At 39.2% G+C, this 430,414-nt stretch overlaps 2 protein-coding genes across 10 annotated transcripts; both read left to right on the plus strand.

Moving 5' to 3' along the window:
* The first annotated feature begins 4,879 nt into the window (after window positions 1-4,879).
* LOC144582454 (uncharacterized) lies at window positions 4,880-165,697 on the plus strand. The gene is made up of 3 exons (XM_078371339.1): window positions 4,880-5,121; window positions 152,616-152,678; window positions 165,376-165,697. The coding sequence occupies exons 1-3, from the start codon at window positions 4,889-4,891 to the stop codon at window positions 165,587-165,589; spliced, it is 510 nt and encodes a 169-aa protein (XP_078227465.1). The 5' UTR covers window positions 4,880-4,888; the 3' UTR covers window positions 165,590-165,697.
* Window positions 5,269-402,644, plus strand: PLCB4 (phospholipase C beta 4). 9 transcript variants are annotated; one of them, XM_078371334.1, is made up of 40 exons: window positions 5,269-5,422; window positions 28,443-28,577; window positions 32,756-32,808; window positions 238,017-238,115; window positions 269,219-269,299; window positions 270,214-270,273; window positions 271,791-271,934; window positions 294,791-294,870; window positions 297,346-297,399; window positions 302,761-302,842; window positions 303,843-303,943; window positions 304,591-304,648; window positions 311,562-311,670; window positions 316,011-316,221; window positions 317,593-317,686; window positions 319,671-319,750; window positions 320,327-320,411; window positions 323,396-323,486; window positions 325,331-325,426; window positions 330,406-330,506; window positions 334,659-334,694; window positions 337,040-337,181; window positions 337,815-337,899; window positions 338,241-338,365; window positions 340,203-340,254; window positions 346,368-346,470; window positions 348,728-348,892; window positions 351,142-351,346; window positions 361,882-361,970; window positions 363,398-363,548; window positions 371,147-371,196; window positions 371,339-371,404; window positions 380,791-380,906; window positions 384,858-384,933; window positions 387,374-387,549; window positions 390,243-390,344; window positions 395,321-395,378; window positions 395,814-395,900; window positions 398,917-398,953; window positions 401,100-402,644. In XM_078371334.1, exons 4-40 carry the CDS (start codon window positions 238,032-238,034, stop codon window positions 401,186-401,188), a joined length of 3,621 nt encoding a protein of 1,206 aa, XP_078227460.1. In that variant the 5' UTR covers window positions 5,269-5,422; window positions 28,443-28,577; window positions 32,756-32,808; window positions 238,017-238,031; the 3' UTR covers window positions 401,189-402,644. The 9 variants fall into 9 exon arrangements, with proteins under 9 accessions (XP_078227460.1, XP_078227461.1, XP_078227462.1 ...); XM_078371335.1 differs by lacking the exon at window positions 28,443-28,577; XM_078371336.1 differs by lacking the exons at window positions 28,443-28,577; window positions 32,756-32,808.
* Window positions 402,645-430,414: the final 27,770 nt, after the last annotated feature.

Consider the following 430,414-nt stretch of genomic DNA (forward strand, 5'->3'; position numbering starts at 1 on the left):
AGAAGGAGAACCTGGGGGTGGAAGTTCCAGAAGGACACTCCAAGGGCCTCTCTTATTATCTCCATGGCAGAGAGCTTGCATTGCACATCTGATACAGAGCATGTCCCTGGCATCCTAGCCAGAGAAGGAGCCACAGTGAACCAAGAGGGACTATCATGGCTACAGGTCAAGGGTTGAGACATGATTCTTTTCTTCTTCCTTCTTCCTGACCAACATGCTGGAGGAACTAGGCCTTGAAGGGCAAATGACAGGATTAGGGAGGGTGGCTGGGGAAGGGCAGTGGGTAGGAAAGTGTTCAAAGATCGGATCCTATGCCACTACCTTTCCACTTCAATAATTAAGGCACCTAGTAGGACTTGCAATGGGACAGGGAGAAGATTGAATTTAAGTTGAGTTTGGAGGTGAAAGTCTAACTTGATGATACGGTTTGACTGCTTTCCCACCCAAATCTCATCTTGAATTGTTGTTCTCACAAGTCTCACGTGTTGTGGGAGGGACCCGGTGGGAGGTGTTTGAATCATGAAATGGGTCTTTCCCATGCTGTTCTCATGATAGTGAATAAGTCTCATGAGCTCTGATGGTTTTGTAAGGGGGAGTTCCCCTACACAAACTCTTGATTGCCACCATCCATGTACGATGTGACTTTGCTCTTTCTTGCCTTCTGCCATGATTGTGAGGCCTCTTCAACCATGTGGAAATGTGATTCAGTTAAATCTCTTTCCTTTATAAATCACCCAGTCTTGGATATGTCTTTATCAGCAGTGTGAAAACAGACTAATACACTTGGTCTGTTTTAATACTGAAAAGTGATAAACTCTTTCCTAGTGGACCCACTGCTGTATCCTTAGAATAGGGTCTGTTTTCTACTCTCCCTCCCACAGGCATTCTTAATGCACATCTTTCTAAACCATCAATCAGATCATGTCATGACCCTGTTTAACAACTTCCAGTGGGTTCATGGCTAGAATTTGAAGTCCTTTCTGTGATCTTACATGGTCTGGCCCCCTGCTGCCTCTGTGACCCCACTTCTGCTCACTCCATGTCTTGTTCTGCCACTCTGGCCTCCTTTTGTCCCTCCGACATGCCAAGCATATTCGCATCTCAGGGCTTTTGCTGCCCTCTCTGCTGAAAACATTGTTCCCTAGATATTAACATCTCTCATTCAGTTTCCACTCAAACGACCTTAGAGTAGCCATCTCTGACCCCTATCTAAAATAGCTGCCCTTCCACCTCATCTCAGGAAGCCTTCTTTTCACAGTGGTTCTTAGCACCAGTCAGTTTTACATATGTATATATAGATATAGAACACTACTTAGCACTACTCAATGTTAAATATATATATTTAAAAATATATATATATTAAGAAAATATATATATAAAACCACCTCCCAGGTTCAAGTGATTCTCCCACCTCAACCTGCCAAGTAGATGGGACTACAGGTGCATGACACCATGCCCAAATAACTTTTGTATTTTTTGGTAGAGTTGGGGTTTTGCCATGTTGGCTAGGCTGGTCTTGAACTACTGACCTCAAGTGATTTGCCCACCTTGGCCTCCCAAACTGCTGGGATTACAGGTATGAACCACCACACCTGGCACAATGTTACATATTTTTAATATGCTATTGTCTATCTCCTGGGATAGTATCTAAGTTTCTTAGGGGCAATAATTTTGTCTCTTGCTTACTTTAGTATCCCAGGTAAAGAATAGTGCCCGGCACATAGAAGGTTTCAAAAGATTTGTTCAATGGGCCAGGCACAGTGGTGGCTCAAACCTGTAATCTGAACATTTTGGGAAGCTGAGGCAAGAGGATTGCATGAACCCAGGAGTTCACAAACAGCCTGGGCAACATAGTGTGACCTTGCCTCTACAAAATTGTAATAATAAATTAGCCAAGTGTGGTGGTGCACACTTGTAGTCCAAGCTACTGGGAGTGCTGAGGTAGGAGGGTCACTTGAGCCCCTGAGTTTGAGGTTACAGTGAGTCATGACGATGCCACTGCACTCTAGCCTGGGCAACAGAGTGAGACCCTGTCTAAAAAAAAATTGTTGAATGAGTCTAAGATGTCATCAAAGGCAGAGTAAGGGAATTTAGAATTTGGATTGAATTTAGGATTTAGAGAAATAAAGTATTTAATGTTTATACCTAACTGATTCGAGATTCCTTAATAAACACATTATTAGATTGAAGACAACAGTAACAACAAAAGATTACTGTGACTTAGTTTACCAATATATAAAATGAAAGGCTTAATCTATATAACTTTGAACTCTAAGGTAGGAGAGCTAGTTTTATGGATCTGTGTGTGGTAGATTTTAAAAACAAAATACGACTTTATTTTGCATCTCCTTTTACCAAAACTGAAGTTAATTCTCCATGTTTTGAATCTGGGCATGGCCATGTGGCTTGCTTTGGCCAGTAGGGCATTAGTAAGCAGAGGTATAAAATGTTATGCTGAATTGGGGTTTTCCTTCTTTTGCTGCTGGGAACTAGGAACTCACCAGACGAAGAAGCCATATGGGAATAGCCTGTCATCCTTGCCATCCAGATGAGGCTCCAAGCTCTGCATGTCTGCAGCTGCATGAGTAGGCCCAGGAGAACAACACTGCTCAGCTGATTCCAGCTCTAGTTGCTGATTCACAGAATTGTGAGCTGATGAATAATTGTTGCTTCAGGCTACTATGTGTTCATGTGGTTCGTTACACAGCAAGGGTTAACTGATATAGTATGTTTGGGTGCATTACCTACCAATATTATGTTCTATTGTTAAAAACTGTCAGACCAGGCACAGTGGCTCATGCCTGTAATCCTAGCACTTTGGGAGGCTGAGGCGAGTGGATCAACTGAGGTCAGGAGTTCAAGACCAGCCTGGGCAACATGGTGAAACCCCATCTCTATTAAAAATACAAAAAACTAGCTGGGCGTGGTGGTGGGCGCCTGTAATCCCAGCTGCTCAAGAGGCTGAGGCAGGATAATCACTTGAACCCAGGAGGTAGAGGTTGCAGTGAGCTGAGATTGTGCCATTGCACTCCAGCCTGGGCAACAAGAGCAAAACACTGTCTCAAACAAAACAAAACAAAACAAAACAACACAAAAACCTTTCAAGACACAGATGACTGCTTCAGCTCATCTGTCTGTGAATGATACCTAGGGAATACAGCAACACACACAGGTAGCCCTGGAAAACTGGGTTTGAGCCTAGTGATACTACTTACTGGCCATGTGACCTGGGGGCAAATTGCATAACCTTTTTGAATCTTAGTTTTCTTATACATATAAAATAAAGTGCAGGCCTATAATACTGCCCTAACCTCTTGCAACTAAAAATCTGATCTAAAGACAGTAACATAGCATGGTGTGGGAACTTGTTCGAAATGCAGAATCTTTGATCCCACCTCTGATCTGTTGAATCAAAATCTGGACTTTAACAAGATTCCCAGGCAACCTGTGTGCCCATTACACTTTGAGAAGCACTGCCTTATCTTGCTGGAATCACTCAAAATCACCACATCTTTAACATCCCTAACAGTGAAGAGCCACCAGCCCTTCCCTGGGATCCTTCCTTTCCAATCTTGCAGGGAAACTTGGTCCGGAATATTTTTCTTGGCTTCTTCACAGGCAAACAGCTTCAGCTACTGAGGAACTTTTTTTTTTCCATGCTCAGTTAAAATTACAGCTTAGTAGTTTAGCTGGGGAGTGGTCAGTGGGACCTCAGCCCCCTCTTGCTTAAGGAGGCCCAGTTGGTTAAACTTTTGATGGTCACTTCCCCATCTCTTAGCCTTGCCTAGAAATGGCCAGGATATGCCAGGGGAGTGAGCCATTTGCATCTGCAACTGCCCCTGCCCATCAAAGCCTGGACTATTGTTTGCACAAACATTCCCCCCTCCATTTCTTACACTTCACGCCCCATCTGTCCCTTTCTTTCCTCCTGGCCAGCCGGACCGGCTCAGGCGGCTGAGCATGCCTAGTGCTGCGGCGAGCATGGCCCCAGTCCCCAATGCGCAGGTGCCACGTCTCCGGGTTTTGGTGGCCGCCGGCCGGGAGAAGGAGGAGGCGGAGTGGCCTGGGGAGGAGGGAGCCCTCCGGAGTCCTGGAGCACTTTGTTAGGGTCTAAGCCAGGGTGGTGCCGACTGAACACTATTAGGGTTTGGGTGTGAGTGTTACACGGAGGCACCTGGGGGCTGTTGTAGGGCCGGGGAAAGCTAGGAACTGGCTGGAGCAGCGTCCCAGCATCCCAGGGAGCAAAGTCTGGGGGATTTGCATGTCTGAGGTTGCACTTGTGGGAGACTTTTTGGAACCACTTAATTTCTGTGGCTCCGTGTAAGACCCGCGAAATAAAAAGAGGTAGTAGTACTTGCTTTGGAAGATTGTTTTAGGGATTAAATGAATAAAAAGCGTTCAGAACACTGCAGGACGCATTGTAAGCGCTGTATGTGTTTATGAAACCGAATATAAACAAATAAGCACGTCCCCACCCAGCCAACGGCTTTGGGGGCCCGGTTTTGGCGAGTCCTGACCCCCCTCAACATGGCCCACAGCGGGGTGCGGGTCTCGCATCCGAGGAGGGTGCAGCTCTCCCAGCCCCCGACTCCCGGGTTCTGCGCCCCGCGCCACCCCGTGTGCCCCCGACTTCTGGACTCCGGGCACATGCCGCTGGGTCCACCAGAGAGACCCCAGAGGAGCGCGCCGAGGGCCGGCTTCCCCAGGCGCCCCACCCACCTCCTCCCGGCGCTGCCCTCCGCCCGCCTCGGCCGCTCGGCCCCCGGCCTGCGAGGCTGCACCCCCGACCCAACCGGCGCCCACTCCCCGCCACGCGGGCTCGAGGCAACCAGGCTGCCGGCCCGGCCCCTGCCCACCCCCAGCCCAGCCCGGGCGCGCCGCACTGGGCATGCTCCGTAGCCTGGGCAGGTTGGGGCTGCGAGGCGACTGCTCGGGCTCTGGAGCCGGGAGGCGAGAACGAGGAGGGAGGCTCGGGGGCAGGGGAGGAGGGAGCGGCGGGCCGCGGAGGGGCGGCGGGACCCGGAGCCGGGGACGCGCAGGGCCCGGCGGTGGGCGGGCGGGTCGGCGTTGCCCCGTGGGCTCGCCGGGGAGCCACGGCGGAGACCCCCGCCCTCGGCTGAGGTAAGGACCGCGCGGCGGGGAGGCGGGGAGGCGGGGAGGCGGGGAGCCAGGAGGGGGGGGCGGAGGCTGGCGGGAGGGCGGGACTGGGGTTCGCCGGGAGGGGGCTTGGCGGCGGCTCTTTATGGCGGGGAGGGGGTGGTGGCGCCTGGAGCAGCAAGTGAGCTGCACCGCCAACAAGATCTCACACACACAGACACACAGGCACACGCACACACGCGCGCGCACACACGCGCGTACACACTGGGTCTCCAGGCAGCGGCCGTCGCCGCATCCCCGGCAGCAGCTCCAGGCAAAGTGACAGGTAGGAAAAGGCATTTCGGGTCCCGCCCGAGGATGCTCCCTCCCGCCCTGGCCCGCGGGGCTTGTTTGCTTTCCGTGGGTGCGTCCGGGACGCGCGCGTGCGCGCGCGCCCGGATGCCCAGCGGGGACCCAGTGCAGGTGCCGAGTGCGAAGCGCCCTTTGCGCGCCGGAGGCAGGGGACCCAGACGCCATCCCCCTTCCCTTGTAGTCATCGTCTGCTGGGTTTCCTCAGATTCTCTCCAGACGTTCACCCTCTTCTGGGCTAGAAATAGCTCGGCTCGACGTGTATATGATTATTTTGGTTGGAAATAGTTGGCACCGTGCAACGCATGTAAATGTGTATGCGTGTGGATCTTGCCTCTTCTGGAGAAATCATAGAAATGATTGACCATTTCCACTTAAAACAACACTGACAGGCTTAGCACTCATTGGGGGCAGGGTTTGGGCCTCCTAAAAGCCTGCTAATGAAGGAAATCCTTATTTTCAGAATTTTAAAGTTGCTTTTGCCTTAACCAATTCGAGTCTGTATAGTACAGTACTTCTGAGTGTAGACTTTGTAGATGGTACTGAATCGAAGTATAGAAATATGGAATTCTCCAATTTCCAAGTGTGTTTAAGTGCAACTTTATCTAGAATCATAAAACTGTCATACAACTATCACTTTCCTAGAGAGAAATACAACTGCCTACCGTAGTCTCCATAAATATGGATATATCTGAAAGATGACCTTACTCTTCTAACTTTTTTTCCTTCTGCAGTGATTCTAGCTATTGTTCTAAACCATGTATTTGAAATTTAATTTTGGCCAGCACTTTCAGGAAAGGTCACCATTTTCTTTTTCATAAATATGATACATAGGATTCTATATATTTAAGTTATAAGTATGTGGAGATAGCTGTTTAATAACTTTTTGGCTAGCAATAATGTCTTTCAAACATAGACAGCTATATATCATTTAAAAATATGGTATTGAATTTCCCCTTTGAAGAGAAATCAGATTTGTAATGTAAACATGACCAAGAAAAGCAACTGGTGACTTTACCTGGGGAGGCTCCAAGGAGGTTAAGAAAGTGTCTGAACAACTATGCTCTTCAGAATAGAAAAATTGTGTGTGTATGTGTGTGTGTGTGTAAAATTTTAACTTTATTCTTGTTTTGTTTTCAAGACTGCTATTTTCAGAAATGTGTGGTTGAACTGAGACCCTCATATTTTATATTCTTCAAATTTGAGTGACTTAAATTACAGAATCCTACAGAAGATCAAAAGTCTTGCTCAGCAGGGGCATGTGGTGTAATCCCCGACTATCTGTGTTATGTAATCCAGAATGCTGTGCTTTTCATAGGACAGTCTTGCATGGTTTTCAGCTGGTATACTGATCTATCACATCATCCTCCTTTTGAACTGTAGAAGTTTAATAAATGATTGCCATCTTTGGAGAACAGCTGCTTTCGTTAAAAAATCACTTTTCAAATGGCAAAACATTTTTATTGGCACTTTTATGAACATAAGACTTGTGACCAGAACAAGTAACCTTTTGAATGTGACATAACGTATCTTAAGGCACCATGTGTTAGCTTATGGACTACACTTCCTTTCAACTCTACTATCACTCAACAATCGGAACTTAGTTTTGATGATATCACTACCCAGCTCTGAATTAATCGCTGTTGAAAATGCTGTTCTACAAGTAACTGTCAAAACAGAATTTCTGACTCCATTTGATCACTGGGTGCACATTTAAATCTGTCAGGATAATTCTACCTTTATTTTGCAAACGCATACCCACGCAGAAAGCTTTGTTCTAAAATACTCTGTTGGAAGTTTTATAGTTGTAAGTCTGAAAATGTGAGTGATGTTAAACTGCTTACATGTCCTGGAATCCTAAGGCGGTATGTTTTTGCCTTATGAGATAAATATCGTAGTTGAAAAGGTGAACAGGTTACCAAAAAGCTTTTGCAGAAATAGATTTTGAAAACCTGTATCAGCTCCGAGGTATTTCATCCACAGCAGAGTCCATTCAGTTCCTGTAGCACAGCTAGTTTGCCTTTCCCAAGATTATACACAACTGTCTTTAGATTAGAGTTTACTGCTGACTTTGGCAACACGGGACGGTTATATTTGGCAATTTCGATGAACATGGTATTTTCCTAAGGTACCACTAAATTCATTTTGGGGTTTGATTTATTAAGAATTGAAATGATGACTAAATGTGTGCCTGGTATTCATCTTTACTACCTGCCCCCCCCCCGCCCCCGCAAGTAAAATTGAGGTGAAAGTGAGCTTCAGGGCTGCTGGGCTGTTTTCTTTGCAATCACATTGGCATGCTAATTTGTGAAACGATGTAACAATATAAGTGAAATTAGCTTCTGAGTTTAGTGTCTGAATTTGCATCCCCAGTTTTTCAGATGTAGCTGGCAAGCTCAAATAACAGAATTAATGAAAAAATTTTGCAGATTGTTGAAAAACCAGTAATTAGCTGAGTTTGATTTTTTATTTCGAAATCTTGAGTACTCTCAACAAAAGATAAAATTTACTATTTTATCTTTTTGGACATGAGCACTTAGGTAATGTAAGAAAGATTTTGTATTTCTCATGTTCTCCACACTTATTAGTGAACTCAGCTATTTTTGGGGAAGTATAAATTTTCTTTGAAATTTAAAATTATGTAGCAGGCTGTGACTAAATATTGTCTGTGATCACTTATAAAGTCAGGGTGAAACAGCATGTTGATTAGCACCAATGACCCAGGTCTTTTAATAAACTGTCTACCACAGTGAGTCCCCGTAAACCAAGAACTTCTGCATTTGATATGCAAAATGAGGTCAAGGACTAATGGAGACACTTTAATGATCACAGTTGGTATTTCATGCCCAGATTGAAGTTTTTAAAATAGTTGCTTTTCACCTGGTAATATATGAACTGGTAGGCCATGTTAGTGTCTGTCAGGGAGACTTATCTGCCGGTTGGGAAATAAATACAGCTTTTCATCGCTGGTGGGCGGCAGCAGTGACTTTCTGTGGTTTCGCTATTGGTTTGCAGATGTTAACTGTGTTTACAAGGACACTGCTTAATTCTCAGTGATGTCCATTCCATATTTTCCTATTTCCCTATCATACTGGGGAAATGAATAACCTTGTGTAGCTCTTTCTTTCATTCCTTAGTATCTGCTTGTTTAATAATTTTGCTTTTGATAAAGCCTCACCCTTTAAAGTAAAAATATTTTCTTAAATTGTAATATTATTTATCTAGTTATGCCTTAGAATGATATAAAGGTTTTACATGTTTCTAGGCTGTGATTCTTTAACCAAATATAAAAATGAGTTTACTTCCTTGCCAGTGGAGGCAGACCTGGGTGTTTATGTATTACTGAGTGGGTGAGTGTGACATTTGCATTGTCTTGGTTGGAATTAAGGTTGCTTTGAAAATATCACCTTGGAATAAATTTTATTTGCAAAGTCCACTTCACTCCATTGCAACAACCACTCCCAAACCCCATTTTCTGGATGTAAGAGTCTGGGTGGAAACTCACACCTTTGGGTGCTTTTCTATGCTGACGGTATAACCCAAGTTTCTAGAGGAGATGAAAGTAGTAATGCTCTACTTTTCAGATCTCAGCTAGGAGATCCTTATGTTCCAGGGAATGAATGACCAGCAGAGTCTTTATTTTCCCTTCATGAACTTTGTCTACTTTTCCTTTCCTTTATTAAATCAAAATAGTTGAAAGGGACATAAATCAGAAGGTTTTTCTCTGAACACCTCTCTTAACCACTACTTATAAAACCTTCAATGAGAATGTCACACACCACGTGACCATAAGATAGTGTTATCTTCTCTCCTTTCCTGGGACTCTCCTTCACAGCTCAAAGGACGCATGATCTTTCCGTGTGCCTAGGGCTGGGAAATTCCACCTCTAGCTATGGAAATACCCTTGGGCCAGCCAAATCATTGCTTTAAGACGCATTGCCCTTCTTGTCCTCCTGAACAATTAAAGCATGTCTTTGGCTCCCAGACATGAGTGAATTGAAGTAGCCATTTCCTTAGAAACAGGAAGAAAAAAGCAACTTGAAGTAATTGTAAGCAACTCATCCAGAGAGAAGAGACCACAGACCCCTGATTTGCATTTGTCATCTCCCTTTCTTCTCTAGAACAGGAGTTCTTCTTAGGACCACTCCATGGAGGGCTAAGGATGCAGTTTGGTGGGTCCATGAATGTAGCTGGCAAATGAGTTACATTTTTATATTCATTTATTTCCAAGTGACAATTGGGACGGGTGTTAGAGCTGCTACTAAATCTTGGTATTTAGTGGGTTGAAGAGAAACACATATATTACTTCTATATTCATTAAAAAAGTTATTTTGAAGGTGGGTGGATCACGGGGTCAAGAGATCGAGACCATCCTGGTCAACATGGTGAAACCCCATCTCTACTAAAAATACAAAAAATTAGCTGGGCATGGTGGCGCATGCCTATAATCCCAACTACTCAGGAGGCTGAGGCAGGAGAATTGCCTGATCCCAGGAGGCAGAGGTTGTGGTGAGCTGAGATTGCGCCATTGCACTCCAGCCTGGGTAACAAAAGTGAAACTCCGTCTCAAAAAAAAAAAATAAAAGTTATTTTGATAATTATATTTCAATGAGATTGATTTCCATTGTACTTTTTATGTATTTAAACATCTTATGCCTGGCCCGGCATGCTGGCTCACACCTCTAATCCCAGCACTTTGGAAGGCTGAGGTGGGAGGATGACTTGAGGCCAGGAGTTTGAGACCAGCCTGGGTAACACAATAACACCAGTTTATACCAAAAGTACCAATAAAAGAAATTAGCTGAGTTTGGTGGCACGTGCCTGTAATCTTAGCTACTTGGAAGGCTGAGGCAGGAGGATCTCTTGAGCCCAAGAGTTTAAGGTTACAGTGAGCTGTAATACCATCAGTGGAGTCCAGCCTGGGTGACAGAATGAGACCCTATCTATGATAAATAAATAAATAATATCATGTTGAGAAGGGTCGATAAGATTTATCAATTGCTAAGGGCATTCATGACCCACACAAGGTGAAGACCATGTGCTCTAGAAATGCTTCCTCCCAGAGGCAGCTTGGCTGGTGGGTGTTTTCACTGTGGGTTTTTGCCGAGCAGTGGTTGCTGAGACCTTCAGGCATTAGCATCAGGCACTGAATTTCTGACAAATGCCCTGTTTTAGCTTGAATGCTGATAGATGCCCTGTTTTAGCTTGAATGCTGACAGATGAACCTGTTTTAGCTGTGTGACCCTGGGCATGCACTCTGAGCCTCAGTTGCCGTACCTGAAAAACGAGGAGAATAATCTTATGGTGCAAAAGTGCTTGGCGCTGCACTGTGAATGATGCAGTGTACTACCACAGCTACTCAAAGGATCCCAGTATCCTTGGGTGTGCCCAGGATTGGGAAATTCCACCTCAAGCTACAAGATACCCTTGGGCCAGGAAAATCATTACTTTAAGTTACATTGCCCCTTCTCGTGCTCCTGAACAGTTAAATCATGTTTAACAAGTGTTTCTGCTCCTTCTTCTAATGGTACTACTAGTATTATGGCTCTCTTCTCCTTTATAGGGATAGATGGCATTGACCTTATCCATACAAAGGAGGCTGAGAAAATTCCTATAAAACTTGTAAGGGACACTTGCTTTGCCATTCTGCAAGCACAGAAAGTTTCAGTCACCCCACAGGACCACCATATAGTACCAGATCTTCCTTTGGACTTGCCTAGCCCAGTGATTGCATTCGGACAGAGGAACCTAACATTAGCTCAGTCCTAGTAGCTTCACAATTCTGTGATTGTGGTGTTTCACAATATAACTCAGTGAGCCAGATGCTGTCCCCAGGGTATCTGTCTTCCAGCTAGGCTTAAAACACACACATATGTGTGTGTGTGTGTGTGTGTGTGTGTGTGTATACACACATATACGCATATATACACACATATATGTGTATATATATACGTATATATGTGTGTATATATGTATGTATATGTATATGTGTATATATATATATATATATACGTTTACATATATATTATATATATAAAGCCATTTAGGCCTGGAGGGAGAAAGGCCTCCACTGGAAGAATTAGGGGTCTCTGCTGTTTAGGGGAAGTCATCATAGCTCTCATTTTCCCATGAAGTTTCTGCAAGAGCACTCAACTTCCCTGCTTTACGTAATATTATAATAACAACAACAAAATGGAACAAAACAACAGACATTTGTTGAGCACTTAAAATGTGCCACTTTATTTCATCCTTCTGACAGCCTTTTTGGGTGTGTCCTAAAAGCATCTCCAGTCTACATTTGGGGAAACTGAGGTTAGGAGAAGTTAAGTTCATCGTCCCAGGGAGTTGAAGTTAGAATTGAGACTGAAACTCAGGTAGGCTGACACCAGAACTCCAACTTCTGACCACCATACTGTGTATTACCTGTCATTAAGCTGGTACCTGCTGCAGAAAGGCTTGTTACCATAAAACGTTTTGTGATCATTTAAGTGATTAGGCTGAGATATAACAAAAGCTTCTGGCAATCCTGCTGTGAATATAGAAATAAGAAGTTGAGGATAAAACTGTGCATTCTTATCTAATTCTAAAACTAAATCTGAGATAGGGAGATTACTAAATGCTGTTCGTGGTAGCCTAAACAAATAGTTTTAATTTTCTGGAAGGTCAGTTTTTACCTGGTGAAATTCCTCATGGTTTCAATGAGGGTGTGGTATACTCTGATTCCTCTAAGAGCCAGGTAAGTGACTTTAGGGAGTGGTGAGGCTTGAGCTCATCCAGGGGTCCCATTGGGCCCCTTCCCATGGAGAAGCTAACACTTGGGTCTGACAGGTTTCTGCCAGGTGGGCCTAGGGCTCAGGATTACCAGTGTCTCTACATTTTCAAGAGGAGCATGAAATCCAGAGTTATTTGGAGTCTTCTCATTTTAAAATGTTAGGAAATTATTGATATGGAAAACAAATCCGTCAGCCCATGGTGTGGCCTAACAAAGCACATTTGTGGATTGACTCGGGAGCTCCCATTTTGAGCATTTTGTTAACTGTAAGTGCCTGGAAACGCTGTGTACTAGAAAATGTCAGTAGTTTTTGTTTTGCCCTTTTTTTTTTTGGCTGTAAAATTTCTTATAAAGGTTGTTATGGCCATTTATTTCTGGTGTACATAGATTTCAGATTATGAATTTCTGCTTGTTTATTCTCCCCCTTTACCCCATATTTCAAGCTGTTGGCAAATATACAAAGTTGAGGGAGGAAGAACATGGTTTTTTCTCCTATTTTATGGTGGTCCTTTAAAATAAGAACATCTTGCTGGTGTGGTGGCTCATGCCTGGAATCCCAGCACTTTGGGAGACCGAGGCAGGTGGATCAATTGAGGTCAGGAGTTCGAGACCAGCCTGGCCAACATGGCAAAACCCCGTCTCTATTAAAAATACAAAAATTAGCTGGGCATGGTGGCAGGTGCCTGTAATCCCAGCTAGTTGGGATGTTGAGGCAGGAGAATTACTCAAACCTGGGAGGCAGAGGCTGCAGTGATCACGCCACTGCACTTCATCCTGAGTGACAGAGTGAGACTCTGTCTCAAAGAAAAAATAAATAAATAAATAAAAAATATGAACACCCAGGTGTAGAGAAATAGGTGACACAGAGGTTCTCTTGCTTTCCTCACTGATTTGAACTCTAACCGGTCACAAGATGTCCCCCCTGCTATTTGGTAGGAGCTATATTTGTCCTGAAATATAGAATGCACATCTGTTCCTGCAGGCTAGTGTTTCAAGGTGCAGTCCACTTAACAGCCCTCATTTTCCTTGTTGCTTTTAAACGAGAGACCATGCTGGATCAAATAAAAGTGCAATTCCTTTGAGATGGCTTTCTCTCATATCTGCCAAGACACTATTATTGGACAAATCACCAAAGTCCTTTCTGGGATTTCTTTTAATTGTTTTCACTGGGTTTTTTAAATGATGTAAATAATACATTAATATGTTCCAATTGAAGCAATGGAAGAATATGGAAGCAAAATGTAATGTACCCTTTTTCACTTACACCCATTCCCAGATACAGCCATTGACAACAGTTTAGAATGCTACTTTCCCTCCTTTTCTCTGTACTTTTACGTATATAGGTATACATGTCATTTTCTTATTACATAAACTGGATCATATTATATAATTGTATGCATTTTTTTCTGTGACTGACTGGCTTTTGTCCATTTAACTGTGTATGATGGAGAGCTTTTCATGTCAATATGTTAGTTATCTTGTTATTTCTAACATTGTGTAAAATTTGTTAATATGGATGTGCTGTATTTTATTTAACCATTTTTCTGTTGACATTATTGCAAACTCTTTGAAAGATTCAAGATCTTTGTTCAAAGGTCTTTGTGTATCTGTGTGAGAATTTTTTTTAGAGCTAAATTTCTAGAAATGGAACTGTTTCTCAAAAACCTATGCACCCTTCAGATTTTGACAGAGCACTGTCAAATTGCCTTTAAAAAAGTTCTCCATGAAATTTGTGGAACCTCCGATTGTGCAGCTGAACATATCCTCTAATTGCAGCATGTCTGACTTGCTTTACTAATTCATTGCTTTACTAATTCAGTTAGATTTATGATAAAAGCAATGCTTTACATTGCTTTACTAATTCAGTTAGATTTCACTTGTATATGTCCTACCAGGAAATGATTTTAGAAACAGGCTATGTCCTTAAAATCCCTTGAAAATACAATTCTCAATCATAACAAATTTATCAATCAAGGGGCTAATGTAAAAACCTTTGTAAGAAAGACATATCTTGTAGGATCAGAGAGATGAAAATCTGTTTTCTGATCAATTTGGTAAGCTGTGAAACTTTAAACCATTCCCAGCAGGGACGTGTCCATACACATCCTTTAATCTGTGGTTAGAGAAGTGAGGTGGTCCATAGCCAACACAGATCAGCGGTTGATACTGGCCTGGGAAAATTAATTTCTTTGCTAAAATATCCTATCCGGGTGTATTTGTAGCTTTACATTTTCAAATACTAGTTATTTAATAATCTTTTACTTTTTACTTAAAGAATGAGAAGATGAAGATATAATGCTATTTAATGAGTTTTATTTAATGGATACCTGAATTTGATGTCTATGATTCTTGTTTTTTAAAATTTTTTATTTTATTTTATTTATCTTGCTCCGTCACTCAGGCTAGAGTATAGTGGTGCTGTCCGAGCTCAGTGCAGCCTCAACTTCCTGGGCTCAAGCAATTTCCCTTCTCAGCCTCTCAAGTAGCCGGGACCACAGGTGTACACTACCATACTGGGCTATTTTTTTTTATTTTTTAATTTTATAGAGAGAGGGTCTCGCTGTGTTGTCTAGGCTAGTCTTGAACTCCTAGGCTCAAGCTTTCCAAAGTGTTGGGATTACAGGTGTGAGCCAGCGTGCCTGCCCTGTCCATGTTTTTTTAGAAATGATATGTAGATAAAGGATTATTATATAAATTAGAAACTATGCCATGTTTCCTTTTTTTTTTTTTTTTTTACATAGAGTCTCACCGTCACCAATGCTGTAGTGCAGTGGTGTGATCGCAGCTCACTGCAACCTGTGCCTCCCTGGTTCAAGTGATTCTCCTGCCTCAGCCTCCCGAATAGCTGGGATTACAGGTGTGCGCCACCAAACCTGGCTAATTTTTATATTTTTGGTAGAGCTGGGGTTTCGCCATGTTGGCCACAATGGTCTTGAACTCCTGACCTCAAGTGATCTGCCCTCTTCAGCCTCCCAAAGTGTTGGTATTATATGGGTGAGCCATTGCTTCTGGCCACTATGTCATGTTTTCTCTTAAAGAGATATTGGAAGTACTACAGGAAATCTAGGTCAGTGATTCCTAACTGTTTTCAGATGGGACTACTTTGATAACTGTAATGGTTATCAATAATATGAAATGAATCATTCGTAAAATTTCAGAATTTTACAGCATTCCTTGAAAGACTGAGACTCAGTTAGGGTTAGTGAGTTTTGATTAGATAAATGACAGGAAAATGAAATACTGTTTCTGTTTCCCAAAGATCGATTTAGTCCTTTCATCTGTTTCTCCAGATACTCATTTTTAAGAAAAATTCTGGTTCAGTTGGCAGTGACATTCAGATTCTAATTGTATGCCTTCTGCATGTTTATTTTTACAACACACTGTGAATTGTAGAAATATGGTTGGACAGTCATATTTCCTTGGCATTGAAACCTTGCATATTCAAGAAAGTCTGCGCTAGGTTTTGCTCATGGAAATGTTACACTGTTTCACAGTTTACAGACAATTTCCTTTGATAATGTCTGTGAAAGCACAGTGGAGGGCACCACCTGGTCACTCTTTCAACCTGTATCATTCAAGGCCCTGCTGGGGAACAGATGGCATGTGTACGCCAAGTCCTTTGAGGAGGGCTTGTTAAAGGGACCCCTTGGAAGATGTGGGCAGGTATAGGGAATGCAACCAGGCTGAGTGCTAAAGAAAGACCCAGCAACAATGGGGAGTTAGTCCTACTCTAAGGAAGGGGCAAGAAAGGCTGGCAAGAGCTACCCAGTCAGCCTGTAATATCCCTCCAGGGAGACACAGGGGAATGTATATATACCTTCCTCACTCTCTGCCTGTCCCCTGAATCCTGGCTGGTGCCTTCTATTAGCCGAACCAGGACAAGAGGCCAGAGGGCAAGAGAGAAGACGATGAGGGTGGAAAAGGTAGGTGAATGGTTCTGGGAAGGCCAATAGCAGACCCCACCCACTTACCTTCTGAACAGAGGTTTTCATGGTTGAGTGGTCAGTCCAGGGTAGAAAGCTAATGGGCTGGTTTTGTGGACAAAGAAAATAAAACTGCATCTACAGTGATTAAATTGAAATTGAAATTGGGAATGTTCTGCAATGCCACATGGCTGGTATCAGTAAAATTTATGGTGGGCCTTAGAGTAACATTAATTTTTTTTTTTTTTTTAGTTTCCTTTGTAATGGATTATGCTTCTTGGGAAATGCGTAGAATAAGAAATGTTATGTATTTATCTGATTAACCAAAAGTATAGGTTTATAGATAGGACAGACAGAAGGTATTCATAAATTCTCTCGATATGGAATTGGATTCCTAAGATAGATAAAATTCCTTTGCTTTTAATATTTTATAAAAATATTTTATTTAAAATGTCAGATACCTGGAGGAAGAGACTAGGAGGAAATTAAGGTTATTAACAGTCATTTTCCTTCAAAGAAGTCAATTTAATGGAATCATTAGCATCACTGAGTAGAAATGAACAAAGCTGTTTTTTCCCATTGGTTCAGCGTGGCAGTAAGACTCTGAGATTTCAGGCTCATTTATTTTCTTGTTTTCTTGGCCCTGTTGTTTGAAAAGGTGAAGACTGCTCTTTGGTTTGTATACTGAATTCCTGTTCATCCATTGCCTGAATGAACAAGCAATGGAACCTAATTAGAATCATAAAATAATACTACTATAAGGAATATCAGAGTTCATTTCTTCTTACCTCCAAATTGCATAGAGGAAGAAACTGAGATAATAGTTACTAGCAGCTACTACTTCGCAAGTTCTCAGAGTTGATTACTCTGGAAAAGTCATATCACCTCTCTATCCTGAAGGAATTGCACTAGATTAATTCATTTGTGCTTTTACCCATATAGATTCTTGAAGTCCCTGATTCCAAGGCTTGGTTGTCTATTATACACTATTTTCATATGTTAGAGGCAGAGCTTCATGAGTACCTCTTCTATCACTCAGCCCTTAAAATGGTATTTTTTGGAGGTCTCTATATTGCTTTTGACTGTCTTCACTCTGTAAATTTTTTCTGTATAAGATAACTCATTCACTTCTACCATTTTTATAATCCCCAATTTACTGAAGACTCCTTTATCACTGACCTCTCTCTTGTCGGAGCTCCAGATATATCCTGTTGTCTGCTGGAGATCTTGACATTGAAGTCTATGGGGACTTTCAAATCAAAATGTACAAAACAGAAGTCCTTAACTCACTCCAAATCTGTGTCTCACCCCAGTTTCTAAGTCCAAGAAACAAGCTATCGTCTGTTGAGTCTACCCTATTAATAGCCTTCATTTTTGTTCACCTTTCTCCATTCCTATTGCCACTAATGAATTTATGTCTGCGTAATTTTCTACCTTGATTTTTCCAAGAATTTTTCATTCAGTCTCTCTATACTCCCTCATCTGTTCCTTCATTCATGTCTTCTATTGGCCATGAAGTTAGCATCAGGTACTTTTTGCTGTCAGCGGTTTACAGTATGCTGGAGGAGACAGACAAATAGCTACTTTATAAGTTTACATCTTTGCCCCTGGATTCCATTCTCCACACCAGTGAAAGTAATTTGCACAAAACAAATCTTATTATAGCATTACCTTTAAGATACTTCAACAGTTCTCTGTTGCTCTCAGGATTAATTAGTTTTCCTAATTTGCCAAATGTAAGCTGTCCACGGCCTGACCTCTGTGATGAAGTTTTAACTCCTTTGTTTGCATCACCTATACTACATTAGGTTGAAATCCAAGAACATAAAGCCTGCTGCACTGTGGACACTGTGCCTTTGCACTGTGCCTTTGCACTCAGTCCCCTTCTTCAACTGGATGACTCCTACAGGCCTTTAGAGACCCCATGCAGTTGTCATCTTCCTATAAAGCCTTCCTTGATTTCCACTCCAGTCCAGGTGGTGTTCCCTACTTTAGTCCTCCTGTTGAATAGTTTGCAAATTTTAGCCACAGCAGGACTCTCTTGGGAAATGGAACAATCTGGTGCGTATTAGTGATGAAGTTGATGTCTCTTAAATGAACAAAATAACTAAATGCCATTATTGTAAAGTCTGCAGATTGGGTAAATCAGGAAAGCAATCTGATGGTTAAGCAAAAAAAGTGCCAAAGTTAAGTAAACCGAAGCCATCTGCAGACCTGTTAGAGAAAAACATATTTCATGACTATACTGGTCACTGAAAAGTAGCAGAATAATCAGTTTGGAAATATAAGTCATTTGGAAATTCTATATTCATTATTTCTGGCAAAAAAATTTTTATATTATAATTAGTATAGTGGATTCAGAGGAGACATTTCCCTGAAGATGGGTTATCATTTACTCCTGATAGGCATACACTCATATTGTTTTTCCTATTTTATCAGTTTGATTTTAATCAAGTTATTCTTATTTTTCTTGCAGTACATTATAACCTGGAATTAAAAAAAATTCTTAATTTCAAACTTGGTTTAGAATTTAGGAAGAAAATATTTAATCAGATTATTTTATTAAGTGGGACTCTTGGTAATTTAAAATGTTTTGCATTTATTTTCTTGTAGCATTTTATTTTCAAAATGACCTGCAAATACATCAGTGCCAAACAGAGAAAGCAAGAAAGCCATTAATTAATTTAAGGGAAATGTTCTGCTGAATATTGTTTTTGAAAGAACATCTTTTATAGTTCCAAAACCAGAAGGGAGCAATTTTATTCATAGAAGTTTGAATCTTGTGAAAAGAGTGTCTTTGACAGTCTTCACCAGGCCCCCCCCCTCCCCAAACTTGGAACATTATAGGACTTAAGAGGTGTCTTCTTCACATTTTGATTTCACAGATTTCTTTTAGCTTTGTGTTGAAAAAGTGCTAAGTATGTTAATTATTAGGTATATCATTATTCAGATTTCAATGCAGACATTTAGGAGGATTATAGTTTAGTTATTGCAGCTGTTCAGAAAACACTTCATCATGGCACTTGGAAACACAGATAGAGAATATTTCCTTTTATTTGGAGACTTTTTGGACCTGTGAGGCCCTCTGAGAATCTTATGCTTGGCCTCATTCTGTCCATTTTTCATTCCCTTTGGAAGAATTTCAAAGTAACTGGTTAAAGTTTCTCCCTATCTGTCATAAGTAGCATAGAGGGATCTCTTGTGCAGCTACCAAAGGGAAATGAGGAAATTTTAAAGTGCAGATGATTTGGGTATTAATACATATCATGGCAGTGACTCTGCTAGAATATGGCTCTCCCAGACTATTTTGTCACGTTAGTTTTTATTTTCTCAGCTACAGTATTGTAAACATGGCAGACCAATAGGTTTTCCGTAAAGATTGATGATCAGGAGGAATCCACTCCTTAATTAAGAGCAGCCGATGCCTTCTAGAAATGTTCAACTTTATGTTGAACCAAAATGCTCCCAGCTTTGTTGGAAAGGTTAAGACAATAATTACCTGGAAGGTATGCCTCATTTGTCAACAGGGTTTTGGTCTAGAATATTTCAAGAGCAGTTCCTGTCCATTTCCTTTCAGCAGGCTTCTTACTGGAGAAGGGATATGTTGCAGGCAGCATAAGTGCTTGCCAAAGTCTGCTTCCTACCGTTAAGTCAGGGTTCGAGACCCTCAGAAAGGAAGTCTGTCTGTCTTGTCTGTCTGTCTGTCTGTCTCTCCCCCTACACACACACACACACACACCTCTCTCTCAATCTCTCTCTCTCTCTCTCTCTCTCTCTCTCTCTGCAGGTGCTTGAGCCACACTGTGGAATGGGATACATGAGAAATGAAGCCAGTTCTTTGATATTTTTGAGTCTTTACTTGATGGCTTTGCCGTATTTTAAAATGTTGAAATTTACCAGGATTCTTTAAGACTGGGTTCCTAACCCAGCATTTATTAGGCTTAGGCAGTGTGCCTTGGGCCTTACGAATACAGTCTCATTTCATTCTCTCACCATCTGCAGGTTAGGTATAATTACTACCATTTGATACTAAAAAAAAAAAAAAAAAAGGTGGTTACAGCACTTACTCAGAGTCATGTGGTTGATCAGTGGTATAGACAGTCTTCAAAATAAGGTTGACCTGACCTGAATCTGTATGGCTATATCTGTGACTGCACAGACACAGAGGAAAGGCCATATGAGGACATGGGAGAAGGTAGCAGTCGGCAAGCCAAAGAGAAGGGTCTCAGGAGGTACCATGCTTGTCGGCCCTGGCACCTTGATCTTGGACTTCTTAACCTCCAGAACTGTGACAAAATAAATTTCTGTTGTTTAAGCTAGTCAGTCTATGGTATTTTGTTACGGAAGTCCTAGAAAACTAATACCGTGGAGGGTTTCTTTTACATGTAGATGAAAGCAGTCCTTGTAATATAGAAACACAAAAAGTATTACAGACCGAAATATCAAAATAATAATTTTGGCATTTGAACACGTTCCTAATTTCAAAAGGTGATCTTTGTCTTGAGTTGGTTTAGTTTACAGGGTATTTGCTTTCACTGAGCTTTCATAAAAGTTAATTTGTTTATAGGCAGAGATGATGTCATGTGTTTCTTTAGTCTCTTTATTTCTTTTTTCTATGTGAGTTTCACATGCTTCTTAAAGGAGTCTTAGAGTTAAAACATGTCATGTTAAATGAGCTCAAATCTTTTTCCATAATTAGGAACTTGAATTATTGCCTAATTTGTAATTTGATAAGTAATGTGTATTTGTAGAATTTTTCTGCTATCAATGTAAGTCCTGGAGTAATTTTCTAAAACAAAATAAAAATGTTTTTGTCTGTTTTCTTAGCATACTAACAGTAGTCTAGGAAATATTTTAATTTCAATTTAGTTAGTTGGTGCTTTCTCTTTGTAATTTTTTGTGTATGGAGAATAAATTATCATAAGATTTTCATTAAGTACACTGTAGTGTTTTGCTTAATTTGGTGCTTGTCAGGAAAAAACCCAACAGCACAATGGAAGTGCTATGAATTAGTTATTTTATTTATTAATTTCGATGTGAATTTATCACCCATGAAGAAATAAAATATTTGTAGAATTGAGGTTATAAAACAGCGAACATACCTGCTGAATAATTTATATTCAGTACATTCTTTAATATAAAGATGGGATATAAAGACATCTTGAATAGAAAGCATGACATTGATTTGCTTTAAATAAAAAATGGATATATTAATGTTCCCTTTTCACAATATTATTACTTGAGTGAGCTTTTTAACCAGTATGGTGCTATTTTATTAGTTAAGTAATGCACAAATTTGAGTAAGTATGATATATTTTGTTTAAAATACTATCCAGAACCTGATATAGCTACAGTCTAGAATGGGGTCACATAATAAACGTTCTTCTCCTTTATGTGTGTGCGTGAACTTTCAGTGATTGACATGAGCTGATAATAGTCATGTGAGTTTATTTGAATACATTAGTTATGAGCTATTTTGCTCTTTCAAGCAGTCATAATTCAGTTTCAATTTTTAAATCAGAGTTGTACTGTAGCTAGCGCACAGTAGGCTTTTAAATGTGTCCTAAAATTAATATGTAAAGTGAGGACCTGGGCCACAGTTATTTTACTTGCCTTCCTAATTTCATGGTTTGTATATCTTATTTTGGATTTGTATGCATTCTGCTGTTTCTAAAATTAGTATCTAAGCAATGCATTTTTTAACATTAATTATCAAGTTTTGTCTTACTGTTAAGTTTTGCCTTATATAAGGCAGCATAAGTGGGCATTATCTGCCTTGCTGACACCTACTTTCCTAGGGTGAAATTATTTTGACCTTGACTGTAACCTTGACATTTATGGTAGTTGACTAGACTCTGAAAAGAGAAAGCCCAGCGTGATTAGAAATCACACCTATTTGTATAATATCCTCAATTACATAATAAAAATAATCCAGAAAATTGCCAAGAAACTTGAACATGTTATACAGGGATTGGTCTTAGAAGCACAGACTTACCCATGGGAGTTAGTTCATTTTCTGAAGAATCCTTCATCTAACTGAAAGTTGAGTTTGCAGTCCTGAGAATGTGACGCCTCTCTGGTTATTATAAACACAAAACAGAGGAATGGCTCTTTCTTCCTGTGAACAAAATTGTATGTTTAAACTCTTTTTTTGAGGGATGATTTAAAATATGTTAATTACATGACTCAATTCAGAATGTAAGAGACTATATAAATTAAATTATCACTGACGTTTTTACCCTGCCTGCTTTGCTCACTTTTACCTTAGGACCTTATGAAGAGTGAGACAAAGCCATCATGATGAGAAAAGTGATCATCTCAAACTCATGTATGTAGATGGAAAAGGATGTATGTTTCTGTGTGAGGATCCCATGTACAAATACCTTTATAAAGGTACTTGCAAGTACAGCACTGGTATCTTGGGAAGGAAACTAACATATTTTGAAGTGTCTTGTCAAGGTCAGGAGCTCCACTAGGCACTCTCCTTTGGGAGGAAGTTTAGCAAAATGGTTGTGAGTGTGTATGATGTGCATTGTGGGGTCCTGGTTTTGCTACTGACAAGCCGAGTGACCTTGGGCAAGTCACTGACCTCCTCCCCTTCATCATCATTTTTTGCATCTATCCTGTGAAATAGTATCCTCATTGCACAGGTAAAGAAACTGAGGCCCACTTAAGTAATTTGTTCAGGGCCACATAACTAGCAAGATGCAGTGCCTCAAACTGGAGTCAGACCCTGCTCAGGATTCTATACTCTTCTATGCCTTCCATGCGGTCTTTCCCTCCTTCCAAGGCTGTCTTTGCCTGGCTACCAAGTTGATGGTTTTGATCAAATAAGTTGGTTGCTTTCATGTTGAATGAGCTCAGATCAGTAGCACCAATCATATGAAAAAGGTTCTGAAAAGGGAATTGGGAGACGTGACGATAGCTGGCTATTGCTCTATCTGATGTGTTCTTGAGCAAGTCAATTCACATCACCTGTTTCAGTGTACTTGGCTCTCTTAAATGAAAGGCTTAGGCTTGTAGAACTCTTTCTTTTATATTTACTGTTTTATCATCATGAAGTGTTTCTCTTTGTCTCTGGTAATTCTCTGTGTTGAAGTCTATTTTGTCTTTTTTTTGAGATGGAATCTTGCTCTGTCGCCAGGCTGGAGTGCAGTGGCATGATTTCTGCTCACTACAACCTCTGCCTCCCGGGTTCAAGCAATTCTCCTGCCTCAGCCTCCTGAGTAGCTGGGACTACAGTTGCACACCACCACATCCAGTTAGTTTTTGCATTTTTAGTAGAGATGGGGTTTCACCATGTTGGCCAGGATGGTCTCGATCTCTTGACCTTGTGATCTGCCAGCCTTGGCCTCCCAAAGTGCTGGGGTTACAAGGGTGAGCCACCGTGCCCAGCCTATTTTGTCTTAATAATATAGCCAGTTCAACTTTATTTTGCTTACTGTTTGCATGATATAACCTTTTTCATTCTTTCAACCTATTTGTGTTTCCATTTAAAATGTGTCTTTTTGTAGAGAGTGTATAGTTGATTCTTGCTTTAAAAAAATCCATTATGATAATCTTTGCCATATAGATGTTTAGTTCATTTACATTTAAAGTTATTGATATATTCTGTGGTTAACATTTTATGAAATATATGACAGTTGCACTTTGATTTTTCAATATCTCCAATTTTTTTTCAAACTTAACATTATGCAAAAAAAGTCACAAGGCTTTTTTTATGCTATACATAATATACTATACATAGGTTGTGTACTTAATATAATTGGTTTGTTGAATGGGTCACACTTAGTAAGACTTAAACAGAAAATAGCCTTATTCTCTCCTCTGCTCTACTTCAAATGATATTTTTCGACAGATCCTATAGCTTTTTAGTCATCTTACAGTATTGGAACAATCTAATTTTCAAATATTAGAAAAATGTAGTACAATGTAAATCAAAACTTCCATTTTCCTATCCAGTTTATAGCTTCTCCCCTTTTTCCCTTCTTTGGCATGAGCCCAGGCTTAGTGATCAGCAGTAAGAAAGAAAAGGAATTTCTAGTTTAACTCTCCTCTCTTCATCTCCTACCCACTGTCTGGCTCCTCCAGAGTTGGCATGAGGGACATAAAAGGGGCCAAGGCTATTGCACTTAGCAGGTGCTGTTTGTTTTCAAGGCCAGTTCTTTCTCATACAGATGCTGATGGATTTTTTGGAGAGCCCTTGCAGGTCCTTTGGCATCATGCCATTACTGGCTGTGTGCACTGGAATCCCTGGGTGACATGTATGACTTTCAGCTCCTGATCTTCCTGTGGAAGATTACTAGAGTGTCTCTGTGCCCTTATCCAGGCAACTCACTCAGATGGAGGCTTTTCAGGATCATTCAGACCTGACAACCTTCCATAGTATTCACATGGTCCACAGGAAAACTCATCTTAACAGCATCAGACCCTGAGGGCACAGCTTGCTTCCATTTCTACTGGGGCTCTGTTGCCTTGCAGGTGGCCCAGCCCACCAACCTGATACACATGCCATGGTTTCTGCCCTGAAGCGGGCATCCAGGCAGGGAATAGAATATCAACCTCTGTCATTGCAGATAGCCTCAATTTATTATGGCTTTTTTTCTTTTCTTTTTTTATGCCTTTCTTATGAGGTGTTAGAGAAAGAAGGAAAGGGAACTGTTGAGTTTTCTTTGAAGAGTTTGCTGCAGTGCGAGTTCTTCTCATACATTGACTCTGGAGGTGACCTCTGGACTGGCCTGGTCATGTGTAGGAAGTCCTACAGACATATATAGGGAACTCATCACATCTTTAGCATTGAGACTTTAGCAGAAAATTGAAATAATAATTTCCATTCTCATCGTTAGAAGAATTTAGAGATTACTGGCTTAATAGTAAGATGCACAGGTAAGTGTTAAACCTTCAGCTACATTTATGATTTGTGAACTGCCACATGCTATAAGCTTCTCCCCTCACAGTAATGAGAAATACTAAGTATCAAATAAGTGCTTAATGAATCAAGTCATGGTGATGCAGGATATTGGTCTCGGGGAAGGTAAGGGTGACCAATATAATAAGAGGAATGAGGTTGCTAATCTGCAACATTCTTTACTGATTTGGTTAAACAATGGGTCACTTAGGTAGAAAAAAATAGAATCTAAAACTACTGTTAGCTTAGTCAAACTAGTTGGTCAGGTTGGCCTAGGAATATAAAACCTGAAACTGGATTGACAGGCACTTCTGCTGGAAATCTCTAAACAGTACAGATCATATAGGTATATTCATAAATGTGTATATATATGTAAATATATGTATTTTTGAAGAATATTTATAGATATATACTTCTGCATATGTACACAGACATATAAATATGTATTTTGTAGTCCTAATAGAGAAAGAATTGATGTAATGATGTCATATAAAATATAAAAACCATACTTTAAGGGTTGGCAAATAATAAATAGCACAGATAAAGGAGAATGGTTTGGAACAAGAAACCGGTAATTTTGCCTGATTTTTGGGGCAGAAATAGATGAATATGAAATGCATGTATCAGTTCATTAGTTAGTTAATTTCAAATTACAAAATAAACTTAAAACATTTAATGTGATTTTGTACCAGAATATATAGGTAACAGTATGATAAGAAGTTATTTTAAAGTTATAAATTTAATTTTGACTAGTTAATTATCAATATATTTAAAAATATATTAACATGTGCTTTATCCTAATTAAAAGGAGATTATATCTCAGTAGTGTCTAAGATTTTTAAAAATAACTTTGGTACTTATAAAAGTAATATACGATTATTTTAAAAAAAATTGGAAAATAACTGGAAAACACAAAGAGGAAGGGAAGAAGGCAAAACTACCTTTAATCTAATTCTAATAGGTGGTAACCAGTATAGGCCAGAATGAGAAACACCAGATCGCTTTTTGTTTATTGATACATTTTTTTTCCATGAGTAACAAAAAAATTGGTCTTTCCGTGCTAGAACTTTCTTTGATCTATATTTAATCAGCTCACTTATTTTTTTGTTTAAAACTATTAATTCTTTTTATTGCTAGACTTTGTACGAAGTGGTACTAAGATTGTGTCCAATATCATCAGAAATATGCTTAATATACTCTAAAACTTTATTTGTAGACTAGATATTTGTATAATATTTGGAGCCTTCGTCAGTTGTTGGGAATTACTTTAAGATGTGGAAAAAGAAATAAAGTTAGCTGGTGAATAAGGAACTATTTTCACACATAAGCCTGTTTTTAGTTCTAACCCTGGAATTGCTTATAGCAGTTAATGTGGACCTCAATATTTCATGTTGTAAATGGGGCAGTGTCTGTATGATGTGGGGTTAAATGCATGGAAGATGCTTTTGTCCTACTTTTCAAGGTATACTTTAAGCAAGGTAAGCATTTATAAAGGAGTCCTAATTTGCTAGAAAGCTTGACGTTTTGGACCAGAGATTTCAAAGAAGTTTTATGCAGAGTTCTACTTGAACTATGGCCTGATAGTGTCTTTGCGAAAGTATATTCTTCCCATTTCTTTAGTTATGAAGCCTGTTTTTAAAATGATTGGCCTTTGGTGGAGATTGAACACACTGAAAAATAACCGTATAGAAGAAAAACTGTGAGTGCTATAGTGTTATTTAACTGAGAATACAATGTGTGTGTGTATGTGTGTGTGTGTGTGTGTGTGTGTCATGGGAAAGTATTGAAATGGGTAACTGAAAAAAAAAGAAGGATCTGTTTATCTTTCCAAAGAGAATTGAGCCATTATTTGGGAAAAGACTCAACATCCTTTTACTAAATTATAATTTTTTCAAAGATATGTGTGTGGGAAATCTTAAAATAATAGATAACTAACTAGTAGAAAGGGGGAGGAAAAAATGGAAGGCTTCTTTATCACCCAATAACTATTCCAAAATAAGTTTGGCTTCTAACACATTTTTGGTATTTTTTTTCAAATGGGTGTTAGATAGCTTCTGTGGTAGATATGAGGACTTGTAGAATACTCTGTGTTACAAAAAAATTGCTGGAAAAGTTAACCTGAAATGGCAGAGTAAAGAAGCTCATGTTTAAGCTAATATACTGCAGTTAACTTTTGCATCTCTGCACGTTCATCACAGACTGTGTACATGTTGTATATAAATAATTACCAAATGTTTTGGGGATAGTGATTCTATTTCTTCTCCATGAGAATTTATAAAGTTGTTAAATTCGGTTTCTTTGAAGTCATCACAGTTTATTTCACTGAGATGTTTACTGGATAAATATTTTCACTGAGGTTTTCATCAACTTCAAAGAGGTAGTATTTATTCAATGCAAAGTGTTAGGAGCCTATTGCAATATACATTCAATTTTTTTTCTTTCAACAGTAGATTTGTTTCTCTTTTTGGTTCAAATGAATTCATTTTAAACTGCTTTAATCAATTCAATATGTTGTATTCATAGACACAGTGGGTTTTATTTATAAGCTTCCCCGGAGACCAGGGTCCCCAGAGTCTTGGTGCCACACATTCTATAAATGTGACAGGAGAGCTGTGTGTTTGTACCATACATGGGAGAGGGCTGATTTCTGAAACTAATGCCATTGACTCATAGGTTTCTTTTTGTTGTTTCTTGGTCATACAAGTACATGGTGGCTTTTTGAAAAAAACATGCCATAGATATGTAGAGACTTTACAAGTCTTTACAGCTGTAAAGTGAGCTAGAGAAAGTCACCAGCTGGGTCATGTGGAACCACAGTAATTGTGATATGGGCACACAGTAATTGTGCTTGAGGTTGCAATGGAGCCTCACCTTGCTTATGTTTTTGGCCATAGACTGAAGGTTCCTTTGAATGCTCCTTCAGCTAATGTAGGTATGCAGTTTATAAATAATATTTTAATAAAGACAAAAGTGAGAAACAACATTATACAGCAGAAACATGAGAGCTGACCTTCCTAGATTCTGATCTAGGTCTTTTGCTAGAAATGTGACCTTAGTTGAGCTCCTTAACTCCCACTGAACTTGTCCTCATGTGAAAGGGGAGAGACTCACTGGGGAGTGGTGAAGACTGCATGAAATACCAGTTGCAAAGTGCCTAACACCTTACCTGGATTATACAATCATAGCTATCTCTTAGGTGTAGTTCTGTTCTTTTCTTTCTTAGGCATTTGACTATTAAATACGCAATTAGTTCAACTGTTTATTATATCTCTAGAAGTGATGCTTACAGATTTTTTTTTGAGGATTGCATGGGTTTTATAAAGTCTCTCGACAAAGTAATCTCTATGTAGTTTTGCTTCTTCATTCATTCAGCGTTTGTCAATACTTGTTACAGGTTCGCTTCCTGAGGTCTAGGAGTTTATGTTGTATCGAGAGATCCGCAGATAACAGAAATTGCTACAGCATTTTCAGTTCCACAGAAGGTGCATTCCTGAGGCCCTATAAAGCAGAGTAACAGCATTTGGATCAGGTCAGCTCTTCAGCCCTCAAGAGGCATCTTCATGTTCTTGTTTTCTGTTTTTTGGTGCTGTTCCATTTCTGATATTTAATCTAGCCATGCCCCTAAATATTTACTTTTCTTTGTGAGACATGCAGGTTTTTAAGACTGTCTTAAATTAGAATAAATTCTTCATTTCTTTGGACATTGGAATAGCATTGCTGTCTTTTTTGGTCATCATTCCTTTTTCATTGTTAATATCAAAATGTAAAGCTCCTCAGGGAAGTACAGTGTGGCTTGGTAGAGTGATGTGCCTTGTTGTTTTTGATGCTCTTTTGATTCTCCCTGAAGCTTGTCGGTGAGCCTGTTGTGTGAGACATCCTCAGTGTCAACAATTGGAAACCATTGATGAGGTTCTTACTGCAGTGCTGATATATCTGTTACTGAACAGGTACAGAGAGCATCACAGTTGTTGAATCAGGAGCAACTTCTGAGGACACAAAGGGAGAAAATAAGTTATGGCTGGTGTATATTGTAATATTTTTGTCTGTGAATGATAGAAAACAGAAGACTAAACTCACAAAAGTGTAAGAGAAATGCAGGCTTAGGAATCTAAGCATTTTGTGCAGATGTGGCATCTCAGCAGTGCCGTCAGAGAACCAGGTTCCTTCTATCTTTCTCTATACTGCTTAGCGTTTAGCTTTTGTCTTCCTAGGTGTGAGATGGCTCTGTACCACCCAGGAGCTATTTCCAGGAAAGAGGGATTGGACATGTTTATATCATGAGAATGAACTTTATTAGAGCTCTCTCTCTTGTATCTCGTTGGTCAAAACTGTCATGTGGCTGTCCCGAGCTGCCATAGTGACTGGGAAAGCAAATCTTTTTAGCATAGAATATTGCCCCCTAATGTTATAGATGTTGGCTAGACAAATAGCTGTAGCCACCATACCTGGGAATTTTGTTTTTGTCACATCTACTAACTTAGTCTTAGATTTCATGATTTGGTGACTACTTCATTAATTCACTTATCTGACATATATTTATTAAATGCATAAGGCCTTGTGATACCATTCCAAATTTAGTAAAACTGGTCCTCATGTTATGGCTGCATGAATGTAAAATATCTAAGTATGGTTGTGAGCTAATGGCTGTTTCTGTTAGCTCACGTAGTAAATGGCTAGAACTGTGATTTTCAAATTGAAAACAACTGTTTAGCTGACCTCCGTCATGTAACTCGTTCATAATTATTACCCCTACCCTCCCTCCTCTGACCTTCAATCCATTTACCAATAAATTTGGAAGCCTGCCTCCTAAGGCTGAGTTGCTCTGGTTTTCCCATAATACTCCCTTTTCCAGCTTTTATATGCTTACCCATTAAGTCAGACAAATTTCCTTTTCAGAGTTTGGCATTGTTTCTTTATTGGAAAGGAAACAGATTGTTTTGGGCCAGGAAAGCTTGCAAAAGAAAATAGAAGACCGTGAACTGTGTTTTTCTTTTCTTGTTTTTAATCATCACATCTCATGTTAGGATTCAGTGTTGGGTCTTGGCCTGTTTTCTGTTCAGAGCGAATGTGAGGTTTTTCTTACACCTGGTTTATTTATCATGTAGGCTTGACACAGTTTTACACATGGTCTTTCCCCAAACCACGATATAAATCCTGCTTTTTATTTTATGTCCAGGGTCAGGTTTCTAGTAGTGGTGTCTGGCGGGGTCAGTAAGTCAAATTCCTAGGCCGTGAGGATGATTTTAGTTGTGTATTACTTTCCCTGCTTATTGTGAAAGCTCACTTTAGCCTCATATGACCCCTTTTTGGCTCTTTCAAATTTTAGTCAAATTGAGTGGTATAATCCATAAAGTGCCTATCCTTTGGCCGTTTTGCGATGATAGATCACTCAGCTAGGATGAGTGGGTAGCAGATCTGATAATTTACATCTGTGGCTCCAAATCTTTGCCACGAATAAAGGATTTAAAAAAAATTGTTCCCTCTTGGATCTTGTAATTAGAAAGATTTTTGTTCATGAAACATCACATTGATATTAATGATATGCTATTTGTTCCCCCAATTACATTAATCAAAGGTGTATTTTAACTACCTACAATTTCTGAAAAGCATGAGATAACCAGTGTTCCTAGGTTGATGTTACTTAATTCAAAGCAGGATACCTAAAATAAAAAAACAAAATATATACTTATTATTGCAACTAAGTATAAACTTGTTATTTAGCTTTTGGAATATTGAAATAAATACTCAAAGCCATCTTTATGATTTTGTAAACATCCATATGTATAAGCTTTTCATTTTTCCTGGTATGATATTTGATTTTTTAAATTTTTTGCCTAAAGTATTTCCTTTTTTTTGTTAGAGAGTATTTCAAAAACAGAAAGGTTGCGATATTTATGATCTATACATTTCTCTCTGTATTTTCACAAATAATTTCCATCAAATGAACATTTAAAAAACTTTTTGTTATGGAACATTTTGAATATACATAAAAGTACAGTGAATATCACAAAGAACCTTCGTATATCCGTCATTACACTATAACAAAATCATGGCCAGTTTTGTTTCAGCCATTACTCCTCCCCATTGGTGACCCCAACTGGATTGTTTTGAAGCAAATCCATATTTGAAACAAAAATAGATATATTATTTCTGGTTGGGCAGTTATAGACTGAAGCTCTATAAGTGGCCCTACCCCAGTTGTTACTATGACATAGATTACGATTTGGCTTAGTGTGTGTGCAGTGACCCATGTGTCCATATTGATCATTGATCTATCCTGGCTTTCTTAGCTCTCTTGGCTTTCTTTTGTTAGCAGAGCTTACCTGCAACTCTAGTTTCAGAAAAGAGAACAGGCAGTGCTACCCTCACTATACTGTATTGGCAGTGAAGGGGACCGAAATAATGCTGGCTGACATATGCAGGGATGAAGAGCAAGAGAGGAAAGGCCTCAGATGCTGGCTTACACAAGGGAGTCCACATGGGGCATTGGTGTTGCTCTGAAGGAAAGAGGTTCTATAGCTAACTAAGCTTGGCCAAGAAGAGTGGAACTCACCTTGGCTGTTTACTGACATGGAAGTGGTTGCAGGGTTCACAGTCCTTTCAGCAGGACATTGTGAGAATTTCTTATTTAAAGTTTAAAAAGGATTTTTATTCTGAAGTGAAGCAAACACAAGCTAATGTAGGAGTTCTCATTTGTGGAGCCGGATGCCTCTGGACTGTGGTCTCCTTGAATTTATGCATTGGCAGTCTTTTCAAATCCTTGGAGCTCTTTTGGGTCAGAATCCTGGTCATTGTTTCTAAGTCTATGTATTATTATCCCCATTGGAAATTAAATTGCAGATGGAACCAAACAAATACATTGTCAGAGTCAGAATTACATTCTTGTGGACATTATCCCGTTGTCATTTTAATTAGATTTGACTGGAAACAGTTTATAGTAGTGGATGATTAACTTATATTAAACTGAACCATTTACTTTCCTTTTTTGGCTTGAATATGTAAACTTAAAATAATTTATGTCAACAAGTGATCTTGAAAAGTCATATTTAGTATTTATGAGTGACTAGTAGGTTTCTGTGTCAACTGTTTATTTAAAGTAATACATGTAAAATAAAATCAGAGGGATTCTGTTTCTATTTAAATTTTTATGTATTTTTTTTGTAATCTAAAAGTCTTAGCTAAGAAAAATAAAGCCCATAAATATAGGTTTTTATTGGCTTGGACAATTAAAACAATCAATAGAAGGAGGTAGCAGCTTATAGTTGTTACCTTCTGTTACCTACACAGCTTATTACAACCTTTTCACCTCATTTTCCCATTGGAAAAGCAGAAACAAGAGTGGAATTTTATATATTTTCTTCTTTGTTTATACATTTACTTTATGGAATTAAACAAAATGTTTAAAAATATGTCATTGGGATAGATATGAAATAAATACTTTAATTTTGAGCAATTTTCCTTTATTTTTATCCATTTTCTATTTGATTTTATCCATTTCGTTCTTTAAAAATCATTGGAATTAAAATCTATAAACTGTTTTATATGGATAGAAATGAAGAAATATTTCAAGACTAATTTAAAGATTTCCATTTCTTTAATATTATAAATGAAACACAACATGATAAGAATATAGGCTAGTCTTAAAAATTCACATTTGCTATTTATTGTTACTAGTAGATAGTTTTCCTTTCATTTTTTTCTTCACAGGAACAGACGGTTTCTCTCTGATACAGAATCCTGAAATGTGATCTCTTAAAAAGGTAGGTCTAGATGCTTTTTAAATTTGTGAGTTTTAAAAAATTTTATCTTGCATGGGTTACAACTCAGATGATTTAATCGAGAAGCATTTTTTATGCTGCTAACAGATACCATTGTGAATTGAATGAAAACCTCGGATTCATCTTTCTAAATTCAATATTTAAGTTTGCCAGTCTTTTTAAAGAACGACTATTTTGAGAAAATAGTTGATGTCTACAGCAGTCAATGCATAGGCTGTGTAATAAGTGAGTGCCTCTCAGCAGATACCTTTTTTATTCTAATAGATTTATTTCATCTCATCTTGATGAAATGTGTTCCTGTCTTTTTCAGTGGGTGACATCTTTATAGGAAACTCAGAGAGTTTGGAAGTGTAAAATGGTCTGTGGCCAGTAAAAAATGTGATATATTTCATTTTTTTTGTGTGTGAGACTTCTTTTTCAGAGTGTGGATTGTGATTTGCTTGATACTTTGTCAGCTGTAATAAGGTTGGGGGCATTTTTGGGTGTCTGGTATCTTTTTGTAATCCATACAGAGCCTGCAAGAGGTTTCCAAATTTCATGGAGTTAACTCATACTAGCCTAGGAGCTACTTTGGTTTTCTTTTCCTTTCTTTTCTTTTTTGAGGCAGAGTCTCGCTCTATTGCCCAGGCTGGAGTGCAGGGGCATGATCTTGGTTCACTCCAACCTCTGCCTCCTGGGTTCAAGGGATTCTCCTGCCTCAGCCTCCCGAGTAGGTGATCTGCCCACCTCGGCCTCCCAAAGTGCTAGGATTACAAGTGTAAGCCACACTGCCCAGTTTTTTTTGTTTTTTTTTTTTTAATCTCACACCTTTTATTCTGAAATATGGATTGGCTCCCCTGTTCTGAAAGATGTAGTTGGGGACTTGGTTCTGAAGAGAGCCATGCATTCTGGGAGTGCCTGTGGAGACTGGGAAACCTCTAGCCATGAGTGGTGTGATGGGTCCCATGGGGCTGTCACCCCAAACCACAGGACTGTCTGAGATTTGGGGAGATGTTTTAAGGTCACAGTGGTAGTATCTGACCTTGTGCCATTATCCTTTCATGTTACCCTCTAGTTTGCTCTCAAGATTGTAAGATTTTAGCTCTTAGGTCATTTCTGGGCTGAAAAGTTAGGCTGTAGAAACAGTTTGTCCTGATTTAATTATAATAACAAATTTGTGACACTGATGGTGTCTTTTCTCAATCTTTTGCAACCTCACAAAAGTGACTGTTCACCTTCAGCTTGTAATTACTCATCTAGCTCCTGGCCATCCCTGCCCTGGGAATGGCTTGGTTCTCCTCTGACAGAGCTACCCAAGCAGTTGTTCACATGTTACTTATAAAGCACCCATCTTTAGATAGCAAAAGAGAAGATCATGGTTTGTACTAGATCACTGGGAATCTAGTGGAGAACAAACATTCATTTATTTCCAAATTGGCAATAGAGGAGTTGAAACTGAGATGTGATGTCTGGCCTATTTAAAATAAATTGAGCCACCCAAATTGAGCCACCCATGTACCTTCTCGCATTTGTACATAAATCCTATGAGGGTGTGCAACCAGAGTGAACTTATGGAGACCAGGGAGATTGCTGATAATTTGCTTCAAAATTGGAGTTCAAAAACCTGCTTTATGCAGATTAATTACAGTGAATTGACTGCATAATTGTTAAGTAAATGTTTTTTTTTCTCAGAGTATTTCTTCAAATTTTGGCTTCAAAAATGACACAGAGAAACATGAGTTAATCAAAGACAGACAGTAGGGATAATTTTTGATAGAACAATGACCAGAAAAGAGTTAATAAGTATGATCTACATGTTGAGTCATAAACATATACTTTTAGGAAATCCAAATTATTCAACCTTGATCATCTTTGAATGATAGATAATTGGACTTAACTGCAGCATAAATCATTTGTATCATATATCTGCTACCAGATATATATTGAAAAAATTTGACTTCCAGCTACTAGGAAAGTTGCTTTTTCACATTTATTAATCTAAAATCCCTCTTGGGAATAAATACTCACATATCTGCAAAGTAGTCAGACACTTAGGAGCACAGTCTTGAAAAGGCTCCTCAGCTGTGTGGGTAACAGAGCCCAGGAGGCTGTGGAATATTGTAACAGTCCTGGAGTACATGGACTGTTAGCTTTGTAGTGATGGTACTAAGTGGCATTCTTAAGATGTGTCATATATTAAATAAATAGTCTCCTATGTGTATATATATATATATATATGACTATTTAAAAACTCTGTATAGCTCCTGCTGTAAGGAAATGTACATGAATATAAAGTGTTACTGAATTAAGAGGAGCTTTTTAATTATAATGTATTTTATTAATCAACAGAAATTAAAGCTATTTCATACTACTATTATAAATGGCTAACAATTCATTTTGACCCTAAAGATGGGTTCTCATAATCAAAGAAGTTGAGAATTGTTGCTCTAGGAAATAGGGAAAGTACCTGAATCAGGTTACGATTGGATCCATGATTCAACCAAGACAGGGCCAACATGTTTTTAAACAGTCAGAAAGAAATACTCAGATGTTTATTTTGTTAGATATTAGATTAGGTTACTAGGAACAATGGAGAAACTTCCTTCTAAAAACCTTTAAACAGTCCATTTTCTTGTATGCTGCATTGATTATGTGTATTCTTCAGTATGAAAGTTGGTAGCCACATGCGGTCATTTAAATTTAACCACATATAGTTATTTTAATTAAGAAAATTAAAAATTGAGTTTATCATTTACATGTTCACCATTCAAATGCTCATTAGCTACATGTGGCTAGAGGGCTGCACATAGAACACTTTCATCATCACAGAAAGTTTTTTTGTGTGTGACAGTTCTGGGGACGATTATCATCACTAGGAATGCCACTAGTAGTACCCCCACCACAAAGCTATTCCTAGTGGCTTTGCCCCTGGGGTCCTGGCAGTGAATTGAGAAGACAAAGCCTGGTTTGCCCTGTAAATCCTGGAAGATGTTTATGGACAAGAGTCCTTAGTGAAAGCATGAAAAAGAAAATTGTTTGCCCCATAATCTTCCAGCTCTCCTCCCTTTTGAGATGGCCCATATCTCTTGACAAGCAGCAGGGGTCCATGTGGTGGTCTGAATTAACATTTTATTGTGTGTACAGTATACATTCATCCCAATTTGGGCTGCCTGGCATGGGGAATCTTTTTCCTGAATTTGGGGGCATCTGATATTGTGTGAAACTGGGTGAATAAAAGTGCTATTTCTCTTAACTTCCCAAGCAGCAGTGCCCACTTTTGTATTTTTCTTGGTGTCTGCCAGCAGGTAGGCACACTCATGAGACTTTAGGTTTGTCACACCTGGGCCTGGGGCTCTGGAGGGGTGGCTTAGAGAGGCAAACAATGATTTGGAATTCTGCCCATCACTGGTGCAGGAAGCACCATGGTGGCAGGTCCAGAGCCACCTGTGGTGACCAGCACCAACAGTGAAGTGGGTCAGAGTCAATTACTGGGAACAAAAGCAGTACTAATGGAAACAGCCTTTTCTGAGTGTAAGGAGCCAGACTAGTCTCCTCTGTTCTAATGCACATCCTCCTTACATGAAATAATAACAGGACAATTTAATTTTATTTGTTATTATTAATTTTTTTTAGAGACAGGGTCTTGCTCTCTTGCCCAGGCTGGAGTGCAGTGGCGTGACTATAGCTCACTGTAACCTCAAACCGCATAATAGGAAAATTTAAAAAAAAATCAAAAGAAACCATGTAGCTGTAACACAGGGACAACCTGCTGACTTGTTGAATGGAAAGGAATATCCTTTAATGGAAGAATATGTATATCAGAATTTCAGATATCCCACATGGGTTTAGTAATAGAGCAACTCTATTTTTGCTTTTATAGAGAATTGTGTTTATAATTCTGTTTCTTATACTCAGAATGTAATCAAAACCGTTGCCTGTGAATAATTACTATTTTTCTGATCCCTACTGGCTAGGCTGATCTGCCTGTTTTATTGCTTTTCCAGAACAGACAGACTCACATATTGTTTCACGTTATGGTTTTCGGTTCTTAAGCATATTGTCTCTTCCTCCTGTGCACTGATTCCCACTTTCATGCACACAGCAGCTGTGTGACCATCTGCATCATCTCAAGAGTGCCACAGCTTCTTCTGTAGGTGCTGTGGTGTGTTGCCCATTGAGGGGTTCCTCATCCCAAGCATGATTTTGTTGTGGGTAGGCTGCCCACCTGTGAGTGAAGTTTCTTGTGGCCCATTTCTCATATTTCGTGATAATTGGTCAGAGGTTTTCCTGGCAGTGGAACCATCACCCCAGGGACAGAGGTTGCTTGCTGTCCATCATAACTTGTGCTCAGCCCTCAAGAGAAAAGTATGGTGTGAACAGCTGCCCAGCCAGGGAGAAGTATGGTGTGGAGCAGCCTCCAATTGTATGTAGGTGAGCTACACGACTTGTTCTCACCAAAGCAATGTGAACAGTCATGTAAGGCAAATCTGGGACACGGCTTTGCAATCCCAGGCTCTGTCATCCTCTTTCCTGTGGTTGGATGCCAATAATCTAGGAGGCCTGAGGGGATGGTGAGAGACAGGATTAAGTGAACCTGACTCTAAATAATTGCATTATGGATGGCTTCTCACTATTTCTATTCAGTAATCTATATGTTCCTGAATGGAAAATTTTTAATAGTCATATTTGCAGTCTTTCCCAGTAACAAATTCTATGCAATGGAAGATGGAGCATAAATTATGTGAGCAAGAGAGAGAGAGAGAAATAAACTTCTGTTATGTTGACTCCTTATATATTTTCAGATTTGTCCACTGTGGAAGCTGACATTAGCCTTGTATACACCCTCATTCAGCCACATAAATCTCATCATTTCTCCTTATCAGTTACTAGCTGACATTTTTTCATTTTTTAGTTGCCCATTATGTGGAATCATCTTCCTGCACTGAGTAGTAGCATGGTTTATCCATGAGTATGATTATGGCCTACATACATTTCCCTATATATTGCTTAGTGACGCTAAGCATTTCCCTGTGTGTTACCTGGGGATGCTAAGCGTTAGAGGAGAGCTTAATGCCCCATTGTAAAAACAATTTGCCAGTTTTTTAATCAGCATTTTGGTTTTTATTTTTTTGAGATGTAGTTTCGCTCTGTTGCCTAGGTTGGAGTGAAGTGGCATGATCTTGGCTCACTGCAACCTTTGCCCCCTAGGTTCAAGTGATTCTCCTGCCTCAGCGTCCTGCTCGCCACCAGGCCTGGCTGATTTTTGTATTTTTAGTAGAGACAGGGTTTCACCATGTTGGCCAGGCTGGTCTTGAACTCCTGACCTCAGATGATCTGCCGACCTTGGCTTCCCAAAGTGCTAGGATTATAGGCATGAGCCACCATGGCCAGCTGTAAATCAGCATTTTGAGTGACTTTTTAATCCTCTTGGATCACCAGGAAGATTGTGATAACTGAGAATGCAAGTTCAGTGACTAGTTTTGCTTCATAAATGCATAGAAAATCTTTGATAGTCTTGTTAAAAAACATTTCCCAGGCTTAAGAGTTCTATATAGATGGTAGAGGTGGACAATGAAGATGGAAAGAGGGAATTGATTATACAAAATCATCTTAGATTAAAACAGAAGGAGAAAGTATTGATGCTCATTTAAAAGTGGCAAATGTGGTGGTTCAAGATATCCGTTTTGCTTTTGGCATGACATGTAAGTGATAGCTTGGCAGAGATAAAGAATTAAAGATTTAATGTTTTTGCTTTTTAGTTTACTAATAACATTTATTAGTATTAACTAATAACATTCTTTTCTTCTACAATATGGATATAGCAACTGTATACCTGTAAGGTTATTAATGGTGGTTTTATGCATGCTGATGTATTTGAAATGTTTTTAGTCCTTTAGGGGAAAACTACCTTAATAAACATAAATAACTACCTATGTTAACAGTTTATTTCTCTTGATTTAATGTACTTACTTTTTCCCCTTAATACCAGAGCATATTTGGGGGTGGGGGGGGGGCTAGAGCTTGAACAAATATAAGATATTATTAATATCAGCACTTTGTAACCTGAGACAGTTGATTTAATCTCTCCTGCCATATTCTCTGGGGACTAAAGGTGCTATGCAGCAAGATTATGAACACAAAAATGTTTACATAAAATAGCTGCATGGCTGTCACTTCCATATAAGCTAAGAAGATGCTGATAATATTTAAGTCTAGGACCTGTAAGGACCCCTTCGTTCTTCTTCATGTCTACTCTGCCATGGTACTTTTTAACACCTTGACATATACTCTGTGCCCCAGTATTGAGTACTTCTCTAACTTTTTGGCCTAAGACCCATCTATACTCTTAAAAATTGTTCAGAGTTCTATACAGCTTTTTAACATGCAGCTTATATTATAACTATTTGCTATATTAAAAAGTAAAATGGGGACATTTAAAAACATTTAAGTAACAATAATAAACCTGTTACATGTTAACATAAATAATAATTTCTTAAATAAATAATTACTCTGTTTTTCAAAACAATGTATGTTTGGTGAGAATAGTGGCACCATTTAGTATTTTTACAAATCTCTTAAAGTCTTGCTTAATAAAAGAGATCTGAATTCCCTTATTTGCTTTTGCAGTCAGTTCACTGAGATACTGAACATGATGAAGACTCTGGAAAACTAGAGTGAGAGTAACAAAAGGAAAATAATTTCTTAGTATCATTATGAAAATAATTTTGACTCTTCGCAACCCTGAACTTGTCTTGAGCACACAGTTTGAGAGTGATTGGTCTATGTTAAATCCTCAAAGGCTGTCTTTAGAGTATTTCCAGTTTTGTCATATTTACTGCTTTGTAACAGAAAATCCCTTTCCCATCTGAAATATTAGTAAATAGCTATTTCTATCTACTTAATTCTTATTCAGGGAAATAACTAAGAGGCTAAATTATAATTTTAATTTTAGGCAGCAATTTTCTCATTTATTAATTGCACCTTCAGAATATACTGGCATCTTAACCCATTTCCCCCATTCTCACAGCTGCTTTTAAGTCATTTTTCTCATTGATACGCACTATTATGAGAACCTCTAAATTTGTCTCTGTCCCAGTTGCTATTGCTGTGCAACAAACCATCCCAAAACTAAGTGCTTAAAACAGTAGCAATCGCAAATCTGCAGTTAGGGCAGGGTTTAGCAGAGAAAGCTCATCTCTGCCTCTTATGGCATCAGCTGGGGATACTTTGACCGGGTGCCAGAGGATCCACTTGTGAGATGATTCACCTACATGCCTGGCAAGTTGATGCCAGCAGCTGGCTGGGAGCTAAGAACTAGGGACTTCGGTCATCACCATGTGGGCTCTCAATGGACTGCTTAGTCTTCCTCATAGCCTGGTGGCTGAATTGCAAGAGGAAATGTTCCAAGAGATAGGAGTAAAAGTTGTCACTTTCTTAAGGTCTGGGCATGGGAGCTGGTCTAGTGTCACTTTTGCTGGATTGTTGTCAAGCAGCCAGAAAGCCTAAGTTCAAGGAATGGGAATACAGATTCCTACCTCTCAGCTGGAGAAGTGTCAGAGAATTTGGGGGCAGTGTTTTAGAATGACCATACTCTCCCTGCCTCAGTCCTTCTCACCCCCAATTGCCCAATATTTGCATCTTGCCCTCAGATTTAATTTCCTAGAACATAGCCCTGTTCATCCCATAGCTCCCCATTTTCTACCTAAGAACAAAATTAATCTTGCTTTCAGAGAAGTCCACTTATTAGTTTATCCGATTCCTTCTTTAGTATACCCTGTGCTTTAGCCCAGATTTATCTGGGGTTTTCTCCTTTTGCCTTTGATTATACTTTTTTTTCCTCTTCCTAGAATATTATCCCTTTAATCTCTTTACATCCTAACATTCTGTCCCCAAGATAAATGCTACCACGCACATGAAGACTTCCTTAAGCTCTCCATCCTTCTGTAGTATGTCTTTCTGTTATCTCTCATCATACAGTTTAACTGTACCATTTTAAAGTCCTCCCAATTTCTGACTTGTACAATAATCTATGCATATTTTATATATTCTCCTAGATTTTATATTCCTTGGAGAGTATTCATATTTTAAAATATAATATTAATCTTTAGGTACCCTGATATGTTGAGATATATGTAACAAGTGCTTGATTTTTTTAAAAACGAGTGAATGCGGATATGAGTAAAATTAGCAGAGTGAATTCAGACTCACCTAAAAACTTTAATCAACAACCATGATTGTTGATTAAAATTGCTGTTTATCCACAAACTAAATAACAATTGATGATTTAATTACCAAGCATAAATATTAGACAATATTATTAAAAAGAGATCACACCTAAAATAAGAGTCCAACCATACAAATGTTGGGAGTGACTCTCCAAGAAATGTATAGTAGGAATTAAGTAAGGAAAGCTATAAAACTCAATTGTAGGAAACAAAATGAGTTTCATATTTGTGGAGAGAGATTCTTTGTTCTTGGAAAGCCAGATTCAGTATAGTAAGACAAAAATATCAGTTTTGTTCTATTAAAGTGTACACTCAGTATAATTTCTATCAAGACTAGGGAACTTGACAAAATGATTTTGAACTACATCTGGAAGGATGAACCTATTAATACTCTCAGTAGTATAAGAAATATTTATGAGGGCCACTTGCCATCTTAGATATTAAAGAATATTTTAAGTCAATGATGATCGAACAATGATATTGATACAGGGATACATCAGTGAGTAAAATATTAAAGAACCTTGTTTTACATATAGACGTATGGTTATTTAGCATATGGTAAGGTTGGTGTTTCAGATTGGTAGGAAAAAGATGAATTACTCAATAAAAGATATTGGGATACCTGCCAAGTCTTCTGGAAAAACAAAGCAGGTTCTCTACCACACTGCTCATGTAGAAATAATTCTAGTGATCAAAATTATACATGTAACAAGATAAGCTGTAAAATGTAAGAGAAAAATCTATGGATAAATATTTTTACAATTTATGTGTATATGGGGAAGGCATCTCTAAGTAGAAACCAGGAAGGAAAGGATTTAAAAATGTGACTACATATACACACGTTTTTACATCTTTATTTTTCAAAATGTTGGCAACCGTCTCAACTTGTTTGAAGGACAGGTCATGTACTGGGAAAATATTTACAAACAACATAATCAACAAAGGCTGATATTTCTAAGGTACACAGAGCTTTTAAAATAAACTCTTGTAATGTTATCAGCAAGATGAACATTTAATAGAGTCGTGGAGTAAAGAAGCAATTCATAAAATAATGAATATGGGGCCATCCAATACATGAAAAGATGGTCAAATCTGTCAGCAATCAAAAGTGCAAATTAAACCAACAGCGGTATATTATTAGGTTGGTACAAAAGCAATTGTGTTTTTTTTCTTTTGCATTGAAAGTAATGGCAAAAACCGCAGTTACTTTTACACCAACCTATATTTCGCAGTGACTAAAATGACAAATAAAAACAAGCAAAAAGTTCATAATTGATGATGCTGTGGGCAAAGTGTAGTTTTTTTTCAAACTACACTGAAGGGAAATCTTTTCCCAATGTGTTTTTGACAGATATGCTTGTAACATACAGTAAAAATAAGAAGCCAGAAAATAAAAATCACAGGTATTCATAATAAAACATCAAGGCCCAGTGCGGTGGCTCACGCCTGTAATCCCAGCACTTTGGGAGGCCGAGGCGGGTGATTCACGAGGTCAAGAGATCGAAACCATCCTGGTCAACATAGTGGAACCCCGTCTCTACTAAAAATACAAAAAATTAGCTGGGCATGGTGGCGCGTGCCTGTAATCCCAGCTACTCAGGTGGCTGAGAGAGGAGAATTGCCTGAACCCAGGAGGCGGAGGTTGTGGTGAGCCGAGATGGCGCCATTGCACTCCAGCCTGTGTTACAAGAGTGAAACTTCATCTCAATAAATAAATAAATAAATACATACATCAAATAGGACACACACACATACACATATATAAATATTCATCAGACATAGAATTAACTCTCAAATTGAATTAAATGTTTCTAAACGTTTACTGTCAATTTCCGGATATATCTCAGTGGACCAGTTAGTAACACTTTGCAGCCTAGCACCGTGCTATGAACCACTCTTAGAATAGCACTTCTTTAATGTGCCAATGGAAACATAAATTGGGTCAGACTTTCTGAAGGGAAGATTGGCAGTATGTATAAGATTTTAAATGTGAAAACTCTTCTATTTCTAGGAAATTGTTGTAAGGCAAATTGGATAGTTGTATAAGATTATTTATCTTAGTGTCTTTAGTGACAGAGAAAAAGATGAAACCTAAATATCTTCCAGTAGGGTAAATGGTTGAATAGTTATGGTAAAGTCAGACTGTGGAATATTATGTGGTCATTAAATAATTAAGCAAAGGTATATTTATTTTTTATTACAGAAAATTTCAAATATACACAAAAGTAGAATGAATGTCTAAACCATCTCCATATGACCATCACCCAGCTTCAATGGCTACCCACTCATGGCCCATCTTGTCCCTGCCTCTTTGATTAGATGTGCATTTTTTATGTGAAAAGATTATCATGACCTTTTGTAAAGAAAAACCAGGTTATAGTGGAGCATTTATTCACTTGTTTAACAACTGTGGATTATACTCTCAGCTCTGGTATGGCACTATTCTAGGAGTTGGGGCTTTGGAGAAGTGCATTAAAAAAGTAAGAAACTCAGCTTACAGCTTAAATTCTAGTGGGGAAGGCAGAATAACCAACAGTCAAAATTTTAGCACATAGTTACTGCTAATCATTACAGAGAAACAGGGGACTAGGGAGCTGAAGGTGTGTTGTCATTTTAGAAAAGATGGACAGGGAAGCCCCCCCCTGAGCTGGTGGTCTCTGAGTCAAGGCCCTAAGTTGTTAAGGAAGGACGATATGTCATCTGTGGGGTGACCTCCCCAGGCTGTTAGGAGTGGGAGGTGGCACACACAAATGTTATAAGGCAGAGGTGAGTCTTCTGTGTCTGAGGAAGAGCAAGGAAGCCCTGGGGTGGAACATAGGGAGAGTGCTGGGAGATTGGGCAGGAGGCTGGGGTATGGAGGAGGGTCTTATGGGCCACTGTGCAGACTTCAACTCCTGCTTTAAATGGAATGGGGAGCCTCTGGAGGATTGGGACCCAAGAGTGACAGGATGTTACTTATATTTGAGAAGACTCACCTTGGCTGCTGAGTTCAGAATACACTGTGAGGGAGCATGTCCAGAAGAAGAATCAGGAAGCTATGTTCCTGTGTAGTCAGGGGAGATTGGGGGATATTGATTTGAACAAGGTTCGGAGGGATGGAGGTGGTTTGACGGGGTCAGATTCTTGGTCTCTTTCGAAAATGCAGTCAGTAGGATTTGATCATGGATTCCATGTAAGGTATGAGGAAAGAAGAGGTGGTGAAGGGGATTCCAAGGTTTTGTGCCTGGGATGGAAGTGCTATTTACTGGAATGGGGAAGACTGCATTATGAGAGGTTTGAATGGAGATGATCAGGAGTTGGTTTTGGATATATAAAATGGTAAAATTATGATTCCCACTAGGTGTCCAAAATGAGGATAGAACCAGGAGTTAGTTGAAATTAAGAGTCTGGAAGTCAGATGTGAGTAAGCTGAAGATGTGTAAATGTGGCAGTTTTGAGTCTGGTTGAAATCACTAAAATAGTGAGTGTGGACAAGAAGCAAAGACAAGACTCAGAGGACTGAGTCTAAGGGCACTTAGAGGGCAGAGAGATAGGGAGGAATCAGTGTTAGAGATTGGGGATAAAAGTCAGCTTAATGAAGCAGGAGGAAAACCAAGGGCATATGGTGTCTTAGAAGTCACCTGCTGAGTGTTTCAAGGAGGGAGGATTAATCAGATGAGGATGGAGATTTGACCAAACAGGAGGCTAGTGCGAAAGTTGGATCAACACAACACGTCAGCTTGAATTTTGTGCTGAGGTATGAATTGTGAAGCATGGAGATGATGATGATGATAATACTAATTAAATTCAAAAGGAACAAGGTCTTTTTTTGGAGGGGGGAATGCCAAATATATTCCCTATTATTAAAATTGGATATAGCAGCCAACAAAGAAAGAAAAATGAACTAAAACTACTGAAAGACAATTTTACATGTCATGTCAGATAGTTTAATTTAAATATAAGCTGGTTGATCCAGATGAAGCTGCCCAAATTTGGAATAGCATGGGGGAAAAGCCTACTGAGAAAGCAAAGCCAATTGCAGGAGAGAGATATAGAGAGATGGGGGGGGAGAGAAAACAGAGAGAGAGAGAAAGAGAGAGAGAGAGAACGAGAGGGAAGAAAGGGGTAGTTGAAGCAGTTGCATAGGAAAAACCAGGTGCCTGGCAAACTTTTTAGAATCCCAGAAATGTAAGGTGCCATTAAAAAAAAAAAGTTAGCTGCTTTTAACGATAGCTTTAGCCTGAATAGACTTAAAAATGTATACATTTTTCATAGATAAATAGTTTCCCCTGATACTTAATATACCAGGATCTTCAGAGCAGAGATGTGAATTTGTGTCTCTGGGGCTAAAGTATTGAACATTTGTAAAATGGTGTGGCTCTAAGTACCAGAGTTGCTGTGCTGGAGTTTCAGTTTCTTCTTTGGTCAGTTGATTTGGTTAAAACAAAACAAAACAAAACAAAACCAACCAACCAACTCATACTTCTGGTCCTTTCTCTCGAAATTATGAATAAAAATATCAATAAAACTTCAAAATAGAAGTTTAGCAGTCTCACTATTTAGGAAGGAGTCTCACGATTTTCACTGGTGGGCAATTCATGTGGGTTGTAATGCACAAGTGTGGGAAATAAATAAAATGATTGCTTTTTTTTTTGTAATGGTCTAAAATGATAGCTTCTTGATTTAATAAACCTTTTTCCTACTCCCTGCCTGCCACCCCTCTGCAACTTACGTACAATACACATATTCCAGTACTTATCAAATTATAAAAGCTGGGCTCAGATGAAATAACAGGAGGATTTTTGTTTTCTGTTATCAGTCAAAAATTATTTGGAACAGAGGCAGAACAAGTTCAAGTGTAAGCCTGATATAGTGAAGGGAAAGATTTGTGTGCCAGCCACAGATGGACTAAGTTCGTTCTCACATAAATATTATCCCTTTGTTCTTGCCAGGGTTGGACTGTAGTCATTGTCTTAATTAACTCAGGGAGTTTTCAGTTATAGCTTCAAAATCTCAGTCTTCTGGAAATTGTCATCTGGTTTTGTGTTGTCCCTAAGTAGCTGTGTGACCTTGAGGGGGCCACATAACCAATTTCGGCCTCAGTATTGGGAGTGAAGTGTGTGGAGGGTAAGTTTAGCTTTCTTCCAGCCCTTATGTTCTGTGAATCTGTTATTCAAGTTTATGGACAAGTTTCCACAGAGAACGTTAGCAGCTTTTTATTATTATTAAGCAATGGATATTTTACTAAACAGCACTCAACTATTTTTTGCAATGTGTTGATTTGTAGAACATTTTGAAACTCAGCATGGAAAATGAATGCTCGGGTCAAGACTAACATAGCCTTTCAACCATATTGTCTGGAATTGTATTTTTTAAAAAACATGTAATTAAAATTACAGTTGAAGAAGAAATGCCAGAAATATATTTTTGATGATAAAGAACAATTTACACTGATTAGTATTTATTTCAGTGAAATTTGAATCTTTAAAACATAGGATTTAAACATCTTTCAATGGACATATACATTATTGTCTCAGATTCATAGTAATATCTTGTAAACTATGATTTCTCCTCTATTTACACTGTCTTTTGTGGGGGAAATGAAGAGACTAAGCAGTGTTTAGATTATCTCTACACATTTTACATTTCTCCCAAAGGCTGCTGTGTAATGGTTGGCATCTGAGAGAATAAACAGGAAATTAGTGAGGCTGAGGTTCTCCTTCATCTTTTGCCAGGACTGGACTCCTTGTTTCATTTATTTTCATGGGACACCAGAAATCTGAGAACAGTATTTAAACTGACTACATTTCTTTTATAGCTGGTCTTTATTTATTTATTTTTTGAGACAGAGTTTCGCTCTTGTTACCCAGGCTGGAGTGCAATGGCGTGATCTTGGCTCACCGCAACCTCCGCCTCCTGGGTTCAGGCAATTCTCCTCTCTCAGCCACCTGAGTAGCTGGGATTACAGGCACGCGCCACCATGCCCAGCTAATTTTTTGTATTTTTAGTAGAGACGGGTTTCACCATGTTGACCAGGATGGTCTTGATCTCTTGACCACGTGATCCACCCGCCTCAGCCTCCCAAAGTGCTGGGATTACAGGCTTGAGCCACCTCGCCCTGCCTATAGCTGGTCTTTTATAGATGGTCTACATGTGGCAATCTACAGACTGCCAGATCTTTCTGCTTTTCTCCAACTTAGTGTGTTGGCATTTGAAGTACCAAATGTCCTCTTCACCAATGGATAGGTTAAAGAAAGTTGAACAGTGAACTCCTCTTGGCATCGTAAAACACTGTATTTTTCTTTTTTCATAATCATGAAGGTAATATGTTTATTGTAGAAGATTTGGAAAATTAATGTAATCAGAAATCCCATAACCCACAGATCACCACTTTTGATATTTTACTGTTGCTCTCTTTGGTCTTTCTTCAATTTCTTCATCTACTTGTATTCATTAAGCAAGTATTCAATTTATTTTTCAAACTATTTCCAAGGTGAGCTGCTAAGAATAGTAATAGGTGTTCTGGGTCATTGGGGTCATTGAGAAGCTTTCCATGTCATATATGTTTGGAAAAATGCCAGACTAGACAATGTTAGATTTAACTTTGTCACAGACACCCTCCTCAGGGATGGACTTCCTCAAAGAGTTCTATGACTCTTCTCTACTTGGGAAGGTACCTTGGGCAAAGCCTGGAAGTTATTGGACACAGAACTAGCTTTGGCCCTGCACCCACTAATGTTGTAATGGGATGTTCTTCAGGCGGAAGTGTGGATTTCATTTGGATTTTGTTTGTTGTACAAAATTGAGATCTCATGCTTTTGTAACCTCCTTTTCCTACTTATTATGAACGCTTTCTACTTTAAAACTGTTTTTCAAAGAGTTGCTTTCTCTCATTGTTATTTTTGAAAATACTCCATTTATAAAAGTTCCATTTATGAAGCTGGGGCCTAGCCCAGGTGACAGATCATTTCAGCCTGTGGGAATACTCTTGAAAGGTTCTGTCTGGGTTATAAGATGTTTATACTCATTTGAAATGTTTCCGTCTTCCACCCACCCATTCTGACAAACCTTTACTTTTGGACAGTTGAACCTGTGGATTCACAGTTCCCAAACCCACTGCTAATTTGTTTGCTTTGGAAAGACCTGACAGAAGTAGAGTTCTTCTAACACAAATGGATAATTTTCTCCTATTGATGGGCAGTTCATTTAAGAATATTTTATTTATTGTATTATAAAAATAGACTCTTTGAGAAGAATGTCCTGCTCCAAGTAACTGTAATAAAACATAGGAATTTTCTTCCATACAGAAATAATTACTTTGATTTATAATGGGATATTGCCTTCTTAAAGTATTTTTCCACTATGAAGTAGATAGAAGTATGTATTTAATGTGTCTTATAGTCTACTATATAGTATTACTATCACCTTTCTTCAAGGTTCATTACCTAAAATGTTTTTCTAAAATTAAAGGCAAAGACAAATATGCCTTACATTTAGACCAAATTAAAAAATGGATTTTAATTCGGATAGTTCCTTTACCTATGCTTTACTTTCATTATCACAAAAATATCCTTGACTCTTAGCATTTCACAACAGTTGTGACCAATTTTTATTATCTAGTTGGAAGTGTTAAGAATCTGAAGAGAAGGCCTTTTACAGTGGTTAACTTTGTGAACAGTGTTTAGTTAAGTTTTGGAGACCCTACTCTTTTTTTTTTTTTTTCTTTTGAGATGGAGTCTTGCTCTGTTGCCCAGGCCAGAGTACAGTGTGACTATCTCAGGTCACTGCAACCTCTGCCTCCTGGGTTCAAGTGACTCTCCTGCCTCAGCCTCCCAAGTAGCTGGGATTACAGGCATGTGCTACCACACTTGGCTAATTTTTGTATTTTTGCGGAGATGGGGTTTCACCATGTTGGCCGGACACATCTCAAACTCCTGATCTCGAGTGATCTGTCCACCTTGATCTCCCAAAGTGCTGGGATTACAGGTATAAGCCACTGTGTCTGACACAAGTACCGTACTTTTTATTGGTTGTCTCACACTAATTGATAATGATCGGTTCCTTGGGCATAGACCATATGCCTTTAAAATATCATAAAACACTTTGTAAAGTCTTTTGTTTTATGAACAGCTTATCTGGGCCTGGCCTGGAGCACATTCATAGACTGTTCCTTTATGCAATTCCTGGACAAGTGCATGGCTTTGAAAGACTGGAGCTGAAAAGCATAATGTGTACTTTTGGTCTGGGGATTCCTTATAGACAGTATGCAGATTTCCCCAAGGAAAACTGATTTTGCATGAAAAAGCTGTTTCTATAATTATAACAATTTTCTCTTGCCTTTTAAAAAAAATTCAGCTTCTCATATTGCTAAGTATAAAATTTTACCCTTTCCACAAAGGCAGGCCTTGCTGAAGGAATTGGCTGCTGAAAAATCTCATGCCAGGTCCCTAAAGCAGCTAAAGGGAGACATTATAAGGTTTGAAATGCAGCAGGCTAGGAGGTGGGGAAACGGCAGACCCGTGAGTCTTGACATCAATTTATGTGAGTGTGTGTGCAAGGTGCCATCCCACAGCCTATACTTAGAAGAAAACATGGACTCATTAAAGGAAAAGTGAAGTTTGTTCATCGAGTTTTTCTTTTTCCGAGTTGTGCTTACATGGTTTGAATTGTAATAAAAATTAAAATGCTTGAAATATTTTAGAGCCAGAGCCCTTTGCTGCCTTAGTTCATGGGCACCTCCCAGAATGCTCCCTCAGATAGCAGCACAGAACACTGGCAGTTCCCCAATAGAACATTCCCTGAGGACTTCGCTGCGACTGGGAAAGGGAACTTCACATTCTGATTGTGCAGAAGTGCAGGCAGGATGTGTAGTCTACATTCTAAGGTTGCTTGTTGTCTTCCATGGAAAGTGTTATTTTATTATATCTTTCAGATATGTTATAGATGGAAACATCCAAATAACTGCTTTTCTCTTGGTCAAGAAATACAGGGAATTGGTGTACTGGGGGATCTCACATATTAGGAGAGACACTTTAATTACCTTTGTGGATTATTACTTTTCTAATAAACAAACTTGTTAAAATGCTAAATTTTATTTGTGTTTTAATAGCCCAAATTGCTAAATGGCTAAATAATCTAATATACTAAATTGCTTAAATAATGCCAAACATAATTAAACTTTCATTTGGTTCTGAACAATTTTCAGTGTCCCCAAGTCATTATCAATATTGCATTAATGTAGAAATCTAGTCATTTGGTGTCCCCGTTAATAGAATGCCAAACAAATTGAGTCAGGCGTATATACCTAGTATTGTGTTGCATGCAGCAGGGTAGAAAGAGAGTGCCTAATCAAGCTTGCAATGTGATTTTTGCTCAAGATGTGATGTTTGGCTGGGTATGGTGGCTAACACCTGTAAGCCTAGCACTTTGGGAGGCTGAGGCCGGCAGATCACTTGAGGTCAGGCGTTCAAGACCAGTTTGGCTAACGTGGTGAAACCCTGTCTCTACTAAAAATAAAAAAATTTGCTGGATGTGGTGGGGCTTGCCTGTAATCCCAGCTACTTAGAAGGCTGATGCAGGAGAATTTCTTGAACCCGGGAGGTGGAGGTTGCAGTGAGCCGAGACTGTGCCATTGAACTCCAGCCTGGGGAACAGAGAGAGACTCCATCTCAAAATCCTACGGGGACTTACTCCTGTTGGAGGCACACATTTCTAAGAGATAATTCGGGATTGACATAGGACTGTGCTCAATAAAATGTTCAGGGGGTGCTGCCGATGCTAGGAACACAGAAGACAAAGTGAGATGATGGCAGCGTTGAGTTTTTTTTTTTTTTGAGACGGAGTTTCTCTCTTGTTACCCAGGCTGGAGTGCAATGGCGCGATCTGGGCTCACCGTAACCTCCGCCTCCTGGGTTCAGGCAATTCTCCTGCCTCAGCCTCCTGAGTAGCTGGGATTACAGGCACGTGCCACCATGCCCAGCTAATTTTTTGTATTTTTAGTAGAGACGGGGTTTCACCTTGTTGACCAGGATAGTCTTGATCTCTTCACCTCGTGATCCACCCTCCTCAGCCTCCCAAGTGTTGAGTTTTAAGCTGGGCAGTGACCTGATTTGTTTATCATTTGAAGGAGAAGTCAGAAAAGGAAAGAAGCAGCCCAGTTAGAGGATTAGATGAGTGTGAATACTGAGTGTGTCAGGGAGGGTAATAATAGTCTGAGCTCACTGCATTAAGAGGAAGTGTTAAACGCTAACATTGAGGCTCATTCCAAAACCCTAGCTTTTCCCCTTTTTCTTTCTACTCACTACTCAGCAAGGTAATGAGGGATGGCTCAAAATGTGAGATTAATCAGGAGAAGAAGACTATCAAGTTCTGTTCAGTTTGTGCATCTGGGGAGAAGTTGTTTAGAGCAGTGGCCAGTTGTCAGCACTCTTCCCCTGAACCCCAAATTACAGGCAGCTTTCTGGAACCATATTACGGAACCCAGGGAGAATTAACAGAGCTTCCTAAGATGCCTGTGCAATGACATTGCTTCCTGTCAAACACACTGCTGTAAAAGAACATGCTTCCTGATGATGGCCTTGACCAACCTCACATTTAAGGGCCTGTGCACAGGTCTGTTGCCTGGAGGAGGTGAGCTGTGACACCAGCCTTTGCTGTGTTTGGCCATGAATCAACCCTGATCACTGTGAACTTCGCAGGGTAATTGGCCAGGATATCCCCTCCTTTACTGTCATACTTGCTGAGGTATTAGTTCTGCAAATGGTATCCTTTGTGGATCTTTGTGTTTGTTTGAACAAAGGTGAATGAATTACTTTATTTTATATCCTTTTCCTCTAGTTATTTCCTTATTTTAATAAGTAAACCTTATTCTAAGAGTTAGTTTCTATGCTGAGAACAGTAGGTCTCTCAACTATTTAAAATTTTCCATAAATCTTACTTTATTCATTTTGTAAATCCTGAATAAATTGAAATGAGAACAGTGCTGATGGTCCTCATAGAAACTAAAGTGAAATGTGGACACAATGTAAAATTCATGTAAAGAGGTACTTCTAGGTATAACACATATATAACTCTGCCTATATATTATTTAATAACAAAATGCCTCCACACTATAGTGCTTTATAAATAGATTTTAAAACTTCTTATAGTATAATTGAAATGTAAATTTAGTGTAATTAATGCAAATTTATTCCATTAATTTGAATTATTGATAGGCTTGATTCTTCTTAATCCTAATGATACTTGCAGGACACAGGTAGTTATTAAGCATTATCAAAGTTTATCTTTATTATGTCATATCTTTAGCAAAGTTTATCTTTATTGTGTCATATAATTATACATTTAGTATGATTTTAGGCTCTAAATTTGGCCTTTTTCAAATTTGTAATAGGCTTTATTAAACATTAAATACCATTTAAAGTAATGTAACAGGAATTTGAAAAATAGAAAAAAAGAAATCTTTTATGATCTGGGCACTTTAACATAAAAGCCAATATAATTTTTTGAACATTTTGAATCCTCCATATGCCCACACATATTTATAGCTAAAAATGTGAGTATATATACAATTTTATATTATTCTTCACTTATAAAATTAGCATTTCTGATATTGTGTCCTGGTGTGTTTGTGTGTGTGTGTGTGTGTATGTGTGTGGCTTCAAATCTTTTATGAAAGGAAATTTAAAGTTATGAAAATATTAGTGCCCAATTCAATTCCCCTTGCTCCACTCCATTTTACATTCCCCAGAAGTAACTTCTCAGAATTCGATTTTTGTTTTCTTATATTTGTATGCTCTTGCCCCATGTATGATACGATATATGTGCACGTATATATACATTGTGTGTGTTCATAGATACACACATGCAGTGTATTATTGTGCATTCTAAAAATGTACATGCCTGCGACCATTTTGGCGGCTCAGTTTATTCCATTAGTTTTGCCTCACCTATCATTAGGTCAGTATCACAGAGCTAAGACTAAGATGAGGCAAGCAAGGCGTGTGGGGCACAGAACTGGTGCGGGCATCTGCCCTCATGCTATAGGAGCCTTCGTTGCCTTCTCTAATCTCAGCCCTGACAATAGCTTTATGGGAACTTTTGGCATTTTGTAGGTTGAAGTCTTGGCTATCCTTGACCCCTTTACTCCTCAAATAAATTTTAAAAAACAGCTTTTCAAGTTCCATGAAAAAAAAAAATCCCAGTGGAAATTTAACTTGAACTATATGAAATTTATCTATTAAATAAGGGTGGGGGATGGATGTCTTTAACATTTTGAGTCTACCCACCTGTGGAAATGCTGGCTCTTTATTGATTTAGGTCATTTTTAATGTCTCTCAAAATATAGTATCTTGTATGTTTTATTTTCAACTTATTTCTGCATGCCTTAGAGTTTTTGTTGTTGTGAATGTGATTTTTTAAAACTGCATTTTCTAATTCATTGCTGTTGGTGTATATGAAAGCATTGATTTTTGAATGTTCTTTTTTTTCCTGCAGCCTTGCTTAACACTCCAGGTAGTCCGGTAGTTTGTCTACAAATTCATTTGGATTTCTTCTGTAATTCTCTTATCTGTAGTTTCTTGGTTTTCATACTTATAATTTAATGACTATATAATACTTCATTTATCATTTAATTTGCTGTTGAACACATGGGAAGTTCCTGATAGCTTCTATTTTAAATATAATTATAGTACACACCGTCATACTTTTTTTTTCACCTTTGCAGTTATTTTACTGGGATTCAATTTTGTAATTTCTGTCAAAGGATATGAACATATATTTACAGCTCAGGACATGTGTTGCCAAACTGCTTTGTAGAAAGCTTTGAATCCTTTCACACTGCCCCCGGAAGTGTGTAAGAACACCATTCCAACCGGTAGATTGTGAATGATGGAAATGATGCCTGGAATGCTGTGAGTCTTCTGACTGATTTCCTGTTTCCATTCTTATCCCTGGTTAGTCAGTCTTCCACACAGCAGCCAGAATTATCTTCAAACATTTAAATGAGATTGTATGATTCCCCTGCTGAAAAATCTTCCAATGGCCTTTTTTACAATGTATAATTTAGCCTGAACTTCCACTGAGATTCCTGTATTCTAGCCCCTTTCTTTCTTTTAACCTGCCCTGCTTTTGTTCCACTGGGCCTCAGCTACACTGTCCTTCTTGCTGTTGCTCAAACTTGCTTACCTCATTCCTACCCCAGGGCCTTTGCAATGGCAGTTCCCCCGCCTAGGACATTCTTCAGGTCAATATATGACTACCTCTTTCTACCACGCATGCATTTCTTGCTCAGATATCACCTCCCCAGAATAGACTTCCATGGCTTCCCTTTCTAAAATAACACTTTTGGTCACCTTCTTTTCTCTTACTTTATTTTCTTTACATGTTTTTCATTATGTGAAATTATATAATCTTATTATTTCTTTATCATTGGCTTCTTCAAGTAGAATATAGGGTCCTAAAAACAAAGCTTTGTCTGAAGTGTTGACTATCATATATAAAATTTTCTAGTAGGATATTTAAAAAGTTAAAAGAAAAAGGACAAATTAATATTAACTTTTAAAGCATGATATATTTAAAATATTATTTTCATGCATAATCAATATGAAAATTATTGAGACATTTTACATTCTTTTTTAAATTAAGTCTCCAAAATCTGGTGTGTAATTTACACATAGCACATCTCAGTTCGAATGAGCCACATATTAAATACTTAGTAGCTACGTGTGATTACTTTCTTCCATAATGACAGTGGAGAGCTAGAACAATGCCTGAGACATAGGGAGAAATCAATAGAGACTTGCTGAATGGGTGAACAAGTGAATGAATGAATGACTTTTATTTAGCTTGTATAAGTAATGCAAATCCAAGTCAAATTAAGAATAAAGTCAAGATCACATAAAAAGTGATTTATTGTTAGGGAAAAGTGAGGCGTCAGCACATATCCTTTACTGGAACACTACTGTGGTATCTGAATGGGTTTAGTTAACTGTCCTCTTCATTAAGGCTCTCATGTGCTCTGAGCATTTTACTAGGATGAGAAAAATAAGATGAAATCCTCAGGATGTCTGAAGTCTGGTGAGTTGATAAGAACTTAATGCCTAACTATCTTGTACATTGTATGTGTTATTGAAACAGCTATGGGCATCATGAATTAATTTTTCCCAGCCTTTTATTCATATTTAAAATGAATAAATAGACTAATAGTCGCATTAAGCACATTTTATGGGCCCTTAACATCTTGTTAAATGCTGAGGGAGAAAGTATTTGCTCTCGAACTATTTTAATGTATATTTCTCTAGGTTACCTTCCTAACTTACCTGCTCTATCCTCTAAGCTTAATTCTTAAAATTTTCAGCGGTATTGAGATTCTAAATGGATTTCCAATGTGGTCTTTTCTTCGTTTTCAACTTATAATTGGCAGGTTCCCATAGGAAAAAATCATTATTGGTGCTATAAAAGCACTTCTTATCTGTCACATTTGGGAAATGAAAGTTTTGTAAAGGTCAAAAGAAAGTGTGCCCCCAATTATGATGATGACTTGTACATCATCACAAATAGTTTAATAGCTTGGAACTCATCTTAGTCTCTCTTACAGTGTAAAAAGAGAAAGGAGAAAAAAAATGTAGTCACTCCATAGCAATTTTACCAGACAGTTTTAGGAGAGATGAAAAGGATCCTATTGAAATCATTTGATCAACATCTATCTACATCTTCCTTGTGGTTTGAAACTATTTAAGGTATATAAGCCTACAAGTTTATTAGTTCACCTTTATTAATTTGTCAAGGTTAATGACTGCATAACGAGTTGAAGATAATTAAAGATTTGTTGGCAACCATCTGCTAGTGTTTATGCAGTACAGTAAGTTTTATAACTCATCTTGTAATGTTTCCTAAGGAGATTTCTTTGCCACTGAACTAATTTTAAAAACACAAACCATGCTGTTGCCTTAGGCAGTGTAAGAATTCTTTTCCTTCATCTTTTAGCATATGACAGCCTATTAGGAAGATCAGATGATGCACCTCTAAGAAGCGGGGAGTGTGTTTGCAGACACTGTTGAGAGTGGGGGTGATACCAGCCGGTTGGACACATGACCTGGCAGTTCCCCTTTCTTTCAGCAATCTGCTTTGGCAGGCATTCTGCCTCGGGCATCTGCGCTAATTATTCTGCCCCAGCAGCAGAGCTGTGGGCACTGCTCTAAGAGGGATCCCTCCTTATGTGAAGGCCCATCTGCGTTACAGAAGTGAACAAACTGAGCGCAGTGCTCTCCTGAGTGCCTACTACGTATGTGCAGCCTCATTATTAATAGATAATGCAGATAGCCATGTCAGATTAAAAGGAGGGGTTAGGAGGAGTTCAAGGCCCTCTCTGAATGTCTTCTTCAAATTCCCATTTTATCTGATCTCCCTTGACATATTCCTTTTCTCAAATTCCTGACCTCAAATGATCCACCCATTTTGGCCTCCCAAGGTGCTGGGAGTACAGGAGTGAGCCACCATACCCAGCTGACATGCTCCTTTTCCAAACCTCTCTCTTCTTCCTTTCTTTCTCTTAGTAACATCTTGCCATCTCCCCTTCTCTCTCTCCATAGTGAGTAGTTACCAGTTGCACTGTATTCTAGTTCCAAAATCTCTCCCATGCTAACCCCCTTGGATCCATTGTCTGGGTCAATACTACTACTCATCTGCAGAGTGTCATTTGCCTCCCAACGGGTTTCCCCATGTGCTCCTGCACTCCCTTGACCCAAGCTCACTTCCACTCCCTTCTAGAAGCACCGTTCTGGTCCCAAGGTGTCCTGCTGCAGTCTTCCATGGGTTTCCACTGCCAGGTGAATAGTGTCAAAATTCCTTAACTAGGAGCCTCCTCCTGCATGCTGTGAGTTCTCCACCTCACTCCCAGCCTTATCTGCCTTCCCCAAACTGGATGGTGCCTAAACAAATTGAGCTGCTCTCTTTTAGTCATTTCAGCCTGAGCTCCTCACCTCAGCTGCCCTTTGCCCCACATGTGTGACCCCATCACAGCTCTCAGCCCTAGTGCCGTCTCCCTGAAGCCCTTCTCATACTAGACCCTCACCACACCCCTCACCGGAATGAACTACCCGTCTTGACCATCTGCTGGCTCTTTAGATCTCTCTAGAGGGACTCAAAGCTTTTCCCTTTGTAGGATTTTATCCACATACCATCAGAGACCCTACCTGTCAATTTCCAGAAGGCAGTGTGCCATTGGCCCACTTTTGTGGCCCCCACAGTATCCAGAGAGCACATGGAATTCACCTAACACCTGGATGGTTACTTCTTGAATTTTTTAGTACCTGATATGAAATATTCCTAGCTCTCTATTTTTTTTAACTTTTTTTTTTTGAGACGGAGTTTCGCTCTTGTTACCCAGGCTGGAGTGCAATGGTGCGATCTTGGCTCACTGCAACCTCCACCTCCTGGGTTCAGGCAATTCTCCTCCCTCCGCCTCCTGAGTAGCTGGGATTACAGGCACGCATCACCATGCCCAGCTAATTTTTTGTATTTTTAGTAGAGACCGGGGTTTCACCATGTTGACCAGGATGGTCTTGATCTCTTGACCTCGTGATCCACCCGCCTCGGCCTCCCAAAGTGCTGGCATTACAGGCTTGAGCCACCGTGCCCGGCCAACTATTCTTTTTTCTTGGTAGCCATCACCCACAATGACCAGAATTTTCTTGCCTCACTTTTGGCTTCTCCACGGGGCTCTGAATGCCTTTTATGTGCTGTCCCACCTGTTCTCTATTTTTGCCCTAATTTCTCATCATTTCCTGTTTCTTCTGAGCTGTTGGTTCTTTACTCTTTAACTTCAATAGTCACAAATACTTGTCCCCTTGCCTGGACCAGCTTATGTCTGGTCTAAATGTAGAAAGTGGCTTGTTTATAATTTCCTAGCACAAGTAGGCCAGTTACTGATATAAAATGTGCTGCTAGAATATTCAGAAATCCTTTAGGGAGAATTGCTGGTTTTCCTGTGAAAGGGAAGGACAAGTCTTCAATGGAAACAGCACTTTAATAGCGAATTTTGAATGAAATGAATGCATTTCATTTTGACAAATGTGGGTGTAGGACATCAGTTTTAGAAGTGCTACACAATGCTTATAATTATGAAAATTATTTCATGTTTTCCAGGTGTTTATGTTAAGTTGATTATATTTAATGTTTATTCCTGACACCAAATCTATGTATTTTAGGTCTAAAATTTGAGAATTATAGTTACAAAATATTATAGTTTTCAAGTTGAATTATTACCAGCAGCGTTCCTGTCAACTTTGCTTTACCCAGGACTTTCGAATAGAAATGTTACTAAGTATTTCTTTTTTGTCAGTGTTTGCACTTGAAGGTAAATTTAAACATGAGTATGTTCTTGGTTTCTCTGATTGTGGATGGACTAGCTAGTTTAATATTTAATGGCAAGTTTTGATATACACTAATAGGAAGAGAAACAGAGAAACATTATTTAAATATATTTTTTCTGATTGTAAAAGTGGTGCTTGTTGTAGATAACTCTGTAAATTCAGGAAAACATAAAAGTAAAGACCGCTGTTGTTTACCACACACAAAAATTACTGTAACTTAACGTTATCTGTATTACCTATAATATATATTGTAATTTAAAAATAAAATAGGGATTATATTGGACATACGATTTTTATCCTGCTTTTTTTTCTCTTAACATTGTATTGTGATTACTTCCTACATAATTTTGTTTTAAACATGGTTTTTAATGGTTTCATACCTGTAAAACATGAAGAATTAAAAGTTATTTCAGGAATCTTTTATTACTATTTAGGTGTTTTGTTCCATTGCTTTAAAATCATTTGTAGTCTTCTTCACAATGTGTATACTTAGAAATTGTCACATCAGAGTGAATTTCACAAGAAGACGTAGATTATCTAGCCATGCACTCTTGATATACATATGCAGTATTTCAGGAATTAGAAGTAGGGAGTTTTGTTTGATGCAGGCAGTCAAAAAACACGTGCATGTAAGGAAAGGACCAATTTTACTTGCCTCAATGTTAGCCCAAGTTTGGAGACTAAAGCATTTACAGACCATTAGCTCTAATACTTCACTCTTGAGACCACTTGTTGTAATGAGCTGTCAATTATTGTGCATCTAAGTGTAGTTAAAGGGACCATTGGGCTTGCAGTTTAAAAGCTAACATTTATAAAGGTGCAGGAATTGAATTATAAATGCAATGGTTCAGTAAGAATCTACTGCATCATGCCCCTGTCTGGATGCAGTGCCTGGTCTCTGAAAGATTTTAGTGTCCATTAAAAACATAAGAAATGGGCTGGGCGCAGTGGCTCACGCCTGTAATCCCAGCACTTTGGGAGGCCGAGGCGAGTGGATCACGGGGTGAAGAGATCGAGACCATCCTGGTCAACATGGTGAAACCCCGGAGGCTGAGGCAGGAGAATTGCCTGAACCCAGGAGGCAGAGGTTGCGGTGAGCCGAGATCGCGCCATTGCACTTCAGCCTGGGTAACAAGAGCGAAACTCCGTCTCAAAAAAAACATAAGAAATGGTTAAAAGGTTGTACATTTGAGCATATAGCTATACAATTTTTATGTTCTTACAATATAGTTTGGGAAAAATCTTTTTTTAAGTCAAGATATTTTAAGTAAAAAAAGTATTTCTTTTTTAAAAATTTTATTATTGCATTTTAGGTTTTGGGGTACATGTAAAGAACATGCAAGATTGTTGCATAGGTACACATGTGGCAGTGTGATTTGCTGCCTTCCTCCCCTTCACCTATATCTGGCATTTCTCCCCATGCTATCTCTCCCCTACTCTCCATCCCCCACTGTCCCTCCCCTATTTCCCCCAACAGACCCCAGTGTGTGATGCTCCCCTCTCTGTGTCCATGTGTTCTCATTGTTCAACACCCGCCTATGAGTGAGAACATGTGGTGTTTGATTTTCTGTTCTTGTGTCCGTTTGGTGAGAATGATGGTTTCCAAGTTCATCCATGTCCCTACAAAGGACATGAACTCATAGTTTTTGATGGCTGCATAATATTCCATGGCGTATATGTGCACATTTTCCCTGTCCAGTCTATCATCGATGGCATTTGGGTTGGTTCCAGGTCTTTGCTATTGTAAACTGTGCTGCAATGAACATTCCTGTGCATGTGTCCTTACAGTAGAATGATTCATAATCCTTTGGATATATACCCAGTAATGGGATTGCTGGGTCAAATGGAATTTCTATTTCCAGAAAAAAAGTATTTCTTTACTAAGGTATTTATTAAATATGCAATAAATTAGTTTCAGCTGACATGTTGGAGCGAGGAGAAGGATGGAAACTGGAGATTTCCCTTTGATTCAGTGAAGCTACAATCTATATAAAAAAGTGTATTCTTCACTACCTGTTTATCATTAGTTTTTGAATAATATTTGCCTTTCAAAATCTGTGTACTTTGAAAATATTTCACTGCAGCTTATAAATATGGCCTGAGTGACATTTCACCTTTGTTTTTATGGTTAAAGATGCCTTTTGCTTTGAGTGTGCCAATTCTAAATGATCGCTCTATTAAGAAACTCCTGGAAATCTCCCTTTTTTTTTTTTTTTTTTTTTTTTTACATTTCAGCTGTTTAATTTTATCATGTTCTTAAGGTCAATATTTTGTATGTGAAGAATTCCCCTTCAATTTTATTTCTTTTTACTTTTTAACACAGAGTAATCTCTGCTTACTGGAATAAATAATATAGATCCATAAAAAGTATTTTGTTCAATTCCACCTTCTCTCTTCATTTTCTCATTTTCCCTAGAGGCAATAACTGTGAACAGTTTGGTGATTATTTCTTCAGATCTTTCACCCAAACTTTTACCAAGATACATAGGTAGGTAAGTAGGTAGATAGGTAGATGTTGATCACAGATGTGAAATAGGTTTTCTTATATAAATGACCTCATTTCTTTAAATAGTATACAAAAAATAGTATAACACAGTTATTTACAGATCTACATTGTATGTAGTTATCACAAGCAGGAGTTGGCAAACTTTTTCTGTGAAAGGCCAGAAAGTATTTAGGGCTTTGTGGAATATACAATTTGTTGTGATTATTCAGTGTTGTAGCAGGAAAGCAGCCATAGGCAATACCTAAATGAATGGGTGTGGTTGGGTTCCAACATATCTGTATTTATGAATAGTTAATTTTGAATTTCATATAATTATGATGGGTCTCGAAATATTCTTTTGCTTTTTTTCAGCTATTTACATATTTAAAAGCAAATTTTAGCTCTTGGGCTTTTGCACAAGCAAGTGACCGGCCTGATGTGGTCAATAGGCTACAGTTTGCCAACCTCTGATCTAGAATATTAAAATAAAAATCATTTTCGAAATTCAATCTCAGCCGGGTGAGATGGCTCATACCTGTAATCTCAGCACTTTGGGAGATTGAGGTGGGAGGATTACTTGAGTCCAGGAGTTCAAGACCAGCCTGGCCTGAAAAAAAAAAAAAAAAAAAAAGGCCAGACATGGTGGCTCATTCCTGTAATCTTAGCACGTTAGGAGGCTGAGGTGGGCGGATCACTTGAGGTCAGGAGTTCGAGACCAGCCTGACTAACATGGTGAAATCCCATCTCTACGAAAAATACAAAAATTAGCTGGGCATGGTGGCAGGTGCCTGGCATCCCAGCTACTTGGGAGGCTGAGGCAGGAGAATTGCTTGAACCTGGGAGGTAGAGGTTGCAGTGAGCTAAGGTTGCTCCACTGTACTCCAGCCTGGGTGACAGAGTGAGACCCTGTTGCAGTGAGCCGAGATCATACCATTGTACTTCAGCCTGGGTAACAGAATGAGCCTCCATTGCAAAAAAAAAAAAAAAAAAAAATTCCCAGGTGTAGTAGCACATGCCTGTAGTCCTACCTGACAGGGAAGCTGAGATGGGATGGGAGGATCCCTTAAGCTTGGGAGTTCAAAGCTGCAGTGAGCTATGATGGTGCCAGTACACTCTAGCCTACATGACAGAGCAAGACCTGTCTCTAAAAAAGTAAAATCTTATATTTTTTAAGAGGTAAATATCACAGTGGGATTGGTGAATAAAGGCAAATAAAGAAAATACCTCTTTTATAGAATAGTGATTTAACACTTTACAGACTGTGAAGGAGAGGCAATATTTAATAAGCAAGCAACAAGCAATGATAAGAGAAAAAAGACAGAGAGGGAGCTGATGTGAGGTTTCAAGTACTGGAGAGTCCAAGGGTTCAGCTATTTAGTGTTGTGAGCAATTCACAAAATCCCTTGGCCATTTCCCAGGGAGAAATATTCCTGATCCTTTTTAACATTCTGCTTTTATTTGCATGTATCATCTTTTTATATAAACTCTGTTTTGCAGTGTTAGTTGATAAATTTCACCTTTGTAATTGACAATTGTTTTTATCTCCTATATTGTATTTTTAAAAGTTTATTATAAAGTGTTTATATTACTTATAAGGACATAAAATAGTTACATTGAAGATTGCCCAGGAAATACATTTCATTATAAACCTTTCCAAATAGATGCGTTATAATATTAAGCTTGGCCCCATTAATTTATTTCAAAGAATGCCTGAAATACGCTTAACTCCATCACTTCATCAGGTATGTCTCCTGATGGCAATTCTGCTTTCAAACCAGTGAGAACACCGTGATCCAGTTTTGCTGCCTTCTGGAGCAGTTGCTAGTTGGAATATAATAAAAATAAAACAATAGGATGCCTATTGTCATACCTGTGACTGTCATTTTTCCACTAAAATTACAAATTAGTAAAACTAAAAACATTTTTAGTACAGTATACAATTGATAAAACTAAAAACTTATTTTTAATGAAATAAGGAGCAATTTACTAAGGTGTACTATCTGATTTTACGCTTGGTATGGGACTTAATGAAGCAAAAATCGATTAGTTGGTTTTTTTCAAACCACTTGTTCCATATTTTTCTTATTTCACTTTGTTCACCTGAAGTGAAGAATAAAATAGTATGTTATTTTCCGATGTATAACTTGGCAATTTGGGTATAACTTGTAATGAGGGATATTCCTACTAGATAATCAAATAAGAGTCTCTTTATATATGTATATATGCATACAAATGCACATGTGCATGTATGAAAAGGGGTTGTATATTTTATTCTTCTTAGAGGTTCATGGCATAAAATTTAGAAACTAGAGACCAACATGAGGAGAAAATAAAAGAATATGTATTTTCGCCACGCAGACATAGCATGATTGATGTTTGTGGGAATACCTCCCAGTGTCTTGTGTCTGTCTCTATACACATATACACATGTAATTATATACTCAGTCCTTTTTACTCAGTTCATATTTGTTGCTTGTCTGCTATGTGCCAGGCACACTGTGAGGCAAGAGGGACATGACAGTGACCAGAACAATCTCCTCTTTCCCCGAAGTTTACTTTATTCTAGTTGGGGAGATAGGCATTAACCTAAGGTCACTACATGTCTAGAAGATTAGGGGACAAATGTGTGTGTGTGTGTGTGTGTGTGTGTGTGTGTGTGTGTGTAAAAGTAAAGATAGTAATGAGATTGTACTATCCATACTTTTTATAACCTCCATTTTTAAATTAAAAAATACAGTATTAATATTTTTATGTCACTAAACATATTTCTACACAAGTGTTATTTTGAATGGCATACTCTGCTTTTTTACAAATCAATTAAGTTTATTTAACGGGTTTCCAATATTGTAAACATTGTTTACTTTTAAAAATTGCTATTTTAGGCATTGCTGTGAGAAATGTCATTCATGAAGATATGTGTTTTTTTTTTTTGGAGACAGTCTCATTCTGTTGCCAGACTGGAGTGCAATGGCACAATCTTGGCTCATTGTAGCCTCCGCCTGCTGGGTTCAAGTGATGCTGTTGCCTCAGCCTACCAATTAGCTGGGACCACAGGAGCACACCACTGCAGCCAGCTAATTTTTGTATTTTTAGTAGGGACAGAATTTCACCATGTTGGCTAGTATACTCTCTATCTCTTGAGAAGATACGTGTTTTTGTACATCCCTAGAATAAATTCCTAGTAGCAGAAGTATTGGGTCCAAGAATGATCATGTGAAGGCTCTTGATGTGTGTTTGGTAAGTTTTGAAATGTTAATGTGGCTGCTTCATAACTCAATTTGTTTTCCTTCCCCTTCATCTTCCTTCTATATTTTAAGTTTTAAATCTAAGCAAAAGTAGATAGTTTTCTTCATATTTAAAGAACTCATTAATATGTTTCTGTGATAACATATTATTTTGGTGGCGAATTTTGTGTTTTGTTTCTGGAGCCATGTTCTTATTGTGAGTGAGAGGACTAATGCACTCATAATTGCATCACTGCGCAAGCTAACAAAGTCCTATTGTTGCTTACAAAGTTGGTATGAAATGAAGGAAAAAATACATTAAGCACCTCAAACCAGCAGCAGCCTTGGAAATGCAAGAGAGTCAGAGCAAGTTTCAACATGTCATTTGCTTTTTTGTTTTTTCCTTTGAGGTCTGAAAAAAGTCTAAGATATTGAACTGCATTACAAAAGAAGCTTTTAGTCTTGGGAGAAAACCATTTTAGCTTGCCTTATGATTGATTTTTCTATTCCAGCAAAATAAAATTAAATTATTTTAGATAAAAATTTCCTACTTTCCTGTCACCTTCCACTGGCTTTATTTCAATTGACATTACCTGTAATACTAACAGTCTTGAGGAACACACTTACCTAGTATATCCTCCATGCCAGATACTATATTTCCTTATTTTAAAGCTAGATAGGAATTACTTTCCACAAAAGAGAGTGGAAGTTTTATTACCAAAGCACTAGAGGCTTAGCAGCTCTAACTCTTTTAAGAAATCATAGAAGCAGAAGGGCAGTGTTAAAGCAATGCTCATCGAACTCTAAGGTGTGACAAATCACCTGGGTATCCTCTAAAAATGCAGCTTCTCAGGCAGCAAGTCTGGGAGCCTGAGTCTTTGCATTTCTGACAAGCTCCTAGGGAAAGCCATGGCTCTTGGTTCAGGGAACACACCTCATGTATCAGGTGTGAGATACTTCACACTGCTCACCCTGAAAGCCACTTCTGTGATAAAATTATAAATGATTTAAACTTGCTTCTTTTTATGTATAAGTTTTTATCAGTGATCATATATTAGTCTTATAATCAGAAAAAAAGTGAATAAATATATTTTTAAAGTAGCTTAGTCCCGTCCTCAGATTTCTACTGATGGTTTTCCTTGGGCCTGTCTTTGATGATCTTTGAGGTAGGTCTTTGAGTGGGTTGTTTGACACTTCAGGTGTTTTGCTCATACTATTCAACATTTACTCTTTTAAAAAATTTTGCTAAAATAAACATTATAATATCTATTATTGAGACGGAGTCTTGCTCTTGTCGTCCGGGCTGGAGTGCAGTGGCACAATCTTGGTTCACTGCAACTGCCACCTCCTGGGTTCAAGCGATTCTCTTGCCTCAGCCTCTTGAGTAGCTGGGATTACAGGTCCTTGCCACCACGCCTGGCTAATTTTTGTATTTTTTTAGTAGAGACAGGGTTTCACCATGTTGGCCAGGCTGGTCTGGAATTCCTGACCTCAAGTAATCTACCTGCCTTGGCCTCCCAAAGTGCTTGGATTACAGGCATGACCCACCATGTCCAGCTCATATTTTTGATATGATATGGTTTGGATGTTTGTCCCCTCCAAATCTTGTGTTGAAATGTAATATCCTATGTTGGAGGTGGGGCCTGGTGGGGGGTTTTTGGATCATGGGGGCAGATCTCTTACGAATGACTTAGTGCTGTCCCCTTGGATGAGGGTTTCTTTTTTTCTAGCAGTTAACATGAGATCGGGTTGTTTAACAGAGTGTGGTATATATTCCTTCTCTCTCTCTCACTGCCACTCTTGTCATGTGACTCCCCCTTGCCTTATGCCATGATTGTAAACTTCCTGAGGCTCTTACCAGAACCACATGCTGGAGCCATGCTTGTACAACCTGCAGAACTGTAAACCAATTAAACCTTTCTTCATAAATTACTCCACCCCAGGTATTTCTTTATAGCAATATAAAAATGGAGTAACATGCCATCTTAACCATTTTTTTTTTTTTGAGACAGAATCTTACTCAGTCACCCAGGCTGGACTTCAGTGCACGATCTCAACTCACTGCAACCTCTGCCTCCCGAGTTGCTGGAATTACAGGATTGTGCCTCTATGCCCAGCTAATCTTTATATTTTTGGTAGAGACAGGATTTCACCATGTTGACCAGGCTGGTCTCCAACTCTTGACCTCAAGTGATCCACCTGCCGCTTTGGCCTCCCAAAATCCTGGGATTATAGGCATGAGCCACTGCTCCCAACCAATCTTAATCATTTTTAAGTGAATAGTTAAGTGACATTAAAGACATTCACAGAATTGCGTAACGATCATTACTATTCATCTCCAGAACTTTTTCATTTGCAAAACTGAAATTCTATATCCATTGAACAAAACTCCCCATTTCTCCCTCCCCCAGCTCCTGGCAACCACCATTCTATTTTCTGTCTCTGCAAAATTGACTACTCTAGGTTCCCCTATAAGTGGAGTCATACAGTATTTATCCTTTTGTGTGTGGCTTATTTCACTTTAGCATGGTGTCCTCAAGGTTCGTCCATATGGTAGTATGTGTTAGAATTTCCTTGCGTTTTAAGGCTGAATACCATTCCAATATATGTGTATGCCACATTTTGTTTATCCTGCATCCATCAATAGCACGTGGGTTGCTTGCACCTTTTGGCTGTTTTGAATAATGCTGGTATAAACATGGATGTGCAAATCTCTCTTCACATCTCTGCTTTTCTACTTAGCATAGAAAGAAATCAGGCATAGAAAGCCTGATTTCCAACTGTCTGTATCTGTGTCTCCTTACCTGAGAGTGTCCTCTGACCACCTGCTCTAATCACATAAGGGCTGAAAAGTCAGTGCCCCTCCCACTAATTAGGATAGAAATTGGTGTATGACTCTGCACATTTCCCCGAGTAGGAAATGGTATTGGACCCCAGCTACCTTTGGGGGTAATCTACTTAATATCACATTTTATATTGGTTTCCTTCTCTGGTTCATTTTTCCTCAATCACCTTGTATTCCTGGAATCACCTCCCAAATAAACTTCTTGTTCTCAAATACTGACTTCAGGTGTGCCTAAAGGAGAACACATCTAAGAGTTTAAAAGGTACACTGTGAATATCTATGTATACCCAGGGATACTATCTTTTTGGAGAGCAGCAGTGAGATTTGGATATCTGTGGTGGATTCTTAGTTGGGTGTACAACTGCCTTCCCACCCCATTCAGCTGATGTTCTGAATAAAATTAAATCTGTTTATATGAGCATTTAAATCTTATTGTAACAGTTTATACATAAGTTTTAAAACTCTCTTTTTGCTTCTTTTCTAACTCAACAACTTATTCTCCCAAATTAATTACCATACATGGAGCTAGAGCCCAAAGAAAGAAGAAAAACAGTTCTACAAACAAATAGGTCTTTTGTTGGATAGGATAGTTGTTTTCTATATATAGATTCTTGTTTCTTCCTTTTGCTACCATGTTTAGCCTCTGGGCTTCTCTTGGTTGTATCTAGTTTGTTGTTCTTGGCTCATTTTGACATTCTCTGTGTATTGTACTTTTAATATCAAATTATATATTTAGGAACAAGCTTAGAAACAGATGAAGTATCTTGCACTAGAGCTGCTCCTCAAGATGAAAATGCAGTGATGCAGCTGACAATGTAAGTCAGAGCTGTGCTTCGGTGTCTTGTGGTCGCGGTAGGGGTCTGCCTTCTAGGGAGGTGTGAACTTCCATTGATCTTTGGGAGCAGTTAATGTAGGAGCATACTTAAAGCATTTACACATCAACCCTATTTAAGGCAGCTACTGCAGAAACTCAGAGAGTAAGCCCTAGACTTGCCATTTCAAAGGGAAAATGTGTGCCTTTCTAAAAACTGCAGCCAGCTTCCACACTCCCCACACCAAAAATAAATCTTTTAATTGTGTATGATGCAGTAGATGCATGCATATTTCAAAAGTCTGCTTAGTTCTTCCTCTTCTGAATTTAAAAGATAAATTACTATAATTGCTGTGTCGTCTAGCTGGTTTATAGTAAATGAATAATTTTCAAAGCAGGAAGCAGTTTCAGCTACAGAAAATAGACGGTAATGTCACTGCAAGTGTTTCCTCTTTAAAGTCATTGAAAGAGTATCACAGCAGATGTTTTTTCTGTTTGGACTATTTTCCCATGAAACCAATAGATGAGGTTTGTACATGATAGTTTAGTTCCTTAAGTTAGGAACAAACTTATCTGATTTCATATACTGGAGGTTGGAAATCCTTTTTGTTAACTTAGCAAGTGGTAACTGTTTGGGAAAAAATAAGCTTTTTAAAAAGTAGGATAAATTGAAGTTGTGATCAGATAAGCAAGAAGTGATATGAAGCCCAGGCAAAGCAAACTTAGTCATTGTTTCTCATTGCCAACACAGACCATTATAGTCATTATGTCCATCAAAATAGAGGAGGGCTAATTTAGACAGATAAAATGAAGTTTATTGTTCTTTGTGAAAGGAATCTGAGAATTTCCCGGGAAGGCAGCTCAGCATCTCTAAGACTCTTGCATTTCCTTCAATTGCGGACATCATGGCTAGCATGTAACAGCATCATGTGAAATTACATTGCACACTTAGGGTGGTACTACCAGCATAATTTGACTTTTTTTTTTTTTAATTCAAGGAGCGATAACTGATTTTCTACTTTGGGCCAGATCTGCTCTGTTCTGGAGATACCTGAGAATGATCAGTTCTTTCTGTTTAGCTAGTAATCTTTCTATGCATCTATTGCCCCATCACTTGATTTATCAGCCAGTTGATTAACTCTTCCCTCTTTCTCTCCCTTTTCCCTCCCTCCCTCCCTCCTTCTTTCCTTCCTTGCTTGCTTGCTTCCTTCTTTTCCTCCCTCCTTCTGAACCAAAATCTTAAGCTAAAACTAGAGTCAGGCAGCCTCCTGAAAGTTGAGCTCTAAATCTTACTGTGTGTCCTCACTAATAAGATACTATTGAAACTCTGTGACTTGTAATAACTTTACTTGTTGAAGGAAGGAGATTGGCTCCTTTGAGGGCCATTAGTTGTTAAGGGCATAGCCTCTGGATCAGAGTGCCTCTGTCCTGGAAAGGGAGTAAGGTGTGTGGTGGTTGCAGTTTTAATTTGGTATAGATGGTTTAATGTCTGTAGTCACTGATTTTTAACAAATTCTGTTGGTTCCTAGTTCAAAAGTTCTGGGCAAAAGAATTTGGTTTACAAGGAAATCCCATTCCAGCCATGGTAGATTGCTACATTTGGTGACCCTACTGAACTATGCCTCCCATCACTCATGCCCTTGTGTATTCTCTTCCTCTTGACTCCAGACTTGGCCATATAACTTGCTTTGGTTGATGGGACATTAGTTAGCATTGATACAAGCAGAGGCTTGATAATCACTTGGGCTTGTCTTATTGGAATGCTACTTCTTGGAAGCCAACCTTGATACTACATAAAAGCTTGTACTAGACTATTAAATGATTGGTCACATTGAGAGAGACCCTGAATGATGAGAGGCCATCTGGCATGTTCCAGCCCCAGTCAAACTCTTAACTGAATGTAGTCTATTGAGTGACCTTAGCTACACCATTTATAACAGAAGAACTGCCCAGCTGAGCCCAGCCAACTTAATGAATTGTGAGGATTAATTGTTTGAAGTTACTAAATTTTACGGTAGTTAGTTACAAAGCAATAGATAACTAAAACCATGTTCTACTTTACATGGTCTGTGCAAAAGGATGTGTTCTGCAAAGGGACCTTGAGTATGTTTTGGCTCATAGAAGACTGCATTTCATAATGCTATAATGCCATTTAAAGCATAGTAAGCAAGGACACAATGTGTGCGTGTGTGTGTGTGTGTGTGTGTGTGTTTGTAAAATTGTGAGATCACTCCTTCTACCTTTGCAACGAATGTCATGAAGTATTTTTATTTTCGCATAGTTACACTTAAGGAAGGTAACTTTAAGAGTAATAGCTCTTTTTTTCATTCAGGTTATGAAAGACACTAAGAATTATAAAGAAAAGAAGAGTGACCCCAAATCTTACCACCTAGAGTCCAACTTTAGGAAGTTTTCATATTGTAAAGATGGGTAACATAATGAAAAACTTTACTGGATTCTTCTTCTTAAGCCTGGTGAATAAATCAGTAAATAGATCCAATTGAGAGTGCTGACACTGTGATATCTTTATAAAAGTGCTTATAAGCATGGACACAGATATGCAGGTTCTTGTACTAGATTTATCATTTGTGATGCCCACCACTGCATCTCTACACTGCAATCAGATCGCGTTTTCCAAAGGCAAATTTCTGACTAATTTTTGCCTATGCAATGGCTCCTCACTGCCACTATGGCAATGGCTCTCAACTAAGGACAGTTTTGCTCCCAGGGGCACCTGACAGTGGAGACATTATTGACTATACTCGGGTACTACTATACTATATTGTATAGTATAATAGTAAAATAGAGATGCTGCTGTACAGTAAAATAGAGATGCTGCTATTATCTAGTGGGTAGGCCCCAGATGCTGCTAACCATCCCACAATGCCCAGAACCACCCCCGAAAACAAGGGATTATCCAGCCCAAAATGTCAGTAATGGCTCTGTTGAGAACTATAGGGTGTAAGGCCCTGTCTCCTAGCTGATGCTTCCCTTTCTAATCTCACACCTCTGACCTTTCACTCATGCCTGTCATGTGTGCTTCATATGCAATGGCGAATGGCTTCCTATTGTCATATCTTACGTTTAAGTCTTTGCTCATGTTGTTCTAATAGTCTGTGGGTTTCATCATTGTGCTTTGTGCATACTTCTGTTTTCTGATTACACTGAGTTGTAATTACTTTTTTTTTTTTGAGATGGAGTCTTGCTCTGTCACCCAGGCTGGAGTACAGTGGCATGATCTTGGCTCCCTGCAGCCCCCACCTCCCTGTAGCCCTTCCTCCCAGATTCAAGAGATTCTTCTGCCTCAGCCTCATGAGTAGCTGAGACTATAGGTGTGCACCACCACTCTCAACAAATTATTGCATTTTTACTAGAGAGGGGGTGTCACTATGTTTGCCAGGTTGATCTTGAACTGTTGACCTCTGGTGATCCACTCACCTTGGCCTCCCAAAGTGCTGGGATTACAAGTGTGAACCACCATGCCCAGTCTGCAATTACTTTTTAAAATCTGTTGTCCCTACAAGCTTGTGAATTCACGGTGAACTAGCACCAGGCTACATGGCTAGGAAGTATTTGATGGAAAGAATGAACATTTGTGTGGAACCACTACTGGAAAAGGGACTGAAGCTGTATGAGTTGATAGCTGGGCCACCCTCAGCCAGTTTTCCTCATATTATGTGAAGCGTTTTCGTGAAGGCATTGTGGACACCAGCTCTCCCTGTGCACATGATTTTAATGACACTTCACAGTGGTTCTTCCTCTGTCTTTTTGCCTTTTAAACGTTTAGGAGACATCAGTATCAACTTCACAGTGAGCTTCACAATACTCCAGGTGGCTTTGAGAGACAACTTAAGACATACAAAGAATGTGAAGACAAAGCTTTGTGCCTCAAATGTCTTCCTGTAAAGACCAGAGAAGGGGAGAATTTTTGAGAAGTGAAGGACTGGTTCAAGTCACTGTCTTTTGCCCCAAAGCTGCATTAACATTAATTTAGCGTAATATAGACAAGTTGTTCTGAATTTTGCCTGCACATCACTATCATCTGAGCTCCTGAAAAAATACCATTGTTGTTGTTCAGCCCCAAGAAATGTTGGTATAATTGATCTTTCAGAGTTTTAGAAATTTTAAGTTTCCTATACATTTCTATTATGCCCCCAAAAACTTTGAGGACTACTTATATAGACAATTAGATTATAGATATACCTGCTAACATTTCCACAGTAATTTACTGTTTTCCTTCTTGGTAATTTACTATTACTTAATTTTATAATTTTTAGCATAAGTAATAAATTAATACTTCTAACTTCATTCAAATTTATAATTGCATTAAGTTAATTTAATTAATATGTAACTTTTTGGTAAATGACATTGTATAACCTCATTTTGTTCTATCCTCCCTCTTGGCCCTGAAACTCAGATGAAATATCATCCAGAAGCAGCTGATCAGTCTTTATGTTGGTGAAAGTTGGAAGGAAGCCATTTTTTAGATAGTGTGCCCAGAAAGACACAAAATTAGAACTTTCCTTTTGGTTCCTATTCTGCCTCCCCTGTTTCCAATACACACAGTCTGTTTGTCTAAGAGAAAAAGTAGGAACATCCCCCATGATCCCGTATAGTCCTTCTCAGAGGCTAATTGTTACTTTTATGTGTTTTGTTTCATAACCAATGGTATACTTGTTATGAATGTGCTAGTTAGGAAGAAAAGTGAAAGAACTGTCTAATTTATTCTAATCATCTTCCCTGTTTGGTAGTTGGAATGAATTTTAGCCTTACTTTAAATAGGAAAGTTAGAAATAGTAGTTTCATTCATTCCATTACATTCTATGTTAAGCACCAATTTTTTTTAAAGAATCAGTTTATGAAAAAAAATTGGGATCTGATGACTTTTGCCATCAAGTAGGTAAGCACTGCTGTAGAATGGCTGCTTTTGGCAGAAGATAATAGCTTTCAAGGCAAGAAAATATAGTCATTTAAGGCCAGGTGCTGTGGCTCACACCTATTATCCCAACACTTTGGGAGCCTGAGGTTGTTGGATTACCTGAGGTCAGGAGTTCAAGACCACCCTGGCTGACGTGGCAAAACCCTGTCTCTACTAAAAATACAAAGATTAGCTAGACCTAGTGGCGGGCATCTGTAATCCCAGCTACTTAGGAGGCTGAGGCAGGAGAATTGAGAATCGCTTGAACCTGGGAGGCGGAGGTGGCAGTGAGCCAAGATCATGCCATTGAACTCCAACCTGGGTGCCAACAGCAAAACTCTGTCTCAAGAAAAACCAAAACACACACACACACACACAAAATAATTTCAGCTATAGAATTTTACGTTACTATATTGTTTCATTTCAAGAGCAAATGTTAGGGTAGAAAGAAATGGCCAAAATGATATAGATAGCGCAACCCTTCCAAATTCTTCACAATGCATGTGTAAGTGTCTGTGTGTGTATATATATATATATATATATATATATACACACACACACACATATATACACACACACAGACACTTACACATGGTTTTTATTTGTCAAGTATACCTCACTAGAGCCAAATATACAATTTAACTTTAATGATCATATAATTTTGTCAAGTGTACCTTATTAACACTGAAAAAACAAACTAACCCCCAAACAAAGGTTAAAAAAAAAAATCACCCAAAACAACAAAGGCTCAGGGTAATTCTTTAATCCATCAGTCGATCATTGTTTGTGAAATATCCTAGGTCTGCCTCTCTTGGAAGTGCTGGGCTGGTTGTGGGGAATGAGGTAGTGAAATGATTTGCCCATGGAGATATATGAAGTTATAGCGGAACCAGAACTACGAAGTAGGACTTTGTTTCTTGAGGGTTTTAATTTAAAGAAATTTCCAGGCTTGATTTTTCTAATTTCCTCACCTCAATTTTTTTATAGGTATGTCTGTAATGGATTAAATGGGTTGTCAATAGATATTTATACTAGGTTAATGAGTTTAAAAATGATTAGTTATATTTATGCTGGCAAACCTAGAAAATGTGATTAAAAATAATATCTAATGGCCATTTGGTTAATAGGTTAAATCCTTACTTTCTAAAAGTTCTTTTTTTTATTGTATAGAGAAGTGCTCTTTGCTTTTCCTAAATTACCTATGTCTAAGAAAATCTTCTGAAGAATGGAGTTGCGTGTCAGTTCCACTATTGGGTCACATAATTTATGTCCCTTTTACTGCTTAAATTTTTAGCAAGCTTTCAGGTTGGACAAGAAACTTAGAGCTCATCTTATCTAAGTTCATTTGACAGATGAGAAAACTGAGGCCTGGGGAGGTTTAATTATTTCATGAAGTTCATAGAGCTAGTCTGAAGCCAAGCTGGGGACTAGAAGTCAAAACTTTTTTACCCCAAGGTCAGTACATTTTTACTTTAGTACAGAGTAAAAACTGTAGGCAGCTTTTGTTATACACATAAACACACACACACACACCCCACATAATACTCTCACGCTCTATGATGAGTCTACTTTCAGAAGTGTGGGTTATTACTTATGCACTCTCTTATGTTGGCTTCTCCCAAAGTTGGTTTGAGTCAAGGATTAGAGTGCAAGCTGCTCACTTGGGAGGTGGTTCTGGGAAGCACCAGCAGAGGAGTGGAGGAAATGAGATAAGGAAGGAAAGGCAGCCAGCACAGTGTCTGCTGATAAGCAGATTTCATTGTGGGCAACTGAGGCTCCTCTCTGCTGGGGCCCTTTTGGGTACTGGCTAGAATATGCTTCTGAGTTGTCCCACAGGAAAGGAGCTGGGCTATTTATTTACCAGCTCCTGTGTCACTGCGTGGGGACTTTTCCTGGAAGCCCTACTCCTTGTAACTGAAAAGTTTACTAGTCAAGAGTGTTTCAGCTCCTGGAGGAAGGCTTCTTCAGTGTGGTTGGTAACTGAGTCAGTGGGAATGTGGAGGAATCGGCAGATCACTGGCAACTTCTGCATGTACTCACTCAGAAAGAATTGGAATTGGATGTAAGTGCACATTCTACACACGGCGTGATTACAATATAACAAACACCTGTCTTTGCTCTTTCTTCTTCTTTCCATTTTATGCTTACTGCTTTCATATGGGAAAGCTAGAGCTGAGAAAAGGAAGTATAAATATATATAAATACTTATAAAGATATAGATATTGAATTTATACTGATACCATTGGTGTTGGATGTCCCTTGAGAGTCATTCTCCATTTTCTCCAGCCTATTCTCCTGAGACTGGCCATTAATTGCAACATTGGTGGGCTTCCTTATCCTCTGGCTTTAGAATGGCTTCAGGCAGTGGGAGTTTCTAGAGGAAATTGGAGGGAGGAGAACTGTGAGGTCAGTTGCTAAGGGACCTCCAGGTCTCTGCTTGCCAACATCTGTCCCTCTCTTGGAAACTATCGTTCTAATACTTTACTTGCTTTCTGTAGCTCTGTCCTCTTCCTCATTCAGGTCTAGGACACCTCACATTCCCTCCGTGGTTTCCCTAATCCCTGTCCACATCTGGTAAATAACCCCTTATTAAACTCCCTCAGTTGCCCCGTTTGAGTGTTCCATCTGTTTCCTGCTGGGACTCTGACTGAGGCAACATCTTTGAAGCATTTACTCTCTAGACAGAATCAGATGAAACGAAACAGCTAGAGATGTTATGAAGATATAAGATAATGAGGCATAAATTGTACTTGAGCCCTAAGGACGCTCAGCATATAGGATCCATTAACAAAGAAGGGTTGCTTATTAAAGAAGACGTTTTTTGGAGGGGTACCTTAGGTTGTAATTGGTAATCTGTTTTTATCCCTTTTCTGTGGGTAGCTCTGTTTAGGTAGTGAACTGAAAATGGGAAATTCTGCTTTATTATGACCACGTATGCAGTTAATTATAATGCATTTAACTCTATAAAATGGGATAATTTATAATTCAGAGAAACAGAAGGGTGAAATGGATCTATCCATCTGAAAATGTCAGAGATTTCTCTCGTGTGGTAATTTTAGATAAGTATTCTCCTCTTAATTCCTTATGTTTCTCATCCCTTTAATAGGTTATAATTTTTCTCTCTCTCTTTCTTTTTTTTTAATGCTTGTATGAAAGGCATTTCAGGATGCTTAGAATAAGGCACCAGGAACAGAAAGCACCCATTCTGTATGTATTTTACAGAGGGTCTCTTGTGATTCAGGCACTTTGCTTAAGTACAATTAACTCAATAATGAATCATATTTGATCATTGCTTTCAATGAAATCACAATGCAGTTGAGAAAATAGAAGTCCAAACAAGTAACTGCGATAAATATTTTTCAGTATTATAGGTATATAGAGAATTTCATGTGCATATAAATGAGGATATGTATATATGTATATAAAAATATGTAAGTCTGTCAAGAAAAGGCAGAGAGGTTAGTGAATGACAGAAATGTTTCATAGAGCAAGTGACATTGAGCTGGGTCTTGAAGGATGATAATGAACGTATTGGGAAGATAAGAGAAAGAATGGCATGAAGGAAGGCTTGAAGATTCAGTGAGATATATGATTTGGGAGAAATGTTGGTGGCCTTTGGAGGAATGACTGGACTTCAGACCATAGGATAACATGGTAATCTGATTCTTAATATGCATCCTCACTTAAAATAATAAACACTAAAAATATTAGTAAAAATATACTCTAAAAATCCTAGGGGAGAGTAAACAAAACAAAAATAATGTCTTTGGGAATCTTTAGACATTTAATGGAAAATATATTGCTAGATATTATATAGCAGATGTTCTAAATACTGAATAATGCATGATTTTAATTCAGGAGCATCTCAGAACAGGGAGATAGACCCATTGGTATTTTCTGTCACTACACAGCTTTGCTCAGATTTGTATGCACTTATACTAAATTTTCCATTTCACAATTTGTATCACCATAGAATTACCTAAAATATGGAAATATGATGGGTTGCTTGGAAATATGTTGGATTGCCTTTTCTATTATTAATAAGTATATTAGCATCCATACTTCACAATCACCTGTTAGCAGAACATATCTGGATACAACTATCATAAGAGACACTTGTGCCTTATTCTTTCTAATTATTCCAGTCTCTAAAGCTTAAGGGGTCAGCAATCTTGATGTTAAAAGGTGGCTAATTGATAAAGACTGTCTTATCATTACTACAGTTATAGATGCAATGAATTTTTGAGTGCTACTTTCTAAGTAGGAAACTGATAAACAAGAATTCCACTGCAGAGGCATGAGCAAAATGGTAACTATAATACATGGATATTATAGTGAAAGCCTTTGTAAACAGAAACTCCTTAAACTGGTCATATTAAAGGTCATTATATTGTCTAGAAACTTAGGGTCTGATCAAGTACAGGGACAGGAACAAAGTCCATGCTCCCAAGGGACATTCATTCAGGTCTCATGGAGCTATTAATAGAATGCCCAAGTCCAGAATTAAGCTTATACTCCCCATCATGCAGAGTCTCTTTCTGTCTGTCTGTTCTTTCTTTCCTTATCTTGTTTACTAACCCTGCTCTATCTATATTCTGCTCTAGTTATCTCTTGCCTTTCAACAAACCACTCCGAAATTTACTGGTTTAAAACAACCACCATCATTTAGTACCTTTCATGAGTCTGTGGGGTGACTGGGCTCAGCTGGGCAGTTCTTCTGTTTCACATGGTGTTGGCAGGGGCTGACATTTTCTAGGGGTTCAAATGAGCTGGAATGCTCAAGAGGACTCATTCACATGGTTAGCAGTTGATGTGGCTATTGGATGGGGGTTCAGCTAGGATGCCAACTGGAACACCTTAATTCTCTTCCATGTAGTCCTTTTCCATGTCGCTTGGGCTTCTCACAGTGAGAGAGTTGGCTTCCAAAAGGGAGCTTACAGATGTGCAAAAGGAGAAGTTGCTAGTTCCCTTAAGTCTAGGGCTCAGAAGTCCTGGGTAACCACTCCCAGTACATCTATGTCAAAGCAGTCACAGGGACAGCTTCCAGGAGAGGAGAAAGAGACTTGATTTTCCAATAGGAAGAGTGACAAACAATTTAAATCCACATTTTTTGCACAAGGTCCAACATGTTTTGCATGACCCCAGCCACCATTATTCATGGAAACTTTTGTAAGTGTTCATCATGAATTGCCTGTAGCTTCTGTGTCTCTTAGTTTAAATGTCCCCAAGTGATATTTTTATTGGTTGCTGACCATCTAGTTATCTGTGGTTGACAGGGCCAAATCTTGTGCTATTAAAGATTTTCTTTGAAGGGGCTGAGGTGGGATTAGTGCTCTGAGGATTATTTGAGAGAATGCTCAGTGCCTGGCCATTCCTCTGAAGCTTGAGATAACTTTTCTTTCCATGGTCCAGAAAGCTCTGCCTGACATCTGCATTCTAATTTTTCTGGATCCATTTTCTCTCTCATTTTGCAGCTTTGCTTTTTGTTTTAAGTTTGTCTAATGTGTCTCTTCTCTTTCTGCCCTGAGTCCTGCACGTCTCTGAGATAAGAAGGCTGTGTTCTCTCTCCCATCCCCTATCTGTCGGCTAACTTCTAACCTGCTCTTCAGATCTCAGCTCAAATATCACTTCCTGAGGGGAGCATGGAACCCTCTGGATTAAGCCACATCCCCTGTCCCTTTCCATTTCCTTCATCTCACTGTCATACTTTGTAACCTTATACCAGTGTGGCTACTTGATTATGATCCGCCTCCCACTGAAGGCTCTAGCAAGCAGAGGAATGTGTCTGTCTTCCTCAGGGCTGCAGGGACTGTGCATTGCTCATGTTAGGTACTGGCAATTGTTTGTTATTTGCATGACTGAAAAATTAGAGGTTGAGATGGTTTGGTCATTTGTCCCCTCCAAATCTCAAGCTGAGATATGATCCCCAATGTTGGAGGTGGGGCCTGGTGGGAGGTATTTTGGTCATGAGGGCAGATTGCTCATGACTGTCTTTGTGCCCTCCCCATAGTACTGAGTGAGTTCTCATTCTATTAATTCACATGAGAGCTGGTGGTTTAAAAGAACCTGGCATCTCTCTCACTTCCCATGTAACATGCCTGCTCCCCTTTCACCTTCCACCATGAGTAAAAGCTTCCTAAGGCCTTACCAGAGCTGGTGCCATGCTTGTACAGCCTGCAGAACCATGAACTAAATAAACCAGCTTTCTTTATAAATTACTCAGTGTCAGGTTTTCCTTTATAGCAATGGACTAACACTGAGATAGTTGCCCTGAAGAAGAAAGGACCAAGGGGAGAGAATATTTTGATGAGACAAGTTAAGCCTAGTCTTGTTTCAGGGAATATAAGGACATAGTTTCTTGGGGACTCCCTCAATCCCCATTGGTGATATCATGTGAATCAGTGAAGTCCTATTGTTAAGGGTAGAGGCTGCATGTTAATTTGAAATACAGCTTGAGTTCCTGCCCACAAATGGTCCATAAGTGTCTGTTTAAGAGCCAAGTTTTTTTTTTTTTCTTTTTGCTTCTACCACCATGGGCCCCAAAGCTGCACGAAATCTCAGTGATGGCTGAACTTTGTGACTATTGGGCCAGAACTTCTCATTCCATTCCTATTTATTCTTCCATGAAGCCTGTATCTTGTTTGGCTGCAAGCCAAAAAAATTGGTTAGCATACAGCTTGGGATACGATGCACCTGTGAGCAAAATCTCCATGAGATAACCCTACCTAAAACGTTTTTCCAGTTCTTTTGTGGCATATATCTAAAAAGAAAGTAAGTTAGTAAAAGAATCAAAATAACAGATGGGAAACATAGAGACAGAATGGAAAATAATTGAGATTTTATTTAAAGATTCTACACCCTTTGCATGCTAGGATTTTTCAATCTCCAGTTTCAGATTGAGATAAAGATGGAGGCAATCTTGTTTAAGTTCACGTATTTTCCCCTGAAATCATTTAATGCTGTAAATATGTATTGAGCACTCCATATGTGTCTCAGTGGAGGGTGTAAAACACATACAAGTTGGTATATGATCTTGAAATTTATACCTACCCAGGAAATATGGCATGCACATATGACATGAGGTCCCAGTGAAACAATCAGATAAAAAGGGCATAATAGGAATTAAATGGGGAATGGAGTAGTCAGGGATATTTTTATAGAGAGGCCAGACATTGAGCTGAATCTCCATGGATGAGTAGATTTAGGAAAAGTTGCCTAGAAAGTAGAGGGAGAAGGCATTCTAGGCTGTGAAAGCCCCATGTCTAAAAGTTAAAGTGTGAGAAGGAGCAGGAATGCCCTTTCACACACCAAAGGCGGTGAAGTATGCAGAGTAGGGGGTAGGAGTGAGAGAGTGGAGGGCTATGGCAAGCCACCTTGTGAAATCCTTGGAGGCCAGGGTGCAGGGGTAGAATGCTTGCAAGCAGGGGAAGTCACATCATAAAACCTGTGATTTGAGACATTATTTCCTTTGCAGTTGCTGAGGTAGTTTTGATGAGGAAGAAGCTGAATCCGGAGACACCTCCTGGGAGATGTTGTGGTCAGCACCACAAGGGTGGTGATAGAAACTAAGAGTGAGAGAAGTGCACAAAATGGGTTCAGAGGAAGAACCAGTGGATTTTCATGTCTGGATTCATAGTGAGGAATACATACAAGGAAGAAATAGAGGGATCTTGATCTGGGAAAATTATTTCCACAATCACCAGGACAAAGATGGCAAATGGTGGTCATGCCAAGTTTGGGTGGACCAGAGGAATGGAATAGCTTGTAAGCAATGGTAAATAACTGTGGGTTGGTTGAAAGATAAAGGATGGAGGTGCAAATGAGTGCATCATCAGACGCTGTTGGACTAAATCCAATGAACAAAAACTTGGGAGTTTTACTAGTCATTTTAAGCAGGGAAGTGAAAAAAGAATGTCCCATATCTTCGGATACTGACACGTAATTCAACGGTAAATTATGTTCTACATTCACAACTTTAAGCAGTTTATATTATTGAGATCACTACCTTCTGGTCCAGTCATCTTCCTCCTTCACTTGAATTCTGCCATAGCCTTGGAGCTGGTCTCTCCCTGCTTGAAAGCCCTTGCCACCTGAAGTCTGTTCTCAACACAGCAGCCAGAATGATGCCTCTGAAGTAGAAATCAGATTATGTTATTCTGCTCCTAGCCTAAAGTGGTTTCCCACCTCATTCAGAGAATAAGCCAAAGCACTCTCAAGGGCCCCCAGGGCCGGGCATGATCCCTTCCTCTAAATCTGTGACTTCATCCATTACTATCTTCTCTTTTGTTCACTCCATGCTGGCCTCCCTTGCCAGCTGCCGTTCCTCAAACACACTGGGCATTCCTGACCCAGGGCCTTTGCACGTTCTCCCTCCGCCTGGAAACTTTTCTTTATAATATCTGCAGGACTTGTTTCTCACCTTCTTCAAATCTTAGCCAATAGGGGCCTTTCTTTTAGCATTGCCTTCCCTGTGACTTGTACCCTGTCCCTTTCCTTGCTTTAGTCTTTTTCCTCCATAATCTTTAGAGTTTTCTAATATCCAGACCATTGACTGACTCATTTGTTGTCAGTCTCCCTCTTTAAAATGGAAGTTCCACGACAGCAGAGATTTCTGTCTGTATCTTGCACAGAGATCTTCAGTGCCTAGAACAGTGCAGGCACTTAGTAATAAACATTTGTTGAGTGAATGGGACAAATTCTGTTAGAAACTTCTATTGGAGTGGAATTTTGACTTCCTTGAGATCAGCTGTCAATAATTTGTATCTTTATATTCAGGCATAGCCAGTGCTCAGTAAATGTTGAATAACTAAACAGAACCGGAAATGTAAAATCCTAACATTTTACATTATCTAGTTCTAGAAAGTTTCAGTACTAAACATAACATTTAAAAAACAATGCAGGGAGGGATGGTGAAAGGATACTTTTGGTTCATTTAACTTAGTCTCCACTTTTGACTTCAAAATTCACATTGCAGTTTGGAAATTCTTTCATTACTACTGCGATTATTAATTGGATGCTGTTTAAAAATTTGCTGTTTAAACTCTCAGCTGATGTTTTAGGAGATTATGCTGTACAGAGGACAGAAATTGCTGGGGCTGACTGTAACTATTCATGGCCAATTAAGGAACAGCATTGGCAAGAAATGCACAGTGAATACGCTTGTGCTTTGTGGGAATCCTGGTGGCTATGGCTTCATAGTACCATGGGATTAGCTCGCTGGGCTTCCTTCTGCAAAAGGGATCTTAATTTGGTTACCTGGTGGGTGCTTTTATAAGTGAGGAGAATAAACAGTCTTGAGGGACTTAACTCTCCCTTGAGGGAGAATTAGAGAAGGAAAAAAACAAAGTGAAGAAATTGCTCTTTATTTGGGAGCATTTCCTTGAGAAGTCTTTCTGAAGTTTGCTTTTGGTTTTATTTGGTATCACTTTTATCTTTTCCCAGGGGATACAGCTGTCTTTTAAAAGAATGCATGCAGAAAAAACAAGCTGTAGGATGCAGAAATGAATTCTTAAAAGTTTAGTAAGTTTCTTAGGATGGTTCGAAGGACAGAACCATTCAGAGAAGCTGGACTGTACCACATCTTTAAGGTTGATATCTGGAAGTACCAACTACTGGGTTTTCTGCTATGACCATTGATGTGTTTGTTGGTAGATACAACTAATGGCTAAGTTCTTACTTATACTTTTATGTGAGACTTTTTAAAAGAGTTCAAACAATACGGAAATATGACACAAAGGAACCTGAAAAACATAAGCAGCAGATTACAGCTCTGCTTAACTTTAAGGTTAAAACAATTCATAGAAAATTGTTTTGGATTTTTTCTTTGTTTTTAGGGCTGTTGTGAGATTTATTTATTTATTTATTTTTATTGTACTTTAGGTTCTGGGGTACATGTGCAGATCTTGCAGGACTGTTGCATAAGTACATACATGGCAATGTGGTTTGCTGCCTCCATCTCCTTGTCACCTACATCTGGCATTTCTCCCATATTATCCCTCCCTGAGCTCCCCACCCCCCTGCTGTCCCTCCCTTGGTACCCCCCAATAGACCCCAGTGTGTGATGCCCCCCTCCCTCTGTCCATGTGTTCTCATTGTTCATCACCCACCTATGAGTGAGAACATGTGGTGTCTGATTTTCTGTTCTTGTGTCAGTTGGCTGAGAATGATGGTTTCCAAATTCATCCATGTCCCTACAAAGGATATAAACTCATCATTTTTTATGGCTACATAGTATTCCATGGTGTATATGTGCCACATTTTCCTTGTCTATTCTATCATCGATGGGCATTTGGGTTGTTTCCAGGTCTTTGCTATTGTAAACAGTGCTGCTATGAACATATATGTGCATGTGTCTTTATAACAGAATGATTTATAATCCTTTGGATATATACCCAGTAATGGGATTGCTGGGTCAAATGGAATTTCTATTTCTAGGTCCTTGAGGAAGTGCCACACTGTCTTCCACAATGGTTGAACTAGTTTACACTCCCACCAACAGTGTAAAAGTGTTCCTATCTCTCCACATCCTCTCCGGCATCTGTCTCCAGATTTTTTAATGATTGCCATTATAACTGGCATGAGATGGTATCTCAATGTAGTTTGGATTTGCATTTCTCTAATGACCAACGATGATGAGCATTTTTTCATATGTTTGTTGGCCTCATATGTCTTCTTTTGAAAAGTGTCTGTTCATATCCTTTGCCCACTTTTGGATGGGTTTGTTTGTTTTTTTCTTGTAAATCTGTTTAGTTATTTGTAGATTCTGGATATTAGCCCTTTGTCAGATGGGTAGATTGCAAAATTTTTTCCTATTCTGTTGGTTGCCGGTTCACTCTAATGATTGTTTCTTTTGCTGTACAGAATCTCTGGAGTTTGATTAGGTCCCATTTGTCTATTTTGGCTTTTGTTGCCATTGCTTTTGGTGTTTTAGTCATGAAATCCTTGCTATGCCTATGTCCTGAATGGTTTTGCCTAGGTTTTCTTCTAGGGTTTTTATGGTGTTAGGTCTTATGTTTAAGTCTTTAATCCACCTGGAGTTAATTTTAGTGTAAGGTGTCAAGGTGTCAGGAAGGGGTCCAGTTTCTGCTTTCTGCACACTGCTAGCCAGTTTTCCCAATACAATTTATTAAATAGGGAATCCTTTCCCCATTGCTTGTTTTTTTCAGATGGTTGTAGATGTGTGGCATTGCGTAAATACTGCACAGCCCTTTGCAGATGTAGTATCTAAGGGGTTAAAAGAAAGTTTAAGGCTGGTATGGTGGCTCAGGAGGCCAAGGCTGGAGGATTGCTTAAGCCCAGGAGACCAAGACCAGCCTGAGCAACAAAATGAGACCTAATCTCTACAAAAAAATAAAAAAGAAAGTTCAAATAAAATTACATCCCAGAGAACAAGGCCATATGTATACATAGCCAAAAGATCATTTATGTGACATTTCCTGAGGTTTCTCCATGGTGTCAGTTAGGAGGATGTTTAAAATCAGCAGCAGAGCTATTTTCCTAGCTCTTCCTAAAAGTGCCAGAGGGATATTGTGTTTTCTGTCTGGGGTCCAAAGGCCTGTGAGAAGAAACATGAGAGATGAAGGATTTTTTGGTTTTAAACCATCTTGGCCACATTTGGACTCATTTCTGTACTTATTAAAGAGGACAACTCATGGGGTAACAGACTCATGGGGTAATTTATATCCAAGGTGAAAGTGAATGAAAACAAAAATATTTCTCCAGTGTGTTTTGTGATGAGAAGCAGGAAATCTGAACCATTGAGCTCTTAAAAAAGTCCTTCACTGCACCTTTGTTTGCTGCATCCAAGAGGTCACATTCATTACATAGCACAATTCTTGGAGTGAAATCTTAACTCTCAAAAAACGAGTTAAAATGTTTTTCTCTAAAAAAAAACAGATGTATCTTCAGCAGATTTTATTAGGAAAAGAAAGACTACGGCATCCTACCTTTTCTTGGGGGGTGTGTGTTTTATATCTTTGACAAGTGCTCTCATATCAAAAAATGTGTCTACAGTAATTCTAAATTCATAATCATGACTCTTATCTAGCTGATACAATTATCAAGATTCTTTTTTTTTTTTTTTTTTGGTCTTCTTTCCCCTGTGGTTGCCTAGTGTTTGTAATTATCTTTCCTTGAGGTTGGGCAGGGGAGAGGATAGGGAGAGAATGTTCAGCAAAAATCAGTCATGTATTCAGTGTGCCTTTTCATTCATTCATTTCACCTTCCAGCTATCCATTTATCTTTCCATTCGTAGACCCACCCATGCAATATTCATTGATCATCTGTGAACCACCTAAATTGGAATAAGTAAGGATCTCTCCTATCAAGGAGTCTAGACTAAACGCTAGGCATTTAGAGTGGGAAAATGTTAATGTCAGGTAAACTCTATCTTGGGGAGGTGTCTTCAGACCTGTTTTGGGGGGGTTTTAGGGAAAGCTTCCAGGAAGAAGTACTGTTTCAACTGATACATATAGGGCAAATTGAAGTGAGCTGGAAGAACTGTGTGTTTGGGCTAGATAGAGTGTGGTTAAGAGACGAGGAGGAATTTCCAGCAGAAGAAACTCCATGTTCTAGAGGTCATATTTTATGTGAAGGTTGCACTTCTGAAGTTCTTGCAAATTCAGAACTCCCATGATTCAAAATAATTCTGTCAAAAGATGGTGGATATTTTCATTGACCAGCTAACATGGCACTACCCTGTGATCACTCTGTAAACAGAGTTTAGAGTTTCTCTGCTCCAGCCAGCATCAAAACTACAATTCTTGAAGGATTGTTTAGGGGGGCCTACATTGATCCAAATGAATGTGACACCATGTTAATGCATTTGTATAATATTATTTCAAAGCTGCCTGATTCAGATTTACATCAAATATGACCAAAGTCTGGAGTTTCAGAGCAGTAGCTCATGGCCCATTTGATGGTATTAAAAGTAGTTTAGGATGGATAGCATGTACACACTAGGGGTAGGGGAAAAAGTAGATAAAATGGATAAGGAACCAGGGACCAACTCAGTGAAGGCTTGTAAACTGTGTTAAAAGGTAAAATAGGCACTTTAAATTTTTAAATAATTTATTTGTGCAGAGAGCAATTCATGAATTGGTCAGCACCGGATAGTAATTGATTCAGGGCTACACTGAAAGGGCACAAACGGAACATTTTATAAGGTGTTCTAGGAAGCAAGACAAAAATATTTGGTTAAAGTGGAAGATCCCTAATTAGGGGTTAATTGGTGGTTTCTCATTGGTTAAACTTAAGTTTTAGTTTTACTCTTTACATTGAATTGGGTTTTGGTTTGCTTATCTAGGAACTCAAGGTGCTGAAGCCATATCAGCCTGATAGTGTCTCAGTTAATTTTAAAAAGCAATTATAATAGGAGGATGTCAGTAGGGGAGCCTCTGAAGAATGTTGAGGAAGGAATTGGCAAGGTCAGAATTATACTTTTGTTGAAATGTAAATAGAAGAAAGTTGAAATTAGACCGTGTGTGGATTTCAGATATTTGTGAAACATTCATCTTTTATTTCTAATTAAACTTTGCTTATAAACAATATAAGTTTTTGTGATATCAAATTAGTTTTAAGGTGTTTTTCTAATTTACTTTTGAAGGGTCCACTAACATCTTGAAAGAGAAAATACGTGCTTGAGTAGCAAAAAGATTGGATAGAGATTCAACCCAGAACTGGGGTCTAAGGTTAGGGGAGAATTTGATTAGGGAATTATACTTAGGGGTCTATGGTAAAATAGGTTGTGGGAAATATGAGTTAGACAAAAGTTAAATAAACTTCTTTATTGTGAGACTTCTATATCCTTAAAGGCACTAATGTATGTTAAGATGTGTAGGATGTCATCAGTTTGTTTCACGACTAAGGAACTTTTGTTTTAGAAATAGTCATTGCAGTCTGGCTAAGGACTTGTATTCCAAGAAACATGTGTCCGTTTTCTTTTGTCACAATAATGCTGCATAATAAGCAACCACAAAACTGCGGTGGAATAGAATCACACACACACACACACACACACACACACACACACACACACACATATTTAGCCTGTAAGTTTTGGGGGGTTCAGCTGCTCAATGCTTGACTGATTTCAGCTGATCTCATTCATTTGCCTGTGCTCAGCTGTGGGTTGGGAAGGCAGCTCTGGGTGTGTTCATATGTCCAGGGGCTCAGCTAGCTGTTAGCTGATCTAGGATGGCAAAGCTCCGAAGATCAGGGTGACTCATCTCTGCTAGATATGTGTCTCATCCTAAGCATATACTCCTGGCCATGGCAGAGGAGCAAGAATGAGAGCAAACTCAATTGTGCAAGCACTTTTCAAGCCTTTCTTTGCATCACGTGTGTTAATATTTTCATTGGCCAAAGGAAGTCACACAGTCAATTCTAGAGTGGGATGGTACCCCAAAGTTACATGGCTAAGGCTATGGTTACAGGGAGGGAGAATTATGCTCTTTTTGCAGTCAGACTATCCTAGATCCCAACTTAGAAATTGCGGGATGAGATCACAGTCAATTGAGCAAGAAATGAGGTCAGACTTTTCTCCATGCCATGGCCACAAACTAGACTTTTGATTCTGATAAGCAGCCTCACAAATAGATGTCTGTGCCATGTCAAGGAAGAGAGAGGTCATCCGGGCCTGCACAGGTCTTTTATTGTCGTTCTATGGAATTATGTCATCGAGGGCTGAAAGGATTGTGGACATCATCTAGTTGTAGTTGCATCGTGTTGGCAGTCATGAAGGAAAGAGTCCCAGAGAGGTTAATTGTTCAATGCAAACAGCTATCTAGAAACAATATAGGCCTTGAATCCAGATCCTCAAGCCATTTGGGTTTTAATTATCTCAATGAAGCTTTGTTGTGAGGTGGAAGGGACTGAAATGTATTTGCAGTCTTTATATAGGAACAAATCACATTCCTCCTGGAGGAAATGAAATATAAATGATTTTTAAAATAGGAAAAACAGAGAATAGTCATGCCTTGTTAGATGTCCCAGAAAGGGCAAATGGTAAGGATAGTTAAGAATTGAGTGATTGTTGAATCCCGTGAATGAAGATCCTTGGTAATACAGTTTTGATTTCAGAATTTGCTTTTTCTCCTCTGTCTCTTCTCTCACCGCAAGAATTTCTCCTGCATCGGGGAAGTCAACAGAGGGCTGAGCAGAGAGCAAGAATTTGTGTTCTAGCTCTCTTCAAACAGAAGATAAAATTGTGAAGGCAGGTCCAGCCCTCTAGAATAGCTGGCACATTAATGCCTTATTTAGCTGACCGTGGTAGGGAACAATTTGTGCTACATGAGTAAAATTTTGATAATGAAATTCTAGCCGTTTAGGCACTGTCAAATAAAGTGGCTGTTTTCGTGATGGAAATATTTCCCGTCTATCCGATGTGTCTCCCTGATTTAGTAAACAGGATAATTGCAACTTCTTAGCCTCATCCTTTTAGACATCATTTATTGAACTGTGCAGTAATACAGGAACCTGCCTTGTAAAGAGCCATGTAAGTGTAAGGTACTGTTGTTGTTATTGTTTGCTTGTGTTTCTGGAGTATGTGGGCCACTTGGCTCTGAACTGTTGCTTTAGACAGAACTGCCTTTTAAATTCTTGTATTTCTAGAGTGTTTGTTGTCAGAGGGTTCCCTTGTCCTCTGACCTCCAGGTAGGTTTAGTCAACAGGAAGCACTGGTGGAAAACTGGAGGGCTGGAGGAGAGACAGGACAGGGTGTCTTTTTCTGCCTCTCTGCTTCCTTTGGTATCTCTAGGAATACCTGTGTGTGTTCCCTGTAAGTCTTCCAATCAACTCTCATCAAACTTCCCTTTTCTCCACAGCAGCCGAGTCTTCACAGATGTTGCCCTGGTCTCTGTCAGTTGGCTCCAGCCTCTGGGCTCTGATAACGTGACATCCTTCCATTATCTCACCTGTTAGGGAAGCTACCAGCTCTCCTCAGTTGCTAGTCTCTGGGCTACCTCACTGTCCCTCTGTGGTCTGTCAATCATTCCATCACCTCTGTAACAAGTACCCTGATTTGAAAGATGCAGAGTAGTTTCTGTTTTCTGGTGGATTTTGACTAATCACAGTTTATTGGGCTTGCCTTCTCTTGCAACACTTACTGCCCTCCTGATTTGCTTCTTGCAATGTACTGTGCAGATGACATCCATGTTATGCAGTTTATTTCATTTGACATAACAGTGGAAACTCTTCTAAGCAATAGAGCAAAGTGGTTTTGAGCCTACACTCTGCTGATAGAATGTTTGGGTCCTAGTCCTGGCTGTACCACTCTTGGCTGTGTGACTCGCGCCAAGTTTCTTAACCTGAGACTGACTTTTTTCATCTAAAATAAGTTGTCTCCATTTGAGTTTCCTGGGAAATAAACTCCCAACTGGAGATTAGGGTGCAGAGGTTTGTTCTCAAATACTCTTGAGATTAGCAGCATCTCTGGAGGGGAAAGGACAGATTCAGTACTGGGCAGAGGAAGATGTGGAATTATGGTTCAGTCTTAACAGGAGCCTTAGTCAACCTTTGTAGCAGGTTGGGCCCTTATTCACTGATGTTGACCATTGGAGGCAGTTGACCATGAGTGAAACAGCTTCCTCCAGCTGAGGGAATTTTCCAGAGAGAACTGACAGTTGAGGGCATTCTGCCTGCATTATGCACCATAGCAAGGAATCAGTTCTTCAATCCTGAAGCAGTGTCTGGGCATCACATCACAGTGTCCATGACCCATCTCCAGGTGAGCAATTAAACCATAAGAAATGCCTTGCACTTGGTGAATGTTCAACAGTATTAGTTAACATTATTAATGAATTAAATATAGAAGTTTCAGCTAATGGACTTTATGATGTCTAGTGTTGCTATTCTGAGAGTTTTGACTGATTTCTTCTCCATAACCCAGTCCTAAAGAGTTGAGGAAAAGCAGAATAAGTGGTCTGGGATATAAACATGGTTCCATGACTAGTACACATATACTATCATGCACATTTGTACTTTCATGTTATTTTAATGTGGTGTCTTTAAATATGGCTTACCCATATGTTCTTGTATCTTTATTCCTTAAGGTATTCAAGGTATTTATCATCAAATTTGGTATAAGTCAATGCAGCTTCCAGTTTTTGAACACTTATTATGTAGTGATGGTGCTAAACAAGCATCGTCTTGTCAGTTCTCATGATGACTCTAAGGTGCTGAGATTCCTGTTTTAGGAGGAGGCCTGAGGTCAGTAAGGTTAAGTGACCTGCCCCAGGTCACCTAGACAAGAAGTGGCAGAGAACTTCTCCTGCTGGGGCTGCCAGCTTCACTGCAAGCCTATGCTTTTAACTACACATTTGGATGATTTAAGCCGCAGTAGGGGAAACCTTCTCCTCTGAAAATAACTCTAGCAAAGTGTAGGTGTTGTTTTGGTAGAAACATTTCAGCTGTTGCCATAAAAATCTTCCCCCAAATGGCTTTGTGAGAGCAAAGCTGTGCAGGCTCTGCTTGTGTTTATGATGGGAGCCTTATGGCTTAACCACAACACAAATGATTTGTTTTCCTGGCCTTGTTGGCAAAGTGATTTAATTTCTGGGTTTCCCTGAGGAAAAGATCCAAACAAATACAGTGGGTCTTCCCTATCTTTTAGTTCTGCATCCACGGATTCAACTAAGCTCAGAAAGACAATATTCAAAAAAATTTAACAATACAACAATACAAATAGTATGAATAAAAAACTGGTATAACAAATATTTACATGGCATTTATATTGTATTAGGTATTAGAAGTATTGTTGTGATAATTTCAAGTATATAGGAAGATGTGCATAGTTGATGTACAAATATATCATTTTATATAAGGGACTTGAGCATCTGAGAGTTTTGGTATCTATGGGGGATCCTGGAACCAGTCCCTTACATACTGAGGGATGGCTGATATGGTTTGGCTGTGTCTCCATCCAAATCTCAACTGAAAACTGAAATCTATCTCTCAGAATTCTCACATGTTGTGGGAGGGGCCTAGGGGGAGGTAATTGAATCATGGGGGCTGGTCTTTCCTGTGTTATTCTCATGATAGTGAATAAGTCTCACGAGATCTGATGGGTTTATCAGGGGTTTCTGCTTTTGTTTCTTCCTCATTTTCTCTTGCCACCACTATGTAAGAAGTGCCTTTCACCTCCTGCCATGATTCTGAGGCCTCCCCAATCATGTGGAACTGAAAGTCTAATTAAACCTTTTTTTTCCTTCCCAGTCTCAGATATATCTTTATCAGCAGTGTGAAAACAAACTAATACAGTGAATTGGTACCAGTAGTGTGGGGCGTTGCTGAAAAGATACCCAAAAATGTAGAAGTGACTTTGGAACTGGGTAACAGACAGAGATTGAAACAGTTTGAAGGGTTCAGAAGACAAGGAAATGTGGGAAAGTTTGGAACTTCCTAGAGATTGTTGAATGGCTTTGCCCAAAATGCTGATAGTGACATAGACAATAAAATCCAGGCTGAGGTGATTTCAGATGGAGATGAGGAACTTGTTGGGAATTGGAGCAAAGGTGACTCTTATTATGTTTTAGCAAAGAGGTTGGCAGCATTTTGCCCTTGTCCTAGAGATTTGTGGAACTCTGAACTTGAGAGAGACAATATAGGGTATCTGGCAGAAGAAATTTCTAAGCAGCTAAGCACTCAAGAGGTAACTTGGGTGCTGCTAAAGGTGTTCAGTTTTATAAGGGAAGCAGGGCATAAAGTTTGGAAATTTTGTAGCCTGACTATTTGACAGAAAAGAAAAACCCATTTTCTGGGGAGAAATTCAAGCTGGCTGCAGAAATTTGTGTAAGTAGCAAGGGGTCTAATGTTAATCTTCAAGACCGTGGGAAAAATGTCTCCAGACCATAACTGAGACCTTCACCATAGCCCTTCCCATCACAGACCCAGTGGCCCAGGAGGAAAAAGTGGTTTCATGGGCCGGGCCTAGGGTCCCCATGCTATGTATAGCCTAGGAACTTGGTGCCCCGTGTTCCATTGTTCCAGCCATAGCTGAAAGGGGCCAATGTGGTGGAATTATATCTTCAGATGGTGGAAACCCCAAGCCTTGGGAGCTTCCATGTGGTGTTGAGCCTGCTGGTACACTGAAGTCAAGGATTTAGGTTTGGGAACCTCTACCTAGACTTCAGAAGATGTATGGAAACACCTGGATGCCCAGGCAAAAGTTTACTACAGGGGTAGGGCCCTCATGGAGAACTTCTGCTAGGACAGTGTGGAAGGGACATGTGGGGTTGGAGTCCCCAAACAGAGACTCTACTGGAGCACTTCCTAGTGGAGCTGTGGGAAGAGGGCCACTATCCTTCAGACCCCAGAATGGTAGATCCACTGACAGCATGCACCACGTGCCTGGTAAAGCTGGAAACACTCAATACCAGCCCATGAAATCAGCTGGGAGGGAGTCTGTACCCTGCTAAGTCACAGGGTGGAGCTGTCCAAGACCATGGGAACCTACCTCTTGCATTAGCGTGACCTGGATGTGAGACCTGGAGTCAAAGGAGATCATTATGGAGCTTTAACATTTGACAGCGCTGCTGGATTTCAGACTTGCATGGGCCCTGTCATCCCTTCATTTTGGCCAATGCCTCCCATTTGGAACAGCTGTTATTTGCCCAATACTTGTACACCTATTGTATCTAGGAAGTAACTAGCTTGCTTTTGATTTACAGGGTCATAGGTGGAAGGGACTTGCCTTGTCTCAGATGAGGCTTTGGACTGTGGACTTTGGGTTAATGTGGAAATGAGTTAAGACTTCAGGGGAATGTTGGGAAGGCATGATTGGCTTTGAAATGTGAGGACATGAGATTTGGAGGAGCCAGGGGTGGAATGATATGGTTTGCCTATGTCCCCATCCGAAACTCAACTTGAATTATATCTCCCGGAATTCCCATGTCTTGTGGGAAAGGCACCCAAGGGGAGGTAATTGAATCATGGGGGTCGGTCTTTGCTGTGTTATTCTCATGATAGTGAATAAGTCTCATAGATCTGATGGGTTTATCAGGGTTTCCACTTTTGTTTCTTCCTCATTTTCTCTTGCTTTTGCCATATAAGAAGTGCCTTTCACCTTCTGCCATGATTCTGAGGCTTCCCAGCCATGTGGCACTGTAAGTCCAATTAAACCTTATTTTCTTCCCAGTATCAGATATGTCTTTGTCATCAGTGTGAAAACAAACTAATACAATGGCTTTACATTTCTTTGTGATTAGATATTTAAAGAGGAGCCACAAGGAAAAGTCAAAGTGGGAAGCCCAGGTATGTTTTCATTCAGTGAATGACACAGTAAGGGGAGAAATTCACGTAGTGTTCTTTCTTGTGTTTGGCTCTACATTATTTATTAGGAAATGATTGTTATCATCAACCAAAATTTCACAAACAAGGTGGGCATTTAAGTATGTAGGTGTTCAGCATTATTTTTGGAAAACAGAGCAAATTCAGTCATTATTTCTTTTTAGTGAGATAAAAGTAATAACTTCTTTTCTGTAGGAAAAAATAATTTTTCTAAATAGGCTACATGGTACTGATGAGAGATCAGGGAGCTGCAAGGTCAGGGATTCCTGAAAGAGTATTCTGATGAGTCCCCTTTTTTTGGATGTATTAATTTAGGGTTAGTTTTAGTTGTTTTATAACCTCCCCACCAAAAAGTAAAGTAACAGTGACTTAAACAAGATGGAAATTCATGGAAAATAAATTCAGATTTAGGCATTGCATGATATTCCAGTTAGATCAGTATCCCAGATTCCCATCTTTCTGGTCCACTATCCTGATATTTCATTTTTCTTTGGTCACTTGGGCCAGTTCGGTTTAGGCCATCATGTCCACAGTGCACATATGCAGCAGGGGGGTATTAGAAAGAAGAAAGGAACTCTTTTAGTTGAGGCATCTCTCGCTATTTTTGTCATCTTACTCTTAAGTTCCATTTAACACTTTTAAAAAATTTTTCCTGGCCGGTATTTGGTCACATGATCACATTTCACTGCAGGAGACCCTGGGAAATGTAGTCTTTAGTTGGAAAACTGCCTGAATAAAATTGGGTCTCTCTTACTGATGATGGAGAGGAGAATGACTATTAAGTTATAACTGGCAATTTCATCTACATTTGGGCATGTTATGACCTTTGGAAACATGTGGTCTTCTCATCCATAAAATGGGCATGTGACAATACCCATCTCAATGTATTTGAGAAGTCACGTACAGGTCACGTATGACTATTACTTATAATATGTAACCCTGACATGGCACTATGTGCTGGTACAGTTCTCAACAGGCTTATGAGGTAGGTGCTATCACAGTCCCATTCTTAGATGATGGAATTGAGGCACAAAAAGGTTAAGCATACTAGGGTTGCACAGACCTGAGGTTTGCACCCAGCTAGCCTGGCACTGCAGACCTGTTTTGTATTCATACTAAAGGACTCACTACCTCTGTAGATGTAAGTACTGTACATGGTCATTGGAAAAATGAGAGCAGTAAAGGTCTAATTTTGACAGAATTGAGAGGGGAGGGGGCAATGACTTAGATTTTAGAAATTAACTTTAGACTTTTAGTACATAGCTTGCTGTGGCAATTTACATAGTGATTTCTTTCAGGTACATTTGACATTCAAAAGCAATCAGATTGTATTATCTGTTCTTTGAGGGATTACTGGACTCTGTGCATCTTGAAGGTTACATTTGCAATCAGCATTAATTTTATCGTTAACCATTTTCCTTCATGTTTGTTAAACGATTGTTTCCCTCCCTCCCGCCCTTCGTTCTTCTCTTTGGGCTTTAGTGGAGCTGATAACTAGTTGGACTAGATGGATGAACTCAAGTTGATTATTCAGGAGGTCTTATTATTCCACAGAGAGTAGACACAGAGCTTGGCTGGACCTCATGGATCACTATTCCATGTCATTGCACAATGTTCTTCCTCCGTTCTTCCCTATTTTAGTCCACAATGCCTGCTAAATGGAGTGGAGTGAAAAAGGCACACAACATTAATATGAAGTGACTTCCCTAGTGCATTTCTGATTCATCAAGATGGTCACATTAAGCTACATGAACAAATGGAGGAATTCCCCTGGAAACTAAGGACAGAGAAAAATCATATTTAAAAAAAAGATAAATAAGAGATATCCAATTTCCTTTTATATTCAAGCATATTTTTAAAAAGTGATTGCATGGAAAGTGGCTGTAATTTAAACAAAAAGTCATTTACTGTGATAACATTCAAGAAGACAGCAATTCTTGGGATATGCATGAATTGGGCAGAATGTTAAAATGTTGGAGGAATCTTGTATCTGGTTTAAATATATTTTGGTTGGTGTCATGTGGGTAAGGAATGGCAGCCTCATTTTTAACTCTTAGTAATTGAAAACTGGAACCTTTAAATAGGGAGAGAAGGAAGTTATAATATGGAATTCAAAATAGTGCACTTGATTTTCTCATTCCTGGGGAGTCACACGGGTTTATGAGACTCCTCAGTTGTTTCATGTTTTATTTAAAAAAACAGAACAAAATGAGCTTTCTCTTTCATCTATGCAGGAGTCTGTGAAGAAGCCTTGTTCTCTTATGTCGTAATTCACAGGCCAAAGAGTCAAGTCTGAGTATATAATTAATCATCTAGATGTATTCATAAAATACTAGTAATTTTACTGGTCGTAGATAATTTGTGCTGGGTATAATGGTACTGTGGTCTTAGCTACTTGGGAGGCTGCAGCTGAGGAGCCCCCTGAGCCCAAGAGTTTGAGGCTGCAGTAATCACATCACTTCACTCCAGCCTTGGCAACAGAGTGAGACTCTGTTTCAAACAAACTAACAAAACCAATTTATGTTGAATTCTTCCTATATGTCAAGTAGCATTTCAGCACTTTACCTGTTCCACCATTTATCCTCACAATAGCCCTTTGAAGTAGGTATGATCCTTCTCTTCATTTTACAAATGAGAAAACCAAATCACAGAGTTTCTAAGTAATTTGACTAAAGTCATACGGCAAGGAAGTTTCAAAACTAGGATCCAAATGCAGGCTATTATAGTCACCACACTGCAAATATTTTTAAACCGTGTTTCCTAAATATCAGTCGTTCAAATACTATCTGCATGCTTTTTGCTATAGTTTTATTTTACTTCTATTTAATGTTTCTCACCTTTTTTTGTTTGGAGACAGAACCTTGCTCTGTTGCACAAGCTGGAGTGTGGTGGCATGATCTTGGTTCACTGTAGCCTCCACCTCCCAGGTTCAAGCAGTCCTCCTGCCTCAACCTCCGAAGTAGCTGGGCCTATTGGCAAGTGCCACCAGACCTGGCTAATTTTTTTTTTCTTTTTCAGTAGAGTTGGGGTTTCAAGCCATGTTGGCCAGGCTTGTCTCAAACTCCTGCCCTCCTGTAATCCACCTGCCTCAGCCTCCCAAAGGGCTGGGATTATGGGTATGAGCCGTCGCACCCAGCCATTCTCACCTTTTTTTTTTATTACACCTCTATCTTAAATGGAAAACTACTATGTGCTGCAAATAGTAGATACCCAATAAAAGTTAAACAGTGAAACCATGTAGTGTTATTCAATCCTAAGTAGATGCCACTGGCTTTTAAAAAAACGCTTCGTCAGAGGATGTCCTTTCTTTATCAAGACAGAGAGATTTAAAGGCATGCTTTTGCAGGGTTAAGACTATTTAATGCAATCAGGTCAGAGTCAGGGGTTAACTTTTTCTACTAGGATATTTTATCTTATTCCATGCTGAATCTGTAAATCATCTAAAATCACCTTGTAGTTTATTAGTGTTAATGGCTCCCACACTCTGAGAATCACTTGTCTAAAATATGAAGATGTTGTACCGTTTTTAGAATAATCTTAGGGAAAGTGAAGCAGAGGGATGTTTAAATGAATTCAGGCCTGTATTATTAAGCCAATCCAAGTAAAGCTATTATCTGAATGATTAGCTCTAAAGTACCTTACCACTTCATCTGGTCTCCAGAAGGCCAGTTTAGGTTGCTTTGTGGAAAGAACTATGAGGGATTTTTATCCAAGTTGTTATCTAAGAGGCTGTGGTTACCCCTGAATTTTAAACCAGACTACTTAGAAAATGGCCTTAAATTGATCCTTATTTTATCCTTGACAGATACTTATTGGTTGAAACATGAGAGAGCTTTAAGCTTTCTCACGTACATATTGGCGACCACTGGGACTAATGTCCCTTTGTTACCAAGAGGACATTGTATGTGTACGATATCCACGATTAATGTAGGGTTATTATATGTTGATTGTAGTGCAAAAAGTAAAAGGTGTCTTTTCATCTCTGACTTTAAAATAAATGATGAGATTTAGCATGTTTTTGTGTGATAAGAGGGATCTTCTTAATTCCCAAGACCTCTTTAAAAGCAATTCATGGACATACTTAAGACTCATCAATTGAACAATAAGTTAATCTGCATCTGAAGGTTTTGCTGATTATCTGATCATATAATTTCCCTGTATTCTGATTACGTTTTTCTGATGCCTTTTCTAGTATATGAATTCTTAATCAAGATGATTATGTTAGCAGTGGCTCCTCTGTACATGGTTGAGCCCAGGATGGGAGAGAGCTTGGCTTGATGATTTTCACAGACATAAAGATGGTGAATGAAACTGGCTTCTTCTTGTTCAGTATCTATTTTGAAATACTACATTTAAATATTAAACATTCATATTAAATATTGTGGTTGCAAAGAGGTAGCAAGATATCAACTGTGGCTTGCATGGATGGTGAAATTATTACAATGATCTACTGCTCAGTGTGCTTGTAAATTTCAGAAAGCTTCTGATAGATTCTAGGCCTGTTTAGTTGCCCATAGTTAGGGAGAAGAGGCGGGCGTACTACAGGAAGACAAGCTGAATGTCTCTCTATGCTAAAGCTGCCACAGGACCTGTGTCGCCAAGGGGCTGCTGCTGCTGCTCAGTTCTAGCCAGGACAGCAGGGTAAGCTTGATCCACTATTGTTTGGTGGGAAGATAGAGACCACTTTTATTTGCAGGTTTCATCTGAATAGTAGAGAATTGTGGCTAGGGTGGGTCTTTAACACTTGCTGTGGCTTATTTAGATGCAGCTTGTAATTGTCCTACCCTGCCCTGGGCTAGGTTTTGGAAACCAAAGCTAGTTAGAAGTGTGTCCTGGCTTGGGGAATATGAGGAAAGAAGGTCAGGATAGTTAGGTTTTCAAGGAAGTGGACCATATCTGTTTACTCATCCATATATACTTGGCATTTGACACAGGAGCATGGTGGATGCTCAGTAAATACATGTTAAGTAAATGAAGGAACAGAGTTAAATTGGGAAGCTGATGTTTTTGCTTGGTGACAGGAAAACACAACAAAATATGTGCCTGTCTATGTGTATAGTTTTATAGTTTCCTTAAGAAATAGAATCAATTTCAGTTTTTGCAACTAAAAAATAATGCAGAAAGTGAGTTTGGAGTGAGGAGCTGGTTTCTTATAATGACAAAGAATAGTTACAAGCTGTTTCTAGACTGAGGCAAAAGGTGGAGGTAACTTCTGCTCCTTTGTTCTGTGTATCTTTGTGAGAGGAGGGAGCCTGCGAGGGTTTAGAAGAGAGAAGCCTTGTGGAAAACAGAGGTTTCTTCTGGACTTCAGGTTTAGAGGATTAGCAGAATATACTAGAAAATAAGGTTCTTTCTCCTGGGAAATTACTCATGCTGGCAGCCTAAAATAGCCTGAAAAGGACTTTTAGTAGTGGCAGGTCTTCAGATAGTTTGCTAGACAGGAGAAGTGCCTCCAAGTTGAGTGAAAGCAGAAAGCGAGCCAGAGTTGCATTAGCAAGTGATTAAAACAATGAAATCTGAAGCAGCTGACATCTCAGCACTGACTCTCTGTCAGGCCGTAGGTTAGACAAATAAATATTAATTATTTTTGAGACAGTGATTATTTGAGATATGTAAAAGTTTTTAGATTGATACTATTGTCCCCACTTTACAAATAAGGAAACAAGTTTATAAGGTTTGTAATTAGCCCAACTCCCCATAACCAGCTGGTACATAATGGGACTAGGGTTTGAATGCAGCTTATTTGATTTGAAAACTCAGGTTCTTTCCACACATTAAGTAATCCCTTGCCTTTCTTAGAACTGCATTTTATAGTTAGCATTTGTCCTAAGTGGTTTGTAGTTTTTACCATTTTTAAAGGGAAAATTCTAGTATTATAGAGAAGATAACGTTGGCTTGTGAACTCAATGAGAAAATGGACTGTAAAGAGGGTAACTTGTCCAAAATCAAATTGCTCTGATGCCAACCTAGGTGTGTCCAGGTGCGATCTGCTGCTCCTACCTGCCATGTCGTGCTGTCTGACTGTTTTTACCGGCCAGGAGCTGTTGATTACCAGTGCTTGGTGATCACAGAAAAGTTTGAGTGCAGCCATTGCCAGTGCACAAATCATATTCTGTGAAATACATTTTATTTTATTGACTTTAAGCGAAGAGACAAAAATGAAGCTATGTCTTCTAAATAATACCCAGCATTGCTTGTATTGGACTTTGTATATTTTTTTCTTGGAGTAGAACAAAATATTTAGAAGAAGGAACTAAGGAAGCATTTTTATCGTTCTGTGGATTCTGTTCTAACTTGAAAGGTCACTGCCTTTTCACTTTTTAGAGTCTACAAAAAGAGTGTTTGTTGCCTGGTGAATCAAAACACGGGTTTCATTCTGGGATACGAAATGATAATTATTAATAGCTAAAATTAAATAATACTAATACTATTGGCAGAATACATTAATGCTGATAATCACTGATACAATAATGGATGTTCGATGCAGCCAGCATGAAGACCTAGAGGAACATTGATGAGAATACTAATTCACATAATATTTAATTTTTTGTCATTTATTTCTTTGGCATGTTCTTTTCGTCAAATCTTTTAGTTTCATGATGCGTTACGGTGGATGATCCAGGCAGACGAAATTGCCAGCGTTTATTAGAATGTCATACCATGCTCTAAAATAATGTCCTCTGCTCATTTGTCCCTTGTTTCCTGGAATAATGAATTGACTTTACCCTGAGCATTCTGGGTTGTCAGCTTTAAAGCCAATCTTTTACAAGGTTGAAAGGATCAAGGGCATTATTAAACAATTGTTTTGTCTTTAATCGACAGACTTTTGGGCAAAAAAGAAGCAAAATGTGTGGCGATTTGAGTGTGTTTTGGGGATTGGAAAAGAGGAAAGAGAAAGGAAGAGGTATGCCTGTATCTAAAAAGTTTTCTCAACGGTCATATCACGGTGAATGAATATACTGGTGCTTTCTTAAACTCCTTGCTAACAAGAGTCAAAAACCAAAAAACACCAAACCATCCCATGTCTTCTGAATTGTTTTTTAAGTAAAATATTTTCTCATCATATGACAGTCTCTTAAATATAATATTTTAGTTATTCTGTTGATTCAATATGCTATTCGGAGCTACTGGGGAAAAGATGCTGTGCATTTAAAAGGGAATTGGAAAGGATGGTATTTGCTCTGGAAACACAGCCTTTGTTCATGTTTATTAGTCCTATAATATTTAAATTCATCAATTATGTTTTCTTTTCTAGAATATACAACATCCTTCATGTTTTTTTCTTTCTATAATTTACATTTGTATTGTGTTGTTCCTTCTTGTGGTAATAAATTATTGTAAATGTGAATAATAAATATATCAGTGTATCTTGTGGAGGTGTAGTGTCAAGCTGACTGTACCAGCTCGTTAAAAAAAAGCCTAAAAGCCTTTTCTTGTTCTCAGTAAAAATGTTTATAGTCTTCCTTTCCACATAGTCCCAAAAAGCTGTTTTTTAAAAAAATTTACAGACCTTTCCAGGGGTATCCTAGTAAACATTTAACCACTGGTAGGGTGGGGGTGATTTGTATTTTTACCAGTTTCTGGGGTGTAAATATTCTCACCATGGCCAATTTTAAGCTAGCAATTTTACATCACTGAACCTGGGGATGGGAAGAGATGCACAGAGTTGTCTTTTGCAGGCCATGTGAGCTAGCTCAGCTACTAATTTTAGTACCAAGAGATTGGAAGGGGAGCAGTGGGTAGACAGGGTAGTGGAGAGGCAGAAAACTAAGTAATGTAGAAAATAATAAACAAACTGAATTGGGAGACAGGGGTTTCCGTTAAAGGAACTTGAGTAAACGTGTTGACTCTCTATTCTGAAACCGCTGAGATGAAAAAATAAATAAATAAAAGTGGGGGGAAAACTCTTCACTAAAAGTAGAGAATGGCTAAACCCCAAATGTTAAGTCTCTGAAGAATATCTGCCAAAGTTGGAGCAAATCTGAGCAGAATCAAAATATGTGCCTCCTCGTGCCCCAGCAGGTGGATTTTCTGCGAGGCCATGGCCAAAATCCCTAATTGAGAACAGAGTGGTCGAAGCCCCAGGTGGGTTCCTGGAGAAGCAGAGCTTGTTCCACTTTGGTGTTTTCTTTTGTAGATTATACAATATCCTCCATGTTTTTTTTTCTCTTCCATAATTTATGTTTATATTTTGTTTTTTCTTTATTGTGGTAATACATTTTATAAATGGGAATAACATAATAAAATATGCTTATAGATTTATTCACTTTAGACAGTAGCTGTTGACTCCTATTTATGAACAATTTTAAAAATGAACATTCATATTTTCTTCCATTTTTCCAATCTCTTGATCATGTTACTTATTATTTTTTACATGATCATAATTTGTAACATTTTTATTACATTCTATATACCATAATTGGCCTTCATTTCATATTTTAATAAATTATGTTGCAGACATCAGAACAAAAGAAAATATCAAACCAGGAAGCATAATAAATTGAAATAATCTAATTAAGATGAACCACCTGCTTATTAGATGTCATAATGTAAATGAGATAAGTTCATTTATTGAAAGGAAATTGTATTTTGCATGAGTCATCTAAAAAAGTGATTATAGACAAACCCAAAACTAAGCAGTGGTTATAATTCATATGAGAAATGGAGGGTGTTTTTACTTTTTACTTTATGCTTTCTGTGGTCTGAACTTTTTTAATAAACTTGTGTTACTTTACCAATTAATTTTTAAGACATCCCAGACTATATCCATTGATTATAATGAGACACAGCTGTGTTTTCATATTAACCATGACTGCGTTTCGCTCCCTGTTTTTTGTCACAGGGCAGTCCCTCAGTAAACAGTGTCTGAAAGAACATCTTCTCAGGATGTTATAGTGTTATTATGATGTATATCTAACAGTTGCCCCAAACTTTGGAGTCTCTTTTTTTTCTTTTTTGATTTGCACGGACCCTCCTGAGGGAAGTGATTTTATTTCTGTTTTACAGATCAAGAAACGGGCTCAGAGAAATTAAGCGACTTGCCCAACATCAAACCATCTCATGTCTTCTGAACCGTTTTTTAAGTAAAATATTTTTCTCATCATAGGAAAGTCTCTTAAATATAATATTTTAGTTATGAATCTGTTGATTGATTAGAATCTATATAAACTAAAGACATCTTAAAATTATATTAAATGTTTTCTTATTAGAAGCATTAGAAGAGTATAAGTCAGTTTAGAAAGATTTCAATCTTTAAGGGCCATGATTGGGAAAATAACTTGTGTGGAGTAGTTTGTTCTTGAGCAGTCAAATGGATGCATATGGGCAGTGTCGACTTAATTATCTTTGTGGAGTAGCTGTGGTGGTTCTATCCTGAAAGCTCTCTTTTCAGTATAAACAAGAACAATAGACTGCAGGAAATTGCTGGGGAGGTGGAGGGAACTGCAGGACTCTAGGACTTGAGACTGATGGAAGCTTTTGAGGTGGGAGTCAAGTTTTACACATGGTTTGCTGGAGGTGCCATGACTCAGTTCCTTTCTCTTGAGTCTGGCTTTGTAAAAGTGGTTGAAATGTGCATATATGTATGCACATGCTATTGAATTTGGGTGGTGTTTTTTTATGGTTACTTCTAGCTTGCATCAGTGTTTTGGCTTGGGTGCCCACTCTGTAGGATATATTGGCTGAGTGTTCATCTCTGACGTCTGACGTTCAGATTTTGAGGGCAAATGGATGACCACAATATAGCCACATGCCCGCTATAACAATTGCAGAGGTTCAAAACAAAATGTCAAGCTTTTTGAGGGCACAAATCATGCTGTTTCTTATATTTTGTAGTGTAAGAATATCCTAAATAGCCACTAAATACCTGTAGGGTGTGCTTCCATTTTCCATTCCCCATACTTTCCTTTGGGAAAACATGTTTAGCTTTATAATAGTGTGAAATCTAGTACTGATCACGCTGTAATTTTTAGAGATAGTAGTACAGAGACTGATGGGGAGCCTAATAATTTAATGATTTTTACCAAGTGCATTGAAAAACTTGTCACAATGGCAGGTTGGTGGATTAAAAATTGGCAAATGAAATCTGGAGTTTTAGCATTTTCCAAATCTTTCTCACAAAATACAATTCTCTCTGGATGCCTCTCAAATAAAGGGTCTGATGATTAAGGAAATGTGGGAGACAGAGCATAAAAATCTCTTCCAATAGATTCATAATGAATATAAGCATACTAAAAACTTGGAGAAATCCTCCAGTATACAATTCCATTTACATTAGCGTAGATTGGCCATCCTAAAACTTCACCCTGGAACCTTGTTTTGCAGAACATTTTGCATTCTATGAGCATTTTGGGAAATGCCTAATTTTTTATTGTAATGCTGTCACTGATAGGTAAACCTGGGGACGTGTGCGTGCATGCACGCGTGCGTGCGTGTGTGTGTGTATTAAGGTGATAATTTGATGTAGAATTAAAATCCTTTTGAGTTATACCAACAGGACAAAAGTCTCAACATTTTACTATCTGTGCAATGGAGATAATCTCTAGATCTCATTTTAGACATTAGTTCTTAATTATGTTTCTTTATATCAGTGCTACTTGTAACTTAAAAATGTTTAAAGTTTTATTTCATTTCTTGAACTGTGAAGGTATTATAAAGGAGAAAAACAAGTCAAAGCTGCCAGCCCAATTGGGAGGTTGAAACAAAGATTCTGAAAACATTATAACTAAGTTATTACATGTCCTGAATGGTGGGCAATCAGTTGTGCCTTCCTTTCAGTTTATATCTTGAATTTTTTATAGACTTTTGTATAGAAAAAACAAAGATTTGTTTTAAGGAAGAGTTCAGGTGTGGGCTTCCAATTTTACTCTTCCTATTATAAACAAACATCCAACCTCTGATCAAGTGGCTCTCCTTGTTACGTTTGGGCCTTTTACTCATTCCCAGGCAGTGTTCCTCAGCAATATGCCTGTGAAAAGCATTTGCCGTATTTGTTGTTCTGCTTAGGGTAGTTGAAAGAGCCTCTCTTAGCCACTATGTCTGGATATTTTGTTGTGGCTGTGAGCACTGTTTGCTCAGCCTCTCACTTTGCCGGGAGGGGTGGGACTCTGTGTGAGAGGACCAGCATTACAGTCCCTGGCTGCTCCGGCTCATTCACCCTGAGGCTCCTGCCCCGTCTCGTCTCGTGCTGGATGGAGCGAGCTCATCCTAGACTTGTGATTGTCTCTGAAGTTCTCCACCTGCCTCAGGAGTGCTCTCCAGTGCCTGTTTCTGACTGAGTGAGGTTGAAATTCTACTGACTCCTTTTCAGGTAAGAAAGCATGCTGAAAAATGGCTTTAGGAATAGCAGTTAAGATTTATATAGAGGAGGCAGTTTTGATAAGTTTATGATTTTTATTGATTGTAGAGGAATAGTTTTATTTTCATGGTCCCTGAAGGTAAGCAGGTATAGCTATATTTAGTGATAGAAAATACCATATTGCTAAGAGCACCCAAACTTTTTATGAACATTGTTATATTTATTATTGCTTTTTTCTTTAGATTTTCTTGTAAAAGAGAAATATAAGACAAAATTATGACAACAAAGTATATTAGATGATTTTGTGGTAATGTTATCATCAATTAGATATTTATTTTAATGTCCTTTTTAATACAATTTTCCTAAACCTAACTGTAACTCAAATAGATTTTTTCATAAGACATGTATAGGTATGTTTTCCTAGGCTGGTAGAATTTCTTGGTATGTTTCATTTATCACACTCCATATTTTAAAAATAAACTATATGTGGGGATGGGGGATATATGGGAAATTGCTGTACCTTCTGCTCAGTTTTGCTGTGAACTCAGAACTGCTCTAAGAAATAAGGTCTATTAAAAAAACAGTCTCTGGATAATACTTGCTGTCAATACTTAAATATAATGTGATAAAGCATAGATGATGTTAAACATTTTTTTCCATAAGGCATAAATTTTAAAAAGTGAAATCATTTGTTTTTCATAATTAGTAATGAAAATACGGCACATATTTCAGTATTTTGTTTTCATTGCCACTTTTTTTGTTCAATCATATTCAGACAGGCAAAATGGTTATTTTCAAATCTCCTTTCCTAAAGAAGTCAGAATGAAAATATACTTTGAACTTGAAAATGTACTTATTCATTGTCTTGGAAAGTTATTCAGCTGTTATGTAAAATTCCTTTTTGAAATAAGAGAGTAAAAATTAGGAACTTACAAAGTTGGTTTGTGTATTTGGTAGTTATGTTTCTAAAACCCATTTTTTCATATAAAATGCACATGCTCATGGGCAGAGGAGTGACACTGAAGTATGAACTTGTAGTTAGTACAGAGTCATTGGCTTTGAATGGCTTTAGAAAAACACTTTCCATTTGCGTACTTTATTTTTTCAGTTAGGGCTGCTTTAAACACATAAGTAGTTATGAAACAGAAGGTAAAACTACGATTAGCCACAGATATTTGAGCATAAACAATCTTAATGACTGAAGTAAACAAAGCATGACCATTAAAATAAACTTATTTTCGACAGATTTGTACATGAATAATATGCAACATTCTGTGGCTATTTTTAAGGGCGCGTGAAGAACTTTCACAGCTGTCTTTTATAGCTGCTGAAACAGGGACAGTGGCCTAAGAATTCCTTTCATAGTAATTACCTGTTGGGAAAACAAAACCACTTTATGTGCTTTTTACATTAAAAAGCAATTGCATGCAAAGTGATCCACTCTCCAAAGATACCTAGACTATTTCCAGACACATTAAAGCATGTGAAACTTCCAGATTTTCAACACAAGTTCCACTGTTTTATTTTTATAGAGTCTCCGGGAGCTTTGAAGTAAGTTCTCTTATACAAGGTGGAGGCTAGAACTGAAGCATTATAGAGAAGGAGAAGGTGCTTCCGGGATTCAAGTTGTGCACGGCTTCATATTGCTTACCTGTTTACCTGCACCTGTCTTCTCTAAAGATAATGCTATTGATGAAGCTGCGGTTGAGAAGACCGAAGTAATTGAGACTCGGTCTATGGGCTTGTCGTTGGATCACGCCACTGCTTCCCACACTTTAATGTGTGTGTGAGTCATTTGTGATTTTGTTAACTGCATATTGTACCACAGCAGGTGTGGGGTGAGGCTCGAGATTCTGCATTGCTAACAGGCTCCCAGGTGCTGCTGATGCCACTGTTTCAGGACCACACTTTGACTAGTGAGGAGCTATACCACCAGATATCAAATAACTGCTCAATCATTGTTTTTCACCTAATGGACATTGTGTATCCATACTGGGCAATCAGTTTGTGAAGCTCATAGCTGAGACGTGATTGAGGGGATTTTTTTTATTTTTATTTTTTTGAGACGAAGTTTCGCTCTTGTTACCCAGGCTGGAGTGCAATGGTGCGATCTCGGCCCACTGCAACCTCCGCCTCCTGGGTTCAGGCAATTCTCCTGCCTCAGCCTCCTGAGTAGCTGGGACCATAGGCACGTGCCACCATGCCCAGCTAATTTTTTAAATATTTTTAGTAGAGACGGGGTTTCACCATGTTGAACAGGATGGTCTCGATCTCTTGACCTCGTGATCCACCCGCCTCGGCCTCCCAAAGTGCTGGGATTATAGGCTTGAGCCACCGTGCCCGGCCGATTGAGGGGAATTGACTAGCTATAGACACGGGCGCCTTCGTGGCTGATGTAACTGATGATGTGTGGCCTGTTGTTTTCTCTGGAAGAAATATGTGGGGTTGTCACCTGTGCTGAACTACCTCAGCAGTCTTTACCAGGACTTGGTATCCTTGGCAGCCCCAACTCTTGCCGTCAGCTAAGGTCTCCCTTTGCGGTTGCTACAACCACCAAGGGCTCATCCTCTCCTGTGTGCCCCCATGTCCTGCTCATCAGGAGCCTTTTAAATGCATTGAGTTTGATTTGCATCCTGAACCGGAGTCTTCTGCGGCATTCTCTGCCCAACCTGGCTTGCAGGTGCTCCACTTCAGCTCCTGGTGAATTTAAATACAGAAACTTTGTGAGAAGCTCCTTTTTTCCTCTCACTTAACACATAATTTTTCAATGTAGTAATCCAGTTTTGGGCAGTTGATTTTCTTTCTTTTTTTTTTCTTGAGACGGAGTTTCACTCTTGTTACCCAGGCTGGAGTGCAATGGCACAATCTCCACTCACCGCAACCTCCGCCTCCTGGGTTCAGGCAATTCTCCTACCTCAGCCTCCCGAGTAGCTGGGACTACAGGCACGTGCCACCACGCCCAGCTAATTTTGTATTTTTAGTAGAGACGGGGTTTCACCTTGTCGACCAGGATGGTCTCGATCTCTTGACCTCGATCCACCCGCCTCGGCCTCCCAAAGTGCTGGGATTACAGGCTTGAGCCACCGCTCCCGGAATCCTTCCTCATCTCAGCTTTCGAGTTTGTGAGATTTGTCTTGAATTTTCAATTTAAATACTTTGCCAGCCTGTAATACCAGCAATTTAGGAGGCCAAAGCAGGCAGATCACTTGAAGGAGTTTGAGACCAGCCTGGCCAACATGGTGAAATTCCATTTATTGAAAAAAAAAAAAAAAAGAAAAGAAATTAGCCTGGCATGGTGGTGCACATCTGTAAGCCCAACTACTTTGGAGGCTGAGGCAGGAGAATTTCTTGAAACTGGGAGACAGAGGTTGTAGTAAGCCAAGACCATGCCACTGCACTCCAGCTTGGGTGACAGAGCAAGACTCTGTCAAATAAATAAGTACTCTGGCAGGGTTGTAAATACAATGTCAATTGAACTCTTGAAGGGAAGGAAGTGGGCAGTGGAGTGCTGGTGTGATACTCCAGACTCTTCAGTGATTCCTTTTTCACTGTACATCTCTCACCAATGTTGTTTATGAAAATTTCAAACATAGTAATTTGAAAAAGTTTTACAGTGAACAGCTGTATATTCACCACCTAGATGCTATCATTAACATGTTATTTCCTTTACCACCTGTCTGTCCAACCAGTTATCCCTCTATCTTTCACTGTCTTATTTTTGATGCATTTAAAAATAAACTGCAGGCATAATTTGTATATTTCGGAATGCTTATTATTAAGTAGAGTTCAATATTTCTTACCAGTTTTTCATGTGAAATTTGTATTTGTTGAAAGGCACACATCCTTACTTGTGCATCGCTTGAACTTTCAACAAATGGACGCACCGGATAAGTCAATCCTGGCGAGATCTAGAACATTATCCTCACTTGAGAAAGTTCCTGCATTCCTTTCCAAACCTTTACGTTCTTTTGTGAGTTTCCCCAAAGAAGGATTTACCGATTGTAAGTGATCTGTGGTTAGTTTGTTTCTTTAAGATTGTGCTTCGATCAATTTAATTTCATACAAGCTACTTTCATACTCAGGAATACATGTTGTACAACACTTTCTTACAAATTAATATTTAGTTGGTACTAATTCATGGTGTTCTTATTTCTGACAGAACTAAAGTTTTAACAACAGTAGCTTAGATTATCTGTTTTTTACTTGGTACGGTTATTTGCTAATGACTTTATTGATTCTTACTGCGTTTTTATGAAATGGCTGGAGAGATAACATAAATAGACACACAAAGACCTGGAGGTAAACTATGTTCTGAGAGGTTCTTTGGGTTGACACAACTGGTTTCTCTGGAGATAGAGAAAAATCCTCTTATAGGCAGCTGTTTCCCCTGAAGATTGTGTTTGAGGATGCAGTCACCTCATCATTTAGCCTGAAAGTTGGTTCACGCTGCTTTTTCAGAAACAGAAAGCTCCATCCTTGTGATAATCGTCATTGGTGACATTCCATGTTTGCAGGCAGTAGTTTCAGTCTGCTTTACCTTCAGGTACCTGACAAGGACTGGGGTTGATTTGGATCGGCCCTGATGTGGGTTCACAGAGCCGGTAAAACCTCAGTTATCCAGAAAGCTAACTGTGTGAATTACAAGGCTCTCACAATGGCCTGGAGGCAGAAAGTAAAAGGTACCACAATCTCTTTAGTCACAAAGAAGCAGCTTTTGAATATCGATAGTAACGGAAAGGACATGATCAAAATGTAAATTGTTTAGGGGCTGTGTAGCGCTCACATTGAGTTATCTGAAGGGACCATGAAACTCCCATTTTTGGTGCTCCTTTTCACAAGTCACTACTTTAGTGGAATATGAGACTCATCTCTGAAAGCTCACGCAGCTCCTTCAGCTCTTATTCACACCTCAGCATGCTTAGTTTTTTATTCGTGAATATGATTTATAAACACGTGTTTATTCAGGTATTTTCTCTAAGAAATCTACGTTGTGTAACTTGGAGTTACATATCATATGTTAGGCACTCAGAAGCTTCTTTTAAGTCTTCCTTCAGAATACTACAAAGAGACATATAGTGATTTTCAAAGGTGCATCATTTAATAGACACTTTGTTTTCTTACTCACAAAGGAATGCAAGGAGATATTCCAGTGGCTTTTGAAAGTACAGTAAGTGATTCTTAGAACCAAACTGCACAAATATTCGGCAGTTATCTATTAAAAAATTAAAACAAGAGATTGTATTTTGTTAGAGCTGGTGTGTAGGTGCCTACCTGTAGGCCAGAACAACAAGAATCTGTACATGCATATTTAGTCTATGCTTGTTTTCCAAGCTACTTAATTTATAGGTGCCTTTCTCTGAGAGGAAATGACAGAACAATTTTTGTAAACACTTGCTGAAAATTGTTTTGGTAAAAAAAAAATAACTCAGAGAACCATCTTTTAAAAAAACAAATTCAGGTTATAAATTTAAGTGTAATTCTACTGGGTTACTACAGTATCTGAGACTTCTGCTTTAACTATTTCATCGACATAATGGGAGGCAGCAGAAGCATATTATCTGCATTTATTCATGCAGTTGTATATTATGTTATATAAGTAGAGAATTATGGGAAATAGTGACTATTTCCCCCCCTCATAATTTTAAGCCTCAATGGAATAGAAAGAAAATTCAATTGATCTTCCACATTTGTCAGAGCGCTTGCATTGGTTATCAAGTCATCATATAACAATAGACCACCACTTATAGCAGGTTTTAGTATGTTTTCAGCTTCAAATAAAAACCTAAGATTCCATAATAAGAGAGAAGTCACCAAGCCAGTTCTCTACTGAGTAGAGTATCTTATTCACTTTCTACATACATCGTTACCTATCCTTGAAGGTTCAGCATAAAGCCTAACCTTGCTGAAGCTTTCCTGGCTGCTATAAATCAAATCCCTGTCCTGTCTCCCTTTCCTGAGTGCATACTGCATTGGCTTATAAACCTTTCAGTGTTGCTCTCCTGTGTAGATAAAGACTGTTAATTACTCTCTAATTATATTTTATATATTAGTCTTCCCATGTCTTCCAGTGACAATGTAAAGTCCTTTGTGCAGAAACACTATCTTAACATGTATTTTACATTTCCATTAACCTTTTCTTGTTTAGTTTTTTGGAGGGCTGTCATTTAATAAATATTGCTGGCTGAGTGCCTGAATGTTAAGAAGGCCACTGTCTCTGTAAACATGATAAACCTCATTTTCCCCTTCCCCTGTCAACTTGCCCTAAGAACAGAATTAATGGAAGGATTATATTAAGGCAAAATAATTTGGGATTTTCTGTTTTTTTGGTTTTTTTGTCTTTGTTTTTAAAAGTTCCATTTGTCTGGCCATGTTTGAATAATATTTAGCACTTAAATAATTTCTTTCATCTGCGAAGAGCAAATGGTTTTTCTAAAATAATTTCATTTTGTAGAATGACTCTATAGAGCTAGTTGGCCCCATCAATGATCTAGAATATAACAAAGATCTCACTCTGAAATTTAGTTTCCAAAGATTTGGGAGCAGATGATGAACTATGCTTTGCTTATAGTACCTCCTGGCAGTAAACATAGGCGCTCCATCAACAGCTGGACTATTGGTTGGCCTTGCAAAGCTTTGGTGTGGTCTGTGGTCTGTGGTCTGGGGTGGAGCATTGAGCCAGAAAAAGCCATTACATTGTTTTATCTATCCTGCATCCTTAGATGCATCACATGATTGGATCTACCCAATAAAGAAAATGAAGAGCAGCAGTCAATGTTTAGACCATACTTTTTGGTCTTGTGCAGTGTTACTAGTTGCCAACTTTATTTAAACAGATTTGTCTCATGGTCCTAATAAATTGGAGGATCTGAAAAAATGCCGACTTGTGTTCTTCCTTTAGAGGAGACACATGCTCTCCAGTTCCACCCTGCATTCCCAAGACACCTGAATTAGCTTTCTGTTGTTGCTGCTGTGACAAACTGCTGTAAACTTAGTGGCTTAGAACACAAATTCCTTATCTTACACTTCTCGAGGTTGGTAGTCAAATAGGTCTGCAAGGCTGTGTTTTTTTCTGGAGGTGCTGAGGGAGAGAATGTATTCCTTGTCTTGTCCAACTTCTTGAAGTTGTGCACATCCCGTGATTATGGCTGAATCGCTCTGACCTCTGTTTCTATTGTCACATCTCTTTATTAGATCCTTCTTCCTCTGTCTTTCATTTTTTAAGGATTTTTGCGATTACATTGAGCCTACTCAGAAATACAGAGTCACCTCTCCATCTCAAGATTTTTAATTTAATTGTGTCTGCAAAGCCCCTTTTTCCATGTAAGGTGACTATTCATAGGTTCTATATTCCACACCCCAAATTTGCTCGCCCACTGCCGCCTTCAGTGAAGCATCTGACTTCTTCAGGCTGTGACGTCTACAGTGCTAAAGAACTGGCATTGATTTCGGTTTCCCTGGAGTTGGATATTTATCCACCAACATTTATTTAAAAAATGGGCTTACCCCCTTCACAAATTACCATATATTGGCATATCTTATTTTTAAAATGCTATATTAAATAATTATTTAAAAAATAAGCAATTCTCCTTTCTTTTTTCTTTTTTTTTTTATTTTTTGAGACAAGGTTTTACTTTGTTGCTGGGGCTGGAGTGCAGTGGTATGATAATGACTCACTTCAGCCTCAACCTCCCAGCCTACAGTAATCCTCCTGCCTCATTCTCCCTAGTAGCTATAACCGAGGGCATACACCACCATGCCTGGCTAATTTTTTTTTAATTTTTATAGAGACAGACTCTTACTATGTTGGTCATTCTGGTCTCAAACTCCTGGGCTTTAGAAATTCTCCACCTCCACCTCCCAAAGTACTTGGATTATAGATGTGAGCCACTGAATTTGGCGGCTTCTTCTTTCTTCTTTCTTCTTCTTCTTTCTTCTTCTTTTTCTTTCTTTCTTTCTTCCTTTCTTTCTTTCTTTCTTTCTTTCTCTTTCTTCTTTCTTCTTCTTGTTCTTCTTTTCCTAGCAATATTTTATATTTCAAGCATTTTTACATTGTAGTTTTCTTTTATATAAATTTCCTACTCATTAAGATGTTTCTTCTCTCCTTGGTCCCTTGACTATTAATCTCTTCAAAGCCTAATTATTTTCCCCTGGGAAACTTCTGCAGCTATTGCTATTTGTGGTTTTCTTTCTTGTTTTTCCAACTTTTAATGTAACTTCTTCTTTTTAGAAGAAACCCACTAGTCCTTCCCTCACAATTGTCTTATCTTTGTCATCTGACACTGGAAAATAATATACATTTTGAACTTGTGACTGTCATTTATCAGCAGAACATATAATAGTCACATTTGCTAATAAGAGAGTGGCAAAATTAATGTCAGAAATACAGAAGCTACTTAGAAATCTAAGAATTGAGAAAAACGTATCCATTCACAAAGTATCTGAAGCAGGAACAATTTGTCCATCTTATTTTCTAGAATCATGAAATTTTCTCTTTTGACCTTATGTTCTAGAATCATGACATTTTCTCTTTTATTAATACTGATGGTGTAGGTAGTGAAATAGATTTCTTTTTGGTTGATTCATATATATGCCATTCCAGAGCTAGATGAGGACGTAGGTCTGGACGACCGGTTATACAGCATTGATTGTCACCATCAGCATCAGCATTACCTGGGAACTTGCTGGAAATACAAATGATCAGACCCCACCCCAGACCTACTGGATCAGAAGCTCTGGGGATGGGGCCTAGAAATCTATGTTCTAACAGGCTCTCCAGGAGATAATGATGTGCAGTCAAGTTTAAGAACTATCAGTGTTTTGCATTGTCACACTGAGGTGCTTGGGAGAAGGGTGAACTCTTCTAGGTCTCATTCTCCAGATCAGTTTATGTATTCACTTGTTTAGTCTCCAGAGATATTACTTCCAGTAAACTACATTCTCCAAATATTTTCAATTCCACTAAACAGTGCACTAAAGATTCTCAGTTCCAATAAACTGTCCAAGTCACCTTATTTCACCATGGAAAGAGTAATCTATGGATTGGCAGCAGGAAGAAATAGTCCCGCTTAGAGTCTACCTGTATGACTTAAAGCCCAAGTTGTGCCATACTAAAAACAAATGTTATACTGGAATGCACCAATTTATTCCTTTCAGATTTGTCCACGTCTCATCCACAATATTATGGCAGTTCCAATAAGTGATATGATATCAACTCACTGAAATCTTTAAAATGAATAGGCAGCTCACTCTATAGAAAAAAAGTCTACTCCCTCCCTTCATCTGCCTCTTGCAGAGTCCTTCAAAATAAACCCCATGTTTACCACATGAGCCCATATTCCTGGCAAATCAGATCCTCCCTGACATTATCTCCAAATTTGGTGGAAAGTCCATTGGGCTTCTTAAAATATGTTAATTTTATTGAACTATAATTTACATACAATGATATGGATCCCTCTTTAGTGTTCACTTTGCATTGTGTGAGTCTTAGAAAATGTGTACACCGCCACCACGATAGCAATTTAGGACCTTTCTGGCACCCCAGAAAGCGTGTTCCCCCTTTTTGCAGTCCAATTTTCCCACCCCCTTGGCCCCAGGCAGCTACTGCTTGGCTTTCCTGTCGCTTTTAGATTCTTTTTGCTTTTTCTGGGATTTCATACAAATGGAACTATGCGTTCTTTTTGTCTAGCTTTTTTCTTTCGGAATTATGTTTTAGGGATTGCTCCAGTCTAGTGTCTCCTCTGTAGTTTTTTATGTTGCTGAGTAATACTCAATTGTATGCACATGCTACCACTTATTTACCCTTGATGGTCATGTGTGTATTTCCAGTGTCAGGCTGTTAAGAGTTAAGTTCCTATGAACATTTGTTTACAAATATTTGTGTGGACATGTTTTTAATCTGTTTTGGGTGAATAAGAATGGAATGGCTGGGTCATGTGGTAGATGCATGATTAGATGCATAAGAAACTGCCAGACTGGTTTCTAAAATGGTTGAACTATTTTGCATTCCATCCAGCAATATCTGAGCATTTTCACAAGGCCACTTTTACATGTGTTATCAGATAAATAGAAAAAACCCTTAATTTTATGTTGATATCTAATGCATATTTCTATTATGCACACTCATATATATAAATGTGTGTATATACACACACAGGGAAATGCATACATATTTCATTATATCATATGAAGAAGCACCAATTTTAATAGTAAATTGTATTAGATCTTACTTTATACATAAAATTCCAACCCATAAGCATATACAGAAAACCCTTAAACTACATATAAGTAATTTCTGTATTTAATGTATGTTTACTTTAGTCATTTGCTGGCCATTATTAACAGTCAAATGGCAAACTTTTAAGAAAAATAATAGAAACTCTAGCATGAGGAAACTGTTAATAAGCTTTTTTCCCTCTGACTTGGGAAAATAATAACCATGATTTTGGGGCTGTGACTTCTGATTTTATCATGCAAAGTTTAAGCAGTGGGGAAAGGAAGTGCAAATGGAGGAAACTGAGATGGAATAATTACATCAGGAGCAATTGTGATGGACTAGTGGTGAAGAAAGAAAGATTTTTCAAGGAGGGGGGGTTGGGGCTCGGAAATCAAATAAGGAATCAAAAAGATGGAACCAATGGCTGTGGCCCCATGGAGACAGAAAAAGTCAGACTTATACACAGGTCATTGTAACACCAAGCAGAATGTGAAAAATATATCAAATAGAAATAAAAGCAGCATGTTAGAAGGGGCAGGAGAGCAGAGTAATAAAAATAACCTCATCCCTTATATATGAAACTGAAATTGCTGAATAGTGTTCCTGGAGTGTGAGAATAAATGATATGGTTGAATGGTTTGTTGTACAGACTTTATCCTAAAGATGTGATGACTAATTAAACTACTGCTGTTAATTTATGTTGAATACCAAGCAGAGCCCCGGGACTAGACTGAGACAGGGGCAAGGTGCTGGTATAAATTTCAGTGACTCATTTCTTGTGTCTAAAATAGCAGTAGGCTTGGGGGCAAAGTGTGATGAAGGAAGTCATTTTGACACATGTTCCCCTTGAAAGCAACTTAGAACAAATGTGAGTAATTCAGTTTCTTAAGCTGGTGTTGGGAAAGGGGTGTAGATGGATAAGGGTGGGAAATGGAAAGTGAGCTTGCATCAAATCATGAAAGGCATTGTGTTGTATGCAAAGATGTTTTAATTTGATCCTACAAGTTTTCAAGATGACTTTAGGCATACCCTTGGGCATAAATGAAAATATTCTAATGGAGTACATGCAAGAGCTCAGAGATTCTTAAGGGATTAACTTTCCATATTTTATTTTATTTTGAGACAGGGTTTCGCTCTTGTTATACAGGCTGGAGTGCAATGGCGCGATCTCGGCTCACCGCAACCTCCGCCTCCTGGGTTCAAGCAATTCTCCTGCCTCAGCCTACTGAGTAACTGGGATTACAGGTGCGTGCCACTATGCCCAGCTAATTTTTGTATTTTTAGTAGAGATGGGGTTTCACCATGTTGACCAGGATGGTCTCGATCTCTTGACCTCGTGATCCACCCGCCTCGGCCTCTTAAAGTGCTTAATTATAGGCATGAGCCACCGGGCCTGCCCGGCCTAACTTTCCATATTTTAAAATTTTATGTATACTCTTTCTTAAAACTGATCTGCCGAACACCTGCCTGACCTCATCTCATTTTATAGAAGAAAGATACTTACCTTATCTTTCCAAAATATAAATATGGTACATTGTCCTATGGTATAAAAACATTTCAAGTGCTAAACAGAAAAACGCTGTGCCTGCAACAAAACAGTGCTTAAAACATATTTGTATCATCAGTTGATAGTTAAAAATAATTTTGGCCAGGCTAGGTGGTTCACACTTGTAATCCCAGCACTTTGGGAGGCTGAGGCGGGTGGATCACCTGAGGTCAGGAGTTTGAGACCAGTCTGGCCAACATGGTGAAACTCTGTCTGTACTAAAAATACAAAAAAATTAGCTGGGTGTGGTGGTGGGCACCTGTAATCCCAACTACTCGGGAGGCCGAGGCAGGAGAATCACTTGAATCTGGGAGGCAGAGATTGCGGTGAGCCAAGCACTATTGTCTCCCATTGCACTCTAGCCTTGGAGACAAGAGTGAGACTCTGTCTCAAAAAAGATAAATGATAAATAAATAAATAAATTTGAATTTGGATCAAGTCCGTGGTGTTATAAAACTCAAAAGGAGTTCAGAGATTGAAATTTCTTAGGGCAAAAATATTTATCAGCAGTTATGTGAAGAAAAATGAAAAATTAGATTAAAATTGAGCTAAGACTTTGTTATTTTAGTACTATTTATTCATAGATGTATGGATTAATTTTTTAAAAGCCCTATCCATCTTATCAAGAGATATATTTCAAGTAAAGTTTTATATTTAATAATTATTTACTAAAATTAATGTTTATGAAATTTATGTGGTTTTTCTCAACTGCTTACTAGTGAAAATTTTAGCATAACTCATTTAATAGACATTATTTCACCCTTAGGGGCTAAATTCAAAGTAAATTTAAACTTAAAATTCTAAATTATCTACATATTTTTGTTGTATATAGGGATATATGATAAATCAACCAATAAAATACTTTTAATCACAAAAATGTATTCATTAGGATAAGATTTTTCAGGGGAGGTAGAATAGAAATTGAAGAAAGGCATTATAAAGTGAAAATGTTAAATGTGAGCTTGCTTACTTTTAAATCATTATGGTATTTAGATTCTAGATACATTTAGATGTAATATAACAGCTATTATGTTTAAATTGTCAACATTTAGAACATTTCAGAAATTACATTTTTAACAACCCTTTTGAACTTATAAAAAAAATTAAGGCAAAATTGACTTTTGGTGAGTTTTTCTAGATTTGCTTAGAGGGGTATAGGCACAGATTTTTTTGAGGACCACAGTTATGGATAATGGAATATAATGGAAGGATTTTGAATAGAGGACTGTTTAATAGATTGGTGGCTTTGAAAGGGTCTTTTTCCATTCTGCAGATGGATAGGGTGGCACATGGGGGTTGGGGCGATGGTAAACCAGGAGCAAGTAGAACGGTCAGGAGGAAGAGAAAGGGAGAGTCCAAAGCATGAAAAGGTGTGGGAGACTCAATATTACTGGCTTTGAAGGTGAAGTAGTAGGGCCATGAGATTCCTTGGCTCATGACCCCATTACTTCAAGGAATGTGGGTGGCTTCTAGAAGCTTGAATGACAATGAAATAGATGATTCCTCTAGAGCCTCATTAAAGGAATGGACCCTTGTTCCCATCTTGATTTTAGAGGTGAGACCCATGTTGCATTTCTGATCTACGGAAATGTAAGATGATAAATTCATATTGTTTAAAGTCACTAGTTTGTGAATTTTGTTACAGGAGCAATAGAAAACTAATACAGCAGGTTTACCTAGGTTTTCCACTGAGTAAGGAGATGAATCACTTGATGCTGAGTTAGGTATGCCAAAGGTTGACAGTCTAGACTTGCGGGCATTTTAGTCTCTTTGAGTATGTTTTTGTTTTAGTGAATGAGAGAAAGCTGTTAGGAAGGAGCATTTCATACGAAGCTTGCTTATTTTCATTTCTCTACACCTCACTGTCCTCTTCCTCAAAGCTAAGAATTAGAATAGATCATCTCAGGTTCTTTTCAGCTGAAAATTCTGAAGTTATTTGCCTTACCTAAAATGAGAACAAAACACACCATTATCCCCATAAAATTCCTTCTCCGGTGAGAATGAAGAAAAAAAGGGAGAACCACTAGCAAGAATCATTGGTAAAAACAAAATTATAGAATTCACTATAAAACATGAGAATGTGCTGTGCTTCAAATGCCTTGTTTGGAATGTTTAGTTCTAAATGCTAGACATAAATCAACATAAGTTCTGGAATTTTCGTGATGAAATCTCTCACTTTGCATCAAAGAGAAATAGACAGTTCTGAATAGGAGCATACATTGTCCTAACAATCTTGTGGCCCAAATATTCATCATAATAAAAATTTCTCTGCCTTGGTATTATTATGGATTGTTACATAAAATATTCTGTAGTTCAAAATAACACACTTCCCCCAACAACAAGCCCCCCAGCTAATTAGACAATAGATCAGTGGCCAAAGAATGAGGGTATATTAGGCAAGATCGCTAGCTTCTGCTCTGACAATAAACAATTTCACAATAGAAAAGAGCGCTAGTACTAATTGTTCAGAGACTGAAATCTGACAAGGAGAATCAGCCTCTTGATGGGGAATTTCTCCATTATAAAGCTGGTGCTACAATATGAATTCTGCAAATTGTGGCATTTGTTAGTGATCGTATGGGATTGGTCTATGCCTGCTGAAGTCAGTTCTTTAGGGCTACATCTTCCCTAAACTCAGTTTAGCATGACTGGTGTTCCAACCCCACATTCCTTTCTGTATAGGGGGAAAAGTAATTTCTGATATAACTGCTGCCTTTAACGCAAAGGTGGGACTCTTGCTAACCTGAGGGCTAGAGTGCAGCCAGCCTTGCCACAAAGACGATGCAGATCACTTCAGTGTTCTCAGTTCCTCCCTGGGTTGAAGATCACATTCACATTCGTCTCACCCATTCAAGGATGACTTCAGGTGCAAACTTTGCAGGAAACAGGTCCTCAGATTTCCCAAGAATCATCTCATTAGAAAGGAGTTTGGAATGTGATTCTATCTGGATGCTATTTCTGTGATACCTTGAAGACGTTGTTTCCACAAAATTATTTAAGCACTTGAGCAAAAAATTAAACAAATGTCCTTGAATTTATTATCCCATATGGGCTTGCCAACAACTGCAGGGAGACTGGTGGAGATGATAAGTCCACTGTGAGTGAGGCACTGAAGCTGCAGGACTCATCTCTTGTGCCTGATTGTATTCCAGAGAAAGTTCTTTGGAAACTGTGACCTTAACCAAGCTTTGAATAGCTGACCATGATACAGCTGCCAGAGATGTCCAAACGATTGCCATTTTTAGAGAGTCATCGAAAGTCTTTGGCTTCATGCACTTTGTGCCACTCTCCTTACTAACATTCTATTGATGATATTGGTCTTTTTGAGGCCTTCCAAGTGGTGCTGATCAATTAATTTCTGCACACAGACTTCAGATGTTATGGGGTGTCTGTCAGATGAGGCTCAGGGTACCAAGTGCTGTTTTTGCTTGCCATATTGATCACTGTTCAAGGTGTATCTCAAAGTAAGCCTTAATAATCCCCAGCAATCAAAAGTGTTTCCTCAAGAACTAATTGGTTAGGTGTTTTCTCCTATACTTCTCGGTCTCTGTCTTAGTTCAGGCTGCTATCACAGATGCCATAGATTAGGTGCCTTATAAACAAAATCCATTTCTTTCTCACAGTTCTGGAAACTCGGAGTCCAAGATCAAGGTGCCTGTAGATTTGGTGTCAGGAGAGGGCCTTCTTTCCGGTTTGCAGATGGTCTTTTCATTGTCCTCACATGACACTCAGGTGGGAGAATGGTGGAGGCAGAAGTCTTTGTCTCTCTTCTTCTTTTATGATGCCATAAATCCCATTGTAAAGGCCCCATCCTCATGACCTAATTCAACTCTAATTACCTCCCAAAGACCCCACCTCCAAATAACATTACGCTGGGGATTGGGGCTTCATCATAGAAATTTTTGGGAGTAGGGGACACAAATGTTCAGTCCCTAGCGATCTCATTAGGACAACAAAGTGAGACAAATAATGGTTCTGTAGAGTTTCTTAGAATAACACCAATACAGTATCCCAAAAGAGAGAAAGAAGATCAATATTAGGGGTTCTAGGGAATTGCTTTCAGTTCTTGGGCTCACTTCATGAAATGATTTTGAGAAAAGGAAGAGCAGAGTGAATAATAGATTTTAGCAACAGTCATGAGAGTGAGGGTTGGGGAGAGGTGTCTTTGTTTCATTGTTCTTTGTCCATAGCATCTCTCCTATGGCCCATGGAAAATGTTCAAAATGTAAGTTTTTTATAAATGAATTGATCATTAGCTGTAATCGTTTTACAGCAGTAAAAATGAACTTCTTGAAGAATTGGTTCTTCTTTGCCTTTAAATATCTTCAGGTTTGGGCTCCATTCTTGCAGCTAGCTGCTGACTATTGCTTTATCTCACGTAAAGTGAGTAAAGGGTTAAGGGTTCTTTCTCATTGTTAGGCGATCAGTCACCTGCATCTGGGACTCTCACAGTTAAAATAACTCTTTAAAGTTGGCTGGGCTGGAAACTACCCATTATACCACACTGAAGTGTCTATGGAGGCACGGTCTTCCTTCTTTGTCTAAAACTGAGGGCTTTGGGGAATTTTCCCAGTCATCCCTGGGCCTAACCCAGGTCTCAGTAACCTGGGAACCTATGAGCTATTACAGAAAATGCATCTGTAGTATTTACTGAGTGCCTGGACGGGTGGTTTATAGGCTTATCTTCAACAAATAAGGCTGTAATAGCAAGTGGCAGGGAGCTTCTGGCAGACGTAGAGATTGAGGGGCAGGTGGTTGTCCTGTTGTCACTGGGAAATAACCTCCGAACTTAGGCTTCTGGGACATAGAACACCTGATTTTTAAACTCGGACTAATCAGTCACTTAGTGCTGAAACACTCTGCCAACAGGCTAAGGGGCTGACTGGTGTAGCTCTCCCTTTTCAACTGTCTCACCCAAGTCCTGTCCATGCTCTGAGACATCACCAGCAGCAACAGTTTGGGGATCATGTGAAGGAAAAGTAAGAAATACCTGTTCAGTTTTGGTCACATGTAATTGCTCATTTTTTGTCGTATTTACAAGGAAGAATATGCTTACAGAGCCTGAAGCTACCACTCATTGACTTCAGGATTTAACGTGTTTTTCTGCGAGGGTCAGGGAATCACACTGCTCTCTCTGCCTCACACAAAACCAGGGAGGATCTGCTTGTGTCTATTAAACGGCAGGGAGAGCACTATTTGAAATCTGCCCTGCCCCTGGAGGATGTTGTCCAAATATAAGTGGTCTCCAGCCCAACTGCTTCTTATAACCTAGGCCCACTCATCTCATGAAAATGTGCTGTATTGTTGATGTCTCAACCAAGGTGCCCCAAGCATAATGGGTTAACTCCAGATTGGGTCACTAAGCCCATCTCCACTACACAGGGGCTGCATTTCCCTCCCTCCCTCAGATAGTGCTGGGGAAGAGGAAATGGTAAGGACTGATGGGGCTTCTCCAGAACAAGTTGGGGGTGCAACTTGAAAACCAGGTAGAGAGGGAGGCATGGGGGGAAGGGATGTGATACCTCAGAAGATGTAGAAATTCTTTCCCATGACCACACGTAAGAGAGAAGAAAGAGCTGCTAGATTTTTAAATACTTAAGTTTGGAGTATTATCAAAAAGGACCATTCAGCTAAAGATATTTATTTAGATAAGAATGCTGGTGTAATTTATTATTATTTTTAACCTCTCTTGTTTGTAGTTGTAATTAGTGATAAGTAATATTTTAAGTGTTTTTCGTGGTTTTTGGAAATATTGTATAAAGATGTTTAAAGTTGTATGCAAACTGAACTAGGGAAAATGGAATCTCACTTTGCTGTTCATGTGTGTTATTGAAAAACATTATTTTAATTTTACATCAGATATCCTGACACATCACTGGTCTGAGGCTGAATTATATGAAATTGCTGTTTTTGTTGATCAAAATGATTAACTATTAATAACTTCATATAGCTCATAATATATTTATACCCTGGGTCTATATAAATAGACAAGTGGATTCATCTATGAAGCTATTAAAAAATTCTGTAGTTACTATATTTATAAACTGAGGAATCTGCTTCAATGTGAGCTACTTTCCCTGCACTATGATTCTTTGCATGTTTACATTTCTTTTCTGCAAAAACAGTCAAAATTAATTTTAAAAATCTAAAGCCACTGGAATGTATCAGAAGATGGGACATTTCAAAGAAGGAATGAAATTGAAGGTAGAAGGCATCCTATTTCCTACATTGGCTTCAATTGCCACCACCTTCTACAATGATTCTGACGGCGATCCTTGCTCAAAGATGACTACCTCAGTATTGTGGTCATGGGAATAAAATGGAAAAGGAATCCGTCCTCTTCATCTTCTTTTATGGCTTTATTTCAGCTGGGTTTTTCTATTTTGCTTGAGTAGATTGCTTTATTTGGCTAAGAATGAGTCAGAGTGATTTATTGGTAGATGTTTCCTTCACCTTCATAGGCACTTTCTTTAAAGTTCCAGGTGAAACCCACAGCATGTGGACCTTGTGTCATGAAGTCATTGGAGGTGCTCTATTTGGGAAGCCATCCATGGTTTCTTCAGTTCTAGAAATGCTTCAGATTGATAACATTATTATGATCATAGCTTTATGTTGTTTTAAAATTTAAATTAGTATAGAAAGGAACCATTTGGGGGTGGTGACCCAGCATTGTGCCTCAAAAAACAAAACAAAACAAAAACTCTGATTTTTATGATTAGGAGGCATTTTTTAATTTATTTTTTATTCCACTAGTTGACTTTTAAAGAAATAAAACACTGCCACTATGAACTGATTTATGAGCTTTCAGGTGATCTTATATGTTGTAAACGTAACAAATACGTCTAGGAGCTATTTCAAACCCTTGACAGTTGTTCATTCAGTTTAAGTAACGTTAGCCCTGCTGCAAAATACTCTACTGTTTTTGCTGGGACAGAACCATACCTAAGTGAAACTTGCAACTTGCTGCCCATCTGCCCGTGGATACTTTACTACCTTTTTATTTCTTTTTTTTCTAGACAGGATCTCACTCTGTAAGAGTGCAGTGGCACAATCATAGTCCTCTGCAGCCTTGATCACCTGGGCTCAAGCGATCCTTCTGCCTCGGCTTCCCCAGTAGCTGGGAATACAGATGTGTGCCACTATGCCCCACTGACTTTTTTTTTTTTAAGTGTTCTCTATGTAGTGCAGGTTGGTCTCGAACTTCTGGCCTCAAGCGATCGTACTGCCTTGGCCTCCCAAGTTGCTTGGATTATAGGTGTGAGCTACAACGCCCAGCCTAAGACTTTGCTTTTTTGTTAAAAACTCCCTGGGAGGGAATCCCCTATTAAATAGCAGGTGTTAAATAGAAACCTAGTGTTTGATTGAGTGATAACATTTTCTACAGTTTTTTTTTTGTGTGTGTGTTCATACTGAGATTTAGAAAGGGCATATTATTCAGTTTTGTTCTTCAAATCATCCTTGACTCTTTCTCTCACTCCCACACATGGTATGGTAAATTCTGTCTTTTCTACCTTCAAAATGTGCCCACCTTCTTTTCACGAATTCCCTTGCTGCTGTGCTGGCCTGAGCCAAGTTCTCTTTTACCTGGGTTACTGGTCTCTTCTCATCCTGGCTTGTCCCCCCACTGACCCCTCCCTGTAGTCTGTTCCACACTCAGCACCCAGAGTGACCAACTAAGTATAAGTCAGCTCCTGAGCCTCCTTACCCAGGAGGGAGTCCTCATGTCACTCTAAGTAGAAGCTGGAGTCTTTATGGTGGCCCAGCAGGCCTGTGTGATCTGACTCCTTTTCTGTGTGACCTCATCTCTAGCTCACTGTGCTTAGTCACTCTGGCTTCCTTGCTGCTCTGCTGTCATCTTGGGGCCTTTGCCATGGCCATTTCCTCTCCAGTAATGCTCTGCTTTCCCCCACTTATCCACATGCCTAATTCTCTCATTCCCTTAGTCTTTGCTCAGTTATAAACCAGATTTCTTACTAATGCCTTCTCTGTTCTCTATTATTTTCGTTTTCCATCGCACTTACTATCCTTTAATAAATGGTATAATTTATTTATCTTGTTTAGCATTTACCTTCTCTCTGGAATATAAGTGCCATAGTGGTGGCAGTTTCGTTTTATTTCCTGATGTTCCCCAAGTGCCTAGACAAGTGCCTCATGCATAGTAGTGATTCAGTAAATATTTGTTGAATAAATGAATGCCCATTCAAGGGTGGTGGGTGAACCCTATTGACCCTTGACCTTGGATGCCTGTTTTAAAAAATCATGTTTGCCAAATCCGAAAGCAATTTTTTTTATGGTATGGGTTTCAGACTTCATATGCTACTCGTGAGATAAGCATCAAAAGAAAGTTTGTTTAAAAATTGTATTTGTCAAACCCCATTCTGATTGTTTTTTTCTTGCAATGACAGATTAGTCTTTGCCAACTCATTCCGGAAGCCTCCATTTGGTCTGCAGAAGTTGTTAATTGGCATGAGGCTCTTTTCAGGAAAGGGCCACTTTAACATCCGTGGAAAAATAATCATGTACTTCTAATTCCACCTATCTGAAACCAACTAAAGAAAACATTGGGTGTTTTAATTTTATGAAGTGGTTTGAATCATCCCTCAGGTCATGGAATCCAGTGAATTTACATCTCTGACTTTCCTGTCTGGCCATTTTTGTACCTTCTGGGTGTGGACAACTCAGGCGGTTTGCCGTGTGCCAAGTGAGCTGCTGCCCCCTCTCGTTTCCAGTGGGGTCCACTTTGCAGACCGAGTTCTTTTCTCCCTCTGCAGGTTTCTTCTACTTCTAGCTAGTTATCTTATGCTTCTCTTCCCAGCCTGTTTATCTAAATGAGTTTCTTTTCTTCCAGCCCCGCTTCCTCCTGAAGGTACAGGAAAACCCCAATGAAACCATCTAGTACTGCGTCTGATGGCTTGCCTGTCCTTTGCCTCAGGCACTTAGACCTCTGTGCTCTGGCCACAGTGCCCCTTTTATTTGCTTTCCTGCTACTTTCCTACATGTCACTTTATTTTTTATTTATTATTATTTTTTTGAGATGGAGTCTCACTGTGTCACCTAGGCTGGAGTGCAGTGGTGCGATCTCAGCTTACTGCAACCTTCACCTTCTTGGTTCAAGTGATTCTCCTGCCTCAGCCTCTGTGAGGGATTACAGATGCCCACCAGCAGGCTCGGCAAATTTTTATATTTTTTTTTAGTAGAGACAGTGTTTTACCATGTTGGCCAGGCTGGTCTTGAACTCTTGACCTTCAGTGATCTGTCCACCTCGGCCTCCCAAAGTGCTTGCATTACAGGCATGGGCCACTGTGCCCAGCCTACTTGTTACTTTAAAACACAGCCATGCCTCCACCCACTGCCATGCTCTCTCTTCAAGAAACATCAGGGCCACTTCTGCTCTAAAATATCTGCACACCTGTGCTGAGGACCGTAATGACACTGTCTGTATACATCCTTTAACTCAGACAGTTTTCTGTCTTCCGTTTTCACAGTATCCTTTGGTTCATTTCAAGAACATAACTATCTTAACTTCCATGGCAGACTGTAAACTCTCTGAGGGTCAGGATTACATCTTTTTTATTGTTATATCTGACCCTATGTGTAAAACTTCACTGTGTATGGGTTCAGTAAATATTTCATAGGACTATGAAACATTACGGGTTGATTGGACTGTGGATATAAAACTACTATATTGCCCAGAGTTCTGAGAACTGTCCTGATATTTAAATATTCTATGCTTTTATCTTCTGAAAATTAAAGTTGTATTTTTCCAACAATACATGCTGAATTTTAATTGAAAATGATAATTTCCATAGGCAAATATCATCCTATAGTTTAACCCTTCACTTGAGTGAATTATGATTGAAAGAAGGTTGAAGGGTGGGTGGTCCAGGTTCCTCTTACTATTCTCTAGGTGTTTTACATGAAGGCATTTTGAGTTCACTCAGGAATTATTCTTACAGGTCTCTCAGTTTTAATACAAAACAGGTTATAAATATGGCCCTGGTAATGAATCTCTCAAAGTAGAAGATTTCTCTTAGCCACAATTCAGTTGCATCTAGAAGATAACAATTACACATTTCTTCATTCATTTCAGCAAAGAGTGACTGTTATATGCCAGGTCTATAATATGAATCGATCAGACACAAGTCCCTGCTTTTGTGGAGCTTACATTCCAGGGGGTGGAGACAGATGAACAAGAAGTAAAATGAAAAGTGTGCCATATGGTAATGTGTGATGCAGAGAAATTAAGCAGGAGAAGGACAGAGAGCCAGGGAAATTGTAATTTTAAATAAGGTGATTGGCAGAGGCCTGAAGGTGGTGAAATAATTAGCCCTATAGATATCAATGGGAAGAACATTACAGGCAGATGGAACGGTGGCACTGTGTGGGAGTCACTTGTCATGTGCGAGGAACAGCAAGGACATCTATCTTCAACTTGGAAAGGGTTGGGGAATAGGACTGGTTGATTCAGAGAGGTAGAGGGGAATTCAGACCACTTGAGTTTCTTTTCAACCTTGCCACTAGTGACAGTTTGGGCTGGTTAATTTTTCATTGTGGAGGGCTGTCGTGCATTGTAGGATGCTAAGCAGTATCCCGGGACTCCACCCACTAGTTGCCAGGAGCATATTGTCTTAGTCCATTTATGCTGCTATAACAGAATACCACAGATTGGGCAATTTATAAACAACAGAAAATTATTTCTCATAGTTCTGGAGGCTGAAAGGCCATGATCCAGGTGCCAGTAGACCAAGTGTCTGGTGAAGGCTCTCTGCTTCATGATGGCGCCTTGTTGCTCCATCCTCATATGGCAGAAAGTAGAAGGACAGAAGGGCTTAGCTAGTTTTCTCTAGCCCCTTTATTAGGCACTAATTCAATTAATGAGGGTAGAATCATCATGGCCCAGTCACCTCCTATAGGCCCTACCTCTTAATACTGTTACATTGGGGATTAACTGTCAACATGAATTTTGGACACGAACTTTTAAACCATAGAGCACACCTTCCCGCACCCCTGAGGTATGACAACTAACGATGTCTCCAGGCACTGGCAAATGTCCTCTGAGGCACTCACATTTGGTTAAGAACCACTCATCAAACTCACATTTGGTTGAGAACCACTGCTTTAGACCAAAGTAAGGACTTTGTTACTTTGAGTGGTTCTTCGATTTTAACGAGAGTCCTCTGGCTGCTAAGTTGAGAATAAATTGAAGGGAACAAAGGTGAGAACAGGGAAGAAAATTAGCAAATGGTCATTTGGAAGGTGAGGGTACCTAGAAGCTGACTGGGGCTGGCTGGTGATATGTTTTGGCTCTGTGTCCCCACCCAAGTCTCATCTTAAATTGTAATCCCCTCGTGTTGAGGGAGGAAGGTGTCATCCCGTGTCAAGGGAGGGAGGTGATTGGATCATGGGGATGGTTTCCCCTATGCTATTCTCATGATAGTGAGTGAGTTCTCATAAGGCTGATGGTTTTATAAGGGGATCTTATGCCTTTGCTCACACTTCTCTCTCCTTCTGGCCTGTGAAGTAGGTCCTTGCTTTCGCATTGCCTTCTGTCATGATTGTAAGTTTCCTGAGTCCTCCCCAATCTTGTGGAACTGTGAGTCAGTTTGTAAACCTCTTCATAAATTACCCAGTCTCAGACAATTATTTTTAGTAGGGTGAGAACAGACTAATAGAGCTGGGGTTGGTCAGGAGTGAATCAGATTTTGGATATTTTGAATGATTAACCATCAGGATTTGCTGACAGACTAGAGACCAGGTATAAAGGAGGAGTCAAAAAATAACTACGAGGATGTGGGCCTGAGCAGGGAGGATGCAGGCAAAGAGCAGGTTCCTGGGAGACGTTGAGAGTTTGATTTGAGCATTTTGTATTTGAGAATATTGGTTATTCTCTGTATTCTCCCTCACAATAACCCTGAGAGGTAGATATGCTCTCCTTTTACAATAAGAGGACCCTGAAGCTCATGGAGCTTGATTAATTGCCCAAAGTCACACAACCTTAAATCCAAAAATGGGGCTTAAATCCAGAAATATCTAACTACTAACCCCCTCTTCCTTGATATACTTTGAAGGGATTTCGTATGGTTTAGAAGTCTCTGATATGAAATAAAAGTACAGTATTTTATACCCTGCAGAGGTCAATTCAGTAGAGTAATTTTTCAGGAAATGGAATTCTGCTAAATACTAACATTTCAAAACAGAGACAGTTGTTTCTTTTGCATTTTATAGCAGGATTAAATACAAACTTGAACCTTAGGATTTATTTTGAGTACAATAGTAAAACAAATCACATGGACTATCAAGGCTATGGTTTGAATGTGTATCTCCCTCCAAAATTCATATGTTGGAACTTAAACACTCCTGTGTGATGATGGGATTAAGAGACGGGATTTTTAGGAGGTGAACTTTAGGACGATGACCTTATAAAAGAGCTAAAGGGAACTAGCTAGGCTTTTGTTTTTGTTTGTTTGTGTGTTTGTTTTTGACTTCTGCCAAGTAGAGACACAGTGTTAAAGGTACTCCTCTCTTAGAAGCAGAGACCAGGCCCTCCCTCACTAGACACTGAATCTCCTAGTGCCTTGATCTCAGACTTTGCAGCCTCCAGAACTGTGAGAAATAAATTTCCGTTATTTATAAATTACCCAGTTTGTGCTATTTTATTGCAGAATCATGAACAGACTAAGACAATCAGTAAATAGGGTTTGTGGTTAGTTGGATTTTAAGTGAGCTCTAAGTTGCTGTTTCTCAGTCTATCCTGTTGGTACTTAGTCTTCCTAGTTATATGGCAAATCAGTGGTCTATGGTCACTTTTGTTTGGAAATATACCCTGAGTTTCTCTGTTAGGGATCTACAATACACAGACCGCTTCTCCCTTCTCCCCTCCAGCACCTCCAAAATGTATTAAGCATCTCGCAGGTACAGGTGGTGCTGAACCATTTTCCATCTTGAATATGTTTCTACAGGTCTGCTATGGTCATGGCTATGTTCAGACATTACTTCATTCTGTATTTTTTTTTTTTTTTGAGACAGAGTTTTGCTCTTGTTACCCAGGCTGGAGTGCAATGGCGCGATCTCGGCTAGCCACAACCTCCGCCTCCTGGGTTCAGGCAATTCTCCTGCCCCAGCCTCCTGAGTAGCTGGGATTTCAGGCACGCACCACTGTGCCTAGCTAATTTTTTTGTATTTTTAGTAGAGACGGGGTTTCACCATGTTGACCAGGATGGTCTTGATCTCTTGACCTCGTGATCCACCTGCCTCGGCCTCCCAAAGTGCTGGGATTACAGGCGTGAGCCACAGAGCTCGGCCTTTTTTTTTTTTTTTTTTTAAATATACACATCCTTAGAGCTTAGGTATGATGCTAGCAGGCCATTTTGCTCCTCTGTCATTTTTCTGCCAAACCCTTCTGATTTTTTAGCTGTGCCACCACCAGACCACTGAGTGATTAATGTGAATGGATTTTCTTGAAATAGATTCTGAGACCTTTTGCATCTAAAAGCAGGTTCCCTATCTCTTTCAGCTATATAATTGTGTGTTTAAACAGTGGGACTCAACAAGGTAATTGCAGTCCTAGAGTTCTTAGCAGAGTGAACCATTGAGCAGGCAGCGGGGAGCTGTGTGCCGTGATTGATTCCATGGGGGTTTGGGAAGTTTGAAGTGATATGAGTCGAACTGCTCTGAAGAGTTGCCCACTGGAGTCTCTGCTGTTACACCTTGAATAGTTTTGCGATGACTTAACCTAATATAAAAGATCACAGTGTCATTTCTCTTTGAGAATAATCAGTGCCAAGGGAGGTTTCTTAGGAGGTCTTTGGCAGGTTATCATTGATGAGGTTTGGCAGAGCCAGCTTCATGGATGTGTGACCTGTGGAATTGCACAAGGTTCTAGACTCAGAAAGGTCCTGCCTGTTTTTGTATTTGGTTTAATGATAGCTGTCAGGGTCTTGATTTTTTTTTTTTCTTTTTGGAGACAGGGTCCTGCCCTGTCACCCAGGCTGTAGTGCAGCAGTATGATCATGGTTCACTGTAGCCTTGACCTCTCAGGTCTCCATAGGGAGGCCTTGTCTCTGCAAAAACAAACAATCAAATAAATTAGCCAGGCATGATGGTGTACACCTGTAGTACCAGCTAGTCAGGAGTCTGAGGTGGGAAGATTGCTTGAGCCTGGGAGGTTAAGGCTACAGTAAACTGTGATCACACCGCTGCACTCCAGCCTGGGTGACATAGTGGGACCCTGTCTCAAAAAACAAAAAAAAAAAAGAAAAAGAAAAAATTTCAAGACAGTGACAGCAGAGCTTTAATCCAAACACTGGCCTTTATATGCTACAGCTCAGGTTGGAGTACCTGTTCCTTAATTAGCACTTTTGCCCAAAAAGAGGCTATGCAGATCTCAGGCTGGTCTCAGAATCTGTGTTCTAGTTGGAAACAAGGGCTAATCATCTGTATGTAAAACAAGCTTTCAGGCAAGATGCACAATGCTTCTTGATCAGCAGCATCTCCCAGGTGAAGGTTAAGGATGCATGTTCACTCATTCATTGAACAAATATTGATTGAGCACCTACCATGTGCTCGGCAGTGTTCTAGGAGCTGGGGTGGATGCTATCTTGGATTCCCTATGAAGCAGATACCATGACAAGGATTCGAGTACAAGTGATTTATTGGAAGGATGATCACAGAAAATACTGGTAGCAGAGTAAGAGAGACAGAGACATGAAGGAAGCCAATAAATGGTTTGTTTTCACAGAGCGAAACTACAACTACATGTAACTAGGGCCCAATCCACTGAGCACCAGTGTAGAAGATGCCTCAGAATTTTCCTGTAGAAGGACACGGGTTGATCCCTTGTCCACTAACTCTGATCTGTCTGGTTGAGAGCTGCCCAGAGGCATTTCCAGCCTGTTCCCTGTGCCAGAATGAACACAACTCCTCAGCTAGAGAAAGCTCTTAGGCAAAGAACCACAGAATTTGTACTAGAAAGCTGTATGTGAATATGAGATTAGTGGGTGTTAAGGGTGAGGGAATGAATAATGACAAGTTGGGGCTACTATTTTGGATAGGTTGGTAGGACAGGGCTTTCTGAAGAGGAGACTCTCAGACAAAGACCTGTGTCTTTTTCAAATTTTACTATTTCAAGAATGGGAGACATGCATCAAGAAAAATAGGATTCTTGTCATCTAATATATAATAGACAAATAATGAACATATATTTTTATCTTTGGAAATCTTTATATTTTTGAAAACACTGTAACTTTTAGAAAGTATTTGGCCATTTGGTTGCTGATTTTCTTGACTATCTCTTTTTGAATACTGTGGCATCTTTTCATCTATATTCTAGGTTTTCTCAGTGTTGGAACATTAAACCTAATGATCAGAACGTTACAGTTTTCAAAACCAAAGTTATTATCTTTTTTAAAGTATAGGATATAGTATCTTTAAGCATGAGCTGCTTTTTTAAAAAAAAAAATTTGAAGCTGTCACTCTTTTTATACACGTTCATTGTGAACTTGGTGTTTCATGTTTTTAAACAACTGAATGATTATAAGTAAATAAATAAAATGCCTTGAGTTGGATAGTGAAATAGTAGAAAGTGAAATACAGATTTTCACATTAGAAAAAACATGATTCCCACTTCTTTGTTGGGACAGCAATGTGAAGAGTATTGTTTATGATAAAATGACTCCAAATTAACTCACTTTGTCTAAATAATATATATAGGCTTTGCTGTTTAAATGTTTATATTTTACAAATGTATTTTCCTGCACGAAACCACTGGAGGGTCAACTCAGGAAATTTTAGCTACATTTTTTTTTTTCCTGTAAAACATAGTTTCACATAGCTTTAAAATCAACCCTTTTTATTTCCTTACTTCAACGTGAATTGATGCAGTTATTTAATAAAATTGTATCTCTCATAAGTCATTCTAATGATATTTGCAGTGATCATTAAAGGAACACGCATAGGGCTTGCTAATTATGAGAAGACATTTGTTGTTTACTTGCTTAACCTTTACTTCATGTATTGTCCTAATGCTTCTTTGCAGAAAGCTTTTAGTTGTCAGTGCCTCTCCTTTTGTGCAGTAAGCAATGGGTCACACACTGTAAACTTTTACTTTGCTAAGTGGGGAGATGGCAAGATTTTAAGACCACATTAAGAAGTATGGTTTTTCTCTGGAAACTATTGCATTTTTAGTCCAATTTTAGTCAAGAAAAATAGGCTTACAAACAAGCCCAGTAATTCATTGCTTAACAGAAATGAAAAACTGCAGTTGCATCAACTTCCTGGCTATTTACAAAATCATCCTGCAGATTCTTTATAGTTTTGTGTTGAACTAGGGCTTATCACACTTTAATGTGGATATGAATCACCTGGAGATGGTGGCAAAATGCAGATTCTGCACATCTAGTAAGCTTCCAGATGATTCAGATGCCACTGATCTGTGTGTGCCCTTTGAGGAGCAAGGTTTCTGTGCTGGTTAATTTATACATCAACCCGACTCAGCTAAGGGTTACTCAGATAGCTGGTACAACATTATTTCTGGCTGTGTTGGTAAGGATGTTTCTAGAAGAGATAGCATTTGAATTGGTAGACTGAGTAAAAAAGTGTCTTCACCAGTCCAGGTGGGTATCATCAGCAGTTCCTTGAGGGCCTGAATTGAAAAATACAGAAAAGGTGAATTCTTCTCTTTCTGCTTGAGCTTAGACATCCATCATCTCTTGCCCTGCCCTTGGATGTCGGTGCTCCTGGTTCTTGGGCTTTTTGATTCAGACTGGGATGCCATCAATTCCCCTGACCTCCTATCTCAGCCTTAGGACCCGTAGTGAATTACACCACCAACTTTTCTGGCTCCCCAACAGATTGTGGGACTTCTTGGCCTCCATAACTGTGTGAGCCAATCCTTAGAATAAGTCTCCTTTTATGTACATCCTCTATATCCTACTGGTTCTGTTTCTCTAGAGAACCCTGCCTAATACAGTCTCAGACAACTGGCTTCAGGATTCATTTTCCCTAACTGTGGGGGCAAAACCATGCCTAGGGAGGGGTTCACTGCTTTGAAAAACAAAGAGGTTTTGGAGATAAAGTTAGCCTGAAAATTTTTCTGATTCAGACAACCTTGCATCAGAAAAATTTTGATAAACCTTGCTAAGGAGTGCAAAAAGCAGATATTACGGTTTTAAGCAGAAAGGGGCTCTTGATGTTAAGTAAAGGACTGGTAGAGATTACAGAAGAATTTCAGGTACTGTAGTAACTACAGAGGCAGAACTCTTTTCTCCTTAGCAACAGTCTATGTGTGGGGAGCAGAAGCTTGTTATAGCAGAGGTCCCTACAGAGAAATCTGTGTGTGCAGGCAGAGTCAAAAGCAATTGAAACAACTTTGCACTAATGACTTTGGGGACCAAAGTGCCCTGAGAGTGGAACAGGAGGGCCATATTATCAGGGGTGACCTCTAATTTGCAATTAAAATGACTTCTGGGCATGTAAATGGACACCTGGGTGGGAGGATTGTGTAATGTGGGTGGCACTCAGTGAATTTCTTTTTCTTGGACTTTGATGAAGAAAAGTTATTCCCCTGCTCCTTGCAAGCTCAGTGGTGACAGATGGTTGTTGCTTCATTGCTGGTTTCTGTTCCCAGAAGAATAAAGTAGAAATTGGTGTTCAAAATTCAGCCTATGGAAAGCTACTGATGTTTGGATGGACAATTTAGGTACAAAAGGACATTGGCTACTGTTATTCAACCAAGGCAAAGAAGGGTTGTGGAAAGTCATGAAGATTAGGGCTAGCCAAAACTACTTGTGCATCTTAAGGAGGTTATTAACCTCTTCTAGCAGCAGGTTAGTCTGCTGTCATGAGAGTGATAATATCTATCTTTGGTGAGCTGGAGATTTTTTTTTTTTTTTTTATGAAAGGCCTAGCAGAATATTTAGTACAGAGGTTCTCAGTAAATGGAGGTGTTATTTTAGAAATTTAGCAGTGGCTCAAGCCTGTAATCCCAGCATTTTGGGAGGCCGAGGTGGGTGCATCACGAGGTGAAGAGATCGAGACCATCCTGGTCAACATGGTGAAACCCCGTCTCTACTAAAAATACAAAAAATTAGCTGGGCACGGTGGCATGTGCCTGTAATCCCACTCAGGATTACAGTAGCCTTCCTACTCAGGAGGCTGAGGCAGGAGAATTGCCTGAACCCAGGAGGCGGAGGTTGCAGTGAGCCGAGATCGTGCCATTGCACTCCAGCCTGGGTAACAAGAGGGAAACTCCATCTCAAAAAGGAAATTTATCTTGAGGCATAGTTCATGATTAGATTTCAAGATGAGAGCTAGAGTTCTGAATTGAATTTAAACTTGAATTTCATCAATACAGTATAGTGACAAAGCCCAGAGGGAATATAAGAGATGTAGGGAATAGAAGATGGAAGAAAGCTCAGTGTAGTAAGAAAACTGGTAGATTAATATTTTCCACAAATGTGATAAAATACAAATTTATTTACAGAGCTCTTGGCACATTAAGGTAGTGGGTGAAATACCTGGGGTTGTAATGATTAGAGGAGAGTTAAATTCTTATAAAACTAGACCCTAGAGAATTACTAGATGCCTCCAGGTCAAAGATCACGTGGGGCTCTCCAGTTGTTTTTCTTCTGATGACCTGGTTGTAGCAGAGAGACTTTATTATTGTCAACCCACAACTCACTGCTTACCCATTAAGCAATTCCACAGATTCTTTCCTAGGGACTGTGCTGTCCAATATGGGCACCACTTGCTGCAATATGGCTACTTTGCACTCACAATGTGGCCAGTTCAAGTTGTGATACACCTGCAAGTATAAAATACACACCAGCTTTCAAAGACTTACTATGAAAAAAAGATGTAAAATAGCTTATTAATAATTTTTGTGTAATATATGGGATACATGTTGAAATAATATTTTGAATATAGTAGATTAATGAAATATATTAATATTAAAAATTGGTTTTACCTGTTTTTATCTTGTCAAATGTGGCAACTAAAAAATTAAAGTTACGCATTATAGTTCACATTTTATTTTTATTGGATATTGCTGACTAGAGCACCCTGGGACTCATATAGGAATTTCCGGGAGAGGTTTAAATCCAACTTCCCTGTTGCCAAACAGAAATAAAACAAAACCAGGTTGGGCATGGTGGTGTATGCCTATAATCCCAGCCCTTTGGGAGGCTGAGGCTGGTGGATCACCTGAGGTCAGGAGTTCAAGACCAACCTGACCAACATGGTGAAACCCTGTCTCTACTAAAATATAAAATTTTGCTGGGCATGGTGGTGGGCACCTGTATCCCAGCTACTTAGGAGGCTGAGGCAGGAAAATCGCTTGAACCTGGGAGGCAGAGGTTGCAGTGAGCCAAGCTTGTGGCATTGTAGTCCAGCCTAAGCAACAAGAGCATAACTCCATCTTGAAAAAAAAAAAAAAGAAAGAAAAAGAAAGAAAACCTCAGCAGAACTTCTGAACTGAGAACCATTATCATATCTCAACAAAAGGACTCTGCATGAGCAAGTTAACAACTGAATTCCTGTGGTAAACATGTTAGATCCCTCCAGGTATAGTCTCAGAGATATAACAAAGGTTTTTATATCATTTATACTGAGCGTTCTCTTTGTTCAAAGTCAGCACTTGCCAACTATTATCTAAAAAGCCATGTTTTACCTCAGAGGTATCTGTCTCTAGAACACATTCCCTCTTTTCAAAACAAATACAATAAAAGAACATTGAAACAAAAGAAAATCACATAGTGCGCTTTTGGTCAACATTTATCTTGCTATAAAAATAGAAGAAAGAGAAGGTAGGTTTGCATCTATTAAATGGTATTACAATTACTGGTTCTCTTTCTTTGTGGAATATGGGGAAATCAATAAATAAATTTCTTCTTTCTGATCCTAAGTTGTCAGGGAGTTATTGAAAGGGAATTGCAGTTTTATTTCTGCAGCAGAACTAATGTGAAAAGAGAATGGCAAATTAAATAAGGCCAAGATGATTTAGCCGGCTGCTTCAGTCTCTTGAATGACTGCTTGTAAGGTGCACATAAATGTAGAGCTTTGTGCCATTAAATAGACTTATGGATTTTATCTTAGGATGGTTACTGCGATGTGGCTGAGTAGTCTTATTAACAGGACATTTTTTGGTCACTCACTTGTCCTTAGATTATTTCAGTTCCAGAGAGGGGAATGATTAAGACTGTACCCTACTCATGAGGCATAGAGGAGACAGTGTCTCAACAAACTGGAAATGAATAATGAGCAATGAATTCTTTCACCAGCATATCACTGTCTTCCCAAATGTTGATTTACTATGGTATTCTCTTTCTTAAAGGCCATCTATGAAAATAGTAGGAGACTATTTTGACTCCCATTTAGTCTTTGCTATATCTTCAAAGTTGAGAGGGGCATCATATGGCTTGTGATTTTGTAGAACTTTAGGATTTCGGAAGTGCTTAGATAAGGTTGGTTTATACTCTTAAATAGTGTGATGGGCAGGAAGGTAACATTGTCAATGGGGACTCTATTGATAAATGTTAATAAATGTTGAAGTACTTTTAAAAGAAATTCCAAAATAGTCTCTAGTCTTTTTTGTGTCTTCATTTCTTTTGAAGTTATAGGGTTCAAAGCTTTGGATTGTAACACTAAATCACCTTGACAAGTCCCTAGAATCATAGCTAGGGAGGTACATTGGATTGGCCTTGAGAAAGAAGGATATAAAAATGGAGGTGTGTTTATCTTCCTAACCAGGCCCATCCCAACAGTGGTGGAAAGTTTCATTCATTCATTCATTCAATCAGCGTTTATTAAACAGTGTAGAAACCCCATGTAAGATCTTTGGAAATAAACCTAAAGGATGCCATGTTGAGTATCTGATTCCAATTTTACTTTTTCAGTGTCCTCATCTCCGATGGAATCCTGAAAACTCTGTTAGTATAGCACTGACTGTTTCTTTCACTCTTGGATCTCAGATGGTGGGGACACTGAAATCTAGGGGAAGTTGTCCGGTACCACTTACCATTCAATCTTTCTGGTTGAAATTGTCCTGAATTTCTTTAAAATTATTATTCACAGTCTTAAAACACTAGATTATATTCATAACAAATGGTTTTGATCTTGACAGCATCCTTAATTTTCTGAGAGAAATGGACAAAAATTAGTATTCTAAATGCCAGGTCTTCCAGATTTTTATTATTTCAGACAATTGATGTATCATGCAAAACTTTTAAAATTACGATTTGCTTATTTTGAGTCTTATCTCTTCCTGCATGTTGGTTCATGCTCTCCACTGCATTAATCTTCATCTATTTACATTTCAATCAACCTGTTTATCTGTTGTTAATCCATCTTCTGGCTGATTCCTGTCAATCTCAGCATACAATAGCTCATCGGGAATATATTACATAAAAGTCATTAAGGGCAGAAGAGAGAGAATGGTATTCTGATTTTGATCTTTATTCAGAATGCTCAATGACTTTCCCTCAGTGATGGCAGCAGATGTTCCCATAGTTATTAAAAATGGCAGTCTCAGTTTCCTGTTTTTCACTCTTGACTCTCAAAAAATGGATACCAGCTAGTTAGTATGTCACTGTGTTTTAGCTTCTTACAGACTCATGTAGAACTATTCATTGTTTTTCACATTGACTGTAGTTTCTTTAACTTTTTCAATGCTGAATTTGAAGTCATTTTCCTTTCTTACACATCTGAATATAGTCCATCAGCCAATGCTGTTACCTCTGTTTTCAAAATGTGTACAGAATCCAACAGCATTTCCCAATGTTAACTGTTGCTGCCTTTGACCGAGCCACTGGTCATTACTCATTTGTAACTGGTTTCCATGCTTCATTCTTGCCCTGCCATAATCAGTTTTCCAAACGGCAAAGTGTTCCTTTAAAACTTAGGTCAGACCAGGCAACTACTGCTCAAAACATCTGATTGCTTCCCATTTAACTGAAAATCAGATCCAATCACTGTCTTTTTATATGATCTGACTTCCGTTTACCTTTCTGATTTCATCTCCTCCTGCTATCCTCCTCATTCACTTGCTGTGTTCCAGTCACGTTCGTCTCTTTACCCTTGCAGAATATAGCATTCCCCATCAAGGCCTTTGCCTCTACTGGTTCCATTTTTTGGATTCCTCTTCCTTTCAGTCTTTTTAAAGCTGACTCACTCACTTCGCTCAGGTCTTTGCTCATATGTCACTTCATGAGTGACACCCTTGCCGAGGCCAGTTACCTCAAGTAGTAACCACTACCCCTCCCTTCCCCCCAGCTTGCTAGGAATGCAATAAATAGTTGTTGAATGAGTAAAATAACTATTTTTCATGGAAAGACATTTAATTTCCTGTTCCATCTATGGGAATAGATAAGGAATGCATAAAATGATCCTCAGTAGCAGAAGGCAGGTAAACAAGACAACAAAGTGGGAAGAAATCAGACATGGTAAAAATTCCAAACCATATATTTAGTTTTCTTAAAGTACAAACAGTAACAGAATAAAATGTCAATGAGTTGTTTAAGAACAGAAATATTCCTTGGAACAGCTAATATTTGTAATCAGATCATTATTATGCAATTATGTAATGTTACTGGTAAAATTCTGTGAGTGTTTTCTAAAATATAGATGCTCCTCCCTTTGTGATTAAATTAAGACTATCAATATGCTTGACAAATTCCCTTTTATAATAAAATGTACCTGTGTATGTAGTACTATATATATATATACACAATTGCATATGCATGTGTTTGAATTATCAATAAGGTATGATTTTTATACTAATAAAGGTAATAATGTATTAGAGTTATTTTCTATTGCTAAATGGGAGTCTGTTGTGATTTTACTATTTGTATATTATTAATATTTGTAGGTATTAGGTACATATATGCAACCCTGTAGAGGGAATATTTCTTCTGGAACCAGATCTTCTGCATGTTACAACTGTGTGAATTTACTTAACTGTCTGGGCTTCTTGCCTTGTTTTTAAAATGGACATAATAATAATACCTTACTTATGTAAAGGTAGAAAGGTAGAAATATATGGAACTCTAATATTTGATGGATCTCAAAAAGTCATAATTTTAAAAACCACAATGAGATATTATCACACACTTATGAGCATGGCTAAAATAAGAAGGAAAAAAAACCTACATGGTACCAAGTGGGTGAGAATGCAGAGCAACTGGGATTCCCATGCAGTGCTGGGAATGCAAAATGGTGCCACCACTTTGAAAGACAGTTGGACATATATAGTTTTAAACATATAATACATATAACCCAGCAATACCACTTGTGGGTATTTACCTAAGTGATGGAAACTTGTGTGTACCCAAAATCTGTACACTAGTGTTTATGGTAGCTTTATGTATATTACAAGAAACTGGAGACAATCCAGATATCCCTCAACTACAGAATGAAAAAAATAATCACTGGTACATCTATACAATAAAATACTACTTAGCAGTAAAAAGGAACAAATTGTTGATGCATGCACCAACACAGATGAATCCCAAAATGCCTTATGCTACATGAAAGAAGTTGGAGTCAGACTTGAAGGCTATATACTATATGATTCCATGCAGTAAAGGCAACATCATGGGAACAGAACACAGATCAGTGGTTGTGTGGGAGTGGGAGGAGGGACTGACTGTCAGAGGGGCAGCATGAGGGAGTTTTGAGGTACGATTACTGTTTTATGTCTTGATTGTGTGGTTACATGTCTGTATGCATCTGCCAAACTCACATGTACATTGCACGTGAGAGGGTCAATTGTATTGCATGGGAATTAAATAATTCTCTTGATTATGAAAACCTCTGAGGCTAGGCATTAATGAGGCCTAAATATCCTAGGTAGGTAATCACATCTTCTCTTAGTTCCCTGTTTCATTTTATTTTGGTTGCCGTGGTTTCCTAGAGTGGCTTTGTCCTGCTTCTGATATTATTTATAGCATGATGGACTTTGGCTCTGGTGTCAGAGGTAGCAATGGTGGAAAGCCTTCTCACGTTCTCCCAGAAGCGATTTCATATCCTTAGAGGGACCTTGCCAGCTGACTGGCCTAGCTCAGTGGTAGTGATGCTGACAAAGGCTAGGATCTTGTCCTGCAACTTTGAATTTGTAGATATATCAACTGTGTTAGTTCCTGTATAAAAACAAAATAGAAATGAATAGGAAACAGAATCAGAGCAGGCAGATTCTGTTTTCAAACGAATTACTCCAGGCTATGCATTTGGGGCCCTTATTTCAACATGGTACCTGTCTCAGGGCTCTGACATCAGCAGTTATGTTCTGGGCCCTGAAAAGTTTGCTGACTCCAGTTCCATAAATAAAAAACAAAACAAAACAAAAAAGTAACTATTGTACCACAGTGTGTTGTGCCCCAGTAGGCCAGCATATGAGGTAACGTCTCATGGAACAGTTGGTTGACCAGTTGTCTTTGATAAAAAAAAAATCTGACAAATATAAATACTAATCTAAACTTATGTAATTTATAAGAAGAGAACTTCAGGCATTGGGAGGTTTTTGTCAGCTGTACTTACTCTTTTTCTGTTCTCACTTACTAGCTACTAGATACATTTGATGTTTGTTGAGAATATGACTAATGTAAAAGTTCTTTTTTTTTTTTTTTTGAGACAGAGTCTTGCTTTGTCACCAGGCTGGAGTGTGCAGTGGTGTGATCTTGGCTCACTGCAACCTCCACGTTCTGGGTTCACACGATTCTCCAGCCTCAGCCTCCCGAGTAGCTGGGATTACAGGTGCGCATCACCACACCTGGCTATTTTTTTGTATTTTAGTAGAGACGGAGTTTCACTATGTTGGCCAAACTGCTCTTGAATTCCTGACCTCGTGATCCGCCTGCCTCAGCCTCGAAAAGTGCTGGGATTACAGGTGTGAGTCACCATGCCCGGCCATAAAGGTTCTTGAGGTCATGAATCTCTTGTAAAATGAGCCCTGTTTCCATTTCTCTAGACTATTTTGGATCCTCTGTTTTAGGTATATCACCCTGTTTCTATACAGCTGTCTTAAGAGTGCTATAAACCTAGATTGAACAGGAAACCAGCTTCCTATAGAAGTGAATTACAATAACTTAAAATGAAATATTATTCTCTCTGGCATTATTCTAGAGCAACAGCTCTTGAGTTTCCTATGTTGCTATTCTTAGTTGAAGCTGCACAGATCGTTTTCTCTATGTGCATAGTTATTTCAGTGCAGAAACAAAGGAGTGGGAGAGGACTGTAATTGAATCCCACTCCAAGTTGCAGGAATGTGACAGGCACTTTTTATGTATTATTCCATTTAACTTCACAACAATGAGTTAGGTAGATAATTTTGCTGCTTTACAAACAAGGAAACTAGGTCCAGGAGAGGTTAATTGACTTTTATTCTCAAAGATAGGTCTCTCTCACTCCCCAAAACCGCCCTCTTTATATTCCGAAGGCTCCATTTGGGAATAGTGGTTTTTTTTTTTTTTTCATCTCTTTGTCACTTGCCGTGGGGGATGGAGAGTGCACTGGTCTTTTGAGATTGAGCCCTGGAGCTGCTTCTTAGACCTGGTCTGAGAACCAGGTCTGCTCTCTGTTTTACTTTTCAGAGTCCCAAGAGATTTGGCCTAATTTTATGTATTTCTTAAGATCTGCTATTACACATGTTTGATCACTTGGTTCTTTCTCCCCCATGACTGCCTTTAGAGGAAAATTGAGTCCCACAGTTGCATGGCTCTGAGCAGTAAACCCACAGGACTTTCTTATTTTAATAATTCTACTTCTAATCACCATAGGGAAATAGGAAAGCAAAGAGAAGAAAAAAAAAACCCAAATTAAAATGATTCAAATAGTTAAAATCTTAGTCATTGAGTAAGTTATATGGTTCCTGAGACTTGGTTATTTCTGAAAAGATACTAAAAGTCTTTTTTTTAAAAATAGAGATTACTTTTATCATTGGAACTGTAGTCCAAAGCAGATTTAAGTTGGTACCACATGTGAAATTTTTCAGTCACTATCCAAGCTCTAAGACTTGCAAACCTCTGTCTCCTGGGTTCAATCGATTCTCCTATTTCAGCTTCTCGAGTAGCTGGAATTACAGCGAGCTCCACCATGCCTAGCTAATTTTTTTGTATTTTTAGTAGAGACGGGTTTCGCCATGTTGGCCAGGCTTGTCTCGAACCCCTGACCTCAGGTGATCTGTCCGCCTCAGCCTCCCAAAGTGCTGGGATTACAGGCGTGAGCCACCTCACCCGACCGCTCTAAGACTTTCATTATGAACCAGTGACCTAGGAAGTATCTAGAAAATAAAGCTATATGTCACATTAGCGTGAATGCCACTGGATGGGATTGGAGAATGTACATTAGGCTTAAAGAACTTTTACCACCCAATAATGAAAGCCACAGCCACGTGTGATCATTGAACATTTGAAATGTGGGTAATTTGAATTGAGATATGTTGCAAGAAACTATACACTGAATTCCAAAGACTTAGAATGAAAAAAAAAATTTAATATCTCAATAATTTTATATCAATTGTATGTATATCAATTATATTTTAAAATCCTAGGTATACTGAATTAAATAAAATACAGACAGTCCTTGACTTATCATGGTTCTACCTACGATTTTTTTACTTAACGATGGTACCAAAATGGTAACACATCCTTTAGAAATCATACTTCAAATGTTTATATTTACCCAGGCTAGTGTATGTAACGAGATTGTCTTGAAATGCTGGGCAGTGGCAGTGAGCCGCTGCTCCTGGTCACCTGTGTAACTGTGAGGGTAAACAACCATCAGATATTCAGTGCTTTGTGTTAGATGATTTTGCTCCACTGTAGACTGATGTAAGTGTTCAGAGCAGATTTAAGGTGGGCTGGGCTAAGCTATGATATTTGGCACGTTAGGTGTATAAAATGTATTTTTGACTTACCATATATTCATTCAATTTAGGATGGGTTTATCAGGATGTACCCTTATTCTAAATCTAGGAGTATCTGTATATTATTAAAATTAAATTCACCTTTTTAACTTCTAATTTTGAGATAATTATAGTTGTATGTAGTCGTAACATATAATACAAAGAGATCTCATATATCCTTTACCCAGTTTTCCCCACTGATAGTATTTTGCAAAACAACAGTACAATGGCAGAACCATGAAATTGACATTGATGTAATCCACTGACCTTATTCAGAATTTAACAGTTTTACATGCACTCATTTGTGTGTGTGTGTGTGTGTGTGTGTGTGTGTGTTTAGTTCTATGCAATTTAATCACCTTTGCAGATTCATTATGACATGACCACACTCAGGGTACGGAGTTCTATCCCAAGGATCTCTGTGCCACAGCCATCTCCCTTCCTCCTCTCCTTCCTAATCCCTGGGAATCACTTATCTGTTCTTTATCTGTATAATTTTGTCATTTCAAGAGTGTTACAGAAATGGAATCACATAGCATGTAACTTTTAAAATTAGATTTTGTCACTCAGCAAAATTCCCTTGAGATTGATTCAAATAGTGTTATCAGTAGTTATTTCCTCTCTATTGTTGAGAAGTTTTCTGTCTTTCTTTTAACCTTTGTAATGGTGCCACTAGAAAGTTGAAAATTACGTATGTAATTTGTATTTCTGGCTTTCATTGCGTGTCTATTGAATAGCACTGGTTTAAGGGAATGTTTATTAGAAGTAATTAAAAAGTATACTTCTGTTTAGATTTTCATGGAGCTTTAGGTATTCCTATGTTAAGTGTTGTATTTTGTTCTGCTAACTTTAAATCAGTTTATTTGAAAATGAGCAAGGGAGCAGTGGCTTTAAAAAAATCATTTCAGAAGAGTAAAATTATCTCAGTGTCCCTCCCACATCCCTCCTTCTGCCTTTTTTTTTTTTTTTTTTTTTTTTGCCAGTTTTTCAGTAAGAAACCCTTTGTATTTCTATCCACAAAAGAAACTTTTCATCAGGTTAGGCAGCAGAGGGGTATCTTGTAGCCACTCCCCTGGCATTCAGCACACTGGTTTGAGACTAATTAAATGGCTCATATTTATCTGATATTTTCCCCCTGGGGAGCTCCAGAAACTTTTTTCTTTTTCAACTTAAGCTTCAAAAAGAAACCAGCTCAGTTAGCTTATGATGGAGGCAAGAAACAGGACACAGGGACATTTCAGAGCAGATTAGAACCGAGGTAAAGGAGAATACCATTTTCAATTAAAATTGCCTGGGGAAATTAGGTAGGCAGAGAATAATTACCTGGGTTGGCACACATCCAAGTTTCTGAAACTAAGGCCCTGCTTGAATGTTCTGAGGGATCATTGACAACCACAAGTAGCCGAGGACCTTGAAGTTTATATCTCATCTTCAAGGTATTTGAGAGTTCTGGGTACAATGTGTGGCTATTTTAAGTCAAATTATATAGCATGAGATGTTCGAACAAAACCCTATAAAAAACTAATACTCAAAACAAGCAATACCACAAAGCATCAGGTTAAAGGAGGTTTCTATGACAAAATAAATGTACATTTCTGTGATTCAGCTATGCAACCAACAAGACACTGGGGCTGAGATTGAAGTGTAGGAGAACATAAAGAGGGCTGATTAAAGTATAGTTCTAGTCTCTTACCTCTTTAGGCAAAGGGCCCTAGTATGTGAACAGTCCTTGGTTAGCATCTTACAAGTACCAAGAAATGTCACTGAGTAAATGTCCTAACACAAGGACCTGTCCAACCTAGTCTTGCAAATGAGTCATTGAAATCAAATCTGCCTTGCATGCAAATGTCAAGATTTAATATTGTACTTCTTACCCCAGCTCCACCTCCAGTGACCTATTACTGTTTTACAACTGCTAAGCATGGTTTCTCAGGGTCTGTGCTGCCTGTGGCTGGTGGCACATGGTGCCGTGCTGCCATTGAGATGGAGGAATAGAATCGATGGAAAAGTTTTCAGGTGATTGAACCATAGACTTTTTCTTTCTCATTACCTCGAGGAGGGCCCACCACATTCACAATAGGAAAGGGATCCAGTCATGTTTCTTACTTGCTTCTAGTGTTAGCTTTTGCTGTATTTTTGTTTTTTCATAATCTCTCAATTTCAAAATGATGCATAGTGGAAGAGGGTTTAGGAGGAACAAAACAGAAAAAGGAATAAATTATATTTTTTCTCTTTCCTCTTTCGAAATAAAACATGGGGGTAGAGGAATACTTGTTTTATTTTCTTTTTTGAAGAGATTTTCATAGACTTGCTGAACAAGGCATCTGCTGGTATATAGGGTATTTTAATGCAAATTACAGAAATCTATCCCTTTGTAGGGCTGCAGGCCCCACTCACCTCCTGGCCATGGACAGGAGCCGTATCTGTCTGAGTGCAATGCATGTGTGCTTGGCTACCACCTTGTGCTATATAACAGATGCAGAAATATCCCGTTTTATACTGTGGAAGTACAGATGGATGCGCAGGCAGTTGTCTTAAGAGGAAGGGTCCCAGGGCCAGTGCATCAGGGGTTGAATTTATGCTCCTTTGCTTACCTGTCACATGACTCTGGATAAGAGTGAGATGACAACTCTGTATCTCAGTCTGCTCATCTATAAACCATTTCTGTGCCATAGAGTTGGACGAGATATAATGAGTTAATATATCTAAAACACTGAGAGTGGTACCTGAACATAGTAATTTCTTGTTGATTGGTTATTATTATTTGCTTCTGACAGTTTTGTTCTCTAACCAAACATGCTTTTGAAGGGAGATTTCTTAAGGATTCTCATTTTTTAAAAGTCCTGTCTAACCTGTCTAATAAGCCATGTATTAGTAGATTATGTTAGACAGTATTTTAATTATCTTCAAAGTTTTCCTTTTTTTTTTTTTTGAGGTAGAGTTTTGCTCTGTTACACAGTCTGGAGTGCAGTAGTACAATCATAGCTCACTACAGCCAAGATTTCCCCAGTTCAAGTGATCTTCTCACCTCAGCCTCCTAAGTAGCTGGGACTACAGGCATGTGCCACCATTTCTGGCTAAATTTCTGTTTTTTTTTGTTTTTTTTTTTTTGTAGAGATGGAATCTCACTATGTTGACCAGGCTGATCTCAAACTCCTGGACTTAAGCAGTCCTCCCACCTTGCCATTCCAAAGTGTTGAGATTACAGGCATGAGCCACCACACTTGGCCTGCTTTTACTTTAAATATTAGTATGGTTACGTATATGCTGCCTCTGCGTCACTTCCCAATAACCAAGTCAGTTGAATGAAAGAGTAGTTTAAATTGGTAGATACCATGTATAAAATATAACCTAATTTAATTAAAACATTTTGGCCCATGTTATTAATTGGATACTCTGTCCTAATGAAACAAACCAAACAAACAAAACTCAAATTTTTGGTCCTTCTAGGTACTGAGTGTGTGTTTGCTGCTTCTTTTAAAGAATGTCAATTTTCTAGACATCTAGTTTCATAAGGTTTAGTTTAAAGAAGAGAAGCATCTCTTATAGATTTAGAATTTGGTAGAGTATAGATATTCTTTATGTTAGATAACGGAAGCCCAATAACATTTGGGAAAATTGTTAAAAATGTACTGACTGGTTTTATTTAGCCTCTGCTGGTCAGTTAGCTTTCCTTGTGACTTCGCTGCAGATTCAAGCCTGAGTTACACAGATGACAGATGCATGCTAAGTTAGGTGTAACAGGCAGAATTCTAAGGTGGCCCCAAGACTACTGCCCCTTGGTTTACATATCCTGTATGATCCCCAGGACTGTGACTCTGATGGGATGCCACTCCTGTGATTAGGTTATGTTAAACTCCACAGTTTTTAAGCCTAAAAGTTTGTCCTCAGTGGACCCTAAAAGGGTTGGAGAGACAGATTCAGAAGAAAGATTCTGTAAGGGGAGATTCTCCATGACTGGCTTTAAAGATGATGGGGGCCGTGTGACAAGGAGGGTGGACGGCATCTAGGAGCGGAGAGTGGCCCCCAGCTGACAGCCTGAGCAAACTTGTAAGTAGATTATTTCTCTGAGCCTCCAGAAAGGATGAAGGCTAGCCGACACCTTGATTTTAGCCTTGTAAGATGCTAAACAGAAAACCCAGCAACTACGTCTGGACTCCTGACCTACAGAACTATGAGCGAATGCATGTGCATTGCGTCAAGTCCCTACGTTTGTGGCAGTTTGTTAGACAGCTGTAGAAGACTAATACATGAAGGAAACCAGGCAAGAGAATGTAGGTTGGCAATTGCAAAGCCACTACCATTATTTAGAGAAAACAGTAACACCCATAGAGTAACTGGTAATGACCTCTAAAGAACCCTGTTTTGCATTGCAGAGCCGGCTAGCCACAGTAAATGACAGATAGCAGAGCTGTAAGTTTTCTGGGCAGAGTTTAGATGCTTTCTCAAACTGGCAGTTTTAGACATGGGGGGGGCAAATGAATGACTAAAATAGCTTTCTTTCTTGGTGTTTACTGCATGATGGCAAAGAAAAAAATAGAAAATAGGAAGTTGGAATTCTCTTCCTTCCCTGCTTATACATGCTGCCTTACAAGGCCTTTCATTTAGGGATCACTCAGTTGGGTTGGTGAGAGGAGAGCACAGGTGAAGGAGTTGGCTGGGTGGAAGTGCTCTGGAGGGTGGGGGCTGTGGGGACCTGGAAAACCCAAGCTTACTCCAAGGGGATAGATGCCTCTCAGCTGTGGCTGAGTTGTCTGCAGCATTCTGTTGTGGAATCATCCAAATTTCCAAGAGAAGGAAGGAGTCTGGATATTTATGTGTAATCTCTCATTTTTTCAATGTTAATAACCAGCTCAAACTTTAAAAGATCACCTTGGTTGCATATAAACATATATGTGGCCAGATCAGGCCCATGAGTAGCCTTTCTGTGAATGCAGCCTAGAGAATTAATATATGGGGGGCAGTTCCAAAGACTCAGAGAAATGGAGGGTAGGAGTGCTATGAGTTCTAGGAGTTTCGTCTGTTTTTTTCACTGGCATGTACTCAAACTGATAACAGCATCTGGCACACAGTAGGTGCTCAATAAATATTGTAGAGTGAACCTGAGGAAACATAAGCATATTAATACCTTAAATGAACATATGAAATATGATTGCATTGGCGAAACTTGTTTCTACGATTTGGTTACTTTTAATGTCTAGGCATGGTATGATTTGGGTTAACACAGTGTTCTTTTGGCCCACCCATTTTCTTTTTCTATTTTCTTTTTTTGAGACATAGTCTCCTCTGTTGCCCAGGCTGGAATGCAGTGGTGTGATCTTGGCTCACTGCAGCCTCTGCCTCCTGGGTTCAAATGATTCTCCTGTCTCAGTCTCCTGAGTAGCTGGGATTACTGGTGTGCACTACCACACCTGACTAATCTCATTTCTTTTTTTACCTGCAATTTATTTGAGGGCTCTTATGGAAGTCATTAGCTATGACAGAACGAAGCAGGCATTGATCCCTGCTGTGTTGCTTAGGTACCTTGCGCCTCTCGTCTTGTCTCACTCTGATCCTGACTTGTGAGAAAAGGCCTTACACCACCTACATTTTACAGATAGGAGCTGGTTTCAGAGAGGTGAAGACAGTTGCTGGAAACTGCAAAGCTGGTAGATGGTAGTGCTCAGCTCTTCTGACTGCCAGGCCTTTGCCCTGCACCTCTGTGCTTGATACTCAGCATGCATTGGAACCAGCATTACCTGAGAGCTTGAGCTTCAGACATGCTGAGTCTCAGGCCCTGCCTCAGATCTACGTTCAAACAGAATGTGCATTTTAACCAGATATGTTGGTGATTTTTATGTTAAACTTTGAGAAGCATTATCCTACGCCACTGGGTTCTATACTTGGGTTATTCCTGAATCACTTTTATGGATTTGGCTAAAGCTATGTTTCACCTGAACTTATGACTCATCTTTTCCACTTAAATATATTTGCTTAAAAATAAAATACAACTGTGATAAATAATGATGGTAATGTGGTAATATTACCATTATAAGTAGCTATAAATAATTTACATGGTTAATACAAGAATGATTCCATTTTCTATAAATAGAGGGTAAGTGCCAATGTCCACGAACTCTACATTACTTCTCCATGAACCATTGTGAAGTATTTGTATTTTAAGATGGTACATGGAAACTATGTATATCATTAATAATAAAGTGTAATAAACCACAAAATATCTCTTCATGGACCATTACTGGGAGTGTGTTTCACTTTGGGAAATAATACTGTGGTTGATTGTAAGAATGTCCACAGGTCTTCCCCACTGTACATTCATGCCTTTGCAATGTACAGTCCCCCATCAGGAGGTGAGACCACATTTCCCTATCTTTTGAATGTGGGCTTGACCATGTGGCTAGTTTTTCCAAATGACATGTTAGTCAATGCGACACAGCAGAGGCTTAGAAAGTGCTTGTATTTTGGGGCCTGCCTTCTTGCTGCTCTTGCAAACTTGAAAACACCAAAATAAATGGTTATTAATTTAAGCTGCATAAGTTTGAAGTCTTTGTTACACTGCACAAACTCACTGACACAACTGCTTTCTAACATTCTGTTTGCTTGCCAAACACTAGTTTCCATGTTCAGTTTTAAGTCAGACTAACATGATCTGTTTTGGTTCAACTTTGCCCAATTATTCTTCACTTTAAAACAAAATCTAAATATTGAATATCTTGGGGGAGGACATCACATGCTAGTCTTTTTGTGTTCAGTCTGTATACAGATTCACTAAAACAGGCTAAAATCAGTGTTACCTTCAAATATATGTAGGTTTTTTCCTCCTCTGAGAAATAAAAGCTTCACCCTTGGCAAAAGTTCTCCTTTGCTTTGAAATAGGACTATGTGGCATGATTAGTGGTGGTTTACAGTAAAATGTTGGTGTTTCCTTATGGCTTGAAGGCAGTTCCATACATATGCTTTTCTTTTGCAGGGTAAAATAAAACTGGGTATTTTCCATCACAAGGAATCCCCTGAAGAATCACAGTAGAAATTTTAAAGTATATACGTTTTACCACTTATTGTGTTCTCTTGAAGAATGTGTTTTCTCATTTTAGAAAAAACCAACTGATATTCACTGGCAAATTCACTGAAATGTAGCGTTTTTTTTTTTCTTAAAGACTGCTTTCATGAAGCATAATTTACATACCGTAGAATACACTCACTTAAAATGTACAATTCAGTGGTTTTTAGTATTAATATATTCACAGCATTGTGTAACTATCAACACAATCTAATCTTTGAATTTTCATTACTCCAAAAAGCAATCCCATCCTGCTCCCGTAAGGAGCCACTAGTCTGCTTGCTGTTCCAGTGGATTTGCCTGTGCTGAACATTTCGTATACATGGAACATACCATATGTGGTCTTTGTGCTTGGTTTCTTTCCCTTAGCATAATTTTTTTTTTTTTTTTTGAGCCAAATCTCGCTCTGTTGGAGGGCAGTGGTGCAATCTCGGCTTACTACAAACCCTGCCTCCCAGCTCGGGTGGTTCTCCTGCCTCCGCCTCCCGAGTAGCTGGGATCATAAGTGTGTGCCACCACACCTGGTAGATGGGGTTTTACCGTGTTGGCTAGGCTGGTCTGGAACTCCTGACCGTAGGTGATCTGCCTGCCTTGGCCTCCCACTGTGCTGGGATTACAGGCATGAGTCACCATGCCTGGCCAGCGTAATGTTTTTTTTTTTTTTTTTTTTTTTTACGTTAATTCACATTGCCATGTGTATCTGTGTTGTGTTTTGGAATTGCTGGATAATATTCTATTACGTGAACATACTGCCACATTTTGTTAATATGTTTGTCAATTGATAGACATTGGGATTGTTTACACTTGGGCTATTATGAATAATGCTGCTACGAAATTTTACATATAATTTTTATATGGATATATGTTTTTATTTTTCTTGGGTGTATATCTAGGAGTGGAATTACTGGATAATACAGTTACTTTATGTTTAACAAGTTGAGCAACTGGTAGACTGTTTTCCAAAGCAGCTGCATTATTTTATGTTTTCCACCAGTAGTGTACAAAGGTCTGATTTTCTCTAAATTCTTGTCAACACTTGTTATTATGTCTTTTGATTATAGCTTTCCTAGTGGCTGTAAAGTAGTATTTCATTGTGGCTTTGATTTACATTTCCCTGATGGTTGAGCATCTTTTCATGTATTTGTATATCTTCTTTTGAGAAATGTCTGTTCAGGCCATTTGCCCATTTTTAAATTGAGTTATCTTTTTCCTTTCCAGTTCTAAGAGTTCTTACATCCTCCATAAAAGTTCCTTATTGGATTTCTTGTCCTGTGGATTCTCTTTTTGCTTTTTTGATGGTGTACTTTGAAGCACAAAAGTTTTTAAAGAAGTTCGATTTACTTTTGTTCTTCATGCTTTCGGTGTTATACCTCACAAACCATTGTTCTGGTCACAAAGATCACAAAGATTTACTCCTATGTTATATTTACTTTTAAGAATTTTATAGTTTTACATCAATGATTCATTTTGAGCTAATTTTTGTCTGTGTTGCGAGGTAGGAGCCTATCTTCATTCTTTTGCATGTGAGTATTCAGTTGTCCTAGCACCATGTGTTGAATAGACTGTCTTTCCCCATTCAGTGATTTTGATACCTTTGTTGAATGAAACAGCTTTTGTTTGTATTAACACTGATACAACTCTGGGGTTTGGGATTTTGTTTACCTATTATGGTATAAATATATTTCTTCTTTGAAAGACCAAAATACCTAGGGAGACACATGGGAGACACCCCACCTCCCCCGCACACACACACTCATGCACATAGCCTCTTTTTTTTTTTTTTCCCCCTGAGTTGGAGTCTCATGCTGTTGCCCAGGCTGGAGAGCAGTGGTGTGATATCTGCTCCCTACAACCTCTGCCTCCTGGATTCAAGTGAGTCTTGTGCCTCCACCTCCCAAGTAGCTGGGATTACAAGCATGTGCCACCACGCTTGGCTAATTTTTGTATTTTTTTGTAGAGCTGGGGTTTTACCATGTTGGCCAGGCTGGTCTTGAACTCCACTCCCAAGGGAAGTGATCCATTCGCCTCAGCCTCCCAAAGTATTGGGAATATAGGCGTGAGCCACTGCACCTGACCACTTCTATGTACTTCTGACACCCCCTGGAACTCTTCCTCCCACTCCACCTTAAAAAGATCCTGAAATCTAGATTTCAGCAAACCAGATATCCAATGTCAAATTTAGAATCAACATAAACAACTTAATAACAAAAACGATAAAGAAACATCCATAAAAATAATGATTCTCTTTGCAGATAGATGTAATTCTGTTATAAAAAGAGCTTTTTTCCCAATTACAGTTCATCTAAGGACATTTTACTGCTAATCAGGAAAAGATAATTATATTTACTTTGAGAAGGTTTTAGATAGCCTTGTTGTTCTATTGCTGCTTAATTATTTTAATAGATTAAGAGGCTGAGTGGGATATTAGCATTGAATCAAGAGTATATCAACTCTCTTGGCTGGCTGTAGAAGTAATAATTCTGATATAATGACTGTGTGTCTGTGTGATTTGTTTGCAACTCATGCCACTAATTCTTTTCCATTTTTCTGACATGTTTTTAAATTTAAATTATAGATTCTGATTTTGAAGAGCAAAGGACTGTTTTTCTACGTGAAAACCTAAGTCCTTTACATTGATTTGTCTCTTGTCTATGTCTGTTTCACAGAGGACACTGCTGCTGTGAGTTTGACAAAGTGGACATCACCTGCAGTCCATCCAGAGCTGCCCGGTGAGTACTTTACAGCCTGTGTTGAGAGTCTTTGATTGTAGGGTTCTAGAACTTTCCGTCTGTAAGATGAATCCCTTCATTCCAGCTGATGCTGCTTCTGAAATGCCTCTCAAAACTGATTCACAAACATCTTCCCTGATGTGGCAAAGCATTAAGCAGGATCTACCAGCACTTTCTAGGTTCAAGTTTATTAATTTCACTACTAATCTTGGGCACTTTACCCTTTGCTGGATTTTCGACTTGCTTTTTGTGATAATATTGCCTGCATTTAGTAAGCATCAGATGTTTTTGAAGTGATCATTGTTTACAATTCTTTCTGTGAGAAATGTATGTGACCTCTTTTCAGTCCTATGCAGATTTTGCTTAAGAAGATTCCCACCAGTGTGAAAAATCACAACTCTGCACATTGTCAGCAAAAATCCTCCATTTTGGGGGACCTACCTAGGGGATGATGTAAATAAATTCTTCTAGTGCTCCCCTAATGGTCCATTTTACAAACCTTTAAAGGAATGCTAAAAGGGGAACTGGAAATATCTTTATATGGCTGATTTGTTTTATTATAAACTGTAACTTGCCAATACTTGTATTCCAGAGCCAGAATCTTAGGGAACAGGAGACACTGTTCTTTTATAATCCCTTGATCAAATTGCTGTTTTTCAGTTGCTGTTATAAGTAAAGCATTTGGACTATGTATCATTTCTTACCTTCAGCAACAAGAATTTGTTTTATAGCAATGGCATGAACCAGCAACTTTACTGTTCCTCCCAATAGGTCCTCCTGGAGGATCTGTTCCTACAGGTCGTTGGCATTTCATGGCAGCATTTTTTTCCCCCAGTGTGTTGCATATCATGTGAGATACTTCATTATCTTCTCGCAGTGCCTGTAGCTGATTTTCTTCCGGCCATTCAGCAAGGGGAAGGAAGAATCACACAACCTGACACTTCTCTAAGTGATCAGTGTTTAATGATGACAAGAGATATCCAGAAAGTAGATTTATTATTGAATGTTCCTACCTATTTTTAGTTAAGTGCACTATCTTTTACTACTCCCGAAGGATGACTCATAAACCATGTCTTAGTAGGCAAAGCAGAGTTGGGGAGTGGGGGAAAATGAATAGTTCTCTAAGGATTTTAAATCAGTGAAATCTGCTTTTCACTCCTTCGTCACATTAATCTGGACCATCCACTTTCTCTTTATAAGAGTTGTATTATCCTTAAATAGGTCATTTTTCATCAGCTGTATTTATAAATGGTTCCTATGATGAATTATGTGCTTAGCGATAAACACTTGATTCAAGAGTCCAAAAAAAAGAACCTCAACAGAGCTCAGAAGTTTTGTTAAATATTTTAAGTTCAAAGAATAAATTCCTCTACATTAAGGAGTATAAATGCCATGCATCTAATTTTACAAAGACTTTGGGTGGCCCTAGCTCCTGGGGCTGAAACATAGTACATGGGCCGTGTACTCTCGTCCTCAACCCATAGGGCCTGATTAGACTTGGAGCCCCAGATGTCACCTGGTGGTTGGTTGCTTATGTTAGTCTTGCCTTCCTCCCAGAGAATCCTTCCAAATGTCCCTCCATCCTCTCCTAAAAATAAAACCATTTGGCCTTTACTCTAGAATCATGCACTTGCTACATATCTTGAATTATGAGTTGTTTTTTAAAATACTAAACTAAAATCTGATTCTTCTGTAATATCTTCCCGTACTCAGAATTGGAAACATCTAGGCTCTGGAACCTGAGCATTTCTGATTTTGTCTTGAAATGCCTGTTTTATTTCCCCATACTTCCAACAGTGTTTATTTCCCATACTTCCAACAGTGAGCAGCTCTGACTCTATGTTAGTTCTTCATGTATTTTTAGGCCCATTTATAACACATTCAGAATATGTTTTTATTCCTGTAAAGGCAGAAGGTCTATTTTGGATCATGCTTATATGTCACATTCAGTTTTGCTTTTAAAAAAAAATAAAAGAGTGTTGGTCAATGAACTCCTAAAATAGAAAATATTTATTTAGAGAATGACTGTTTTTGGATGAATTATCCTCACCCTTGCATTGAGTGATTTTTGTATTGGGAGCTTTAGATTGGATCTTGCTGAAGAGGCATGCCTTTGTTTAGTCCAATCAAAAACTGCTTTCAAGTTTCAGGAAAAGAAAGTAAATAACCCTTGATAACTTCTCTCCTGTGGTATTTTGGTTTGGAAGATACACTATTCTTCTGAAAAACCTACCTAATGTTGGAGGCACGTTCTTCCTTTCTAAATTATTTTAAATTTTTTATTAAATATTAATTATAGGCCGGGCATGGTGGCTCATGCCTGTAATCCCAGCACTTTGGGAGGCCAAGGCAGGCAGATTTCCTGAGGTCAGCCTGGTCAACATGTCGAAACGCTGTCTCTACTAAAAATACAAAAAAAAATAGCCAGATGTGGTGATGCATGCCTCTAATCCCAGCTACTTGAGAGGCTGAGACAGGAGAATCATTTGAACTTAGGAGGTGGAGGTTTGCAGTAAGCCAAGATTGCGCCACTGCACTCTAGCCTGGGTGACAGACGAGACTCCATCTCAAAAAATATTTATATTAATTATATACAGAATTGAAAACATTCATGTTAAGCATGCAGCTCACCAAACGTAATGGTGACTTTCTTTCTTGCCTCTACTTTAGAGCCTTACTCATTGTCCTGTCTTCTCTTGTACCTTGGAGACATAGATATGTTGTGCCCGCTATTACCATATATTTTTTTTAATCTAAGATCTATGGCCTTAGGCTGCTGCAGTGCTCTTTAGGAATGAAGATACTTCTTATTAACCTGTAAATACTGCAGTTATTTCAAACTCTTGAGTGTTATAGAAGCTCTTTTCCGTGGTACAACAATAGCAAGCACAAAAACCTGTGGTTTCTTTCACATTTTCTTAGAGCACATTCATGCATGCCAAGAGTCGTGAGATGAGCTCTCCAGAAGCAGTCTGAGAAGAGGATTTCTGCACAAGTGGTTTATCAAGGCAGGGCTCCCAGGAGAAACTAGTGAGTGGAGGAAGGGAAGGGAAAGGGAAGAAGAAGCCAAACAGGGGATGATTCAAGCAATGTGCCTGCCCCAGCCTGATTCTGGGGGCAGAGTTGGTGGGGTGCAGTGGGGAGTTCTGGAACATAATTGCTCCCTAGAGTCTGTTCCACTTCAAGGCAATGGAGCTAGGCTTTTCCACTCCTGCATCAGTCACTGTCTGTGAGCAGGTAAGAGAGGGCTATAAACTTCCAAGCATGTCTGTGCTCTTCATCTGCAGGTCAAACAGCTTCGGGTGGTTGTAAAGGGTTTTTCTTAAGAAATGTTGGTACCATCCCTGAGGAGCAAAGCACACAAAAGCTGGGAAAGGGCACACAAGACCATTAAAGGGACCCAATGTTATCTGGGAAAGATAGACACTAGAGTGTCTGCTCTACCAAGCCACATACCATCTTCCTCCCTTCCTCACTCCTGTGGGCACATTTTTAATCCTTAGGCCATTTCCTGGTGTAGGTTAAGCACTTTCAGAAGCTGCATAGAATTCTTTTTTCTCCTCCGAGCCTGTAATGAGCTACTGCTTCAAAGAGCTAAGTCCTAAAGTGATTGCAGTGTTGGGAGACACCTAGCTAATTTTCAGGGAGTAGAATTTCTACACATATTAGAGATTTAGAAATAGAAAACCTGACATTTCAAAGCTTTCCATGATTTCAGTGCCCTGAAAGAAGAGGCGAGGATGTTGTGTGATTGTGTGACTAGAGACTATTCTTACTAGGAACATTTCCAAGCACACGTTAACTTTATTCTTTTTCATTCTCATCTCCTTTAGCCATTCTTTATTTCCTAATAGTTCACCTTTGCCTTTAAAAATATTTTCTTTTCATAAGCTTTTAAGAGAATATGTGTTTCCTGGGTGCTTTCTATTTTAATTTATTATTTCATTTTATGTGTTATTTTATGTATGTTATGTTACGTTACGTTACGTTACGTTACGTTACGTTATGTTAGACAGGGTCTGGTTCTGTTGCCTGGGCTGAAGTACAATGGCTTGACATAGCTCACTGCAGCCTGGAACTCCTGGGCCCAAGTGATCCTCCTGCCTCAGCCTCCTAAGAAGCTGGGACTACAAGTATGCACCACCATACCAGGCTAATTAAAAAAATTTTTTGTAGAGTTGGGGTCTGGCTATGTTGACGAGGCTAGTTTGTAACTCCTGGCCTCAAGTGCTACTTCCAACTTAGCCTCCCGAGGTTCCAGGATGACAGGCCTGAGCTACTGCACCCAGCCCTCTTGGGTTCCTTCGATTCAGCACAGCACAGAATTTCATGATTGTTCACCTGATATCCCAGACCAGCCAGCACTGTCCAACAGAAGTGTCATGTGAAAAACATATAACATTTCAAATTTTCTTGTAGTTTCATTAAAACAGCAAATAGAGGTTACAGCAACCTAAACTGGAGGCTAGAATGTCCAAAATCACGATGAAATTAATTTTATTAACACTTTACTTAGCATATCCAAATAATTATTTCAACGTTTAATCAATGTAAACATTATGGGAGTTTTACCCATTTTTTTTTTTTTTTTTGGTCTACTGAGTATTTTGTACTTAGAACAAAACTCAAGACTTGCCAGCTGTATTTCAGTGCTTGAAAGGAACATTTGGCTCATGGTACCATAATGGCCAGTGCAACTTTAGAATACCTTAGAGGAACTCTGGCAAAAGGCTTTTTTGTCTTTGAATAAGACTCTTGGTCCATGCTCCCGAGTCTCCCAGCTTTTGTAACACTACTCAATAAGGAAATGAGGCAGTACTGTGGTCCAGAGTGAGTGAGCTGGTCTGTCCTTGAGGTGCTATTGCTACTTCCATTTTTGAATGTAGTGCCCTGTTGTACATTAATTAATATTAAAACGTTTAGGTTTGGCAGCTCAGATGTCACCGATACCTTTCAAGCGTCACTTTTTAGAAGATCATGGGCCTTGAATGGAGGATAGAAAGTAGAGAAATTTTAAAGAGGAAAGGGAGGGTATTTCAATAGGAAAAAAAATCTATATATGTATATAATATGTTTTGGGGAGGATTCTAGAAAAGTTTGAGTATAGTTCTTTTATGTAAACTCATGGGGCTGGAGTGTTAACTATACAATGAAAAAGGTAGAGTTAGTGGCCAAACTGATACCAGGCTCAAAGAGTTGAATTTTGCAGTACAGGAAATGAGACATCACTATGACACAGTGTATATGATAGGACCTGTTCTGGTTATTTAGTGTTATGTAAGAAGTCACTTGAAGATATAGTGGCTGCAAACAACGGCAGTCACCTTTTTACCTCTGACTTTTTCTGCAATCAGGAGTTAGGGAAGGGCCCAGCTGTACCTTTCTGGCTCAGGGTCTCTCGTGCAGTTGTAGTCAGGTGGCAGCTGATGCTGGAAGAGCAGGCAGCTGGTGTGGCTCAGCATCTCTTCCTCTTCACTCAGTCTCATGTGGTCCTCTCTATGCGGTCTCTCTTCATCGGTAGCTTCATTTTTATAGCGTGGCAGCTTCAGGGCAGGGAGACAGCCTGCCTGGGCTTCAGTGTAATTATTCTGGCCGACCAGGTGGAAGCAGCATTGCTTTATGACTTGGCCTTGGAAGTCATGGACAGTCACTTCCATTGTATTACAGTAGTCTTCTCTTATCTGCAGGGGTCTTATCCCAAGACCCCCAGTAGATGCTTGAAACTGTGTTTGGTACAGAATTCTGTATATGTTATGTTTTTTCTGATAATCAAGATATTATATTTAAGAATGGGTAGCCAGAGTGTACAGCATTGGATAAGCTAGACAAAAGGATGATTCTGGATGTGAGAGATTGAATCGAACTCCTCAGAATGGCTCCCAATTTAAAGCTTATGAATTATTTCTGAAATTTTCCATTTTGCATTTTTGGACTGTGATTTATTTACCTTTGGTACCTGAAACCGTGGAAAGCAAAATGGCACCTGCCCAGTTTCAAAGGGAGGAGACTTACGAGTTCACCTCTCAGAGACAGGAGTGTTGAAGTCACATTGTATGAAGATAATGTTGCAGCTATTTTTGGGCAATATCATCTGCCTCAGGGACCCTCTCAATTGCCACTGCTGTATGCATCTTGCCCTCCTGAGCTGTGCTCTGGGAGCACTGTGGTATGAACACAGCTTTCATTCTCGGGGACCCTTCTGTACAGTGGCTCTGTCTTCTCTCCTTACCTAGTAAGCTGGACTGGGCAGCCCTTAACAAAATGTAAAGTCTTCTGCTTAGGCCCTAAATGGCCAAACTTGGTGCTCTGTTTATTTTTCATTATCTTTCCTTCTTTATTGTTAGAAGAATAGTGGGCATATGCCAACCCCATCTGTTCTCCTCTCAGTTTTTATTTGTTGAGGAATTGAGAGAGAGAGGAGATAGAAAGAGCAAAAATGAAAAGGAGGATGAATTTTCTAACCTCTTACTGAGCTTACCGAAAAGATTTGTCTTACCTTTTCCGCCAAGGATGTCCTCTCCAGAAAACAGAATTCTTTAGTCTGGCCAGCTGCCAGTCTTGTCTCACTGTCTTTCTGTTTTTAGGGTGGGTCTCTTTCATTCTGTCTGTTGCTTTCCCTGGCCAACTGGGTTTCTCTTCCCAAGGTGATTAGAAGGAAACAGGAGAAGCGTGGGACCAACACCATGACCTTTGAGAGAGAACTTTCCTAACAGGTTGCTAAACTCAACATTCTGCAAAATACTCTTCCCCCTGGTTTTCACAGGAAATCCCCCTCCTTTGCCAGAATCTCATCTTTACTTCAACGTGGGCTCTGAAACTAGGTGCATAGTGAGACTTGGCTTACTTTCTTTTCTTCCTTTCTTTTGCACAGTCGTAACTTTCAACTGGAAAGATTAAAATGCCAGCTGTGTAAGAGTTTAGGTGCAGTGTGCTGAACTCTGCAACTTATTTATGATGAAATGGCTTCAGAAAAGCTGATGGATGGATAGACTCATGAATGAAGGGCTAGATAGTCAAAAAATCTAGGAGCATAAAATGTTCATTGTAGAATCTACCTGGTAAGTATATGGGTATACTGTTCATATTTATCACATAGTATATACTTATGGTGTATAAGTATATATAATATTAATTTTTTTCACTTTAAAAAAATTTTTAAATAAAATGTTAGAGAAGCATTAACCATAAATTTTAGTAGTGGGTTATATTTGAAAACAAAATGTTCTTTTTCTACTTAACAAGTGCTTGAGGCTTGTCCTCCTTTTCAGCTGAACTTTTTAAAAGGTTGTATTAGCATTGTTCATTGTTCTACCTTCAGTTTACGTTCAAGGTTTGAGGGAACTGGAAAAGATCTAACAGTCCAGTCTAGAAAAATAGTCTAAAATTCTAGCTATTTCACTTAGATTTTGTAGTGTCTTTGAGCTTGCCACATACTGTTTGTGAGTATGCTGCTATTGAAGTCGCTTTGATATTACAGTTGTTTTTCTGTGTCATTTCCTAAGGGCCCTTGTGGTGGCAACAGTAAGAACTTCTTATTCCAAAAGTAGGATTTCCTGTCTCCTCACCTGTTCCACACACTCCCATGTTAAATTGGGCATTCCGAATCTTTTCCAGAAATGAAATGAAATAGGTGCTTTTCCCCACATTGGGAATTTTTGCTTTGTTTTGTCTGCTTCTATAAGAGAGAGGAGAAAAATAAATCCAATTCAGCTCCCTGGATTTTTCTTTTTTGATATGTGAATAAAATGTTTAAAATCACTGGACATTGTTGCGTTTGAAAAGTTCTTAATAAACTATTATACCTCTCCAAAATGAAAAGAAGAGTAGACGTCTCATCTTTGCTGTCCTCAGGTGGGAAAGGGCAGTTTGCTGAGGACTGAAGACTAAAATAAACCCTCCCAGGAGAGGAACCAGCCGCTGACCTTGGGCTGCAACCATCTTGCAGATCAGCTGCTTCATTCCTTTCCATATTTTGTGGCCTGTGGGGGGAATCAAGTGTCACAAAAGCAGAAAGAGAGCAGTTTGAGGAAGACTCCAGACACACTGCTGGTAAAAGTGTTGACATGATCTCCTGACCCTTTCTGTATGGCTGGAGGACTGGTGTCTTTACAGTAACCATCAGGTAGCTGGGAGGAGGCAATCCTCCTGTGAAAAATAAGCTGTAAGAAACTGTTTCAACAGTACTGTGTTTCTTTTAATGCTCCCCACATAATAATAAAGGGGTCTAGAATTTGGATAGATGCCGTTACATTTTTGTGTTGGAGATATGTTAAAGAATCCATACTGAGTTAATAGAAAAATAGAAGTTAACCCTCTCCTCTGAGCCATTAGAAGTTTACTGAAAAACTGAATGATGGCTCTTGGTGGTTTTGAAATTTGTTACTTGACTGGATACATCACAATGTGGTGGGAAGAATGTGACTTCTGAAACCTGGGACCTTGGTTGTCCCATCTGTAAAATCAGCACAGTATCATGCTTTTCATTGGTTTTGGAAGTATTGACAGGGAGACAGTGAATATATTGGACTTGTCTTATTGCAGAGACTCAAAATCTTCGTCCCCATTATCTTTCCTTTCCTATAGATGCTGATATTCTAAAACAAGACTGTTTGATGAGGCTCAGAACTAATTTCTAGTTAACTCACTTATTTCTCCTCCTCTGTGGGCTTCTGCCCTTTCTTCTGTACAAGTAGAAGGGAATTAAGAGTCTGCAAGGCACTGGTGTTGAGGGGCTCAGGGTATCACATTATTCTCACTTTGGGACCCTTTCCCTACCTAGCGGTGCTCTGCAGCTGGGACTTCACACAGTGACATTTCTGTGGATTCTAATCATTTTACCTTCCCATTAACAACAGGGAGTGTTGTGATTTCTTCACATCCTCACCATCACTTATTTTCGTTTTTTTGCTTGTTTGCTTTTTAAATTAGAGCATTCTTAGTGGGGATGAAATGGTACCACCTTGTGGTTTTGCTTTATATTCCCTAGTGGCCGATGCTATTCACCTTTTCACTTGCTTGCTAATCATTTATATCTCTTCTCTGACCTTTGCCCATTTTTAAAGTGGGTTGTCTGCTTTTTGTTGTTGTTGAGTTAGTTGTGAGAGTTTTTTTATATGTACTGGGCACTTGATCCTTTTCAGATATATGACTTGAAGATATTTGCTCCCATTCTACAGGCTGCCTTTTCATTTTCTTAACAATATTTTCAATACACAAAAGTTTTCAATTTTGACAAAGTCAAATTTATCTTTTTTTTGTTGCTCCCACTTTTCTTGTCATATTTAAGATCTGTTCATATTTTTTGTTATATTTAAAATCCAAGTTTATGAAAAGTTACCCTAAGATTTACCCTATATGTTTTCTTCTAACAGTTTTATGATTTTAGCTCTTATATTTAGATCGTAGAGCCATGACTAACTATCATGTGAGGTAGGGTTCTAATTTCGTTCATTTGCATGTTGCTAGCCAGTTGCCCCAGCACCACTTATTGAAGAAACTAATCTTTCCGAGATTGAATGATCTTGGCACCCTTGTCACGAGTCCATTGGCCATAGATATGTGGGTTTATTTCTTGTTTCTCAGTTCCATTGCTTTGCTCTATATGCCTATACTTACATCAGTGACACACTATTTTGTGTGTGTGCGTGCGTGTGTGTGTGTGTGTGTGTTTACTGTGTCTTTTGTAGTAAGTTTTGAATTCAGGAAATATGAGCCCTCCAACTTTGTTCTTTTTCATAATTATTTTGGCTACTCGGGGCTCCTCTTGAAGGAAGAGTTTTATTTTATAAATAAAAAAGTAATACCTTTATTTTGTTTTGTCCTGTAGTGATTTTTAAACTATGGTATTACAGCTCAGGAGAGAGCAGCAACTCCAGTGAATGATCATGTGGTTGCGTGTGGGATTATTACAGACATGCTACAATCCAGGGGCCTCTCTTGCTTAAGGTTTTACAATCTAGAAGGCCTGGAAACCTTGATGAGAACTGCATCAGTGGTATTCAAAGCAAAGCCAGTGCACAGACTGCTAAGTTAAAGCTGCTTTTTAGAATTCCAGAGGGCCATATTCCAACAGCCTTTTGGGAAAGAGCAAATGTATGAGCTTCTCATTTGCGGTAATAACTAGACGGAGTTCTGATTTATGCATATGTTTGCCTGTACTAGTTATTGTCTTCAATTATAGAAGCAATTCTGAAAACAACTTTCTCTTATATAAAAGAAAGCTGTGATGCAGGCATCAAAATCAGGAAGAAATCAGAATTGTGGTGACAGAGAGTACGGAAGAAGGCAGGTGATTTTGCTGTGACGAGTCACATTTGTTTCTAGTATGTTTGACCTCTAGACTATTCCTTTTTCAGTAAAGGAGACTATGTAGGATTTTTCTTTTGAAAAGAACTTTTAGCTGTGAATCCTCAGCAACTGGTCTTTAAGCACTTCCAGATGGTCTTTAAAGTCCTCATCTAATGGAAGTTGAGAGATTGCTCCTGGGGTTTAGGGGGTGGGGATAGAAAACTGCTCTAACTACTGGATACCTTGATAATGGGAAGTTATAAGAAGGAGACACATGTGTTTTTCAGCAGACCCTCATCAAAATACTATTAGAAGCAAGTACATATATATGTTTATTTGTGTATGTGTGTTTATGTGTGTATGTATTAGACACTCGTGAGCCTAGAGCACGGAGTGAAACATGTCAGTAACTGTAATGGGAAAACTTCTTGGAACTGACAAACTAAAGGAGGTAGGAAGAAATGGACTAAGGCAAAAAGGCCCAGGGCCATCTTCGTGGGTAGAGAAAGTTGACTTCCCAGCCCATGCAGAGCTTCCTAAAGCTGAGATGGAGAGACGGCTGAGAAGGAGATTCCTAAGAGGCAGCTGATGTCAACAGGCCTGACTTGGGGGCCAGCCAGAACTCACTACTAAGGTCCTTGGTCTTCATGGTTTGGCAGGAGCTTTTGGCATCGCTGTGAGGATAACATTCTCATCTGGTACAAACAACAAAATAAAACAAACTCCATGCTCTTAAAGAGGGCATCAGACATAGCAAGTGTTCAGCAAACAATAGCTATTTTTTTGTTTAATATACAAAAACTGTGATTCTTAAGGGTCATCCCATAAAGCAGCCTTTTTTTAAGAATCTCCAGAGGAAGTGTGGACTGAAACCTCCTGCCTAATTCATCCACTGTGACAGTTTGTTTCTCTATGGGAGTGGCAGTACTAACAACAATAAATTCTCATTAAATGGGTACAGAATAAAGCTCCTTTTGGTGGATGTGTGCTTTCAGATCTATTACAAGTATGAGCAGTTGTCATTTCTTAGCCACTAAAATTGATTCAGAAGTTCCACAAACAAAGGAAGGATATTAGGATGAGGTGCAGCCAGCAAAAGGTCACACGTCCCCAGCTTGTGCTCAGTGCCTTTCACAGAGGTTACTGTGTGGTGTGGAAGGTCAGTAATCAAAGTGTATGCTGCAGGGAGAAACACCAAACAGCCAACCGGGATTCCCTTTCAAGGTGACATTGGAGGTAGAAGTTTTACCTCTTTATGTTGTCCCAAGACGTGGTGAACTTATTTATTTATATTTTTTACTTTACTTGGTACCTCTTAATTCATTTAAAAATGGTTTTTACAACAAATCTGGATTCTTTGTGTTTAAAACTTTTTTTCTTCAAATTTTATTTTAAGTTCAGGGATACATGTGCAGGATGTGCAGGCTTGTTACATAGATAAACACGTGCCATAGTGGTTTGCTGCACAGATCATCCCGTCACCTAGGGATTAGGCCCAGCATCCATGAGCTATTCTTCCTGATGCTCTCCCTCCCCACATCCCTTGCCCACTAACATTTTTTTTTTGAAGGTTAAAAAGGGATTATCAGAGTAATTACCAGGGAGAAAATGCTGGGAAATGTATTAGACTTTTCTTTTCCCCCCACAGTAGTGAAAATCAGCTAGGGCTGAAAAATACCACAGACCGAATCACAGTTCTAGAGGCCAGAAGTCCAAGATCAAGGTGTTGGCAGGTGTAGTTTCTTCTGTGGCCTTTCTCCTTGGCTTGCAGATGGCTGCTTTCTCTCTGTGTCCTCATGTGGTGTCTGCTCTGTGCACTCACATTCCTGATGTTTTGTGTCCAAATTTCCTCCTCCTATAAAAACACCAATTACATTGGATTTGGGCCCACCCAAATAGCCTTATTCTAACTTAATAACCTCTTCAAAGATACAGCCAAATACAAATGCAATCATGTTCTAAGGTACTGGGAGTTAAAGCTTCAAAATAGACATTTGAGGGCAGTGAGGGATACAATTTTGTCCATAATAGGCAGTATGGGGTAAAGGAGAATATAGATAAAGCAGGAACTAAGAGCTAGAAAAGTGGGTCGATAGTCAGGGCCATGAAATTAAGGAAAAATTAGGAAGGAAATCTGTAGACTGATAATGGGAAAGAAATTATTTTCCTGACTGATTGATGTCTCAGGTAGCTTTCACTGAATGACAGACTACCCCCAAAATTTAGTGGCTCAAAACAGTAGCTCCTCATTTAGCTCACAATTCAGTGGGTCAGCAGTTTCAGCTGGCCTTGATTGGGAAGTTCTCCACTGGGCTCACTTATGGGTCTCTGGTCAACTGCCGAGGGCAGTTAGGGTGGTCTTAGCTGGCATGGCTCATTTCTTCTCCATGTGTCTCTTGCCTTCCAGCAGAGCAGTTTGGGCTTGTTCACATGACAGCTGCAAAGTACTCAGAGTGCAAGAGCAAAACCATGCCATCATTTCTGCCACAATTCTGTTGGTCAAGGCAAGTCACAGGCCAGCCCAGATTCAAGAGGTGAGGAAGCAGACCTTTTCAGGTGATGGCTTGGGAGACAAGGAATATTTGACTGAAACAGTCCCGTGGTCCTATTGTGTATTATGTTAATAACAGACTTTGCTTATCTTCATGAATCAGAAAATAACAATCTGTAAAGGAATTACAAGTGTATTTATTTATAGGTGGAAGTTCTTTATTGCCAAATTTGGAAAAATAGTTTAATCAGAACATTTCTTACAATGCTGGTTGTCTTTTGTTTTTCCGTGTTGCTTTGTCTATCCAGAGCACTGGGAGAGATCCTAGGAGAACTCTGGGTGATAGTTTCCATTTTCAGAACTCTGGGTGATAGCTCCCTTTTCTTCCCATATCCTATTTTGAATGAAGCCTCCGTGGATGAGGTGCCCTAGGGGAAACCTCCAGCTTTTATCTTGTGGGGTCAGGTCTCATGAAGCTCTTACAAGAGAACTGGGTTTTTGGGGTGTTGTGTAGGGGGGTAACTTAAGAAAATTCAGCCATAACACCTTATATGGGAGATTATGCTGCGTATAAACCCTCTTGGAGAGAGCTGTCACCTTCTTGCCATAGTCACTAGTCCTTGGTATTCACATGGGGCTCTGTTAAGGGAGCCCCCCCCATCTAATTAGTTCTTGTGTTATATAAAATAATGCTGTGTATAGCAGTGCTCCTTAGCCTCGTTGTGACATAGTGCACTGAATTTCTATGGCGGTGGAGAAGAACCTATTAGCATTTTACAGGGCAGAGAGGAAACTGGTGTGTAGAGTGTGAAAATTTCAGTATTAAAGTTTTACATTTGGAAAGCAATCATAAAATAATTTTAGTACATTTACATAAAAAATATCTTGGCAGATTCTTTCTGGTTAAACATTTACTTACCATATGACTGCAGCAATTTTACTCCTAGGTTTTATTATTTCCCAAGAGAATGAAAACTTACCTCCACACAAAGACTTGTAAATGTATGTTCATAGCAGCTTTAGTCATAATAGCAAAAACTAGAAACAACTAATTATCCACCAACAAGTGACGGATAAAAAAGTTACGATGTGTGCATGCAATGGAGCACTGCTTAGCAATAAAAAAGGAGCAGGTCATTGATACAAACAACAACCTGGATGAACCTAAAAAACATTCTGCTGGGTGAAAGAGGCACCCCACAAAAGGATAAACGCTGTGTCTTTTAATGTATAGAATGTTCTCAAGCAGGCAGGGCTAATCCATAGTGATAGAAAGCAGACCGGTGGTTGCTTACATCAGTGGTTGCTTACGTGTGTGTTGAAGGAGGGTGAAGACAGAAGGGTCCAAGAAACTTTTGGGCTGATGGACAAGGCTCTAATATCTTGATGGCAATGCTGGTTGACATGGATACGTTTTATTGCATATAACACATATCTCAATAAGCTTGGTCATTTGAGAGGAATTGCCCATGTTTCTTGTAATACAAGACATTATTATTCTAGAACAGTGTAAAATCTTTATAGTCATCAAAAGGGAACATGGGTTTGATTAAAGATTAGAGCTCTGATCTACCTTTAAGTCAGGGATTATTTATTTGTCTCTAAATTGTCCACTGTTTAAAACAGTGGGCAGGAACAAGCAAGAAAACTGTTTAGAGTTTCCTATTTTATACCTGGGTCATATGACTAAGCCAACATCTTAGAAATTAAAACCAAATTTTGGGAATTCTTCAACAGAAATATGGAAATTTCACTCATTTAGTTCAATTATGGTAGCTCCAGCTGGGTAAAGTTAGTAGGTCATTTTCAACATTCGATGCAGGGCAAGGGACTAAATATCAGGTTTATGGTTTATGTCAACCAAATATTCTTTGATGAAAACTGAGTGGTAAAAGTGGGTAAATTTTTATGTATGCTGTGGGAGTTCTGGAAGAGACAAAATTAAATAAGAACAGGAGAAAAATAGTCCCTTAGAATTCTCTGGAAATGTTCAATCTAGTCATGCAGAACTTGCCCCTAAAGTCTTATTGTGGCCGGCTCACTCTCCAATGGTGTTACAGATAAAGCTGAGAGAAAAATTATGTTTGTCATATGTTTATTTGGGTTGAATGCTTGATGTAACTTAGTAAGAGCAACTTCTTTGCTTTTAGCGTCAAAGAGTTTATTAATTCCCAGTTGTCACTCATTCCCCAGAGTGCTAGAGACAGTGATTTATATTGTCAAAAGCTGGCAATGCCAAAACGGAAGGAGATTTTGTTTTATTTCTTATGCCAAATTGTAGTCTACTTGAAATGACTGAAATGTATCTCATTTTCGTTTCATTTTGATAACCCAAAAATGAGTTTCATATTTCATCTTCTTAATGTTTTAATGTTAAATGATAATGACGCTGGCCTCGAAAATTTTATGTTTCCTTCCTCATTAGTGTTTGCTAGTCACTTTTTTGTATTTTTTCAATCATTTGTTCATTTATTTAGCAAACATTTATTGAGTGTCTGCCATGCACTGTTCTAAGTACTTAGAAGAGAACAATGAACAAAGACACATCCCTGATCTTATAAAGGAATATTTTCTAATAGAGGGAAATAGATAGTAAAGAAGTAAACATGTAAAAGCAGGATAATTTCATGTAGTGATAAGCACGAAGAAAATGAAGTGGTATGGTAGAGGCTATGGCAGGATAGGTGATTCATTTGGATTTATGGTCAAAGATGATTGTTCTATGAAGGTAACGTTTGAGCTTAGATCCAAATGATAAAAAAGAGCCAGAAATGTGAAGAACTAAGAGTATGGAGGGAACACTAAGTAAGGTTGCTTGTAAGTAAAGTTGCAAGTAAGTTTGAGATGAACTTGTGTTTAACTATCAGTGGCCAGTGGGGAGCAAGTGGTAGATAAATCAGAGGGGCAGACTGCAGCTAGATGCATGATCACCTTTAGACCTTTGTAGGAAGGAATGTTTTAAATTGTTGATGTTTCTTATTTGTTTTTGTTTTAAATGGGATGGGAATTTATTGATAGGCACACTCTGATTTCTATTTTAGAGAAGTCAGTGTTGCAGTGGAAAATGAATTGGGAGTATACAGTTGGAGATAAACTGGAAGAGAAAAAGCCATTTAGGTAGCTGTTGGATTACCACAAGGGTAAAGACTCAGACCTAAGTGCTGGAGGTGGTGATGTAGAGGAAATAAGCAAGTTTGGGAACTATTTTGAAGCCACGTTAGTAGCAGATGAGTTGGATACAGATGGTGAGGTAAATTAAAAAATGGCACTGAGGATGACTCTCAGGGTGCCAGATTGAACAATAGGTAGGAAATTTCCTGAGATGGAAAAGACTAGAGGAAAAATATAGCTTCAAAAAAATCAAATGTTCTGCTTTCAACTTTAAACTTTATATGCTTATTGAGTGTTTGAGTGGAAATGGCAAGTAAGCAGTTGGATAAGCGAGTCTGGAGCAGTCAGATCTATGAGAGCTGGGGATGCAGAGGTTAGTAATGGAAATAGAGATGGCCTTTAAAGCTTTGGGGCCATCTGTGATCACCTAGGAAGAGAAAATATGTAGAGATGGATCATTCAAACATGTAGAGCTTAAGCAAACCAAAAATGGTTAGGATTGTGGACAAGGGGCTGGTGAGGTCAGGAAAAACTTGGAGATTGTAGAATCACTGTCACTAAGAAAAGGAACGTTTCAAGAAGGAGAGAATGATTAATTGGGTCAAATACTGTCAAGATGATTGATAGAGTCAGAAAAGTCATGGTTGAATTTCACAACCTGGAGATCACTGAGGGCCTTGATGAGAGGGAAGAACTCTAATTGGATTGGGCTGAGGAAAAGGGAAGGTGAGGCACTGAATTCTTCATAGGTTGACACATGTAAGATGTTGGGTTAGGGGTAATTTTATCATTGAAAAAGAGCATAGGAAGAAGAGGCTGGTTCTTTGAGGTTACTATATGACATAATCATTTTAGAGAGTAGAAGTGTAAATATCCCAAGAAGGGTTATTGGACAATGCTTGAGTGTTCATTTGAGATTTGTCCTCATGCGTTAAGTAAAGGCCAGTTTATTTGGCCATCAGTTTTCTCCAGCCAAACTCCATTACTACAGTTGCTTAGTAGAGAATGAAGTGTAACCATGTTTGGGGAATTAGCAAAGCAAGTATGATGGAAAGGGAATGAGGCAAGGGAGTGAAGAATGGTTGTAAGGTGTGATGGACAATGGAATGTAGGATAGGTCAGAAGGAAGGGGGCACCTAAAGACTGTGATGGATAATGACAGCGTGGTAGGGTCAGTGGAGTGTAGGTCTCAGTTTGGTCATTGTTGCACTTGGAGTTCTAATAGTAGAGGACAGTGAATGGGCAGGGAAGGGGTGCTTGTGTCTGATTTTGAAAGGAAGTACAGTTGCTGATGATGATGGCATCAAGCAAATGCACAGAGGCATGGTTGACTGAAGTTGAGTGGACAGAAATACCACTAGAAGTTAAAAAGTCAGGGGTCTTGACATCACTTTTGCTTCTGTTAGGCCCTAAGTGTTAAAATGTATTAATCCATAGTACTACAGAAAAATGCGTAATAGTGTCCAAGTTCCCTTTGACTGTAGTTGATGTAAACTGACTCTTTTTCTGTAGTGGACAGCAAACTATCCATATTGCAGCCTCAGGCATCCGGAAAGACTGGTTTCTTTTCAAATCTCACTTCCAAAAATCCCAGAGAAGACAATGACTAGCTCAGCATTGTTTGTGAGGCCTATGCAGGAGCAGTCAGCTCTGACTGGCAGAGTTCTCAGATGTATAAGTGGGTTGTTGGGCAGATAATTCTGTAAATGCCCCCTACAGACAACAGCTGGTTTACATCATTAAGTGAATAAGAAAGGCCCAGGCAAGACACACTTCATGAACCAACTCTTATTGAAGAGGGATGAATGTAATTTAAGCTCCACAGTCATTGTTTTTGGCATCTTCACAAGTGGTCTGGATCTTGTTATTAACTTACCTTTCCGGTTAAGCTCAGCAGGAAACTTAGCAGGCTGTGATTGTCTTTATCTATTCCAGGCCAGATATCTTTGTTTCCTAGATGCCTTGGCTTGTCTGTGATTTGTTTGTTTATAAGAGTTGTACAGGTCTTAAGGCAACAGCTTACTGGATATTCAGGAAGTAAATGCACTCACATGACCTGATAAAGAAATAGGACATTCCCAACATTCAGGATCCCCCTTCAGGACCTTCCGTGGTCACCATCGCTTCCCCAAGCATAATCTCTTTCTTGACCTTTTGTACCTTAGATTAATTTTTCTCTTGATGTCTTGCTGTTTGCATAGGAAAATCTGGTTATGGTAAGCAGGTACCCTGGCACAGATAAAACCAAGAATGTTTAAATGATCTGTAGGTTAGTGATTCCTCCAAGGCCTGAAATTCTTGCTGCTCTCCACCCCTCCAGCCCCCGCCTCCCGGAACAAGGAAGAATAACCTTCTGGCATAAAGCACTACTTTACCCTCAAAGGCTTCTTCTTACATAATTATGTAATGATATAAATTGATAGGACACAGGTTCGTTCAGGCCTTTCCTTGTGTGTGTATGCATGCGTGCGTGTGTGTGTTTTGCAAATATAACTCTCAGAAACATTCATAACAAGAGTCCTGCAGAGAAGAGTCTATTTAGTCTGAGCCTAATTGCACAAGGCAGTGTTTAATCTTTCGTGTGTGTCTCTGTAATGGAGACCTCTCTCCTGATAAAGGTAACAGATGCTGATTTTTAAGTGCTCTCTCTCCTTCTACAACAGAGCAGGGCTGGTGGGAGATGTCAGACACCAAGGCAGGGCTTTCCTGGACTTATTTTGGATTGATGTGAGAGGCACTTATTTTAGACAAGCGGGAGCATTCTACATGAGTTTCTATGGAAACTAACAATGTCAGATGAGATCAACAGCTGAATGCTATGTCATCCTAAGGCAGCTTAGGTTATGTGATTTTGGATTAAAGTTGGCCTGTAAGAAACAAAGGAAAAGATCATTTCTTTCATGGGAACAGACAACTAAATTATGATTTATTTACCCAGCCACATACAGATTACTTTTGTTATGTGTTGGCCACATAGGACATCATGACACCTATATGATAGGTTTGATTCTAGTAGCTCCTCTAAATGATACCTTCATGATACTATGTCACAGAAATACAGATTTTGGAATAATGTGACACTCTCCCACAGGTCAGCAGAGAGAATGAATGAAAAAAGGCAAAATAAGAATTTTTAAAAATGGGCTTTCCTGTATTATACTTTATTTTTCCTCACTTTTCTTCGCTGTTCTATTTATTGCGGTATAATTCACTTGTGGGAAAAATGCACAAATCCTAGGTCAAGACTTTTCATATGTAATATACTTGATCACCACTTCCCAGATCAAGATGTGTGTGCGTGTGCATATGTAGGTTTAAATGACTTTGTGCTTGTCACACATATCCACATCCCCCACCCTACCTCTATATATCCTAACCTTTATTAGCTGCAGCATAGGATAACCAAAGTGAAGTTATTGGACTAAAGGTGGGTGATGAAGATTTGATTAAAGCAGCAATGGCCCTGAATGAAATGCTACTAAGTTTGGACTTTTTCTGGGAGGAGCTTACTTCTCAAGGTATTGTCCAAGGACCGATAGCATCACTGAGGAGCTTGTTAGAGATGCCAGATCTTGGGCTCCACTTGATCTACTGCCTCAGACTCTCTGGGACGAGGCTCAGCCATCTGTGTTTTCACAAAATCGCCAGGGATTTTTGTGCACACTCAAGTTTGAAAAGCATGACACTAGACCACAGCTCCCGAAACATAAACCAGTAGTGCTGCCAAAGTTTGCACAAGAAAAGAAGAGTTTTAAGTGGTGTTAGTAGATGGTTTACACAGAAGTAAAATGCTGTACTAAACACAGACACTTTTCTTTACCATGATGTTCTCAGAACTCAGAGTGTCCTGATACAGATTTTAAATCCCCCAAAGGGCGTTATAGTATGCAGTCCTATCCAAATTATTTTTTTTGTGTGTGAAATCTTTTCTTTTTTTTCTTTCTTAGTATTTTAAATAAGAACCAAGGGAGGAATTCATATTGCTTGGTACATTGGAGACACACCATGGTGGGCAGTGACAAGGCAAAGTTTTGCATTAGGAAAGGAATGGAGTAGCATGATGAGATCAGTGCTCGCAAATAATCACTTTGACGCATGCAGGTTTAGAAGACTGGGCTGGTTGGGGATAGGGACTGCAAAAGAAGGAAATGATTAACTTAAACTTAACTAAGGAGGCTCTGGAGTTTTCCAGGTAAGAGCACCAAGCAGCTAGATTAGAATGGTGATTCCAAGAAGTATGGAGGTATGGCTATTGTAGGAAGAACTTGGTGCCTATGGATATAGCGCCGCATACAGCATTTTAACACTGAACTCTGAAGGAGTTCTGTTGTCACTTCAGTACCAGCAAACATCTCATGGCCCATGAACATGGTTTCAGAAAGAAGTAGTCCTTTGGTAGAGGTCACTGTCTGGTCAGTAGGTGCAGGCTGCTGCGAAGGTGTGCACTGTGGAGGAGGAAGTGGAGTTGACATCCCTGAGGGACACCTTATCCATATGTGGGTGTCATCCTTCAGCACAGCAGGAGCACTGGTGAACAGCATAGCCTTTGATCTCCAAATTCAATCTTACCGTTTGAGTCCTTTCTGAATCCTTTCTGAGATCACACTGTCCCCAAGCAAGGGCACCTTTCTGGGTGGCTGCTGTGTGGACTGATTTTGATACCACAATACCTGTGTCTGTGATTTTCCAGGGCATAAAAGGAAAGTGGACATTGTTAACAGTTCCTCATTGCTGAGGCTTTTAGTGCAATTTTCCATGCTATAAATAAACAACGTTACTCAAAGACAATTAGGTTATATTTGAGAAACTTTCTGATTTGTCTCAAAAAGTGCCCTCCTGTGCCTCTGGATAGCCAGCTGGGCCTATGCTGAATAATTACTCACTTGGGAAAGTGTAACATTTTAGTTTTTTAATAAGAGTAATGTATGCACATGTAATGAGCTAGATTACTTCCTGCACTCCCACGTAACTTTTTGGAGGAGATCACTGTAGCCATTTCTGCTTTAAATTCTGTGGTGGTCATCTAAGTTATAATCTATACCTATAATCTCTACATATTATATAGATTATAATCTGCATATATATAGATCATAATCTATAATCTAAGTTAAATCTTCTATCTTTCAGTTCTCAGTTGATTAGTTTTGGTATTAGCTATTGACTTACTTAATGAATAAAGATTTATATAAACTACAATCTTGATTTTTTTGATACTTACCTATTTATAGTTCTTTCTGTGGCCAGTGTTAGTTTAAGTAGCATTTTTCTGTTTCTTACTCCTCTAACATTTGAAGGTCTGTCTTGATTCCTTACCATGTAAGATGATGGTGTTTGTTCTGCTATCCTCTCTTGAACTTTCTTCCTTTCACCCCCACTTCTTAAGAGTCCTCTTTCACATTGTCAAGTATTCAAGCATTGTCTTTGTTTTATTTTTTCATATCTTACATGATAGTCTTCCCATGTCATTATAGATTGCATTATAAACTGGATTTCAATGGATACATCGTGTAGGACAGAAAAAGCAGTATCTTTTTCACATGTGTCTCACAGATCATGGCTGACACCCCTATAACAAAGACAGATTAACAAGAGAAAAATGTAACAAATTTATTTAATTAAAACTTTCTGTGATATACGAGTCTTCAGAGATGAATGGCCAAGTATCCAGGGAAAACTATTTTTGTGGACAGTTGTACACAAGTATGACTGAAGGATGGAAGGGTACGATATCATGGTATGTATTAGTCAGGGTTCTCTAGAGGGAAAGAACTGACAGGATAGATATACGTACATATAAAGGGGAGTTTATTAAGGAGCATTGACTCACTCAGTCACAAGATGAAGTTCCACAATAGGCCATCTGCAAGCTAAGGAGCAAGGAAGCCTGTTGGAGTCTCAAGACCTCGAAAGTAGGGAAGCTGACAGTGCAGTCTACAGTCTGTGGCTAAAGGCCTCAGACCCCTGGAAAACCACTCTAAATCCAAGGGCCCAAAAGCTGAAGAACTTGGAGTCCGATGTTTGAGGGCAAGAAGCATCTAGCACAGGAGAAAGATAAAGGCTAGAAGACTCAGCAAGTCTCCTCTTCCATCTTTTCCTGTATGCTTTGTTCTAGCTTTGCTGGCAGCTGATTAGACGGTACCCACCCAGATCGAGAGTGGATCTGCCTCTCCCAGTCCACTGACTCAACTATTAATCTCCTTTGGCAAAACCCTTACAGACACACCTAAGAACAATACTTTGCATCTGTCAATACAGTAAGAAACTGGGGTGAACTCAGCAAGGCCTATTTGTTCAGATTCTTGGTGTCTGTATATAGAGGAGCAGCCCTCTGGAATGAGGGTCTTATGACCTGCTTTCAGGGAAGGAAGGTCGAATAATCTTTTAAGACAGTGCTTCAAGGGAGAGAAGTGAGAGAGGGTCAGAGAGTGACCTCCAGGTGCCATATTTTGGGGTAGTGTGTTCTTAGCCAAATAATAATACCTAGTGTTAAGTAGGTCTCATAATTTTTGTAACCTTACTATTTCTCTCTGCTCACCATCTGCCCAGTTTCTCCTTTCATTCTCTCTATAACCTTAGTGTACTGTAAGTTACTTTACAACTTCAGCCTTCTAGCCTTTGATTTTTTTGTGACCGTTATTGTCTTCTATGTTGTGTCTGAGCTTGATTTTTTTCCTCCTATCCCCTGTGCCAGCTCGAAGCCATGCCCACTGCAATCCCCTCTGGGCATATTCTGGTTTGTAGCTTTCCCTGCTTTAGTCTCTGATCACACACTTGTCCCTGCTTTTATGGTCTCTACCATCTATTCTGTTTTTTTTCTTAGCCCTTTCTCTTCTCTTTGGTTATGTGTCTGTTCTCTTTGTTATTCTTTTTCATTTCACTAGGGGGTTGGGAGGCTGAGAGGGAAAGGAAATGGGGGAGGGGAGTAATAAACACAGGAGTTCAGTCCAGCAACCCTGGCCACTTAGGTAAGCCGTTGTCTGCTCTGATGGATCATGGTACACATCAGAACTTTGTTACTGCATTTCCTGGTGGTAGCAGAGATTTCAGTTGTTTGATTTGCAGAAATCCTATCTAATACATTGAATCAGTTATATTTCTTCTTCAATTCTCTGTCTCCAATGGTTTAGAAGGAAAGAGGAGACATAGAGAAGGAATATTTAGGCTCAGTTTTCTTTGAAATATATGTAAAACAGGAAGTAAATGAAAATTAATTTGTAGTGGGTTTAGGTTTATTGCTTAGCTACAAAGGAAAGGCTTACTTGAACAAAGGCTTCTCTGATTTCTTTGTTACTAGTAATGATTTTATGGTTGGGGTAAATACTGTCACCTCTCTTCTCTTTCTCTATTTATCTTGCCCATTTACACACCTCCCTTGTACTTCCTGCTGTCAGAGAAGCTGAAATCAGCAAATCAGTTTGTAGATCATTTTTTTTTTATTCCTCCGATGGCAAAATGGTAACAACACATGAATACATGTGTATACACACACACACACACACACACACACACCACACACACACTCTCTCTCTCTCTTTCTCAAAACAGCACAAGAGAAACCAGTGAACCAAAAGCAGAATGGGAAACAAAATTGGCACAGCATAAAAGAAAAGGAAATGAAAGAACTGTGATTACTGTTGACCAACACTGAATATGATTGTCCAAGTCAGGATACTTGTGCGATGAATCACCAGATGCATTCAAAATTATGTCTAGAGTAGCAATGGAAATAGACTTGAAGCCAAAGGCATACCCTGGAGGAGCCAGAATAAGGAGAGCTCCTTCTCTTGAGAGCAGGTTATGGGAAGGCAGGCAGGAGCCTTGACAGAGTCAGTAGAATCAGAGAATTAAGCTGAAGCATGACCATAATGTCAGCGTAATCAACTCTCCAGAACCTCGGTTTATGACAGTAAACATTTATTATTGGGCACAAATTAATGGATCGGCTGGGCTTTTTTTGCGGTTTTGTATTAGGCTCATTGGGCTTACTCATGCATCTGTCGTCAGCTAGTGGGTCAGTTGGCGGCTGGCCAATTTTGGACCATCTCAGTTGGGACGACTCAACCCTGTTCCGTGGGGCCTCTCGGCCTCTATCAGGTTAGCTTGGGCTTGTTCGTAGCATCTGAACAAGGTTCCAAGAGAAAGAGCAGAAGCACACAAGACCTTGGGAAGTCTACATTTGGAACTGCAGGTGCTGTTTTCTCATTCTGTTGGCCAAAACAAGTCCCAAGGCAAACCCCAGAGTCAGAATGGGAAGAGGTGTCAAAGTTACAGGACAAAGGCCAAGGATACAGGGAGGTTATTAATTGGAGGCATCAAAACAGTCTACTGCAACCTGGGCCATTATTGAGTCAGATTCATGGGTCTGGGAGATTCCCCAGGGTTCACAGAGTAGAGGAAATTCAGAGAATAAAACAGAGTCCTTATGAGCAGATCAGCTTTAAAGAAGGGGATTTTGGATAGAAAACCAAACAGGCTCCTTCCTAGTAACAAGGGCCAAGTTCCTTCTGGGCAAATGAAAACAAAGGGATGGCTCCTGTGTCCCTTGACGAGCTTGCCTCAGGGTGATAATTCACATGAGCATTAAAGAGGATCATTTCATCTGGGAGAATCTAACCAATATAAGCAATGGCTGGACCTTCTTAAATTTAGACATTTTCCAATTTACTAATAGAGTTGAGGTAAGGGGACCTGAATGCCCAATGGACATAGATGAGACTCTTATGCCCTCCTCTTGGCTTAGGCAGTTTAGCTGGGGTTTCTGCAGATTGGAGGTGCTTCTTCCTTGTACTCTACCCTTAATCAGGGAATTAGAGTAGTGATTTTTAAGGTGTGGACCCTGGATGAGCAGTATCCATGTCACCTGACAACTTGTTAGAAATGCAGATTCTCAGGCCTACCCTAGACCCATGGAATCAGAAACTCTAGGAGTGGGATCTGGGCATCTGCGATCTAACAGCCCTCCCCAGGTGATGTTGATGCGTGCTCAATTTGGAGGCAGCTGAATTAGGGTTGTATGTGGTCTTGATGGGTTCAAAGCCCATCAAAGAAGTGGAACAGATAGATGGATTTAGCAAATAAAAATACAGGACATCCGGCTATATCTGAATTTTCAGATCATCAATGAGTAAATTTTTTAGTGTAAGTATGTTCCATGTAATATTTGGACATACTTAATACTAAAACTATTTATTGTTGATATGAGAATCAGACGTAACCCAGTGTTCTGTATTTTACCTGGCAACCCTGGAAAGAGGTATAGAAAAACCGCAGAAGGGTCAGAGAACATCAAGATCATTAACAGAATAGAAATTCTAGAGAGAAAGGTTAAAGAAATTAACTTGATGAACTGAGAGAGAAGAGCACTGGTGGGATTAGTAGGTTAGAGGATTTTATTTAAAGGGAATGCCGCTGAGCTGTTCTTCACAAATGCCCAAATTAATCGAGAAGAAATGTATTTTAGAAAGAGGAAAGACTTCCTGCCAATAAATGACTTCAGTGGGGGTTCTGAATGATTTTGTGATTCTCAAAGGAGGTCAGATGCATTTGGGATTTCATGGGATTGTATGCAGCCGACACTCCAATTTGTGTCTGTGAAAGAGCAGTTTAGAGAGGCGTTTGACAACAGGAGGTTGGAGCAGGTGATTTCTCAAGGCTCTTGATGACTTCTCTGTTTGAAGTTGCAATTTTTTGCATCCTTGTTTTTTGAAAAGCCCATAGCCTTTTGATTATTTTTCAAACTTGAATGTATATGGAAAGTTGGTTTTTAAGAACATGAATATAAAAAGGAGGCAGTAAAGCAGAGTTGTTAATAGGATGCTTTAGAACGAGACCGCATGGATTCAAATTCCAGCTGTGCCACTTCCTAGCTTCTTGCAACCTTTGGCTAGTTTGTGCCTCAAATTTCTCATCTGTAAAAGGGGAATTATTATGAACTATTCATTATTATCTCATAATCTCATAGGTAGTTGTGAGGTTTAATTGAGCTTGTTCGTGTAAAATACAAGAATTGTGCCTAGAACATGGTTAGCCTTCATTAAAAGTTATTTTATATTATTAAGACTAGAGTCTCTCAATATATCCTGGACATTCAGAGACTGTTATAGCTAGAAGCCAGCGGTGAATGGTCAGGCCACTGACATATATGGTAGAAGTATTGTCCCTTGTGAGCAGTAATATCCTGTCCTTCTCTCTGACCTCTAATCTTGAGGTGTTGGTTAAACTTACAGTGATGTTATTCTACGGTTGTATTACTGCATCCTAGTCATGCATTATTCTTCTTTCTCTATTCAGATGAACTTTCCCACATTTTCTAGAAAACCCCAAGAGATTTGGGTTTCATTTCCCATTGCAAGTTGAATTCAATTAAAAAGCTATAAGAGAATGCCATATAATGTCACTGAGAATATACTGACATTTCCAAAATAATTTTAAGAAATTTGAACTCTAAATCAATTTAGTTCTGCTAGTAAGGACAGAGAGTTAGTCATGAAAAAATATTAATCTGATGACTAGTTTTTATTAAAATTAAGAATCAGTTGTGATTAGTTACTTTTAGAAACTTAGTTTTGGAGATGAAAACCAGTGATCTTTCTGAACTCATGCAGAGAAGAAAAAAAGGTAATATTGGCCCCATACAGCACGTAATTTCTGTCTACACGCGAGTGAAGTGTCAAATGATAAATCCCAAGCCCTGTTAGAAACAACAGTTCAGTCTCTTAAGGACTTTACTGTATTTACTTGATCAACAAAATAAAGAGTGTTTAGGTTGACTTTTTGTTTGTTTTGCTGAAAAGTTTAAGTTTGTTCTTTAAATTAAGTTCCCTTTTGAACTTGCGGAATAGTAGATACCCAATCTTGCAGTGCTCGAATTCTGATAGTAAATAGTCATGGTTATTATTTTTATTTCATTAAAGGAAATGCAGTATATTTCCTATGTCATGGCTTAAAATATTAAGTATTTAGTCGTCTTCTTGAGTCTGTGTGAACACTGGACAGTTCTGAGCAAGTGGACCAGGCTTGATTGATCTCAATTATGCTCATGTATATGTCTGTCAGCTGACATGTTGGCTGGTGGCTGTTGGGTAAGAGCAGCCTTCTCCTTCACACCTCTGGAAGTTGGCCAGTTGTAAATTGAGGATGGGATAACTGTCCCACATGCCACTTATCCTACAGAAGGCTAGCCCAGCCTGCTCACATAATGGAGGCAGGAGTTCAAGAGAGAGAGAGAAAGAGATTGGAAATAGGCAAAATCTCTTGAGACCTAAACTGGGAATTGGCACCAAGTCACCGCTGCTGCATTCTGTTGGCTGAAGGAAATCCCAAGGTCAGTCCAGATTTTGTGGGGGTGAGGAAATAGATTCCGCTTTTGATGGGAGGAGCCACAGAATCATGAGACAAAGATGTTTGGGGGCAGGTCAAAAAAGGGCTCCCAAAATCCATGTTAAATCCCTGGAATCTGTCAATGTTACCTTCTATGGCAAAAGATGTGATTAAGTTAAAAATTTTGAGGGGAAGAGTTTGTCCTAGATTATGTAGATAGGCCCTACCCTAAACTTAGTCACATGCATCTCTACAAAAGAAAGGCAGAAGAAGTTTGAGAGAGACCCACAAAAGAGGAGAGGGTAATGTTAAGATAGAGACAGAAATCAGACTGAAGCAACCTCAAGCCAAGGAATGCCTCCACCAGCAGCAGTTGGAAGAGGCAGGAAATCTGCCCCTAGAACACTTATAGGGAGTATGGCCAGGCCAGCACCTTGGTTTTGTATTTCTGGCCTGCAGATCTGAGAGACAATAAATATCTCCTGTGTTTAATGCATCTAGTTGGTAGTAATTTGTTAAAGCAGCCTGAAAAAACTGATATAGGTATGGATACAGGGAGAAATAAAGAATTGAAGACATTTTTGCATTAACCGACATATTCTATAAACATAATTTTATATAGCTCTTTTTCACTTAATATGACAAACCATTTTTTTCATATTATTATAACACTGTTAACACTATTTTGATTAATTATATAATATATACTGAATTGATCTAGCTGAACATTTCCTAGTTATTGACAATTCCTTCCATTTTTTCTCATGAAGCCCTGTCCATGAAACAACATAATGTCTATGCTCTGATTCACCATTCAGTTTCTCCCTTACCACTATACTCCCTTACACCTTCAATGGCAAAAACCGCAATTACTTTTGCACCAACCTAATATTTCTGGGAATTATTATGATCACCCTTTGAATGGTCTTACTCTCCCTGCAGCAGCTATACAAACACAGCTATACAAGATTAGTTTTCTGATGAAAAACAAGTTACCTGTAGCTAAAAACCTTCAAAGTTTGATTTCAAATGTTAGTTCTTTAATCCAACACTTGATACCTCTGTGGTAATGTTGTCTAAGAACAATTGTCATATAGTCCTTTTTTTTTCGGCAAGGCTTTGGCATCTTGAGGACAACGCTGCTTTTTTCAACTTTGCGTATCCTAACATCATCTTACTTTGGAGGTATGGTTCGCTCTGCTATCTGCTGCACGATGAATGAATAAAGGAGTTAACAAGGGAAAAATACTTTTAATTGTCTTCTCTTGTCGTATATGATCCCAGTTATTCAGTATGACTGGATTTGAAATCGATTGGGTCAATTGCTTTGTTTTAGTAGCTTAGGGGAGTCTTCATATTTTCAGACCATTGACCCGTTTGGCATTTGGAAAAACCTTCTCAGAATAATGTTTAAATACGTAGAGCAAAACATACAGGACTACCAAAGAAATCAATTATATTGCACAGTACTTCAAAGTATTGTGAATTGCAATATAGTAACTTGTGTGCATCTTTATATTAATACCCAAAATAATATGTAGCATTAGACCTATTAGTTACTGTCATTTCAAAGCAGTGATGACAGTACCTAGCATATTAAGATACTTCAGTGTCATATGTGATATTAAGATATCTGTGGTTTTTATTGGTGCCAGAATCACAGATCTTGTTAGTACTACTGTAGTTTGTTGCCATTGCCTATAATTGAAGAACTCTATATTTTAATGGGAGGTAGGTATAAATGAAGTTGTAACTTTGTTTCCATTTTACTTCATGAATTTCCTGAATTCTGTAGACTCCAGGCTAAAAGGACCTGAAAAGCTTTTTTAGAAATATCTGTAGTCACTGTTTTCCCCACTTGTCATCACATAAGTTTGATCAAATATTTTTAATTAGTTTATGAAGTTATAGGCAGGCAAGACATTTCTGAACACTTGCATGTATGACGTAGCACCTGAGATATTGTAGACATTGTGTAAACCCTGTTTGAGTAATATACAACCTTCTTCAAGTGCAGATGGAAAGTAAAAACTCACTCACTTGGACACATTTATCTTTCTAATAAGTTTAGTTGTTTAGTTGAATCATTTCCCTGGTGGTTCTAAATTGATAAGTTGCTTGCATATAGTGTAATCTATGAATAATTATCTTTGATATTTATTTGTTGAGTTTTTTTTCCCACTTCCAAAGCGGGTTATGATAGCTTGCATTCTGAAACAAACTGCAAAATAGAGAAATTATGTAAACATAGACCTCCTGGAAGTCCTGAGGAGGCAGATGCTCCAGGCACCTGGTGATCTGATTTCCACTCTTGGCTATTACACTGTGGTCTGATTTCTGTAGGTGGAGATAAAATGGGAAGCATATTGCTAGTACAGCCTCCATTTCCTCTCAATAGAAATTATACAAAACATTTTTTATTACTTAAAAAGCTTTTGTTAAAAATTTAAATAGACCATAATACATTTCTTCTTTTTACAAAGCCCTGACTTTCAGCAGCATAATATTTATTAATATAGTCAAGCAGAATTAGTGCATGTGTTCTTGTCACACTGAGAACTGTAGTATTGCAGACAGTGTTTCTAATGTATTGTGATCTGTTCGCTTTCGTGAGAATGAGGTGAATGTTTAATTACATATATATTATATATCTCTATCTCTACCCATTACTCTATCTGTGTTTATATATGTATGTGTGCATATATACACATAAACATTGAAAGCATGTGTGTGTGTGTTTATCCATGTACTGTGATTGAAACTCATGTACAATGGTGTTCACTTGAATGCCAGCGTTTTTCTATGTGGTTGATCTTTGTATTTTTCTATCTTCAGGCCATCTAAATCCTCTGACTTTGAGGCTTTTTGATTTGGTTGAAACTAATACCAAAATTGGAAATCTTTTAATACACCAGTTTAACTCGAAGAGTTTCCTAATATGGGATAAAGGGATAGTTTGTAAGATTAGAAATAAATGTTATAATCACTTCAAGTTCTTGGAGCATACATAGTGTTTTGATTATTAATTTTGGCATCGCTTAAACATATTAGAAATAAAAAGGGCCAGCAGGCTTTTGTGTGAGATTAACTTAGAAAAAATTACATGAACAGTTTGCATTATTTATTTTTGTTTTCTGTTTCATTGAGTGGGAAATTTAAATCTGACCTACTGACTCTTTTAACACACTGAGAACTATATATTTATTTCTAATTTACCGAGTGGCAGAAATATGTCTTTCAATTCCCTAAGGCTCAACTTCAAGGCTGATTCCTTTATGAGGTTTTTCTCTCATCCCCTGCGTTGATTTCCTATTGCTGCTATAGAAAATCATCACAAATTTCAAATTTAGTGATGTAAAACAACACAAGTTTATTGTCTTATAGTTCTGGAAGTCAGAAGCCCAAAATGAGTCTCACTGGGCTAAAATCAAGGGGCTGGCAGAGCTGCTTTCCTTTCTGGGGGCTTCTGTGGGGACCTGCTTCCTCCCTTTTCCAGCTTCTAATGGTTGCCTGCTTTCCTTGGTGTGTAGCGCCCTTCTACCTTCAAACCATCAAGTCTTGCTTACAATGCCATCTCTCTGTTTCTTACTCTTCTGCCTCCTTTCTGCCCATTTAAGGACCTTTGTACCTTTCTGAGTTCATCCACCTGGATAATCTGGGATCATCTCTTTATTTTAATGTCACTTGATTAGCATTTTAATGCCAGCTTTTTTTTTTTTTTTTTTTTTGAGATAGGATATCTCTCTGTCACCTAGGCTTATGTGTAGTGGCACAATCACAGCTCACTGCAGCCTCTAACTCCTGAGCTCAAGGAATCCTCCCATCTCAGCCTCTGAAGTAGCTGGGACTTTAGGTATGTGCCACCATGCCCAACTAATTTTTTATTTTTATTTTCTGTAGAGACAGAAACTTGCTATGTTGCCCAGGCTGGTCTCAAACTCCTGGCTTCAAGTATCAATCTCCTAAAGTGTTGAGATTATAGGCATGAGCCACCGTGCCTGGTTTCTTAATGCCATCTTTCATCTTATTTCTTGTTTGCCATATAACCTAACATAGTCACAGGTTCTGGCCATTAGGAAATGGTCATCTTTAGGGAACTATCATTCTGTCTACCACATCCTCTAAACCAGAATTGATCTATGTGTCTTTCATAAGGTTTTAGGGAAACACTATCTCAACTTCCTATTATTCATATGCATGTGTTATCTCTCCTTTATATTTTAACCTATGGAAAAAAACAGGACCCTGTCTATATTATATTTATGTTCTTCTCAATATATAGCAACACTGAAAGACCCAGGTAAATATTTTTTGAGCAAATGGATTATTCTGTATCCAAAGAACGCATCAGTTATAAGGGAGAGAGGTCAGCTATAGAAATAGAGAAAAAGAAAAAAGGCAGAAATTGACAGATTATTATCAACACTACTCATAGGAGAATAGTGTCTTCATATGCACCATTGCCTCTAAGCAGCAAATAATTTCACTAAAGTTATGATCCACTTATGAGTTATCCTAATTTGTCTCACTATATATCAGTATTCTGGCATAAGAAAAATCCTTCCACCTCCTGTTGGCTCACCATGAATCAGTTCCTTGAAGCCTTGCAAGCTCTGGGCATCCTACCTTCATGAAAGTGACTGCCACACTCTGTGATGGATGCCCTGTGTAGAGAGATCTATTGGATAGCCAGCCTTCACCCATCAGGTGGTACCCACAAGCCTTCCTTAAACTTGGTGAAGTTTGTGGCATTAAAGCACTTCTAAACATATGAGGCACTCTTAACAACAAAGGAAAGTGAATGAATTCCCCCAAGATGTTCAGAAAGCCAAGATTTCCCCCAAGTGTTACCTTAAGACTGCACATGAGTTATATATTTTACGCCCATGATGCATTTGTGTAGTTCTAAAGATATAAACATTGTTTGTCTTGGATGTTTTCACATCCAAGAAATGTCCTTTTGAGATGTGTGAGCACATATTCTGTAATGTAGGCAGGCATTATTTTCCCATCTTGCAGATGAGGGATTCAACTCACAGAATGTAAGTGGCATGTCCCTCATCACATGTACCACATGTTATGTGGAACATGATGAGTGATCTCCAACCAGACACATTGTAACTGAAGCAGTATTATAGTGGATGCTCTCGGGTGAGTAACCAACCATGATTTTCCCAATTGTCTTTGCTTCCTTCTGGCCTGCGCACATTTCCAGCAGAGCAAGGGACCCGACTAGATCAGATATGCTTGCTGGAGTTGCACATTCTTGGTCTTTGTCCATTCACTCACTGGCTAACTCCTTCCTCCCCTTCCCTGTCAGGAGTTTCCTCATTCTTCACCTTCCTTGTTCTCCAGGTGGCCAACAAGGTAAGGCTCCTGCTCTGTGCTGATACCTACTCAGACCCAACCTGGAAGGCCATCAACGACGGCCAGTTTCTTTCAGCTCCTCATCTCCACTCTTTCCCCAGTGAAAATGGTTTCCCTGCCCTATTGCCTTGTTCCCATCTCTTCTTCCACTTATAGATGTCATCATGCACATTTCCAGTCTTTGTTTCCTTCAGATGCTCATAATTCTGTAGTTGTTTTGCTTATTATGTTTTGCCTGTTTGTTGATGATAAGCTCAAATGAGGTACACATAAAGTCTGTTTGTATAAAGCAGCTCTGAATCTGTGAGCCCAAACTTACATGTGATTTTATGACCATATTTGGGTACATTAGAAGCTGCCCATGTGCACTTCCCAGGTTTCCTGGAGACTGAGAAGGTGCACAGACCTCAAATCCTAGGCTTGCCAATTTATGTGCCTCTGTTGTGAACTAGATCTGCTGGGTTTCTCTTCTGAGAAGGGAATTTTAGCAGGACACACTTGAGAAAATAAGTCCTCCTCTGTTAGGAATCTTCAACTGAGAAGGTGCCATCAGTGCAAACAAAGCCATGTAAGAGCAAAAGTATGTTTGGTCTGCCCAGCTCTAATAGATGGTGTTCATGTCCCTTAGGCTCAAGAACAAAGGCACTGCCTGACAGCCTTTTGAAATCTCACCTGTTTCTTGGTAGAGAGGCTTCTATACAGTATACATTTCCATGATAAGTCACTGCTGTCAAATCTAATAAGAAGACTAATCTAAAATTCAGTTTGTATAACATTTAGGCTATGTAATAAATAAAATAACCTGATTATATTAAAAAATAACTTTTTATTTGAAGACCAAGCACTTGGAGAAATACAGTAGTTAGCCAACAAAATCAGTTATTCAGCTTGCATTTGAAAATGAAGTTCATGTTTAAACTGTATAGCTCCTATGATAAAAATGTCTCAGACTAGAAAATGCGATTTTTGAAATGTAAAGTTGTGATGTAGATTTAAAAATATTGTCTTGGCTGGGTGTGGCTGCTTACACCTGTAACCACAGCACTTTGGGGGGCCGAGGTAGGTGGATCACTTGAGGCCAGGAGTTCGAGACCAGCCTGGCCAACATGGCGAAACCCCGTCTCTACTAAAAATACAAAAATTAACCAGACTTGGTGTTGCATTCCTGTAATCCCAGTTTCTTTGGAGGCCAAGGCACAAGAATCTCTTGAATCTGGGAGGCAGAGGTGGTAGTGAGCTAAGATTATGCCATTGCACTCCAGTCTGGGCAACAGAGCGGAACTCTGTCTCCAAAAAATAAAAATAAATTGTTTTATCACATTTACATAATTCTCTAATATTTATATTGTAATAAAAATGAATCTGGTAAAGTTCCATGAAATGTTGGGATGTTTATTGCAAATGGTCCAATGGCTTTTCAGAGAAGCTCCTTGAGAAATAGCCATATGAATCAAATTGTATGTAGAAGGGCAAAATAGTAAAAGTATACCATCAACTTTCTAGTGTTAGAATTAAGAAATTTCATGAAGAACCACCAAAAATTTTGGAAGGCCAGAGAAATTTTGATTCTTCTGCAATCACTCTGGTCAGTAATAGAGATAACCCAAGTAATAATAATAATAATAATAAATACACATATCTAGTAAAATATATATTTATACCTGCATATATAGTGAAGTATATCTAATTTACCTTATGCATAAGGCATGGTTGTGTTGTACTTCGCCCTGTTAATGGTGCTCTCACAAATAATCTGATCATCCTCTATGGCCCTAGGCAGAGTTAATAATACTTTTGTTTCATTTGACAGATTTGAAAACACTCAGAAAAAAGCAGTATATACTCAAAGTCATAAGAATGGTAGGATTAGAAGTCATTCTTCTAATTAGCTGCTGTTCTTTTCACTGTAGTCTGCTGCCTCTTTATTCCTTGAGGCCCTCAGCCAATAGGATTTTTTAGGCATGCTGGGCTCTTAGACATTAAGAACTAGCTGGTGAGTTGAACATTCCATGGTGGATTAAACCAGCCTAATTAACTTGTCTCTCCTCTCTACTACAGGTCTTCAGTCTTTGTTTTTTCTTTATTTCTAAAAGCAGTAAAACTTTGAACTTAGTTTTTTTTTTTTGTAAGTTTAGCATAAATTTAGTGGCAAAGTCATGTCTGAACCAACAGATGGTAATATATATTCTTTATCCCACTTAGAGTGAGTAGCCATAGATTTCACTCCATAAATACCTATGGTATTTGATAGGGATCAGCAAACATTTTCTGTAAACGGCCAGATAGTGATTACTTTAGGCTTTGTGGACCATACCATCTCTGTTGCAACTACTCAACTCTGCCATCATAGCATGAAAGCAGACATAGACAATACATAAATGAAATTGTGGCTGAGTCCAAATAAGTCTTTATGTAAAAAAATAGGTGGCAGGCTGGACTTGGCCCATTGACTATAGTTTGTCAACCACCTAGACTGAAAGGTGCTCAGATCTGTTGGGACTATTTCGTAACATATGATATATATACACCATATTTCCTTTCTGAATTCTGAAATATTTCAGACTTCAAGAGTATTTAGCAAGGGATCAAAAATGTATACCTAAGATTTAAAGGAAGTTTTATAAAGGAGAAATTTCTCTTATGCTCAAGCATTGAAGTTCTTATATACTGATGTCTGCATGGAGCAATTAAGGTTCAGATATTCCTAGTGTGTTAATCAGGAATGAGTTTTGTGAACAACAGAGCATTTGAACACATAGCCTCTTATTTGTCCCTTGTAACAAGAAGGTCAGAGGTAGGCAGTCTAGAGCTGGTTCAAGAGCTAAGTGATTTCCTCAAGCATCCAGACTCTCTGTCAGTATTTATTCTCCAGCATCCTTAGTTGATAAGCGTTCACCCTGATGCTCATTGCCTTATGGTTGGAAGATACATCCTACACATCCAGCTGTCACATGCACACTCCCAGCAGAAAGAAAATAAGAAAGCAAGGAGAAATGTCTCTCTTAGAGAAGTAGAAACTTACCCCCCCGAAATCTCAGCATTCCTCTTGTTGGACTAAACAGGGTTACAAAGCTATTCCTAATTGTAAGGAAGACTCGGGACGTGAGTGTTTTTAGTTGGATTCATTTTCATCACCCTGTAAAATCAGGAGAAAGGATGCTGGGTGGGCAAGTTGCACACCATCTGCTGAGGCATCTGTTCTTGTTTTGGTGTCTGTTATATTTCATTACTGATATTTAACATCATATCGTCTTCTCCCCTGGGGAACATATCTTTTTAAGTATCCCCAGTGTTAGCAGCTTGTTTTCCATCTGAGATGGAAAATTAAATAACGTTATTCACATTTTTATGTAAATGTTTTATAATGTGCATATATGCTTATTTGAGAATGGTTTTCTTCAGAAATACATTTTCCTGTTTTCCTGAGGATTTTAGTTTTGGAGGACTTTGTTTAGATGTGGCCCTTGTATGCAGGTTAGCAAGTCTTGAGGGAAGAGTGAAGTTGACATAAATGGAAGGCAATTTGCACATTGAGGTTTGTGGGCAAGTGATTGTTCTCATGGAGGATGATTCCATCTAAGAGCAAGATTTTACGAACTCAGAGTACCTTAAGAAGAAACAGCTACTCAGTAACTTTCTTAAAATATGGATCTGATACAGGTATGAGAGAAGAGCAATTAAATAGACACACAGAGATCATTTTAGTTCTTAACATGAATGCCTTGGGATACTTCTTTTTCCTATAGAGGTAATATTTATTCTCTTTCTGGAAACAGGGCATATAACTTGCTCTTTCTTTGGTGTAGACTAACATAATAAGAAAGGATTGAGGTAACTGTGTGATTTTAATCGTGTCTTTTTGCTTTAGTAGAATGTCCTAAAAGGGCACAAGTGGGAATAGTATGAAAACAAATACTTTCATTTATTGGTTAAGCTTTAAATGTGAGTGAAATTTTCTTCCACTAATTATAATACTGAATTAGTTGAAGAATAATACTGAACTAATCATAATACTCATAATACTGAATTCTAGAATCTGTTTCAATGTACCCATATGATTATATGGAACCATAACCCTTTATTGCCCAGATAAATCTTGACCCTGAAATAATGCACAGTAGACCCTTGTCTGCCATGATCTTGAAAACCGCAGTAAGGAAGTCAAATTTTAATCCAAAAGTTTCATGGTTCTTTGGGTTTCCAAGATTGTAGATTCATCAAAAATTATTCCTGACCTGGTCAGAAATGGAACGATCCTCATTTTGATGGGTAGAAATGAAGAAAACACATAGATACATATTTGGACCAGGATTCCTTCCTTTTGGCTTCCAGATCATTCATTAACATGACTGAACAAACTAGAATCAAGAGTACTGGGGAAAACAGATAACTAAAAGATAAATCTTAACATGAACAACTTTACCAGCTGATTCAGAAGAAACTGAAATCAGAGAAGAGATAGAACTTTAAAATAATTTTAAATTTTATTATCAGGGAGTTATGGAGAAACTCCTATGGAAAAGGAGGAGTTCAAGAGCAGGAAGGAATTCTTGGAAATTAAGTCTAATTGTTGACTTTTAAAAACAGTATATTCGCTGAAAGAAAAGATGCGGAACTCCTCCAGGAAACAGAACAAAAGAACTAAGAGTTGGAAAAAACAGTAGTTGAAGTGGAGACATTGGAGAATCATTCCATGTGGTCCTACATCTTCTAACAGAGGGTCTAGAAAGAGAAAATTTAAAAAGTGGAAAAATAATTAAAGATACACACACATACATTTTTAAATTTCGCATTGTATCATATTCTTCCCTGGGCAACGTATCTTTTAAAGTATCTCTAGTGTTAGCAGCTTGTTTTCCATCTGAGTTGGAAAATTAAATAGCATTATTCACATTTTTATGTAAATGTTTTATAATATGCAAGTATAATCACTTGATAAGAAAAAGAATATCAGTGGACCAGTAACTAAACATATTTTCATGATATCTCAGAATACCAAGGAAAAGGAGAGAATGTTAAAAGAGTCCAGAAATGGGAGTGGGGTGAAAAGTTGGCCACAAAGATAATTTCTAGGCCGAGTGTGGTGGCTCATGCCTGTAATCCCAGCACTTTGGGAGGTCAAGGTGGATGGATCATGAGTCAGGAGTTTGAGACCATCCTGGCCAACATGGTGAAACCCTGTCTCTACGAAAAATATAAAACTTATCTGGGTGTGATTGCATGCACCTGCAGTCCCAGTTACTTAGGAGGCTGAGGCAGGAGAATAGCTTGAACCTGGGAGGCAGAGGTTGCAGTGAGCGGAGATTGCACCAGTACATGCCAGCCTGGGTGACAGAGCTAGACTCTGTCTGAATAAAAAAAAAAAAAATTCTAATTTCTAGAGGACAAGAGAATGACTTCATGGTTTAGAGGTAAAATGATTCTGAACCTGCAATTTTGTTCTCAGACATACTGCTTATTTATCGGAAGGTAAAATAAAATCATTTTCAGACAAGTAAGGACTACATTATTTGATCACCCCATATCGTTTCTAAAAGAATTAATGCAGTGTAAGCTCAATAAAACCAAAGAAGGAAATATGGGTTTCAAGATCAGGTGGAGAAACTAGACTGAGGAATGCAATAATAATAATAATAATAATAATAATAATAATAATAATAAAAACTAAGACAATAGTTATTTGGCAAATCTTTTTAAAGCAGAACAAAAAGTTAGCAAAATTACAATAGGATTTTTGGGGTACTCGGAAATCCTGAAAGCAAATGACATTTCCGTAATAGGAACTGTCAAGAAATGGAATGGTCTCAGTGAGTGGATGTAGTTTATGCTATTTAAGAGGTCCGCCTTCTTCTCAGTTTTTCGTTGTTAATGTTTTATGAGCAGCACAACTTTAGTGATAATATTGCATGACCTTCTCTCTGCATTCATACTTACCACTTGTTTCTACAGAGAACACAGAGAGCAATTATTATGTAATTTTCATATTGTAAATGTCATTTAATGTAAAAATCGTGTAAAGAAATAGATAGTACAGAACATGACCTTGACAGTGTAAAAGTAATAATTACTGGAGAAAAGCTGGGAAGTAGAAAGGGGAAAAGAGATGAAGAGAAATACAGGGACCCTAATTTGTTATTTTACAGAGAGAAGAGATAAGAGAAACTCAGTTTGGTGAATTAAGAAAGAGAGGCTTAAATACAAGACTCTAAGAGTTGATTAAAAAACAAAATATTGAAATAAAACTGGCAGAGATAGAGAGGGAGGGAATGGCATATTGTGGAGTTAAATGATAATTTTTAAGTAAACAAATGAAGAAATAGAGGTTTGAGCATAGTATCTAAAGAAACACTCTTCAACCCAGCATCCCAGCCACATGTGGTTATTGAGCCACTGAAATGCAGCTAGTCCAAATTGAGATGTGCTCTAAGTATAAAATATAAACCCAACTTTTCACGACTTAGTATGAAAGAAAAGAACATAAAATACTTTAATAATTTTTGTTGATTAAATGAACTGATAATATTTTGGATATATTTGGTTAAATAACATTTAATTTGTTAATGTTAATTTTACCATTTAATGTTACTACTAGAAAATGTAAAATCACAAATGTGACTCACACTAACTCACACTATAGTTTTGTTGAACAGTCCCTGATCTAAGGATTTGGAGATCCATTTGAAGAATGGAAATCAGAAATGATTTATGTATTTATACCATTGCAGAAGTAGATCAGGGTGCAATAGGAAAGGAAGAGCTTTTATTTCATACCTTTTATGTTTTATAAAATTATTTTTACTAAACACTGATCAGTTTTAAGAGGCTATTTGTAAAGCATATGAAATATACTTCACATGAAGAATAACACGACAATAATAAATAAAATACCATAGACTTTGAATGCCTTTCCTCCCTCTACCCCCGGCTACTGGACTGTTTTTATTTTCATTTTCTTAATAAAAATAGTTTTATTATTTTTTAAAAAAGTTTCTAAGTGAAAGACATCTTGTATAGTTTTTTTGTGGGGGCAGTGTTGGTTATAACATGTGTGCCATTTGATTCAGTGGTTCTCTTTGAGAAATGTATTCTGTGTGTATTGTAAAATGCAAACTGCAAAAAAATGTATAGAGTGACATTAATTTTTAAAAACATTTATGTTTGTATATGTATATAATTATAGATCTACATATGCATGTATATGCTGACATTCATGACATTTATGTGACATATATTTGTATGTACATGAGCTTATTCACATATAATAACTGAGACTAGTGGATATCTTTCAGAAGTCGTATTAGATGGGCAGAGGAGAGAACTTCATATTCTTGTTTTATAAATTTTCAGAGAGAGAGATGATCATGGAATTATGATTTCATTTACTTAGTTGTGTTCATTTTCTGTATTTTTCAAGTGAAAATGTCTTAAATACATGTTGAAATATGTTCTAGCAATCGGAACTATCTTAGAATACATTGCCTTAGAAGGTAAAAAGCAATATGTTTACAAATGAAAAAGTGGCTAAGTTGCATGAAAGTATCAAAGCCATTATTTTTCTTCTCTCCCACCCTAAGTGTATCAGTCCAAGAGGCAAGTGTTAACTCTTTCCAAGCAATCCTAAAATTGATTCTTTATCCCATCCTTTCAGTCTGAGATACTTTTAAATAATCCACCAGTCTTCCTCCAGTGTGCTTCATTTTCTAACACAGTGTAACAAGCATGTGAGCAGATCACATTAAAATGTGTGCTGCCCGCAGGACAATCACCGCAAAGGGATGCATAAATCTCTTTTTTGTTTCAGTTTACTGAGTGTCCACCATGTATATTTTTTGGTAATGTTTAGTTTTTCCCTAATCATATATGTGCATGTGCATTGAAAAGATTTTAGGAAACTCGAATTACAAACAAGAAATTAAATACTATCCAGAAATAACCACTAATAATATTTTGTTGTATTTATTTCTAGAATGTCTAGACATGTATATATAACCATTTTTAAAACTTAGGAAATATGCTATACATATGATATTTATCTTAAAGAATATTGTGAGTCCTTTTTCATGGCATTGAATGTTCTTCATAAGCATAGTTTTAATGACTCTGAATTAGATCATTTTAGAGAAATCAATTAAAAATATTCTAAGAGTTTAAGTTGGGAATGAATATATTTTTGTGGTGAGGACTGAATATACTTTTTCTTTTACTTGACTTTGAGTATGTAATTGATTTCATAAGTAAGAAGATAATGAAACGCTTACCTTGACATAATCAATAGAGATTTCCTAAGCTGTTAATTTATTAGGTGAATGGAAGTCTTCCCTGTGGACATGAAAGACATATCCAAGGACACAGTGTTAATAAGAACAGATTGGCTATGCACTCTGATACCCTCCAATAGGTGAAAAAACAGAAACTTCATGAATGCAACATGATATGGAGCTTTACCCTTTCATTTTAAGACAAAGATGAATCTGTATTCTGTCCTTGTCTCAAGGAGGCAGAAGGTTGCAGGTTCCTTTTTGCTCTGTTGTTTACCTTTAACTAATGACTCATTTGGCATAAACCAGCATCATAAGGTGAATGCCACCTGAGCCAAGTCTAATACGTGTCATGCAAGACAGGATAAGGTGATCATTCTGGAAAGTGGGAATTTGGAATTGTGTCTTTTATGGTCAGTTGAATGAATGGGATAGGCTGAGTTGGAGAAGGAATCCTCTCTTGGGATATGGGAACCCAAGAACTAGTGCCATCTGAGAACCATTAACTTTTTTTAAAAAGTGGAAAATTAGAGACATTCACAAGGACTATAATAAGAAAGAGTATGATAGGGCACCATGAGAGAATAAAAGAGGTAGCCAGGTGAGTGGGTGGGTGAGTGAGTGAGTGAGTGAGTGAGTGAGTGAGTGAGTGAGTAGAAGGTGGAATTTATAAAAAGGAAACCTCCCACCTTCTGCAGGCCAGCCACTTGTCTCCCATGGGGTGGGAAGGGAGTCATTTGCAAAAGAAGGAGCATGAAGGATGAGGCAAGATTTCTTTTTACTTGGCATAGAAGGATGATGAGACTGAAGGAAGTAGGAAGGAAGGAAGTAGCTTGAGGTAAACAGTTTTAATAATAGAGGGGTTTAAAGAGTTGACACTGTCTGGCATTCCATGAGGAAACGAAGACTCCTTGTACATGACTTGCAGAAGGTTACATGTGTTTTTCACAGGAAGCTCCAGGAAGCTGCCTGGTACCGTTGGATACGGACATGAACTATTTATTCCTCTAAGATGCTGACATCTGAGACAAAGCCAGGATGTTTTATACAACTTCTGGACTAGATGTGTTCTCTGACGTAAAATAAAACCGCATCCCCTTTGCATTGGAACTTGCAGGAACTAGCTCAAGCTAGTTTAAGTCAGAAAAGGGGTGATTTATTGAAAGAACACAAGGCAGTGTCCAGGAATCTCAGAGTAAGCAGGGGAGGATCTAAAAATATGAACTGGAAAGCTTTAAAGAATCCAGGCAGTGGCTGATTTGCAGTGGCTCTCTCATTTTTGCTCTTCCAATGCTGTTTTTCTCTGCCCCTATTTCTCTTTATACATGAGGTTGGGTGACTGTCCTAGATATTTACATGCCTAGTTCAGGCAGCTCTTAACTAGCATCCCTGAAGTTGAATCCCAAACTCTCAAGAGAGGAAGAAGCTGATCGTCTCATGTGCTCAGCTTTGAGCACATGTCTGTCCTTGGTCCGGTCAGCACTAGCCATGGGCAAGATCCCAGCACAAATATGGGTGCCATGAATAGCCTTGTGGATAGGGATCTGATAACACTTGTCAAGGAAGGAAATTGTGGGCTGGAAGGGATCTTTAAAATTGACCACTGCCTTTGATATTTTAGCAGGTCGGGGACAGGACACATGATCTTTCACCGTCACTGTGTTTTCTTTTCTACCGAGAAGAATATCTAGTCCCTTGCTATTGAAAGTATGGCCCATGGACCAGCAGCTTTAGCATCACCTGGGAGCTTGTTAGAAATGCAGACTCTCTGGCCCTTCCCTAGGCCTAATGTTTTAAAGTCTCGTAGCAAGATACCCTGGTATTATAGAGCACTGACTTTTGAGAAATGCTAATTAGATGGAGGAGAGAATTAGGAACTGACACAGATCAGGGCTTCTGAGACGGCTTCTTTCACAGGTACCTGGCTCCTTTCATCTGGCAGCAAAGTTATTTTGGCCAAGGTTCAGCTGAGAGTTATCCCCTGCCCTCATGGAGCTCTCATTTAAGGTGTTTCTGCTAGAAACTTGAGTGCAGGAGAGCTGGAGAGAGCTGCCTGTGCTCAAGAGAAAGCTAATTTTTGTGTCCATCTTATTCTGTGTTGGGACCAGAGGTGTGATCAGTGGGATGAAAAAAGGAAAGCGAAAAACAACATAGGTGTTCAAATCATGTCCAAAAGGCAAGTATCAGCAAGTTCACTTTTAATTCATCATTATCTTGAGGTTACTTATATGAAATCATTATACTACATCTGTTTTCACATCTACCTCTGGAAACTTTTAAAGTCTTTAGCAAGGCATCTCTTTTCATAAAGCTTAAGTTCTTTGTGGGCTAATAACAAGTTTTGATTGTGGAGAAATTACTAGATAATTCTGTATTAAGTCTATTTAGAATATAGATTCCCTCAAGGAACTCACCAGGTAGAACATCTTTGGCAGCAGTTTAGAAATCCATGCTACTAATGTTTCAGACTTTGAAGTCTATCTAAAAAGATAAATGTCTAACACTCTACTTTGCAGGAACTCTGTTTTTCTTCATTTTCTCTTTTATGTTTCCCAAAAGGCCCTGGGAACTAATGTGTGTCACTACAACCTGCCATTATTGTTAAATCAATCTGCTTATTTGCAGGAAGGCTTTAATTATTTAGTAACCTGATTGGAAAATCCATATAAATTATTTTCTTATAAAAATCCTAACTTTGTAATAGAAGTGACCAGATGGAAATAACAAGAATTTCTAATTCTGTGGGCAGTCAGGTGGCCCCTCTCAATGGGACCCTACTGACATGAATTCAGAGCTTTCATCAGTGTTATCTTGCTGGACTAGAAATGTATAATTTCACTAGATTATGTAGGAATTGTTGAAGCCAATTGCTCTAATGCACTTAATTTTTTTTGTGTGTGACCAAACTTCTATATTTATTAAAACAGTTTCATTTTGTCTGGAAATGTAATGTCCTTTTCTTGAATAGGCATGTGGAAGTATATCTTTGAAGCACTGTTTCTCAACCTGAGCTGCACATTGGAATCACCTGGGGAGTTTTCAAAACTACTGATGCCTAAGACCCATCTCCAGAGAATCCAAAGTAATTGCTCTGGGTGGAGCCTCGACTATGGGATTTTTAATCCTTTCCCTCCCCTGAGATTCTAACGTGCAGCCAATGTTGAGAGACATTATCCTGTTGACCTGTTTACCAAATAGTCACATATGTAAATGTGGGTAGATATGCTCGTTAAAATGCGTTTTCCCAGATACCATCCAAAGACAACAAAATCATTAGTTTTGGGGCAACTCCAATGATCTATTTAAGCAAGTCCAAGCCTCATTGTGATTTTGATAGAGGAAGCCCTCGCACCACATTTAGAAACACTTTCTTGGAGATTATTTCTAAAAAGAGAATGACTGGGACCAAAATACGTTCGGTATTGCTTTATTAGGGACCATCAGTGAGTGATTTAGATATACTTGATAAAGATGACCAGGCTGGGTGTGGTGGCTCATGTCAGCAATCCCAGCACTTTGGGAGGTCAAGGCAGATGGATCACTTGAGGTTAGGAGTTCAAGACCAGCATGGCCAATGTGGCAAAACCCCATCTCTACTAAAAATACAAAAAATAGGTGGGCATGGTGGCATACCTCTGTAATCCCAACTACTCAGGAAGTTGAGGCATGAAAATCACTTGAACTCCGGTAGTGAAGGTTGCAGTGAGCCAAGGTTGTGACACTGCACTCCAGCCTGGGCAAAAGAATGAGACTCTGTCTCAAAAAAAAAAAAAAAAAAAAAAAAATGACCAGCAGCTAGGTGGTACAGGGGCAAGACTCCTGGAGTAGCAACAAAAGAATAGAATTCTGATTCTCATGGTGCTTCCTTAACCAGTTCTGTGGCCTTGGGTACTTAATCTTTCTGGTGCTGAATACCTTAACTCCAAAAGGAGAGCCTGGAAAATATTAATCTCAGGTCCTCTGAAGCTCCCATACTTGACCATTCTCTGATGGTAAAGATTTTCCATTAGCATAAATTCTTACAGAAACTTCTAGCAGTGCCATTGATGGATACCCTGCCACAATGGGTATTCTCAGGCCCACCACAGATTTACTGAAGAAGCACCTTTGGGAATGGGACCCAGCTGTTTTAATCAGCCCTTCAAGAGATTTCAATGCATGCTCAAATTTGAGGAACGCTCCTCTAAAAAAGGACTTGGAAAAAATAAAGTTGAGAAATACTCTTTTTACCTATGGTGAAAAGAAATCATTTGCTAAACATGTAAATGTTTAACACTAGAAAGAAACATGTTGGCAAGCAGCTTCAAGTGGAAGGGGAACTGTTAAGGGAAATACTGAAATATGGAGCTTTGCTGTACAACATGTGGTCTCCTGATGGGTCTATCGATATCACTGGAGAACTGGGGAAAATACCAGAATCTCTCTCTCTGCCCCAGATCTACTGAATGAGAATCTGCATTTTGTTGTTGTTGTTGTTATTGTTTTTTAACAGGTTCACTTGGTAATTCCTTTGCAGGGTAAAGTCTGAGAAGCACTGTTTAGATAAAGATGTTAGGACCGTAATGTCAGCTTTCACTTAGTTTCGTGATATGTACCAATCACTAAGCTGTCCCACCCTACATGTCTGAAATCAAATCCAGAAAAAAAAATTTTTGGCCCTGTGAGTTGGAACCTATATCAATTTAATAGTAGCTATTTTTTTCATTGTGTTTTACCTGTTTGTGGTTTTTAAGCCTTTTTAAAAAAATTATTCATAAAAAATTGCTTAACACTTTTGATTTCTTTCTCCTTTTTTTCTCCCTTTTGAAAGCTGCCATTTCAGTCTGACTCCCTATATTACTTGAACGTTTTAAAATTATTTTTTTCTAGTGTCAGACCACTTTTCTAAAGTGGAGGCTGGGTAGAACATTGAGGGTTTGTTCTTTGCGTTTTGATTTCAAGATACACTGAGATCTTGATTCGTGGCTACATTTCTGTATTTGTGTGGATCTCAATAGCATTATAAATTAGAAGATTAATGTTAAAATGTGATGAATTTTAAATTAGGTTAACATTAAACTGCAAAATGTATGGGAAAGAATCCTTAAGGATCTGCAGCAGAACTTCTAAATTAACAAGGAAGAACTAGCCCCGTGAAGCAGTACCTTGGATAGAGATAGGCAACTTGAGATTTCACAAATAGAACAGAGCAGATTTATGATAAAATGGGTGGAAATGGAGCATGGCACACTACATGTAGATTCTTATGTAGCAACTTTTAAAAAATAACTATTTTAATCATTTGTTCCCTCCAAAACTTAGGTGCTTTCTCTAGTCACAGTTCCTAGGTACTGGGAAATTTATTGGCTTCAAATTATGAGAAGAAAACAACAATATTGAAGTGCCTTTCATTAAATATGTTTCAAATATGATATTTTCTCAACCATTTTGTCAACTAGGACATTATATCGACTTGTAACTGTAAATCGTCTTTATGACTTACTGGTAAGCTGTGTTTGCTGTGGGTGCCTTCAACATATTTGCTATGACTTGGGGAATCAAGAAAAATTCCTAGAGCTAGGAGTCCTAGAACACTGGCCTTCTGTTGTTAATTACTTCCTTTCTTTTCTTCTGTGGTTATTCAATATCTGTTTTTCTGTTTAGAAGTAGACATTAGTCAAGGTTTTTAAAAGAATTGTTACTTGTAATAAGAATATATCATAAAAGGGCAAATTTTAGTTGATTTTTTTCTCTAGAAAATTAGTTCTTGACCTTTTTTGGTGGTTAAAACTCATCTGAAAATCTCATGAAAGCTTAAGTACTTCTGCTTAGATATTTGAAAATATATGGAAAATATACATTTTGGGCTGAAGATTAATCTTCAGTGTCAGTGCTATAATTTACCTATTTGTCCCCTCCCAAACTTATGTTGAAACTTAATCTCCAATGTGGCAGTATTGAGAAGTGAGTTCATGATGGCCCTGCCCTCATGAATAAATTAATTTGTGCATGGATTTATGGAGTAATAGGTTAGTATGGGAGTGGATCTGTAGCTTTATAAGAAGAGTAGGAGATACCTGACCATGTTAGCATACCTCCCTGAGGTGGCATGGGGCATTACATGGCAAGGAGGCTAGTCTGCTAACATGGTCAGGTGTCTCTTTCTCTCCCCTGTTTAAAGAGTCCTCACCAGCAAGAGGGCCCTTAACCAGATGCAGCTCCCTGACTTGACTTGGGACTTCTCCACCTCTATAACTGTAAGAAATAAATTTCTTTTCTTTATAAACCCAGTTTCAGGTATTTTATTATAAAGCAACAGAAAATGGACTAAAGCAATTAATCAGTAAAGACCTTTTTGATGACAAAAACAAATATAAACCAACTATCAAAATTAATAAATATGTTCACCCAGGAGTTTTAAGTGAGACAAAGGTAACTTTCAGTTCTCATTGAACCCATGGCTGGGTCAAGGACCTCAACCAGTCTGATCATACTTGGTTTCTTTCTGTTTCTCTGCCATATTTTCTGCTGTGTTTCATTTCCCATTTCAGTCATTGACAGCTCCAGGCTGATATACCATTATTCCAAACATAGCAGAGTAAGACTAATTTCAAAGTATCTCAAGTAAATCTCAGAACTGAGCTTGTTAATCTTGATTGGTCATATCTGGGTATTCTGTACATTCTTGAACCAAGAGCATTCCATCTCCAGCTGTGGCAGGTCATAGCCCAGGTCATAGTCTTTCACTTCTAGAGTTATTGTAACCGGAACCTCAGAAACTGACAGCAAAAAAGGATTTCTAGATGAATATCAGTGCCCTTACCCATACAAGGGGGGATGATGTTAAGTAGGAAAGACTATCAACCTCCACTGCTGAAGCAGAAATGTTGTTAAGGGACAAAGTCTATCTGCATCCATTATCATGAGCTACCGCTGCTTTAGAGGTAAAGAAACGATATAATTAGCCCAGGCTAACTCTTTTTTTATTTTTATAATGCCTAGGCTACATGCATATCATAATCATTTCTTTAATAGAAAATTCATTTGCACCTAATGAGAAGGTATTTTTAGCTACACATCTATGACCCTTATCCTCATTGTTCCATTTCTCCTATGAACCTTGTCGTTACATACCTTGCCCCAAATGCACTGCTTGTTTTAGCCTTTGAGCAAGGTGGGTAAGCATACTGAATTTGCTTACAGATCCTCCTTAAAGGTGTAACAATGCAGGTAGCTCATTCACATGGGATTAAAAAATGAGGCTCATTCCTAATACTTTAGGCTATGCTTGCAAAGCCTCCTGGGAAGTTTTTCTTTAAACAAGTCTACAGCACTCATTTTAGGCTTAACTAATCTGATTAGTTGTTAACAGAAAAGGAAAGATACATTTAAAATACACGGATTTGCAAACATTTAATCAGTTAGTAATAGGTTTTATGTTCTGGTTTTATTTATCAGTGATGGGAGTGACCTTGGCTATGACTTTCCACAGCTAAGGATGGAATGCTTTTGGTTCAGGAATGGAGAAGATGCCAAGATTTGACCAGTTAGGATTAACAAGCTCAATTCTGAGACTTTATTTGAAGTACATTAGAAGTGGAGTTGTTTCTCTGCTATGGTTAATACTACTGGCATTAGCCTGGAGCCGTCATCCATAAGAGATAATGTGTTCAACTATGTCATCATTTCAACACAGTGAGCAAGGACTGAGTGCTACTGAAAAATCCATTTAACAGAGGTTGTTTCACTTTGGCTATGTTTTGCTGGATTTAAATCAAACGTTTCTGAAACTTCTGAATAATTTTGTCATAAAAAGATCCATGACAGGCCGGATGCAGTGGCTCATACCTGTAATCCCAGCACTTTGGGAGGCCGAGGTGGGTGGATCATGAGGTCAAGAAGTCAAGACAATCCTTGCCAAACAGTGAAACCCCATATCTACTAAAATACAAAATTGCACACCTGTAGTCCCAGCTATTTAGGAGGCAGGAGAATTGCTTGAACCCAGGAGGTGGAGGTTGCAGTGAGCCAAGATTGTCCCACTGCACTGCACTCCAGTCTGGCGACAGAGCAAGACTGTCTCAAAAAAAAAAAAAAAAAAAAAAAAGAAAGAAAGAAAGAAAAGAAAGATCCATGACAGGTAACATTTTATAAATAAACTGACTCTTATATCAACAGCGATCAAGGCAAAGACAAAAAACCATTCTAGGTATTTCACACAGGAAAGATTTAATACAGGGGATTGGGTGCTTAGAAAATGTCCTGAATGGCTGGCGAATAATGAGGAATGATGTAGCTACCACTAGACTTTTGAGCTCAGGAGCACACCCACTGTTGCTATTGCTGCTGTAACTTCCTGTTAAACATGTATCTTTCAAATTGTGATTGCCAGGGCCAGTAGCAGCAGGAAGATGGCCACTGCCCTTTAAATATTCAAGTCCTTCTGATTGGTGGAACTCAGATGCATAGGAGTCTTGGAAATTTAATGTATAGTTTTCTGGCCTCCCTAACCAAGGAAGAGTGGGATGGCAAGGTACAGAGACAATACATGGTACATACTACAGTATTTAAAAAAAAATAGATTCCCCTGGGATTTTATTAATGAAGTTTCTTTTTAGTCAAGAGAAACTACCTATTACAGCTTAAAATAATATTAAGCCTCACTAAACAGTGAATTACATTTTTTCCTTTATAATATTTATTTTAAAAGGTACAAATGGTAAATTCATACTTTTGATATGTTATATGAGAGCTGACAAATTCAGTGAATCTTGTCATCACTGTAATAATAGGATACAAAACAGTGACATTACTCAAAAAAATTATTGTCTGTTGTTTGTTTGTATTCCAGCTCTCTTCCCATCCATACCTCCTGGTAACCAGGGATCTATTCTCCATCACTACTAGCTTTACCTTTTCCAGAATGTCATGGAAAAGGATTCATACAAAGTGTATGGAATGTGATATTCGTAGAATGCATTTGAGCTTCGTCTATGTCGTTTCTTGTATAATCCATTTCTTTATATTGCTGATTAGTATTCTGTTATATGTATGTACCATTCATGACTTGCATTTTGAAAGAATCACATATTTTTTTAATTCAAACTCTCCATGTATTTTTAAAAATAACATGGATATAATGAACCCTACTTTGGTTCCTAGTCATGATAAAAAAATAAAGATAAATGCCTTCTCTTTACTGGGCAACTTCAAACTAAGTATTCTTTATTGATGATGAAACATGTTATGTAGTTTAATTATGATTTCTGGGTAGGATCAATAAAATTAGACAAAACTCAAGAAATGGAATGCTTTCCATTCTAATATTTAAATCAAATATGCAACCTAGAATGTACTAAGTGCCCATTTATGCGACCTCAATGAGTTTTCCAAAAGATACAAATATTTTTAAATGAATTATTTGTTGATTTCCATACTATCGTGGAAAGATCAGTGAAGCCACCCATACTTTCATTTGAAAAGATGGACTCATTTTTGGCCCTATTCACAGAGAGCCTTTCTTCCAGACAAATTTCAGCATATTTTGATGACTCATTGTAGAAATTGGTTTATCATTTGCAGCAGGAGAAAGCATTGCTAGCCAACAGCTGAGAAAAAGAAAAGGTTACAACATTCAGTTTTAGTGTTTTAAAGGCCTTATTGGGCAGAATGTAATTATCCAGCTGTGGATTCATCTACCTTTTGAGGACTTATCCCCCACCTCTTTTCTGAAGGGTTCTGTGATTGCTCATTGCCTCAAGTTGTCCATTTTATATCTTATTTGAAAGCAGGACCCTGACAACTCTATGCTGCTCAGGCTTAGCTGAACTGTCAGAGGTTTAAAAAAAAAAGCAGGAAGTTTGTTTGCATTTAGTCTGCCTCAGACATTCTGCATAATGCATTCATGATCTCACAACTTTATCAGGTAGGTAGTATTGTTAGCAACATTTAACAGTTAAGCAAGCTGAAGTTGAAAGAAGTTAGTTACCATGCCCAGGATTCACATAACCTCATTTAAGAGCTCTTGAACCCAGGACTCTCTATTCACAAAGTTTATGCTTACAACCACTAAGTTTTAGCTTTTCTTTTGCATTTAAGCTTACTGTCATTTTAGAGATATTGCCCTTGTCATTACTATTTTTTGTACACGAATTATGTACATCTATAATTAAGGTGACAACTGCTTGTCCAGATTACTTATCCCTGTAAAAAATGTTTCCGAACAATGTGAGGTGTGAGTAAATAATACACCTTACATAAAATGTTTTGTGAACCAGTAAGATGACTTATCAGAAACATTTAGCTTCTTCCAAGAAGGGTTGTAGTGGAATTCTTTATAACACTTGTACCTGGGATCAGAAGTCACATATATTATTCAGACTAAGTATATTAATTTAGGCTTTTAGGGTTGTGCTTTTTGGATTTTAGAGGGACGTGATTTGACCTTTGATTAAGAAAGCATGGGGGGCTGGGTGTGGTGGCTTATGCCTGTAATCTCAACATTTTGGAAGGCTGAGGAGGGAGGATCTCTTGAGCTCAGGAGTTTGAGACCAGCCTGGGCAACAAAGCAAGACCCTATCTCTACCAAAACAAATAAATAAATAAAATGGCTGGGTGTGGTGGCATGCACCTAATAGTCCCAGCTGCTTGGGAGGCTGACAGAGGAAGATCACATGAGCCTGGGAAGTCAAGGTTGCAGTGAACTATGAACACACCACTGTACTCCAGCCTGGGCAACAGAATAAAACCGTGTCAAAAAAAAAAAAAAAAAAAAGAAAGAAAATATCAAGGTGCTATGAATAATTAGGTATAAAAATTTCTTAATACAGAAATTTGTTGTTGTTGCCATGAGGTTCTGCTGTATCACTTGAAAATAATTTCATGAAACTAAATTAGATCAGGGGCTTGTACCTAAAACATTACGCATGCTTTAGTAGTCATAATTTATGTTCTGCTAATGAGGATGCTAACTGGCAATCAGAAGTCTAATATGGGGCATTACTGATGCTTTACCTGCTGTCATGGTTACCACCATAGCTGCAGGTCTCCAACCTAGTCTATACAGAGTCTGTGTCTCAATCTCATCTCCTCTCCTCCCCTCATTCCCCCTCTACCCTGAATGAAATGTAGGCTTGGACAACATTGCTTTAGCAGTTTCTAAGTATATTTTATTTTGGCAAGTCATATATTTATTCAGTTCTTCTGTGCAAAGCAAATAAGCTACTGGAGTTCTCCCCTTGGAGCCACTAATCAAATTGTTTTGGAGTTTGTTCTGGTCCCCAGGGTGTGAAAGTGTAACAAATTTCATAGTGAGCATACCCTTAAAATAAAAAGATGATCTTGGATGATATCAGGCAAGGTCAGTTTCTTCTTTGGTCTAATGAAAAGGCCCACCTTGTTTGTTCACGGTTACTAGTGAACTTGACTTACCTGTGAGCTTCTAGCTACAGGGATTTTTTTATTTTTCATTTCATTTTGCCTGCCTGGGTACCTATCAGTGTTGGATACATAGAAGGTACTTTCTATATTTTATTTTTGAAAAATACTTTAATGTTACATAGGAGAAAATATACCCATGTAATTCAGAAAAGGCTGGCTTCCCTTCAGGAATGGGGACATTCTTGGTTTTAATCCTCGGCATATACTTATTTGAAAATAAACAATACATTGCATGTTTGATGTAGGTCAAGTACCATGCAGGAAGGATAATCATAGACCTGCTTTTGCAATGCATATAATCAAGGGTAAAAGACTTACAGTGTGAGAATAGAATGATGTCACTACCACTTTTATCATTGCCATTGCCTAAAATGTATCGAGCAATAATGAAATGTCAGACCTTCTTTTAAGTCATTTCAATATTAACACCTTTAATACTCAAAACAGGCCTCTTGAAGTAAGCACTATGATTATTCCCACTTTACAAATGAGGAAGCTGAAGTACAGAGAGCTTAAGTACTTGCTGAAGATCACCCCATTTAAAAGGCATGCTTGCTATTTGAATCTGGGCAGTCTGACTCCAGAGCCCATACTTGTACATACGGGTCAGATGAAAGAAGCAGGGGATCCCAAATGAGCCCTTCACCCAAAGTTGTGGGTTAGAGAAGGGTCCCAGAGTCAGTGACATCTATGCTAAATCATCGATGATGGGTAAGAATTTTCCAGGTGATGGAGGAGGAAGAAGAGGTTGTCAAGTTATACAGAACTGGTTGTTGTGGTTGCACTGTGTGTGTGTGTGTGTGTGTGTGTTTGGAGTGGATGATATAAGTGTGATGCTCGAACCAGATTATGTAAGTCTTTGTGAAGCCTTGTTATTACTAAACATGGTTTTATCTTGTATATTGTTGTGAGCCAGTCAAGGGCTTTAATCAGGTAACATGATAAAACTTACATTTTTGAAAAGTTAGTTGGGCTTCTGTGTAGAGAATGGAAGAAAGGACAGGAGGAAGACTGCCGGCAGGAATATTAACTAGGAAGCTTTGCAGTAGCCCAGGAAAGAACAGATTAATACTCCACCTAGGGTGAGGGTGAGACAGGGGCAGATGCCAGAGAGATCCGGGAATAGAATAAAGCAGGACTTCATAACTGATTGGCTGGATAGAAGAATTAGATGGAAGAGTCATATTTTGAGTATTTCAAAGAAAAAAAGTTCCACAGTTCCTGTTCCAGGCTAGTTTTTCATTGTTCTTAAAGTTCATTTTTCTTTATAAAGGAAAGGGCACATTAAATGTGCATGATTTTTTTATGAACTTCTGGTCCATCTGACTTTCCTTTCTAATGCTATAGTTTCTTGAGTTTACACTACTTGTGGTGACAGATGCTTTCAGTAAACTTTCCTGTATGTCATCTCTTAAAAATTACAATACTGATCCCTTTAAGTAGCCATAAAAAAGAGAGTGCAATGCCGGAGGAGAGAAATTATGCTCATCTTCAGTATCATAATGGGCACCATATTCCTTAGGTATTAAGACTGAACATGACTTACACCCCAGACTATCAGATCTGACCCTATTTTATTTGCACATGTAAACACATGTTTGGGAACAGCAAACTTATTTCTGTCAGCCTTGGGTAATGCTTTTTTTTATAATGGCAAATTCTCTCCTTAAATATCCCATGTAGGGTTAAAGAGAAACATATCTTCTGTCTTATGAAAACCATGCCTTGTGCTTTGCCTCTGTTCTTTGTTTTTGATATGGGATACCTGAGGAACAGGCATTTTATTTATTTATTTTGAGACATAGTCTCACACTATTGCCAGGGCTGGAGTGCAATGGTGCAATCTTGGCTTACTGCAACCTCCACCTCCCGGGTTCAAGCAATTCTCTTGAGTAGCTGGGATTATACCACCACACCTGGCTAATTTTTTGCATTTTTTGTAGAGACATGGTTTCACTATGTTGGCCAGGCTGGTCTTGAACTCCTGACCTTGTGATCCGCCTGCCTCGGCCTCCCAACATGCTGGGATTACAGGCGTGAGCCACCACTCCCAGCCTGTGTTTCTTTTGAGAATTTCTCTCTACTGATAGGTTTTCTCTGAGGCTCAAGAGAGCAAATAAAGATACAGGTATCTTCTATTATCTGACAGTCTTGCTTTTCTATACAATACAGGTTTCAAGTGGTAAAATTCCTACCTTATTTAAAATTTTGAAATTTATACTAATTATTTGGTCTCTTTCCTCTTTGTCCCTCTTAGTTTTATAATTGTCATTCAAGTATAAGAAAAATATAACCATACTTAAGATACTTGAAAAAAATCTTTCCAATTCAGAACTCTTTGAATGTAATAGAGACTCTTTAGAATTTTACCAAACAGTAGGAAATATGGTTTAAACAACCACATGAACATTGATTTATGATATTTCTTATTGTATTAGTCCGTTTTCATGCTGCTGATAAAGACATATCTGAGACTGGGAAGAAAAGGTGGTTTAATTTGACTTACAGTTCCACATGGCTGGGGAGGTCTCACAGTCATGGCGGAGGGCACAAGGCACTTCTTACTTAGTTGTAGCAAGAGAGAATGAGGAAGAAGCAAAAGTGGAAACCCCTGATAAACCCATCAGATCTCGTGAGACTTATTCCCTATTATGAGAATAGCATGGGAAAAACTGATCCTCATGATTCAATTCCCACAACATGTGAGAATTCTGGGAGACACAATTCAAGTTGAGATTTGGGTAGAGACACAGCAAAACCATATCGTTGATGAGACAGCATTACCTGGTGTGGAGGAAACAAGTGGTATATTATCAAATGGGACCCTATTATTGTTCAAGGTCATGTGGCTGTTAAATAGTAGAGCTAGAACTCCAGCCTTTTTCTGTGCCATTCCTAGCCCTGCTCTTTTTTCCTATCATACCACACATGTCATTCCTGCCTCTAGCTCACGGCCACAGTCTAGTCCTTTGATAAGAAGCAATTACAGAAATGAAGATTCAAATACCAACTAATTCTGTTCTACTCAAAATATAGCCCATGGACCAGCAGCACTGAGATCACCAGGGAGCTTGTTAGAAACCTGCAGTATCATACTTGGGAGGCTGAGGTGGGAGGATCACTTGAGGCTGCCGTGAGCGATGATTGTACCACTGCACTCCAGCCTGGGCAACAGAGCAAAATCTCTCTAAAAGGAAAAGAAAAAGAAATAGAAATGTGTAATTTCTGTCCCTACCCCAGAACTGCTGAATCACACTAGTCATTTTAACGGGGCCCCCAGGTAACCTGGATGCACAGTAAAGTCTGGGAAGTCCTGGACCAGGTTCCTGGAAGCCAGCTTCTCCATCAGGTGCTGCTGTGTGACTGTCATCTTCCTTCCATGTGGGAGAAGTAGATTCACTGCATGTTCGCTATAGGGTATAACCACTGGAGTAAAATTTCAGCCTTTTTGAAGAGTAAACACATTTAACCTAGAAAGGACTACTTAGCAACGTAATATTGAAAGACTGCTCAGCCCATTTTTTGAAAAGCATGAGCTGTTTCCATAGATAAGCCAAACAGGCCTGAGAAAAACACAGGAAAAGAGAACTTTGCTGTTTTGATTTGTGGATGGTGATTTGATTTTCTAAAATGAGCAGCTTTGTTTTTTCCCCTGAGAACATAAGAATACTGAGCTCTTAGCCTCAGTCTGCGCAGTTTTCCTGCTATGGTACATAGGTAGGGCAAGGCCAGATTAAAGATGCACAATAGCAAGCCATCTGATCCTCAATTCCAGATTTCCTGCAGTCGTCTAATTACCAGCTTATCAGCTGTTAAACTTGCACCACAGTTACAAAAGGGCAACTGCTGGTTAGAGTCTTAACAGTTGATGAGTGTCAGGGAGGGTCTTCCTTCTGGTGAGACCAGTATCTTTGTGAGTCTCATGATGATAATTTGCTTTTGAGCTCAGTCACTGGAAGGGAGGAGAGAAGGGGCACAAGTACTGTGACAGAAGGCCATAGACAGCTTTCCTATCTAGGAGGAATTCAGCCTGAAGCCCACAGCTCAAGGGGCACACAGACCAGGCACTCCTGTTTTGAAACAATAAAATAAAACTGTTGTTTGAAAGTTTTGTTCACCTGATTATTTTGCTCTGTGTCTGTGATTTCCCTTAGAATAAACAAATTAGGAACAGTACCTCGGTTTTAGTATAAGACCATGTGCAACCACAACAACATTGCCTTAGAAGGTAACTTTATGCTATTTTTATTCAATTAAATCTCACAAGCTACCCAGAGTGAATGTTTTCACGTTGCTTTCTTAGAGATATGAACACAGAGGACAGAAATGTGCTTAAGTTCAGAGCAAACAGAATTCCAGTTGCATGGGTTCTCCCAGTTACAGCTGTGTATATCAATACCTGGTGGACGGGAGAGGTGGCTTGTGAACTGCAAGACTTTAATACCTATCAGTAACCTTCTACTACAAATTGAAATCAGTTATCAGTAACTGATCTACTATCAGTAAATCAGGAAGGCGTTTTCTTTTTTTTTTTTTTGAGACAGAGTTTCGCTCTTGTTACCCAGGCTGGAATGCAATGGTGCGATCTCGGCTCACCGCAACCTCCGCCTCCTGGGATAAGGCAATTCTCCTGCCTCAGCCTCCCAAGTAGCTGGGATTACAGGCACGCGCCACCATGCACAGCTAATTTTTTGTATTTTTAGTAGAGACCGGGTTTCACCATGTTGACCAGGATGGTCTCAATCTCTTGACCTCATGATCCACCCGCCTCGGCCTCCCAAAGTGCTGGAATTACAGGCTTGAAGGAAGGGGTTTTCATGTTTATGCTAGTGGATTTCATTACAGTCCAATTAGAAAATAGTTAATATTGATGTTCTGTTGGCAAGGTTTCCAGACCAGATTTGATTGATAAGAACAGATTTGCATTTAAGAGTGTACATTGCTTAGATAGGACATCTAGAAACCAAGTTAATCTACATTTTCAAGTACTTCTATTCAAGAGAAGCACAGAAAATTTCTTTACAAAGTTCCAAAATTAAATTTTACAAAAAGGTTTGAACAAAAATGTTTGCTTATTAATTCACCCATAGTTACTCCAGTGAGCTCTCTTATGACAATTCATAGCATGCTTTACTAGATGCTGGGCCCTATGCATGGGTTTAATCTAATATTACTCTAAAAAGGACTCTTTGGGTAGATATCATAACCTTCAGCTTACAACTCGAGGGAGCTGCATTGGATTTCACAATGAGCAGATCATGAGAGCTGGGCTTCCAGTGTCCTCGAATGTAGCAATCACTGTGAGCACCTGATGGCAGCCAACACTCAGAATGGACGGGTCCCTACAGGCCATGACTAGGGCAGGTTGTCTCACTCAGACAATGCCTGTTCATTCACTCATACATTTCTTTTCATTTGTTTAACAAGTGTGCATTGAAAACTTACCATGTGCCAGAAAACACAAAAATGAAAGATTCATAGGTCCTGCCCTCATGGAGTTCCCCACTGAGTTTTTTTTTTAAAGTAAAAGCTTTTCTGTATTTCCCTTCTTAGGTGGTTACATCTAAGTAAGACAGATATGTTGTATATTGGATGGCATCAATGAAGCAAGATGCTAATAACTTTATGAAACTTTGGGAAAAATTTGGAGTATGTTATTTGGTTAAAGAATAGGAACATTTATAAGGACAGATTACAAAGTTAAACCTAAAATTAAACAGTTTGCTTGCCAATGTATTCCTTTATGTGTATTCCTTTATCTGTAAGTTCACTGAATACTTCCTATGTGCAAGGTATTATGCAGTGTGTAAAAGATGCATTCAGTTTCTCATGCAGCTGAAACTTCTTTCAGACTTGGACATGAGCTTAAAATCAGTACAGTGCTAGATAGAAATGTTCATTGCCTTGGAAAAGTATGCATACAGTACTTGGGATTTAAAGGAAGAGAGAATTAGAGAAAACTTCAAGGGGGGAATTGACATTTGAGCTAGACATCAAAGGATAGACAGGATTGGGGAGATAGACATGGGAGATTCATTTTAGGCAGAGAAAACAATAGGGAAAATAGGAGAGTGACTAGCAGGAAATTCAGCTGAAATTTGAGATATGAAAGATATTTTAGAGGTATCAGTAACTGACTTACTTCCAAAAAGTTCATCATCATTTTAATCTCCTTTAAAGATTATTTTTTAAATCCAAGTAAGATATTATTTTGAAAATTAGAATGTACCTAAAAGTTGAAAAAGGAAAAAAATGCTGACCTTCACCCACTGAAACTTTACTCACTAACATTTGAATGTTTTCTTCAAGTTTTTGCATTTTGTTTCTGTGCCTCTTTTTGAGTAGTTGAAATCCTGTATTGCATTCTACCTTTTCATTTAAAATACTATCAGCATTTACCTACGTTATGCAAAGCTCTGTGGAACCATCACATTTAACAGCCTTGTACTGTTTTGTGGTGTGGCTTTGTCATAGTTGATTTTACCCCACGCCATTGTTGGAGTTTAGGGTGTTTCATGTTTTCCATTGCTGTGAACAGACTGGCTGTTGGCCAGCCAGCCCCTTTTGTGTTTCACAGGAAAGCCAAGGCACTTGTAATAAGCCAAGATGGGGACTGACTTCTTCAGTTGCTGGAAGCCAAAAGACTCTTGCATAAAAAGCAGCTTTCTGACTAGAAGAGGGGCTGTGGGGTTTTTAGAAATAAAGATTAATTAGATACTTAGGTCATATCCCCTGAGAAGTTTAATCTGAGTGGGCCACTGACCTTCTGGCCTCTGGAAAGGAGATCCATTGAATTTTGAAGCCCTTGGGTACTCCTCCCATTTCCTGCAGAATTTGGATTGTGAGTAAAGGTTCAAAACACTGGTTCTTCATGTTGGATTTCCAAGTTGGGAAGAGAAGGCAGGAAGACCCATCAAAGGACAAAGATATTGTGTTCTCCATTTCTATCTGAAAGATGGAATGTCAGGGGAGAAGGGGACAGTAAAAAGGGAGGTGAGTGTCTCTGTCCTAATTTCACGGGTTTTTTCATCCCCTATTAGTTGAAGTTAGCAAATAGGAAAGCATCCTCCTTAGGAAGAAAAATGGCAAGAAAACTGATGCCTGCCTTGCTTGGATTTTTAGTGTTGCCAGACACCCATGTTTGTGACTTACTGGTGGTGTACTGTGAACCTAGCCTGCTTCGCCTCAGCTCTTCTTGTCTTCAGTCCCATCTTTTCTTTGTGAAATTTCAGTCCGTGAGGAAATACTGAATTGGAGGGAGATACAGTCCTTATGGAGCATGCTGCAGTAAATCCAGCTGTTAACCCCAGCAGAAATCCCAGCGGAAGGTAGTGTATTAGAAATGTCATTTTGTATGCTGAACATGTGTTCAGAACAACAGTGCCTGAGGTATATTTGTATTATAGTTCAGCAAAGGAAGGTGACAGGAAGGAGACTCTTAGCTTAGGGCAAATAAACATCTGCTCAAAAAAAAAGAAAGGTATACCACATTTTACATTGTAAATGCTGTTTTGAAAGTTTCTCTGGAATTGGTTTCCCATATCAAATCGCTCTTTAAACTTTCTTAGGAACTTCACTTTTTCAAAGACCTGTTGTATTAAATTTTTGAGAGAAAGCGGAATTTCTTAACAGTTAAGTGTACTAACTCTGGAGTAAGGCTACCTTTTCAAGTAGTTATTCACCATTATTAAAACTACTAAATTATTCACCATTTAGTAATTTTGTGACTTTGGACAAGTGATTTAATTGCTTGAGGGCTTAATTTCCCTATCTTCAAAACAGGCACAATAATAGCACCATCACATAAAGTCTCTATACAGATTCGGTGTGAAGGAACATTTTAGAATGCAGTATTAGAAGTAGTGTAATCATTTTAAAGTGTTACTATTAATAATCTGTTAATTAGCAATTGTATGCATGCAAAATAAAATTTCGGAAAAATATTTTTCTTTCTGTGAGCCAGGTCTATAGGCTAGGCATGTTAAAATATTTAACGTAAGTCACTGTATATTAGGCTAAAATGATGCAATGAAAACGCTCCAGTTTAAGAGAGTTTCAAAGTAATTCAACTGAACCATAAAGCAAAATAGATATAAAAACACAATTGTATTCTAAAGTGTTTTAGAATTTAGGTTTATCATATAATATTTTATTGCCTAAAGCTGCTAATAAAATGTAGGTTTTATATTTAAAATGATAGTTTGTATCTAGTTTGAAATGTGGAGCTGAATTATTTTGCAAAATTCAATTGAGAATGAGTTATATTTTAGGTTCCCTGGAAAATTGTCTGTGGTTAAATTGCTGATGTCTTTCCTTCTTATTTAGTTTAATTGAAAAAAACATTGGCGTTGAACAATTAAACACACTCTAAAATTTCAATAAATATTCTCTAAAATTTCAATAAATATTCCACGACTACTTTATTTATCTAGATATCAACTTACTAACAGTATCAGCTATCCAAGTTAAACAAAAACTCAAACATCCAGAAGTGAAAAATACAGCTAAATGCTGTAAATGGCTGTTATACAGTCCCTGCTATAAAATGCTGTTATAAAATGCAGCTGTCCTCACTCAGAGCCTACTGATTCTTATGTATCACATAATATTTCCCTTGTTCCTTCTTATAAAGAGAATAGGAACTGTAAACAGGAACAGTTTGGGAGAAAGCAAAGCCTGGCATCAACAGAGATACCAAACAAAATGTGAACACACAACTTTGTTATCACAGGGCATGATGACCAAGGCATTCCTTTCCTCATTCAGTTATTCACTCCTTCATCAAAGATTCTCTAACCACCTGTTATAGTTCCAGTTTCTCTTCCAGGTATAGGCTTTAGAGAAGCGGATAGAAGAGAGGTTCAGAGAAAAATAGGATATAAACATTTCTCTGTCAGGTTGCTCAAAATAAGTTGACATATTTGTATTCATAATCATTCATGTCATCCAGAAAAGTGATGTTACAGTTTTATGTACTTTTTAGAGCCACAGATGGTTTACTTTAATTTTATTATACACCCATACTCACACCCTGGACTGCTTTGCAAGCTTCTAATTGCTTCCTCTCCTCACCTTTTTTCTAGATTTCCTTTCTGCTTCCCTGTATCTCCTTAATACTCTTAGTAATGTCATTTACATAACATAATCACAGTGCCCACTTATTCACCAGAGGCCCACAGAGATCTCTCATGCTATTCAGCCTGTTTTAGCAGGTGTATAGGTTAGCTTTTGTTGTGTAGCAGACCACCCTCAGATTTTGTATAAGTTGTTAAAATCATGTTCTATTTCTCACAGTTCTCCATATTTGTTGGGTGGTTTCTCTGGCCATGGCTGGCTTGGCTCAGGCTGGATAGTCTAGGATGGCCTCACTCACATAGTTGGGGCCTCAGCCAGGATGACTGCATTGACTCAGTCTTGTCTCTATGACCTCTCATCCTCTAATAGGTTGTCTTAACCTTTTAAATGATAATCTCAGGGTTCCAAAGAGAACAAGAAGGAAAACCTCAATGTACAAGGGCTTTTCAAGCCTCTGATTTGTTTCAAAGCAAGTCACATGTCTAACACCCATATTCAAGATCCATGTGGAACGATAGTTTTTATATCTTGATGGGAGGAGCTGTGTAGTCGTATTACAAAGGAGCATGATCAAGGGAGGGGAAGATGTTGTGGTCATGCTTTGAAATGGTCTACCATGCCTGGAGAAGGAACAGTAAATATATCCCGCCAGAAGGGACACACTTCATCTTTAGGCAGAAACTTTTGGCCTCAACTAGTCATATACCTGCTCCTCCTTCTCCCCGACCCCAACTTAGGATGCATGCAAAGGAGGATGGTAAGTAAATAAAGCCCTCTATGCAATTATGTACTACATTTGTCTCACATGACAAAGTTCTGTCTCACTTATTTTCCCTTAATAAAATCCACTGAGGCCTTTCAGAGTTAGCCATATTCAAAGACACCATGAATTTCCATGTTCAATTCTATGTGACTGAAGGCTGATCTAATAGGTGGGGATTTGGAGGATGGTTGTGAAGTACTTTAAAGTTTCAGAAGCAATGTGATGTCTTGCTGCTGATCGTATATAGTCTCAAAGATTCATGTTGCATTTCACATAAGAAGTCTTATCCTTCATGGCCTAGCTCAAAAGCTTTCTCCAGGAGGCCTTTCTACTCTTTTCTCTCCTGGCCAGGGGTCATCTCTGTTGGTTCTAAATTAATGTAAAATATTATTTTGCTTATGTTGAATAGTCTACCTACTCTGCTAGATTTGAGTTTGTTGGGATGGAGTCTGTGTCTTATCTACTACTGAATTCTATGTAGTATCTAGTCTTGCAGGGATGCAGTGAAATAATAAATCATCCCTTGATAAAGAAGGAGGAGGCTATATTTAACCCTAATGTCCTAGTTTGTTCCCCTTCTACTATATTTTTTTATGATCCATTTAATTGTTTTCTATCCCTGGGTCACCAACACTTAAGGCCACAGTCACGTATGGATTCCTCTATTAATTCCTTCATTGAGAGATGTAGGAAGAGGGATACATTCATTCAAGTCTGTATTGAGCACCCACTATGTGTCCCGCATATTTATGTGACAGACAGAGACACAGCAGAAAATAAAATATATATAGTCACTACTCTGGTGGAGGAAAACAAAAACAAGATATATAAAATACCAGAGATCGAATAGTTGATATGTGTTAAATAGAAAAATCTAGGAGGTAACAAGAAAGAGAGATCCTGGTGGTGGTGAGATGCCCTTTTGTTCTGAGTGGCCAGGAAAAGCATCTTCGATATGGTGACATTTATACTGTGATCTGCAGGCAGTGAGCCATGAAGATATTTAGGGAAGAACTGTCTAAACTGAGGTAATAGTATCTGCAAAGTCTCTGAGGCAGAATTACAAGTGGCCTCTATGAGGCGCAGGAGAAAGTCCATGTGGTTAGAGTCAAATGAGCATGGGAAAGGAATAGGAGATGAATGGAGAGAGATACAAAGCTAGAATATGTATTGTACAGATTGGCTTATATCCCACGGGAGGGGAGGAGCCATATAAAGAAAGGATGAAGAACCAAAGGTATGGGGAATTATATGGGTTTGAAGAAAGAGATGGGGGAGGGGAAATGTATGTGTCTGTCTATGATCTTTTTCCTCCATCTCCTCCGACATTAAATGGATTTCTCACCTTGTTCCCCCCTGTCAAAAATCTACTTCCAAGATTGACTCTGTGTTTGCAAATCATCACGATCTATGGCATGTATAGAAATACCTTCTTCCACAGGATATAGATAATTAGAGCAAAGATAAATAGACTATGTAGCTTTTGCTGGTAATTTTTGCCAGTTTACCAGATATAATCCTTTTAAAAGCATGCCCCATATTTATGTAGTGCTTTTATTATAATTTAGATTCTCAAAAATACTAGTTTTTAAACCAGGTCTAGAGCTCTGCCTAAGTTGCTTCGATAAAACCCAACTCATTATATGTTATAAATGAAAAAGCAGTTATTTAAATTACAATGGCCTTGATGTCACAGAACTATAAATGGGAGGATGCCTAGGGGAGGGGAGAACTTTCACTTTCAGCATGATAAAACATCCTGCATGAAGATATGTTATTTTTACAAACTTATTTTCTGAAAAGAAAACCATCAAGAACAAGGAATTTTCTGTGTAAGTGTGCTAAGAATTTTTTTTTAATTTGTTACAAAAGTAACATATTATAATAAATGTAAGCAATTTAGACATTTTTTGTGTTTAAAAAATATAATTATAGTCAGTGTGTAATGGCATTATTTTAACCAGGGCAAACCAGCCTTGTTATGAACATATTTGTTTATTTTCAAGATAATTTGATTATAGTCAACTTACTGGTTTCATGTGACTAATATTTGTCCGTGGTGTGCATTGTTTAGTCAAAGAAAAAATTAAATTATTTTTACTTTCTGTGGCCTGTAGTAAATAAAGCCTGATTTACTAAATAAAGCCTGAATTACTAAGTTCTTTTTGGTGTAGTATAGTTCTCCTCATACTAGAATTCATAGGAAATATAGAAACCCTTTTAGGGGGTCTCTTTAATAATAAGTTGATATGCTTGGGCACATGTTTATGCTCGGGGACTGCATTATAGAGCTGCTTTCTGATGTTTCTCTCTCTCAGGAAAGTAGTTAAATAAACAAACATTACAGAGGACATTTGCTATTCCTTCCAGTAAACAGTTCTCCTGGTGACAACTTTGAAAATACATGTTCAACAATTGCATGCTTTGGGGCCATAAACAAAATAAGCAAAAAAAGATGTTTTAGATCCTAGAAGAGCTTAATGGAACATTCCACTGACTGATAAACTAAAGACCAGAGTAAATATGGCTCCAGGTAGCAAGTTAACAGCCAGACCAGGGTCAAGGCCAGGGTTTGCTTCCAAGGGTTAGGATGCTATACAGCAGTGAAAATACCATCCATGTCTATTGAGAAATAGAACAATGCCATAAACATGTAGGCATCATCTCTTCTACCTTGGGAGCCTCCTGCAGAGTGACATTATAGGCATGTTTCTTTCAGATGGGGAAACTCCTTGAAATACAGTTTGTGGTATTCTTTTTTGGCTTCACAGTAATTGGTTGAAGCAGCTCTTTAAATTGGTCCTTTTCACATGGAGTGCACTTTGCCATTAAAAGGAATCCATGTGTCTCATGAAAATGTGTGATATGTTCTGTAAAGTATGTGTGTTGATGGTTATTTCAAATTAGCCTGGAATTTAGGAGTTTTAGGGTTTTTTCCATCTACTTTTAAATTCTTGGACATAGATGACTACAGTTGGGTAATTTATCAATAATCAAATAGGCTAAAATATAATTAACACATTTGAGATATATCTCCACTCAAAAACCTTCATACTTTCTTTGTAAAAGTTTTGCTGAAGTATGTATTTATCATATGAGGAGATTGTTATGGGTATAAATGGAAGAGACAGAATTAAGTTTGGAAGGTAATAATTAGGGAAGACTCTGGTTTTATTTCAATGTTTACATTCTCAGGCCTAAAACCTTTTGTCCCATTGTCAAAGAATAGTTCAGGTTCAGTATTTTATTCCATGAGACCAAGAGAGAAAATGCCAGTTGTGGGGCTAATCGCTTAACCTTTAGAAAGTGACATAGTACTCTGCAGAGAACTAAGAATGTATCTTGAGGTAGTACATCTGTGTTCAGACATAACCACAAAATACAGGGGGATTCACAGTCTTTTAAGACCATGCCAGTGAAGTCATTCTGAGTCATGACTTCATGGATAGAGGATTCTAATCAACTGCTGAAGTCCACGGAGAACTAAATGAAGGAAAGAGGCCTGAGAACTAGTGGGAGGGAATTTTGAAGAGCCATCACTATCTTTATATAGAGTTTTCATCCCCTGGAATCTGTATGGTCAAATCACCAGAAAGACTTCCATGGTCACCTTCCTGGAGGCCTGGCTGTAATCTTCAATCTCTTGCCAGGTCTCTAGTCTGTGAGTCAAAGAATACCGTATTTATGCGTGATGCTTTGAGATAGTGGGTGCTCTGTGAATTTCGGGTAATGTTTTGTTTTGTTTTTTTTTCTCACCAGGAGCATCATAAGTTTTCAGCGTGTTTGTTAACGGTGAAGATTTTAGTTTTTAAAAATCATGACAATAAATTCACACATTGCCAGATAACAGGTGTCTCCTATCTGATTCTATCAGATAAACTTCATACCTTTTCTGGAATATATGAGTTAGAAAACTTAAGGTATCAGACTTAGCTGACTCAAGTACATGATATACCCAGCAGTATTAGGAAACAGAAGGGATTGTGAAGATGACTAAAGTTATTACTGGCACGTGCACTGAATTTGTCTTAAAATATCAGTTTACTTTGATATATGCTACAAAGACCTTAACCATGTTACTGTCTGATTCTTTTGTGAAATGAAAGTGCCAATACAGAATGAACTGTTTTGATAAGCTCCTCACAATTTTAGAGTATAAAGTTAATCTCTAAGAACTAATAAGCAATGATTCCATTTTCCTGATTTTATTTTTATGAGCCACAGTTTTATATCCTGCTGCTTATCTGATTTGAAAATGGTTGTAATATTTGGAGAAAGTTAATATTGAGTCATGCCAAAACCTTAATAAACTTAGTCTTGAACTAATATTTCAGGCTCATGAGGGATTTCTGTATGCTAAGATAGATTTTAATATTACAGAAATGCAATAGTGACCTTTCCATAAAACCTTAATAAAATTACTTTGTGATATAAACTGCAGAAGAGATGGTAACTTTCTTGAAAGAGAGTATCCATGATTTATCTGCATTTCATGGCTTAATCTTATATCTCATTTCTTCAGATAGCTTGTATTTTTCTTTCCCTTAAGGCAAACAACAGTAATTTCCATATTTTTAAACTAGACAGCAGATAGAATTTTCAAAGGCATGTTTTCCCTTTGCACCAGTGAGACTGGGTTTTGGACTGGCAGTTCAAGGACCTGGTTCTATTGCAGCTCCACCAGCAGGATTGTGACACCTTGCCCAGCTTACCTAAGGTTTCTTGGCATCTGTTCCCATTCTATTACAGGAGGAGCTCGTATTAAGTCTGAAATCCCTAGGATTGTCTTTTATCAACTGTTGCTTAAATGTTATAGCTTTCATATTCTTCAACATCCCTCTATTTCATTGATATGGTTCTTAATATGGTGGCACAGAAATGTGCAAAATACTCTAAGCCGTGGTAGGATCTAAAAGTTTGTTAATATTGTTATATCCCTTGATTAGTGACCTCCCAAACACTGCGTTAAGGTTTCAACAAGTACCTTGTCACCATTGGCTCATTAAGGTTGGAGTTCACCAACAGCTCAGATGTTTTCACATAAAAAAGTCATTTTACTTTGTCCTGTAGTTCATTTTTTTTTTAACTTCTCAGATCTTTGCATTGCTCACTTCTCCAACAATCTTGGTAATTTGGCTTATTCTTCAAAGCAGTCCTTTTGTAGCAGTGAGCCCAGCTCAGGACATATTTGGACATCTGGAATACTGGAGGGAGCACTGGTGGAGTTGTCTTAGGAGGCTGCTGAAAACGAGGGAGTGGAGTTTTGGAAGGGAGAGGAGAAGGATTGCCCTGGAAGGGAGAATACTGAGAGCCAAAAAGGATAAAGGACAGAGGAGGTGGAGGGACTGCCACATGTGGAAAGAGGATCACGCTGAAGGTAGGAGTTTCATTCTAGAAAGGTTAAGAAAGATCAGGACCCGCGTAAGGACATTGAGCTTGAAGACCAAAAACTTCAGCTACTCAAAAAGGCATATTTTGAACAGAATATATATGCTAGATTCCTTATTTTAAGACATTTATAATAAGTTAACAGGAAGTGAGGGTATTAAGCAAAGTCTATTTTCTTTTTTTCACAAATATTGGCCATGGGAAGTGTAACATAGATGGCCAAAATATACCTTAATTATAAGCCTTCTTCTCTTTACTACTTCAGGGCACAATAATTAATTGAGTGACAGTAGGTGTTTTGTCCACAAAACTCAATTTAACTTATTATTTGTGTAATTGCCATAATTGAATCTTACCTCTTTTCCTGTTTTACCTTGGGGATTGGTTTCAAATAGGGCAGAATAAAAATAAAAATATATATACAATGGCTTAATCACAATTGTGATTTCACCAGTACTAAATATAGGCAACAACATTGATTTTATTAAAATACTCCCTACAGATATTCCCAAGATAGCATCATAGACCAATTAATGTCATGACCTAAGTGGCTAGATTGTGATGTTTTTATAAAACTAAGTTTTCTCTATCACATTTGGGACACTCTACAAACAAAGCCAGGAATTAAAGACACAGTAATCTTTTTACAGTGAATGATTTTATGAGGGAATTAAAGAATGAAAGAAACGTGAATTTATTAGCTTTTTTAAGAATATAAAATATCCACTGATGTTGATGGTGAGGTTACTAGGATCTCTGTCCTCAGGTCATTTTAAAGTGGTAAATTGGATAGGGGTAGTAATATGGCCATCTCCTTTACTGAAGCAACCTTATTTTTGATTTAACTACCTCTTATTAAGGCAGCTTAAATACTGTCCCAAGAAAGGATGCGTTTCCTTCATTTTGGTCTCATGCCATATCTTTAGAGTGTTTTTTTTACTTAAATTTAAGGAACTTTCTTCATGAGAACCAAGTTTGGACAATGAGGGTGTTCAGTCAAAAGGTTTGTTAAGTTCTATTAATCATTCTACTCTATTTGGGGGATTCTAAGCTTTCTGCGCTTTAGTTTCCACATTTTTGCAGTTGAATTAAGATTTCTAACTTTAAGAGAGTATGTAAAAATACTTGGTAAATGGTGAAACAGTAAGTGGATGCTGGGTGCCTTTATTGTGAGAGCTTCTAGAAGTGTGTCGGGTCAGTGGTAAATAGCCACTAGCATAAGCTTTTAGAGCAGAGTGATGAGTTTCATTTCTCATTACTGCAGAAAGTCCAGCATCTCTCGCCTAATGAGAATGTCATCCTCCTGGTCTCCAGGTCAGGCTGTTGAGTTCTTTCTGATGTTTCTTTGAAACTTGCTGCGGTCTTGTAGCATTTTAGAATATGCTGGATCAAACATTATCCCTTCAGAAAAAGACTGATTGCAGACACTAGGATCAAAGCAATTTTTGTAACTGTTTATTAGTACTGACACTTGGGAAAACCAAGGATTTGTCTAACGGAGCAGGGAACTTAAAGAAGCTCCATTTTCTCTCTCTCTTTCCCCAGCCTGCGGATATGGTTTGAATTAGAAGTTAAAGAAATTTATTAAAACAAAACACCATGTGAACTCTTGGGAATCGCTTCACATCCAACTCTCTGACCTTTGATATCCTTCCTATTGCCTCTGGGCCTTGTTAGAGTGAGGGATGTTTTTTAGTTTCTATATCAGCAATGGAAGCAAACATGTTTTAAAATAATCCAATAAAAGCACACATCTTATGAAAGGGACAGTTATTTGAAGACTGTTGACCTTACAAGAATTGGACAAGGATTTGGCATCTTGAAAGTGTGCTTTGATACTGAAGAGTTGTTCTAGAAATGCCACTACGTCATTACTCTTTAGTTACCCTTCAATACACAATAGTAATGCATTGTTTTAAATCTTACTTGGCCCATCTGAATGTGTCTTTCATTTTTGGAAATATATTTCAGGAAGGATATATATGGGTCTTAAATAGCATTTATATTTCATAGGAGCTCAAATAATGTTTAATAAAACTAATATAAGCTAAGAAGGCATCAGAGAAATGACTGTGTTAGCCTCTGTATTTCACAGACAAGGATGTTAAGACTCAAAGGGTAAGGGGCTTCCTCAAAGTCACACACTTAATTGGGACAGAGCTAGGGCTGGAATGCAGGCCATCCATCTCTGATTGCCCTTCTGTTTCCATTCCAGCAGGCTATACAGCTCATATTAATTTAATATTAATTTCAGAAACAGTATAATATATAATAAAAGGAAGACTCATTTTTAAAGATGGTCAAATTACTTATAAAACCATAAAATTTGTATCTTTCTAATTAGCTTTTCCAGTGTCACATTAGAAGATTTATTTCAAGTTGTGTGAATGTTGTTGCTGCTATTCTGATGTGAATGAAACAGACTCAATTCCAGTCTCCCTGCTGGTCTATCGGACAAAGCCAAAGACAGCGTCTAATATACACCTAGTTTTTATGTGCAGTCTCACTGCATAAGCCAATTTACACAGTAAATTTCCCGTTATTTGAAGTAATGCCAAACCTGGGAGGAGGGGCCTGAAAAGGTAACACTTTTAATATAAGTTAACTGAGATTAATGATTTTTATTCCTTTTTTGGGCATAAAAAGACAAAGAGGAAGAAAGGTTTAGAGATTTTGAAAATAATGCACATGTCTAAAAAAATTAAATCAAACTCCCCAAACCTCAAATTTCATGTATTTCTTTTCTCACTATTTCTATCTTCTTAGTTCCATCTCTGTAGTTACTTGAGGCTTTTGAACTCCAGGTAGAACAATTTTGAATACATAAGGAGATAAATAACCTTGTGTGAGAGTTGAGATTTATGTAGGTGACATCTCTTTGACTAAAGGTTACTTTCAGGTCATGGGGCAGTACCCCTGTGTGTATGAACACATGAAGACTGTTGATTTCAGATATGCTTCAGCTTGAAAACCTGAGGAGGAATGTTTTATTTTCTCCTTCTGTGGTCTGGGATCAGCTCTAATACACATGGTCTTAGGCTTTATCCTCTTCTTATGACTCCTGTATAATAATAGCAAAGACTTATTTATAAAATAGCTAGGAGAATTTTTAAATACGAAGAATTTTGATTAAATTGAGGAACTCGTTATGTGTGTGTATATATGTTTATTTTAATCAGAAAATAGTTTCAATATAAAGGATGCCTTGAATCCTTAAATTTGTGCCTGCTCCTTTCCAAAGCACTTTGTCCATTTTTGTGAAGTCTCATTTTAAATCCTCAGGCTTAATCCACACTCATGCCCGAGGCAACCTTCAGAAAGCTTATTCAAGCGAAGATGAAATAAAAATCTTTCCTTTGAAATAGTTCAATAATTAAGGCAAAATCAGGCTTCTAGAAAGAGCTTTCTCTCTTGACCCAGATGATTCATATTGGTGATGTTTTGCCTAATAATTGTGACAGAGTCAGTCCAAGGACAAATGAAAGGCAAAGTACAGAGGGCAGGGCATAAGAGACAGGGGGACTTTGAGCTGCCCAAAAGGTCTCCTCTAAAGAGACAGTCTGTAGGGATAAGAACACGACGTACCCCATGAAGACATGTCCAGGTCCAGGCCCCACCAGTGAGGACCCAGGTACCAGTCTGAACAGCCCTTACCAAGGGACAGTAGTCAGAAGGACTTAAGGAGGTCAGAGGTTCAGGCCACAGAGGAGGTGTGGTTGGGATGTTTATTCTAGAAATTATTGATAGCCTCCATCAAGCCTGTCAAACTTGGTAAAGAATAGAAACTCATTCCACAGGTCTGGTTTTAGCCTGCAGCAGGCAGGCAGCAGGGTATGAATTGAGAACAAAACACTGTGAAAAGAATTTCAAGATACTGGAGAGAGGAGCAAGTATAGACAGAAATGATACCAAAGTGTGCATTTGGGCCAGAGGCAGTGACTCACACCTGTAATCTCAGCACTTTGGGAGGCCGAGACAGGTGGATCACTTGAGGTCAGGAGTTAGAGACAAGCCGGGCCAACATGGTGAAACCCTGTGTCTACTAAAAAGATGAAAATTAGCAAGCACCTGTAATCCCAACTACTTGGGAGGCCGAGGCAGGAGAATCACCTGAATCTGGGAAGCAGAGGTTGCAGTGAGTTGAGATCGTGCCACTGTACTCTAGCCTGGGTGACATAGTAAGAGTCTGAGAGAGAGAGAAAGAAAGAAGGAAAGAAAAGGAAGGAAGGAGGGAGGGAAGGAAAAGGGAAGGAGAAGAAGGAAGGAAGAAAGGAAGGAAAGAGGGAGAAGGAGGGAGGGAGGAAGGAAGGGAAAGAGAGAGGGAGGAAGAGAGGAAGGGGAAAAGAGAGAGATAAAGAAGGAAAGAAGGAAGGGAGAGAGGGAGGGAAGGAAGAAGGGAAGGAAGTGAAGGAAGGAAAGGAAGAAAAGAATAAAGTGTGCATTTGTGTAAGAGAAAAGTCCATTGTCCTTTCTGCCTTGATTTGTTTTGGGAGTTAGTTGGGAGCTCCTCCACAGAATAAGATATTCATTCATTCATTCATTTATTTTATTCATTCATTGTTTACTGCTATATGCTGGACACTATAGTAGCAAACAAGGTCCCAGTCTTCACAGAGGTCATCATATAGTGATGATACAGATAAACAAATAGCTGTTTACCATGTAGGGTGGTGAGTTCTTCAAAGAAGGGAAGTACAAGGTGCTTAAGGGAAAATACAGAGTGATTCCTGACCCAGTTTCTCTAAATAATAACCAGTAAGTTTAGGGGAGTAAATAACCAGTAAGTAAATAACCAGTAAGTTAGTGAATGAGAAGCAAAGAGAAATGTGCAAAATGCTCAGTATTGAGGGGCACGGAATCAAGTCTTATAAATCCAGAGAGGAGAATGTAAAGGGAAAGGTGGTTAGGGAAGACGCTGCTTTCCAATGCAGCCGAGGGCACATTTCTTCTAGAATCCTTGTGTTTTAACATAATCTTTCTCCTCAGCTCATTTGTCAATTGCAGCTCCTTAAACTTAAAGGAATTTGCTGGTTGAATCTTACCCAATATTTTTTTCCTGAGTTCTTAGGAGAAATATTATCATTCATAGCTTATAGTTAGTTAACAGAGAGCATAAAGATTTGGGCCAAGAGGTAATTGCCTAAGGTTATTTAAGTGACTGCAAAGTCTGCATTGCCGATTAAAAGGATGTTGTGTTGGCTGAGCGTTTGTTTATGACTCAGTCACCCTGTATTTACTTTCTTCAAGTTGCCTGTCATTCTTAACTGGTTTCTTCTTACTTAACTCTTAAGGATGAGACTTGAAAAAAATTGGTTGAGGAAATTACTCATTTGCTTCAGGCCCTCAGTATGTACTCTTGGTCTTGGATGGAAAACAAATACTGGCCTTCAAAGTCTCCATAGCCTCGATTTTCCATGGACTTCCTGAGAAAAGTGTGCATTCTAGACAAATTGACTTTTTTTCTTACTTACCCAAGCTGTAGTCCCAAATTCCTAGCCAGCTTCTTTCCCTGGTAAATGGGCCTGGGCTGGATAAAGATTAAAAGACCATTTTCTTCTTCCCTCTCTTTTCCTTTTCGCTGGAGACTTGATCTGTTTTCTCAAACTTTAGCTTACATTGAAATCACCTTGCTAGCTGGATACCCTGTGGACTCCTGGATCCCACCTGCAGAATTTCTGATTTAGATCTGGATGGGGCTTGAGATTTTGCATTTCTACAAAGTCCCAGGTGATGTTTGCTGTCTGGGTAGCATACTTTAAGAACCAATAATCAAAGGCAAATCCAGGGGACTTAAAGATTCTTCTGTATTCTTTCCCCTATGCTCCCAGCTTGAGTTCCCATCTTGGCTAAACAGAAATAACTCAAAGAGTATTCCTGCAAAAAAGAAACTTAAGCTGAGGAAGAGGTCAACCCAAGCCTCCATTCTCATGATCCCCATGCTGGAACCCCAGGACTTTAAATTTAAAGACAAGGGATCCTCTATGACCAGGAAGCCCTGGGTGAAGAACACCTTGAAAGATCCAGGAAAGCCCAGTATTGAATAACCTGTGACCTCTACCTAAAACTGTGCTTCATTTGTGCATGTTGCCATTTTGTTTTCTATTTTCCCAGACCTCAGAACTGCTACTGTTTGAGCCAAAAGGGCTGAACTCTCCCTGAAAACTGTTGTATATGGCTAACACCTCCTGCTAAGGGAGAAGTTGTTGCTTTTCTGCATGGTAAACTGTAGATGTCCATCATATATTCTGTTAGTTCTGTCCTTGAAAACAGTGACAAGTTCTACTTTTGAGAGAGGGAAAAAATCCTTACTATGTAGTCCTTCATTTACAAGTATCCCAGGATGGCCTAATCCTCTTATTTATCTGGGCTTTTATATTCTTTAGGGCTGATGATGTTAACTCTGTTTATGTTAAATTCTCAGTAGTAATAAAATACTTTCTGCTCTTTGCTGCCCCTTAGTCAGTGAGTCCAGAAGTACTTTATTTCAGAGGCATTAAAGATAAGAAAGAAGAAGACTTTTACTCTGGAGCATATTTGTAATATGTAAAAAACAAATTCTACTTAAACAGATTTATTATTCATGAAAGAGAAAAACCCAGTTAGATTGTATATTCTTTTCCTCAGGCTCTGTATTCCCCCTCACAACTATATATATATATATATTTTTTTTTTTTCTAAAGGTTGATATATCTTGCATGTTATCAAAGAAATTTCTTTCCAGCAGTCACTTTGTAATTCACAGCTATGAAAATAATTAATATGTATAAATGTTTTCACTCATAAGTGGGTGCCAAGCTATGAGGATGGAAAGGCATAAGAATGATATGGTGGGCTTTGAGGACTCAGGGGAAAGGGTCAGAGGTGGATGAGGGATAAAAGACTAGTTATGGGTGCACAAAATCTCAGTAATTACCGCTAAAGAACCTATTCATGTAAACAAACACCACCTGTTCCCCAAAAACCTGCTGAAATTTAAAGAAGATGAATATGCAAACCATTTTCTGTTTCTGAAAGATCAAAATACTGTTAAAGCAGGAGTGGACTTACTAAGCACTTAAACATATGAGCCCTCGGAGAACATCACATGGAGGCAGGCTCCACTTCTGCCACTGAGCTCTCCTGCCCCAGTATTGCCCCCTATCTTGAACCCTCACCTGCACCAAGCAAAAGGTGAGTGGCAAGGGATTATCAGGCTGGAAAACCTCAGTCATGGATGACTATGTACTTTTAATACAATTTCAGCTCCTTGATGTGTTCTAGAGGATTTGGGAGGGCTGGCATAGGAACTCAATGTCATTTCAAAGGGAGTTGCTACAGGCAAACAACGAACATCCAAGCAATCTTTTGAAACAACTCAGTTCTTCTCTTAAGAAGCTGTTGTACTTCATTGTATTCTAATTTCTTTGAAAACTGATTATTACAGATTGAATTATATTGCCAGGGCTCAAAACACAATACCTGAAAACATGGCACCTTGATATAATGAGTATTTTGAGCTAAAGGAAACTGGGAAAACTGCAGAAACTGGAAGGTCAATCTCTGGCCTTCTTTCCTGAGATACCTTCATGTGACAGGTGTCCCAACTTATACCTGGAGGAAAGGAATGATACCACAAAGATGCCACGAATAATCTGAACAGACCATACTCAGTTCCCCCAATTCATGGCCATTATATCATACCCCCTTTTGTCTAATCATGCTTTTATGTGACTATCCATTCTTTACCAAAACTAAACATAGACATAGAAGATTGTCTCTGTTTCTGTGAGTCTTTGCTTCTGAAGATCCCTGTGTCACGTAAAACTTATATTAAATAAATTTGTATGCCTCTCTTGTTAATCTGTTTTTTGTTATGGAGGGTCTCAGCCATGAACTTTTTAATGGAGGAGGAAAGATACTACTTTTTATTTCCTAGAATATATTGACAGTTATTCATTATATTCAAATGAAGCTGGATCTCTAAATACTCCAGGTAATTAAGCATATTTTAGACATGTTTTGCAAAATCCTAATATGCTGAAATCTATAACATGATCACAAATGTCATCTAATAAATTTATAAACCTGGATCTCTAAATACCCCAAGTAACTAAGACTATTTTAGACATATTTTATAAAATCTTGATATAATGAAACCTATAACATGATCACAAATGTCACCTAATAAATTTATAAAGGTAACACACTTTAATATTTTTATTCATCTATTTTTAATTATTAAGTTTTAAGGACGTTACATTTGCCTCTCAGCTGTGATTAATACTGAAGTATGAGAGGCAGGGACAAATCGCGAATGGTTGCTTTCTTTTTTTATTTTATTCCTGTGCAATTTGCGTTTTTTAAATAAACTCCAGGAAATGTTTTTAATCAGGTGATCCTTTATAACAGATAAGTCATAGCAAAGGCCATAGATTGCCTGTAGCTGAGAATTCATTAAAGACTAATTCCAGCATGGTCGCAATCAGTTTTTTTCCCAAATGTAAGTATTGGGGAGGTTTCAGTTAACACTAATGAATTACTAAGTAATGTATGAGGATCAGTCATAACTGGGATGTGTGAAGCCTCCCATTGTATAATCAAGGTTTTTAAATTCTGAAAAGGAAGGACAGTGTTTTATAGCTTTATATATTTATCACTTCCTGCTTTTTCTTCTTGCCAGGATTTCTGCTAGAAAACAGACATTATTTGAAAACTAATTTATATGAAAAGAAATAAGTTTTAAAATTTTATCCTCCATTTGCTTTAGAACATTTTTTCTGGAATATAAAAATTATAGTCGCTATGAATATTTTAAAATATAGGAAACTATTAAGAAAAGAAAATTACCTAAAATTCCATCAGCTAGATGTAACTACTGTTTGTTTTGTATATGTCTTGCCAGTCTTTTCTGTTGTAAAATAGTGTGCGTGTGTAAGCAATATGCATATAACATAAAAATTTGGATCAGACTCACATGCAATTTTATAGATTATGATTTTTTTTCTTAACCATATGTTAAGAGCATTTGTATTTGCTTCATAAGAGTTGTGAATATTTTTAGAAACTCTTCTAAATTTGCTATTGTTAAGCAAATAACTATTCCTTTAAAGTGTTATTTTTAATGGGTACAGTATTTAAGTATTACAGTGTATTGAATCAATTGCTTAGCGATGCTTATATAAGGCCAATATTTTCCTACCATAAACAGTGCAGCAGTACTCTTGCACATAGATTTGTGTACCCATTTACATAGGATAAATCCTACTGGTAGAATTACTAGATAAAAGAATATGGATATTTCAAGGCTATAGAAATGTATTACAAAATTCTTTTTTACCAGATAGACAATAATGCCCTCACCCCATTCCTCAAAGCATTGCGTAGTATCATATTCTTCATCCGGTACTCTTTTTATGTTTATTAAAATGTTATTTAATGACTTAATAAAAATGGAGGTATTTTTGCAAATGGGGAAAGTTATCACTAATGATACAATATATTAGTATCAAATTAGATTCTTACTTGAGGTAAAGCCATTTATTTAAAAGTCCTGAATAATCTGATGATAGCTTGTTGATCTGTTTTTAGAAATATTAAGGGTATTTTAAGATTAAAGAACAAGGTACTGAAATATGCATGATAGATTCAACTAATTTACTTTTGGTCAGTGGAAATTTTATCTCAATTCTGTATGTTCTGGAAAACAACCTTGGTTGTGCCATCATGAGGTCATTTAAGGTCATGGGTTATTTGGTTTAATGGGATTTGTATGGTTGGATAGGGAAGGGATTAATTTGTTATGGAAATTTTTTTTGTCATAGGTTGCAGTTAAAATTTACACTTAATAAAATTTATAACTGCATCATGGTGCATTTACCTACTTGAAAGCTGCATGTTTTCAAGTGGAAGCAAATGCTTTTTCAGATGAATTCATTTTTTCACAAGTAGAAATAAAAAGTGAAAAATATCTTGTTTGGCTTCTTGGGAGCTGCAAGATGTGAAGTTTGTATTAATGGCTAAGATGCAAAATTGGTATAAGACATTTGGAACTCAGGGAACAGTTTGCAGAAATAATGTCATTACTCCTCAAAGGGGCTTTGGAATAGAAGGACAGGAATTATCTGAATTAATTTTGAGAGGAGGTTTATTCTGTACTTTTCTTTCTGTCTTCCTCTGATGATTCCGTTGAACACACATATGCTAAACGACCATTCCCTTCAAATAAGAGCAGTCTCTACTGCATTTCAAATTTATCTGGCAACATTTTAGTTCTTTTAGGAAAGATGTTCACCTTCAGGGGGCCCAATATATGCATTTTCTAGGCAACTATAAAAAATTACCACAAACTACTGGCTGAAAGTAGCAGGTATTTATTCTGTCACAGTTCTGGAGGCCAGAAGTCTGAACAAGTTATTTTGAGCACCACATCTCCTCCAGGCTGTGGGAAAGAACCCATTCCTTGCCCATTTCACCTTCTAGTGGCTGCCAACTCTTCTTGACCTGTGCTTGCATCACTCCAGTCTGTGCCTCCATAGTCACAATGCCTCCTCCCCTTCTGCCTGTGTTACACCCTCTGCCTCCATTTTATAAGGACATTTAGGGCCCACCTGGATGATCCAGAATTATCTCCCTGTCTCAAGATCTTTCACTTAATCTCATCTGCTAAATCCCTTTTGCCCTGTAAAGTGACATTCATGAGCTCCAGCAATTAGGAGGTGGGTATCTTTTGGGGGCCATTTATTCAGCCTACCATACCCAGGGACCTTAGATATACCTGGCTTCACATACTGCCCTCTGTTCACTCTATACCAGAACATGAGGCACAGGTCCAGAGACAAAAAATTCCTTGTGAAAGTTTTGCCCTAAGTGGGTCTAGGCTGGGGGTGGTGGTAAGGGAAAGTGAGCAGCATTGACTCTAAAATTGATCCAGCACATCTGAAATAGGTGGTCTGGTAAGTCTTAAAGACCACCTTATAGGTCTAGCAAGGAAGATAAGATCTAAAGACTCAGGGCAGAGTAGGCTAAGAAAACCAAGCATCTTCCTTGGTTCACCCCAACTGAATGGGTGGAAGGCCATCTTTATGTAACCCACATGTCCGATTTGAATATTTGGCTCCTCAACAGCCCACCTCAGTCACCTTGTGTTCCTCCTAACTGCCAGTTTCTCATTACCATCTTTAGAAGGAGCTTTTGCCACTTTCTAGAACAAGATCTCCCGTTACTCCCCTTCTCTCTTGTTCCCCGCTTCCAAAGTCTCTGTAGTCCAGGGAATTCTTCCTCTGCCCCAGTTCAGTAGCTAATCTGATCCAGTTGCATGAGGATTTAGAAACAATGAGACTATTTAAAAGTCCTCAGGCCTCCTTAGGTAACTACTCAATGTGTTTACACTGCAAGAGGTTTCCGGCTATCTGTCTATTCTTTGACAATGTAAATTCCCTTTCACTTCCCATGTTCCTCAAGGAGAAGGTGAATCTTTTCCTGTGGGCTCTACTTGATGAAGTGATGCGGTTCTAGGAGATGGAGGAGACAATTAACCTTGAAGTATCTTGTAAGTGAGGCCTTGAAAGGCAAGCTAGAGAATTTGAGAAGAGGAGCTTTTGGCATGGCACAATCAGAGCCTTATTTTAAAAACCAGTTGGCTGTGGGTGGGGATTTGAGATAATTGCAATAAGGATGTAGTTATAGGGTGGCCAATTCCTCCCCTCTTTTAAAAAGTAGTAACTGTCCCTTTAATGTTCTCTGCAGTCACTGGGACTATAGTGTGTACCTTCATTTGTTCCCATTTTAAAATCAATTACCTGGATCAAACTGTTGTTAAACACGATTGGCTGGGTTGACATTTTCTAGTCTGCAGGTCATCATTGTGCCATGTATGTAAAATAAGCCAGCTAGTGACTCTGATGCCAGGCCCTGGGAAGTTTTCCACAGATAAGCACAAAGAACAGACTCTACCACAGCCACAAGTTTAACATTGGGAACAGTCAGGATACTCTAACACCAGAATAGCTCTTACCCTGTTCTGAACCCTAATACTCTGAAGGAAGAAGCAATGAAATGAACTTCCACCTCCACTGCAAAAAAGATTAAGGTCAAAATTACCCTTCTCCTTCCATTAGCCTCCTTCACCCCCAAAGTTCTTCATATAATGAGACGATTGTAATGAAATGAGTACCCAAGGTAGAGGTGAATATTTTAGTAGTTAAGAATAGTAGTGAGGTCTGAGAAGCATCATATACTGGATCCTTATGCTGATGCTGGGAGAGCCAGAGTTAAACCAGTGAAAGATGATGCAAACTGTAAAAAGGTTTTTTTTAAAAATTATTCTTATTTTTTGAGAGAAACTTTTTGTATCAGAAGCCTCTTGTTGATTTGAAATGAAACCAAAGGGAGAAATTGAAAGCAGTGGTTGTCAGGAGTGAGACAATCATAGAACACATAAAATCCTGCAGAAAAGAGATGTTTAGGCCACCGATTCTTTACAGCCTGGAAAACTGGAGTGGCTACTGTTAGAAGTAATTTTTTCAGTGCCCCAAAAGAAATAGCACTTGAATATAAATTTTCTCAGCAAGACAATTTTTCCTCCTATAGAAGGGTGCATCTTGTGGAGGGAGCAGAGAGCACACAGAACAAAGGTGAGCAGGGGTTTTAATTATCTCCTAACACAACTTGTCCCTGTTACTGTGTCTTTCCTCTATTGGCTGGACTTGGACGACACAATCTAAGCTGAACTAGACTGGCTGACTTGAAAAGTTCAGGAATGTGGTTACACCAGTGGGAAGATGGAAAGATCCATTTCAGTGGGAGAAGCTGTTGTGATGGGAGGGGTAATTCAAAGAGTGTGTGGCAGATGTGGAATGTGGGCCCTATAGATAAGGACTGACAGGTTGTTTACCAGGGCTGGGGGAACAGAGAGAGGAAGGAAGTCTGGACTTGAAAGCAGGGAACAAAGGACAAGGAAACTTAAACAAGCTAAACTTTCAAAGAAGAACTTCTTACTGTATTTAACAGCCACTACGATGTTTTTAAATCTGTTTTTTTCAAGCTAACACTTAGCTCCTTGTAGTTGATTATTAAGGGGGAGGAGGGTCTGTGAATCTATTTTTCTCTGCAGATCTGTTTTATAACATAGAAGACATATGTTATATGAATGCACATTATGTACCTCCAAAGCTTGTTTCTAAACTTCTTAGGTGGAAGTTGTGTGGTTATTTGTACATATACATGCTGTATTCACCAAGCTATGCAAAAGATCTCAAAAAAAGTCAAACTTAATTCTTCTATCTGATAGAGGGCTTTGTATCCTTTGATTCTCACCTCCTCATTCCTTCTACTCCTCAGCCTTTGGTAACCACTGTTCTACTCTCTCTGCTTTTATGAGTCCAACTCTTACAGATTTCACATGTAAGTGAGAACATGTATATTCGTCTTTGCTTATTTCACTTAGAATAATGTTCTCCACTTCCATCCATGTTATCACAAATGACAGAATTTCTTCCCTTTTTTAAGGCTAAATAATAGTTCACTGTGTATCATACATCACATTTTCTCTCTGCATTCATTTGTTGTTAGATACTTGGGTTGGTTCCATAACTGGGATATTGTGAATAGTGCCACATTGAACATAGGAATGCAGATATCACTTTGACACACTGATTTCGGATCTTTCCCATAAATGCCTAGAAGTGAGATTGCTGGATCGTTTAGTTTCTCAAAAAACCAGAAGTCTATTTTTAGTGTTTTGAGGAAACTTCATACTGTTTATGACAATGGCTATACTAATTTAAGCCAAATAAATTTTAGCTTTGAAAGATATATATTTTATTTAGCTTTTAAAATAGTCTGATTAAAGTTATACATACTATTCTCTTAGAATGTCTGCATTCTTCTTCTTTAATTATATCCCACTTTCCATTGTAATTGTCGTGAGTTTGTGCTGCAGCCACCTCCTCCTCCTCATCCTCCCCTCTTCCCCAACTAAATCTCTCTCTCTGTGTCTCTCAGTCTTGCTCTCAGTACTTGCCAAATATATGTCCAATGCAGATATTCAGAAAATAATTAATTTTTGCTTTTAATGATCATTGTTTTGGCTTTTTTGTTTTGGCTACATATTACGTATCTAGGTTTTGGTTTGTAAAGCTCTCATCCTTTCTTTCTAAAAAGTTATAATTTCTGATTAACTCAAGAATGACTTAGGGGTGTGTGTATGTGTGTGCGAATGTTTAATTTTCATGTTTATAGATGTTGTGCAATCTCTGTCATTAATATGTAAGTTTCCTTGTTGTCAGCAAGCAAGGCCACCATATTTTCTGCCTTTTGAAAAATGCTGAAATTTCCTCTAAGGCCTAATGGTGATCAGATTTTGAGATTGTCACATGTTTATGGGTAGCCAGGGTGCAAAAGAGGGAAAGAAGAAAATAATATATTTAGAAAGAGAATAAATATATTAAGAGTGAGAATACAGCTTATTAAGTACTGTTATTTATGTTACCTTGGGTTGTTTCTACTAATTATTCAGTATGATATTCAGAGCTTCAAGAAGATTCTTATTTCTTTGTCTTCTTCTTCTGTTAATTTTGGAGAATCATTGTCTCCTGTTTGTGACTTTGCTAATTTCTCTTGTAGTTTATCAGTTTTTCAACATGTGTTTTGATGCTGTGTAGTCACATGCTTAAATATTAATGGCAGTTAATTGATGTATTATCACTCTGACTGTGCTTTTTTCTTTGAAGTCTGCTTTGTGTCCTTTTATTATTATAACTGTTTTCTTTTTTTTCCTTAGTATGTGCCCATGGTATCTTTTTTCATCCCTGCATTTTCAGACTTCTTAGATAGTTTTCAAAATACTTCTGTAAACAACCATAATTTTACATAATCTGAAGACCTCTTTTATAAGTGAATTTAACCAATTCGTATTTGCTATGCTTAGTGATGTGTCATTTTATTTTGTGTTTTCTGTTTATAATGTGTTCCTGTCTTCTCTCCATTCTTTATCTGCTGTCTTTTTAAAGGAGGCTCAAGTTTCTTTTGCTATTTCTCCCCTGCAAATCATTTGGAAGTTATATTTTCTAATTTTAATTTTCTATGGGAAAACTCTTAAATTGTTAGCACCCATATTTAAACTTCTATTATTCTTCTAATGTCTAGAGGTTTAGGTATCTCTGTTCCCCTCCCAAAATGGTTCTACTTCCCTTTGTTCCATACCTCCTTCCTCCAACCACCTTGCTGGCCACAACTCATGTATCGATATAATCTGGGATTTGGCTTGGCTAATTTTTAAATATATTTATTCTTTTCTACCTTTTTGGCATAATACAGTAAGACAAGTAAGCCTGTTGTTTCTTTTTACCTTCTTTTTCTCAACATCATTTTTCATATCTCTCTTATTTCTCTATATTTATTTTCCTTTTGATAGAATATGCAATACATTAAAATTTTCAGGGTAAATTACTAAATCTTTCTGATTACTTACAAGTCTATAAATAACTGCATTTTCTCCTAAAAGCTTAAACAGTATAGAACACAGAATTTTAAATCCAAAATTATTTTTCTCAGAACTCTGAAGTAGTGTTATTGCATTTAGTGTTGTGGATGATGTGCCTGATATCAGTCTCATTGTCGTTTACCTGTAGATGATCTTTTCTCTCCAGGCGTCTTTAAGAGATTTCATAATTTCTCTGCATATTTTGTGTCTTCAATGTCACCATGAGGTATATTTGGGGGTGTATATCTTTTTTTCCCCACTTATACTACTTGGAATTGGATTTTTTCACTTCAAGACTCAAATGTTCAGGTTTCAGAAATGTTCTTCTACTGTTGCTTTGTTTCCATCCCTCCATTGTCTCCTTATAAGGTTGTTGAACCTTTCCTTTCTATTTTCTATATCTCCAACTTTTCCATTCATGTTTTCAATTTATTTTGGTGTAGTTTTTTTTTTTTTTTTTTGCAATGGAGTCTCGCTCTGTCACCCAGGCTGGAGTGCAGTGACGTGATCCTGGCTCACTGGAGCCTTTGCTCCCAGGTTCAAGCAATTCTCCTGCCTCAGCCTTCCGAGTAGCTGCGATTACAGGTGCCCACCACCAGCCCAGCTAATTTTTGTGTTTTTTAGCAGAGATGGGGTTTCGCCATGTTGGCCAGGCTGGTCTTGAACTTCTATCCTCAGGTCATCCACCCACCTCAGCCTCTCAAAGTTCTGAGATTACAGGTGTGAGCCCCTGCACCTGGTCTGGTGTTGCATTTTTAAGAATTCCACCATCATTCTCAGCAAACTGACACGAACAGAAAATCAAACACTGTATGTTCTCACTCATAGGCGGGTGTTGAACAGTGAGAACACATGGACACAGGGAGGGGAGCATCACACACTGGGCTCTGTTGGGGGAATAGGGGAGGGACAGCAAGGGGTAGGGAGGTTGGAGAGGCATAACATGGGGAGAAATGCCAGATACAAGTGACAGGGGGATGGAGGCAGCAAACCACATTGCCATGTATGTATCTATGCAACAATCCTGCATGTTCTGCACATGTGCCCAGAACCTAATGTGCAATCAAATATATATATTAATTAAAAAAAAGAATTCCTTGGCTCAATACTTCATCTGAGTTTTCTTTACAATTCAGCTTATCTAATAAGTTTTATTTTAACAATCTTTTTTTAAATTTCTAGTATCTGTAATTATATTTTAAGAACAGAATATGTTCTCTTCCCTCTGGAAAAAATCTGTATGCTGAAGTTAGATCCTGTTTTTCACTCTTTCCTTGGGTGTAAGTTTTACTTGCTGTGTTTGGTGTTCTTCTGTGTTCTTGGCATTGCTTAACTCTTTGGTGATTCTTGGTTGTGTGCTGGCCTGTCATGCAAGATGTTCGACTTGTAGTTACTGCATTCCTACCATGGTACAGGTTGCCAACAAGCATGGGTAAAAGGAGCACTGAATTCTTCCTGGATTCAGGGAGCCACTCTGCACAGTGCCTGGCCTCTCTTTAAATGTCCTGTTCACTGGCTATAATAAGACTGTTGCAGGACTTTTCCTTAGTTCAGCTAAAAATGGGGTTCTTTGACTCGCAGACAATTTAAATAGTAAGACAGGGTTTCATTGGGTAAAAGGAAGAAAAAAGGGGATTCAGGGACTCTTGCAAGGCCAGAGTCCCTGCTAGAGAGAGGGCTTCCTGCCCAGCCCTTGGACTTGCAGATTCCACACAGAAAGAGGAGGGGCTCGGGTCTTCTTCCCTGTAAACTGAGCTTCTGGAGCACCACAGTGGGCAGGCTGATTGGAGTTTCTCCGGGGACTCCCCTCCCAGCTGGCTGCCTCAAAACCAGACATCCTCTTGTTCCCTGCATGGCCCAAGGGGTGAGTAACAAAGGTGTAGGGGAAAGAGAGCCTAAGAGAGGACTAAAGAGACGACCAAGAGCTCTAAAAAATTCTGGCTATGCCTACTTGATTCTGCAACTTATACTCCGTGGGCTCATCCAGCCCATATATTCACTTTCAAGCCCATGGTGCCCTTGGCTATTTATAGCAGGCGTCTCATGTATAGATTTTGGTCTATGGTTTTCTTATTTTATCTGGTGCCTTCAGATACACACACATGCGCGCGCGCACACACACACACACACACACACACACACGCACATGCACATCTGGTTATTTTATAGGATTTGGAGAGCGAATGGAAACTTCTCAAATGATCACCTCTGGTGTTTCTTGATTATGATAGCTCCAGGTTTAGAGAAAGCAAGTTGGGGGTCAGACAGAGGGAAGAAGAAAAAAAACCTATTCCACATATTTAAAGAAAAGCTTCTGCAAACACAGAAATGCAAACTGATTAACCATCCTCAATTGTTGCTTTATTTTGTGTACTAATGAGCTATTTTTTTTCGTTTTTAGGTCTTGAATATAATCATGGCCAAACCTTATGAATTTAACTGGCAGAAGGAAGTTCCTTCCTTTTTGCAAGAAGGAGCAGTTTTTGACAGATACGAAGAGGTACAGAAGTGTTATTAATCTTTTCTCTCAAAACATTCTAATGATTATTGAATTTTAATTACAGTATTCAGTAAATATTCTTTAACATAAGTAAGAACATCTTTAGGATTTATTGGTTGGAGTTGTTGAAAAGAGGCAAGTTATGAGATAGAGGAATAATGATAATGATACTATAAATTTTTGAGTGCTTACTATGTGTTAGATGACCTTCTAAACATTTTATGTATGGTTTGTTTAATTTTTTGCAACAACCTTATAAAGTTGTTGCTATTAATATTCTTCGTTTACAGATGGTTTTATGTAATAACAGTTTTTGCTTAATGAACTGCTTTTGGCAGGCTTTCTACGTATAACTTTGTATGCGTTATAAATGTAATAGTGATTGAAGTTTGTGCCAGTCATTGCTCTGCTCATTTCATTGACACAAATCATTTTGATCAAAGCTCTGGATGCCTCTGATTCTATCATTTATTGTCTGTGCCCTTGCAAGGTGGTGATGGCTCTAGACTTTTCTATAGAGCAGGGGCTTTGGGCCACCAATCTGTTCAGAATGGCTGGGTAGATGAATTAAAGCCTAATTTGCATTGTAAATGCATGATTTTTCTTCTATTTTACTTGAATTTGAGGTGACTTTGGAAGGAGTATATGATGAAATTGATGTTTCCTTTACCGCAAAGTAAAATGTAAAACGTATTAAAACTTCATTTAGAGTCAGAGTTGGTTCCTTTCAAAATCAATGAAAGGGCATATGAAGTGGCTAATTTGCTGATCTTCCCAGAGGTCTAGATTGTCACATGCAGAAAGTGATGTGGGTCTTCTGTAGACTGGCATAACTTAATTATTATTGAGTTGGTTTTTCTGACGGGTATATCATAGTACCCTCTAGATTTACAGAATAGTCACTTCTGAAGTAAACAAAATTGAGAATGCTAAGGATGGAGCTAAACATGACCACTTTTAATTCCTTGTTTGAATTAAAATATTGTAGTGACAGCTGTTCATATGTCTGAACTTGAAATAACAGTGAACAGCATTCTGCTATAAGATGAAACAGAAGAATATTCTGCCATCCAGAAACAGCCACTGTTAATTCTTTGGTAGTTTTCTTCTAGTCATTTTTTGTATTTTTTTTTTCACTCTCCCATGGTTGAGCTCATAGAGTAATATTTTTTAAATATAAAGCAGATCTTCTTTCTCCTGTGTTTAAAATGCTTCCCTCACTTCCCATTGTAACATAAAGGGAACTCCACAAAATGAAATACAAGGCCTTCCGTAATTTGGCTCCTGCTTAATTGCTTCACCTTCATTTCTCTCCAGTTTCCAACATAAACCCTACACTTCAACTATAGCAAACTACTTACAGTTTCTCCCATAAACTATTCTTTTTTTTTTTTTTTTGAGACGGAGTTTCGCTCTTGTTACCCGGGCTGGAGTGCAATGGCGTGATCTTGGCTCACTGCAACCTCCGCCTCCTGGGTTCAGGCAATTCTCCTGTCTCAGCCTCCTGAGTAGCTGGGATTACAGGCACGCGCCACCGTGCCCAGCTAATTTTTTGTATTTTTATTAGAGACGGGGTTTCACCATGTTGACCAGGATGGTATCAATCTCTTGACCTCGTGATCTACCACCTTGGCCTCCCAAAGTGCTGGGATTACAGGCGTGAGCCACTGTGCCCAGCCCCATAAACTATTCTACTGCATGGTTTGTTTATGCTGTTCCCTCTTCCTGACATGCATTTGTTCCAACTTGTTTGATTGGTGAACTCCTCTCATCTCAGAACCTGGATGAGAAGTCTCCACTTCTGTGATATCTTCCTTAACTCCTTCAATAAAAGGTGATAACTTATTTGTACCATGACTAACCTACCCTTGCACATTTTACACTGCCTTCACATTGTATTTAATGTTTTTTTCTCTCAAACTATACTCTGAGTTTCTTGAAGTCCAGGATCCTATTTTACTTATCTTTTTCTCTCCAGGGACTAGCAGAATGCCTGTAATCACCAAACTCTTTGTAGATGTCTAGCATCAAAAAGAATTTCAGATACAGTTGATTCCAATTCTGATTAATTCAGAGAAGGTAATTTTGAAGAGATTACTTGTAATCATTTGTTCAGTATCTCTCCTACCGTTATGTAAGAAAAAGCTATTGGAGAAAAAAGTACTTGACAAATAAAAGTGAAATGTGATTTGATGAACCAGGGATTCATCATCATTTGAATCTTTTTTATTTGTTGTGATGATTTTGTTTGGTTATTAGTCATCACAGCTCATATTAGGAAATACTGATCACCTGTACTTCTAAAGGCATTTGCTTTTCCTCTGGATTCCTCTGCAAACTAGGTAAAGTTAGAAGAAAGGAACCCTTGAACAAGTATTTAATGTCTAGCTAAGCTTTCAACTCTTTTGAGTGCTATTTTACTAGGATTTTGAGCAAAACTGTTTTAAGTTTATAAAGTAAACATGTCTCTTCATGATAACATACTGAACCACAAAGCCAAAGAATATTTCAAGCTGGATGAGAGCCAGTGTGAAAAAAAAAATTATTTGCCACTCCTGTAAGACACAGTTTTTTGGAGTCAGAGCCATGAAAATATTCAAGACAACAAAATGTAAGCAGAAGTTTCATTTCTATGGTTGATAAAGAACCGCCATGAGGGATGATGGCTGAAAGCCAGTGGGAGGAACAGGAATTAGAGAAATAAAACCCAACATCCCTAAAGTGTCATAGCAAAGAGACCTTTCATGAAGGGGCATAAATGCTGTCAGCACCATATGATAACTAATGTTATCATCATGACCTCAAATAGCAGGTAAACATAAAATTATGTTCCACGTATTTGTTTAAAGAAAGTAGGAAGGTATCTTTAACCGTAAGTAAGCAGTCAATAGGTGGGGGAAAAATGTTTAATAGCCACTGTTTTAAATAGTCAATCAATGTAGGAAGTGCGAATGCATTTAAACCTCATTATTGAGGAATTATTTTTGAGGCAGCCAGATTTTTACAAACGACATAAGTGGTTGGCAATGTTGTAGCATCTGTTGTATTGCCATGACACTTCTAAATCTGTACTTCCTCTAACTTTGCTTGACTTACACATTACTAAATGCAAAATATATTTTGTTTCCTAAGTGATGCTTAACATTAAATCTTTAAAATAGAGATTTGTCTCTTGTGGATTAGAGAGAAATAGCAGTGCTTTTAAAAATACATGCAATTCAGATATCTGTAACTCAACCAGCCCCTAACTTTCCTATAATAACCACATTAAAGATCTGTATTTCCTAGAATTCCTAGGTGCTTACCCACTCATGGTGATGACTTATGTCCTCAAATGCTTCATTACCATTCAGTTTCTAGGACTGTTACATACTCCAATTTCTTTGCTTCCCTAAACCCATTTTCACATCAAATCCCAGAAACACAAGGATGTTGTATAAAGTAGACTTTTACTGAAGATTTAGTGGCAGCAGAGGAGAATTGCATCACATACCAGGACAGCTTTAAGATTAAAAATTGGAGATCATGCTGAATCAATTTCATTAGCCAGCCCAGCCAGGGTGTCTCTCTTTTTTCTTCTTTGTCCCACTCCTCCATCAACATGCATGTTCCTGTTTCCTTTATTTTGTTTTAATCACTCTCAGAGTTTTTTTCTACTTTTCCAGATGCGTTTTTCTTAAGTGTTAAAAAAAAAATTCTCTCTCTCAATCCAAAAAAGAAAACCTCAAAATTCAAGTCCCTCCTTATCCTGAGCTGCTTGACTCCCCCTTTCACCTCAGACTCTCCCACCCAGACTATCCTGAGATCTTCCTTTTTGCAAAAGCCTGAAAATCAAGGTGTGTCCTTAAAACAAACAAACAAAATCTAAAAAGAGTTTTATTCTTAAGAAGGAGACTGCCATCATAGATAAGTGCTCACCAACAGAACTTTCCACAATGATAGAAATGGTCTACATTTGTGCTACTGTTCTGGTAGCCACATGTGACTGTTCAGCACTTGAAATATGGCTACTGGGACTGAGGGACTTAAGTTTTTAATCTTATGTAATTTAAATTCAAATTTATATAGGTTCATGGGCCTAGTGACTTTCTTATTGGATGGCATAGCCAACTCAAACTACAACCAGATTTTAAAATACCGTTGTCCTTTCTTGACACGAAGAAATGGCCTCAGTGCATTCCATTGGAATCTACAAAATTCATCAGCCAGTTCTTAGTGGCAGCGAGAGGAGAGGTTCAAATGTTTTATAGATGACTCACCTCAGCCACTAGCCTCGTCTTCCCCACATCATAAATCCTAGCTTGGGCTACCCCTTTGTCTCACCCATGGGACTTTCTTGTATCTGAGTCCAGCTGCCTAGATCGAGTTCCTTTGTAAGTTTTTCTAGCAAAGTCTTGGTCCTTATAGTAGCCTCCGTACCTTCTACCCTACACACACACACACACACACACACACACACACACACACACACACTCTGGAGGAAAACAGACAATTATTGCAGGTGCCAGGATCAGAGGAGTATCGAAGTACAGAGTCAGCACAAACCTAAAGTCAGGCATAGTGGGACAGGCTGACTTTGGCCTCTTTCCCAAGTAGTTCTGAAATCAAATTGTGAGTAGCCACACTGTGAAGCTTAGAGAAACTCAGGCAGCCTGCACCTCACAGTCTGTTCATCAGCAAAGCAACGCACTTTCTGAATACAATTTTCAAAAGACTTAAAAACACAAGGGTCATATAAAGTATTTTGATTGAAAGATTTTATTTTATCAATGAGGACAATAGCAGGATGATAAAGCCAGTACCAAGTGCACTTTAGGAAGAGAGGTTTACATAGGAAAGGAAAGGAAAAGTGAAATAAGTTTTGTCACTAGATACAAAACTGGCTAATGTCTCATAAGCCAATAAAACCCTACCCTATTATAGATTGGCCTTTTTCTACTGGACACAAGTCATCTACATCACTATAGAACAACCACAGAAAAATGTTATCTATTAAACTTCAAAGAATCTAGGTCTTAAACAACAGTGAATAATAGGTCAAACCAAAAGTAGATTTTTCTATAGAAGTAAATCATTCTTAGGTATGCCTCTCAAAATCATTCTTAGGTATGCCTCTTAAATCATGCTTTAAGGTAACAATGAAAAGAGAGACAGCCCTCTTTGTAGATTATTTTTAGGCTTTGGATAATTTAAATTAAATTATGCAACAGTGTCAGGATATACCTGTACTTACACTGAAAGATCCTTATAGAGTCATCAAAATGATAATAATGATAATAATGTTAGTTTTTTAACTTTTATAATCAACCTATTAGTTTTTCAACTTTTATAATCAACCTAAGGGTAGACAAGACATTTAAATATTTTTGACCAAGCATAACAGAAAAAGCTGTTACCTTTATCTGTTTAGAGTAAGGGTGCCAGACAGATGACAGAAATTAGAAGGGGCTTAGAGAAGTGGAGGAAACGCCAGAGGCTTAATATTCTCAGAAAGAGGGAAGGCTGATAGTTGACATCCAATAGAGTCTTGCATATATGATTTAAAGTATGAAAGTACCCAATCACAAACCAAAAAATAAAAAATTTCGAATTTGGAGCTGGGGGAGAAAAAGTAGTGAAAATGAGTTAAATGGAGTTAAACTGCTATGTTTTCATCCCAAGAAACCTATTCCAGCATGTGCCTGGTGGATAATTAGTTCAGTTACTGGCTGTCTCGCCACAAGTCCTGTTTTCTTAACCTCCTGTCTCTATTTGAGTTGGACTTACAGGCAGAAACATGTTGGTGCCGATTTATTATACACTACAGTAAGTACTGGCTTCTCAGTTTGGAAAGCAGCAGTACTCACCGCTATACCACCAACACCTCTGGCTGGGCTTCTCCATTTTAAACTCCAGGCTTTCAGCATGTGGCCCCTGAAGGCCTTTCACCCTTCCCCTTCTACTTTCTTCCACTTGTGTATTGTGATGAGAAAGGTAGAATGTTCTCCTTGTAGTGTGAGAGGTGATGAAGGGGCAGCAGGGCTAGGGGGACTGACCCCAGAAGCCTCAGTGAGGAGGCTGCTTTTAGGCTGAGTCTTGATCGATGAGTCAGTCAACCACTCAAAGCATAGCTAAGAGAAAGGGAGAGACCAAGGCTTCTGTAAGGGCATGAATATGACAGCACATTCTATTGAGGGGGTAAGGAGATTGTCCAGCTAGGGCAGAAGGTAGGGTGGTGGAGTACGGGGTGAAGCTACAGAGATGGGCAGTGTCTGCACCTTCAATGGCTTTGCCTTCCAGCCCTGGGCATTGGCATTTGACTCTGAAAGCTCTAGGGAGCCTTTGATGGGTTTCAGCAGGGTAGTAGTCAGTTCTGGATGATCAATAACAAGTGGATACGGCTGGATTCCTTGTGTGAGTAGTCTGGGGGAAGTGTTGGGCTTGAAGGACTCAGTGGACAGTCAGTCACACACATGGAGAAATAAGGGAGGATTCTGAGTATGGGAGTAAATGAGAAGATTTTTCTAACCCAGTGGATATAGAAGGTGTGACAGAATAAGTGTAGAATGAGGTTGGAATTTCCAGCACAGGAATTGGACAGCTCTGATGCAAGGTGGAGGGAATGCCAGAGAAAAGATATGTGTATGGATGCATTTATATTGTTCCTTTCTGAAATGAGGAGGAGTCAAAAGCAAATGTGATACCATTATATCCTCTGTGGTAGTACCTGAGAAGCATTTTGTATATAATCACCTTAATATTAGGTAAAAATATGTTGAGCAGAAAGGGAAGAACATAGTTAATGATCCGAGAGGACAAACACATGGGTGCACCTTCCTTCTCAGTGCTCCTCTCCCAGGGGCACTGTTGCCATCTGATGGGATAAAAGAATGAGGACCCCGAGACCCTCACAGCCGCGGGCTTCCTTCACTCACCCTGTCATGTGGGTGATACTGCATTCCTCAGGGTAGAGGAATTTTTTTTTTTTTTTTGAGGTGGAGTTTCTCTCTTATTGTCCAGGCTGGAGTGCAGTGGTGTGTTCTCGGCTCACTGCAACCTCTCCCTCTGGGTTCAAGAAATTCTCCTGCCTCAGTCTGCTGAGTAGCTGGGATTACAAGTGTGTGCCACTGTGCCCGGCTAAGTTTTGTATTTTTAGTAAAGATGGGGTTTCACCACATTGGCCAGGCTTCTGACCTCAGGTGACTCTACCCATCTTGGCATCCCAAAGGGCTGATATTACAAGCATGAGTCACCACACCTGTCCAGAACTTTTTTTAATATTGAAATAATCTCTAAGAATATATGATTTATGCCATATATTTATGTTGGATTTTTATTAAATCTTAGCAGTGGGTCCCACCTCTTTTCCTACCATAGGAATGATATGAGATAAATGCAGATATCTGAAAGCAGAGTTTTGAACCACAGCCAGTCCCCTAAAGCGTGGCTTTGACTCTGTCTGCACCGTAGAATCACCTGGAGAGCTTTTCACAAATCCTGATGCCCACTCTCTCCTGAGATATTATCTAATCATTCTGGTTTGGGGCTCAGTCATCAGTATTTTTTAAAAATCTGCTCATATAAATTGAATGTGCAGCCTAGGCTGAGAACCACTGCCCTAAAGGCTGATCTTTTGGAACATGGTTGATGCTGTAATTATTGGACGAGTATCTGAGAGTAAGTTATTGATCCGACCTAGCTGGAAGGTGATATTGAGGTTTCATCAGGCTTTCTGCATAAACAGAAAGCCTGTTTATACAGAAAGGTTTGAGGGAAAAAGAACCTCTGACAGAATATTCTGAATTATAATTAGGGGTAAGATTGTAAATGTATATGCTTATATGACTCTATCACACATTCTGTATATTGTATGTAAATTACCATATTGGAATCATTAGGCTACAACAACCTATATGGCAGCTTAACGATGTTAAACAGTCTTGAGGACAGTTGGCCTTTGGACAATTTGTAAATGTTTTAAAGTCATTACAACTTAATCTATGGTGTGAGCCAGGGTTCTAGAAGGCTGACATAAAGCAGTGAACAAGACAAAGTCTCACTCCTTTGGGAGTGTATGGTCCAGCAGCAGCAGACCAACAACAAGCCAATAAGCATAGAAATGAACAATTTCCAGCAGTGTTCAATACTATTATGTTACTAAAGCAGTGATTGAGGGATCAGAGAGACAGGCAGACACTGAGGAGTAGGGGAGGGGACATTGATGTCGGTTGGGTAGTCAGAGCAGGCCCTATGTAGGAAGTGGCATTTGAAGTTGTAGCTGAATGATACGAAGGAGCCAGTTTGGCTGGGCATAGTGGCTCACGTCTGTAATCCCAGCACTTTGGGAGGCTGAGGCGGGCAGATCACTTGAGATTAAGAGTTCGAGACCAGCCTGGCCAACATGGCAAAATCCCATCTCTACTAAAAATATAAAAATTAGCCAGGCATGGTGGTGCACGCCTGTAGTTTTAGCTACTCGGGAGGCTAAGGCACAAGAATCACTTGAACCTGGGAGGCAGTAGTTGCGGTGAGCCGAAATTGTGCCACTACACTCCAGTCTGGGCGACAGAGCGAGACTCTTTCTTAAAGAAAAAAAAAAAAAAAAAGAGCCAGTTGGGCAAGAACTAAGGGAAAAGCATTCCAAGACATGGAAATAGCAAATGCCAGGCCCGGAGGCAAACATAGTCTTGGCATGTCAAAAGAACAGCACCAAGGGTGGAGTGAGCATCATGGTCAGGGCATGGTAAGATTATTCTGAGAAGCAGACAGAGGTCCCGTCATGTGGAGCATTAGTTCTCTCAAAGTATGGTCCCCAAGCCAGCATCATCAACACCACCTAGGACCTTATTAGAGATGTGCGTTCTCAGGCCCATCTCACGGACTTACAGAATCAGAAACTCCAGGAAATGGCCCAGGAGTGTGTGCGTTAACAAGTCCCTCAAGGAAGTCCAGTGCACACTCAAGTATACGAGAATAAATAGTGTAGAACCAGGCCGAGGTATTTGGATTTCGTTGGGATTGCTATGGGAAGCCATTTTCGACAGGGACTGGCATGATGGGATTTATATTTTGGAGACAGTTACTCTGCCTGCTGTACAGAGAATGATTTGTAGGCAGGGCCAAAATGTTGGAAAAGACCAGGACTTTAAGGAAGGTAAGCTAGAGGCTTAATCCTTTCTTTTCCTGACTGTGTCTCCATGGGCGATTTTCTTATGCCAGAAAAGTAAGGGATGTTAAAGTGGACGGGTCGAAGAACATCAGTTGTTCTCTTTAGGATTCTATAAGTCTGTACACACCTGCCGGTCACCTTTCTTGTCAGCACAGCTGTGTGACTTCTTCCTGATGTGAGAAGAAAGCCATGGCCAGGCATCTGAGCACCACCCCAGTTGGCCCAAACACCAAAGCAACCCGAAGCACCAAAAACTAAGATCAGCCAGGTTTTGCAGAAAAACATTCAGGCCTGTTCCTTCCTCTAGAACCAGCCTTTGAAATAACAGTGTTAATAATGTTATCTGGCCTCTCATGTCCCCAAAGCTCAGAGCTCATTGTTATCCAAGCATGAGACCTTTAAGGAACAGTCTGGATGGTAGGCCTCTCATGCTGAAAAAGCCACAGAACTGGGTCAACATACTTTTTCTGTAAGGGAACACATATTAAACATTTTAGGTTTCACGAGTCCTGTAGCCTCTGTTAGTTACAGTGACTCAACTTTGTTATTGTAGCCCAATAGCAGCCATAGGATGTAATAAGTAAATAAATGAGCAGGCACCTGGATTAGAAGACAAAAAGTACCACATAGAAATGAGTGACAGATTGGTTTTGATGGTAGTGGTAATAATGAAATAATTTTAGTTTTAAGTAATTATTTTTACTTCTCATGTTCTCTTACTACTGTGTTGTATTTTTAGTTTAGTCATCTTCTATTTCTTTTTCTTATATTGATAGATCATTGTGTCAGCTCATCAGCTTTTGCTGCATAATGAACTACTCACCTTTCTTTTCTTTTTTTTTTTTTTTTTTTTTCTTTTTTTTTTTTTTGTGACGGAGTTTCGCTCTTGTTACCCAGGCTGGAGTGCAATGGCGCGATCTCGGCTCACCACAACTTCTGCCTCCTGGGTTCAGGCAATTCTCCTGCCTCAGCCTCCTGAGTAGCTGGGATTACAGGCATGCACCACCATGCCCAGCTAATTTTTTTTTTTTTTGTATTTTTAGTAGAGACGGGGTTTCACCATGTTGACCAGGATGGTCTCGATCTCTTGACCTCATGATCCACCCGCCTCGGCCTCCCAAAGTGCTGGGATTACAGGCTTGAGCCACCGCGCCCGGCTCACCTTTCTTTTCTAAGATGCTCTCATTTTTGTGGTGGGACACAGGGGCTTGCTCTTCTCATTTTCATTCTTTTCCCTCTCTGTGAAGTTTCTTTGGGCTTGCTTTTATTTTTTCACAAAAGTAGAAGATAACTCTATTTCCTGGATAAATGGAAGCATCTCACCCATGAAATAGTGTCTCAGTCAATTTCATGGAAAATTGTAATCCTTGAGATCCATGCTTCAAGGGTACAAGAAGGACAACTTATTAATGGAAAGACATGAGATGCATTCGTTAGGAAACTAGACAAGGAAATCTGGGGTCACACTAGATTTATAAGGAGCTTGTGGAAACAATACAAGACAGGAAGAAAGTATGAAAACAATGTGGTCAATTAAATTAAAATGTAAGTGCAGCTACCGAGACATTCTTCCTGCCAGCTGCACAAAGAAAGAATACCGAATTGTAGTAAAGAAAGAGTTTGGGCAGGGGTGGTGGCTGACACCTGTAATCACAGCACTTTGGGAGGCCAAGGTGGGCAGATCACTTGAGGTCAGGAGTTGGAGACCAGCCTCGCCAACATGGTCAAACCCTGTCTCTACTAAAAATACAAAAATTAGCTGGGCGTGGTGGCGGGTGCCTGTAATCCTAGCTACTCAGGAGGCTGAAGCAGAAGAATCACTTGAATCCTGGGAGACAGGTGGCAGTGAGCCCAGATCGCACCATTGCACTCCAACTTGGGTGACAATAACAGAGTAAGACTCCATCCTTCCCTCCACCCCAAAAAAGAGAGAGTTTAATAGAGACCAGGCTGGCCATACCACATGGGAGATGAGTTAACACTCAAGTAATACTCAAGTCATATTGTCCAAAGCTCCTAGGTGAGGGGTTTTTTAAAGGCAGTTTTGGGGAAGAGGAGGTGGGGGGCTGGCTTGCTGCTGATTGAATGGGGCAGGGATGAAATCATAAGGGATCAAAGCTGTCCTCCGTTGTGCTGAATCACTTCTGGGTGGGGTCATAGGGGTGGAGTTGGCAAGTCCAGGTGGGTCCAGGTGGAGACGTGTGTTAGGCATGCGGAAAAAAAACAAACAAACTGAAAAGGTAGCTCAAAAGGCCAATATTAGGTTCTACAGCAGCAATGTTATTTGCAGAAGTAGCTGGGAACGTGTATATCTTCTAACTTCCAGAATAATGGCTGACAGTTGTATATGTCTGCACCTTAGCAGGACTCAAGCCCTCCTCTCAAACAAAAGTGATTGCTTTTTGGGCGAGGCCTATTATCATTTGAACTGTAGCCTAAATGTCTTCCAAAGTTAGCTTGGTCCAAAAGCCCGGGAATACTTAAGGAAAAGGCAAGATGGGAGGCAGGTGAGCTCAGTCACTGTTATAACTTTTCTGTGATATAATTTTTGCAAAGGTGGTTTCATAAGGAACTAGCTGAGTATCTACTTAGGTCTCTCAAGTACTTCTGTACTATGCTAAAGAATTAAACTCAGTGGCTAAAATTACAGTGCTGATTCTCTATTGCTTCTTCTCAACCTATAGTGTAAAGAGGAAAATGCTCAGTATTAGCTCCCTCAACCCTTGTCTGTGGGCTGCAGGGGAACAGGAGGGTGTTGGCCAGGACATCCTTTTAATTAGGTTTGATGAGTGCAGTCTTGTAGACCATCAGGCCAGTGGTGAAGAGGCCCTAAGGACATCCTGTTTCATTTTCTTTGCGCATCTCTTTGGAATTGCACTCTGTTAATGCGTGTGGTATAGTCATTGAATTCATAGCGTTCATTCAAGTGTGAACAAATGCAGTCAGATGAAATAGACAGCATATGTTAAAGGGAATAATTTTTTCTGTTGAGCAATATAGGGAGAAAAAAAATTTTTTTAATCAAGTTAATAATTTTGAAATCCCTTCTCGAGTGATAAAATTGCATTTCTTTGAACCTGTGCAGTTTCACGCTAGTGAATTCCCTGTTCCTGAAAATTATAAGGAATTATTTCTTGTTGTTTTAGAGAGGGTGCTGTATTAGTGAGTGTTCTTCAGAGAAACAGAACCAATGAAATATATAGAGAGAGATAAAAGGAAGAGTTTTATTATGGAGGATTGGCTAACACGATTACAAAGGCTGAGAAGTCTTATGTCATCTCTCTATAAGCTAGAGGCCTAGGAAAGCCAGTAGGGTAGTTCCGGTTCAAACCCGAAGGCCAGAGAACCAGGGGAGCCAATGGTATGTAAATGTCAGTTGAGTCCAAAGGCCCTAGAACCAGGAGCATCAGTATCCAAGGGTAGGAAAAGATTAATGTCCCAGATCAAGAGAGAGTGAGTTCACTCTTCCTCCACCACTTTGTTCGATGCAAGCCCTCCATGGATTCGATGATGCTCTCCTGTATTTGGCAGATCTTCTTTATTCAGTCTATCGATTCAAACACAAATCTCTCCAGAAACAGCCTCATAGACACACCCAGAAGTAATATTTTATCAGCCATCCGCCTTAGCCCAGTCAAGTTGACATGTAAAATTAATCATGACAGGTGTTTTTAACATAGATAGTAGTAAATCACTACCACTTTGAGCCCTCACTAGGTGCTAGACCTTGCATTTGACAAATAGTATAAATGATCAGGAAAGGATTCTGATCTAGACCCCAAGAGGGGATTCTTGGATTTCTTGGATCTTGCTCAAGAAAGAATTACAGGTGAGTTGACAGAGTAAAGGGAAAGCAAGTTTATTAAGAAAGTAAAAGAATGTCTATTCCATAGACAGAGCAGCCCTGACAGACGCTGGTTAGCTATTTTTGTGGTTATTTCTTGATCATATGCGAAACAAGAGGTGGATTATTCGTGAGTTTTCCAGGAAAGGGGCGGTAATTCCTGCAGCTGATGGTTCCTCCCCTTTTTAGACGACATAGGGTAACTTCTGGACATTGCCATTGCATTTGTAAACTGTCATGGCACTGGTAAGAGTGTCTTTTAGCATGCTAATGCATTAATATTAACATATAATGAGCAGTGAAGGTAACCAGAGGTCACTTCTTCTAGTCATCCTAGTTTTGGCAGCTTTTGACTGGCTTTCTTACTGCATCCTGTTTTATCAGTGGGGTCTGTGTAACCTGTGTCTGGTGCTGACCTCTCTTATCCTGTAACTAAGAATGCCTAACCTCCTGGGAATGCAGCCCAGTAGCTCTCAGCTTTGTTTTATCCAGCCCTTGTTCAAGATGAAATGGTTCTGGTTCCAATGCCTCTGATTTAAACATTATTGCACTTAAGCCTCATAAGAACCTTGTTTTAAGTGGGTCTTTTTAGATTCCTTTTACAGTTTACAAAACTGGGGCTTAAAATGGTTAAGCATATTGTTCGAGGTTTCATAGGCTGGTCACAGGCTTAGCAGAAAAATGGCCTTCCAGCTAGCCTACAGTGGATCTCCAAGTATGGTTTCAGACAGCATCAGCAACATTTGCGACACTGTTAGAAATGTAAACTATTAGACTCCACTCCACACCTACAGAATCAGAAACTCTGGGGCTTGGGTCCAGTAATGTGAGTCTTAAGGGCCCTCCCAGTGATTCTGATGATTCAGCTCAAGTTTGAGAACCCAGGCAAGGTAAGGAATTGTAGATTTACCTAGAAGGGAAAAAAAATAAATCCCTTTAAAGTTCTTTACATCTGATCTTCTGCAAATAGGTAATGCAGCTAAAAGGGTGAAAACTGTTGAATAAAAAAAGACTTCTTTAACTAGGTTGAACATACTAGATTTATTGAACTGTTGGCATGGTGCAAAGTACTTGACATCAGTCACCTCTTTAAACCCTCAGGTGGTTGTGAGGACTAAATGAGATTTTCCACTGTTTACAGAGGAGGAAGAAAAAGCTTAGGTCACTTAAGAATCGCCTGTTAACCAACATGCAGTATGTGATGGAGCCAGTGTCCAGAACTAGTGTATTGGTAAAGAGAACATACACGGGTCATAGCTTTATGACCCAGAATGGCTGTCAGCAGAGAAACATGTTCTTGAGATACATATGATATATAAAATATATAATTAAAAAGTCTTTCTAAAGTTCAGTAATAAGCTGGAACCAAAGACCTGTTTAACTTTTTTACTCACCATTTGCTTTATTTATTCTAGATCATAAGTGTTGTATGACTAAGTCGAGGTGTTTTTAATCCAGTTCTCTTGGGGAAATGAGAATGGAAAGACTGTATTTTTCGTATAATTTCTCCCATATTCCCCTAAGAAAACTGACAGCTCTACCTTACGATCAGCCAGTAAGGCAAGGAAAGTATTTACCAGGGCTTTTGTAGGTGTGAGTTTTTTTTTTTTTTTTTTTGAGACAGGACCTCACTCTGTCACCTAGGCTGGAGTGCAGTGGCACACTCATGGCTTACTGAAACCTCTAACTCCTGGGCTCAAGCAATTCTCCTGCCTTAGCCTCCCGAGTAGCTGGGATTACAGGCAAGAGCCACCACGCCCAGCTATTTTTTTTTTTTCTTTTTGTAGAGACAGGGTCTCCCTATGTTTGTCAGGCTGGTCTTGAACTACTGCGCTCAAGTGACCCTCCTCCCTTGGCCTCCCAGAGTACTGGGATTATAGGGATGAGCCCCTGTGCCTGGTCCCTAGTGTCTAATTTTTTAGGAGGGATGGAAACTAGGTAAAATGTACTATATGAGAAGAATATAATATTTTCTTTCAATTGATGGAAATAGCCATAAAATATTGTCAGCAGGAAAAGCCTATCTTTTTAATATTGATTTTGATAAACTAATAAGGAGCATATAGTTTATAAACAACTTTCTCTTAAAGCCATAAATAGTAAGCACTCGCTCTGAAATGCTGCTTTGTCAAGAACGTTAATTGAAGCAGATGGGCAGAGTCAGTGTAGCTTCCTAGGTAACTGGCCTGCATATCCTTTCTACTAGAGTTACCCTGAAGACAGCATGCTGGCACCTCCACGGCTCTTCTACTCTGGATTTTCTTCTCCCAAGTACCTGAAAGGGCAGGTGATCTTCTTAACTTTTTAGAGATGTGAAAAGGAGACTAGTTTTTGAATGCTCACCAAAAGCCAAGTTGCCAGGATATTGTTTGCAAATACTGAAAGGATTTTTGTACTAAGCGGTATTTAGGGTAAAATCTTTGCCAAAGAACTCTTTCCAAAAGCTTGAAATACACATAGTTGGTTAAGGGAATGCATTTGGAGTTAAACAGAAATAGGTTCAGCTTTGGCTTTGCTACTCAAGAGATGTGACCATGAGTCAGTCTTACACCCACCAAGCACTAAGCCACGGCTTCCATGATTGAAAAATGGGAGTGATAATACCTACCTCACCTTGCCATCATAAGGAGTAAGTAAGATGGATTTGTTTAGAATGGAGGTCAGATTATGCCCTTCTTTTGATTTAAACCTTCGATGGTTTTCTACCTTATTCCAAGTAATTTCTGAAGTTCTTTCTGTGTCCTGCAAGTCCCCTTCATGACCTACCACTTCACTATCCCATCGATGTTCCCTAAGCACTCCAGGGACACTCCAACCTCAGGGCCTTTGTGCCTGCTGTTCTCCCTCTGCACTGCTCTGCCCTGTACAGTCCTATGGCTCATTTCCTAACTTCATTCTGTTTCTGCTAAAATATCACATTCTCTAAGAGGCCTTTGTAATCATCTTACTCACCTACACACACAGGCTCCTGGCCCTTCTGGGTGTTTTAATTGTTATATTTATCATTACCTGATAACTTACCCTTTTTTGTTCATTGCCAGAATCCCTCTAGAAGATAAGCCCTGAGAGCAGACTTTGTTTTCTGCTATATCCCAGCCAGGGAATTCATTCATCACTCAACAAATGTTTTATAAGTACCTACTATGATCCAGCAATTCCTTAGTTACTTATCTGAGACTCAAATTCATTGATATTTACAAGGTTCCTAATTTTTAAGGAAATTTAAAGGTCCCAAAGAACTGGAACTGAAAAATCTCATTTTGGAGTGTAGAGAAAGGGTAAGCCAGAGACACTATCTGTTGCAGCCGAGAAGGGCTATTGCTTAAATTTCCCTTCCAGAGACAGCTGCACTAGGAATCCCCTCATTGCACAGCTTTGCTGCAGGGTCTTCAGCACCCTCAAAGGGACCCTGCCCAGGCTGTACTGAATATGGCAAGCTGCTACAGCCAGGCCTTTCCTGCCCAGGTGAGGCTCCTCTGGTGGGCTTTCCGTGCTCTGCAGCTGCAATCCAGCTAGTGTTCTCAGCTGTACTGCAGTCTGAGACATTTCCTCCCCAGGTCCTCCTCTCCTCTCTCAAGTGTTAGTCCTGAGGCCTAGTTTGGAGGCTCTCCCCATCACTCAGCTTCCTCTCTCCTTTCTCTTTCACCCGAATTTGCCCTAATGAATCGCTCACATTTCCAATTCTGTCTTGGTGATTTGTTTCTAGATGCAGCAGCCCTTCCCTCAGGGTAAGAGGGCCTCAGGCTAAGCCTTCAGGACTCTGCTGCCATTTCCCGAGGCCAACTCTGAGCTCACTGCAGAACTCTTTAGGCGGTAGGTAGCAGTGGTTCTGGTGTGATGTTCCAGTAATTGCTGCACTTACTTTAGACACAATCAAAAGTGACAGAGCCAGCATTGACCCTAAAAGCCAGTGGGGACTGTGTATCTTCAGGGCCTAAATATAAGCTATTTCAGAAGACAAAAGTCCAACTGGAGCAACGTATCTTGCAGCTCTTGTGGAACAAAAAAAGCATTTTCAAAAGCTGCATTATTTAAACGAGAAATGGATATATTTAAAAGGAAGTTCTATAAAAGTCATTTGAGATTCCTTTTCTTTCAGTGACTGTTCAGCATTGTCTGTCATCTCCAGATAGCAATAGTTTAAAATATTCTTTCATAGACCTGCCTTTTCAGATAAATCTTCTATATCACTATATTTTTAATTACTTGCTCGGTGTAAGTTATTATGCTGGAACCAACTGTTTTAATTAGAAATGCTTTGCTAAAGAGAAGAACTTATCAGTTGGCGGCTGTGTTTCCGGTGCAACTAAAAAGCATATCTCCTGTTGTTCTTAGGATTTTTTTTAAATGAGGGGACAGTGACATAATGTGTTTTTAGTATTTGTTGTAAATGTTTATTAAATATCCTGTTTAGGCCGGGCGCGGTGGCTCATGCCTGTAATCCCAGCACTTTGGGAGGCCGAGGCAGGTGGATCACGAGATCAAGAGATCGAGACCATCCTGGTTAACATGGTGAAACCCCGTCTCTACTAAAAATACAAAAAATTAGCTGGGCACAGTGGCACGTGCCTGTAATCCCAGCTACTCAGGAGGTTGAGGCAGGAGAATTGCCTGAACCCAGGAGGCAGAGGTTGCAGTGAGCCGAGATTGCACCATTGCACTCCAGCCTGGGTAACAAGAGCGAAACTCCGTCTCAAAAAAAACAAAAAACAAAAACAAAACAAAACAGAAAAACCCTGTTTACTTGCCTCCATACCTTTAAGTTGTTCCTCTTTAATTTTTCCTTATTTCAGTTGCTAAGGCAACTGTTTTGACTACTGTGACAGTTTTCCTGCCCGAGAAAGTTACTTTGAGTGACCACCCACTCCTCTTGAAAACACATTTTGCTTTCTCCTTCTGCACGCTGAGAGGTAGTTGTTGAATATTTTAGGAATAATTTCTTCAACTCTTTTCTAGCAAGAGTTAGGGAACCCTCCCAGAATCTGAGCATCCAGATTTTACCTCACAGTCCCCACAGCAGTTGGGAGGGAAAATGCTTCAGAGAGGGGAAACGACAAACCTAGACAGATACAGAGTGTTACAAATAAAGTCCCAAAGATTTAACATCTATATCGTCAAGTAAAAGAGAAAGTGGGAATCCCTAACTGTTATGACCATAAAGTCAGTCGTTTAGAAACAGTTTGGCCTCTCCCAGATGGCTAATCCAGGCACTTCATTTCTCCCTGCCGATTCAATCACAGTTAAGCTGATTAAATTCTCACAGAGCCAAGGATATTTCTGAGACCTTGTATCTAAGTTCTTTCAGGCTGCTATAACAAAATACCATACCCTTGGCCACTATAAACAACACATTTATCCCTCACAGTTCTGGAGTCTGGGATGCTTAAGATCAAGGTGCTGGCAGATACAGTGTCTGGTAAGAGCCCGTTTCCCGATTCCAAGATGACACTTTCTCGTGTCATCACACAGTGGGTGAAAGAGGCAGCCATCTCTTTGGACTCATTTATAAGGGCACTAATCCTATTCAATTTCTCAAAGGGCCCCACTTCCTAATTCCATCACATTTGGGATTAGGATTTCAGCATATCAATTTTTGGTGGGGCAAACATTCAGACCATAGCCCCTTGGTAAGCACCATTAAGCCAGATTTCATTTTTTAAAAAAGTAAAATATATATAATATAAGAGATCAGAAAAGATGGTGTACCTTCCTCTTGTTATTCTTCAGTAGCTTTCTTCGACTCTTCCAAGCCAGGTCACTTAGGAAGTTGATGATGCTCTTTATTCCCGAAGTAAGAATAAAATGAAAGGGGTGGATTAAATCTTTTCACTTGACACCAGAATAAGTGTTCTCTCTAGCTCACTGTCATTGCTGAAATGAGCACTTTAAATGCTCATGGTTGATTACCGAGGGAGAGACGTTTTCATTTTTGTTTCTGTGGGATTTGGAATGCAAGGTCTGTCGCTTTTAGGAGTCACCAAATAACTCACTTCACTGCCCTCTCGTCATCTGAGGATGTGCTCTGTCATGTCAGTGAGCACAAGGTAGAGGCTCCCCACCCAGGAATGACCTCTTCTGTTCACTATACCCCAACATGCCCTTGAAAGGGGGAGAAAATGAAAACTGTGTGTAGTGATGACTTGTCTGTGGCAGCAGATTCTTGGCCTGAGTGTAGACAGGCTGGCTTAGGCAGAGCAGGTTGGAGGATTTGGAGCAGGAGCAAACACAAGCTGACCTCTTGTGCAGACACTGAACTTTTTTCTTTTTCTTTTTTTTAAATAGAGTCTCGCTGTGTCACCTAGACTAGAGTGCAGTGGCTTGATCTCGGCTCACTGCAACCTCCACCTCCCAGGTTCAAGCAATTCTCCTGCCTCAGCCTCCCAAGTAGCTGGAACTATAGGCCTCCACTACCATGCATGGCTAATGTTTTGTATTTTTAGTAGAGACGGGGTTTGACTGTGTTGCTCAGGCTGGTCTTAAACTCCTGGGCTCAGACAATCAGCCCGCCTCAGCCTCCCAAAGTGCTAGGATTACAGGCATGAGTTACTGCGCCTGGCCCAGAAACCAAGCCTTTAACCAGTCTAAGTCAACCCAGTTACAAACTCTGGGTTTCCCTTATGCTTAGCTTTGTATTCTAGCTCAGTGGAAATAGGCACACACTAATACCATTGCTCTTTTTAAGGATCTGCATAACAGAAATGGATTCCCTGTCAAAATGTATTTGTAGATCTGCTTCATATTATATATTACCAGCATCTTCTTGGGTGACTTGTCTAACCTGTTAGGATCAGTTTTCTCATCTGTAAGGTGGTGTTTACCTCATTTGCCTTTGGTGGTTAATAATAATTAATACTAGCAACACCAATAATGATTACTATTACTGTGTTTTATATTAATAATCAATACTGGGCCAGGTGCAGTGGCTCATGCTATGATCCCAGTGCTTTTGGAGGCTGAGGCAGGATGAGTGCTTGAAGCCAGCAGTTTGAGTTCAGCCTGGACAACATAGCGAAATTCTGTCTCTACAAAAAAAAAAAAGTTGTTTTTTTTTTTAAATTAGCCAGCCATGATGGTGAATGTCTGTAGTCCTAGCTACTCAGGAGGCTGAGGCAGGAGTATTGCTTGAGCCCAGGAGACTGAGGCTGCAGTGCTATGATTGTACCAGGAATTTGAAGCTGGAGTGCTATGATTGTACCACTGCACTTCAGCCTGCATGACAGCAAAATTCTGTCTCTTAAAAAAAATCAATTGTAATTTACTTAGTTTCTACTGTATGTCAAGCACTCTAATGATCAGCAGCAGCCTGTGAGAGAGGCATTATAGTTGATGTTGTCTCTGTTTTTAGAGATGAAGAAGTGAGTATCTAACCAAATTTGGATCAGGTTCATCAGACCCTAAAGCCCATGTAAAATGCCCAGTTGTTTCTGCTGCTTGTGAGTTGGTTTTTATGCTTACATGTTTCTGTCATCTTCCACAGGAAGCTGCAATGTGAAATATGTACCACCAGATAAAATAATGGAAGAGGGATTTAGATTGAAGAGAAAAAACAAGGGAGAGCACATCAAATGAGGGGCAGATTAGCAGGTAGCAACTCTGCAGGCAGCAAAAATGCTCTGGTAAAGTTGAAAGAGGTGAGCCTCAGATTTGCTTCTGCTGTTCTGGTGGCTAAAGCAACGTGGAAAACAGAAGTGGTCCTAGAGTTCACAGTGTCCTTTAGATGTAAGGAAAGCAACAGGTCAGTAAGAACAGAGTTTCTCCTGGTCCTAGGATCTGAGAAAAAAATTCTTACAAAATGCATGAGGTAATGAAAACACTCCGCCATAAAATATCTGTAATAAGTACAGAATGTTTCCAGTGGTACCGTTGTTCGGTCACTTATGTGGTAGGATTCACAGGGGAATCCATAAGAAATGCAATAAACAAAACCGAAGCAGGTCAGAAGCCCTTCTGGCCCTTTGTGATGATTACAGCATCAGTGGCGAGGAGAATAGCAGAGTCTCCTTCAGATATGACTGCTGAGCAGTTACCTGAGCCCACCCTGAACAGCGTTAGTCTCTCACTTACCAGCCTCAAAGAAGGCGTAGGATATTTAAAAATCGTGCATGAAATTTGCATGAATAAAAGCAATTTATCATGGTTTTTGGTGTTCTCTCAATCTTTAGATTTTTTTTACTTCCTTTTGTTTTTCTTTCTCCAAGAGTATGCCGTATATGTTGCTGCCCCTTATTTTAGGGGGTGGTAATAAACAGCACTGGTGAAGTCTCATGTTTATTATCTTACGCAAATTCTGTTGGTTTCTGTTTCTGAGTTATTTGTTGTTTTTTCTTTAGTTTTTCTCCCCCACCTCATTTGCTCATGTCTTGGTTGGTGTTTGGTGGTATATAACCGTGATTTCGTTACCTTAGCAATAACAATTGGTCGTCTTGGTTATGTTTGTCCTCAAAAAAAAAAAAAAAGTGCAAAACACTTAATCACCATGCCTCAATGTCTTTACCTATATATAGATATAATGACGCAGCGTTGTTTGTCTGGGTTAATAACTGAGGTTCATTGTCCCACAGCCATGGAAAACTGGGATGTAGACACACCAGAGTGAGGTTAAGAGTGGAAGTTTAATAGGTGAAAGAAAGAGAAGAGCTCTCTGCGCAGAGAGGGGTCCCCGAGAAAATGGGTTGCAGGTTCCGCAGTGAAATGCAGAAGGTTTAATAGATAAGCTTAAGGAGGGGCTGTCTGATTCATGTAGGGGGCAAGAGTTTGGTTGGACCAGGCGTGTCATTTGCATAGCGTGAAAAGAAGCTGGCCACTCTACCCTAATCTTTTATTGTGCAGATAAGTTCTCTACCTGGCTGGGGCCATGTTGCCTGGTCCTTACTGTCCACATGGTGACAAAGAAAAGGGAAAATGGAGCCTCCATGTTGAACATATCTGCCTTCCAGGTAGCCTTTTCTCTTGGTGCAGCTACTGGCAATTCACCTGTACAAGCTTCCAGCTTGCTCAGCGAACCTGCAGCTCGGTGTTTCAAGCTGCTCTTTGTTAGAAATGATTTGGGGGCTACTTTTTATTAAAAGGGAAACCTTGATGAGGACTCCTTTTACCCTCAATATCAACCTAATAATCCTTCTCCTGTATCAATAATAAAAAATGGTACCTTTCTTATAGGAATGTTGGGAGGCTAATAAGTTAATGTATGGAAAGTACTTAGAGCATTGCCTGGTGCTTAGGAAGCACTGCATATGTTACCTAGCAAGAGTAGGCATATTACTAGGTGCCACAGGCCTTTTGAATTGCTCATCAGGAAACTAGAACTGCATCTCCCTGTTGGGTTCCAGTTGAGCATCAGTTACTGATGGAAAAGGGAAAGGTCTATATTTGACAACAACCCAATAGGAACCTCTGTCCAAAGACTCAAAGGCCATGGAAAGGAATGCAGGAGCTACAGATGCTGTTACTTTGTCTGACAGATTTTTTCACATGGTGATACTTGTAATGCATAGTAAGGGTCTGTGATGGAGCAGCCACGGCCATGCCCTCTGGCTCCTCGGCCCAGTGTCTTTCATCTCATGGGATCTTAAAGCAGATGGGAGATGCACAAATGGAATGAACATTCTGTATCCTTCCAAGCAGAGACCAAGCTCATGAGGGTAAAAGCAACTTAATAAGGACCCACACCCATCTATTACAGCAGTCCATAAATCATTAGGATGGCAGGATGCCATCACTGAGGGCTTTAGTTTAACTTGAAACAAATAAAAATTTGTGGTTCTATCTGAGAGAGGAAGTGTTTGTGCAGAATCATATAGGATCTGCTAGGTATGAAGCTAATGGATTTCTCTGGAATACGGAGAGGAAATAAATAGGCCATAAAACATCTCTCTTAGGCTCTGAGCTTTCAGGATCTGATAGAAAGCTGGACCTCTCAGTTAATTCTAAACCGGACTCCACCTGCTTTCCCAGTCTGAAGGCCATACCCATCATTCTCCCAGGACCTCTTCAAACGTGATGCCGAACAGTTTACAGGTATGTTCAGGCACAAGGCCTTCCTGCATTGGTACACGAGTGAGGGCATGGATGAGATGGAGTTCACCGAGGCCGAGAGCAACCTTAACGACCTGGTGTTAGAATATCAGTAATACCAAAAAGCCACAGCTAAGGAGGAGTTGTTTGAGGAGTGTGCTGAGGAGGAGGTAGCCTAGAAGCTTCCTTTTCCAGGTAAAGGGAGAAGTATGAGGTCTCTTTGGTGGTAGTCATTCATAATGTGATTTAAATTGGATGAGATCCCTTATGGCCTCTTCCTAACTCAGACTCCTCTTTGTTTCTCTCCAACCTTGACAAGGTCTTTTTAGCTTCCTCTCCATTCTTATCAAACTAGGAAGCAGGGAGGGTAAGTCCCATGTGTACCCAAAGGTGGAGTCTACCTAGGCAGCGTTCGTTTCCTGACAGTCCAACCATCTGCTGGTGGTAGTCAGAGCAGGCCCTGCTTGGTCAAGGTTGACAGAGTCGGACAAGCATGGGCTTTGGAATCAAAGAAACTGGCTTGAATTTCAGGTCTGTTACTACTGATTGTGGCTTTGAAGAATTTATTCTCCTCTAAACCTTTTTCCCCCCTTCTCTCTAAAACCGCATTGGCCAATATGGTAATCGCGAACCACATATGGCTGTTTAAATGAAAAATTAATTAAAATAAGAAATTCAGCAGCTTGGTTGCATTACCCACATTTCAAGTGCTTCATAGCTCCCTGTGGATCACGGTGAATGTATTGGGCAGAGCCCATCTGGCACATTTCCGTCGTCACAGTAAATCCGCTGTACAATGTTGAACTAGTCTAAAACCTTGCAGAGATACCATGAAATTTATGTGAGATGGTATTTGTAAAATGCCTCATACAAGAGCCCTAAATGAAATGGTAGCTCTTTTCTTATAAATACCACCATTTAGTCAGCATTTACTTTGTCCCAGGTACTTAGACATTCTCAATATTAACTATTTGAGAGCCCTATGAGTTGGTATCAGTTTTCCCAGTTTATAGCTAGGAAAAGTGAAACATGGCATGGTTAAGCAGAATAATTGCTAAGATTCTCCCGAAGATTCCTGGTGAGGAGACTGACATTCAAACCCAGGAACCGGTTACCACAAACCTGGGCCTCAAACCACTGTGGACTGCCACCTCTGATGAAGGTCTTCTTTCCCAGAAAATGCAGTTTCCTGATGGACTGTGAATGCCTACTCCATTTCACTCTTCTCTGCATCCTAATTTATCTGTCCAGTGACAAACACAACAGAGCTCTGACCAACTAATGTTTAAAAAGGTAGAGTTAAAGCTTTTAGGATCTAGTCCAAATAGTGATCCCTAGCTGGTAATCAGACGTGACTACACCCTATTTGAAGATGCCAACTCCACAGTATAAAGATACAGAAATTTGCAGTTAACTTGGGAAGTGATGATGGGAGAGAGGGCAGGAGAGAAAGCTTAAGAAATAACTACAACTCACAATTAAAATAAAATCAACTACCACTTAGCTGGATCCCCATCCAAAGAATTTCCTCCACTTGAATCGAGTATTTGGCTTGCTGAGCTCTCTGACATTCGTTATGAGGGGATTAAACTTTACTGAACAGAATCACTTTAAAAATTGAAATAAAGGCAAAATATTTTTAATCTAAGTTGATTTAAAAGTAACTTGAATCTTTGAAAGATAAGTTGTTATATTGATTACTGTTGAAACAGTATGTGTAGGGGAAAATATACTAAAAATAACACGCAACTAAAAAAACATTACTCTATTTTTAATAAGAGAGGGAAGTGTCTCTGTAAGCCGGTAGTGGCACAAACCCCTCAGAGCAGGGATCCCTGAGCCAGAAATAGCCTCTAGCAATGGTGATCTCCAGCAAAAGTTATTCTTGACTCTCAAACAGAATGCCCTCTGGCCTCTGCTTTAGTAGTTTCACAAAAGGTGTTCCTGTCCCTTGCTAGGTTTGCTTTCTAGTGGAAACAGTTGGGCTGGATGAACTAACATGACCTTGAGCTCTAAAGCTGTGACTGTGATGAATTTTAACTAATATGAGAATTAAAATTCTGACCCCACCCCCAACTTCTATTATGATTTGTTTCTTTACCAGAAAGTTCTATTACCGTTTAACTGAGAAACAAACATATTCACAAAGGAGAAACAACCCAGCTTCCTTTTATGATCTCTCCTGCAGTGCCCAGATCTGGAGGAGGATTTTTTGTGGGCTCAGTCTGGTCAGGTCGCCACAGCCCACATTCAGGTTGGGAGGGATCTATGTGAAATTTAAAACTGCTGTTAGGGAAAAAGAATAGAGATGATGCATCTTTACTCACCAGAGGGTCGAGTTATTGTGTTTGTTAGTAGGAGGTGGTGAGAAACCTAATTACCTTGTGTTTTAGTTCCATTCAGCTGATTATCTCTCATCTCTCAGATTTGTTCTCTGATTTTTCATCAACGGTTTGAAGCATTTGGTCTGAGAACCTTTTAAGTCACAGTTGATGAGCTGATTGTGGGTTTTGTTGTGAGCCTGGTCTTTAGTGTCAACTGGGTTTTATTCTAAGATCCCCCTGGAGAATTTCTATTCTGATAATTGCTTCTCTTAACAACTGATATGTTTTTATTTTATGAGCTGGATGGGCACTTGGTAAATATTTTTTTTCCCGTTTTTGCTTTTGTTGCTAGGGAGCCCACAGCCAAACTGGCGTCCTATTATAACTGTGCAGGACCTACGACCGGCATTCCTGAGAGCTGCCTTTTACTCTGGCCTTATTTTAGGATTCTGCTTTATTTTTCTTCTCTTTGCCCAGATTTCTTATCCCATTTTGAAAATGATTTCTTCCATTGCCATTCAAACAGTGCTCCTGGTTCAATAGGAATTCCCAGGAAGTGTCTCAAAGTCACCCCAACCTCTAAGATGAGTTTGTGTGCATTACAAAAAGGCTCCTGCCTTCAGGCAGACAGCCTCCACCAGTGCCCTTGTATTTCTACTTCTATCCTTGGCAGCCTTCCAAGGACTTCCCTGATAGGTTCTGGGCCTGGTGCAGCCCCCTCAATTTGAGCAAATTCTTGTTTATTTGTTTTACATATTGGCCTGCTGGAAAATCTTTTCTTTAAAAAGATTCATTTGTTCATTCATCTTTTTAGTTTGTTAGTTTTAGTGTGCTTTTGATGTGCTAGGTGCTAGAACACAGAGGTAAACAAGACTGCTTCAAGGACTCTGCCCTCTTGGAAGTTGCTGCATTCTGGTGTGGGAGCCAGTCAGTAAATCAAGGATCAGGGAAAGCTTCTCTGAGGAGGGGATAATGAAGACGAAGTCTGTAGAGTGAAGAGGAGTCAGATGCACCAAGGGTAGGAGGAAGGGACTTCTGGGCAGGAGGAACTGCAACTGCAAAGTCCCTGATACTAGAGAGAGCTTGAGGAGGTTGCAGGAAAAGAGTTCCTATGGTTGTGAACAAGAAATAGAAGGAAGAACAGAGAATGGAATGAGATAAGTTTTGAAGGACCCAGATCGTTTGGGACCTTTTTGGCCATGGTAAGGAGTTGGGATTTTATTCTAAATATAATGGGAATGCTTTTAATGAACTGATTCAAGGTTTAAAGAATCAATCTGGCTCCTATAAGTGTTAAAACATGTGCTTGGAATGAAGAGACTTCCCCAAACAGGCTTTGTGTGAGCAACATGGCTATTTACTCACCCAGGTGCGGGCGGGCTGAGTCCGAAAAGGAAGTCACATTTAAACAATAGGCAGCAGAAAGAGCAGAAGTGAGAAGATCAATTCATGGGGCAAATAATGTTGGTTTGGGCCAAGGTGTGTGGTGATGGAGAGGGAGTAAAGTGGGCATATATTAGAAATATAGAAGTAGACTGGTTACTGAAAGTGAGAGGAACAGATGAGGAAAAATTAAGGATGACTCTTGGTTTCAATAACTGATCAGATGCTAATGACATTTATTGAACTAAGAAGTACTGTGTTGGAGAACTTGGAGAGAGGGTAGAGAATAAAGAATTCAGTTATGGATGTACTTATTTTGAGACATCCTAGTGGAAATGTCAAATAGAAAATATTTGAACTCACAGAGGAGAGATGGGGCTGCTATTACAAATTTGAGTTATCAGGAAATAGATAATATTGTAGACACAAGATTGAATAAAATCTGGGAACACAGTGGAAATGAGAATTCCCAGACCCAAGTCCTGGGGACTATGTAAAAGTTGAGTACAGAAGGAAAAGTTGGGAAATTAGATTAAGGTAATGGAGCACAACCAAAACTGGAGAGTGTTTCAAGAAGGAAGGAATAACCAACCTCTCAGAAATCAAATCAGATGAGAAAAGGAATGTGTGTACTCTTATTTTGCAGCATCCTGGACCGGCCAGAGAAGTTTTAGAGGGTGATAGAAATGGAAGCCAGATAAACTTGTTCAGATGGTACGAAGAAAGGTAATGGAAACAGTTAATATTTCCAAGATATTATGTCTGGAAGAGGATCAGGGACATAGGGTAGTAAATGGAAGTAGGAATGGAAGTGGGGGATGGACCAGGGGGCCTCCCGAAGATGCTCTGAGTTCCCCGCTCTGATGTGCCCAGGTCCTTGGCCTCTCTTACCGCAGGAATGGGAAAAGAGCCCCCGGAGGTTCAGTGACCTTGCCGTTCAAGTAAATATCATGGACCCAAAGAGTTTTGCAAAGAAGCGATTTATTCGAGAAAGAGAGAGAGAGAGAGAGATCCCATGCTGCCATGGGAGGGGATCCAAAGGAGGAATCCCTATAGGTAAGGAGCGACAGGATTTTAACCCTGAAGTTATTCTCGCCACATTCATGTTTTCATCCAATGAGAGGAGTTCTTTCAAACATCCACTGGAGCGATTGATCTTTGACTTTGATACCGGATTGGCTACTTGGTCCTGAACAGAGGCCCCTCCTCCTAGAGCTTTCAGTGGGTTTTTTGAACAAAGAAGCTCACCTGGATTTCTCTACCTATCCCTGCAAGAAAATCAGGCAAAGAACGCTAGGTTCCTGGATAGGGGCGTGGATGGAGGCATGGCTCTGGGGAGCTCCTGCCTTTGAAACCACGCCCCTTGTGGACTCGGGAAGAGAATTTTGTTACGGTAACACATTCCCTCAGGAACAGCTAGAACACGTTTGTGTGCTGATGGGAATGATCTAGTCAAGAAAAAGAACAAGCCTGATGTGTGTTAGGTGGTAATAAACGAAGGATTGAAGTCCTTGTGTAGGTGAGAGAAGACTGAATCTAGAGCAGATGCTGGGGAGTTGGCCTTTGCCAGGGGAAAACATGCTTTATTGGGGGAAAGAAAGAGAATTGTGTCCACCCGATGGCTATTCCTTACTCGATAAAGTACTGTAATTGGCTGAACGTGAACAGGTTTCAAAAGAGCAGTGGTCTCATCTTCTCAAAGAGTAGGCAACCGTTAAGAAAGAAATATACGATTGAACATCACTGTTACTATCCATTTGAGGTTTATATACTTGAATTTAAACTAAAGCCAGACAGTTCCATTTTGTGATTTTCACCACCAAGTTTGGTGATAAAATGTGCATAAAATAAACTTTGTTTTTTGGCCAAGAAAACACTAAATAAGGCATGGGAATTGTGAGCCACCTGTGAGGGAGTGACTGCAATATTGGGCTGTGGAAATAAGCTATGTAAGGATAGATGGAAAAGGAGGAGGGACCTGGGCGGTGGTGAGAGATTGGCAGGGATAATCAAAGAGGTTGCAAAGAAGTCAAATATAGGAGCAGAGAACTATAGAGGGAGGGGCCAGAAGGACCAGATGGAATTCCAAGAGTGAGATACCAGGAATTGAAATGTCCAAGTGGTGATGGCAACCTCTGGGGGTACCCGGGGAGGGGGGGAGGAAGAAATTATATTTAAGGAGGTCAACAAAGTGAAAGTTCACCCTCAAAATAAGTTGGAAACCCATTCTTATTTATTATTGTATTTCATGGGTCATCTCAAATCCTTACTTGGAATTAGGTGATAGGGTGCATGTAAGTAATGATGGTGGCTGATTCGTTGTGGGTCTACTCTGTAAACACCATTTCTGTTACACTGTGTACCAGAATTCTTCATTGTCATCAGGATATTGCTTGAGATGTATTTTGAAATGGTCTAATTCTTATGTCTTGGTTAGTTGATACTTGTCATTTTTTTAGTCAGTAACAACATAAGACTCAGCATGGCATTTGGGTAAAAGCTAATGCCTTTTAGGTGGCACACAAGTCCCTTGCAATGAAACAACTTTTATATACATGTCCCCTTACATACCCTGTCACTCTCTTGAAGTGTTCTAGCCACACCAAACGGAAGTTTCTAAAATAATGTGAGGGCAACAGCTGCTCACTCTGCCTAACATGAAGATTCATCAAAAGTATCAACTTGCAGGTTAAACCTTTTCTAAAAGGTCAAACTGTCCAAAAAATGCCATTGTGAAGGGTTGAAAAATGTCATATACTGGCACTTTCATATTGTTGGTAATTCACTACTACCATTCCAAGTCTGAACCATGTATTATCGATAGAGCTAATACTTGCTGAATTGGAATTCTGTGTTATGTGCTTTATGTTCACCATTTCATTTAATTCCAGCAACAAACCCAAAAGGTCGGTGGAACTACTTCCATTTGTTAGACAAGGATTCTGAAATTTAGAAGGAGTCTCTCTGGGAAAAAGTACATAATAAATGGTGGAACTGGGTTTTGACTCCAAACGCAAAGGTCATACCATGTCCCTTCCTTTGGTCTTATACCTGGCTATGTCTGCAGTGCATAGCACATGCCTGATAGAGTTGGAATACATATGGTAATTCTTAATCTGCCAGAAAACTACCCAAATTGAAGACTGCTTTGTTCAGGGGCCCCCTAGGACTACCTTATGATGGCCTAGTATCTTGACATTGGATTTACCTTAATAAATGTTGTTGTTTTCCTGTAATTGAGAAAGATAAATTTTAACAGGTGAAACTAAGAGTCTGAATGGCCCTTAAAACCTTAATCCTGTAATTACTATTTATTTGTTTTAAGACACTGCCTTGATCTATGTTTGCAAGACAGGTTTCTAATTGCTGGCATTGAAATGATCTAGGAAGCCAGTTTCTTCAGATCATGAAAAGAACATGTAGAGTTGTTGAAGTGTGGATGCCTAGTATTGGTGTAATGCAGACAGAGGGCACAGGTCGTCTATGTCCATTTCCCAAACTCCCTTTTTCTCTCATTGACTTGGATTTTCCTCTCATTCCTAAGCACAGTGGTGCTCTAATAAGACAAGAAGTTGGTTGGCAAGTGTAACACAGCTGCTCTAATGCCTTGAGTTTGGCGAGTATTCCTTCTTTATTCAAACTTGATTCTGTAGCTTTCACTGAGTTTCTGGCGTCAAAGTTCAAAGCAGTGGTTTTCAAACTTTAGTGTATGTCAGAATCTTCTAGAGGACTTGTTGGAACACAGATTGCTGGGTCACATCCCCCTAGACTCTGACTTAGTCCGTCTGGGCTGGGGTCCTTTATTCTGCAGTTCAGTGAAGCTCCCAGCTGACGTTGTTGCTGCTGGTGTAGTGACTACACTTTAAGTAGCTCTAGGAGCTGTTCAAGACCTGCTTTACAGGACACCAAATGAGGTTAGATAAAAAGGCAACAATCTAAGCAAATATCTGAATGCTGAATTTTACAGACAAAAAAAAAAAAAAAAAAAGAAGAAGAAGAAAAGAAAAAAAACACAAAACAAAAACCAGTGACTTAAAAAATAATGTATTTCCTGATTTTTGACATCAGTGGGCTAGAACTTGGGAGTCCTTCTTTCGAGATACTAGGCAGACTTTCTTCTCTGTGACTTTCACACCTTCAGGCATTGTGCTTTGTTCTTAAACCTGTCCTAGAACGAGATTTTTTATTAAATGGATCAGTTTTGCAATACAAAAATGAAGGCAAAGACTTTTCAAAATGAAAACATTCCGTAATACAGGAAGAATTGTGGATATTAGATACAAAAGGGTGATTTCTAATTTGCCTTTGTTTAGAAGCTCAGCAATATTTGCATTGTTACTGGATTCAAAATGGTGTGAGTCATGAAGATCAACACATTTCTTTTTGACAGGAATCCTTTGTGTTTGAACCCAACTGCCTCTTCAAAGTGGATGAGTTTGGCTTCTTTCTGACCTGGAAAAGTGAAGGCAAGGTATGGCCCAAGAACAGCAAGTCATTCTTTCTGCTTTACGGTTTAAGCCATTTTGTTTCTCAAGAAGTAGACTGAATGCTGTTGATGAACCCTACCCTTATTCATTCAGGATTTTTAAAAATGTGCCTCCATGTGCCAGGCATTGAAGTATACAGTGATGATTAAGGACATTATCCTCATAGATTCCAGTCTAGAAGCAAAGTCAGGCATTAAAAAAAAAAAGTTACAAGTCATTGAGTGCTGTGAAAGAGAAATCTGGATTGTCAAAGAGCTTAATTTAATCTTGGGGGTTAGAAAGAAATCTGCCAAAAGATGAGATGTTCAAGCTGAAATCTAAAAGGCACATTCAAAGTGTGTTCAACTCATAGTACCCTGGGCTTAATTCAATGTATGGTATGATGGTCACATTTAATGAGCATTTGAACTGAATTTAAGAAAAGAATTGTAGTTACATAATAATTAGCATTATTCTCACATAATTTATGTACACATTTATGATTATTAACAGTTTTATGTATATAAGTAACAGTATTTTAGAAACATTTCAATAAATATTCAGCATTTCTTATCTATTTTATATCTATATCATATCTAAAATATATCAGCATTTCATATCTATATGATGTTTACTTTTCTAAACACAGGTTTACTTATATTGGAAATGGTGTCCAGGATAATGTAAAAACATTATTCTGCCCTCTTGTTTTTATCTATGTATAGATATGAAATGGAATATTTGGGGTCTTGATTATTTCTGATTGTTTGGAATAATTACTGTTACTTGGTTTCAATTCCCTCTTCAACCTGACTGTAATCAGCACTGCCTTCATCGGAAATTTTTACCGAGCACTTTGCCTGTATCATAGGTATGGCCGAATTTAAGCTCATTGCTGTGTTGTATTCTCTCTCTTCAGGAAGGACAGGTGCTAGAATGCTCCCTCATCAACAGTATTCGGTCGGGAGCCATACCAAAGGTACCCGTGACTGATGTTTGCTTTTCTAAACGCAGATTTACTTCTACTGGAAATGGTCTCCAGAATAATGTTTAACATGTTACTGCCAAAAAGTCACAAGCTGGGAATTAGGAACAGACACAGTTTAGAAATCTTCTCATCTCTAACTGTGGGGTGGTCTGGGTTGCACTATTATTAATTTTATTAGAAGTATTATTAACACTTGAAAACCGAGACCCTTGCATGACACCAGTATCAAAGAAAACAATTCCCTTAACTCGGAAATTAATTTGATAAGCTCTTGCCCTCTTGTTCTTAGCGAACAGTGATTCACTTCTCAACTGTGGATGATGTAGAAATTTAAATGGCTTGGGTAGTTCCATATTTGTGCAACTGTCTACTCAGACATTGGCTCATGTTAAAGGCTGAGTTTGCCTCTGAAAGGGAAAAAAATAACAAAACACATAAATCAGTCTTATTCACAGTGATTGATTTGTTTGACTAAGAATCTATTTGCATCTAGAAAGATGTTTTTTTCTAGAATATTCAAGCACAGTATTTATTCCCTTTTCCATAATATCCCTGCAGGGTTTTAGCTGTTCAAAACAAAATTATATTCCTCACTTTGTTTTTTTAAGTTTGTCCTCTTTTACATTAGTTAATTTTTCTGTGCAACTATATGTTGACATTTCCTCCTGAGTTACTTTGGAGAACAAAGGCACTATTTTATTTACTAATTACGGTAAACTTGCACAGCTTTTATTCCAACTGAGGATGCCATGGCTTCCAGAAATGAAAAACTCACTCTTTGTATCCAGGCTACTTAAAACATTTAATCGGTTTTGAGAATAACGTGGTTGCTGGTTGTGGTAATGCCACATTTATTCACATGAAACTTCTGTGGCTCTCTGGTGAGAGAGAGTCTTTGAGGACAAGCACACCCTAATAAAAGTCTTTTCTATCTCATTGCTATATTCCAGGTCCTCCAATAACTATAATCAAAATTCTAAACAAAGACTCTCACATCTAATTTCTAAATCAAAAATTTTAGGCCGGGCACAGTGGCTTACACCTCCTAGCACTTTGGGAGGCAGAAGCAAGGCAGATCCCTTGAGCCAAGGAGTTTGAGACCAGCCTGGACAATATACTGAAACCCTGTCTCTACAAAAAATTAGGGTGTGATAGCATGTGCCTATAGTCCCAGCCACTTGGGAGGCTGCAGTGGGAAGATACATTGAGCCAGGGAGGCAGATAGATGTTGCTGTGAGTCAAGAATGTACCTCTGTTCTCCAGCCTGGGTGACAGAGCAGAGCCTCAGTTTCTCCTCCCACCAAAAAATTTATAATACCTTTCTTATCAGTTGATTTTAAGGAATATATAGTGCTACAAATTTTACCTCTACAGGTTTTAGAATAATGCTAGATTTCTGGGGCCTTATGTATATTTTTACATCAAATGTGGTTTCTTTTTACCAAGTTTCTTCCTTCATGCTCTGTAATCTAACATTTTTTTTTTCCTTTTTGTGTACCTCTATACAGGATCCCAAAATCTTGGCTGCTCTTGAAGCTGTTGGAAAATCAGAAAATGATCTGGAAGGGCGGATAGTTTGTGTCTGCAGTGGCACAGATCTAGTGAACATTAGCTTTACCTACATGGTGGCTGAAAATCCAGAAGTAACTAAGGTAGCATCAGTTCAATGGCCTCCCACTCTTCCCCCCATATGTATGTATGTTGTGTGTTTAATTTTATGTGTGCTATATTTTTATATATATTCTTGAATTGTATGATCATTGAAAAGTTAGCATTGCTTTGCTGACATGTTTCTGTAGAAAATCAGCAAGCACAATACCCTTTTAGCATGTCACTCTTGTGGGCCAACAACCCAAATACCTACTGTGATATGTTGTAGGGAAAACAAGTCCAGCACTTCTTCAACTTGAGTCTGTAGCAGAATCCCATGGGCTCTTGTGAAAATGCAGATTCTGATTCAATAGGTCTGAGGTGGGGACAAGATCCTCCTTTTCTTTATTCTTTTTTTTTATTTTTGAGATGGAGTTTCGCTCTTGTTACCCAGGCTGGAGTGCAATGGCGCGATCTCGGCTCACTGGAACCTCCACCTCCTGGGCTCAGGCAATTCTCCTGCCTCAGCCTCCCAAGTAGCTGGGATTACAGGCACATGCCACCATGCCCAGCTAATTTTTTGTATTTTCAGTAGTGACGGGGTTTCACCATGTTGACCAGGATGGTCTCGATCTCTTGACCTCGTGATCCACCCGCCTCAGCCTCCCAAAGTGCTGGGATTATAGGCTTGAGCGACCACGCCCGGCCCCAAGATCCTCCTTTTCTAATAAACTCCCAGGTGACCTGGATGCTGTTCATCTGATGACTGCAGTTTGAGTAACAAAGGTCTAGGCCAGTACTACCCAGTAGAAATGCAATGTGAGCCACATATATAATTTAAACTTTTCTTGTAGCCGTGTTTTAAAAGTAAAAATATACAGGTGAAATTAATTTTAATAAAATATTTTATTTAACCTAGTAGACCTAATACATTGTCATTTTAATAGGACATCAATATAAAAATTTATTGGTGACATATTTTACATTCTTTTGCTCATACTAAGTCTTGAAATCTGATGTGTATTTCCAAATCAGACCAACCACATTTTAGGTGTTCAATAGCTGCATGTGGCTAACGGCCACCGTATTGGGCAGGGCAGGTCTGGATGGTTAAGAAACCCAAACTCCCCCTCCCAATAAGTTATTAAAATATCGGGTTAAGGTCCGTCTTTTAATACCACATCCAACATACCATTGCCCTGGCAAGTGAGTCTCAAAGAGACTTCTCAAAGAAATAGAAAGCCTCTTAAATATTTTTTCTGTGAATAATGTGTTTACAGGGTGATTTTACCTCTGTACAGAACTCCCATTATCTTTCTGTAATGTGTGTGAAAAGGACTGAGGCTTCCCTTGCCATGGCAGAGACACAGGTCTGAGGGAATGGGGAGGCATTTTATCTTCTCATTCATCCTATAAGTGGAAACTCAGTGTAAGTTGATGAGAGACAGTTCCTACAAGTGGAAACTCAGTGTAGACTGAATTTCTAATGTCATTAGAAATATCGAATTTTAGAGCTAAAAGGAAATGTACAGGGAAGGTCATTTGAGGACACTGAGATTTCAAAACTTAACCCTAAATCCAGAGATAACTTATGGCAGAATTGAGTTCTGCTGACCCCTAAACCATCAAAACTCCATTACACTTACTCACAAACTATGGTCCTCATTCCATTACATACCCCTCCTGGGAGCTTTTACACATTTGAGTCTCAGGCCCACCCAAATGTACTGATCCTGAATCTGCTTAGTTGACAAGATGCTCCAGGTGACTCAGATATGTGGTAAAGTTGAGGAACTCCTGACTTGTAGCTTTGGAAGCAGAAAGGGATGCTCCAGATCACATAAAAGTGTTTTTATCATGGCATTTTGTGCTATTGTTCAGGTCACCTCACTTCAGGAGAACAGATTTTGCAGTGCCTTCAAGTTCTTTTATTACTCCACTCAGATCAACACCTTCTTTAATTACCAATTCATATTACAAGAAACAGGATGATGCAGTATGAGCTCAAGTATTGGGGCTCTGGGGCCACGTTGCCTGGGTTCAAATCCTTGCTCGTCCCCTTCCCAGCTGTGTGAAGCAGATGTACCACTCACCTCTCTATGCCTCATTTTCTTCATCTCTAAGATGGGAGCAGTACTAGAATACTGGCTTTTAGGATGATTGTGAGGCTTACATGAGTTATTACATGGGATATGTAAGTTATATTATTACTTTGTCACTTACATGAGTCATTATATGGGATATACAAAGTTATATTATTACTTTGTATACTGCCCTTCTTATTGAAAGCCTTCGATATGTGTTAGCTATTAGGATGACAGAGGCACAGAATTTTAGAGTTGGAAATGGACCTTAGGAAGGGCTTCTCACCTCATTTTTCAGATGAGAAAAATGAAGCCAGAGAGGTAAAGGAACTCTGAGACCACACAGCAAGCTGGGCCAGAGTCCAACCTAAAACCAGTTCTTCTCATGCCCTATAAGCTGCAGCCTACTTCACCCTGCGCCCTGAGCAAATACAGTCCTGGAGAGATGGCTCAAATCAGTCAATCCCATAATGTTTCTGCTTTCTATAATTTGGTTGCTGGTAGTCTTAGCCCATTTTTAAGAACCATGTTTTGAAAGATACTCTTGAGTAGATCATGGATATGTATGGTTGACCCTTGAGCAGTGTGGGGGTTAGGGGTGCCATACCCCTGTGCAGTCAAAAATCCATGTGTAACTTTGACTCCCCGAAAATGTAATAGCCTACTGTTAACTGAATGCCTTACTGATAGTATCAACAGTCAGTTTACATTTATTTTGTGTGGTATATATATTATTTACTGTATTCTTACAATAAAGTAAGCTAGAGAAAAGCAAATGTTAATAAGAAAATCATAAAGAAGAAAAAATATATTTACTATTCCTGAAGTGGAATTGGATCATCATAAAAATCTTTATCGTCATCATCTTCACATTGAGTTAGTGGAGGAGGAAGGAGAGAAAGAGGTTGGACTTGGTGTCTCAGGGGTGCCAGAGGTGGAAGAGGTGGAGGAGGCAGAAGTAGAGTCAGGAGAGGCAGGCACATTTAATGTAACTTTTACTGGAAAAAAAAAATCCATGTATAAGTGGGCCCACACAGTTCAAACCTGTGTGATTCCACATCCAATGGTATATGTTTGAGGGTTGTGGGTTGGGGGACGTATACTTTAAATCAAGATTTGAAGGTTTTCTCCTCGTATCATTTCCATTGAAATTTAAGAGCAGCTAGCCGTACAAGAACTAAAAAATAATTCTGTATTGGATTTTTTATTCAAACTCAATATTATTTGAGCCTGCTCTTACTGAAAAAATGAGTGTTTCAGCTTCTGGTAACTATTACATTGAATTTCATTAATAGTATAATATATAAATAAATACAAGTCTCATTGTCTAAACTGGACAGTACGTAAGTATTAGCATATGACTTTTTGGTTGATTGACACTTGGAGAAATATTGAGTACATTTTTTTCACCAAATATACATGCATGTGGATACTCTTGCCCACTTCATTATCTCAAAACTTAGAATAACTATATTTACCACCTCCAGCATTGATATTTTCTCCATTAGCACCGTTTTATTTCTGTTCCTTTATATGTGTTTCTATTCCTGATAGAACACACAAGTCATCAAAGTGAAAGACTTTATATGAAATACACACAGATGTAATTACCTCAGTTCAAAATGATGACAGGATACATAAATCAAATTGGGTCAATGAGAAATGTAGAGATCTCCCAGTGTACGTGAAATAGTGTTTGTGACTCAGTGAGTGGTACTACTCAAATGTGGCTATAGCTTAGGAGCCTAGAATCACTGGACCATGAAATATACTAACAGTCCTCTTAGCCCATGCAATGAGAAGCTGCATTCCTGGTCACAAAAGTCAATTTGAGCAAGTAATCATTTTTTTAAATAAATTTATATATACATTAAACATTGTAACTTGAAGCACACACATGTTGTTCTGTTGTTGGCTAATCTTTTAATGTTAGGGACAAGCCTTTTCATTAATCATGAGTCTGTTGAGTGGGTCTTACGGTTTCTTTTGTTTGTTTGTTAGTTTTTTTCCCTACACTTTACTCCGAATGCCTTAGATAGCCAGTTTGGTTTCTTGAAGGTGGATCTGAGACTAAGGACACTCATTGGGCAGAGTGCAATGGAATATAAAATCCTACAGTTCTGTGACTTTTTTTCCCTAATCTTTTAGTTATCTTGTCTACACAGAGTTTGAGAAAAATATTTTTAGCAACTTGCCTTTAAAGAAATCTTCCCAAAATATCCAACTAGAGAAACGACAACCTCTTTCTCTCTACAAGCTTGTATCATTGGTTTATGTAATTTTTATGACAACTGACAATAAATTGGTTTGAAAACAAATATAAGTAACTCGTGGTAGGCATGTAAGGTGAGAGCAAAGGAGTACAAAATATTGGAAAGTGGCTTGCTGACTGGGAGAATTCAACACTCCCTGGGTACACTGTATTTTGCTTGTCTTATGAACCCCTAATGAATCTTGATCTGACCAGTGAGATGTAAGTTAAGTGAGTTTCTGGTACAGTACTTGCTTATGAGTACCCTATGAGATTCATGAGTCTTTTTAAAATTCCCAGGCTCTTATTACACTTAAGATATGACCATTCTGAATAATTCGCTTAACCCAACATTTAATTTATGCAAAGGGGTCAATTTTGAACTTAAGTGTCTTCTATACCAAGGATTACGTTCCAGGTGGTGGAAGCTTTCCTGACTTGCAGGAAGCCATTTTCTGGAACTTCTTTGTTCTTCTACTTCTCAAAGTGGGTCTCTGGTAGTTTTTTTTTTTTTTTTTAATTCAAGTAGGTATTTTAAGAGTCAATAAAATATTATCTGAAATCTGAGTTTCTCAGAGTTGGATTTTAAATAAATACAAAATACTTTCTAATACATATGACTCTGAAAATATAATTGTGCCTTTTTCAATAAAAGATAACAGCATTGTAAAAGACACCTTGGTAGCTTGGCTTGTTTTTCTTTCAGCTGCTCTCTCTGCTTAGAGAATAAATACGCTTGCCTTGCCACTCTTACTTATAGAGGAGATTTGAGCTCAGTTCTATATACCTTTCTCCTTTACCCATAAGTTCCAAATCACAGCTTTCAGCTCTTCTCACGTGCTTCTCCCACAGTCATTTTCATCTCAACATATGTCCTCTCAGTTGCAGGGACCATGAACACCTTCCTCTTACGTCCTATGTTAGTCTGTTCACAAATACTGTTTGCTGTACTCTCAGTAGGTATCCAGAATCCAGCTGCTCCTCACCAGCATCATCACGACAAATGATATTGGTCCAGGCCAATATCATTTCTCCTCTGTTGTGTTCCAAGAGGTGTCTAACTGGTCTCTTTTCCCTAGCCTTGCCCATTTTAGTCTAGTCTCAAAACAGCAGCTGGAGAGATGTTTTTAAAATATAATTCAGATCACATTACTCCACTGCTCAGAACCCTCCAAGGCCCTGCTAGATATCATCCCCACCTCCCTTCCCTTTTCTACCTTAATCCTCCCTTTCCTCCTTTGCATTTTCTTCCAGCCTCTGCGACTTGGCATTTGCTGTTCCTTCTTCCTGGATCACACTCTTTCCCAATTACACACAGAGCTTTCCCCCCACAGTCCTCATGTGTCTGCTGGAAAACTGCCTTTGCAGGAGCACCCATTTCACCAGCCTTCAGCATTTCCTCGCTCCTTTTCCTGCTTTATGTTTCTTCTTAGCACTACTTACATACCATAATATCCATTTGTTCATTTATTTTCTTCCTCTGTCTGCAGGACAGTGCTATTCTGTTCACTGCTGTATCCACAACATCTAGAACTGTCAGTGCCCAAAACTTAGTGAGTGCTCAATAAATAACTGTTCTATTGAGGTATTTATGTTGACTAAATAAATTCTAACCCAGGTGATAAAGATGTATAATTCTTAATGTTGTACATCTTGAGTTTGTAAAGTTTAGTTGTAAAAACCGCTAGGAAAATGATCCTTTGACAAGAAGACTGAGAAAAATGTGATTCAATGATAGTCTAAAGGGAACACGAAAATCTGGGAGATCCCGTGTATTATTTTTAGAGTCACATTTCAGGACGTAATAGGGCTGCTGCTAAGAATTCATGACGAGACTGGAGGTTTTGACCCTGGTGTCCTGGCCTCTTTCCAGTTTGGATCATTATACTCTGCTTACCTAAATCCTTCTTGCCATTACAGTTACAAAATTTGGCTTTCATTTCCTCTCCTGAACAACCTTCTGTTAAAAAGAATTGCTAACAAATTGCAGCCATATTAACCCCAAACCTAGTATGCCTTTCGGTGTAATAGGTGAGCCTTATATGTCATGAGGCTTAAAATACTTAAGAATAAATGCAGCCTACTAAAAATAAAAAAATAAAAAAATTTACCAGGGTGTGGTGGGTGCCTATAATCTCAGCTACTTTGGAGGCTGAGGTAGGATAATCGCTTGAACCCAGGAGGCAGACATTGCAGTGAGCCGAGATCACACCACTGCACTCCAGTCTAGGGGAAAAGAATGAAACTCCATCTTAAAAAAATAAATGCAGCCAAATGCAGGTATTTTTCCAGTTTTTTCTAAACTGTAATGAAGCTCTTTTTTTTTTTTTCCTGGAATCACTAATCTTTTCGCTCATTGCTTTACAAGAAACTATACGAATAATTTAATACTGAGCATTATGATAACTTCGTTAGAAAAGCAATTTTAGTTCCTCTCATGTTTTCTTTCTTCTTTCTTTTTTTTTTTTTCCACTCAGAATACAACTAGCTTGGAAGGATTTTGGTGTCTAGAGAGTTGAAGGCAGTTCAGATGTCTTTCATTAAGTTACAGCTGGCACTGCACAGCAAACTGAAATCACAGAGTCACCAGACATAAGATAGAAACGCAGGCCTCATTTAACATCGCCATAAATAAGTCTGTTATTTTATACCAAGTTGAATTTTCCTTTGATTACAAAAGATAAGCTGTTATTAAGAGGTTCAAAATGCAATGACTGGGATTGAGTTTAGACCAGACTGCTCATTATACTTTATGCAGGTTTGTAAATATTTGGCAAACTTCGTAAATTATGCCTTGTAATCAAGTCATCAAATAAGCATGTGAATAGCTACTATAGAAATTAAATTACAAAAATATTATGTATTCTCTTGTATACAAAAAGATGAAGTCAGGTCATTTATTACCAGTAATAAAATATTATTTTAACAAATTGGGCTGAACGTCAAACTTGCTTTGCTAAACTTGCATTATGTTGAGTGGAAGGCTTACTGCATTGGTTCCAGGAGAAGGAATTTATTCTTTGTTTCACTGAAAAAAAATTGAGTCACGATTTAAATTGAGTCCTAGTGGCTTTGCTAGCATCTTGCAAAGCCTCCAAGCCCTGCAACCAGTTCCCCTACTGATACTCAACCACAGCACTACCCCAAGGGATCAGATTAAAGGCTTCTGCCTCATCTGGGGCCTTCTTAGAAATGCTATTGCATTTCTTAAAATTCACTTTTAATTGTACTATATAGGCCAGTGGCTCTCAAAGTGTGGTCTCTAGACCAGCAGCTCCAGCAATACCTGAGAACTTATTAGATATGCAGATTCCCAGGCCCTGCCCCACCCTACTGAATCAGAAACCTGGGATTTGACCAGGTGATTCTGATGCACACTTAAGTTTGGGAATTACTGTTACACAGAAAAGCTCAATCACTAGCATTTGTATTCTGCTTTTCTTGCAGAGGCCTTGAAGAACTTATATTAACTTAGTGGTCTGCTGCCCAGGTTCAACCAAGCTGATGCCTGGTGAATATTAGAGCAGCTAACGTAAATCTGAACTACCTGCTGATCACCCAAACCGTAGTATACTAATAAAAGTTTCTTCATCACATTGCCTCGATCGTTTTTGAGGCTCAAATGTGGGATTTAGTGTGTATTTTTGTGTGTGTGTTTTTTTCACTTTTCCAGGACTGAAAGTTGACATTTTCTTGTTAATTGTTTTTCTTGAAGTTCTTTTGAGTTCATTGAAAACAAATCAATGAGAGGGGGGCATTAAGAAGCTTTCCACAGTGCAGAGCTATGAATCAGAGCAAGTAACTGAGTGCATATTCTTAAATTTAAATATTCCACCCCACCTAAGAGTTTTCTTTTTGCCAAAAAAAGATAATGGGTTTTATTGTTATTTCTGTTGCTGGGGTGAATTTATGGACCATCAATCTCTGCCTTACATGGGCTGTGTTCATCAGATTCATCAGAGAATCTGTGGAGCTGGTGAAATTGGTCTTCTGGGGCCTCCCATGACCATCTTTTCCCTCTATGGCTGCTTCTTCCTTGCCCTCTCTGCTCCATTTGCTCCTGCAAGACCATCTATCCTAGTAGCTGCTACCTGAGTGTCTCATCCGTGATGGCTCTCTCTGAACTCTGAATTATTTATTTGTACATCATCAAATAAGTTATTTGTGCAGTAGTTCCTTTAGACCAGATTTCGTGAACTCAGTTGCCTGTGGGAGCCAGGGAGATGATAAGAATAGCTGAAAAAGTGTCAGGCAAAGACAAATATGGGGGGGTGTGGACTTTAGCAAGTTGTAGTGCACATATGCTGTTGAGGGGGGGATTTCCACTTCCAGGTAGTTTCCTAATTACAAAAACATGGGCCTGAGGTTTCTAGATTGTTGTTTTCGTGTCCATTTAATACTGAACATCTGGATTTTTTGCATGAAATCTCTTGATATTAAAAGTTGATAACTCATTTTTTTAAACATTGTGCAAAATAACAGACATGTCTGTGGATCATTTAGAACTCTAGCTATAGATGTCAGGCAGCATGTAGCGTTAACACAGTTGCACTAAAGTGAATGCTAATATTGACTTAATGTGTTCACCTTAACAGCATTTTAAATGAAAGATACCTGTTTTTTTCCTTGATTTCTTCATTCAGCTATTCATCCAAGAATTATTTTTTGATGAAACAGAAACTTGGGTAAATTATTTCAATTATATTAGTCTTTTTAATCCTCATTTGTAAAAGAAGGAATTGTACCATGTGTCCCTTGAAGTCACTTTCTCTTCTAAGACTTAAGGAAGGACCCTCTTTGCAAAATAAAATGTCCCAGGATTCAAGGATGATCCAGGTTAGTTGCTCTGACAGGACACTTATATACACATGGATCTCCCTAGATAAGCTTATCCTGGACCATATCCCCATGACACCAGGAGTCAGCTACTAGGATAGGAGGCTCTATGGTTGGAGAAGTGAGGGAAGAGAAGTCATTCCAGGTCCTTCCTGTGCACGTTAAAGGTTGAGGGATCCTCAGACAGAATGCAAGAAAACCAGTTGTTCTTGGCTTCAATCAGCTATACAAGAAGGAAAAACCTGAGAAACACTTAATGTGGAGTCCAGAGATATTTTGTTCCTGGGTAGAGAAGCTAAAATAGAGACCAGATTCTAAGTCTAATTAACTGTGAGTATGATGATACAGCTAATCAGAAATTGAGGGCCTGGTTACTTAGGGTCAGGGCAAAAAAGGAACAATGAATTTGTTTAAAATTTGTTCTCTGAGGAATCTGTTAGTTGCATGACCTGCTATGGGTGATGCAATAGGATGGAGATCATACACTACGTAGGATCCTCAGGGGCTTGTCCATGGGGCCAGCCCTGTCTTCTCTGTCTCTGTGGTATACATCTCTAGGCCTCTGACATCCTGAAAAGGTCTATATTTGTTTTTGTTTTTTTCTTTGAAACCTCCTACTTTCATAAGGAATTAAATGTGGATTTTTAGCTATCATTTCTCTTAGTGCTGGGCTGACTTAAAAGCTCCCTGTCAAAATGCTTCTTCAGGAATATGCAGCTGAAGCTAGAGGAGGTTTGCTGCTGTTTTCAGGGAATTTTGTCACCTGTATCAGTGAAGTGGTTGCCTCGAAGGATGAAAAAGAAGCCTCAAGGCTTCGCTTAGCTCCCAGGTTGTCTGCAAACTACACTGACCATGTTGACAAGGTCATTTAAACATTTGCGTGGACAGTGTGTTTTTATACTGTTGACTAGCGTTTCCTGAATGCTAAAGGAATGTTGCTCATGGTGGAGGATGTAGTTGCACTGCATTCTACGTAGAAAGTACAGGATAGTAAAAAAGAAAAAAAGAAACTAAAAATCCCCTAGAGTGCATTCTCCCTTCTGTGTCTTTTCTTAATTCAAGTGAAATTTGCATAACATAAAATTAACCATTTTAAAGTGAACAATTCTGTGCCATTTAGTACATTCACAATGTTGAGCAAGCACCACTTTTACATACTTTTAAAACATTTTCATCACCCCCAAAGGAAACTCCATGCCCAATAAGCGGTCCCCTCTCCCCACAGCACTGGCAACCACTCTGAGTCTTTTTAATCCACACACAATTTCCTTTTTATAAGCAGTTGGACTCATGCTGTTTAATATACTGCATTTTATTATTTAACATTTTTATTATATGCATGTTCCTGGTGAAATTAAAACTTTTTCTTAGGTAACTGTAAATCCTCATGATCCGTGAGGTAGATTTTCATGGGCGTTAAGTTCTTGCTGTTTTAGAAATCTTCCAGTCTTTTTGACACTTCTGTTTGGAATGCTGTGCTCTTCATGGGGCACAGGGTTTTCAATGCTGGAGCCTTTCTCGCCACTGCATTTCATGAACTTGACAGGTTTCATAAGAAGAGACTCTAGGCCCAGCCCAGAGGAGCTCATTTTGTCCTAGTTGCAAGTGTTATCAAATGACTCCACCAAGGGAATGCAAAATGAATTACTCTAATTGCACCAGAAGCATAATGTGAAGTTTATATTTCACCTTTTGGCCCCTGGGGGAGAAAATATGTCACTGACTTTAAATTGCTTTTTCATTTTCCACGTAGCTCCAGTTTCCAGGGCTAGCAAAAATTGCCATTGGGAACATAATGTATGCTAACATGGGCCTACATGTATTTGTATGTTTTCTCATCTGTGTGGCATAATTCAAAATTGATTGTGTGAAGGCGTGGGTAGAATCCCTTATATTAGAAGAGACTTTATTGCCTCCAAGCTCTATGATCTGGACCAAGTAACTTAATGATCATAATCAGGGGATGGCAGGTGCAGGCCATGGTCTGAACACAGCCCTTAGCCTGGTCCTGTGAACTCAGAATGGCTTTTACATTTTTGAAGGGTTGTTTAAAAACAACAACCAAAAAAAAAAAAGGAAAACTAAACAACAGAGAACCATATGTGGCCCCAAAGCCTAAAATATTTGTTATGTGGCTTTTAATGGAAAAGACTTCCTGACCCCTAATAATAATACTAATAATAGTAGCAGCAGCGGTGGGAAAATATACTGTGGGTCAGACACTGTTCAGAGTGCTTGATATGCATTATCTCATTTAACTCTCACAGCAACTCTGTGGGATAGGTATTATGATTATCCTTATTTTACAAATAAAGAGATAGGCCCAAAGAGGCTGAGTAACTTGACTCGTCCAAGGCCGTATGGTCAGTGAGTGGTGTTTTGAACTCAGGCAGTGGCTCGGCTCTAGTGCTCTAGATCCTGAATTCCACCACCACCCTGTGCTGCAACTCCAGTTGGCTTCTTTTTCTTCTTTTTCTGAGAGTCTCACTCTGTCCCCCAGGCTGAAGTACAGTGGTAAGTTCTCAGCTCACTGCAACCTCTGCCTCCCGGGTTCAGGCTGTTCTCATGCCTCAGCCTCCTAAGTAGCTGGGATTACAGGTGCACGCCACCACACCCGGCTAATTTTTAATTTTTAGTACAGACTAGTTTCACCATGTTGACCAGGCAGGTCTCAAACTTTTGGCCTCAAGTGATCTGCCCACCTCAGCCTCCCAATGTGCTGGGATTACAGGCATGAGCCACTGTGCCCAGCCACTTGGTTTATTTTTCTCATCTGTATAAAAACTGGGGTGGAAACAGCCCCTTTCAGCTGTAACATTGTGTGATGTTAATGTACTTTTTAGGCAAATGTTTTAACATCATTATCTGTGGGAGATACAGTCATACAATAGTACTTCCTGAATTAGTGACCTAAAGAAATGATACCTCAAAAAAGTCCACATATAAAGAGGGGTTCCTTGGTCAGCTAAGTGTGAGAAAGCCTTTAGAAAGGTTTTCTGGTAGCACTTTCAGAAGAAGTATTATTCTTATGTGGATCTCAGCAAGGAGGAAAGCTATTCAGCTGTTTCCTAAACTGTTTGTTTTGATAGGAGTCCATTAAAATCTTTCAGAACCAATGTGGCACTGAAGAAAAGTCAGTAAGTTTTGCCATAGAGGTACTATTCAGCTCAATATTTTCCCAGAAGTATCAAAACAGTGATGTAATCTAGGCATTCATTTATTCCTATTTACCATAAATATTCTATTTATTTTCCCTATTTTTCCACTTGCAGTTGTCTTCACTCCCCGCCTTTTTCTGCTGTGTGTAGGGAGACTTTAAAAGATAAAGAATCGGATAATGAAACTCAAGGCCACCGATTTAGATTTTTTCGTAGCTCTTATATTGAAAGTCCTATTTCATTTGTAGGATTTGATTTGCCTGAACTAAATTGGTCGATGCTGCCTAGATGAGAGTTAGACAAAGCCTTCTTGATTGATTATATTGATCTCAGGCTAAGCAGGTAGGATTGTCACCAAGTTGAAATACTGTTTACTTTGGCATGACTTAATTTGCCAACACTGTCGACAAGTACATGTCAGGAAGAATGTGATGTTGGGGGTTATAAATACAGGCCATCAACGAAAGAAACAACTTTATGAACACCTTTCAATTCACCAGCTGTTTACTCTTCCCAAACCAACAGAATTTTACAGAATTGACAGAGTCGAGACCAAAAGTATGCTGTCAAAAACTGGAGGTTGCTGATTGGCATGAGATGATGCTTTTAATTTTCTCAACATTTAAAAATCCTTCCATTCTATTAGAGCTTTCTTTGTGGATGCCAAGTAATGTTACATAAAATAAACCAAATATCTTATTTTCTTTTTGAAAGATTTCTGGGGGTACAGGAATGTAGTTTCTCTGTGGTTTTTGAGGCACTAAAGAACATCATATGTTGTTTATCTAAAATCAGAAGCACAAGTGAACATAGGCATTAATGTAAGTATACTCTGTATATATATATTTTTCCCTCCTGATCTTTTGCACATATATTTATTGTAGTAGATATTTGGAAATAAATGCAGTTATTTGTGACAAGATTCTATAGATCCAATAGGACATTACTACAGGGTATCTATTAATATATAGAAACAGGCTTATGCAATGCAAAAATTGTCTCTTAGGGACGCTAACAAAGAAAGCCATTTGGTTTGGAAGTTTGGCCTGTGGCTTCTGAGTGATGACCAAGAGCAGCACAGGTGTCCTCTTTTTCCTTGTGACTATTTAGAGGCCCTTTTTAACCTAACAGCCCAGTGTTAATCAAGATAACCAGCCAGGCTGATACTGTTTTGACTCTCTGGGAGTGACTAATGAATTTTGTCTAGGAATGTATAAATGTTATCCTTACCCATTCAGTTCTATCTTTCAAACACTGCCACCCCTACTCATAGATCGCAGCTTGTTTCTTGCCTAAATACTCATTCACCATGCTCTGAGGGTGATTTAAGAATCACATGGTACTTAATACATTTCGTCTTTCACTTGCATCGGCTGTACTCTGTAGCTTCAGACTGTGTCAAGAAGAAGAGGCCTCAGTTGCTCCCCTCACCGCTTTCAGTTCTTCTCTTTTGGAATTTGAAAACTTTATGAGGATTATTATTGACCTGCCAAGGGCTTTTGAAATTAATGTTGAGTTGTCTTTTTACTTTTAGAAGGCCAAACTCCTCTTGCATGTTAGCCACCAGTTTAAGAAGTAAGTTGCTGTCAGTCATTATCACAGGCTCATTGACGTAGCATTCTATCCAGGGTTTATCGACTGGACTTGTGCAGGATGGCAGCTTGGCTCCTTTATTATGCAGGAAAGTCTATCTTTCTTGCCCCAACAGTTGATAGTGAATTCCCCTCTTGCCCCATGGGCATGTGGGCGTTTCCAACACTGACATTGATATCTTGTGAGACTAACATTTAGTACTTGCACTTAATCTGTCCTTGGTGGAGCCAGAAGAAATCAGCTGACATGAAAGAGATAAATTATTTACTTTTTACTTAACATGATTTAGAAGTTGGTCTGTGTTACACAAACATTAGTGGTTTTGTTCCTTTTCAGTTTTACGCTGGATTTAGTGTCCTAGATGAATACCTTTGAAAGATAAAATGTTGATTGCAGTTGTCAAGTCCTGCCTGTACCATCAGTTTCTCCACTCTCCATCCCTGCCACTGGGGTTTTATAATTCCCAGGCCTCAGACCTGGGCCAAATGCTGTGGGAACAGGACCCAGGCTTTGGGAACGCTGGCCCTTAGCCTCTGGCTACTCCTGCTTCTCTGTCGGCTCTGGCCTTGGTCCTTAGGTCTGGACTGGACATTTGGTTGCCCAAGTCATGTTCTGATCATGGACCCCAATTCTAGGAAGGAAACCTCTGTCTGGTTTCTGTACGGAATCATCTAGTAAGAGTTCTCCCAAGAAGCCCAGGTCTTCCAGATCAGAACTATCTCAAGCAGGAGGAGCTGTAACTTCCAACAATCTTCCTCTGGGCCGGCTCCCTGCTGCCTGATGAGATTCTGAAAATCACCAGCTCCTGAATTTCCTGTGGCTGTGAAATATCCTCTTATTCAACCTCCCTATGGCTGTCTGCATTGCTTTTATGTTGCCTGTAACTTTCTTTAAAATACTTCAACACATGCAGTGGGATGTGTGTGAATTTTCATCCAGAACGGGAAGGAGAATTTAAAATTTTAAGTACTCAACCCTAAGGGTGATTAGTTGGAATTTGAAAAATTTGAATCAAAGTCTAAAGGTCAATCATTATATATAAATTATACCTCAGTAAAATGAATTCAAAATAAGACAACCCTACTCTCCAGTGGCCACCTACACACTCTCTTCAGTTAATTTTCTCTCTTATTAGCACCAGGTGCTCTAATACTCACCTACTGGAGTGGTTGCTGCATTATAGACACCTGAAGGCTTGTTAAAGTGCGGGTTAGTAGGCCCTACCCCCAAGTCGACTGATTCTGTAGATTTGGGACAGGGCCTGAGAATGGGCACTTTTGGAAAGCTTCTACATGATGCTCAAGCTGCTGATCAAGAGACCCTCACTTGAGAATCTCTGGCACAATATAGACTGGAACTTCCTTTTCTTTGGTGGAGTTCTTCGTGGTATTCAAGATATGCAGTTTGTCTAGAAATGTATAAGCCCTGGTATCCTTGTGAGCTCAGGGCACAGGAATCTGGCAAGCCCAAATGTCTACCTGGTATCTCTTGGAAGCTCATTAGAAATGCAGAATCTCAGTGCAGACGCCAGGCTTACGGAGTCCAATGCTATGGTTCTTAAACGCAACCAGGTGATCCAAATGCACATTAAAGTTTGAGAAACACCTGCCCAAACAAAATTTAGTTCACATCATCTAGTACAATGGTCCTCAACTATAGGTTCATGTTAGAATTATCTACAGTGTTTAAAAAGCAGATCTATAGTCCAAGCACATTCTAATTATTAGTTAGAATCTCTAGGGTGAGACCCAGGCTTCTGAAATGTCTTAGAAGTCCCCTAGGTGATTCTGATGTACCACAGCAGATGGGAACTTCCAGTCTGGTCTCTAAGTGCTATCCGCACAGTTCTTTTAACAGTGGACCAGCAGGACTCTTCCCTTTAGCCTGCCCTCAAACTTAAATACTGACAATGTAATGCCAACTAAGCTTTCTCCTGATCCAAATGAAATGATTTCATTTGCTGTGCTTTTATCGACTCATAAGAGAAAACATGTTGGTGGTGATTTATTTACAGTCTCTGTTTTAGAATCTGAGGCACTGGCTGTATTTTGTGGCAAGCTAAACCTCAAATGCCTTCATGAAACTAAATTTCTAGCTTAAGATGAAGGTGTAGTTGCTGCACTGAATAGCATTCATCTGGAGATTTGTGAAATGTTGTAATTTTATATCTAAGCACCTTATAAGAAATCCTATCTTAGACAAGATTGGATCCTGTGGAAATCTTTACTTGAAAAGCTTCATACTTTGCTCCAAGTGCATGGAAATGGGTCTTATTTCCCTTGAATGCCCTTTAGATCTTAACAGAACTATCAGTACAAAGGAGTCAAAAGCTATATTTCAAATTATATACATTTCTGACATTATTTAAGCAGATTAAAACTAATTGATAGAGCAACTAGGCACCTTGAAAGTAGCTATGTGAAAAATGCTTTTTCTTATCCCCATTCACTTAAACAAAAACAGGCCAGGTGCAGTGGTTCACGCCTGTAATCCCAGCACTTCTGGAGACCAGAGCAGGTGGATAGCTTGAGTCCAGGAGTTTGAGACCAGCCTGGGCAACATGGCAAGGCCCCATCTCTACAAAGAATACAAAAATTGGCTGGGTATGGTGGCACACACTTGTAGTCTCAGCTTCTGGGAGGCTGAGGTGAGAGGATCATCTGGGCCCAGGGAGGTAGAGGCAGCAGTGAGCCATAATTCTGGCCACTGCACTCCAGCCTGGGCCACAGAACAAAACCCTGTCTCAAAAAAAAAAAAAAAAAAAAAAAGGCAAAAGAAAAACAAAAAAAAAAAACCTCCTTCGATCTAGATTTGTGAGTTGCAGATACCAAGAAGTTCTCATGTTTTAAGTATTTCAGATGTTCCCTGTAATTGATTATTCTCATAGCTCAGACATAGGGAAGATGAAAGCTGCTGCCCGTAGCATCCTGCATCCTCTTGCTCCCAAATACACAAAATGTGAACTTCAATCCCCTAAAAAGGTACAGGTCAGAGTTTCCATTCTAGTGAACACATTTGTTCAGCCCAGGTTGGGTGGGACATGACAAAAACCAAGAGTGGATCTGGAATGGTGGGGCTCTTCCCAGGGCCATCAATGTGAGATGGGATATCCCATGTGTAGTCACTCTCGGAAACAGCAACTCCAATAGGAAACTGCTGTGGCCTAAGTGTTTATGCCCCACCAAAATTCATAAGCTGAAATCCTACCCTCTAAGGTGATGATGGTATTAGGGTATGGGGACTTTGGGAGGTGATTAGATTAGGAGCGTGGAGGCCTCAGGCATGGGATTAGTGTCCTTATTTTTAAGAGGCACCAGATAGCCCCCTTTCCCTTTCCACTGCATGAGGACACAGCTAGAAGGCACCATCTATGAACTAGAAAGCCACTACCAAATCTGTTGGTGCCTTGGATTCCCCAGCCCCCAGACTGTGAGAAATAAAGTTCTGTTGTTTATAAGCTGCCTGTATTTGATATTTTGTTGTGTGTCAAAGAAAGAAACCAAACCCACATCTTATATGGGCAGTGGAAGGAGACCTTCAAGTTGTTGGGAGGGCTTCTCTTTAGACCTATGGTTTTCAAATTCTAATGTGTGCACCAGTCACTTGGGGATCATGCTAAAATGCAGATTCTGATTCCATGGTTCTGGGATAAGACCTGGGACGCTGCATTCCTAACAAGCTGGTAGATGGTATTGATGCTGTTGGCCTAGGAGCTGTTTGAATAGTAAGAGTTTAGAACAGTGCTTCTTAAACATGTGTTTGCAAAAGAATCAAGTGGAAGGCTAAAAGATTTCTATTTCCCATCCAAAAGACCGATTAAGCCTGGGGCCTGATAATTTGCATTTTAACAAGTTCCTGGGTGATCCTGATGCTGCTGGTCCTTGGACTATATTTTAATAGCAAGCCTGTAGTTAACTTTTGAACAACTTAGTTAAGATGCCTTCACTAGTAGCCTCTTCTGTGAAAGCAGTGAGCCAAATATCAAAAGATGAAAGAAGACACTATTGAGTTCCTTTGGAGAAAATTATGTCACAAACTTGGAGACTGCCACAGGTTCTCTGTTTATTTTTCCTTTGACAATATGCTTCTTTAAAGACTATATATAATTCTTCAGGCTCAAAACCTTAGAGATAAGATTGAGATAAAGGAACAAGAACTGTGCCTGAAGTTGTGCTGCCTGATGAGTAACAGGACTAGTGTTTTTAGGTAACCAAAAACCTGTGCCTAGAGAAAGGTTATAAATGCCAATAGCAGGCCGGGTACGGTGGCTCACGCCTGTAATCCCAGCACTTTGGGAGGCTGAGGCAGGCGGATCACCAGAGGTCAGGAGTTTGAGTCCAGCCTGGCCAACATGGCGAAACTCCATCTCTACTGAAAGCACAAAAAAAATTAGCCCGGTAGGCCAGGCATAGTAGCTCTGGCTGTAATGCCAGCACACTTTGGGAGTCTGAGGCAGGCGGATCACCAGAACTCAGGAGTTCGAGACCCACCTACCCGACATGGCAAAACCCCATCTCTACTAAAAATACAAAAATTAGCCAAGCATGGTGGGAGGTGCCTGTAATCCCAGCTACTCAGGAGGTTGAGGCAGGAGAATTGCTTAAATCCAAGAGGCTGAGACTGCAGTGAGCTGAGATCACACCACTGCACTCTAGCCTGGTCAACAAGAAGGAGACTCCATCTCAAAATAAAAAAAAAAAAAAGAAAGAAAGAAAGAAAGAAATATCAATAGCAAAATGTTATTGTTGGCCAACTTTTAATATAAGTCATGAGATTTAGGGTGATGTTTACTTTTTGCTGTATATTTCTTTGCTTTACATTTTCCTATGAAGCACATTTAAATATCATTTTCATAATGTGGGGGAAACCCCCTAGCCATTATTTTTAAAAGAAAAAAGTAAGATATATGCTCAGTGTAAGTTTATAGTATTTTTGGTCTGGGTTTGTTGTATCTGTATCACTCTACATTTGTATTTTCATGGGAAAGGGATTATTATTTTAGGCTATGTCAGTCCTAATGTTCTGGGGGCAAAGGTAATAGATGGATAAGGGCAAGGTCTAGACATTTGCCTGGATGCTGGACAGGGCCTGAGTGGTAAAAATAAATTTAAGGAATCCCAGAGGACAGGTCAAAAGTTCCAGGAGAGAATTAGAGGCAGCTTCTCTTTCTTTCCTTGCCCCACAAACAATTCAGCACAAGCCCTCAAATCCCTTGAAGAGTCTTTCTTTTTCCCCTTGTTAGAAGGGCTGCAATACGCTTGAAGTTAACTTAGAAATGGTTAGAAAAGGTTAAAAAAGATGGGAGAAGAGTAACAGTTAACAAGCTGCTAGGGAAGCAGAGAAACCATGCTGATCTGAACGTCGGAGCCAACTCCCTCCTTTGGTCTGGTTCCCCAGCACCCAGGCTCAGGCTTCGGCTTGGGGTGGCACCCAGGCTCAGGCTTCGGCTTGGGGTGGCTGGGCCAAAAGCAAAGTGCCCAGTGTGGCAGCAGTCCTCTCCAGAGCATGTCACCATCCAGCCAATGACTGTGTTCCAAGGACTGGAAAATGTGCCTCCTGGTCACTGTGTAGATGATTAGCACACAAACTTATTTTCAGCAATTCAAAAAAATATCCGATTCATGGTGTATTGCTTCTGTTATTCTGGAAACCGTTAAACAAGTTGATAGGCATCTAGTTCACTCCTGGTCTAACTTTCCAACAAAACTCCAGGGCTCTGCTGACACCTGCTGGCATTTCATCTATTATATGTTAAAAACAATCACGAGACGAAGCATTAACATTTTTCCTACAGTCCTTTGCCCTTGTTATGTTACGTGTACTTTACCTGAATGACAATAGACGGGGCCTTTACCGTGTCATAAAGAAAGAAGTGTGGGCAAGCCATTGGGTGAAAATTAAAATTCCCGACATGAAGAATGTAACCCAGAGCTCTTGTTGCCTGTCTGCCCTGCGCCAGCTGCTCTGTGACCTTAGACAAGGCAATTGACCTCACTTTCATCATTGCAAGAAGAAAGAAGCAGCAACCTTCCCTCCTAGTGCCCTTTAGGGCTTCTGAGGATGCTGGTGGCATTTCCTACTAACTAAAGTGTGGGCCCTGTCACTGGAATGATGGCCTTAAAGGTCACTCTCACTGACCTTTCCATCAGAATAAACAAGATTCCTCACAGCGTTATATGTTCAAAAGATGGATGAAAGTTGTTTAAGCCTCTTCAAAGCACACCGTCTCTGTAATTAATTTTAAGAAACAACTAAATTAGAATGATCAGAAAAAGCCTAGTGAACAGTCTCAGAAATCATTCACTTTTTTTTTGTCCTAAGAAACTGTGGACTTTGTTTTGTGTTTTGGAACATGTAATAAGCCTGCAGGTTGAGAAAATGCTTCCCAGTTAATGCCAACCCAATTATTTGTGCTTTTTCTGTATATTCTTGGGAAACTCTGTGTGGGCCTGTGGTTTGTTAGGTCAATAACAGGATATTTGATAGTCTCCAGGGAGTTATAGTCCATATTTAGCCTGACAGAGGAAGTGAGGTCTGCTGATGAAAAATAATTGAGGCATTTCTTTTAATTCTGCTATTTCATTTCTTCCTCCTCCTTCAGAATCCTGACTTCACTGAGGCTTTCGATGCTATTTACAGCTCTGCCTTTGCTAGTTACAAAAGAAAATTTACCTCTTGTAAGCCCTAAGTCTTCCCTCAGAAAACTGTTAGGTATGATCAGGATCAGTAAAAACTATTAGATTCACACTCATTAGAATGGCTACTATTTTTTTTAAAACAAACAAACAAACAAAAAAACCCCAGGAAATATCAAGTGCTGTTGAAGATGTAGACAAATTAGCACCTTTGAGCAAAAGTGTTCCCTTGTTGCATTTGCAGTCTTTTGTTAGTGTACAAAAATGGTACAGCCATGATAGTAAACAATATGGTATTTTCTTTAAAAATTAAAAATAGAATTACTACATGATCCAGACGTACTACATCTGGTTATTCATCAATAAATAAGAATTGAAAGCAGTAACTCGAGTTATTTATATACCAATGTTCGCAGTAGACACACAATTCACAATAGACAAGGAGTCTATCAGAGATGAATGGATACGCGTCTTACTGAGCCTTTAAAAGGCAAGAAATTCTGACACACAGTAGAGCATGGATGAACCTTGAGTATATTATGCTAAGTGAAGAAAGCCAGTTGCAAAATGACAAATTCTGCATGTTTCCACTTATATGAGGTACTAGAGTAGTCAGAATCATAGAGACAGAAAGGAGACTGGTATTAACATTTATGAAGGGCAGGGAGGAGGGGGAGATGGGGAGTTTTTATTTAATGGATATGGAGTTTCAGTTTTGCAAGATGAAAAGAGTTCTGGAGATGGCTGGTTATATTGGTTGCACAACAACGTGAATGTACTTAATGCCACTGAACTTTTCACTTAAAAATAGTGAAGATGCTGGGCACAGTGGCTCATGCCTGTAATCCCAGCACTTTGAGAGGCCACAGTGGGTGGATCACGAGGTCAGGAGTTCGAGACCATCCTGGCCAACCCTGTCTCTACTAAAAATACATAAATTAGCCTGGTGTGGTGTGCGTGCCTGCAATTCCCAGCTACTCAGGAGGCTGAGACAGGAAAACTGCTTGAACCCAGGAGGCAGAGGTTGCTGTGAGCCAAGATCGTGCCATTACACTCCAGCCTGGGCGACACAGTGAGACTCCATCTCAAAAAAAAAAATGAAGATGATAAATTTTATGTTACGTCCATTTTACCACAATTAAAAGAAAGGTAAAACAGCCAAAAAACAAAGTAAAAGAAAACTGTACTCTGTTAGAATGCAGTTATCACCTTTGCCCTTACAGAGATTAAATTCCTTGACTTTTTAAAAACATGGTTCTACTAGGCAGTGTTGTCCAACAGCCCCATCTGTGATGATGGAAATGTTCTTTATGCACTTTCTGAGCCATCCACCCCATGTTGCGTTTAAGCATGTAAAATGTGACTAATGAATGTGAGACAGTGAACTTTATGTTCATTAAATTTAAATAGCCATATGTGGCTAATGGCTACCATACTAGACAGTGCAGATAGAGTTTAGGTCTATATTACTATCTATTCCAAAGTATTTTTCCTTCCTCAGCACTAAGCTATAAATATAAGCAGTCAGGCTGTAGACCTAAGAAGCTAAGGAATTGGTTTATGTGTGGGCCACAGTTGTGTTTAACCCACAATATCAATTTTCTATGAAGCGTTTTGCCAAGGGTATGATTCTTTTATGGCATTCATTGGCATCAGTTTTTGGACCCAAGGGTAGAGCTGGCCTTAATTCATGGGCTAAGCTTTTCTAGTAAATGCCCCTTTAGAGACCCAAATTCCTCTACTGCCATGCACAATGTCCCTTCGCTTGTCCTTGTAAATCCATGGAGTGATGGTATGAACTAAAGTGAGGTCCAAGTCCTTTCAGAAATTATGTGAGCACATCGCTGTTTGCTCTGATCACCCTGGCAATCAAAGAATGTTTTACTTTTTAAGGCTTTGCTGGAAAACATAGGTAAGATATGTAACAAAGGATCACACAATAAAATTGATGAACCCCTATGCATTCATCCTGTAAAATGAAAATAGCAAAATATGTCATTATGTATTGTATAATGCTGGTTGGAAATGACTAAGATTGCCAGCAACTGAAAAAGGGCTTATATTTAAACAAACTCCAAATAGAAAGCTTCACAAGTCAACCAGTGGGCAGCATTCCTTTGTGGCAGCCCAGTGTTTAATGGCACGATAGATGGCACATTTGTCTTCATGGAAAGAATGAAAGCTGTTTATTAAGGAATAAAATATGAACATGCAAAATATAAACAGCTGTGCAACAGGAAAGGGACAAAAGGAGAGTTTGTGTTTTTCTTATGCAAAACGGATACAATCTATCTAATAAAAACCACTCTATGTGACTCCAGCAGAATTGCTCACCAAAAATCTTTTTTCTTTTTCTTTCAGCAATGGGTAGAAGGCCTGAGATCAATCATACACAACTTCAGGGCCAACAACGTCAGTCCAATGACGTGCCTCAAAAAACAGTGAGTGTTGTTTGCATTTACTCTTTTTTCCTGGCAGTTACCAAACAAATGCTCAGACTAGGAGATGAAGGCTAGGTGGATCCTTCCTCCTCAGGCAGATTCCTGCTTGCCTGTCCCTTCATGCTCCTGACCTTGGAGTTGACCAACACACACCTGTACTCTTCATGCCACCTAGAAAGGCATGCATGGCAAACCCACAGGCCAAAACCTATCTGAAAAGAATAGTTGATGGCCAAAGGACACTGGAACCTCACTCACTCTGTATCCTCTGAGTTGTGGGCACTGGCTTTTCTGCCCCCAGATGGAGTTTTCTGACAGATGGTGCTGCATGCTGGGGGCCATCGCCGAGTGCTGGGGTAACTTGATCCTCTGCTGCATAAAACTGAGAAATGAGGAGTGTGGCCAACAGAAGCACTTGCCAATGCACCTGTTGCTAGGGTGAAAAAAGAAGCCTCAGCCCCAAGTGTAGTGCTCCCTGTTGAGCACACAATCAGGGATCCTAAGATAGCTTCTGAATTTTTTTTCTATAGGATTCAGTCATTTAAAGATTAGATCAAGGATCCAGTGGTGATTTCCACATTTATTTTTTCCATGAAAGAAGGAATTACCCCAGCTTACTGTATCTGAAATTCAGAGGAGCACTACAATGGTAGCTTTAAACCCTACCCAAGTTAACCTTTCAAGGTGATATGAAAAGTACCCACAAAGGAATCCTAGCCAAAGTCAAATGTCAGCCAGTTTGAAAAGCAGTGATCCATGAAGGTGAGGGCCATCTGCCTTCACAGGGCCATTGGCAGGCAGTTGTGAGGTGCCAAGGGGAACCATGTGGAGAAATTGCAGGGATAAGCCTGCATCTCTCAAAATTTTGCCCTAGCACCAAGAGTGTGATTATTGTACTCACTTGGCAATGGGCCAAGAGGTTTGTCCTAAAGGTACTGTCATGTCTTATCTTCTGGTCACTTTGGCAAGTGCTTACAAGTGTGGTCTCTGGGCTGTAAATTCCATCTTCACCATGGCAGATTCCTAGGCTTGTGCCTCACTGTCCTCATCTGTGACTCGAAATTACCATGCAGATGAAATTGGAAAGTATTCTTCATTCAGTACTACTTATCAATTTTTATGGTGTCCCTCCAATTTTCTTTCATCTTCTTAGTGGAGGAAAATTATTTAGTTTTGTCTATTCCTATTTGTTGTACAGCTACTTCTCCTTTTCCTCTCTAGTTGCTGTGGCATTTTTTTTTTTTTAAAGAGAAACCCAGTGGATATTCTGATGTTATAACTTCAGGCACTTAGTCCTAAAGGGTCAAAAACTTTTAGAAGGCTTGCTTATACCTGAGTGACACAAATCTAACAACGTCCTGCCCAGATCCCTTTATGGAGCTGGCGTTCACTCAGCCATCATCTGCGATGAGGATAGGCTCACCAAGGGCTCAGACCTGTCCGCTTCCTCAGAGCACTGCCCTCTGCTGCAAGGGAGTGTCCATGCCTGGAAGATTATACTTTACCCTCCTCCTGGAGGAAGTCCACAGCCAATGATGAGCTGCAACAGGGTACAGAAGGCCATCCCTCTTGCCGCCAAGTCTGGCACAAATCACATGAGATCAAGCTAAATAAAGCTCCATCTGAGACCATAATTTTGCTCAACTCTTTTTTCTGCCCAATCTTCTTCTTCTCACTCCCTTCATCCCTAAAGTATTCCCTTATTAAAGTAGTTAGTGGTGCTTCTATGAAACTTGGCTTAAAACAGAAGCTTTACCAAATCATCCTGTTTTGCACATTGTTAGCATATGACTGATTGGAAAGAGTGAGAATGGGAGTCATTAGTTAAGAAAAGTCCTAGCTCCGAAGTATAGATACATGTTCTGAATCTCCTGAAAGCCTGGGGAAACACCATCAATTTGAGTTGAGGAACTAGCCTTACCATTGGAAATTAAGGAGGCGCCCATGTGATTAGTACTTGGCAGCACTAGGACCTGGGAGTGATGCGTCCTCATGAGTCTTCAAGACAAGGCTTGCTGGTATCACTGTGCCGCTGTATTTCCCACCACCTTAATGTGTTATTACAGAGCCGACCGATCACAAATAAGTACCAACAATATGTTTTGCTCAATGCAAGTACCCAGTCATCTCATTTAGCTAGGGTTGCCAGATAAAATAGAGGACACTTAGTTAAATATGAATTTTAGATAAGCAACAAATAATATTTTACTGTAAGTATATCCTATGCACTATGTGGAACATACTTATAGCAAAAAAAAAAATACCCATTTTTTTTCTGAAGTTCAAATTTAACTGAGAGTTCTATATATTTATGTACTAAATCTAACAACCCTAAATTCATCTCATAGTACATAATCGTCTGATTCTCAGAACAAATGTTCTTATTTGAATGAACTTTCTTTTAAAGCTCTTAACAGAATTGAAGCTGTTACCCCTAAGAAACATTAAGGCAGTGTTATTGCTATTGTTTTGCAGCTGGATGAAATTGGCATTTATGACCAACACAAATGGTAAAATTCCGGTTAGGAGGTAAGTAGCCATTCCTGTCTGCTGTCCATGCCCTGGGTCAACCCTTGTGATTCCAATCCAAAGAGAGAACCCTTCACAAGTATATGTGTATACAATGCTTTAAAGAGTTCTGGAATCTGAGTTTCAATTTCTTTGACAAATGCTGTATTCAGTTTGTAAAAATCTTTTATGGAAGTAAAGCTGCATTTTTTGTCAAGATAGTTAGCAAAAGAGGTACTTTGACAATTTAAAGAACATCTGAAAATGTAGCACTATTTTTTTAAATCTGCAAATAAGTTGGTTTTTAAGATTCACATTTATTTTGCTTATTTGCCCTGACCAACTGTTAGCTAAAGTTAAAGAAGACTGTATTGTGCACCTATTGTGGAAGGGTGTGGACCGTGTCTTGAGGAGTGATGCCTCTGAATAGAGGATTTTCATTCTGGGCTTTGCTGCTCCTCTGGTGCTCAGGGCAGATGGGGCTCCTCCTCTGGCTTCATGCTGCCTACTTCTGTGTATACTGTAACTGACACCACTCACTCTGTGGAGCTGTCCTGACCCAGGTAACAATGACAAAGAATAAAAAGACTTGGGTGGAATCAAGAGTAAAGAAAACATGAACCAGATGCATCCTCCACATGTGTTCTTTAATACTTAGGTGGAGAGGTTTCACCCTCTGAGGATTCCCCATGCGTCCCTCTTTTCTGCTTCTCACTTCTTTCCAGGGGTCAGGGTTTGCACATGGTCTCTGGGTACAGTTGGCAACTTTTGCCACAGTAGTGATGGGAATTCTTTACTAAACTCTCCAGTAACTTTTTGGTTGGTGTTTGTGTTAAGTATTCATGGAAATTCCAGAAGCTGGGCTGGGCCCCAGAGCATCTGCTGTTCACATGAAGATAGGTGTGTATCTGGATTCATGAACCTAAGCCCACAACCAGAATCAAACACAGGTTCCCCAGATATCAACCCTCTCTTCCAGGATTCTCCAGATTCAGGTTCATGTTGACTTCTTCTCTGGACACCCCTTTAGCAAAGAAGCAAATCAACAAATAACAACAAACAAAACCCAGAAGTGCTGGGTGAAATCCTGTCTTAGAATTGATCTGTCTTTCAGAGATGACAAGGTCACCGAGGGAACAGCATCTGCGTGGATGCATTGAGCATTGGCAGGTGCTGGTGGCTCCTGGCCATTTCTGAGTCTCCTTTGCCTCCTTCCCTGCCCAGCAGCTTCATTCTGCTCTTCAGCTTTCATTCTGCATCCCTGTGAGACTATCTCCATACAACTTTGACATTACTTTTTTCACATTTAACAGAATTGTCCCAGAAGTCATTCTTCTCAATTCTGTGTATTAAACAATCATGACGACCTAAAGCATCTATGCAACCACTGAAATATCAAGAAAATGTAAAGCTTAGAAGTCATGAAAACCTTGGGCAATATATTTTTTTTAATTTAACCCTTTATTGAGGGCTTACTGAGTCACAGACCTCATGCATTTGTTGTGGTCTTTCCAGATCTATCTGTAGGAGTCTCTGCTTTTATTTAATGACTTAGTAGCCCAGTCAATTTTGTTGTCTACTTTCGAAGTTCAGAAGAAGCCCTGTTAGCAGTCTTGACCGATGGTTGTTGGCCGATACTTTATGCTTATCCTTATTTTAGTTGAAATTCTTTGCTCAGCTGAGCAATAGCAGAACAATTATTTTAATGTATCCCAGTACCCTACAGCTATTGCATTTTTATTTAAAATCACACAGCACAAAGCGGTGTGAAGAATAGAAATGTAGGCTGGTTGTATTTTTACATGCCTTACTATCCTGCTTTTTCTTCCAAGATAAGGTTCAGGAAATGGGCAAAGTAGAGATACATAGATTGTGATCAAAGCACTTTAAACCAGCAGTTCTGCTTTCATTTGTATGTATCCTACAAGTCAAGCCATTGTCATATAAGCTTCAAAGTCACTTCTGATTCCAGTGATTTTTATCTAACATGTTCACATACAAGATTATTACCACCTTTTTATAGAAATAGCTTAGATATTTTGGCATCTTCTTTAGCTCTCTTTGACATGGACTCTTTGGTGCTTGCCAGTATTAACAGGTGTTTGACACAAGACAGCTGTGATTTCAAGGCAGTTAGAGTTAATGGAGAATTGATTGCATGCCAAAAATTCAGATAACTCTATTGGTGAATGAGCTGCCAAGAGTTAGGTGGAAATTGTGAATGTTTTAATGGATATGAAGAATAAACACTTTTTAAATGTTATTTTTTCACTATCATTCTGGTGTTTTTAAAATGGAAACTATTAGTGTACTGTCGGTAACATTAAAAGAGATCTGCCTTCACAATGATTACATAGCTTTGGCATTAAACCAAAATTTAATATCCAGAAAATTACAGGAATGACACATGAAAAAAGTCTTACCTTTTGTCTCCCTCCTCTCTTGTCTTGCTGTGTACATAACCCATGCAGTCTTCCTTTCTCTCAAACTCACAAATTCACACTCAGTTTATCCTCCCACTCAGACTAAAGTTTTGGAAATAACACTTCTCTTTCACCACCTTCCCTCCCCCCTCGTAACCTGGAGTGGACACCAATGACTAGAAAGTTGGGAAATGAGTAGCCAGACAGTAGCTGTGGGCAGGAGCTGGAGGAGATCCCAAACAAAATGGTTGTGTTAAAGAAGGCTGAGAACTGCAGTGCAGTCATGGAAGCACTCCTGCATAATCAGCCCACCCATTCACGTCCCGAAGGCCCAACAGCCCACGAGGAGGGTATGACTCTACTGGGGCAGTAGCCCCTTCCTTCACTTCAATAGTTCTGTCTGACTTTCAGAATGTGGTGTCAAAATCACTGTGTGGATTACAGACCCTGTGCTGGCTAGCAAAGGGTGGGATTCCCTTGGTTTCTAGAATGGTCGCCGTTTTAGCCACCTGCAAAGTCCACTGGAGTAGAATTTAACCAGGACTCTAATAGGACTGGTCACAACTCACAGGTGTTTGCTTTTGTAGCATTTCTTTTGGGGGAATGGGCGGTGGCTTATTTTGATTGAACAAAAACTCATTGAGTACCAGTTAGCTGTGAAGCACTAAGCTTATGTGGACACAGGGCTATATAGAGATTTGAGGAAATCACAGTTCCTTTGTAAATACTCTGTGTTCCCATGAAACACAGCCATGATATTATCTTCCCTCTTGCCCTGCTCCATCTCCCTTCCCCTTGAGACATTCTTCTACTTTCTACTTCTTGGCACCTGGCCAAACCGTAGCCAAAAGATTCAGTTCTTATATGCTCTTCCCTTTCTGTCAGTACCCAGATTGTGTTTCACCAGAAAGGCTCAGGATCCATGCCTGCTCCGTTCATGCCCATGTTGATTAGTTTTCATCTTGTTGTGCCAGGCATGTCCAAACCTAACAGAGGTGTCAGTTAGCTGGGATACCCCTGAGATTGCTCTGCAGAGATTCTTCTCCTGATAGTGGGTGCTGGATCCTGCCAGAGTCTCACTAGCTAGGTTAACACATACTTTTTATGAAATAAAAGTCACCCTGAACAGCTACTTTCCCCTAAATTAAAAAGGCTAGAAAATGTGTGTCTTACCCCAAATTCGATATCTAAAAATTACATGAACTTTAGAGATGAAAAATATAAACATAGCACCCTCTGTATTAGGAACCTTAACCATTTATTGATGTCACACACGTATTCTCTGCCATGTCTGTAGACTTGTTAGAGAATTCACAGGCCTCCTTATATTTGAATACAACTGTCTCAAGAACTCCTAAAAATGTACTTCTTGAAGTATTCTTGGACCTGGCATGAAACAATAAAGCCCTGAATGAACACATAATTCATTTACCTAAAGCTACTTCTCCCCAGTCTATTTTTGGAAGTCCTACTCTGCCACTGAAGTGGTGCTTTCTCCCACTCACCAAGATGAACTGGCTGTCAGCACTCACATTGAGAGCTTGCCTTCTACTTAGCATGGATGGCGGAAAATATAAAAATGCAGGGCATGAGATGCTGTTAAACATCCTCCCATGCTCACAGGGGAGGCTTTCCAAAGCCAGCCTTCAAGGATAGAAGTAAAACTCTATCCTCAAGTCAAGCTGGACTTCTGAATGTTGAGTTAAAGTGATTATGGTAACACATTACCTGGGCTTCCGGTCAGGGAGTGAGTGGAGACTCCTTGGTGGCTAAGGTATGGCTCAGAGCCAAGTTTGGAGTTCTAGGGCACCAAGTCCGCTCCTCAATAGCTTTCATTCTGAGTGACACCAACGCATTTACAATGGAGAGTCTCTCTCTCCTACTTTTATCATCACCAGGAAGTATGTTCATTAAGAATAACTAGTTTTGATGTTCACTGTTTTATTTAAAAGGCTGTTCAAAAATACTGTGTCTTGGGATACTGCCAATATTTGTTGAAACATTAGATAATTGTTCCCCTTTCCCCTCAACCAACCCATCATTTTCATAATAAAGTCCCTAATCCTTGAGGCAGCTGACATTTCAGAGGAGCTGAAGGGTGCTTAGCTTGAAAACAAGAACAAAATATGTCTGGTCATGCCTGTGTCAACTGTGGTTAAGTGTGTGAAACAGGATAAGGACAACCGCAGACATCGGTTGAGTTGTAAGGGGCTGCCTCCTTTGTTCCAGACTGAAATATTGTCAACGTGAGGTTTTGTTCTAGAGCTATTGTCTCATTTGCCACACTCCTTTTTCATAAGAAGACAATTTGGTAGCATCAGAATTTATCATTGTTTTTGTCCAAAAATGTATGTCCTAGGCCAGGCACGGTGGCTCACACCTGTAACCCCAGCACTTCGGGAGGCCAAGGTGAGTGGATCACCTGAGGTCAGGAGTTCAAGACCAGTCTGACTGATATGAAGAAACCCCTTCTCTACTAAAAATACAAAATTAGCCAGGCATGGCGGCATGCACCTGTAGTCCTGGCTACTCAGGAGGCTGAGACAGGAGAATTGTTTGAACCTGGGAGGCGGAGGTTGCAGTGAGCTGAGGTAGCACCACTGTACTCCAGCCTGGGTGACAAAATGAGACTCTGTGTCAAAAAATAATATAATGATAATAAATTTAAAAAAAATAAAAATAAAATCCTTGTCCCTTCAGTGCCCCTTGTTCTCACAAGCGCGAGGAGACCCCTGGTCTTAGATTCACATTGCATCACTAGCATAACCAGCTCCGGGAACCAGAGCGACACTGGAGGAGCTAGTTTGGGAAATGAAAAACAGCTAGAAATGGGAAGTAATTTTATTCTCCTTTTCCATTTCCCCTAGTCTCACTCTCCATAGTAGGACCTGGATCTTTGCATCAGAGAAAACATAATGAACAATAACTCGAATGTGTCTTTCTTTCTTTTCTGCCCTAGTATTACTAGAACCTTTGCATCGGGAAAAACAGAAAAAGTGATCTTTCAAGCACTCAAGGAGTTAGGTCTTCCCAGTGGAAAGGTATTCATAAACTTAATAATATGTTTCTAAAACCATTTTGTTTATATTCTCATATGTAATGAGCTAGATTATTTATATTAAACTGATCTCAATTAGATTTGGCATTAGATTCAGTGACATATAGTACAGCTCATTTTCATTTCTTTTTTCTTCCTCCCTCTCCCTTCCTCTGTCCCTCCCTCTTTTCCTCCCTTCCTTCCTTTCTTGTGTTTCCTGGGCATTTTAACCTAAATTTCTAAAAATGTAGATAGTTTGCTTCAAATGATTTTTGTCACCTTTCTTAGAAAAGGAAATGAAGCCCAGGCCGCTCTGTTACATAACTTTTATTTTAGAGAAACTCACCAACACTGCCTCAACCAGGCATAACGTTAGCATGAATAATGAACTGTATTCAGTTCTACAAGATGGCTGTGCAATATTTTGTGAAGCATCTCTTTCCACACCATTTGTATTCATGGCCCTTCAAATATAAAATAAGTGAAATTAATGTATTGACTTCAAGAAAGATTGAAGCCTGTTACTGCTTTAATAAGTCCTATTTGAAATATAAATTTCAGTATGAAAAATAAAATCTTGCATGGTTACCCTAAGCCCCTTCACGTGGTTAGGTGAAAATTTACAACATAATCCTAATTAAACCTTGGGCTTAATTTATTCAGCATCCCTCAGGCAGGCACTTTTCTCCCTCAAGGTGAGTTGGAGGAAATGTTTATATGTGTTCTTTGGGGTGTTTCCCAGAGCAAGCCCAGCTGTAGCCAGGTATTTGCACACATAAAATCTGGCAGGATGATAACTAGAAACACTGATGTACACGCACTATTTTTTAGTGAGATGGCCTGGCAGTGCCTGGAAGTTGGCCTCCTGGCTTCTGTCAGCAGGAATCAGAGATGAGGACCCTGAGTCCAAGTGGTCTTCACTGTGCTTCTTGGCCCTGTGGAGTTTCACCCTCCAAGGGAAGAAAACAGTTCTATGATTCTTGACATGCTCTTATTCCTTACAGAATGATGAAATTGAGCCTGCGGCATTTACTTATGAAAAGTTCTATGAACTGACACAAAAGATTTGTCCTCGGACAGATATAGAAGATCTTTTCAAAAAAATGTAAGTTCCACTAATGAGAAAGTGTCATATAAATATTATCAGTGTCCTTTTCGATTTTTAAAACATTTTTGTCCTATTTTAATATAGTATATTGGTAGTATCTAGGAATATCTAGTCAGGGTTACATTTTTCACCCCATAGTTTATCAGTGTAAAAGTTCACTCGTAGTTTTTGAGAAACTTTTACATACATTTATTGCAGCACCTGGAACTGTTTTTGCGTTGGCTTTACTAACTACCTACAATTTTAACCTGCTCCTTTAGGTATTAACCCGTTATGTGAACTAACTAGATTCAATTTGGAATGTTAATATGTTTTTGAGAAGTTCATTCATTCCAATTATTTCAAATGGATGACTTACATGTTGTTTTTGAAATAACATCTTTTGAAAATGGTTAAAAGAAAAGTAGAAAAAGAGTTGCAGACATTTTCTATGACCTAGTGGGAGTTTTTCTTTCTTTTGTTGTTGTTGTTGGTTTTTTATTTTCCTCCCCTTCCGAACAGTCTCTGACCATTTTAAGAATTCACCACTACTTCAGAGTTAGAAAATAAGTTTAGAATTGTCATCAACAAATGTCAACATGTAAATCGTACCTACTGTAGCATCATATACAAAAACTTACTTTTTCTAATAAATTTCTTTTCAGCAATGGAGACAAAACTGATTATTTAACGGTAGACCAATTAGTGAGCTTTCTAAATGAAGTAAGCTTTTTCATACATTAACTCCATAAAGTCTGTGTGCAGTGGCTTGTCTCCTCTGGTGTCCTCATTGCATGCCTGCATCATATGCCCTTATTTGCTTTGCTTCTGACCTGCTGATCTTTCCATTATGGCTCTACCAGGTGCAAAAATCAGCTGCCTCCCTGTGTGTTCATTGCTTCCTTCATGTTGGCTTTGCACACCGCTTTTTGTTGGTTTCTGGCTGTTATATGTAGCTCTGGTTCTGTGTGTGTGTGAGTGAATTGTATAATATATTCATTTAAGTACATGTGTCTGTGTTTTTGCAAGATGATATTTAAGATACTTCTTTTCTGTTGATCTAATTAAATAGAGAATGGATTGAGTTTACTACACTGTAGTTGGATTCTCCATTGCTACCTTTATCTCATACCTTTGCATGGATTGGAAAGTTTTATTTTTGTCTTTTAATGGATTGCATGTAAGAAAAATATGTTGGCTTAAATGGAATATTTTGACAACAAGCAAAACACTTGAGTTCCTGGGTGAAAATATCTTGAATATTAAGCTAATAGGATTGCAGGTTAAATTTGTACTTTTTCTTTTTATAACAAGCTCAGAGCTAATTTTAGAATGTGATTCACTTAACAACCAAAACTGGTTGATAAAATTTGCTTAAGCGCAATGGAAAAATATTTTAGAGCAAGAAAAGTTTGCAACTTTTCTTACAACTAAAATGAACTGCTTTTTTCTTTATACATATAAAAACGTTTTCCCTTCAGTGAAACCCGTCAGGACTCTTGTTAATCCAAAATGGAAAATTCACTTTTTTTCTAACACATTAATAAGAGTTTAAATGAAAGATGGACAGTATGCTTTTGTTTCAAAATAATTTAAGTTAATCATTCAACCGCATACAAAGAAAAGACTAGAAAAGACGGTATTGTGCCAGATACAAGGTATTATCTTAAGATAAAAAGGCAGACTGTAATTTGCCACTTTGTAGAAACAAATTACATCTTCTTTTCTTTTTTTGTGAAGGTTCAGTGGCTTCACATTTATAAAGGTTGCACTTTAGAAACTATGTTAACTAAAGTGTAAATGCACTGATGCAAGGAAGAGAAAGTACTACCCACATATCAGACAGATGCCTCTAAAATAATCCTTTGGGTACAATACAATATTTATTTTACTTTAAAATTTTACCAAGTTTTTCCACTCCACTGGTTTTTACTCATACAAATACAGTGTTCATAATCTTTACCCAGATATTATCCACATTCTTCTGCCACAGCTGCTCAGAAGTTAAATTGCCTTGTTTTGTTTCTTTAACCCCTTCCCCCTCTTCTGCCTTTTGTTTTTTTGGTTTCTTGCTTTGTTTTGTTTTATGTCCCTCGGCTTCTTCATGCACTTTGGTTCATTGGTCATCTTAGGTTTGCTGAGGTGAAGAGGGAAGATAGTTTAGTGTAAAGGAGAAAATCCACCACATCATCAATTTGTCACTTTTTAAGATAAGGCCTCTTGTGCTTTTTTGGGATGAAGCTGGCACCAGCCCTCTATTAAACATCACAGAGGCCTTAATGCTGCATTCACTGTTCAAAGGATGAAACAACTGAGGTTCTGAGGCTAAGTGCAGTATTTATAGGCTCTTATCTGATGCATTTCCTTTTATGGGTTGTTTTTGTTGGTGTAACCAATAATCAGTCCTGTAGTTCTTACAAGTCTAAGACATAACATTTAATTTTTAGAAAATATCGTCAGCCATACTTTCTTGCTATGGCATTCAGATTCTTTCTTAAAGGACTTGTTATTTGTCAAGCTTTTATCCCTCACTATTACAGTAGACAATAGTTTTTCATTGTTGTTGTTTTAGTGTTTCCTTGTATTTGTTGTCTCATTAACATTAAGGAAGTACTTTAAATTTTTTGGGTTTGACAGATGGAATCAGTGTGATTCCAGATTTCTTTAGGTCATAGAGACTGTAAGACTGTTCAGGAACGTCTTTAGCCCTTCTTTTTAATCCAAGTGTCTGCCCTGAATTTCTTCCTTTTCTATCCTAGTGAAGTCAACTGGAAGAACTAGACAAAAACATGAATGCCTGCTTGAAGAAGGCTTGTCAAATGTAGAGAATATTCTGCCTGCTCCTTGTACCCCCTCTTTTGAGTCCTACCCTGGCCCCTCTTATATCTCCAAAATCAAAAACACCCCTTGGGCAGAACAACTTCAAAACATGATAACAAAAGGAGAGAGAGCACTCACTCAAGAAAGGAATGGGCATTGGAATGTAAGGGTCTATGACTCCAAAAGTTTAAACCTAAAAATTTTCAAGATGCCTTAGCCATTTTCAACCAGCCAGTATTATCACTGCATTGGAAGCCCTTGTGAAGGTTCCTTGTGAAGGTTCAGTGGCTTCAAATTTATAGAGGCTGCACTTTAGAAACTATGTTAACTAAAGTGTAAATGCACTGATGCAAGAAACAGCAAGTACTACTCCACGTATCAGACAGATGCCTCTACTTTTAAATAATCTTTTGAGCACAATACAATATTTATTTTACTGGAAAATGTTTCAAGTTTTTTCACTCCACTGGTTCATATAATGAGACCAAAAAAAGAAAAAAAAGAAATAAGCAAGTCTTATAAACACTGGAAAGGACAAGGCCCTAGTTCCGTTTGCAGATGTTCATTGTCTACCCTGATATTAATAATTCAATGGAAAAACGTTTTGAAGTATTAGAGAGTTCAGCAAGGTAACCAGAGAAACAATGAGGAAAGCAAAAGCCTAGAGACACATACATGGCCACTAACCAGTTAGGATGTATAGTAGGAAAACCAAAACCTTATTTATATTAGGAAAAGGCATGCTGGTTCCTACCATCTTCCAGATTGCAAATCTCTTTACCCTTTCTGTGAAAGTTTTTATTCATATAGCAATGTGTATCTTTAGGGTGCTCTAAGGAGTGGAGAGACTATAGTCCATTTTCTGCCTTGGTCACCCTGTAGGATATAACCTCCTCCCTTTCCATGCAAGTGACGCTAACTAGCTTTTCAGTAGCAGCTTTAGACCTGACTCCTCATTGGCTTCTTGGTATCTCCTTGTTCGTTGCTCCCCAGAATGTGATCCATTGGCCAGAAGCATCAGTACCCCTTGGGAGCTTATTAGAAATGCAGAGTCTCAGGTCCCACCCAGACCTGCTGAGTCAGAGTTTGAATTTAACAAGATATCTGGGTGATTTATCTGCACATTCAAGTTTATAAATCACTGTCCTAGTGGATTACTGGATTCCTTTTTGGAATGTTTAGTGTGAGTGGGAAGAATATGAGAGCGACATATATCTTCTGTTCTTCTCCATTAAGAATTTAGCCATAGAAATCCACCACTCAGAGCTAAAATTTTGCCACATCTATGTCTCTTAGTCTCGTTCAGTGGACTGAGGGAACTCTTCTTTGTCTGTATCATGAAAACACCAAACTAGAGTCCAGGAGGGATGACAGAGGAACTTAATGTGAGCTGCCACATGGTGTGACACTACTGCTAGCTCAATTGCTTGTATGTGGCAAGACTAGTGAAAAATCTCTTGGCTTTGGTTAGTTTTACATCCCCTCTCCCTATTCCTAATGAGAAGCAAAATCGATTTTTAGTGTTACCTTCATTCTCTGTTTGACTTCTTACAAAGATGATAACTAGGGTCCTGCAGAATTGGGAGATGGGTGGAGGGCATGAGAGAGAGATCAAAATAAGGAAGACAGGAAAAAGGTCTTAGACCACAGGAATCAAGAAGTGGGTTTACTTTCTTGTTGCCTGTAATCTTCCCCCACCTCACACATATCATAGGATCATATCGGGACTCAACCTGATCTGTTTCTTTGTGCAGTTGAAAGAATATTTTAAAAGGACCCGTGATCTCTTTCCTTTTACAAGATCTTTATGCTTTAAGGAACAGGCAAAGAGAGAGGAGGGTATTTAGTCTTATGAGTAAGCTTCTCATTGCCAATTATTCCTTTTATATTTTAAAAATATTATTTATGTTAACACTCATCTCTCCCAGTGCTACTTGGATTGAAGCCAGATGATGCCTCCTCTCAGTACCAGTGAGGACGTAATAGTGGAGCTCTGTTTATCTCTTCCTTACTTACTTGGACACAGTTCTGTCACCTATTTTTTTTTTTTAGAATCTCATTTTACAAAGCACTGGATACCATGCGGTGAATAACCTGAGTACATTGCTTCCCCAAAACCTGACTGAAAACTGATGGTTCCTCAGAGATGTGAAGCATTCGCCTCACTGTGCTTGTGTCTGTGTGGAACTCCACTGCAGCCTTATTACTGTGAGATCAGCTGGAAATGACCCTTCTCCTCTTGTTTTTTCATATGAAAATGATACTTTTCTGTCTCTAATACAAATCTTATACTTGTTTCCTTGCCTTTGGATTACTCAGATTACTTCATGTTACCTTTTAGAAGCATGAAGATTTTAAAGAGAGCTGAAGATTGTTATCTAGTGGAGCAGAAGCAAAGACAAATGAAATTTCACATTGTCTAGGCTTCATGCTTATATGCTGCGAATGTAATTTTCAGAATAGGGGATTATGATACATCCATTTTAGGAGTTGGTTTTCCTGACTTTGGCTTTCCATAGGCAGGATGGTCTGATGAATGTCATACCCTCTGATAAATTTCAGCAGGGTTTAATTGGGAGGACATCTGAAACATTGAACATTCTTCTATCTTAGTGGGACCTGGGTACTTTTCTTTTTACTGATGTGCAAACATGTTAACATGCCTACCTTTACATGTTAGGTAAAGTGATTCTTATACTTGAGCACATCAGAATTACTCAGAAGTCTTATTAAAAACACAGATTAACATGTTCCACCTCAGGATCAGTAGATTCAGTAGATTTAGGGAGGGACCTGAGAATCTGCATTTCTAGCAAGTTGCCAGGTGTAGATGAGGCTGATGCTGCCATCCACAGATCACACTTCAGGCAGCACCTTGTCAGAATACACACATATATGTCTATTTTAAAAGGCACAAAAAATGTCTGAGTTCCCTTTCTTTCCTAATTTTATCTCTTCTCTCTTCTGTAGCTGAATCCCTTCTATCTCTCATCTTTTAATTCATATGGATTTGCCCCATCTCCATGAGGTCAAATATTTACCAACAAACTTATTTTTAAAACAAAAAATTTAATTTTAATAAGGAAGAGAAATAAAGTGGCCAACTGTGAACATAACAGTGCTGAGGTTATCTGTCTTCTTCCATAATATTATTTATGGAGATGTAAGAAGGGATGTGCCTAGAAAGATGGTTTCTTTTGTTGTTGTCAGCTTGTTTGTTTTTAAAACAATGCATTCTCACCAGAGGGATGGATCGCCTTGTTTCCTAGAATACTGGGCTCCATTGCATGATGGCATTGATTTCCTAAACAAGGTGTAGCATGCCTTCCCTTGCCTGGCATTCCATGGTCCAACATACAATCCTCTTTCTCTGCATATCCCATAACTTTTGTTCTTGGGGCCTCAATGCCTGCTGTTAATATAACAGTTTCTGCTCTAGCATATGCATGGATGTGAGCTGCTGTGAGCCATAATTTCTTAGATTACAACAGAAGCATGCTTCATTGGGATAAACTGACAAAATCTGAAATTGATTCCTTATGAGTTAATGCTCTTAACTCGGTAGGGGAGAAAGAGGAACCAGAAAAGGCTGGGACCCAATGCATGAGGAAATGACATCCAAGTGCTCTGTTGGCCAAAGGCATTCGTTCTGTGTATAGCTCACTTCTCCAATGTCCATTCTAAGACTAATAGGGAAGGGAAATCCATATGAACTTTAAACAATTGCTTTGTAAATGCCTTTCCAAGAATGTTTTTCAGTCTGTGCATATATTTGGGTAAAGAGTTGTCACCAAGGTCCTATTTATTGACCAGGTTTTGCTCACATCTGCTTACCTGTCTCTATTCCATTGAAATTTGCTTTATTTATTCACTTATTTGTTTATGTAAGGAATGACTAGAGATACAGTGCCGTCCTCTAATTCTTAGTGCAGAGTGAGGAAGACACACACACACACACACACACACACACAATTAGAGCTGAGTCAGTTAGTAAATTCGATTTTTCATCACTGCCATGAAGTCAGGATGACATCACTGCAGAGACAGCATTGCTCCTGGTGTCTCATGTCATAGCACGAGCTCCTTAGGTGTCGATTTGAAAAAAAATAATGTCAACAACCTCTTAAGTCCCATAATCATTCATGAAACTCTGCCCAGAGAATTCTATATTGTTTATAGCCTATAAATATCCTTATGCTGATTAATTTTCATCATTACAATTAATTTTCATCATTTTGAAAAAAAAAATAGTTACTTAAGACAATGAAATTTGTTTAGTGCCCAAGAAATCATGGATTGATATAGAAAGCTGTAATGAAAATGAGATGATGTTTGCTTGTCTAACACTGTCTAACATTAGGGTTTTTGTTGTTATTGCTTTTGGGGTTTTGGGGGTGGCACTTGAATTAGTATGTTATCTATTTATTTATTTGAACTATTTTGGGGGGCTGGTGTTTGCTTTTTAAAAATATTTTCACCTTAATTTTTATTGACATTTGTGCCAAATGTCTTCCCTGTTGTGTGGGAACTGGAGGACAGTACAATTGACATGCACACTGTATCCTTCAACTTTGAAAGGGAAAAATGCATTCTGTCTCTCTCGTTCAGGGAGAGTAACCCAAAAGTACTCCCAAATTTGGACTTTTGGAAGTATATTTTAAGGAGAAAGGCAGGAAGGCAGTGAAGTCCTATCTTTGTAATTATAAACATGATAGTCTAGATATATTTTGCTTAGAAATTATAAACTTAGTATTAAATGTCTAATGCCTCAAGGCCAAGAAATATCAACCTAAATGGAGTTATCTTCTTATCATAGCACCAACGAGATCCTCGATTGAATGAAATTTTATTTCCATTTTATGATACCAAAAGGGCAATGCAGATCATTGAGATGTATGAACCTGATGAAGATTTGAAGAAAAGAGGTAATAAACATGAAAAAAAAATGATTTTTTTTTTAAAACAAGAAATTATGCAGCTTTTAAAGTCTTGGTTTTTAAAGGTATTTGTAAATGCTTCGGAACTTTCTAGAGCCATGGATTGATGACTGATTTTCTTTTCTTGCTCTTAAGTTTGTATAAATTTTACCTTTTATCAGTATTAGTCAATGCTGACCAAAGTATACTGTTAAATGTATTGTATTATTAAATACATTATTGTGATTTTCCCCATGTACCTTTTTATATTAGGTTTTAGTATTGCATATTGCTTGAAATATAAAAACAACCAATACAGTCTCTACTTGCAGTCTTTGAAAATAATTTCCGTCATATAAAAGCTTATACCTTCTCTTTTTCTCTCTTTTGTTTTGCCAAGCCAGATAAATTTAACACATGATTTGATGTGCCCTCTCACCCCTCGTTTGACCTCTGGTATAAAAGATAAATACAATTGATATGAAATTAAATGGTGAGGAATCACTTTAGTTAATTCCTGGTGTTTCTGGACCTTTGTCACTTTCAAAGAAACTTTGGAAACAAAGGGTTGTTCACTCAAATATTTGTCAAAGGAAAGGCATGGGGAGAAATTTTAAAATCAGTCACATAGCAGTAAGAAATGCCTGTGGAATATGGAAGGGAGAGCTGGAGGTACCTCAGCTAGAGCCTTTGGCCTTATGTCTCAGTGGAGAATGTACAGAGATGAAAGTTCAAGTTCCATCTGTCTCATATGTCCATGAATCTCAAGGCCTCAGTTTCTTCCTTTTTAGAATATGCTTGTTTCTTTGTATGTAATGCCAGTGACTGTGGCTGAATGGTCTAGAGGTTATCTGGACCCTCTTTATAGATATGCCTGACCCTCTACACTCCATGATTTCACCCCTGATATTTTTCCAGGCCCAGTAGTTTTCCCTTTGGTTGTAGTTGTGTATTTACACTTTCTGCGGATAAAGATACCTATTTTAAGCAAGACTGCTTCATTCCTTCCCCCCATCAGTATTCTGAATATCATAATTTATTTCACATTGCTTATGATTACAACAAAGGGGGGTACAACTTGATAGAAAATCTAACACTTTGCAGTGGCAGGAGGTGATATGATTCTTGTCACTTCCCTATGACCTTTAGCTAGGAACTAGTCCCCTGGGCCTCAGTTTCCCTGCTTGTAAGGTGGTGGGGCTCATGCAGTAATTTGGCTAGTATTTCCCTTCCCTTCCTTCATTCCTTGAAGTTTGTAGAGGGCTGACTGTGTGCCAAGCACTGTGCCAGTTGCTAGGAATTCACAACAGTAAGAAAGGTCCCCAGCCTTGAAGGCAGTTGCCATCTGTTTAAGGAGAAAGGCAAATGACTCAACAATTCCTTGGCAGTGTGATAAGTGTCATGACTGAGGTATGTCCTTGTTTATTTCCAAATTCCTTCTAAGTTTTAAAGGTCTGTGAAGTGACCATTGACACATTTAAAAAGGGTAGCTTGACCATTTCACAAGCAATGAAAATGTTAGTCTGTCATTTTTAAGTGCGGGTGAGAATGCGGTACAAAGCCACTCTTGTAAACTTCTGGTAAGACCCTACATTGGTACAACCACCTTGGAGAATACTTTGGCAATAGTTTATAAAGTAAAAAATATGCCTCTGATACAGCCCAGCATTTCTACCTCTAGATATGTATCCTAGAGAATCTCTCGTATATTTCCCAAACTCTGGATGTCAGAGTGGCATAGTTCTCAGATCTCCTCTACATCTATACTCACTCTGTACCTGAGCTCATCCAAGCCGATAGCTTTACATTTCTTCTATTAAGCTCTCCAGTCCTAACCTCCAGCTTACACTACAGACCTGTAGTAGAACTCTCCATTTTGATGTTAAATGGGCATTTCCTATGTACATATATACAACATATTTTGATTCTTCCTTCCCCTGGATCTGTTCCTTTCCAAGTCTATAAAATTGTACCATTATTTACCCAGTCAAAACCCTTGGACTCATCTTGGACTTGTTTCATTCTTTCACATCATGTCTGGTTCTTTTGTAAAACCTGTAAGATCCAACCTCAAAAGAAATCCTAAATGAATCACTTCTCATCATCTCCCGCCTTACTGAATATCCAAGCCTACATCATCCCTCTAGGGGCAGTGCCTTCTCCTCCTTACTTAGTACAATCCAATTTATGCTCCACACAGCAGCCATACTAAACCTTTTAAAACCAAATCTAATCAAGTTATTCCACTCTTTGAAACCCTCCAAAGGCTTCCAATACACTTAGAATAAAATCTAAAATACTTAGTGAGAACTAAAGCCCAAGTGATGTAGCCTTTGGCTCCATCTCCAATCTCACTTCAAGCTACATTCTTCCTTGGTCACTTGCTCTGTCTTGCTATCATGAATGATGTTGGCATGCACACACCTGCATCAAGATATTTGCACTTGCCGATCCTTCTGCCTGAACTGGTGTTTCCTGGATGTTCGTGTGGCTTGCTCCTCACATATGCACATGACCTCAGAAGGGCTTTCACTGGCCACATATTTAACACAGCATCCTGTCATTCTTTATCACCTTCCTTCCTGCTTTCTCTGTCCTTCTAGTACTTCTTTAATATAATATTTATTTGTTTACTTATTTGTTTCTGTCACTCATAGTATGAAAATTTCATGAAGGCAGGGCTTACCTCTTTCTTCCATCACTGCATCTATGCTGGTACTTCTAAAAGTACTTGCTCTTTATAATGAATGAAGGTGCCCAAGGAGAGAGGTATATAAATTTCGACTTTCATTTATAATTAGAAATGACCTAACTATCCATCAACAAAATAATGGATAATAAATTATGATATATTCATATATGGACTTCTGTACCCTCAGTAAAAATCAGTGAATAAGATCTACGTATATAACTGGTATATAAAGATAAAAATAGCAAGTTGCGGCCGGGTGCAGTGGCTCAAGCCTGTAATCCCAGCACTTTGGGAGGCCGAGGTGGATGGATCACAAGGTCAAGAGATCGAGACCATCCTGGTCAACATGGTGAAACCCCGTCTCTAGTAAAAATACAAAAAATTAGCTGGGCATGGTGGGCGTGCCTGTAATCTCAGCTACTCAGGTGGCTGAGGCAGGAGAATTGCCTGAACCCAGGAGGTGGAGGTTGCGGTGAGCCGAGATCACACCATTGCACTCCAGCCTGGGTAACAAGAGCGAAACTCTGTCTCAAAAACATAAAAATAAAAAATAGCAAGTTGCAAATCCACACAGTAGGATAGCTTTCACAGAAAATTGTAAACAGTTCAAACTACCCGTTATTTGGATGAATGCATGTGTAATAAAGTTTCAAAACCATTTTGGGGGTAAACACCAAAACTAGAATGATGGTTATCTATCTGGTATGGAACAGAATTGAGGTGGGGACACAGGATGCTGCAGTGGCATCAGGAATTATGTATTTACTATAAAAAATGTAAATCAAATAAGGCAAAATGTTGAGATCTGACCACACTGGTATAGGCCCATGGTTATTCATGATGCTATCATCTGCTCCCTTCTCTAAGCTTGAAATCAGTTCATAATTTGCAGGTGCTTAAATAAAACAAAAAGCTGAGGTTGTCAATGCATCAATCATTTATAAGTTGCATAAATATTGATTGTTGCTCCTGTAGTTACCACATGAGCCCTACCCCGTGTCAGAAAGGTGTGATTGAAATGAAGGGTAGCTTTCAGGTCACATCTCGATGACCACTATATATACTCTTCTCACCAGTCCCATATCCTGACTTTTAGATAAAATTGAAAACTGAATTGTTTAAATTCAGAGGTGCCCTCATCTCCAAGAAAAATCCCTTTTCCAATTCAGTGAGAACAATAATGTCTTACAATTAATACATTTTCCATTTTTTAAAGAGCACCTCTCATATCTATTCTCATTTCCCATTATGATGATCTTGGAAGTCAGATGGGGCCAGTATTTTTCTCCAGTTGATAGAAGAGGAAGCTGAGATCCAGGAGACAAGGTAGTGAGTGGCAGGAGCAGAACTTGATATGGGTCACCCAGACCCCTGGTCATCATAGCTCCCTGTGCTGTGTTTCTGAACTTGAGGGACCATGTACCTCTGCCATCTGGATGTAAAAGCAGAATGCCACCTGTTTGTGGAATTCATTATGTTATTTAAAATGTGTAACTCTCTTATTTCATTCAAGTTCTGACAGATGAAGTTTCTTGGGAAAGAGACTATGAAGAATTTTTTACTCTTCTAATTTAAGCTGCCTCAACTTCCACGAATGAAACAAGAGATGTGCATCTTCAGAGCTACAAGTGCTACTAAGGTGTTCTTTTTCCCCTAGGCCTTATATCAAGTGATGGGTTTTGCAGATATCTGATGTCAGATGAAAATGCCCCAGTCTTCCTAGATCGTTTAGAACTTTACCAAGAAATGGACCACCCTCTGGCTCACTACTTCATCAGTTCTTCCCATAACACTTACCTCACTGGCAGACAGTTCGGCGGGAAGTCTTCAGTAGAAATGTACAGACAGGTTCTCCTGGCTGGTTGCAGGTAAGGAATTCAAGATGGCAATTCGTTTTTCATGTATGACGCTCTTCATTTTAATTTACTTTTCTCTGAAAAAATAGGAAATAGTAATTAGGATGAAAAGGACATTTGTTTATTCCCTTTAATAGATTATCATGGTCATTTAACCTTGAGAAAAGAAGGACAATATTCCTTCCAGAAAAATCTACAGTCATCCAAAAGACGTTTCTTTACTGCAAATTTAAAATATGACTCCCAAAACCACAACAAAAGAAAACATGCATATTGTAAGAGGGCATGTTGAGTTTTTTTGTTGATTATAGGTACTTGTTATTAACACCATGCTCTAACCAATTGAGCTAACTGACCATTGATTAAACGGCACTTGTAAACCAGCTTTATTTGATGTAAAAATTCAAAAGTTTAGTTCTCTGAGACTAGAAATTATTGAAAATGCTTTTTGTTTTACAGAAACCAGCAGATAATTGAGCTTTAAAGAAAGGCAAAAATGATGAAAGTGAAAAATAAGAAATGTAGTTACGTTATGATTTTTTCTTGGTTATTAATTAAACAATACTTTATGTTTTTAAGTCACTTTTTTGTATATGGAAATACGTTAAAAGAATTTAACTATGTCACTACTTCCATTCACATGCTGTCTCTGAATACTTGAATATGAATCACTAAACACTTTCTGATATGGCCAAAGTAATATCATCCAGCCTGTCAAACTTAAAAGTAATTTTAATGTCATGTAAAACCCAGTCTACATTCATATTTTTCCAGTTGTTTCCCAATTGTCTTTTTTAAAAAAATTGAGACAGAGTGTTACTCTGTTGCTCAGGCTGGGGTGCAGTGGCATGATGTCGGCTCACTGCAACCTCCCTCCTGAGTTCAAGCGATTCTCAGGCCTCACCCTCCCAAATACCTGGGATTACAAACACATGCCACCACACCTGGTTAATTTTTGTATTTTTAGTAGAGATGGGGTTTCACCATGTTGACCAGGCTGGTCTCCAACTCCTGACCTCAAGTGATCCGCCCACCTTGGCCTCCCAAAAGTGCTGGGATTACAGGCATGAGCCACCCTGCCCAGCCTTCAAATTGTCCTTTATTGCAGCTTTGTCACAAGTAGGATTTCATCCAGAACTATGATGCTTATTACATTTCTTAAATGTCTTAGTCTCACTCAGACAATCCCTTTATGATAATACCAACCCGATGAGAAGCATAATGTGGTTTTAAACTATATATGCCATGAAATAATCATGTTACTTAATTTATTCAATTTTCTGTTCTATAAGAAAAAAAAAACTTATTTTGATGTCTTTTTAAAAATTTGTTTGCATACTATTTTATTGTAGTTTCAATATTGTAACTTCACTATGTCCCTAGATGTGTTGAACTTGACTGCTGGGATGGAAAAGGTGAAGACCAAGAACCAATAATAACTCATGGAAAAGCAATGTGTACAGATATCCTTTTTAAGGTAACTTTTAAAATTACACAGACTTTTCCAAACTCTGTGAAAATGCAGGAAATAGGGAGATGGGGAAGAGAAAACAAATGATTCATTTTCTTAAGAACTGTACCTTCATACTCCCTTCTTTCAGTCTTGCGGAAACAGTCAAGACAAAGATCTTTTCCACTTAATGTCCCCATAACGATACTGTTCCTGCTTTCAAATGGTGACTGTGTAATGCAACAAGGTTTCTCTGGCAGTGTTTCCCTATGTTACTTACCTTAAAAATATCCTCTCCTTTTGTTATCTGCTTATTTATTTTTCATTATTCCTAAAGGACTTCACAAGGTGGCATAAAAAGATAAATAGAACACAAAGAATAAAATGGATTGTAAATAGGGCCTGTAAGAATAAGAGAATAAGATAATGAGGTTAGACAAATGTCAAGTACAGCTGTCTGTCAGTTTGGTGTAACTCAGGTTAGATGTTATAACGCTGGGAGCAGCGGTTCTCAACTCCACTTACATGTGAAACATCACCGTGGGTATTTTCAAAACACAGATGCTGCTGGGGGCGGTGGCTCATGCCTGTAATCCTAACACTTTGGGAGGCGGTGGCGGGTAGATCACTTGAGGTCGGGAGTTCGAGACCAGCCTGGCCAACATGTTTAAACCCTATTTTTGTCTCTACTAAAAATACAAAAATTAGCCAGGCCTGGTGGCATGCATTTGTCATCCCAACTACTTGAGAAGCTGAGGCAGGACAATCACTTGGACCTGGGAGGCAGAAGTTGCAGTGAGCCCAGATCATGCCATTGCACTCTGGCCTCGGCAACAGAACAAGACTGTCTCCAAAAAATAAAACAAAAACCACAGATGCCTAAATACTATGCATAGCATTTCTCTTAGCCAAGATGTTGGAGAGTTTTGACCAGCAATGAATTCAAGATTATGCTTCCTGATAAGTACCAAGAGTATATTCAGGTGGGAAGCCATGAATTTGCACAGCCAGGAAGAATAACTAAATGACTACCTCAGCCGTAAGGCATGTCTCAATAAAATATTTCAAGATTATCTAACCTTGGGCTTTATCATTTCAAATGGATTTGCCTACATAACTATTGTGAAATATTTTTCTGATTAACTGGATGATGAGATTTTTCCTTTAATTAGCTACAAACCAGCAAGAATTTGGGGATTTTTACTGAATATGTTGGTCTCATTGTAGAAGTGCTGGTTTGAAGCCTTTCTAAAGCTAAGCAGGGACGGGGCCAACCATCTAACGCCTCTCCTATTTCATGGAGAATAATGAAAGGGAAGATTATGTTCAGCTCCTTCAAATGTGGCTTTCTGTAATTAAGCTCTGTGTTATAGATGGGGGGGGGTGGTCCAGAACACTTCTCTGTTTACTTACATGTTGCTTGACCAACTAGAACCCCTTTCCCCCAATGACCTTTTCACCAGGCCCGTAGGAAACAAGGGATACTGCAAATGTCACATTAGTACACAGAGATCTATATCAAGTTAATGAAATATAGCCCAAGACTGATTTCCAAATACATAGGAAAGTCAGTAAAAGCCTCCAACAATCCTTAGGTTACTGTCCACAATTTTCTGCACGAGGTGGGGAGGAGTCATACAGTAGTCTGGAGTGAAAACCTCTGTGCCAGAGATTACCTGCTCCTCAAGGAGAAAGGTGGACTCTGCACTCCTGGCTTGGCAGATTAACAAGCAAGAAACTGACATGCCATTTAGGTGAAATCTTTTGTATATTAATAGCACCATAATGCTGGAGAAGTAAAAGATAGCTTTAAAAAATTGTCATTAACCATTAACTGCACCCTCGCTGTAACTACAGGAGACTCAACTTGTAGAGGTATCAAGGTAGATGGATGCTCCAGGTCTGAATTGCTGGAACTGACTTTCTGAAAGACTCAAATAATAGTTTCTGAATCGTTTTAGGTGCCTTAATTTTGTTGCTCTTTTCTTATTAGCATTTTTTGTCTTTAAAGGATGTAATTCAAGCCATCAAGGAAACTGCATTTGTCACATCAGAATATCCTGTAATTCTCTCCTTTGAAAATCACTGCAGGTACAATGATCCATTCCACAGCAAGTCTCTATGTGGAACTGTTTCCTAATCCCTGATGCCCACTCCTGCTCTACATCTTTTTAAATAGCTGAATAGTTCGTTTTGTGAAGTACTAAGTTCAAATAATTATCCAGCACGGATACCTACTCTTATGCAAAGCAAAAAACAACAAGAAAAGAAAAACAAAAGCAAAGCCACCCTTTCTCCCCCAAACCAAATCATTTTAATGTGTTTTAGAAATACTTGTTCCGAACAAAAGCTCGGAGATTGGGACACCTTAACGTTCCATTGAGTTGGAAGATTTGGCAGTATATTTGAAGTCAGATTTGATTAACTTGAAAGACATTTTTTATTCTTCTTTCTAGCTCTTTGTTTTGTAACAGACTCTCCTTCTCCTTCTTTTAAAATTATACCAGTTAAGCCAGTTAAAGTTTGTGGTACATCTCACATTAGCATTAAGAGGACAATCATGCATGATGCCGAGTGAGAATCTTTAATTGCCTAGGAATGGGTGTTTCTTATTCTTGGATGGTTAATGGGTGTTCATATTTACAAATGCCACTTTTTTCTCTCCAGCAAATATCAACAGTACAAGATGTCCAAATATTGCGAAGATCTATTTGGGGATCTCCTGCTGAAACAAGCACTTGAATCACATCCAGTATGTATTTTTAGCAAACCATATTTCCAGCATGAATGGATTTGTTTTAAAAAATTTCTGAAGGGTCAAGTAGTACTGGAGGACTAATGCTCAAGATCTTCATATTTATTTAAATTCTTTGGTACAGAAAGCTTCAGAGGGATGTAAATAAACATCTGGTTCAATTTAATTTGGAGGATCTTTGGGTCTTATGGTTTTTCAGATCTCGGTCGGTCTTAAAATTTCATAAAGCACCCAGGCCAAGGGTCCAGATTGAGGTCAGTTGTTCTCAACTTCAGTTACGTGTTAGAATCACCAGCAAAACTGTTAGAAACACCTGTGCCAGGGCCCCACTCAGAGACTGACTTAATTGATGCAGGGCCAGGCCTGAGCATGGTGTTTCAAAAGCCCTCCAGGTGAACTGAGTATGCACCCAGGATTCAGAACCCATGGGAGCCCGGTGGTATGGAAAGTGCCCTGAACTGATGTCACACCATCCTGAAGTTCATATTCCTAAGTCCAGAAAACACAGTTGGGCAATGTTACACATACATTTTGAACTTCATTTTATACATGCTAATTTCTTCATAAAGCAAAGGACATTAACCTGTGCTCCATAGATAGGCCTTATGAGATCTATGAATTCATTTTAATTGCATGCAATTTTTTTGTATATACTCATTCTAGATAGTTAATCACATTTTTATAAGGATCCATGATCTCCAAGAGATTAAGATCCACAGTCACAAGACGTTATGAGCACCAAGACAGCCAAGGAAATCAAAGTAGAAAGCCCTGCTATTAACAAGCAGCACCTGATGGGCATCAATCTGATAGCATGAGGTAAAGGCAGAAGAACATCACAGCAAATGACAGCAGGAAGGTGCTTTGTGCTACATGTAAATACCTCGCGTGGTTTAACAATAAGGTTCTTTTTAGAAGTGTGTTGAAAAAAAATATAAGAGACAAGGATAACTGTGTCCTTTGCCCCGCACCCCACTTCCATTTTCTCTTGAACCTGCAGAAGCAGTTGCCGCAAGAGACCTACCCATATCCTTGCAGTGCCTCCTGTTTCCCGGCACACCGGCCTGACTTTCCACTGTTAACATCCGTTGCCTTTTGCCTGAGAGTGAGCTCTGGTCACTGGAGCCTGCTCTGCCACTCATGAAAGATAGGCCAGCAGTGGCAGAGCATTATCACCCCCACTCCATGCTCCCTCCCTCCCGAGGTGGGATGACCCTGAGCACCTGCTCTTCGCTGCCTTCCAGGGTTTCCCAGCAGGATCACACTCCAGCTGGCTGCAGCGATAACTTGCTTGGTAACACACCCTTGATGGGCTGCCTGTCTTCTTTTTCCCACTTTCTCACACCTCTTTGGAGTTTCCTCCCAAGTAGACTACCTGGTTTAATAATTCTTGTCTCTGAGGCTGATTCTAAGGGAACCCAATCTAAGAAACAGCTCTGATTTATTTTATTTATTTTTACCTAGGCCCTCCATTTATTTTCCTGATTGGGTTAAGGGGATTGCTTTTGTAGAAAGATCACTATATTCTTAGTGAAGTGATGTGCACATACTGTTACCAGTTGAAAGGTGTCCAGGTTCGTGGCATCTTAAAGAATTGGGCCCAATGCACAAAGCAAGGAAAGAATGAAGCAACAAAAGCAGAGATTTGTTGAAAATGAAAGTACACTCCATGGGGTGGGAGCAGCCTGAGCATAGGGGCTCAAGAGCCCCGTTACAGAATTTTCTGAGTTTTAAATACCCTCTAGAGGTTTCCACTGGTTAGTTGGTGTCCACCCTATGCTAATGAATAGGATAAAGTAAAGTTACAAAGTCATTTCCTCGATGTACATCCTATGTAAATGGGGAGGATATTTCCTGTTATAGCGGAAATGTTTCCATTTGAGTTAGTTCTCAGAAGTCAGCATGAATAGACCTTATGTTCCCTCCCTCCAGACCCAATTCTCTTGAATACAGGACAGGTGTTTTGGGAAGCGTAGGTAACATAAATGGGAATAAGACCTGCTCCCGGAGCTAAAGAGCTTTCAACCTTGGGAGTAGGAGCAAGACACAAATGTGAACACTTAACTAGAAAACAAGATGGCCTGTGATGCGTTATTTGTTGGAGGTGTCCTGATACAAGAGAGATCACTGTGGAATCGGCCAGTTATACCAGGCTGCTAGAAGGAAACAGCATTTCAACAAACGGTTTTATTTGAGCAAGACAGTCTTATAAGTGGGCAGTGCCTTACATGTAATACGTAGAGTAAAAGCAAGTTTTGAAAGTGAACGGATAGGTGGAAGGGTGTGTGGGTGGGTAAAGAGATGGGTAGAGGAATGGGGAGTGGACAACTGTCTAGTTGGATAATTATCTGCAAAGGAGGTGTCCCTGTATGCTACAGAACCATGTAGATCAGAAGTGGTAGCATACAGGGACACCTCCTTTGCAGATATACATCTAAGCAAATGATTCTATAGTCAAGTTTAGATTCCAGTAACGGGAACAACTCCCTTCTTGATTCTCTTATCAAACCCACAAAACCACAATGTCAAGTGTTGAGGGTTGGGTCAGCCTACTAAGCAGATAGGCTTACTGTACAGCCTGACACCTGGGGGGCCCTCTCACTTGGGAAAGCCAGTTCTGACCCCAGCTGTCACAGTTGTCCCTTGCACTTTACCAGATACTTAATAGGTGCAAGGCCTTCAAGGGAGCAGGAACCCCTCCCCTGCATATCCCCTGCCAGACCCCTGCTCCACTAGGGAAATTGGAGAAACTCTGCAACACGTCTGGAAACTATGTGCATTTCAAGTTTGCAGCGCTAGTCTAAGGGAAAGTTGAATGGGTATGCTAATTTGGGGAATGAAAACGGAAGGCTGTGCTGCCTGCCATCTAGTGGGTGTTGGGTTGCATCACTCCCAGGCCTCCTATAGGCTCCTTCTGGGCTGGGAAGGAGAATAGAGAAGCACAGCCCTTCCTTAATTCAGCTCTTCCTGTTTCTCTCTAGCTGGAACCAGGCAGGCCTTTGCCATCCCCCAATGACCTCAAAAGAAAAATACTCATAAAAAACAAGCGGCTGAAACCTGAAGTTGAAAAAAGTAAGTGAAATACACACATATATAATGGAAGCATACTACATAATGTATGTGGATATTTCAGCTGTTTAGAATTAAAGTTATTTTAAAACCACTGATTTTGGGGGGAAGGGTGTAGGGTTGATGTTACAGGTACTTTTCAGAGCAAAGTTGCCACATTTCAATTTAAGTTTAATTTCCACATCAATTAATTCAGGCAGTGGGGAAAGCATATTTATAAATTCATATGCCAGAATTTGGCGAGGGGCCAAGGAAAATTGAGAGGAAAGTAGAAGACACATTTTAGAATTCCTCAAGCTATAAGGAAACAGCATTTTATGATTTTATACACTCTAAAGTCCTCATAAATTTTCCTTTTCACTTTCCCCCTGTGCTCCATACATATCTGGGGACACTAGACATATATGAGAATGTGTGACTGTGTATATGTGTGAATAGAGAGATCGAGAGACAAATAATTTTACATAGACATGTTTTCTTTTATTCTCCCAGGATGTTTTCCTTGAAAATATTTTCTTTCAGAGTATATCTTAGTTCACTTAATTAGTAGTATCAAATATTCACAATTGCACTGCATTTTCCCCCAAGTATTCCAAATGAAAATTTTTAAATTATGTTAATGACAGTTTATTTTTATCACAAAAGCAATAATGCCATACAAAAATCAAGACAGTGAAAAATGTAAAAAAAAGCACTAACATGTATTATACACATTCATATACTATAGATACATGTATGTAATGTACATGCTTAGATGTAGACCCACATTGTTACATAACTGAGATTATATTAACTATATTGATGTTTAATTTTAAAACATAACCAATTAAGTATACTTGCATTTGCAGGATATAAATCTACACATTAACTTTCATCCTAATGTATGAAACACTATGCAGAATTTAATATGTATTCCGTAGAATTGTACACACTTATTATAGCATGATTTAACCAGTCCCGAGTTGATGGATTTTTCACTACTATAAACAAGCTTGAATGTTATTTTGTATGTTTGTGCAATCCTCCCCTTGGAATCAATTGGTACAATTAGATTTATGCAGCCCAAAGCATATACATATTTTATTTTGTGATATAGTTTGTTATGCTTTCTTTTAGGAAAGTTGTACCAACTTAGACTTTCACCAGTCATATATGAGAGTGCCTGTTTCCCACCAATATCCTTAGTGCTGGCTGTTGCCCATTTTTAAATGTGTGTCCAACTCATAGAAAAAAAAAAATGGGTACCTTAGGGTTTCTTTTATTTGTATGTCTTTAATAACTAGTTTTTTGCTTATTATTATTTGTGGTTTGTCCCTACATGCTTTCCCATTTTTATTATTTTGTTTATCTTTATCTTTCTGACTTATAAGAATAATATTAATCTTATTTTGCCTAGTGGGATATAATCCTAGTTAAATCAGTTGCATATATTTTTTTCCTGAAGTTTCACTGCCGACCTGCTTGTCTATTTTCTATCAGTTCCCCATGACTGTTCATAAACCTTGGTCTATGCCAGATTCTCCCTATTATGGGCTTTTGTTATCTAGCCTTAAATCCTTCACAAAGACTGAAACTCCTCTCAAACCTGGTGACCAGAATTTTGGGCATTTCACCCAGCAGTTCATCCTGTGTACGTAAGGTGGTAGTTGCAGGTTTCTTACAAGGTCAAGACCACCAGGAATGGGTGAGAGAGTGATCACTGCTGAATTGTAGGAACATAGTGCATCGGTGCCTGAACAATCTATTTTCTCTCCCTTTTCATGTCCTCCTCAGTGTCGATCTCAAGGCCTAGGGTTTGTACATTACCTAGCATCCGTCACCACCTCTTTGCATATTTTTGCTAACAGAACAGCTGGAAGCTTTGAGAAGCATGATGGAAGCTGGAGAAGCTGCCTCCCCAGCAAACATCTTAGAGGATGATAATGAAGAGGAGATCGAAAGTGGTGAGCTGTTTGCTTTTTTTAAGTTACATGCTTCAATAATACTTTTTAAATAAGAAAACCATGCTGGGCACAGTGGCTCAAGTCTATAATCCCAGCACTTGGGGAGGCTAAGGTGGGAGGATTACTTGAGCTCAAGAGTTCAAGACCAGTGGGGGCAACAATTTTGTAGAAATGAGACCCCATCTCTACAAAAAAATTAAAAAAAAAATTAGCCAGGCATGATGGTCTGTGTCTATAGTCCCAGCTACTGGGGAGCCTGAAGCAGGAGGATCCCTTGAGCCCAGAAGTTCAAGGCTGAAGTGAGCTGTAATCGCACCACTGCATTCCAGCCTGGACAACAAACTGAGACTTTGTTTCAAAAATAAATGGGTAAGAAAACCAGGAATTTCTTTCAGAAGACCCTTTTATATAATAATGCTGTTTTAATTCTTAATAGTAATATTTTGGTATTCTTGGTATTTTGCCAAATACTTCCAATTGTTTCTAGCTACTAAAGATTAATAGCTTTGTCATCTCCCTTCCTATTGGCCATTCAGCTATTCAGCAGAAATTAATAGCCAGAGAATCCTTGAAGCACTTACTATAGTAGGCAGAGGAAGGAGCATAAAGAACATTTCATAATCCCTTTCTATAGACAAAAGCATGAACTTCCGTCTTGTTAATGATGACAGTAGATAGGCAAGGAATGTAAGAGACCCTGAGGCAGATGATTGGTTTGTCTGCAAAAAGTGAACTAGAAATTCAAAGCCAGTATTAAAATTTCAAGTTCAAATTCCTTCAGATAACCAGCTCACCGGAATTATCTCTGTGTTGCTAGATAATTTTAGGAAGGCAGTCTCGCTTAAAATATTTGAATGTGTGCTATTACCTTCTCTTTTTCTTTGATCACATAGCAACAATCATAATGTTCAGTTGTAAATGGGCCATTTGAGAGTTTGGGGATGATTTTAGAGAATTATTTGTTCATTATATGTCATGAGAATTGATGAACAGAATGACTAGGACTTGCATTGGTTACACAATGCCTTGGATTTATAGAGAGGCATACCTTGGAAATATTGCAGATTCACTTCTAGACCACAACAATAAAGTTAATATTGCAAAAAAGTAACTCACAAGAATTTTTGTTTCCCAGTGGATAAACAAATTACATTTACACTCTACTGTAGGCTATTAAGTGTTCAATAATAGCATTATGTCCAAAAATGTACATAACTTAATTTTAAAATATCTATTGCTAAAAATGGTAACAATTATCTAAACCTGCATCAAATTGAAATCTTTCTGCTAGTGGAGGGTCTTGTCTTGAGTGATCAGGGAGGTGGTTGCCAAAGATTTGTGTGGCTGTGGCAATTTTTAAAAAAATAAAACAACAGTGAAATTTGCTGTATCAGTTGACCCTTCCTTTCATTAAAGATTTCTCTGAAGCATGCAATACTGTTTGATGACACTTTACCCACAGTGGAACTTCTTTCAAAATTAAAGTCAATCCTCTCAAACCCTGCTGTGATGTTTTCTCAACTAAGTTTATGTAATATTTTAAATTCTTTGTTGTCATTTTAACAATGCTCACAGTATTTTACCTGTAGTAGATTCCATCTCAGAAACTACCTTTTTTGCTTATTCATAAGAAACAACTCCTCATCTGTTTATTTCATCATGAAATTGCAGCAGTTCAGTCCCATGTTTAGGCTCCTCTTCAAATTCTAGTTCTCTGACTCTTTCTACCACCTCTGCAGTGACTTCCTCTACTGAAATCATCCATGGGAGTCTTCCAAACTCCTGTGAACATTGTTATTTTTCCCTCTTCCCATAAATTGTGAATGTTCTTAATGGCATTTAGAATGGTGAACACCAGAAGCTTTTTAGTTTACTTCACCCAGATCCATGGAGAGGGCTCTCCTTTTTAAGAAAGTTAGACATAGAGCTAAACATCCAAAAGCTGGAAGAATTAACTAACCTTATTCAGGACACCTTAAAAGACTCCTGACTGTGGAACAGACTTTATAAGTGACTCAATTGCATGTCTAATCCATGGGTTTGACATTACTCCCCGAGAATAGTTGTAATGACTATACTTTAATTCATTTCATATGTCAGGGAGGGTCTAGAAAGCTAAAGATACCTGATAGTACTCAGTTGATGCTTGTTATGGTCATTTGTTACTATGCAATAAACCATTCGCAAATTTAGAGGCTTATGACAACACCTTATTATTTTCCGTCATAATTCTGTGAGTCATCTGGGCTCCGGTTGGTGGTTCTCCCTTGGGTTTCTCATGCTTTTGTCGGCAGATGACATCTGGGGCTGACAGGTTCCCTTGGGCGGGTTATCCAGGATGGCTCGTTCACATGCTGGCAGTGGATGCTGGCTGAATGCTGGGAGCACAGCTGGGCCTTACTGACCATAGTACCCCTGTGGCCTCTCTCTGTGGTTTGGGCTTCTCACAACACAATGGCTAAGTCCCCTGGTTGGAACATCTAAGAGCCAGTGTCCCAAGAGGCAGGAAGCAGAAGCTGCACAGTATCACTTCCTCTATGTTTTATTCATCAAAGCAGTCTCAGAGCCCATCTAAGTTCAAGGGGGTGAGTGAGTGACAAGGTGACATTGTATAAGAGCACATAGGAGGGAGGATGTTATGGCTGCTGTCTTTGGAAAATATAGTCAGCCATGATGCCTACTATATTTTTTCACATTTTTGCAAATAATAAACCTAAACAAGATTTAAGAAAAATGTATCAACAGAAATATATTTCAAACCATCAAGAAAATAATCCTAAGATGCAAAAAAAGATGACTACTCAGTAATATCATTTCCTTTAAGTTAAATTCATAGATGGTAATTAAAGTATGTAAGGCATTACTGATCCAATAATCCAGTAAAACAAAATCCAGAAATAATGGAATAAATTAACAACAAGACAGTGTTAATAATAATAACTACTAGTATCGTACCAACCAGTGGGCCAGGCAGCTTACATTACAGCCTTATCTAATCTTTATACAGTCTGGTGAAATAGGTATTCTTACACCAGTTTTTCAGATGAGGGAACTGAAGCTGAGAGGGGAAACATATTTTGCACATGATCTCACAGCTGGCAAGCAGTGGCACTAAGATTCAATCCCAGAGTTACCTGATTCCAGGGTCAAGACTTTGTGTACCTTATAGTACTGCCCTTTCAATGTACAGGAATATGCTAAAAACACAGGTATGCAAAAATACTTTTTTTTAAAGAATAAAGAATATAACTCATGAAAGTCAAAGATGTGATGTTTCCTAAACACACAAAGTCATCTAAAATGCGCGTTAGTATGACTTTATGTATTATTCTTAAAGGTACTTTCCCACCATCTACACACATTTGTTAATTATTCCTCCAGGCAGAAAAATATTTGCCTCTAGTGATTCCCATTTTATTCCTAAATATATTTGAGATTTTGGCTAAGTTTTAACAGAAATCACCAGATTATTTAGTATACAAGTAGGAAAGTACCTAAGGACAGAATCATCCACCTGAATGGCACAAGGCTCCCGTTACACCTGCTGTGTGTATGATTCTTAGGTTGCCTCAGTAATACATGGCTTTGGTTCTGGTCAACCCATTGGCTATAATTACCTTAGTGCTCCTCTATGAATCTGCTATACATGTGTGACTACAGTCTCTAATTTAAAGATATCAACACAGCAGGCAAGAGAAAACCAAGCATAGTTGAAGAGGGAAGGCCTGTCCAGAGGCTGCAGAAAATAGAAAAGGCTTTCAGTCAGTGAAAGCAGGTGCTAAGGCATTAGGCTGGATTTAGATTCAGAAGGACACATGGCTCCCAGGATAGGAGACAAGCAGTGGGAAATATCAAAATTGTGTGTGTTTATAGGTATGTCCATGCACACATACACACTCAGGAAGTGATCATGTATTCATACAATTCTCTTAAAATAGTTATTAAGTCTCTACCACTTGTTTGGGGCACGCCCCTTGCCTTCAATTAGTTTATATCTGTATGGGCAGTTTAGACATAAATGAAGTGAAAAATTAATAGTGACATGAGAAGTTTCAAAATCTTGGTTGTAGACTGTAGGTCATGGAAACCTAGTCCTGGAAGAATTGTGCTAAGAATTCAGGAGACAGGTGGATCCATTATCTTTCTCTGTGATTTCAGGCAAGTCAAATCATATCTCTGCATCTGTTTCCTCATTTATAAAGACCGATTCTATATTAGATTATTTTAAGAGTGTAAGTAAAGGCAGATGCTGGATTCGATTATTTTAAGATGTATTCTGGCACCCTTGTCACTTTCCTGGACCAGTGAACACAGTGTGTGTGCCTTCTTTCACTGACTAGACTGTGCTCCAGGGACACCAGCTTTATTTGGCACCTGCTTCCACTTCTCGTCCTACCTGAGCCTGACAAATGAGCCCTGAGACTTTGAAACCCAAGCTGGGTTTGACAAATAGTTTGCAGGAGTAGTACAATCCGTCTGAGGCCTTTCTTTTTTATACCACTCCAGGCTATACGTCATTATGCCTATAAAATTCAAGTGGACATTTTAGTCTCTTTCAAAATTATCCAATGTATTTGTTTTCTGTATCTTCTTCTTTTCTCTAGATGTCATGAAAGATCAAAATACCCTTTAATGAGTCACAGATATTTCTGCAATGTTTGAGGCTTTCATTTTTAGCATTAGTGTGCTAGGATAGAAGTAGCTATCCACTTAAGAAAAATTTATTAAGCATCAAGCATGTCAAACCACATTTTAGGTGCAGGAGACATAATACATTAACAAGATGTGCTCCTTGACCTTGAATATGTAAACGTTCAGTGAGAGTTTGACTTGAAAAAATACTGCAAATTTAAATGTCCCTGATTTCTTTTAGCATCCTTTTTCTCTAAAAGTGCTTATGTTCCACCCAAGATTGTGAACAGGGTCTGACTACTTGGCAGTGTTTGGCGTCATGGATTTTCCATTTGTCTTTCACACAGCTGACCAAGAAGAGGAAGCTCACCCCGAATTCAAATTTGGAAATGAACTTTCTGCTGATGACTTGGGTCACAAGGAAGCTGTTGCAAACAGCGTCAAGAAGGTCAGCGTCCCCTTTCTTTCATCACTTTCAAGAGGTAGCAGCTGTTTTTTATGGAATTTTGGAAACGTGAAAACCACAAGAGAATAAAGTCACCTGTAATTTCCCGTCTAAATTGCTGAGGATACAAGTCTGTGCTGGGCGACCAGAATTTGACACATACACAGTATTAAGTTTAAAAGGACATTTAAATTACTCATCAGGGCCAGTGTTAAACACTACCCATTTGCCATTGTCCTCTAAATATGATCATTTATTGTATTATTATGGCTGGGGAGGGAGACAACAGCAGCATCCCAGTGGTAAGGTTTAATCTTGAATTCATCAGGAAAATGACCCCTAAAAATCCCGAGTCCAGCCCTCATTCAAGAACTAGTCCTGCTAATTATATACCTTCCTCCTAAAGTAGACTAAGCATAAAAATGTTTCCATTAATAATGTTTCCAAATATTCAGCCAAGAAAAATCGTTATTCATGTACTTACCTTTTCTCAGGCATAGTCTAGGCCACATGACCTAAAAGGGTAAAACATACTTGCCTTCAGCCCCTAGGCAGCTCATGGCCACCTGTAGTTTAGGGAAAGGGACAGGAAACAGCAAACAAGCAAGTAGCCAAATAACTATATAATTACAACTTGTAATAAGTGCAACTATGAAAATAAACATGAGTGGTGGAGAATAATGAAGTAGAAGTAATAAGGAAACCAGAATGCAAAGGGGCAAGAAGAATTGGCCACGCACAGAGATAGAGGAATCACTTTCCTTGCGGAGGGGCCATAGTAACTACAGGAAGGCTTGCAAGTAGAGGTCTCGAGTGAGGGTGGAGTGAGGAAAGATGAGATGGGGCAGGTGTGTGGGTGATACAGGATTTCGGAGGCCATTATGAGAAATTCGAATATTAAGTGAAACGTGACACTACTAGAAAAGTTTAGAGAAGGGGGCAGTGTAACCTGATTCAAGTTCTAAAAGATTGCTGTGATTGCCATATGGACACTAGTTTAGGAAACAAGAGTGGAAGCAGGAAAAAGCAGTGAGACAGCCTGTTGCTCTAGGCCAGACAAGAGTCCCTGATGGTCAAACAGACAGTGGATACAGAGAGGACTAAGTGGCTTCAGACAGTGGATACAGAGAGGACTAAGTGGCTTCAAGACATGTTGAGTAATGGGATAGCCTACTGATGGATGGAATATGGGAATGAAGGAGAGAGAAGAAGTCAGATGACCCTCGAGTGTCCTTGTTTGAGGAACTGGGTAGGTGGTGGTACCATTACCGGCATGGGGAAGACCGAAAGAGAAAGAACTCAGGAGTTTCAAATGGGATGACTATTTGAGATGCCTGTCAAGCATTCAAAGGGAGGTGCTCATATAGCATTGCCATCTGACTCTCTCTCTGGGTTCATTTCCTAACTGTATAACTTTGGGTAAGTTACTTAACCTCTGTGTACCTTAATTTCCTCATCTGCAAAGTGAAGACGATAACACCTGTTTCATGGGGTCACTGTGAAGAGTGGATGTTTTGTGACATGTCAAGAGTTTAGCTTGGTGCCTGGCACATGGTAACTCCTGTGAAGGTGTTAGTTGCTGGTATATTACATCCTTTTCATCTTTATCATTGTCATTATCCTCATGATCACTGGCGTCATCATCACACATATGTAGAAGACAGGTTGAGCTAGAGATACAAGTTAGGAGTTCAAGAGATCACATTTGAAGCAATGGAAATACTGAGATGATTCACAGGGAGAGGTGGAAAAGAAGGCCCAAGTGGAGTACTAGTTAAAGGTGAGTTCACAGGAGAGGAGCCAGAAAAGAAGAGCAAGATATAGCCGGAGAAGTAGGAGGGAAATTAGGCAGTGGCACCAGGAAAGCCAAGAAAGAGAACAGTGTTATCAGAAGGATCGACTGGTTGACTGTGGAAACTGTTAAAAACTTAGCTAGGCTGGGAACAGTGGCTCATGCCTGCAGTCCTAGCAGTGTGGGAGGCCAAAACAAATTCTCATCAGCAAGGGCCGAGAGTGGAGGGCCTAAGTGAGGGTGGATCACTTGAAGGCAGATCACTTGAGGTCAGGAGTTTGAAACCAGCCTGGCCAACATGGTGAAATCCTGTCTCTACTAAAAATACAAAAAAAAAGAGAGTCAGGCATGGTGGTGGGCACGTGTAATCCTAGCCATTCAAGTGGCTGAGGCAGGTGAATCGCTTGAACTTGGGAGACAGAGGTTGGAGTGAGCTGAGGTCACACCACTGCACTCCAGCTTGGGTGACAGAGTGAGACTTCCATTCAAAATAAAATAATAAAATAAAACAAAACCTTAGACAAATTAAATTTAATAGAGTTTAGTTGAGAAAAAAAAAATTCACAAATTGGTCAGGCCCCAAACCAGAAGAGATTCAGAAAGACTCCAGCAAAGCCACGTGGTTGAAGATTTATTGACAGAAAAAGGAAAGTGACCTACAGAAAACAGAGTGAGGTACAGAAGCAGCTGCATTGGTTACAGCCTTGTTTGCCCTATTTGAACAGAGGTTGAATAGTTGGCCACCTTTGATTGGCTGAAACTTAGTGACTGACACATGAGTAGGTTACTGTCTGTTTACATATCCATTCAGTCTACAGTTTACTATGTGAAAGTTTATGAAGAAACTGTTAGAATATGTAAAGAGACAGCTTTGGGCTAAACTTAACAAATGCTACTGACTAAGTAAGAAGACTCAAGAGTCTCCACTGGGCTGTCAGCATGGAGGTCATTGGTAACCTTAAAGAGATGTTTCAGTGGAGTGCCAGACAGCGTGGTGACTCTGGATCACACAGATATGAATGAGTAGAGGCTATGCTTTTGAGAAGTTTTGCTGTGAAGGGGAGCAAGAAATGGACTGGTGGCCAAAGGAAACCTGAGGAGCAAGGGAGTGTTTTCTTTTAGCATGAATGAATCTGGAGTGTGTTTGCAAACTTGGAAGAGTTGCAGTAGCGAGGAAGAGATTAGTTTTGCAGAAAAGAGAGGGGATAACTGCCTGGAATTCCTTGAGAAGGTGGAAGAGGGTGGGATCGTTGTGGTGCAAAGGTGTGGCCCTTCAAAGGAGCAGGAACACCTGATTAGTGAAGACAGTGGATGAAAATGTAGGTAGGCAGATACATTTGGTAATAGGAAAAGGGGAGAGTGTTTATCCGTTGAGCAAAGCCAAAGGCATATTATCTTTACATCCTGCCTTTTCTAATATAAGGAATTGTGACTACTTTGAGAATACTGAATGCCTACTAAGACTCAAGAATGTTTTAATACAAAAATTAGCAGAGTGTCGTGGCATGTGCCTGTATTCCCAGCTACTCTGGAGGCGGAGGCAGGAGAATCACTTGAATCCAGAAGGCATAGGTTGCAGTGAGCCAAGATTGCGTCCCTGCACTCCAGCCTGGGCAACATAGTGAGACTCTATCTCAAAAAGAAAAAAAAAGAATGTTGCTAAAGACTTCATTAGTACTGTCATAGTCAGTTGGAAATGCTATCACAAAAATACCATAGACTGATTAGTTTAAAAAGCAAAAAACCTTTTCTCACTATTCTGGAGTTTGGGAAGTCTAAGATCAAGGTGCCACCTGATCAGGTCCTAGTGAGGGGGCCTTCTTCATGACTGTGTCCTCACATGGTGGAGAGAGCATAAAGAGGCAAGCTCTCTTTTGGCTTGGCCTTCACGACCCAATTACCTCCCAAAGGCTATCACAGTGGGGATTCAGATTTCAGTATATGAATTTGAGAGGGTATGGGAGGGCTACACCAGCATTCAGTCCGTAGCAACCCAGACATGAATACTGAGTTACTCGAGAGTAACCATTCACGCTGCTGCCCCTTACAGATCAGGGGAGGTGGCCACATTGATTATTTAGTTTCCAAGCCCCATGACTAAAGCACTAATTAAATAATTATAATAAAGCATCTAAGTAGGTAAAGACTGTCCACAAAGGGGGGAAAGAGCACTAAGATTAGCCCTTTTGGTGCATAAAACAGTGAGGTTGTCCATGTTATGTCATCAGTAATGTCCCATTTTAGCAAATAAATAGAGTAACAAGTTCACCTATGCTTATTTAAATATCTATGTATGTATGGCTAATACATTTGGAATTTTGCCCTTTAGAGAAGTAAATAAATTATTTCCTTTCTCTAATTAGGCCTCAGATGACCTTGAACATGAAAACAACAAAAAGGTAACAAAATAATGCCCTTGCATATTTAAATTAGATGCATCGAATTAAAAAAATCTTCAAAGGAAGGAAATAAACGTTGCGATAAAATGATTAAATCCTGATAAAATTACAAAACTAGGGCAGGTGAGTAGGATGATTTTTCTAAAAGTAGGTATTTAATGCAGTAAGGCATTTTCTTCATTGGGATTAGAGATTTCATTCCCACAGTGGAACTACATGATTATCAGCACATTGAACTTGAAAATGAAAATGAGCTAATAGGTCATCAAATCCATATTATAGCGTAATAGAAAGGTTGATCTTAGTTCCCACTACATTGACATTCTGAAAGATCATTGATTGATTTTACACTCCATAACTTCTAGGATTATTACATGATGTTATCAGATACTGGTTTTATTGTAGAGAAAGTAAAGTTACATTTTCACTTTCTTTCATCCTCTACAAAGTTCTTCATAATGATCAAAGTGGTCTTATCTAGTAAGTATTTATGGTTTATCCTACAACAGTGAGACTGACAGCCACCAGCAAAAGTTTACCTGATAACTTGGTTCTCATACTTCAGAGCTTCAGAAAGTACTGCCCCACTACCTGTCAGTCCTATCCTATTTGGAGTTGAGATCCTGTCTTCTTACCCTCTAAATATTAAATTTGAAAGAATCATGAATAAATATGGTCACAGGCCTCTCCCAAAATATTTGTGATTACATTTGTCTCCTGTCCTACATAGAATTTCATAATTCATAATTGGAGTCAGTGGTGTACAGATCAACATTGGTCACTGCCATTTTTTAGTTAAGTTATGTTAATTCTCAAGGCATCAATCTTCACATGTGGTCAATGGGTAGGACTCTAATCCCCACTACACATCACAAACAGTGATGAGACCGTGCCTGCAAGAATTCATCCTGGTGCCCAGCACATAGCACTGGTGGTATTTATTATCATTAAACACACATGGAAGGAATGGACATGGCGCTTGTTTGGTGGGGGAGCAGGAGGGACACATGAAAATGATAAAAACAAAAACAAAACCAAGTTACATTACTTGATTATTTCAGTTTGAAATAATCAGTTTGATAATTTAGAATGTTCAGATTGTTGAGTCATCAGTTAAGACAAACAATTTTTAACTCATGCAACTGAGGAGTTTATCCAACTAGCTTCAGTCTGTGCAGAAAATTTAGCTTTGCAAAGTTCTCAGCAAAAATATCAATCACTTTTGAGGGCATTATTTTTGTTGTTGGTTTTGTTGTTGTTTTTTCTGATTTATCAAGAAATAAACTAATTTGTTTTCTTTTTTTCATATGCAAAGTAATACAATTTCAACATGTCCTATGCAGCAAGTTAGTAGATTGCTTTTAAGAATAAGCACTTTCTTAGATACTATAAACCACGTATGTATGTGGCTTACATTCTATAGTGCTACAGTAAAACATAGTCCCCAAAGAGACAGCATCATTAGCACCTAGGAACTAGTTATGGCAGTGACTGGCCTCACTGCAGACTGCTTCAACAGAAACTCTGATTGTGGGGCCCATGAATCTGTTTTATTTTAATAAGCCTTCCAGGTGATTCTGATGCACGCTAAAGTTCGAGAGTCACTATTTTTGACATAGTGCTTCAATTTATAAAAATATGAATGATAATACCTGCTGTATCTACTTTATAGCATTGCTGTGAGGTCTAATACAGTAATTTCTTTCTTTCTTTTTAAGGTGGAGTCTTGCTCTGTTGCCTGAGACTCTCTTGCACTGAGACTGCTCAGTGGCACAGTCTCAGCTCACTGCAACCTCTGCCTCCTGGGTTCAAGTGATTCTCCTGCCTCAGCCTCCCAAGTAGCTGGGATTACAGGCATGCGCCACCATGCCTGGCTAATTTTTGGCATTTTTAATAGAGATTGGGGTTTTGCCATGTTCGCCAGGCTTGTCTTGAACTCCTGGTCTCAAGTGATTCACCTGCCTCAGCCTCCCAAAGTGCTGGGATTACAGGTGTAAGCCTCTGCTCCCAGCCAGTAATTTATTGAATATTTGAAGTCCCTTAAAAATCTAAAGATTTGAAGTAATTTCTTGAATATTTGAAGTCCCTTAAAATTCTACAAATGTAGGATAAGCATAATATTTTTAAGCTTAATATTTTATGATTATCTCCTTTTGCATTATTTAGAGCTACAACAGACACTAACATCTTAAAGTATCCTTTAGTATAAATTGAGGAAGGAAAAGTCTTTACCTTTTACACAATTTATGTGTGTGCAAATGATCTTTAGTAAGGAAATCTGTAGCACATGTTTGTGAGTCCCACTGAAGTCATTGACTAATATGTTCTCTTCCTTGTGCTTATAGGGCCTGGTCACTGTAGAAGATGAGCAGGCGTGGATGGCATCTTATAAATATGTAGGTGCTACCACTAATATCCATCCATATTTATCCACAATGATCAACTACGCCCAGCCTGTAAAGTTTCAAGGTTTCAATGTGGCAGAAGGTAACACATAAGGTTAAATGCCATCGCCTTTTTTGCCTGATTTTCTTTTATGGTGCTGATGAGCTTTGATCTAACTTGTTGCCATTTTTCTTTGTGGGCATGGGGTCTGTTCCACCTTACCTTATTTTTGTTTCACAGACCGTAGAAGCCACTTGTCCTTGGTATGTGGTGACATTACATTGTCATTTGTGACATCACCCACAAGGTGGCGTGGAGAGACTATGGATTTGTTAGCACTGGGTCATATAGCCTCTTCTGTTCCCACGTTTATTCACAAGACTTCTTTTAATCAAAAGCTGGTTTTCAAAAACATAAGTATTTAAAAACTTCGCTTCTGGGCTAGAGAAGCCATCATCATCATCATTATCAAAAATCTGTATTTCAGGGGTGGCTGTGGCAATTGGGGTACACATAATTTCTTTAATGACTCCCAATTTAATTCAGTACATTTTTTTTAAAGACAGATGTCTCTATCCACAGGATGTTAATGAAAGTAGGAGCTACTGACATGATAATGTAGCATTACCCTCCAAGGCCTCGTGATTCAGGGTGTAATGATATTTATTTATTGCTTTTTTTCATTGAGGGTTTGATGGCAGGGTTCCTGAGTCCATCTTTGCTTTTCTTTTACAGAACGCAATATTCATTACAACATGTCTTCTTTTAATGAATCAGTCGGTCTTGGCTACTTGAAGACACACGCAATTGAATTTGTCAAGTATCCTTATGTATCAAGTGGAATGAGTGGGTGACTCACGTTGATTTGGCAGGAGCCTCTGAAATAGATAAATGGCTAATATATCATTCTAGTGGTGGAGCTAATAAAATAGTTTGTGTGAAAGACTATGGCAGCCATGGCAATCTGCCCAAATGAAAATGGTTTTTATAATCCACACAGTGAACTGTGATCTTAAGCATCATTTGTAAATGTGAAATTTGCTCTGTGCTGTCTACTCGTTTGTCATTGTTGGCCTAGACCTTCGTTGTTTTTGCTCTTTGTTGTTTATTTTTCTCTGCTGTAGGACTATTTTTTTCTGTTTTCCTTAATAAGTTACACAGTTATAACAAACGGCAAATGAGTCGCATTTACCCCAAGGGAGGCCGAGTCGATTCCAGTAATTACATGCCTCAGATTTTCTGGAACGCTGGCTGCCAGATGGTTTCACTGAACTATCAAACCCCAGGTAGGAGCTGATGTCCAGTGACCCCAGATTCCATGAGAACACTTTGACGGGATGGTGCCAGCACTTCCCATCAATTGGCTGTGGGCATTTTTTAAAGGAAGCAGACATATGGCAAAGCAATGTGTTATTGGATTTATATAATGGTGAGAAATGAAAAACCCAAAATAGAGCAAACAATGGTAGAAGAGAATGTGTTGTGATTTAAGTTTAATTCCTTTCGTAAACACCGTGACTATTCCTGCTAACCATTATTCCCTATTCCAAAATATTTCTCATTTTTCTTCCTTTTGGATCAAAGTTGTTATCTTTGTTTCCAGAGGCAGAATTAAGTGAAAGGAATTTGAGTATCTTTGTACAGTAACAGCTACTCCTTTCTCCTTTGGCGAATATTCTGACCACTGTGAACATTTGGCAAATATGACTGACACAGAGGCACTTCACCAGAGAAGTACAGAATGTTTGGGAGGAAACTCCACTAAAACGATATATAAGGAGTTACATATTCTAAGAAGTACTAATCCATAACTTGGTCTTCCAGAGTATACTCCAAGACAGGTTTTCAGTATATAATGACTTTTTTTTCTGGAAGAAAAAGAGTAAATTTTATAAAAACATAAACAAATTTTTAAAGTTTTTGAGGTTTGCTTAAGAGCCTAGGATCACAGTATTATGATTAGAGTTAGCAAAATAGAAATAGAATAGATAGAAATATGCCATGAAACCTATTCCCTGTATATGGTCAGTTCTACGCATGGTTCTTACAATGGTTAAAATAAAAGAAAGCCAGAAAACCCTATTTTCCTTCATTTTATTGCTATGTAAGAGCACTGCCCATGCTTCTCAATTTGAGGATTTTAAAAATCTATTGTATTTTAAGAATCGTTGTCCACCTTGTTCCCTGCTATCTGGACTGAGAGGAAGATCCTTCGACTTTGATTCCTTTGGCATAGGCATGAGCTGACTGAACTTCCCACACCTTGAGGGAGCCTCCCCAGTGACCAGAAGCCCCTCCTACTGGAGTCACCATTCTGCATGGGGTCCCCACAGTGCTTGCTAGGTTAGACTATGACATGATAGATATCAATGCGGTCCCTGAGTGTTTATAGTGGGGCCCAGTAACAAAACCCTGATGACTTCACTTACTCAACAAAAGGTCAAGTTGTGTTCTCAGCTGTCAGTGAGTCCATAATATGGATTAAATGGTTTTAAACAGTTTATTCACTGGCCCAGCTTATGTTTTATTCTATAATATTAGGTTTAAACAGAGCATTTTGAAGAGGAAAAAAATTCATCAGTTTACCCATTTCTTTTGCTGATAAGAAGAAAGATTTTATTCACTTACAAGAGAAGAGTCACTAGCCATGCATTGCCAGTGTAGACCCCATGACGCATCTCATCATGGAAGCATGACACAAAGTTTTATGCGATACTTTTCTAGTTCATTTTCTAATCTTTTAAATCAAGTTTCATATTCACCCTCCTGGGTATCTCCAGTGAGTGTTCCTCTTCCCGGGGATCCTGAGACCCAATCACTGTAGCAGTTTGAGTATCTCTACTCACAATACTCACTGAACAATCGTATAAGTCCTATATTGAATCCAGTTTTAAAAATGATCTTTAGCATGATCTTTATGAAAACAAGTTTTATTTTAAATGAAACATGAGGTCAGTTCAGCATGGAAAAGAATGTGTCTTAAATAGACCAAGCAGAACCTTGTAATGTTAAAGAGGGACCGTGGGCCTGGGAGCAATCTGATACCTATTGTTTAAAATCACCCCATCAGAGTCTTTTTTGTCCAGGAAGACAAGATGCTAAATTATTTTTGTCTCTTGACAGATTTAGCGATGCAATTGAATCAGGGAAAATTCGAGTATAATGGATCATGCGGGTGAGTAATGTGATTTAAACTGTTATCACCTAGATTTAGAACTCCTACAGCTATAATGAAGCCATGTCATTTTCAATTACGGGCTAAAGAATTTAAGCTGGGTTTGAGGGATGGGATAGAAACTAATGAAATACCTAGAGTATATTTGCAAATATACATTCTTCATCTACCCCATTTTACTAAGCAGGTTTTGTTTTTTTTAAATCACAAGTGAAGCAGTTCATACATATCCTAGAGTTTAATTCTCTCACTTTAAAATCAATAGTGGAGGTTCTTATGTCTGGGAAAGGTAATATTCCCTGCACACTTGGATATTAACTGCAGATATAGGTCTTAAATATGTGCATTTTACTAGGACAAATCAAGAAATGAAGTTAACTACATATATAATAAAGTTGTGGACATCAAGCTGAATTTCATTCAGTTGGTAATAAAACTTTGTCCCCTCTTGATGCTTTTTTTGTGTCTTGTAAGTAGCACTTATCAAAGAATAATGCTATGAATATTGTCCTACTTTCCTTAAATAGCACTCTTGAAAATCTGTGAACCAAGAAGTGAAATAGGAAATGTTAATTCCACAGAAACGCTGAAAGGTTAAATGAAAATATAAAATTAGAATTCTGTAGAGATTAAAAAAAAACCAAAAACTATGTGTTCGCCTTCTCACCTCACCCTGGCCCCATACATCTGTCCCCAAGCAAGTAAATATTAATAACTCCAGACCACTGCCCAAAGGCCTCTAGAGAACTCTGGTGGAAAACCACGCCCTGTCATAACGATGTTATTAGCATTTCTGCATGGTGACTTTATCACTGAAAACTGACAATCAAGGTAACATTTTTCAGCAGTTGTGAGTTGGGGATGACTTTTCAGAGTGCCCGCTCCCTCCCTCTGCTTGCCTGGTGAATGGTTCTCTGCCAGTCCGGCTGCACACATGGTCACTGTGCTAGTCCCTGAATCACCCACCAATTACATACCTGGAGTATACCCTACATTTTCCTCTGCCGTGTGCTTTGGAAGAAAAAAAAATGTGTAATTGGGAAGAAAAAGATCAGAATTCACATTTCAGAATTTTGTGAAAGCTATTTAGTTATTTAATGCCAAGTGTTCCAACTCAGGAGATTTTGCACATAAATTGCTTCTTAGACTTTCTCCTCCCCCAAGTAGTGGACCGAGGCATAAAGTCCCAGGGGTTCAGCCGTGGGCTGGGCATAAAAGCCCTAGGCTGGGAGTTTAAAGATCAGGGTTTGAGCTCAGCTCCCAGCTGCTCCTAGTTCTTGCTGTATTGCCTGGAGCAGGTGTGTTAGACCCAGAGCCTCTCTTCTCTGCTTGATAAAATGAAGACGGTGAGACCTGCCACACGCAGTTTGTTGTAGTCAAAGGAAAAAAGATGTCTTTTTTCTTGAACCAAAGGGGGAACTGAAAAAACGTCCTTTGATGAAAACTGAGTCCTTTCTCATGAGGCCCACCTTTGGGCTTCCCTTTCAGTCCCTGTAGAATCCAGTTCGAGTAAGAATCTTGCTAATTCAGTTTAGGGAAAATCCCCAGCCCTTGGTATCTGACCATCCTGGATATACTGTCACCTTAGCCTACCTTCAGCAATAATCCTATCAAGTCCATTTGGCCAGAAATCCTTATCCTTGATGTTTGCTCTTAGTAATTTTCCATCTGCTGGCCCTCACCCTACTCCTTGGTTCTAAATCTCTATGTATGCTTCTCGGGGTCAGAGTTGAGCCCCTATACCTGTTGCCACGGCTCTCTACCCCTTTGAATAAAGTCTGTTTACCATGTTTAACAAGTGTTTGGGTACTTTTTTTTTCTTTAATAGTTACGATAGCTCAGTAAGGTCAAATGGGCGAGTGTGTACAAAAGGACTTCAGGAGCTGCACATTTCTGTGCAAAAGTGAGAATTAAGACAAACTTAAGGTCCTACCATCAATCACACACACATTCATTGCAAGATTCAATGAGGGCTCTGTTCACTTGGCCTTTAAGGAGCCCAGGGAGTCAGCCTTGGCAGTCCTGGCTCTTAAAGGACCCGTCAGGCATGGCTGTGCTCACTTCTGGAACCCTGCAATGTCCTGGTGATGCTTAAAGCGGTTTCCCTGCCCACCTCAATGATCCCATGAGGAATCCTGGCAGCCTGGCCTGATGCAGGGAGTAGAATTATATCTGTATAAAAAAGTCCTGACAATTCTGTGTTCAGTTTGTTTATCCTAGAGTTTCTGCTTAGCCATCGTTAGCATGTGCAGTGTCTCACTCTCCACCTTTTTTTTTTTCTTAAGACGGGGTCTCACTCTGTCACCCAGGCTTAAGTGCAAGCTACAAACGTGGCTTATTGCAACCTTGACCTCCTGGGCTCAATCCATCCTCCCACTTCCACTCCCCAAGTAGCTGGAGGTTCCCACCACCACACCTGGATAGTTTTTTATTTTTTGTAGACAGGATTTCACCATGTTGTCTGGGCTGGTCTTGAACTCTTGAGCTCAGGCAGTCCACCTGCCTTGGCCTCCCAAAGTGCTGGGATTACAAGCATGAGCCACTATGCCCAACCTCGTGGGTCATTTTGAAATGCATTCATTTATTTTAAAATACTTTCACAAACAAGGTTAATGTTACCACTTTAGCCTGAATTTTATGCTGATGTGTTGGACGCTATGTGACCAAGGTCATAGCACACACCTCACCAGAAAGGCTGAAGAAAAGCATGCAGCGGGGCAGCCCAGCTTGATACCATATTAGCAGTACTGTTGAGTCTTTAATCTCCTAATTCTCCTTTCCATACACCCAGCTGGTGGCAAAGGCTGTCACTGGCAGGGAAAAGAGAAGAAATTGCCCTCACTTGCATGCCTCTGTGTTTGTGATGTGGTTGCTCTGGGGCCCGGTACTGCACAGGACCTCCTGTCCCTGGTGCTCGGCCAGCTGGAGCCATGCATGGCTCTCACTGCATCACCCCTGTGGTTATCTCACCCACCTGCAAAGACTTAAAAACCACCCCTTTGGACTGAGTCTGAGGACTGCATTTCTTAAAGAGGCATTCTGTGCCCTTTAGGCCTGTGGAGGCAACGATCCCTGTTTTATATCAAACATCAGTGCAGAGTACACAAACGCCCTCTGTGCTCCCTGGCTGATCTTGTGGGAGGGCACATCATTGGCACCAGTAATTGGGAATGTTACCAGGAAAGTGAACAGTGTTTTTAACAGTATTGCTTTGGAAGATGGAAAAATGGAAGACATTTCCCTAATTCCAAATGAAACAAAATAGTGTAAATTAATATCTACAATCATTTTAGGCTTTCATAGAAAAGTTGATGACTGATATCAAAATGGTATGACATTTTATGATTCAGAGGCAGTTTTTATACAATTCTCCCTTGCCCACAGGCCATACGTTCTAAGAAATCCAGCAGAGGCCTGAAATCACCAAACGTAATACATATTACATATACTGTGGTTCTATATATACATACCTGTGATAAAGTTTAATTTATAAATTAGGCATAGCAAGAGACTGACATCAATAACTAATAATCAGTTATAACAATACAGTGTAATAAATGTTATGTGACTGTGATCTCAAAATATCTTAAATTTTTTCCATGTTTTATATTTATTGGCTATTTGGATATTCAATTTTGTGAAGAACTTGTCTTTTACTCATTTTCCTATTGGGGGTTTTCTATCTTTTAAAATAGATTTTTTTATTTCCAATGTTTATTTTCCAACTTTTATATTAGGTTCTATTTTAGTATTTTTGGAACAGAGTTGACCAGGGATAGCTGAAACCTCGGAAAGCAAATTGCAAATAAAGGGGGATACTATATAATATCTTCCAGTTGGAATGTGTCTTATAATGCATGGCAGCTTGCAGTTATAGTCAGCAGCCATTTTGCTTTCTTGCAGCTCAATAAATTAATGGCATGTTGGCGGCACCTGTGGTCCCAGCTACTTGGGAGGCTGAGGTGGAAGAATCGCTTGAACCCAGGAGGCGGAGGTTGTAGTGAGCCGAGATTGCACCACTGCACTCCAGCCTGGTGACAGAGCAAGACTCTGTCTCAAAAATAAAATAAAATAAAATAAAAAATAATGGCGTGTTGGGCAGCTGATGGCATCTTAGGTGTGATGAAATAGGATATGCTTCCTTCTGACCCCGTTTTCTTATTCTTGGAGCTCCTGTCCACCCACCTGGTTGAAAACCCTTCTTCTCTCCCCCTCTTGCCTTCCAAGGCCCTACACAATCCACAGAGAATCCTTAGATCCCTGGTTTGCTATTAGCTTTGGCCTTGTGCCTATGCCTACCACACATACCTTGGTGTCTGGAATGAGTTCATTTTTTGTACCAGAAATCACCAAACAGACTATCTATGTCATTTGCAGTTAAACTAGATTAGTTGTTCTTTGTGCATTCCAGATACAGATCTCCTATCAGATACATGAATTGTAATTTTTTTCCTTTCTGTGACTTGTCTTTTTACTTACTTGATAATTTCCTTTAAAGCACAAAAGTTTTCAAAGGAAATCCAGTGTACTGTTTCATGTGCTTTTGGTATTATGTTTAGAATCCATTGCCAAATTTAGGTCATAAAGATTTGTCCTTATGGCTTCTTTTAGGAATTTTGTAGTTTGGCTCTTGCATTCAGTTTTTTTTTAATCATCTTTGAGATAATTTTTGTATATGGTGTAAGGTAAGGATCCCAGTTTGTTTGTTTGTTTGTTTGTTTGTTTGTTTGTTTGTTTGTTTGCATGGAACTATCCTGTTATCTTGACACTCTTTATTTAAAAGACTATTCTTTTACCCACTGATAGGTTTTGGCATCCTTGTCAAAAATCAATTGGCCACAGATACATGGATTTATTTACAGACTTTGATTCTGTCTCATTGATTTATATGTTTTTCTTTAAGTCAGTACTAGACTGTCTTGATTAAATCTTGTTGCTTTGTAGTAAGTTTTGAAATCAAGAAGTGTGAGACATTCAATTTCATTCTCCCTTTTAACATTGTTTTGGCTATACTTGATCCCTTGATTTTCTATATGAATTTTAGGATTAGCTTGTCAGTTTCTACCAAAAAGTCAGCTGTGATTTTGATAGCGATTGCACTGAATTCACACACCAATTTGAGAAATATTACCAGCTTCACAATATGGCCTTCCAACCCATGGACACAAGATGTTTTCTAATTTATTTAGATCTTCTTTAATTTTTTAACAGTGTTTTGTAATTTTCAAACTGTAGGCACTTTTAAAATTTATTCCTAAGTGTTTTATATTTTGCTGCTATTATAAATGGAATTGTTTTCTTAATTTTATATTTGGAATGTTCATTGCCATTGTATAGAAATACAAATGAATTTTTATGTTTATCTGGTATCCTGCAATAGTGGTGCATTTATTTATTCCAATAGTCTTTTTTAGTGGATTCCTTAGAGTTTTTTATGTGTAGGATTATGTTATCTGTGACTAGAAATAGGTTTACTTCTTTCTTTCCAATCTGGATGCCTTTTAATTCATTTCCTTGCCTAATTGTTACTGCTAGAAATGGGGAAATAATTTATTGTGATTTTTACCTACCTCTAGCCGAAATTTCGATTTCCTTTTATTGTGAATGTAGACAACAATCCACAGTCACATTAATGGCAACCTTTGTCTCTCTCACCAATGTAAATCACAGATATTGTCGTAGCTCACTACTGTTGTTACAGCTGTCTCAAAATATTTTTGTACACATCAGAACTTTAAGATTATTGTCATAATTAGATCTTACCATTAGATCTTATATTTTAATGCATTAATAAAAGTATAATTAATACAGAGATAGAAAATCGCATTTCATATTTCAATAGCTGTAGCTAATATAATTGGATTTTCATTGGTATTCTTTGCATTTTATTTTATACATATAAAGAAAAGTGTTTAAAGGGGACCGGGAAAAAAAAAGTTCAAGAAAAGATGATAGGATCAGGAAGTCCTGGATGCCACTGAGCCTCCCATTGAACCTGAGGCTCCTATGTTACAGATGGAGAAAAGGAAGCATACAGTGTTTCAGCTAGCAAGTGTTTTAGTCTTTGTAATAACCTACTAATAAAAGAAACTTCTGTGCTTTTGTCCTACCAGGTACCTTCTCAAACCAGATTTCATGAGGCGGCCTGATCGAACATTTGATCCCTTCTCTGAAACTCCTGTTGATGGCGTTATTGCAGCCACTTGCTCAGTGCAGGTATGGCCTCTGCTCATCACAAGGTAGTATAAATGTAGATTCAAATAGTCCTTGAAAGAAATGATAAAATATTTAATGTTAAATTGCAAGATCCATGTACTGCTCACAACTTTGGCTTAAGATACCCTCTGCTTTTTAAAAATGAGACACATTTTTTAAAAGTTGTACTTTAGGTTCTGAGGTACATGTGCAAATTATGCAGGCTTGTTGCATAGGTACATACATGGCAAGGTGGTTTGCTGCCTCCATCCCCTGGTCACCTATATCTGGCATTTCTTCCCATCTTATCCCTCCCCAACCTCCCCACCCCCTGCTCTCCCTCCCCTAGCCCCCCACAACAGACCCCAGTGTGTGATGCTCCCCTCCCTGTGTCCATGTGTTCTCGTTATTCGACACTCACCTATGAGAGAGAGAACATGCAGTGTTTGATTTTCTGTTCTTGTGTCAGTTTGCTGAGAATGATGGTTTCCAGATTCATCCATGTCCCTACAAAGGACACAAACTCATCGCTTTTTATGGCTGCATAGTATTCCATGGTGTATATGTGCCACATTTTCCCTGTCCAGTCTATCGTTGATGGGCATTTGGGTTGGTTCCAGGTCTTTGCTATTGTAAACAGTGTCACAATGAACATACATGTGCATGGAGACACATTTTTTCACTAGTAAAATTATTAGCTACTTAAAGTGAAAGACACCATCAAAAAGTACCTACTCCATTATTCCATTTATACAAAATTCTAGAAAATGCAAATTCAAGTGACAGAAATTAAATCAGTGCTTGCATTTAAAAAAAGGGCAAGGGGCCGGGCGCGGTGGCTCAAGCCTGTAATCCCAGCACTTTGGGAGGCCAAGGTGGGTGGATCACAAGGTCAAGAGATCGAGACAATCCTGGTGAACATGGTGAAACCCAGTCTCAACTAAAAATACAAAAAATTAGCTGGGTATGGTGGTGCATGCCTGTAATCCCAGCTACTCAGGAGGCTGAGGCAGGAGAATTGCCTGAACCCAGGAGGCAGAGGTTGCGGTGAGCCGAGATCGCACCATTGCACTCCAGCCTGGATAACAAGAGTGAAACTCTGTCTCAAAAAAAAAAAAAAAAAAAAAAAAAAGAAAAGAAAAAGAAAAAAGGACAAGGAGGAACAGGTTATAAAAGGGCACAAAGAAACTTTGGGTGATGATACAAATGTTTATCATCACAGTTATGGAGATAGTTTCACAGATGTGCTCCTATGTCCCAACTGATCTCATTGTACATTTTATTTTTTTGCTTTTTATTTTTTGACACTGAGTATCACTCTGTCACCCAGGTTGGAGTGCAATGGCATTATCTTGGCTCACTGCAATCTCCGTCTCCCAGGTTCAAATGATTGTTCTGCTTCAGCCTCCAAGTAGCTGGGATTACAGGTGCCCACCACCATGCCTGGCTAATTTTTATATTTTTAGTAGAGACAAGGTTTCACCATGTTGGCCAGGCTGGTCTCGAACTCCTGAACTCAGGCGGTCCACCTGCCTCAGCCTCCCAAAGTGCTGGGATTACAGGCATGAGCCACGGTACCCAGCCTAATTGTACGGCCAATGAATTGCATATAATTCATTATATGTCAATTATACCTCAAAAAATCTGTTGCAAATTGTTAGCTAGTAAATAATGTAACCAAAAAGGAAACCTAATAAATGGCTATAGTAATTTGAACACTAAATAAAAAATTCTGTCTCCATAGCTTTATCGTAGGTAGACTTAACGTTGGTCTTTACAAATATGTAAAAATGCCTAGCTGACCAGTGTCAGTATCAGTAATAACAGACAAATTATAGCTTTGTTTTTCTTTCTGTGTGTCTCTTTTCAAGACTTTTAAAAGAATTCACTGATTAGGATGGCATGATGGAATTTCAGAGTTATGAAGGGATTTTAGGACGTACCTGAATTCATCCCTTCATTTCATAGGTGTATACACAGTTAGGTGAGATGAAGAGGCTGTGGACACTATTTCTTTGTATTATGTATATTTTTCTTTGATCTTTTTCTAGACAGTTCTAGAAGGTAGAACATCCGCTTCAAACAGTTGGGATCTTTTTGTATATAGTAGTTGTTCAGTGTTGTGGTTTATAAAAAATGAATACATTACCACAATAGATAATTGAAATTCTCGCTCCCCCCAAAAAAACAGATTTTCTTATCTCCTGATTGATTATTCTTTGCTACTAATGCTTACACACAGTTCACTTCTCTTTGTTCTATTTCTCTGCTGCTGCAGGTTATATCAGGTCAATTCTTATCAGATAAGAAAATTGGCACCTACGTAGAAGTGGATATGTATGGGTTGCCCACTGACACGATACGTAAGGAATTCCGAACTCGCATGGTTATGAATAATGGACTCAATCCAGTTTACAATGAAGAGTCATTTGTATTTCGGAAGGTAGGACATTTTCAGCATGTCAGACTTACTCTACTCACTTGGGAGCCATGTTTTAGTGCACAGACACTGCACGATACGGGCACAGTTATTCAACCCACAACATCTTCTTTTTCTCTTCTCCTAATGGCTAACTTCTGTAGCTGTCATAGGATCATTGGTTCTGTTTGGCCCTGCCCTCCTTTTGGTTCTCGCCTCCTCCTTGGAGGAGCCCATCTCCTGCATGGCACTGCCTAAGCTCTGGTTTGCCATCTTTTAGAATGAGTCTTTGCTGTTGGACGCCATCGGATACTAGAGAGTTCTTCCCTATCCTGGAAGTTACTGGTGACTTACACTATTCCTTTAGCCAAGTAGTTAGGTAAGATGCTGCACTCAAAAATTAAGGTCAATACATGTCACTACATGGGCATGTTCCTGTCTCTTCTGAAAGAGTGATACGTGTTGCTTACTTGCAGGTCTTGACCTTCTTGTACTGTTTTTTCTCCTAATACTGTGTCTTGGATCCTAGAAACAATCACAGCCATTCTCTCTCATGTTCAGTTTTTAATCTCTTACTCACTTTTCCCTTTGGTTTCTTTTCTGTCAATTGAAGATGCAGTGGAAAATCCATACCTCAGTAGTGCTATCTTTAAGAATGGTCACTTTGCCTTCTTACTCTGTTATCCTGACCAAAATGATTTCTTGCTGCTTCTTTGAGCACAAGTTTTCCAGCTGGTTCTGCTCCATTTGTACATTATGCAACACAAACAATCAGCTTCTTGCCTTCACAAAATAGGGATTATCCATTTCAGAATAGAGTAAATGGCTTACAGAAACCAAATGAAGGAAGATCAATGTAGGTTTGATGAAACAGGCCATTTTGACATTTGAGTTTACCCTGGGATGTGAATCCCATTATCCACACAACCCTCACATCCCATTGTCTCCTTCCCTGCCCCTGTTAGGACATGGTGTAAATTACATACACAACTGTGATTTGGTTTTGTTCTTCCCTGGATTTTCCAATTCGTTATAGCTGGATCCGTTGCCACATGGCTACTGTTCTTTGGCATAATGAATAATCCCTACTCACATTTCTAGAAGTTGAGATAGTTGACTCAGGTATTCTTTGGTTTGAATGAATGAGGAAATGCCCAACTTAGTGTTTATATATAATAGTTCTGGCACTAGAAACAAGATGCCAATTCTGAGTCCTCCCATTTCTTCAGAAGTTAAATATTTTTTTTTCACGCTAACAAGTGCTTTAACTTTGTGTCTTTCTTGTCGTTGTTGCATTTTTCACTAATCTCACACGGCAAGAATGACAAAGCCCAAACCTCTGTTCACTGTGTAAGGAGGAAGAGCGGGAAATTGGCTAATTTACCATGATTTCTCCTCTTCATCTTCATTAAGTTGGAATTAAATTATAGCCTCCAGATGTAAATAGGCAGCACCATTATCTAGCTTTAAACTTAGTACTCAGATTGAGCAAGATGTCCTGATTGCTTTTAGCCAATAAGAAGGCATTCCTGATTAAACACATTGGATACCCTTTTTGTAATGTTGCTATTTTGTAACTGAATCAGGTTTCTGCCATCTGAACTCAGATTTTATGTTCGTTTATTCAGTTTGTGGATGGCAGGGGTAGCTGTCTTAGAATCAAAGTATGTTCATGTTTCTAGCTACAGCTTCTTACTCTATTTAACATCCCAACATGTGGTAGAAACTGAGGAGTGCAAGAAACAAGGAAGACCCAAATTTATACATAAAAGTTATCTCTTATGCCTGAAGCATTTATTCAAAGATATCTTTCATATTCTTAAAAACAAGCAAATATAGATGTTAGGAGCATGCCAGATATTAGATCACAGGGTTAGACCTCAAGATCCCCAATTCCCAGGCCCTACTCTGTCACTGATATCTCTGTGATTGAGGAAAGTGGCTTTATTTCTCAGTGTGTCCTTTTTCTAATCCATTATATGGGTGGAGACAAGGATCAATCACAAGAGTTGAAGTAGTAATCTTTAACACTCATTTCATCTAACATTTTTCAGAAGATAATTTCCACGAAACATGTTCCAATTGCTTTTCTCAGTGTCTTGGGCATTGTAGCTCACTCAGTACGTTTCTGGGAATGCAGATTGATCATGGACTTATTTTCACCATCAGAGAACACTTAAGAACAGCATGGATTTGGTCCACACTCCTTAGAGTCATGGTTCTTGGGCACTGCATTGGAAAAATCCATGAAAAGTCCTGTTCTCTGTTTGCAGGTGATCCTGCCGGACCTGGCTGTCTTGAGAATAGCAGTGTATGATGATAACAACAAGCTGATTGGCCAGAGGATCCTCCCGCTTGATGGCCTCCAAGCAGGGTACCGACACATTTCCCTTCGAAATGAGGGAAATAAACCATTATCACTGCCAACAATTTTCTGCAATATTGTTCTTAAAACGTATGTGCCTGATGGATTTGGAGGTAAGATAAATATTTGGTTACAGAATATGATATAGATGAGAACCTAGATTATAAGATAATAAAGGATCTTGCCCATGCTTTAAATAATACTAGTTATAATACTATCTATTTATAAATACTATCTATTTAAATAATACTATCTATTCCTACTGCCAACCCTGATCACCTTGAATATATCAAGAATACTTTATAACCTCAGGTTTCATAGTAAGAAATAAAAGCACAAAGCTAGATTATCTTTTGAGTCCTTTCTTATTTTAAAATACTTTAATTTTATGGTGTTTATCAATTTTTACAAACACATTTAGTGAAGGGTATATTTGTACCGACAATCAGACTAGGGGAAAAAAGACATAATTAAGGTGAAACCATGATAGCTTATTAATAGTATCACTAAAAGATTTAAATTGAACTCAGCTATCAACATGCCTGAATTTTCTTCCAAATCCACAAAAGAGTTCAATTTCATAAAAAATCCCAGTCATCAATCCCCATGCTTTAAGGTAATCAGTGGGAGGAATCCAAAGCTAGATTAAGTCATAGGATTTTGCTTACATGCAAACATGTTAACTTTTTATGGGCCCCATCTAAGCCAGTAACTTAAAAAAAATTTTTTTTGAGACGGAATCTCACTCTGCTGTCCAGACTGGAGTGCAGTGACACATTCTTGGCTCACTGCTTCCTCTGATTTCCTGATTCAAGCGATTCTCCTGCCTCAGCCTCCCGAGTAAGCCAGTAACATTTAAAAAAAAGCAAAGATTCTCTACATTGTCAGCCTGTTGAACCATAAAGAAATTGTATAGCAGGATGACAACATCCAATTAGCCAAGGGTTCAAATCCTCACTCTCCACTGCTGGCTGGGTGACCCTGGGAATAGGATGTAACCTCTCAAACCCCTCATTTCCCCCACTGCAAAGTGAATGTAATAATGCTACCTCCCTCATAGCATTCTTGTGACATACTTAACATTAGAGTAGATGACACAGCAAGGCTCAGAAATGTATGAGCACTTGGGGGTAGAGGCGATGTCTGTAGATACAGATGTGATTCCTGTACTAGAACACATCACCGTTTTGTTAGGGAATAGGGGATTATTTTGCTGTTTGTTTTTACTAATGCATGTGTCTCTGGAGGGCAGATTTTCTGCAACTAATCCACAACGTTAACATTCTGATATCAGAGTCAAAAAGTAAAATAAGCTATGAGGATTTTTCCATCCCAAAAAAATGGTCCAGACTCCTTCCTCACTGTCTGTCTTTCTCTCTCCTTTGTTTTTTTTTTTTCCTTCTTGTTCCTTCTTTCTTCCTTTCTCTTTCCTTCTTCCTTCCTTCCTTCCTTCCTTCCTTCCTTTCTTTCTTTCTTTCTTTCTTTCTTTCTTTCTTTCTTTCTTTCTTTCCTTTCTGTCTATTCTTTTCTTTTCTTTTCCTTTCTTTCTTTCTCTTTCTCTCTCTCTCTTTCTTTCTCTCCTTCCCTCCCTCCATCTTTTTTTCTTTCTTTTCTTTTTTGCATAATCTTGGCTCATTGCAACCTCTACCTCCTGGGTTCAAGTGATTCTCCTGCCTCAGCCTCCTGAGTAGCTGGCATTATAGGCACCCACCATCATGCCCAGCTATTTTTTTGTATCTGTTTAGTAGAAACAGGGTTTCACTATGTTGGCCAGGCTGGTCTCAAACTCCTGACTTCATGATCCACCCACCTCAGCCTCCCAAAGTGCTGGGATTACAGACGTGAGCTACTGCGCCCGGCCTCCTTTGTCTTTCATTAAAAAAGGAAGCACAGTAGAAGTTACAACATACAGTAGTAGATGTAATAACCCATAAAAAGGCTGGAAAGGGGTGCTGTGAGGCTGGGTAAGAGGATCAGAAAAGGATGCTGGAGACCAATGGTGGGTTTAGGAGCAGCAGCCCAGGGCAAACCCCAGAAACCTCCCTGCAACACAGCACGGTAGTCGTCGTGGGACATCAGTTGATGAGTTAAATCACACTTCAAATACTGGAGCTTAGAAAGCAGGAACCGTGGAATACCTCACACATTTCAGAAATGGTTGTATAAGCACATATAGTGGAAGATTTAAAAGTTTTGCCCCTGCATGGGTTAACGTTCCACTGAAACTTCAATACATTCTTGGGAAATAAGCCACATGAATGGAAAAGGGAAAGAAATCATTTGTTTAGCGTCTACTTTATGCCAGACACTTTCTGTAAAGAGATCCAAAAGCATGAAGTTGTTCAGAATGGATGTAAGCATCGGGAGATCTGTGCTGCAGAAACGTCTGTATTTACAATGTAGCTTATTACCAGTGTTGTATTTAAGTATTGAACCAAATTAACCTCTTTAATATTATTCCTGCCAGTATTCTTTCCTAACATGTCTTTTTTTTTTTTTTTTTTTTTTTTTTTTTGAGACAGAGCTTCGCTCTTGTTAGCCAGGCTGAAGTGCAATAGTGCGATCTCGGCTCACCGCAACCTCTGCCTCCTGGGTTTAAGCAATTCTGCCTCAGCCTCCCGAGTAGCTGGTACTACAGGCGTGTGCCATCATGCCCAGCTAATTTTTGTATTTTTAATAGAGACGGTGTTTCACCATGTTGACCAGAATGGTCTCGATCTCTTGACCTCGTGATCCACCTGCCTTGGCCTCCCAAAGTGCTGGGATTAAAGGTGTGAGCCACCGTGCCCGGCCTCCTAACATGTCATTGTGGCTGCTTACTTTTTATCAGAAGCATTTGAAATTTCTGTGTACCATTGATAAGATTCTGCAGTTGATACCTTAACCAGATTTGGCATTCAAATACAATTTATTCAGAATTCTCTTGTCATCTATTTTATATGTGAAGAAACCAGGGGCACATATTATGAGGTTTCAGGGTCTTCCCTGTAAATAACAGAAGAAGAATATGAGAACTGCCTTTTCCCAAATCTCTGATCTTCTTTATAGCTTCCTGACTTATTCAAAATATATTTATATTTTCTCTGTTTAGTTAACCTCCCACATTCATGTCTCAATGTGTTTATGTGCTGAGCCAGGGAGGTAGGAAATCTATAGAGTCTGTGTTCCCTGGAGTATTGCTAGTCCCTGTTCATTCCAGAGGAGCAAGTTCAAAATGAAGCTCAGCACCATCACACTCAGCATTTTTTAGAAAAAAAAAGTTGTCAAATGTACATCATTAGATTTGTATTTAGCTAAAGGATAGTGTGGATTTTTATTAGTTTGTTCCACAAATATGCATAGCAGGTTTATTCTATAAAAATTAAAGTAGTAAAATATGAATCAGAAATTCTAAGAACACAGAGAATCAAATGGGGTCCCTCACAAATCTACTGCCCAGAGAGAGCTACTTTTTACTTCTAAACTCATTTTTTTCTGTTTGTTTATTGTTTGTTTGTTTGTGTTTATTTATTTTGAGACAGAGTTTTGCTGTTGTTGCCCAGGCTGGAGTGGTGTGGAGCAATCTCGGCTCACTGCAAACTCTGCCTCTCGGGTTCAGGCAATTCACCTGCCTCGGCCTTCTGAGTAGCTGAAGATACCAGCATGCACCACCATGCTCGGCTAATTTTGTATTTTTAGTAGAGACAGGGTTTCACCATATTGGCCAGGCTGATCTTGAACTCCCGACCTCAGGTGATCCACCCACCTTGGCCTCCCAAAGTGCTGGGATTATAGGGATGAGCCATTGCACCTGGCCTTTTGTTTTATTTTTAATAAAATTAAATCTTACTGTACCTACTCATTTGGAACCTTAATCTTTTTTTCAGAATATGTTTCCATGTTATGAAATATTTTTATATTTGTATTAGCTGTATAGGATTACATTTTATGTCAGCCATAATTTGGTTATGGATAAACACTGAAGTTTTCTTCCTTGGCCCCTCAGGAATTTGAGTACAACTCCTTGTCCTTCTCATTTCTACAGTATAAAAACTCAAAACTGGCTGGGCATGGTGGCTCATGCCTGTAATCCCAACACTTTGGGAGGCTGAGGCAGGTGGATCACTTGAGGCCAGGAGTTCAAAACTAGCCTGGCTAACATGGCGAAACACTGCCTCTACTAAAAATACAAAAATTAGCTGGGCGTGGTGGCGCGTGCCTGTAATCCCAGCTACACAGGAGGCTGAGGCACGAGAATATATTGTACCTGGGAGGCGGAGGTTGAAGTGAGCCAAGATTGCACGACTGCACACTAGCCTGGGTAACAGAGCAAGACTGTTTAAAAAAAAAAAAAAATGCCCTTCCTGGCTGTTTCTGAACCTTCTGAACCCTTTCTGGCTATTTCTAAGTAGTCCACATGCAAAATGTCCCAAAATACTAAATTTTGATTAAAAAAAAAAGGTAATGTTTAGGACAAATGATTAGGAATAAATCACAAAACCTTGGTTTAATGTTTTCAGTATTATTTTGCTATAGAACATAAAGGAAAACAATGCTGTCTTTTACTCCCTCAGTCATACACAAATAGAAGCGCTAGATTGGGTACTAGGAGCATTCTTCCTTTGTCAAGTCCGGTGAGACTACGAGTGCTGGGGTCATCTTTGCTGCTTTATCTGTAGGTGCCAACACCACCATAGATGACATTTGCCCATTGCCAGGCTTTATCGTTGTTAGACACTGCTGTTGGAGAGCGGAAGCACTTCCAGGGCTAATGACAATGAAACAAGTGTCGGTATTTCTTTTTCACCCACTGTCGCTTTGGGTGGGTTTTATCACTTGTATTTCTTTTATTATTACTGAGTGATAGGGAGGGGAGCAAATAAGAGAGTTGATGCTTTGCTTCTGGGATCTATGGAGCCTCAGCACTGTATTGAAATGTCACTCCCGGCGGTGTTTCATGAGCCTCCCAGCACTTTGTTTCTTGGGCAGTGCTGATCATTACTTCTGCAACCATACATTTTGTCTCCTCTTCTACAACTATTTTACATAAAGAAAGATGAAGTGACCCTCTTTTTTTTTTTTTTTTGAGACGGAGTTTCGCTCTTGTTACCCAGGCTGGAGTGAACTGGTGCAATCTCGGCTCACTGCAACCTCCGCCTCCTGGATTCAGGCAATTCTCCTGCCTCAGCCTCCTGAGTAGCTGGGATTACAGGCATGCGCCACAATGCCCAGCTAATTTTTTGTGTTTTTAGTAGAGGCGGGGTTTCACCATGTTGACCAGGATGGTCTCGATCTCTTGACCTCGTGATCCACCCGCCTCGGCCTCCCAAAGTGCTGGGATTACAGGCGTGAGCCACTGCGCCCGGCAACCCTCTATTTCTTTGTACATTTCCCCTTTCCACCTTCCCTATTATTAAAACTATATCCTGGGGAGTGGGGTGGTGTTTTTTGTTCTCTCTGCCCAGCATTTTCATAGGGTTGCTTTCCAACCATTTTTACACAGATAGGTGGCTGTTTCTTATATGAGATATTTCCAAAGGAAGAATATTCTTAATTAAGATGCCATTCCTTGGGAATAATGTCAGGACTTCCTGATACAATTTAAACTTGTTCCATCTGTCTTTTTCTTTGTGGGTGCTAAAATGTCATATTCTATTAAATATTTGTTGAAAAACTTGGTTGCATATTCACAATGATATCTTTCGATGGCCCTTTCTGAACTACAGAAAATATTAGTAAGACTTCAAGAAACAATGCTCTGGAGGGGAAGACGGCAGGATGGATGGTGAAATACATTGGAAGTTGCTAGACTAAGCAAATTTAAACAGGCTTATCTATTGCACTGGGTTGTACTGTGAATGCCCAAGAGGAGGGAGAGAATATGAGCATTTCCCAATCTTATTTAACCACAAGATCTTGTTGCCCAAGCAGCTACTGTATTTTCCACCATTCTAGGAAACGCAGTTTGAGAAATGCTTAATCTTTTGGTAGGAACCTAAAGGACTAAGACAAAACCATAGATTTGGGATTTGCCTTTATTTATCAGCACCACATCACAGCTGATCAGGGAACATGTATTTCTCTTCTGCCTGTACCTCTTGATAAGTTAGAAATAGAGGGAAACAGGAGGGAACCTGGACCAGGAGCCAGCACATACGGGGGGGAGGGGAGCGTAGGTACCATGGGCAGTGCTCACCACTGAGGCACTCAATGATTTGAAAAGCATTGGTTAAACAAACAAAAATCAACCAAGTTCTCCTGAAAAGTCAATAAGCATCTGGACGTCAGTGCTAAGGATTTGCTATCTTTATTTCCATTCTTAGAGATGCCTAAATTGATGCTTTCGGCTCTATGTGGAAGTCAGGAAGCATAGGAGGGAGGAAGGGAGGGGAAAAGCAGAGAATATGTGGAGAGTCTTCACTAGGAGAGACCAGCTTCATGGAAATGACATTATGCCCAGAAATAGATGTTGTTTTTAAAAATACACGTAAGTAAAGTCTTAAGTCTTAAAGAACCAAATCAGAAAAAGCAGACTGGTTTCTTTTTAAAAGGAGAGGTTCCAGAGCCCCTGCTGTGGCCTCCAAGTTTCTAGGGTGTTTTATGTCACCGTCATTGGTTCTGCAGAGTCAGGTGTTTGCATGCATCCATCTCTGCCATGTTAGATGTACAATGTCGCTCATCCCTAGCGAGGCCTACTCACCTGCCACTGGATGCTGATCAGCATTGAAAATGAATTATTGCCACAGTGATTTCTCCTGTGGAACTCTAAACTAAATGGGAAATAGGCATCCACAATATTCACCAATAAAATGGAGGAAACCCAAGGAAACCTCATATTGGCACCAAAGAAAGATACTAGGTTTACTTGAATATGCAAAACTTTGGCCAAGAATATACGATTTATTTAACCACTTCCTCAAGTTATTTTCTGGGCTGAGGCAAGGAAAAAATAAATACCATTTTCAAGTACAGTTACACAAGTACATAGGTATGAGATAGTTGAGGTACAGCTTTTCATTCTCTGATTACAGATTATTTTAAATGTGGCTATTAAAAATCAATTTCCTTTTTTGATATGCAGCTCTCTTCCTATCTACCTATCCTTAGGTATCAGGTGTATATGCCCCTGGCCAGTGGAGACACTGAATTACAATGAAAAATTATCTTAGAGATGCCAAGAAGGGCCTTGGCTCCCTAATGCTGAGCCCTTTGCACTTTGGCAGAAAAATTTTGGCAGAACTGTCCCCAGTATTCAAACGCCATTCTTCTGCATTGATCTATAACTCCAGCTACAGAACGAACACCTGCCACCTCATGACCAAATTATACATCCTAGAAAGCGGTGTCCAACGTTTTGTCCTCCCTTGGCCACATTGGAAGAATAAGAATTGTCTTGGGCCACACATAAAATACACTAACACTAACTATAGCTGATGAGCTAAAAAAAAAAAAAAGGTTCATGCATTAAATCTCATAATGTTTCAAGAAAGTTTACAAATTCGTGTTGGGCCACATTCAAGCCATCCTGGGCCACATGTGGCCTGTAGGCCATGGGTTGGACATGCTTATCCTTGAAGAATCTAGTTTGTTACTTGAAATTGGGGCACTTGGGAAGAATCCTTCTGTGCCTCTTCCTGGCTTCTGGTGGCTCCAGACAGTGCTTGGCATTCCTTGACTTGTAGCTGCAGTGCTCCAGTCTCTGCCTCTGTTGTCACATAGCCTTCTTCCCTGTGACTCCATGTCCTCTCCCTTCATATAGCGACACTAGTGATTGGATTTAAGACCCACCCTGATCACGAGGTCAAGAGATCGAGACCATCCTGGTCACCATGGTGAAACCCCATCTCTACTAAAAATACAAAAAATTAGCTGGGCATGGTGGCGCATGCCTGTAATCTTAGCTACTCAGGAGGCTGAGGCAGGAGAATTGCCTGAACCCAGGAGGCGGAGGTTGTGGTAAGCCGAGATCGTGCCATTGCACTCCAGCCTGGGTAACAAGAGCGAAACTCTGTTTAAAAAAAAAAAAAGACCCACCCTGATCTAGTAAGATCTCATTTCAGTGCTTTTCTAAAACCTAAGCAAAGACCCTATTTATAAATAACATCATATTCTGAGGTTGTAGGTAGACAGGAGTTTTTGTGGACACTATTCAACCTACTCTACCCTCTTAATACTGCTTTTAATTTATATATATATATATTTTTTTTTTTATTTTTATTTATTTTTTTTTTTAACAGAGTCTTGCTCTGTCACCCAGGCTGCAGTACAGTGGTGTGATCTCAGCTCACTGCAACCTCCATCTCCCAGGTTCAAGCAATTCTCCTGCCTCAGCCTCCTGAGTAGCTGGTATTAGAGGTGTACACCACCACAACCAGCTATTTTTTTTTTTTTTTTTTGTATTTTTAGTAAAGAGGAGGTTTCACCATGTTGACCAGGCTGGTCTTGAACTTCAGACCTCAAATGATCCACCCACCTTGGCCTCCCAAAATACTGGGATTATAGGCATGAGCCACCGTGCCTGACCTCTGCTTTATTTTCTTAGTTCCCCTTCCATTTATTATTCTTCAATAACTATTTTAAAGCTTATTAAGAATAAATTTTGGTAGAATGCCTATCAGGTATATGAGTTATGTAAATTGCTATATTATTTAACTGAACCATTAACTTTCTGATCGAAAATGGCAAAGAAATCATTTTTTGCACTAAGATATTTCTAAATTCATCTTTTATAGAAAAATTGAAAGGCCATCTAAATATCTACCAGTGGAGAAGAGGATAATATAGAAAATCAATGGGACACTACCCATTTACTAAAAATAATTTTCAGAACTCTACAGATGTAATATATGTGACAATGAAAAAGCAGGTTATATAACATAAACCTTGTAAAATATGTATTCATATGCAAAAATATACAAAAATGCTTGGTTAGGATAGAAAGGATTATTTCATTATGTAATATCTTGCTTTATTAATTTTACAACTTGTTTTAAGTAATTAACGTATTATCTGTTATTCCTTTGGAAAAGACTACCAGTTACTCCTCAAAAATGCCACATATCCTCTTCAGGCCCCCAGACTGATTAAATGTCATTAAAAATTAGTGAGTATTTGTTTTCTGACCACCCAGTCCTGTGTGTCATCACTGAAATGTGCCATTGGGATTGGATACCTGGCAAAGCATATCTAACCTGGGAGTGTGAAGAGAAGCATAGACTGAGTATGTCCCCTCCAAAGAAGGGCAGGAAAGTTTAATGCATACAAGTTAAACATCACTCTGCCCCATGATGGTGTGGACAAGTGTCAGGAAGAGGCATTTGAGAGTCAGGCACAAAGAGTTGTGCTAAAAGTCCAGGTTGATCAAATTGCATCCTCATGTGCTAAAGGATCTTAGTCATGCCCACTCATGGCACCCTGATGACAATGAGAAGGCGATGTGGTTCTGCTAACAGAGCATCACCTTGTGGGTGACCAGTGACCACAGGGTAAAGGGATGCTGAGTAGAAAGGACCTGAGCTGGCATCAAAGTAGTCATCTGAACGTTGTATTTCCTCTCTATGCAATGGAGGTAGACCCTGTGTCTCCTCTAGACACTGCTAACTGAAGAGAGATGTCAACAACATCAGCACCACTAAAAGTAATCTTGCCACCACACCAGCTAATTTTTGTATTTTTAGTAGAGATGGGGTTTCACCATGTTGCCCAGGCTGGTCTCGATCTTGTGACCTCAAGTGATCCACTTGTCTTGGTCTCCCAAAATGCTGGGATTATAGGCATGAGCCACTGTGCTGGGCCAACCATGTGCAGATGTTATTTTCTGTTATAAAATTGAAAAGAAAACACTGAAACTGAGAGAATTATATGTTGTATATACTGAAAAGGTTATCTCAAGAATTATCTTAAGATTGTAATTAGGATGGTGATTCTGTTAGGGAAAACTATAAACTTACACAGTATTTAAAATGTATAAATTGTGGAGGGTTTCAAGTTAACAAGAATAATTATCCCTTTAATACTATGAGTAAATTGTATACAATTATATGAAACTCTGAAAGTACTTGGAACTCTTCAAATGACATTAATATAAATATGAAATTTTACTTTTTTGTAAGTTCAAGTTATACTTGAGAAAACACTAGAGAAAGATTTCATTTTGTCTACCATGGAACCAAAATTGGCTTTGAATATATATTAGCCTCTGTATGGAAAAATAAGACCTACATGCCTCAGGTACTTTTCACATTCATCATCTCACTGAAGTATTATGACGATTCTGCAGGGCAGGTGGTATCCACCCTAATGTCCAGATAAAGAAACTGAGGCTGGGGACATTAATCAACTTGTTGAAAGTCACACACAAGTGAAAAAACTGTCAAGAATCCACAGCACGGCACTCGGTTTGTCCTAACACTCTGCCTCCTTCATATCGGGAAAAACTAAAGGAAACAAAGGGACAATAAAAAAAATCATCTGGTCTTTGGCCTTTGCTTTTACTCCTTTCTTGGTTTCTGCAACTAACTGTACCTTCCCCAGTGTGTTTATGTCCTAGGAAAAGATTGTTAACAGAAAGCACAACAGGTATCCAGATTGTAGTTTATTGAGCAAAGTTTTCTTGAATATTTTCAGTAAAACAGAGAATTAACAGCTCATTGGTTTTTTTCCCCCTTAGATATTGTGGATGCTCTATCAGATCCAAAGAAATTTCTCTCAATTACGGAAAAGAGAGCAGACCAAATGAGAGCTATGGGCATTGAAACCGTAAGTAGAAATGGTTGATTAAAGATGGCCAAGTTGTGGGAGTTTGATTGTCCAACAGTGATTACAAAAGCAAGATAAAGTAATGAATTAGCAAGTTTAAAGAGGGTTTTTAAAACTGAGCCCATCAACTCAACAATAGTTTCAAGGGTCTACAAAAGTGCGGCATGTTTAATAAAATGTGACTGCCATCCGAAAAACCCACTTCACCATCAGTGGCTTAACTCACATCAGGGGACCCTCTCCCCATCAGAAACAAAATAAAAAACCATTTGTGATGCTTGTAGGAAGGTTTAAAATATAAGTGGAGCATTTCTAATCAGAAAATCCAAAATCTGAAATGCTCCAAAATTCAGAACTTTTTGAGTGCTGACATGAGATAGTCATCCCTTCGCTTTTTGAAGGTTCAGTGTATACAAACGTTCTTTCATGTACAAAATTACTAAAAATATTGTGTAAAATTAGCTTTAGGCCGTGTAGAAGATGTATATGAAACATAAATAATTTTCTGTTTAGACCTGGGTTCCATCCCTAAGATACCTCATTACGTATATGCAAGTATCCCCAAATCTGATATCGGAAAAGAAACATTTCTGGTCCCAAGCATTTCAGATAAGGGATACTCAAACAGAATAGGATATTCAAACAAAAACAGAACGTTTCTGTAATACACTGAAATACTAGTTAACCCAGTTCAGTGAATTAATGATAATTGCGTTTTATTTTTAGTTGTTTATTTTTTTAACAGATAGGATCTTGCTCTATTGCCCAGGCTGGAGTGCAGTAGTGTGATCATACCTTGAACTCCTGGGCTCAAACCATCCCCCGACCTAAGCTTCCCAAGCAGTTGGGACTACAGAGGCATGCCACTGTACCTGGCTAAGTTTTACTTTTTTTGTCCAGACAGGGTCTCGCTCTGTTGCCTAGGCTGGTGTGGAACTCTTGGCCTCAAGCAATCCTCCCACTTGACCTGCCAAAGCATTGACATTACTGACATGAGCCACCATGCCAGTACTGGCACCAGCCAAAATGGCATTTGCTATTGATTTTTTACTGTTTGCCAGCCTTGCATCCCAACCTTCTCCCATTCCAGTGCACATTTGGGTAGTTTCTCTGTTTTTAAATGTTTTCTTTACCAAACTCCTCAGTTTGGAATGGATGTAGCATCTCTCCAATAGCTAGAAAAAGAAAGTATTCTCTGCTTGTTAACAAGTTGGATCTTCTTTCCTTGGCTGGATCCTTTGCCTCAAGCCTAAGGCAACCACATAATTTTTAGTCCTGCTAGGCAAAGATCTTTAAGAGAGTAGAAGTCTAGGAAGGGTATGGGAGAAGTGGAGTGGTACCAACTAGATTCAGTAAAATAAAGAATGTGCAAGATATTTGACCTTGAGTGACCTTGATTTGGGTCAATGTAAATGTTTCTATTCCAGAGTGACATAGCCGATGTGCCCAGTGACACTTCCAAAAATGACAAGAAAGGAAAGGCCAACACCGCCAAAGCAAATGTGACCCCTCAGAGTAGCTCCGAGCTCAGACCAACCACGACAGCTGCCCTGGCTTCTGGTGTGGAAGCCAAGAAAGGTGAGAGAGAGCCGATGGGCTCATTATCTTCTGCACCCACCTTAATTACACAGAGTACAGTATCTATTGCTTTAGGAAATATATAAATTCGAAGTTCTTTGTGGGAAAGAACCTTTTACACAGTGATGTAAGCTAATTCATCCCCACTCTGTTCCAGATTCTCCCATAGGCTCTTGTCTGGGACAGGCAGTGGGCACATGAACCAGTAAAGTTATCACTATTGGACATTTCTAAATTCCCCTACTGATAATTTCCCCCCATACGTAGATGTTTAGCACCCACGATTATTTATTTGTATAATTATCAAATGAGCACTTGAAGGCGAATTCCTTGTGGTTACCTGTGGATGAAACAAAAGATCATTAAGAGGTGTCATCTCAAAGAAGCATGTGTCTCATATTCAGCCCGTATTTGGAGAAACAACTGTGCTGGTTATTTTAATTGGCTTTCATTCTAATTGGCCAAACATCCATTAATTGGATGGTGCCCATTCCATACTGGTAACTAGATATATAAATGCTTTAAATATCTTTCTTGAATATGAATTGTTTACTAAACTCACCACATTAATAAGAATTTATCTTTCTCCTAATTTTTTTTACTCAGTATTTGTAATTCCCATCTATATGTGAATTTAGAGTTTCCAATCTAAGTCTGAAATAAAGTTGTTTATACACTTAAATACACACAGTGCTACAGTTTAAGGTAAGATAAGCCAGGCTTTCCAAACCACAGCAGCATTGTAATTTAGCAGGAAACGAAATGTGCATTGAGCCTTGTGAAGCAAATTAGAAAAATGGGTCTGGACAAAAGCAGCCCAATTTGTACTTGACCTGCAGCTGTTTGTTCTTCTCTTGAGATAACACAGAGCAAGGTAATGATACAGGCTTTGGGCATTCCCTACTAGCCTGGTCATTAGGAACACCAGCCACTCAGAGAGAGGCACTGGAAAATGAGCAAGTTGATGTGTAGGTAAAGTTCTTGTATCACACCCACTGGTACATAAAAGACATGAGTAATAGTATTGCATTAGATGTCCCGAACAACGATGCAGCGTGACCAGCCTGCAGAGGACAAAAGTGATCCTAGTTCTAGAAGAGACTGTGCATGTGATTAGTGCTGCTCCATCCCTGGTTCCAAAAAAGGCTGCATTTGAAAGAGCCAAGCAACTGTCACCTCCACTCTAGTCTCTTCTGCTGATGCCCTGAGAAAGGGTCTACATGCTGTTTCATTTGGGCATTTTATTCAGGAGACTTGGAAGTCTAAGTCACAGTACTAGATTCTGTAAGAAGTGCCTACCAACCTTCAGGGAACTCAAATAACCAGAGTTGGGACAGGAGTGAGACAAGACAGGCCCCACTACATGGCCAACGAAGCAGTATACAATGAGGGTTCAGGAACCGGAGGGGAGAGGGCATCCTTTCCAGCAAGAATCCCAGAGGATACTCAAGGATAAGATCCCACCCAAGCTGGAATTTGAAACCTAGGTCTGACTTGAATGGAGGAGAGAGTGAAGAAACCCAGAGAAGGCTGCCTAGGAGGAAGGAAAATAAGAAGCAACCTAGGTGGAAGGAGAATTCTGATAGGGAGTAGCAAGGAGTTTATTTTTCCTGGACTAGAAAGAATTCTGGGGTCACCCTGAGAAGGTCATGGGAAATGGCAGTCAAAGGAGTATTTTAAGAAAATTATAGTCTTGGCAAAAGAATTCATTGAAAGGGCATGCTAAGAGCAAGGTAAGAATTATGAGACTCATGCTTCTGACCTATCACATTGTGTTGATAGAATATTAAAAACCAGAGAAGAGGTTATTGCAGGTGAGACCACACCTCATCATCACTGTGTCCCTGGAACCATGCCTATTTAAGATCTAGTAGTCTGTATTCTCAGGAAGGGCTGTTTAATGAATGAAATGGACAAGGAAGTCTGGAGTAAGTTGGAAATTGTCAAAGGGAAGGAAGACTGGAAATAAGTTGAAAGCTTGGATATGGGCCTTAAGTAGAAAGAGGCTTTGTAGTAACTCAGACTTCAAGGAAAGAAAACCCAGAGATAGAGGGTACCATTGAGAGAAGTAGAGGAGTTAGGAGGAGGAGCTGCTTTTGGTAAGGAAGATGATTTTGGTCCTGGACATCACTGAGGTCAGGCTGTTGCTGATACATCTGGGTAGAAATAGGCAATTATCAGATCTATGCCAGGTGAAGAAGAAGGAGAGGTAGAGAAACAGAGTAATAATATTAGAAGGCAGAATGAATGGGGAAAAAGAAAAAAGGTCTATGTTCTAAGAAGAATTAGTTTTGAGAAGATGTTGTAGACAGGTCCAGAGAAGTGAAGACTACAAAATTATTGTTGAACCAGGGATGATTGAATGATGAGGGCTGAAACATGGTTAGAAACATGTGAGACGTAATTTAAGACATAAAATGGTTGTTCTGGAGGACAGTAGCTTGTTGGTAGGAACTAATAAAGAGAAACAAGGAAAATGCAAAAGAGAGTACATCGTAAAACAAGGCTATAAGGAAGATCTGAATCAACAGAAAGGGTGAAATTCTGCTGGATCAGAAAGGAAGAGCCAAGAATGATGAGTAAATAGAAGTTTCAGGGTGGACAGGAAGAATTCTGACAAATAGTGTATCAGTCAGCTTATGCTGCATAACAAATGACCTCAAATTTTAGTAGCTTAAGATAACCACCATTTATTGAGATCATGTTTCATTGGGTTGGTTGGTCCAAGCTGGCTTGGCTAATCTCTGTGTCTTGCTGATGCATCTGTGATCAGCTGATGGGTTGACTGGAAGGTAGATGTGGGATGACCTTATGCACATATCTGTCATTAGGCAAGCTGTTTCACATCATCCTGAAGCCTAAGTAGGCTTACTCATATGGTACTCCCTGAGTTTAAAGCAGTTTTTTTTTCAGCCTCTGCTAGTGTTGCATTGGCCATAGCAGGTCACAAAGTGAACCAATATTCAAGGGATAGAGAAATAGGCTCTACCTCTTGATTAGAGGGGAAAGAAATGTTGGCTATTTTGTAGTATATCACAGATAGATTCCATCTGATCTTAGAAGTTGGTTAGGTGGCTGCTCTCTGCTGAGAAAGGTAGAGGCAGGACAGAAAAACAACAGTATAGAAAAGCTTTGGAGTTGTCTCTGGCTAGACTAGAACAATCCACAAGAAATAAAGAGAAGGTCTGCCATATAGCACACTGGATTCTGGTGTGTGTTAGTGGTATGTATTAAGTTGGTGTAGCTTGATCTCATTACTTTTTCAGCAGGGCCCAGAAGCTCACCAAGTATGGACAAAGCTTGGATAGTTCCAAGCCTGAAATTGTCATAATGTGTCATAATGAGTATGGTCTGGAACCAAAGGATTGAAGAGCATTAAGTTATGAGACTATAACGGTTAGCTATTGCTGTATAACAAACAATCCCCAAAGTCAGTAACTTAAATAAGCAAGCATCTATTATAGCTCATGAGGTTGTCTGGGTGGCTTTTCTGGCTACAGGTGGGTTAGTATCAGTGACTCAGCTGATCTTGGCTATGCTCATTCACGTGTTTGAGGTTGAGCTAAGGTGTCATTGGCTGGGACAAGTGGGCTGTCTTCCTTGTGGACTCTCATCTTTTATCAGCTTGGCCTGGGCCTGTTCACATGGTAGTTGCAATGTTCTAAAATGGAGGTGGAAGTACAGATGCCTCTTGACTTATGGAAGAGTTACATCCTCATAAGCTGAACACATATTATTAAGTCAAAAATATATTTAATACCTAAGCTACCGAGCATTAGCTAACACCTAGCTTAACTTAGCCTAGCCTATCTTAAATGTGCTCAGAACATTTACATTAGGCTAAAGTTGAGCAAAATCATCTAACACAAAGACTATTTTATAATAAAGTATTAAATATTTCATGTAACTTATTAAATGCAGTACACTGTAAAGTCTATGGCTGAATGGGAGCTGAGGTTTGCTGTGGCCCCAGCGCATATCCCTAGCTTAGGAAAAGATCAAAATTCAGAATTCAACATATGCTTTCTACTGAATGCATATCACTTTTGCGTTATCATAAAGTTGAACCTCTGTAGGCTGGGGAGCATCTGTATGTCAGCTTCCTTGATGAGTCCTAGACTTAGAATTGGCATAGCTTCCTTTCTGCTACATTTCATCATTCCAAGCAAGTCACATGGCCCAGCCCAGATTCAAGAGTTGGGGAAACAGATTCCACATCTTGATGGGAGGAGTTCCAAAGTCACATCTAAGTAGGTGTGGAAACAGGGAGGGGTGGAACTTTTTGGCTGTTTTTCTACTCAATCTGCCACCCTGATCATAATATACAGGTTAATGTCCCAGTGGAGCAGATACTAGAGGAGAGAGACTTTGCTAGGAAAGGAAAAAGTTAAAGGCAACCAGGAACAAGATGAAAGTGAAAGGCTTACTTGGTGGGTGTGAGGGAGTAAGTGAAGTTGGCAGGATGGAGATTGTAGTCAGAAACAGGTACCTCTAAACTACATGTCTTAGAGGAGGGGCAGTTTCAAGCAGTGTTAACATCCCATGTACAACTGTCAGTAGGAGGTGAGGGAAAGTGGAGATGAAGATTTCTATAATGGAAGGCATCATGGAAATGGAAAGGAAAGTCATCCAGCATATTCTTCTCATTCATATTGAATCACTATGTTGGATGTCTAGGAATGCCTGTATAGAGAAACCACAAGTCAGATGCAGAGGTTCTGGAGCAGGGCAGTGTGTGACCTAGAAGGACACATGTGGAGGTAGCTAGGCTCAGCAGAGCCTGGTGTAAGTGAGAAGCCTGTTCTTTTGTATGATAGCCTTTAGGAGAATGGCATGGAAGTACAAGAGATAAATCTGTAGCTATTCTTCTCACACTTCTCCATGGATTGGGGTGGGGTGGGGAATAAACTCTACTCCAGAAGCCTTTGGGGGAAGAGATGTCATTTGAGAAAACAAGCTTCCATTTCTTCCCAGGAAACTGTCTTGATCTGGGTCACCTCAAAGCAGACCCTGAGGGAAGGTTTCCAGTGCAGGTAGTTTATTCTGGTGTACAGTGGTCATAGGTAGAGGTGTGAAGAAGTGATACTGGGGAGGGAAGGCAGCCAGTAATTAGACTGTTTTGAAGCCAGTTGCCAGGAGGCGTCTGGAACTGAATGCCCTGGAGAAACCTTGGGGGCTGGTATAGGATGCACATCTCAGAGGCCTCATCTTAGAGAGAGATGAGGGAGCTGGGGAATGTATACCCCAACTCCTGTCAGCCTTTTCTTGAGGATTCCCATGGAAGGGATAAATTCTCCAAGAGTTCTAGATTGACAACAGGGTGATAAAGCACCCTGTCGGTTTTGGAGGTCAGAAAAGTCCTCCGGCAAAGACATTCAGATGCTGGCAATTGGAAGTAAGCCAGAAGAGCTGATGTAGAGAGGGCATGGTGTGTGGCTGAAGCAGACAGCATCTGCTACTGACATCTATGAAGGTGGGGAGATATGAAATTCCAAACTGATTTTCTTAGGCATGCAGCCAAACAGCAACAATTGCAACAACACGACTTTATTTTCTTTTTGATTTTAAGAACAAAGGGTTAAGAAAACCCAGCTCCTAATTTCCAGATTAGTGATTAAGAGAAAACAAGTTATTGTTAAGGAACTATGCTGATATGAACAAAAACTTTATGTAGTGAAACTTCAATTAGCCAAAACCTTTGGAGCCCAAAATGCACTGCTACACGTACTTTCATACCGGAGAAGTCTGTAGATCTGCACAGTCCTATGTAGTAGCCACTAACCATATGGGACTCTTTAAATTTATTTAACAATTAACCTAAAAGCTAAACCTTGAGTTCCTCATTCACACTAGCCACATTTCAGGTGCTCAAGAGCCACAGGTGGCTAGAGGCTGTCAGCTGGGCAGCCCCGCACATGGAACATTCCCATTATCGTACAAAGCTCTATGAGGAAGGCTGGCCTTGGCACGCAGGTAGAACTGTCCTTTTCTGCAGAGTGGAGGTTTTTTTCTAACTAAATCACTTATGGGAATGACAAGTTTTTCTAATTTTGTCTTTCTCCAAAAACACAAAACCAGGTAATTGAGAGAAGTTAATGTTTTTGTAGGTTTCTTTTAATCAAGACGTAGTTGAACCAAGACCAAAAAAGTAATCTAAAAATTAAAGAGAGTGATAGAGAAATTTTCATCAGACTGGGTCAAACTCTTAGAATTTGCTACATCTCTGAAGGACTGTGCATACTCCCCAAATCCTGTATATTCATTTTACAAACAAGAGAGCTGAGACCTAAAGACAGAGAGCTCTTTGTGTGCCAGGAGTCACTCCCTTGTCTTACACTGCCCCAGTCACTAGGGAGGTAGCTTGTGAAAACCAACTTAGGAGATCAGTAGAGAGCCCCATGGACCCTTCACACCCCGATTATAAAATATTACAGATCACAAGGCTGATTTCCACCATCCAAAACTTTCCTTCTGTGGCCTGACCACCCTGTCATTGAATGTGCACATCTTAAAGTGAATAAAAGGAAAAAACAAGAGCCTGGGACTTGATGCATATCTTTCTTGAATATATCATACCTAGCCTTTGGGATTCTAATGGAAATCAATTATGGCAGAGAGTGCACATTCATTTTGTTTGCCTAAGATGAAAATCTGCAGTCAAACAGAAACTGTTTGAGGACCTGGCTACAACTGTGGTTGCCATGACAACACCTGGCCTGGCATCACTCAGATAGCAGGGTGACTTCCTATATTGCTGTAGCCCCTCCTGGTAGCCTCCTGTTATACACTGGTTTGATTTTATTTTGTTCATTCCTTATGTTTAAGGCATTGCTATGCTTAGTAGCACATTTCTTAAATGCAAAGATTGAATTTGGTAAAAGGGAGAAGCCAGAAAAACGTTGTAATCTTTGATGATGACTAAATTGAGAAAGAGTTGGGAATTAGTTGACTGGTATGCTATGCCTTGAAATACAAAGGTAAGAGTAACTATAATAGATGCTTTTGTGTCTGGTCAGCTCCCCTTTGTTGGGTCACTATCCCATCTCCCAGCTCCTATGAATTTTGACTGTTTGGGCATTTCAGCTGCTCTTCTCCAGAGAATTGCCTTGGGACCATGAGAGTTCCCTTGCCTGGAAATGCCTGAAAGGTTTTGTGAAACCTCTGTAGCTCTTAGCTGACTGATCAAGGATTACAAAAGCCCAGCCTCTTTTCACCAAGGTGGAACGACTCTTGGGTGCCGTTTATACTGAAGTGCTCCTTGTAGGATCAGACTGAGGCTGGATTTCAACTAGAAACACACTCTTTCTCCCATTGATCCACTCCGCTTCTTTCACTCCCTTCGGGGTTTCACCTGAGAGTCTGTCCTCACTCAATTACATGCACATGAATCCCCTTCTCAGGCTCTGCTTGTAAGACATTCAGCAGTTCAATTGTCCAGTTAATTGCTTTGTAATAGGAACTTAAGATGTTTATATTAATCACATGTAAAGCTGCTTCAAAGTCTTTCCATGAGATTTCAATATGTCAATTCTATATTATCAGTTGTTCTCTCTAATTTTTAATATATGTAGTGACTTTATTGTTGTTTTTTTTTTAAGGTATTGAACTTATACCTCAAATAAGGATAGAAGATTTAAAGCAGATGAAGGTAAAATTGCTTGACTGTTTTGCAAGCACTCTTGTATTATACGTATTGGTGTCACCAATATATCTTTGTTTCTCACCAAGTGTAATCACTGTGATTTAAAAAAAAAAACAAACCCTATTTTTGATTCTCTTTTTCTCCAAAGGCTTACTTGAAGCATTTAAAGAAACAGCAGAAGGAGCTAAATTCTTTAAAGAAGAAACATGCAAAGGTACAGTGTTTAACAGCTACTGTTTTGTGTTATAAATGGATGAATCATTTATAGCCAAAAGCACAACTTTGATGCTGATACCAGACCACTTAATAGCAATAATTCATTCTAACTGGGTAACAGTGAAATTAAGAGATAGAATCTGTTTGGGAGTGCTTGTCACTGGTTTGTGGTCTGCATTTCTAACAGTTCTTTCAAATGCGCAAAGCTTCATCCATTTAAAAATTGTTTCACTGATAACATGACTGTATAAAATATAGGATCATAACTGTTAAAGACCAACTCACAATTGTAGCCACTAGTTACCTAAATTGCCAAGTCACTGTCACATAGTTTGCCGTACACAGTGGTTCACGGAGGGAGATGCTAGCAATCTCCCAACCTCCCACTCATGACACCTAGAGAGAGAATGCTTGCACTTGTTCTCCTTTATGTAAACCTTGCCCAGTAGCCTACTTCTGAAATAGATTTATTTTTGCTTTTTACCCATAAGAGGTGGTCTTTTTGGCAGTGATTGTGAAAAATTATAAGAGCTAGCTGCATTGTAAGAGAACAGCAGGAGGTGGCCCCAGGAATTCTCCTGTGGGTTGAAAAACTTCACAGCACTCAAACATCATCACTTCCAGACTCCCTCACAGATAAAGAAGAAAAGGGTAGCGGCTGGGCTGGCGGCTCCCCCCATAATCCTAGCACTTTGGGAGGCCGAGGCAGGTGGATCACGAGATTGGGAGTTCAAGACAAGCCTGGCCAGCATGATGAAACTTCATCTCTACTAGAAATACAACAATTAGCTGGGCGTGTTGGCAGGTGCCTGTAATCCCAGCTATTCAGAAGGCTGAGGCAGGAGAATTGCTTGAACCTGGGAGGCAGAGGTTGCAGTGAGCCGAGATCATGCCATTGCACTCCAGCCTGGAAAACAGAGCAAGACTCTGTCTCAAAAAGGAGAAGGAGAAGGAGAGGAAGAAGAGGAAGAAGAAAGAAGAAGAGGAAAGAAGAAGAGGAAAGAATAAGAAGAAGAAGGAAGAGGAAGAGGAAGAAGAAGAAGAAGCAGCAGCAGCAGCAGCAGCAGCAACTCTTTCCTTCCTAAAGATGTATAATAACCGGATACTGCTGGTAGGATAATGTCTGTCCTTTTCCAGTAAGGGCCATGAGAGCAAGAGAAACTTAATCTATAACTTATTAATTTGAAAGAACTTCTGAATTCTTTTAAACTAATCTTGCATTCCTGCTTCTTTATTCTCTGACCCAAGCCTCAAACCAAAGCACGTCCTTCAGAACTTGGCTTGGGTGATGTACCTTTTAATCATTCCACATGTTGAGATGCCCGAGCATTGTCTGGAACCCTGTCATTTCTTTAAAAGTTTGTACTCCTTTGAGAAATTGGGCCTAATCTTATCCTAGTAGTATTTCTTGCATTACTGAACTGATGGCTCAGTGGATTTGCTGATACAGTCACTTCACTTCAAAGACTGTTTCTAAGTTTCATAAATAATTCCATTCAGTGAAATTCCTTACATTACTCAGTGAGGTTATTGGAGACAGAACAATTTAAAGTAGGGACTTCAATGTTGTTGGTTATTGACAACAGGCTGAACTATGGAAAACCAACAGAAAAAGAGTAAGAATGGGAAATAACAGAGAAAGTACCTTAAATGACTTTAATTATTAGAAGTAAAGTGGGTGCCCCTATGCTGCAGCACTAAGATTTTTCTTGCATTTAAGTTGGATCACTTTCATTGAGCAGACACCTCAGTGGCCTTTGGGCTAGTTGGAAGCATAAAGATTTTGGCTTCATTTAATATTTTCTTGAGGCATGACCAGAAAATAATATGCTGTGGTAGATGGTAATAATAGCAACAATAATAGCAGCTAGAATTCCTGCATGCTCAGTAATTCTCAGATGCTGTGCTCAGCACTTTACATGCATTGACTCATTTAACACTCTCTACCCTGTAAGGTAAATTCTATGTGAGTCTCTATTTACATGTGAGGGAATTAAGAATTAGTGAAGTTATCTGATGTCCCAGAGTTAGGGAGCAGTAGAGCTTGCATTTGGACCAAAATCAAGAGTCCAGATTCCATACTCTTGCAGCATTCTCCTGTGTAGGCTATGGGATGCTTTACTAAGTGGACTAGTTCATTACCGGGTCAAATACAGTGAAAGTGCATGCGACATTAGGGAAAATCACTATCAACTTTGGACAGTGTTGATATGCTGCTGGTTTTCAGGACTGTTACTAAGAAAGGTTGGTCCTCAATTTTTAGAACTCAACCTACATCAAAGTTGTCGGTTAACTTCCTTGAGCCACTATGCCTGGCCCAAGCTAACCTCTCAGATGAAGAATATAATGAATATATATTTGCCAAATATATAGCAAGGCCATCTCTATTAACGTGTTGTCTTTAGGCCAGGCACAGTGACTCACACCTGTAATCTCAGCACTTTGGGAGGCCAAGGCAGGTGGATCACCTGAGGTCAGGGGTTCGAGACCAGCTTGGCCAACATGGCAAAACCCTGTCTCTACTAAAAATACAAAAATTAGCCAGGTGGGTTGGTGCATGCCTGTAGTCCCAGCTACTTGAGAGGCTGAGGCAGGAGAGTCGTTGGAATCCAGGAGGTGGAGGTTGCAGTGAGCTGAGATCATGCCACTGCACTTCAGCCTGGGTGACAAGAGCAAGACTGTCTTGAAAACACCACCACCACCACCAACGTGTTGTTTTTAAGAGTGAAAAATGAAAAACTGGTTAAGGAGAGGCGAGCATTGTGGTGAATCTGTTACCACTGGACATACTTCATGCCTGATCTCCATGTGACTAACTTTTCAGTCAGTCAACACTTAAGTGGCAATACCAGCTGCTTATACATAGTGATACTTGCTGAAGCACATATTCTTAGGTATTCCCATAACAATTATATAAAGGAGTACTATAATTATATGAGCTTTGTATCTGTTAGGTTTTGTAGGGTAACAAACCAGCCTAAAATGTAGTGTCTTAAAATAATGACCATTTATTTGGCTCACAATTTTGTGCATCAGCAGTTGGAGCTGGGTTCCAGCTGCTGGGTGATTCTTCTGGTCTCAGCTGAATTCACTCATGAATCTGCCATCACTACCAGTTTGGTCGGCAGATGGGGGACTGACTGTTTTAGAAAGGCCTCTGCTAAACCACTTCCTCTCTGCTTTATGTGGTCTCCTGTCTTCCAGCAGGCTAGTCCAGACTTGTTCACATGGCTGGGGTCCCAAAAGACCAAGGAGGTCATGCATGGTTTCTTGTGGCCCCAGCTCAGAACTGACACATCATCACTTCCACCTCACTTTTTTGGCCAAGGCAAGTTCTAAGTCTGGCCTTATTAGGACTCTACCTTTTTGCAGGTGACAAAGTTACATCAGAAGTGGGAGTGGATACAGAAAGGGAAATAATTTTGGCCATTTTTATAGTCTACCAGTCATTCAACAGATTAGTTTATTCATACTTAAAAAAAAATACAACTTCATTAAATCACCTCGTTTTTAAGTGATAGAGCCAGGATTTGAACCAAATTCAGCCTGACTTGAGAACTCAAACTTGTAACCAGCTGCCTCTGATGTTTCCCACACTAAAGTTTTCTTCTCTTCATATATCTTTTTCCTTATGGTCTCAGTAACAGGTTTTTTAAGAGCAATCATGAATCTATCAGGGCACAAATACCTTGGGTTCCTTCAGGACTCATTTTTCAACATAAGATCACTGGACCAAGAGATGGAGGCTTTACAAAAATATGTATTCTTGTGCCTACATGGCGCTTAGCTATCATCCCCAAGAAAAGAGCATAGGAAATACATTTTAAATAAAGTCCTCTCCTATGCATGCTATATTTTGAGGTCTGTTTTTTTAGGAGCATTATTTAGTACTTTCTACTGTCTCTTGACCCTTTAGTAGAAACCCCACTAGTTGCCTGCAAAGGTACTTATCAAGCCTCCTTAAAGAAAAAGAGGTTTTACCCTATTGTCACATAATAGTGAGAGTTAATTCCCCCATCCTTTCTGTTTCATAATAGTTTTCACCCACCCAGTGTGGGGCTAAGGCTTACCACCCTAAAGCCTTATGTTATAAAATGACCTGCTGAAGAAGAAGTATGGCCTGGACTTCACTCTCCCTACTACTGTGCCCCTGGCCCAAATAGCACTTGGTAGCTAAGAGAAGGGACTAGTATTTAGTCTATATCCAGCAACTGCAGAGAGATCTCAGCTCTTACATATCAGCCTAGATCAAGCTTGTCCAACCTGCAGCCCCAGGCTACGGGCAGCTTAGGACAGCTTTGAATGCAGCCCAACACAAATTTGTAAACTTTCTTAAATCATTATGAGATTTATGCACAGACCTTTTTTTTTTTTTAAGCTCATTGGCTATCATTAGTGTTAGTGTTCCATGTATGGCCTCAGACAATTCTTCCAATGGGCCCAAGGAAGCCAAAAGATTAGATACTCCTGGCCTAGATAAATAATTCTACTTTTTAGACTTAAAGGGAAGCAGAGGATCTATGAACTAAATCTTAGCAGTTTAAGAAAGCCTGTAATCCCGGCACTTTGGGAGGCCGAGGCGGTGGATTACGAGGTCAAAAGATCAAGACCATCCTCGTCAACATGGTGAAACCCCGTCTCTACTAAAAATACAAAAAATTAGCTGGGCATGGTGGGGCGTGCCTGTAATCCCAGCTACTCAGGAGGCTGAGGCAGGAGAATTGCCTGAACCCAGGAGGCAGAGGTTGCAGTGAGCCGAGATCGCACCATTGCACTCCAGCCTGGGTAACAAGAGCGAAACTCCGTCTCAAAAAAAAGAAAGAAAGAAATGTATGGTCCCAAGGACAGCTTATTTCCAAACTTACAGGTTAGCTACGAGATAGAAAAGGAACAGTGGTATGAATATGAGGTTCTGCCATCTGCAAATAGGTGTGTGATCTGCTGTTAGGAAATTGAGAAAAAAAAAGATGGGGATAATGACCATTTACACCCCAAATGGATACAAAAATGCTCATTAAGATGGCTATTTTTGGGAAATGGCAATGGTCAACTGCCTTTGACCCTCTGAATGTACCGGCAATCAGACTTCTACTTGTCTCTCACTTTCTAGGCCCACATCTTCAATTTGAAATGGAGACTAGGGTAGTGGTTTTCAAGTGTCTATTATAGGAGACACAGAAAAAGGAGAACTAATTAACTGTTTCTCCCCCAGCACATGACTCATTGGGATCCAGAGCAGCAGTTACTTTCATTAAAAGACAGGCATGCTTTTCAATTGTCCAGTGAGGTCAGTTTCTTAGAGCAAAAAAATGTAAAACCCAAAGTCGGGTATGTATCTCCAGTAACATGTTAGAAGATGAATTACAATTCAAATGCCGATGGGGGCCAAACAGGAAGTAGCTGAGGGAGGTTGGCCAGGTGTTGACTCCACAAAAGCTGGGAGCACTCATCTCCCTCCACAGGCCAGGTCAGACTGAGCTACCCGCATTGGTGCCTGGAGAGTAGATGGGCCATCTGTGTTTTCTTAAAGGAGAGTCAAAATATCAGAAATCTTATTGGAATTTCCTGATCTTTTACTATCGGCCTTTAATTCAACCTCTTTTTGAAACCATGTAGGCAAAAAAAAAAAAAAAGGAAAAAGAAAAAGAAACTAAACTAAAAACTGTATCTACAGTCTGGACAGTCCTTAGGCCACCAGTTTGCAGCATCAACATTAAATGAGTCAAACGAAATGCCTGAGAAGCCTATAAACTGGCATTTTTAGTAAAGCTACTGATGGAAAATTTTCTCTTTGCTATGCAAGCAATTTAGCTGCCAGCACCAAGACTGCTGTTTAACTCATCAATTTTAACTCATGGTCAGACCTTAGAACCAGACCTGTAAATCGGTTATGCAGTGGGAAGGGGCAAAGACACAGCAGTTGCTGGCAAAGTCCACCTATTGGTAACCTCAGAGTTACATGCTGAGCAATCGTGACTTACTCAAAATTTTCAGCACCCTCTGAGGTGCGATCATTCACGCCCATAGTCACATCAGTCACAAGAATGAATCGCAGCAGCAGTTTTTCCCAAAAGAGCTGAATTTACTCTTAACTTGGATAAGAAACATATACAAATTCTGCTAAAAGCTATATATCTTTTCCCCAAAATGTCTCAATTAAGATTGACTTTAAGTCAACACATTTAATTATGGTACTTGTGGTGTGAATGAATAAAAAATGTATATCTCCTCCATAGTGTTTCATGATTTAACTAAGGACCAAAAGAATAAAATCAATGATGGACTTTTTTTAAAAGCTAAGACAGACTTAGAGATCATTTCATGCCTCCTTCATTTTATAGAACAAGAAGCTGAGGCTTCAGCAGAGATACATGGAAATCAGTAATTAGGATCCCCATTTGTTTCCGAAAGGAGAAATGGTGTCTGGGAACCAAGTTATCCCAAAACACTTCAGCAATCACTGCTTACCACACAGGGATGGAGTTCTGAGAACAAAGATAAACAGAGACAATTTTTTAGGACCAGCTTTTCTGTTACTAACATTAATTGTAATCATTTTATTTCAATATGCTTTCAGTTTTTCAAATTATTTCTGGATACATTAGGTAACCTTGCATCTCATAAGCAACTCATGAATTAACTTAGGCAAAGATACCTAACTCAGTTTTCTCTTTTTTTTTTTTTTTTTTTTTTTTTTTTTGAGATGGAGTCTTACTCTCTCACCCAGGCTGAAATACAGTGGTACAATCTCGGCTCACTGCAACCTCTGCCTCCCGGGTTCAAGTGATTCTCCTGCCTAAGCCTCCAGAGTAGCTGGGATTACAAGCCTGTACCACCACACCCAGCTAAGTTTTGTATTTTTAGTAGAGACAGGTTTTTGTTGGGTTGGCCAGGCTAATCTTGAACTCCTGACCTCAGGTGATCTGCCCGCCTCGGTCTCCCAAAGTGCTACTGGCATGGGCTACCCCATGCCCAGCCCTAACTCAATTTTCTAATAAAGACATTGAGGCCTGGAAAGATTTATATACATTACACAAGGCCAATTGGTTAATTATTGGCTGAGCTGGGACTGGAATCCAAGTCCTTTTGCTATTTTCCCATGCTGACTTTTTATTCATGCACTAATTACTTATTGAGCATCTACTTTGTACCAGGCTTTGTGCCATGTACTGGTAAACAGAAAAGACTGGCCCTGCCCTTGTAGAGCGTATCATATAGGGTTGAGTCAATCATAAACAACTTTATGGTACAAACAGCCCCATTTCTCATATCTAATTCAGTTAATAAGGTTCACCAAAATATTTTCTTAGGAAATAATCTGTGTCAGTTTACTTCCAAGCCTCAAAGGCTCTACTTGTCCTGTTCTACGCTAAAATATTTAAAGAAATAGTCTTCACCCTCCTTTCAATGATATTTGCAAGATAATATAGGACTGTGGCACTTCTGATACATTTTGAGACTGGCATAAAGCCCCTTATTTATTTTTTGCCCAGGAAAAATTAACATGTGTTAGCCAACCATAATGACTTCTAAATCTTAGAAAGAAAATAGGAGGAAGGCATTTTAGTAGGTACCAAGGTATTAGAGGAGTAGTGAAATACATTCGGGGATACATCAATGTGTTCCTTTATTCCTGGGGCGGTAGATTAAGCTTGCAGGAAAGATCTATTGATTTAACTAGTCTGATTGATATCTCTATCTCAAGTCACTCCTGTATGTTATTATGGGTATTGAATAGTATAGATAGGTTTGTATATCACTATGTTTTGAATAAGCTGTAAACACGCATTTGAAATGTGCTTTACATTAGATATACTTTTAATCCTAACAACTCTATGAACTAAGTGTTACTCTCCCAATTATAAAGATGAGCAGACTCTGGAAAGGTAAACGACTCATCCCAGGACAGAAGAACTCATGTCCTTAACCCAGTGCCTCATTGCAGAAGCTCTGGCTGAAACGTATTTATATCACAAAGGTGATATATGGTAATATGGCAGGATTTATTGGGCATTCCAACTACAAATTAAGCAAGACATTGTTACCCTAACCCCAGATCCACAGCAAGCTCACATAGCCTTTCTCCCCACTGTTCCCATGTTGGGAATCTTCTACCCAGCATCATCCTTCTCCACTCCTTCTCCCAAAGAAAAGAATACTGAGGCCTTGTGTATGAATATATTTCTAAAGAATTTACATATAAATGAGTTGTAGATCAAGTCCTGTGTTAATTCACTTAACAGCTGGGAAATTAAGGAAGTCTTGGTGAAGACTTAAAATTTCCTTCCCCATTTATATTTTATGAAATCTTTAAAAGAAGTTCGTGAATTAGCTTTGCTTAAAATCAAGCCTACCTTGGAAAGAATACATTTCCTTTTAAATTAACGCACTCATTTTTTTCAATAAGTAAAAGGAAATATGACTGTGAAAGTGCTTTTATAACCTGAACAACACATTCACCCATTCCAGTCATGAATAGCATCCCATTTCTCTGGTTCTCAAGAGCAAGATTAGGCTATAACATCAAGTATCATTTAGAGTTGGAACTTTCTGATTGTACTGATTTCATCTGCGCTTGGGAGGCTGAACAGCTAAAGAAATCTGTTTTCATATAGGTCATTGGCTGTAGTCAAAAGCCTTTCTCATTGTATGGGAAGAAATAATGTTTATATTGAAATACCTACTTTCTAAAGCATTGCAGCCCCAATTTCAGTGATTATGTGAAGCAGATGGGAAAATATTTTTAAATATCTGTAAAACAGAAGGTCACAGCTCCTGAACACTTTATCCTCATAAACTGCATCTAGATAAGTAAGCCACTGAAAATATTAAGTGCTATAGATTCAAATTCAGCTGATGGTGACAAACACAGTGTTGACTCTCATTATATAATGATGGTATTCAAGAGCTCCAAAATGTGCAGGTGTTTACAAACCATGCCACTTGATGAATAGTTGTATTTAGCATATGCAAGAGAAGAAACGTGGTGGCTGAACTTGCATGTTTGAGGACCAATGTGTGGAAGGGGCAATAGGCTAATTACATGTCTCAGAAGAACAAAGATTAATGGGTGGAAATTCTACAGAGATGTGTATGTGTGGAAGAAAGGACTTTGAGATGATTAGCACTACTCACTGGTGAACAGGGGTGCTTTTGAATTGGGCATGTTCACTAGACTGAGGCTAGAGACTTCCATGATGGAAATGCACTTGGATAAAACACTGGTGTTTAATGGGAGAGCTGGAGTCTACACCGTTCTCAGATTTGGTTACTCCCTGGCTTTTTAAATGAAGGCTCTAGGGAAACTGGTGAAAGTTAGACCAGCCCTATATGGTGTGAGCCATGCTGAGAGTCCAGTTCATAACTACAAATCCTTCTTTTCAGGAGCACAGTACCATGCAGAAGTTACACTGCACACAAGTTGACAAAATTGTGGCACAGTATGACAAAGAGAAGTCGACTCACGAGAAAATCCTAGAGAAGGCAATGAAGAAGAAGGGGTAATACTGTTTATTTCCCACTGAAGAATTTTCAATGTTTATGTTTTGTCTTTTCCCACAGTTTTGCTGCTTGTTTAGGAGAAGGAAGAACTTAGTGTTGACTTGATTTTCATCATTAAAAATTATTCCTGGAAAGTAAGAAACTCATTCATTTTAAATGCTCTAACATAACGGGTCAAGGAGTAGATGTACTTTTCATTTCAGGAAGGTTCTCAGCAGAGATTCTGAAATCTTTTAATTCATCATAATTAGTTCTAATATGAATTAGCCTCAAATAATTGAAAAAATTCTCCTTTTATCTGAGAAGTGATTGTCCTTTTTGATTTTGAGCTAATTTTAAATTGACAGAAAAATTGCAAAAATAGTACAGAGTTCCCTTATGCCCTTAACTCACTTTCCCTAAATGTTGACATCTCCATAGTACAGTTGTCAAACCAGGACACTGTCAGTGGTGCAATACCGTTAATTAAGCTACAGTGATTTTTCACATTTTACCAGTTTTTCTACAAGTACTCATTTTCCATTCTGGGATAGCCTCCAAAATCACACATGACATTTAGTTGTCATCTAAGTAGATGTCTGTGATTATTCCTCAATCTCTCCCTTTTATGACTTTCGCTTTTGAAGAGTCTGTGATAATTCCTCAGTCTCTCTGTCTTTTGTGGCTTTCACTTTTGAAGAGTTCTGATCAGTTGTTTTTGTAGAAGGTCTCTCCTTTGGGATTCGTCTGATATTTTCTCATGATGAGAGTGAGGTTATGCATTTGTGGCAAGCACATCACAGAAGTGATGGTGCTTCCTTCTCAGTGCATGATACTGGGGGGGAGGGAGTGGGGGTGATGTTGATATGTCCCATCATTAGTGTTGTTAACCTGGATCACTTGGTTAAGGTGGTATCTGACAGGTTTCTGCACTGTCAGGTTACATTTTTCCCTTTATAAATACTTTGGGGGAAAATTCTGTGAGATTTTGCATACATTCTATTTATCTGAGAAACGATTTTCCCACCTTTGACCTTCTCCAGAAGATTCCCTCTGGTTTGTATCTCTTTCCTTCAATCCCTGCTGATATCTTTGGCATGAGAGAAAAGGAGACTGAAATTTCTTTTTACTATTTGGTTTTTCTTTTTTCTGTTTGTTTATTTTTTATGGTAGCTCAAGATATACCTAGAAAACTAAGCTTTGAAAATAGAACAGATTATGTTTGTTATAATGTTCTTGGACATTGGTTCTTATTGCTGAAATTTCAGATCCCAAGACCTAAGTTCATGACATGAACCAGTGTTATTTGCTTGAGGAGTAAATGGTGGGTAACTGCATATGCCTGCCCTGGCCTCAGGCCTCACTATTTGAGAGGTACCTTCATTTTTATTACAGTTGTATTTTTCAGAAAAATACAAGCCAGGCACTGATTATTGAGCATCTGTTATTATGTGTCATCTGCCTTTTGTTTTTCCTGTAGGTTTCACTATGTATCACTGAGGCAGAAACATGTCTGTTGCTTAGAAAACATTTTGATCTGTGTGTTAAGGGAGTAAGTCACTCACCTCAGAGCTCATGTGGCAATATTGGTGGTGATTACAGTAAGTTTTGACGACCTGTGGTTCTTCTAGATTCTAACCACATCAGCAGCTTTGGCCTATTTCTTTTTTATAAATTAATTTCTCATATTTAATGACATTTCAGGCTATAATATTGGGACTGATGATAGACGTAGACTCTAATACCAAGGAACAAATTGTTGACAACTTTATAGTACTCTCTAAGAATAAGGTTGTTGGTATTCACAAGATACCTTTTCAAAAAATGTTTCATGCATTTTTGTGGATGGGTGTATTTAGAAACACAGTTCTGTCTTAACTAAACCAAAAAGCTTTATTAAAGATGTTTCAGACCTGAGCACAATAGAGTACATTTCTTTGCTAAAAATAATACTACAATTTTCTGATTCAATCAATCATGAGTGCTACATTTAGAAAAGTAAAAAAATGAATAAAATATATCTTTACCTCATGATTGTTTTTACTCTCAAAATGTGGGATCAAAATGTAATTTATTATAAACTTTGTAGTTAGTAGAGGTATTCCTGGTGTGACACTTAACCCCCCAAAATAGGCTATTGAGTGTTCTTGGAGGTCTCTCAACAAATAAAGCCCTATTTTATCCTAAATGTAGATGAGACTGGAAAAGTCTAATCTGCAGATTTCTTCCCGAGCCTGTGCTGTCAAACACAGCATGCCCACTGGGCTCTTTACGCAAAGCATTTTCCAAGTACTCTAAACAGTAGAATCTTAGCAGTACATTAAAAGTTACTTCAAAATCAGACATCAGATACTTTCTTCTGGAAAGCCGTATCTGAAGAGAGTTTCTCATTATTAAGGTTGACCATGGTATCAGGGTGGCCTGGACTTGGTGCTGCTGTGTCACCCAGGCTCAAGTGCAGTAGCCAATCTTGGCTCAACGCAATCTCCGCCTCCTAGGTCCAAGCAATTGTCCTGCCTCAGCTTCCTGAGTAACCGGGATTACAGGCATGCATCACCACGCCTGGCTAATTTTTTGTATTTTTACAGAAATGGGGTTTTGGCATGTTGGCCAGGCTGGTCTCCAACTCCTGACCTCAAGTGATCTGCCTGCCTTATCCTCCCAAAGTGCTGGCATTACAAGCCTGAGCCACTGCGCCTGGCCCATTTGGACTTTTAACTACAACTGCTAAGATGTTAGTGAAGAGGGAAACGTAACCATCCTTGGAGCTTTCTCATGCAGTATCTATTTTTAAGACAAATGAAAAGTTTCCCCTTACTCTTACCTACTCAGCTGAAAGGATCAATTGACCTGGGAAAGGGAAGCTTATTCAAGTGCTTTCCAGCTTTGGCTAATGATTGTCTCTCATATGCTTTCCTCTCAGGGATCTTTAAGGTGATGGCAAAAAGATGAATAGGTGGACAAGGAAGGACAAGCTAAAGTTGGGAAAATACAAAATTACAAAAATTGTTTTGCATAGCCCAAATATAAAGAAGGTTGATGCACTAGAAGGGGGAAAATAAAATCTTGACTTTTAATAAATATTACAAGTGCATGCCCTTATGCCCACAGATGGGACTGTTGTATAAAACCTCTTGTTGCATTTACTGTTAAAGACGGGTCTAGAATTAAGATAGGGGAATGTTCCAGCTGTGCTGCAAGCTCACTGAATAACAGATGAAAGAAACTTGCTCAGTGCCAGCCATTGAGAAGTGCTACATTTGATGCGAGACCTCACATTTTTAGAGTAATGCTTCTCTCAGAGGAACTGAGAATTAATATTATAATGAAGCATTCTGACTTGAGCTATAATAACCTAGAGCATACATACTGAAGACGAAGCTCAGGACCTGTTCTTGTTTCAGCGGCAATGTGGATATTCCAAAAGGAAAACGTAATTGCTGAAATAAGCAGTAATGGTTGCTGGGCAATCGCCTAGCATATGTTTCTACTCACAATAGAATAAGAAGCAGAAATTGCCCCGTGGTGCCAAGGATTGCTATTTTCTCCTTCACTGGCATGTTTAAAAGACAAAAATTGGCTTTATAACCAAACGGAAGAATTAAAAATTCACTTCAAAGCTGAGGACCTATTTTCCAGTTTTCATCCCTAATAATATTTTATTGAATAAGTGAAAAATAGCTTGAAGAAAAACAGGAACCAAAATGGAAGCTGAGAACAGCTCCTTAACAATGAAATAATTGTGAGGTTTGAAGTGCCTCTTTGTGTAATGGTTGAATTGAGTAATCATGAAACAGATAATATTTTGTAAGGTGTGAATCTATTGCTAGAAAGACCAGTGTTGCCCAATGAGCCATGGCATCTCATATTTGATGGATATATTATCTTCATCAGAAAGCTTTGTAGCAAAGACCCATGGGAATGGGAAAATATCTAATTTCTGGCATGCATTTGCAACTTTCCATTTTCAGGGGAAATAATTGTCTCGAAATGAAAAAAGAAACAGAAATTAAAATTCAGACACTGACATCAGATCACAAATCTAAGGTAAGAAAATGCCCATTTTTACAGCAGTAACTTGCAGAAGATACTTTGTAATTATTTAGAAGGAGTACCTGGTATAAATCAGAAATAACAGTAGCCCAGAGGTGGGCTAGTAGCCTGCAGCTGATCTGGGATGTCAGGGGAGCCAAGGGTTCATGTTTGTCTCAGACTCACTGGCTTTGAGAAGAGCCACCTCATGGAATATCTTCTTTTGTCTTGTCTGTTGAAACTGTGCTAACAGTATGTTGCCTGCCTCAGAGGCATCAAGTAAAACAATAAATGAAGATACTTAAAGGAAACATTACATGAAATATAGAATATACTTTCCCAATGAAGTAGCATTACACATAGGACAGAAATCTATTCAGATTGGGCAATGATACTTAGTAAAGTTAGGCTATCTTTACTGTGGAAATTTGGGATGCGAAAAAATTAAGAGCTTATATTCTCAAAAAGAAGACGGGGGCCGGGCGCGGTGGCTCAAGCCTGTAATCCCAGCACTTTGGGAGGCCGAGGCGGGTGGATCACGAGGTCAAGAGATCAAGACCGTCCTGGTCAACATGGTGAAACCCCGTCTCTACCAAAAATACAAAAAATTAGCTGGGCATGGTGGCGTGTGCCTGTAATCCCAGCTACTTGGGAGGCTGAGGCAGGAGAATTGCCTGAACCCAGGAGGCGGAGGTTGCGGTGAGCCGAGATTGCGCCATTGTACTCCAGCCTGGGTAACAAGAGCGAAACTCCGTCTCAAAAAAAAAAAAAAAGACGGGGAAATAGGAGCTCGAGAGACTTTAATCAAATTTGTGGCCATTTGGAGAACTAAGTGTTAAGTCCCAGTTAAGAACACAAACAATTCTTCCAGCAATAATAGTTTTAAGAGAAAAGGGGGAAAAGACTGTTAAAGAAAGCTCCAAACAATAGCTGTGGTCAGCCTAGCCAGCCTCCATCTATCTATATGCAGCTGTGTCACCTGGCCCAATAGCCCTGCTATGTTCGTGGAGTAGCCAACCTATTCAAGATGTTCTCCTTGGTAGCTATATATTTTATAGAGCATGAACTCTATAGAAGTAGTAAGCCATGTGTCTTTAAGAGTTATTCCCCATTCTCTCTCTCTTCTTAACTGGAATGTTTGAGAATTAGTGGTTGGACAAACTGACACAATTCTTAGATGCTTCACATAAATAAGAAAAGCCTTGGCAATGGTATTAGTTTGCTTTTGCTGTATAATGAACTGTGCCAAAGTATAGTACATTAAGGCAATGACTACAGTTTATTCGGTCAAAATTTAGTGGGTCAGAAATTTGAGCCATACTCTACTGGATAATTCTGCTGATTTTGGCTGGACTCACTTTGTATCTACAATCAGCGGGAGGCGTGTGTCCTCACTTGTGTATCTGGTAGTTGGCTAGCTGTTGGTTGTTTTCCTTCATGACCTCTCAACCTCTAACAGGATAGCACAGGCTCACTCACAGGGTAGCCTCAGGGCTGCAAGCATAGCAGAAGGGCAAGTACGTTCCAGCCTCTGCTTGCATCACATTTTCTACTATCTCATTGGCTAAAGCGAGTCACAGGTCACCCAGATTCAAAGAGCTGGAGAAACAGACTCCAGCTCTTGACAAGCGCTGCAAAACCCTGCTGCAAAACCCTACTGCAAAACACCACTGCAAAGAGCATGGATACTGGGCAGGGAAGACTTTCTACCCTAGTATCTACCAGGGTTGACACAGTAAGTCATGATCCAGAAATAAAAGAACACACAGCTCTCTACTCAGACATGTGCTCTTATGGAAGTGAAGCTGGAAAAACATGAGGTAATAAAGAGAATCCTGATGGAATTGGTAAAGGATCCCAAGGACCACACAAACCAGAGTGTTGGCCGGGCACAGTGGCTCATGCCTGTGATCCCAGCCCTTTGGGAGGCCAAGGTGGGAAGATTACCTGTGGTCAGGAGTTCGAGAGCCTGGCCAACATGGTGAAAGCCTGTCAGTACTAAAAATACAAAAATTAGCTGAGCGTGGTGGTGCACACCTGTAATCCCAGCTACTTGGGAAGCTGAGGCAGGAGAAGCTCTTGAACCTGGGAGGAGGAGGTTGCAGTGAACCGAGATCAAGCCACTGCACTCCAGCCTGGGACAGAGGCAGACTCTGTCAAAACAAAACAAAACAAAACAAAAACAAAAAACAGATTGTGGCTAAGTGAAGCAGTGAAATAAGGGGTGACAATTAACAGTTAACTATTCAGAGCCAAAGCGGTTGATTTATTTTATCAAATTCCTGCTTCCATTGATTAGTACGTATTTTTTGGTGGTTATAGGTGTCTCATGTTTAACCAAGTAAATTGGTGGGAGGAATCTAAATACCTGAATAATTGTTGTGCTTTCGGGTTCATACCTGACCTAGGAGGATGACAGGGATGACAATGGCACCATCCCCCCTTTTCCAAACAGGTCAAAGAGATTGTAGCACAGCACACAAAGGAATGGTCAGAAATGATCAATACCCACAGTGCTGAGGAGCAAGAAATCCGAGACCTGCACCTCAACCAGCAGTGTGAGCTGCTGAAGAAGCTACTCATCAACGCCCACGAGCAGCAGACCCAGCAGCTGAAACTGTCCCATGACAGGTGGGGGAGTTGCCATCTCCACAGTAAACATCTAATCTTTAAAAACAAAAGCTGATTTTGTGGGTATAAGAGAGCCAAGGTAATAAGTGAAATCAGTTTGACATATAACATGTAGCTCTTTTGTATATCTCATCATATGGCTGAGTATAAGAAATGGCCCCCAGGGGCCAGGTATAGTGGCTCACACCTGTAATTCCAGTGCTTTGGGAGGCCAAGGCAGGAGGATTACTAGAGCCCAGGAGTTCAAGACATAGCAAGATCCTGTCTCTATTTTAAAAAATAAAGAAAAGGAAAAAGAAATGGCCCTGCCATCAGAGGGCTTGCAGGTGTTGGCAAGATACTACACTTACATGAGACGTTAAGTCAGATAACAAAGTAGCATATGACACATATTTTAAAATGTCGGGGGCACTAAAAGCATTCAGCTCAGAGGAGCCCTACCTTTTCAGAGTGGTCATGGAGACCTTTAAAATGGTAGGGCTGGAACTGGCCCTTGGAAAATGATCTGGAGCCTCTTTGGAAGAAAAGACACACGGAGAGACAAAGACCAATCAGTTGAGCTCCTAGAGTGACTGGGTTCTGGTCAGTTAAAGGCTACATGTGGAGAGAGCCTCCATTTCCCTTTGTTACAGTGTTAGGATGTCTGTGAATTTTGGAAAGATAGGCCTGATTAAGAAACAGTGAAGTATCAGTTTATTTTGGCCCATGTCCACTTTAGTGAAGTGAATATTGCATCTGAAATAGTTCAAGCCATGAGCTGGCCTTATCCCTGAGCAAAAGGTTGGTGTCTGTTACATCTTTTTATCATAGTTCAGTTGTAGCTTGGTTGGTTCTTACTTAGTGCCTACTGTATGCCACAGTTAGGGTCTATGGAGACACAACAGGAGTAGAAAATAGAAGCATTATACCAATAAATCAAACAAAAATGTTTTTAAGGCCAATTGCATAAATTATCTGGCTGTATGCCCAAATTCCCAGCTTGACTTTGGAGTGACAGATATTTTGCCACAAGAACAAAGTGTTTGTATGGTGGTTTCCAATTCTCATTTGAAGCAACTAATGAGGCCTACCATGCTCCATTTTCTGTGGGATAATGTGCTCTACCTCCATGTATTTTAAAGCATTCTATTTAGTCCTGTAGGATTAGAAGTTGTCTTTTCTTAGAAATGCTCTTGATTGACTAGAAAGATGTGTTCATCATTCTGCCTTTGATGATTGCCACAGTGACAGATTTTAGGTGCCTCCCCTTGTTCAAAGATACTTCACGGCATACAGCCCAGCACTTGTCTGATCTTCTTTTATGTTGTTGAATAAAGAAACATACTAGCTCACAACAGTAGGCATTATCCGAAAGGAAAAGACAAAGTATACTAATTCTTACATTGCTTAGGAAGTCATTTGAAGAGACCATAACCTAGTTACCAATATACCTTAAACATTAAATCCATGGAAGAAGCCCTTTTCAAAGCGACAGCAGTATTTAAGCATTTTCAAGCCCCTGGTGGTTGTGTTTCTTCATCATCATCACAACTATCTTGGTTAAAAATTTTTGCTTTCTTGACACTTGTCAGCAACATTTGGGCATTGGTGTTTGTTGAATGAATGAATACAGAAAGGTCAATTTCCTAACAAGTGATGGAAAAATCTGAGAGTGACCTTCTTGGGTCCAGAGCGTCTATACATGTTTCTGTTGAAGTGGCTGTGTAGCTGAGTGAACAAGTCTCCACTTCAGTGCTGCCCATCCCGCTGCATGCAGAGCTTGTTGTCACAGTGCCTAGGCAACCCGACCGCTTGGATGCTGGTTTCCAGGCAGTGCTTTAAGCAGGTCTCCACAGGTTATAGAAAAAATATCATTTTCTATTTAGCCTTTTAAGTATTATTCCTATAATGTACACATAAATAAACATGTATATCATGCATGCACATGCATTCACACACACAGTGGTTGGTCACCTGCAAACCTACATTTTTTGCTACTCTCTGTGCTTACTTGAAACCATTTAGTCCCTTTCATTCCCATGGATGATAGAAACAGGAAGGCCATGTGTGAGGGTTAGAATATCTTCTCTCTTCTCTCTTCTCTCTTCTCTCTTCTCTCTTCTCTCTTCTCTCTTCTCTCTTCTCTCTTCTCTCTTCTCGCTTCTCGCTTCTCTCTTCTCGCTTCTCGCTTCTCTCTCTCTCTCTCTCTCTCTCTCGCTCCCCCAGACCATCTGGTCCCAAGTAATATGAGGCATATTTGGGACCAGATGCTCAGTATTTATGGACAAAAATACTGTCTCCTCATCACAGCCCATCACTGTCACTTCACCACTAGGTGGCCACTGCCCCTCAGGGATCAGCATCCACATGGCTTGAAGTCCCTTCCCTCCTTTTTCCAAACTACAGCACTTGATGAGCTCAATAATAGAAAAAACAAAGAGTGAGGGGATTGAGGCTAGTCCTATTGCTATGCACAGAAGTATTCTTGTTTTTTTCTTTTCATTTTTAAACTATGTCTATATGTATATATAAAACGTAAACTTTAATATTGTAACCGTTAAGTGCGTGGCATTAAGTACATTGACATCGTTGTGTATCCTTCACTACCACCCACCTCCAGAACCTTTTCATCTTTCTGAGGTGAATCTCACTGCCCCTGAAGCACTAACTCTCCATCCCCCGTCCCTGTTTGTTTTCTTGTGTTTAATGCATAGGGAAAGCAAGGAAATGCGAGCACACCAGGCTAAGATTTCTATGGAAAATAGCAAAGCCATCAGCCAAGATAAATCTATCAAGAATAAAGCAGAACGGGAAAGGTAGGTCTGAGAGTGCTCGCTGCAGGAATGTGGCTTGACTTGAGGACACTGTCTAGACTCTGCTTACGTGTGTACACACGCACCCATCTGAGACATAAAAACACTTGTGGCTTTTAACTAGGAATCTTGTTATTGTAACTAAAATGAAGATGTGTTATTATCACTGTAGTACAATTGTCTACATTTTCTGGTTGCATAATACCACCAGGAAAATTAGTTTACATTCAATATATATGTGCTTCTTTACAAAGTTGTATAAAATATGACATAATCAATATAATGTTTTTTTGCTTAATTTTTTTGAGACAGAGTCTCACTCTGTCACCCAGGCTGGAGTGCAGTGGCACAATCTCAGCTCGCTGCAACCTCTGACTCCCGGGTTTGAGTGATTCTCCTGCCTCAGCCTCCCGAGTAGCTGGAATTACAGGCACACACTACTACACCTGGCTAATTTTTCTACTTTTAGTAGAGATGGGTTTTCACTATGTTGGCCAGGCTGGTCTTGAACTGTTGACCTCAAGTGATCCGCCCACCTCGGCCTCCCAAAGTGCTGGGATTACAGGCTTGAGCCACTGCACCTGGCCTATAATCAATGTAATTCTAAAGCATCCTTCCCAGGTTCCACTGGGTCATTCTGCAAGCCTCTCCCTCATTCCGGTGTTAGTGTGCTCTGGATGGGCCAGTTCCGAATAGCAGCAGCAGTCAGGAGGGCGGTCTTCTTCAGTAGTCCTTCACATGGGATCATCTTTAAAGCCCCCACGCCATTTGTCTTGTTTGTCCCTATGTTAGGTGAGGTTTCTGGAAGCAGATCAAGGTAGAAATTTAGGTGCTTGTGATTCACCAAGTAAAAGACCTTCAGAGAAAGGGAGTGAGGAAGCAGAAAGGCCCAGAGCAGGCCCTAAGCAAGCATGTGGTTTCACCTAGAGTCTCTACAGCCTCAAGTAAAAAATTGCACCACAGGTTTGTCCCTCTTTGAAGCAAGAGTACCTGGCTTTTGTGTTTCTGTTTTAGGCAGTTATTGGCTGCCTGAGACTGGGGGGAAGGTTTGTGTGACTCCAGAGAAGGTCCCAGGTGCAAACTCTTTAGACACAGCTGGTAAAGGGGATCTGAGGAGCTGTCAATAGTCCTGTTACCCAAGTGATAGGCACTTAATTTCCAGCAATCACCTGTGCTGCCCATCATCCACCTCCGGAAATCTCTGAGAGTAAAAATGCTGTCAGCTCCTTAACCAAGAGACTGGGTTAGGCTACCAGCGGTTAGGGATAGAGAGGTTCCTTCTTTTGCAGGACTCATACCTAGCTAGAAGGTGGTCTTCTGGCCAAAGTCCGTGTCTCAGAGAAAAACTGTTTATGGGCCAGGCACAGTGGCTCACACAGCACTTTGGGAGGCCGAGGTGGGGGGATCACCTGAGGTCAGGAGTTTGGGACCATCTTGACCAATACGGTAAAACCCTTCTCTACTAAAAATACAAAACATTAGCTGGGCATGGTGGCACATGCCTGTAATCCCAGCTACTCAAGAGGCTGAGGGGGGAGAATCACTTGAACCTGGGAGGCAGAGGTTGCAGTGGGCCGAGATTGCACCACTGCCATCCAGCCTGGGTGACAGAGCAAGACTCCATCTTAAAAAAAAAAAAAAGAAGAAGAAGAAAAAGAAAAACTGTTTTATACCCCACAACTAAACACAGAGCAAAGTGAAGATTCACAGTTGGGGTTGAAACATGAACATGAACAAGTTTAGGGCCTCAGGTCACTCATCCATCTGTTAAACACAGGCTGAGATGTTAGAAGCTTTGCAGCTGCGAAGTAGAGAACCCATGTTCCAAATCCCCTGCTACCTGACCTTTTTTTGAGGTGCTTACTGGATACCTGGTGTTTCTTCCTTGCTTTGAACATGGCAGGACTATTAACTTTGCCTTGATGTTGTTAGTTTTTAGAACACATTTCAATTATTGAACAATAATTAATGTTAAAGTCAAAGCATGATAAAATATAAAGCATCACACCACCCAGCACATATTTTGTGCTGAAATTTTGTTGGATGAAATGCTGTTTCGAAATGCTGACCTACTAATAGGATATGGAATTCCACGGTAATTTTGACCTGGAGAGGAATTTCCCTTTCAGGACATTGTCTACGACATTTCCCAGTCAACACGGAGTATTATTTCTGTCTCACAATAAGAAGGTTCTAGGGAGATGGTTATCATTTTAATCAATGCTTCTTTGCACCACATATTATGATATCGCCCTAGTTCTTATTTTTTAAAAGTGTCATTCTTAGCCAGGCACAGTGGCTTACACCTGTAATCCCAGCATTTTGGGAGGCCAAGGCAGGCACATTACCTAAGATCAGGAGTTCGAGACCAGCTTGACCAACATGATGAAATCCCATCTTTACTAAAAATACAAAATTAGCCAAGCATGGTGGCACATGCCTGTAATCCCAGCTACTCGGGAGGCTGAGGCAGGAGAGTTGCTTGAACCTGGGGGACGGAGGTTGCAATGAACCAAGATTGCACCATTGCACTCCAGCCTGGGCAACAAGAGTGAAACTCTGTCTCAAAAAAAAAAAAAAAAAAAAAAGTGTCATTCTCTGGATGTTATTCTCAGATATCAACTTTAAGGTTGCTTAAACAAAATACATGGAAATGACACCTTCTTCAGCTTGAAAACATCAAATATTTCAGCCATGATAAAACCTCATTAATTTAAACTGTTGTAGACTGTCCAAAGTGAAATATAGAATTAACCATGACAAATGTGCCAATTAATCTTTTTCAAATACATTACAAAGTGGACGTTAGCTTGGTTGAGGTCAAATTATCTTCAATTTGGAGTTACTGCTAACTTAATTAGCAAGGTTCTTAAAATTTATCTTATTTTAAAAAATGTACTTATTTATTCTAACTTTGTATTTTTATTTGTGCAACTGTATGGGGGTACATGAGAAAAATTGTTACATGTATACAATGCCCAGTGATCAAGTCAGGGCATTCAGGGTGTACGTTACTTACCCAGGTACTGTACATTTTTGGTTAAGTGTTGTCATCCTACTCTGCTCTCTTTCGTAAGTTTGCATCAGGTGGTAGGTGGTTCCAAAATATCTATAAATTGGCTTTTTAAAAAACAGTTATGTATGTATACCAAATGTTAGCTATCTTCTAAACCCACACTGTGTGTATGTTTGTATCCACTTTATCAAACTGAGAGAAATAAAATTTTAAAAATTTGTCATGGCACTAAGAAAGATATATAGAAACTGAAAATAATACTTCCATTTTGGGTCAAAGAAGACATTTTAACAGAAATCGCACAATATTATAACTGAATGACAGTGCAAACACTATCAGTGTGTAGAGGGTAGCTAATGTGATATTTGGAGTGAAAAGTATAGCCTAGCTGTGTGTATTCTTTTTAAAAGATGTGAAATTAATGAGTTAAACACTCAAAGAGAATATGAAGTTAGAAAAACAGAATGAACCCAAAGATCTCTAATGGAAAGAAATAACAAATTTAAAAAGCAAAATATACTGAAATAGAAAACAAAATGCAGTAGAGAACATTCAGAAAAACAAAAGCTTATTTGAAAAGAATAATAAATCAGTTAGCTTCCATCAAGACTAAAGAAGAAAGAGAAAGCATGAATGAGTGATGTTAGGAATGAAAAGGGGAAATAACAACAGAGAAAAACACTGAAAAACTAAGTCTACTATAAAAAAAACTACCAATAAATTGAAAACTTAGGTGGAGTGGAGAATTGCTTTGAAAAATACAAATATCTAAAATTGAAAATGGAGAAAACTTGAACAGACTGTCAATTATTGCTGAAATTCCAGAAGTTATAGGTCTTTTTACTCATGAAAAACACTCTACCTTGCCAGTAGTCAGGGAAATGCAAGTTAAAACAACCGAACAATGCCATTCCACAGGAGCATTCAATTGACAAAGTTGTAGTACTAAGAGTGGGCAAAGACACGGGGGAAGAGTAACACCTAGACACTGCAGTTGGAAATACAGCTAGGACAACTGGTTGGAGGAAACAGAAGCCGGTTCAGCACGCTGCCAACTGGCAAGTCTAAGTATATACTCAAGCAGCCTTTGCCTATGTGCACAAGGTGATATGCACCACACTTTATCCACTCATCCATTTATCCAACAGACACTTATTGTGTCAGGTATTACAGGGCCCACGCACCCCATCATTGTAGCGCTGTTTGAAAATAACCTACTTTTTCTTAATGGCAATGAGGAAATAGTGCAGTCTGTTCATAAATGGAAAAATCCATATGGAAAATGAAAATAATGATGTGGTTTGGAACATAGACGTTTCTCTAAAACATAAGACTAAGTGGCAAGCTATGGGAAGAAACCCAGACTGTGTTACTCTTTGGATACATTTAGGAAACAGACAAAACAACACCAGCAGCATCAGCATCACCTGGGAGCTTATTAGAAATGCAGACCTCCCGACCCAGGCCCACTGAATCATAGTCTCCAGGGGGAGGGCACACTGGTTTTGATCATCTCTCCAGGTGACTGGTATACACAGGAAAGTTTGAGAAGCTCTTATATTACACACAGGCACATCTATATGTGGTTTAAAATATTAAAATGTGGGTGAGAAGATCCACACCAAATTCGCAGTGGTGGTTACCTCTAGTGAGAATGGAAGAAGGAAAACTGCATCAGGAAGAATACAAATGGGGTTTTAATTACATCTGTAACTGTTTACTGCCTTTAAAGTATGAGATAAACATGGCAGAACATTAATACTGGTTAATCTGAGGGATATACAGATTTTTAAATATTCTTCTCTGTACATTATATGTTTGAAAATGCTGCAATAAAATTTAGAAAAATGAAGCAGTAATTCCATCCAGAGAATTTGGTAGAATATATAGCTCTTTCTTATTTGATATAATATTAATTTTATTCAATGTTATGCCAACCATTATTTGTGCCCATTGCTTTTAGGCGAGTCAGGGAGTTAAACAGCAGCAACACTAAAAAGTTTCTGGAAGAAAGAAAGAGAGTAAGTATTTTATTATATTTTTGGCATTCTTCCTTTAAAAACTGTAAACGATAACTCATGCTTAGCCACCAGACCACTAGCTTCTTTGCTTAATTTGATTGTACATTAAACATTCCAGCTTCTCTGCTCCTGAAAGCTAAAATAATCTCTCACCAAAATCTTTAAGGTAATGATTTGGCATCATTTTATACAGAAAATGAAGCCAAGTTTAGTCATGTGGAAGTCCTCTACTATAATTTTCTAAGATTTTAGCAGGAAAGAACTTCCCAGAAAGAATTACAAGTTTAAACTCTCTAAATTTTGAGATTTTTTTCTTTTTTAAAAATTGTTATCTTTTTCACTTAAATTTCTAAACTTACAAGTCCTTCTTGTCCCTGTTTGAAGATTGCAACCCAAAGTTTATCAGAATTTTTTTTTTTTTTTTTTTTTTTGCAGCTCGCAATGAAGCAGTCCAAAGAGATGGATCAGTTGAAAAAAGTCCAGCTTGAACATCTAGAATTCCTAGAGAAACAGAATGAGGAGGTATTTTACCTAAAATATATAAAAACATGTAGGCTTCTAGCCTTTGGGATATACATGCCATGGCCCACAGTGACCCTTCTGGAAAAGCCAGTGGCTTGCATATTGTAATGGAAAGGTGGCTAGAAGAATTTGTTGCCTATTTCTATATTTTCTTTATTATCTCCAAAAAGGAAAGAAAGTGCCTGTTTTTGGAGCAGGAGCAGAATGTGGCTGTGCCAAAAAGAAAAGAATACTTAGATAAATTCTGGAAATTCTAAGAATGAAATCGCTAAAAGTGAGAGGATGAAAAACAGAACTTACAAAGTATTTCTCCATTTTCATTAAGAGTTTATAATTTGCAAACTGCAGACAAGGGATATTATGTTTAAAAGCAAATGAGAGAAACCACCTATTTTCAACCTCAATCTAAAAGTAAAGTTTAAACATCCCCCTGGAATTTACAAGTGGCATCTAAAGTCATGAGCCCCCATCACGCTACAAACCACGGAGCGTGAGTGGATACCATAGTCTTGGTACTTTTTCCCAGCAACACAAGACACTAAATAAATATACACAAATAAAGAGTTATCCAAATGCCAACTGTTCAGTTAGGCCATTGGGCATATATCAGCACCAAGATAAATGTATATTTATCTGGTGCATAGTACAGGTAGGCATCATTCCAAATGGGCTACAGCCCATCAGCTTCCCACAGTGACCTTCGACTTGATGGAAATCCCTCTAGTTCCTATGACAACATGACCCTCATTTGTTGTTTCAATTTCAGACTCTCTCAGCTCAAATTTTCTTCATTAGGTGTAGTTGGTGTGGAAGTTATTATTCCTAGGAAACTCAATTTAGAAACTGAGAGGTTTTGATGAAATGTGTACTTGTGCCACATTGTACCTTCCTGTTTTCTCCCATCTATAAAACAGTCCTGTTTAAGGTATGTTATTTTCCATAGTAAATGGCTCCCATTGAAGAATACTTAAGTACTAAAAAGTACCTTTGAGAAAGTTAAAAAAAAAAAACACTATGAAATTGTATTTTTGTATGGCAATTGGTTAACAGATAAATCCAACTTCTAGTTTCAGATTCTTTACTTTTTGGTGGACAGAAATATTATTCATCAACATACGTCCTAGTTATGTTTCCCATTTTCTTTTCAGCTAAATGCTTCTATTCATGAGCAAGTCCACTCCAAGGGGACAATACATGGTTATTGTCCCATAGGTCCAATTCATTTGACCAACTCATAAACACATCACATTCTGGTACAAGTTACCTAGCTTGTGATTTTGCTCTTAAAGCACTTCTCAGAAAGTGCTCCTGGGGAAAAGTGGGAATATGAATAAGAATAAGGAAGGCCACCATCTCCAAAGCTTTAGTGATTCAACAATGGGTAGTGATAAGGATGCCTTGGAGAAGGTTTTTAAAAAATTCTCCCTAGAAGACAGGCACAGTGAAAGGTAAGGCACAGTCATGTGTTAGTTAACTAAATTAAGAAACTACTTGGAAATTAATTGTGTTGCTTAGCAACAAGTTTGACTAAAGAATGTAAATGTGCTCAGAATTACTCATCACTACAATAGTGGTGTATGCCAGAGCTAGATACAGTTATCTTGTGTTGCTAGTTTTGGAACTGAAGTACATAATTTTTAAAAATCACTTTGAGTTTTATCCTAATACATGGCTAATTCCAGCCACACCAGAGTTCTTGCATTAAATTACTAGATTAGTGATAAGTGTATTGATTGTATTGTATTGGGAGGGTGCTGGCTTTTTGTTCCCAAAATTCAAATTATGCCTTTTAATGTCTACCACCCACGACTGATACTTTGAGTCACAAAAGCTTGGGAAAGTATAGAACATGAAAAGGCTTGAGACCTGGTAAAGTTTAATGAGATTCAAGGAAAAGTCGTTCAAGATATCATATTGATGCTTCTGGCAAGCAAAAATTTGCACTTGAATTTTCATGTTAAGCTTTGCTTTACAAATATGTCCTGTTCAATTGCAAATTCAATCCCAGATCTTTCTACTATACATTTTTTGGCATTTAAAGGTGAGAAAGCTCTCAATTCACAGTTTTTCTGTACAATACAACACTGTCATGGGCACCGTGCGAAAGATACAGTGACTTCATCTTTTCCCTCATAAAAAGGCAAGGTCTGGAACTATATAGCATGGCTCCCTTCATAACTAGGTAAACATTTCATCAGCAAGAACAGTTCTCTGTCTCCAGACAATTCAAACTTCTATAACAGTTTTTTAAATAATTGTTACATCCCAAGACTTTTTTCTAAGCCAGAGATAAATGTCAACATTCTCTCATACTATTTCCCTCAAAGGTTTCTTTCTGTTTTCCTGTGACCCTACTCCTAATCGGTGTCCCAAATCTCCCTTTCCAAAGCAAGGCATGGAGTGGATTCAGTCCATTAGCTAAGCCAGCATTGAGGGCACTGGCAGAGATGAACCAAGCGTCAGTATGTTTTGGTCCTGATTCTGGATCCTCACCCCCTAAGTTATTTGTAAGCCACTTTATGGCCTTGCCTACTTGGTCAGCCAAATATTCACTTAAAACTCTGAAGGTCGGGGATGATTTCCCTACTTGAGTTTTCTCATAGACCTCTCAGCTACACAGTATCTCTCATCCGTCTTGACATGAACCATTTCAAACATTAACAACTCCATTACTGTCACACACTCGAGTCTCAAAAATTGATTTTTGTCATCAATCCTATCATTTAATAAAGACAGGTAAAAGGTTGTGCTTAAAGGTCAGGCTTTCCACTTACTGCCACAGAAGAGAGGCACAGTCTGGGGGTGACAGGCATTGGTTGTTTTGTTTCTTTTTTTTCTGTTGAGATCAAATAGGGGAAAGTTTGTCACTGAGGGGTGTGTACATGTTTTATCCTTAGCTTTTTGCTTTTCTGTATATGGTTTTGCATTCATTTCTCAAATTCACTTCAATATTCATTTATTTTATTTGTTTTGTATGTATGACTCAATTTTGACATTACTATTTTTGTACAAACAGCTTTTGAAATCCTGTCATGCAGTGTCCCAAACGCAAGGTAGGACTGAAATTCTGATAAGCAAGATATTGCTTTCCTTCTCAACTACGTCCATATTCTCTGTGCAGTCTCCATTTATGAGTTACATCTGGTCATAACATATATCTAAAGGGTTTGAATTTAAAAGATTGACTATTCCATGCTTGGATTTCTGGTGTCATATTCATACCAAAATGTCCAAGTCTTCAGAGAATTATTTCTGAGGGTACTTGAGCCTGTATTTTCTATTGCAGATCTGGGAGACAGATCACATGTGATAATAAAGATATAACCAGAGCAGTGATTTGCAGTTGTCCTTTGGACCGACCACAGCTAAGACAGGGTCACAAAGTCAGATCATTCATGAATGTTAATATGACTCCATTTAATTTTTGAAGCACCTGGTAACCTACTAAAAGTTTGTTGGTGTTTTTTAATGACAGAGCTATTTGAAACTCTGCATGTAGAAACATTACACAATGACTCTTGTCATGCTCTCTGCTGTGCCAAATGTCAAAGACCCTAATCACCCCTCATAAGTAAGTGACCGTATAATTTATTGTCCACACCAGGAGAGTTTTGAGAGTGAAAGGCAGCTCTGTTCATAATAGCTAGGACTACAGGCATAAACTGGAATTGCCTCAGGCAAATGAGAATGAATGGTCACCCAACTCATACAAGAACTTAGCTGTTGGAATAGTCTTATAATATACTCTTTTTCTTCCTTCTATGCCATGGTCAATACTTTCTTCAGGTGCTAAAGGAGGAGAAGCACAGAGAATCGTTTCTAACTATTTACTAAACATGGAAGTATTTAATTTCCAGTGCTGATAATGTTTCACTGTCATCCCTTATGAATACTGTTTGTGTCATAGTTTCATGTTTGTATATTTTTCTCCATTTCTTCATTTCTCTATTAGAGTATTACTATACTTCAGGCACATAAAATATCTGGGTAGAGGGAACCACCCATCACAAACTTACACAGAAATATTTAATTATTTGGTATTATTGTATCCATCCTCACCAAAATGAAACTTAACAACAAAAGAGAGAAGTAAGAAGAAGAAGAAAATCACAGTATAGCCTGTAGGTTAAATTAATTTTGTCACAAGAATTCATTTGGAAGCTGCTTCTCCTGTGATCTACAGTGTTGGCCAGACCCCCTCCCAGTGATTTTCCATTTAGTTGGAATATCTAAGCAGACATGAATAGTAACATCAGAGTGCTTCAGAATCTTCCTCTGATTTATATCTTCATAGGTCCTTGTTTCTACTTTCAAATGTCCTTTATTTCAAAGCAGCATGTCAGTAAAAAAGGAAATGGGCAATCCTCATTCCTCAAAAGATACATGCATTGGGTTGGGCAAAAGCATCCAGGCTACCAGTTGGATAATAAAAGTTGAAATATATTATTTGATTTTTTCCTGTGTTGCCAAGTGAATATTTCTCACCAGATGCTGCCGCCATCAGACCCGCTTTCCTCTTCTCACATTAGCTGGTTGTCTTAGTGACAGTCTGGACTCATGAGATTGAATTCACCATTGCTTACTTCCTGGTAGTCCATAAAAGTTACCTTAGAGAAGTAAGAGCCCACAGAGATAGTTTGCACAACAGGATTCCTGAAAGCCTGCATGTTCCTGTAACATTGCATTTACAGAAGACTCCAGCCAATCCAGTGTAATATGCTCTCACCTGAACTCTATCAATTAGTTTCTTAGGGAATTACTTTTAACTAAATTTCAGGCTATTTAGGAAATAAGTTGTACATAAGCAATACTTATTGTAAATGTAATAAAATTATAATTTTATAGATTTAATTGACGGGGCATAGTCTAAAAATAAAGAGAGTGGTTCAGCCTCTTTTCAAGTGGTTCTCCTGGCACTGTGTAAACCAGTCCTTCTCAAAATTTAATGTGCATAAAAATTTCCTGGAGATCTTGTTAAAATGAAGATTTTAACTGATTCAGTAGGTCTGGGTAGACTCCAAGATTCTATGTTTCTAAGTAGGTCCCAGGCAATGCTGGTGCTGCTTGTGCATGGACCATACTTTGAGTAGCAAGAATGTGGTGACAAGATCATATTTACGGGAGAAGAGAGGCCAGGGTTGTTAAGTGCCTTCAGATAAGGATTTCAACACACGTAAGGCCATGTTTCTGATGTTATAGGCGAAGGAGATGCAGCAGATGGTGAAATTGGAAGCCGAGATGGACCGCAGACCAGCAACAGTAGTATGAAACTCCAAAATGCAAACTGAAGCAGCAAACCCAAAAGCATCAAAAGATTCACTCACAAACTTCTGAACACAAACTCCATGGATGAAAGCTGTTTGGTTTTGTTTCTTTTATGTGTAAACAAGATGATATCTGAAACCACAGAGACTTGGAATGTCTGACTTCTATTTAACAGCTTGAGTATTGCATTTCCTTGGCCAAACAAAAGTAGGTACAAATCCACAAAAATTTACTATTTCAGTAAGGCAGAGTTTAACCATTGATAATACAGCTTAAACATGTGTGCTATAAAATACCATCACGAGTAAAAGAGCTTGGTGTTAACAACTCTGCTTTGTGATGCCTTATGACATGTTTGAGCTGCAACAAAATACAATAACAAAAATCAGTGCATTAGCAATTTTATAGCCAGTGCATGCACTAGGAAAAGAAAACTCTGTCTACAAATTTATTAGCAGAAGTGGTGGTCTGCTAGACAAATAATTTTGCAAAATTTTTCTACATCTAAGTTACCTCATCAGTAAGTGCCATGTCTCTATCATGCCATAAGAGGCTATTTTCCTGTAAAAGTTATGGAAATTATTAGAACAATAGAAGAATAGAGCAGTGTACGTGTGCCAAAGCTCATCATTACTCAAAGAAGAACTCTTGTTAGGCACATTTAAGAAAGTTGACATCTGACATTGCTTTATAGGAATTGCTTCTGCAAATTCCAGGTATTACAATTCACACCATAAAGATTGTGAAGTGGTTATTGGCAAATGTTTGTAAATGTGACCATGTATAAAGTATTTATACTCTTTAATTCACACCATTAGAGAGCAAAATCATCTAAGTATTGCCACATGACAAGATTAGTAAACAGGAATACTAGAACTATGTTTGCATGATACACAAGCACCAATAATGTCTAATCCATACAGACACAGTTAACCTAATGCCAAATTAAATACTGGTTAAATAAATGTATGGCACAGAACATAATTTGACTTTCAAGACCTTAGCATAATGAAAAAGTCTATATATATGTGTATATGAATTATGTGGGCATTCTTGATACTTCAAGTTCTAGTTTGAAAAAAATACATAACTAATTTAATTTTACACAAAAATATTTATGCAGATTTTCAGAATTTCATATCAGGAAATGACCTTTTTATGTCTGTTAAATATCAAAACAATTTGCTACAGTGTTAATCTGCATGGTCTTTAAGCCTGCTGTAGTTGAGTTGCAGACAGTGCATGAAAATGTATTCCGCTGGGAATTGAGCCATGCCACCAAAGCAAAGAGGAGCGCATGGAAACCCGGTAGTCTAGAACTAATCAGATTACTGATTTTAGGGCACAGCACCAAATGAACTGTTGTATATGCTTGTACAAATTGATTCTGTGTGTTCCTCTGAACAAAGTGGAGAAAATGATGACACCATCCATACTGAAATTAAACTTCCAACTTCTCTAATAAAATATTAAAACACACATAACATTCGTCAGAGTATTTGCTCCCAAGACGCATTCTAGCAAATGTTTTGCCTTTTTCATATACATGATCCCATCATTTTCATCATTTCACTCAAATGATGAAAAACATGTAGAATCTAGTTGACTTCAGATGTAATATACTTGTTTTTCTCCTATTTATGATTTGAACTGGATTCTGTAAAATTTCTCTGATTCTTAGTTTTCTTATCTGTAAAACAGTGGAGTTAGACCACATATCTTTTGGCACTAATATCTCATGAAGAATTACGGTTAATACAATATCACCACGTTTGGATTGCCAGTTTTTAAAAATTCTGAATGGCTTCTCATCATCAACTCAAATCACATCCAAGAGCTCAGCTGTGCTCACCATTATGTAACACTTGCTGAATTCATCACTTGCCTCCTCTTCTTTCTGCTTTGGAGAGGTACTACTAGTTTCTCCATTTTTCTTATTTTTTTCTCTGGCGTTTCATCTTCCTAGACCACCGTAAGTATTCGTATTTTCCAGTGTTATTCATTGAACCAGTTTTTTTTTCTTTAATCCAGATTAATTTTAGTATTTGAAACATCTTACCATTAATCCATTGTGGTAAGATCAAAGTGTACACACAACTCAAATGTGCAACAAAAAGATGTGTTACCTGTTATCATACGTTCGTACTGCCCTCAAACCCTGCATTCTTCCTTATTATGAAGAAAAATTAATTGCCAATTAAAGTAACTCAGTCTCTTCCAGTTTTTTTTTTTTTTTAAGTTTCTTTTCAAAAAAAAAAAACAGCTCCTGGATTTATTTATTTTTTGAAGGGTTTTTTGTATATCTCCTTCAGTTCTGCTCTGATTTTAGTTATTTCTTGTCTTCTGCTAGCTTTTGGGGATTTTTGATCTTGCTCCTCTAGCTCTTTCAATTTTGATGATAGAGTGTCAATTTTAGATCTTTCCTTGCTTCTCATGTGGGCATTTATTGCTATAAATTTTCCTCTAGACCCCACTTTAAATATGTCCCAGAGATTCTGTACATTGTGTCTTTGTTCTCATTGGTTTCGAAGAATATCTTTATTTCTGCCTTCATTTTATTGTTTATCCAGTCAACTTTCAAGAGCCAGTTGTTCAGTTTCCGTGAATTTGTGCGGTTCTGAGTTAGTTTCTTAATCCTGAGTTCTAATTTGATTGCACTGTAGTCTGAGAGACTGTTATGATTTCTGTTGTTTTGCATTTGCTGAGGAGTAATTTACTTCCAATTATGTGGTCAATTTTAGAGTAGGGGTGATGTGGTGCTGAGGAAGAATGTATATTCTGTGGATTTGGGGTGGAGAGTTCTGTAAATGTCTATTAGGTTTGCTTAGTCCAGATCTGAGTTCAGGTCCTGGATTGTTAATTTTCTGTCTCATTGATCTAATATTGACAGTGGAGTGTTAAAGTCTCCCTCTATTACTGTGTGGAAGTCTAGTCTCTTTTTAGGTCATTAAGAACTTGCTCTATGTATCTGGGTGCTCCTGTATTGTGTGCGTATATATTTAGGATTGTTAGCGCTTCTTGTGGCATTGATCCTTTTACCATTATGTAATGCCCTTCTTTGTCTCTTTTGATCTTTGTTGGTTTAAAGTCTATTTTATCAGAGACTAGGATTGCAACTCCTGCTTTTCAGGCACATGTTTAATTACTTGACAATCAAATACCCTGTTAGAGGTTCCTCCCCATTCAGGAGATCTTACTTTTTCCCCAGACGTCATCTGGGTGTGAGGGAAGCCCATATGTCCACCTGGCAATTGGTAGGAGCATCTGATTTCCCCATTGTTAGACAGGTCCTAACAGTACTCAACTGAAGCTTGGCAAAATGGACCCTTCCACCCCAGCGGTTCAAAGTCCCTGCTCAGCGGAGTTCTCATTCTGGGATCAGTTTATTCCTGCATTCTTCTGGGATATGCAGAACTTCTGGGTCTCTGGGGGCTGTGCAGGAACCAGAGGTGCTATCTCAGGTCCATCCATCAAAACACCTCCTTTAGTCATTTGTCAGCTACCAGGGCCATGTAGTTCCAACATCATAGATGCTAAATCCAGGAGGCTTAAAATGTTCCAGAGCAATGCCCCAAAAAGCAAGTAGCAAGCAAGCATTATACTGGCCGCAAGACTATCTGGGTTTCTACTATATCTTGTGTCTCCCACAATCAGAACTCTTTGTTCCAATTTGGGAACCAGGGCACTTGAGTCTCAATTCTTACCTTTATTCTTTCTTTCAGCCTAGAAAAGATATTCAACTGTCCATTCCTGCCTGATGGAATACCCACACAGTACTACTCTTTTCCTAAGTAAGTTGCTCTTCACCTTTTGTGGGGAATAAAAGACTTAATGGAAAAAAAAAAAAAAGCCAAGTTGCCAAGATAGGGAAACATATCAGAAAGTACCATCTTTCATGAAACCGAAGGCATTATTGATTTTATATACCACACAGAATGAAAACACACTGTCAATTAAACCATGATACACCCTCCAGTGACTTGCAAGGGACATCCCGATTTCAGAGATGTTAAAATGAGAAAAATACATACATCTTAGAATCCATGAAATATGTAGTATTCCAAAAGTAGTATACAAACTCCTCGACCCTAAGCCTTAAAGAGGAAAGGAAGTTTTAAAGATAGGAGACAAGAGAATCATTTTATCAGAAAACTTAAACCAAGAAACCATTCTGCAACCGAGTTTCAAATTTAGCAATGAGCTTCCTAGAAGGCAATTCAAAAAGGAAAAGAAATCTATCTTTCACTACCTTTATTTGGAGAATCTTCTGTTTCCTTTAGCTGTTTCTTTCAATTACATGCCTTTGATTTCTAATTCTTTGCATGTAATTCTCAAATCTACAATTCTAGGCATTACCTTTCATTCTGGAAGCTCTGACTCTTCCTCTCATACTCAGTAGTTAAATAGGCAGCCGTGTGCATACTGTATGCAATTAAAAAAAAAATAGAGGCCCTTTCTCCATCTGTTCTCCCGGTATATTTTAATAGTCCATAACCAGTGCTAAACCTTGGGGCCATCTTTTTCTGCTCCATCTCATTTCCTCTAGCACCCAATCTGTTGATAAAACTTACAAATTCTGCCCTGTCTTGAAAACTTTCCTCTACTTTATTGTCACTGAGTGTTAAGAATTTTAACTAGTTATTCAGTTCCTTTGTACTCCAAATCCATTTTATGCAGAGATTAATCTTCCCAAATGACAGCTGTAATCATATTACCCTTCTGCCTGTAAATGCAGAATTCCTGTCTACTACCTAAAGAATAATGTTGAAATTAGTGATAACAGCATTCATTTTCTGCCCCCAACATGCCTACTCATTTTAGTCAATATAAATTTATCACTATTCTTTGTTCACACACACACAGTACATATCTTTTCTAGCCACATTACATAATGATATTCTATTAAGTCTTGAAAAGCAACCTTCAAAAATGCCATCTCCCAAAAGTTCTCTCATTCTCCCATGCAAGAAATCATCTGCCCTTTTTTATTTATCCATGTATTCTTTCAAAGCTTTTAAGCATAAGACTTTTCCACCAGTCCTGACTAATTTCTTTTCAGGTGTTATTCAGTTGCTTTTCAAAGAACAGGTAGTCAGCCGCTATCAAATGACTAAGTTATTTTCTATAAATGAAATAAAGTATTCGCAACTATCTGTGTAGCCTCTTGGGCAGGAAATGCCTTTGAAAACTGAAATGAAGCCTAAAATAAGCTTTTTTTGCAAAGTGTCTTCAATTCCAAGAAAAACAATTTTTCTGAATACTTATTGTTAGCATACATTTAAAACATTGCAATGATCACAGTGATCATCATGCATTTAACAGTGTGGACCCATGAACATTAAGAGATTATGGAGAGTGAAGAGGGAATACACCTATTATTTTATTGTTGAGGTTATCTTAGGGATGCCTCATTCAAAACCCTAAATAGTTTCTCCTTCATCATCACTTGTGCAAATCTAACAGAAGGCCACACTTTTCTACAACTTATCTTTTCTTTAATGCTTGGCATTGAAGAGAATCTCAAGCACACATTTTAATAATTGCATCTTTAATGTCACAATAAATCTGGGTGGTGCCTCTGGGATGAATATTTATGAGCCATCTCTTTAATAATATTTTGTGGAAAACGTTCTGCTCCATAGGTTAGAATAATGAAAAAATATTATGGGAGGGAGTAGGGAGATGGTTAAAATAGCAGCATCATTGCTTTTACATTAAAAAATAGGTGTCTACACTATACTTATCTGAATAAATGATCCTATGCCTCTTCCACGCCTATCCTCTCCTAGAATTACCTTCTTGGAAGTTCAGGGTGAGGGGCAATTTCTGAAGTACTTGATCCTGGAAATTTTTGAGTGTTCAGCACAATAAAATTATGAAAAATTTTCAATGAAGGCCAATTTAATATTGTATACCTAATCGCTTGCACCGGGACCCAATAGCTTTAGATGAATCAGAATGTACCAAAAACAAAGCAGATGAAAAAAGGATTTGACTCTCTGTCATTTTGGAACTTCAATATCATATAATGTGAATGAGCAAGTGTTATATTGATCCATCAACATTGCTTGCCCTTTTCAAGCAATTCATGTATTTTCTCAGAATTCACATGCAGCTTTGAACACTTCCATCTTTTGTTTTTCCTTAGAAAAATCTTGGTATTTTGTTAGGGGCTGGTATTTATAGCACAGCATATTGAACCCTACAGACTATACCCCTGTATTATGAATTCACTTCTACCTCAAATCGCCATATAAATAGTTATATTAGGCATATCTTCAGCATTTAACTAACTTTATTTGTTCGTGGATCAAATATTTATTAGAAACCCACTCTTATCCTCTCTACCTTTGTAACCCAGTTCCAACTTGTTCTGCTCGCCACACAGCAGCTAGTAAGTAGAGAGACAAGGAGTTAGAACAAGGAAGGCAACTGTATTTCAAAGAGCTGGAAAACTGAGAAGATGGCAGACTAGCATCCTAAGGTACCATCTTCCTTCAGTACTCATTTTAGAGTCTTTTTATGTTAAGGGCAGTGGGAAGAGGAGGGGTCGGGATCAGGAGGTGACCAATAACTGCAGACATCTGGGCTCCAATGGTCTGAGGAGGTTGGAAACTTCTTTGTGTTTGGTCAAGTCACAATGTTCCTACAAATCTTTAACAAAACATAGTTAGTTGTTTACATACTTCCTCTTTAATCCCAGAGTACAAATACAAAACTGCTATTGTTGTATTTTATCTCTGTGCTCAAATTAGCCTAGCCTATGTGCAGGAACAGGTAAAGAGCCCTTAAAGAAAAATGGGGTCAGTTATGTTAGTTCTTTCACTGTGTCACTGTTACACACTTTCAACTTGTTTTTTTTTTTTTTTATCAGTAATGTACTCTATTTTAAAAACTTACCAACAATTTTAGCTTTAGGCCATATTCATATGGTAGATGGATGGCATTCATGACCCCAGTTTTTTATACACAAAATTATTTAGAACAGTGTATGAAATTACCCTAAGCCTATGAGTATATAGTGTAATGAAATATCAATATATTTTCTGTTTAGACTTGGATCTCATCCCCAATATATCTTATTATGTATATGCAGATATTCCAAAATCCAAAAACAATATGAAATCTGAAACACTTCTGTTTCCAAACATTTTGGATAAGGAACACTCAGGCTGTAGCAGAAAACTTGACACAAGTGGAGGCACATTTTTCTTTCTTCCCTTTGAGTCTCTGACACTGTCATGAGAGCACACGGGAAGGCTGGTCTGCTGGTGGGTATGGTCGACTTGTGGAGAATTGAGTTATCTCGTCCATTTTATCAGCTGGGAATAAATGTGTGAGCCTGCAGCTGAGATCAGCCACACCTTTCCCAGAGCAGTGGGAACACCCAGCCAACCCATAAACGTGTGAGAAATAGTAACCAGATGTTGGTTTAAGCCACTGAGTTTTGGGATTTGTTATTATGTCGCCATAACTAACTGATAAAGCCAAGCCCTGGGAATAGGAAGATGATAAAACAGTCTCATCTCAAAGTCCCAGAGACTGCAGCATTCGAAAGCCCCTGGAATCACTGATAGGCATGGAACATGGCTTTCTCAGTGAGTGATCCTGGCTGCTAAGTTTCATGTTTGATGTCTCAGGCATCTTGCTGTGCCCAGGTTTCTTTTTATTTGTAACCTTCTGAGGGTCTGCTGTTCCCTTCCTCTGACCTGGACTGCTAATGCTTTCAACTAACTTTTTCCAAGGTCACTAAGATTTATGCCTGCTTTCCTCTAAGAGTTTTATAGTTCTATCTCTTACATGTAGGTCTTTGATCCATTATGAATTCTTTTTGGATATACTGTAAGGGTTCAACTCCGTTCTTTTGCATATGGGTAGCTAGCTGTCCCAGCACCATTTGTTTTTTGTTTTTGTTTTTACATAAGTTCTAGAGATCTACTAAGCCTTTGTTGAAAAGACTTTCTCAATCGAATTGTCTTGGCATCCTTGTCAGATATCAGTGGATCATAAATGTGGAGGTAAACTCAGTATTAAACTCCCATGATGCCCATTTGGCATTGCTGAAGATGTCGATGACCTTCACCTAGCCAAATCCCATGTGTCTCTTCTACATGCTCTTCAAAACCTCTTTCTGACACAGTCAGATGTTGCCCCATTCTTGAAACTCTCTTGTCTTTGTCTTCATGACCTCCAACTATATAGAGGCACAAACTTCCCATGCTCCAGTCCCACCTTCTCTAGGAAAATACTTTCTTTTCTTCCTTTCATGCAAAAAGATGGATCTCAGAAATCTTTTGTCTATGATGCTTCCATCCCACGACACCCTTCCAAATCCTTCCCTACTCAGAATGGAATGCAGAATTTATGACCCAGACCACATCTGTTAGCAATTAGTTCTAGACTTTTGTCTTTTACACACTTATTCTCATCACCCTATGTAGACTGCAAGTTCACATTATATTCCTCTTCTATTACTGCATAACAAATGACCACAAAGTTACTGAAAACCCACTTACTGTCTCACAGTTCTGCAGATCCAAATTCTGGGCACAGTGTGGCTGGATTCTCTGCTCCGAATCTCACAGGGCTGAAGTGAAATGTCAACTAGGCTGTATTCTCATCTGAGGCTCGGGATTCACTTCCAAGGTTCAAATAGTTATTTGCAGAATTGATTTATTTGCAGTTATATGATTCAGGTCCCCATTTCCATGCTGGCTGTTGGTTAACCAAGGGTAGTTCTCTGCTCCTAGAAGCTACCTAGTTCCTTGCCACATGACCCTATATACAGATCCTCTTTACAACATGACAACCTACCCATTCAAAGCTAGCAGCAGAATCTCTTTTAGCCTTCTTTCAGGAAGGATCTAGCAGTCACTTTTAAGGACTCACTTGATTTTGTCAGACCCACCCAGGATAGTCTCCCTTTTGATTACCTCAAAATCAACTAGGTTTGACTTACTATATCTTCAAAATTAAATATATCTTGCAAAATTCCCCCCAAGTATGTCAGGTAATCTAATCAATAAAGTTAAATTTATCAGATTCACAGTTCTGCCCGTGCTTCATGGGATGGGATTATTTAGAGTACACGTACAAGGAGGTGGGAGTATTGGGGGCCTTCTTAGATTTCTGCCTAAACACACACACACACACACACACACAAACACACACTCATAGCACAGACCCCAAATGTTAAAGTTAAATCTAACACGTGCATAGCATTTAGCAAGCTCTCTCATTTAATCTCCATGTTACAGGCAAAAGGAGAACATTATCACCATTGTACAGATGTTGAATTGAGGTAACAAAGCAATACCATGGAGATTTTTTTAAAAGGCCAATTTATTCTCATCTCCAAATTTCTCTTCTCTGTAGAACTACCACACTGTCATAGAGATCATCACCTCTAATACCTTAAAACCATGATCACAAAAGCACCTGACATTTGACAATGAACAAAGGGAATTTGTCAAAGACACAATGTCATTTCATTGTCATGGCAACCTATTAGTACAGGTTTTATCATTTCTGCTTCAAATGAGGAAATGAGTGAATGAGCCCCTCAGTACAGCACTTAGCATAGGAAAGAACAAATAATACAGCCTGACCAACATGGTGAAACCCCATGTCTCTACTAAAAATATATACATATATGTATATGTGTATGTGTATGTGTGTGTGTGTGTGTGTATGTGTGTGTGTGTGTGTATATATATATATAAATTATCTGGGAATGGTGGCGGGTGACTGTAATCCCAGCTATCAGGTGAATCGCTTGAACCTGGGAGGCAGAGGTTACAGTGAGCCAAGATCATGCCATTGCACTCCAACCTGGGTGACAGAGTGAAACTCCATCTCAAAAAATAAAATAAAATAAAAAACAAATAATAAACTCCCTGCTTTTGATGCTGTTATAAATTAATTTATGGATATCATAATACCAGGTATTATGAGGAAAATGCAAAGAAATATGATCCCTGCCCTAGAAGGATTTATTTGTTGATAATACATCAAGACTTGATAAATTCCATGCATTTCTAACATTAATTAGATTTGATTTAAAGAATGCCAATCAAAAAGGAAGTTCAGCAAGCTAATAAAATCCTAACAGAACTTTGCTTTTGAAAGTCCAGGCTAGGGGTCAGGAAACTGTGTAGCACACTGGCCAAATCTGGTCTCTTGCCCATTTTTATATGGCCCATGAGAGAAGAATGGGTTTTATGTTTCTGTGGTTTGAAAAAAGTCAAAAGAAAAGTATTTGGCAATTCATAAAAATGGCATAAAATTCAAATTTCAGTGTCCATAAAAAAAATTTTATTGGAACATGGCCAGGCTCATCCACTTAAATGTGACCTCTAGTTGCATTTGTGTTATGACAACAGGGTCAGAGATTTGTCAACAGAGACCATATGACCTGCAGCGTCTAAAATATTTGCTCTCTGGCTCTTTGCAAGGAAAGTTTGCCAGCCTTCAGTCTAGCCCATTTACCCTGGAGTGAAGAAGTGGGGAGGGATGGGATTGTAGAGGCAAAGTGGCAGGAACCCAACTCTTTAGCTTTGGGGGAGGAGAAGCAATAAAGGATTCTTGGATCCCTCAAAGACACAGGGTTTCTGAAGTCCAGGGCCAGGAAGTGGCAGAACCTCATATGGTTCTGCTGCTTAACTGCTTCCGAGCCTTGGTTTCTGCTGCTTTACAAACCTTTGTAGACAAAGGGAGCTGCCAAGAGTGAAGGCTTTCTTGGACATGGCACTGTTGCCCTTGTTGAATTGGACAAGAGACAATGGCCACAGTGACCTGTGGGACTGAGGAATGAGCCCCTTCCCCACTCTCAGGGGTTTACAAGCCCTTGTGTGATTGTGTCGTTCTGAAGAAGAAGACAAATGATGCAGCACGTCACAGTCTGTGTTCTGCACAAAGCAGAGCCTCAGACAAAAATTTGAGTGCAAGCATTTTATTTGGAAGGTGATCCCAGGAAATATAATGAGGGGTTGGTGGATGGAAGTAAAACAATAAAGGAATAATTATGAGAGTGTTACTGCTGTGGGTGACAGGTGCAATCCTGCTAAGGACTCAGCAGGACAATGTAGCACACACCTCCAAATTGTCCCGTGAGGCTGGAGACAAGTGGCATTTATCCATCAGCTTTCTCTTCTCGTTGGATGGGAGTTGCTCTGGAAGGTAGTGACTCCCTAGCAGCTCCTGCCTGCTCCTGATGGGCCAGGCAAGCTCCTGGAGCCAGTGAAGCCCTCAGGGAGAGAGCTGCACATGCCTGAGGCAGGAAGCCTTAGGCACGAATAAGATGGCACTAAAGCTATGAGAGGTTGAGGGGACAAGGGAGTATGAGTGGAGCACCAAGAGTGTCTGCTGCAGTGGGCTCCCCTTCAGCCTTGGAGAGTGAGCAGCATTGCGAGAGGACATTCAAAGTAGACACTTGGTTTAAAAAAATAACGATACTTCCAGCTGCTGGAGTGTGCCATATTTTCATGTATGTGCCTTAACTTTCCTGTTAGATGGTAGACTCCTCAATGCCATGCAGAAAGACACATCCTGAAGTTTGCTTACTGGGTTACCTGATCAGGAAAAAAATAGAGTTATTTGCTTTTACTCCTTTTTTTCTTTTTCACTGACTATCCTCTGGTATGGATGTTACTAGCAAGAAATAGAAACAACAACAGAAGTCCTGAATAATCTAAAATAAGGTACTCTTGAATGATCAAAATTAATTACCAAAATCAGTGAGAACGAATCAGCCATGGATCATTATTTCCCATTTTGGATATTCTAACCAATAGGACAGAAAACATGAAAGATACACAGATACTGTAATATGTGCTATATTTTAGTAACAATAAAACCTCTCAAGGTATGACTGGGTTGTGGGCTATGTTTAATGATTAAAAAAAAAAAAAGTGATAGCTCTTCCAGTTGAAATTGACTCTAGCCAGCCTTCAAAGGCATTATAATGGAAGAAACAGCCCATAAGTGGGTCATGAACAATCTTGTCCATTAATCATCCCAAGTCTACCAGATATGCATACCAGGTGCCAAGAAAACAAAGACAGTGCACCTTTCTAAATTTTCTTCTCAATGTGAAAGTTTAGTATTTGGGTTCAGTGATATTTTGCATTTGTATGAGAAAATAGACCCCACTCTAAGAGCCAGGACAAAGCCACACACCTGACTTTCAAGAGGCAAGAAGGATCCTTGGTAATCAGAGTCTCAATTTTATACATCCAACAATGTCCTCATTGCTGATGTTCAAATACTCAAAGCTGCCATTGGAAATGTAATAAGCATTTCAAACTTAACTTTTTAAAATTAGAATTCCTGTGTTTTTTTGCTGCTTTTTCCCAGCCTGAGGTTAAAACTCAGGATTATCTTTGATTAATGGCTTTCTCTTTTCCCTTTGGTATAATCGATAAGTATTATCAACTGTTCCTCCAGCATATTTCTGAAATGGAATCACTTCTCAACACTGCTGAGATAACCACCTGGTTGTAACCAATGTCATGTCTTGCTTTAACCACTCTAAGGTTCATTTCCATCCACTCTTGAGCTCCTGCAATCCTCTCTGTACACAGCAGAAGAGAGTGATCTTCTTGAAGTATAAATCAGACTGTTTGTACAGCTCATCTGCTTAAAATCCCCTGATGCGAGAAGCAAAGCAAAGCACACTGCCATGTGCGTACCTACGCAACTGTCTTGCATGCTCTGCTCATGTACCCCAAAACCTAAAATCCAATAAAAAATTTAAAAAAAAATAAAATTAAATTAAATTAAATTTTTAAAAAAATCCCCTGATGCTTCCCTCTGCACTAAAAATAAAGGCCAAACTCCTTTCCCAAGCTGTAAACCTTCGTGTGATTCTGCCCCTGCTATTCCAGTTATCTATTGTTGCATAACAAACTATCCCAAAACTGAGTGCTTGAAGCAACAACAGTTCATTACTTTTCGTGGTGCCCTAGGTTGGCTGGCCTCAGCTGGCTAGTTCTTCTGCTCCACTTGGTATTGACTGGGGTCGTTTGTATGGCTGTGTTGGTTGAGAACCCAGCTGGGGCTGGAATGTCCAACATGGTTTTCCTGACACATCTGTTGCCTCAGTTGGGATGGCTGACTGGACTGCTTGCTCGTCTCCATGTAGTCTCTCAACATTTAGTGGTCAAGTTCAAGTTCCTTTACCTGGACTCTGAATCTCAAGAGAGCAACAAAGGAAGCTGCCAGGATTGATTCTTAAGGGTTAGGCCACCGCACTCTATTGGTCTATGCTGTTGGTCAAATTAAGTCATAAAGTCAGTCCAGTCTCAAAGGGGAGGAAAGATAAACCTACCTCTTGATTGGAAGAAGGATATTAATATAAAAGAATGGGAGAGATTTGGGGCAGCCACTTTGGAATAACCTTCCATACCTACCTGCCTCTCCAATCTAGTTTCATACCAATCTACCCCAGTCACACTGTGCGTCTTTGTCATTCTCAGCAGTTGCTGAGATATCAACTGCTAGTGATCCCCACAGTATCCATTCACCCATCATCTTCCAGAATAGAACTGAATCTCAGCTAGGTTCATGAATTCCCAGAATAAATACTACATTTTGTAGGCTCCTTTGAGGAACTGTGAGGAAACCAGTGATTCATGAGAAATGCAAGAGAGTCAACTGTTCTATAAGCCAATGAGCAAAGGGCCTCAATAAGGAAATAATCAACTGTGTCAAATTTGACTGATAAGTAAGACCTGAAAATTTATCATTAAATTTGGGAACTTGGAAACCATTAATAACCTCATGTATCAGTTTGGGTTGAACCCACAGAGAAGCAGAGCTAGTAGGAGATATCTGTTAAGAGATTCGCTGCAAGGCATTGGCTTATGTGATTATGGGGGAATAAGTGGGTAAGTACAAATTCCATAGGCATTAGGAAGGGCAGGCTGGAACTCTCAGGCTTGTGTTCAAAAATTGTTTTTTTCTCCAGAGAATCGTCAGCTCTGCTCTTAAGAACTTCAACTGATTGGATGAGGTCCACCAGACTATCTAAAATATCTCCCTTGCTTAAAGCCAATTGATAATAGACTTCAGTAACAGCAGCAAAAATATCTTCACAGCAGCACCTAGAGCACTGTTTAATGTCCTTTCCTAACCAAGTTAACACATCAAAGACCATCACACCTCAACAAGACCAACCTGGGTGGATCCCAATTGAAGTGGGCTCAAGAGAATGGGAAGAAAACATGGAAACGGTGCTTGTAGAGTTATCTCAAAGAGCCATGCTATGAATCAGTGACTGGAAGGAAATTGGATCATGGGTTAAACGGCTGAGATAGAATTTGAGACAAGACCTTCAGTGGGGAGGAGCTTGAGGGACTGGAATTGGTGGGGTTAGAAAGCCACAGCTAAGGATACTGAAACCACCAAGAGGAGGAAGAGGAGGAGGACTATCAGAGAGTGATCTTGAGTCGATAGCTAACATATTCAGAGAATGAGGCATCACCCATTGTTAGGATGGGAGTAACAGTACATGGTTGCACCAGAAAAAGCAGTGGAGTTACAGTCTGATGACATCAGCTAGGAAGCTGGGAAAGCAGGAGCTGTCTTAGGGAGGAAAAATTAAGAGAACAGTCTGGAAAAACAACAATGAGGATTAAAGGAGACACACACCCTTCAGACCCAGTGGGACTAAAGTTTGGGAGGTTACAGCTCCCTCTTGAAAGGGCTGCACAGAAAGCAGTGTCCACCATGGAATATTCTGATCTGGGTTAGAGCAACCAAGGGATGGGTATTTGCAGAGAAGTTGCAGATTTTGGGAATTTTGCTGATGACTGATCATGAGTTCCAGAAGATAAGTGGGGTGGGAGATGATATTCTTATGGGAGGTTTCAGAGCTATATAAGGATGAGCTGAGGGCCTGGGCTCCTTGAGGTCCCTGACAGGGTGGGGATAAATAGTCTGGATAGTTTCCAGATGGTGGTAGTGACGCTGTGTGTGCTGAGGAGCAGACGGGCAGGGAGAGTCTTGCCAGCAGCACAATGGGTTCTGGGCCCTATTTCCCCTTTTACTAATGGGGATGGGAAAGGTGGGAGCAGAGGAGTAGTATCCCAGCACTTAATCTTCCAGGCCTGAGCTTCCTTGTGGGAACAGTAATGTAAGTGTTGGGAAACAATGGAGACATTGTTCTTTAAAGGAGCCTAGTGTAGACAAAAGTTAATGTATTTATTCTCTTTCAGTTTTAAAGAACAAGGGGGCATCTTGGACACAGGAAAAGTGTTTGCTTTGCCCAGACTTAGGAAGCTATAGAAAAGTCCTTGCACTCTATTTACTGCGCATATTAATGAGGAAATGAAACGCCCCTTGCTGCCCTCCCCTTGTGATCTCCAGGCGTCATCTGAGCATATGCAACCAGTGCTGAGTGTGCAGCTCCACCTGAGCTGAGATGACTGATATCCCCCTCCAGCCTCCCCGCAGACCAGCAGTTCCTAAAGTGTGGTCCTTGGACCCGCAGTGTCAGCATCACCTCTGAACTTATCAGAAATGCAAGTTCTCTTGCTGCACTCCAGTTGTATGGAATCAGAATCTCTGGGGAATGAGCCCAACAATGTGCTTTCACAAGCCCTGCAGGCGTTTCTGATACTTGTTCAAGGTTAAGAATCACTGCTTTAGACACAACACACATTTTGGTCAGATAGAATAAACTCCAGTTTTCCTGGTTTTTCATACCTTTTATATCCATGGACTTTGATGCTTGAAAATCTTCCCCTGCAGTGGATCTGCCTCCAACACCCTTCTAGACTAGCTTGGTCATCACTTCCCCTGAGAGGCGCTTCCCAGCCAGGCTGTGGGAGACAGGCTCTTCTCTGCTTCCAAAAAAAAAACTTCCTACCATCTTCTACTTGAGCATTTGTTATATTGTTTCATAACTGTTATTTGATTTCACTCCTGAATACATGGATTTTATCCTCCCACATTTAACATTTTAAATGCCTGTTATGTTTCAAGGCACTGGAGAATAAGAACTTTAAAAAGATTGAGATCTTTATTCTAATAAAAAAGACCAGACAACAAATATTGTAAATGAATGCATTTCATCAATTCTAAGTTTGAATGAGTCTTAATCGATGGCATGCGGGGTTTAATTGGTAGCATGTTTTGCTTTTGTAATAGTACATAAAATAATGGTGTGGTTTACCAATATGGCACCTTCAATGTGATGAAATACAGACTGTTAAAAACGCAATATGTTATAAGGAGAAAAACACAGCCTGGTTGAAGGATGGAGGTGGAGAGAGTGTTTAGGATGTCCAGGAAAAGCTTCACTGAGAGGGTCCCGTTTGAAGACAGATCTGAGTAAGGCAAGCGAGGAGTCCTAGAGATATGGAGGAGAGTAAGGGTATGGGAAGAGCATTCAAGGTAGAAGGAACAACAAGCACAAAGGTCCAAGGCCAAGAAAAATGGTGCATGTCTTGCTGATCTGTTTATAACAGAGCTTAGAATAGTGTCTGATAAATACCCATAACTGTTTCTGTAACAGACCTCAACCATTGGTAATGTAGTGATACTTTTGGAATATAATGATTACAGTGTATTTCATCTTCATGCATGTGCTGGCATTAGCACTCCTGGAAATAACAAAGCAACATAACAGAGAAGTGTAAATTCAGGAAATACTATTATGTATCTGTAGTGTTCCAGGCCTTATGACAGGTGTTGGGGATACAGAGATGTATTAAATATTGTTCTTGCCCTCAAGGAGTTCTCAACTAGTAGGAAACACAGAAAAATAACTCCAAAGTCAGATATAAAGCTCTAAAGGTACAGTCACAGGTGTATGAGTCAAGTAATCAAAGTGGCCCTGATTTCTCTCTCTTAGTTCTAATTTCTCTATGTTACTGGAAACTGTTTCCTTATGGTGGAAGCTCAAGGTGTCACCTTCTAGTACTTCCAGATCTTAAATCCCAGTCCAGAGAAGAACAAGAATATCTTTCCCACAAGCTCTGAGAAATGCCTCATCCTTCCTCAAAAGGTCAGATATAAAGCTCTAAAGGTACAGTCACAGGTGTATGAAATGTATTTTTGTAGCCACATAAGAAGGAGTAATATCTATGTTTATTTACACTCCTGTCAAGACCTATTTCAAATTTCATCCTCTTAGAGGGAAGTAATGATCAGCCTTTGAGCAGTAATTGGGTTGGACTATTTGGCTGTGAGAAGTACATCTACCATATGGTTTTCAATCTTGATCTTTTATCAAATTTCCACTTGCCAAGGTACTTTAGATTCCAGGTCATACATCGGACATTTTAATAAATGGGATATAAAACATGGCCTAAAGATTACATATTTTGCTACTAATGTCATTTTTTAAATAATAAGTCATCAAAGCACTTGAATGATAGGACAAGAGGCCCAACAAATGTAAATTGTGACTGTGCTCCAGCTTGCGACACTTACAAACTCATGGATTTCCTCTGTCATTTTTTTTTTTTTTTTTTGGAAACAAGTCACGCACTGTCACCCAGGCTGGAGTGCAGTGGCACAACCTCTGGCTCACTGCAACCCCTGCTTCCCAGGCTCAAGCAAGACTCCTGCCTCAGCCTCCCAAGTAGCTGGGATTACAGGCACCCGCCACCACGCAGACAAATTCTTTGTATTTTTGGTAGAGACAGGGTTTCACTATGTTGGCCAGGCTGGTTTTAAACTCCTGACTTCGTGATCCACCTGCCTCAGCCTCCCAAAGTACAGGTATGAACCATTGTGCCCGGCCTCCTCTGTCATTTTTTAAAAGATGGTGAGCTGAATCCCATCTGGCTTTAAGTACAGCTGAGTCAAGTAATCAAAGTGGCCCTGATTTCTCTCTCTTCATTCTGATTTTCTCTATGTTACTGGAAACTCTGTTTCCTTATAGTGGAAGCTCAAGGTGTCACCTTCTAGTAGCTCCAGACCTTAAATCCAAGTCCAGAGAAGAACAAGAATATCTTTCCCACAAGCTCTGAAAATGCCTCATCCTGCCTCAAAAGGTCAGATATTGATTCCTATACTAGTAATTACTGCAGATTCAACATTGCCAGAATTCTATGAAATGAGAGTTGGGGATAGCATTTCCTTTGAGAGAAATAGAATACGGATAGAGGAAATGATAGTACATACCTGTGGTGGGGCAGGAGCAAAACAGAGGATGTCTACTAAACATCCCATCAAAACACGAACTTGATTGATCATCACACCCATAGTGGAATGGCTCCTGCCTCATAGCTCCTGAATGACTGACATACTCCTGCCTCTTTTGTCCTGTCCTCACTTTTCTCACAACGACCAGTCTCATTTCTGTGGACTGAATTGTGTCCCCACAAAATTCATATGTTGAAGCCCTAATTCCCAAAGTGAGGAGTATTTGGAGATTGAGTTTGGGGGACATAATTTAGGTTTAGATGATGTCACAAGGGTAGGGCCATGTGAGGACATATACAGAAGTCAACATGTGGCTTATTCAGCAATCCAGAAAGAGAATCCTCAGGAGAAACTCACCATGCTGGTGCCCAGAGCTCGGACTTCCAGCCTCCAGAACGATGAGAAAGAAATCTCTGTTGTTTCAGCCACCCAGTCTATGGCATTTTGTCATGGCAGCCAAAGCAAACTAGTACATCAAATAAAGGCAAAATTATTTGTACATTATGGTTTATGCACATTTCTGGAAATTTTCAAGGGAACAATCAAGCTTAATTCTACTTTTTGTTCCTGTTGAAGTAATTTTTGAGACCTGCACTGTCTAATACAGAAGTCGCCAGACACTTGCAACTCTTGAGCATTTGAAATCTGGCTATTCCATATTAGAAACACCAGATTTCAAAGACTTACTTAATAAAAAATGTAAAATAGCTCATGTAAACTAAAAGTCCTAAGCCCTCTCCACCAACTGAATGGACACCCTCCTAGCTAAGGAGACTGATACTGCAGAGAAACCTTAAAAACTAAGTTCCCTGCCACGATGTGACAGGAGGTCAGACACCCCTTCTTATGCCCCCTCCCTTTTGTGGTTAAGGCACAATCGCTGACCAGAATTAATGTTACAATAGAGGTCACAAGACTGACAGAATGGACTCTTTGTGGTAATAAAACACTAAATTACATAAAACACCAAATTACAAATGGGACTGACCGTGCCAGGCAAAAGTTATTATGTACCACCCCCTCCCCGACTTTGCCCTCCCCCGACACACACTTAATAATAAACCAGGTTCCAACTGCCAAAGTTTTTTCCTTGAAGCTAAACAAGCACTGGCCTTAAGAGAAGCAATATTAAAACAATTTGCAGCTCACCACCAGCCACTGACTAACTGAGCCCCCTGTTCCACCAGCCATAATTAACAGCTTTGACAGGACAAGAGACTGATTTCAGTAACTTGCTCCTTATAAGAAAACCACCAGCCATGGACTGGGTCTGGCCGATTTACAGAGGCTGTGCACTTAGTTGCCTTTGTGTCTTAAAAAGGAGGTATAAGGCCTAAATGTAATACATTTAAATGTTAATTATCCACCCCAAAGCAAACATGGTCATATGTTACATGCATGTTTTTTCAGTACACATGCCTCAGGACCACCTTCATGAGTATTTACAGCTCCTCCTGTAACCTGTTGACTATGTATTATTTGGCCAACCTGTTCCACTAAAATTTCTGTCTTATCCCTTTCTCCCTCAAAGTTCCTATTTCTGGTTTTTGCTGGAAGCTACACATCCCAGACAGTAGGATGGCCACCTGGCAGGCTGTAAACTTTTACAAGAAATAACCCCTTAGGACCTCCAAAACAGCTCCCACTTGACAGGTGATAAGAGGAGACCAGAAGGAACCGGGTTGAACAACCATTCATTTCGCACAGTGTTTCTCAAAGTGTGGTCCCCTCTGACTTGAAATCTCAGCATTACATGGAAACTTTTTAGATATACAAATATGCCACCACACCTCAAACCTACAGAATCAGCATCTCCAGATGGGGTCCTCCCATGTGGCTGCTCTGGTAAGACACAGAACTGAGCATACCCTTCAAACTAGTGCCTCAGAAACTGATGGACCTGGAATGGGATTACTGGACTTGGCAAAATTAACCTTTGCAAGAGGATCGGGTTTACTGAATTGCAAAACAATTTAAAATATTGGTTTTTGTGCTAAAAGTGTTCAAAAATAGACAAGATTATTCACACAAAGCAAGCTGTTGTGCTCTGGAAGAGGCCTGCTTGGCTTGGCGAGGGGGTTGGGTGGTAGAATGAGATATATATGTAATCAAGCCCCTCTAATATTTAGTTTAAAATGAGAGATTGGGGGGTTTGACCTTATAAACTGGTATCTATTGAATTTGATTTTAAACATTTGATTCTTAATCCCTTTGCGGTGGGCCCTATTATCAACTTCATTTTGTGGGTAAGGAAACTGAGGCACAGCAAAGTTAATTAGCCATGCTTGGCTAATTAAGTATGGTTAAGGCCACCCTTGCTGGAGTCAGAATGGATCGGGCTACAGAGAGCAGTGGCCTTATCACTGTACATATTGTCTTGCCCAGACCTTATCTTAGCTAATCAACTAATCTGTAAAGTGGGTATTTCTCCACTAGTCATTCCTGGCTGCCATAAAATCACCTGGAGACACTTAAAACACACACTCCTGCCTATGCTCCACCAAACTAGAGATTCTGATTCCATTGGTCTGAAGTGCATTCAGGAATGTGTAAAACCCCTTAGTACCTCCAAAACAGCTCCCACTTGACAGGGGATAAGAGGAGACTGGAAGGAACAGGGTTGAACAAGTTGTCAAGGGCTAAACTCAGGTACTGTAAATTAGGCAAGGGTTTCTCCAACCGGACTGTGCACCAGCACTTGGCTATCTCTCAGATGCAGGTTCTGATGCAGTAGGGCTAGGCAAGCCCTGCAATCCTGCAGTCTGCAGGCAACTGTGTTGCTACTGGTCCCAGAACCAGGCTTTGGGTTTTGGGCAGCACTTTGTCAGATGCCCTGAACCTTTTGGTGTTTCCTGGCCCTCTAGAGAGCTGCGGCTTTCCTGACAGTCTAATCTGGGAGAGCATATTCGGCCAAGGTGCACCCAGATTTAGGATTCTTTAAGATCCCAGGTTTGAGAAACGTTCAGTGCTCTCCAAGACCCAGCCTATGAGGAAGATCTTGGAGTGGAGTCGGAGTTCTAGATCTTGAGATGGAGGAAGATACTGGGAAGCTGAAAGAAAAAAACTCACCATTGCTGCCCAGAGGCAGGAAGTCCGCAACAACACCCTTGTCCAGTTCCTCCGCTCTCCTCCCACCCAACCTCGGCCTCAGGCTTCCCACTCTTCTCATTCCCTCTGACTCCCGCCTGAGCCCTGGGGCAGGGTGCCAGGACAGGCAGCCTCTCCCGCCCGTGGGATGCACGACTTTCTTCGTCCTGCGGGAGGGTCAGACAGAAGGGATTCAAGCATTTCGATGCGCATTTCTCACGCACCCTTCTACAGCTCTCCCTCACCACTGCCGCGACTTTCAACACCGGTTTTGCCTCCTTCCTCCAAACCGGTGATGCGGCACGGGGCTGGCTCTCGGCTTCTCAGCGCCTCGAGGTTCGGGGTGAGCACTCTACCGGAGCCCAACTTCCCAGTCCACGGCGAGATGCGGACTTTAGGTGGACCGGGAAAGAAAGGAGGGTTTTTGCGGCCCGTATATCCCCAGGGCTCTTTCCGGGAATTGGAAGAGTGCTTTCCTTTCGCAGCCTCCAGCGAAAAAAGATGCCACGTGGCGTGGTGCCGGCAGACTCGGAGGCCCCAAGCGCCCCCGGGAACCACCACAGCACACAGAGCCCCGCGGCCCATGGCGAAGATGGGCACGGCGCTTGCGCTCAGCACATAACATGGAAAAATGGATCATAACCTCGCGTTCAGGGGAAGTTTGGGTTTTTTCTTTAAGAAATGTATCCTTCCCTAACCAAAATCTAGCACCTAGGGCCGCCCACCCTCTCCCCGCAGGCACAGCCATCCCAGGTTCCGGCCCATCAAGTCGGGAAATGAGACGATCTATCAGCGCGGGGTTCCCGGGAGCTGCAGCTGGCCCCGAGTGCGCGGCCGGAGGCGTACCCCATCTGCGCGCGTCCCCAGAGTCACCCGGGAATAACTGCGCTGCCGCCGCCGCCTGGGCTCCCGACCTCCGCGCGACCCACATTAGCTCGCTTCGCCTGCTGTGGCTTTGCTGCTCTGGGCTCCAATGCCGGTTTGGCTTGGGTTGAGACTCCCGAGGCCGCAGGCGAGGCGGCGGCTAAAAACTTTCATAGACCGTGCTGTTTCGCTGAAGAAGAAAAACACTGGCCCCGGAGAATTAGAAAAACCTGAGGAGGAAATAGATTTGGGCCTGAAGAATGCGGGGGTAGGTGCCCACGCGGGGCTGCTGGGCCAAGGAACACCTCTGGTGGACAGCAGAGACCTGGGGAATCTCACAAGCAGGGGCAAGTCTGGGGAACCCCAAATTTGCTTGTAAATGGAAAAAACTCTAATGGTTACCATGGAGGAAAAAAACCCGAATGTGATGTTTTCATACCCTTATTTTGAGGGACTGTTGGAAAGATCTCCAGGGCGTTTGTCAGGTGTGGAGCCTCCCAGAGTTCGTATCTGGCCCTCACTGGAGCGGGGGAAAGAGGCAGGGACAGGCCACCCTTGAGCGACGCCAGACACGAGCTCTCACGTCCCGCCTGAGGCGTCGGGCAGCACACCTGGCGGGCTGGACCCGGACAGGAGGCGGTGCGCACCGGGGTCTCCAAAGCAGCCTCAGTAGTGGAGCCTTTCCGCGAACAGGCGGGCCCTCGGTTTGTCTTCCATTAAGGTGGAAGCCTGGATTTTTCTTCCAGTTCCAATCCAGGGCGGAGAAGGCCCTTTCTCCCACTCCTTCATGTCCAGATTAGGGAATGAGGAGACAGTAGGGGAGCGGGGGGGGGGGAAGTGCCTTAACATAGCCCAGAGTCTCCAGCAGCCTCGACTCCCCGAGGGGTTGGAGATAGGAGACGTGAGTTTCAATCCGGCTTCTCTCGGCCTGGAGCTTAGTTTAGCAACCAGAGACCTTAAAAAGGGAACACCAATAAGTCAGTCCACCATCTCTTCTGGTCCTAGGGCCCGAACCTACTTGTCTCTAGGGCTGGCGCCAGCCCCGCGAGATCGCGAAGATGCGCTTCCTCTGGATACGCGCCTGGGCTGCCTGCTCGCCCTCGGAGCCTGGTCGGCATTATCTGCTTCGACCTCCTCTGAGCAGAATCTATTGTCAGTTCGGAAAATCTCATACAGGTCCTGGGGTTGTCCCAGGACCAAACTGCAGCGAGGATTCCCGCGCGCCCCAGGCGCTGGAACTCAGCATCCTCCCCATTTTACCTGGAGGCTAGACCCCTGGGGCACTTCTGGGGAATTTCCCTGGGCACCGATACTGTGCTGGAGGATTAGAAAGGAATAAGAAAAAGAGAGAATCGAAGCCTCGGTAACCTGGTCTCCTCCTTCTCCTCTGTTTAATACCCCGCCTCCCCTACTGGTCTCCAGGCTTTTCTCTCGGCGGGGGAGGGACCCGAGAAGCTCGCGGCCAGTGATCGCCGGGATCTGTCTCATCACCCATCCTCCACAGAGCAAGATCGGCAGAGGCCTCCAGGGAGTAAGAGTTCCGAAGAAGGTCTCAGAGGAGCCAAGACACGCTCTCTACTAGGAATTTTCGTCGCTCTTTGAAATAGACAAGTTAAAAAAAAGTAACTAAGGGAACAATGAACTCCTGTGACATATCTAACTCTCCTAGGTACCCAAACACTAAAGACCCCGTGGGTCCTTTCGCCATGGCCCGAACCTAACCCCAGCCCCGGGACTGACCTCTGCCTGAGCTTTGGAGCCGGTGTGGACCTCGACTTTGCAAGTAGGCCTGAGTTTTATGACCTGTCGCTATACCCGGAGCAGCTGCTCGAATGTACCAAGGAGCCCAACTCGGGTGCATAGTGCCGACGTCTTTGTCTTTCCCAGGCTGAGGACATCGCGAGCTAGGTGTCCGGGCAGCAAGGCGCCCAACAGTAGCGTACATCTTCCTTCACACCCGCAGAAGCTGTCAAGTCTGGAATTCGCAGCGGGCATGCGGGCCAGCCTGAGGATACAGAGCCAGGAGCAACCAGGCCCACCTACTGCCGCGCCATCCAAAGGTAACGCCACAGACCATGGTCCATGTGTCCTGAGCATCGCACACTTCCTGCACGTTCAAATATTACTTTTTAATAATTTAATCCCGAGCACCCCACCCCTCTTCAGGAATTGCTTAGATCACTTCCCTACTAAGATCACTCAGAGGCTTGGGGCATGTAGTTCTGGAGGGATCCTTTAGGAAAGGTATGTCCAAGACCAGAGAGGTGAAGCCACTCCTTCCAGATGTTGTCGCTACTAGAATAATAAAGTCATAACTAGAATATCGCTTCTTATGCTCCCATCCCATTCACCTTTCCAATACACTCTCCCCTTTCGACTAACTTGTTACTAGAGCATCTTGCAATGTTTTCACAAAGAAGAAGAAAAAAGTCCTAAATTTACAACATCAGAGCACCCCAGGGAATTCCAGAATCCAGCTGCAATTCCTGCAAAGCTTCAATAGGAGGCAGTGGACTCTGGGCTCTACTCTCACCATCCTTCCCAAAGGCTATTAATATAAATTTTCCTTAGTTCCAAACACTTCTTCAAGTTAATATGCTGGTAACTTCAGACAGACAATTAAAAGAGTAACTGGCCGGCCACGGTGGCTCACGCCTGTAATCCCAGCACTTTGGGAGGCTGAAGTGAGTGGATCACAAGGTCTGGAGTTTGAGACCAGCCTGGCCAACATAGTGAAACCCCACCTCTACAAAAAATACAAAAAATAGCCAGGCATGGTGGCACAGGCCTATAGTCCCAGCTACTTGGGATGCTGAAGCAGGAAAATCATTTGAATCTGGGAGGGGGAGGTTACAGTGAGCAGAGATTGCCCCACTGCACTCTAGCCTGGGTGACAGATTGCGATTTTCTCTCAAAAAAAAAAAAAAGTAATTAATTAAGGGAACAATGGACTCCTGTGATATCTCAGAGGTTTTTAGGGCACTGAATTATCTCAGAATTCAGGTAGCAAAACATGTTAAATGAGTCACAGCTTGTCTAACCTTAGGCCTATTGTGACAGATGTCATTTCCTGGAGAACAGACTTATTTAAGATTTTTAAAAATCCTCAAATGAGTTTTAATTCTACCTTACAGAAAGGTCCCCTGCCCACAAATTAACAAGGTTTTCTTCACTGCTGAGATAGCAAGGTGAATCGTGTATCAATGACCAAAAATGGATATGTTGAAGCTTGTGGCAACTAAATTCCCATGTAACTAACTTAAAACTGATCAGAATAGTTAACTAATCATGGATTCAAAAGAAAAAAGTTATTTATTTGCTACTGAAATTTTGGGGAATGATGACCTTGTCTCTCACCATTTATTCTGTCAGTGTTTGCTATAAGGATACTGTTCTCTGTATTCCCCCATGGTTGAAGGCATTTCCTCTAAAGGAACTCATAAAAGATATTGTTTTCAGGACTTAGTGTGAACATAACCAAGAAAAGGCCATTATTCTGGTTCCTTGTCCCCTCCACTGGCTAACCTTATTGCAGAAACAACTCTTGTTTCATTAGAGTAGAGGCAGAAGACACTGAAGAAGTAGTAGGATGAGAGAAATTGCACCAAGGGTGCGCAGACTGAGTATGTTGGAGCCTAAACTCAATTTTCTGATCCTTTCCAAATATTCTAGGGCTTAGCAACACATGCACAAAATATCCTCGTGTATACGTTGCCCATGCACACACTTATTGTTTTACTTTTTGCTCTGGACCTAAACCCTTGTGAGATGGAAACTGAAAAATACTTCTTGTGCAAACATTTATTTTCTAGTTTCTATCCCATAAGGGTTTAGATCCTAGAAAAGATTACAAAGGTCTTTGAAGGCAATGATTGAATGAAGTAGTGAAATGAAATAATTGATCTGTGATAAGCTGAACACAAGAAAAGGTTTTGGTGAGTAGAAAGTCTGGCTCAACGGCTGTGTGCATCATGCTTGTTTAAATTACTTCTGCTTCTGTTATTCAGGTGTGCGCCCATTGTCTGTGTGTGCGTCATGGAGGGATGGCTTGCTGGCTGTGGGAACAACAGAGCAAAGAGCACATTTTTACACTTTACTGTAAAGTGGACTGAAACCTCAATATACCAAATTTCTGCTGCAACAAAGCCCAGCCTTTTCCTTTGAAGCTCTTAAATATGCTTTTCTTGTTAGTATTGTTCACTAAATTTCATAATTTTGCTTCTTAATTCTACAAAGACAAATAAATTGCATGTACAACCAAGTACAAAAAGATGCCCCTAACAACTTGAAAAGTGTACTTTTATTTGGGATAAATTTTGCATTTGCCATTCTTTTGCTTATGCCATATGTGAGTAAATTATCAAATAAGGAAATAAAACAGGCATTAATAGTATGTAAGGCACTGTGTATTTAGGGCCTAATTTGTTTTTTTTATAAATTATAAATTGATAAATATGGATGAATGAACAGTTACATCTTTGCACTGATTTTCTATTCAACAGAAATTTTTTTCATCTGCATTCTTCCTTCCACCCTACATCAGTTGTCAACTTCTTTCGAGATCCACCTTCTCCAAGAGGCCTTATTTTGGTTAATTTCCACCACTCTCCCACCTGGGATGCCTGTCTTATTTTTTTCCCCTAAACATTTATGGAGACACTGTGCCAGGCTATATGGCATCTTTATGTAAATTCTTGTATTTTTTCATCCAAATTGAAAGTTCTATGCAGGGGCCTCTTCTTGAACTTTTAGAAAACAGCAACCACCCAATGGCAAGAGATGCGTAAAGGCAAATTCAGTAAGTATCCGTATGAAATGAAAAGCAGCCTTTGAAGGACTAGAGGATCTAGAGGAGATCCCAAAGCCAGTGTGTTTGGGTCACACTACACCCTAACAATTTCTATTGACCACCAGCAGCAATAATAAAAATGGACACAGTCACCACCCACACAAGTGTACATATTTATGTCAATTTCTCCTACCATCTTTCAGACTTGAGAAATAAAAAATAGAGCACATTTAGGGAAACATTATTAATATATTAAAATGTGATTTAATGGTAAATTTTGCTCCTTGATCACCTCTTTGCTATTTTAGAGAACCAAAGATTTTTTCTGAATGATTAGAAAGATATTTAATTAATGTAGGTGAAAGTTGTAGGTATAATGACCTAATTCATATTGCAATGGATCACAGTGGATAAGATGAACAAATTAATGGGTATTTTTTAGCCATGTTTAAGATTAAACATTAAAAAGAGCATTGAACTTATTGTGCTTTGAAAATGATCCTCTCAGAAAGAAGGAGTTAAAATTGCTTTCTTTCTTCTTTCAACTAATTTGAGTACTCTAGGGCACACTCCCTGGTGTCAACAAAGAGATCATTTATATCACATATTATTTTCAAACATTTTAATATACCACAACATTTTAAGATCAATGACCAATGCTACTACTCATCTAATATTTTAATATTAAGGCAGATAATCATAAATTAATTCAGTTGATCTTTTAACAACTTATATAGTGAAGATATCTGCATAACATATCACAATATAAATTGTCATAATATTTTATAGGTATCACTTCTACTTGTGTAATGATAAATATCTTTGGGTTTTCAAAGCATCAGGCATACTGTTAGTAGTATTTGGCTAATGTTTATGGATCTATTTGTACTTTGTTTAGAATGCTTTTATATTCATTGGCCTATTTGGTCTAACTAGCCATCCCTGAGTTATTTTCCCAATTTTTCAGATGAGAAAAAATAAAATCTTTACAAGGTCACAAAAGTAATAAATAGTGAATCCTGTACTAAAATCTACTCATTCCATTCCTCATAAAATGTTGGGGGGAGAGAGAGAGAGTGAGAGAGAGAGAGCGAGAGAGAGAGAGAGAGAGAAAATACTTTATTACATGTCTCATTTTTTCCAGTTTTCCAGTGCTACAGGAAAGTAAAGGTTTAATAATATTTGCTGACATGAAAACGAGTAACACATATAAATGTTATGTCTCCCACTCTCAACTGATAAGAACTGACCTTATATCACTCTTCTGTATAAAATAATTTCTGTTAAGTTCTCCTGCATAACTTTGCCTCAATTCTTCTATATATAATTATCTTTGTAAAGTTCTTGAGAAATGTTTGGATGAAATACTGAAATACAGACATAAAAGTAAAGATGTCAAAATATAGTGTCAATTTTAATATTACATTATAATTTGAATTGCTAGTGATCTAATTATTGATATTAAAATATGTTTGAAAGCTAAAAACATTCTATAGATACTTTGTGGCAGATATGTGAGAATATAATTATACTTAAAACAGCATTCTACAAATTTCAAGAACATGAATTAATGATAGAGATTTCAGGTTTCAGATCATTATTTGATACTGATTAAAAATTTTTATGGAAGTCAAAATATGGAGTAAAAATATATAAGGAGAAATGAAGATAATCTTTACCCAGTTAAAGCATGTGATTTTTCTATTTTAATTCTAATTGATCATTTGACATTTGGGAAGGTCATTTAATTTATTTGAGCTTCAGTTTGGGGGTATGTACAACCACAATAACTCATATCTTTCCTTGACTACCCTCTACGGTTGGGGAAGATCAAATTACATAATGCAGGTGAAATATTTTGTAATTTTTCCTTTAATATGACACTGTTTTATAACACTATATTATTGATGCAACATTTATTTGCATCATAAAATATTCTCTAAGGAATAAAATATTTGGACATCACTACAATTAATGAGGACTGCATGTGTATTTTTGAAAGCCATATTCTGATTTATAGAGCAAAAATTAAAAATAAGCAGGCTACCAAATGTGTAAATATAGGGATTAGCCCAGTAGTATTTGTTTTTCCATTCCACTAGAGGCTTTAGAGTAATGTCAGTGTGTGTTTTTCTTATGTAACTATGTGACATTACTTAGGGCATAATTCTAAATATTCTCTTACAAATTTCTGATTTGCTTGCATCCCTTCTTCGCAGAGTGGTCACAATATAATGCGGGAGGGTAAATGATCCCAGAGTTCAGAGTTCTCATGCATCCAGGAGAAACATTCACAGAAAAATAAGCCCACATGGAGCTACTGCATTGTTTGATGGCCTCGTTTGAGGAGGTGTCA

Source organism: Callithrix jacchus, chromosome 5 (assembly GCF_049354715.1).
Source record: "Callithrix jacchus isolate 240 chromosome 5, calJac240_pri, whole genome shotgun sequence".
Taxonomy (NCBI): Eukaryota; Metazoa; Chordata; class Mammalia; order Primates; family Cebidae; genus Callithrix; species Callithrix jacchus.

Coding starts and splice junctions, on each gene's coding strand:
- PLCB4 (XM_035298339.3), top strand. CDS start 211,890: ATGTCAGGGGAGAAGGGGACAGTAAAAAGGGAG. Junction 271,935..294,790: donor AAAATCCAGAAGTAACTAAG/GTAGCATCAGTT, acceptor TTTTTCTTTCAG/CAATGGGTAGAAGGCCTGAG. Junction 338,366..340,202: donor ACTGAACTATCAAACCCCAG/GTAGGAGCTGAT, acceptor GTCTCTTGACAG/ATTTAGCGATGCAATTGAAT.
- LOC144582454 (XM_078371339.1), top strand. CDS start 4,889: ATGCTCCGTAGCCTGGGCAGGTTGGGGCTGCGAGGCGACTGCTCGGGC. Junction 5,122..152,615: donor GACCCCCGCCCTCGGCTGAG/GTAAGGACCGCG, acceptor TCTGTTTCACAG/AGGACACTGCTGCTGTGAGT. Junction 152,679..165,375: donor AGTCCATCCAGAGCTGCCCG/GTGAGTACTTTA, acceptor GCCTTCCAGCAG/AGCAGTTTGGGCTTGTTCAC.